Below are 518,133 nucleotides of genomic sequence, written 5' to 3'. Positions count from 1 at the left end.
TGAAATACTTTCGTATATCTGACAAAATTCTTCAGTGTCAAACACATACCCTTTCTTGTTTCGGCATTTCTTCTCAAGATGTCATTGTTTTGATCATCAACATGGGGGTCTTCAGTGGAGAGAAGAGTGAAGGAAATCATGTGAATGGTATAATTGTCATCATCAATCAGTACACAGTCAAAATTATTCACAAAAGGCAGCAGCCTATCACTAAGCACGGATGTACAATTCCCTTAAACAGTGACACAGAAAGAGAGCAAAGAGGAAAATGCCAAAGAAAAGGGGACATGACAGAGAAGAGCATTTTTTCCATTCCTTGGAGAAAAATTAAATTCTGGTTATGATGGAGCTTTCTCAGGCAAAAATTTCTTTTTCTCATAGCAAAAATTTCTTGTGGTGTCATGGACCAGAAGAGAATTTGTGGATTTTTTATCACTTGTATAACCACTACATGTCATGATCATATAACTCGCCCGGAAATATAACATATTTATTTTTATAAGCAGTTGCCAATAGATTGTATCAATCTATCAGCGGCAAAACTGCTGATTTGCAAACATACCAATAGTGCTTTTTAAGTAATTTGGAGGAGTGGAGAAGAGGGAATCTCCTTTCTACTTTCTTGAGAGATGATGGTGAAATAGAGGTGTTGGGGGTAACACTTTAAGTGTTACATGAGCTGTATTAATATTCTAATGGTACTTCTATACTTCAAAGAGTTTTGATCTTATTGACAGTCATTGCACTTCCAGGAGTGTATTTTCCATACATTTAATCTTTTAGGTGGATTGGAAGTTTGGCAAATAACAAGAGACAGATTAAATTGAAATCTTGACAGGTACATCAGTATTAAACAAAATACTTGGTAATTAATATAGGTGGCAGATGATAAACTGGAAACTGGTAATAAAGAATCAAGGTAGAAGTCTTACTAATGTTTAAGGTCATGCTTGTTCCCACTTGTAAGCAAAGTCACTGCAGTTATTGTGAACACTTTCAGTGATTAAGGCAGTATGTGTTTGCAGAACTGGGACTTTAACTTCTTTCCAGGGTCTCAGGGGTGTAAGGAAAACAATTTTCTCTACAGAAAATTTTAAAAGGAAGTATGTTTTGAGGTGAAATCTGAAAACAAATTAAACTAGATGCTGTTGTGTTTTTTTTTGTTGTCTTTGTTGTGTTTTGTTTTTTTTTTCCTTAATTGGTAGAATTGTTCAGTGTTAGAAACCATCATTAAGCTTAATAATTCCATTGATTGCCTTGAAATATAAAGCAAGATATATGAATAAGTAGAAATAAATAATCCAAACTTTGTATTATTTTCTATGAGCAGATACAAAAATCCCCAGGAGTGACTGGAAAAGTTGCTATTTGAAGGTTCAGCTTACTCAGTTAATAAGAGTTTCTGGTGATTTGGTGGATATTTGGAAGAAAATAGGTCTGGCATCAAGCCTGAAGGCATTTTTTCTATCTTTGACAGCTAGAAATATGGTACATTTATTTACAAAGGAGGAAGGGAAAGGGAGACTGTTTAAAAAAAAAAAAAAAAAAGAGAGAGAGAGAGAAAGATAAACTAACAATACATTTTCAGTATCTCTCAGCTTGAAATATAGTGAAGAACATAATGTCCCTGTAGCTGTAGCAGGCTTCCTCATAAATACTGGTGACATGCTGAATCCTTTAAGAAAAGGAATGGAAGTCATTAGACTTCTCATTAATGGCATAGCTCTTGGGTAAAAGTCCTAACGACAGCCAAAGCATGAAAAGACACCCTAGCAACTGCTGATCTTCCGAAAGATTTCTTCCTCTCTTGCTATTTCCATTGGATCTTTTCTTTATAAACAGAAAGATACAGGACCTAAGTTCATATTCTAAGCAAAGGTCTCAAGAAGACTGTACCTTCTTTGCTGATACCTGTCAGTTCTCATTCAGTAACATGGTGGTTTTTGTCTTAATTACATTTGCAGACCTACAGAAATTATAAAACATGAAAAACAGAATGCTTTAGATATTGTTTCTATGGTCTTTAAGTCAGTTTTTCTGATGTCTGTGACAGATGGTGAAAACTGAGATAACACCACAACTGTGTGAGGCAGAAGTAAATGTAGATCTAAAATGACTTAAAGTGCTTGCAAAGATTAATTACAGTAGAGGGATATGCATGCCATAGCTGGCACAGTCTCTCTGTATCATACGTAAGTATATTTGATTATATAAGTTCAAAAATAGCTTTTGTGCAGTGACTCAGATGCCTTTTTATTTTTGATATGCATTAACTTTCATAAATTCCTTTGATGTAAACCAAACCACTTTCTCTGCATCATCTGTATGACTTATTTGGATATTTTGTTGTAAAATGTAAGAAAGAGAATATGCTGCTCCAGATGCACTTTGACAAACTGGATCATTCTTTATGTGCTTGCTTACAAACAACATCCATGCCACAGCAGGATGAAAAACTAGTACATTTTAACAAGAAACAACGACACCATTCTCCCACCTTCTGCATCAAAAAAGCAGGTAGGTTGCCTAGGAGAAGACTGCAGGTACAAAATTTTCTATGGTAATGAAGGGTATGAATTTGTAATAAATCAGGTGTTCTAGGATTACTATTTAGTCATGTTCTCCTTCCTAAATGCAATGTAACTTATTCATTAGAAAGGAGGGACTGACAGATAAATTTGCATTTATAATATGTTAACAGCATGGACATTGGAACTAATTTTAGAACAGATCCTGAGAAGGCAAAAGAAATACTATTGTTTACCAATTAATAGCTTCCTATGTGGAAGAAAAACATCTATTTTGAAGATAACAGGTATGGAAACTAATAGCAGTCTGAAGCAGTAGGAGGACATGAAATCTCTGGGACTAGCCAGAATGTTAACTTTGAAAAGCAACTGCCTTACTCTTAGTTTGTGTTTTCTTTTGCCCCTGCATGGTCAGCTTTTTGTTTCTCTCACCTCTGGGAAATGGGCCAAGCAATGGCATTATCTAAATGAAAATGAAAGCACCTTGTGGAGATGAAATGATCCACTGCTGCTCCTTGGCCAAAGCTCCTTTACATTGTTAACAGTGTTTTCCAGTCTTCACTGGAGAATGGGTATCTAACATTTCTGGGTTTGGGGGTGGGGGAAAAGGAGGTTGTTCACCCTATCAGTTGTAGATCTACTGCATGAGACAGGAAGGGGCTAATCACCTGGATCTGGCCTAGTGGTACAAATTTTGAGATATGCAAATAACTGCTGTTGTCCCAGATTCTTCTCAGTTGTACCCATCCTTACGGTCAGGACTTCAAAGAACGTAAGGTTAGTGTCCATACAGAGGGAAAACAGTAGTTGAGTAAACTGCACTACTTTTTTCTCCTTTATTTTTTTTTCCTTTTTTTTTTTTTTTTTCCTGTCATTATAGTTGCTAAAATGTAAGATTTGTGGTCAATTATATTATTGGAGTGGGTTGAGGAAAAAAATAATATTAGGATTACAGAGGTTGTAGCAATACCACTTACCAGTTAGTTTTCAGTGCACACACATTTTCTACTGTTTTCTACTGTCCAATACCTATGACATGTTATTTTACTTCCTAAGAGATAAAGATTTGTTTGTAGGCTGATGTATAAGAAATCAGCATGATCTTTTTTCATCCATTTGTAGGGTTGCTTCCTATTTCTGAAGAGCACATGATTAAAATTGCTAATGAAATTATTGAATTAAACTGATCTACCATTTCTTGCAAAACTTCATATATTTTACTGCTAATACTTTTTATTTACATTTAAGTTTAAGGATGCACACTATCTTGCAGTCATGTGCACTCTTTTTATTTTCACTTCTTTCTTGCTTACTAATCTAGTGCATAAAGAATTAAATGTATCCTCCATCTGCAGGATAAAGATTAAAACCCTTTGTCTGGATATTCAGGCATGCAGTCATTTTAGTATAAAAAGAAGTGCCAAAAAGGATACAGGAAAGAAATTAACTATAATATACTCTATATTGCTACTAAAGCAACTCAAGGAAGAAGGATCTATTTAGTCTTCCTTTAACATGCTGTACAGTGTACATCCTAAGGATGGTTTGCTATAAGGCACAAAAAAGTCAGCTACCAGAAACAAAGAACAATTGATTCTGAAAGACATCTACAGAGATCAACTAGTCCAATACATCTGATCAAATCAGGGTCTGTTCTGGTATTCAACCTCCCTTACACCAAACAGTGAGTATTTCTTATTTTTAAACAGGAATTCCTTGTGCCCATTACCTCATCCTATCAATGGGCACCAACGAGAAGAGTCTGGATCCATCTTCTTTACACCCAACAGGTATTTATGAACTTTGATAGGATTCCCCAAGCCTTCTCTTCTCCAGGCTGAACAGTCCAAGATCTCTCAGTGTTTCCTCATAGAAGAGATGTTCTAGGAACTTCATTGTATTTGAGGTCTGTTGCAGCGCTCACTCCAGTATAGCATCATAGAATCATAGAATGGCTTGAGTTGAAAGATCACCTAGTTCCAACCCCCCTGCCATAGGGAGGGATGCCACCCAGTAGATCAGGTTGCCCAGGGCTCCATCCAACGTGGCCTTGAACACCTCCAGGGATGGGGCATCCACAACTTCTTTGGTCAAATATGGCCATGAGTTCTACTAGGGAACTCAGAACTAAGCCAAAAGTTGACTTGTCATGTGCACCACATAGGTAACTTCCTAGATTTTGTATTCATTTAAATCAACCAGATGAGCTTTCTGTTTGTCCTTGAGGGTATACATTTCTGTGGAGCAAGAGGGATCTTACTGCTGTACTGGACTCTGAATGCAACAAGTATCGAAGAAAAATGGAGGAAAAATTGAAGGAAATGAAGGAAAATGTTGCCTTTACAAAAGCTACAAAAATGACAGCTCTTCTGGTCTGGAAGAAGGCTGGGAGATGTAATAATGAAAGACTGATCTAAAAAATTATGGGTGCAAACATAATTTTGGTCTAAAAAATTATGGGAGCAAACTTGGAACATTGCCCTAAAACATTGTTCATCAGTAGTTAAACTGTAAGGAAAATAATTAGATAGAAAGGGGGGAGGGAGGGACTAGACAGAACAGAATTTTGATATCCCAGAATCACTTTACTGAACAGCAATGATGGAAGTGAGTCATTTGCTCACTATGACTCAAAGACATTTCATATAAAATCAAGGTCTGTAATCTCTCTGCCTAGTGTAAATTATATTTGAATGGCAATAGGAAGACAAATGCTATTTATAAAGATGAGTGAAATCAGTTAGTATTCTGATTGGACAGTAAAAAAAAAAAAAATAAAGTCAAAAATAGAGATTAATCTCTGCAAATTTACACAGCTTAGAAGAAATGCCTTTCAGTTTAATGCCATGGAATACCATGTACCAGTAGTATGAGATATAGAAAACATAGATCTGTTTACCTACTGTTTTGTGCCTGCAGGTGAAATGAACATCAGAAGGATATAGGTGCCAAATGCTATCAAGGTAGAAAAGTAGTTTTTACTCATTTTCAATACCATTTAAGAACTCAGCTAAGTACCTTGCACATGGATAAGCTTATTGATTCACATTGTAGGAATTTTTACACAGACAAAAGATCACATAGTGGAATTGTCTTACTGGGAAAACAGTGAGATGACAAAAAAAAATATTGCATAGATCTAGTTATTTCTTCTTATTGCTGTGCTGGTGCTAATGTACTTTTACTCAGATTATTTATAGGATTACAATTAAATTCTTGCACTTTGATTTTGTTGATCGACCTTTGATATGAGTTTACAGGAATTGTGCTTGGGTGCAATGTCTCATTTACTTATTACTGTCACTGCTATTTTTTTTTTTTTTTTTTGTTATTTTGGTTTTGGTTTGGTTTTTGGTTTTAGTTTGGTTTCCGAAGTTAAAAGGTAGGAGAGACAGACACAGATGTATTTCATAACAAGCTGAGAGAATTTAGTGAGCAGAGAGAGAACTATTGCTCTAAGTCCTTGACTTACACTTTCTACAATACTTTCTTCCTAGATGCTTCAGATTTCCCTGCAAATCCTATTATTTTGATGCCTGAGACCCTGAGACTTTCCATCTCAGCAAACTCTTTAAGAGAAGAAACTTTTCTCCAGTTCCTTGGGTTGTTTTTGTTTGTTTGGTTGTTGTTGTTCATTGTTTTTTTTTTTAATAAGAGAGCAGGAACTCATTGATAGGAGACAAAATCTGGAAAGCTCACCCCAAATTCTGCTTCATTTTTAGAGTGAATGGAAGGAAAACCTCTAGGAAGAATTTTTTTTTTTTTGCTTTTTTTTTTTTTTTTGTCCCACCTTGGAGTGTCAATTAGGAGAGTATGATTTTGTCCAAATCACTTTTTACATATGGGCTAATAAACAGACCTAAACAGACCTATCCAAGTTCATCAGTTTAGGATATGGCCCAGAGCAAGTGAATTGGCATTAATCCTCAAATGAAGTATAATAATTTTGAAATTTTCCAATTTTAAGCTCATTAATCAAATATCAAAATTTATTCTTACATATCTGCACACGATATGTAGATATCCATTATGTGAAATCCAACTTTACTCATCACTTCTTCCTTCTCCCTTTGGCATAAAAGGCCAGATCACACCAAAGGTCTTGTCTCTGGCTATTTATTTCTAAGGATCAGTTTAAAAAAAAAAAAAACAAAAAACAAAAAAAACAACTGTTACTTCCACCAAACACTCCTTGTCTCCTGTGTTATGTCTCAGTAACTTTTTTTGTCCTTCTATGTGACTAATTGTATTTACCTATATAAACGTTGAAGCAATACTTCTGTTCTGCTACATTATGCTAGGGTCAGAACCTTTTCACTGTATAAACAATAGTATTATTGCTTTCAGAAAAAAAAAAAAAAAAAAAAAAAAAAAAGTGATGTAAGAGTAAAGCCTTCAAAATCAACTTTTTTTTTAAAGCAGTTTTATGTTTATTTTTGTGTTTGTTTTTGTTTTTGTTTGTTTGTTTGTTTGTTTCATCCATACGATCTCACACTTTCAAAGATGGTGGGATTTTTCTTTCCTTTTTTTTTAATTTATTTTATTATTTTTTAATTTTGTGCAAAGAGTTGATAGACGTACTGTAAGAATGGTCTTAAAACATTTTGGGTCTTAACGCTTTCTATAAAAAGGTTTCTCTTGTCCCTGTACAGTTGTTCAGAAAATACTGCTTGTGGATTAACTCTATTGCTCTCCAGCTTAAGTGGGACTAACTCTGAAACAGTGTTAAATTTTGCCTGCAAAGATTTATGTAAATGCTATTTAATTTAGAATGATTCAAAATACATGTTTGTGCTCTGACAATAACTATTCCATTGCAATGAAATATTTTAAATAAAGGTCATTAGATGTTACATTTTAAACAGCTCTGAGTTTTTAAGCCATGTATATGCTATATCAAATTTTGATAAAATCCCATGACAGGAATTCTTTATTTTGATGCAGAGAAATATTTAGCGAAACTTGTTCAGTCAAATTAGATTTGGTCATTAAAGTACTTTTGCTTTTATTTAAAAGTCTATACTTTTCTGGATACTGAATATTGTACAGACCACTGATAGGACCCAACGGAACAGCATGAAGCTGTGACAGGGGAGGTTCAGGCTGGGTGGTAGGAGAAGGTTCTTCACCAAGAAGGTGGTTGGGCACTGGGACAGGCTCCCCATGGCAGTAGTCATGGCACCGAGCCTTCTGGAGTTCAATAAGCATTTAGACTATGCTCCATGTGTGTGAACACATGTGTGTGAACACATGGCTTGTTTGATGGTGTTTTTTTGGTGTTCTTGTGCAAAGCTAGGATTCAATAATCCTGTGGATCCTTTCCAACCTCGGATATGCTATGTTTCTGTAATACTGTAAATTCAATAATCTTTGACAAAAGAGAATGTATTTTGCTCCTGTTATGTCCAGAGTTACTTGCTGTGTTATACCAGGTAAACATACTGTTCTAAGTATATCGAATATCTCACCATTACGATCACCATATTCAGTAAAAAGGTCTGCTCTGCCAAGATGGCATCATTAAACTTCTTTTCAAATTCCTGGTAGACCTCACACAAATCTAGGAAGCCTCTAAAAATGCCTAACATATAGTCATAAAATATAACTGCAGTGTAGTGAGAATGAAACATCCTAAAAGCAGGGGTGCCATGTTTTATATTCTGTCCGACCCTGTATCTCTGACTAAACTTTTGCTGTTCCAAGTACTTTGTGTTTATGTGATCAGTTCATTACCCAATTCTGATCTTCAAGGATTAAATTACTGCCATTTGAGTACTTGTTTAGAGACTATGGTGTGAGTTAATAGAAAAGTGAATTAGACTGATGGGCAGGTGCTCCTTATTGAACTGCAACTAATCTGTTGATTCTTCTTAGTGGAGAGAAGTCAGCATGGAAGCCAATCCCATAGTATCAGCATGTTAATGAGTCATGTCTGTGCTAGGGCAAGTCACTGCACCACCCCTTTTACAGTGTCCTGCATTTATATGAAGGACAACACCCTGGTCCCCAGGGCTACAGAAACTGGTCAGACATGGGGTAGCGTCAGAAGAATTGGTTTCCTGCTCTGCACCAGTCTTTGTCAACTGCAAGGCTGCTCAAAGGGACTGGTAACAACTGTGAACAAAGCATGTCTTGATTTGCTTAATATTCTTTTTCCCCTTTATTCCTGCATTGAGCACAAACTCATTTTACTCTTTCACCAATAGCTCTGGATTTGCTGATTTTACACCATCATTTGGTAATTCATCCTTGCTAAGCCCGAAGCCCCTCTTTCAATGTACTTTGATGTTATTCACACAATCAAAATTTCTGATTTTTCTATTTCAATTTGCTAGTTTCTTCTGCTGTCGTTTTATTAGTTTTAGGCAATTTCAGGTTTTGCTAACTGCTTCTTTTCAATTTTGTTCAATGTCCAGCAGTCTGTCACACTTTTTCCTTGGTAGTTTGACCTCAGGCTGAGCTCAGGCTCACCATCTGCCTGCGTACCTGAAGTGAGTGATTTCAATTTGGTTACAGATAATGATTTCTGTACAATCTGATGACTGGTACTCAACCTAATAGAGCCTTGTCTTATTCACCAGTTTTCCCATGCTTGTATGTTGTACATCTATTGGTAATACTGTAATAGTGACTGCAGCCTGGGTAGATAAATAAAATTTTGATCTCAGAATTGAAGAATTGCTCATTCAGTTATCCTGTTACTGCAAGGTAATAAGCATTTCGTAGTTTTGGGCCCCTCGCTACAAGAAGGACATCGAGGTGCTTGAGCGGGTCCAAAGAAGGGCGACGAAGCTGGTGAGGGGCCTGGAGAGCAAGTCCTATGAGGAGCGGCTGAAGGAGCTGGGCTTGTTCAGCCTAGAGAAGAGGAGGCTCAGGGGTGACCTTATTGCTCTGTATAAGTACATTAAAGGAGGCTGTGGCGAGGTGGGGGTTGGCCTGTTCTCCCATGTGCCTGGTGACAGGACGAGGGGGAATGGGCTAAAGTTACGCCAGGGGAGTTTTAGGTTAGATGTTAGGAAGAATTTCTTTACTGAAAGGGTTGTGAGGCATTGGAACGGGCTGCCCAGGGAGGTGGTGGAGTCACCATCCCTGGAAGTCTTCAAAAGACGTTTAGATGTAGAGCTTAGGGATATGGTTTAGTGGGGACTGTTAGTTTTAGGTCAGAGGTTGGACTCGATGATCTTGAGGTCTCTTCCAACCTAGAAAATTCTGTGATTCTGTGATTCTGTGAAAAGGAACAGATGCCTTTCAGTGTACGGTTCACAGTTGTGTTCTTTTCTGCCTTCTCCCTCTTGGTACATACATGCTTTACTGCTAAATATTGCTGCATTGTAAATTAGAAGAATTAAGAAACTGAGCAAGTTAGTTACTGCTGTAATGATGGAGGGGTCTGTTGTATTTCGGTTTTATATACCTAGGATAGTGAAAGCTCATCTTTTTCTCAGTCCTTTGTGTGGCCTCTCGAAATGCTGGAATTACATCAGTGAACCAAATATACATGTAAGATCCACCCAGTTCAGTGTCTTTTGTGTCTAAAATTTTCAGATAACAGATGCTTCAGAAAAATGTGCTGACTGAGATGAATATGATGAATGTCTTCAGATATTTTCAAACCTTACACATGAAAACCTCTTTCCAGACTACAGATGACCATTTCTGCATGCTTCTCACTATTAGACCCCTTTTTGCTACTTCACATCTTTCTGTGATGGGCACGCTAATACTGACAGAAGTATCCCATGAACTGGCCAATGCATTATCACGTATAGAGAGAATATTCTCTTAATTTTTCTTGATATGCATCTATAAACAGCACCGCTTGAAAGTTTGGTATTTCAGTCAGTCTTTTCATGGTACATGTAGCCAAACATTAACTAAAATTACTGTCAAATCCTATCTTTGAACTTTGTGATAATCTTCATGTTTGTCTCTGAAGTCGTAGTTGATCAGCGTCCTAAAATTGTTCTTGCACCTATTCTTCACAGCAGTTCTATCCTGGATGTATGTCTTAACTGAAATGTCCACAGCAACAACTTTCTTTTTCCATTAGCAGGGAGAAGCCAGGAGGAAAAAAAAATAAAAAAATAAAAATAAATCTGGAAACAAAATGATGCATTATTGTTTAGATGTGTTTCAGAAGCTGTAACAGGACTGTCACAGCTTCAGATCATTTTTCATCTGCTGTAACTTGTCTTATTTCTAGTCATTGTTCTTCAATGCTTTCAGCACTGATAATCGCTACTTGACCTCCATAGGAATGAATGCATTTGAGAGAGTCTGGGTGAGGATATCTTCACAGTGCATTGGCACAATGTCTTGCTGCTGTCTGTCATGGAAGAAGTGAGTGTAGAGGCACAGTCTAACACTGTGTTTTGTTTTTCACTGTGGTAGTGCTTTTCACCCATGCCAATTCATCAGAAACAGGTTTAAAGAGGGGAAGGGAGAACTTCTCATAAAATGTTAATTTCCCCAGTGTTACAGTAAAAGATAAGGGCTTTTGTTTCTAAGGACTTTGTTTGTAATAAACACTGTCGTGTAACTTTCTGAGAGTTTAAAGTAAAAATTACACCTAACAAAGTCCTGTCTCTCATTAGCACAATGAAGAGGTGTTTGTACAAATATTTGATCTTTCCATTAGCATTGACAAAGAGTAAGAAGTAAACTAATTGTTCTCAACATGTATCTCCAAACAAGACAGGCAAAGAATTTGCTAAACTTATTAGCAGAGCACACTAAGAAAACAGGGAGCAAAAAGGCAAGCTGGACTCAAAAAAAAAAAGAAAAAAAAAAATCTAGAAGGAACAGTGTTTCTATTTAAATAAAATTCCCAGATCACTATAAAGCTGGCAGACTAACTTTTCTTTACATACAGAAGGTAATGCTCCTTGATTTGATGAGGTTTAAACTTTTCGTTATGACCAGAGTGAGAGCTAATTAATTTTAGAAGAGAGCTAATTAATTTAGTACTTAATTAAAATTAACCTGCTTAAAGACCTGCTGAGAAAATCACTGGAAATCATGATCCAGCTTAAAATGGGCATTGCTATGTTTGCACACTAGCTCAGTACAAACAGGTTTCAGATTGAAGTATGTGGAAATCTCCCCCCTGTTATGGTAGTGAGTTCATGCTCTAGTAGACTGGGTTACTTTACATCTTAATCTTGTAATTTTCCTAAATACCATTAATGTATCTGAGTATCCATGCCCTCCTAATTGTCATATATTTACCCTCATCTTCTGCATCACCAGAACTCTCAGTCTCATTAACATGTCATACACAGAGATCAATCTTCTCTAGCCTACCAGTCAGAGTGCTCACCTCAGGATGTGGGAGAATCCAGGGTCAGCCACTACAGTTCATGGCTGTTTTGTAATGGCATCGAACAGATCCAACCATGGATACGAAGAAAAAACACAAGTGTAACTTAAATACTGAACTGCTCTGAAATGTAATGCTTTTCTTTGTCCATTTTTACAGTTAAAACTAACAAGAAATGTTTTGATGGTGTTCTAATACAAGAGGGATTTTAAAATAAGAGAACAATGTTGAAAAATCCACTAATCTTTGAGGATTCTGGGAAGATGTCAGCTCCATCAACTGAAGCCTTCTGCATTTTCTTGCACAATGTTTCTCAGGAACACAAACCTGTCTCTTTTCTACAGAGAAAGAATGATGTGATCACTGCAAATCTTAAGGATCTGCAGAGATTTCTTTGTACCTCAAGGAATTTGGTTTAAAAATAGAAGGTCATCAGTAATCTCTAGAACTAAAGCCTAAAGCCACACAAATGCAACAAATAATTATTACTCAGGAAATCTTGTGCTTTCAATAGCAGCTAAGCATTGCACCATTTTTGTTTGTTTGTTTTGTTGTTGTTTTATTTTTTCTTTTTCCTTAGCAAACAGTAAAATCACAAATGTATGCAGTTCTAAAGAGATTGTGTAGGCAAATACATTCATTTGACCCAAAATAAATTAATTTATAAAAAAATAAAAAATAAAAGTGGAAAAGGGTATTTGAAATTGTTCACGTGTTTTAATATCTGAAAACCTGAAACATTTTTGACATTTTAAAGTGAAATAGTTGCTCTCATATTGAAATGGTCTATTCTCTTAAAATAAATAACTATAAAAAAAAAAGTAGTAATTAAGAAACAAAGTTAAGTAACCATGACAAAAATTGAAACACTTTTCTTCAAACAATCTCTCAACTTTAACTTGACCTGAATTATTCTTTCTTTCTTGTGTAGTTTTCATTTTCCCTGAAACCCCTTTTCCTTCTCCTTTTCTCTGACCCCACTCACAATTCAACCATATGAAAAAGTACTCTTGGCAATCAAGCTGCTTGCGCTAGTATGGATATAAAATGAAGAAATTAGATTAGTATCTCCATGAGCATTTTCAGAGTTCGGTCAGTTACGAGTTTTATTCATGGGGAAAATGAAATATTTGGAGGATGTAGGACTGTAGAAGAAAAATGTCTTTCTTTTTTTTTTTTTCTAGTTTTAAAATCCCTAAACAAAACATAAAAGTACCACTTTCAAGGGAGAAATTTCCCACTAAGCTTTTCCTAGGTCTGCTTAAAATAACTCCTTTTCCCTTTCCTTTCTTTTTTCTCATGTGATAGTGAGGTTGTGGGCCACATCAAGTCCTGAAGGGAAAATAGGTGTTAGCTCCTTAGGGTATCATCATCCTGGAGGACGAGGAATACAGTAACGGGTTCTGAAAACATTATTCTAGTTGAATGCTCCAGCATTACTTTAAAATTGTCATATTGAACCTGAAATATACTTCCACTTCTTACATTCCTTCCCTACCCCCCTTATCCTACAGCATTTTACTGCACTTGGAAGAACTCACTTCCTCCTGGTCCCTTCTGTGTGTTGGGTTGTGTATGAGCCTTAGCAAGGGGACTACAAAGACGGTCTTCCAAAATGTTTCAGTTCTGTATGCTGTATCATTGTCTTTCAAACCATTTTATTTAGAAATTCAATAAATAAAATGTTTATCACAAGGTGAAATTTAAGTTATATTTAAGAAAAACAATAAATGATACTAATACATAATATGTTTAATTTTTATTTGATGACCATGCACTGAGTGATTATTTAGATGTTGTATCATATGCTAAAATTACTTTATTTGGTTTCATATTTATTGCTTTTATTTAAGCATTTGAGTTATATATTAAAATTATTATATATATTATTTGTACATATATGATTATACATTGGTAGTCTTCATGCCTACTAAAGTGGATTGAATTCATGCCTTAAGCATTTGCATACTTATGTAGTCAATAAATTAAAATATGGTGAATAAATAAATAATGTGAGTTATCTGACAATTTTGATTGATAATTAATGCAAAGAACAACTTGAATTCAGTCTTTTGATTAAAAGACAAAACATTGCCACAAAGTGATTTATCATACTGTGATGCATAAAGAAAGAATTACAGGAAATATCAATCTATTGCCAACAGAATAACATAAACTGAAAGCAGCTTAACTCTATTGATTCTGTCTTCATTAATACTGATATTTTATTAAGGAAAAAAAAAAAAGACTTATTTTTGGACTTATGAATCTGAGGTATTGACATGTATATCTACCACAGCTTTAGGTTTAGTGTAGCTAATACGAATAATATTAATAGAGAAAATGTAGCAGTAGAACCTGCAGCTCTAATAGTTGCCTGACAGACAAAACAGGTACATGGGGTTTCTGGTAGGCTTGAGTTACTTGTACTACAGTATGATTGACCTATGTTCACTTAAAATCTTAGAATGTTTAAAATGCCACATGGTTGCACAGAAGATCATTGTGCTGGAATACATTTGCCAGACCAAATGAATCATTCTTTAGTAATATTCCTCACTGATGAGAAGTCATCCCATTTGGTGTTTCAAGAGGTACTTCAAGAAGATGTACACCAATTGGACTTCACGAAGGAAAGCAACAGTCATTTGTATAGGGACATTTTCTTTAGGAAAAGAGAAAGAACTGCAGCTGTCTAGTAAAAGAATGGATGTAACAACAGGCTCCAAATGTGAAAAAAACTGTAACAAAGAAAAGGAAATAATCTACTTATGCATGTCCAAAGTGGGTAGAGAGTTTATGGTTTAAAGGCCCATCTTAAATGTGGGGAAAACTTTTCACTTGTCAAATGATGCAGTGAAAGAGACTGTACAGTAAACCTGCAAGGTCTCCATCACGGAAGGTTTTTGAGAGCAGGGAATAAGGCATGTCCAATCCTTTATCGGGGATAGAAGGTAAACTAGATGGCCTGTCCACATCCCTTCATTTCTTTTTCTTTTATTTTCTTTTTTTGTTTGTTTGTTTTGTTTTATTAGCTTTTGTAGATCCTTTGTTTTGTATTTTCTAAACAAGACACACATTCAACATATAAGTTAGCATTTCCAGTTTATGGTTTTGTTCTAGGGAGGAAGGTGTTTGTTCAGGTTCTGACAGTGCCTCATATCTTTTGTATAAAATTTACTATGATTTTACATCTTTGTTTCTATTCATACGAAGTATAGGAGGCAGACACATTGGTGTGTTAAGGGTGGCACCTTCACTGATGAGACATTAGAATCATCTGTTGACTTATAAATTTAAAGTGAAGTCTATGAACAGTATCATCTCCATGGGAGCGGGACTGGATTTACAATTTCAACTTTTTTGAACTCCTGATTGAACAGAGTTTAGTGCTAAATTACTAATAAAAAATGTTTGTCTTCCATAAACTGTTACATGTATCTAGATCCATATTGAAAACTAAAACTGCAGTAGACATATCATCTCTCGATTCTCTGCTTTTTGCAAAAGAAGAAAAATGGTAAGAGTATATCTATCTGATTTTTAGCTATGCTTAGTATTAATAGAGACAAGAAGGTCAATTTATTGAGGAATTTAAATTAGTCCATTATAAACCAAAATAACCCCCAAATAAGAATAAACGGATTTTAAAAAAATAATAATAATAATTTCTTATTAGCCATTCCTTACAAGATGATATAAACTGATCAGATTTGAGACCAAGGCCTGGTTGTTCCTATATTATTGCGCTTTAGATTGCTCTCTTTTTATACTAAATACCTTACTGCTTCACTTATTTACTTCTTTGATTTATGTGACTTTTTGATTTTCATGTGACTTTCACAAATAATGGCCAAAGACATTTTTCAGGCTATAAACAAGAAAATCCTAACTCAGTGTTCAGAAGGTGCAGCATTTAGTAATAGTTTTCTTATGTAATTAAGTAAAGCTAATTTTATCTTATTAAAATAAGGTTCTGCACTGTATTACAGCTGTCAATAAATGTTCTTTCTTATTATTTGGTGTTTATGTATCATCAGAGACAATGTCCTACAGATTGCAGTCAAGATTCCTGATTATTTTTGTTGCCTATCTGCCAGAAAAGAAAAGGAAAAAAGGGGGGAGGGAGGGGAGGAAGAACTATTGTATCTCAGAGGTAGTCATAAAAAATCTAACCCAGCAATTTCAGTTGATACAATTTTGCTTTTCTATTATAGCATAAACTGTTCTGGCTATACAAAAGCAGCTTTCAGGTGCTCTTGTACAATGACAGGTAATTACCACTTTGGATCAGAGGGCCACGCTGATATCCAAGGATTCTGAGGGTGCTTGAATTTGCAGCTACCAGTACTGTCTGACTCATGGGAAATAGGTACAGGAAGATAAGTACATACTCAGAATATTGACAGATAGGTGCTTCTACAATCCTGTCTGTGCTCCCTATGTTTTCTTCAGCCACTTTGATTGCCACTTGGCTCTCTTTCTCCCAAATCCCTGGCTAATCTCTTCTATATAGGTTCTTTTGCCACCCTTATCACTGTGGCATCCAAACAGCTGCCAGTAGCGCATTAAGTAACACACTAAGATGTCACATGTGTCTCATGTTCTCTTTCATCCGCTTTCCAGAGGGAAAAAAAAAAAACTATGTGGATGACAAAGCATTGTATTATGTGTTTTTCTCCCTTCTCCCTATCCCCCTGATAACACATATTCTAGAATATTTGAGAAATCCAAGAAAAAAGAAAAAAAAAAAAAGAGCAAAAACCTTCTGTGGAAAAATAAACCAATGATCATATATATATATAATATATATAATACATATATAATATATAATATAATATATATATATTATCATTTTATGTATATATATATATATATATAGGTAAAAGGAAGGAATGATCACGCAGTCTATGAATTGTTGCACCTAGTTTCCTAAGGATGGATGGCCTCTGTCCACCCTAAAAGTAGCAAAGATGTGTACAATTAGGGATGAAATACTGACCACCACTATGAAACAGAATTTCTTTCCAGACAAGGATGACTGGAGTCTTCCTTCCTGTCCATGAACCAAAGTAAATCCTTTAACATGTTTATGGTAACAAAACTGATGTAAGGCATTTGCATTGTTACATTCGAAAGCCCAAGGTTCTTGCTGTATGCTGGCCAAATACAGGTATTCAGTAATGGAAACTGAAGCTCACAAATCTGAAATTTTAAATGATGTTTTAGATATTTTGCTTCAAGGTAATTTTTAAGCCACCTAAATACACTTTAGTCATGTATTTCAGCTTTTTTTTTTTTTTTTTTACAACTGCAATACTAACAACAACAGAAAATAGAATCAAGAGAAAGTTGCATAGCCATTGAATGCGAGGAATGAAGACTGTATGAGATCAGCTACTAGTCCGTGAAAATATTACATGTTGCATATATGCCAATGTATTTCTGTGTAAATAAATCTCTGTATACTTTGGAGCTGTAGTATGAAACAAAGCAGTATTCCTACTTTAGATTTAAGTTTCAAATCACATCTTGTATCTAGTAACTGTCTGCCATGTTTTGGGATTTCCTACCCATGCAAAAGAGCCCTCTCACAACTTTCTGCATTCCTCTGCAACTACTTTCAGGAATTATGAGATTAACTGCTGGAAGAGACTGTTCAATCATTGAAATTATGTCTTTAATTGCTATATCATATTTATTCCTGTTCCAGGTATGGGATAAATTCCACTCTTTTCTCTCTGGTACAGACAGCTTCATTATCAGTGTCATAAGAGATATTTCATTTGATGAGGGGACAGGATTTAGGAAAATTGTGTGTAACTACAGGGCTAGTGAAGGATAGAATCCTACAGGAATAGAACCTAGAGGGCTTTGGACCTATCAGTCACTACAGATAACAGATAGCTAAAACAAGAGACCTGTAGCAGTCTCTGGGTTGAAGTAGTAGCTAACTTGTGATTAATAACTTGGAGAAGTTCCACAGTGATCACTATCTGACAGTCCACAACTTGAAATAAAAATCAATAAAAACAGATACCTTTGTTATTTCTGTGGATTAGCACCTGTCATAATTAAGTTTATAGTTTAACACCTCAGCAAATACTGAAAATGCTTTCATTATATTCATTTCTTTCATTCATGGTGAGTCAAGCTTAAACTTTAGGTAGGACAATGTTCTCTCATAGCTTTAAGGAATGCAATTTTAAACTTTTAGGCACAAGAAAATTTGCCCTATGAAGAACAACAGTAAAATGTGTTTCTTAATGACTATCATAACTTGTTTAAAAGGAGGAGCTACCATTTGTACAATTATTCGTAAGTTATAAAGCTACACCATCACACAGTCATGATCTATTTTAATTAATTTATTTTTAATAGCCTATGACATTCCTGAAATACAGGTAAAGTTTCAAAATTATTTGACAGCTTTAACAGACTTCTGAGAAGAGTAATTGCACAATTTCCTTTCTCCACACATCATTGCCTCTAAGCAACTGGAGAAGATCACCTCTTTTGAACTATGATTCCCTTAGGGACCTATTTTGTTCATAAGGATTTCAAGAAGAAACCATCTTTTGACTGAAAAATACTTATTAGTTGTTAACATACACCAATTCACTTTCAACTATTTTTGCATTCATCTTTAGGATTAACATTAATGGCTAGAAGTAGGAAATAGCAAACTGTTAAATGCACTGAGTGGCAATACAAAGCTTCTGTCTCTAGAATAAGCTTTACTGAATATGAAGTATTTCTCTACCATTTAATAGCTCACACAAATAGTCTTTAAAAGAAGAGCCTCTCAAGGTACAGAAGGCAACACAGAATTGAGTTTATCTTAAGGGTTGAATAAAGCTGCCACATGTAATTCATAACTCCTAACAAAGATGATTGAACTAGAGTTCATAAGCATTAAACTTGTTTTCCATTTCTTTCAGCTACTTAAGTTAATACAGTCAATTGTGTTGAAGATCCCAATTTATTGTAGCAGTAAGTTTAACACATCCTGAAGAAAACAGTATTATGAAGGATTTGGGTCATGCAAACATAGAGAGGTAAGATATGTCACAGGCTTCACTTCTCCAAAAGTTCAAACACATTATTTTAATGTCTATGACTAAAGCAATGACGGGGAAAAAATAAAAATAAGTAAAAATAAAAAGGATTAAATACACCTGAAGAAAAAATTAAGTCCTTCTTGTTCAGAAACTGGCTGCAACAGCAACAAGGTTACTCGGCAGAATTCCTAACCTCAATAACATAGTAAGTATGCAGAAACAAAACTAATTTAAAGGAAGAATGTGGGTGAAAGAAGTAATGATAATGGTTGGCAAAGTAAGAGAAATGGTAATTCTTTATAAAGTAGTATTTCATCATGCCCAGAAATAAGGCATTTACAATATCTTTTTGTAGAACAACTGTTAAAAACACTTAAAATAAGAAACAGTCTCAGTGAAAGTACCCTTATGTTTGATAACCCGCAAACTGATAGTTTGTGCTTTTGTCTATGTTTTATATCCTATTGCGTTAATTCTTGATCTGTTTCAAAATCTAATGATATGAGATATTTTACAATATTTCATATGCACACTAGCGTAACTGTGTCAATCAACTTTTCTAATTTTTTTCATTGCACCATGGTTTGCACCATGGAATTAGAGGACCACATTAAGCTTTTGTTTAAGAATGGAGTTCTTGATGGTGTTAGGCACAATCATTCTCCTGTGGTCACTCATGAAAAAACAAAAACAATATATCAGAATGGACATAATTAGTAGTTATGCTCTTACATGTGGGATACATTATGAAGCTTGTTTAAAACAGCAGTGCTATTTCTGGATTTTACTAAGGTAGCTAACACATTCACGTCATAATTTTTAACACTTACAGGACATAAATACAGTTTCACAATTCAGTCTAACTAGTTAAAATTCGATATAGAACATTGGCTTAGGGAGAACGTTATTTTAGAAAAAGCTAAATGAATCAAACTATTTTTTACACAAAATTTTAAGAGAAAAAATGTCCCTGAAGTAGCCAGGTGTTGTGAGAATCTCATCTTCAGCTTCCCTTTTCACTATGTTAATTACAGTGACTCTGAATGAAATCGGCTGAAATGAACTAATTAAGCATGTTAGCACCTTTGCTTCCATATGACAAAATGAAGGTCCTCCTGTCCTTGTCTTTGCTAGTCATTCCTTAATATACTTTGCAACCATGAGATGTTTTTTCATACTATTTTTATTTCTTCAAGTCTTTGCAGATGATATTGTCAATTATTTTCATACATTTAACAAACTATATATCAATTGTTATAATTTATTTTTCAATTAAAATTATTTTTTTTTCATTTTTGGACATACTTTGTTAATCATCAGGTCAATATTTTGAATGTTCCAAGACTTCTCTTCTGTGTTCCCCCACTCAACTCTACATGTTTGGTGAGTTTTTAGGTTACAAATGAGATTTGATCAGTTGGGCTTGTATTTCTAATTTACCAGTCTACACTTTCCCTTTGTATTCAGTTAAAAATGTTACTGAAACTCATCCATATTTCAAGCAAGCAAGCAAGCATAAGCTTTATCCAGGTTTTCCTGTAAATCACACATCAACCTGTTCCAAGTACATATGGGAAATAAGAGAAGGGCACTTAAAGTACACTGGTAACTTGGTTTGTTGGGTCGAAGTGTAAAACACTTTCATAAAAGTGATTTTGACCTAGAACATTTCACTGAATAGGACTTCACTGGATATTACATACCAGTCTCTTACAATAATAATTTAAGCTAAAAAAAATAATAATAATAATGAGAAAATATTTATTTTCAGACTTTTAATTTCTCTGTTTCTGTTTTCAGCCCAATCTCCAGTTGATTATGAACCTACTTCACTTCTACATCCAATCCTTCATTTGTTGCCTCCTGAACTCTACCCATCAACCTATATTGTATGCATCAATCTACCAATCTCTAATCTAGCCAATCTCTAGTCAATCTACCAATGTAGCAATCTCTGCTAAACCTACTCCATTTTCTGCCTATTGACACAGTCCTAAACTTCAAGATGATTGTGTTGTAAATTCAGATACCTCTGTGCTATATCTACTCCTGATAACCTCAGCTTTTGCATCTTTCCTTCTAGTCCCTGGGATTCCTTTCCCTGAACACAGAAGAATGCACAGAATTTCTATTCTGTCATGTCCTTTGACCTGCCTTTTTGTTGCTCAGTTCTTTCCTGTTTTGTTTTATTTTGTTTGTTTGTTTCTTTGTTTTTTTCAGCCTTCAAATGTTAAAGGTTAAATGTAAACGTAATACGTTTACATTAAAACGTAATATGTAAACGTAAAGGTAAATGTTAAATGTTAAATGTAAACGTGATACTTCACTAATACTGTTCTGAAAATCTCGTTCTAATAAAGTGCCCAGGAAGACACATCATAAAACTTTACATAAAACTTACTCACCAGCTGTCATTACCTAGGGAAGCCCCATTGCTTGATGATTTTTTTGTGGTTGTTGGGTTACAACATGTTTTGCATGGCTTCCAGCTTAAAAAGTTTTCCAGAATTAACATCTAGCCAGGGTTTTCCTGCAAGAAAATTAATGGAAGCAATACAGCTTCAAGTGGCAGTATTTCTGTCTTTGCCCTAGCTTCAAGCTTTTATTTCTGTTTAGAAAATGCACTCAGTGAGTCACTAGATATGTTAATGATTACAGGATTTACCCTACAGGGTAAATGGTAGGAGCAAGGTACCCTTGCTCTTTTATGATACTATGACTTGGATTCTATGGAGAGAACATTTTTGCTGTGTGCCGTGTATTTTGAATTGTATCTGTTTTACATAACATTTTATTGTATTTTAAAAAGTATTATGAAGCTGGCTATAATATCACATCCATGTCTTATTATTTTAATTTTTATATTTCACCAGTAATTTAGAATCTGCTAGCCCCTTTCCCTCCTTCCCCTTCATACAGTGAATTTTCAACATATCACTCCACACTCCACCCTTCCTAAAATATACCTCTTAAAGTACATGTGTTCACAAGTTTTTATTTTTCATATTTGCTTCCTCCCCCCGCTTTTCATTTTTAATACATTATTTTAATTCAAAGATACCTGTAACTCAAGGATTTCAATTTTCATGTAATTTAAGATTAATGTTCTAAACAAATACTATATGACTTAACTTTGCACAGTGAGTGTCTCCATTAATCTGCTTAGTCATTCGGGGCATCTAATCTTAGTCAGAACTCCACAATACCACAATTAAGAAAGAAAGAAAGATTTAGCTTGCAAATGACAAGTATTACTAGGAATAGGAATAGATCACTGCAGAGATTAAGAGATGTCCATTCCAAGTCTCATAGATATTTTACAGGTGAACACATTCTTTTATTGACCCTAACATTTATCAGAAGTGTCTCAGATAATATGAAGAAAATTGAAGATGAATTTAAACACATTTGTTTTACTGGAACATGTTGCCTGCACATTGCTAGGTATATCTTTAATCTCTAACATCTTTAATCTCTAACAACAGGCCAAAATAGTAATCTGCTTTCCTTAGACATTTTGCTTCAGAAAATTCAATAACATCTTTAATTTCACTCTTGAGCAAATGCTTCTATTATGGCTAATTTTCCTATTAGAAAAGTGTTCATACCAGAAAAGAAGGACTAGGCCCTGAAACAATGTTTTTTTGTTTACAAAGTTCAGAAGATGTGCAATAAGATAACAGCCATAGCAATTTGGATCAAGCACTTGAGTGGAATTTGAGTCAGCTGCATGGCTGAATATTTAAGTAATATCCGACAATATGAGCATACAAAAGAGAAGAACATATCCTGAAGGAATCTGAAGGAATCTATAATGATCTCTGATCAAGTATAAAAAACTAAGATTATTGTCGAGTAAGGGAACCTGTATAGTTCCTGTCCACTTTAATGGGACTATACGCACTGATAGCACAAGGTTTTTTAGCCCCACAAAAGAAATCCCAAATGCAATCCTAGAGTACACTATTTAAAAAATAGTGGACCAGCTTGGGAGAAATCCTAGCAGCCTGTGTTTAGATCATGTAATTTAGTCTAATTCCTAACCCTTAGTATTAGAGATCTTCAATCTACTCAGATTTAATATGTATAAAATTGAAAGGAACAAGGGTAACTTCACTGAGTTTTAAGGGCTGTTGCCAGTGGGATTCTGTGTGATGCCCAAAGGAAGTACATGTGAACTCATCACTACAGTGACTCTCCCTGTTCCTGAAATAATACTGATTTAAGTCAGCTGCAGGTTCATAGAATCACAGAATGTCTTGGGATGGAAGGGACCTTAAAGATCACCTGATTTCAAACCCTCTGGCATGCTCAGGGGCATGACCCACTACACCAGGTTGCCCAAATCCCCATCCAGCCTGGCCTTGAACACTCGCAGGGATGGGGCATCCACAGTTTCTCTGGGCAACCTGTTCCAGTGCCTCAACCCCCCATGAGTGAAGAATTTCCTCCTAACATCTAATCTAAATCTCCCCTCTTTTAATTTAAAAACACTCCCCCTTGTCTTATCATTGTCTTCCTGGGTAAAAAGTTGCTCTCCATCATTTTTATAAACCGCTTGAAGTATTGAAAAGCTGCAATGAGGTCTTGCTGGAGTGTTAAGACAATTTAGGAAATGGATTGGGCAGCGTGCTTTCCATAGAAGGTGAATTTTAGCTGAAAGGTGGCTTTTTATCACATTTAAGAGGAAGTTTTGTTGTTGTTGTTGTTGTTTGTTTTTGTTTTTGTTTGTTTGTTTTTTAATCTGGACAACATACTCATTAGGCTTATTTTACATTAGTTCCCTCTAGTTTTCATTATTTTCTTTGTTGCCAGGTTTAGAATGTTTTCTGTGGAAAGACGTGAAAACAATACAGGCTTGCAAGCCAACTGTTAATGTATCTGCAAATTAAGGATAAAAATTAAGCACTTAAGTCAAGTTACAGGTTTAAGGTAGACAGCCTTGCCCACATTACTTCATCTCCTGTCATTGCTGTCTTGACCAGAGCCAGGAGCAGGTAGCACCAGCTGGCATCAGAGAAGGCAGGAATCAGTGAAAGGCAATCTGAAATTCTGAGAAAGGAATATCGGAAGTACACAATTATTTATGCAGGGAAAGCTCAAATCTGGGCAAATCTCATTGCTAATAAACAGTGTTGTGTGTGAATGAGATTCTTATGGTGCATTCAGAGAAGTAGAAACAGTCAGAACTGCACAGCATTTTAAAAGGGAAGCTAAAGAGTAATTAAGAACATACTAAAACACAAATAGCTTTGATTAATTTCTAAAAAGTGAGTAATCTATGTTTGCAATAATATAATGGTTTAAAATAAAAAGAGATGATGTATTACTGTTACTTTTGAACATTGGCATGGTATTTACAGTTGCCTTTTAAAATAGAAACTCTGTAAGATTTAACAGGTGTTAATAGTTAAAATACATAATTAAAGTGATGCATGGAACAATATCATTGAGTAGGCAAAGAAGCTTTAAACCAAATTATGAGTTCCACTATATATACTGAACCAATTTAAGGTTAATTTTACTAGTTCAGAGTCAAATCAAGTGACTGTGAAACTGTAAAGGTTAATGAATACTTCTCAATAAACAGTTTGCTTGCAACTAAGAACTTATAAAACAAACTGGAAAAATTAGTTGTCCAAACTACTTAATATTTTACTTCTCTAAATAAATTTTTAAACTACACCATTTAACATTTCAGTTAGTAGCAGAAACAAGGGTGTGAAAGAAAACACAAAATTACTGAGTATATTACTCAGTATAAGTACAGATCACTAATACAAAGCAATATGGATAACTTGATTCATAGATGCAGTATACCACCGTGTGCTCCATTGGGGTCTAAATGGAAAATGCCTATTTTTATATTCACCTTATCCAAGGTGAAGACAACCATATATGACAGGAGACTCTATCCCAGGGAGCAATGACTCTAAATAAGATATCACGGTGATGGTCAGCTAATTGTAATTCCAAAGAGAAACTCTGGCTAAAGTCATCCTTCAGGATGTAACTATTATACTCTTGTAGTGATCATTATTGAAGTACGTTTTGCAATCTGGGAGTCCATATTTCAAGAAGGATGTTGAGAAACTAAACTGGGTTTGGAAAAGAGCCCTGGACATCCTTGAAAAATTGGAAGCTGTATATTACAGGTAGAGATTCAAGGACCTCAATCAAATAAGCTTATCAAAAAGAAGATAAAGTAGTAATCAATCTGTAAATGTCACAAATCAAATAAAGGAAAATTCTGTATAGAAAACAAAGTGTAATAATACCGATATCTGGAAGGGAACCTAGACATGATACTGAAACTTCTGACATAACGCTAACATAAGAACTAATGTACCGATTTAAATGAGAGAGGTGTTATTTACTGGGACAGGTAACCAAGGCCTGTGACAGACACTGTACATACAAAATTTCTAAAATCAAGATGAGAAGCTTTTATGAAAGATGTGTTTTATTTCAAATTCAAACAATAATTAATCAACACAAATTATAAAATTCTTTTTAATCGTGATTATGGAGAAAATGGATTAAATTCACTCACCTGGCCTTAAAATCAGTGAAAACCATCATCTTCATTGCTAGTGAGATGAATCAGCCAAATGAAATCATGAAATAGAGGGAGAGGTAGCGAAAAGTTGAAATGTTAATTGGAAAAAATGTTTCTTTAAAATAAAATTAAACTGTCTTTCCAATAAATATAGCACAGTCTTTGAATTCCATTCCTCCAGAGGATCAATTTATCTTTTTTCTCAACTGATCTGGGGGAGATGATAAAAGTTTTAGCAAGTGTTTCACATCTTTCTTTTTGGACAAAAAATTAGACAATGTTTAGATACATATTCTTCTTAGTTTTAGTGAAAATTGATAACTGAAAGTTAAATGAAATTGTCAATTCCATCTATATGTTTGAGATAAAATTTCTTTGCCCTATTTATGAATGTGAATTAAGAGAAGAAAATCAGTTGGACTAGTCATTCTTTTACTGTTGTTTCATGACAGCCTTGTTTTAGACTACATGTTTTATTTGCAGTCATGCTGCCTTTTTAACCTAGTGCATTTTAGAATTGAAGCATTCTTAATACAAAACAAACTTCTTAGTACAAAGTGTTAGGCCAAAAACTATTTTATACAAACAACTATAGATGTTTTAGACCTGAACTCTTATTTTTTTCTTCTTTAATTGCATTATTTCTTCTCTATTTATAAAATTATTTCTCCACTTACAAGATGGTATGTGAATTAAAGCAAATGGGTTGACCTTTAAAATGGAAATTCTATAGTGAATAGTTTTATGCCTCTGCATTCTTGTGTTGTACGATTTTGTTTCAGCCAAATACAAACTATTAAAAGTTCTTGTTGGGAAAAAAAAAATCTTGACTGAATAATTCTGGCAAAGCTTAAATCGACTCGTCAGTTCTGTGTCCATACAATTAAAATTATCTTTTGAACCTATAGGGGTATAGAACAATGGTTTAAAGTCTTGATTTTTTCTGCCTGATAGAAAGAACATAAGGGCCCACAGAAGCACATCCATATTAAAAAAAAAAAAAAAAAAAAAAAAAAAAAAAAAAAAAAAAACTCTTCCACTTAACTTAAAAATTTGTAACTTCAAAATTACAATTACAATTACAAAAAATACTATTGAGCTTAGAAATGTCCTGGGGCTTTGTCTTCCATATTTGCAATGAGCTTCTTCTCACCAAAGAGCTGTCAAAGAAAATATTCAAAGAACCAAGATTAGGTTTTTAAAACAACATGTGTAACTTAGTGCGGAAATCTCTTATCCACAGAGATTATCTGGGAGGACTTCATGCAGTAATTTTTCAGCCTTTTACCTTTTCTAGAAAGTTATAACAAGGTATTTTCTAATTTCATGCCTATCAGAAGAGTACAGGAATGCTCTGACAGACCTAATTGGCTTATAATTTAAAGGTCACCTCCTGGAAAATCCCATGGAGCTGAAGTAAAATTAATATTTCAGTTCTAGTAAATAGAAGAATACTGAAGAATTTCAAATAATGTTTATGAATAAATACTAATGAATAAATAACAATTTTTTTAAAAAAATTGTAGGTTAAAGACAGTGAAAAAATTGTTCAAAACAGACGAATTATATGTTTTTGCTATCAGTCTATAGCAGAAAAAGTCTTAATTTCCACTGAAGGAGAAAGAAACTGACAACCTGAACTTGTTGTAGAGGACTACAGGCTAAGTCATCCATAATAAATCTTGTATTAACTAGTTAGTATAACATGGAAACAAAGAAATACATTATCACTGACCTAAAAAAATGAAACAGAAAAAGATAGTTCTCAGAAAATAATATAAAGTTTATTCCTGGGAGATAATAGTTGAATAAGGACTGATTACTTCATTTTCCTTTTCTTCGCATAATGTTGTTGGTCATTTGCTATATTCACTATATAGTAAAATGCACTATATAGTATATCGTCAAACACTTCATTCTCCCATTACTCTTCCAATTTATAGCCAAAGGTTTTAATTCTGTATCGGAATATCACGATCTAGAAACTAAGTAGAACACAATATAAATTAATTTGTGAAATAATCAATGTAAGGTTATCTCTAAAGCTTAAGTGTTTATCTTGGATTTGTCCCAAGTATTTCGTTTCACCTAGCTCCTATATGAAGACCTAAAAAGCAGACTTAATATACAAATGTTCACAGCAGAAGGTGAAGGTAATTCATTCTGCCACTGCCACCTAAGGACTTCAGAGCTGACGTATTATGGCTGTCTCTCACCTGTGAGCTTACTGGCATGTTTCCTCTTCAATAAACATTCACATTTTTACTACTTCTAGTATATTCTTTTTTTATGGAGTCAGAAGAGGACACAGGTTTTTTAATCATCCGGGGAGATTTTTTTATTTTTTATTTTTTTAGACCTCTATTCTCAGAGGAAACAGTGGTAATGCTCAGTTCCCCAAAAATAAGGCTAACTCAGCATGAAACTACCCCTTCTATATTTAAATCATGAAATAATGCTTTATCAGGCAATGTGTGCTTGTAGCCCAGAAAGCCAACCATATATTTGCCTGCATCAAAAGAAGCATGGCCAGTAGGTTGAGGGAGGTCTTTCTTCCCCTCTACGCTGTTCTTGTAAGACCCCACCTATAACACAGATGGCCTGGGCCTGGAATACAGTTCAGCTCTGTGGCCACCAGCACAAGAAGGATATGGAAGTATTAGAACGAATCCAGACGAGGGACACAAATATGATCAAAGGGCTGGAGAACCTCTCCTCTAAAGACAGGCTGAGAGAGTTGGGTTGTTCGGCCTGGAGAAGAGAGGGCTCTGCGAGAACTTATAGCAGCCTTCAAGTACCTGGAGGAGGCTAACAGGAAAGTTGGGGAGGGACCCTTTGTCAGGGAGTGTAGTGATAGGATGAGGACTAATGGCTTCAGACTAAAAGAGGGTAGACATTAGGAAGAAATTCTTTACTGTGAGGTTGGTGAGGCACTTGAACAGGTTGCCCAGAGAAGCTGTGGATGCCCCATCCCTGGAAGTGTTCAAGGCCTGGTTGAATGGAGTTGTGAGCAACCTGATGTAGTGGGAGGTGTTCCTGCCCATGGCAGGGTGGGTGTGGTGGAATGAGGTGATCTTTAAGGTCCATTTCAACCCCAACCATTCTATGATTCTATGATACTGATTTAAATTTAGACAAACTGAATAAAAAAATAGCACTACAATTGTACTTGCAAAGACTTCTAAGAAAAAAAAAAATGCTGATTTTTTAGTTTGCATTACTATTACATAGGTTTGGATGATAAAGGATATTGAAATCAGAATATGGTGGAAGGCGTCTCCTTTGAATATCTTACCACTCAGAAAAAAAATAAATAAAATAATAAATATTCATCAATTTTCAACCCAGGTGAGGTACAGGTGATGCTGTACAAATAGGAAAGGAGACATTTTAAGTAATTTGTTGTAGCTGGATATTCAACATTTTTGTCAACTGTACATCTATTTCAAACATTAACACTGTATCAAAATGTATTTTAAATAATTGCAGTGTTCCAGGAAACTTCAACTTTGTATTTCTTGCCATGAAGTACGTTGGCTCCCATTTTTTTCAGAATAGTTCTTCATTGTTTTTGAACTAGGTGAAGACTAATGCAGTTCACCAGGCAGCCATCCAGATCCCAGATAGACTGATGAATTCTTCAGACTCACAGTGAGAGGATGTTATTAAAGACTGATTTCTTCTAAGAATACTGTACCCTGAACACCATCTTTGTCCATAACTCACATCCCTTCTAGGCTCACATTTTGTGCTACATTGATAATGTCCAAACTGAAATTACTTAAGTCCAAATTCAGGATGTTGGGAAGACCAGCACTTACAAAATTGTCTCTTGGTGGCAAAATATTATTACTTCAACTTCTCTTGTGGACAAAACAGTGGTACCTAGAATGCAATAAGGTTGTGTATATCAGAGAAATATAGTGCAAGAATTGTGCACCCTGAAAATTGTGCATAGCATTAAAAAGGTCAATCTTTTTGTTTGTGTTTTGTTTTTGATTTTGTTTTTTTCAAATAACTTTCTTAATTATGAGCATAATGAGAGAATGTGGATACGCATCAGTATTTAAGTAATACTACTGTGCCAGAAAGTCTACCGCTTTATTTCTAGTCATAAAGCATATCTGTTCCCTGTACTTTCCACAGCACTTACCTGCTGTTGGTAGACAAGAGTTTTGTTCTGAGGGGGATTCTAATTCTATTTTTTTTTCAATATTTTGGTTTTGATTTATATAATATCACTTGAAAATTCAGAATGTTTTATCAGAGTATTTTAACACATATAGGTGTTACATATCCAATTGAGCATCTGAGTAACATACATATATTTTTAGAGATAAGGCCCTTTTTAATACCCATCTGCTATGGCATACCTGTATGCCTTTTATGTTAGACACTATTTCTAAGAAGATTTTCTATTATTCCCACATTTATTAGATAGCAATCTCTCTTTTAGCTACATTCTTTCAAATCTACTTTTATTGTTTAAATCCTTATATAGTCTATGAAACTCTAAACATAAATTCAACATTGCCCCGGTACCAACTTGAGACATATTAATAATATATTTTGTTCCAGTAAGTTTACAAGTTAATAAATGTTTAGTATGACAGTTCATTTTTTTATATATTTGGTTATATTTATTTTTATATTATATACATAATAGATATAGTTAGTTATATAATATATATATATTTATATACTTAGTTTAATTTTTTGTGTCATGTACTTTTTTTTTTAATATAACAATCAGCAACCCTCCTCAGTTATGAATACTCTGGAAGACATCTTCACATCATTAGTACTAATTCATACTTTTTCAATGTGAAAAAGCAATTCTAAAATGTGTACATGTATTGATGTATTAATAGAAAAAGCTGAGGTGTACTGGATGTTTATATTACTATGGATCAATACTGTAGCTTTCCTGTGCTTTTTCATTGCCAGCTGTCTTTATTTCTATCTTTAACATACTTTTTGTAAATAGCATGCTGTTAATTTTTTATCTTGTTTCATTGCACAGTACATTTTTCCCATCTAGTCACTGCTGAATCCTAATGGTAAGACAGAATGGTAACTTCGCATTTGATTGTAGTGGAAATGCAGTACACAAAGGAAATAATTGTATTTTTCAGCTTTCCCCTGCACAGTAACAAGGTTCTAATCTAGTCTTCTGTGTTGATGTGGTATTTTTTTCAAATTTAGCAGGAATGCTAATGACATTTTACAATGGCCTCTTTGTATTTAAGCGATAAAGTTAGAAGAATTTTCCCTATAAGATAACATTAACTGAAACATTTCTGCAAAGTCATATCACTAACTTTCTGTGCTACATTTCAGGAAAAAAATAAAAAATAAATTAAAAAATAAATAAATAAAAAATAAAAATAAAGAGGAAATTACATGCCTTTTTGTAGCTGTTTACAGAATAAGCCTCTGAATGATTTAAACTGTTGGATTTAACCTATTTGTTTTCTGTACACAGTGAATATGCATTATGTACCTATATTCAATAAACTACATAAATGAGCTCTTCTAAATTATCTCTGACTGCCCTTGCTTCTAGTTGCATGGTTCTACTACATTTGCTTTCAAACACCGTATTAGGATATATACGACTGGTTGAATGGCAAAACTGTTATGGAGGAATATTTCTTGATGTTAGCAGTATGAATTTCTCAAAATGCCAGATAATCTTCTGGCTACACCATGGATTACATGAACATAAAGACATATTTAAAGTATGTTCTTTCCTTGTGTTTATTGAATTTCACTTAAATGAATTACTGAATAATTCTTGCCTGTTTATTTTCACACATTGCAAAGACAACTATCATGATTTAGCAGCCTTTTATGAGGAGAAAAAAGAATTGCAGAAATATCACACGGGACAGTTTGGTAAATAGTTTCATAATAGAACTGCTTTCATTCTCCATGACCATGTTTGTTTGTTTGTTAAAATAAATAAATTGTTCAAGGTTATTGGTGTTAGGAAGTTTGCCTTGCACAGGAGCAGAAAAAAAATAAATAAATCTGGGATTCATGGCATTTTTTCTCTCTCTCCTGTTCTTAATTTCACTTGCACCTTACGTATTTCTTTCTGAATACTACTGTATTCTTGATGTACATAAATTCAAACATTATCTACATTCTTATGCATAATTATTCTCCATCTTTGCTGTTCCAGCACATGTAGTGAATGAACCAGTATTTGAAAGAGACTGAGATTTGGGTAAGAGCTAGCTGGTAGAACTAAAAATGAAGAAGATTAGAACAGAGTCTGAAGTTGAAGAAGGTCACTGGAAGAATTGGTGTGAGTTATAATGTTACATTTTCTGAGGACATGATTTTTGTCTTCATAAAATAGCTAAATAGGTCAGGAGTTTTAAATTTAATATCAAACTGCTGAGTTTCAGAGAAAGGTATAGACTTTGGTCAGGAACTTCAAGTGTCTGTATAGTATTCTAGGGCTTTACAGTGCATTTGTACTGTTGGATTTAATACTTTAGTACAGAGTGTTTAACACTTAGGGTTTATAATCATAGAGTCACAGAATGGTTTGGGTTGGAAGAACCTTAAAGATCATCTAATTCCACACCCCCTGCAGGAATATTCCACACCCCCTACCACACCAGGTTGCCCAAAGCCCAATCCAACCTGACCTTGAACACCTCCAGAGATTGGGCATCACCAGCTTCTCTGAGTAACCTGTTCCAGTGCCTCACCACCCTAACAGTAAAGAATTTCATCCTAACATCTACCCTTTAACTCTTTTAGTTTAAAACCATTAACCCTCGTCCTTTTCTTTTCCCTGGGCATTCATATGAGCATTGAGGAGCAGGCCTTGGAATTTTGACATGGCAGCGGATTCTTTACAGCCAAGAAAAAACAATTCAATCCCACTGGGATTGTCAGCTCTGCCAGCTCCTTCTGACAGTTCTGGAACAAGCTGTCTCCTTTTGGGTCAAACTGGCACCTTGCTACCGTGGAGGTACAGCTCCAGTCATGTGCTGAGTTCCTCTCGAATTAGATGTTCTGCATGCCATCAGGATCCTGTGCTGGCTGTAGAAACAAGATTGAAGGCTCAAAGGTATGTATTAAGCCATTTATGGATAAGTTCCTTAGGTGCAGAGAAGAATTAAACTTAAGTTAACTGAGCACCTAGAAACTCTAGGTATGAGCTAGAAGCCTGAAGTGTTATCTAAACATGGTGAAAAGACTGTCCTATTGTGTTTTGTAATGTATATGCTTACATCTGAAATTACTTATGAAATATATAATTTATTAACTTTCTACTTTCATTTTACTTGTTTGTTCACCATAAAAAGTTGTCATTAATGTCCATAGAAATTGTTTTAATGGTGTTAAAAGTTTAAAGTTTAGCATTTAAATGGGTATTTTTTCCTTTTTTGACACAACTCCTTGATGCAAGGGTATGCATCCTTTCCTAGGAGACAATACAACTAACAATGCATCAATGAAACCAGGTAGGGAAAGGCAAGTAGATGAAATGTGTTTTGAATAACAAGGAGCTTCTCAGAGAACAATATGTAAAGCTGCAAAGAGAGTATGCTCCAGGACAGAGAGCAAAAAACTAATTCTGTAAATGTTTATGCATGTGTTCCACCTTAACCTTAAGAATAGCCTTGTTGGCTGTCACTGAACTGTGAACATAAATCTGCAACACCGAGCACAGAGGACTTGGCAATTCAAGCTCTTATAGAATTGAGCAGATAGTTAATGGGACCTTTCAGATAATGCTGACCCATGAGTGAGATTTATACATACCTCAGTGTAGAAAGGAAACATTCCTTTATCACATGGGGACAAAAAAAAAACAAAAACAAACAAAAAAAAAAACTTGTTTTGTTTTACTAAGATTGTGAAGAAAGCAACTCAGCTTACTACAGTGAGGTTACCTTTAAAACCTCACACTTTTCTCCCTGTCCTACCACCTCCTGCCTAATAATCTGATTCTTGTGCATATAGTGCATATAAATGTTTAGTAGTTTTGACCTTCACATAACAAGCATTAGATTTTTTCACAGAGTGCTTCACCAATGAAGGATAAAACACCAACACAACATTATGGCAACAAGAACACAGGTTTTAGAAGAATGCCAAACCTCACAAAAATCCTCTGGACTGAAATATACTTTGGTACAAATAGCAGTCTAAAGCTTTTTTTTTTTTTTTTTTTTTTTTTTGCCAGAGGGAAAAAGTGGATTGACTCAGTCATGGGCAGTTAGACCACAATAAAGAGTATTATGTGGAAAGTACCATATTTGAAGACGTGGAAAGTTCCCTCCCAAACTCCCACACAGGGATAAATTTGACCATATATAGCACCTTCCATTTGCTTTACACTTGATTAATGTGATGCCTGTAAGAACATATGCAAGCATTAGTTCTGATTAACTTTTATTGCACTGCAAGCACATCCTTAACTTTTAAAATTAAGTGGCCTTGTTCTTGTGTTTAGATTTGTTTTATAAAGTGTATCTGTCTGTGACTCACTGGAACCTTCTCAGACATATAGATGCGGTAAAATTTTTAGAGAAATCTGCTGGTTGAACTTTTACATAGTGCGTTACCCAGATCAAACTACTGATCAATACAGAGAAAATCCTGAGATGTGAAAGTTTTTGACACCTTTCCATACAATGCATTTCTTAAATGCATTTTCTAAGTGAATTCTGGATGTTTTCACTTATATTTAGAAGTTGTAATGGGTACCTTGAACCTGGTTAATAAATTCTCAGTGAAAGCATTAAAAACATATTTGATATCAGAACCCTTTTCTATTAGCTAAATGAATAAGTTGGCTTTAAGCCAGCAATCTTTCCACCTGGGTATACAGCTAGTTGCAGAGCTAGGCTTTTGTTATCTTGACTAGCTTTAACCTCATTAATTCCTTGCACTCTCCTATCTGTGTACAACTTCTTCCTCTGGTTTTATTCTCCATTTATTAGATCTCTGAAAGATACTCCTTTGTTCTGTATTTGTAAAGTACTTTGTGCAGGAATATCCTAAGCATGGTTCCTAGGCATTAAAACAATATGAATAGTAAACCCTCTTTTCTTGAAAGCCAGCAACCGTATTGAGGTGTATCCTTTATGTGCATGGAGCTGTTTTGGTTGCATGGCATATAGAGGGATAAAATTTCCTATATATAGTCTAGATTATATTCACAGAAATGTTAGAAAATAAGCAAGCACAGCTTCATAAGCAGTGGAGAATATATTTCTCTGGATTCATGCCACCATTAAGGGGAATTGCTATCTTCTCTTACATTGAGTAATTCCAGGTTAAGATGTCCAGGAGGATGAGAAAGTATGTCTTTCTACTGCCTGCTGACAGCAGGATATAATTCATCATCCAGTAAAGCTCTTTCCATCCTAGGTCTTGGCCTAAATCCAGATTGTCCTAGGTCCAGAATACACTGGCTTTAGCTAGATCAGCTTGTAATTGGCCTTTGGCTAACTCCTCTATGAGTCCAGTTTGATACCGGGTTTGTAAGAATTCAAAGCTGGTTTATTTGATGCTGGTTTGATGCTAATTTGTTTTCATGGCAAAGGAGAAACATTTATCTTTTGAGTACATTTCAGGTTAGGTTGACTTAAAGAAAAAGTAAATTAATTAAATTTTGTATTAAACAAACAAAAACCTGATTAATAGGAAAACAGCTGATCAGCCCTTTCGAATTTAAACTGTATGAGCTTCATCTCTGAATTAATTCTGTCTACCTAATATAGGCATCATTTGCTTCTGTCTGAAGGTATGAATCTGGCTGCTGGTCTTGGGTTCAAAGTTCTCTGGGGATTTAAAACAGCTCATATACAACGAACATTCTCATCTTGTAGGTAAAGGTGGCCTATTGTTCGTTCCCATAGTCTGCTACTTTTCATTAAAGAATATTGGATAATAAACAGACTATAGAGAGAAAAGGTACTAAATTTTCAGGAAGGAGAGATACCATGGTCATTTGTCACAGATTTATATTGATAATAGCATTTAACAATCTCTAGGATTTACTTCTTACTTTAAAACTGTGAACTTATCAATTTAAATATGCAGTTAAGTCAATACAAAACAAACAAAAACACGCTATCTTTGAATAGTACTTTTTAGCTACTTTGGCAGAATGAGTATAATTTCAAGTGCTCTCTCCAAAACAGTATTTAATGATGAAGAAATAGGACTTCCGCAGTTTCGCTCAGGAGTCTGCTCCAGAGACTAATAGAAACCAGATACAGATGAAGTAACAGGTCAGGTTGGTAACTTCAAGGACACTGTAAGGCATTTCATCTCACCTCTTCACAGAGAGTTTTATGGCATTTATAGTAGAAAATAAAATATGATTCAATAAAAAGCCACTTCTTTCCATAAGCATTCTTTCTTCAAAACAATTGTTTTTATTCTTTTTAAAGACAAAATTATGTACTACTGCTTTTTATTCTTCTTAACCCTGCTGAAGCACCGTACTAGTGCAAGATATGACTGTTTTATCCATGACTTAAAGAGCAATGTTATTAAACACTAAGTCAATGGCATACTCCTGAATCTTTCAGTGATACAGAATGAACAGCACCTGTTTCTTAACCCCAGCTTGAGTTTTCAAGGATGACAGTTTAAAATACTCTCTAAATTTCTTTTCAATTATTCCTCCATTTATTTATTTAACACAGGACCCTATGGTGCTATTCTTAGTAATATCTTTTAAACATTTTACTTACACTTAAAATATTCTGTCCCTTTTGTTGCTCTGTCATCATCCTGGTGGCCATTGCATCCTCTTGATCACAGCTGCACATTTAATTATCAAATATCAAAATTATCTTTCCTGAAAATCCAACTCCCATATATGATGTCACTTGTTTCCAAATGAGTTGAAAGATGCCCTTTTTCTTGCCTTCAGCTTCCCTTCATGGCAGTTAATTATGACAGCTTTATAGCCTTCCTGTGTCACCAAAGAAGCTGTATAGCAGATGTTCTTCCCCACCATATAACTGATCACCATATATCTGACTATGCTGTACTTTTCATAGATAAGAGAATCTGATCACTTGTCATTGGCCAAATTCTTTTTCCTTACACCATTGGTGTCAGACATTATACAATATGCTAAATTTTCCTGACAAAGGTTTCAACCTTTAGAGATACTGTATTGTGTATGCATGGTGATTTATTCACAGTAGTTTGGTGTCCTTTACTGAATGCCATTTTAATGTTAAAATAAAATTTAATGTGTATTAAAAGAGGTACTAAGTGGGTTTTTTATTTTTATTTACAAGCTTTTAGGAGTGAAATGTTACCAGGTCAGATCAAAGCCTTCGATGCTGGGGCTCTGTTGTGCAGGATTTATATAAGAATGCTGTCAGATATGTTTTACTGCAGCCTTCAGAAAACTTTATAAAATATGCTGAGCTGCACAGCACTTTACAAGGTCCTGTAGATCTCTAAGACTGTGCTATCTCAACTGAAGACTAATTGCAGATTAGTGTACTGATTATTAGAAAATAAAAAAATCTTGATAGTTGGTAGCTAGGATGTTGGAAGAAGCTCATAAATATTTCCTCTTACAGGAGTTATAAAGCTTCCATCCTCCCTCACATATTAAAATTTGCTGGTGGTGGTTGGTTGGTTGTTTTTTAATTCTGAAGGCTGTTTCAGTTATTTGGAAATGAACTTGCAATAGCAGAAGTAGATTGACCAAAAACTAACATTGGAGGGCTTCTAGAAATGGGAACAGATGCTATCAGAATACTGCTCATATGGAAAAAGGGCAGTTCCATTCAACAAGTGCTGGCTCTCTTCTTGAACAAACTGTCCTCCCTGCTATTGGAGGGTAAAAAAAGCCCCAAATACCCGGCAGAAGCTGCTGTAGAGAACACAGAGGAGAATAACGTTAATGCACACATTTTTCCATAACCATTCATAGAGAACTTTTGAAAGAGTTTTGCATGACTTTTCATAACTCCTGTGGAAACAGGAACATCCTCTGTATATGCATGTTTTAACAAGAAAGTACTCCTCTGGAATAATGTAGCTATAACTCTGTTGATGTAATACAGAAGTCTGGGTATTTCACTTGTTCAGTTGCTAACACTAAACTAAAACTTTTAGCATTTTCTTCCATACTAAGGCCCTGCTTTATGAGCAGCTGTAAAATTGTACCACTACCTGAAAAAAAAAAAAAAAAAAAAAAAAAATGTCTACCCTGAGACAAAAAAGTGTTGAAAAGTGTCCTCAATATAGTTTTAAAAACATCTTAGGTAGCTTCTTCCTGTATAGATTTTGGGTTGTCTTTAGTTTAACCACAGGCCCTCCATGAAAGAAAGCTCTTAATTATAATTACACTGATTCTCTTATGTCAATTTGTGGCACTTTACAGATTACTGATGGAAAATAGGAAATAATACTTCTTACAATCTGATAAAATGTTTTATAATCCTATTCTGCTGCTACCTTCATTGTAAAATTCCTGTTTAGTTCCATGGGAGAAGAAGCACTTCTGAAATATCCACCTATGCTATCTTCATTGACGTTATCAGCTCTTTAATGTTCCTTAAAATAATTCCTTTCCCATGTTTGACTGACACCTGTATTGATGGAAGTCTTAATTATCGGTCTTTCTGGAGTCTTACTGTTAAAAGTTTCTGTAGAAAGCTCTCCCCAGAAACACCCTAATGTGAGAAATAAGCATATCTTTCAGACACAAAGTGGAAAGCAATTGAGCATTTTATAAAAATTTGGGTTTAATCTTGAATATGGAGCTTGTTGACAGTTGTGTAGTGCTTGCTACTTGTATATCAAGTACAAATCACATAAAAGATTAGTGAAGAACAATGAACAGACCAAATTGTTGACTCCTTTTCCTATAATAATAATAATAATAAAAAAAAAAATCAGAAGAATGAACAATCTGATCTCTAAAACTTAAGACATTCTTTCTGCTTTAATTCAGTTTCTGCATAATTCCTCCTTTCTTGCTCTGTGATAGGTTTAATAAAAAGTCGAAAACTCTATCTCCTTACCCACATTTCTATATAAATGGCAAAATTATTGCTCAACAGTAAATCTGGACAAATCTATCTATCATTGGTTTATTTCCAGTCATTTAAGGATGGGAAGGGAGTTGAGTTCCCACATCACAAAGTCCTGCTGAATGTTCTTTGGACTGCTCTCAAGAACACTGTTGCTTCAGTAAGCCTGTGGTATGAAAGACTTTCTTTTAAGAATCTTTTAGTGATTTACACAGGCTTAGCAAGATCCAAATGATAACCATACTACTGAAATCAAAAACAAAAATATAAGAAGCCAGTTGTTTACCACTTCTCTTGGTAAACAACTTTTCATCTGCTAAATAAAAGTTTTATTTTTCTCATCATGCTTCATGATGTGTATGATTAAATTATTAATTATTCAAGTAGATTTGAATTGATAGAATTACTAGAAAAATGAAGCACAAGTCTCAGTCTGGTTCTCAGCTAACTGTTTCAGGCTGCTTGATGTGCAGCTGGTCTGAGTAGAGAAAGAGCATCTCCCACTGTTACCTGTAGCAGGGAAAGAGTAAGCCTAGCTCACGTGGTAGAGAAAAGCAGTTTCTGTACAAACTAGTCATGGTAATTTTCAGCTAGCTGATTGCTTTGTGATATTTGTGCTATCTTTTCAGGAATTAATGTAGTAATAAAATATATCATTTTATCTAAAAATACTTCACTTAAATCCTAAGTGAGAGACAATTTTCTACATGATTACTAGTCTTCTCATTCATGTGAGGTTCTTATTAATCTTTCCCTGTTTCTTCACTATTCTGTCAAAAGGAATAAAAATATTCCTATGGTTGTATTGCATTCCACTTACATTTATATGCTTTATATCACTATATATATGCTTTTTTATATCACTTTAAAAATGTGCTATCATAAGTTATTATAGTACTCTTTAATCAGGAAATCGAATGCACCTCTTTGATGCAGATGTTTACAAACAAATTTGCACTTTGCCATTCTCTGAGCTTTGCTGTACCTCAATAACTGGAAAAATACTCATTTTACAGAGGGAATTTCATGGACTTATTCATTTGAATAGTTCATTCTTCTTTTGAATTTTTCCTCTTCTCTTCATGTTTATTCAAAATAAGATTTCTGTTGATATCACTAAAGTACATCCTATTGGCTGAGAACCAATATGGTGGTTGTTTCTAATATTGAATAAAGATTTGAGGGGTGGGAAGGAATATGTTGTTCTCAAATCTATTTTACATCTTCTAAAACAAAGACCTCATGCACCAGACATCTGCTTTAATTCCTGATAGAGTTTGAAAGTCCTACATTTTGTGGAATTACATGTTTCTTTGATAGCCTGAAGGTCATAAGAATAATCTCTTTAAAAAAAGCATTTGTTTTAATTAATCATAAAACAACATATATCAATCCCAAACCAATGCTAAACTTGAAGATTTTTTTTTCCCTATATGAAGCAGTTACGCTAAGCTGACAGTGTATTTGGATTAGCTGCTACTCTTTTCCAAATTTTCTGGATGAGTAACCGGTGGCTCACCAGGCCTTCTTATCATCCATCCTTTACTGTGAGCATGTGGTAATCAATGTGGTCCTACAAGGTGAACTGTTACCTGTTTACATTTTCCTTGGAGAGCACATGTCACTTAGGATTCATTCACTTGGAACAGCTGCTTTGCTCCATGCTCTATTAATTGTTTCCCATTATCTATTAGGCTAGGGTTAGGAATTTGTTACAATGTTTTTTATAGCAAATAATTAGGTAACATTAAATGAGACAACCCACGCAATTCATCTACCTAGAATATCACCACTTTCAGTACAACACAATAAAATAGGGCAAAAAACCTTACTGTGGCAGATATTGTCTGTTCAGTAGAATGTATCTATAATATCAAGAAACTGAAAATATTTTAAATATTTTTTTCTAGACAGATGTTTTCTCCAGGTTACTTAGAGAAAGAGGAGAAAAGCAGAGTTTCAGGATAACAGGTTCTGCCAATAACCAGATTAGAGGCAGAAGCTGATAAAGCTATTCTTTTGCCCATGTTGGAGATACCCTTATGGCCACCTTCAGAACATCTTCTTGCCTTGAAACACCAGCTGATATGGGAAGGGAATGAGAAAACATGCACGTGAGCTTTGTAAAACTGATCTAAGTGTGGCAAAGCTAAAAATGAACAGAAATATTGTTAACATCTATTGTGTAGGTAGAAGATATACATATATATTGAGTTTGATAGTGAAACTTTCTTTACTGTGTACTCTGAGCAGGCCTCATCCTTCCCAGCTCTTCTTGTGCCATGGCTATCTGTATACCTCCTCAGCAGGAAAACTTTGTGTATTTCTACAGAAATTGCTCTTGACATGCAAGAGTTGTTTTGACAGTAGGTGGAAGAAATGAGACATGGCAACAGAGATAATATCACTGCTATATCTCCATGATCCAGTTGCTCTGCTAATGCCCAGTCTGCAAGAATTAAAATTGAACAAAAATGTGGTACTGTGGAAATGTTAATATTGACAGTGAATGGTAAGTATGAAGGCATGACAGGTCAGAGTAGGATGAGGGATGGAGGGAATTTTTTCTATAATGCAATGAAGAGTGAACCAAAGGATTTAGATATTGATGTGAAAGGTGATGAGGTTATCTGCGAAGTTACAGGCAAATACTTAGAAAGCAGCACCATTCAAGATTTTCAGAGTCTCTGTGATGACTTTAGATGCTTCTTCCTTGGAAGTTAATAGAAGACACATATCTTAGAATCTTAACCATTGCTTAGTCATCATTTTGTGTCATATTTCTGTGACAACAAACTGTAGATGGCAAATTGTATGATCAGTTATTTGAACTCACAAAGAAAAGAGAAATCTTATGGATGCTGACCATCCACAACTTCACACCTGTAAGCCTCAGTCATAAAAAGATAATTCAACAACAAACGAGGAATACCAAAAAGCCAGAGGCTTTGAGGCTTAGTAAAAACTAGTTAATCGAGTGGTTCTGACCTTCTCTCCAGTAGAGGGCAGCGATGCACAAAAACTAATCTATTTTCAAACTCCCAAATTTTGTAACATGGTAAATATCATCATTTTGAAGAAGATCATGTGAGCATACATCTAGTTTAATTATCTAGTAATAACAGTCCATAAGATGACCACTTTCAAAATCCGTCAAAGCAAACAGAATTTCCTTCAGGAATAAAGAGATCCTGAAAGCATGAGTGTAATACATAATAAGGACATTTGCATTTTGGGTTACTGAAAGATAAACTACAGATGGTTGAAGATATTAATACTGAACTAACTCAGCTACCCAGGCCCTTTATGATTCCTATTTCTCTGATCTGAAAACTGTTTCCAAACATTTTTCTTCTAGGCTTTGCTTTATTCATTTGTTTCTTGTTCACCTACATTTGTTTATTGTCTGTACTGAAACCCTCTGCTTCACAGGCTGTTCTCAGTTTTCTTTGTGTGTGCCATCTTTCACACAGCCCTGTGAAGAATCTTTACTCTCATCCTAGAAATCTCCCCCTCCAAGCTGCATATCTTTGAAGACACCCATGAGTACTATAATGACTAGCATAGAGAAGTGCTATTCCTAATGTTAAAAGGACAAGCAGCCCACAAAGACCATCTACATCATTATGAAATACAACTCCAATTTTTTACTCCTCCAAGATTCAGATTCCTCTAGATCAGTTCAGAAGATAATTTATAACAAGACTTCCCTTTTCCACCCTGTTGACCTGGACTAAAGTCAGGTAAACAAGGATCATCCAGAAAATTGACTAAATGGTCTAGATTCAGTATAAGGAGTGCAAGCAAAAAGGAAGAAAATTTCCATACCAGCCTGTATTTTGAATTCTGATAGCCTCATGCATAAATGCCTACTGTTTCCTTCTAATTTCAAATTTCAAAAGAAATTTTGTCTACGTCATTTGCTAAAAGTTTGCATGAAGCCCCAAAATGTTATATGTTTTCATCTACTATCTAGTTCTACTAACGTAATCAACATATTAAGTATAAATATTTATGTAGAACTATCACATATAACATGACTAAATCTTCCTTATGACTTCATAACCCTATGGCGGACAAGCTAAATCTTCACATAAATACAGAGAAAAAATGCATAAATTCTACTATGAGGTATACACGTCTTCGTATTTTAAACAACAGATTATGCTGGATTTGAAGATAGTTTGAAAACACTTATCATGATGACAAGTAAGAAAATTTATTCTAATACATGAATTAATCTAGTGTACAGGGTACTGTAGTATGTACAAACGTCAATCAAAAAAAATGAAATTTTCGCTATTTAACTTATTTGCCTGAGTTAGCTCAGATTCAGCATCTGTGTTTCAGTTAAAGAATCAAAAGATCATGTGTATCTTTTATTTTTTATTTTTTTATTTTTTATTTTTAAAAATAAAAGAAGAAGAAAAAAAAGATAAAAGCTTTGGTCTACAATTTATTAGCTATGTAATACTGACTTGATTTATACAACTTTAGTAACAACAAATTTCGTCTTTTTTATTTTATTGCAGGACTTGTGAGAAGTCTCAAAATATTTTATTGTGAACAGATAAGTCTTAGTAAGATGTCCAATCTTTCTAATTGTTTTCTTTTTACACCACCTATTATATCTATATCAAAAATATATATATATAATTATTAATAGATTGACCTTTTTTTTTTTTCCACTCTGTCTGTTGGTTGCTTGCTAATTAACATAATTATCAGTCATCAGAATTTCCTAGACTAGATAGGATTTACATTTGTAATTAAAATGTCAACATCTCTTACTCCTTTCTGTGCCTCCAAGAAATTAGATCTACATCACTCACTGCAAAGAAACAGAAGTGAGTATAACATTATAAATGATATCCCCAACAAAACTTTTCTTCCCTGTCATTTAGGTCTTAAAATAACCCTATTTCTACTAACTTTTAGCACACACATATTACAACTTTTGTACAAAGAATGAAATAGCAAGGATATTTCTCACAGACTTTTCCTGGTCTGGGGCTTTATGAAATCATACTTTGAAAATTGCTAGCATAACCAACTATTGACCTTACATGAATGACTATAAGAATTTGCTCTTTCATGAACTGTACGTCGAAATATATATGTATGTATATTTCTGTAACAACATATGTGACAACATATATGCATGTATATTTCTGTGAATTTTGCACTTCTCGCTTTCCAGTGTCGTAAACTGAAAAATATAATCAAAGGCAACTCACGCAGAGCTTCTCACCAATGCTCATGCCTTCCTGCCACCCCTTGCGCCCTCCTGCCCCACACCCGTGCTACTGATCACTCCCACAGAGAAACTACAAGAGATTTCACTGCCACCACGACCCGCACGCTCCGGGGGTCCCACTGTCATTCCTCCATCAGCGGCTTCTGGGGCAGCCCCGCGTCCCTTGACTCCCGAGCCCCGCTCTCGGAGGGTCGAGACGCTCCGTGCGGCGCCCTCTCCTCCCGGGCGGCAGGGCGGCCCCGGGCGGCACGGCGCGGCACGGCTCGGCGAGCACGGCGCTGGCCTTTCCCCGGAGAGACGCTGTAGCCCCCTTCACAGCGGAGGCCGAGCGGCTGCGGAGCGGCGCGGGCGCGTCGCCGTGGCCTGGGGGCGCTCGCCGGCCAGCGTTATTTATTTATTTATTTTAGAAACGTGGATTTTTTTATTTTTTTTTTTTTCTTCAGCTGATCACCCTTGGCTCGGTCTGCCCGGGGTGCAGCGGAGTCCCCGGGGACAAAGGCCCCGGAGGAGTCTTTTCTGAAGGCGAGTCCTTGGCACTGGGAGGGGAAGGCGGGCGAGAGGGACCGGGGCTGCGGAGTCGCGGGGCAGCTTGCGGTGCCCGGCCGCCGGTAGTAGCGAGCGGCTCCTCCGGTGGTTGGGCTGGGGAGCGCTGGGCTCCTCCTCCTCTTCCCCCCCGAGCCGTGCACAGCCGGGTGTGTGGCTGACTAGTCTCCCCCGTCTCTCTTTTTTTTTTTTTTTTTCTCCATGGGTACACACACCGAGACACGCACATGACAGCACTTCGGTGCAAGAGCCGGTGCATCGCCAGGAGGGCTGTGCTTCCACTCCGGGCACGCACGCATACGCACACACACACGCTGCTGCTGCTGCTGCTGCTGCTGCTGGAAGTCTTCCTACACGGGGATTAGCAGCCGCCTGTCTCTCTCTCTGTCCCTTTCTTCTCCTTTCCTTTGCTTTCTCCTCCTCTCCCTCAAATGCTTGACTGACGGACGGCGGGCATAAAAAGGTAAATGCTTGTGTGTGCTGTTTGCTGACAATACCGACGGGTGATCGTGTTTTGGCAGCGTGCGGCGCGGTACGCCCTCCGCTCGCCAGGCAGGCAGCCTGCCCTCCTGCCGCGCCGGCGGCTGCCGCTGCCGCCGCTCCCCGCGGCTCCCCGGGACTCTCTTCTTGGGGGATCGGGCCGGCTGCGAGAGGTGTCGCTTCCCCAGCCCCCCCCGGTCTGTGAGGCAGAGGTTGCCGCTATTGTGCTCCTGCCACCTCAGACTGGGAGCGTGTGGGAGTGCTTAGCGAAGGTTTCGCGGGATGAAGGGTGCTATTAATTGCCTTGTGCGCGGAAGAGGTCTTTTCGCTTCGGCAGGGAAGCCGTGCATTATTAATCAGGGCTGGAGAGTGGCAACGGGAGGACCAGCCTCACATCGACACCCCCACCCCCCCCCACCCCCCCCCGGTTTGCTGCATCATTCAACTGAATAATTTCTAGCTGGCCTTGCGTTGCGGGGTTTTCATCCCGCCCCCCCCTTCTCCGCGGGTATTTTGGCAGCCACCAGGGATAGTGCCGAGGAGGGCTATCTTCCTTTCCCTGCCCAGGGGGGCGCCCCCTTCCCTGGGGAGCGAGCGAGGCGGGGGCAGTGGCAGGGGCAGCCCCCGCTCCCCGGGGTGCGTGCTCTGTACCCCACCGCCCCACGGGCACCGGGCGGGCTCCACAACTAGTTGTCGCCTGTTGTTCCGGCCGAGTTTGTCCCGTGTCTCTCCTCGGCATGAAAAGAGAAGCACGGTGAATTTTTGCCTCCCCCCCTCCCCTTTATTTTATTTTATTTTTTCTCCCTCCTAGCAAAGCCGAGAGGCGGTGCTGCGCGGTGCATCCCCAACGAGAGAACCGCGGGGTTCACCCGGAGCCGGGCAGCAGCCGCCCGGCCGGGCCGTAGTGGGTGACAAGCCGTACTTCCATTTCCCGGGGATTCCCCAGGCCAGGAGGGATGGGAAGGGAAGAGAAGAGAAGGGAAGAAAAGGCAAGGGATGCAGGCGGCGTGGAGTGCTCGGGAAGCGGAGCTCGGCCATCTCCGGGAGGATGGCAGGGAGGGGGAAGGTCGGGCTCACCGCGGCCCTCCCCAGCCGCTGCCCATCCCTCAGCGAGGGCTCCCGAAGCGCCGGGCAGCCCGGTGTGTGCTTCGAGCGCAGCCCCCCTTCCTGGCCCGGGGAAGCCGGGATAACGGAGAGGTGCCGAGGAGAGAAGCCGGGGAGGCCGGAGCGGCGCAGGTGTAGGCGTTTAGCGGCCAAGAGAGGCGGTGACTGCATCGGCAGCCTCCCGAGGGGGGTTAAAGCGCTCCCGCGGGAGCTGCGGGTCCCCCGCCGCACCGGTGCGCATCGCCCCCAGCGCGCCGAGAGGAGCGGGTGGAGGGACAGGGACAGGGACAGGGACACTCACTGGGATACACACACACCGCCCCGATCCCCTCCGCTCCATCGCGGAAATTGGGCGTTTAGCAAGGTCTGTTATGTAATTATGGCTTTTTGTTGTCATTAAACCCGGCTCAGGATGCCAGCAAGGCAACTGCTGTGGTTTGCTCTTTTGTAAAGCAGGCTGATGCTTTTATTTGATCTCGGAGAAAATGTATGGAGCAGTTTAGCGTTTAAAGGGGTGTACTTCGGTTTTACACGATTGGTTTCAGGTAGTCCCGTTTCATTCATGTTGTTTTCTACACCTGTCAGAGATGTGTAAATGTAATGTTAAAGACAGAAAGAAGGGGAAAAAATAGTAATAGAAGCAAAAACGGTGAGAAACGTCGCTGACAACATGTGAAGCTAGTTTAAAAATGTGTAAGCTCTTAGCATACTTATAAATAAAAGGTAGGTGTGCTTGTAGGCATGGTGTGTGCTCAGCTGGTTATGCTGGAGTGTATTCCAATGTTAATACACCTTTAAAAAGGCAACACTAACTTAAAGTGGTGTGTGGGTCCAGTGTGTGCACTTCAGGTATATCCCCTCACTTAAAAGAGGTGCATTTGATCAGTGTCCATCAATTCAAAGGATCTCAACGGGTCCAAAAGTCCAAACAGTATTCTGAGATAAATTCACTTTTAATAATTATAGGAAGAGTCATTTATTTTAATGGCAACAACACAGTTCTGGATTTTCTTCTGTATAGCTTACTGGTCTGTCTGATATTGTGCATTTCAGAGCTATTGTAAGCTAATGAAAGCATATGAAATGTGTTGTTAATTAGGGAAATAATCAAGTATTTTCAAAATACATGATAAAATAATGTTCTTTCATATATATCTGCCTGAATTTAAGTTGTCTTTCTCACCAGAGTGGCCCATGTTGACTATATATCCTTAATTTGGTGCTCATTCTGGTCTATTTCTTATGAGATTAGCACTCACAAGTATATCAACGTAATCTGTGTTAGATATTGCAATGCTGTCCTTCCTGTAAAGGTGGTGCATCTCAGTGTAGCCTTAGCCAGTGATGTTGCCATCTGGAAATACAGAAAGAACTGTATGAATAATTAATGACCTAGTATAATAAATAGAGTTGATTCCATACCAAGAAGCAGTAGTAAGGAGACTCCACACATATTTATTTATTTTTTCCTCTTGCTGCATTTTTTAATCCTGTCTCATACCATCCAGTAATTCAGGCTTTCACCCAAATTGTAGTAGACAGATACAACACTCTCAGATGGGCATTGCCATTTTAAGAAGAAGCTCAAGGCTCTGGAACATGAAGTAGTTTATTCAACCCTTAATCTCTGTAACCAAACTTAATTTTTACAGCCTCTGCTGTATTATCTCTCAAGATTTAAGAAGGCTATTTTTGTCAGGGGCACATAATTAATACTTGTTCTCCTCTTATTCCAAATTTTGCATTCGTGCATGAAGCTCATCCAAAGAAACCTGAAAAGGGGATCTCCATGGTAACAAGAGAGAGATTTTTCTCCCTCACCATAGGTCAAGACTAGACACCTACCCATTCCTTAACTTATAGCAGCATTCATTGGCACCTTCCTTTTTGTGGTTACATTGTCTGCTGGTGTGTGCTTTTACTGTTGCCTCATGCTTCCAGAGTGCAGCTCTTGAGAATGAAGTGGAAGAGCACAGTCCCTGCCTCTCCCTAGTCTCTCTCTCTCTCTCTCTCTCTCTCTCTCACACACACACACACACACACGCACCCCTGCCCCCTTCACATGCTCCGTATTTGCCTCATATTTCAGAGTTGCTGTACCTATACAATTTGACTATGGGATTTAAAGAAATAAATTGTTTTCACTATCATGGTTTTGACTTGAAGACCTGTTTTGGCTGTGTGTGTAAGATCTGACAGAACCTTACTTCCAAGTACATTTCAGAAGGAAGGGTCGTCATTTCCTTTCTCTCTGTCCCTCTCTTTTATTTGTCTATGTTCTTTTTTGGAGAGAGTTTCTCCTTGGTGTTGCAGAGGTTTTGTATCAATAAAAGCTGTCTGTATCTTTCCCACCAGGGATTAACTTTATTTTGTGAGTCAGTATATAATACCAGGATTACCGTGTAGAGACATTCATGATAAAAAGATCTATTTTGTCCTTACTCTGTCATCACAGATCAATGATACAGATCACTGCTTTCTGGGGTAATTTTTCTTTTTGTGGGTGGGGTGGTTTTGTTATTTGGTTTAGTTTTTATTTTTATTATTTTTTTCCCTGTGTTCTTTCCTTGAAGGACAGTCTGCATAGGCTGTGTCTCAGTCCAAGCTAAGAAGTGAACGCTTTGTTTTCCTGGTGATTCTGTAGTCAGATGTTTAAAACTTTCACTGAGGAATATAACATATTTCTATTCTCCTGTATCTTTCTGTATTTTTATTTTTTTTTTGGCTAAGGTCTCATAAGAGGATAACAAATGACTTTTTTAATGGCTCCCTTAGGCTGCTGGTACACCAGCAGTTCTTTTGCCATTCCCTGTGACATAGCTTGGGATAATTTGAAAACATCTGCTAGAGCAACCATCTTAATATAAGATAGCAGACATCATTTGTCACTGAGCAGTATGTCATTTGTGACTGTAATTGGAAGACAGAGGCTAATGCTGACTTTAGTCTTCTTAACTTGTCTTGCTGGCAGATTGTCTATAGAAACACTTCATAGTGCTTTGAAATCATATACTGTATTTCTACCTTTTTGTATCCCTCTTTCTGAAAGAATTGCCTATGTCATTTGCAAATCTGCTCGGGAGCCATGATAATGAAAGTTAGTACTTTTGTAACCTAGCTTGACATGTAAACCTGTCCTTACGCGTATTTTCAGTGTCTTCAAGTAGATGAAAACCTCTTTTTAAGAGCTGCCTGTATAGCTTTTCCTTTAACTCTTGCATATGAGAAACTTCCAGTCCCTTTCCACATGATGTCCAGTACCTGTCCTGGCAACATTTTAATGACTAACCCTCATCAGATTCACTTTCCTCCCTTTGAAAATTTTACCATCACCTGTAACTAACTGAAGAGATCATTCATCATCTGATTTCTCATACCAAAGAAACTAAGAACTTAAGAAATGGAATTCTAACTGTGTAAAGGAAATGTACAGTTCTAGATTGCTAGAATCCAAGTTTTGATCTTGAGTTGCTGTGTTTTGGGTAGCAAAAGTGTATGGCCAACTCATAAAACTCATAGCCAAAGATGTCAACTGTTAAGGGCAATGTCTTGGATCTAGAAGATAGTGTTTGGTTTTGTTCTTGGTGGTGTTTTTTTGACCTTTATGGTCTAATTTTGAATGTAGGTTGCAATAGCTTGTTTGATTTGTAACAGCTTAAAGGTTTCAGCTTCTTAATGTGTTGAGGTAGTGTCTTTGTTGGATCCAGTCAAAGATTCCTTGAATTTTCCATTCTTCTGCAGCAGGCATAGATGATGTGAGGATCCCACAAAAAATCATGTAAGAATTGTGCTTGAATGTTCATTTCATGCTCCAGGCATAAATAGAAACTGAAGATAGCTGTTTTCAATGCACATCGTGATAGGATAGTAATAGCTGATTTATTTTATTATTTTATTTTCTTTTTAATAAGAGGAAGTGGGAGTTTTCCAGCAAGTGAGTGTGATGCAAACCCTGCTCGTAGAAGCATATTGTGTTCCACTCCTATGGACTACTAGCCTCACCTTCATCGTTGTAATTTCAGTTTTAGTGATGTACATCCCATATTGAAAGTCAGCATTAGGAATTACTCTTGCTACTGTTCTGCTGTTTGTTTGTTTGTTTTTGTTTGTTTGTTTGTTTTTTCTCCTGTCATCAGCAAGAAAGTAAAGATAAGTGGAGATGAAATCCAGGTCTCTGCATGTTCGTAGTGGTCTCACCAGTATTTTTCTATGTATGACAATGCGACAGTTCCTTTCTCCCGTAGAAGTATTGAAAATCAGTATGCTCCAGGGATGTGCAGTGTCTCAGAGATGCCCACAGTACACAAGAATCTTCATCTTCTTTCTGTCCCACAGCTGAAAGAATTTCAGAGTACTTGCAGTGTACCATTCACATAGTGTGAACTTGACTTAATGGTTTGTAGGAGAATGTAGTACCTCATTTTCAGGGTGCTAGAACTGCATTGGTGCAAATGTTTCATAAGGATATCAAAGGAGATTCCTTTTTACCTTCAGTTTTGCATCTTCTGCCTATCTGTTCATCAGCCATAATATTCAGGCATGGTTTAGTCCAATCAAGTTGTCAATGGCTCTACATCAGTTTTACCTGCATGATTTTTTTTTTCTTTTTGACTGCTCTTTGAACTTCAGTAATCTTATTATACAGTCCCATTCTGCAAGAAAATACCATAGCAGATCATTCACCTAGGTGTTCCTTCTAACAGACGTTTTCTTTGCAAAAATGTACTTATTCCTGAATTCATGTACAGTTTTATAAATATTATTGATGAACATCCAAATGTAGCTTTTCAGTAGCATTAGGATGGCAAAGTAGAATAAATGGGAAAAATTCAACCCAGCAAGGAATGAAAGAGGTAGAATTAGGAGGATTCATCTCAATTTATTGTTACTTTGTAGAAATATTGCAAGCATCATGATGTTAAAACAATTACTTCTAAAAATGAAAGCTAATTCTGTCCATGGAAGAACTTTGCAGCCATAACATGTAATACTTAGGGAGACTATTCTAATGATTTTCTGATGGAAATGATCCTACATACCTAGACATACTGGCTAATAGAATTCATAATAAATATGTTCATTGTATAGGTCACTTACTATCAACAGTGAAATAGTGCTAACAGTTGATCAGTGGTACTTTGAAAACCATGCTCTATATATATCACTTTGTGAAATGAAAGTCTTGAGAAGAAAAGTTACAATGGTTGGAAATAACTGTCTCTTCAGTGAAAAAATGTTTTTGTTTTTAAAAAACTAATTATTTTATAATAGGTGTTCAAGGATTAGATATCTACTTAACAAAGTAGACTCAAGAGGAATTACAAACTAAAGATGAAGTTCTCTTTCTCTTTTTTTTTTTTTTTTTTTAAAGGTACTGATACTGATCTTGGGGAAGGCTTCTGCTACTAAATGGTGTTCAAACCATCTTGCTCTTTTATTTCAGAAAGCAGTATCTGTTTTTAATTCCTGGGAGACTACAAGCTTACTTATAGGAAAACTATGGTTACCTCTTCCACTTCATTTTTTTTATTAGTTCATAAAAACACTTCAGAGATGATATTCTTTATAGATCTGTAACAATGCCCATGTAATGCCATTTACAGAATTGAAGCAGCATGGTAGATGAAGAGCAGTTTATTTCGCATTGGGTAGAAGTGCAAGTTAATTTGTACATACAAAAAAATCACCTTTTTTTTTTTTTTTTCCAAACATATAAATCTGTGGTGTTTCTTACTGTGCAATGATGATATGTGGTCTGACTTGTAGAATATATGTTTTTTTGCATTTCTATGCTTAAGGCATGATATAAACTTGCCAACTGGGAGTCTTCATGCTGTATTTTGCAGAGTTGTACAGCTGAATTATATATGAACAAAGGTATTTATGCATGAAAAAGATCATTTGTTTGCTGTGTAATACACTAATAATTACTCAGTCAAGGGGCAAAACCAACAGTGGGAAGCCTGTGAGACCACTTGTACATCACAAATAATATGATGAGCTCAGTGAAAAGGACTGTTCCATACATATGGTTAAGTTATTGCATTCTGTTTTTGAGTATAGAACATTTGCAGCAGAAAGGATATCTTTAGAAACTAGGACCAGGGCAGATGGGGCCAGGGAGAGCAGGGGGAAGGAATAATTTGCACATTTTTCAAAACATATCTTAATACTTACCTTGTCTCAATCTACCAGTGATAAATAAATGCCAGTCCCACTTACTACAGATTTGTGTGAATAAAACTTGCACAGTTAGTAACAAGATCAGAAGTACATGAAAAGAAAACACAACACAAAGTTCTGCAGTATTCTAGTACTTTGGTCATTCGCAAAACAGATATTACGTAAAGTACTTCTAAAATCAGTGCTACATGCTGCAAAATAATTAATCTCTCATGTTAAATTACCTTCCAGACGACATTTCTGACAAACCAAGTCAAAATATGAGAGCATACTTGAGTTTTTGACCTGATCCTGTGGTCTTTACACTGACTGGCATTTCAAACATCAATGGCAGGAACAGGTTGCTTGCCTTGTAAAAAGCTGTATGTGTTTTTAATGTTGAGCAGCAATTGGTCAAGGCTGTATTAGAGAGTTTATTTTATAAGGATAAATGCTTAAATGTGGTGCCAACACTTCTGTATGTTATGCTTGTGGAGCCCTTCTAAAATATTTGCTTAGGGATTAAATGAAAATCATAGTATTTCTATGGGACCTGAAAGAAATTAATTACATTGTGTTTCTTTATTCCAAATTTCTGGTGCCTCCATGACAACATGCAATAGAGCATGGTGAGAGAAAGACAGGTTCACCTTGGTACTTCAGTTTATTTTGGAATTAGAAAGACAACTTTTGTCCACAATGAGAAGAAAACTGGGGACTTCTGTGCCATTATAATCAGGTTTCTGGCAGAGAAGAAACAGCTAAACTTGCTTTTTGCTGTTCAACTAATCCATAGTTCCCTACATGAAATGCTTCAGGACCAAAAATTATTACACTGTTTTCCCAAGGATTTATAGAATAACAGGATATCCCACAAGGATCATTGAGTCCATCTTCTGAATCCACACAGGGGTACATAAAAATCAGACCATATGTCTGACAGTGTCTTCCAAATACCTTTTGAATTCTGGCAGAGTGTTGTGACTCTACATGAAGAATGTTTTCCTAACATCCATGTGAACCTTCCCTTTCCTTAGCTGGGAGGAACTTGCAAGGATCAGTGAGCCCAAGCCCAGCTCCACACAGGACTACCCAAAACTCATGTCTGAGAACATTATCCAAACACTTAATGAATTCTGGCAGGCTCAGTGCTGTGATCTCTGCCCTGGGAAGCCTCTCCCAGTGCCCAACTGCTCTCTCAGTGAAGAACCTTTCCCTAACCCCCAGACTGACCCTCCCCTGTCCCAGCTCCATGCCATTCCCTTGGGTCCTGTTGCTGTCCCCAGAGAGCAGAGCTCAGCGCCTGCCCCTCTGCTCCCCTCAGGTAGGCTGTAGGTTGCCATAAAGCAGTTGCCTCAGTCTCTTCTGCTCTGGGCTGAACAAACCAAGGGACTTCAGTTGCTTCATGTACATCTTGTCCTCCAGACCCTTCACCATCTTCTTAGCCCTACTTTGGACACACTAATAGTTTTATGCTCTTCTTACATTGTGGCAACCAAAACTGCACTCAGCATGTGAGGTGAGGCCGCTCCAGAGCAGAATGGGACAATCCCTTCATTTGACAAGCTAGCAACACTGTGCCTGATGCACCCCAGTGTAGTGTTGGTCCTTTTGGCTGTCAGGGCACGCTGTTGGCTCATATTCAAGTTGTTGACAACCAGAACCCCCAGCTCCCTTTCTTTAGGGCTGCTATCCAGCCTCTTGTCCCCCTGTGTGTTCATACAGCCAGGGTTGTGCCATCTCTGATGCAGAATCTGGCACTTTCTCTTTTTAGATTTCTTTCTTATACCCTCTCTAAGAGCAGAAGCACATCAAACTAATATGTAGGAAAGCCCACAACTGCAAATCTGATTTGTTAAATGGTCCAATACTGTTATTCTATGATGCTGTTGTGTTAATTTTGGTGTTAAATACAGTACAAATCCTGCAAATGTTATACATGCAGCTTCCCATGATCTGTGTGAGATAGGTCCCTGATGCCAGAAGCAGAGGTTTAAATGAAGGTTATTACAGGAAAGCCTGGTATTTCATTTCATTTTATGCAAGGTTAAAGATAGCAACTAATAAACTGGTCATGGATTTTCACTTGGTTCAAATGTGGCATCTTTTAAAATTTGTTTTTATAAAAAATTGGCATAATACATTAGTTAACTACATGACAAGCAATTAAATATTTGATCCACCAGACCTAGTTTAGTTTCTAGTTTCTCTTGCCTTACAGGACCACAGTATACAGAGTCCCTGCAGCTGACCTAGACATTAATTTGAACAATTGCTGAAAGAAATATTGTTCTGGTTTTGAGTGGTTTGTTTTGGTTTTAATTTCTTACATTCAAAATTGAAGGCAAAATTGAATGTTGATTCCAATGTTGTGGGTACATGTTAATCTTGTGCTATTATAGAATCTAAATTATTTCAGCTATATTTGTTGGTATATATCTTGCCTTAAGATATATACCAACAACAGTAAACTGTTGCAATACTCATCTTCCATATCTAGTTCATGGTGGCATGATAAATGTGGACTACCTCTACAGGCTTACATATGCTTTGAATTTATATTTGATCTTTTGTGAGGGGTTTTATTCCTCAACCACAGGGAGGATAAAAGTGAGTTCCTTTTTAAACTCCCTTATTTTTGACATTGGTGTCTTCCCTGCTCTTCTGGAACTCAGTGTATTGTGGAAAAGGCTGAAGAGAAGCTGAGACTAGCTATTCAGACACAAGTCAGTTTAAGGTGTTTTGTTTTGTTTTCTTTCTGGTGGATCAGTGAGGAACTTGAGGAGGAATTCAGAATTCCTCTGGAAGTTCTTAAAGGTAGAGAGAGCACACCTCATTCTCACCTCAAGGCTGAATCTGAACCGTTTATGTCCATTGGATTATCCCAAGAAAAAGAATTTATAGACCTGCTAACTCAAATAAGCAGTAGAATTCCACAACACCCCTGTCAGATATACAGTGCACACTCAACTTAGTTCCGTGCATGTAGTAGACCTGCCTAGTGTGCTTCTTGGTGAGTATGTTATTGCACAGTTTTTCTGTGTAGTCAGTGACTGTTCAGAATTTCTGGATACCAGAGGCACAGTTAACTGAACTCATATTTTCAATTTTACTAAACAGCACTTTGGCAATGGTAAAGGAAATAGTATTTTTAAACAGTTTACTCTGTGTAGATATGTGCCCTGTGCAGATTGTAAATAACCAATACATTATTTAGTATATCATGATGTATGGCTGAATAAATAAATAAAATTTGACAATGATAGGACTGTACCACAAAATATAATATGATAAAGCCTTTTCCACCTCTAGCAGAGTTCAGTTATTTATTACTGCAATTTGGTTTCATGGATATGATTCACTCTATTTTAGTGGATACAAGCAAATTGGTTTACATTTGTGTACTAAGTTGTAACTCAAAGTTGAATGCATACTTCACATGATACTGAAATACTTAAAACTTTACAGAATAAAACGTGTTTACTTAATTTTCATAAATCCATACAAAGAAACTCTTCAGAGCATATACTTTTTAAACAGTCTTCAGCCAAAGTTTAATTTGGCAAGAGAAGAGTTCATTGAATTTCAGTGACAAACCATCCATTGTTATTGTCTGGAGCCAAATTGGGCCCTCCCTTTGTTAGATGCTGAAACTTGCATCTAACCTAAATATTCAATTGCTTTCATGTTTGTTCATCTTTAGTATAAATTGTTCTAAGGTGAGCTTCCTGCTGTGTGTTTTCTGGAAGACAAATTTAGCCATAGTATTTACAAACAAATTGTTTAAATGATCAGTATGTGCACTGACCATCTTATCTGTTTAAAATAGTTAAATAAAGACCAGAAAAAATCATTTTGCTTCCCTCCTTAAATTTGTAGTTTAGTCATGGATTGTTGCTCACAACTTTATGGAATCAAGTAGTCCTTTCCTAATAGATTCCGTTATTATCTTTACAATGTACTATCTAAAGTAAATTAATTCAGTGAAATCTCAGTAGGGATAAGTTTCAGTATGTGATGGAAAATTAAGTGTAACAATTATAATATTAGCTGTTATTTTGATAAGCATTTTTAAGTTTATGTGGAGATATTTTAAGAAGTAGGATTAACTTTGTTGTATTTATTGCTGGGCCAAATACTTTTTGAAAGTAGGATGAAATTAGTCATGCTTTATCTAATAACTACTTTAAATAAAATTCATTAGTTGTGCCTAATGAATAAATAGGGAATTAAAACAAATATAATACTCTATAAAGGAATACTCAAAACTATATATTTTATCAAAGTAGACCAGATTTTGTTCCCTTTTGTTTGCCAACTCAATAGCATTAACAGGAAGCAGAAATATATTTTCAGTAGAATTTATCTCAGTAGATGCAAAATGCATCTATTGGAATTGTGACTGGTGTGCTTACAGGGAGATAAGTGGGATGAAAAGAGGCATGGATTTGATTTAATGCTAGATTCAAGGAGGTATAAGAGTAAATACATACAGCAAAGTGAAAAACTGTTTGTTATCTAATTACCTTCTTTGTTGTTGTTTTTTTTTTTTTCCTTCTGGCATTTAGAAATTGTAAATTTTTGCCTCACATGGTACTATTTTATTTTAACCAACTTTTTTTTTTTATCACTTGGATAGTGAGGTATATGACAACTGGGAGGAAAAAAAAAGCTGAATTCAGTACTTCTGAGAGCTTTGATAGTCAATTAAGTAAATATTTAAATTTTAGTGCCTTAATGTGTCATGCATATGGCATAAAGGCATAAAGCCTTAGACTGGGATAAAGAAATAATAGAATGTTTGGAAGAAGTGTCTTGTGTAATGACTATCATAATCAGCAAATCATTTGTATACTGGCCATAGTAAGTAGATTTAGATGAGATAGATTTATTTTCTCCTCAGCAACTAATAAAGTATTGGCAACCCTCTTGTTGTAAAGGAAAAAAAGTCACTATTTATCTTGTATCACACTCTTGTCAAGGTATTGAATTTGAAGGGAGTCTGTTTAATAAAAAAAAAAAAAAGAATATATTGTTCTGAACAATAGAAGATCACATTAAATTGAAGTAATACAAATCATTTCTGCGATTTCTTTGCTAGCTTATTAATGAATGAACACTTAGTTCAAATTAATTTTATTACATTAATAATGAAACTGTATAAAAAAGGACAAAAATAAAAATATTTACATTGACATATATTAAGAGTAAATATTTAAAACTTTAAATGATATCTATTCCAAATGAATTTCACATTTCAGAGTTGATAAATAAGCTTTTCCGATAATTTCAGACCACATCTAATAATAATAATGAAAATGAAATAGTTTGAAACAACAAAGATAGTGCTAAACAAACCATAACACTCTTTATATTCTGTAATTATCTGATAGGTTAAGTCCATTGAGATTAAATATGTCATAGTACTAAATTATAATTAATTGCCCATTATATTTTGTCAACAATTTAAATTTAATTTATTTATATTAACTTTTCAAAGTTTCCTGTAAGGTCGAACAGTACTACAAGATTTCAAATCATAAGGGATTCTGATAAGATACTACCCTATGATTTAAATGGGTCCAAATTTCAACATTTTCAGTAAGGTGTTTTTTTTTTTGTTGCTGTTGTTATATATATATATATACATATATATATATATCATATATATATGTGTATATATGTATGTATATGATATATACATACATATATGTGTGTATATGTGTATATATATATATATAAAAGGCATCAGTGTAATATAGTCTGGTGGAACCTTTAAAGTGTATATATGAAGTTTTGTATTTTGAATTGCTAAAAAATGTCTTGTGGTTTAGCAATCCATAGGACCCTGATTCAATACTCATGGAAATCATTCACTCACACTGTGAATGTAATGTGTATTACATTCTGTGTCTTAAGTAGGGTTTGGACAGTGTCAATACATAAGTACAAAGATCACACCTCCTTTTCTTTGTAGACCTGTTGGGTTATTGGCAGTTCAAAATATTACCACCTAATTGCTACTAATACTTTTCTTCTTCACACAGTTTCTTTGAAAGACAGACCTTTTACTGACACCTGGTCTCCTTTGTATTTTGCTAGTACTTGTGGTTTTCTTGTCATGGTGTCAAGTATGTGTGCAAAAATGATGCTTTTAAATGGGAGGAAAAGTTTAAATTTTAAAAGTTTTAAACACAGGTTTAAAAGTGTGTGCATGTATATGTATAACTGAAATCCCAGTTCAGATTTGACTTTGTATATTATAGCCAGATATTGCAGGTTTCTTTCGAAGGAAAAGTTAATCCCCACCCAGGAAACCTGTATGTGGCCTATATATTACCTTTGGCTCATGTTAGACATAATTTTAGGACTTAACAGAGAAGTAATACATGAGACCAGCTAAGCTGACAGGAATTTTGCCCACAGAGTGAACACTGGCTGTTATAGGCTAAATGATGAAAGACTGAGACACTATTTCTCCTACTAAGGATTTATAGTAGTTAAGACTGTCAAGGTTGTTTCTGTGTCAATTACAGTTCCAGAGGTGAGAAGTCAAACTGCCTTTCAAGACAAGTTTTTCTAATTAGAGTAATGAATATTTTATTAATATTCCATTAGTTGTACATGATAATTGTTCGCTGATGGGCTGTCAGTTTTGGCCACATGCAGAATAAGATCACAGACAAAATTTTATGTTTTTATGCCTTTGTCAACTTTGATTCCCATCACTGGTTAGCCTTACGCATATGTGCTGTAATATTTTAGAAATAAATTTTTTCTGTAAATCTGTTAAACGTTGCTATGCGTCTCCTTTGTAGGTCAACGCACTTGCTTTGTTTAACATTTCATCAGAGTTGTATGCTTTGACATTCACTAGATTGCAATTGCAGGGCATAACTTTACCATTCAGGGAAATATAGTTCATGGGGAAAATCACAATCTACTAATGGTCAATAAATAAAAATCGGGAAATACAGTAACTTCATAGAATTACAGTGAGAAAACTTCTATCTTTTGACTTCTAGAGGTTAAAAATATTTCCTGAAAATAAGAGGTGTTGTAGAGATATGTGCAATTAGTGCTCAGAATCCTAGAGTTGATATATCTCTCTGAGGGTGATTATTGCATTCAGCTTAGTTTTGCAACCTGAGAGTTTACAGTGCTTGCCTGTAAACTCATGTGCTTGCCTCATGGTCTTCACCTTTCAGAGCTGTTCTGGAACTTGCTGTTGTCTGTGGAAAAGAGGCATATTAAAGGGAGGATAAAAAGTTGTAAGGATTGCATACTACAAGTTGCACAGAAGAATACTGGAAGAGCGGACAGACTCCTCGCTTTTCCTTGTATTGTTTCCTCCTCATACTAGCTCAAAAGACCATTTTATTATTACAGCCTTTACATACGGTTGAAACCATGTGTCATGGAACAAAAATGAAGTTTTCTTACACAGCTGAAGAAAAGAAACCTAATTGATGTTGTCATATGTGCTTACGTGGGCCATATGTTAATTACCCATTGTTGGAAAGGAAAATAGATGCATGCCAACTATGTGTGTGCATGCTACAGTGTGTACAAAATCAATTTCTGTATTTGAATGTTTAATCCATTCTGCACTAAAATTAATGTTTTGTTTTGTTTTGTTTGTTTGTTTTTCCCACCTCTTTTCATCCTGGAATGCTTTATCTGTATTAAATACTGTGCTTTTCAGTAAAACAAATTATTCCTTTTCTGTTTATTAGTATCATATAGATAAGCAAAGAAGTTAAGAACTATAATGCAAAGCTAACAACCTGTTGTAATAGCAAATGGATAAGTAGCTGTACCGGCCTGTGTTATTCTTTCTGTGGTCCAAGTTCAAATCTGAGAGAAGAGCTTTGCAATTAGCCTTTGTAAATACTAGATGACAAGAGAGGAGGGCTTTAAGACTTGAGTTTTCTGGGCTCCACTCCAAGTTCTGGAATGAAATATACTTCAGTGACTGCATATCTTCCTGCCCCTGTCTCATCTGTCTCCCCTAGCCTGACTACTTTTTCTCCTCATCTTGACTCATGTTCCTTCTGTGTGCACTACGCTTCTTTCTCCACGCCTCCCTTTTTTTCTTTTTTTTTTTTTCTTTTTGTATTGTGCTGAACACTACTTCTGCTTTCTCTTCCACTCTTCCATAAAGCTATAAACAGTGTCTTTATATCTTATATTTAATATTCATGCAGTTATGTCTTATTGAACAGCAATAAGCAATAAGAGAAGGGCTGTTGTCCACCTGCAAACTGAGGTATGTACAGTGGTTGATGCCAAGGCGGGGAGGATGACCTTGGGAACTAACATACAGAGATTTCTAACATTACTGTTGTTGGGTGACATGGAAACAGCAATTTCCAAAGGCTACCTTCTTATATTTTTCCAAGGTTTTAAGCCAAAACAACCCTGCTGTTTTATGTTTAAGAATTGGAGTGGTAGTTTTTTCAGTGAAATATTTTTATGGATTTAACAAGCAAATCACTTTTTTTAACTCTTTTTTCCAGAAGTGTCTTAGTGGCTGTTCTGAAAACTTTCAAAAACTGTCTGAATAGCTCAGATATTTTTCACAGTTTGTTTGTAACTCAGATTATTTCAATTTACTGATTTGAACAATTGTGGATGAAAGATTAAACCAGATCTCAGATCAGGGCTGTCTGTGATGGTACCTGGGAATGAAGAGTTATGAGCAACTGCCATTTAAGGTGGGTTTGCTGTTGTCAGGAGAGTTTGGTTTACCAGGAGCAACTTGGTAGGGTCTCATGTGATGGCATGAATCAGTGCCACTCCTGTGGAGCTGTTCTCCACCACAGTCTAACTCAGATGTAGATGGTGCTCACTATGCACAGGAAATGGAAATCAGCAAATACTACTGAGAAAGTACTTTGACAGATACGGCAGAAGGAGGAACATGGCAAGGAAGGGCAAAACTCCTCAGGTTATTGTTAACAGGAGTTACCAGGATTTTTATACAAGAACTTTGTATGGCAGTGAGCCAAGAGACTTAGATCCTAACAGAAAAGCAATTAAGATCGTTCTGGGAAAAGATCACATAATTGCTCCAAAAAGGACTCTTAATCAGAAAGACAAAGATGACCTGAGAAATCAACTGTGCTGAAATGCATATTCAAACAGGTATTCCCAGCATCTGAGGAAATTTTACTTTAAACATATATACAACATTTACTCTGTGAGATACTGGAAGAAAACTGCAGTAGTTACTTCCTGTACTGTTAAGAGTAAACAGACCTTATGATGGAAGCGTTTGTAATTCAAGAGAGGATTCAGTGGATGGATTTCCGCTTGAAGAGAGACACAATAAATGTTACTAAATACTACCATTTCCTAGCGGAATTGGATTGGGGAGGCTGTAATAGTGCCTAAAATGGTAAAGAAGCAAATTACCTGCTTCCAGGTTCTGCAGTTTATGCCAGACTTGACTGCAGTGAATGCATTAATCATTGGATGATATTCCAGCTTCCAGTTTTTAACTTTTGATGCAGAAGGATTATCTTTTTGTTTTAATTCCTACTAGAAATGTAGTTCTTTTTAAGTAATGTTGTCTTAGGTCTGTAGCTAGTAGTAGCTTCGTGCCCTGATAGATTTCCTCAATTTTTCCAGCTTAAAGCTTAATTTGTAATATTTAGTTAATTTTTATCATTTTTTTCTCTATATATGTATTTGTAATCTTCTTGAAATGGCTTTAAATAAAGAATTTAAAGTTTGCCTTTTCCTTTAACCATTGGAATTTGGACAGAAACATTCATTCACTTGATTTGATCAGATCTTTGCTCCTTAATGGAATGAAATCAAATGTAATATAACCTTAGCTTCTATATATAGAGTGAGTAATGATATACAGAAATTGTTTTCACCAAAATTGAATGTATATTCTCATTGTTTTATATTTTTCCATTAAAATTATCTGTACAAAAGCCATGTATGTTGCTCATGTTTTAGAGGCCTCTTGATAGAGATTGCAGTTCATTCTGTTGCTAATAATAAACTGTTTTCTTCCCATCTGCACTATAAAAATGTTATTAATTCTCAGTATCACCATATTCCTCAAGTCATATTCACAATTAAAAAACTATTATAATGGTGACACCATACAGTTTTGTATTTTAATGTCTGAGATGAGCTAATATTTCCCACATTCTAAGGCAAATATGGTTGTATATTGTGTGTGGGAAATTATTTGTGCATACCTGTATTTTAAATGCTCACATCTTTATGCCATATAAGTACTGCATCTTAGAGGATACTGAACAGCTAGCTATTCAGCTGACAGTCCAGGAGGTATTGCTGTCCCACAGAGAGAGGACTGAATTACGTCTTTTGGTTTAGGCTTTATCTGGATTTCTATTTTTTGTTGTGTGGGAGAGGATATGTGTTTTTTTTTTCTTCTGTAACAGACAGCCCAGACAGTCCTGATAGATGTTTCAAAGTCCTGAAGTAGATGTTTCAAAGAACCAGTTCCTGTCTGGTTAATTACATCATTGTAATGTGTTACTTATTTAAGTGTCTTACTACAGAATCTTTTTTCTACAGAGCTTAGAGGTTACCTCTTAATTTGTCTATTTCTATTATCTGTGGGTGTGGCAGTATCTCATCATTGCAACAGAGGGAAATCAGTTAGCTTTGTTTTCCTTGATGTTAAAAATGTTGCATTAATAAGCTGATATTTTAACAGTATTTGGTTATGAACTGATTTATAGAGGATTAAACTACACTCTTGCTGAGAATAAATGGATTTTATGCTTCAGCAATTAATGCAAAATTAATTTAATCTGACAGATGCTAGCATGGGCTTCAAAAAGATCCAAATCAAGTACCTCTGTGATCATTCTGGTAGTTCCTTTGTGGCACTGAAATTATTGTTATTTCATAATCGCATATTGTTAAGGGCCATAAATAAGTTAACATTGATCATTTTATATCAAAATAAAGTCTGAATATTTAATACTCCTGTGTCTCTCATATAGTTATGAGGGTCTTCTGCAAAAAAATATGTTGTGAAAATTCTTGCATATTAAATAACTACATGGAAATTATGACCTATTTTCTGAACCTATTCAGAGTAAATGATAAGATGTGAAAACACATTTGGAACTACTGTAGGAAAATGGTTTGTTACAGTTTTTCATTACAGTAGCTGCATAATGACAGTCTTGAGAGAAAATTGGTATACAAATATTCCAGAGATTTGTTGAAATTCAATGTATCCCAACTTCTCTGCTATTTGAAGTGTTTATATCCTGTATTTTCTTCTGTAGACCTTTTTCCAGCAATGCTTCAAGAAGAATAATGACTTGGGTTTTACAACTACTGAGTACAGAATCACAAAGAATAATTATTTTTCAGTACAGAGGTCAGTAAAGATGAACAGTCCCACAGACACCCTGGAGTATTAAGCAGAAAAATATTTTTTTCTATGAATGTACGTTATCACACATATGATAATACTGTTTCTTTTATAAGCATTTGACTGTTGGAGATAACTTTTGTATTATGTTGTTTACATTTAATAACTTTTTAGACTTGATAATGTAGATTTTTCTAGTCAGCTGTGACCTAGATTAAAGCACACCAGAACAATATTGCTTTTATTGCAAGCCATGGTGGCCAGAGGATACTGCACGAAGAACACTGTATTTGGTAGCTGGAAGTTCACTAGTTCTCTCCTTTCTCTCACTCTGTGAAGGTTTTGATTTCTTATGCTCCTAAGGCACAGTACCAAGGGGTTTTCATCTTAGACTTAGCAAAAGAAGCTCAGTTTATTTGGTGAATTAGTGGATGAAATATCAGAATGACAAATAGTCAAAGTTATGCTGCTCATTTGGGAGAGGAGATCTGGGTTCTGGCTACATACTGATATACAAATTGCTAATTATTTTAAAATAAGCACAATATGTGACTTGATATGTACATTTAATGGGCAACTCCATGCCTTTTATCTAACACTGATTTTAGTGACCCTCTAAATTCATTCCTTGTTAGGCCATCAGGAGTTTTTAATGAAGAAAATAAAATATGCAAATTTTATAGCTTCAATTTATGTTGCAAATTTGTGTATGTGTACATACGTGAAAGTAACAAAATCCACATACAGAAAGATGCATTCTCTTTCAACATGTATAGACCTATGTTTGGATATTTTAGGATTATGTTAGATCAGAATGAGGTTTTTGTGCCACTCCATCTATTTCTGTGGAGGTGCTCAGGAAAAAGAGGGATAGTAAGTCTGTCTCCATTTTCTTAGATACCTTGCAATTCTGTGATTTTTATCTAATTTTAGTTGATATCCATCTCATTGTAGTGTCAGTTCTTAAGACTGATTGGTATTGGTGCCACCTTGAAGAAAACTATGCCTCTTGCCCCTAAGTATTGCTACCCTCAAAGTTATAACTAAGTAGAAAACTTAACCCAACAAAGGCTGTAATAGGTATATGTACATATACCTGTCATATATCTGTATACTTGGACAAAAGACAGAAGAGTGCTTATTAAACATACAACTATGTAAAAAGATTTAGTTAAAGTTTTGGGTTGTTTTTTGATTGTCTGTCAAACCACACTCCATAAATCTCCTTGGCTTATTTAGGCTAGTGTACTCTATTTTTCTAAAAGCCTTGCTGACAACCGCAATAAAATACATGGCACAGACATCTTCAGATATGTCAGTGACCCTTTTCAGAGTGATTGTGGGCTCCCTGTGGAGGCTAGTGAGACAGTAATCTGAAGATCATCTTCCTCTCCGTTGTTGCTCAGGTGTCCTACAGGTATAAGCAAAATACCTGTAGGACAGGTATAGATAAATAAATAAGGAGATAAAAGGAAAGTTTTGCAGTTCTTGATTAGTGTAAAACCATCAGTGACCTTCTTGCAGACAAGGACTTTGAGATGTTGAAACAGCTTTACCTCCCCATATTACTTCACTAGGAGCCAGACTTTCTGTCAAAATTAGACAAATTCAATTAGATTTTCCAAATATTAATTAAATTCATCTAAGTTTTCTGTATTACATGTTATTACATCTGTTTTGCTTAATGAATAGTAGTTGGTGTTTCTTAAAGGACACATTTTCTTGATAAATTCTGTGTATGTTTATAGACTGCAATGGTCTTCTAAAGGAAATTTTTACATGAATCAGATTATTACAAGGTTGGCAAAGTTAGGCTTCCTCTTTCACATAACTAGCAGAATTTGGTCTAGTATGCTTTTTTTTCTTTTTTTTCCTAAAGAAATTGCTCCCCAAAGGTTTTTATGAACTGCTGAACAAGAAATTTCCGCTCCCTTTTGGGTAATAATCACTTTTAACTTCATGCATTGAAAGAGACATACAACAGAATGTATTGACCTGAGAGGTTTATGCTGACTGAAGAATAATCTACTTCAACACTTAAAGCAAAAAATAAACTGTGTTGCTCAGCAAAACATCAACGCAAGACAGTGAATGTAAGGCTTCCAGATCCCAGATCTAATCCTTTGGTAACTCTAAATTTCTCAGATTCTGAAATTAGGAACAGCTGTCTTGATCTGTTGCTTCCATGTTGGAGCTATCAGAAAGACTCTTACAGCCAGATAGTAAATTTTACCTAGTACTTTTTTTTTTTCCTAGTTTGCTAATGAAACCCTGAAATCTTATCAAACCATCCAGGAACTCAACCTTGAATTTGTGTGTGATTAGATTGGATATAGTGTGGGTTCGGGGAAACCTATTATTGTCTTCTGAGATACTAAACAAGATGAAGTCATGTGCAGATTTGATCTCATTAGCTAACATTGCTTCTGATCTCAGTATTGCTGACCTCTAAGGAGGTCTAAAAGAATAGAATTGAATGGTAATATGAATTCCCAATCCATGCATATGTTTGATGATGACTTTCTTGTTTATATTACTGTAAATGGACAAGAAAATGTTAAAATATTTTATTACATATCAACAACTAGTGCATACAGCTGGAAAAAGTACCTAATTAACAGCAGTATACTATTTTTCTTTGCTGTTGTTTTTAGGTCAGTAGGTATTTATTTTGAGAGGAAAAATAGGTAAAGTAGTATTCTAATCATTCTAGTCTGTTTTTTTTGTTGTTGTTGTTTGTTTGTATTTGTGTTGTTTGTTTTTTTAAGTGTTTTTTTTTTTTTTTTTCCACATTATAATGCTTTAGACTCCAGATATATTTATTAATTTGTGACTGACTGTATTAACTTCACTGAGGGAAGCTTGTTTCACTTCTAATCATGTGTACCTACAAGTCATAGAACTCGTTAATAGTTAAAAAACAACTAACTAGTTTAATAGCTATGATGTTTATTGTATGGGTGGAGAAAGGGAGGAAAAATAAGAAAAACACAATTTCCATTGCTACAGTAAAATTTTTGGTTTGAAATCTCTGCATATCAATGTGTGTTAAAATAAAAATAGGAAAATCCAAATGAAATGTGTCTAAACCAGATCCTACTCTAACAGGCCGTCTTAACTTTTATTTTCTGATTTCCTTTTCCTACTTGGGTTTATTGCTCACCCTCTTTATTTCTTTTCTGAATAACTTCAAAATATTAACTAATCTAATGTTCATGTTTTAAGTTAACAGTTCTCTTAGAGGAGTAAATTCTAAGTTTTTGTGTTTGTTTGTTTTGTGTTGTCTTTTTGTTTTGTTTTGTTTTTTTTTCATATATATGTGCATGTTTTTGTATAAGTGATCTTATAGTCCCTTATAGTTGCATATTCTGTGACTATTTCCATAGAAAGTGCTTTGACAAATAGCAATAGATATTCCAAAATTATGCATTTTTAAAGAGGGACAGTTCAGCCTTGGAAAAAATGCTTTATCAATCGTTTTTATGCATGAAGGAAGAAATAATGATATGCTAATCTATAAGGTATCTGGCCTCCTCTTTGTTTGTATGGTTAATTCTAATTAAGAGGTGTTCCTGTGGGTCAGTAATAACTAACATTTTAATCATGAGGCCTTAAAAATTTAATAGTTTGTGGATATAGCATTTCACCAAATAGAGTCTTAGATTAGAGTCTCACTTTAGAGTCTTAGATTTGTATTTATTTTGAAGGCAATGAAGATATATTAATGAAGAAACAATTGTGACGTGGATAAATGAAGTTGGGAGGTCAAAGCCTATAAAACATGGTACAGGATGCTGGATTGCATTTCTAATTTTTATTACTGACATGCTGAACTCCATGATATCTTTTTAGTTGTCTGAGCCATAACTCTTTCTAATAATACAAGTTCTGCATGGTATTACATATACAGTCTCTTGTATAGCTAATTTTTCCTTTTGCCCATAGCAACGATGTGCAATATCTTCATTATACATACTGACACCTTAAAGAGAAGATGATTAATTAATCATGCCATAGACTTGCAAGAAGGGGTAGCATAGGTAAAAAAAATTCTGTTAAATCAAAATTTTTTGGAGAAGGAAGATAAAAGGAATTGCACTGGCTGGTGAAGGGAGATCTACCTGGATACTCCAGAGACAGTATTCAGTGTGGATAGAGGTTTCTGCAGTGTTGTAAAAAGATAAAACTCACAGAAATTCGGAGGTGGAGATTCGGAAAAAATACTGTTATCAATGTGACAGCCTTAAGTGCTTTTCTATATAGTTGGCAAGTTGTGATTACTAGATAAATTAATTTTATTACTTAAAAAAAAAAAAAAAAGCTGTAAAAGCCATCTTGAACTGTTAACAAGCTTGATTCAGTTTGACTTAAATATAAGTATAAATGAATGCATATCAGTAATATGCTTCATGTCTTCAGTTTCAAATAATAAATAGATGAACTGGGAAGAGCACATAGGGAAGTTGCTAGACAGAGGAATTCAGGATTCCTTATGTGGACAAGGAACACCATTACTTTTACCATGGGAGAGTTATCTGAAACTAGTGTCCCAAGAACAAGAAAAAAAAAAAAAAATCAAGAGGGTTTTCCTGATATAACTGCATGAAATGATCATTCTCTAGTATACCAATCTGTTTGTTCTATTCATTCTAGGTTAATTGACAAAGAAAACTGTTAAGGCATCAAATGAAAAAGCAAGGGTGAATTAGATATTATAGAAGACCTTTCAACAAACAGCTCCTTAGCCAAAGGAAGAGAAAAGAACAAGGAATCAAATACTTAGGAATGTCTAAATAGAACTTTAAGTGAAGAGATTTAGGTGTAGAGTTTACGTATAGACCCAGAGGTATATTAGCACTTTGATTCTGTTTTCAGTAAGGATGCAACAGCTGACTATGAGAACAAAGAGTACTGTGGAGTACTGGATTAAGCTCTGGGGCCCTCAGCATAAGAAGGACACAGAAGTATTACAAGTCCAGAGGAAGGCAACAAAGATGATCAAGGGGTTGGAGAACCTCTCCTACAAAGACAAGCTGAGGGAGTTGGGGTTGTTCAGCCTGGAGAAGAGAAAGCTCCAGGAGACCTTATAGCAGACTTCGAGTACCTAAAGGGGGCCTACAGAAAAGCTGGAGAAGGACTCCTTCTCAGGGAGTCTAGTGATAGGATGAGGAGTAATGGCTTTAAACTAAAAAAGGGTAGATTTAGATTAGACATTAGGAAGAAATTATTTACTGTGAGGGTGGTGAGGCACTGGAACAGGTTGCCCAGAGAAGCTCTGGATGCCCCATCCCTGGAAGTGTTCAAGGCCAGGCTGGATGGGGCTTTGGGCAACATGGTCTAGTGGGAGGTGTCACTGCCCATGGCAGGAGGGTGGAACTAGATGATCTTTGAGGTCCCTTCCAACCCAAGCCATTCTGTGATTCTGTGAAAAATGAGGTATAACAGCAACAGCTGTGGAGGGAAGTGTGGCCCAAGAAAGCTGGTTAGTGTTCAAGGATCACATTCTGTTGCGTAAAAGGGGTGTAGCTGATTAACCGTCACGGGCCCGTTTGAATTCAGAGTACTGAACCAGTCGGACATTCACCAAAACTGGGGGTCCGTTCGGACATTCACCAAAAACGTAATAACCGCCTGGGGGTCCACTCAGACATTCACCAAAAACGTATTAACCACCTGGGGGTCCGTTCAGACATTCACCAACAATGCATTAACCGTCTGGGGGTCTGGTTAGATTCAGAACACTGAACTATCACGGATAACCACCCTCACCCTAGTCGCATTAATGAGAGCTATCACAATGCAATCAAGTATGGTTTATTACAGCAACAGATAATCAGGTTCTTTTGGATTGCCGGCGATAGTGACTGTCTGCAAAAGCAAGCTAATATGCATGAAATACACAGGTGTTATAGGTGTTATAGATGTGACAGGTGTTATAGGTGTTACAGATGTTATAGATGTTACAGGTGTTATAGATGGTATAGATGTTACAGGTGTTACAGGTGTTATAGGTGTTATGGGTGCACAGCCTAGAAATAAACACGTTGAAAGGATCAAAGACTCTATATAGAGATTTATAAGCAAATATTCAGATCTCACCCAAAGGCGTCCCAATGGGGGGGGAAGAGAGGCTCAGCCCGTCGACTGATCCCAGGAGTCAGGAGGTCCTAAGGATGCTGTATGTCCTCAGGATGGTATCTCCCCTGACGATGGTATCTTCCCCAACATCCCCTCTCTCTTGGGCCAATTTATATTATTTTCTATCTTTTAGGTGGAGCTTGAGTGGCTCTAGTCAAGCATATCTTAGTTATGATTGGTGTAAAGTTTTCCCGTCTCTGTTTAAAGTAATAGGCTCCGAGAAATTCAGGGCGCATGCTCAGTGAGGGGTGGTCGCACCTTGGAGGCGGGTAGCTTTTGGGATGGAGGTGTGTTTTGGTATTATAATGATATTATAATGAGCAAAAAGTACACTAGGGTACAGCATTTGTCAAAACATGACAGGTCTTTGGCTTAGGGTGGCAAAAAGTGCAGCTTTGTGCACAAGAACAATCGAGGCCCCACCTGATTACAGAGCCTAGCCGTGGTGTCTCCACTCCACTCCACGCTCCGTGGTGTTCCTTAGAGCTAGCACACCAAGTTTCCCCAGCGCGATAGCATCTAAGGTTGGGAGCCTAGGGAACGCTCAGATAATGCAGTTATGCCCTACCCTGAAAGCCTCTTCAATGCTGTACCTTTTCCTTAAAAGTGTGAATGTTAGTTTTATTTTCCTAGTTACTTCAGGCATTTACACCACACCTTCTCCAAGCTCAACAGCAATTATCCCAACAAACTGTCAGGCAAAAATGTCAGGACATCTGCGTGGGTGAACAAGAAGCTCCTGGTCAAAAGAGCAAGTTGAGCCTCGCAGATTTGGTGACCTTCTACAATAGGGTGTCAGCCTTGGCGGATAAGGGAAAAACAACTGATGTAATCTATCTGGACTTGTGCAGTACATTTGATACTGTCCCACACAACATTCTTGTAACTAAAATGGAGAGATGTGGATTTGGTAGATGAACTACTCAGTGGATAAGGAATTGACTGGATGGTTGCACTCAAAGAGTTGCAGTCAGTGGCTTGATGTCCAAATGGAGACCAGTGATAAATGGTGTCTCTCAGGGGGTCATACTGCAACCAGTATTATTTAACATCTTTGTTGGAGACATGGACAGTGGGACTGAGTACACCCTCAGCAAGTATGAGGATAACACCAAACTGAGTGGTGCAGCTGACATATTGAAGGGAAGGGATGCCATCCAGAGGGACCTGGACAGGCTTGATAACTGGGACCATGCAAACCTCATAAAGTTCAACAAGGCCAAGTGCAAGGTCCTGAAATTGAGTCAGAGCAACCCCAAACATCAAGACTGGATTGAGAGCAGCCCTGTGGAGAAGGGCTTGAGCGTGTTGGTGGATGAAAAGCTAGTCATGATCAGGCAATATACACTTGCAGCACAGAAAGAAAATCATATCATAGGCTGCATGAAAAGATGTGTAGCCAACAGGTGATTCTCCCCCTCTACTCCACTCTAATGCTCATGAGATCCCACCTGGAGAACTGTGTTCAGGTCTGGGGCTCCCAGCATAAGCACATGGACCTGTTGGAGAAAGTCCACTGGAGGGCCATGTAGATGATCAGAGGGCTGGAGCACCTCTTCTGTGAAGACAAGCTGAAGGAGTTGGGATTCCTTATAGCGGCCTTCTAGTACCTAAGAGGGACCTACAAGAAAGCTAGAGAGGGACTCTGTCAGGGAGTGTAAAAATAGGACAAGGGGTAAGAGTTTTAAGTTAAAAGAGGGTAGGTCTAGATTAGATATAAGGAGGAAATTCTTCACTCAGAGAGTGGCAAGGCACTGGAGCAGGTTTTCCAGTAAAGTTGTGGATGCTCCATTTATGCAAGCATTCAAGGCCAGGATGCATTGGGCTTTGAGAAACCTAGCATAATCCCTCCCCATGGCAGGGAGGTTGGAATTAGATGATCCCTTCCAATTAAAATCAGTCTATGATTCTATGACAAAAATGTTACTGATTACAAGATACATATCAAAGTCTATCAGTTAGAATGAAGTCTTATGGAGTGCCTGTTGGTAGTTTTCATTTACTTAATAATAAGAGCAACTGCAAGACCTTTATTTTGACTTGGCAGTATGTAAATACTTAAGTAAAATATTGCTGGGGAGAATAAAATGAAATGTGCAAAAAGTTAAATAGAATTTTATGTGGATTTGACAGAGGCAAATGATATCAAAGAAACAGGCTTTTTTTTTTAAAAAAAAAAAAAAGCATTTTAAGCATTATTCATTGCAGGAAAATGTGGCAGATATAACTGATTAAATCTTCAGCAAGGTGCTCATTATGGTGCTAAATGAGAAATTATTTATTGAAACATGAAGAGTGGTGAGGAACTGGAGGTAGAGTGAAGATCAGCAAGGTTTTGGGCAATGGAGAAACTACTGACAATGCTGAAAGGAGCAAGGTTGGGTAGAAGAAAATTTCTGAGGTGTGGGTTCCTCAGAGATCTCAGTCTTCAGAGCTGGTGATGTAGTATATTATAAAATATTAACTAGTATATTATAAAATATTAACATGCTTGAATGGTTGTAATGGGGGCAGAAATGAAGAACGATAGTGCTGTAGAGAATGCATAATGAACCTAGTGAAGGGGGAAGAAAAACAGAACAATCACTGAAAAAGATAAATATGATCTTTTATAGATTATTTTTCTAGAACATAGATTTTTTTAGCACATATGTGAACCAACCTTCCAAATATTCTCATAGTTGTTCTCTGTAGATACCATAATTTATAGATAGAAGCATGCAGGTTTTATATAAATTTTGCCTTGAATGTCAAGATTAAACGTGGTAAATTGTTGCTTACTTTGACTTAAGTGGGAATTTTCTTTTAGTTTTCAGTGGAATATGGTTTTGGGACTGATGTGACAATCATATTTTAAAGCATACTTAGGAGAATAATTTAAACCAGTTTGGGCTGGTATCCATAAGCATAATGTTTCAAATCCACATGTAAAGTTTGTTACAGAAGCAGCTTTTTTGAAAACTTGAATTCTATTAAACCTCACTGTGAATTCACCAATTAAATAATATTTTATGCAACATTTTATCCCTGAGTATCTATAACCATATTATACTGTGAGCTGCAGGATCTCCAGTGAAATATCAACAGTTTAACTAGGTTGTGCCAGTAGCTATTATGAACTTTATCCGGGTTTCCAAGTTCTAAACTATGATATTCATTAGATGTATAATTTATTAGTTTATATAAATATACTTGACTTTTTAGAGGCATATTAACTTTAATTATATATTCAAAAGAGGATTTTTTTCTCTTTAGTATTTGTGTAAATTAATTTGCTATTGAATTTACTTAATCCAAACTATTTATTGTTGAATGCTTTCCATTTCTAAGGGCCAAATGTTGCAGTCTTTAGGGAAAATACTCATTTATTTTACTGGGAGTTGTCTTTGGATAAATGCCATGGGATATGCCCCTAAAAGCCACTGCATCTATACATACATCAAGTTTTAACAAATATTTGTGTGTTTCATTAAACAAGAGATGCACTCTACAGTCTGAATTTAAAACCCTTTCCAGAATACAGTGCTTGTCTATCAAAATATTTTTATGAACATTCCTGCCTAGATTTTAATTGCTTTAATGTAATTCATTTAACTTTATAGTGCAGTGTATGAATAACTTGCACTTAGTCCTGGTATTCTGGATCTAATATTTGGCCATGGTGAAAGCCTATGATAGTGCAGAATACAGGATAAGTTTATATTGGTGCTTTCTTCAGTATACCTTCATGCTTTCTGAAACAGGATAATATATGGGAGAAAATCATCTTGAACAATGCCAATTTTCCTGACAGAAGATTTTTTGTTGAGAATTATTTTTTAAAGCTGTTTCAAATTTGTTAATAATGTCTACAACACTAAAAATACCCAGAATCAACACTTGCTTTTTCTCTATGAAATCTTCAGCACTTGCATCATCTAGAACAAATCATTCGTATACCACATGTCTACCTGTAATCTCTATGACAGATTTCCAAGTATGGGATGAAGACCATTTCACAGTTCTTCTGCAGGATTTTTATTAATTTTTTTTAATAGCTCTTCAGAAGAAAAAGCTTAAAACTTCTCCAGGTTGTTTTCCGTCTCCTGCTTAGGAACTGCAATGTGGCATTGTATCATTGTCTCTTTAGTTGCATAGACATTTTGAGCCACGCACAGATACATCTTGGTAAATAATTCTCTTTATCGTGGGGAAATAATAGCAAGTTTAATCACAAGCCTAGAACTGGCCAGTGCAAACTGAAGCCCATTCAAATCAGCTTACTGTAGAAATGCATTCCTGATGTTTGTAAGCTGTTTTCCTATTTATCCCTACCACTCATATTCTGGGCTTCACCAAAAGAAGTGTAGCTAGCATGCTAAAGGACATGATTCTCTCTGTCTACTCTGCCTCGTGAGACTGTACCAGGAATACTCAATTCTGCTCTGGGTTGCCCAGCATAAGAAGAATATGGACCTGTTAGAGCAAGTCCACAGAAGGGCCATGAGGATGGTCATAGGGCTTACCTCTTCTGTGAATACAGGCTGAGAGAGTTGGTTTCCTTTAGCAGAGAGAAGAGAAGGCTCTAGGGAGATCTTAGAGGCGTCTTCCAGTCCTTAAAGTGGACAGGAAAGCTGAGTCAGGGAGCATAGTGATAGGACAAGGAGGAATGGTTTTGAACTAAAAAAGTAAATTTAGATTAGGTATTAAGGAGAAATCCTTTACTGTTGGGGCGGTTAGGCACTGGAACAAGTTGCCCAGAGAAGCTGTGGATGCCCTGTCCCTGGAAATGTTCAAGGCCAGGTTGGATGGGGCTTTGAGCAACTAGGGGGAGGTGTCCCTGACTGTGGCAGATGAGCTGGGCTTGATGATATTTAAATGTCCCATCCAACACAAGTCTACGATTCTATGACAATATTTATGCTATTGTATTCCTGATCATAACTTAGTAGTGACTAAAGTTTTCATTTATTTCTTTGATGCCAAACAAGTAATTTCCTTTTGGTATGGAGCCTGAAAATTGAGAAGCCAGTAAAAGTCCCAAGGGGTTGAAACACTGAATCTTTTCACACAATACTTAGATATCCTCTCTTAAACCTGAGCTAATATGGCTTCTTCCTTTGAAGAGCTCTTTTAACACATTTAATGTCATGGATTTGGGACACATTGCCAGTAATGACCGATTAGCAGTCTCTTATTTAAATAAGTCTTTTATGTAAAAAGTGCATATCCAAAGTTCTTTTTGAGTGTTCTTTTTGTGAGTTCTTTTAAGCTTTCAGTATTTTCTAGGCTGTGAAGTTTAGCAGTTAGACAGGTCCAATAAAATTATATGAGTAGGAATTTTTTAAAGTTATCCTGAATATATAAATTACGTCAGGTTATATGACTGCATTAATCCTCCTGTGGAATCACAATGTTTTCTGTTTATCTTGGCAATCTATGTTCTTAACTTTGACTTTAGAGTAAAATGCAGTATTTTATATTTTAACGTCTCTTGTTTGTTCTCTTTTTTGAGGGGTGAAGGGGGAAGCAGAAGAATCTGGCCAGAATGGCGTATGCTCAGGAGTCTTGAACTGTGATCTATAGACACAGCCATTTATTGAACCACATTCAGCCAAGTTGTACATCTCACTTGTATAGTATGTGCTTGAGGGTAAAAACATGTTGGAGAACTCCTTTTCCTTGAGGTTTTTATGCCTTGCTGAAAGCTTCTCCTGTCCCTGGGGACTTCACAGTAGACTTTGCTTACGTGGTTAAAATAATTCTTTTTTTCTCTCCTCATTTTCATGTCTGTTTTGGTTATCATTCTAATTTTAAGCATTATCACTGAGGTACTTTAATGTGTGACTTTCTTATAATTACCAGTAAGTGTGGTAGTCAGTACTGTAGCTATTGTCCATTGTTGAAGTGGACACTGATACTCTGCTACTGCTGCCTTCAGTGGCTGTGAGCTTCTTTTCTGCCTTAATATTCATTTTACTTATTTTTGACACCTCAGTGAACAGCAGAAGTCAATCAGAATAAAGCTTTTGGATAATATGAAGTGTAAGAAGCCAGCTCATTTGAATTTGTGTAATTATTTTTTTGCATTTTATGGCACACAACCAAAGGTTATATGATGCAAAACTGTTCCTCTTCCTGGTGTCCTGTCTACTGGACCTTTTTAGGGAGTATCTGAGTGCTTATAGCTTACTTGCTTCCAGACTGAAACTACAGTCTCAGTTGCACTTATGCATGCACTTATGAAAAATAACATACAGTGTGTACCTTGAAGGCACACACTAGAACATGAAGTGAAATTCAATAAGGGCTTCAACAATTTTATATGCAAAATTCATTGAAACCAGTAGGAAGAGGGTGTGCCCTATGGAATTGAGTCATTTGTAGTCTTAGACATTAACTATGTAAGCTGTGAATTTTCTCTGTTGTCCATTAAAATAAATTGAAGTTATTCTAGATCTCTAATGTGACATTGAAAAATTGTTTTCCATATCTATTTAAAAATAAAATAAAATCTTTTTTGTTGTTAAGTGAAGCCACTACATTCAGTATTACTTTGGTGTTTCTATTTGCTAGTGATTGTCAAATGGAAGGTATATGGATGGTGAAGTGCTGCCAGTAAACACAGCTTTACATTTGTGTTCAGGATTTTATTAAATTTTGTCAGAATTCTAAGAGACAGTTGCAGAGCAGCTAAGGATCTCATTGATTTTCTTTTTGTCACATTGATGAAATCTGAAATGTCAAAATTATTACAATTTAAAGCATGAAATGCATTTCAAAATACTATAAATTCTGTTTTCCTGCTTTATAAGTATGCATTATATTTTCATGGAGTTGTAAATAAACTTAATCTTACAGGAGACAATGGCTTCTAAATCAGATTGATATCTGAATTTTATTCTCCTAGTCAGTTTACTTTTTGGCTATGCTGCCAGTGATAACTCAGTACGTCCTGGAGCATTTAGCAGTTTCAGTGCAAAGTTAATTAGCTTCCCGATTTTAATTCCTTTGTAAAAATTCTGCTACTGTGTTGATTGTGTAGATTTTCTAAGCTTTTTTTCTTTATTGTTTATCCTATATTTTGTTTTAAAAAGAAAAATACTGGGTTTGATCTTTCAGACGATGCTCATATAGTCGTAGAATATCCTGAGTTGTGAGGAACCCACAAGGATGGACTCTACAAGGATCACTGAGTGCAACTCCTGGCTCCACATAGGACTGCCCAAAAATCAGGTGACATGTCTGAGAGCATCGTCCAAATGCTTCTTGAACTTGGCAGGCTCAGTGCTGTGACTACTGCCCTGGGAAGCTTGTCTCAGTGCCCAACCACCCTCTGGGTGCAGAACCTTTCCGTAACCCCAGACTGACCCTCCCCTGTCCCAGCTCCATGCCATTCCCTGGGGTCCTGTTGCTGTCCCCAGAGAGCAGAGCTCAGCGCCTGCCCCTCCGCTCCCCCCAAGAGGAAGCTGCAGGCTGCCATGAGGCCTCCCCTCAGCCTGCTCTCCTCTGGGCTGAACAAACCAAGTGACTTCAGCCACTCTTCATATGTTGTCACCTCCAGACCGTTCACCATCTTTGCAGCCCTCCTTTGGACACTGTCTAATAAGTTTTTGTCCTTTTTATACCATGATGCCCAAAACTGCACACAGCACTTGAGGTGAGGCCACACCAGCGCAGAGCAGGACAATCCCTTCCTTCAACCGGCTAGCAGTGCTGTGCTTGATGCATCCCAGGATATGGTTTGGCCCTTTTGACTGTCAGGGCACACTTCACTCATATGCATCACACTGTCAGCCAAAACCCTGAGATTGCTTTCCATAGGGCTGTTCTCCAGCCCCTCATTCCTCAGGCTGTATAGCCAGGGTTGCCTCTTTCCAGGTGCACTTGCTCTTGTTGAACTTTATAGCAAGCTGTTCTGTTAGCAGCATGAAGTATCATATGTTTTTGAGAGGCCTGTCCTATAGACTCTGGGCTTTTATTTCCTACTATTTGTGAGAATTGAGAGTTTTTAGTACCTGTTGTGAGGTTTTTAGCCCAACAGCACATCCTGAATGAATATAGAGCTGTTCACCCAGTAGATCTGAAGCCTTCATCACCAAGAAAGTCTGTTCTAATCTACAGGTTTTCTGAGTCAGATGCTTTCTATGTCTATTTGTTTTAAATCATTGAGAAATCAACATGAGAAGATTTTGAAAAATTTGTTTTAAAGTACTGTTGTTACTCTGAGGAAGTTTCAAAGTAGGTTTTTTTGGACCTACTCAAGAATCTCCTTCTCCTTCAACTTAGGAGAAGTTGTTTTAATAATTTCTCACTAACTACTACCATAGAAATGAAATGAATTCTAGGATTACAGGAAAGAAAAAAAAAAAAAAGTCATACAATAAAAAGGTTTACTTTTCACTCCTCTTTTTGGCCTCAGAGGGTCATGGGGTCATTTAAAAATATACACATATATTTAAAAAGCTTGCTTTTTTCCGTTTCTTTTGCATTCTATTACCATTTTATATTTATTTACCCATTATTAAATTTAGAGGAAAAGTTCTATGTCAGGTTTTGATTTCAAGCATAATTTTATTTGCTGTCCTATTGATATTTTTCTAATCCAGTGAGAATGGGCCAAGGCAAATGTGGGAATCTTAAATTTAAGCTGAAAAGTTTAGATTTTATAACTGAAAGCTTATAGATGAGCATATTTCCTCTGGGTGTAGACATAAAGGGGAAATGTAACACCAAACTGATAAATTGGTTGCATGCTGTTTGAAATTATATATATATGTATATATATAAAATGAAGTTTTTGGTCTAGAAATTATGTATTTCTAGGGTGTGAAAGACTTTGCAGCAAAGCATGGTGAAGCTTTGGATTAATAAGAGCTGAGACTAAGCTTTCTGTACCATCTCTCTCCCTTTCTTCAGGGCTTTTATTCCTTTTATTTTGTCAGATGTGACTTTTTGGATTACATTTTCTGTTTGGCCAACTTTACCTCTATCTGTGTTCAAAATAACAGAAAAGAAGTGATAAATAGTAAACAATTCTCAAGCTGTCTCATAAGTCCTGACATGTACCAAAGTGTCTTGCCAAATACATCTTCCAACCCACCACTTTTTAATGGGTGTGCTAACACTATATACATAGTCATATGTTTCCATATTCTACTGCTTTCAAATGAGTATATGAGTAGTATATCTGTCTTTATCACGAAGTTATAGAGACTATGTTAATATGCTGTGAAAATGTAAAATAATTAGAATGAATAACTGAACAAAAAGTTAATTCAGAAACCCTTAGGCATATATTCTTCCTTCAATGAGAGGCGGTTTATCCTTAATGAGAGGCTTATATGTAGCTGTCTGTGCAATGAGATGAAAATACACTCAAAACTTCTTAAACATGAGAGCTACGAATAATCTATTCAGAGGTTTTGTAGTCAAAAGAGCTGGAATTTTAAAAGTAACTAGTTAGTCCTTATTTGCATAAGAAAATTAACTGAAATGTAAGTCTCAGAGGAAACTTCAAAGGGCTTTGTCACCTCTATTACATGCTATCTGATCAAATTGTATGTGAAGGCAAATAGCCTGATCTTTTTATTTTTTGCTATTTAAATCTTGCAAAGCACATTTTTAAAATTGATTTTTAAGGAATTCTGTTAGTAAAGAAAATTGTTTCAAGTGTCTTTTTTTGTGAGTGAAATTAATCATGATTATAAAACATTGCAACCAGATCTCTACCAAATCTTAACCATTATTCTTTTAAATGCAAATTGCTTGTTGTGTCTTATTTTATTCAGACTCTTCCTCCAAGTTAGTCTATTTATTGTCAAATAACATAATCTGTATTTCAGAAAGTTTCATGCATAAGTCTAACATACATGCATTACAGTGAAATGCATTTTGAAGTTATTTTACTGGTTGTGAAAATGTCACATTTGTAATAGAGCATGACCTTTTTGACAGGTCATGTTCTAGAAAGGATTTTGTGGTTCCCCTTGTTCAGAATGGGCTAGATGGGCTTATTAACGAAAAAAAAAAAGTCTTAGTGTACCTCTCAAACCAACAAGGCACGTGTCAGCTGTGGCTGGGTGGTTATACAGTATATGTTGAGGGGTGTCAGTTCTTTTCTTGCTTACAAGGATGATTCATAATAATCGAGCTGGTATTTCTGTGATACCTTCTGATGCCTCGTTCTAAATTTGCCCAAAATACAAACATGTTGCTGAGTTCTCACATATTCACAGTTCCAAGCACAGATGTAATAGGGTAATGTTCTTATTAACTTTATTAACTTTATTGAGCTTTGGAATAGACTGTTAATGCTCCTTTTCCTTCCTATATATATGTTTGTCTGTGTCCATATACATATATATACATAATTATATATATATAAACAAGAAAGAGGCATGTGTGTGTGACATACATACCACTTTGTTGGTGTGGTTCATTCTCCGGCTCAGACTTAATCAAATTCTTATCTCCCATATGGGACAAATCCAAAGGAACTTCACACCAAATAACCCTGGATTTGCATAGCTGTATCTTACACTCATAGTCTGCTGGTTTTGATTCTCAGAAAGATACTGCATTTTTGATCTGTCTATATTCAAAGTGCATTTTAAGAGCAGAAGAAAAAATGCTCTGTCAAAATAACAGTGGAAGTAGTAGGGGAGAAAAGATTTACAGTATAAGATGTGCCAAAAATAACTACTAGCAATACAGGAGAAAATGTATTCTGAAATGTCATGTAGGAACATAGGTATGTTAACAGCTGATTATTGCTTGTGTCCACATGCAGTATTTAAAGTAATTGCACTGTGTGCACTGAGGTGTTTTTTTTTTCCACATATTGGTGTGATCAGTTTTTTTACAGTTGTTTGACTTTGCAGTTTAGGCTAGACTGTATAGTCTTCATCCTTTATGTGTTCATCTATATAAAATTATTGCATGAATTCACAGGTATCAAGTAAGGTCTACTCCTTAGTGTTGCAGGAAATGTACAATATTAAAGACACAGAATTTAAGCTTTTCTAATTTATTTATTTTTTTTTCCAGCATACTGATCAGTAATACCTAAATGTATGTAAATACAGTTATACGGTACTGGGTCTGGCTGGGATGTTAACTTTCCCAGCAGCAGCCCATACAGTGCCGTACGCTGTACTTGTAGCTGGAACAGCAGTGTTATCACACCAGTGTTGTGTCTGCTGCTGAGCAGCAGTGGCACAGTATTAGGCCTTTCTCTAACCCTCCTAGGGGGTGGGCAAAAGATGAGGAGAGAAACATCACTAGGGCAGCTGGCCTAAAACAATCAAAGGGATATTCCATACCATGTGATGTCACACTCAGCAATAAAAGGTGGAAACAGGAAGAAGAGGGGAGGGGTGGGCTCTCGTTTGGAAGACGTCGGTCCTCCTCTCGAACACCGGCTGCGTGCGTTGAGGCCTTGCTTCAAGGACGTGGTCAATCATCGCTCATTTGTGGGAAGTAGAGAGTAATTTCTTTCCTCTGCACTTCCATATAGCCTTCATTTATTTTGTTTGTTTGTTTTCCTCCCTTCTTTTTATTTTCCTTTTTTCCCCTCCCTTTCCCCTTTCCCTTTTTATTCCCCTTAGTTAAATTGTTAGTTCATGGTAGTCTTTATTTTATTATTATAATTATTTTCCCTTTAATTAAATTATCCTTATCTCAACCCGTGAGTTGTTCTTTGTTTTACTTCTCCCCCTCCTCATCTAAAGGAGGGGGAGTGAGAGAGCGGTTGTGGGGTTTAGCTGCCCAGTACGGTAAAACCACCACATATACCCATACCTGACAAGAGAATTTCTTTTTTTTTCTATCTCAAGATCATAGGTAAATAAAAGTATTTCTCATCAGTTCACACAGAACTGATGTTGATTTCACTAGAAGAACTAGGAAGTATGCTGAGCACTTCAGGAAACCTTTCAGGTTTATGCAAGGGAAAATACAGCTGACTTAACTAATCTTCAGTTATTCTAAAAGGTGGTTGCTGAGAATAATAGTTTTAACAGTCATACTCCCTTTTGAATTAGGTTTATAATTTGTAAAGTTATTTTTTTTTTCTGCTTACTTATTTAGGCAGCATACACTTATATCAGGTATGTGCTTAAATACATACATGCAGTTTAAAATATCACATCTTCAGTGGGAATTTACTTATTTAAGGTAGGTTTTTATTTGTTTGTGGGTTTTTTGTTGTTTAGCTGGTTGGTTGGTTTTGGTTGGTTAAGGGTTTTTGGTATTGATTTCATTTAATTTTTAAGAGAGTTACATGCTAATATAAAAATAGCAGCAAATGATTGAGAAGTGAAGTGAAAGAGGTCAGTTCTGATTGTAAAGCAGGCTCAAAGATTTCAGGTGCCTGTTGAAAGGTAGAGACAGCAGTCCATAAAGAGCAAAAATCTCCATGATGAGGTTGCCTCTTAGTTGTTGGGTGTACTTCGGGCAGTTTGACTGATGATGTATGCATGTTGTCATTAGTTCTTGAGCTACAAAGCAGTAAGGTACATGGCTTTAGAGAGAACTTTAAAGAGCTTCAGCGCCATGTCTAAACTCTCTGCATCAACACGGTAGAAAAGATAAGACAATGCTCATTTTAAATGCTGCAGTATAGTGGAGTCCAGATGGAAGCCAGAACATGTGGGGCATCCCACTGACTTCAGTCTGGCTTTAAGGGAAAGTACTTGCGAGTTCACATAACAGTCCTGAGTTATGAGTATATCTGAAACTTATATGAGTATGTCTGAAACGCTTCCTGTGCTTTAATGATTCTTCTGTGTCAGTCATAGACTTCCTTGCAGCTTGAGAAAATCCCATCTCCACCTCTCACTGTTATGTTTTATACCCAAACACAATGAGAGAAAATGTTCTTTTCATAAATCCTTTTGTGAGTGCTCTCAAATTTAAAGAAAGAAAAAAAAAGTCACTGGACCCGAATGATTCAGGTTAATCCTGAATGATTGAAGTAGACTGTAAAGCACTCTTAAAATAATTTGGAGTTCAGTTGGAAGATAGACATGCATAAAACTAGACACCTGTAACAAGTTCAGGAGTGACTGAGTGGCTATTTCTAACTTGTTTTTAAATAATTACACAGCCTAATTAGAAATCTCTTCTCCTTTCCTTAGAATTTGAATTTATTGAAATTTATGAAAAAATATGAAATTTATGAAACTGAAATTTATTAAGAAGCTAAGCTTCCAACTTTGCTTTCACTGTAAGTGTGACTCTGTGTAGGTTTTCTTGGCTAGGACACAATGAACTTAATCTTAGTTTACTGTCCTCAAATCTGAAGGTAGATGCTTTTTATATCAGCTGTATCTGCCAAAATATGTTATTCCTTTCTTTTGATGCACTCTGTTCTGTCAAGCAGGAACAAACAGAACCACGTTCAGAGGAGAGGAGGACAGCATTTCAAGAAAAGTTGAATTTTTAAATCAATATTGGTACAATGATGTGGGATAGGTCATGGAACTAAAATATAGCAGCTAGTGAACTAGTTAGAACTAGTCCAAAACATGTATATTCAAGCTCTAATTATTTTCCTTTGAATTCATAACATTGTAAATAAGCTCATGGAAAGTAATCAGATTCCTTTGCAAAGGACTTGGGTAAATGAGACTCACATTAATTTTCACAGAATATTGGGCAGCAGCTCAGCAAGATTTGTGTGTGTACACCAATATATCAGCAACACAATGTGTGTGCGTAGACATGCTGTGAAAAAACTACCCTTTTTGACTGTCTTCATTGAAGTTCCCAAAGTTGTGCTGCTTTCATGCAGCATCACACCAAAATGGCATTAGCAGGGCACAATTATTTGCAGCCATGGATTTGGCCCAAAACACAGAATATAGTCAAAACCAGGGGCAGAATTTTTGTTTTGTTTTGTTTTATTTTGACTGAAGATACAGGCCTGCTATATTGTGCATAGTTGTAGTACGTTGGGGATGCTCACTGTATATAGGCACGTATTTCCCTTTCTACTCTCTTAAGTGAACTATATGTATTTAAGATCTAGAAGATGAATAACAGGATGAAGGACTTAAAAAAATGTAGAACAAATGCCTGTATCAAAGTGATACAAAGATAACAAGCAACAGATGACTTTAACCAGCAAATCTGACTCCCTGGAGGCACTTGGATTGCATTAATTTTGTCCAGATTCAGAAACAGGTCACACCTGCTTCCACCATTCTGCTCTCAGGTAGGTCAGTGGTCTTAAAGTTATGCATACTAATTGATCACTGGTTAGGGGACAAGAGGGGTTTTTATCACAGCAAGGACACTCTTTCAGTGTGTTAAAAAGCATTTTACAGTTTCTCCATTGCACCAACATAAATGTTTATTTTTCTACTGTCTTGCAATTTGAATTGATAGTCTAAGCAGCCTTTGTCTCACCAGGCCTCAGGTGTATGGATGGTCAATGTCTAATGTCTGGAAATAATGGGGTGCCCTGTGGTCAACAGACTGCATTTGGACATCAGAAAATAGTGGGATGCAGCTGGGAGCTTGGAGCATCTGGGGAAAGATCCCTGGATTCAAGTGGACCAGCTCTCTCTAAACATCAAAGTGTGTCCATAGCAGGGAATTTCTTTGGTGCCAGGTTGGTAATTGAACCACAGCACCCCATTGCCTTGAGAGACTTACCCCACCAAGATGGTGCTGCATGCCAGGGAGCTCCAAGGTCACTGGGTTTTGTGCTTAATGTGGTGCATCAGAGAGGAGCCTGCCGTGGGCTATTGGCCTACAATAAAAGGAACATGTTTGAGTTAACATGACGCCTAATGTTCTGTAGATATTTTGCAGCAATTTTGTTTGCTTGTTTTTTTTCTGGTGCATCTCTAACGCTTTTCTTCTGGAAGTGTGGTTACGGGATCTGTTATACTTGCTCAGTGTTTGAGATTAGTTTTCAGTCAGTGGTTTTGAAGTTGGTCTCTTATAATTTAAGTCAGCAAAAGGAATGTATGTACATTCAACTAACAGCTTTCTCAGCTTCAATTGAGACTGCAAACAGGATTTGCTAATGTTTGTTTAAATATTTTGAAGGACAGGAGTAGAAATAGGAAGTAAAATATTCAGTGTATGCTTTGTCTTAAGTGAAATAATACAGTATGTGAGTAATTTCATGATATATTGTGCATCTAAATTGGATCTTTAGTATTTGAATGCTTGGAAGAATTTCCTATTTAACTTATCTCTAGAAAAAAGCTCTTAGTAGGAATATGAAAAGAAAGGCCACCATTAACACAAAATGACCATGGAATATGTAAGTACTTACTCCTATAGGATGTCTCATCACTTTAATCTAGTGAGATTAATTGATGTTGCAACATAAAAGTGCCCTTTTTATTTTCTATATAAACGTTGCTTGTCTCCAAATGAAAGCTTCAAAATCTTAAAGATGAAAGGTTTTGTAATTTGGATTTACAAAATATAGTCCAATGGAGAGAAAATTGCTTTACCTGGTGGATGCAGAGTAATATCACCAGACTAAGTTGAATAACTTCTTTGGATATTAAGTGAATATCCATGCAATTCACTGTTGTTATGTTCATCTACATAGCCCAGCTGGGGTGCCTGTGCATAAAGAGTAAAGCATGTTTTTGCTTGTTGAAAAAGGTCTGTTTAGGAATTATTCATCTATATTAAAAATATGTGTAATGTGTACACGTACTCATAATGTATGTCTCTTTGTGTTCTTTTTAGAAGATGAAGTTTCTTCAGAGTTTGTACACATACTTGATTTTTTTCTTTACAAGTTTAGAATTATTGTTTAATTATATTATTGCTAATGTTCAGGAGTGATCAGAGATGTTATGTGAGTGCTTCAAATAGCACTCTGAAGATCTCCTCACAGAGCAAATCTATGGTTTTGCCATGTCATAAATTTCAAAGAAAATGCAGGATTCTCAATAGGATTTTTGACAGTGTTAACTTTTATGGAAATAAGGGAATTGTCTTAGGAATATACTGTCATTGGTGTCCATTTGTTCCATTGATATCATCCTGATAAAATACCTATAGACCTAACCTCAATAAAACTAGGTGTCAGTGTGAGAATATATTTTTGAGATACTATAGCAAAACTTTTAGAAGTAGATTTATGTTTTTGGAGAATATAATACATGTTTATAATAATAAATGATAGAATTAGGAACCTGCAAAAAGGTTTGTACTTTGTTGAGCAGGCAGCAAATTTAAACCTTATCAGAATAAAAAAAAAAATCAGTTATGTCATTGAAGTAGATTTTTGGTGAAGATGCTATTCCTGGAAGGCTACATCCTACCTAAATCAAGATGTAGGCTTCTTGACTGCTTGGATTGTCTCAGTGGAGGAGATAAATAATGAAAAATAAGATAAAGGGAGATACTGGAGCAAAAGGTTAGAAGAGATGGGATAGCTAATACAAAAGGGAAATGACGGTACAAAGGGATGGCAGGGTCTCTGATCAAGACACATAGTATTGTGTAGACTATCATACTATCACAGCAAATTTTTCTGTAAAGCTCTGTTTTCCCCACAACTAGTACTGAAGAGAAATTCACTGCAGTTATGGTAAAATTAGTAGGACTAGTTAAAAAAAAAAAAATCCTCCAAGCAATATTTTGGAGGAAAAAAAAAGTGAGGAGAAGGAATTTCTTTTTTTAGACTTTCCAACCATTATCAAACACAGATGGTTGTTTCCAATAGGTTTTGCCTCTAAAATATTGCATGCTTTCATACTGGCTGATTTTTTTTAAATACTTTCTAAGTTCAGCACAGACTGCAGTGATCCTAGATGAAGGTATGAAGAGATGGCTAACCTCTGTAATGTCTATTTCTAGGAAAAGAAGCTGGCAACATGGCAGCCAGACATAAATTTATTGATCTTTTTCTGATAGTTTGACAAGAAACAGTAGAGTAATTCCAGCTTGGATAATATTCCCTAGGTGGTAGAACTGAAATCCTATTTTTTTTTTCTTTAATGGTATTGAAGTCTTATGAAAAACCATATTGCATGAATTCCGCAGAAGTAGTCATCATACAACTTCATCTACCTTAGGACTATAAAAATACCGTGTCTGAATCTATGTGAATGTGTATATTACATTGATACTCCTGTCATCTGTGACCTAATTTGGAAAACTTCTCTAGGTCCGCACTGTAAATAGTTAGGTACATATGGTTCTCCTCCCTCATGTCTTAGTCATATGTGCACATGTGCTTTTGGTGATAATACCAAGTGATGAATACTTTTTGTTTTTCTGCTTGACTGATGGTTGTTTCTATTTTCTTTAGCATGCACAGATTAACCTGTTCTGTGACATTAAAGAGAAAAATATTTGGGCAAAGTCCAGCAGGGCAATTGGACTTTTAAATTAAAGGAATTAAGACTGCAGTGAACAGATTGGGGTTGATGACATTCAAGAAGCTATGGAAGAGATTTGTGTGAGAGGTTTGCTTGCTGTAGGGAAGATAGAAGTGGTTGAGGCACTAATGGGTGGGACAAGTGATACTTGACTCAAGGTTTCTGATAGAGAAGCCCTGACCTGTAGAAGCTACATGCATGAGAGTAGAACATGTACTGAATGAGACAAGAAACTTGAGGAAAGATGTGGACTAATGCATGACTGGGATGACTGAACTGATTTTCAGGGTTGTATTTTACATCTAACTCTGCCAAAAGTGATGGTATGTCGTAACAGTTAAGTGAGATTTTTGGTAGTTGGTTGCTTACCTTGAGAAAGGCTTGAAATTTACAGAAGCACAAAGTACTTTCAGCTGCTTTGGAACATAAGGGTGGAAACTGCAGTAATTAATTTAGGCACTTCCAAAGATTTGAATGAGTGACTTTGCCGTCTTCACATTTTAACATAGAGATACTTATTTGTATAGCACTTGTTAAAAATAACCAATACCTTAACGGTCTTTTGCAGCTAGTGGATTCAACACAAGTAAACTGAAATATCTTGTATGTACCATTCCTATATACCTTGCACAACCTAAATTACCAATTAATGATGCAAAGCAAGATGAGGCTCAGTGTTTATAGGATTCCAGACTGAGGTACAGGACTGGTAAAAGAAAGGTCTTTTCAGATCTAGTTTATACAGAAGAATTAAAGTGAATTAATATCAACCCACAAAGACAACTTTTAAACTTAAATGAACGCATTTATTTCCAGTTGAAAAATACACAAAATGCTGCGTTATTGAAGATTTGTTTAGCTTACATTTGCAGTCTGAGATATGAGAAACAGGTTGCAGCCTAAAATGGGGTACATGTATTTTTGGGAGGAATTTATCAGATAATGATGAACAGAAGGGGCAGACTGACTGATTAGAAGACAAGAAAGTACATACTGCCTCTTCTCCCACAGAAAACAAGCATGGCATGGCTAACAGTTCCAGACAGACATTCCTCAGGAAAGGACTGTGAATGATTTTTTTTTTTTTTTTTTTTTAAGCAATAGCAGAAGTGGTAAAAACAAATTATAATCTTATAAAATAAAGAACATTTCCAGGCCATGGCTGTCCACAGACAATTTTATTTAGTTAGCTTTTTAATTTAATTTCTCTTAAGTCTTAACTTTTGTTAATAAAAAAAATATCTGTTGCATAGTAATGGTATCACAGAATCACAGAATCACAGAATTTCTAGGTTGGAAGAGACCTCAAGATCATCGAGTCCAACCTCTGACCTAACACTAACAGTCCCCACTAAACCATATCCCTAAGCTCTACATCTAAACGTCTTTTGAAGACTTCCAGGGATGGTGACTCCACCACCTCCCTGGGCAGCCCGTTCCAATGCCTCACAACCCTTTCAGTAAAGAAATTCTTCCTAACATCTAACCTAAAACTCCCCTGGCGTAACTTTAGCCCATTCCCCCTCGTCCTGTCACCAGGCACATGGGAGAACAGGCCAACCCCCACCTCGCTACAGCCTCCTTTAATGTACTTATACAGAGCAATAAGGTCACCCCTGAGCCTCCTCTTCTCTAGGCTGAACAAGCCCAGCTCCTTCAGCCGCTCCTCGTAGGACTTGCCCTCCAGGCCCCTCACCAGCTTCGTTGCCCTTCTTTGGACCCGCTCAAGCACCTCGATGTCCTTCTTGTAGCGAGGGGCCCAAAACTGAACACAGTACTCAAGGTGCGGCCTCACCAGAGCCGAGTACAGGGGGACGATCACCTCCCTAGCCCTGCTGGTCACAGTGTTTCTGATACAAGCCAGGATGCCGTTGGCCTTCTTGGCCACCAAAGCACACTGCTGGCTCATATTCAGCCGACTGTCCACCATCACTCCCAGGTCCTTCTCTGCCTGGCAGCTCTCCAACCATTCCTCTCCCAGCCTGTAGTTCTGCTTGGGGTTATTGCGCCCCAGGTGCAGGACCCGGCACTTGGCCTTGTTGAACTTCATACAGTTGACCTCAGCCCATCGGTGCAGCCTATCCAGATCCTCCTGCAGAGCCTTCCTACCCTCGAGCAGATCGACACACGCACCTAGCTTGGTGTCATCTGCAAACTTTCTGAGGGTGCACTCAATGCCGTCATCCAGATCATTGATGAAGATGTTAAAGAGGACCGGCCCCAGCACCGAGCCCTGGGGGACGCCACTAGTGACTGGCCTCCAACTGGACTTGGCTCCATTCACCACAACTCTTTGGGCCCGGCTATCCAGCCAGTTTCTAACCCAACGAAGCGTGCGCCAGTCCAAGCCAAGAGCAGCCAGTTTCTTGAGGAGAATGCTGTGGGAGACGGTGTCAAAAGCCTTGCTGAAGTCAAGGTAGACCACATCCACAGCCTTTCCCTCATCCACCCAGCGCGTCACTTTGTCGTAGAAGGAGATCAGGTTCGTCAAGCAGGACCTGCCTTCCATAAACCCATGCTGGCTGAGCCTGATCGCCTGCTTGCCCTTCAAGTGCCGCAGGATGACTCCCAAGAGGATCTGCTCCATGAGGTATCTGAGGTTTTTGCATGTTGTAATGTTCTCTGATTCTTCTATAGCTTTTCCCCCATTTATCTTAAATGGTATGTTTTTAATTTAAATCAGGTTTTCATAGAAAGCAAGAGAACAAATAAGTCAACCCAGGCACACCAGAGGGATTGGAGGATAAAGTCTGACTCCCAAATTTTGTGAAAAATAGTGATAAAACATAATGGCCTGAGGTGAAAAATCAAAACATACATTGAAATGATGGTCATAAACCTGGCTGTATATGTGGCTCTCCAGTAGCTCTGCTGAGAACCTCTTTTCCCTCTAGGTTTACCCCAAAGTAATAAATATTTTTTATTATTGAAGAGAAATTTGACTTTGTTTATAAGCATAACAAGCAGCTGAAAGCATAAATACTAAGTATTCACGGTTTATATGTGGATGTAACTTCTGTCTTGATGGTTGTACAAAGAAAAGAAAAAAAAATCTCTGAATCAGGGTTTGTACCAGGGCTAGTGAGGGATGGTGGAAACAAATTCAGAACCAGATTGCAAAATAGGTCTGTTAATTACATGAAACTGTTGCTGTGCCTAAAGCTGTGCTACCCACCTTCCTGTGTGGGGGATAGGAGGGTGGATTCTCAGAGTCTTCAGGCTCTCTGGTTGTGTCTGACATTCCCAAGCAAACTAGAGGCACCTGCTCTGTGTAGCTATGGCAAAATATGCCCTGGAACATTTTATGGTGCCAGAAGTATGGATGGGCAGCAGGAGACGTGTATGAGACATTTTCTACTTTTTTCTTTCTTCCTTTGTTAAGCATTCATACCAATTGCAACCCAAAATAGTGAGTAACTCCCTGTTGTTACTTGTTTGGTGTGTGTGTGAGAGAGAGATTTGTTCTGGAGGAACAAATTCTAGAGGAACTTCAACTATTTTAAGCAGTCAAAAATCATGTGTAAGGATCTAATCAGATGACATTTCAGTAGTTATTACAGGGGATGCTTCTGCATTCTGTTCCCATTATTTCTTGCAAGGTGGGACACAGAACTAATGGCATCCTTTCCTCGTGTTTTTATGCAGGCATAAGTCCTTTTCCCATATCTAAAATCTCCAATTTCAAAGACCTATGGTTAAAGAAAGAGACAAATACTATTACAGAAATAGTGATACTTACTTGTATTTCTATTCTTTTGTCATTCTGTAAGGTTTCTTTTTCATGTTTCTTTGAAATGAACACACCTGAGGACAAGGGAGGCTGCTTGTTGGCTCTCATGTGACCCTCCTTGTGCCGAACAATGGATCAGCAGCTTCTGAGTGTAATTTTTTTATTTGGGAAAGCTGATATGTGGAGCTGCCTCCACCCTCCCCCCTTAAAAATAATTCAGGAAATCATTCTGAGTTTTGATGCACTTCAGAAGTGTCTCTCTGATTTACATCTGAACCTATAACAGTAACCTGAGAAGTAAACAACAGGGCTAATCAAGCTGTGTGTACAGTCTGCATTCAGGTGTACAAAAACAAATAAGATAGTTTAGAGCAGGTAGCAATTTAGGTCTCTGATTTCTGTATTCTTTGTTTAAAAATTAGTCACAAATTGGCAGGAACTGAGTAGGAGCTCCTGAGGTTGGCAGGAGCTGTGCAATACTTTGTTTTTACTTTGAGAAATAGGATGTGTACCACAGGGCATCAGGTGGGAATGCAGGCAGAACTGGATGCCTAAAGCTGGCAATGCTCCTAGTTGTGACTGCAATTTTAAAGGTAAGGACAGGTGTTCATATTTCTTATTTCCTGAACTGAAGGAAATTCCCACTGGAGATGAAATTTCTTACCAATACCTTTGAAGCGCGCCTTCTCTTGTTCTCTGTGGAACTGCCTGGGGAATAATAAAAGCTGACAGTCAATGGCAGTAGCCTGCATCCTGTAGCTCAGTAGTTAAAATTTCTGCTGTCTGAGCTGACGTGTGCATGCCAGTGGCTTGGGATTCTGAGTACCTGTTGAACTATAACTAGTAGGTTTTGCTTCAATCAATTAGTTTAATTCTACATTTAGTTCACATTTTAGATTTCTTTAAGGCTTACTATTACAATTGCTAGTGTTACGTTCGCTTCTGAAATGTAACGTCTTTGGGTTGATGAACAGACATTGGACAGATTACAAAATGAATAGTTAAACACAGGAAAATGCTAAATAAAATTCCAATTTCAGAAGTCATCATAACTGTGGAAAATCTTAAAAAATGTACCGACAGTAACTAGACCATTAATGTTTGTAGAGGTTTAGAGATTTTAGCTTTTGAGGGAAAAGCAGTAACAGGAGTTCTGTGTTTTGGTTTTGAGATACTTGCTGAAACTTCAGCTAAGTTGTTAATAGCTGTCTGTATTTTCATTTAGTCACTATGTTACTAAAACCATGAGATGAGCTCCAGATTTGAAATACTGTTCTGTTCGAGTTCTTAGTCACCAGAAAACTACCAAGTTCTTGAAGGTCATGTGAAATGAGGCTCTAGTTTTGTCTCTTCATCTGCAAATAACTATCACTAGAGAGCAATATGTACTCTTGCTGTATGTATTGCAGACACTTTTTGTTGAAGGATCAAGTATATATGATTGTGTCCAAATCTTTTGAACTCAAAACAAACAATTGGAGGTACTACATAATATGTTAGGATTTTAGCTGTTCACTGTCATAAAAATAAGACAAGCTGGTGAATAATATGCAAGAAAAGCAACACACCATTGGTGTATATATTAAAGGCTGAATGGAGGCTGTGGTGCGCTCCATCAAAGCCTTTTAATCAAACTAGTGTCCTCAATACTAGATATACAGAGGGGGCCTAAGAAGATGGTATCTATCCAGTGACACTTTCAGTATAGCATCTAAGTGCATTATCATAGTCCTTGCTTCCAACCTTGACTTCTTTGTTGCAAATGAACTGCTTTGAATTGGTATGTTGGCCCAATGGAAAATTTTGGAGCTGTGGAATATCCGCTTTGAGATGGATAGCTGAAGACTGAGATGCTCTGCTCTTGGAAGGCTCTTGGGTATCTATCACCAAATCTCAGAATGGTTGAGGTTGTAAGGGACATCTGGAGGTCCTCTGATCCAACACCTCTGTTCAAGCAGGGTCAGCTAGAGCACATTGCCCTGGACCATGTCCAGATGAGTTTTGGACACCTCCAAGGAAGAAGACTGCACAGTGGAGTCCACTCTCTGGAAACTATAAATCTGGGGCAAGAAGCAAGACTTAGTGAACTGGTCTGTGCCAGTACTAACCAAAAGGTACAGGTCTTTTGACATGTTTTCTCATATTATATATATATATATATAGCTTTATATATATATAGCTTTATATATATATAGCTTTATATATAGCTTTATATATAATGTATAATCATCTTTTCGTCTGTGCTCCGGTTTCCTCACCAAGGGAACTTCTTGGGTTGCTCTAAGTCGGAGTCTGTATGCAAACAAATATGTACACAGTGTGGACACTGAGAGGTCAAGGGCTTTGCAATGAAGCATTAAGTGAAATGATTTAACAATGTAGACAGGACTTGTCAAGTATACTGGAGTCAGTAATTTGAAAAATGCTTTTATAGGTAGGGTAATTTGCAGCAGCCCTGGAAACCCCAGAAGGACAGTGCTTCCCATGGCAGAATGTTCTGTGTCTTCCAGAATTTGGACTGCTTTTATGCCCAAAGTGCTGGAGAGGCTTGGTTTCCAAATTTCCACCACAGTGGCTATAGCATCCAAAAGTAATGTCCTCCAGACAGAATACAGTAGAATGCAGCTTTAATTTTTTATTAAAAAATAATTAATTAAATAAAAAGCCAGGTTTCATGACTTATTTCATACTAAAAAGCCTCATAAAAATCAGCTGTTGCCAATATGAAGCAGTTCCATCAGAAAAGTCTTAGCCAGTTGCAATAAAAATAAAAATAAAAAGATTATGAGTCAATGTAATATTATTCAGGGCCAGAATAATAAAAATTAAGCTCCTCCAAAAATTAGTTTAAAGATGGAACATTCCAAGATAGGAATGATGGCAATGCTTCTTTCCACAAGAACAAAAATGAGTATTTGATCTAAACTTACTTTTTTTTCTATTAGCTTATAAAATAACCACACTGATTCAAGTAATAGTTTGGAAGTTACAGATAAGATTTTAAAGCCATATGTATAATGATTTATATAAATTATAGCAAATTACAAGAACCTCCTTCAAATCTGTCAAACTTAATTTTCTGCTCTGTAGAGCACAGTGATTGAGACAGTGAAGCTGAATGACATTTTAAACTGTGGATACTGCCAGCCGACAAAAGCCTATGGCATTAGCTGAACCCACAGCAAACAACTGGTCAAGAGGACAGGCTATATATTTCCTCTCCATAGTGCTTCCTTTGGAGCTTTCAGCATGGTTCTGCAGTGCCTACAATGGCAAAACAGTGGCACTCTTGATAAGCAGTTTGACAGAGCTGTAACTAGCTATTTCAAATATTGATTTGGATGCTCATGTGTGGTTTAGGTGCCATATTTTCTTTGCACCTCGATAATATCAGAAGCATATTTAAGATCAGTGTAATATTTAGTGCTATTTCAGCTGTATCCAAAAGGGAGTATATACCATATGCTTTTAAACTAGATGGTAAGTAAATATTAGAAGTCTTATAGGATATTCTGTTGGGAAGAAAATTGTTAAGTGAGCTGACTATAATCTTTGATGGATCTTTGTTTCCAAAACAAATCTACATAAAATTGTATCTTCCTAAATGGAAAAAAAAAATTAAAAAATAGGAATAATAAAAGAAGCAGTCACTGTATTCTGTATTCTCAAAATTCTCCTTACTGTCAAGATTCAGCTTGAGATGCGTTCTCTGAGCTTTCTTTTATGCTTGTATTATAAATGTTCCTCTGATATTTCCTTGTTTCCTGTTGCCTGTTCTGGCTACGTTCTTTGATGCTTTTGTCTGTGCATGTACAGTATTACCAGCAATTTCAAAATTACTTTAAGCCACCAGGAGAATCCCTCTCTTTGCATCACATCTCAGCACCACAGCAGCATCTGGCATGAGTTACAGTGGTAATTTCTTCTGTTTCTAAGGGATCTTAACTTTGTAGTGAATTAAGGATTCCCATTATGCCTCCAAAGCCACAGATTTTGTACTGAGTCCCTTTGATATGAAACTACCCTTACTGCTTGCTTTTAGTGTGTGCCAGCTCCTTTTGAAATTGAGGACAAACGTACCATTGACATGAATGGTATACAATTAGATATCCAAGTGGTGTGTCAGGGGTAATTTTAACACTTATCTACCAATCCCCCTCTTCCCCAAAGAAAAAAAACTTTCATGTTTATACATAAGATATAAGACGGTGGGTCCTTGTGGGTCCTTGGGAGCCTGTCATTTGTACACAGATACATTGTGAGTGAAGCGTTCTCTAAATTTGTTTGATATTTTTAGGCTTTGAGTATTGACGTAACAGATATGCCATCTTTATGCAGAGCTTCAAAAGGGAGATAGACTTTGTAAGAGGTTATCTTGTGTATTTGGAATTTGTCTTCTGGTTAAGGTGGCATCAGTGTCATATTTTTTTTCATGTTACTCTTACAATATAGTAACAGGATCACTGCATAATCTTGCATAAAATCTTTTTTTATCTTTTCAAGTGCAACCTGCATTTAATCTGAAGAGAAATTTAACACTTGATTCTTTATTTCATTTTTTTTTCTTTTTTTTCCCTCACTTGTGCATCTCTAAAATAATCTTCAGATGACAGTAGAAAGGAAGAATGGAAACAGGTGTGGCTTTTTTGTGATTCTTTTATTATTGTTTTGTTTATTTGTATTATTTGTTAAAACCTCCAGTGCTTAGGGATGGAAATTTTAAGGTGCACTCTTTTCACTTATCACAAAGTACCTGCTGTGTTTAACTATAAGTTATGGTAAGGCACATACTTTACCTATTTGGATCCACAGATGTATGTGCAGCTTTTAAACACTCTGGAATGAACACTCTGGTATGTGTATGACAAAGTTCCACATGTGCAAGACATTTCTATGAAAAGTAGCCATACATGCCACGTTTCACAGTCACTGCATTTGTTAGCATAGTAGAACAGACAAGTAATATATTTTATTTTGTTTTACTGCAATCAGAAAGCAATAATACATTTCTCATTGCACAACTAGCAGTGTAAGGATGAAGTTGTATGCATCTGATTCAATCATTGGTGACAGAGCCACAAAAGAAATATGTGAATAAAATAACATTATAAATATGCTAGCATTAAATCTACCTTCATAACGTTTAGAGTTGTTTATTGATGCAATCAACTGTGTAAAAATAACCCTTAATTTTTTTTTCCAAGTTGAACTTTATTCAAAAATTATATTTTCTTTTGTATTCTGTGTTCACCTCACCAAGAAGGAAAAAAAAGGTTTATAATTGATTTATGGTTGAGAGGAAAATGCTCTTTTGTATTTTTATTATTTTATTTTTATTTTTTGTAAATATCACAATATCCATCCATAATGACTTATCTGTGAATTATCTTTTAAATTAAGGTGGCCTCTTTGGCTAAGTGAAGAAAAAGGTTCCACAAATTTGATGAGCAGACATATTTGTTGATATCCACAGCAGTGGGTGGAGGTTTGGTCTGAAATAAATCCTAATATAGTGTATGTGGGAGTTTGGATCTTGTAATCTCTTTTTAGTTCCACCACAGTCTCAACTGTGTAGCTTTGAACTTGTTGCATAATCTCTTTATACCTTTTTCTTCACTTTCACTTGTGTGCTGTTGCCTAAATTAGATTGTAGTCCAGAATTTTTGATATATGATTCTTCAAAGAGCGGATAATACATCTTACAGGAGGAGTTATTTGACTGGATGATTGTGCAGAGACACAGACTATTGAACTGATCCATTCTGATGTTCATACTAAGTGCATGTCAAGCCATGATCATCTGTGGATTGTTTTCATATTGCCATCTGTCTTTATTTAAGCTAAATGAGTACCTGTGTGCATTTACATAAATATGTATATATATATATATTATATTAATACTATAGATATAAATTTTTAGGTGTGTATGTATACAAATATATATACATAAACACACATATAGTAATTTGTTTATTTTTTCCAGATAAAAAATTTAAAGAATAGTTTTGGACACAACTGACTTTTAAGACTTTTAAGTCTACTTCCTAAATAAGTCCTCAGATACCTCTTGCCACAGTTGAGCAATTAAAATTTTTGGAGTCTAAGATGGGAGATTATCTGATGAAGATCTGTAACCCAGTTTAGTCAAGCAATCTGTTATGTATGACTTTACTCCAGAAATACTGGAGGGGAAAATCTGCACAGCTGTTCCCCATGCTGCAATACCTGCTCTCTGAGTCAGCTGAAAAAAAGTAATTATCGTGTTCTCAGGATAGCACTATTAAAAGCAAAATATAGCACATGCACACACACATAATCTAATGGTAAATGGCTTTATAAGAGAATTAAACATGTTCATGTGTCTCTAACTTCTTCAGGGTGGGCACAACACTATCTAAAGCAAGCAGTTTTTAATTTGAGGGATGAAGTCTCATTTGCATTAATATACACTCATATTTCTCTCTGGCAGTAAAGAAATTCAGTAAACAGGTATTCTGACTTTGGCCATGGACAAAGTAAGGAAGGCTCCCATGTGAACGAGAACAGATCCCTGGATGTTTGATCTGGTGAAATGTTTGTCTTGCAGGTGCGGCCATCTACATCCTTTAGGTGGTGAATCAGAGCTTGCTGTTCTCAAGTTTAATAGGTGGTCTGTGGAAGTGTAGAATTAAGTCTCTGTATTGCCTTGATGATTAGGCAGGTTTTGTCTAATCAAAAAACTTGTATTTTTCCTGGTTTTCAGCTCTGCGACATATTTTCTTTTCTCATAGTTTGTTTTGTGTGTTTGTTTGTTTGTTTGTTTTGTTGTTTGTTTTGTTTTTGTGACTTGCTATCACATAGCCTTCATTATTTGTAAACTACCTCACTACAAACATATATATATGCACAGTGCTTTGAATATAACCTGAGTTATGGAAAGAAAATAGTCTGATATGTTACAAAGTTTTCATGTCTCTAACTAAAATGACACTAACCTCATTTCAACTAAAAGGAATAATTTCCAGTCTGAGAGTTTATGTCAATGTAAATGGTAGTGGGTGAGTTGTGAATAGCATGTAAAAATCTGTAATGGTTATACTGTTGGGGTCAGTGCAGCCTCAGTCAAAACATTATCATATTAGATTGTCCTATGTCGTCAAATTGCAATGTAATTCCTTTTCCCCATTTTATTACTGCTGTGGCAGAGATGCATCTGAATAGAAGTTTTTTTTTTGTTTTTGTTTTTTTAATAATTTACTAGTCTAGTTTCATTTATTAAGTGTTTCCACAACTCAGTGCTTTAAACACCTTGCATATGTTTTAATGGCGAGGTCTAGATGTACAGTTCCAGGGCCTTCTCTCCTGCCAGCTCTTATGGCTGTGCTTTGGATTTGGAAGAACACTGGTAGAACTTCTGAACAAATATAACTGAATACAGTGTGGATATAACAAAAGCCTGGAAATCTCTCTTTCATTGTGTAGACAAGCCACATATTAGTAAATTATCTTGTAAAAATATGTTCCTTTCTGATTAATAATCCTGGTATGCTGGCATCAGTTCTTCATGTATAGGCATCTCTTTATTATTCCCTCCAATCAGTGTACGCTCAGAAAATAAGAGAATGAATTTAAATGTTTCTTTGTCTCAACTGTGAATGGAACCTAGTTTTCTTTTTGAAAATCTGTAATTAAAAAGAAAGAATCCAACAGCAGCTAAGAGAAGTTCCATGTTATGTTGATAAAGAGCTCTTCATTAAATTCTGGATCAAAAAGGACAAAAATAATTCAAAATCATACACAATTGTTTTATTCCTAGCTATAACAGTTTGTCATGAGTTCTTTTGTAAAAATCTTATTTTTAGGACTTTAATCATTTGAGTGAATAATTTGCCTCTGGCTGAAAGTAGGCACACATGCTCTCACCCTTAATGCAATTGTTTGCTTTTCTAAAGGTTCCTTTAATGGTATATTAAGTAAATGGAAAATACTTCACTTTTTGGCATTTGGAAGTATTTTAAGTATATTTCATAAAAATGTTTAAATGCTATGAACACTCTCTTCCACTCTTCTGAAATTGACAGCAGATATTCTAATGAAAAAAAAAGCAAAGGGAGCAGTCTTGATAATGAATTATAGATCTATGCAATCTATTGTTTTGTGGGGTTTTGTTGTTTATTTCTGTTTTGGTTTTATTATTATTATTATTTATTTTAGCTGCATTGATGCTGATAGCACTTCATGAAGACAGAAGGACTTCTGGAGTTTTCTATCTAGATGGCAATGCCATCTAGACATAAGCTTCAAGATGGTACTCTCATGACTTTGTGGTATAAGAATGTAAATTACTTCCATTGTGGAAAAAGGACATTGGGGGGCAGAGTCCCTCAGTTATGTGATGCCAAGCCAAACATGACACAGATTTGATGCTTCAATGGAGTACTTAGTACTGCACAAGGACAATTCAAAATGTGATTTTCATCAAAATTTATGGAAATTTGAGTTTCATTAGAATTTTTGAATATACTAATTTCAGAAATTATGAAGCTGTAGGGTTTTAAGATTGCTCATCTGGAGTATTTTTGAAGAATCGAGTTCTTCTGTAGTAGCAGTATATGTTTAGCTTATGAAGACCAAATAATGAATAATGAATTGCCCTTCTGTACACAAGGGTCAGATATGTGACATCATTCAAGTGATACAGGCCACTAGCAAAGGTTTCCTGTTAACCTATTGCCCTACATTTAATATCTGAGTATGAGAATTTAGATCAATTATTCATCAATAATGAAAATTTAATATCATCCAAAGTCAAGTATCCAAGTAAAAGAGGAAAAATAATAAAAAATAAATATTCTGTAAATAAATATTTATCTTTTCAGCTTTTAAAGAATATAGACATCATTGGCCTTTTTGCATTTATATAGAAAAGATTCTCCATTTATTACTACTTACATAGAGAAAATACATAGCTGAAATATAATTTCCATTAGAACAATGTTTATGTTCATTAAGAGCTTTGTTTTTTTTTTGAATCCATTGCAATTAATGGAGGATTTGTGAGTTATTTAATATAAGCAAAGAAAAATTATCAAACTCTATTATAGTTGATGTTTTTTGCTTGTTTGTTGTTTCTTCTGTGTTTGCTTTGGAATGATGATTGCAGCTGAATTGTCAGTAGGAGGTTCTGTCAAGATGACATTTGATTTGCCTGGACTTTGAGCAGTACCTTCTTGCTGGCACCTGCTTCATTATGAGTGAAGTTATAACTGTCACAGCCACTGCAGATTTAGTTCTTGTTTTATTATTAATGCATTCTTAAATGAGTTTTTTTCTACCAGATTGGTGGATGTGAGGCAATAATAAATAAGTGAATGTGCTTCTTTGAAGAAAAAGACTGTAATGATGCTGTATTTTGACTGTGGCTTTGTAGGAAACTGCCAGTGATGGGTTGGTAGTTTATGTCTGGTATGACAAATCAGGTTTTGCTTTTGAAGATTTGAAAGGTAACTTTTGACTACAGTATTGATTTCAATGCTCCTGTGTAGCCTCTTTACAGAGGCTTGGAGAATGAGGTTTCTTTGAAAGAGAACGGGACTTGGAAATTTATGTACTCCTCTGTATTCAGGTAGGTAGAATCAGCAAGGACTGGAGTAGTAGCTTTACATTAATTTAATTACTCTTAGCGTTATCCAGGAAGATTTATTGCAAAATAAAATAATTTTCCTTAATCTCTCTGTCCATTAACATGTATTGCTAAACATATAATTGTACGTTGATTTTGAAGAATTGTATACTCGATTTCTTTTATTGATCCCAGTAGTTTGCTTTGTTCTACATGTGTCTGTAAGCTCAGAAAGAATGTGCAGATCTTATTGATTAAAAATAAGTTTTCATTTTTGTTTTTAAAAAGTGTCAGTTTTAGAATATGGAACAATGGTTCTGTTTGTTCTTCCCTTTCTTCCTTACACCCCTCTTTTGTCCCTTTATCTCCCACTCTTCCCTTCCCCCCCTTCCTCCTCCCCCCGCTTTTTTTTTATCATGGGAGTAAGGGACAGAATAGAATTAACAAGACTGAACAAATACTTGTAATTAGAAGCTTCAGATACTATACCAGTTCAGAGCTGAAGTGTCTGGGATTGCTCCTGCAAATTAACATTGTTGCAGTGGAAAAAGCATTTCTGATGAATTGTTCATGTATTTTAAGCTAGTGTTCAGTAACCAGTCACTAGAACTAGATGATCATCAAAACACTCTGTTCAGTTTTTGCTTTCCACCTTATTTCTTTTAGTGGGAATACATTCACTTAAAAATAATCTTTCAAAGCTTATTGGCTATGTAACAGTAGACTGGAATCAAAGATAAACTTACTTTACTTACTAAGGTATAGCAACAATGAAAACAAATACATTTAGAGAATATATATATATATATACATATATATATACACACATATATATATATATATTCTCCATTAGACATTACCCATTAGACATGGGTAACAGTTATACTAAAACAATCCAACCATTTAGAGAATATATATAGAGAGAATATATATATATATATGTGTGCATATATATATGTATATATATATATATATATATTCTCTAAATGGTTGGATTGTTTTAGTATAACTGTTTAGTATAACTTATATATATATATATACATATATATATACACACACATATATATATATATATTCTCTCTATATATATATTCTCTAAATGGTTGGATTGTTTTAGTATAACTGTTACCCATGTCTAATGCAGTAGAAGAAAAAGACACTGGAATGTATTTAGTTCAATTGCCAATTCCCTTTTTTCTTTATGTCCTTAACAAATGTGTCTTTTTTTGGTGAAGGCTAGCCTACTGAAAGAACAAAATGACAATAAAAATGAAATTAATTTGATTATTTATGCCACATATTTGTCACAGGAATTACAATAAATTGCTGATATATTTTTGAGGGTTAGTCAAAATTAGGTCTTTTATTTTTCTGTTGCCTTGGCTATTTTGGGTATCAGTAACCCCAGTGAAGCCAGATAAAGAGGCAGCATTTAACTTAAATATCCTTGTCTCTGCTTTGTGGTAACAATAAGCCAAAGCTACAAAGTCAGTGCTTTGAAAATATCAGAAAATATGCTCTTGTTTTCTAAATGAATTATTTTGACATTTCTAATAAGTTGTTTGTTTAAAAAAAAAAAATGTTTTTGAATCCACATTTTCACCTAATAAAAAGATGTGGAAAAATTTGGGGCATCACTGTTCCTGTTTATCTACTTTTCTGGCAAAGCTGGGTTCATTACTTTTCCTACTGAATTATCATATGCATCAGGAGAGAGAGAAAGAGAAAGAAAAGAGACAGACTTTTAGAACAGTTTCCCATCTTTATTTTATAGGGGGAATGGTGTTTCTTCAGTTGTTTATAACTTAGTTATGTGACATATATGCACTTGAATATGGGTCTGTTTCTTATCCTTAAGGCAAAAGATGTATCTGCAAATAGTTAAGAACAGAAGCTTATGTCTCCTTTTGCTTTTGAGCATTCTCTTAATCAATGCTCATTTGATTCTCTCCTTCACTTATTTCAAGAAAATTCTACATGCTCTGTTCTGGGAAACCTGCTGGCAGCAATGGTGAGAGAGCTTCCCACTCATACGAGTAAGTTTCTTGAAGGAAGGACTTTATTTTTTCCGGACTTTATTCTGTGGGCAAGAAACTACTTCCAAGCAAATTACAGTCTATAAAAAATAAATGCAAATCATGTGATAGAAAAAGTAGAATGGTCTATTTATTTATTTGTTTGATTGTATGTATATAAGGAAATATATGGTCCTTAAATTACAGCTTTTGGAAGTAGAGCAAATCTTTCTCTACTCAAGATTCCAAATAGGTGTAGGAAAGGCAAGGCTAAAATATACATGCTCCTCTGTCCTTATTTTAGAACTACCTACTGTGAAGTTTTATAAGCCTAGTAGCTTCATAGACTCATTTTTACATTATATATGGTATTTTTAGTGTATCAGAAGTTCACAAAAAATTAATATGTATTTCATGTTATTAATTAATATTTGATTTTTGAGGAATCCTTTCTGAATATTTAAATAGTTTGACATGGAAGGAGTAAATCTGCCTGCAGATTCTTCAAACTGAATGCAAACAGAGAAGTTGAAGGCCTTGAGTTTGTTGTTTGGTTGGTTGGTTGGTTTTTTTTGTTCATTTGTGCACTGTTTTATTTTTTTTCTACATTGAAAACTCTGGAACTTATGTAGGGATAATTTCACCAAGTATTCAGATATTATTCATAAATAGTTCAGCATTTAATAATAATAAAAAAAAAGTCTATACAGATCTCTTCCAGTAAAAATTTACCAAAAATTGGTTTTAGCTTTAACTAGGTTGTTTGTGATCTTGTAGATAATTTAAAGTCCAGAATATATTTTTTCTGTTGTTTGCATGGATATAGATCATATTTGTTTTCCCTAAGTAGTTCAAGCAGGTTATGTAGCCTAGATGTCACAGTAAGTATAAATAAGAATCAGAGCCGAGTTCAAAAATAGGAGCAGCAGCAATAGTCGGCATGTACATTTGGTGTTTTGTGTTAGAAAATGAATGGCAGAACTTCTTTATTGATGAAAGCTTGTGTGAGATTAACCCAAAATACAACTAAAGTCTAAACATGACGTGTGCATTAATGACAGAAATTATATTAATGTATTTGAAAACAACAGGTTTTTTTTAAAGGGTCTTGCATCTATCAGCCTCTTCTCCTGATTCCTTAAAAATAGCTTTAAAGTCCTGGACTGTTCTCTGATGTTTCATTCTCTTAAAAATAATAATAATAATGTTAAATAATGTTATTGAGGTACAGATGGCATAGAAATCCCTGCTAACAGCTTTCAAGAATACATCAAGGACAAATACTTCTAAGCCTTTATCAAAATAAGGAAAAGCAACATTCTCTACCCTATTCTGCTGGGTAATAATTAGAAGATTTAGAGTTGCCAGCCAGGTGGTTTTAGCTGGGACATCTGGAAGTATAGCTTCTTGTTTAATCTTACTCTGTGCTAATCAAGTGTTTCTGAACCTCTTTGTAAACTGATACTTTTCTAGAGATTAAACCTGTGCTGCCTTGTTTCTCCCCCCCCCCCCCCCCCCCCTTTTTTTTTATTGTTGTTGTACTCATTGTCCCCTAAAACAAGCAAACAAATAAAAATGATCTGTGCAGGAGAGAAAACTTTCTTAAAATCTGTTTTGTTCTTTATGAAGAACAAAACTTTGTGTTTCAAGCTAGCAACGTAAACCTCACGACCTTTTCCTCCAAATAGAAGGAGGAGGACTTGCTGTCAAAAGAGCAGTAAGAACATCTGACTTCCTTTGCTGTTTAAACCAGAAATTCCCAATACTGTTGCTTGCCAAAGCAAACAATACTCTTCATGCAGAATCCTCCCTTTGGAGAAGAATCAGAGAAAACAAATATTTTGAGGCAGATATTAGTCATGACACTTAACATGCTACTAGGAAGTGCCAAGAAAGTATGATGTGATGGCAGATTGAATGCATTCATTCAGCTGTATGGTTAAAGTCAGTTTGTGCGAGCTGAATATGGTCATCTACTAAAACTGTCAGACGTTATAATGGGGAGTAGGATTGTGTTACAAAACTCCAAGCTACAAACTTCACAAGTGAGTTCCAGTCTAATTGTGTACCAGAGTATCACATGCATTCAGTCTTGAATATGCATATTTGAAAAAAAAAAAAAAAAAAAATCACAGTTTAGTGCTGCTTTATTTTGTCTCTGAAATATTGATGAAATTGCTGATAAAACATTCCTTTCTCACAGGTGTCTACCATATTTCTGACTGTTCATCAAGATCCACTTCCAGGCCATGCTTTATTTATCCTGGTGTATCTGAAGCTGTCTCTCCATTGCATGTGTCTAGCATCAAATGTACAGGATGAGAGACACTTCCTGCTTAAGTTCTGCACAATTTTTCCATTCCTAGAGTAATCATTCTGGGAATTTGAGGTGCAATGCTCATGAACAAATCTACATTATGTTCCATGTATAACATGCACACCGAATGCTTGATTACTTTGCAGTAATCAGAGTGGTGCAATAGTAGACTACCTTAAAGCTGAGCTGAGAGTGAATAGAGCATGTGGGATGTAAGAGTTTGAACAATAGAGTCCATCTAGGGCCAGGTTTTCTCTAGCTGCTAAAACAGGTATTAAGAACATTGAGGCTCTCTGGGGTAACCCGGTGGATTGCTGTTTATCAGTTGCACAGGGACGCCTTGCTGGAACAGTGCTTTTGACCTTACTGTTTGCACCACTCACCTGCAGGCATTCCCTGGCAGCCAGACAGGCTCATTGCTGACTTCTCCGACTAGCTGGCTCCTCAGTCAGTTGCCAGTTGTTCTTGTTAACTCTATATGCTGCTTTTTTCTGTCAGCCTGCTTCCTGTATCCCATTTATCTCCCATCTGTTTGCTTCTGCTCTTGCTGTGCTCTCCTCCCCAGCCACAATTCTTTGCAGCCACTCAAGGGTTCCAATTCTCTTTGAAAGGATACAGTAGTATCAAGCAATCCACCTGGACTCTTCCTTTTCTCTTTTCCTTTTATTTACTTATTTTTAAATGAGGAAATGGTCAACATCATCTCCTTATTTTTCTAGTTCAAACTATTGCACCTCAAGATTGTAAACTGCAGTAGTCCTGTAAAGTGACTCCTCCAACCTAAAACAGTGGAGAGGTTAGCTGCTTATGTTTTCCCCAGTTCTACCATTTATCTATGATTAACAGGAATCCTGCCAAGAACTGCAAGAGTTACCTAATCCATAGAATCAAGTTTGATAAACTGTAACCTTTGGTCAATTCTTGGCAGCTTCTTTTACTGTTTGAACAAGATCAGCACAGGGCCTTCCTCATGGAACTTCCCAGGGAGAAATTGCTAATCACTTGCAAAATTTTAGGTACCTGGGCTAAAATGTGGTTTTAGGAGAGTAGAAAGGTACTTCATATCTCATATGCAGAAGAATGATCGTGCATACCAGTGGGATGTATTTGTTGGCTTTTTTGTTACTGAAGATTATGACTATTGTCATATATTTATTTTATGATAAGTTGTTTTGTGAAATCTGTGACAGTCAAACCTTTGTTGAATTTGTCCTGAATTTGTACAAATATTTCTGTATTACTGCAGTATTGTACACATTCCTAAAAGAGCTCCAGCTTTTAGATAGCTTCTCTGTTTTCTTGAGTGCCTTTTGAATTCTAATCATGGCCTCCAAAATGCGTGTAATCCCTCACAGCTTAGTGTGATCTCTGAATTTAATAAAACAGACTCCCCATTCCATCATCTAACTCACTGATAAGAATATTAAATAATACTGTACTGAACATCAGTTCTTGTGAACTTCATCCAAGTAATCCTTGTATTTGTCAGTGATTAGATGTTGTTGTCAAGCGCTGTAAGCCCATTTTACTGTGGTTTGGCTGAGACCATGTTTCCCTAGCTTGTCTATGAGGATATCGTATTGTAACTGGCTTGTTTGTGGACACCATATTTTAACCTGTAAAAGTCCTTTCTTTTCTAAGAATTTTGTTTCACTTTTTTGGAATAAAGCCTGCAGTATCGTTCTTTTGGAACTTGAAGGGCACAGTATTCATTTCCTTTTACTCCCAACCTGATATTTTGGTGGATGTATACTCATCCTGACTTGCAGCTGTAGGAACAAGGGTCTCATATGGCACAATGGAGTGCTTCCACCTGTTTCTGTCTTTGATTTGTTTTTAAAATGTAAATTGTTGCTATGTTTAGAAGAGCTGTTCAATGCGTCTTAGCAATTAAGGTTGACACCACTATATACAAGTGCCAGAACAGTTCTGTTTAATATACTGTAAATGATCTCAGAGTCAGATATAATGGACGGTTATGCTGTACTTGTCAGTGGCATCCTTCTCATTTTGAGTTGAAGTGAAAATGAGAGGTAGGGAGGGAATGGTTAGGGAGTACATTTTTTCTTTGCTGTTGAGAGGCAGTTTTATTTTCTACGACTTTGCTGTTTGTTGTATTTTTGTTTGCTTGTTTTTAATTCCCATTTTCAACTGAAATTATTTGTAAATTCTTCCATTAGCTTTGTGTCAAGTGGTGCTTGAGGTCCAAGCATGCTGTGCCTATGCAGCCCTGTGTAGTGGGATTTGTAAATATTCCTACTATTGGGGGAATGTTGGAAAAAAAAAATTGCTTAGAAGACAGAGTGCTAACACTGTGCAGCTCTTACTATAAAGTGCTATAGTGCTCTCGTTCATGGTCAGTCAGCTTCAATGGCTAAAGGCAGATAGATACCAGTACTGGGTGGGACCTGTACTGCTCTTGCTCAGTTAGGCTGTTACCTGGAAATGGTAACTTAAAGGAATATTTCTGCTGTCCATCAAGCACAGAGACTGCTGTGCTCTGTAACTGTATGTGGGAAACTAGAAGATCAGCTTTCCTCTCCTAGACACCACAGCATCTTGATGGGGCATCTGGCAGGGACAGTGTGGTGCTTGGTGAAGGAGCTGATATGTGTATTGAAATGGCAACATGATTAAATTTTATGCAAATTTAATGCAAATGTGAAGTGCTGCTCTTAGGAAACATGAGATTTCACAAAGGCATCACAGGCAATGGCTAGCTATGCAACCAATATAGCAGCATCTATCTGTGTGCATCTCAGACTGAATGGAAACCTGGCGATGTGATGCAGTTACAAAAAAGGCCAGCATTACTCTTCTTTGAAATGTGGGGAGGTATTTGTCTGCTCAACTAAACAAAAGTCACTTAGATCTCGGATATACTGTTGTGTCTAGCCGTGGACACTGCATTTTAAGTAATTGGTGAAGAAAGTCTTTTGGATCACAACAACATTTTTTAGAGATCTGGACATTTATCTGTGGTGAAAGGAAAAATAATTTAAATTTATTTAAAGATTCATTTTTTAAAAGTAAGTACATTCAGCATCTGTCATTACATAAGATGTTATTAGAAAGAAGGCAGGTTATCTTTGCAGTCTTCCTCACTGAAGGCTTTAAACTTGAGATTAGAAAAACCTTTTTCAGAAATGGTCTATATATGTGTCCTTCATCAGGGTATGAGTCCTCCAGATGTCTTAATATCCTTTCCACTCTTCTGTTTGCCACCCTTCTGCAGGAAAAAAAAATGTTCTTTTTCTGAGCTCCCTGTTTTTAAGGCATTCCTTATAAGAAAATATTTTCACCCTGTGTTAAAAGTCTCCCTGTTATCTGATAGTATTTCACTGAAACAGCTTTACCTGGTATTTATGCCCTTTTGCAATATGAGCTGCATATTTAGGGGAAAGACATGAGAAAGAGCTAAATGCAAACTTTGCTTTAGCAGAGTGAGCAGAATATTAGGTCAGCTAAAAATATGCTGCACTTCAGAGAGTTTCTGTATATGTTGGGGATTTCTGTGGATGTTAGGACTCTGAAGAACATGGTACTAGGATTGTCTTTAACTACCTGTGAATGAGAGGCAAAGCTTTGTTTTACTTCATTTGTCTTAACTATATTTGACAGTTGGAACTAAGGTGAATGCTAAGGCTAAATGGGTTCAATTCATCAAAACATCTGCTCTCTTCCTGCATTTAGCTGGTAGTCATTCACCATTTCCTTACCAAGTTACTTCAAAATAGGAGAAATGTTTTTTTGGAGTCTGAGAAAAGACAGAAAAGAAAGGCAGCTGAAATGTCAAATAATATTTCTGTGGGAATTTAGTGCCTGTCACATACAACTCTGTTAAAAACACTGCATATTTCAGTATGCAAATAGTTGTATTAGAACTACTCTATACTGTGTTGTGGTATACTGTCCTGGCTAAAGGAGGCTGTTTTTTGATCCAGTACTTCTTCCCAAAGCAAAAGAAGCTAGGCAACAATAAACTGAGTCAAAGAGGTAAGAAGAAAAATAATCACATTCCATGCTGCATCCAAACATCTCTGATTGCTTTGTGTCTGTCTTATTCAGGGCAATATGTTTCTTTCTGCTACAAGGCATGGAAGAAATCAAACAAATATACCAGCTATCTCCAGATGATTAAGTTTGGGGAGGGAACAGAAGGTGTTCAGTGCTCTGTTTTTATTCCCAGAAATAGCAGAATATCCTCCGTACATCGTAATAGTATTGGATTCTCCATTTGTTTTGTTTTGTTTCCCTGAGGATAGGGCAGAGGCAGGGATGGAGGACCAAGGTAGCCAGCTGGATGTGAAAAAATCAGTACTTCACCATTATTTTTTGACAAGGAACATATATATATATTTTCATCCTTTGTCTCTGATAAACTACCAAGTTTCCCAAATATATGGATATACAGATGACCAGAAAAGATGTATCCAGTTCATAAGGTAACTCGTTTTCTGACATACACTAATTGGTATTAACTTTTCTGGAAGCATTCTGCTAAAATCCTTGAAAAGTTCACAGTACAGTTTCATGGTTCTGGTGTAAACTGATGCCAAGATTCACACAACTTTCTATATTTCTCAGTCTAGAGGATCACCATATATAACTTGGTTTTTTTTTAATACATACATGTCAGTATGCCAATCAGCTTACTTTTTTTCAAAATACTTCCAGCATAGGATCTTCAGTAGAGCTGAAATAGTAAGTCTGTAAGTATAATTTGTGAATGCAAATTTATGACAGCTTGGTTATTAAGTAATCTAGCTGAAAAGGAGTAAGAAACAGTTTAGTTGTGGAGAGGTCTTGCTCTCTGTAGCTTGTCTTGGTGGTCTATTAGTATTATAAAAGAACCCCATTTTTGCTCATTCTGCTTCAGAACACTTGAAGTGATCTGAAAACTTTGGAGCTCTCAAGGAATGTTTCCCTTCCATGCAGTATTACCTGCATGAATGGATTAAGTAGTTTCACTAAATCTTGAATTAAGTTGGTGGAGAAATACAAGGAATTGGGCAGGGTTACAAGTAGGGACATGAGTGCACAATTTAAGGAAGTGATAGAGAGTTTAAAAAAAAGTATATGTATATAAAGGCAAAAATCTGGTAGGAACAGGACTGCAGAGTGCCTGTTTAATGTTCTTCTCTACACTTGAACTCATTCAAGTCTTGTCAAGGAAACAATCTTTCCTTCTTGACAAGTAGCTGCAAGTTTCAAGCACTTGCAAGTTAGAAATGCTGGGAACATAGTTGAACCTACGGACTGATTTCGCAGCTTTGTGCATGTACATTGTTACATCTGGTTAATCATATAAAGTGGCTCTCCTCCCTGCTTTGCACAAAACCTTTGCTACCTCAGTATGCTAGATGGATTTGCTTCGGGATTTGTACATAGAGAGGGCAACTCATAGTGCATAAAATACATGACTACAGGAGGGCTATGGTCATGGCATAGCTAATTGTGTTTCAGCTTTGTTTTTGCCTCAGTATTCCTCAGTTATGGTGGGCAAGTCAGGTAGCTTAAGGTTCTCAAGAATAACTTCTTTCTCCATGTTGCTCACCTTCTAAGGACTTAACAACAGGACCTTTGAATTGACTTACTTAATTTTGGAGCACTTAAAGCTGTCACGGGGAACAATTTAAAAGTAAATGTGGTTTCAAGGTGAAAAGTGCAATATAATGTGAAGTAATCTGATATATCAGGTATAGGCTTCTCCAACTTAGTTGCCCAAAAGGAGCTGACGCTTTTGATCATTCTTGTCTTAATCTTTGGGCTTCTGTTCTCAATGTGTCAGAAACATGAAAGAAAATGTGCTCGGTCATTTGTAAAAAATTGAAGTAGACGGAAACTTTCATTCTGGTGTATATTAGTTCTTAACTTTAAAGTATGTTTATTTGAAATATGTTTAGATCTGTTGTATTATAATTAAGTTGGTCTTTGTTGGTGACAACAGAATAAAGTATTTTTTAATGATTGCTTGAGAAAAAGGAATCTTGCTTGTAGAAGCTGGTGGTGTGTGTGTTTGTTTTGTTTTGTTTTCCTGCAGGAAGGTCAGAAACAAGAAAGGAAAAGAATATAATGGTATTACATAGGAGAGAGATGCCTGGGAAATGCTGTACAGCACTGTGAAGGGCAGAGGTCTAAGTATTGTTGTTAGACTCCACAGCTAGGGATGCAATGCATCATTTTACAAAGGACTGTGGAAAGGCAAACACACATAACAGGAACATGGCTGATGTAACTCTTCATATGGACTGTTATCTGGTTTTGTCCATTAGTGTTGTGCTTCTCACTCCACTGGCTCACAGAATGCTCACCAGGGAAAGAAACTGCAAAACTAACAAAACATGGCAGTTCAGTGAAAAGAAGCTTTGTTTTGTTTAACTGCCTTGAACAGCTATTTTATACCAACAGCAATTGGTGAAATAGAGCAAAGAAAGTGTGAACCAGCATTGTGTTCTCCCTTCAGTTTAAACAGAAGGAAATAGGAACTCATTTCTTCACCTAATTCTCTGAAATCTCAGTATTACAGCACCTGCGTGCTGTGTTCATTTGTCTTCACAGAGAGCTAGGATGAACTGCTTGGCTGGATTCCTGGTGTAGGGTGTTTTTTTTTGCTGACCAGTAGCAAAAGTCTGCAAAGAAATAACAGGCTAGTGCATTTACAATCATATATTTGATTTAGCTACATCTTGCTTATTTAAAATATTTATTAATTACATTTCAAATACTTCTTCTGACTTGCTAACTTGTTTTTAATTAAATCCTTGTTAAGTTGATTGGCTTAATTGAAATAAATGCAACACCCTGATGAGAACTGGGTTATTTTGAATCTAGTTAACCTTCAAGTGAAGGTGTTTTTCTTTTCTCTCTCTTCTGCAGTGTAATTACAATTGAGATTAGCTTATTATGCACATAAAGAATGACCTTTCATCTTGTCCAAGGTAAAGACAAACAAAGGCATTTAGTGCATGAGCAGAAAGGACATAGATTTTAATATAAAATACAACCTTATTGTTTGTTTTGTCTTTTGGGGTGCTCTGTTGTTCAGGTGGATAAGATATTTTTGTTTGTAAAGCTTGAAAAAACATGAATCAGGAGACAGGTTCTTTTGGTAGGTGCTATACAGAACCTCAAAAAGAATAAGTGAATTCTGCTACTAAATCAGGCTTCATTTCTAACTGTATTTCTGTGTTTGTTAGGCTGCCTCTCTGGATGTCCTTGTGCTATGTCTTGAATAAAAATGAAGTCTCAAAATTGTAGTTTCTCTCTTTTTCTCCTTCTATCAGGCTTGTCAACTTTTTTTTTTTTTTAAGGAAAAAAAAAAAGATGAAAAGCTCTAGTGATTTCTGTATATAGGCCTCAAGTGCAGAACCATTCCCATCAAGGCATCTCTTTGTTTTTCAAGGCCCCATTCATTGTGAATACTTCTGTTAATTGTATTGTTATATATCCTCATACTTCATTTAAATGCTGACATGGGATACAGTACTGCTGTGTTTTAATGAGTGTGGTAATGACTTGAGGCATAGCATGTATGTAGAGAGAACAGCAATGAAAAATAAAATTATATTTTAATTGACAGTATCTGCATAACAAAAAGCATGTAGGTAGCATAACAGTCTAGCAGATAGAGACAGCATTAAAATGTAAAGACTCACACCTTTATGTCAGGACACCCTTCCTTAGTAAGTTGTAAGTTGCATTCCTGGACATATTGCACAATAGCTCTGTGCATTGTTTTCATCATCTCTAAAACAGAAAGTAAGCATTCTTATTAACTGTTACAAAATATCTCAGTGTAAACTTCCATGTAAATATCTTGGTACTACTTGTGTTTTTATGGCAGTGTGATGTTAAATTCTGAAAGCAGAGGCCTAAGGAGTAGCCTGACTTTTTGTTAATACTACTATCAAGAGCTGTTTGACATCAACATCGGAGAAGAGGACAGGTTAATGCTCTTCAGTTTGTGACTCATTATCACTTTCTTTTGTTCCATGAAAAATACTGAGTTAGTATTTTATGGGCTGTAGAAAAGTACAAGTGTAAAATCTATGATACCTGAAAAACCTCCCACAAAATGCAGATTAATATCCTAGAATACTGAGATGGTTTTACCCAGCTGGGTAGCTGAATTCCACCACAACCACTCTCTCACTGCCCCTCCTCAAAGGGAAAGGTAGAGAAAATATGAAAAGGGCTCAAAGGTTGAGATAAAGACAGGGAGATGGCTCATCAATTACTGTCATGGGCAAAACAGGTTCAGTGTAGAAAGATTAATATAATTTATTGCCTATTGCTAACACACTAGAACAGTGAGAACTAAAAGCAAACTAAAAACACTTCCTCCCCCAAACAGCACAAGGGAACAGTGAATGGGGGCTGTGGTCAGTCCATGATGCTTTGTATCTGCTGCTCCTTCACAGTCACTCTCTGCCCCTGCTCCACATGGGGTCCATCTCTTCAAGAGCTGCTCCCACATGGCTCCATACCACAGGGTCCATCCCCCAGGAGCAAACTGCTCCAGCACAAGTCTCCCACGGGCAGCAGCTCCCCCCAGACCTGCATGGGATCCCCTCCAATGGGATCCCCTGCAATGTGTGTATCTGCTCTACTGTGGTACCCAAAGGGGAATTTCTGCTCCAGCACCTGGAACACCTCCTGCCCTCCTTCTGCACTGACTTTAGGTTCTACAGGGCTGGTTCTTGCTCCTGTCTCTCCCAGCTGTTGTTGCACAGAAGTTTCCTTTCTTCAGTCTGCTCTCCCAGAGGTCCAACCAGCATCGCTCACTGGCTCAACTCTGGCCAGCAGCAGGTCCCTTTTGGAGCCAGCTGGAGCTGGCTCTGACCTGACGTGACCTGACATGCTCACAGAGGCCACCCCTGCAACCTCCCACTACCAAAATTTTGCCACAAAAAAAAATACAAATACATGCATTTTCTCATGTGGCTAATTGGATAGTTTAAAAATTACATTCAAATCAAGGCCTCTGTTAGAAGGAATATAAATATTTTAAACAATATTGATATATGAAGCCTTTTCTGTGGTAAATTGAAGGTTGTATGAACTATTGTGTTTGTTGGATCTTCTTGTTCAGAAGAATACTGTTTGTGCTTATTTAAGGTTCAGAATATATTCACTTGTAATGGTAATGAATGATAATTTAGGCTATATGCTGGGGAAGTGAAAAATTTTCGTTCACTTGATGCAGGTGCAGATTATAGATGAGGGAAGGCTGATGGAACTGGATTCCATATAAAACTTCTTTGCACAGGCTTTTCCTCAAATTCAAAAGCTATGTTGTGGGAGGTAATATTTTCCTTTTGTATTTTAACAGCATACCGATGGTCCCACACACACTAGAATTCATTGCTATTGTCATCTGTCTGTTAATCAGGTTTTCAGTGTGAACTGATATTAAGTTGTTAAAATATCATTCAAAGTAAGATGAAAAATATTTTAGGTGCTGATTAGCTTATAGAATGACTAAGTCCATAAGTGTTAGTTTGTCTACAAGAAGCATTTAATAATATAGAAGTCACAACTGATGATTTCACAAAGCAAGAAATTATTCCTTTTCTTTTTCCTCTGTTGTCTGTGGCAAATATTTTTAGTAATCTGAACCCTAAACCTCACCAGTGAGTGACTGTTGTTTTTCTGTTTTATTTAACCTCATTGCTCTGCTGCGATTTTCCAAATAAATTGAAAAAAAAAAAAAAGCATTTAAAATGAAAAAGAAAAATCTCCCTATTGTATAAAAGGCATTGTAACATTGTAAACCTAACAATGACTACTTATTTTATTTTAATTGCTGATTATTTGTGTCTGTTAAGATACCAGGGCAGAATTCAGAATAGTAAATAGAAATAAATATAAATCCTTCCTAACAGTGGACAGGGCAGTGACATCTGAAGGACCAGTTGAGGACAAAGTGCTGCCCCACCTTGAGACAAACAGATGTCATAGAAAAACTTCAAAGTCTGACTCTGAACTTGCTTGCCACTGACATTGCTTTGGGTTCATTAACTTTACATTGACTCCAGGCTGTATATGTTAAAGGTGTTTCATGTAAATATGGTGGAGCTGAGGCACTAAGAACTGTGTGGATAAATCTGACTGTTGACTGAGACATGAACATGCCTGAGGTAAGTGATCATAAAGATCCCTTTTAGATACAGTTGCCCATAGATATAGATGCAATCAGGTCTAGGGGGATCTATGCTTTTTTGGGTTTTGCAGTTTTCTAGGACATAACACTGGAGTAAAGTCTCCCCTTGAAGGCTTCTGAGCACTATTGCATAGTGCTCAGCCACCAATAGTGACTGGAAAAGATTGTCACTTCACCACTCTTGGAAGGTTTGCATAGTGACATGGCAGAAGAACCATTGCAGCCAGCTCTCGGTAGAACCTGCCTTAGCGCTTTCAGGAGGGAGCTGTGCCACCCCTTACAAAGCCTTTAACAGTGCTTTTGGGGGAGAGCCACACCAAGTAGTGCTACAACAGAAGCTTTGCTTCCAGGTTAGGGATGAGATGTTTCACAGTTGGTCTGAAAAAGCTTGTACTGCTTCAGACTGTGTAATAATTTATTTTGAAGATAAATATAGGATCTGAGTTTCTGTGACTGTCAATCTAATGCTGCAAATGAATATTAAATACACTTTCAAAAGTCAGTGACAGAATTGAATAAAATACTTTTTATAATACTTCTCAATATTTTGTTAAGTGATGGTAAATGATTTTGTTAAAAAAAAAAAAAAAAAAAAAAAAACTCTAAAAGCTAAAGAAAAGGCTAAAGTTGATAGGAAATTTTGCATATTTTATGCCACTGAGTTCTCAGCTGAATATGTATGACTACTGTTGTACCAATAAAGATATATTATTATTTTAATTCCTCAGATGTAGCCAATCAATTAGAATATTGTACCTGTCAATTTGCCAATTTGCCATTGGTCTCTCTTGAAGACTCTTATTTAAGTTTTCTTGCTCCCTAATAACTTGGTTCTACTTGGTTGAAGCTTTGAAAAGATGAAATTTATTTTCTCTGGCAAAGAATAAGATCAAAGTTATGCTAGCCTGAGGTGTTGATATATTCTTAATTGGAGAAGATTTTCTTCTCCCTCTTAGAAGTCTCATGGAGAAATTAAAGTACAGCTTTTTTTTCCTATCTTCTGTTTTTCTTTCTCACACAGATGATCAATTATAATCCTTATTTGTTTGCAAGGCTTTAGACCTTGTGGTTATGGAAAGTAGTCTTATCTTTTTCTTCTCTAAGATCTATCAGGAGCCTCTAGGGAGGAAGTGGGACCTCCTTTCTTATAGTCAGAACATTAGAAGTACTGCTGCTGTGGTTTTCCTTCAGAAAAGGAAGTTTCCTCTATGTATATGTATTCAAATGAGAAATGTTGTTGGAGAATGCTATAATGTTCTTTCTTTTCAGTTCCATTTATACTCACAAGTTAACCCAGTCATAATTTATATAGATTGCACATCTAATAGCCTAAAGATTAACCTGTGAAAGTGTTTCTTGTTCAGTCAGACTACTCCAAGTTTGACTCTTACGTTACCATATCTGCCAATATTTTTTTTATATCCAAGGTATGATATCTGCCACAGGCAGAATGTGTTTTGCTCTAAACTAGTGTCAAATTGAAAATGTTATGATTTTGATACACTTTGACTGCTTTGATTAAAAGACTCAATGCATGATGGGGTTTCCCCATGGTTGTTTCTTTGATGCGTGCGCTTAAACACAGAGTTGTAATTTACCAAAGACTGCTATGGTCAGACAGTGACCTTTAAAACAAAGGATAAGCACTGTCCTGGAGCTCATGCGTGGTGTTGTAGAGCTGAATTAAAATTTCTATGATGTCTGAAGTTTGCACTTCTAAAAGGAGATCTGGAGTCTTCATTACTCTGTTTGCTGAGAATATATAATCTTAATGACTAAAATGTCCTCTCCTATACTCTGTAATACGGTTGTCCTCCATCTTAGTTCCATCTTGACATATCTATGTCAAAAGATTTTCTGATTTATCAAGTGTAAATGATAAGTATTGTGATCTTGTCAAATATAGGCTGCTAGAAATACTACCACATCCCAAATTTCAGTCCCTTGCAATAGGATAGGGAAGAGATTTGGCTGTGTTCCAAGACAATATACCGTGTGTGTGTGTGTGTTTCTGATTATATGTATGCTTAGGTTGCATGTATGCTTGAAAAAAAATATATATATATGTTAACTGTAGAGCTCACTTGGTGACCTCTGTTGTGAACTTCATTACCTACCTGTCTGTCAGTAGAAATAAGGTAACTGTTAAAAACTTGATGTGTTTAGCTGATGTAGAAGTACGTAGCTCCTTTTTCTCTAAAAATACCCAAAATATCACTTTATCTCTCTTTTCTTGGAGGGAGAATTCACCCTTTGAACTGCATTATTCTACATTGAACCTGCTTAGTTCATTCAGTTTTATGCTCCTTGGGGCAGAATGCCCTTCATCACATTGTTCAGTACATTGTCTACAGCTATAACACTGCATACAGAAATGAGAGCAGCTGGAACAGATAGATGTGTCCAATATTAAAAAGATTAATGTATTTACGAAAAAGGTGCTGAGGAGCCTGGAATACTGCACTTGAGTGGGACTCTCAAGTGATGTCACGGACTTAAAACAGAGAAAAACACAACAAATAACTTTGACATTTTATCTCAAACCCACTGAGCATTCTTTTAGGTCAACATTTAAGGATATTTCCCTTTAGTTCCAAAAGGTATTCATTAACCTTGCCATTAAATTCATGTATTAGGGTCTTTCAGGATCAAGGCTTGTACATAAAGCCTTGTACATAAAGAACACACAAAAGTGTGTTCTTGGATCAGTTTGAATAGATGGGGGAAAGAAAGAAACTTTCACACTATCTTTCTTCCCAGTGTCTGATTTACTTTGTTTTCCTTGCAACTGTAAGGTCCTTTGTTCATTGGCTTAAAGGAGACATATATAAAAGTCCCATTACAATTAAAATAAATTACCTGTATCTTCCTTCCATGAATAAGAAACAGACACTCTTAGATGCTGCATCCATTACCAGTTTTGGTGATCCACAACCTGCTTGCAAATATGAAAATGAAGCACAAAGAAAGAAGTTCAGGGGAAAGTTATAATGGTCATCCACTCCTCAAAGAATACTGTAAAACAGGAGTGTCCTGTGTGAGTGTGTTTGTGTGTCTTTGGGAGAGAAAGGGGACTGAAACATCAGTATTTGATCACATAAACCTGGCTAGGGTATTAGTTCTCTAAGGATCAATTCCATACTGGCAGAAAAGAGGATTAGTTTGGCTTTGAACTGGTGTGGAAGTAGAACTGTTGGAGAAATGGTCAGCAAATGCATAGATTCAAATAATTATTCCTCAGAATAATACGTGATAGTCTCAAAAGGCTCTATTATCACTAATTCGCATCACAATTGAAAAAATGAATGCTGAAAGATCTTATTGCTTATACTGATTTTATTTTTTTTTTTAATGCATTGACTTGAACACTTATAACTGTGTGAAATTCTGGACTCAATGAATTGATGACAAATTTCAAACTGATGAAATTCAACCCTTTTTTCATCCTCTGTTTTGAAGTTACTCAGTTATACACACAGGTCACTTTTTCAAATGAGAAACTCATTACTTACAGTAAAATAAATAAATAAAACTGGCACCATCTTTATTGACTTTGATAACTGCCTATATGAGCATGATACTTTGGTGAGAAAAATGTTAATCATATAGACAGAAGGTTTTTTGTTCAAGAGTCTCTGAAGAGCTTTTGTAGGTTTTGAAAGCAAGGTAATAGTTGATTAACTTATAATCACAGTCCTTAAATCTACAATATCTAGTATTTGATCTCACAGTTTCACTTCTTTTGTAATTCTAAATTATTGAACAAAGTGAGACCAAATAAATTGTAATTTTTCTTGGCCATGTTGCAATGTCTAATTAAATTTCAGGAGGAAGAGAACTAACACTCTAAATGCGCAGTTACCATTGATCCAGGCACAGGTTCACTGAGGTTAGGAATTGGGGGGTGTTTAATTTTTTTGTTGGGGGGGGGGGGGGGGGATTTTTTGTTTTTTTTGTCTTATGGACAATTCAGATAGTTTGGGTTCCCTAGGTTTTTCATTAGGAAGTAAGTTGTGCAGATCTCAGTTCATTCTTTTACTTCTTTCCTATAGCTCTTACAGATTGGTGCATTGTGTTGAGCATGCTCTCTGGAAGGGGTGTTCACACGTGTTCTGTACAGGAAAAATGCCATCTTGTTCTGTCAGAATTCAAAATTGAGTCACTTTAGTGTCAAAATTACTATATAGGAAAGTTAAATATGATATCTAAAAGACAGCCAAAAATAAAGCCAAAGTTTTTTTGTTCCCCCTGCCCTCAAGTGAGAGGTGTCAGGGAAAAATTAACACCGGACTACTTTAGGTTTCAAAATGAGTCCTAAATACTAGCTCTTTTTTACTAAAACCACTTCATATCAGTTTATCTCAGTAAATGTAATAGAAGTTTAGTATAGCACGTTACTGAATACAGTATGACCGTTACATTTGCCTCACCTTTTTTCAGACTCTTCAGTGAGGATGACACCATTTACCCAAAGGTAAATATTCTTATTATTCTTATTCTTATAGAATAAGGATGAGGTAGCTCCAGCCTTCCAGCAACTCATTGCTCATACTCATTTAAACACAGCTAAAGAAGTTGAAATAAGCTTACTGAATGTTTTCTAAGTTTTAGTTGCTGTTTTTTAAACAGTTCACAAGAGTGTTCTCTGGTTTTATTTTAAAGTCAATAATTTATTAGAATTTGTGTGGGGGAAGGGTTGCTTGTTTGTTTACTTTTACAATGAGATTTTGTAGTTAAACTTTATTTAATTTGTTATGCAGTGGAACAATATGGTATTTTATAAAAATATTCCCTGACTTATGGGCCAGGTTTTATACAATATAATTCTAGCAGTGATTAATACAAATAAAACAAAAGTAATAAAACAAATAAAAAAGTAATGATGAAAGGACAAAATGATGAACATTTTCTTTGAACTTTCTTTCAGCAGAATTTTAAAAGGTAATGCTCTTTGCAGAAAGTTGTCTTTATCCGTTTTCTTTTTCTGTGATGATTAATGAGGCTTACGAAAGTTTTCCAATTTCTCTTCCCCATCACAATAGATTATTCACTCTTATCTGAGTGTACAAACAAAATCTGGAAAAAATGGTAGAAGCTAGGCTACATTTTACTGTTGATGTTGTTCCAGCACAGCTGTTTTATTTGCTTTTAAAACTTTCAGGATTTTTTTCTGCTGCTTAACAATGGAGATCAGTTTTCTTCTTTAAAATCTAGAGGTACTTTTAAAATAGATTTTATTTTTAAAATCTAGAGATATATGGGGCTACATAGGGGAATACCTAGATGCAGTTTCCAGTTATGTAAACTAGTGAAGTATAGTCTTGTATTAAGCTTCTTGACTGTGTTTGCAAGGCAATGTTATATGCAGGTATGATCCAACACTGTAAGACTGATTTCCTATAAAAAAAAAAAAAAAGGCTACTTTCTGAGTACACAGCATATGTTTTAGAATATACACGTTGCTCTCTGAATTACTGGTTACACTGGAATTCTGCAGTAGTTGTAGCTTCTTGCCCTGTTTTACATATTCTCTGATTAATTTGGGATTTTTTATTTATTTATTTATTTATTTATTGTAGCACAGTGTGTTTTGGGTTAATTACCATTGTGCATTGAATTGCACAGAATATAGATTAAAATTCTGAATACATTAAGTCAGAACTACTTAATAACATTTATCTTCCTTTCCTCTCTTTACTAAAAGGCAATGGAAATAGGATTCCTTAGGAATACAGGTTTGATGAAACTGGTGCTTTCTGAATTATACAACTCAAAATAAACACAAAAGCACCCAACTAGCTGTAAAATATGTATGGTGTTTAATTTAGAACTATTTTTTTTTTTTTTTACATATTTTCATGGAGGGAGATGAAATGTAGAAATTTTCAGTATTTCTTTCAAGTGTGTATTAGAAATTTATTGTAACCCACTAAATTTATGAGATTTTGTGTTTGTAGAGAAATACTGGGAGTATTGCCCAGAATAGAATGAGCCTCACATTCTCTCCCTTAATGCTAGTACAGTCATTGCGCAGCTGGAACAGTGTCAGAAGGTCACAATCAAGGAGCAACAGATTTGGGGACTGATTTATCTAGGACATTTGCCATCATTCTTCTTTCTGTTTACAACTATGCATTGGGGAAGCTATAATAATAGAAATAGTGCTCTTTGCAATACTAATTCAATTAGGTTATGTTTTTTCAATCAGTCAATTACATAATCAAAATCAAGTTGAGAAGAGTTTAAAAGTACACAAGAAAACAGCTGTATGGAGGAGGCATTTATTTATAGTACAGATTTTAAAAAGCCTAAAATTGAATGTTTTTTTTTTTTTCACGTGAAAGTGAGATAATTTGATTATTAAATGATACCCAAATAAACGCCTTTTCATGTTACAAAAAGTCAACTTCTACCTTATTTTTTTCCAGTAATGAAAGTAGATTATGACAGGTATGGAAATGTGGTGTTAATTTCTGATACAGGTGGTAACACTTTTTTAACCACCACACTATTTTACCCATCTGTTATCTGATAACTCTTAAAAGATGACAAAGAAATGGTTCAAGATTTTATGCTCAGTAAGTAGCAATGATACAGCAGTAAATGTCCAAGACAGTGCTTCTTTCTGCCATGATACTGCTGTGAAGTAAATTTGTCAGATTGTGTTTTTGTTTCTCAGAACCAAAAAAACTCTAATGCCTCAGATTGTGTGTTTTTTCCCAGCAGTCCTTTACTGTCCCACAAGAGTCATGATATTAAACTAGCCCCAAACCATCCTTTTAATGAACTTTTGAAATTCAAAATTTTTCTCATTTTAAACTCTCTTGAGTTCCTCAATTTATATGCACAATCTGAAGAAAAAAATAAAAAGTTTCATTCATTTATTTTGAACTTTCTGGCTGGTAATTCGATAAGACATCACCAGATTTTTGAGTTATAGAAGGAGATAATGGTGCTCTTTTATGAATTTCATGTGAAGCTCTTAGCCATATGAAAAAAATAGTTTATGGTCTTCTGAAGATTAGAGGTTTACAGATTGTTTCTTGTCTGCAGATATAGAAAACAGTACAGTCTAGTCTTTTTTATATTGTAAAAAATGAAATAATAATCTTATAATACAGAGGAAACATATTCCAGGATATATTTTCATGGGAAATCCTGAGAATCTCAGCTTTGCTTGTGATCTGGTGTTTGACCATGGCTCAACTATTTTATTTTTCTGTGTCACTGCCTCTTAACGCATTCATTTTTTTCTTTGCTGACTTTCAAAAAGCAGCATTGTTTTATATGTGTTAACACAGGGTATATGAAAATGATCTTTTAGTTTGCTCTCAGGTATCTACAAACACTGTAATAAAGATGACTTCCAAGAAAACAATATGTGAAGCAATTAAATCACTCTCTGCTGAGCAAAGTACTTGGGAAGGTCCTGCAAGGGTATATGACACTGTGTGACACCCTTCTCTTCCAGTCAGAGGAAAGCTTAGAAATCTCTCTGAATTATGTCAGATGACCATAATTCACTGATACCAATTGTAATTCACATCTATTTGTATCTTTCAAGAAAACTTCACTTTAAGCAAGTCGACAACATGCAAATCCTGCATGTTCTGTATCATCCCAAATCCCTGTTGCCTTCTCAGTTCCCTCTTCTGTTTCATTCCTTATTTCACATGTTTAATTGATAATTTTTCAGTCCTGTGGTCCACAGGCATCAGAGGTATGTCAAATAGACATACCTATCAGAGGCATGTCTACTAAGGGACTTTGGAAGTTGACAAAGAAACTTATTCATATATATTATAAACCTCTGTCTGCATGTGAAATTTAAAAATGTGTTCTAACATTCTCTTCAAAATCTTGAAAAGGTGTTCCCTGTAAAAAGCTATATTTTGATGTTGTAAAATTCTATAGAATAGCATCTCACCTACCTTTTGGCTGACTGGGGAGAGTCATCCTTCTTCCTTCACTCAGCAGCAATCAGCCCATGATGCTCACTGCAGGAAAGAGAACAATGACATTTTACCTGCTATTATCTGCTGTGAGCAACTTGAGGGAGCAGGAGTGAAAACATATTGCTGCACCCCACTATCTGCTGGGATGACTGAGAGCATTGGATGAATTCTGTGCAACTTTAAAAAGGGAAACACAACCTGCTTATCCCAGTTAGCCAAAGTGGGCAGGTGAGGAAGAACTGATACAGACATAGAGCAATTCTTTAATCTCTGCCTGTTGAAAGGAAGCTGTGGGTTGCTTCTTACATGGAACATGTTATGAAATGTTCCTATTTATTTATCCAGTATCTTGTCTGATTCTAGTGGCTATTTATAGTTTCAAGTGTATTCAGTCATTTGAGTGTGAGATGAAAAATGTGAATATGTCAATTTCTGTGATATTTTGTCTTACTTGTAAATATGCAACATCAAAAGAGGTGTGCAACTAGTTGATACTGGTTTTAGAACAGAGTAGATGCAGTTCATGCTAAGCTGATATTGCAGCACTTGTGGACTTGTTACCAACTCCAAAATAGATCCTTCACATTTGCATAGCAAAATGGGGACCATCTGAGGATGACAGAAAGAAAAACATAATGTGTGAGAGAAAGAAAGATAGAAAGAGAGTATTCTTCCAAGTGCATATTTAATTTTAAAAAATCCATATTTCATTAAAAGATAGTTTGGTTAGCAGTACAGAGTTGATACATTTCTTTACTAAATGTCAAATTTACCTAAATATTATCAGAACCTACACTCTTTATTTAATGTTTGTGCAGATTATTTTAATTGTACCACCATCCGTCCACTACTGTCCTTAAATTTAAGTGACAGATTTGGTTTTAGGAGACAGATATTCAGTGGTATGTCTATTGAAACACTTCAGTACTATAAGATATAATAAACTTTACCACAATAAATATTTATATGAGAGCTTAAGAGCTTTGTGTGTGTGTGTGCTTGTGTGTGTGGTTAAAGACCTCTGCAATCTTTTTGTTTTGCTTTAAAAGTGAGAGTGATATGTTTTAGTTAAGAGAACTCAAAGCAATCAAAGCTAGGAGACTGAAGGGTAAAGCTTGTAGGTCTGTCAGTTTATTCAACTATTGCCTCTTTTTTACCCATATCCAGACAGAAACTTGAGTCACTATGAATGCTGGGCTTACATCTTAGTTTGTTGAGGGGGTTGTTGGTTGGTTGGTTGGTTTCTCAAATATGGTTCAGTATACTGGTATGATTTAAGTATATTGTGGGGCTTAATAAGATAGTAACATCCATTTTCTCAGTGTGGGAGTGTGAATTAATGGTTAAAGACAGAGACAATGAGCCACAATTCCCTAGTTCTATTCTGGGCTCTGTGCTGACTCACTGCATAATCTTACTCAAGTCATTTAAATTCAGGTGAAATGGGCCCCACTGAAGCTGATGAGATAATACCTGTTTCAGTTTTTCTTCCTTGGTGGATTCTTCTATACAGTTCTGCCCTTCAGTCATCAATCTAAATTTATTAATATGTTGTTGCACAGGATCATTGTAAAGTGTGTTTAATTAACTTGCTTTATATTTTTATACTCTTTATTGAAAGGTACTTTTTTTTTCCTAATAGAAGCAGACAGGAAAATAATTTCCTATTCTGTAGAAATGTTTTTCTAAGTTCTTCTTCTTGTACATCCAAATGAAATGACCTTTCAAAAACCATAGACACCAATAGTTAATTGCACATTAGTAGGATTGATACCTGGAGATATCATTGACACATGCTCAGATCTCTGCTGAGAACTAAGTGATCCTTTATGATATATGAGTCTCAAGTCAGGACACTGACCATTTTGCCTTCCACTATAAGGAGTACCTCTGTCATTGTTGTATGAAAACTCAAGAGATTTTTTTTTTTTTTTTTTTCAGCATATGGAGTGAAAAATCAAAAACCGTTTCTGCCAGATTGATTTGTTTTTTAGCAAGCTATAGTGGAACTTAACATTGGTCAAAGCATGCTCTTCCTTCCATTTCCTTACAGGAATTGTATCCTGGATTTCCATGTTTTGCCTTTTTGCTTGCTATGTTTTGTTTGGATTTGTTTATTTATTTTTCCAGCAATTATTAGTCTTTCCTAAGTTACCTTTCAAAATTCAGAATTGGAAGCATTCAGAATTCATCTGATATCTCCAAAATTACTCTGGTCTTTTTGACAGACATGTTGGATGGCCTGCAAGTTACCTGAATCTATATAGAGCTTCCACTGTCATAATCCACAGCTGAGTGAAGAAGATAAGAAATTATGGCTCAGACTGACTTCACATGACTATACATCCAAGCAGTGTGAATGGCAGCACCAACTGATGGTGATTCATTCCCTCGGCACTGAAATTGCAAGCATTCAGTGGAAAAGGATTACTTTTGAACAAAGAAATGCTTTATCCAACAGATAGTATGGACATTATAGAGTTATTAATCAGGGCAATCATCCTGAAAGTAGATTTAACTGTAGGATTTCATGTAGAGGGAAACTAGAATTACAGCAGGAAGCCATTGAGGATTGAAAGTTGAAGATAGAACTGCATATTTTAAGGGCCTCTCAAATTACACCTGGGGAAAGGTTCACTCTGCAGATGCTAATGAAATGGTTCCTGTTTGTGTGGTTCAGTGTTTTCTTTTGGATGATATCTCTCCAGTAAGGTAATTGTAGTTGGCTGTGAAATAGGAAGGCAACTAGTTTAATTTGCTCTGTTTTCCACTTCAGTACCACCTCAGGCTATTTCTTGGCTTCCCTTACAATATTTAGCAAAGTCAGCCTCATCACTAGTGAGAAAAAAGACCTCAAAGGAAAACCCAGATGTGTGAGGTAACTATACTGGTGACTTTTGGCTGCTAACAGTCCTTCAGAATGACTACTGAAGCATAGTTGAGCTGGGAATTAAGGATTTTATAGCGCTGAAATAGCTATTGTCTTTTTGAAACATAAAAACAAGTTGCTATTATCTTATGGCTACTGCAAAATAATTCAGATGATTTGGAACTCCCTGGTTCAGCTTTTTTTTTTTTTTTTAATGTCTGAAGCTGAGCAGATAAAATTCATACCTTTTGTCCCAGAAATTGTTGTGATTTAATTAAAGACAAAGTAATTTTACATAGATTCAAATGATAGTTTATGTTGAAAAGGATTTCTGGACCTCAAGGCCAACAGAGCTAGATCAGATAGCTCAAGGCATTTTCCCATTGAGTTTTGAATATCTCCAAATGTGGAGGTTCTGTGATCTATCTGGGTAGCTCATTCCAAGATTTAGGATCATGATGAAAGGGATTCATCATAATGAAAGGTAGGGATTGTTAGTTCCTCCGTAATGTTTCATATAGAAGGGAGTTGCTTTGGCTTTTCCCAAATAAGTTATAATTTGATGCTGCCTCCTGGCTGCAAATGAAGTAATGTGTAAGTGGTAAGGATTTGGTGACCTACAGAACAGTACCTCCACTGAAGATTTTGGGAGTCCAGGTAGTCGTCATTTACCTCCATAGAGGTTTTAAAGATCCAGAATATTAACTGAGCCAGATAAAGGTGGAGTTTAGTGGAACCTTGTTATCAGTGGGTCCGTAAGTTTACTAAAGTCTTCACTTAGAATGGAAGGGTGATGGTATGTTTACTGAAAAACAGGTCTTTATTCTGATAAGAATTGGAATAGAATGGGGACAAACAGAAATAACAGAAATTCTGAAACAAATTCTTGGAAGCACAGATGTCTTGGAAACGCAACTTACAATTTTAGAGATGAGTGCTTAGAAAAGACACCCTGAAACTCAGTATTTAACACAGCCTATAACACTGCAGATTGTGACACATTTCTGGTAGTTCTTGAAAGACATGAGGTTTCACCATTTCCTAATATCTTAGATGTCTCTCTATACCAATAAAAAGTGTTGTAAAATGTAGTCATCTTAATTTGGTAGTGCTTTTTGCACCTGTTCTGTACAAGTGTGTGCTCAAAGGAAATAATAAGTAATCAGGGATTTTATATTTTCTTAAATGACATCACAAAATATCATTCATTAGTCTTTAAGGACTTTCTCAGAATTTTTGTAGAGTTAGATTTTACATTAGTTTCCTCTTTTTTCTCTGCTTCTTCAGATGTTGAAACTTAGTTATTCAAATTATACCTTTGCATAAAAGGATATGATTTCCACCAAGTATCTGAAAAACATGCACGTTCAAGGGAAAAAATACTCCAAATGTATTGTGGTATTAATTTTTATGCAGAGGCACAAATATATCTCTAGTATTACCTATCAGACTTGAAAGCTCCCACTTTGTTTGCCACTATATTATCATGTGCCTGTAAATTCTTGGTCTACCAGGATCAGCAAGTCAGGAGCTGATACGTGATTTACAGCCAAGGCATTGGTTGCTCAGAGGGAGGCTACTGTTTTGTCTTAATTGAATGCAGTGTGATCGGAATGTGTTACCATGACTTATGGCTGCTTAACTTATGATTTTTTTCTTTTAATATGGATATCTGTTCTTTCTCTGCTGTTGTGGAGGAGACTGACCTTTATAGTATTACATTTGGTGAAACAAAAACTCAGGAAATTAGAAATAACTACAGATCCAGAATATGCAATTTCAAGTGGTCTTTTCTTCCCAGTGCACATCTATGTTAAACTGAGGTTGAATCTGTAAAAACATCTTAACTGCAAACTTCATAATACATCTTCCACAAGAAGAGATTTAAAAGACAAGTTTTACTGATTTCAACACCAGATTTTCACTTATCTGACTTCCTGATCAAAATTTTATTACAAAACTCTTTTATCTCTAAATTGCCTCATTCAGAATAGCTGTCTATTTAAAATGTATTCCAGCTTTGTCACTCACAGTACTGAGGCTAAGGACAACTTTTCCATTTTGTGTTACCCTCCTTCTCTTACTATGGAATAATGCTTGCTGTATCTTCTGCTGTTTGGGAGATATCCATGTATAAGATTTCAGCAATTTCACTTCTGCTCCATTTATGAGGACTCACCAACTAGATGCAGTCTGAAAGAACTACTGGGGAATTCCTTCTGGAATCAACTGCTGTACAACTGCACTGTTAAAACTGAATTTCTTCTTCATCTCCTTATTTTTAGTGAGTCTCCTTCCTGGGAGTGTTCAGTTTATTCCCACTCCATAAATAATGATTGATTGAATTAACTTACTGTATAATGGAGAGATGGGAATACCTGCCCAACCTTCCCACTGGGGCCTTTTATGCCTCTAAACCTGCAGAAAGGAAACTATCTTTAATCATCAGAAAACATATTAATGCCCAGTTGTGTAAGGGAAAAGCTGCCAAAGTTTACATCAGTGTTTGCAGCAGCTTTAAATAGTGAGTTAGCTGACAACTCATTACTGCATGCTAATTGTAGCCCAGTGTACAGGATGATCTTAAAAATAATTTGTGTGGAGGGAAATCACATCAATTGTTGTTTTACCAAAGAGGAATATCCAGTTGTTTTAACTAAAAATTTTTATGTGCCAGGGTTTTCCGCCTCAGTTCCTTGAAAATTATTTTGTCCATCTATACTTGCATGTATGTGTGTGTGTATTGCTCTTACCAGTCTACTTTTCATGGTGTTTCTTGCTAATGTTAAGAGAAACAAAATAAAGTGAAATTTCATTTGATTTTTTGAAGTTTTATTCAAAGCAGTTGCAAATTCATTTTGTTGTTATTTTTTGAGAACTTTGATGTCTGGAGGAAGGTAGGCAGAGAGCTAAAACATTTATGGATGCTCCAGGTAATTCAGTAAGGAAGTTATTTAGCGCACATTTCAAAAAAGTGCATTTGTAAATAATGATGTTTTTCTGTATTTCCTGTAAAAATGTCAGATACTTTATAACTGGTGACACTGAAACAGGATATCTGATCAAAATGCATCTGCCTCAGTATTATTCAATTGCCCTTTGCTTTTACTGGGCAAATAAAATGTATGCTCCGGTGTTTTCAGTGAAGATGTTTTGTTTTTGAAGTTAGGGACACTTCTATCGTGTTCATATGAAACCATGTTATCACTTATCTTTTTTTTTTTTTTTCCCTTATGCATATAATGCATATAATATGCTTAATGCATATTATGCATTTTTTTAAATTTACCAGTTTATTCACAAAAAATAGTGTTCTGATTGTAATACTGCAGATGCTTCTGAGTGAAATCCACTGACATAGGAAGACATAGTGTTGGTTTGATGAGAAATGTATGATCATGTTGTTCTACTTTCTCTCTAAGACATTCAGTTTACGTTAAATGTGTTCATGAGCATATTCATTACTTTCAATATAAAATATTTTCAAGTAAGCAGAAAAGGCTGAGAATGTTTAGTGTGTTCAGTGGAGACTAAGAGTCAGAGACTAAGGACAGGGACAGTGGCCCTCCATTCCTTTTTTTTTTTTGTGTTTGTGTGTGTGAATAAAGGGGAATGGAAACAGAAAGGTATTGCTTTTTATTTATTTATTTATTTATTATTAAACTGATATTTATAACAAACCTACTTTTAGGTTCCCCTCTTTTCTGAGGTAGCCGTGAGAATTAGGAAAATCTTCCTATCTGTGCTTTCTATCATATTCCCATATGGACATGAATTGTTCTGTTTTCCTAATCTCTTAAAATTACGTTTTCATTAAATTTACATTCAAAATTACCTTAATTCACACTTATTTCCTGTCTTTTCCTTTCCTTCATTACTCCAATGAGTTTTAACAATTCTGAAAAAATATGACAAGAATCTTAAATGTCTATAGTGTACATTTGTTCTAAGTCATGCTGAATATGCCAACAGCACAGCAAAAAAAATAATAAAAAAATAAAATAAAGTCAATCAATCATTGAAATGAGAGAAGGAAATGCATTCACTGTTTATCCACTGTTGCTGTGGAGTGTGTTTTATTAGATAGAGGATATGAATTTTATTTGTTGTGTCACTCTTTAAACAAGCGGTTATTGCAGAAACAAAAATTCATCTTTATATGCAACTTTAGTTAATTAAATGCTTTGCAGTACCTGCTGGCTTTAGGATGTTGAGTGGTTGGTGAGTCATAGTTATCTATTTTCCTGTTATTTTCTAAACCCAATTCTGTCTTATTTTGCTGTGTGTATTTTACTCAATGTAAAATTCCTCCTCTCTGTAAAGTCCCCTTCTCTGATTTCATGATTCTTTCCATATTCAGCAACCTTGCTCTCCCTTTGCTTTCAGAAGCTTTTTAGAGTGACAGGTTATGCAAGTATTAATTGCAAGTCCAAAGAGTAATATCTGCACACTTTGCTTTTAAATCCCAAAAATTGTTCATAAAACTTCAAGGTTTTCTTCATGGATGTTCATGTCCTAATTTTTTATATTCATTCTTTAGTAGCACTTTGCTTTAATATAAGAGCCTTTACCTCAAGTTGCTTATTGGAAAAAGACTTGTATTGGACTTGTTTGACTGCTTCTTTTTTGAAGAAATCTGGGAAATTCTTAAAACAACTAAAAATTACTTCCCTTATATTCTGCTTCTTTCATGACCTTCTCTTCCATACCTGGCTGGGTGGGTGGATCCACATGCTCTGGCAGTTGTCTGCTTTTGCGTGGTCCTGGAAATCTGTGACCATTTCTGTGGCCCAGTAAGCAGAACTTGTTGTTTGGCAGCATGCTCATGCAAATGTTGTAGTAGAAACAGTTATGCAGAGATGGCAGATTCCTATTTCATTGAGAATTGCTGTTGATGATTTGTTTTTGCCTACTTTGTTACGTATTCTGGAATGAATTAGTTTCTTATAGAGAAATAATTACAGAGTACATATAGATATATATTTATTGAAGAGGGGAGTCTTAGTTTTAGTAGTTTAAAATGAAATTTCGTCAATCAGACCTTTTTTTTCTTTGGCTAAATTTATATTTATTTGTGCACATATATATATTTTTCCAAATGACAGCTAAAGTTCCTGAAACATCGCAAGGGTCGTATTGCTCACAATTTCAAAGAGCCATCATTTATCTTTGTGGATACAAGTAAATGGACAATGGTGTCCCGACCATCTGCTCAAGCTGCTTGAAAACAGTCTTCTGTGCAAGTGGCATGAAAGGTAATTTAACCTCAGAAGGTGCCCACAGAGCTTCAATTCTGTTTACCATTGCCTCTTTGCCAGTCTAAAAATAAATCATGCTAAAAAAAAAAAAAAAAAAAAAAAAACACTCTTATTTCCCAATATTAAGAGCAGATAATCAGGGGAACTAATTTCAGCTAATTTCAACTAACAAGGGGCTGTTTTTCCCTTCTAGTATTTTTCTAAGTAGCAGAGAGCTTTTCTGGGATAAATGGTAGCTGTCTTATAATTGTCTTTGTTGCTGTAGGAGGCTGTTGTCTTTCAGAGTACAAAATAGGATATAATCATAGAGTGGTACTCAGTGCTGGGTGATACACATTTTCAACCTATCAAATGCAATTCTTCCATGACCCCTTTGTTATTTTGCTTTGCCAATCCATGCATTTTTATGAGTAAGGCACCTGTGTTAGTGAACAAGAAGGTTTTTTTTCACAAAGGGGCATTCTGTCCTGAAAATGATTGTTTTCTCTGGCTGTTCTTTTTCAAAGTCCTGTTTTGTAGTAGTTTCACTGTCTGGTCATGGTGAAACTTTTAAAAGTCTTTTAAGGGCTGAGTCCAGCTTCTAAAATTTCATTGCCAATAAAGAATTCAGAATAGCAGTTGTAAAAAGTGTCTGTGTGTACTCACACACATGTATATACATCTATCTATTTATATAATTAGAAAGGACACACGCTTACCTTTTTCTTTTTTTTCTTTTTTTTTTTTTAATTTTACATATATTTTTATTAAATAGCTAAAAAAGTAGGAAAAGGGGTTCCTTTCTAAATTTAAATACATATTGCAGGATATAAAAAGACCTGACAATAATCTCACTCTTATGGTTTTACAGTTCCTATAGGCTACAATGGTTAATATCAGGACTAGCAAATGATAACTTCATGTGTTTCCCCACAGCTTTACCCTCTGTGTTATCTTCTGCCATCTACTGTGCTTATTTCTTAAGTTTTCAACACTACAAATAATGCAATTTCTGTCTCCTTCATGCTCTCATACTCTTTGCACTCCATTCCTCCTGATTCATTTTAGGACGAAGACAAATTTTGAGAATGTTCTTTTACAAAAATACAAGGTCAGACCAGACATTGTTGAGTATGGGAAGCTGTGGTAGTGCAGGCATAAAGCATGCCACAGAGGGAGGAGAAATAGAAAATGTATTTTCCTGGCTATTTTTTCAGGTAACTTGTCCTAAAGGCACATGGAAATATTGGAAATATCAGCAACAGATTAAAAAAAAAATAGTAAATATAATCTGTATTCAACAAATGAACTTAGATTAAAGTAATAATAGTGTGCGTGAGGAAAGAAGTCTGTCGGAGTAAGTTTTGTTGTTGAATTAACTCTGTTGGTTTAGCTAACCTAATTAATGTTCTTTATTGCCATAAATGCATTCTGAACATAAAAAGGAACAAGTTTTTACATCTAGCTGTGAGAGTGTGTCCAGTCTTTATAGTGGTGTAGATTTTGGTCCAGTTTAATAACATAAGCCTGATTCATATTTTTCTTGGACATTTTCACTTAGATTTTTTTAAAGCAGAAGAGGTGGAACATGACAGATTTGAAAATGTTTTATATAGCTTTCAACAAGAAGCAATTTATAGTAACTTGAAGTTATATAACTTCTAACTACACTTTTTCATGGCATGATTTAGATAGTTCTGGTGCTTTCACAATAATTCAAAGGAATATGCAATCAGTCAATCCATCTTATCTATTTTAAGCATTTCCAAGGAACCATCACTAGTTTCTAGGGTCTAAGTCTGAATAAAAGTGACAGTTTGCCACAAACATGCATTTTGCAAAAATATCAGAGAGGAAAATGTCTTCATTTGTTTATGAAATGAAGATTTGGTCAAATAAAGGGATCCCACAGCATTGATAATTGTAAAGAATATGCAATCAGTATTGATTTGTGCAGGTACTTTGGGACAAAAAGCAGGTGTCATAACAAGGTGTGTTTGGTCTCCAGTAATAACATTTTCTGTAGATCCATTATACCCCAGAATTTATCTGAAAGATAATTTGTCCTATATTACTAAGTTAATAATATGATTTATTTTTTTTTCCATAGAGAAACTTGTAGGATAATCTATGAAGGGATCTTTGAATTCAGATGGATACCTTCAGAATACTTTTAGCCAGAAGTAGTTTGCATGAAATCATAAAGTAGTGTATTCAAATAATTTTGTGATTTTGGTCAAATTAATCATTTGGCTTTTAAAGTCAAGTCATAATTCATGAACATCTCATTTCATGAGCTGTAATTACCTGCTGTCATCTACAATGATCTTAAGCTGTGGCTGGTTTTCAGTTTGCACTTTAATGCAAGCAGATATAGATGTCTAAATGTGTGCTGGGTGTCTAAAGTTTAATATGCAATCAATTGAAAATATCTTTCTATCATAATTAAACCAAAAGAATGATTCAAATGACAGGCTCCTCTAGGTTAAAATCAATGACACCTGTGTATGCAGCTAGTGCCATATGAAATGCTGCAGGGTATGTGAGCCATCCACTTGGAACTGATGAATGTAACAGAGGGTTGTTTATAGGACTGTTGGACATGCAGCTTCCTAAAGTGATAGCTGGTGTCCCAAATATGTTGCAGGGCATTTCAGAGGGCAACTGAAGTGGGCTTTAGGTGTCTAAGTAATGGCAAACATAAGCATTTTTCTTGCTTGTAGACAGCAAACCTTGGATGTGTTAATCTGAAGATGAGCTCCATCACATGTAACCGTGTTTTTATCATATTTTCTGCAAACAGCTGCACCAACATGAGAGTCACTTAACGAACTAAAAAGCATAAGGAAAGTCACCCCAGTTTTGTCTTGTTTGGTTACTATAGTCCCTTGTAGGAATATGACATTACTATGGTGTTATCAAAGATAAGCTTTCAAGGGCAGGCCCATGAAGATTTGCCTTGAAGCAGCTGATGCATCATCCAGAGCAAACATGCTAGCAGAAGAAGTCAGGTGAAGAAAAAGTGTCCCTTGGATTCAGACTTATGTGGAGACCTTGTCCTTAGTGATCCAATGACATTCAGCAGGTGTTCACCTGGGCATGTCATCTCCAACTGGGGGAAAATCCACTAGGGAGACAACCTGACCGGGGTGGAATGGCAACTAGTGGGTCTTTGCATTTTGGGTACCCTGAGCAGAGTCTTGGTATCTGGGCCAGTAAGTAGGACCTCAGCTGCTCCAGAACCGTAAAAGCTCAAACAGGGCCTTGGCCACTTGGAAGTGGCATGGCCTGTATGCTGAGCTTTGACAATTCAGGGGTAAACATGGGGACTTGATAGCGGGTGGTGGTACAGGCAGACAGCAGGTCTTCAGCAGTGAAGGAAGCCCTTTTCAGAGTAGTGAGGCATGTACAGATGATTTGTTACACTGCTCTGGTCATGTTTGCTCTTGGTGCTTGGCTTTTACCCCGTAGGATCAGATTATTTTTTCTTCTTTCTGGAACAGCTTGCAATCTAATATGGGGAAAATCTGATTAGGAAGTGTCAACTCTGATAGTGATAGGGCCAGAACTGCATATCTGCCTTGCACATAGCTTATTACCTTTTGTTTGACTTCAACAAAAAGTAGGTAGGGGCCCATGCATTGGTGTTAGAAACTCATGAGGATTGCTTGTGATACCAGATTGAGAGAACTTGTCAATGCACCCAAGTGCAGGGCTGCTGTCCAAAAGACAAGAGGGAGCAGTGGACCGACAGGAGCCTTGCAAAATTCAGTAAAGGACAGAAACCAAGTCCTGCACTTGCGAAGGAGGAGTGGAGGAGTCCCTGGCAGCAACACAGACTGGAGGCTGGCTGCCATAGGAGTAGCTCTGCTGAAAAGGCCCTGGGGGTTTTGGAGGACAGTGAGGTAAACATGAGCCAGCAGTGTGCTCTGGCAGTACAGTAGGTTATATAGCAATCCTGGGCTGCATTGTGAGGTACACAGCAAGTGTATCAAGAGAATGGTATATCCACCTTCATGAAACACTTATTAGACTCTTTAGAAGATTATGCACAGTCTTGCACTCCCCAGTACAGGAATGACATAAATAAACTGTAGCATGTTCAGCAGAGGGGTACCAGATTAGCCATGGCTGTAGCACCTGCCTGACTGAGGTTGAAGGTTATGGGCTGGTGCAGCCTGGAGAAGGGGTAGCTTTGGGGACACAAAGCAGCTCCTGGTACTTTCAAGAAGGTTACAGAGCCAGACAACAGTGCACAGTGGGAGTACAAGAGATAATAGACGCAAGCTGAAACAAGAGATTTAAACTGGATATAAGGAGAAAGGCACCCAGAGGACAGCCTGGTGCTGCATTGGATTGCCCAAAGATGCTGAACCAGCTCCCATATCTGAAGTGTTCAAGACCCAACTGAGCACCTATTCAAGAAAATGAGCAACCAAGTCTGATCTTAGAGCTGACCCTGCTTGGAGCAGGAGCCTGGACTAGAGACCACCCATTTCCCTTCGTGCCAGATTTTTCCTATTATGTTAAAATATATTATTTAAAGACATGAAATGAGTAGCTTCTCTGTCAAGCCCAATTAGGCAAAGACAGAACTGTTTCCCCTTAAGGTATGAGGACAGACACTTTGCTTTTCTGGAAGGAAAAAAATGTGGCCATAGAGTTAATTATATTAACCCTGTTATAGTACAAAATAAAATAAAGATTGGAAATTAAAGTGCTTTCTGAAATTTTGTTACAGTCAGCATTAAAAAATTGTGAAACTTTACTGCAGGTGTAAAAAAAAAATGTTGAAGGATTTTGTTTTTTTGTGTGTTTTTATTGTCTTTTATGCCTTCCTCTTTTTGCTGTGAAAAGTAGGGAATAGTTTTTAAATAATTAAATCCTACTTGAATGAAGAAAGGCAAGCACACAAAGAAGACAAAGAAAAGGTAACAGTCTGACTTACAACTGGAAATTTCATCAAAATTAGAAAAAATTGAAAAAATAAATTTCAAGTCATTCTAGGATATTTTTGCTCTTCTCTCTCCATCTCAGTGAAGCAAAGACTTATTTATATATTTAATGAAACATTTACGTATTTTTTTAACCTTCTAATTAAAGCCATACTTTATTTTTTAATCACATAACCCAGCTATAGAAAAAGTATAAAATCAACAGTAAACTTAAAGAATCATAAAATAATCTAGGTTGGAAAAGACCTTCAAGATCATCAAGCTCAACCATCAGCTTGACCTACCAATAAACCATATCCCTTCACACCACTTGATGTATTGTGTATGAATTCTTAAGAATACGATTTGAGCAGGCTCTGGAATGCAGGAAATGTGGTCTTTGCTATTTAATGAAATTCAGTCACATACTTGTGTAGAAAAATGTCACAGAATGTCTCAATTTTGGTCACTTCTACCTATACAAGAGGACTCTGTTATCTCTCCTAGAAAAACCTGAAATGCTCAGCAAGATTAGGTAGGATGCTGGAGTTTGTGTTGCTTCAAGAAGAAATATGGGCAATTTTGAGTGTGTTCATAATACTGCAGTGAAATTGTCCCTTACTGAATTCCCCTACAACTTAGGAAAAAGGCTATTGCAGAGGAGCATGACCAGGACATGTAATACTGGGTAAAGTATGAAAGAAGATTTCACTATTTGTATCAAAATCTTAAAGGATATCTGCAACTTTCAATTGTAATATCAGAAAAACACAGGTCAGTTGGCATGTATAAAAATCACTTTCATAATTTTCAGACTACTGTCAGTCTTGTAAGACTGGCTATTTCTTCAGACTATATTAAGTCTTTTACCTATAGTAACAGTTAAACAAGACTGAGAAGCATGCCTTCATAGTTTCTAAAACCTTATAACAGTAGTGCTATTTTATAATACAGTTTTCGGTAGTCATAGTAAATAAGGCTAACACTGTAAAATTAGTGATCACTAAGCTGTATTTCATTGTGCTTTTTTTAATTGTGCTTACTCTAAAGTATGATTTCTGTTTAGTTCTGTTCTATTATATCTAAGCTACCAACTGTGAAGGTTATCCTGCTTGAATCTTGAACTGATCAAATATATAAACTTGCACATCATTATATTGGTTCTGAAGAACAAAAGCTGAAGAAAATTCAGACATTTATAAACAGTTTAATATATAAATAAACTATTTATCAGCATTTTCATATTATCTAGTGAATTGGGGTAATACAATTTTTTTTTTCTAATTTTTCAAAATGTTTACTTTTACACAACTATTAGTTTTAGCTGAAGGTTCTGTTTATGTGAATAAATATTTTTATATTTGTTGAAATGTTCTACAGTAGAAAAATTTTCAACATTTCTCAGGTATTTAGAAACAAATTACCTTTTAATAAATTTATACATACAAAGAAGTAAGTGGTAGGTTTTGGGGCTTTTTTTTTTTTTTTGGTTTGGTTTCTTTTTTGTTTTATTTTGTTTTTCCAAGGATAGATCAACACAGTTTAACAACTAGGATGCCTAGAGAAGGTATTCTCCTTATTGGAACGATATTGTAAGTGTGTATTTTTGAATTCTGATTCAAAAATTTGATATTTTTATAAAAATAAAACATTATGTTGCTAATATTTGCATTCTGATTTATCAGACAGAGTCTCAGAATACTCTTTTACATCTCTCTGAATTATGGTCAATGGTTTCCTATGTAGAGGGCATAATTCTTTCACATGATTAGCTTTTGAAATAAAAAGAACATGGAGGTTTGTGAGGATAGTGAAGTTTCACTGCAGGTAAACATCACAAACAGAAAGTGATGTACCACTGTCATGCATATTTAGAAACAAGAAACATTACTTTTACAGTGCTTACCTGCAAACTTGCAATTTGAAATGGCCATGAGGTCTTCCACTTCACAACTATTCATCTGATAGGTGTTAATTCTTTGGAAAAAAAAAAAAATAATAATAATATGCCTTTTGCATGTTTTTATTTCAGAACTTCAAAACAAGTCATTAAATATTTCTGATGGTTCTAAACAGTTAGAAGAAAAGTAGGTCAGCAAGACTGGTAAATCTTGTTGTCTTTAGGAGTGGTGACAGTAACGTTCTGAGATGTGCTCTTCCTGTATACGAAAAGATGACATTTGGAATTAATACTACCTATGAATCAGTGATCAGTGCATAGCACAATGGAAAAAAAAAAAAAAAAAAAAAAAAAAAGTAATTTAATTGTTGGAGTGTTTAAATTACAGTCAATATTATTTTTAATATTGAAAGAACATTTTTAGACTACAGCAAATACTTCTTCACTAAAAGAATCATGGAAGAATTCCCATAAATATGGGAAGAAGTATACGAGGGAGAAGCATAAAGGATTTTAGGGAAACTATGCCCTGGGTTGATGTCAGATAAGACTAACAAAACTGAAAGTTACAATATATTAATGATGTTTAGAAAGCTTGAATTAGATTATTTAGTGATTTTATCATGCTAGTGGAATATTATCTGTTTCATAAACTACACCCATTGCAGTTGGAATAGCTCTTTTCTAGGCAGTTCCAACACAATGGTTAAGCACTAAATACTCATAGAGATTAGTCCTTCCTTATATTCTAAAATGGTGGACAACAAACTGAACATGAGCTGGCAATGTATGCTTGCAGCCCAGAAACCCAATCATGTTCTGAGCTTCATAGAAATGTAGCTAGCAGGTTGAAGGAGGTGATTCTGTGTCTACTCTGTCTTTGTAAGACCATACCTCAATTACTGCATTCAGCTCTGGGACCCTCAACGTAAGAAGGACATGGACCAGTTAGAGCAAGTCCACAAGAGGGCCATGAGGAGGATCAGAGGGCTGGAGCACCTCTCCTATGAAAACAGGAAAACAGGTTGAGAGAGTTGGGGTCCTTTAGCCTGACGAAGAGAAGGCTCCAGGGAGACATTATAGAGGTTTTCAAGTCCTTAAGGTGGTTCTACAGAGGCTGGAGGTGGACTCTGAAAGAGTGTAGTGATAGGACAAGGGTTTTAAGTTAACGGTTATAAGTTAATTAATTAATTAAGTTAATTAAGTTAATGGTTATAAGTTTAACCATTTCAAGTTTAAAACTTAAAATGGTTAAACTTATATTTAGTTTTAAAGTAGAAGAGGGCAGATTTAGTTTAGGCATCAGGAAGAAATCCTTTACTGTGAGGGTGGTGAGGTACTGGAACAGATCTCTCAGAGAAGTTATGGATGCCCCATAGAATCATAGAATGGTTTGTGTTGGAAGGGACCTTTAAATATCATCTAGTTCCAACCTTCTTGCCATGGGTAGGAACACCTCCCATAGTCATCCACAACTTCTCACATCCCTGCATATGTTCAAGGCCAGATTGGATGGGACTTTAGTAACCTGGTCTGGTGGGAGGTGTCCCTGCAATGGCAGGGGGGTTGGAACTAGATAGTCTTTAAGGTCCCTTCCAGCCCAAACCATTCTACGATTCCATGGAAAATACATTTTTATAGATGCATAGACTGTTGGGTATTTGACTCATGTATGAGTCTAGTATTTACAAATTAATTACAATAAAGATAAGTCAAACTGTTGTAGCTATAGACACATCACAGCAGAATAAGTAAGGCTCTCATCTGAGTCAGACTTAAAAAGTGCATACATACAGGTCATAATGTATAGTTTTTAAATTAAATTAATTAAAATCTAATGGTGTGGGACTGTATCTGTTAAAGACACTTAATAAACTTTCCAAGGCTTGTTTAACACAGTTCCTGGTTTTGTATTCAGTGTATTTAGCATAATTCATAATTAAAGTCGCCCTGGTTTCCTCAATCACATATATTAATGAAACATAATGTAATGTATCCAGGTATGTGAGCATTGAAATAGAAAAGGAATATATTGAACTAATTATATAATTATATAATCTCCTATTGAAAGGAGATTAACAGCTCTGTGTTATGTTCAGTAACATCTGAGTAGACTTTTTTTTTCTCTTTTTATTCATTTATTGCAAACAACCTCTCTTCTGAATCTGACCTCCTGTGGAAGCTTTACCTCATTTAACAACTGAATGTCATCAGAACTGCTTTAATTGTATAAGCTCTGTTTACAAGCAGCAAAATGAATTTGAACCTCAAGTGCATTGTGGGACTAGAATGCCAACTTGTCTGAAACACACTTGAAGATTTCTGGGAGCAGAGCAAAAACCTTACTGAAAACACTGGGGTACAGAAAATTTCAAGGCTGGGATGCAGACTAGAATTTGGTACTGTTTGCAGCAATCATCACTCTTGTAGGCAGGTAGGCTGAAAGGAAATCAGATTTGCCTCTCTTCAGAAAGCATCAACCTTCACAATTCCCCTCTCAAAATATGTCACATGAAAAAGAATTACAATCTAGTTGATCTTTTTTTGATCAAAAAATAACAAGTTATTGAAACCTTCTAAGCAGTTCTATTCTCAGTTTGATAAGTACGTAATTTTTCTTGATAACCCTTTGTTTTGTCTTTATGCCTCATATGCAGTTGTTTTACATATTTTATGAGGCATTACATATGTTTCAGAAATGTAAATGACTACATCTGAGTTAAAATAATTTGCAGTCCATTTACAGTTGTTGTGTATTATTAAACATCCTGTTAAGGTAATATAACAATAAAATTCTTAAAACTGAATTCTTTAAAAATATTTGGACAGTTTAAAACAAAAAAGCTGAGTAATCTGATAATACTAACCCGGATCTTTTACAGAAGCTGAGGTCAAGAGTTTGGATATGTCTGTCTTTTTAAAAACCTTACATCTTAAATTTTTAACATCTGAAACGAGCACTACAGACAATACTTGATAAATTGTCCCCGCTATTAAAAACATCTTCCCATTATTTGGAAGCTGAATGTACCTGATCTTGGCTGCTGATTGCTTCTATTACTAATTTCCTATTGTTCTGTGGCACCACAGCCTGTGAAAAAGTTATCCCTTAGCTTCTTTTCTGAGTGAGCTTTGGGTGTCAAGCACAGATGTTAATGAGTTGCTCATTCTTATGACTCTTTGCTGCTTCTGGTTTTCAGCATCTCTATCCAGTGTTGCTGCTGGAAGATGGAGGGTGGGGGGTGGGGGGAATGTGTGTAGGTGAGAATGAGGGCAGTTTCCTGGAATGCAATAGTGTTATTAAAATTATAGAGAAAAAAAAAAATGCTATTTGTGCCACAGAAGAACATGAATTTTATTCCTTATAACTTGGATCCTCTACGTAATTTGTGATGATAGAAAATAATTTTCATTTATTCTGATAACTAGACATTTTACTCTCTGGAGGAAATACGAACATCAAAAATTTCTATTATTATCTATTCACATCAGCAGATAGTCTTTTGGGTATTAACTACTATAAAATGGATATCCTGAACTTTGCAAAGTTCAGGCTGAATGCTTTGTTATTGGTGTCTGTAAGGTAGCTGAAAATCATATTTTATGAATCTCATTTTCTAGTAGTTCATAAAAGCATTAGTTAAATACAAAATGTATAATGCATAGTGGACATGTATAATTTCAAAGGGATTATTATGAAAAGTATAAATTTCTTAATTTAAATAATTTAAACTAAACCATTTTCTACTCCACTGAATACTGTAGTGGTATTGCTTAGGATCTGATTCCAACAAAAGTACTTTTACTGTCCTATTAGCACAGGTTTAACAAATTTTAAACATGATGTTGTTAATCATAGTCTTCACTTTTAAGATAATATTATGAAACCTATGTACTTTTCATTATTTCAGGATTTATTTGGATTTTGGGTAATAATAACACCGTAAAAAAATAAATATATATATATATTGAATAGACAAAAATAATATATAAACTCAGAAAATATTTAATTATTGATTGACTTTTCTTCAATTGTCTTTATATTTTAGGATTGTCAGAAACAAGTGTTTTATTTTCTAGTGAAGGTATATGATGTGTGGTAGTAACTTGCATCTTTTCATCCAGCAATGTCATTTGCAGTGTGGTGACCTATGTTAGAAATTTTGGTAGTCTTAATTGTAGTTGTGTACTTTCAAGTGTGACTACAATTAAGAATAGAGGCAGTTTTAATCTGGGTAGATAAGGAAGCTAAAAACCTGGACTCACAGATTAAAATGTGAACATTAAATGTGCTTCTTTTCAGTGTTACTCTCTATTAAAACTGAGTCCCAATAGATTTGAAATTCTCTCTGATCATTGGAGGAATGTCAGCTTGTCCTCAGGTTTGCAACTATATCTTCTTCTATTGATATGAAAAGAAACAACAGCAAAAAAAGGAAAAATAGTCCACGTCTGTAATTAATTGCAATATGATTATGCTGCTAGACAGTAAGAATTCACAGAATTCACAGAATCTCTAGGTTGGAAGAGACCTCAAGATCATCGAGTCCAACCTCTAACCTAACACTAACAGTACCCACTAAACCATATCCCTAAGTTCTACATCTAAACGTCTTTTGAAGACTTCCAGGGATGGTGACTCCACCACCTCCCTGGGCAGCCCGTTCCAGTGCCTAACAACCCTTTCAGTAAAGAAATTCTTCCTAACATCTAACCTAAAACTCCCCTGGCGTAACTTTAGCCCATTCCCCCTCGTCCTGTCACCAGGCACATGGGAGAACAGGCCAACCCCCACCTCGCTACAGCCTCCTTTAATGTACTTATACAGAGCAATAAGGTCACCCCTGAGCCTCCTCTTCTCTAGGCTGAACAAGCCCAGCTCCTTCAGCCGCTCCTCATAGGACTTGCTCTCCAGGCCCCTCACCAGCTTCATCGCCCTTCTTTGGACCCGATGAAGAAAATGCTTTATCTGTGAAAGTAATTGTTTAGTAAATATTTACTATTGCTTTTACATTCTTTTGTTTGTTTGCTAAAAAGGGTAGGATATTTTTTGCTAACATATTCCTATGGACAAATCTTTCAAAAAAATTTTTTTTCCTATTTTGTGGCATAATTGTCATCTGGACTAACCACGAGTGAAGTTGCTGGATTTAGTGTAACAGAAAGTTGCAGTTTTGACATTGACTCCCTTTTCAGTTGTTTTACTCCCCTAATTAGTGCTGAATGTTTCAGCATTCCCAAGAATATTGGGACTATATAATGAGTATTTCCACTGTGGCCCACTCCACTGCCTGTAGTGTTGTCCTAAAGCAAATAATGCAGTGATAAACACTGAGCATACATAAAGACGTGCAGAAAACGGATGTAAAATTAAAATCTACACTACCCATACTACTTCTGTATTACTGGGACTCATCTTCAGAATGATTCCTGCATGCTGTTAGAACTAGAATTCCATCTCAAGAATCTGAAGTTAAGTTATGAAATTATCATTAATTATGACAGGGGAGGGGGGACCGGGGGACACACACACGGATCATTCTGAATAATGTGCATGATTGTAACTCTTCTTCTATATATCAGAGTATATGAAGAGAGCCTTATTGCTCTTTCAGATTGCACGTTGCACCCACTCTAGAAAACTGAATTGCATTTGAGCATCTGTTGCAGTTAATCTCAGATGATTTCTACACATTTTCCTAAATGCTTTTTAAAATATTTTAATGTAATATTCACTAGAAATTAGCAATGCTAAACAAATTAACCTCACAGAAGAAAAAGCATCCAAAGCAAAATGTAGAAAGAGAGAGAACATAAGAAACGACCAGATTGATCACGACAGCATAAATTGGTCCTACAGAATTATTATGGGAAGTTCCTATTTATCATGTCCAACAAAATTACAGTCTTTTCCTTTGTATGTGCAGATGCATATCGTACATGCAGCCTATTCTTAACAGTAAACAGTGATAAGCTTGAGTGGCTACTGATTTCCTTTTGTATTTTCAGGAATAACAGGGTGTAAAATAGCTATATGGAATGGGAAATTTGGTCTATTTGTCAATAAAGACCATTGCTTCATTTAAGTAATTTTCTGCACTCCCCGGAAAAGAAAAAAAAAAAAAAATCTTGTATTACTGAGTCTGTAGAAGATCTTTTTGAAGTATTTTTTTCATTGTATAGTTCTGACAAACTTCCAGTAAAGCTGTCAGCTTCTAAATAAACCTTGTCTAAATTTAAGGTGGTAAAATCTACCTGTCTAAACTATAGGAGAATTTGGAGAAATAATAGGACAAACACTCCAACACTCTTTCTCCCTTAAATTTCTTCATGTATCAAAGCTACTCAACATCTCCCTTAATGTTTATGCAAAACTGTATGCTTCTCTGCTATTGAAATATTCATATTGGTTAATGGACACCTTTCAGATGTGCAGAAGCTGAGGCTCTATGGAAATTAGAACATTATATACAAAGAATCTTCCAGTCAGCCTTTATTTAGCTGTTAAAGTTTTGAGTGGACAGCAGGATAACAAAGGTGAGCGAGTTTCTCAGTCTTAGGACTCTGAGATGCTGAACATCTGCCAAATCCTGCAAGATACATTAGAAGACCACATGGACTTCTCTACAATCCATCTGTGGGTACGTGGTGCCCAGGAACCATTCCCCAGCCCCAGGAACATGGGAGCATAGGGGATAATTCATTGTTCTTGTTTTGTGTGTCTTTGTTTGCTTGTAATAACTGCATAATTGAATTTAAGTTTTTTTGTCTTGGTTTGTTTTTTTGTTTGTTTGTTTGTTTTTGTTTTTGTTTTGCTCCTACAATGGCATAAAGCAGCTTCTGTTATCCCAAGAAAGCATAGTGTATAGGTTGTTGTATAAGATGATAAATTGTAAAATGCACTCTTCATTAATGAACTATAAAAACCTAGGCCACTCTAACTTCCTGAGTGAATGCCTCCTGAGTATTAACAGTTCCTATTTATTAGCTAATGGATAAATTAAGTTTTACAGAAACACGTATGAATAGCATAGAACCCCACAGTATGCCCCATGATACATGCCATCTTGTCTTGCAACATGTCATTTGCATACTTTATACTATTGCTTTTTTTTTCAATGGGAAGATGAAAAAAAAATATAGGATGCCTTTTGTTAGCATAACTAATATATGTAAAAGAAATTTGGTAAGGTATTTGCAAATAAGAGGAAATTGCTTTGAGAGTCATTTCTTTTATTTTATGAAGTCTCTGGACTTAAAAGTATAAATTTGACTTTATAGTGGGTGATTTCTAAGCACTGAGTATGAATTCAACACAAGCTTCATCAATAGCTGATGTTCTTGCTAGGTGTCATCTGTACGTGAAGGTGGTATCACAAGAAAAATCTGATATTTTATCATTCTAAGTCCAGTCCATTGATTTTTTTCTCTATTGATTAAAAATAGCTCTGAGGCAAAATTCTACTGTAAGGGAATCAACTTGGCTATGGCACAAGAATTTTGATTGAATGTGAGGATAAAGCTGCACAGCAGCTTGGAAGAATGTGTTTGTTCACCTCTATTACCTTAGTGAGTGATACCAACCATAGCTGAGAGGTCAAATAAAATAAAAGCTTTCTAGACTTATTCTTGCAGGTGCCTCTTCCATTTTCTGCCAGGACTCTTACTCATCTCTGTTTCCAAATGGCAACAGAAGCTGGTACCACTACTTATTCCACTGTGCAACTCCTGTGAGGAACAAAGAGCTTGTTTTTCTGCTTCAGCTGAATGCATCCACTAACACTAATGCTTATAACTTTAAGAAAGCTCTCTTTTATGATTGACTATACAGCATTATATAATCTACATTAAATAGGCTTTCATCTTCTCACTGCTGCTGTGTTCAGTGTTGCATTATTCTCTCTCCAGAAAAGAACTCCTCTTTTACTTATCTTTGCCAAACTTTCCAGCTTGATGGATACAATTTTGATTACAGTTTATACCTCATTTAACCTGTCTGTTCTGAATATTTTATAGCAAGGAATGGTTTATTTTTATGATATTTTCTTCCTTAATCAACATGTCACTCTTTGCTAGACAGTATAGTCTTTTGGTTTTATGTTTTCAGTTTTCAACATCCATCTGTAAGATTTGAAGTTCTGTAAGGAGGAAATGCAACTTCCTTACTTCCTTCCTATCACAAATTTGTGATACTGTACAACAATGGATCCTTCATTTTAAGTATAATATTTTTGAAGTAATTTTCTGTCTATAAACTTAACTGAAGCCCATAAATGGAGTGGGGAGGAAGGGTGACTGCGTGTCAGGGAAGGGAAAGGAGAAGGAAATGAAGTAATAGCCATGAATAAGGTGTGGAGGAGTGTGGCTTAGCAGAGTGCAGATTTTTCTAGAAAGACATCCTCAATGCCAACATTCTTTGATAATATGGAGGTAAGAATATGATTCCAGGAAGGATCAGTGAATGAAATGTATCTTTAGAACAAGGCAATGTTCTTCAAGCAGTGGCTAGCGTCTGAGCCAAGGAGGCAATTTTGTAATTCATATCAAAGACAATCTGTGTTATGTCTGTGTTTTATGAGAAACACTGGTTTGTAATAATATTTATCATAATTTTGGCAACTGCTTGTTAGTAATTCCATCAGTTTACTTGTTTTGGGAAGCCCAGCTCAGTGAAGTAATAAATAAAATAGACAGTGCTGTGACATAGGCTAGGAGGGTAATAAGAAGGTGTCTCTTTGAATTTCTTTCACAGTGACAGTGCCTCATTTCCAATTTTGTGCAAATAATGAGAAAAAAATAGTAATGTCAGTCATTTTTCATAATGGAATTTTGCTTTTTAGCATATAAGTGCTTACCATAAGTACGCACCAAAAGAACTTGTATTCTTGCCAGAACGGGGTCCTCATTTTGTTACTCAGTAAGACTTAGCTCTTTGTTTTTCTCTTTCATGAGTATTTATTTCACTTATTTAGGGTTTTGAAAATATAGGGGAATTACTTTCCCATAATGAATTGATTGCAATGAAGACAGAGTTAGTGGTTCTTAATTGTTAAACAAAGCACTTCAGTTTTGATGAAAAGCATGAACTTTAATTAATCTACAAGTATTTAGAGCAATAACAACAGCAGTAGAAATTGTTAAATAGAAAAACATAAAAATCAAATATTTTTTGATTTTTACACTGGAACAGGCTCCCCAGGGAAGTGGTCACTGCACCGAGCCTGTTGGAATTTAAGAAGAGATTGGACTGTGCGCTTAGTCACATGGTCTGAACTTTTGGGTAGACCTGTGCGGTGTCAAGAGTTGGACTTGATGATCCTTAAGGGTCCCTTCCAACTCAGGATATTCTATGATTCTATAAATATTTTTTTTTTTTCAGTTCTCTAGTGCAGTAGAATATTTGACATTTCTAACATTCTAATGATTTGAGGGAGTAATTTAACCTTTTAAAAATATCACAGGATGCATTCTTATTTGCAACAGATTTTTAAATGGTTCTCAGACTGGACATTAGGAAAAATTCACTGGAACAGGCTCAATAATATGCTTTCACTTTTGGTTATCCATGAGCAAGACATGCAGTTGGACTAGATGATCTTTGAAGGTCCTTTACAACTGTTCTGTTCTATTCTATTCTATTCTATTCTATTCTATTCTATTCTATTCTATTCTATTCTATTCTATTCTATTCTATTCTATTCTATTCTATTCTATTCTAATTCTATTTAAAGGTAGTACCACTGTTTTAAGCTAACCATGTGCTACATCCCCTTTAACTGCACAAGCCTTCTTAACACTGTCAGAGATGAGAATATGGGAAATAAATGTTGGAATAAAAACATCAGAACTGACAAGAACAATTTTAGTGGGACCAGGGTAATGTGTGCTTGAAATATATGTGAATTGTGTTAATAATATACTTATCTACATCTCATCAAATACAACTCTTATTTAAATAATTATTTTTTAAAGTAAAAGCCTCATGTCTTGTGTAAATGTGCTATTAAATTTCAAGAACGTGTTGGAAAGCTTCCCTATTTTGCCTCTATCTAGCCAAATCTGCCTTGATAAATCCAAATAAGCTGGTATGTTTCAGCATGCCCTGCCAGAAAACCAAACAAACCCAAGACAGAAGAAAGTAAGGTGATTTCATTCTGTTGATAGAACATGACAGCACATCAAGGCACAGTCTTAATATAGCTCAATGAAGATTCTTGGTAACCCATGGTATCCCTTTTGTTAGCAGGTTTTCACAGGGTGTGAGACTGGACTAGGTAGTTAATGTGACCTCCTCTCTCTATATGTTGTTAAATTTCATATAGATACCCTTCTCTTCACCCAAGCTACTTCATTCAAAATCATTTCCTTCCCTCACAGACAAAAAATGGTGTTCATAGGTACAGCAAGATCAAAGTATTTTCATTGTACAAAGCCACTATGATGGTAGGGAATTCACCATTGCCAGCCAAGATTGTCCTAACAGGCAGCTGAGGACCTGTGCTGCAGCAGATGGCTGAGGAAATGCTAAAAAAGTAGGAATAAAACTAAGCACAGAATGATTCTCTGATGTTTTATAATCACTGAGGATCTGGGCAGAGATTAGATAATGACAATGCTGCAGAAGCTTGCATGATGGGGGTCACACTATTGTGAGTTAGACTGTGCTGGTAGAACATCTAGTTCCTAGGCGGTGGTTCTCCATTTTGGTAATTATATTTTTGTTTCTTGTTACAAGATCTTGAGGGAGAAACCTGGATGAGTACACCTGTGTGGTTTTGTGTTGAGACATTTTATAATGTTTTATAATATTCTGAAAGGAATTCAGGAATGAAGCAGATTGATTTTTGTGGGTTGTTTATTATTATTATTATTTGTTTTATTTAGTGTTAAGAAAATGAAATAAATTAGGTGTGCAGGTAAAAGAAACAAAAGTTAGTGAAGATAATGTAGACAATAAGACAGTTCTTATTTTAGTCAATATTTTAACAATTTTGCTTCGTTACAGTCTTTGAATGTAAGGTAAGCATAGAAAAATACATGACCGTACAATGACAATTCCAGATAGTATATTGTGACTTCATTTGTGGAAGTATCTGTGTTGTACATCTTTTTATTATGTTTAAAAATATTCATGCACCTGTTCTGATGCAAAGAATTAAAGACTCAGAAATATTTAAATTAACTGTTCTTAATGTCTCCTACTTACCAGGCTGGTAAAGTAGAAAGGACAGAGTTTTATCTCAGTGCCAGATGTTGAGGAGTTCAGCAAGAACCTCTTATACATAATGTTAGGTTAAATTTTGTATCTAAGCGATGTTAAGTAGTTGCAAATTAGCTGAATATTAGTGCTGAAATGGTCACTCAATTAAACTTTGGTTGTAGAGATGCCCTGACTGAGTACTCTGACTATAAATGCAGTCCATGTTTAAAAGGTGTGGTTGGAAGCCACTAGTAAATATTAAAAGTATTCTAAACAAGGATTAACACGTGTCTTATAGATGGTTCTCATTCTTAAATTTCTTTTGAAATAAGCAAAGTTGTTTTATAAAGATTCATATTTTAAAAGTCAGTGAAATAACAAATGTAACAATATCCCTTTCTTTTTTTTTCCTTCATCAGGAAAATAAAATAAATAACGTATCTATTCTCCTTCAAAATCTTTTATTAGTTTCACCTACGAGCAAAATTTGTGCCCAATAGCATAGAGACATTTTATCAAAGCACTGGGGAAACCCTTCATTTTCAGATTTTAAGAAAGTTAGTAATATTTTTGGTGACTATAAAAATGAAATATTTTGCAATGGGTTATGTAACTTGCTGCTAGTACAGAAATGACTTGGCATACGTGTTTAATGGTTTCACCTGTAGTGATGCTTGAGGGCAACCTCCAAGCCTTAATGCTAAACTCTAATTAGTGTAGACAAGATCACAGCACTGGATTTCAAGGGACTTTTGAAATTTGTCACTGCAGACAAATTACCACTGCAGTTACATGACGGGTCTTGACAGTGTGTTCAAATCATTTATGATAAAACATAAAAAATAAAAAAATAAAAAAATAAAAAAAAAAACTCCATCGACTCCAGTATTTTCTAATAATTTGGCTACCAAGACATTTTGCACCCAATAGGGTAGCTAGACTATGGGTAAGTACAGAAGTAGCACTGTAGCTGGAGGGTTTATGGTAATTCCATAAGCAGGAAAGTGTCTCTGCAAAGGAGAGATAAACAGCTAGTAATCCTCATAATTCCCTACTGATAGCCTATCCATCTCTGCTATAAATTAGAAAGCCCAGAGATTAGGAAGGCTAGGCAGGGTGTAGCTCACAGCATTAATCACAGTATTAGGACAGCAGTGTGCTCAGATTCTGTGTCCAAAGGGCTGGTATTTCTCTCTAGGTTAAATGACATAATGTAGTTTGGAATACATATTGATCAAACTGCTAATGTAATGCAGAGATGGTTTTCTTGAAGACACTGTGTCGTGGTTCCGCTCGAGTGGGCAGCCGAGCTCCACCACAGCCGCTCTCTCACTCCCCCTCCTCAAAGAGGAATGGGGAGAAAATATGTGAAAGGGGCTCAAGGATTGAGATAAGGACGAGAAAATCACGCAATAATTAGTGTAACGGGCAAACCAGACTCAGCATAAGAAGACAGATAGTAAGATTTATTGCTCATTACTAACAAGCTAGAGAAGTGAGAAACAAAGGAAAGAAACCAAAAGCACCTTCCCCCCCATCCACCCTCTTCCACCTCCTCCCCCCGAGCGGCGCAGGGGAACGGGGGAATGGGGGTTATGGTCAGTCTACAGCACTTCTTCTCTGCCGCTCCTTCTCGGTCACTCTTGTCCCCTGTGCTGTGGGGTCCCACCCACGGGATGCAGTCCTTGACGAACTGATCCGGCGTGGGCTTCCCACAGGCAGCAGCTCTTCCAGAACTGCTCCAGATATGGGTCCGTACCACGGGGTCCATCCCTCGGGAGAAAACTGCTCCAACCTGGCTCCCCTACGGGCAGCAGCTCCTGCCAGATCACCTGCTCCTGCGTGGTCTCCTCTCCACGGGCTACAGGTCCGGCCCGGAATCTGCTCCGGCAGGGGTCTTCCACAGGCGGCAGCCTCCGTCGGTGCAGGGCCACCTGCTCCACCGTGGTCTCCTCCACGGGCTGCAGCGTGAAACCCTGCTCCACCGTGGTACTCCATGGGCTGCAGGGGGACATCCTGCTTCACCATGGTCCTCACCACAGGCCGCAGGGGACTTCTGCTCCGGCGCCTGGAGCACCTCTCCCCCTCCTTCTACACTGACCTTGGCACCTGCAAGGCTGTTTCTCACTCCCTTGACTCTCCCAGCTGCTGTGTGGCGCAGCGTTTTTTTCCCTGTCTTAAATATGCTCTCACAGAGGCGCAAAACAACATCGCTTATTGGCTCAGATCTGGAAAACAACGGGGCCCTTCCCAAACATGGGGCGGCTTCTAGATCTTTCTCACAGAAACCACCCCTATGGCCCCCTGCTACCAAACCTTGCCACGTAAACCCACTACACACTGTTATATACTTCTCAAATATAAGCTATCAACTGTGGACTTGGGAATAACGCATTCATCTTCACTGTGAAAGATGTAGCCGTGATTTTGTAAGCTCTTCAGTATTCTAAATTAAGTTTTGTTTGTTTGTTTGTTTGTTTGTTTGTTTTGTTTTAATATGTTGTTAGCGTTATTTATATGGAATTAGGGTCAGTTTGTCCTTAAACCTCCTGGTTTAAGGAAATTGCACAAATTGCACTGAGAAGAAATTGCACAAATAGTTCTAACTATTGGTATCTGCATGGGGCTGTTAATACTGCATAAGTAATGTAGCCATTTTTTGTGTACAAATTCATATTTAACCATAAAATGTGAATGAACTTGAACATTTTGAAGTTAGTTATTTGTTCGTAGAAGCACATGGCTGAACAAAATAATCCTTGATAATAATATTTCACTGTGCAGGTAGTCAGATGCAGAAAGAATTGTGGTTTTGCCTCCATAGTATGACATATATTCTAAATCCTATGTAACTTTTGATCTAGAATATGTAATTCTAAAAGTGGATAGCACTCCTGTCTTTTTATCAGACAATTTGTGTGTTCAGATCTCTGCTCTCTCATTTCAACGTCCTTTTGAATAAATGCACAACTGTAATGTGGGAATGTAGTTACTGTGTGCATTATTGTCACTTCAGTCTTCGACAGGGGTCTAGTTCAATAAACTGTTGCTTGAGGAAAAGTAAGTCTTTTCTAAAATTGTCTTTTTTATTATTTTTGAAAGAAACTTTTTATCCTTGCATGTACAGCAGCAGAGTACAAGGTTTTTGAGATAGTGGATGTGTTTTCATCATCTTGTTTGTTTTTGTTTGTTTGATTTGGGATGGCAGTAGGGTTTCTGGTGTTGCAGTCATGAGAAAGAAAAAACAAGGAACTTCTAGAGGAAGGAACTCACTAATTACAGTATGAAAGATGTCTTCTTAGCAAAGTGAGGAAAACATTTTAATGCACTTTTATAGGCAAAAAGAAAATTACATCTGAAAGAGAATTATAGGGAAAAAGAAAAAAATATTTGTGTTTGGTAGTATTTGAAAATATATGAATTGTCATCCAACTCATAAAAACTGACAGGAGACAGAAAAGCACACTGACAAAATAAACACCTTTTTATAATCTGCACAGAGTAAATTGGACTCAGCAGAAACTATAGCAAATTTGGACATTCAAGCAACAATTGTAAAAATTTTTAAATATTGTAAAATGCAAAGAAATGTCTGCAGGATGACAGCATTAGACAGAAGACAGTCTCAGAGAATACTTATACTAGAAAGATGAAGGAGACGTTCATGGAAAAGCAGCTGGAGCAAATACACCCTATAACATAAATGTAAAGTTCGCAACTGGAAGCTATGGAAGATGTAGCAAAACACTAAGCCTTGAAGTGCAGAAACAGTCTACCAAGTGGCAAGACATGTATGCAGGAGATCAGTAGAAAGACATTTTGCGTGAAAAGGCATCCAAAAGGGAATGGTGGCTCTGGATGAGAGCAAATAAATACATTTTCAACAGAAAAAAAAAAAAAAAAAAAAAAAATCTTTGTATACAATCAATTTAGGATTTGCATAAAATGCAAAACGTGAGCATAATATTAGTCAGTTCTACCCTTCCACCAGTCAGATGTTTAAGAACAGCAGTAGAAGTTTTAAGGCTTTTATATTATTATGATTATTTTTAATAATGTATTTATGGACTTATCTGTCACATATCAGTCAAAACTATTTGTGTCTGGACTGCAACCAGCAGAGTTTCTGATAGGAAGGTGAATAAGATGTGTAGCATAAGTAGCAATAGCTTGAACAAATAAGCTTGAACAATTTGGGCTATAAAAAAGAATGTGACAGAAATTAAAACAAAGTTTGGTGTAGCTACTTTGAGCTTTTGGAAAAATTGGCAGAAACTGTTATGTAACAAATGAAATTCTGTAAATACTTTTAGAAAGTGATATCCTTCAATCTTTAACATTTTCAAACTCTCAGAACAAATTGTTTGTCCGACTGTAAAGTAAAGGAAGTAAAATTCTGACCTTCTGTAATTCCTCAGATAAACTCAATAAGTGTGAGAATACACCTTGGAAATATGTTCAGATCCCTCGCTTCCTTCCAGAATACTTTTTTTTTTTTTTTTTTTTTTTTTTGGGTGGGGGGGGTAATGCATAACTGATAAGTTATGGCCATTTCAATGCATGTAAGTGAATGTTGTATTTATTCCTATGTATCTGAGGCATAAGAATTATATTCCACTAGTACTTCTATGTCTATAATAATATTGGAGTGCATGTGTAAATGAATTTATAAGTCCATTTTATTCCAAATTATTCAGCATTGTGTAGTCAAAGTACTAAGTCCACTAATTCCATGGTGTTCTGAGTTCTGAGCACTTTGACAAATTACACTAAAAGTCTTGTCCAGGGCATCCTGTATATGAGAAAAGCTGGTTGATATTCTTTGCTCTAATTTGGTGTCATGTAGCAATTCTGTAGTTAAAGAGAAAGAATGCAGGTTTTCAGGGAAATATTCAGATGTTTTAACTATTAAACAGTCATTTTCTTTCTGCAAGCTGCTGCACTATTCACTGTGCATTTTTCCAAGCTCAGCATAAAATAAGGAAAGGGCACTGTAACCATAAGGTCTTTACCTGTGCAGCTGTGTTTTGTTGGCTCGCTAGTTGCAAACTGCCCTGAAAAGACTAAGGGTCCTTAGAAAAGAATGTGTCACCACATAATTGTAAAGAATATTGTAATGATCAACAGAGGGCACAGTGAGCTTACAGAAAGAAACAGTGGGATGGTATCCCATACCTTTTCAGAACTTGACTTACTAACCTCACTGAAGTTATTTTGGGGAGTTTTAATTATTTATTAGACTTAATAAGCATTATATTTGCTTTTGATTTTTTTCCAATCCCTAAATTTGGGCACTTAATTGCAATATAACAGTGATGGATATATACCTTGCTTTTTTGCTCCCGACAATCCTAGAATCATAGAATCACATAATGGTTTGGGTTGGAAGGGGACTTAAAGATTGCCTGATTCCAACCCCACTGCCATAGGCAGGGACACCTCCCACTAGACCAGGTTGCTCTAAGCCCCATCCAACCTGGCCTTGAACACCCCCAGGGATGGGGCATCCACAGTTTCTCTGAGCAGCCTGCTCCAGTGCCTCATCACCCTTTGAAGAATTTCTTCCTTATGTCTAAACTAAATCTATACTTTTTTATTTTAAAACCATTACTCCTTTTCCTATCACTCTATTATTGACAAAGTAATGTAATAAAATAAACAATACATTATTAGCCCTAAGAGCCCTAAGAAAGTGGGAGAAGAATAAGAGGCTAACTGATGAAACTTTGTGTAATAGAGTTATAAACAGTGATGGAGGAGATGATTGCACCATCATGAAGGGAAGGAGCTGGTGAGACATACCTTCTACCGTGCAACAACGTACCTGAGCAAACAAGTCCTGCCAGGACAACCATGCTGCTTCCAGAGACTTCGACCTGTGTGGTGTCATGTGGACTTCTGACTCAGCTTGCAGATAACTGCCTTATTGTTGATACAGGCACACCTTCAGTTCTGATTATAAATATTATGTTCATTTTCTGACAGCAGTGGTTAAGTTGAAAGGAATCGCCTTTGTTGAGCTTCAGATATGCTGAGGATATCCAAATCGGGATATCAGTCTTAAAAACCTACAAATGAAAGATCTTATGTTAGCTCAAATGCAGTTACAAAGTTTTCATAAACTTCAAGTATGATAAAGTCTGTATGATCTTTTATTTAACTGACCCTCTGGAAGCACAGCTGGAGAACACAGAGATGACACTTACACTTACATCAAACTGGAATACTGTGTCAGGTACTTAGCCAGGTAGTTGGACTGAATTCTTCAGCTTAATATGGCTGTAGACTTCACTGTAATGTAACCACCATCACAGGAGAGGAGGAAGTGTCACCAGGGAAGTGGCTGGTAATCTTATTTCAAGAATAAATAAATTGAGCATACAAAATGTTTTAGAACATGTCAGAATCTTCAAACATTAATTTATGCAAAGTTATGTGTCAAACTCTAGTTGCTAAAATTATGCATGCATACAGTAAGGCTGTAATAGTACATGGCAGGGCCCACAAAATGCCTGTGGAAGGGTATGTATTCCTAAAGGTTATTGTTTTAAACGTGGTGCTTTAAGTCTTTAAAATAGTGAGAATTCTGTTGTAATCAGTCCCCTTACTGAGTGCTCATTAACAGCTATGTACATATAATGGCTTTTTTTTTTTTTTTCCAAGAGAACTCTTAAGTCTAACAATATAGATCACATCCTGTTATTTGTTTACATGAGGTGATTATGTTGGTTTGAAATATAACTGTTTCCATGAACAGTGTAGATATTTTTTCAGGTTAGCAGCTGCCAGTCTAAAACTTGTCTCCTTTGAGCCAATGGCCTTGTAGTTACATTCTATCAGAAAGTAGTTGCAAACAGATTGTGCAGAGACCCTGCTGTAAATGGATAATTTTTATTCATGATATTTAGACTGCTATATCTTGAAAGATGCCTTTTCTAAGTTTCTGAGTCAAGTGCTTTATTAGGAGAATCCCTTTCAGAAAGATGAAGGGTTTGTTCATTGCTCTACTTCATGGAGAACGGAAGCTTTTTTTTTTTTTCTCCCAGTGTTGTAAGGACATTTGTCTTCTCTACCATCTTCTTAAGCAGTTCTTAATCCCACAATATGTTTGAGCCTTGCTCTGCTGAAAATCTTAGGACTCCACCCAATTTATCCCTTTATAATCAACACATGGAAAAGTAGGAAAAATGATGTATATACTAATTTCCTTATTCTCCAGAGTGAGAAAGCAATGATTTTCATTGTAATACTTAGTCTCGTCTCCTTTCAATTCCTGTTAGCTGTTTGCCATATTGAATTTTGCAAAGTAAAATGGATTTTTTTTTAACATACTGGAAATCTTTTATAGTTGAGAGTAGTTTGATGAAGAAAAATTAAGAAGGGGAAATGAGCATTTGAATAACACTTTTTTCATATTTCTCTTTAATTTGGGGAATGTCTGATATTACCTACGTTAAGAAACCTTGAAATTGATTTAATCTGGGCCTTCATGTGTGGCAATATGAGACTGGGGAGGGGGGGAAGTGTTTTCCTTTGCCTCCTGCAAAAGTGTCACATTTTCAATCCTTCAGACTAAAATTTAGAGGTGAGACACACTACTACATCGTATAGTATTTTGTAGGTGCTAAGTTCCTTGCAAATTTAACATTTAAAAGTAGTAAGCTTTAAGGAATTTGGAAAAAAAAGCAAAATGCAGTAAAAAGTGGTCTGAAATTAAGATGTATCAAACAGAAAGGCTGCTTTAGAATACAGATATTCTAATTTGACTGTGTATATTCTGAATAGCTGTTGTAGTTCACCTCAAAAAGGCTAATTTTTCAGACTCTAAGACTAGGCAAATGTCAGCCCCTGCTGAGTTCTCAGGGCAGCACTCTGCATGGGTAGGTAGTTACCAGTGCAGTCAGAAAACTGTATCTGAATCCAGAAGCAGAATTTTCCCTCACTTGTAAGGCTTACTTTAGTTGGTGTCATAGGAGATTGCATTGCACCTCAGGCAAGAAAATGTGACTGTTTAATGCTGGAGACAGATCTCGTGCTTAAGCACAGAATCTGAAGTGTAACTGTTGTTTGTTTTTATTTTAGCAGGGAAAAAGAGCAATAATCCCAACTGGCAATCCAAAAATAACCAGATTGGAGGGTGGAAGGAAAAGAAGGAAAGAGGGAAGAGAAAAATGGAGAGGTAAATTGCTATTCTGTAGCCACAGTTCCCTTGCAAGGAGGAGCAGAGAGGCTTTATTCTATGTATGTGTAAATACAGTGTTTCAGTGATGCACAGTGTCTCTGGAAATGAGGAGCAGAGACTCCACTGCTACACCACAGCATTTGAGAGTTAATGAGATATGAGAAGGAGGAGGACACCATCTCTTGTTCTCTTCTGGAGGTGTTAATATCTTGTGGTCAATCATCTCATAAATTTCCTATATAACTTATCAATACTGGACTATCACTCTTTCTAGTCCATTATTTCACTATAAGGTTATCTCTCCCCATTTCTTTAGTACCTTCTGGTCTCATGTATATAGTTTGATTTGAGCATTGGGAAGGACTGATTCTCTGCAATGAAAGACTGTAGTGCAGCAGCTAATTCTTACATGTCATTCCTCTTTTCTTGACCATCAGATGTGTTGTGGATGCTGTGGGATAATGGCATGTTTAGGTCCTGATGTGCTGATACTGTACATTTTCTTCCCATTTGTGAAAATGATACACCTCAGCTGCAATGGATGGAATGTGAGCAATCCTGAGATGAATTTTCCCATTTTTTTCTGCTTCAAAAGAATTGAGTTGTGATATGATATTATTCAGACACTAGAAATGAGAAGGCAGAAAAATAGACTCCAAGACCCCAGTGGCTGTCTGAATCCATTCTTGATGGCTATTCCTTTTTCCCTCATGAAGATAAATTTAAATGTTTTCTTCCTGAACATTTTAAAAATTCAATCTTTTCTTCATGGAAAGTACTGATGCTAGGAGTTACATTGGCTGCCTTTTTAAATGTTCAGGCTGTAAGTACAACACAGTGGGATATTTCAGTAGTAATGCATATTTCTTTATACTAATTTACTATACTGTATACCTTTTTTATATTATATATTTGAGGTTTGGAACCTTTATTCTAAATTTTATATTATTGATTGCAGTTTTATCCAGCCATTCCCCTTCCCCCCCCCCCCCCCCCCATACACCACATGTTGTAAAAGAATAGATGGCAATATGTAATGCTGCTATTTCTTCAAAGCTGAGTGGCATGGAAGAGACTGAAATAACCCAGATTCCACTCTAAAACTGTAAATGCTACCCCTTGTTTTATTGCAGAAGTAAATGCAGTCCTGCATCTGAGGAGAGATAACACTGTGCACAGACTGGGAAGCCAACTGGCTAGCAAGCAGCTTTGTAGGTGTTGAAGGTACTCATGGGCAATCACTTGTGCATGTCAACAGCATGCACTCGCAACAAAGACAGGCAGTCCTGTCCCAGTCAATGTTAGCAAGTGTATCCAGCAAGTCCTTCCCCTTTATGTGGCACTTTTGAGACCACACTGGGAGGACCATGACCATTTTGGGGCTCCCCAGAAAAGGAAAAGCACTGACATGCTGGACCAAGTCCAGCAGAGGGCTACCAGGAGAACTGCAGTACGTATGAGAATGTGTAAAGTGAGGCTGGGAAAAATGGGTTTGTTCAGCATAAAAAAAGATGGCTGATAGGAGGTCTTATTGCTGTCTTCAACTATCAAGGGCATTCTTATCAAATTCTTCTCAGAGGTATGTACTGAAAGGACCAGAAGCCCCAGAACAAAGTGAAACACAGGAAATTAAGACTAAGTAGGGGAAAAAATTACGAAGGGCAAAATGACTGGAGCAGATATCTAGAGAGGCTATAAGAGCCTCCTTGGAGGTAGGCAGAACTCAGTTGGACTTGCTTTGAGAGGGACACTTGGTCACAGGTTCTTGCCAATTTATATGGTTTTGTGTGTCCTAGTGAAAGGACAATAAGGAGATAAATTTGATTTCCAACAGGACTATGTAGTATAGGAGTCCTCTCCTTAGTTAGAGTTGTATGGGTGTGTAATTTGTTTTGTTTTGTTTTGTTTTATTTTATTTTATTTTATTTTATTTTATTTTATTTTATTATTTTATTTTATTTTATTTTATTTTATTTTATTTTATTTTATTTTATTTTATTTTATTTTTATGGATGAAATAAATCTGACTTACTTTTGTCTTAACTTGCTTGAGAACAATTCTATAGTTTCTCATTTTAAAATAAGTTTTGTTTATTTGTATGTTTATCAGAGTTGCAATCATAACAGTAAATCTTCTGTCTTGTAATAACTCTAGCAAATGATAAGGACCTTAACGATACAGTGTACCATTTCTTTGTAAGCTTTGATCAGTGAAGAAGATAACAAAATCAATTTCTGGTTTGGATTTAGCTTGAATACTGTCTGTACATAGTAGAGATGATTTACACTTATCTGTATCTCAGTTTCTGCTTCAGGCTTTCAGCAAGTTTGAGCAGATATGAAATGGATATCAGAAGCTACAGCAATATTTAGAAGTCTCTTTTGAAAACTGTGATCCTAGAGTCTTGCTTTTTATGTGCTAATTTTAAATTCTGAAGGACAAGATGAAAAGTAACCAGTTTTCCAAACAGCTGAGACTCAAGGTAATCCGATCTCTGATGGCATTGCTTTGAAAGAAAAGTGCAAAAAAGTGCATTTTGTGTAGCTTTATTTTTAAAATCATTCTCTTGCTTTGAACCCATTTGCAAGATGTTTCTCAACCCTCTGGAGGCTGCTTTCATTGACTTTCTTGACAGCAGAAGATGCTCAGACATTTACCTGCTCTGAGCCCATGCAGGCTGGGCAGTTGTCCAGTTAATGAAAAGATTTGCTTGTACCAATGTGACTTGTCCAACTCAAAGGGTTTGTTTATTGCCACATGTCAGCCAGCTGTACATGTTGGCCTTGCAATGTTTTGGCAAGGTGCTCAGCATCTCACCTACACTCAATTTAGGACAGGTAATTCTGCCTGCAGTAGCCTTCTGGTAGCCCTTTTATCCTGGGAGCCCTCAGAGGAAGTTGTGAGCTGAATGATGTGAGCTATCCTGATGGTGGTGGATCTTCCACTGATCTATTCACATAGAGGTCATGCAGTCCTGCTATGCCTGGTCAGGTCAGACTTTCTCCATATGTCCACAAGTAAGATGCCAAGAAATACTCTCTCTGCTGAAACAGCTTCTCCAGCATGCAGCTTGTTCCCTTTCCAAGTGGTCTCTGGCAGGCAGGGCACCAGGAATGAACTGCAGGATTAGCCTAGCAGCAGCTGCCTTATAGGGGTGAGTGCCCGTGGACTACACCCAAGGCTTCTTGAAACAATGGTTGCAGGTGTGAGTGTGAGGATGAAGAGGATGAATGTGTGCAGAAGATGACAGAATCACAGAATATCTCAAGTTGGAAGGGATCCATAAGGATCATCAAGTCCAACTCCTGGCACCGCACAGGTCTACCCAAAAGTTTAGACCATGTGACTTAAGTGCATGGTCCAATTGCTTTTTAAATTCAGACAGTCTTGGAGAAGTGACTACTTCACTGGGAAGCCTGTTCCAGTGTGCGACCACTCTCTCGGTGAAGAACCTCTTCCTGATGTCAAGCCTAAACTTCCCCTGCCTCAGCTTGACACTGTTCTTGCGGGTCCTATCACTGGTGATTACACAGAATCACAGAATTTCTAGGTTGGAAGAGACCTCAAGATCATCGAGTCCAACCTCTAACCTAACACTAACAGTCCCCACTAAACCATATCCCTAAGCTCTACATCTAAACGTCTTTTGAAGACTTCCAGGGATGATGACTCCACCACCTCCCTGGGCAGCCTGTTCCAATGCCTCACAACCCTTTCAGTAAAGGGAAATCAAGTTGGTCCCTTCCAACTTGATTACGGAGAATAGGTAAGCACCTGCCTCTCCACTTGCACTCGCGAGGAAGTTGCAGACTGTGATGAGGTCCCCCCTCAGCCTCCTCTTCTCCAGACTGAACAGGCCCAGTGACCTCAGCCGCTCCTCATACGTCTTCCCCTCTAGGCCCTTTACCATCTTCATCGCCCTCCTCTGGACACTCTCCAACAGTTTAGTGTCTTTTTTGTACTGTGGTGCCCAGAAATGCACACAGTACTCAGTCATGACCATCAAGATATGGTCATTTTGATAGTGAGGATAGCCTTTTGGTGTATCTGGCATGAACTATGTGAGGCACTCTGGCCAGCACAGCAGTATGGCACTGCACGCTACATCATTTCACAATTTTCTATTTTTTTTCCATTGAGTTGGGTAGCAATGGAAAGTGCATTTGGTCCTTCTGCTCCCACTAAAGACTGTCAGTTATTCTGGAAAAGGAGAGAGCTCATTCCTCATGTTACTGTCATTTATATTATCCTGGGACAGGAAGAAAAGAGCAAGCACTGAAAAATTGAACTGAAAGAAGGGAATGTCTTGTGAAAATAAATTATTTTTGTGTGATTTTCTAGCCAGTACATCATTCTCTCTTGGATAAGTTAAAATTACAATTTTGAAGTAGCAATTTAAAATTAAGCTAATATTAAGCTTATACTTAATCAGTCTTTAAAAATATGTTAACTAGTATTACACTTAAAGAAATGCTAATGAATTGCTACTTCCCAACATGTATATATCTCCTAAGAACTACACAGACTGCTGTAAAACAATTGTGTCATCAGTTTGGCCAGCTGACAAGGCATATGGCAAACTCTTTTATGATGCCTGTTATCTGTAATGATAGCTGTTTGTGTAGTGGTGCTCTTCACTAAGCAAGGGTAGAGCAGTAATGCAGCAGTTGCTGCTAAGTGGAGCAAACTGAAAAAAGGACCAAAAAAAATAAAAAACACCATTGATGATCAATGTTTTAGAAATTCAAGGAAAAAGAAAAGCAATGCAGTCACACAGGGGAGTTTCTATAGCAGCAGTAATCTGAAACACTCAGGCACATTGCCAAGAGCTCCAGTAGGTTGTTAATCAAAACTTCCAAGTTTCCTGCCAGTCCAAGGTTCTGTCAGCATCAGAAAGGAAAACTGTCATATAATGATGGGATACTTAACTTGCATAAAGAAAATTTTAAATTTTGCTGAGGACTATTCTTACCCTGAATTTTTTCACCCTGTAAAAATAGACTTCCCATTGGACTTTTAGCTGAAGTAATCCATTAATACATTTAACATACAGGACACATTCTGATACACTTAGAGAGTACATTCCTTTTTATTGGCTGCAATTCAGTGTTCCAGTAGTGAGATAAAAATCTTAAAATTCAGCCTTGTAATGGGGTAAGACAACATTGGGAAAATTAAACAGGTGTATATGTAAAACAGACGCTTTAATTGCAAAGTAAAATTTAAGTAAACTTGGTATAAGCACTCCAGTTATCTGTATAGTTAACAATAATATATAGCTTTGCTTCAGGCATTGAATTAACTGAAAAAATAATGTCAGCCACTTCCTGTTTATAAGGATAGTTGGCTTCTTAATATTATCACGCAGTAGGCATTTTTTTTCAACTGATGCTGACAAATCCCATTATCTAGGAAATGTTTCTATTGCATAAGCTTAACAACGGTGAAGGCAGAAGCGATTTCAGTCTTTTCCATCTTAATTTTCTGGGTGATGGATTTTTCAGTTCTCTCCAAGGAGGAGAAAACAGCAGGACATAAAAGGAGTGTGCGCTCTTTGGCATGATTTTCTCTTCCTGCCGCTTGCCTGGCAGAGCCTCTGTGGCCTTGGTGAGGGCATCAGAATGAGGCAGGAGGGAGGCCAGGAGACAGCAGGGGCAACCACTGCCATTCATTCAGAGAGCCTCTCCCCAGCACCTCACATTTCCCTCTGCCAATGATGGGGTCAGCATTAATTCACATTGCCTGGCGCATTCTAGGAGGAAATTCACTGTTAAGGGAATGGCTTAACAGTATGTAGGGATTCTGGTGAGCCTGGAGGTGTGTTTTGTAGGAACTGTGCTACCATAGAAACTGAAAGATGATGTGTAACCATTGGCTTTCCATGTAAATAGCCATAATTGCCTCTGGCCTGTGTAAATCTTGGGGGAGGGAGGGATTTATGGGGGTCAGGAGCAAAGTTGCCTCTCCCATGACCCTGTTCCCAGAAATGCTGTATTTCAACAGGATTATTTCAAGGGAACTGCTAAGATTATTGATGAAACAGTATCCTGTTTGGTATGTGTTTTTTGTTGTTGTCTTGGTTGGTTGGTTGGTTTTATTGGGTTTAATTTGTTGTTCGTTTGTTTTTAAATAACCCATGACAGCTGATTTGATCAAAAGCTTTTAGCAGTATAGTTTCCAGCCTGTGAAAATGAAGAGGAATTTGCTGTTTTGAAAGCAAAATGCAGTGTATTGCTTTATAGGTTTCTAATCCCATGTTATAGTTATTTGTCACCTATATTTCTGCTTACCAGAATTCCATAGATGGGTGGAAGACTCATGAATACTGTTAAGACCCCTGTGTGACATGATAAATCAGCCTGTTATGGGGAAGAAGGCATGCTTAATGGCCCTACACAAAATTTGTGTGAAGTAATAGGCCTAGGTAGCATAGAAACTTGAAATAGTTTCAGTCCAATATGAACACTTTATAACTTGGCAGTAGCTTGGCTACATTTGTATTGTACCTGTGTAGGAATTTTATGGCTTGTCTTGGTTCAAGTGCTAGTCTAAGGTGTTAAAAGAATTTACATAACAACTTCATAACATAACAACTTTACTAACAACTTCAGACTTTCCTGAAAATTGAGTTTTACATGAGGGTTACTGGATTAATTTCACTGTTTTTCTATTTTGACATCTCTCCTGAATGACCCAGCTACACTTCTGTACAATATGGGGGTGCTGTCAATGTAGGTAGATGTAAGCTAACATTAATTAATCATGTCAGGTGACTGCTATGGACATTATGAGTTTCAGTGCAGGCTGGAGACCCCAAGTAAATAAATTATGAGTAGAAAATATGGATCTTGAAAAAACTGTTTAGTGCTGTTTATTCAGTGCTGTTAGTTTGCAAATGAAATTCATTTCCCTGTTTGATTTAGATTATTCAGCTGTTTGACAACTGGGCATCTAGTTTGAGCTACTGCTTGGGAGCCTTTTCTAGCCATTGGAAAAGCAAGGATGCATCTCGTCTTAACGTGGCTGGATGAAATTTTGTGGTGAATATCACTCTTGGATTATTACTAGCCTGAGTATGCTGCAGTCCATCATTGGCTCCCCACAAGTGGTGTCTGTTTGTGACCTTAACATTCATCATGTCTGGGACTGTTGCTTCAGTAAAAAGGATCTACAGGTCACTTTTTTGTAAAAAAAAAAAAAAAAAAAAAAAAAAAAAAAAAAAAATCCAATTATAAAATTATCAAGCTGTTCTGAAATCTTGTCCTTATGACACGATTCTTTCCATTGCAGCAATGGATTTTTAATAACAAAGGTGCTTCATCCTGAACCCTTCCTAATAAAATGCAGTAACCCCCATGAACTTTAAATGTAACTTTTTTTTTTTTTTAAATCTGGCAGACACTGGTGGTTTGGTTTTCAGTTTTAAAGAGCTGCTCCTTTTATGAGATGTGTAGTGAGTTACAAATGTAAATTTCATCCCAGAAAAGTACATGAATTTTCTACAGCAATTGGTCTCCTGGTGTACTGTCCCCAAAATGGGGATAAATTAGGATGTACAGGCTGAAGAAGGAGCATACCATTGAAATCAAACATGTTTTGTTTTTAATGTCACATTTATTGCTTGATTCCATGAATGATCAGGATCCTAATGATTCTTCAATATTAGAAAGGAGGAACATGAGAGGAGATGGATGATCACAGGTGTTTGCAGTTTTTTCATGAAGATGATAGAAAAATACCTGACAATAGGGGGGAAAAAAAATGTTCTAAGACCCACATTTGCAGTCATCACTGATTCATATCATTGTGTTACACATTTCAGCTGGGCTCCTATTGCCATAATTTCTACTAACAAGAAAATGAGTCTCTTCTCTGAATTGCATTTAATATACCATTTCTGTTTTTCACATCCAGCCCACATGGTGCTATGCCTGAATAAAAGCAGATTGGCTTCCTTTTTTATTCAGACACTCTGGCTAACCCTTATATACATAAAAGAACTACATCAAAGTTACCACCCACTGAACATACACATTTTTTTCATGAATCAGGTCCAACTCCTGCTTAAAGAAAACTTGTTAAGTGATTGGCTAGTTTCTTCACATTACATGCAGTGACAGATTCCTTTCCACTTTTCAGATCCAACAACAGCTATTATTGGGAGCTAAAGAAGCCATTTTCATACTGATTCAAATGAAAACTTAATCTTGCCCCATAATAAGATTAGTGAATATTTACTGGACACTGAAGGTACTAAAGGACCACTAGAGATCTTGAGTGGAACATAAATAGATTACCTTTTATTGGGTCTCAATGAGAGTAAGCTCAGAAATATGCCAGCTGTTGAATTATTAACATTCAGTATAAATCAATAGCAAAATAGGCTTTGATGGTGATCTTCAAAAGGGTTTTAATCATTACTCCCCTCACAGACAGAAAGTAAGGCTGAACACTGGGGGTTTAGCTTGTGTTTCTCTTAACTGTATGGGAAGGTCACCACTATGAAGTTGCACTGATTTTAATAGCAATGAGCTATAATAGCAACACTCATTTTAGCATATTAGCATTTGAGGCTTCATTTTTACCACATGGTACACCTGGGTAATTCCAGAAGCACAGACGACAGACTAATGAACAATATTCACTTAAGTCCCATTGAAATTAATTAAATTGTATGATAGGTCTGTGTACTGAATTTGAGCTCATGTGCTGCCCATGCACTGCAAAAAGTGAAGTCACCCAAATATGCAGTTCTCCTTTAAGGTGGAGTTCTCTGCCTCCTTCCAGGATAATGAGAGCAATTTCTCAGGGATACCTGTGGATTCTGACTCCTTCAGACTTTCATGGTTTGAATTTGCATACTTGTTTTTGAATTTTAGTTGATATTACAGAAAGCTACTCTAAGCAAGCCCCTTGAGAGTGTATTCCCTAGCTTGTATACAAAAGATATTCTAAGTGTAATGATTCTGAGAGGAGGTGTGGGATAACAGCGTGGGCAGGAGGAGAATATTTTAATGCAAGACCTAGTGACAGTGTGAGAAAAGTATAATGTTAAAGTCAGCATAATGTCATTATAATAAGTATAATGTCAGTGCAGAGTAAGGGTTGCCAAAATCTCTGGGTCTTGAAGCCATGCTGTAAAGCATTCAAGAGCCCCAGCTTCCTCCTGAATTCTCTATAGCTATCCAAATTAGAATCTTCTCTATTCCTGCTGTAAGTTCCCACCCCCTCATTCTATATTTCTTCGTCTTCAACCAAATCCATATTTTCCCACCTTACACCAGCTACAGCTCTGTGTTGCCTGCCCTGCTCTGCTTCTCATTCTTGGCACACAAGCTGTGCTCATACCAGGTTGCCAACCTCCAGAACTGCACTCCACTACAGTCTCTGCAACTTCTTGCACTGATCCTCAGTCTCAAGCTCTGAGAGAAAGGCACTCAGGGAAAACTGCTCCCTGCCTTTTTCAGGTTGCCTGATGTTCGTGCAGTTGGTTGGTTGTCTGCCATGTGAATCCTTTTTCATATACTGAGTCTTTAAGGTGAGAGTGGGCTGGGAGTGGGGTAGCTGGCTTCAGTGAACCACTTTGGCTAGTGGCCGGTGTCCGGATTCCCTTTCCACGTCATCCAGTGACTTGGTGGTGGGCTCACAGATGAAGTGATTAAGCCTTCTGATTTGCCTCAGGTGTCATGTAATAACATTTATCACATGCTGGGCTTTCTGATACCTCTTATTTTTTTTATGATGATTTAACCCAAACTGAAATATCATATATAATTTTTCATATGTTCAATTATACTGCCTTTGCAGTTCTGACCAATACTTACATTATAATTTATACTCATATTTTTTAATCTATCTGTTTCAAGAGGATTAATATAAAATACTCTCATGGGGTAGTTTGAGAATCTGATCTTCAAAAACCTTATTTTGAAGTTTGTGCACTTTATGCCTTATATGCAATTTGCTGAACAGGATGTTTTTTCCTGCAGTTATTTGTAGGTGTATTTATACTGGTCATAGGAAAAGATTTTTCTTTTTTCCTTTTTTATTTTTTTTCTTTTTTTTTTCCTTTTTTTTTTTTCTCCCTCTTGGTAAATGAACCTCTAACAGCTACAGTAAAAATATTAGAGTGGATTCTTTTCTTTCTTCCCTTACCTCCCCATATACATGGTTTGTTATGGCTTTTGCAGTGCCTCCTTCAAGTCAATAAATAAGTGGACCTCTTCCACTGCTTATGCCAGCGACATATTGCTTGATGTGGGGTTAATGGTGCACAATTATTGCTGTTTTATTGTGCATTGCCAGGACACCATGAGCCTGTGCAGACTCTATCCTCTCAACTTCAGAATATAAGATCTATTACTTGCCCTCAAACATGTGTCTGCCTCTTGAAAGAACAAAGTACTTCTGTCAGGATGACGTGATTAAATAAATTGAACCATCCAGATCATCCTACCATAATCTCACAATAATAAATCTTCCAAAAAAAACATCTTCCTCTGTAGAAGTCTTGCTAACATACAAGATGTTTGCTAAGGAAAATGTTTTAGTACTATGAATCATTTTGTTAGAGTTTTATAATTTTTCTACAAGGGGAACTGAATTATTCATCAATATGGAATAGCATGAAATGTAATCCAGGTTGTTGTTGGTTTTTTATCATCATCTTAAATTTGACTGCTTAAAAAGGACTTTTTTCAGTATTTTTGTTCATTAAGTCATACTTGGAAGTGAGTTATCTTTTCCATGTTGTGCTCTTTGCTTTTTCCTTTGAGTCATTTTTACTGCAGATAACACATTTTAGTTCAGCTCATTTACAGGACAATATTATGCTGATAGTGATATTCACTTTTTAATTCAGCGCTGGGTTCCTAAAGTGACAAAGCTCAACAGTATGTCATTTGGGCAGACATATTTCTGGTGTGTTCTTGCCCAGAGAAGTTGTGGATGCCCACAACTGTTCAAGACCAAATTGGATGAGGCCCTGGGCAACCTGATCTAATAGGTTGCATCTCTGCCCATGGCAAGGGGTTTGGAACTAGGTGACCTTTAGGTCCCTTGCAACCCAAGCCATTCTAGGATTCTTGAAACCTCCCAAACTGATGGGATGAATTCACAAATAGACTTGCTTATTCAGTTGTATTTCCTAAACAGTACTTTAGAGCATAGTACTGTACTGATTCACTACACACAGTTTTTCATATTGTATCAGGCAAGTTCATTTTTGTGAAAGATTTGATAAATAGTATCCAGTGGAATCCTTATTAGCCTGATCAGTGAGTCCAAAAAGATTCCAGCTGCAAGGGATTGATTTAGCAAGCATATTTTGCTCTGACAATGTCCAAGCAGATCTTGAACTACATAATAAAAAAGTCATGGAATAGCATAAGTTGTTGTTTTTCAATTAGCTTTTTTTAATAGAATAGAATAGTTCAGTTGGAAGGGACCTTCAAAGATCATCCCTTCAACTGTCTGATCTCTTTAGGGCTAACCAAAAGTTAAAGCCTATTACTGAGGGCATTATCCAAATGCCTCTTGAACACTGACAGGCATGAGGCATCAATCACCTCACTAGGAAGCCTGTTCCAGCGTTGACCACCTTCACAGTAAACAAATTTTTCCTAACATCCAGTCTGTACCTCCTCAGGCACAGCTTTGTGCTGTTCCCATGCATACTGACATTAGTTAGTGGGGAACAGAGGCCAGCACCTCTCTCTGTGTATCCCCTCCCTGGGAAGTTGCAGAGAGCCACGAGGTCACCTCTCAGCCTCCTTCTCCCCAGACTGGGCAACCCAAGTGTCCTCAGCTTCTCCTCATAGGACATGTCTTCCAGCACTTTTTCCAGCTTTGTTGTCCTCCTCTGGATGTGGAACTGTATTTCAGAACCTATAAACACGGTAGTTAAATTGGCCATCATCCTTTATGGAAAAGAACAATTTTCATATCCTCAAATATTTAGCAGTTGGCAACTCTGAATCATTTTATTCCATTTTGTATCCTAAAACTGTAAAACATGAGGAAAATCGAGCTGTTTTATAAGAAAAATGCAAGACCAAATGTTAGAGGAAGTGATTCGTTGTGTAATATACCTCTTCAGTGTATGCCCAATTATGTAAAATTTTGTAAGGATTGCTCTGTTCTTTTCAGCACACCTGAAAAATGACTTTTAGGTATTACATCTTCTGAGGTGCTTGATGGTATTCAGGATACTATGTTTAGTGAATATATTTTTGTTCTGTTCAAATTAGTAATTATTCACCAGATTTCTTTGTTCCTTTTTTTTTTTTTTTTTTTTTTTTTTTTTCCCCTGATCAATTACTTTCCCTGAAACTTTTAGGAGTGTAAAAAATATGTCTCCTTCATGGGCAATCACCAACATTGCATTGGCATTCCTAAATTTCCATCAGTTTTTGTAAATGGAGTTCTGCCGTGCTTGCTACGTCTGTTAAAGCAAGGTTGATTGATATGCTTTTCTTTGGAATTCTCCACATACTTGTGGAAAGGCTTACCTCCTAGCATAGTCTATTTATCCATTTTTTAGCTAGTGCTGACCAGCTGTATCTTGATTAGTGTAATACCCAAATTTAAATCTGAAGTTTGAAAATAAAAGTGGAGATTTTATTTAACATGAGCTAGGTGTCCAGCTAGTTGTTTAAGTAGTCTATACATAGTTGTAAGAAAAGAACATTCACAAAGGGCGACTGTTCCCATTCTAAAGTACTTTCATAATTCAGAGTATGTAGAGATGTTTATTTCTCTCCATTTTCTGTTAACGGACCCTTGCTTAGACAGAATGGCAATTTCAAAGATTAGCGATAGCACTTTAAGCTGTATTTCCATGTTTCTTTAAGGTGTGCAAGATTGAATTGTAGAGGATGTACTGAGCAAAACTGTCTGATTGACCAAGAGTGGCATACTTTGTTGCTTCTGGAGAGGAAATAACCTAGCAGCATTTAGAACTATTGATTAATGTACGTAGTTTCAAAAGTAACCTGATAAATGCACTGCCCAGTAAGTCTACTTTTGTAAATTGTATCCACCTGCAGACTTTTTTTCACCCTATTGATGTAATGCCATTATCTGTAGTATGAGTTTTAACTTGAATTGATAAAACTTCTGGACACTGGTTGCAGCATTCACTATTTTCTGTGTAATGCCTGGTACATTTTTTAGTACTACTAAACATTAATAGAAGCTGTCGGAGGTAGGATAATAGGACTATCGGCACTGGCAGGTTGTTGAAGATGCTTTTTTCATTCTGTGCTCTGGCAACAAGTGTTTTCTATCCCCTTGATTATGACAGGTTGTCTCTCTGTGTTAACAAATGCCCAACTCTGCACGTAGCTGGCATGCATTAACTTTAAGCAGGTGATTTGCCACACTGAAGTTGTTAGATATCTGGATGATTAAAACTAATATCACATGTAGAACCATTTGACAGACTGGTATCTAAATTAAAATTCTCCAGTTGTGAATACACAAGAATGTGGTTAGGAAACCCATGTGGAAATTCTTGTTAAGCTTCTGCATGTGCTATTTATTTCTGATAGCTGTAGGCTGTATATCACTTTAGATGTACAGGAGAGCTGTACAAAAGCTTGTCTGGCTTATCAAGGGAGGAACTGGCTATCTGATATCCTTTATGGTAGGTGCTGTCTTACTGTTGCTGTTCAGGTGCCTCTTCGATATTCATCAAATATTGTCTGTCTATAGCAAACTAACATGGTTTTGGTGCCATTGACAATTAGAGGTCAAGCAGTTTGAGAATGTTGATTGTCTCTTACCATAGCTGAAACTATGGTTAAAATGTTCACTTCTTGCAACTTTGCCTCAGTAATGTCATTTTCTATGAAATTTAATTATTTAGTTCATTAAAATACTTTGAAAATATTCTCAGGGTGCCTCATGTATGTCAAAGTTCACTTCTTTCCAACCAGTAGCTAAACATGCATTTTTATTTTTATTTATTTTTTTTTTCTGGAGACTATTTAAAAGGTCTCACTTTGACTTCTCTATTTTTCCTGGTTTTATGAATCATATTGCCACAATTACCATCATATGTTTCTATATTTCCTTGACTATTTGACGTACATAGTGCATGCTAGCTGTGTAAGTAAATGTATGTATAGTATTCTTACTTTTTGTAAGCAGAATTTAATGTGATTTTTTTTATTTTTCTTTATATTTTCTTTTTAAGATTTTTTTTTTCTTTTTAAGTTGCAGTACATTACACCACATTTGATATACTTTGATCTGAATACATTAACTTCTTTGACATAATTCATAATTGGTAATTGTAATACATATGTATTTTTCAAGCTTAGACAATTTTATTGATTTATAGATGTAAAAGATGACTTTAGGCAGCCTTGTCTGAATAAATAGCTCTTGGAAATGCTTTATTAACTTAGTCCACTAAGAAAATGTACACATAAATGTAAATGTATATACAACCACTAAAATGATGCACATACACTGAGAGATAATCATATATATGTGTGTGCATTTACATATATACATAAATATAGAATGTGCAAATAGCATTTGAAATTTGAAGAAAAATAGCTCGATGTCAGAAAAAAAAAAAAAAAAAAGCATACTTAACGTGGCTTCAGGGACATTGGGAGATTTTAAATGATAGGAATATATGTAATGTGCCTTTTTCTCAGTTTTTGTTTGTTTGTTTTTCAAAACGAGTTGAAAGCAAACCCCAGCAATTCCATGATATCAGAACGTACTGATATCCACGTGTCTTCCACTCCTCAGGTATCTGCCACTAGTTTACAAACTGGCTTTAACAGTGAGTTGTCCTATGTGTACCTGCCACTAGAGGGGGGATGAGACACATGTTTTGTCACAAAGTTTTGCAGATATTTGGTTGCAGAAGAAAAATGTTGGGATTCTTCATTTTAAACTGTGTAGAGTATGTATGACCTTATGGCTTCTGATGTTGTGTCAACTGGGTCCAATCCTGATTTTATATTCATAAAACCACAGAACAAGTTTGGTAGGAGCAGATCTCTCGAGGTCATCTGGTCCACAAAGCAAGGTCAGCCTCACAGAGACAACTTCCAAGCTTAAGCAGGTTGCTCAGGTATTTCTCTAAGTAGGTTTTGAAAATCTCCAAGGATGGAGGTTCTGTGGCCTTTCTGGACAACCTGTGACCAGCCATGTCCACAGTGAATATTTTACTCCTGAAAAATTGGAATATCTTTTGTCAAAACTTGTTTGCAACTTTTCATTGAGTACCACTGAAGAGTGGCTGGCTTTGTCTTCTCTACAACTTCCCATTACTGTTTGAATACTGAAATATTCATCCATAGCCTTCCCTTCTCAAGACTGAAGAAATCAGTTCCTTCAGTCTGTTTGTATGTTACATTCTCCAACCCCCCAGCTGCCCTGGTAACTGTCAGCTGGACTTGATCTGGCATATTAGCATCTTTCTGGAAAGCCCAAAACCTTTGCTCACACTGTTATGTGAAATGGACAACTGAAGAGATTGTTCTTAACCATACTTTGCATGAGATTGTTTACCATTTCTACAGCATAGCTGTTGATTGTTCTCAACAAGGTGAACTGGGTTCTGTTTGTAGAAGTAGGATTTTTTTTCTTAAAAGTCATGAAAAGTCATGATAAGTCATGAAAAATGGAGTTGATTTGTATGTAATAGATCAAAATATTGGTCAAGAGATAAGCCAAGAGCTGCACTATAATGTTATCACAGTATCTTTTTTTGTTTGTTTGTTTTGTTTTGTTTTCCCTGCACAGAAATACATCCAATTTTCCGGCCACAAAGTGGAGTGGTATTTTTCCCTACCTTCCATGTTGTGTAGCTAAGGGGAAAACGTATTTCCATGGAGAAGGAGATCCACTTAGGGAATAAGGTTGAGCTGATGCAAGAGTTCTCTGAATATAATGCATGAAGGCATATTAAAATGTTATTTGAATATAGTCCCTAAATATATATTTTAGGAAAAAAATAATATACTACAAAGTATAATTCAGTCACATTCCATTAGAGGTTTCGAGTAATTCAGCTACAGATTAAGGATCTCTTGACATGGCCAGATGAATCTTTATAGATAATAACTTACTTTCCATTTTACAGTGTGCAGCATCAAGTCCTGAGCCAGGCTTTTTCAGTACAAACATTAGGTGAATTTAGACCTATAGTCTTCAAGAAGAAAATAAAAGAAGAGGAGGACAGGCAAGTGAAACCCTCTATTTAAGTGGTTTAAAAATCCTTTTTTAAAGTGAAAATAAAATATGTGATTCCAGCAGTAATACAGAACAAAATTAAAATATATCAGACTCCTGTCTCACAACACTGGCTAGGAATATATATGAAGTGTACCATGTGAACCTGTATACCTACCAGGATGGTCATTTAATGTAAATGGCTAGGTTCTTAGTATAGATGAGAAGCGGGGAAAATAATAGTGAAAATAATTCAAAAAATTGAGAGTTACAAGTCAGTCTGCTTGACAGGCTAAGCCAGAAATTCCCTTATAATAAGTCATGGTAGGACTCAGAGTTGAGTCATTTGGCCTTCCTTCTTACTTGGAAAACAGGATTGTTCGTGTATTTCTTAATAGTTCAAGAGCAGTTGTTGACACTTAGATATCAAAATTGAGACGCTGTGTGTGTATAACAGCTGTGTTAATGCCATCTGCAAACCAGAGCTCTGGACACTATTACGAATTAAAACAAAGATAAATAGAATTAAGAAGCAACTTTATTCAAGAACATAAAACTTCACAAAATGCAGAATAAGGAAAAAAGAAAATCCTGCAGGTAGCTCTAAGTGTACTTTTCAGCAAAAACAGCTACAGGCGCCACCTTAAATGATGACACTAAGTATGTTGCAAAATTAATGGAAAATAGCTATGCAGTTAGCACCCACCATTTGTGATTACTATTCCGCTACAGACATTCGTGTGTTACTGTTGTTACTGTGAAGTTGCAGTTAACTCACATCACCAATATAAAGAGTCTGAGCTGTTCACCTGAGTCTACATTTATATCTCAGTATGTGCTACACCAATTTCTATTGTGGAATCCACAAACTGAGCAAAACTACAAGTCTGATCGATAAAGACTATATTATTTTATGTAAATAGGCTTATGTTGCAAAGCTAATTTCTTTGCCCTGATAAACTCCAGGAATATAAATAGGTTTAGATTAATCATAAAAATAATAATGTGCACGTTAGCAAGGTCTCTTCTTATAAGATTCTCAAGGTTATAGTGTAGGAGAGCGTTCTCAAATTCCTGTTCAAAAAGAAAGAAAAGAGTTTAAGAACATCTTGTGAAGTAATATTTTTTATTTTAAGGCCGTGCATGCTTTTTCATCCTGTAGAGTTATGGCTCAATAATTCTGTGTTTTGGGGATTTGTTATTTTTATTTTTCAGTGGTGGCGGTATGGTTTTTTGTGTGTTTGTTGGTTTTTTTTGCATGTATGTTTGTGTGTGTGTGTGTTGTTTGTGTTTTTTTGTTGTTGTTGTTTGTTTTGTTTTCAAAAAGTGATTGTCATCCCATTTTCTAGAGGGCAAAAATGGAGCAGAAAGATGAGAAGTAATTTATACAGTCATGTAAAATCAGAAATAAGCTATTAACCCAGATTGCGTTAGTTCCATTCTTCTGGCTTAACAATTACATACATTTCCTCTTTTAAAAGGTATTAAATCTACATAAGTTTTGTTTCTTTTTTTTTATTATTAATCTTTTTAAATGTATTTGTGATAAAATCCTAAACATTAATTTGCTTTCTTTTTGTCTCTTTGGTAGATGTTATTATCATGTTTTTATGGGTTTCTTTGCATATACTACCAAGGTCAATAACATTTCAGAGATACGCAAGGAATAATATTGGGCGTTAGTACCTGCACTTGGATAAAGCTTCATTTGAAACAAGCAGAGATTGAGAGAGAAAGCACTGAGAGCATTCACGTTTACAACATCATACTTAAAAAGTTTATTCTGGAGATAAACTCAGAGAGGTCTTGAAGTAACATAGTATTCTAAGTGGTATTCATGTATTCTAAAGATCCTTCATTTTACATTATCTCTGTTGTTTACATAAACCAACTGAATTAAAAATACTGCACCCTTTGGCTTGTATTCAGTAACAGTCTATTGCCAAAGGAAAAGCTGAGCAAAAGCTATTCATACTGAGGAACAAACACTGAAACTTTAAGGTGGCTGTGGTGGCTTAAAAGTAAGAAGCTTTAGAAATGCTATTGCATTTCTTAGATACGTGAAGGTAACCCAGCTGTGTCCCTACACTCTGCTGTGAGACCTAAGAGTGACCCTGCCTGCCATGTCATGCTTTGCATGGGAGGAAAACCTCCCAGGTATTCAGGCTAGATGGAGGCACCACTTCTGGTAATAATAACAAATGTAACCAGGAACACAAAAAAGGTCAAATCTGGGGCTTAGTCCTCCTAGAAATTTACTTTCTAATTTCCTCTCTGAGTCATCTCCTGCAAAAACATAGGGGTACAACTGATTTCCTTTGTTAGCATAAATTCCCTTTTCCTATGCCACTAAACTGTCATATGTAATTCAGGTGTTTTTTTTTTCAAAAACACACAGTGTATTCAATCCTGAAGGTTTCCTGAAATAGCTTTGTAAAATTAATTAAAATCTAGAATGACTTTTAGAAAGGCAGAAGGTAATGGCTGTTAAAAGCTGCCTGACAGGGTGGTTTCCTGGCTGTTGTCAAATGGGAATAGAAATTAAATTTAGCAGAGTTCATGAGCTCTCAATCAGCAGCAAAGTAGATAGGACCTGTCATGCCCATTTGCAACAGAAGCTAGGATCTGATGATATAAATTTATCTTCATACTGGTCTCCTTGAACCAGTCTAGTCCCTGTCAGATTCCATTGACATTGCGCACCTAATAACATGATCACATTTAAAGACTTTCAGATATGAAGACTTTCCATTCAGACTTCTGTGTTGCAGTATATATCTTCACTGTTTCAAATTGAACTGAGTTTCATTACATAATTAAGGTTTAACTCATTGTAACCAAAATCTGATGGTGAAGGAGGTTTATTGGATCATTTAAAATCAGATGTTCTAAAGCATGAAGTTTTCCTAGTTACTGGCTCTTCAAGGAAAAATCACAGATATATCTTTTTAAAATGGCTTTAAAATGTTCTTTCCATGCATGTCTTGAGCATTAAATACATTATAATATGTTTGCATATCTGATGTTCCTAGATGAGAAACACTTTTTTTTATTATTATTATTATATTTTAACTAATGTTCAGAAGAAATTCCATAAGGGAGAGATTTATTTACTGACTGAGTATACCAACTTGAAATAATGCAGTGAAGAGCTTGTAAATGTATTTATAACAATCTGGAGATGGGAGAAAAAATGAAAAAAAATAAAATAAAAACAATATCTGGGAGAAAAATTGCTTATATCAAATGAAATTAGATCCTTTAGGCTACATCTCCAAGATGATTGTAAATATAAGTTAGTCATTATTTTTAAAGAGGGATTAAAGCTTGTGAGTTACTTCCATTTTGCATAGCAAGATTTTGAGGTAAAGGCTTCAATACCCAATGATTTATCAAGAGATACTAGACCAGATTCTCAACATTTCAACACTCACATTTATTTTGGAAGTTTGGGTTGGTCATTTAGCTACTGTTATACCCTTATGCAAAATTTCAGCATTTGGAATTAAATGGACTTTGTTTTAGTATCTTGAGTTCTTTGTCTAGAAGCACTTTCAAGTACTTAAATTCTATGCTAATATTAAGCAACAGATTATTGTTTGTTCTGTGGCAATGTGAAATTTTAAAACGGCTTTGCAAGCAGTTAACCCAATAGACTAAAAGAAAATTATACAGTTTTCTTATGCATTTTGAAATATGTTCTAAGGCGAACTGTTAGTAACTGTTGTCGAAACAATTAATTTGATGAAAAGGACAACAAACAAACAAACAAGTATTTTTTTAATATCTTTAGCTGAGATCAGTTCCTACTTATTAACTGTGCTAAAAATAATAATAATAATTCATAATAATAAATGAGAGAAAGAGAGAGAGAGAGAGAGAGAGAATCCTGAAAGCCAAAGTAACTGATTCAGTAAAACTGCAATGTCTCACTAGGGGCCTGAGCTTCTATGGCAGTTCTGTGCTGCCATTTGATCATTCAACTGTAGTGATTCAATCATTCTTCACAGCTTATTTAGTATATTTCTTCATTCACGTCACAGGAGATTATGTGAAAGCCCTGAACAGTGCTTGCCTGCGTAGGCAGACTGAACTAATCCACATTCCTGCATGCAAAGAATAAGATTCTGGCTTGTGATCAACCTTGTTAGCAACCACAGGGAAATTCTCAATGTAATTTGAAAGATAGAAATTTGGGGGTGACAAGAGGGGGGTTGTAAGAAGCATCACATATCTTCATGCTAAAAGAGAGGAAAATATTAGTCCAGTAAGAAATCTCCTACTTCAAGAAACTTTATATTAAAAATAATTATTTATTTCATAGTTTATTTTTACAGGACAAGATGGCACAGCAGGGACACAGTTTTTTTCAGTGAAGTAGCTGAGTCATCTAGCTGTAGAGATAAATTTGGTTAGGAGAAGAAAGACATTGAGAAGGAAACAAGGTAACAACAAACAATTATGTATAAATGAAAGTGCAGTTTTGAGTACGATAGCACAGGTTTGGAGTACGGTTATACAGCTGCCAAATGGCTTTACAGAAAATGTTTCATGTTACTGCTATTTATAGTACAGGAAAAAATAAAAATAAAAAGGTACTCTTGTATTTCTTTCTCGCACTTTCTATGAATTCTCTAGAGCTGTTGTAAATATGCATTGTGCAATTCATATACTGCAGTCACCCATCCTGTAAGTTTTCAGGTCAGCTAAATTACTCTGTCATATGTTGTTACTATGATACTTAATGGTCCATTGAGGATGGACTTGTGATTTGCACAAATACAACAGTAAACATTTCCAAGCCCAGTAGAAAGCCCAATTAAAAAAGAAAGCTACTGTAAGAGAGAGAATGATTACAAATCATGGTGTCATTTTGTACATTTTTGCCTGTCCTGTCTTCTCTCATTTCAAGCCTCAGTATCTTGATTAATGCATTTTTGACCTAAATATCTCCTTTTTTTTTTCCTCTGCTTCTAACCAAAACATAGTTACAGACGTTACAGAGATTCTTCCATATCATCACTCGCAAATATTCTGTAAAGCAATTATTATAAACTGTTCCTTGTTTCCTCTTTCATGACTGTAAGAAACAAGAGAAGAGAGAGAGAAATGGAAATAACTGTCCAAAACATGAAGACTGACATAAAGTTCTCCATGGTAACTTTGTGACCTAATTGTTGCTGATGTACATTCTCTCACTTAATAATTTTGTGTTTAAGATACCCATTGCAGCATGATGGATTTATACTGTATTCAGACCAAGAACTATGATTATGGTTCTTGGCACATTTACAGATAATTTTTTAAATGATAGTTGCAGTAATATTTTATGTCTAGAAGTTGTTTATACTTCGCATTGAAGCAGTTACACTGCTATCATGGATTTCATTGTCAAGAGTAAGAAAAACAAAACAAACAATAAGCTGTTCTACATTAAAACAATGTCATTGATCTCAGGGAAAAGGTTATTGTTCTTAACAAAGAGCTAGTAATACTTTGGGAAGTATTTCATTAAACAAACAGAAAAAAATATATATATATTTATATTTTTTTTTGCCTTTCCCGACAGGCAAATGTTATGTCACAGCAAGTGAGCAAGTGCAATGCTCTTCTTGAATCTTTATCTTGAAGTAACTTCACTGTGATATTCATTACTTTTGAATACTAGTGAAGATTTGGTCATTTGTTCAGATGTTTTACCTAGACTTTGGCCTCTAACAGACTAAAGATTGATGAGAGAAACAATATCTAGCCGAAACATACGGAATGACATCTTGTAGAGTGAGGGTAAAACAACTATAAAACAATTTATTTTTTTTTCTGTGACCATTTAGATATTTCACTTGTGATTGAAGTCTTTATTATAAAGAGCCATTTCAATAATTTATTTATGAAATTGATTAGCAGAACATTTCAATGTACACATTTTACCATAACAGCTTTGAATGGTAAATGGATTTTGCAAGAATACATGTATCAAATGTGGAAACTTGGACAGATGTAATGTACACCAAACCTTTGAAGCTGGAAACACTATAAAAGAGTAGGTTTAGAAATAGACTTTTTATCTGAAACTGCTCATAGTCTTTCAAATGTGAATAAAATTCTTAGTGATGAAGCCACAAGACTAATATTAGATTACTTGTTCTTTCAGATAGTGAAGATGATTTGATATTATTTATGGAGCAGCTGGTTCCAGAATTATTTTATAAAATGTTAACAAAACCCTCTATTCATACTGGAAAATGTGCATTCTATCACAATAAGGGTGCCATCCAAAATTCTAAATGAATGGATAGAAAACAATTATTTTGTAGTTGCTGACCTATAGATTAAGATAGAATCTTGCTGAGGAAAACAAATGATAAAGATTCTCTACAGAAAATTCACACTGAATTTTCTTTTTGAGCCACGATTCAGTCAGCTAACAAAAGGCTCTTACAGCAGTGAAAATGACTTAGAATGAATAAACTGAAGCTGAGTTTCTTCTTTCTACAGAAAACAGCTAACTACTCTAAATGAAAGGTTGCGGTGTTTTTGGTTTTGTTTTTTTGTCGATTTTTTGTTTGTTTTTTTGTTTTTCTTTTTGTTTTGTTTTGTTGTTGCTGTTGTTTTCATTTCCTCTTTGAGAGTCCTGTGCCAAGTGAAAGCTGTGAGAAAAAAAACATCAAGTACCTGTGTCTAATGGGACTTAAAAGTATGTCTGTAAAGCATGACATAGCATTATGGTTAGTGCCTGGAATATCTGGTGGTTATGATGACACATTTACGTGGCCCAAAGGTGTTGGTGAGCAGTGTTCCCATCAGTAGCACTGAATGTCAGGGAGTATCCTAGATCATAGGATGGAATCTTTCAAATGAAGACTTCTTTAGTCTTCATTTCAGAGCCTGAATACTAGGAAATTGTTCAAACACTAAGGTTGTGCTCTTGATCTGAACCACTTGCCTTCTTTTCTCTGCTGACTGCAGAGAGAGCCTGTGGAGACTGACTTCTCAACTTACACATCAAAATTTGGTGAGTCAAGTTAAGGAAGTATGAAAATATAATTGCAACCTTGGAGTTCCAGCGAAGAGTTTAAAACTAAGATAGATAAACAGAACAGAAGGGTTTTTGTTGTTTTGTTGGTTGGTTTTTTGGTTGGTTATTCCAGTCCCAGATTTGTACATGGCCATTATTTAAATTCAGTCCTTAATGAGATGATGTAGGTTGGTAGAACCCTACAGTGTTCTACTGGTGTTGGAAAAATAATATATTGAATCTGTGATATTTTTTTGCTCAAGGCTAAAGGCATTCTTGGGAAGATATTTGATCATGCATAAGGGACATAATTGTTATTTTGTTAGTTTCTGAGTGCCTGTGATAAGCTCATCCCCAGGCTGTAAAGAAATTGCAATCCCTGTTTCAGAAAATTCAAGAATAATCATCATTGTTAATACCATGAGATAAAATCTATTTTATAAACTGGATGCATCTAACAAATTATTAAAGATCTCTTTGGATTTCCCAAAAGACATAAAGAAGGATATAAATATTTGCAGATCAGATCTGCATTTCAGATATCCTGCAGATGGAATGGTTTAGCCAGCTAGATACCTTCGCACCCTTCAAAACTCTGTCCAGTTTTTGAAAATGTTCTGCCTAAGCAGTCCAGCAAGTGTTGGAATAATGATAGTAATTTCTAAAAAGGTATATGGGTGCATATAATTGACAGTGTGCATCAAATCCAGGCTTGCCATTGGTTTGTATCAAATCTTTAATTTTCTTTTCATGAAAATTACTCAGCCCAGTGCACCTATATCAATATCCTGTCTCCAACAATGACCCAAAATGGAAGCCTACGAAAGCATGTAAAAAAGTAGAAAGTTCACAATGACGCTTTCCATAATATTCCCTCAGCTTCTAACCATTTGATTTAGACTGGTTCCCTGGACAAAGACTACATTCGACAGAAGTGGAAGTCTATGAAATCCCGAGTTTTCATCTATGCATGTTTTCATTTTTCTGTTTGAACCATGTAGACTGTAACATGCACAGGATGGCAAGGATGACCACATTTTAATAAGGTTTTACATGAAGAGCCACCTCCTTCTCTTTCTTCACAACCTGTGCTTGGACAGCTTCATTTGACGGCCCTCTCAGTCTGTATCAGAACATGAAGAACCGAACCATTTTCACAATCTGTATGCCATCGTTCCAAAGGCATCTGTCATAGCCCCCTTCAAGAGTCAGTTTTCTAGATTGACAAATGCCAGCCCAGCCTATTTAATAATTTCTTCTTTAGAAACCTCTCCAGAATACTGATCACCTTCACTGCTCTTTTCTAGTTCTGACCATACCATTCCAATATGGCAGTGCAAAGCTACATGCAGTGTACTAGATTAAGGTGGGACGTTTATTTTTAGTGACCTCATGATGTTTTCTCTTGATCTTCAATTTTTCCCTGATAATCCTTAATATTGTTGGTCACTTACTGGACATTTTCCTGGAAAGGTCTATAATAGCAACAAGTTCTTAATTTATAATTAGCTCAGAGGCCATCTTTTCATCAGTAAATGTAGGTGTTGTTTTCTTTTCTTTTTACCCACTTGTGTTACTTTTTATGAATACACACTGCATTTCATCTATCATTTTACTACTGCTCAATCTGGTAAGATCTTTCTGCAGCTTGCCCTCATATTTATTGCCCAGAGAAACTCAGCATCATCAGCAAAGTTTAGGTAAGTTCACTACAAACCTCTTTTTCCAGATTTATGGAGAAGTTTAAGAGAATCATACTTGGAAAGGTCTTTGATTTCACAGATGAATTCTTTCCAATCTGGAAACTTTCCTTGTGTTGTTTTTTGTTGTTGCTTGGTTGTTAATTGTTTTAACAAATATTATATCTGTTCAAGGTTCTTTCATTTTATCCTACGCCTCTTTCATGAGGAACATTTTCAGAATAATTTTAGAAGTCTGAGTAGAAATTCAGTAGAGTGAATGGATGGATCTTCCTTATCCATGTGGTCAAAGACCCCTTCAAAGAACACACGCTGCATGATAAAGCATGATTTATTGATGCAAAGGCTGTGTTTCTTATTCCACAATACCTTGTTTTATCTTTGCATCCACTACTTCTATTCTTACAGGTCAGTAAAATTCTGTTGGAACCTGTAAAAGTTGATGTTGCATGCAACATCATGTTCCAGGTACAGCACCAAGGCCACTGCCAAAGTGTCCTTTGCTTTATATTTCTTTCTCCTTACATCTCCCAAAATATTTCAAAGTGAATGCAATCATTTTTCATGTTTGTAATGCTTCCAAAGTAGTCATCTGCCTTCCTGAAAACATGCAAAATTTCACCTTTCATAAATGTGAAAATAATAGTCTAAAAGTCTATATTCTGTAAGCTATGTGGGTTTCCGATATCAAACATCACACTGATTTCATGGTTAAAACTTGTCAACGATGGCTTCTACTCTAAATTAATGTAAAATTTGAGCTATTTACAGAACAGATCTGTTTCTCTGTGCTTTTGTGTGCAAAACAAGGGATTTTATTTTCGCCATAATGTCTAAGACAATGCTGCTGGGAGTAGGGGGACTACAATATATGCACCTTCATGTGTGGGGGCTGAGTTTTAATGTCCCATGTTTAAGCAAGCTCAACTATCCTGTGTTTTTGGTGTGAGCAAAGCTGATGGTGTTTGTCAAGACAGAAGGGGCCTAACATTAAAGTGTGTATCCAGTTTGATGACTGATGGTTGTGGTGGGAGAGGGAATCGGTAGCAATTACCTGTTTGGATTTTATCGCATAAGAATAAACATTGAGCATTATTGTACATGGAGCAAAGGCATACTTGCAACAGCGATAACAGTTGTAATAAAAACTCAGTCTTCATAAAAAAAAAATCAAAACAAACAAAAAAAGAAAGTCAAGACCAAAAAAAATAGTTTCCTTGTCATTGCAGCAAAAATTACTGCTGGTGAAAGGGAGAGTATAATTTCAGTTCCCTTAGAGGCAGGTGAAGAACTGGGGCACGGTGATCCTTTGATGTTGCTGTTGTGTCAAACAAATTATATGAGTACGTTTTTTCCAGGTAATTTCTGTGGTAAGTAAAATGAATTATAGGTACCACATAATGGACCAAAGGAAAATGTATCTGTGCCATTTCTGAAAATTTAGGTTTTCTTATGTAATGATTATGCATTTATCATATGTTGTATTGTTTTCTGTCAGGCAAACATGCACCAGATACAATCATAGCCATTCAGCTCCCTGTTGTTTCACTGAAGGGCTGATCTTTTGTTGCAACATTTTTATTTTCATTGGTAATATTTGTTACTTTATTCTTGAAATTATCTATCTCTAACTAAAAGGAAAACTTGGTGAGCTAATTAGTTGATAGTAAGTTTAGTTGCTGTCCATTTAAGTAAATGATACCTTATTGTTTCATAGACTCAAGACATGTTTGAGATAAGTGCCCATGTTTAAGAAATTATGAAAGGTCTCCCAAGGGTGATTTAGGCTATGTAAACACTGAAAAGTGTACTCCTCATTACTGCAACATTCATGTCTGCCCTTTTCTCCTCCCTTTATCAAATCTCATCATGCTTTTGGAGATGGAAATTTGCTGAGCAGAGTAATAGGTTTCCAGCAAAGTTTTTTCCTTTTCCCTCTGTACTACCTTATATTTGTTGCAATAAGCAACAGTCCTTTAAATTACTGCACTTATAAAGCTTTAAAATAGGGCAGATTAGAATTTACAGTCTTGATGATACACAATTTTTTTCCATTCTGTCTCCAGACAAGATGGCTTGTGGAAGGATATGCTTCCTGGGTTTAGAGGAGTCTTTGTTCCATCCAGAACCCCAGAGTTTGTTTGCACTTGCAAGGACAAATCCCTTAGAACCAAAGTAAGTGCCAAAAGTAAGAAACTTTGCATCAAAACTGATTAAATGTGCCATCTGTGATAATCTATTTCAGAGGCCTGTCCAGCTTCATATCCCCAGTATCCATTATGGAACAGGAAATTTAGGAACCTCTGCTTTCTTTTCTAAAACTATAAATGTTACAGTTTTATCAGAGTATTTATAACCTCAGACTCGTGTTACCAATATAAGACATAAGACCTCCTTCCATTTATGTTTTAGGGAATATTTCCCTAAATTACCTACACTGAGTGTAAATGACTATTCAGTTCTGTTGGTTCATTTAAAATGGAGTTTAAAATGTCTGCATTTTCAGTGATGTTTTTATCATGTTTGGATTTGTTTTATTTTTTCACGTACAGGCAATTCGGCAATGACATATAAAAATATGAATTTATGACAGTTTGGGGTGGAGGAGTTTGAAAGTGCTTTGTTTTTTATACTCAGCTGTGGACCATAATCTGCAATAACAACAGTACATTTTAAATGCTGCTTAAGCGATTATTTTAATGTAGAGGACAGTTTATTAGAAAACAATATCCATCTCTTGAGTGGATAACAATTCAGGAGTAAATAAGAATTTCAAAATAGGCAAAAAAAGATAACTTGAGTAATTTCATTCTAAAGAATACAATTGTCATGAAATATATATATATATATATATATATATATAAAATAAAAACTGTTTATGAAATTATATGTTTAAACATGCGCCCTTTCCTGGCTTGTTTCAGATATATATTTCAACATGAGAAGCACATGCAAACATTAATCTGTATTGTTCATGAAACATAGAACAGCTTGGGTTGGAAGAGACCTTAAAGACAATGTGGTTCCAAACCCCCTGCCATGGACAGGGACACCTTCCACTAGGCCAGGTTGCCAAAAGCCCCATCCAGCCCAGCCTTGAAAACCTCCAGGGATGGGGCATCCACAGCTTCTCTGGGCAACCTGTTCCAGTGCCTCACCACCCTCTGGGTGATTTTCCTCCTAACATCTACTCTAAATCTCCCTTATTTTAGGTTGCTCTCCAGCATTTTTATACGATCCCTTAGGTATTGAAAAGCTGCAATGTGGTCTCCCCAGGGTCTTCTCTAGGCTGAACATCCCAAGCTCTCTCAGTCTGTCTTCTGTCTTCATAGGGTAGATCAGCTGATAGATGATCAGCCCTCTGATCACCTTCATGACCCTGCTCTGGACCTGTTCTAACAGATCCACCTCCTTCTTATGCTGGGAGCCCCAGACCTGGATGCAGCACTCCAGGTGGGGCCTCACAAGAGCAGAGCAAAGGGGGACAGTCACTTCCCTCCACCTGCTGGCCACTCTTCTGTTGATGCAGCCTAGGACACAGTTGGCCTTCTGGATTGCAAATGCACACTGCCAGCTCATGTCATAGAATCATAGAATCATAGAATATCCTGAGTTGGAAGGGACCCTTAAGGATCATCAAGTCCAACTCTTGACACTGCACAGGTCTACCCAAAAGTTCAGACCATGTGACTAAGTGCACAGTCCAATCTCTTCTTAAATTCAGACAGGCTCGGTGCAGTGACCACTTCCCTGGGGAGCCTGTTCCAGTGTGCAACCACTCTCTCTGTGAAGAACCCCTTCCTGATGTCCAGCCTAAACTTCCCCTGCCTCAGCTTAACTCCGTTCCCGCGGGTCCTGTCGCTGGTGTTAATGGAGAAAAGGTCTCCTGCCTCTCGACACCCCCTTACGAGGAAGTTGTAGACTGCGATGAGGTCTCCCCTCAGCCTCCTCTTCTCCAGGCTGAACAGGCCCAGTGCCCTCAGCCGTTCCTCGTACGTCTTCCCCTCCAGGCCTTTCACCATCTTCGTAGCCCTCCTCTGGACACTCTCCAACAGTTTCATGTCCTTTTTATACTGTGGTGCCCAGAACTGCACACAGTACTCGAGGTGAGGCTGCACCAGCGCAGAGTAGAGCGGGACAATCACCTCCCTTGACCTACTAGCAATGCCGTGCTTGATGCACCCCAGGACACGGTTGGCCCTCCTGGCTGCCAGGGCACACTGCTGGCTCATATTCAACTTGCTGTCTACCACGACCCCCAGATCCCTCTCTTCTAGGCTGCTCTCCAGTGTCTCATCGCCCAGTCTGTACGTGCAGCCAGGGTTTCCCCGTCCCAGGTGCAGGACCCGGCACTTGCTCTTATTGAACTTCATGTGGTTGGCGATCGCCCAGCTCTCCAACCTATCCAGATCCCTCTGCAAGGCCTTTCCACCCTCAACAGAGTCCACAACTCCTCCAAGTTTGGTGTCATCAGCAAACTTGCTCAAAATGCCTTCTATTCCTACATCCAGATCGCTTATAAAGATATTGAAAAGTACTGGCCCTAAAATGGAGCCTTGAGGGACCCCACTGGTGACCGCCCGCCAGCCTGACGCAGCCCCATTTACCATAACCCTTTGGGCCCTGCCCGTTAGCCAATTGCTCACCCATCGTATGATGTTTTTATTTAGCTGTATGGTGGACATTTTGTCCAGTAGGATCCTATGGGAAACTGTGTCAAAAGCCTTGCTGAAGTCCAAAAAAATCACATCAGCTGGTTTCCCTTGGTCCACCATACGGGTGATCTTATCATAAAAGGAAATCAGGTTAGTTAGGCAGGACCTACCCTTCACAAACCCATGCTGGCTGGGACCAATGACTGCATTGTCCCCCAGGTGCGCCTCAATACGTTCGAGAACCATCTTCTCCATGATTTTAACAGGCACTGACGTGAGACTGACAGGCCTGTAATTGCTAGGGTCTTCTTTCTGACCCTTCTTGAAAATCGGCACAACATTTGCCAGCTTCCAGTCTACCGGGACCTCTCCAGACTCCCAGGATCGTTGAAAAATAATTGAGAGAGGTTCCGCGATGACGTCCGCCAGCTCCTTCAGCACCCGGGGATGAATCCCATCTGGACCCATGGACTTGTAGGGATCCAGGTGGAGTAGCAAATCCCGCACACGTTCAGGGTCGGTTGGGAGTTTGTCATCCCCACCGTCCCGGTCCTCCAGCTCGGGGCACCCTGGGTCCCGAAGCCCATCATCGGCATTGAAGACAGAGGCAAAGAAGGCGTTAAGCGTCTCTGCTTTGCCTATGTCATCGTCTGTGAGAAGACCTTCCCTGTCAAGGAGCGGCCCTATGTATTCTTTAGTTCTCCTTTTTCCATTCACATATCTAAAAAAACCCTTTTTATTTTCTCTCACAGACACAGCCAGCTTCAACTCTAGGTGTGCTTTAGCCACACGAATTTTCTTCCTACAGACACGAACAGCATCCCTGTATTCTTTCCATGTCACCTGGCCCTCCTTCCAGTATCGAAACACTCTCTGTTTCCGCCTAATCTCCATAAGAATGTTCCTGGTCAGCCACGCCGGCCTCCTGCCACACCTGCCTGACTTGCGATATTTAGGAATTGCTTGATCTTGTGCTTCTAGGAGGCATCGCTTAAAGAGTGACCAGCACTGGTGGACATCAAGGCCTTCAAGAGCAGCTTCCCAGGGGACCTTGCTGACTAGTTCCCCGAGCAGCCTGAAGTCCGCCTTCCCCATACCTAGGGATGAGGTTTTGGTGGCACTTTTCCTTCTGTCACCGTAAATTTTGAACTCAACCACTTCATGGTCACTATGACCGAGGCGGCCACCAATCACCACATCTCCCACCAGACCCTCTCTGTTTTCTAGCAACAGGTCTAGGAGGGCACCTTTCCTAGTTGGCTCCGTTAGCACCTCCACCAAGAAGTTATCATCTAGGTGCTTCATGAACCTCCTGGACTTGCTCGTGTCAGCCGTGTGGCACTCCCAGTTAACGTCTGGCAAGTTGAAGTCCCCCATAAGGACAAGGGGAGTTAATCTCGAGGCCTCTCTTAGTTCTGTAAAGAATAAGTTATCGGCGCTATCGTCCTGGCCAGGCGGTCTGTAATAGACTCCCACAACGACATCCCCTTTATTCGTTCGTCCCTTGATCCTTACCCAGAGGCTCTCAACTTTGCCATCGCCGACCTGGAGTTCCACACAGTCCAGCCCCTGCTTCACATACATCGCCACCCCACCACCTCGCCTACCCTGCCTGTCCCTCCTGAAGAGCCTGTAACCGTCTATCGCAACACCCCAGTCACAAGACTCATCCCACCAGGTTTCGCTTATGCCGATGATGTCGTAGTTGCGGGACTGGGCCAGGACTTCTAGCTCATCCATTTTATTCCTCATACTGCGTGCGTTCGTGTAGAAGCACTTCAGGTGCGTCTCCTTACACTCAGCACCTTGTGGATCTAACCGAAGGACCTCACTGGCACACAGCCCCTCTGATTCTAGCGTACCATCCCTTAGGTCTTCACCGGCGTGCCTGGTTTTAGCCCCTTCCCCCTTCGACTCTAGTTTAAAGCCCTATCTATCAGCCCTGCCAACTCCTGACCAAAGATCCTTACCCCTCTCCGAGAGAGGCCCATCCCATCCGGTGCCATCAGGCCCGGTGTAGCATAGACCTTCCCGTGGTCAAAGAACCCAAAGTTGTGCCGGTCACACCAGTCTCGAAGCCACGAGTTTACGCGAGCAGCGCACCTTTCTGCTTCGATCCCCCCTGTCGGAAGGACAGAGGCAAACACAACCTGCGTGCCCGAACCTCTAAGTTGTCGCCCCAAATCCCTAAAGTCTCTTTTGATCGCCTTCGGACTTCTCTTTGCTACTTCATCGCTACCAGCCTGAAAGACCAGTAGCGGGTAGTAGTCAGTGGGCCGTACCAGGCGCTTGACTTTCTTGGCAACGTCCCTGACCCTGGCCCCAGGGAGGCAGCAGACTTCCCTACGGGTAGGGTCAGGCCGACAAATAGGACCCTCTGTTCCCCTAAGGACAGAGTCTCCCACAACAATCACCCTTCTTTCGTTCTTGGTGGAGGCAGTCCTGATGCGTGGAGTCGACCTCCTCGTCCTAGGAATCCTCCTGGGAACACTTTCTACCTCTTCCTCAGTTGCTGTTGATCTCTCATTCTCCAGGGCCTCAAACCTGTTTCGTAAGGGCACCTGGGAGGGTGGGGTCGGAAGAGGAGGGCATCGCCTGCGATGTCGAGCAGGGACCTGTCTCCACTCCTCCTCAACTCCCAGATCCCCTCCCTCTGCCCGACGGCGACAGGGCAGGGGGTCCACCCCCGTTTGGGGTGTCTCACCCCAGTACCTCTCCTTGAGGCCCTGCAGGGAGTTATTCCACCAGTCTATCTCCCGCTCACACTCCCTGATGGCCCTCAACCTCTCTACCTCCTCCTTGAGCTCCGCCACCATGCGGATCAGGTCATCCACTTGCTCACACCTCACACACGCAGCGTCTTTGCCTCCTGCCGATGGCAGGAACAGGCTCTGACACTCCCTGCATCCCGTGACCTGAACCGCTGCATTCTTTAGCGGGTACGCGGTCTGGGTATGTACCGACCTCCTGCAGAGCGCTCCGTGCCTGGTGGAGACCATTATCACCTAGCTAACGACTGTCGTTAACAGGTGTTCGTGTGGGCGCGGGTAGCACTCCGCCCTTCCTGCTCGCCCTGCCTGCGCGAACTGCCGCGCTAACTGCCGCGCCACTCCCTTCAATGTCAAACATTCTCCCTTCAATGTCAAACATTCTCCCTTCAATGTCAAACATTTTGTCCACCATAATCCCCTAGTCTTCCTCTGTAGTGAGTTCTTCTCCCAGTCTATACTCACGTCTGGGATTGCCCTGACACAGGTGCAGCAACTTGCACTTGGCCTTGTTGAACCTCATAATGTTTACATGGTCCCACTTTTGTAGGTTGTCCAGGTCTCTTTGGATGGCATCCTTTCCTTCTATATGAGTGGTGTATCAAATGCAACACTTAGCTTGGTGTCATCTGCAAACTTGCCGAGGGTGCGCTCAATCCCATTGTTTATGTCATTGACAAAGATATGGATGTATTAGAACAAGTCCAGAGAAGGCCCACAAAAATGATCAAGGGGCTGGAACAGCTCTCCTATGAAGACAGGCTGAGAGAACTGGGATTGTTCAGCTTGGAGAAGAGAAGGCTAAGGAGACCTTACAGCACCCTTCCTGTACCTAAAGGGGGTCTACAGGAAAGATAGGGAGGTACTCTTTTTCAGGGGATGTAGCAATAGGGCAATGGTTATAAACTAAAAGAGAGTAGGTTAAGATTAGACATTAAGAAGAAATTCCTATGAGGGTGGTGAGGCAGTGGAATAGGTCACCCAGAGAAGCAGTGGATGCTCCTTCCCTGGAGGTGATCAAGGCCAAGCTGGATGGGGTTTTGGGCAGCCTGGTCTAGTGGGTGACATCCCTGCACATGGCAGGGGTGCTGAAAGTAGGTGATCTTAAATATCCTGTCCAACCCAAGCCATTCTCCTGTAATACATTGCTTTCCCAGAGGGAGTTGGGAAAAATAAATAAATAAATAAATAAATAGATAAATAGATAAATAAAGCATAATTAGATTTTATCAACATGGAACTTAGAGGATATTATATCTTGCTGTATCATGTGTTACCATAACCAAACTGCTTGTTGCATCCAAAGAAGCTCAAAAATATATAGGTTGCATTGCAGTCTGTAGCATTGATTGCAATCTAGACAAAAACAATAAGAAGTTTTCACAAGTTTTAAAAGTTTCATGCTTAAACACTGCACTAGCTTACCCTGAAGAGAGATTATTTTCTGTTGATGAATGAAACTGTAAGCAAGGCCCTTATCTCCTGAGCTAAAATGTTTGTCTTTCTTTGATTACTTGAATGAATTCCTAGTATCATGTTCCATACTTATTTCCACACTTTCTACCAAAGTTCTGTTTTAAGCCACTTATCTTTCTGTTGCTGTTTCATCACCCACCATCACTACTCTTAGAGTCTCTAAAAAGAGGTCAGTGACATTGCACAAATCTTACTGTCTCAGGGACTGAAAGTTATTTATATTTATCTGCAACATTAATTGACATTTAAACAAAAGTGTCTGTAATCTGGTAAAACAATGTGAGGGGATACTCTATGAAATGGATTTGGATTTCTTTGGCCTGTGTAAGAGAGACAAGGAATAGTTATATTGGAGAGCAAATGGCATGCGTGGGCAGTTACTCAAAACAGCTCTCTACCTTGCTTTGGGCAATTACTGTTACACTTGGATATGCACTTTATGACTCTTTTCAGCTGTATCTTCCCCTAGAAACTGAAAAACCTGCTCATCCAGCTTTTGTCAGAGAACAATATGGGAGAGTGCTCTGTCAATAGTCATTTTTGTTTTAAAAGGCAAAACAGATTCACTCTTCAATTTGAAAGAGAGAGAAGGAGATAGTACTGGGAATTGTGGCAGTAGTGATTGTGAAGTAGCGATTGTACTGTTCCTGAAAGAGAATGATGGTCAACATAAAGCACTTTAAACATCTGATATTGTGCTACAAATCAAGAGAAAGTAAAATCATTCAAGATTTTCCATGTCAATGTTTTAACATTCTTCTGGGATAGCTATCACTAGAAATGAGGTGGTAGTTACTTGTTAATATTTGTTGAGCGTAGATCATCTGAACTACAACAATTTTTGCAAACCTGTACAGCCAGGCAAGGTACTATAGCAATAGTAAGAAAGATTAAAGTTCCCTCCCCTTTTCGTTGGGAAAGAAGAAACTTCTTTTGTTGCTAGAGAGGTAGGTAACATATAATGAGATATGTAATCTGGTAATTTATTTATTTTTTTAGCTACAAAGAAAGTGTGGAGGAGAGGTGACAAGATTTGTTTTAGGCATTCAGACAGAACTCTCTAACAGCAATCTCAGCTGTAATCAGGTGGAACATAAACAATTCTCTTTTTGGTAACTGAACATCTTATCCTACTGGACTTTCATGTGCCTTCCAGACTTTTGAAAGTCTGGCCTCTTGGCATTTTGATGAGATGATAGTCTGGGTAAAAGCATACTCCGCTTAAACCATGATCTATTCTGAGAGTGATATTAACATTATAAAGTTCCATAGTATCTTCTCAGTGGTGAAAACACTTTCTTCTAAACCATCCTCTGTTCATGTTGGGCATTCATTACACTCCATGGAGCTTAAAAAGTTGAAGGAAGATATTCTTTCTCAGAACTACCTAAGAAATGCTGAAAAAATATTTTGAAAAATAGACTCTGATTTTGCATAACAAAATAATTTTTCTTTACCTTTTTAAGTGAAATTTATTTTGATCAGAAACACATATAAAATATTCCTACCACTATGACTCAGCCCTGACTGAATTCTATCTCTTATCCATTCTTTAGTCTTGCAGTAGTGAGCTCTATTGAGGGAGATCACTTGCATCTGGTATTAAAGCACTTCCTGCTTCAAAAACATTCTCCCCTGACTTAGCTAGATTTCTTCCCTCATATTCACATACTGTGAATTGGGGGTTTGTTTCATTCATGCATTTCTACCAAAACAGAGTACTAATGTTCCTGTGGTGCTGTCATTTAATGCAGAGGTTGCTGCAGCATGTGCTAAGTCCAACCAAAAGTTCTATTGTTTTAAGTATTAGGGAAAAAAAATGGAGAATTATTAAAGAAATTCAATTGTTAAAAGAATCTTTAAAGAAATGCAATTCAATCCCCCATCCTCAAACCCAGCCCTAACATCATTTCTGCCTCACACAGCAAATATAAATATGTATCTTATCAATATCACGCCAACCAGTTCTGTTCTGCATAGCTCTCTAGATAGTTAAAGAAAGATAGAATGAATTGGTAACTCTTTAGTTAGAAAGACTGGAACTTATCACCTCCTCATGTGGGGCTATTAGTACTCAAATAAAATGATTCAAAAATGATTCATTGTTAAATTATACTGTGAATTATATTTGCAAATTGTGAAAATACAAGCTTCTAAGAAAAGACATATCAAAATTATTTGAGGCTTAGAGCAAAATTATTATTTACTGTCCTTGGCTGCTGAAATTTGTTCCCTCTGCTGAAGATGGGAAACAAATTTCACTTGAGTCCAGAGATCTTTCTAACCTGAGACTAAAAAAAAAAAAAAAAGATGAAAACAGCACAGTCTTATTTCAGTAGGCTACCATAGTGCAATCTACAGTAGTAGAGTACTATCTACGTGGTTTTGTACACAAAAAGCTGCAATGTGTTTTTTCCAAATATGCAGATTTCAAGTTCAGGTATTGTGAATCTGTATACAAAAATGTGACTAACCTAAAATAATAAAAGGATGGATAAAATAGAGTGAAAAAGAATACTTTGTAGCATCAAAACAGCTGTGATTTTGATAAATACAGGTTGTACAGGTGCTCTGTTGGATAAGGAGGACTTGAGGGCCCTGCACTAAACTTCGGAGAATCAGCTTTTAAATGTATTTAAATGTATAAAAAACAACAAATGCTATTTTGCAGAATATGGTTTGGTTTGCTTTTTTTTAAGGATTTGCATTGATATATTACTTGTGATATTTTCTCCTATATTTTATAACATAATTTATTTCATAAGAAGACTATTTTAACCTTCTTGATACACTTCTATACGCTTGTATAATAAGCAAGACAGTGATCCAAGTCTCGATAAGAGCACAACAGAAGTTTTCATACTTTCCTTTTTGTAATCAGAGAGAGACCTGTGACTGCAGAGTATATCTCTGTCAACTTTTTTGCAAAGAGAGCACATTTGCTTGCTGCGCTGAGCAACTTGTGAAAATATAAGCAACATCATCTGCAACGGCAACAAGCAAGAAATACCATCCTCCTTGTCATTTTGTATCATTCCTTCAGCTGTTGATTACTGTCTTAATAGCTTCCACTTCAGTATTGCAAATGAAATTTGCCAATTATAGCACTTCAGTTCATCTCTCTGTATTCAATGACACATTTATGAATTGGTTTGAAAACAGATATGACACCAGTTCAATATTTTACATTCTAGATCCTTTATCTACAAGGATATCTGTGTTCTAACTTGGTCTTGAGATATCAACAGGTATTTAGTAGGTTTCAGACCATCCCAAGTTGAAATTTTTCAGCTTTTTTTTTTTTTTTTTTTTTTTTTTTTTTTTTTTTTTTTTTTTTGTGCTATCTTCTGCAAGGATTGTGAGATACAACAAACAAAAAGTCTGTAAGCTTCTGGAAGTAATTTTCAGATGCGTTTCTGTAAAGGCTAGAATGAGCTACCACTTGAAAGCATATTTTCCTAATGCTCAAAATATGATAATGTAGGGTCTGCTAAGCCTCATGTGCTCTGTTTTCTCCAGTGGGGCTTAGATGCACCATAAGCATAAACTCAGTAAAGAATAGCTCTTGGAGTCATAACTTCAGTGTTTGTGAAAGAATATGTTTTCTTGCCTCATCATTTGGTCAGAAATCCATTATCTGAGCATAATGTAAGTCATGATGTATCTATCCCAAGTTTGGAGGTAGTCTCTGAGGGGGGAGGAAGGAAATGTTATAACCATTAATGAATTGTTTGTCCACAGTTTGCAGCCTGAGACTAGATTAGGCACCTATTTCAGTACTGTGCCTTGACAGAGGACAAAATTTATTTGTGGGTTTGCATGTTCGTTATTTTATTGTCATCCTCATATTTGGAATATGTAGCCTTTGTCAAAAAATAGTACAAGTACCAAAAATTGCAAGCAATGGTCAGCAGAGTTCATGTTCTCAGTGCTAAAGTCACAATATCTGTTTGTTTAGAAACAAATGGAGCACAAGAGGATAGGATCAGTATAATGCAGCAATTGGCACTGAGGACCTGAAACTTCCATTGAGGGGCTTCAACTAATTAACTTGTTTTTCCTAGATTTCTTGACCATTATGCTAAAATTCTGAATTACATTTCACCTCAGGGAATCCTTATGAAGAAATTCTCCAGGAAAAAAGGGTGGTCATAATGCCTCCCAGAATAATAAAACTCTCATTCCTGGATACTCTTCCCTTATTAATGTAAGCAACATAAAATTCAGAGTACCTAAAAAGTTCATGTATGGTTTTCTTAGTGCTTTATCTTAAAGAGAATTTTATAAATAATAAATAATGAAAACTAGTGAAAAGAAGACTCAGTGGAACATGATCAGTAAAATAAAATATTAAAAATTGTTAATAATGTGTCAGGGCAAATTAATTTAAAATTACAAATGAATTCTGTTGCACTTTTCATACATTATTAGACAAGTTTAACAATGGTATTTCAAAATCCTTGGAACTTTTCTATTTTTTAAGGTATACATCCATGAGATTTTTCAATATTCTCTATATTTAAAGCAACATTAACTATATATATATGATTACTAAATTGTCTTTGTACATATGTTACTAAATCATCTTTGCAGGCTGTTGTACATATACCAGCAGATCGAAGAAAATAAAATAACCAAAAAATAAGGAACAGAAATCAACCTCTTCATCAAGTTTTATTAAATCTTTATTTATTATTCTATGGAATGCTTTTGATATTGCAGAAATAATAGTATTTAAGAGTTTGAATGTTCTCACTTATGATGAACAAATCATGAATTAACTTACTTATGAATTAACAAATATGTTAATTTGATTTTTCATCTTTTTTTTCAATAAATTTATTATACCTATAACTAGCTGTACATTCAAACTCTCATTATTATTCATTTTATAACTTTACCAATGAAAGTTATGTAAGAGGTATTTCAAAAGGGTTTTATTTTCACTAGCAGAATGCTTTAGACCTTTTCTTTCTTTCTTCTGATGTTTGACTTTGGGCGTAAATAATGTGAGGTTTCTTTTTCTTCTCATCCTTTCAGAGAACTCAAATTATCTTTGTTCTTAGAGCAGCAGATATATCTTTTCTGAGATATGTATGTTTCATACCACTAGTCCCTTTCTCCTCCTTTTTTAGCATCAATAAGTACTCTGTTACATTTGCTTCATCCATTTATTCATGATTTTTCACTTGGTGAAAGCAATAAATAACGTCTCCCTTTTATCATTCAGCTCCTAAGTCATTCTGACAGCAGAAAACGCTGTTCCAGTTAGAGCAGGTTCATTAGGTCATCGGAAAGAAGGAGCACCTTTACACCTCCATCCTTGCTGCACTAAATGCTGTGGCATCAAACGATCCAGTTCATGAGCTGGTCTAAGCATCCAGCAGAGCTTATAATAACACAGAGAAGTATTCTGTCACAGTAGATGTTGAAATTATTACCTCTCATTTGCAATTCGATAAAACTGTCATTTCTCCTCACTGTTCTGCTTCTTTTCCACCATATGTTCTCCTTAATATAAGCAGTTGGGCAGCACTTTTGGTATCATTCATCCACCTCATCTCTTGCTTCTGTCACTCACAGTGATGCCTGCTTTCTGCAGCAACAGCCTACTGTTTGCTACCTGTGACTGCTTTTCAGTTCTTGTTTGTTTTTTGTCTTTTTGTCTTTTTGTTTTGTTTTTTTTTTTGTTGTTGTTGTTGTTGTTGTTGTTTGTTTGTTTTTGTTTTTTTCTCCAAAGAAAATCCACCAGCAATACGGACTTGTTTCTTCAGCATTATGCTTTTCATATTTAAAATTTTGTTACTTGTGCTCACTTTGCAGTTGTAGTTGAATGTTACATAAGTAATATGATTAATTAGCACTTGTTACTGCTTTACATTTCCTAAGTACTGCACAAACTAGCTAATCAAGCAGTTAGCAAACTAATTGATCAACCAAAAACAACAGTTGCAGGAGTTGTATTCTGCATTTGTCCTTCTTAAATCCTCTTGTACACTGGTGTGTTATGAGGTCTCTAATCAAGAACATGTCTAAAAATGTTCTCCTGATTAGGTGATTTCTTTAACTTTCTTAAAGAAAATGTAGAAAAATGGTACTTGTGCAGGGAGATACAATAAACCTGATTACAGTGTCAGACCTTTAAAAAGCTTTTTACTTCATCCTATGTTCATATTCAAATCAACGGCAAAATTGGCAACCAGTGTGAGCAGAGATAAGCCAGCAGTGAACTCCTATGCAAAAGATACCACATTCATGAGTCCATAAGATCATCTTTATGTGTCTTGGCTATTAATACAAAATAAAAAGAAAATATTTTTTATGGTCAGCTTAGCAGTATTGTCAAGATAGTTGCTGTCTCAAGTGTACCAGGTCAGTAACTACCAAGGTAATTATTTAAACTTAATTTCTTTCTTTCACAGTGAACAAAACTAGCTCCTTACTAAAAAGGTTTTCTGTAACTTTGTTATAAAAAAAATAATAATTTATAGCTAATAAAGATAAACCTGGAATACTATAATTTTTCATTTTTACATACACTTATCAGGAACTTGCATATGACCACTTTTCATGAATTATCCCAGTGGCACAAGATTATTTTGCAGGCTTATGAATCAATACTGTTGACAACATAGTTTGAACTTGTCTGTGTCTTTTGTTCTTAACTTGGTGAGGTGAAAAAATACATGGCTTACTCTGATATAAAAGGAAAAAAAATCTCCTTTACTAAAAGGAATGGGTAATTGTGCAGGAAATAACATGTGATCCCTACTGTGCCTTGAATTAAAACAGTTCCGTTGGGTGGGAATTCATGCAGCAGTAAAGTTTCTTTATTTTACCAGCCACTGTAGCATGATGGAAAGGTAGAGAATTTTCTATTGATGGCTTTTCTACACACACACGCACCATCATCTAGTATAATATCCAGAGTTCTGTTTGACAAGTTTGAAGGACTGAGATTAAGCACAGCCAATGGAGCAAAAAAACTGAGCAAAAAAGCTGCACATAGTATGTGAAAAACATAACCTAACCAAATGTCTTAACCATGTCATTTTGTAGGGATAGCCTTAATCATACACCAAAACTGATGTTTAGCTTTGGCCTCAAAGGAGACATGGAATAATATGGAACTGATGAAATTAAAAAAAAAAAAAAAAAAAAAAAAAAAAAAAAAAAAAAAAAGGACATTTTTAACCAGGAAAGGTGAATAAAAATAAATATACTTTGAATATTTTGGTAGACAGGCTTTCTGTTATATTGACTGTCTTACATTATTATAAATGCAAGCTTTTATGAAACATTATGACTAGATTATCAAAGTATCCCAATTTGCAGATTTCTAATTGGTCTATGAAAGTAGATATATTTAATATACAGTGTATTTTCAAACAAATGTGAAACGGAGAATTTCTCCCTGAAACAGCTGGATGCAATTTTTTAACGTATCAAAACTTGTTTGAATGCATCATGTGTACTCCTTAAGCTGAAAACAGATTTTTGGCATTTCAAAGTAAAAAGAATTTCAGTGATTACAATTTTCCACTATAAAGGAGAAAAGGTGTAGTCCATCACAGGAAATAATACAGAGCAGTCTTGTGTAGTCTATGGTTATATCTTCAGAAGTGTTCAAGCACAGTCATATTGGTGCAATAAATGCCTATTGATATTAAAAATAGATACTAACTTTTTGTATGAAGCTTCGATAATCAAACAGGTTTATATGTTGCACTATATATATATTGCATATATATTATATATAAACAGTATATGGATAGATTATATTAAATACCTCTTAATATGGCATACATCTTTACTTGCAGTGTAACAATTAACATTAAATTCAGTATCCTGTTCTAAATACTTTTTAGTCGTTGTGTTATTTTGCTGTAACTTTACATTTCCATGTGTAGAAGTTGGATTATGTATTTGCTTCAAAATCTGTGTTGCCTTACTTACTGTCATTTCATTAAATGGTTTCTGAAGCCTGTAGTTCCATACACAATTGAATTTCTGGAATAAAAAAAAAAAAAAAGTGAAAATTACACCAACATCACAGATGATGTAAGTTACATATTGATAATATGTCAAAAACTAGATTTAATGGAAAGTTTAAAATAATTCTCCCAAATGTCAACTGTCAAATAGATGGGTTTGAATTGATCTGAGTTTGTCAGAGAAAGCAGTGAGTAGGACTTCAGACAGAACTTCATAAGCTGGACACGTTTAAAATTCATATTCTGGAAGTTGTATTATGAAGCTGCCTAGTTTTCATTTTGTACTATGAAAAAAAAAAATACACCATGGTGTTTATTTCCTGTTTTATGTGTTGTTGTTGTTGTTGTTTGGTTGGTTGGTTTTCTCCTGCCTGTCTTATATTATATTGAAGAAGAGAGGGCAGAAAACTTAGAGTGGTTTTAAAACACAATAATTCTTTCAGTGCCTCAAGCAGATTTCCATTTCCTTATATGCATGTTCCCAGAAGTAAGAATGACCTGATGTAGTCGTGAGGAATATGGAGACCGGTATAATTTGGTAAAAAGCATTATACATTAGTGAAAATGTCATTTGAGGTACACCAGTTTTTTTAAAATTGGCAGGATTATGTTAGTAGCACTTCTATTATGTGCAGATGTTTTAGGCAGAAATTGCATAAAGTGTGAAGCAGTATATTGAATTAAAAAAAAAATGTACTTGCTCTTTGTAACATTTCATTTGACTCTACAGGTGCAAGGAGGAGACTGCCATCACATACATGTATGTAGTGTGAATATGTATATGTAGTGTTTATATGTATATAAACAAATACATAAAATGTTAAGGGGTGACGGACAGGTTGGTCTCCATACATTGTTTCTTAAATTATTTCATATTAAATGACTATGTCCTAAAATTTCTGTCTGTTGCTTCCTTCCTTAGGAGCAAGAAACAGGCTGACTGAGCTTGACTGCTAATGTGTTGTACAAATTTCATGAGGATATTTTATGTATTTTTTCTTCTGCTGCTTATGCCGTTAGCACAGTTGCAAATGGGATCCTATTGAAAGTGTGCCACATGCCTAGCTGTTAGGTGTGGACATCTCTTGTACTTTATTGGCATTTTTGCATGGCAGTTGGGGTTAGTTGCTCATCCTCTGTGTGCACTGTGTGGTGAGAGTTTCACCTCACAGGAAGTCCTGGTGTCTACCAACTGGGAAGAAGGCTGTGCAAGGACTTCTCCATACAAGTAATACAGCAACTATTAGGAGTGACCATAACCATTCATGTTGTGTATGGCCTTTCTTTCCTAGGTCTCTCACCTGTTGCTCTCAGGTTTTTATCTTTCTCTCATCCCTTTTGGACAGTTGTTAGTTTTCTGCTTTGTATCTATTCCTGTTTAAAATACATAGATACATAGATATTAGTACGAGGGTGTTCTGATACAGAAGAATGTATTTTACTTTTTTTTTTTTTAATTTGCCTCTGTTTTATACATCCTCCTACTTTTGAGCCAAATAACTCACGCACACATCATGGAAAATCTCAGAGTAGGACATTCTTGGGTGAACAGCTGTGGAAGCCACTACTCATTGCAAAAGAGTTTTGAAAATATTAAGGCTGTGTATAACTAATTCTTTCACTTACACTGAAGAGCAAATTAAAACCATTTACCTCCAACTAGAAGAGATTACAGAACTTCCCACTGATGCTGATGCAGGAACATTTCATAGAGAATATTTTATTCCTCCTGTGAATGGATGTTGAGGGAAAGCCTGTGCTTGGGATTTTTCCTTTGTCATGTACAGACTTATAAATCAGTTTCAAAAACAATTAATATTTATGAGGTTGGGATGAGAATAATACAACTGCTGTGAGACAGTGAAATGTCTGCCATTCATATGCTGCTGTATAGTGGTACAAATACATCTCTAAGTTTGAATGAATTAAATTGTATTTAATCCTTTCTCTGTGAGCTTGTAAACAGATAGCAGTGCATATCAGCACTAGCGTACATTACTGGCAAGTGACATGTGCTGTCAGCATAATTTTAGACAAGTTTTATTTCTTGCATAGCATTTATCTGAAGTTATCAGTGATTCAGAATTTTTAAATGTTTATCATTGGTGTGCTAGCTACTGAAATCAGGAGGATTTCTCAGGATATGAATCATTTCTACTTTGGATGCAGAAACAAGTGGATGCCAGTAGTGATTGTCTATTGACTTCCTAAAGGAGCATAATTAAAATTCACTCTTTGAAGAGCCCTTTAATCGGCATTGATTTTAATCCTTTATTGTTAAATAGCTGTAGGTTGTCTTCTTTTCAGTTTAGAGTGAAGTATAATCAGAAGAGTGTGTGTGTGTAATTGGTAGCAAATATAACCAGGTTAAATGCAGCAGGATGATAGAAGATAAGAGCAACTTACTGGTAACTCAGTGCTCCAGTTGTCTTGAGGAAGATAAGTAGTTTGCTCTGACTACAGACAAAATCTCGATGCATTATTATTACTGCACATCAGTAGCTGAGCTGTAGACATTGAAGTATTGCATTAATATTTGCTGTGCTTGAATTAGCTGAACTGGCAGTGTACTTAAGTAGGGAGTTGGGTTTTCATATTATTTACTTAATTATATTTGTAATTTACTGTGGCTCAGTACTCAGCATGATTTTTAATTGTCTAAGGGAGACTGTTAATTTTACAAATGAGGTGGAATAAGTGCATGTAATATTGCAGTCTTGGCTTTATAAGAAGAAGGCTGTGTTCTGTGTTCATTTTTAAGCTTTATGGTATTCCCATTACTACCACACTGGTATGGTTCTAATTAAAAATTTAGAAGTTCATTTGCCAGTAGCTATTATGCAGTCTCTGTTTCTTTAATTATTGCTATTTTGCTATAATTTGGGTGGCAAATATATGATGTTTCTGCCCAGCATTTAAAAATAAAAAATAAAATAAAATCAACAACAACAACAACAAAATGTTGATGTTACTTGTTAGTGCCTTAATATGTAGTAAATTATGCTGTGAAACAGACCTCCACCAAACATCTGAGATTATCTGCCATTTGGTACCCTCACTGAAAAGGTGCACTATATGTAAAGCTCCTTTAAGTACATATTTGTAATGGAACAGATTTAGGCTGTTACAATGAGTTGGTATCCTGATCTTTCTTGTAGAAAAATTGCTAGTAACATTGTCATTCTGTCAGTGTGGATTACTTAATAAAAATAACAGAATTGAAAAAAAAAAAAAAAAGGCAACAAAATAATCAGGTAAAAAATAAAAAATTGGTTTATCTCCTTTACAGTATATCCTTGTTAATTAAAAATAGTTCATGACAGCAGAAACCTAGGAATATAAAGATCCATTATGTAGGAAAGAAACTAAGTAGCTTACTATGTAATAAAAAGTTGAAGGCCCAAGCTTCATTTTTGCACTGGTATTTAGGTTAACGATAATGGTAGCATTGTAAATTGATATTCTGCACAGAAGTAGTACAGAAATGATTAGAGGCTGTTTCCTAGAATTATAGAATCACAGAAACGTTTGCATAAGATTCACAGCGGGTCATCGAGCTGAAACCCCCTCTCAAGCAGGGCTAGTGTCAAAATTAGATCAAGTTGCTGAGTGTCTTGTTTAAATGAGCTTTCAGGATCTCTCAGGATGGAGATACCACAGCCTTCCTGGACTCCATGTTAATCTTTGTTGCTGTTCTTCTCTGTCCTTTTCCAGGTATCTTTCTGACCAAGCCTAGCTAAAACAAGATAGTGGCAGTTAAATTATTATTTGTCACCTAAAACCTGGTTTTAGTCAACCTGCTTTTTGCAAATGTTCTGGTCTACAATAGCTAGGTAAATGAGTCACTGTTGTGTGCTGAAATTGAACCAGAAACTCAGGGTTTTAAGATGAGTCTAATTCCTGCTATGGTGGTGACTGTATGCTTTAAAGCAATTTCAGGTCAATCCTGAGTTGAGTGAAAAGTCAATTCATTATGTCCCCTTATTAAAAATAAATAAATAAATAAATAAATAAAAAGTCAGCACTGATCAGATAGCCTACATTTTGAACTTCTGCACTTCTGTTAAACATCAGTATGCATATATGAAGGGCATGTCCTGCCTTCAGACTAACCTGGTCTCCTTCTATGACAAGATCCACTTAGCAGATGAGGTAATGGCCATGGATATTTTCTACCTGAATTTTACTAAAAGTTTTAGTAGTTTCCAACAAAATTCTGCTGAAGAACCTGGCTGCACATGGATTGGACATACCCCTCATTAACCCATGTTGGCTGGGACCAATGACCGCATTGTCCCCCAGGTGCACTTCAATAACTTCAAGAATCATCTTCTTCATAATTTTACCAGGCACTGACGTGAGACTGACAGGCCTGTAATTGCTAGGGTCTTCTTTTTTACCCTTCTTGAAAATTGGTATGACATTTGCCAGCTTCCAGTCTACTGGGACCTCTCCAGATTCCCAAAATTGTTGAAAAACAATTGAGAGAGGGCCCGTGATGACATCAGCCAGCTCTTTAAGCACTCTGGGATGAATCCCATCCAGACCCATGGATTTGTATGGATCCAGACAGAGCAGCAAATTCCACACACGTTTAGGGTCGGTTGGGAGTTTGTCATTCCCACCATCATGGTCCTCCAGCTCAGGGCACCCTGGGTCATGAACCCCATCATCAGTGTTGAAGACAGAGGCGAAGAAGGCATTAAATGTCTCTGCTTTGCCTATGTCATTTCATGTGAGGAGTCCTTTCCCATCAAGTAGCAAACCTATTTTTTCTTTGGTCCTCCTTTTTCTGTTCACATATCTAAAAAAAGTCTTTTTTATTGTCTCCCATAGACGTGGCCAGCTTCAACTTTAGTTGGGCTTTGGCCACACAAATTTTCTCCCTACAAAAACGAACAGCATACCTGTATTCCTTCCTCATCACCTGACCCTTCTTCCAGCAGTCGTACACTTCCTTTTTTTGCCTAAGCTCCAGTAGAAGATCACTGGTCAGCCAGGCTGGCCTTCTTCCCTGCCTGCCTGACTTCTGATATTTTGGAATTGCCTGATCTTGTGCTTTTAGGAGGCAGTGCTTAAAGACTGACCAGCACTGATGGACGCCAATGCCTTCAAAAGCAGTTTCCCAGGGGACCTTGCTGAATAGTTCCCTGAGCAGCCTGAACAGTCTTACCTTACTTGTTTGTCCCTTGTGCAGGAGTCACTCTGTACCTTCCATCATCTTGCTCTTCTGTGCAACTTTTCTGATTTATTTCTGATTTAAAAAGAAAGCAATTGGGAACAGGGATAGGGAAGACTAGCATGTATGAGCTTACACAAATAAGAAGGATCAATAGCAAGTGAGATGAAGAATTCAGCAGTTTTGAACTATTAAAGCAATATTGATTAAACTTGGGCTGTAGACTTGGATAGTGCCACATGTTTTACAGAAATAAAGTAATCCATGTCCATGTCTGAAAACTGTATCATATATTTAGAATACATGTGTATTTGCAGAAACTTCTTACATTTTGCCCCTTCTTTTACAGGTTAGGCAGCAGCTCACAGTATGACAGTATGGATAACGCCTGTGTAATGCAGGTGATTCCTTTACATTTCTTGGCTTCATTTTTTCTATCAACACTAAATATATCTGGCAAGTTAAAATTTCACTTAACCCAAGAGAATGTTGTCAGACAAGAGAAATCCATTTGATCCAGTTTCATCAAGGTTCTCAAGCAAACACCTTCAAACACAGGAGTTTCAATGGGTTCAGAGGAGTCCTTACAACAGAAGGCACTGCATAAACACTTGACTGATTTGATTCTTTAGAGGTCTATCTTAGAAAGCTCCCTTAGGAGACCTTTTATGGAAAAATCAATCCAGTTTATTTGTTACAATTAAATATACTCTGTCAATTTTATACTCTCAAGGAAAATCTAAAATAGTTATGATGTAGTCAATAACATAGTCAAATTAAAGCCCTCTCCCAAAAGATAATTCTGTCAACTGGAAATCAATGCATTTCTGAAGTGATTTAAAAGTAACTTCTGGTTAACTACCTCTCTTTTTATACCACTACCACTCTTTCTGCTTTTACCATCAAGTTTTCCTGCTTTAAACATATTTTTCTTCCCCTTCTAACATGCAAACCTACACAGCATAGAAAGAAAAATGTCTTAAAGGCATACTTGCCAGAGATAACTAGAAAGTTTTCTTAGCGATATGATTTAGTGGAGGACTTGTTAGTGTTAGGTCAGAGGTTGAACTCAATGATCTTGAGGTCTCTTCCAACCTAGACAATTCTGTGATTCTGTGATTCTGTGAAAGTTAGCTTTAGAATTATAAAGAAATGTTCAGAAAATGGTTATATATCTCAAGGTATTGGCTTCCCCCAAAGCCAGTTATGTAGAATGTGTTATCATTGGTGGAACGTGTTTCTATTTAGACATAAATTGCAGACATACTGAACCAACATCAGGAATTAGTTCATCTTGGAAATGGGTGTTATGGTAAATAAAAGACAGCAGCAAAAAAGCAGCAAAAGCCAGGTTGCAGCCTTCATCATCATTTGCTGCTTTTGAGGTTAATGTATCCCTAGGAATAAACCTGTCTTTTGTATAGAGGTTGCTTATCCTGTCCTCTTAGTGATTATTTGGAAAAACTTCAATTAAAGCTTGATGTTTTTCTATAGTGTGCATCCCTGGGCAACCTGATCTAGTGGGTGGCATCCCTGTCCATGGGAGGGGGGTTGGAACAAGGTGATCTTTAAAGTCACTTCCAACCCAAACCACTCTATGATTCTATGATTTCCAAATGAGTTAACTTAAGAAAGCTTTCTGGACTGTGGGAAGTGGTATATCGCAGTTTCTGATCAGGTTGATCTTTTCTGGCTTTATAATATTTGAGTTTATAATATTTGCAGGTTATTTTTACTCTGAAAATTTTTACTTGTTTTTCTAGCAAGCAGTGTGCAGTGGTGAGCTTTGGTCTGTGTAAAGGTGTTTACAGATGTTTTGAATGAGCATCAGGAGTGTAAAATAACTAGTAGCTTTTGATATGTTGAATAAGTTGTATTCATCACATTTCAGCATAGTCATGTCAATGCCACACTTAGTAATGCATTTTTTCTCCTTTTCTCTCTTTTATTTTACTTTCTAGTAAAAGATTGGTGCTTTTCACTGCATTTACAAGAAAAGTTGTTTGTGCTTATTCTGCCTTGTACTTATGAATTGTTCACATGAAAGAAAGAAAGAAAGAAAGAAAGAAAGAAAGAAAGAAAGAAAGAAAGAAAGAAAGAAAGAAAGAAAGAAAGAAAGAAAGAAAGAAAGAAAGAAAGAAAGAAAAAGAAAGAAAGAAAAAAGAGAAAGAGAGAAAGAGAGAGAGAGAGAAAGAGAGAGAGAGAGAAAAGAAAAGAAGAAATGAACAAACAGAAAATAATAAGATAGGTAGACCCTAAAGGAATGAGAAAACTTGGAATAGTGATATGACTCATAAAACTCAAACACAGAACACAGAGGAAAGCCATTTATTTCTGTTAGTCTCAATGAGTAGTACTGGAGAACTAAGAAGGGAAAGATACTTATATCAATTTCCTTACCAAAGAAAGAAAATGGCTTGGAAATAAATATTCTCTATTTATAAAATTTTAAAAAGTAATATATTTTTAAGTGCAGTGACTTACTGTTACAATTTTGTCAGCCACCCATAGGATGCTTGCAAGGCAGTACCATGTATAGAGCTGCAGCCTGCTGATTGTTTGGTCACCATTCTCTGTTGCTTTTCCAGACAGAGGCAATAGGATTCCTTGGTGCTTTTGTAGTATGAGAAAAGTCTGTAGAAGGAAGAGGTCATGGGAGAAGCATGCTTACAGAAAGTCACATTTTCTGGGGCAAACACATGTAACTAGCCTTGTCTTTTTCTGTAGAAGAGTCAACAAAGTGTTCAAAGTGCAAGGAAAGCAAAATGTGAGGTGGCACCACAAATGCAGCATTATACATTATAAATATTCTTTTTTTTGTGTGCTTTTTGTGTTGCAAGGAGGGCTGGTACCATGTAAAAATTTTGCCACAGAGCACTGATATAAAAGCCTTTCAGCACTGCTGTGATTTTTAATGAATATGTAGCTGCTTGCCATGTTAACAATTTTATCTTGTTTCAGGCTAGTAGTTTTAACTGCTGCACTTTGATTATATTTCAGAACAGTCAAGCATCAAATATTGAAACTGACATCTGAATTAAAGAGTGTGCAAAAAATCTCTTCCCTCTTTAACTATTGAAACAAACTAAAATGGAAAACTGACTAAAAGAGGTGAGTCCTTTCTTCTTACTCTCTGATCGTTCTCCTTGATCTGTCTCTGCATCTCTTTTATTCATTTTTCTCCAGATTTTCTTGTAACAGACAGGAAGCCAAATGACTGCAAATTATGAACTGCTTTAATGGACATGAAGGCAGACTGATAGTTTGCTATTTTCGCTTAGAAAAGTATATGTGATAGCCCATCTTTGTACTTATTCCTGCATGTTGCACACATTGTTAATATCAAATGCCTGAATGTTGTGGTACCTTTGTGAACTATTTTCATGAGTCTGACATGAACAGAAAAATGGAACATATAGACTTGAAGGCTGAGTAGAGCCCAATAGGGCTAGATGTATGAGCTGTTGAGTGAGTTTAGAGAGTATGAGAGAGGGGATTGATTTGGCCTGGAGGAGTATAAAGAAAGAGCATTTGAGCATTTACAGGGAACTGAAGCATCTTGGAAGAAACACAACCTAGGGATTTTTTTATTTTTTTTTTTAACACTAAAACCTGCAGCAGAACTGGATCTTATTGACCTGGTAGACGTAATGAAGCTAAGCAACTCTAGCTTCTTGGGCACCTACTGAATAGTAGCAAAGTAGTGAAATATAGTAAGCAATAGCTGTTTCACAAAACTAACTAAATGAAGATAAAGTGAAATCTACCATTCTATATCCTGTTTCTCTATTACCATACAACAAGCTTTAACATAGATACACTAGAAACAAAGAGAGTATTTTAATTTCTATTTCTTTTTAAACTGATAGTCATACTACTTATAATTTAGTATGACTATAAAAGTAACTCTTATAACTCTGCTATTTTCATCTATTTATAATTTAGTATTAAGGAATTTAATGTACTAATATTATTACGCATATTTAATTATATAATCAGTTATGGGTAAAACAGGATTAGTTAGGTATAATACTGTACCTGAACTTGTAAATTTCCCTAAACAGACAGTAAATTTAAGTAATTGAATGTAATGTTTTACATCTCTGGAATATCTTTTGTGTCACTCAGGAGTCATCTTTAGTCATTGTTTTCTATTTGCTTAACACATTTCAATGAACACTTCACTTTAAAGTAACTTTTTTTGTTTTACAATTAATGCATTGTATAATTACCCAGTAGTAACAATTACATTGTATTTTAGTAAATTTGCTATAAAAGAAGAAAATACTGATGTTACTGCAGCATTTCCAATGCCATAGCACTGTAACCTTGATGATTTATTATACATAATATATATGTGTATATATGATTCTATGTTATATACATCATATAAGTACTTCTGTGATGCAAGTATGTATTTCTAATGTCTATATATGTTAGAAAACATGACACATATTCTCTGCAGAACAGGATCTGGAACTAGCAGGCATTTTCTGACTATCTAAACTAATTAGGTCAGTTGACCTAACTTTGCCTCAATTTGGCCTTTGGTAAAACCATAGAACTTAATTCAACTGATGCTATAATGTCAGCAATTATGTGATTTTTCTCAAAGAAAAGTTGTATTTTTAGCTTAGGAATTTGTTTATTTGTTTTTCTGGAATAATTAATTTCTTTATTACTTACATGTATTTATATAAATTACTGTACATTATTTAAAAAAAAAAAAAAATCCCCTCAATTCCGTGTGGTTTGAACAAAACAATCTCCTACATTCCCAGTGTTCAGTGTTTCTTACAACTCTGCTTGACTTTGGCTGTTACGTGTTCCATAATTTGGATATCTTTCTTTTCTAAGGGCCAGGGAAGTTAAAAATGATGCAGTAAAAACATTATTAAGGCTATACAGTCATCTTTGTGAATATTAGGAAATGTGAGGTTACAGGTTGTCGGTTCACGCACACCATGACAGTTGCTTTCTAACAGCATTTTTTTCCCATAGTTTTACTTGAAGTTCACCTGAGTATTGGTGGTTTCTGTTTTTACTCATTAAGAACTCATGATTTACTCCTATTGATTTACTCCTTATATAGGCATTTTATAGAGCCCATTTATTCAGTTGATTGACCAAATTTTGGACTGAGTACTTAAGATCTAACAGTATAAGTATAATCTTTGGTGTTTGAGAATAAAGAATGAGGAATGAAAGAAGCCAGGGACAAAAATACCTGGATCGTGTTGGACTGGTGTAGGGGAATATTCATAGCATTCCTTCAGCTTAGTAGAAAGTTTTGTGCAACCTTTGTATACACACACACATATATGCATCCATGCACACTCTTACTATAGAGCAACCCTCTGATTACTTGCAAGAAGCAAAAGCACCACCACTTGGAGGGTAGAACAGAGATTTTCTCAGTGAGTATTTGCAGAAGATGTGACATTAAAAATTGTTTCAATATAGAAGAATATATGGGACAATACAGTTGGAAGAGAATACAGACAAGTGTTTTTTATTGCAAATGTATTGCGATGTTGGAGAATTAATTGCTTGTTATTAAAAATGGAAAGCTGAGGGAAATACTGGAGGATATAGTAATATGAGTGTGACCAAAACACTATTAGAACTTTAAAATATATAACATTTATATAAAATAATTAAAATTGAATGGACAAATCTGAATGGACAAAATGAGAGAAACTAAGTAGTCTCATGAAGGAATACATGCTGTTCAAGGAAAGCACCCATTTTTTGAGTTCCCCATCAGTTTTTTTACCTTTCTATGAGAGGAGCCTTATTGCTTGGGGCAAAAAGGATGTAAGGTAAAGACATAACAAATCTCTTAAAAAGGGAATACAAAATAAAGCATTAAGTCATTGAAGAAACTATTTTGACTACTGACACATTCATTAGAAAGAACAATATATCATTGATGTACTTTATTGTGAATTTGTTAAAAGGAGGTGCAGAAGGGAATTAAATATGTCATTAAATGGCAATATGTTTATCAGCAGGGAGAAGGTGATTAAGCTTTGAAAAACCTAGATGAGAATCTCTATGAAATGTGTTAGGGATGCAAAAGAAACTTTAATGAGACTAAATAAAAGGAATATAATTGATCCTCTTCAGAGCAAATTTATGAAAGACGTAAATCTTAAGATCTTCCTGTCTCACTGAAAGGTAAGGTATTGGATGCATGATATTAATCATGCAGTAGTTTTAGGCTCTTCAAAATATTATTCCATAGCAAAAAAGGACACATGATATTGAGAAAAAATTACCAGTTAAAAGATATTATGGTCATTGATGCAGTACAAGAGGAACTATAAGATATTTTACTAATAATACTATCATGAAAATAACAGGTAGTTGTCAGGAAGGGAAAAGTTAGAAGTGCTGTCTCAGGTAAAGTACACTGAAAAGGCAGAAAAGCTTAGATGAGGCAAAGGTAATGGAGAAAAGAAATATCAGTTTTCAGGAGCTAGTTATGACTGCTCATGGCTTGTATGTTTGTTTTAAGAAATGTATAGACAAGACTTTTCATTACAATTTGAATGGTAATTCCCTATGAATTAGAGAATAGAAACTTAAATAATGAGATAGAGAGGTGAATTGTATTGTCTGTTAGATAAAACTTGAAGTTTCAAATGCAAATGCATGGTATATATTCCACTCTCTTCTCTACTTATGCAAAATTGAAACATCAATATAAAAGATAGAGATAACCTTCCAAGGAAGAATATGTGCACAATGAGAGACATCTGATGAAATGATTAAGATTCTGGATTTTTTGCTTTATGAAACAAAGTAGTTACACAGTCAGCCTTAGCCTTCATAAAAAAGTACTGTTATCAAATTAGTTGTAAAGTGCCAAATGCATTTTTGCACCCAGAGGCAAGTTAGAAGTCCAGGGAATGTCCATAATCTTTGGGATGATCTTTGGGTGGATACTGAGACTGCTCCTGGACACTCCTTAGATTTGAAGGCTTTACAGAAAATCATGATCCTTTATTAAGCATGAGGGAAAATTGGGAGAGAAAATATTTTAAAATGTCAGATAAAGAAGTGCTGAGATATAGGGTAAAATGTTGTGTCAAAAGTTTCATTTCTATTGATAAGTAAAGAAACAATAATTAATGACTATGTGCTATAGACATTTTGAATAATATAATCTTTAATATAAATTATGTCAAGATGCAAAACCAGAATCTTTTTTTTCAAATGTGATAAAAGTACTGGGTTGGTAAATGTGGTGGAACAGGCTAAGGAAAGGACAAAAAAAGTAACTTCAAGGCAACATTGCTTTCTTCTCAGACCACCCCAATACCTTGAGGAATATGAGATCATAGAAGAGGTTAAAAATAACTAGATAGGAAAGGAAGTGAGGTAAAATCTTTAACCATCTCCTCCTTTGTTATTTTTCACACATTTTCTTATTTTATGTTAATCCTATGGAATGTTAAACAGCCCTTTAACTTTAAAATGCCTTTCCTTGTGACTATCTATTCTTGGAGTAAAATACACTGCCTCAACAGACCTGTTTGTGAGTGCACGATTGTTGGCTGGCAGCCCTGAGACCAAGGGACATTAGAGTTAGGTGACAATATTGTTGAAAGAAAAGGTCATAGCTCAGGAAATGCAAGAGATTTTCAACTTACTTATGTTCTTCTATACTCTCTTAGGCATCTACTTCCACAATTGTTTATGGCAATAGCTTGATGGGTGCTTGAATGCAGCATGACTTTTTTTGTAAGTGCACACCATTGGAATTGGATGCCTGTAAGAAGCTTGCATGGTGAATCAAAAGTAATAACACCATTAACTCTGAGAAAGGGAGCATTCATTGTATTCTTATCGTTCTCTTCCAGTACAAGTTTCAAATTGAGCACAGTAGGAAATCCTATTTACTCCCATGGTATAAAATCATATCTCTGAAATGATTCGCCTGCGTTAGAAACAAGCTGCTCTACAGAACTGCCACTGTTTTTAGACTACTGACTGGGGGAGAGATGTCTTTCTTAGGTTTCCATAAGCAGGCATGCTACTTCCTAATGGTTTGATGGAATCAGCCTCCACATGTATCCTCACACTGAAAAGACCACAGGCAGCACTGACTAATCTGTCCTTATGTGATCTGAATTTGTATTTTTGTATGATCCTAACAGCTAAAGCAATAACATCAGCAAAAATCTGATTCAGATAATCTTTTAGATTCAGTGTTGCAGGCATGGAACTTGCATCATGCAAAATGAAAACAGAGGTTTGTCCTTACTGAATAGTGAGAATCTGACCAAAGCATATAAGTAATCTCTTCCAACTCATTGGGTAGTACAAAACGACGTTGTTCTGAAAGACTTATTTTATAAAAAACTCTCTCTTTGTCATGTGGTTATTATTTTAAACTGTTTCTGCATTCAGTTTTCTTTCTATCATATAGATTCTATTCATCTTTTGTTACCCTTTTCTGCCAGCTCTTTTACTTTCTTTTTAGGTACAGCAGGCACACTTTTAAAACTGACTAACAATATCACAGAATCACAGAATCACAGAATTTCTAGGTTGGAAGAGACCTCAAGATCATCAAGTCCAACCTCTGACCTAACGCTAACAGTCCCCACTAATATGGGAAAGGGCAAGATAGCAGTGGGTCATGGTAAGGACAGCACAAAAAATTGTCGTGTTTAGGACTTAAATGCTCAAGAGACACCACAATCATGGCTGGCTGAGGTGACTAGGTTCTCAAGATCAAATGGAAAAATATATATATATATATATATCCTTAACAAAGTATCTTTCATCAAGAAAAAAAAAAGTGTAATCATGTATTTCTCAATTGACTGCTTTTAAAGCATGAATTTACTAAGCATATATTTCTGAATTTTCTTGACTCTAAAAACATGAATTTACTGAGCACTTTTTCACAAATATTCATCATACTGGATTTATTTTAAAAGAGATAAGAAATATTTCAGTTTTATAAAATCAAAACAATTACATTTGCACTTAGCTGTTAAGAACTGGCTAGGAACTTAAAACTAAAATTCAGATCTTGCTAATCCTGGAATAAAAGGACAATTTCAAGGTGTGGAAGATAATAAGAAATCACCAAAATCATAGAATCATATAATGATTTGGATAGGAAGATCATGTAATTTTAACCCCCCTGCCATGGGCATGGACAACTTCCACTGGACCAGGTTGCTCAAAGCCCCATGCAACCTGGCCTTGAACACCTTCAGAGATGGGGCATCCACAGCTTCTCTGGGCAACCTGTTCCAGTGCCTCACCATCCTCTGAGTAAAGAATGTCTTCCTAACATCCAATACAAATACCTTTTAGTTTAAAGACATTACAAGTAAAGTCCGGAAATAGTTCAAAGGTTGGTGAAGTGTTAAGGAGAAGGGTGAGTTACTTAAATATTCTGGGTGAATTTGTATGTTAAAATATCCTGTGTGTCCTATATTAATACAGACAAATATAGTGGATAAGAATTAGGCAGTAAAAGAACAAGGAATTAAACACAGGGGTATGATACTATAAATCAAAATTCTGAAAATATTTTTGAGGGTGTGATGTTTTACTATCTGTAATATAATTCTGCAGGTGACAGGGTAATGCATTGCTTGGACTTTCAAATATGAGAACAAGTGGCCCAAGTGTGGCTACTCCAGGACCAACTTCATTAAGGTACTAATGTTTGAAAAAGTTGTTGAAAACTGGAGAGACTTTGGTAGAAGCCATTAGTTTGTTGTAGGGCTTGGTTGCCAAGACAAGACTAAAAGGATACAGCCTATTAGGTTCAGTGGAGGGGGAGTCAGAAAATTATTTCACTGTGGAAGACAGCAAACCACTGAACTTGTAGAAATTGCAAACAATGACAAAAAAGAGCTTCAGTATGTGAAAGTTATACCTGGAAATGGAAGCAAAGTGTGTATCTTTAGACAGAAGTAAATAAACTTTGGAAGAATTTACCAGTTGTCCAGTGCTGTGGATCCTTGTAACTTAAGAGGTTTCATCTGGAATTCAGTCTAGGATTGCTGAAGCAGTTTGGGGAAATAGATTAAACATCCTTGAGATTTACTTATTAAATTTACAAGATATATATTGGGTTCCTCTGAAAATTTTAGAAACACAGCAAAGCTAAAAGCAGTGCTCCCTTTTTCAGTCACAAATTACGGGACTTGATCAAAGGTGTTGTGAAGTGGTGTGAAATGTTCTGTGACACTTTGCAAAGAGAGTTAGACTGCATTGTCATAATGGCATCTTCTGCTTACAGACTTAGCGTATTTTGTAGGTAAGAATAGCTAAAAAACACTTTGACCTAATAGGAACCTACTGAGATTGCTGTTAATGTAGTTTCAAAGTGTTTTCTTGCACTCCATCTGTGCTATTTCACTTCCATTCTTCATTTGCTGGTAGGGAAAATATTGAAAGATGAGGTCTGTGTACACTGAGAGCATCTAGCAGCTTAGTAACTGCTTTGTTTCTCTTAGACCTTCAGTAATTGCTTTTTACCAAAGCATAAATTGTCTTTTGAGGATCTCCCCTGGGATCCAACTGTGTTAACCACAGAAGGTCCTGAAATATGACAAGATAGGCATATTAACTAAACTTGGTTTTCTGTTATGTTGTCTATAGAAATAATTCATTTCAGACTACTGTGTACCACCAGAAAAACTGATCTTATGTCGGTGAGTCTGCTTGACTTAATTTTACCTTGGTGACAGTTACATTGAATTAGCAGTTACATAGACATGTTGAACATCCAGTCATGCACCAGTACAAGCAGTAATTTCACTGTCACTGGACATTGCAACTGATACTGTAGAAATTATCTTTGTTTTTTACACCTCACTGGGTTCTGTAGGCCTAAGAACCACCAATCCTAGAAATTTCAGTGACAAACCTGTAAGCAGTAGAAGTACCATTTGAAAGGCAATTTCCTACTATTATCCTATCAGATACAGAGATATGTATCTGAAATAGGATGGTCATGGAGGACAAAGTAGAGATCACCTATGGATGAGGAAAATCACTGTATCTCTTGAATCAGAGTTGGATTCTGTCCTGAACTTGGTTTATTCACAAAGCTGAGTTTTGCGAGGCTCTAGAAATACAAATTCTGCCTGATACTCTAAGTGTAGCAACAGCCTACAATTTTTTGTTTTGTTTTGTTTTCATTATAGTTGTTGCAAGAATGCACAAATTAACAACCTGGAAGCAATTTACGTAGAAAATGGAAAGTCTGCTTGTTAATACTTAATGAATTTACAACTTCTGTGTCCTCCTATTGATAAACAGTTTTTAAAGCTTACTTTTTATTGTATAAGGAAACAGGCTTATATCAGCCAATGTTAAAAGCTCAAGGTATAAATAGTTATATTTGTATATAAAAGTGAATGTAGTTGAATATAAAGTATCAAGAAAATCTAATGGTTGAAGTATCATATATATTTTGGAAATCTGTTTATCCAAGACATCAGTGTGACAAACAACATATGGTATTAGGTTACTGGGGCTGTACAAGTATATATGTCATGTGTCATTTTTATGTATCATTATCAGAATAAAAATTATGTTGATAAGATTGCTGCATTTCTTCGTTATTCTGTAGATCTTCCACATGGAAGTCCAGTCCATGTCAAGTCCAACAAGGAGATGCAGCAATATGTATTTCATAAAAGTTATTGATGATAACTGCTGTGTGTTTTCTTTGCATGGCTATTGAGGTGTCCTAATGTTGGGAAAAGAATCAAATTTAAGGTAATTCCAGAAGATATTATGCTTTCAATATAAAGACCTTTGTGCCTGACATTCAGGTTGAAGATGCCCAGTGTTCAAGTAGTCAGTTGTTTTACATTCTTGACCAAGAGGATGAAAGCCCAGATGTTAGCAACATAGGATTTGACATTTCTGTAAGTGAGCAAGGCCAAAAGATAATATATATCCTTGTTAACTTCAATAACCTTATAATGCAACTATTCAAATGATATACTTTACTTTGTTCCCTTTCCTCATATAAGTGTCTTGCTTTTCTGTAAGGCTGTTGTCATTTTCACTTCAGAGAACTGCCTGAAGATACCCTCTGGTCTGTAGCAACTGAAGACTGTGCACTGCTTCCCAATGGCTTTGATAAAATTAGGGTTTAGACACAGTAAAAATAGAAATGTGCCGCTTTATGATAAAATAAGTTCACTCTTTGGTTTAGCTAAACGAGCCTGATTTGAGCCTGAGTTTGCACAGTATTAGTCATGTAATTATTAAATTAATTATTATTATTAGTCATGTAATTATTAAATGGCATTACACTATGAACATGCTTATTTATGCGTATATGTATATCTAGTTTCATAAAGCATTTTGTAAAAATAAAAAATAAATGTAATTCTCTCTGTCTCTCTATCCAATTTGAAAATGTAACTCAAAAAGTGCTTTCAAGCAGATGAGAAAACCTAGCTGTCCCAGGAGGTACAAATTAGACTGATTAGGTCAAAACATATTTTCTTTAATATGTGATGTGGAATTTTCCCATAAGGTAAATAATACTAGGCAGGACTGAAGCAAGTCAGTATGACATCAAGAAGGAAATAGCACCAGTGGGTTGAAATGTGATTTTAGGTAAAGTAGACTTTCTTATATTTAAGATCAAGAGCAATTCAATATGAGAGATTCATCTAAGTGATTTTGTAGGGGATGCAACAATTTTAATTCAATAGAAATAAGAGGGATATGACAGTAAAACCAGCACTTCCAACAAGATGCTAGTGAACCTTTGTAGGATTTTTTTTTTTTTTTTTTTTTTTTTTTTCAGGGGGAGCAGGGGGTGGGGGGAAGTTGTAACAAGGATGAACTTTGTCCTGAAGCAAAATTTCTGATGTAGTTTTGACTCTGTGATACTTGGTGACACCAGTCAGATTTCTTAAAGTATCATGAAAAGAGTTAGTGTCTTAGAGCAACAATAAGCAAAGAAGCAGAGGCTGTAGGAAAAGCCTGACAGAACCGGACATAGCATGGAATAATTTTCGAAAATACCAGCTGTGATGGAGCATCTGGTATAAGGTTAGACAAATTAATATCTTGAGACTGTTTGGGTAATTAATTAATCTCTTGCTGGAATATCAATAGCCTGAGTTTCTAAGAAAACAGAAAATAATTGTTGTATCCTGATATCCTTGTAGTACAAGAATTTATTTGTCTTGCACTGCCTGACTGCCTAACCCTTCAGCATGGTGGGTTTTATATTTTCTATTACTAATCTCTGTTGTACATATTATGGTAAGATAGAATGCTTGTAGCACATCCTCTCTGAGTAATTGGTTAGCTGCCAGGGGAAAAGGAAAAATCAATAATACCAATAATTTTTTAGGTCTTAATATCTAAAGCAATTGTTTTTTGCAAGTAGCTCTCGTTGTATGTGTAAATCTGTATGGCTATTTTGTTTTGATTGTATTTATTTTCTCAGTGCTTTCCTCATACTCAAACAAATTAATCATAATGAACTAAAGAAAAATCTTTTTCTTCCTCTTTCAAAAATGTGAGGTTAATTACTTTCTGAAAACACATACCTGCCATGAATCAAATTATCTGGTTTCAGCTTAGATTAGATACTTGATTTGCAATTAAAAAACAAATGGTAAAACACATTAAGAATGACAAATGTAGTTTATTGGATCGTTACCTTCCAGTATTACAGATGTTCTGTCTTGCATGCAGTTCAATTTTATTTACTAATTGTATGTAAAATATCGTTATATTGTGATTCTTCATAACAGTGTTGATACTTCATCTGAGATACTTCTTGGTTAGAATGATTGAAAAGGATTGGTGTAAAAATGAGTATTAGTTATTGATAGTTTGTACAGCTTTAAAATACATTGGACTGAGCTCCTTTCTTGCATATTTGAGAAACAAAAACCTGTTTATTTTCTGTGAGGAAATCTTGAATACATTGCTTTTTATAGAGATGTGATAAAGTGGTGTTTTTCTTTCAACTTGAAAAAAAGAAATGCCTGTCATAGAGGGTTACACCTCTGTGTAAAAGGAGGGAAAATCTGACTTTAAAATATTACTTTTGGTTATCTTTCAACATGCATAACATTAGCTTAAGATCTTATTCATAGCTACAGCATTACTAAAACAAAGGAAGATGTGTGAGGCAAAAATGCTATTTTGTCTTTTCCAGGAAAATAAAATGCAGATTTGTGGCATTTTTCAAACTTGAATTATTTATATGTCAAACATCACCCTGACAAATCCTGATTAAACATATGTGAATTTTCTTTATCTCTTCAACAGTTTGTCCTTCAGTTTTTAGTAATTCTCTTGACCCACCAAAATCTATGGAAGCTGAGACCTTTATATCCCAGTCTGAATATTGTTCAGATCCCAAAATCTCTCTGGCTATATTGAGTATAAATATATTTCTTTTTTAATCTTAACTCTTGATATCTATGAAAAGGCATTCTTTCAGTGCAGAACTTATTTAATTTGTTAATTATCCTTTTCTGTTCTATTCATCATGACAGTATCTGATATCCTGACACACGTTAATACGTTCCTCTATGCTCATTCCTCTAGCATGAGTTCTAGAGGAAGCACTGGCAAAAAACTGAGATGATGTGGTTGATTTTTAAAAAGATGAATCCAGCTAGAAGACTTCTAAACTAGTTACTTAATAAATGCCTTTTTGTACAGCAGACAAAAAGAGAAGAACATTTAGATAAGCCCAGAAGTTATTTCTAGTTGTCTGTGGCTTTCTAATGAGTTATGGTACATCATTTTGTCATCCTCACATGCATGAATGAATAAAGAAATAAAACAGCACAAGAAACCACCAGAACTTAGTCTAGCTTCGTTACAGAAATGTGTCTTTCACCCTATTTAGTTGTTTCCAAAATACCAGTTTAAAAAAATAAATAAATAAATAAAAATCAGTCTTGCAACATCTCTACTATCTACCCCTGGATGTTCCTTAGAATGGAAATTTTATTAATTTTTTTTTTTTTTAAATGCTATGGACTAAGAAGTTTGTCCTGCAGTATTTGATGTGTATTTGTGAACAAGGTTCATGACATTAAATGCCAGCATCTAGAAGGTATTTTTCAAATGCCTTCTTTTTCCTCTGATTGTTTTAAGCAACAATGTTTTTCTTCACTGAGTTATCTCCCCAGTGTATTATTTTTGCTTTTTACAAAAGGAAACTGTTTGGCGGGTCTTTTATTTATGTTCCTTCCCCTTGGCCTGGAAGTCTCTAAAATATCAACTTGTTTGGCCTTCTTTGTCTTTTCCATCATTCTGTCTTTTCAGAAGTAAGGGCATACAGACAGTGCTACTAGTCACTAAAATATTTTCTATTCAACAAAAAGCTTTCCTGAGCTTGTGTCTATCCACAAACACTTTTTTTTTTCTACTTTCTTCATCCTACTAGGGATGATTCTTACCATGGGAAATATATATATATATATATTTATTATTTGTTTTACAATTTTTTTCCCATAGTCTAAACTAACAGCAAGAAAGTCACCTGGCCTGTACTGTGGGGTTGGTTTTGCAGAAGATAAGAATATTTACATAGAATCACAGAATTGTTTGGGTTGGAAAGGATCATAAAGACAATTTAATTCCAATCCCTCTGACATGGGCACCTTCCACTAGACCAGGTTGCTCAAAGCCTCATCCAGTCTGGCCTTGAACACCTCAGAGTGTTCAGAGATGAGGCATCTACAGCTTCTCTGGGCAACTTGTTCCAGTGCTTCACCACCCCCAGTAAAGAATTTCTTCCTAATATCTAATCTAAATCTACCCTTTTTTAGTTTAAAACCAATTCTTTTTCCTATTAGAAGAGCAGAGGGAAAATCACCTCCCTCGACCTGCTGGTCGTGCTTCTTTTGGTGCAGCTCAGGATATGGTTGGCTTTCTGGTCTGCAAGTGCATGCTGCCAGCTCATGTTGAGCTTCTCATCAACCAACACCCCCGGAACCTTCTCCTCAGGGCTGCTCTCAGTCTCTTACCAGGCTCTTGCCAGTCTGTATTTGTGCTTGGTATTGCCCTGGCTCATATGCAGGACTTTGCAATTAGCCTTGTTGAACTTCATGGGATTTGCACAAGTCCACTTCTCAAGCCTGGCAAGGTCCCTCTGGATGGCATGCCTTCCCTCCAGCATGTTCACTGCATCACTCAACCTGGTGTCTTTGCCACACTTTCTGAGGATGGACCCAATCCCACTGTCCATGTCACCAACAAAGATAATAAACAGTGCCAGTCCAATACTAACTCCTGAGGAACACCACTCATAACTGATCTCCACCTGGACATTGTGCCACTGAGTGCAACTCTTTGAGCACAACCATCCAGCCAATTCCTTACCACCAAGTGGTTCATCCATCAAATCCATGTCTTTCCATTTAGAGACAAGGATATCACTCAGAACGGAGTCAAAAGCTTTGTACAAGTCCAAATAGATAATGTCAGTTGTTCTTCTGTCCACCAATGCTGTAACCTCAATTGCAATTGCTTTTGCCTATTACATAGTAGAGTGGAGGATTGCCTTTTTATGAAAGAAAACAGAATTTTAAAAGGAAGCCTGTGTTTCCTGTTAAGCAACAGAAAGTCCAGTTATAATAGAGGAATATCTAGACTGCAGGAGGAAAAAAAATTCCATGTGTTTTTTAAAATAGCCTTCTTCATAGAATACAACTTACTGTAGAAGGTCTGTTGGTTTCCAAAAGTGCAGTGGACCATTTTAAAACATCAAATAATTATAGGCCCAAGAACCTACAAGGCAGAGTATGTTCTTCTGCTTGTTTGTAATCATCTCTCATTTAACTGTTGAAATAAGTCATAATTTCACCTTTTACATTACTCATATGTAATGTAGGACTAAAAAACTGTTCTATGCAGTTTTCATAACATTTGTATAATAACTGTAAAGTTGCACACCACATTAACTTCTAGTATGAAATATTGCTATCAAGTGTATGATATATGGTTTGTTCTGTTAATTGTATAATTTAGCAGAGTGTATTTGGGGCAGATCTCCAGGGCAGTGGGAACGAGGTTGTGGTGGTCCATTCTATGAAGTTTGCTCTGCTTGTGCTTAGCAGATTTCCTTTTATTTTTTACTTTGGACTTTCTTGGTAGGAGAGCTGAGGTATGTGAATGTCTGTGCAGTTGAATTTAAAAGGTGTTATACCACGGTCACAGACAAATTCACCTCTAATTTGAAAAATCTGCATTCTGTAGAGTTATAATTTCATTATTAATGTTTTTATGGTGGCATTTTTCTTTCTTTTTTCTTTTTTTTTTTTTTTTATATTTCCTTTAGAGAGCAATAGCTATGTGATAACATACTAAAGCTGTCATGTAAAAATTTTTACCCTTAGTAAATGCAGAACAACTTACAATTTGGACCTAAAAATAGGACACCTCAGCAGTTTGTGTGCACGCTGAATATCTACTACAATTCTCGACAACAATCCCAAAATAATTATTTCTGCATGAATAAAAGCATCTTCCCTTTTCATTTGTAACTTGGTATTTATTTTCTTTGTGTCTTTTTTTTTTTTAGGATAAGTCAAGTACAATATTTTTTTTGTTTGTTTGTAAACTCTGAAGTGGCAGAAAGGCAAGGAAAAAAAAATATTGATTTAAAGATATTATATATATACATATATATATATATATTATACCTGTAATGTGTATAGCTATATTATGTACAGTGTCCTATTTAGGTCGCAGTACCTAATCCTTTGTAATCCATCCTCTCCTTCCTATTTTCCATAATGACACATTTTAGATACCAAATGTCACACTTCTGCAAGATGCAACTAGGCAACAAAACTGCTACTATATTTAGCACTTTCACAAGTCCTAAGCTAAACGCATACTTCTATATCATATTTATTAAAATAAATAAATAAGAAATTCAAGTGAAAATAATTATTGGGTAACTCAGAGAATAAATTGAATGAGGTGTAGGAGTCATATGCAACCTTTTTATATTGACTTTCTGTTAGATTAAGGATTAAATGTGTGACCTTTATAGCTTGGCTGATCCATTTCCAGTGAAGATAAGAACATACTTTTAACTGTTTCATGTAATGAATGATTCTCTTTGATGATCTATTGGACAGCTTGGTAACATTTCCTTGCAGGATGAAGTCTTCTGACAGCTGTTAAGGTAAATTCTAAGTAAAATACCATCCTTGTCAGTGTTCTTCAAAAGCCAGATACTTTAAAGATTATTTGTAATAACTGTATCTTAATTTTAGGGAGATTCTTTATGAACTTTCTTGATTCATTGCATATTTCTGAGAAAATGCTTCAACCAAAGTATCAGTTGTAATTCCTTGAGTTCTACCACTCTTCTACCACTGTTCATTGACTTTCACTTCATGTCTTAAAGAGGTTTCACTACAGTAGTTCTACCTAAATGGACTGTTAAAATTCAGAGTCACTGAATCATGCAGGGCAAGCACGTTTGAGTACGTGTCATGAAAGTTAATAAGCAAGAAAGTTTATTCAGGCAAATAATGCCTTGTTTCATAAGGAAATTATCAAAGAGTTTTTTCAAAGCACAACTACTTTGTTTCCACTTCACAGATCTTAGGTTGTGATTAATCAATTAAGGAAGTATTAGATAATAACTTCTTAGATGGGGATTTATTAATTAATAACTTTACTCTGCAACTACAAATTGCTATACATAGGAAAACATAATCTGGAGCACACAGTCAGTGAAAACAGAGTTGGTTGAGTAATACCACAGTGCTATAGGCAGATCTATGAAAGCTCTGGAGAAGTAGGAGAGGTGAAAAATAGAAAATTTCTTACCTCGTTAACAATTTTTTTTACAACCTTTAGTTCTCCTTATGATTTCAACTTCCATTTTCATGAAAAGTGTCCTGTATAACATTAATGTTTTTGATAGGTGGGTCATACTGGGGAGGGACTCTGTCAGGAAGTTTAGTGATAGGACAAAGGGTAACAGTTTTAAACTTAAAAAGGGTAGGCTTAGATTAGATATTAGGAAGAAATTCTTTACTGTGAGGGTGGTGAAGCACTGGCACAGGTTGCCCAGAGAAGCTGTGGATTCCCCATCCCTGGAGGTGTTCAAGACCAGGTTGGATGGCCTTGAGCAACCTGTTTTAGTGGGAGGTGTACTTGCCCATGTCAGGAGGGTTGGAACTAGATGAGCTTTAAGGTCCCTTTCAACCCAAACCATTCTGTGACTACAATTTTGTGATTCTATGATACTAATATATTGACAGAGCTAACCAGTAAATATAAAGATGAAAAAAGTAAGGTTAATTTAAACGTTCATGTCAAATATAATTAGGTGGTAGTTATTCAGTACAGTTGTTGTTTCCTGATAATTCATCTGTGCAAACTGAAAACTCATTAAAAGAGCCCATTTCCTAAAGAAAAGAGGTTATAGCATCCTAATTTGAAAAATCCTCATGTAAAAGTAAAATGGCAGGATCACAGCAAATATAATAAGGCCTAAACAGTGATTGACATGAACTGTTGTCCAGAGAATGTATTAAGATAGTATGTCTTCACAGTTTCATTGCCACTGAATGAAACAAATTTGCTCTTAAGTCACAATCCCTCCTTCCTAGGCATTATAAAAGCCATGTGCTCACATTCTGCTAAGGCATGAATGTCATTCCATGTCAGTGTACTTCTCTTCTATACTTGCATGGCTTAAAATCGGAGTAAGAAAAGGCCATGATAATTTTAATATGTCTGATAATACTTAGGAGGAAATTATGTGTGTATCAAAAAGAGGGAACACAGACACAAAATATGCAAGAAATCCTCAGAACTTTAAAAATCTTAAAATTGTTGCATAGTTTCTTTCTCAGAAAGGATCCCTGTGGTAGTATGGTACATTGGTAGTAAAGTAAAGCATAAATATTCAATTTGTTCCTGACAGAGAAGTAGAAAGGTAAGGAAGATAATGAAAGAAATGATTTATAGAATTTACCATAATTGTATATTTTTTCATATATGACAGTAACAAAACATTGCTGTATTTGTATATGTTAATTGCATTAACATATTAATGCAATTATATACAATTAATATCCAGGTTAATCTACATTAACAATACAGGGAGAGCAAAGTCTCAGAGCTGAACTCTTCTTCTATCTTTAACATAAAATTTTCTTTCCCTGTAGAATGCAGAGGTGTCCCCCCATACTCCAAATCCTCTTTGTCTATGTGAGACCAAAAAAATATCAGTTACTAATGCAAAAAAATTGTAAAGGCCAACAAATCTTATTTTTCAGCTGTCAGGATCATTTTCTCACTTCAGCACAGGGCAAATCTGTCTCATTTCTCATTCTAACTGTAATGTTTTCTGGACTTTTTTTTTTACTCTTGCCATAGCTCAAGTCAAGCATGGCCTAAGTTGTCTGTGCCTTTTACTCATGCTTTGATATTCATTTACATTGATGTAAGGGGTTTCTTGTGTTATTTATGCTGTTTACAAGAGGAGCTGCTGTTAGACAACATATCTACAGTATTTGGAGTACTGTTTTCCATCCAAGCATCTTAGCTTCCCTCACATCTCTCCTCAAAAGTTACCTCTATCATAAAACGAACATAAAACTTTATCACATAAAATGTGGATGGTTGATAGTTATTACTGATAGTCAGCTAGGCACTATATGCACACTAAACCTGTATTAACGGATCATCTTCATTTTTTTCTCTCCATACATAGTCTTATGTTTTCATTAAATCTTTAATTTTAATGGCAGAAATTTGCTCTCTGTTCTTCTGTACCCTATCATACTTGGATGTTGAAGTGGCTGAAGCTACTTGTTAATAACGCTGGTTTTTGTTCAGGCTGTGTTTCTTTATTCCTGCACATCTTGATTAGCTGCTCCAGGCTGAGTTTTGACAGCATGGGGAAGTGGGAAAGGACATGAGCAGTGCTCTAAGAATCATATGCATTTAGTATCAGCCTTTTTCTTTTTTTTTTTTTTTTCCAAATGTTTTTCCTTTATTTTCTGTCCCTTTTGGTATAATTCACTGTCACCATTTCCTCAGTTTAAACTTTCACTAATTTCAGGTGCCCTCTCTCTCTTCTTCAGATAGCAGAGCTCCTTTGATTACGTATGTGATTTAAGCCTCAGTTGGGCTTTGTTGAGGGATTTGAAATGGTGTACGTCCAGTGAATATGTGGAAAGGCCTAGGGAAAGCCAATGAAAGCTGTTCAGTACCTATTCATTCAAATCTGAGTTAGATGAATCAAGCAGTTCCATGTGCTCTTATCATTTATGAATAAAGGCCATCTGGTCTTTAGAAGTTTATGCTTGTCTCCCTTCATAGTGCTTTTTTTCTTGAGTAAAGCAGGATATAAATGTTGCATTGCACTGAAAATCACAAGAATGGGACAGTCTACTTACCATTGCCCTCCTGTCCATGCAGTTGTAATATTGACACAAATTTAAAGTGCAATGGGAAACACTTTGAAAACACCAGTGAAAGCCTTTTACATATCATGAATCATTTTGTGCTTTTGAGATGCTTAACCTGTACAGTTATCAAAAGTGGTAGAGAAAAAGAGAAAATTCAAGAAAATAAATTTGGTTAAAGTGTTTTGGTTTCAAAACACAAAGCTGAAAACAACTTTGAGTTCATTTCATTTGTTTTGGAATGAAATAAACGAAATGTAGACAAAAATTACAAATCTTGTGAAAATTATGATTTTCAACAAAAATCCACTTTTATTTGAAAAATACTCATGACTCATTTTTAGTGTTACTGCTTGTGCTTTTTATGTTCATATTCCCTTTCTGCCACAGAATAATGAAAAATAAAGGCCACTGCATGGTAAGAGGAATACTAGTAAATACTAGTTGAAAGGAGCAGGGACATTCTACTGACATCCATGTCAGCCTTATCTGAAAGTGAGTGACATGTTGGCAGATATACCCAGGTCCACAGCAAGGTGGCTGACATCGGTCTGTCTCCATCCACCCCTGTAGGTATGCATTTTGTCCAATTATGTCTGACCCACACGAGAACTGGTATTGTGTGGGGAGGAAGCTCAACTGTTTGGGAGAGAGTACCTTAGACTGGGGAGATGTCTGTTCTAATAGCTGTTATGCTTTTGGTCTCAATGAGCTCTAGGCAAGGCAGCTTGCCTTTCTGCACTCCAGTTTCCTCAACAACTAAAACAAAAGTGAAACACTTGAAGTTTGGCTGCATAAAATGCCCCATAAGAGCTCTCTCATAACTGCTCTTGTAGAGCACTGGACCGATGAAAATGAGGATTGTGCTCCCCACATGCAACCCATCAGTGGACAAGGCAGAGAGAAGCCTACTCAGACCCAAAGTCACTTTCATTCTGTCAAATATGCCTGCTGCTGAAGGAACAGAAGTAGTTAGTTGTGTCTACAACATGGCAGCAATACTTTTCCTGAAAGTATAACTTCAAGACAAGATGACAAGAGAACATGCATTTTGATAGCATCGTTTCTACTCCTTGTGAAGGAGTTTTTGTATTTTTCTCACTTATGACAGTTCTTGCTGTTGAACCCTGGATACAGCCTGGATCCTCAACCCTGTATTCTTAAATGTTTTTCATTCAATAGTTCTGTATATGCAGGTCTTTTCCAGAAAACTTGTGAGAATATGATTCTATGAGTGTTATATTCTCCTGCTCTGGCTGGAAGTTCATGAGTATATTATTTCCAGGGGTATTTTAGTGTGCCCAAACTGTATTCATACAAAAGATATATTTTGCTTATGAGATGCCAGAAAATATATATATATATATATATATATATATATATTAAAGATTGAAATATTTGCTAGGAATTCTTTTCTAAAGTAGATATTTTAGAGATCTTTAGCCTATATTAGGCATGGAATCTGAAACATTGTCCTCACCATACAGTAGTTTTCACTATTAACATACACAGAGTCCAAACTAATAACCTATTTTTCCATAGCAGGTAGGATAAAGAAGCTTCTGGATGTACAGTTTTATCAGTGTCATCACTGCAAGATGAAAAATATTGATGAATGAATGAGCAAAGGTTTGATTTGCTAATTATGATGAGAGAAGACTGCAAGAATTGTCTTTCGTTTTGCCAGTGGGCCTTTCTATTAACAGCTGAACAACAAATCTGAAAAGTGACAGAATTAAATCTTAGTAAAATAAATAGAGATTTATTGTGCAATATTAGCTGTTTTTCTCTCCCTCGTGATTTTCTGCCTGACAGAAGTCAACCAACCAGTGTCCTGTTTTCCATGAGTTTTTAAACCTACAGTCCTAGGATGCTAGAAGTCAATAGAGAAGTACAGGAGTCTGGAAAAACAGACTGAGAAAAATAAGCTTCTTTTCAGCAGGCTTATATGTACTATATGGAGGGCTGTACTTTCCCAGAAAGATTTGTGGCATTGAAAAACATTGAAGACTATGGCTCAAAAAATGAGGAGAAGAAAAAAAAAAAAAAAAAAAAAAAAGTTCATTTGATTATTTTTATTTCTTTGTGTCATTTTATTATTTTATTATTAGATTTTATTTTTCTTTTTCCTAATGGAAGACCAGATCTAAATCATTTTTCATATTCTGGAAACTTCTGCTGCCTCCTGGCAAAATTACTCAGGCCTCATTTGGACTCTAGCCGAGCTGCTTCTGCCTGGAGGTGAAATGGATTACATGAGTCAACTATCTCTTTAATGATCTTCTGTTTATTAACAAAGAGGATACAGAAAGCATATTTTTTTCTGAATACAGGAAGAACAAACAGCAGGCAATTTCCTTGCCTGCAATGCCATCTCAGCCTTTTCAGCCTGCCTTTTGTACCATGGATTTATTTTTTAACCTCTGTACAAAGACACATATTCACAACTTCTCTTCTAGTTCTCTGTGGCCTGACTCTTGGCTTTGGGCAGGTGGTGAATTCTGAAACTACAGTTTCATCATACAAGGTGTTCAGTAATGGTGTGGTTAAAGGAATTCTGTCTCTTCCATCATGAAGACAGTTTCACTGAACTAAAAGTTGACCTCACTGTGACACAGCACTAGACTGAATGCCTGAGATGGGTAGGGTGGGTAGGGTTGGCTTTAACACTGAAGAGTTCTATAATGTGAAAATGTAGCTTGATGTTGCTGTGTTGTTGTGCTGTGACAACACTATCTTACAAAGATATAATGACAACACTATCTTACAAAGTTAAAGTCTGTTTAGCCCTGTCTTCAGCCATCAGCAACCACAGCTACCATGGGAAAACAGAGGACAAAGCACACAGTGATAGAGACTTCTCCAAAATTTTATCCCAGTGTCTAACAGGTTAATTAGTTAATTAGTGCCCAGTTACCCTCTGCCATTGGTAGTAAATATTGGATAGCTACTTGACTGCAACAAATACTGTATCAGTATTGCACTGCTGCATTTTTTTTTCCTTAGTCCCCACAGAAAATGTAAATTGGTATGATGATGCAGTCTAATTTAACCAAAATTTCATTCTTCTTTCACTGCGTTTTAAAAGGCTCCCTTAAGTTACAGTGAAGTGTCAAATATGTATTGGAATTTTAGTTTCTGGAGGTGAAGCACAGTTAATGGTTTGAACTGTGATGCAATAGTAAAAAAAACATTCTAATGTATCAGCTAATGATGCAACCGGTCTTTCCTTAAGCAAGATATTTATGCAGCTTTAGGTTAATGACAGGTGTTTAAGAAGGTGATCACAGTTGTGGGTAAGTTCCATGTCCCACACTTTGCCCTCATATTCCCTACTATTTTGCAAGTAAAATAGTAAATTTGACCACTAAATAATTACTTTTGATTTGAAAAAAAAAGAAATAGCTGACACATGAAAAGGCTTTAAAAGTATTTAAATAGCTTTTTTTTTTTTCCCTTTGGAGGAAGCTCCAAGTCTTCCATTTACTCATTTAATCTGTCATTCCACTGCACCCAAGGACAGAGTGTCATTTTTGTGTGCTTCAGTAATTTTGTACAGCACACAAAGAGCAAACAAATATCAAGTGACTGAAGGTAAAGTGGATTTCATACAGGAAGCTGTTTCCTTCCCTCCATGCATTTTTAATAGAGATTTTCTTGACTGCAAGGTGCTAAGTAGACTTCTGCCTTGGATTTTATAAATGTGTTTATAATAGCAATGGATATGTTTATAATATTCTATGTTTATAATAGTAATGTGTTTATAATAGCAATGGATAAAACAAAGTCACATAGTGACTTTCAATCAAGGTCACAAACTGTTCTAATTTTTTTTTCAACAACTAACTAACTAAAAAGTGTTCTAATTTTTTTTCAACAACTCACAAACAGTGGCTTGAGACATATCTGGAGGCAGTGAATGAAATAGCTAGCAAATCAAAAGGATCTCTTCATTTCCCTTTTACAAAATACTATCTTAGATAATAGCATCTGTAGTCAGTTCTCAGTGTTGTTTTAAAGCTTTATACTGTCCAGCACAATGATGTAGTATAGCAAAAACATCTTAGAATTCACTTGTATGAATTTTAAATGTAACCAAATAGGATAGCACCGTATCTTGGATATTTTAGAGGCTTAAAATAGAACTCCAAATCTGAGCTGAACAGAGCTTTATTAACTGACGTCATTTTTCTGATAAACAAGATGTGTTATTTGACTAGAAGCTACAAAGCATTTTGAATGAAATAACAGAATTTAACATGTTCAATATTTTAGAAGGATGCCATGCTGTCAAAAATAGGTCTTTGGAGATTTATGATACTAAAATTACAGAGCTTGTTTATTGAACTGGCATTTCATGATCACTGGAGCTATTAAAACTGAGAATTAAATAAAGAAGTTAATTTAAGAAAAGGAAATTGCTATAATTAAAAGGTACAAATCATGTATAGCTTACTACAAAGAAGATATAAACCAGTTTTATAAGAAAGTCAAGTATCATTTAGAAAAAGTAGTCCCTACTGAGCAGACCTAGATTATCTTTTTCTGGCATAAAAAATAGCAACTATTTATTGATCCTGTGTCATATTCTGATGAAAAAACTGTCTCTCTGTTCAGTGCATCTAAATGTGAAATCAGGAGATAAATTGTACACTAACTTTTAAAATTCTTATTCAACATATATGACTGAATTCTTATAAATAATTGCTATATTTAGGTAACGTTAGGAAGGATCCATGAGAAAAACAGGAATTCTGAAGCTGTATTTTTAGCAGCTATTAATATTCACTGTGAGTTCATTCAAGAGTGGTTTGGGCTTACTATGAAGAACTAGAACAGCTTTACAATTAAGGACAATTTAGTTTCTGTGATTTCAAATCTGGTCTACTGGTATCTCATGTTTTTAAAAATGCATAATTATGACCAAATTTCTTTATAACTAATGTTATAAATGCATAATTATGCAAAAATGCATAATTATGACCAAATTTCTTTATAACTAATGTTATAAAGAAATTATTATATTAGTCCAAATTTTATTCGTCCAAAATTATTAGTCCAAAAAATATGTAAAGATTCAGAGCAAACACAATTCAGACAAACTGAACTAATAATATAACTAAGATATCAGCATCTTGCTGCCCAGAGACTTCCCTCTAGTTACTTTTGAAGGGGGAGACAGATGAAAAATATGATCTTTAATTAGTAATATTCTTAAGCCATCTTTGCAGCTCTCAGCACTATTGTACCATTGTAAGTTTCTGGGTACCTAGTGAAATACCATGCTTTGGAATGCACCACGATGATGCTCCTCTAGAAAGGTTTCCCTATCTGTTTTTCTAGGTATAGATATTTTATACTCTTGTGAGCTCCCAGACTTTTTGGCTGCAGTCTTCCCACATTCATATTCTCAAATAAGCTTTTCTACTCTCAAGATTGATGGATTTTTCCTCCATTCTACTATATTTTTAACTGTCCTGGTTAAAGATGTCAGCCTAGAAGAAGCTTTCACTGCACCTTATGTTTTGTAATTACAGTACTTTTGCCTAGAAGAAAGTCATCAGAGTAGGGTTTTATAAATACTAAAATGGCCTGGAAATATTGTCAGTAAAGCAATAATACTGCTGTATATCAAGTCTGAATTTTTGAGACCTGACTGGCCATTTGTCACAATGAGTAAGGAAAACATCCTGATGTTTTCAAGTTACTTTTCAAGTAGGCCTCTGACAGCATGGTAATATTTTGTGATGGAATGGAGAACAGGATAAAAAGTGTTGCAAAAAAGAGATTGTACAAAAACCTTGTGCATGTATACCAACCCTTGTGGGAGAACAGTGTCATTAATCTAATTTGGTTTAAAAGATACACCTAGCTTGAGGATGACCAACCCCTGATTCTGTTGTAAGAAAACAAAAACTGTAGCTAAGCTTTGCTCATAAAATGAATTCCTCACCACTACATCCTTTGGGGAGTAGAGGGCTAACCCTGATCCTGACTTGATTTCACTAGATACTTCATTCAGTATATTGTTGAGAGATCTTCCAGCAAGTGGTAGCTCAGCTTTTTCTTGTGACCATATTTTTAAGAAATTCAGATTATTTTTTGAAGTCTCAGCACTACTTTATATTGCACAAACCTACAGAGAAGAAAAAATAATTTGAGTGACTAGGTTTTCACAGTTTATACTAAGATCATTGCACACCTTTTAATTTTATGACTTGATACTAACATATTTGAAAAGTACTGCCTGATTTCTTCACCAAATTACAGGATTTGAAAAAATAAATAAATAAAATAAAATAAAATAAAATAAAATAAAATAAAATAAAATAAAATAAAATATAAAAATATTCTAATGTTCATCACCAATAAAAATCAAAGTATAAAACAGGCATAATGAGAACAATCATAGAGTTTGTTACTTGATTCTGAAATCCATAACACTAAAGATGTTTTTTATATTTTGCACTCACTGTATATATTTACAAAAACAGCATTTAACATCAAACTTTAATCCCAATATGACAGAAAACATTGCAATTCTATTATGTTAGTAACATGCAGTGATAAATACAGTACCCATAACATAGTTTAGCCCTGATGCAATCAACATAAATAGCTAAATGCATAAACAATGCTTCTGAATTTTGGTGTTGGCAGTGGAGTTGGCCAACAAAGAAGAGAAAAGAGACATTTTCATAGCCTTAGTAAATTAATGTTGATTTAAGCAGAATATGCAATGGGTCATCTTGAAATATGGTTGATTGGTTAGAAAAATGTAATTGGAAGATGGAAAAGAAGGATGCCATTGTGCAGAGATGAAGCACAAGTGTCTGTGTCAAAAGGCTCACCCACACATAAAATGTCTCTAGTTTTTTTCCCTTGAGAAATGTTGAAACTGCAGATTTATGGAATTACGTATTAATTTGGATTAAGTAGAACTATTTGCTGGATTGCTATTACAATGAGTTGACATAGGGTTGCCTGTTGCATTGTTAAAAATGTATTTTGTAGCAGTTTGTACATTGATCTCTAGGGCCTGTGTTTCTTTCCTGTGAATCATTGCAGCTTTGCACATTCCCTGCTTTTCAGTGAGAGTTTGATGTGTGAACTCACAGCAGATTTAGTGGGAAAAGGGAAACATAACTAGTAGATAAGCTTGGCGCTCTTTGTCAGCTCCTTGTGACACCCCAGGCAGGCTGAGTAGCCTATCACAAGGTGCAAGAATGCTTTCACCTCCAAAGGGAAAGCCAGTGTCAGCTTAAAGGCTTGTGACAGCAAGGAGAGAGCAGAGAGAGTTGGGAGCAGCCTCTTCTTTGCAAACCAGCATGGGAATTTAATAGTCTTTTCATGACTGGCAAAGAAAACCTGATGTTGTATTTGCTCCTCAGTGACAGAGCAGCTTGGGCAGGATATGTGGAGGAGTTTATTTTAAGTAATGAAATAAAAACTTCAGAGAAATTATAAACATTAGCCAACAGCTTAGCCAACTGCCTCATTCTTGAGACTGCTTTCATGTATTTCCAGTTGAAACACAGCCTGTCTGTATGAAGCAAAACAATATAGCACATTGCTTTTTAGATGTAATATTGTTAGCATTGTTGCCTACTTTGGCCTGGCCAGTGAGAACTTCTCCTACCAGTCTGTGCAAGTGTAGGATGGGCATGGAGATGAGGCTGAGTCGTTTCGTTCTCTGCAACCTGTTGTTAGAAGTTTGTTCCCTTACACATTAAGTTCCATTAGAAATAGACATTCTTATTGTTAAGGGGTCTCCTCCTCATTATACAGCTGATGTGTTTGTTGGAAATGTGCTTCATGATCTGTAGGGGTCTTACCAGAGTAGCCTTCCCCTCCATATGAGATTAACAAAATGCCCAGAGAGATTTTCTGTTCACATATCTCAGACAACTGCCACTAGGGTTTGTTAGGGGTAAGAGTAAATATATGCCTCCTTCAAAGAAGATGTAAAAATGCCAAATATCATCATGCTTTTCAGCCAGCATCTTGTGCGGGAAAGAGATTTTTTGTCATGCGTGGGACCAAAAAATCTAATGATGTTTTCAAGATAGGCCAAACTAGGATTCAGTTCTTGCAGTAAAGGACAGTTCTATTACTTTTCATCCTTCATGTGATGAAGGATGCCTAGTAGTTTTAAGAAAAGAAAAAAAATCCTCCTCCTCTTCATTATTATTTGGATGAAATCACATGCACTGCCTTTGGTACCAATTTATTTAAGAGGCTGCAGTTAATGAACTTAGAGGAGACACTTCTAGATAAGTCTAAGAAATTTCAAAAACTGAAGTCATATTGAGTTCATGTTCTAATATCTTTAGTCTGATTTTGAAATTCATGCTCTGTCACGTGGTATTAGACAATTAAATGGCTTCTTAATGTAAAAGTGAGAATACACTGAAAATTTTAACAGAACAGTAAGGGTAGAAAGATGATTTCAAATGTTTTTACTGTTGTACTGCCATTTCCAATACTGCAAAAATTCCCATTAAGACTTAGTGCATCCCTTTTGAAATTCAGTTATGGAATATGGCTGTGACTGCAAAATATATTGCACTGATCAAGATCAGTTATGATCAGATTTTAAAATCTTAATGAAATGGGGCCAATTTGCTGTTCCAAATTGCTTCCAGTCAATATTTGGTGGTTTTAATTTGGGAATGCCACAGGGATTCATCCTACTCTTGTATTATTTCTGACCTATCATAATGTTTGCTGGTGGGTGGCTGTCATTTGTTGACATAACACATTTGTTTTTTATGGATCTGCTGATGTTATGCAACTGCTTCTCAGTTACATTGTCAAAGGAGAAGTGATAAAAGACTTGTGAGAAATATTTATTACAATCCTTTCTTTAACATCAAAATGTTTGTGTTGCTTTTCTTCTTCATTCTCTAATGATTTTCTAGGATCATATCACATTTAGTGTCTTTGAATACAGGTGCATTTTTGCCTATAACACTTTGTTCAAACACTAGAGTACTTGAGATCTGAAGTTAACATGTATTAACAGCCCATTTTTACAGTTAGTGCAGTATGTGCTTACATTTATAATGGGAGTGGCTGTAAAATCTCTAATGTTATGATCACAGAATCATAAAATATCCCAAGTCAGAAAGGACCCACAAGGGATCACCGAGTTCCATTCCATATGCCTGAGAGCACTGCCCAAATGCTTCTTGAACTCTGGCAGCTTGGTGCCCTGACCACTGTCCCAGTGCCCAACCACCCTCCAGGTGCAGAACTTTTTCCTAACTCCCAGCCTGATCCTCCCCTGTCCCAGGTCTATGCCATTCCCTCAAGTCCTGTCACTGTCAGCGCCTGCCCCTCTGCTCCCTTCCTGAGGGAGCTGCAGGCTGCCATGAGGCCTCCCCTCAGCCTGCTCTGCTCTGGGCTGAACAAACAAAGGGACCTCAGCTGCTCCTCATACATCCTGCCCTCCAGACCCTTCACTGTTTTTGTAGCCCTCCTTTGGACACTCTCTAATAGTTGTATGTCCTTCTTACATTGTGGCACACAGAACTGCACACAGCATTTGAGCTGAGGCCTCATCAGTGCAGATCAGCAGGACAATCCCTTTCCTCGATTGGCTAGCAATGCCATGCCTGATGCACCCAAGGGTATAGCTGACCCTTTTGGCTGACAGTGTACACTGCTGGCTCATATTCAGCTTGCTGTCAACCAGAGCCCCCAGATCCCTTTCCATGGGGCTGTTCTGCAGCCCTTCATCCCTCAGGCTGTACATATATCCAGGGTTGCCCCATCCCACATGCAGAATCCAGCACTTGATCTTATTGAACTTCATGTAGTTGGCAATTGCCCAGCCCTCTAATTTGTCAAGATCTCTCTGCAAAGTCTTTCTACCCTTGATGGAGTCATGTTTCCCAATTTAGTAACATACATAAATTCAGCATGCACTTGACTTCCATGTCCAGATCATTTATAAAAATATTGAAGAGAACTTGCCCTAAAATTAAGCCTTGTGAAACCTGGGGCTCCATGGGTAAGAAATTGTAAGAACAATTTAGTTTGCAATGTTGACTCATACATACACAATGAAAAATTTGTGAAAGAATGTTTATTGATGGAAATCACTTCATGAATGGTATTTGGCTGTGGGGTGTTAAAGCAAGATCAGCTTTTAATAATCCAGTAGACAAGTGTGGTAAAAATACCTAGTCACTCAGATACTTGAAAACTGTTCTTGGAGTGGTACACTGAACGTGCAGTGCAGTGAATAAAGCTCAGAAAGACCTTTCCCATGCTGCTGAATTGCTGAGTCTAGAACTATAAACATGGAGATAACATTCATTTCTGTGCATGTTCATGAACCTTACACATATCAGAAACATGAAATGCAAATTAGGCAGAGTTGCAGTCAATACTTGAAACAGTTTGATTATGGATGCCTGTGTTCTGACTAGAATATATATGTATGTACAGCAGTTGTTGGGTATTCGCTTATTTGTACGTGGATCAGATGCTTGAACCTACATGTATATAGCTGGTGATATATTTATTATCTATATGTATAACTGCATTGTGTATATACAGTGTGTGTCTTTCCAAATATGACTTAGACATTGATATATGACAGCATATAGTTCGCTGTCTGTCAGTAATGACTTCATATCTCTGTCCCAGAATCATCAATATACTGTTTTCATTTTTTTGTGCTTCAGTAATTTCAGGTGCAATACACTGTTGCTGTGCTTGCTATCTCTAAAGTACATTAACGTACACTGAGAAGGCAAAGTGACTAGCAGAGGAATGAATAATTACATTAATGACTAGTTGTTATTCTTGTTTATTCTGAGGAGTATTCTAATTAACTGCTTGGGAAATGGCTTACTTCCTACATAGCTGTCATATATATTAAGTCCTGAGCTGGAAGGCAGTTGATTTAAAACTGAGTGTTTCACTTCACCTAGAAATACCATTGACTTCTATATTTACCTGCCATGTAACCCTAAGCCAACCTTATTTTCACTTCCACCAAGCTAAGGCAGGTCTTTGAACAGCCTTAAAAGTGCTGTGGAAGAAGAGGCATGTTGGACTTCACTTATCCTGTGAATTAGGAATATTTCTATCCACCATTTCTTTGGTTTCTTCCAGGTCTTGTCCTCAGCTTTAGTTCACAGACCAACACCAATGTTCTGCAGAAATCTATTGCAAAATAGGTCCTTTTAGGATAATAGTAAATAATGTTAACTTCCCTGTCTGAAATAAGAATACTGTTAATAAGGGCATGTGTAGGCAGAACTCTTACTTTGAAAAATAGAGAGGTACATTAAAATGGCACAGTAGAAGGAGAAGCTGGCCACTGAACTAGAAATGTACTGAAATCAGAGATGTTGAGCAAGTATACTCTTGTCAAATGAGAAAGACTATGGTTGAGTCTCTTCACACTTAAGAGCTAAAAGATATGTCAGTGCAAATGCATCAACTATGTTTAGCTGTGACTGATGAGTTGATAGTGAAAGACGTGGTAATAAAATCAACAATATGATAAAAAGTTACATTTTATTTTCTTGCAGGTCTTTGCTGGTTTTGATTGCCCTCCACTGGGCCATTCCATTTTTCAATGTCATGACTTTCAAAAATGCTGCCTTTTCTTCCTGTTAATTTTGGGGTCTGTGAAGAGTACAGTTTTAACTTTTGCATAAAAAAAAAAAAAAAAAGTTTCATCTCTGCTTTCATCTGACATGAAACATTAACTTTTACAGGTCCTCGTAGTTTCTCAGATCTTTTTTAGTCCATGTGAACTAGAAACCTCCTTTTTGGTGATCTGAAAATAAGCAAAGTTTGGTAAATGAAGACACACAGGTTTCACCCCATATTTCTTCTGCTTAAATTATTTATTTTTATATGAATTGGTTTTATTTGTTCATTTTTTTAAAGGATTTTTTGTGGAACTTTTAACAAGAAATGGGTGGCATGGAAGGCTGACTGTTTCTGTTTTTACACCCTATGCTTCAAGAAAGACAAGGATCTATAGGGTAAAGTTCTGGAGATAAATTGAAATAATACAAGTCTAGAAAACTGGTTACAAAAACTGAAAGGAAAGGCTTCATTAGCAGTCGTTGCTCAAAAAAAAAGCAAAGATAGAAAATTAAGAGGAGGTACTATAACTTTTACTTAACCCAAAGGTCACTATAAAGAGGGAGGGAATTTATTTTTCTGTTCTGCAAGATGACTGTGGTGGTTTTACCATGCTGGGCAGCTAAACACCACAACTGCTCTCTCACCCCTCCTCCTTAGGTGAGGAGGGGGAGAAGTAAAGCAAAGAACAACTCACAGGTTGAGATAAGGATAATTTAATTAAAGGGAAATAATAATAATAATTAAAGAAAGATTATTATGAACTAAACAATTTAACTAAAGGGAAATAAAAAGGGAAAGGGGAAAAGGAAGGGGGAAAGGAAAAAAAAAAAAGGAAAAAAACAAACAAATAAAAAAAAAAATGAAGGCTACGTGGAAGTGCAGAGGAAAGAAATTACTCTCTACTTCCCAAAAATGAGCGATGATTGACCACCACATCCTTGAAGCAGGGCCTCAATTCACATAGCTGGTGTTCAGGAGAAGGACCGATGAGCGCCCACCCCTCCCCTCATCTTCCTGTTTCCACCTTTTATTGCTGAGTGTGACATCACATGGTATGGAATATCCCTTTGGTTGGTTTAGGTCAGCTGCCCTGGTGATGTTTCTCTCCTCACTTTTTGCCCACCCCCTAGGAGGGTTAGAGAGAGTCCCGATGCTGTGCCACTGCTGCTCAGCAGTAGACACAACACTGGTGTGATAACACTGCTGTTCCACCTACAAGTGCAGAGCACAGAACTGTATGGGCTGCTGCAGGGAACGTTAACATTCCCGCCAGACCCAGTACAATGACAAAAGTTATCAGGCTCCCTTTTCAGAAGGGATGATTTAAAAGTATGTAGATATATTCAGTCCCTGTTGGTATGATTATTGATAAAATGACCATCTGCAGTACATCCCAGCTCTTTTTTCTTATGACTTCCCTATGTTTATGAGGAAGTAAAGGGCAAAGCTGACACCAAATGACAGTTTCTAAGAAGCAGGTGTGAGAAAAGCAGGTAGTTCTCTGGAGAAGAAGTTTGCTTAAAAGATTTATTTTTGCTAAAGAAGAAGGCTTTGTGAGGCCCCATAAATTTCAGTTTTAAGAATTAATACCATAAAATTGTCTTAAAAAATAATAAATGTGAAGAATATGGTTTGTGGAATTATTTGGGATTCCTTATTCTCTGTTTAGATGTTTTGTTAGTAAGTTTTAATATGCCAATAGTGAGTCTTTAGTTAGCTGGTAAGGAGATTCACATTTGACATATGCAGTTGAGCTGTCAGTTTTCAGCAAAAGAGCAGGGCAGGTCATGTTTCTTGTGTTCATTTGTATTTACCATCTCATTTATACCTGGGAAAGTCTGATAGAAAATATTAAAACACAAATATAGGCACAGCATGATTTTCAAAAAGAGATTGTGTTGACTTTCTTCCCACAAAATTAGGAAGATTAGAAATCTCTATGATAATTATAGAAGATGCTCTACTAAATTTGGCATTCTCCAGCCATGGGTTTTCTCCCCAGGAAAAAGAGGCAAGACCTACAGTGTCCTAATAGAAATAATGTTGCTTTCAGTAAGAGCAATCGTGCTAATTTAAATTAAATTTCTGTGCACGCTCAGAAGATATAAAATATTTCAGACAATGCTATTGTCTGTGTTTGCAGCAGTAGAGCTAAATGTTATGTGTCTTCAAACACCGTGAATTAAGAAATTATAACATTTAGTGTAACTTGCTTTTAATAATGCAGTTTTTATACGTACTTTTATTTGAACCTGTAATATACAAAGCCAAATCTTTAAAAATACAAAAGTATGCTGCCCAGTCATCAAAAATGGATAACTTCCAGTCTCATAGGTCTGTACAGACCCTTTTAGATGCTTCCATCATGACATGATTATGGAGTTTAAACTCATGTTTTGGGCATCCTTTCATTGACCAAAGGCCAGGCCTTGACAGTCTGTATAGCTTCCTCCAGTGAATTTGAATGGCATATTGCTGTTTCACAGGAGTTAACTTTCTGGTTTCCTATAAGAAAGCAAAGAAGAACAAGGACAGGTATCTGCATAATTTTGTACCCCTTCAGAAAACCGCAGAATCTAAGAACAACTGCAGAGTTATTTTCCTGTGCACAATTTTGTATCCTATAGATTCATCTCAAGCCTGCTTCGGATGCTTGAGAGGAAGCCTAAACAGGATACACAGCAGTAAATGATCATAGTAGGAAGTTTCCAATTCCCTGAACTCTCTTGGTAGTTTTACTCCATAATTTATGTTGCAACACTATATTTATGAATGCATAACACAGCAAAGTAGGTGCTATCAAAAAAAAAAAAAAAAATCCCAACCACTTCATCTGCTTACTGGTTATTTGCAGCAATTTCAGTGTTGTACATTCTGAATGTATAGAGCTACATCATATTTTAAATACCAGAAATTATAAGAAAAAAATAAAGGCAGAGCTCTTTTCAGTATATTTGAGCAGGAAAAAGCATCAATTTATTTACTACCAACAAAATGGGGAAGCACAATATACCTTCCAATTTCATTTTGCCCACTTAGAGTAGAAATATCTGTTAGCACTGATAACTCCGAGGTGTAACATATGATTCTTCCAGGCAGCTAAGTTTTAGATACAACACAAGACAGTCACAGTGGACCTATCATAGTTTATATGCGTAATAAAGTCAGTAGTGTCGACTCCAGATGTTCAAAAACATCCATCAAGCTCCAGAAATCATTGATTTATGTTTCTTTTTATTCATCTGCTGGTTTCTGAGATTTTAGGACTCCCTAGGATCTTGTTTTCACACAGCTGAGGAATAGAAACTTACTTTATTTTTAATGCAGAGTGAGTTTCTCACATTCTTTGTCACATACCATAAAATATAACTGTACTGCTAATGCTAACTGGAGTTTTCCTGGGTGTGCAGAGATGATGCTGCTTAAAGAAGCTAAATATGTCTAGTAAAAGAAATGTGATACTGTAGTACAGTACATTTAAAGTTTATCCAAAGATGCCTTGGAGCTAATGGCCTGATTCATGAAAGGGGATGACAAGTGCATTGTCAATAAATTTCAGATGATATTTTTAAGATAAACTAAATTAATTACTTCCCTTTTATTGAGATTTTTTGCAAAGCTCTTCAGTAAAAATATCCTCCATAAAATTGATAGACTACATGTACTTCTAAACTATAAATAAATAAATAAATAAATTTGATAATTTTTACAACTCCATCCTCTCAATTACAAACAGGTCACAGTAGAAATCTAGACAAACCAATAAATATATCCACCATATGACAACCAGGAAACACTGAAACATGGAATTTGGGGGAGGGAGGAGAGGTGTTAATTCACTACTAAAAGAGAAGAAATAGCTGAGAATTTAGAAATTGCTTAGAGACAAATTTCTTCACTCCAGAACACAGCCGTGTACACAGTAGATACAATATTTTTATAGATACAGGCATTCATATATAGTACTTTTCTGCAGGCAGAAATAGGGAATTTGATATGTCATCAAAAAATGACGTGAATCTGTCAGATCACAGCAAGAAAACAGTTATTGATGAAAGAGAAACTTGAAAAAATGGACTTGACTTAAAATCAGGATAAGGGTCTGAAAAACAGAACTTTCATCTCATAATTATGTGGAGTAGTCTTTTTTTTTTTTTTTTTTTGCCATTCCTCCAGTCTCTTTGAAGACTTTAGTCCAGTGTTATTATACATGTACCTTTACTTCTCTGGCATTATAAACAAAAATAATTGCACTGTTGGGGAATTTTACAAACACTGGATTGAGTTTTCTTCTTATGTTTACACTGTATCAAAGTGATTCCTGTCAGTCCTTCAAGCTGCTGCTGACTTAAGTGCCTGCAAGTAAGAGAATAAGGCATTATTTCTGATGATGCTCTTAAGGCACACAAAGTTGATGGAAGAAGGCAGCCTGGAGGATTCCACTCAAGAGCTGACATGGTTGATCACTTTGATGTGCATTAACTTTCTTTAAGCTACCCTCAGAAAATGACAACTCAAAGTTCAATTTAATACTCAGTGCTTTCAGTTCCTTTTAACTAAACAACCCTGTTGAGTCTCACAGGACATGTTCTTAGACACACTTATTGTTGATTATAGAATCAGCATAATTCTGACATAAAATTCATTAGTAATAAATTTAGTTCCATATAAAAAATTAAAACCATTTCAGTATCATAAAACTTAAAGTCACATCACATAAAGAAATATTATGCTAATAAAAAGTACATAGTTTAGATGTCTGAAGAAATTGTCCTGAGAATTGTCATGTTCCCATGTTGAGTGGAAGGAAAATTAAAAAAAAAAAAATTATCTGTCATTATTCTGATACTATGAAAAATCTACATCAGTATTTTCAGACCTAGGTTTACACTCGAGTGTAGCAGTGAAGGTAGCTTTGCTGTACTCCATGTTTTTTGCATTTCAAGTCTTCATTTTGCAATTAAAATTGAATGCTGAAACCTCACTTTATTTCTGGATAGTCAAGTTAGATTTCCTTTATATCCAATTATTATCATCAATGGCTGAGTTTTGCAACACAAATAATGTCTCATTTATTCATGGAATCACAGAATCACCTAGGTTGGAAGAGACCTCCAAGATCATCTAGGCCAACCTCTGACCTAACACTAACAAGTCCTCCATTAAACCATATCACTAAGCTCTAAATCTAAACATCTTTTAAAGACCTCCAGGGATGGTGACTCAAACCTGGTAATTAAACTTTTTCTGGTGGGGGAAAAGCTTGTATTTATGGGGAAGATTTTATATTTTCTTTAAGTGTTTACGATTAAGAAGATTAGAAAAATATCTTCACTGAAATTATAATCTGATTTACTTTTAAAGCTGCAGAAATGTATTTTGAATCTCCCTTATGAAAAGTATTTCACAGTGAAGTTAAAGTACTTTTCTTTGGGGGAAGGAAAATGGGAAAAAAGGAAAAAAAGAAAAAAAAAAAAGATGTAACATGTGCCACTGACCATGGCTTGGATCTTCAGATTTCCATCAGTTAATATCTTCAGTTGTTCACATTTATTTCATATACAGCCTTAAGATAAACACTAATCACTAATGCCAGATCGTGTTCTTTTATCTGAAACAGAACTGTGGAAGAGACACAGACAGTCTCTGTTGTTATCTTGCCGTGTAAAGAGATACATTTGATAAGAAGCCCAGAAACCATAAATTTATGTTCCAGCTCTCTTGCTAATTGCTTTTAATATTTCTATTTCCTTCACATTACACATGGTTCATATTTTTACCTTTGACAGTATCTTTCGGTGGTTCGTTTTCACAAATAAAATATTGGAGAGCTTCTTCAAGGTCACTTTAAGTAGAACTGGAAACAGAATTCAGATTTCTATTACATTGGCATTGAGTCTCATCTGCTTTGCCAGTCTTTCAACAGGATTATGGAAAACAGTTTTTATATTACAAAACATTTGCATTTAGAAGTGAATTTAGATGGTGTGATAATGTTCATTTTTATGTTTTCATCTAAGAAAAACTATTATCTGAATACAGTTTTGTATCATCTAAATGTGTACACTCAGAGACATAGGATATTTTGCCTATTTCTGATAAGCAGGACATCTGCTGATGTACGCTACAAAAATGTTAGAATATGAGTTAATAAGCTTGTCTTTCAGACAATGGGTCTCACTCTTAAAGGTGTAACCTAAGTATTTTAAGGACATGGGTTGTCTCGAGATACTCTAGCCATCCATAAAGCTTACACATCCAGTTTGAATCTTACACAGAGTAGCAGGCTTAAAGTGCCATATTCATCTAAGAGAGATTTGACATCTCTTTGTGATTAGTTTTTGGTGAATATGAGTTCCAGTTCACTGTTCAAGGAACTTTCTTAGCCCTTCAGTGCAGCAGCATCCCTTAGCATTTGCTAGGTGCACAGCCCACCACAGTGGGATCCTGCATTTGTAGTAAGAGATCATAACATAGGAGACACATTACACTGTGTGCACATTTGCAAGGAGGGTCAGAGTGTTTGCTATTACATTTACATCTGAAATGAGATGTAGAATTAGAAGACAGAAAAGAAATCTGGTTTGGCCTTCTTTAAAGCCTTTGTAATTTTTTCCTCAGATTTTTGTGTCTACTTACACTTTAATAACTATTAAAGCTATTCTTTTTCAGAAAAAAAAAAAATACACCCAAATGTAATCAAGTTCAAAGTTGATGCCATTGATAACACATTCATTTGTTACACCATTATTTCCCAGACTCAGCTTAATCTGGTATTTTATTTACATTTTGTTTTACAGTAGGCCATAATCCGTCTTTCAAATTACCTCTAGCAGTTAACTGATGTGGCTAGCTCAAGAGGCCAACTGCTTTCTATTTCTCAAGCAGTCACTATAGACAAGCATTGCTTTTGCATTCAAGGTGACTAAAGTTAGGTAGGTTTAATTCAAGTCATAGAGCTCAACAGTCCTTACTAGAACTGATCCCAAGGAGGCAACTTTCATATATTCAGACAAAACAAATATAAGAAGGAGAGGCAGAACATTAATGTCCTGCAGCCCAGGCCATTGCTCATTACAAAACAATTTTCCTCTTACAATGGCCCTTCACCTTTGCAGACAAGAAGCTGCAAACTAAGAAAGAAATAAAATTGGCAGTGTACGAGGAGGCAAACTAGCAAGATGATTAGGGGACTGCAACATGGTGAGGCCAAAAGCTGACTTCGCTCAGTGCTGCTCAGAAGAGAGTGGGAGTGTCTTGCTGTTGTCAACTGTTCCAGTTGACAAACAAATTCCAATTTGATGTTAGGGCAAATAATTCACAGTTAGGGTGGTCAAGCACTGGAGGAGATCACTGAGAGAGGCTGGGCCTTCCTTATTTTTGGGGATACTTTGAAGTTGGCTTTAGGTTTGAAGTTGTCCCTCTTTTGACCAGTGGGTTGGACCAGATGACTTTCAGAGGTCCCCATAAGCCTCAGTTATTTGGTGATTCTGTCCCCTGAGGCTGCCTGACTTGTTATAGTGCAGCACTATAGCAGCCAAAAGGAGCTGCTGTTGTACCCTGCTTTGCCCACCCTGGCACACTGCCTTATGCTGGGTTCTCAGTATTTTTTGGTAAGTATGGATGGGAAGAGCACAAGCCACTTGAGCCACAGCACCCTTCTGCTGATCATGTGCTACTGTTAGTGTTCCTTTTGCAACAGAGAACTGTGGCGAATCAATGCCTTTAAATTTATCATTGGGACGTTGATCTTTTTGTTTGAAAGTACTTTTACAATTTCTTTTAAAACACCTGATAGCTCAGTCTGGAACCCAGAAGGTGTTTAGACACTTTTAAAATACATATACATGTATTAATAAAAAAATAAGTAAAACCCTATAGGCATTGATGTTAATTTGTATGAGGCTATTACAGATATGTTATGTACTGAATTAAGTAGATATTAACCAGAGGCATTCAAAATTTTTGTGAGAAATGCATCACTGTGATCAAATGTGACATGGCTATTTACTTATATTAGTACAAATATGGGCTTAAAATTGGGGAAAAGTAAATATGTTTCCAGTTTCAGGAATGGACATCTGTGTTAATTAATTGCACTGAGGAGCAGGATTCTACATTCTGGGCTGCTGTGGATTGAGTATAATAAACAGCTGCAGAATTTGGAAAAATGCAAATTTTAAGATGTAAGGATAGAAAAAGTTTCTTACATAAACAGTTGTGTGAAGTTCTGCTTTCTTTTTCTACTATGCTATCAAATTGTACAAAAGATGTGTAGTTCTCTATGATACGTTATTGTCCACACGGTAGTCCAGCCTTCAGTGTGTTTTCTTTGTGTTGGATGGAGAAAATAGAGATAAGGATGGGACAGCCAACATGAAAGACTCAATTTTTCCTTCTTTCAATATTTAGAATAGAGAATAAAAAGGTTGCACTTCAAAGGCTACGTGATTTTTTTTTTAATGTTATTCATCCACACCAAAGAATTACGTCAATAGTATGTGTTCCAAGATGCTATATTGCATTTAGTGTGAATAGGCCGCAGAAAATACATAAAAACATTAAAGCAAACAACCCTTCTTTCTCCCTGAGCACATCTGTCAGCAGAAGAATGATTTAAGGCCTCTGCCCAGAAATGCAAGGCCCGTGTGCTTGACACATCAGAGGGTACCTCTGCTTCCTAAAGCAGCATAGCCTTTGATTTCTGCTCCAAATACCTTGCAGTGTCAAGCCGGCAGATTTGGATTTGAACACCATTGCAAATTTTCAGTTTGATCCAAACAGAGTGATGAAGCTGACAATGACAGATATACATACACACACGCAGATGTATACAAAAGTGCATGATTGCACTTTTTAGTGTTTTACTACTATGACAAAAGGGAATTTCATTCTTGCTAGTTCTTCACTTGTATTCAGTGATATTTTTAACATTGTAAAGTCTTTATGTAGGTTCCTCATGATCAGACAATAAGGAGCAGAGAATGGTAGACAGCAGAGAATGGCAGACAGCAAAGAATGGTAGACACTGTAGCAGAAAATAAACTTTTCCAGGTGCCCTGAAAACTACTGCAGAAGGGTTGAGAATTAGTGTAATTATTGTGTCCCACTTGGAATAGAGCACAATATGTTTAAGGGAATTTAGAAGAGATGCATGTGCAGAAGTAGTAAGTACCTAGGGATATTGTCAGTTTATGCCTCATTTACTTGATGTTCTTCTTTCATAGATTTATTTAATTGGTTTCATAGATAAGAGAAAACATGAAAAATGTAATGTGTGGCCCAGCACACCATTCTTTCTATGAAAGCATATAATTATAATGAGAAGCCTGCTTTTTTATATATTCATTTTCAACAGACTTCATTTTCCAGATTTTACTTTATATTAATTATAATTTCCTTGTGAAATAATAAGAAGTGGAGGTGATTGTACAGGTCTGCAAAGGAAAATCAGGAAAGTTTAAATTGAATCATTAATTTTGCATTATGTTTACAGCACTTTATATGAAAGGAGAATTTTCTATTGGTGACCTGATTCTGGCAGCATACCAGGACACATTGCTTTTTACAAGTGGAGCACAAAATCAAACAAAACCAAGACTAAAAGATACTGATCCCTTATCTTTCATGCTTTAAAATACCGGATCCTGTTTTCTGTCTCATACATGAACCAACACGGGTTGTACTCAGCTACCTAAACCTGAGCATCTATCACCATTTCAGATGCTGCAAGTTACCATGCTTGGCTGGAAGCCATTGCTCCAATAGGGCACAGCTCAGCTCTCACTCCGAATTTGTATCTGCCAACCCCATGCAAATGTCTCAGAAGCTGCAGGTGCTTGGGGTATCCAAAACAGTACAAGCTGCCTGTGTTTAGATACGTGAAACCTGATCATTTCTACACCACTTGGAGGGCCTTATAGTTAATGCACCAAACTGGGTTTTCACTGCAGGCTTTCTGTTTGACAGCAGGCAAATTTCTTCGTTTATTTTTGTGGTCTTGCTCCATCTCCTTACTAGGACATGGTATTTCATTGTTTCTTCTGTTCATCTGTCTTGGCTAGATCATCTAGAAGATTCCTATGGCAAGATCTCAAGCTAGCACTTACCACAGCTTGGCCAGGATTTCAAGCAGGAGCCTCTTGCGCCAAAGCAGTACAAATACTAGTAAATGAGTGAAAAACTAATCATTTGAGAAAGGAGTCCTTTGCTCTGATTTTTGTAGATGAAACTCTTGGGATTTAAACTGTCATAAAACATAAATGACAATATACTGTATGTAGGAGTTGTACATGTTAATTAATATTAATGCTGTTAGAAACAGTACATCAATTACTTTTGTATGGTAAGTGGTTTTGTACTGCTGAGTACAAAACAAGTAGTTGTTTACTTGATTAATACAGTATGAATTTCTAGTAAAGGCAAGTTTTAATTAAATAAAGGGAATTTTCAGTGACCTTAGTAATTCTGGGCATTTTGACCTATTCTTCTGTCACTGAAAGCACTTTTATATATTTGTATGACACTGTGTCAGCTCAACAGTGATACTGCCATTTTGGAAGAGGATAAAAAGGGACATATATTTTTATCATCCTTGCAAAGCTGTCAAGACAGTTTGCCAGTCTATGTGCAAAATCCTTTTGCCTGCATTCTATTATGATTACTGAAGAAAATGTTGTTTTCTGTCAATGTCTCAGCCTACTTCTTAGTAACATTAGCCTTAAAAATTTTCACTTGACTTATAGGTGTTTTGAGGAAATACAAACAGAAGTAAAACATGCTAGGCTCCTCAGATGAAATTGTTATATTTATTCTCTTAATTATTGTCAGTGTTCTAACTAGGAAGATCTTGGATCTGAGCTGTGACCTTGAGGTTAAAAAAAAATGTTAATTATCAGTCTTTGAAAAATGCTAATTGACCCAGCGAACCATTAAATTGTTTAGATTACGTTTGATAGTATTTCATTAATATAAAATATAAGCTCACATTTTGTTAATGTATGAAATGGCATTTAAATTGAGAAGTCACTCCTAAATAACATCTCAAATTTTAAAGTTTTTTTCTCACTAATGTAGACATTCACAAAGTTTATTTATTAAGATAGTTTATTACCATCAGAATAAATAAATATATAAGTATTTCCTTAATTGCAAATTGTGTATCTCCAAATAAGCTTTTGCTTATTTACTAGTGGTCAGTGTTGAATTCCTGTCAAGAACTGACTGATTGGTTAAATCAGTTAGCATTGGAACTTCTCCCCACGGCAAGGAACAACAACCATATTATTGTCCTCTGAAGATTTCTTTGTAAGACCTGGTGTTGGTGATGTCTCAGGCAGTATCTGAGTGAAAGGAAAGGAGATCTGACTGAGACAAGAGCATCCTTACGGGACCATGCAGTCTGGGACAGCCTAGAGGTCCTGCAGTTAAGCTTATGCTCAGCACAGCCTGAAGAATATTTAAGGCTTTAGGACAAATCTTGATTGGAATTCAGCCCACAGGAAGAAGGATTAAAACCAACACTATTGTCGTCTTTAAATAGAGTATGCATTCAATTCCTGTAGCACGTGGGGCAGTACGGAACCCTTCTGTCCTCTTAAGCCTATACACAGCAGGAAGAAACTGCTGGAAGTGTTTGTCATTACAATTAATAACATGCTATAGCTTCCCAAAGGAGTCTGTGTTCCTCTCAGGCTTTCTTGTAACAAACCCTGGATGTTCAGCTTTCGCTTGTTTGCTCCTGTCTCATTCTGTAAGGTCACTGGGGTGGGTGCAGCAGCACACCACCTGCCTGGCCTCCCTCATAGGAGCAATAGCCCACAGAGACAGGGGGAAACTCTATGGTGTTTCATTTTTCCATGGCAACTTAGCAGTTTAATTATGGAGATGGAATTTCTACCCTATTCTTCAAGCATGGGAGAAAAAAAAAAATCCCTAGAAAAAAAAAATGTCAAAATGTCAGTTGTAGGTCGTTTAACTAGTAAGGGTATCATTTACTAAGTAAGAAGTATTCAGAAATAGGTAAGCAGTGTATTTCCCACAGAATACTGTTATATTAATTCAAAATTGCTGGAGGAAGAGGTTCATTATTTGGACTGTGACAGATTGCTAAAATGCTTTTCTGTTGGCAGCTGTGAGAAGGAAGCTTTCCCCATAAATGTGCCGGTGTCAGCCACATAGTTTTTGTTCGCCCTTCATGCTGCAGCAGGGAGTCATCACGCAACCAACTCCTGCTAAAGTAGCCCAGCTCGTGCAAGATGAATTCATTCTTTCTGAACACCTTCCTCCACCTTCCTCCTGGTATACTTTCTCCACCCCCCAAAAAAAGAGATCCCTGAACAGGAGGTAGGCTTCCTAGCTGCTTCATGGAAAAGACAAATCCAGCTGCTGTTTTCTCAGTGGTCACTGTGGTCCAGAGGATATAGGACATGGGGCCTTGAGCTTCATGGATCCTAGCTGAGTGCCAGGCTCCTTATGTCTGGAACTGCATGCAGGTAGAGACCAGGGAAGGAAGGTATGAATGAAGACCCTTCAGCTGAGCAGGACCTGCTGCAGCAAACCTCAGGCAGGCATGCAATGTCTGAACACTGTGAACAGGGCTGCCATGCCATGACCAATAGAGAAGCAAACATCTGCATCCTCCAGCTTTCCACAGAGCTGACAGACAAACTTAACAAGGCCTTTGATAATTAATGGGTGAAAGCATCAAATCCTTAGACATAGCCATTACCATCTTTTATAGTGTCAAGTAAGTCAGCGATATGATGGCAATGTGACAAGCTGTGAAAACACTTTTAGCTCGCAGTGCAGTAGGATGGCATGTGGGAACACTGGAATGCAGGTTAATGCATGAATGGTAGACCCTACTGTTAGGCAGAGTATTTCATCCTGGGTGGTATTATATAAGTACCCTTGGACAATGATCAGTTCCTGGGCTGTCCAGATTATCATAAACTGTCAATATCCCAATAATACACTACCCACAGATGCAGTTTTTGTTTTTCTGGGACAGATGTATTTGCATTTTTAATTCACAGGAATCTCATTACTCTTATTCTGAAGACTGAAAAATGCTAAACCAAGATAAACAAGGAAGGCCTTTTGCAGTAAATGTTATTTTTACATTTCAAAATGAATGTAATTGAATGGATGAAATTCTGTTCCAGAAGCCCAGCTATGCAGCTGAAGGAAAATGGAATGATCCTACATTTGATCATCTTTTTCTTTTTCTTTTTTTTTTCAGCTAAAACTTGTCAGAAGAGTAATTTTGTTATGACAGTAGGTTTTTTTTTAATTAAATGTCTGCAGTCTTCTCTATCTATTGCTTAGGCAAGAACAGCATATTAGAAAGTTGCAAATGAAATGAGATAAGGCATCATTCAGCAGCAGAAGACAAGTTTGGAAGTAGCATATGAATGGGGTAATGATATTGTACTAGCATTGTGAGTGTGAGTGGGGAAGTTGGGGTATTTGGGAGGCTACTACATCCTCCTATGAGTGGAGCTGCAAGCACCAAGTTAACATAAAAAGACCTGAAGAAAGTGAGGAGGCATTTTGCAGACCTTTTGATTAGTAGAAGCATACACTCTTCAGATGTCATTACCATGTTATGAACCATGAACTGGACAGTCTGGGCCTTTCCACCACACTGAGGGCTTTTCCCATGCTCCTAAATAAACGTTGTGGGTTTTCAAAGACTGTTCCATTTTTAAGGCAGTAGAATAACTAACTAGCTTGATATCTAATAATCAGCATGAAACTTCTTAGGAAGTTGATAAAGCTATTACTTCTGATAGTCACTGACAATAGAAATATACTGACTCTTTTCCAGTGGCCATTGGTCTTTCTGTTAGTCCTCTTCTGCAGAGATGCATAATGTGACTCCACATTCTTACTATATGTAGCAAGAATATCAAATAGAATTGACGACAGCAGCACTTAGAGTTGTACAGTAGCTTATAAATTACAGTATGTCATTCTTACGTTTTGAACTTCATTCTATCTTCAAAATGTTAAATTTTGAAATATTTTGTTGTTTTTTTTGAAGATAGCATTTCATTAATGTAAAATAGCACACAGTGTCATTGACATCTAAAGAAAACATTTTTCTAAAGAAACCAATACAAGGGTTTCAACATTCATGTTCCTTGATGTCCTTCATCATTTTCATAAAAAGATGCATTTCAAAATCCAGGTCTGTCAGTTCTCCTAGGTATCTAGTTAATTCAAGCTGGACCATTTCCTTCTTGCTCTTCAGTATTTTCTTTAAATATGTACAGTCAGTGTTATCTGTAGAAGCCAATTTGATTAGACAAAAAAAAATAGTTTTAAATTAGTTTTCTTTTAACCTCTTTAGTCCTTGGCTGAGGACAAAGTGCTGCTACGTATTATTTTCATTGGTTGCGTTACTGACAAAGAATCACTGGAGTGCAAAGTCCAATAGCTGACCAGCCTCCTTCACCCAGCTCACCCAGTTTTTAGAGTGCAGACTTGCACAAACTTAGGTATAAATATGCTGAGTATTCTGTGTGGATACTGCTTTTCCCTGATAATTGCTCAGGCAATTATCATATTCATATAAATTGGTCTTCACAATGGTGTTTGAGAACTGCACAGCTGGAAATGACAACTGACTCAGCCTTACGTAGGTAGACCTTTTCATCTCTCCTGTTGGCCATATGTGCTTATGTAGTGGCACAGATAAAGAGTGATGCACAAAGGCATTTAGCTGAAAAAGTGCCTGTATGCTTGAGAGCTTCTCCAATTTCCTTCCACTCTGTCAGCTCGTCTAATAAAAGATAGAACCTCTGTTTACACAAGCATACTTAACATACTTCTAAAAATCTACCATAACACTTTAAAGTTTCTCTTTTGATTCCAGGCTGTTGGGTGCTTGTTTGTTTGTTGTGTTTTTGTATGGTTTGGTTTGTGTTGGTTTTTTTCCAAACCAGATCCAAAATACATTGAAGGCAACTCTCAGGACAGAGAGTTACTTTAAATTTTGTGCATTATAACCTGGGATTTCAATTAAGATCCAAGCTACAGGAGAAGGAAATCAGGTAGTTGCCTAAGAGCTATTATTGGCCTCTGCATTTATTTTTCTTACAACAGTAACATAACATATAGTCAGTCTAGGCTGATCATAGGTACAGGAGGCTTTGATGTTGAGGTGCAACAAATACCATACATTTGTATACATCCTTCAAAACTTGCACTACAGTCACGGATGTGCACAGCAGTTGTGAGCCAAGGTTCACAGTAAGTTTTAATTAAGCATTTTGCTTTTTTGTAGCTCAGAATAGGCCTGACTATGGTAAAATCATCATCATCATCATCATCATCATCATCATCTATTGATATTTGATAAACTAGTTTTGTTTGACCAATGTACATTATCACTGCATCTTTACAAACATAATTATGAGGTTGGTGTTGCCTAGGCTTCAGGGATTTTCTTCCTTGAAGTAAAGCAAATAAGATGGTTATATGTTTTCTGAACAACGTATTACATATTTTCTAAATAACTTCTATATATGTCTAACAAGAGGACCAATACCTTTAAAGAGCAAGAGGTAATTAACATCACTGTCTTTTTGCCCCACATAGTTTAGTCTTGTATGTGATATACTTAAGTTATAAATTAATAATGAATTCAGAACTGAAATTTATCCATAAAATTATTCAGAATAAAATTTGAGTGTAAATTAGCGGTACTTATTACAAATTTGGAAACCTTTAAAGTATCACAAAAGTTTTACTTCTTTTAAATAGATTTTTAAAATTTATCTCAGCATCACTTTATGCTTAAATCACTTAAAGGCTAACGATCACAAGACAGGATTGCTATTTGTAAAACCAAGAAACTAAGGGAGAAAGTAATACTTGCCTAGAACATTAAAAAAAAAAAAAAAAAAAAAAAGACAAATATAAACCTGTTAGACTGAGTGTGACAAATGACTGTTACATTGACTTTTATTCTACTTTAATAAAGAGTAGGAAAACACAACCAGGTCCCATCAGTGCCAAATTATTTGACTGTGAAAACAGTAGTCAAAGGGAGATGTCTAACATGAGGAGCATGCCTCTGCCTTAGACACATCAGTCTTTCTCTAAATTCTTGAAATCTTACTAGTAATTTGATTTTACTTTCTGGGAATATGTTCCAGTTATACTATGTACAGCTTCTGCCAGCAGCTAATTCACATTTCTGATATTCTGTTCTGTCCAGAAGTTTTCAATATCTGTTGATTTTAATTGTTTAACTTAAAAAAGATTAATTTTAATTGTACTGTGCTGTTATTTAAAGCACCGATCCCAGTAGAATAAAATGAAATAACCCTTTGATGGATAGGACTAAATTAATCATGACTTTCAACTTACTTTGAAAGACAAAATGTAAGGAAGTTAATTTTATGCTCTAGCATATGCATAAGGGTTTTTTTGAATACTTTTTCATGTTGTCTACCTACATGCCCTACTTCTTGATCTATTTCTGTTTTTCTGCTATTCAAGGGAAATTCTGAGCTTATGATATCATCTAATAAGATAACATCATAACATACCATTTGTAATAGAATGGTGAATGTAGGTAGATATTGTGAGCTATGCACATTATGCTTATTTATTTTCTCTCAAATTCTTTGTTTTATTTATTTTTTAGGAATTATCAAATATTTCAATTTATTTCTGTCCAGGTGACATGACTTTTTAATGAAGTAAGTAAAGTAAGCAGTTGAGTAACAGTGAGTATTCTGAACTGAACTCTACAATTATTGTTTTTGTGTTGTTGTTGTTGCTGCTGCTGTTTGTAAGCCTCGGCTATATATCATAGTTTATTACCTTTGCTCTTTTTGTTTATTTATTGGGTTTACATGGCAAAGTGTTGGCAGCAGAGAGTGGCCTCTGTGAAAAGAGCCCAGGGGCTACCCTGTGCCATGCACAGCCAGTTCCAGAAAGCTCTAAAATGGAACCAATACAGGACAGTGATGAGCCCATCAATCATGCTGGGGTGCCTCTGTGATAACGTATTTCAGAAAGGATAAAAAAACATGAAGCAGCTGTGGGAGTGAGAAAGTGGGAGACAAGCAGCCCTGCAGACCCCAAGGTCAGTGCAGAAGGAGGGCTGGAGGTGCTCCAGGCACGGAGCAGCAGTTCCTCTGTGGCCTGTGGAGAGGCCCCTGGTGGAGCAGGCTGTCCCCCTGCAGCCCAGGGGTCCCCCATGGAGCAGATCTCCACGCTGCAGCCCATGGAGGAGCCCCCGGTGGAGCAGGTGGATGTGGCCTGTGGCTGCGGCCCATGGAGAGCCTCTGCAGGAGCAGACCCTGAGCCAGAGCTGCAGCCCATGGAGAGGAGCCCATGCAGGAGTAGGGGGCCTGGGGAGAGCTGCCGCCTGTGGGGAACCTATGCTAAAGCAGTCCTCTCTTGAAGGACTGCATACACTGCAAAGGACCCCTGGTGAGGCAGTTCTTAAGGAACTGCAGTATATGGTAAGGACATATGCTGAAGCAGCCTGTTTCTGATGGACAGAAAGGACCCAACACTGGAGCAGGTGAACAGCATGAGAAGAAAGGAGCAGCAAGGAAAAAGCATTACGAACTGATCACAACCCCCATGCACCACCCCCCTGCACTTCTTCAGGTCAAGAAGAACAGACAGGAATGAAGGAATGGAGTTGATCCTGGGAAGAAAGCCAGGAAAGGTGGTTTCAGTTTTGTCTTTGTTTCTCACTATTCTACTCGTTTTTTAATAGACAATAAATTAAATCAGCTTTTGAGTCTGCTTTGCCTGTGATAGTAATTGGTGAGTGATCTCCCTGTCTCCCTGATCTCCCTGAGTATAACATATATTTGTCACCAAATGAGTTCCTGTAATTGCTTCCTCATACTCTGTGGCTACATTTTCTGCACAGTCTTATTGTTTCAACTGTAATAAAGCAGGGCACGTGGATGTCTGCAACACAGAAAGGGTAAGGTCTAAAAGTAAAACAAAGCCTCCTTTATTTCCTCTCACTTCAGCTGTACCAATGATTTTGTCTACTGGCTTGCAACAAAATGTTCAGTGGTAATTTTTACTACAAACAACAGAAGTTTCACAATATTGTGATTACAGGCTCTTGCTTTGAAAGTTTATATGCAGTAATACTAGCAGGACGTAATTACAACTTCAGTGTTTAAAATGGTGGAAGTGAATCTCTGGAGATATTCTGTGCTATGATAAGCATATGTCAAATTAGGCTCAGTTGACAACACTCCCACATTTGGGATCAATTTTCTGCAATATAAAATGCTTTTGTTTAAATACAAATAGCCAGGACAGTTTCTCCACTAAATGACTTGACTGTGATCTGCAGCTCCAATAACTCACAGCGCCTTGTAGGGAAGGGAATTTAAACCAACAGAGCATTCAGTCCAATATTTCTGTTTTAGAATGGGACTTCTCTACTGTAATTGCATAGAAAGTATTGAAGAGAATAATGCTCTGTCCTGAGAATGAAAACATGTTGGAAAATTGTAACAATCAATGTTTAGGAGGTATCCTAAGGAGGAAACCTAGAGATAGGCTTGGTTTCAATTTCATTAAAATTTAGTTTAGTGTTGAGGAAAGAAAATAAATTGTATGTTGATGAAGTATGAAGGTTTTATTTATCTACTCGCCTCTAGGAGAAAAAAAAAAAATAGAGCCAAAAGTGTTTCTCACTGTAGATAAAATATCAGAAGATGTTCTGCTTGAAAAAAAAAAAATCAACTTGAAGAAAGTCAGACAAAAATATTCACTTTTATGGAGATCAGAACACTTGAAGAGTGGTTTTGTGCAATGAGAGTTCCACTAGAGGACACAAGATGCACTCTGATGTTGCTGCTCAGTTTGTCAGGAAAAAAAGTTCAACCTGGTCTTACATGCCAAAAGCCCAAAAGCCAGTATAAACACCTCTTTTTTAAAAAATCCATTCAGTGAGAGCATATTTTGAGTTTTCACATAATCACAGAATTGTCTAGGTTGGAAGATACCTCAAGATCATCAAGTCCAACCTCTGACCTAACACTAACAAGTCCTCCACTAAACCATATAGCTAAGTTCAACATCTAAACATCTTTTAAAGACCTCCAGGGATGGTGACTCCACCACTTCCCTGGGCAGCCCATTCCAATGCCTAACAACCCTTTCAGTAAAGAAGTTCTTCCTAATATCCAACCTAAAACTCCCCTGGCGCAACTTTAGCCTGTTCCCCCTCGTCCTGTCACCAGGCACATGGGAGAATAGAGCAACCCCCACCTTGCTACAGCCTCCTTTAATGTACCTATAGAGAGCAACAAGGTCACCTCTGAACCTCCTTTTCTCCAGGCTGAAAAAAACCAGCTCTCTCAGCCATTCCTTGTCAGACTTGTTCTCCAGACCCCTCGCCAGCTTCTTCGCCCTTCTCTGGACTCACTCGAGCACCTCGATGTCCTTCTTGTAGCGAGGAGCCCAAATCTGAACACAGTACTCAAGGTGCGGCCTCGAGTTTTATATCTGACCCTCAGAAAGTTCAGTCTAGACAGCTGCTGATAAATTCAGCACTCAAAAACCTTAATCGAAGCAACGTATACAAGGATAGTTTGAGACAATACCATTTATATTTTGATTAAATTATAAATAAGGAAGAAATAAGTAGTCATGGAGCTTTTGCAGCCTCCTAACTTTATAGGAGTTACTGAAAGGACTCATTTTCATTTCAGAGGACTTTAGTTAAGGATCAGGTATTGAAACACCTATCAGTAAATTCAATCAGTAAATCATCAAAATTGATTATTAGCCAATATTTTTCATAAATATGACTTTCAAAAAAAGGAAATAAATTGAAAATATTTATGTTATTTACTCATTAGGAATAGTAGTATTGCTAACATGCACTCTTTATTTCCAAGAATGTATTGTTCGTTTTTTAGACTTTTGGCGTGATTATGTTGATAAATCCCAAATTGCCTTTACATTATTTCTTTCAACTTCTGAATAGAAGTTACATCACTTTATATGTGTATTAGTAAAAGGAAAAGAAATGTTAGTAATGAAACGGGAATGGTTTTAGCACGTTTTTAGTGGTGTTTGTGACCAGTGTGTAGCTATGCACATGCATATACATGCACATTTTCTCAATACCTTCAGTAGTTTTAGCTTATCTATTTTGTGGTAATTAAAATCCTTTCAGCTTTATTAGGAGTTTAACATCTGATATTACTAAATTTATTACTCTTGAAGTAATAACACTTCTTAATATACCTATAAATATTTGGTATATGAAGTAGCCAAAATAATTTCCTCTTGGATAATTCCTACCATGCTCCTGTGATAGTGAAATTCGTGAATCAAATGTGGTGTGAATCTCAGGATCATTCTGCAGTCTATACGGTACATTAACAAATGCCACCAAATCACCACCAAGTATCCTCTAGTATGAGACTATAACAAAATAAACCATGTAAATGTGGGCTTGTAAACAGCTTTCAGGGATGGTAACATCACTGAGAAGTACATGCAAGCCACAAAAGAATCAAAATACAGAATGTAGTAGCTTTCTTTCATGAATGTTTACCCCACTGTAAGCCCCTTGAAACAGTCTATTTATTTTCTTAGCCAACATCATCAGAAAAGCACTAAGTAAGCCACTGCATCTTTCCTGTGCTGCATATGCTAAGGTATGTGGTGTACCGCATGACATACATGGGTCAGCCTAGTGCTTTCTGAAGCTGAGCAGCTGACTATTTTTTTACTTCGTAGATTGTTCTTCTGACCATAGAGTAATAAGTCACAGAAAGGCACTTGGAAACTTGCTATGCTCACATGGGTTATTTTACATCCCCACTGGGAAAATTTCAGCTAACCTTTAGCCAGCAGCTCAACAGAGCCTAAGGTAAAACCATCACTGAAGTCAGTGGACAGTCTCTTTGTGGGGGTGTGGAAGAGCATGAGAGAACACACTCGGGTCCAAATTACTTCAAAAAACACAGAGTAACCTCTAAAGGACTGAGAAATAACGTTTTCATGTTGATCGGCTCCCTAGAGTACGTTTACTGATGTAGTCTTTGAAGGTTACAGTATTTTCTTATGGAGACTTTATTATTAGAAACACTGAAATGTATTGGAAAGCCACCCAGTTGTTAAAAAGCTCTATACAGGAATTGAGAGGTATTGAAACTAATTTTGACTTCTGAGCAGAGAAATTTGCCTGAGCACAATTACCAAATGACACTCAACTGATCAGCCTGTCAACCTGAGAAGCAAGAGCAAAGTGTATTAAAGCAGAATATAGTGTCATTTTCAGATGAGATACAGTCAGCAACTTAGGCCTGTGTAACCTTTCCATTTGTAAAGTACACAGCAGAAATTCCTTCTGTACATTAGTGTAGTTTAATTATATTTTTAAGTGATTTTAAAATGTTCTTTTGCCCAGCACTGATGATGGGCCCAGTTGTTTAATTTCCCCAAGGCTTTCTTTCAACCATGCAGCTTGAGATACGATGACTGTTTACTGTGATTAAAAAACATCAAAGCATCAATTGTCTATTTCAAATTCCTTTACCAAGCTAATTTGAATCATTAACTACCCCATTGAAGTCACATATCAAATTGTTTCTTTAGCCTGCTTTTCTATTTTTTCTGCTTCTTAAAGTAATATTCCATTCCCTTCATTAATTTTTAGGATTCTTTCAGTTCAGCCAATACATGCTGTGAAATTTAACTGTTAATTTTGCTTCTTAAAAAGTAAAAGAAAGAGAGAGGAAAAAAAAAAAAAAAAGAGAGAGAGATACTGAAATGCCTGGAGAGGAACCAGAAATCTCAACAATATTGTAGAATAATGAAAGCAATATATAATTTATAATTTGCCTGAGAGACTCTTGACTCTTACATGGGTGGATAAGTGTCATCATGTGTTTGTAGAAGATCAATAAATTGGAGCACAAGCTACACAGAGAATGAGCTCAGGGACACACCTGGCAGTGCAGCGCAAGGTAAAACCCAGTCAGTGTACTTTCTCTGGAGTGAGCAGGCAGGTAACACCAGAATATCTTACTCTTTGTCCTTCAGGGTATTTCCTGTCAATGAAGGTCAATGGTCAATGAAGGGAAAAGAATTTTGATTAGGTACTGCAATCAAAAATATATGTAATATTCTACTCAGTTTCATTTTTTTCTTCAACTCTTTGCTTGGGAGCAGAATGTGGAAAATGAGGGTGAAACCAACTGTAGTAACTTGCTGGATTGATGCTTCTATCTTTGCTACGCACTGTAATGCTAAACTTGATCTTGATTTTGCCTCCACAAGAAAGAGATTTTTGCCCTAACTTGCATTGTTTTGAAGCCAGTGTCATTGACTTAATGCAGAATCTGTATATGGACACTTTCTTTTACTCACTATCATATTTTGTAGTTTAGTACCAACACATTTTCTTTCTAATGAAACCAAGGTAACTTTGTCTTATAAGACAAATAACAGTCAGCTAGTTCATGCCATGACTGCAGTTACATCAAATAAATCGGATTTAAAATGATAGTATTGAAAACACGCAAGAAGGGGACTGGCATTTGAAATATTGTATAACTGGGTTTGAGGAATCACATATGAAATCCTAGGCATCCATAAATAACAACCTGAACTCTACAATAGAGAATTATTTTGTATAGGTAGCTGCTTTTTCAGCTTCTATGGTCAGATCCAAAAAGAGTGTGGAAAAAAATATTTTTACTTCAACTCACCTTTTAAATTTAAAACCAATCTATTGTGTAGACACAGGAAAGAATCTCTGATCTACAAAGTATGGCACATAAATGTTTTATTTTATTAGTGCTTAGATACTGTAAGGTCATTAAAAATACATAAGTAGTATATACCTGTGGGGAACTGACTCAAAAGAGAGAGGTAAGGAGAAGCAAAGTGCTTCCACACCTAGGAGAAAAAGGAGAGAACACAAATTCAATGAAACTTGAATAAGAAAGAAAGAAAGATACATTATGGTCAAAAGGAAATTAACAGAGTACAGCACAAAACTGAAAACAAGTGTCAGGACTCTTTGCTAACTGTGCTTCGATTGTTTGTCACAATACTGCATGTGTTGCTTCAAACTGCTTGCCATACACGATGAAAGTATGCAATATACAGACAGTGAGATAACATATTTCTATATACACGTATTTCCCATGCCATACTGCATTTAGTAGCATTCATAAATGAAGTATCAAAAAGCACAGTTATGACAGAAAACATGGTTCTGCTAATCCAAAATGGAATAATGTGAATTCAGTCTCTTGTTCTTATATATATCCACCTTTCAGACAATCCAACCTGTAATATTTGTAATTTAATTAGTGATTTCTTTATCTCTCCTTTCTCTAAAAGGTACCAATAATGGATTTATACGTATATATATAAACATACATTAAATATAATTTTAAATAGTGTTAGAACTAGTAACCTGTTAAAATCTAGGTCTAGTAGTATGTAATCCCCCTTCACTAACTGAATTTGTCTCCTTAGAAGAACATTCAGTAACAAAATAGGCCTTGCCATCTGTCTTGAACTCAAGGGTCTTCACAGTTTTAAGCATAGCAGATAAATGCAAGGGATATGGAACAAAGAACAAGTGAAGTAAAGCCAGAGCTTCAGTATTCTCAAAATTTATGGAAAGAATCTGGATGTCCCATATAAACTGCAGGAATCAAACCAAGAAAATAATTGCAGTCTTGAGTTAAAAAAAATGGAAGTAGTCAATAACTAATGCCTGTGGAAATAGTATCTTCAAACACCGTCTCCCAGAATACAGTGTGTGGCAGCCATCTGGACTCCGAGACCTCCATGCACAGTCCCTCCTACTTCCCCCATGTTCGACTAAATGTAGTTCAGAACTTTCTGTGCATTGCTTGAAGGATTCCCAGCCCTCATATAACAATGTCATAACTAATGCCACTTAAATCTTTTCGCTAACATCGTACTCAGGGTAAGACCAAGTAAACGTGTATGGTTCTGTATGGTATTATACACACCTTGTAGCAGGCTTGCAAATAGTTTAGGACCAGACCCAGAAGGGGGCATGGGGGGAGGCGAGGGGAGGGTATTATTTTCCTTCCTTCCTTCCATCCTTCCTTTCTTCCTTCCTTCCTTCCTTCCTTCGTTCCTTCCTTCCTTCCTTCCTTCCTTCCTTCCTTCCTTCCTTCCTTCCTTCCTCAAAAAATATATTCATGCTACAAAGACTGCATTGAAAGGGGAATGAAACCAATGGGAAATATTTAATCTTGTACAACCTAAACAATGATATGATGTTCCTTTTTATTTACTTATTTATCAACTTAAGACAATTATTTAAGTGTAGAAGCCATATGACATCAATCAGTTAAACACTATGAAGGTTCTAAGATTTGATTTGTTGATTTAATTGGATTTGGATTTCATAGCAAATAAGACTTCCTTTCTTAGATAGACGAAGTTTCTGAACTGTGTTTCAGACACATTTCTTTATTTTTACTTTTAAAAAAGGGAAAAAAAAAAAAAAGCTGTTGTCTGTTTTGTTTTGACTTGCTTTGTTTTGTTTCTGTACTTTATTTGTGTATATATAATATAGAACTGTATACCTTTAAAGGCAGTTCCATCCTTCAAGTGCTTTTAAACTCTCCAGGCCAGTTTTGCCCACTGTGATGCTTTGTCATTCAGCCCTTGATTGCAGGCCCTACTTAATATCCAGCCTGGGAGGTTTCAACTGGTATTATTCATGGTTACGAGCTCTTCTCTGTTCTGTCTTTAGAGAGCATTCTTGTGCTTCAGTGGCACAGAGATCCTCCATCAGCAATTTCATTTTTCTGCTCTTATTTTCTGACTACTCATTTTGTGATTTTTAAGTACCTACAATTAGAGCAATCCTTGATAGAGAGACAAGTTATCTACAGATATATTTCATAATAGAGAATGAATATAAAACTGGAGCATATTGGTAAAATTTAACACTGTATAGATTACTTAGAGTTTTCTTACAGAGCATGATACATACCAGGAAAGAAAGTTAGAGTGACTTGATATCATTGAGAACAGCAGAACTTAATCCTTTTGAGAAGACTCTATTTTTAAAGAAAAATAGACGTAGGTTGTTAGACAGGAATATCAGCAACTGTACTTCTGAAAGTAGACCCATCCTTCCCTTCTGCATGTGGTTTACAGATACTGATCTTTCCTGTATTACAACTATCTACTGTATTGGTTATGACCAAAACTGATTTTATCCATAATAACATTAAGCATTTGCTGTCCAAATACTAGGCATGGAGAATTTCATTTTGTCATTTGTAAAGAACTGTCTATATGTAAATCATATTACAGAAGAAAATTCATATTCTGTATTAGCAAAAAGGATGAAAAACTAAACCGAAAAAGGTTTGCAATGTCCATCTTTTGAAGATGTTTCATCATTTATGCATTTCTGTGCAATCATATTAAAGGTACAACAGGAAACTTCATCCCATTCTGAAGGACATCATATGTCGTGTTATAGATAACTCTTAATTAGAATTACTTATCTAAAAATTAATGTATTTCCAAATACAAGTGTTGACTGTAATGTCTCTTTTTTTTTTTTTTTTTTTTTTTTTTTTTTTTGTTACTGTTCTAACTAATTGCTGGTGATATTTATGCTGGTGAAATCCATCACTTGGTGTTACTTTCCCACACACAGGAATTATTCATCCATCCATCAAAAGGTTTGTGTGGGTGATAATGATGCACACAATAACATTAAGCTGCAGTAGCTCACCTTCAGCAGTGCTCTTTCCATAGACTCTGACAGGCTCCTGGTTTACAAGTATTCATCACAGGTACCAAATATTGTTTTCTGAAACTGTGGAGAACATTTTCTGGGCAGGAGGTCTTTACAAGAGAACTCCACTTGGGTAGATGAAATTACTACACAAATCACAAGCCATGCTGTTTCTCTGCTTTCTCCTGCCACTCTTACTGACTGCTCTGATATTTGGTGTTCAGTGCTGCTTACCTGCAGAATTATCAAAACCATCTCAAACACAGCCAAAGGGGCAAAAAGGCATATGTAATATGTACTTCCGAGGCATATGTAATATGTACATCAGGGCACGGAGTCCTTCCATTTGCAGCATTAATGAAACCAGTACTCTTTTTTGGGGGGAACTTTATCATCAAAATGACATCAAAAAATTAGATTAAAGTGTTGGGTTTCTTTTCTTGCTCAGCAAGAGATTTCCTGGGTGACTATGGGCAAATCTCCCAGACTGTCAAAGTTTGGTTTTAGCTCTTGCTGTTTTGAAGTTGACCTCATTTTTGTGAGGATGGATGTTGCCCATGGAAGTATCAGTATAGGCAGAATAATGTATTGCAGAACTGAAAGGATGTAAATAGCAAAGGGTAAGATGCGTTGCTTGGAATATGAAAAGGGATGATAATTAGGTAACTGCTAGCTGAATATCAAGGAATTACTTCTGGTTTCTTTTTTTTTTTTTTTTCCCCGCTTTTTTTAAGACTGTGTGTGCATCTATTAAACTCTATTAAATTCACATTAGGCAACTACAACACTTATAGAGACTAAATTCTAAGAAAAAAAAATCTAGGATATCCAGATAATAATGCTAGAACTATGGCATTTTCTTTTTTCTTGAATGTCTAAACATCTTTGTCACTCAGACAAAAGCTTACACCAAGTAATGCTTTCTATTTTTTGCTTAAAACTGCATTTCTCCATGGAAGAGAGATTACTACCATAGAGTATTCTCTTTTGGAAACACTACTTAAAATAACAGTTCTAAAATACAGGAAAAATGTCTTAGAAGTCCTTTGGAAAAAGTGAAATGAGCACAAAGGATTTAAATATTACATGCTACCTAATTGTCTATTTCGGCTGGTAGGGAAATTGTCAAGGCGTATTATGACTAAACGTAATTCATCTAGGTTAACTTTAAAGTTTATATTCCAGGGAAGAACGAAACCTGGGATGCAGCCATAGTGATCAAAGCTGACAGCATGATCATGTTTAAAATTGAAAGCTGAAGCAGCTAGAACAAGCACTGCAGGTGAACAAAAACACTGCAAGTGAACAAAAATGCTGCAGATTTTTCAAACGATGATGTTTGAACTAGAGCAGTTAGGTGGTATGGCACTTAAAGCATGAAGTAGAATATTTTTTCTTGCTTAGCACTTTCATAGAGATGCCTAAAATTACCTTTGGATGAATTCATTAATAAGATAAAATGGCAGTTAATTTAAAAAAAAAAAAAAAAAACTGATTTTTCCTCTTGAATTTTTCCTCTTGAATTGCTGCTTTAAGGACGGTGAGCAAAATCCATGGATTTGGATATTGTAGGACTAAATACATAGTTATACAGACTTAATACAAAGAAATTCATTTAAATTTGATTTAAATTGTGCTGTTTTTGTAGGTGAGTCAACAAAGTACCAAAGAATCTGCCATTAGTAGGCTTCATGAACAAATTGTAAAATCAAGAAATGCAGCAAGTAGCAATGGAGTGTATGGACTTTGAGATTCAGCAGGGTAAGAATGGTGTAGTTATAGGGTTGTTTTCCACTTCAGAAAGACTTGACTGAATAAGAGGTGCTGTAAAGACAGCTTAGTGAGGCTATCTGGGCCTATCCCAGCCCATGTCTCAGCACTTTACAGATTCAAAGTATTTCCCCAGCACTTGACCCTTTGACCCTCACACAGCCCCATGGTTGTTAATGCCTCTTGATACAAAACAGAATTTCTAGGTTGGAAGAGACCTCAAGATCATCGAGTAAAACACTGAAACAGAGGGGAAAAAAAGTAGATCCATTTCTAATAGTATCTACCTCTAGATACCCAAGATACCAATCTCTGTCACAGATTAGGGATTCAAATCCAGATGTGTAAATAAATGCTTTGGAAAATACCTGATCATGTACATTCCCCAAAGATAAGATACATGAGAAATGTGAATCCCTCTCAAGTCACTGTAGACTGCTAGAGTTTGCCTGCTTTGTGCTTATCTCTTCCCCTTTGCCTTTTTCTTAATATGTTTTTTCATCTCAGTAAAGTGTTAATCTTCAGCACTGACCTAGAGAGGATTTTAGAGAAGAATTTCCATTTTTTAAATAACAAGGGATTTCTTGTAAAGATGCCCCCTCTCACTTACAGCAATTTCTTCAAGAGTTCATTGCCATCTTATTGAAGTGTATTCTGATGAAAACTGACAATCTGGTCCTCTTAATCAGTTAATGTCACATCAAATATCTGTAATTAAGGGAGAAGAAACCCTTACAAATGACTCATGTTTGGAGATTTTTTTTCCTTGTGTGACTTAAAACCTAATTTGTTATAGTATATGCTGTGCTCTACAGTAGATTGTTCTTTTCCTCACTTTAAGGCTGAGTAATACAATAATAACGTACATTTACAGTATATTAAACCTCTTTCTCATTCTGTTTTTGATATCTTTTTTCCAGATTGAAAATCTGTTCATAAATCCAAGTATGTGTCTCTGTATATTTAGTGTGGATTTTTCACTTTTATTCTTCAAAGACTACCAAAAAATCCATGCAACTTTAAACAACTCTCATGAATTTTAATGAAGTAACTGCCAATATTTTGAATGCCTGAGACAACATGCTATTATTTGCTTTCATATTAAATTAATATTGCAAAGTATTATATTAAGTGTCTAAAACATTTTTTAACTCACAAAAAGGCCACTAGCTACAAAATGCACTACTTAACAACAACAACAAAAAAAAAGTGTAAGGAATCTCAGTATGTCTCTCTTATTCTCTTAACAGATCTCAGCCTTTCTTAGAATACTGAATTCTGCATTGATACCTATTTGTAAGTTTATTTTTGAGTATCCAGAGGTCTTGAGAATTCAGGCCCCTATGGAATGCATAAGGTTAATTTGCTACTGACATTAGTTAACAGGCAATATTTTCTGTTAGATATAGAAATCAGTAACAACTTTCTTTCAGAGATTTTATGTGATTTTTTTCATATGTATCAATGATCTTCACAAACCACTTTGGGCCTTTTTTTTTTATTTTTCCTCATCGTAGTAAAGTTCATGAGAAAATTGGTTTTTATTCTGTAATAGGTAAACTTTGCCTCATATGTTTTTGAAAGAAAACATTAAGTTTTAGGATTAAAAGAAAACAACATTGTGAAAGAGAAGGTGCAAAAACAATAGTATTTTTATTTCAGAGATATATTCCAAGCTGAAGTTTCTAAGGAGGGCTTTTAAATTCTCAGATGTGTGAAGATCCTTTCTGCTGGATATGATTATAGGATGCTAGCATCCAGTTAAGTGTTTGGAGGTAAGAAGAAAATAACCTTGTCTTGTCTTGCTGGAATTTAGGAAAAAAAAAAAAAAAAAGAAAGAAAAAAAATATATAATTCAGGCTGAATGAGAGCTTTCTCTTATTCCTCTCTTCAAAGAGAAAGAAAGGTTACTTGGTTCAAAAAATAATTTCAATGCAAAATCTATGCAAAGAAAATTTTAGTAAAACTTTATCTGAGAGAATGCATTTCAAAGTCTCATCTGATATCTTCAGCCCACATTTTTACATTAATAACAAGTCACAAGTGCCGATTTTCATAAAAAAAATGTAATGCATGTAGAGCAGTAACTCCAAAACTGATCAGACTATCTGTGATCTTTGGTATTACTTCAGTCTCAGATTTGACAAGTATCCTGCCAGTCCCACAGAGAATACTTAATATTCTCAAGAGAGTCAAGTGGACAGTTTGACAAGGTAGAGCCAAGTGTGTCTTCAAAGCTGTGTTATTTCCTCTGTTCTGATATGACATTACTCATTTATCAAATGGAATAGCAAGCTCTTTGTTTACAGTTCATAGACTTGGAAATATCACTTCTAAATTCCATAAATAGCAACAGCAACAACTTCTATCTAGCATAGAAGAAAGTGGGAGTACAATTAAGAGTATATGATAGCATTAAAAGAGCAACAATCTAGTGTCAAAATTCAGTAGACAGGTAGTATTGTAGTAGGAAAAGGCGGGAATGCTTTTTTTTTTTTTTTTTTTTTTTTTTTCCTGAGAAAAATAGGAAATACATGGTAAGGAGAAATCTGAGTCAGAACTGAAGCTTTCTCGGATAGGAGACATCCAAGTAAATATGTAAGAATTAGGTGTGTTGCCTAGTGTTGCTCAGTCATTGAGTCTTGCTTTGTGATCAGGGAATGGCAAGAGCTCCATATCACTAGAACATCATTCAATTGTCTTGGATAGCTCTCTTAGAAAGGGATATATCACTCCCTGGAGGAGCCGCATACTCTCAGAGGGCTCTTAGAGAAGCCACAGAGAGAGATTAACACTGACAGACATCTCTTCTCTTTGATTTTTTCCAAGATTGCAAAGCAGGAGGAGATTAACAGAAATACCTGCATTACATTTAAATGTGAATATGGTACTATGTTGATGGGGGAAAAAAAATCTTTATCATTTGCATGATTTCAAGGCTTCAAGCTTTCAATATCAATTTTGAGGTCCATGGTTATGACTTCTGGGCAGGAACAGTATTTGAGATGTTTGTTTAAGCAGCTGTCCTGAGTGAACTACTGAGCTTCTCATTAAAGTATCTCCTGCTGCAGTTTACAACACAGAATCAATTTGGTTTGCCTGAAAGTACCAGGCTGTTAACTGTGATAGTTTCAGGATGTGCTTTGTATGTGGTTTGCCCATTCATGCAACATAGATGTTAATCTGTTGGGGAGAAGTAGAACAAACAGCTCGGGATAGTAATTTCTCTGTCATCTGAGTTTTAGTCATCTGCGTTTGTAAAACAATACATAAAGGTTTTTAAATGACATATATACATGTATATACATATATATATCCTTTTGAGACACCCAGTCCAGTATGCGTATTAAAACCACACTGAAAAGATACAAAGCTGAAGACTGAAAAATTGTGAACTTTATCTTGCAATTGTACAGCTATATTGAGAGTCTTTGAGCATTGGTCTTTGGGCATAAAATGCATGGTCATATGGTTGTCCTGCTAGGAAGGCTTTCAGCTGCACATGGACTTCTGACCTACACCTAAGGCTACCAGTAAAATGCACATCAGTCATATTCCAGACAAGTCTAATACTGATATGAAAATGTACTGTGCTAGAGAATACGCATGGAGACTGAGAAAAGGAATGAATGAGTAAAGGAAGTTACTTTTGATTTTTCTGCCCCTTCATCTGGGAACACAAATTAGTTTCATTTCACTGCTGCAGGGTCTTTATTTTAAAACATCTTGGCTGATTTTCATTTGCTTTCAGCTGTATGTCTTCCTTACACGTAACTAGTGCACACAAGTTGAAGGTGACTTTGATTCAGGTTGAAAGTGTTCTGAACAAAGAGAAAAAATCTAATTGTCACTAAACCCTGTGGAGAGAATAATCTCAGACCAATTTTTGCATTTTTAGAATATTTAAGATGAAAGAGACTTGTCATTACTTTGTAGAAATAATGAAGCTATCCATTGAAAGTCTATTTTCTATTTCCTGTATCTTGTTAATTCTTTTGTGTAAGAAACAGTTGACTTAAAATAATTGACTGTTTAAGTTAACAACTTCTGATTATGCTTTCCAGGATTTGGTTGATGTTGATGTTGGTTTTGTTACTTTTAAAAATTTATTGCAGTTATCTAGGTAGTCTTCCAGTATTCATGTATCTCTGTGGACATTGGTGTTCTGGTGTATATCTATGTATATACTATATATGGTGTATGCACACAGCAGTCACATGCAACTCAAGTTAAAAAAGCATTCAGTTGTGCCTAGATTTCTGGCCTATTGTCGAAATAGGTTTCATAAACACAAATTTTCATAATCTACTCTCTAAATCAATGCAGACTTTTGACTTTGAAACCTAAAACATACAGCCTTTGTCCCTTTCCTGAAAAGTTTCTGGTTTTACTTGTGCATTTTTCTGTTGCTGTTCTTCTCCTCACAGTTGGATTTAATCCCTTCACAAACAGACCTCAAAGAGTTAATATGTATATAACAGTAATGGGATCCTGCTCCAGCTATACCTGTGGCTTTTCCACTCCTAAAAAAAAATTTGCCTATTTAGCACACGGTTCTGTCAATAGAGCAAGAAAGGGATTGCTGTCTGGGTGAGAGCTTGATTCAGAAAAGGATATGGTTTGTGAGGATTCATGGTTCCTTCCTGAAGGCTCTTGGTAAGGAAAAGAAATATCTGTGCTCAAAAATGAAGTGTTCATGTTCCATTTGTAATATGAATAATTTCAGTAAAAATGTGACTTTTCTTTGAATCATGCATATTGGCAAGAATGAGAGATATACTAGGTGAATTTTCACAATTAACAGATGGCATCTGCATCTTTTAATAACAAATTTTGCCCCCTAGCTCCTTGGTAAAACAATTGAGGTTCTGTGCAAAGGTTGTAAATTTGTGACGATTCATTGTTTTGAGATAAAATCTACTGCAGTATAATCACTCTTTTTGCAAATACAGAGAAAAACAGAATGAAAGGAACATGTTACAAAGCACCTTCCTTTAAAATAATTAGTGACTGAGTGGCAGCACAGATTAGAGCAGGAAGTTGTTTGTCCACTTGTCATTTCCTTTCATAGACTGCAAGCTTTGAGGAGTCATTTACATCATATGAAAGAACAGAATGGCAGTTACAAGCCCCAAATTCAAATGTTCATAGACCTGCATTTGAAACAGAAATCATCAGGATCAGTGGACACGTATTTTCTTGGATAAGTCAGGCTCTAAATGACTGACATGCAGCCTTTATGTGTGGGGGCTGGATTTTTTGTTTTAGTTTTGCCTGTTTTACTGGATAGATTTCACAGGATTGTGGGACTGCATGAGTGGATGGATCACTGCAAAATTGATAAACCATCAGGAAGGTAGGTGTACTCAATTGCATGTCATTTTAAGCCCCCAATTCTAATACACTGATGAGAAGAAAAAAGGAAGAAAAAAAAAAAAAAAGTAAAACTAACATAAGGTCACTTAAAATGAGAGGTTGGGGTCTGATACTACTATCTACTTACTAGTAGTAAGAAAGGATTATCAGGGATCATTCAAAAGTAAGAAAAAGTATTTGTAGCTGATGGGATTTTTATGTCTTGATTACCAGTATGAATACAAGATTTTAAAGGATTTGAGGACATTATTAAGTTAAGGCTTTTTCTACTGCAAGCAATTACATCTCACATAATTATAACTTAAATGTATCCTACATCATTTCAGAAATGATTTTGGTAATGTAAGCAAAGGATTGGAATACTGGGCTACTGAAACTCTGTTCTTAAGAGTACTCATGGCTCTAATGAGTGTTCATGAAAGAAAATAGAAAAATGGGAAATGCTGTAAAGCATTTTCATTTTTAAAGCCCCATATCTTATCAGTGAATTATTAATTTTGTAGTTATCTTTCTGTGGAGGTCAGTGTTGTAATTATACTATATATGTAATATATGTAAATATGTAATTGTTTAAATATATCTCTCAGTTTTAAAGAATAGAGAACAGGAAGGAATGGGTGCATTATTATTCCTAGTGAAAATCAGGTCAGAATGCTTCCAACAAAGTACAATAGCCTGCTCTTTAATGTGTGTCAGTTTTCTGTGGGGAAAAAAAAAAAAAAAAAAAAAAAAAAAAAAAAAAAAAAAACTTTGCTTTTTGATTTTAATCTTTGCTTTTTGTTTTTTGTTTTCCTTCAAGTTTAATCTGTATTGAAAAACATACTTTGTGTAGGATTTCAAATTTCAGTTTCTTGGATCCTATGGCTCTTAACTTTTCTCCTATATCAAGTGACTTTCCTTGGTTTCTTAGATGAAGATAGATGATGAAAATCTTTTTAAAAATCTGTCCCAAAGTAACTTTGCAAAAGCACACCCAAAGCCTAGTGACCTTAGGAGGTGGACCCACATCACATTACATAGAATCAGATAGATTGGATGCCTTGTTCTCAGTGTTGCCCATCCACACAGCGTAGTAGATTGGAGATTTTTAGAAGTTTTGTTTGAAATGTTTGAATTTAGTTTGGGAATTGTGGATCTATGTTGTTGTTTTACAGTGTTTAAGACTAAAAGAACTTATATTTAGGAAGGCAGGCCATAAGGCTCATAGGGAAGTCCTGATTCATACTGTACTTTTCTACTGCCAAATATTATGCTAATTTTAAAAATACAAGATTTGAGTGATAGAAGAGAATGGTCATGAGAAAAAGGTGGAGGGTGTTTTTTATTTGTTTTGTTTTATTTTGTTTTGTTTTATTTCGTTTTGTTTTCATTTATTCCAGGAAGGCATGCCTACTTCAACGTTCATCTGGATTTGATTAGCTTTCAAAATCACTGTAGAACAGAAAAGTTTTCCGGTAAATGAACAGCCATCATTGCTAATGCTTATTAATGCCTCTTCCGATGTTAGTACTGTTCAGCAGTTCTGTGAGACAAAACAAAGCTAGCATTTAATTTAGTGGAATACATTGGCGGTCTAAAAGCTGTATGATTTCATATATTCAGCCAAGACACTGTGGTATTTGCCTTGTTTTCTGTATTCATATCCACAGTCTACTGCAAATGATCATTATGACTCTCAGGCCACAGATACAAAGTTGCATGTAAGGAAATGACTTCTGTTGTTTGCTGCTATGGAAATATCAAGTTTCTGCCATTTCATCATTTTAGTAACATTCCTGCACTTCGTTCTTGTGCCTGTTGCAGTATGTTCATTTAACTGTATGATTTAAAATGGAGAGCATTTGGCTAATTAGCAGGCAGCTGTTCACTTAAGTAAATGACTCATAGGGTGATATTTATGGTGCATAACTATTTTTCAAGCCTGGAAAAAATCAAAAAAAAAAAAAAAAAAAGAAAAAAAGACATGAAAGCAGATGTTTATGCTTCTGTATCTATGAAAACACTATGAATATTGACTGTTGCTTTCATTCCTTTATATTTTTCTGAGAACTTAATGATTAACTGGTAACCACAGCTTTTAAAATGAATGAGATAGCATTGTACAGAAAATATCCATTTGAGTGTATATTATTTCCATTATTTGTCTGAAATGAATATGTAAAATGAATGCTCAAACACTGCATGAAGAGGCCTCAAAGTTTATGATATAAATAGGCTCAATTAAGGTAGAATACAGGAGTCTACAATTTGTGTAAAGCCTATTAGATTTTTTTTATTATTAATATTTTTTTGCTTCATATTACAAAGCACTTATATAAAATAGTTCAGCTACAAATTTAAAAATCTTGATCCCCCTAAACATACAGCTGCCATTTTAAAATAGAATTAGTACAGTAAAATCCATAGAATCATAGACTATCCTGAGCTGGAAGGGACCCACAAGGACCATCAAGTCCAACTCCTGGCTCCACGCAGGACCACCCCAAAATCAGACCACATCTTACAGTGTTGTCCAAATGCTCCTTGAAATCCGGCAGCTCAGTGCTGTGACCACTGCCCTGGGGAGCCTGTCCCACAGCCTGACCACCTTCTGGGAGCAGAACCTTTCCCTAACCCCCAGCCTGACCCTCCCCTGTCCCAGCTCCGTGCCATTCTCTCGGGTCCTGTCGCTGTCCCCAGAGAGCAGAGCTCAGCGCCTGCCCCTCTGCTCCCCTCGTGAGGGAGCTGCAGGCCGCCATGAGGCCTCCCCTCAGCCTGCTCTGCTCGGGGCTGAACATACCAAGGGACCTCAGCTGCTTCTTGTACGTCTAGGGAAATTTTAAACTGAGGAAATGGTGGCAGTGAATAATACCAAAAGGGATAGAATGTGACAGTATATTTACTATAAGCCTTTGAGACTGACCCTTCAGCCAAATGATAACCCATCATATTATGTATTCATCTAGCTGTATGCTGGACATTTTGCCCAGAAGGATACTGTGAGAGACAGTATCGAAAGCTTTGCTAAAATCCGAAAAATCACATCGACTGACTTCACCTGATCAACTAAATGAGTATTGCCTTTGGTCTTTTTTGGGTGATAATAGACTTGAGTATTTGGAATTGAATGGTTTGAGTGTTCCCCGTGAAGACAATCTTGTGTCTGTGCTTCTCCACCTGAGCTGGTTATTTCAGAACTGAATACATCATCTTGGTGTTTTGGGAATGGGTTGGGTTATTCATCATTTTTGCCTGGCATTCATCAGCTATTTCTATTCCTGCTGCATATTCTTCTGCAGTTCCTCTTGTCTCTCCTCTGCCTGCATTAGTACACAATCTTCTAGGCACTAGGATCACTGAACTGTAGGTCAGATATGGTATAAAATCTTTTCTAAACAAAGAGAAAATGTACATGACAAGATTCTTGTGCTCTCCCTCTCACTTTTAAAACTACATAGCCAGCAGATAATTTATGGTTTCTGAGACAGTACTGAATATGACTTTCCATGGTAGTACTGTGCTAGATTACACCAGTGATTTCTTTCTTTTATTCTCTTTTTTTTTTTTTATTCCTGCGCACTCCTTTCAAATGTTTCTAAGATTATTTTGTAAAAGCTAATAGTTAGAATACACAGTATCTAAGCACTTCAATCTCAGCAACAAAGGTTTTGGTAATTTTGAGAGGACTTGGTCTTCTTTCTTATATAAATGAAGGGAATCTGCCTCTTAAAATTGGTATATGTACATTCTTCTACAAAATCTGCTTTTAGTTGTTTTGTTGCTTTTCACTAGGACAAAGCACAAGTAAGAACTTTTCCTTTATGAAATCCAAATGCAATTTTAAAATCTTAGAAAATCTTTAAAAATCTTTAAATCTCCTCTTTAGGAAACAGAATAAAGTTATTATAGGATAGGTGCTCTCTTAAATAATGACTATGACTTTAAAGAGGAAGCTGAGGTGGATCAGTGTTGTGTGGCTATGAATTACAGGACAGTAAGATTCATCTGAAATTTATTTTATTTTATTTTATTCATAAAAAATATTTCAGCTAAATATGCTGCTGATTTAATAGTCACCGGGAGTCATCAAGGAATTGTAAACAGTCTCTCCAACCCTATATAAACTGGAACTGCTTTAACATTCTATTAATATATAAGTATACTGAGTATTCCAGAAAAAATATATATTTTAGTACATTTTTGAAACATGAGGTATATCAAGATGGTATGAAAAAACATGTCAAACCTAGATTTATGTAACAGTTTTGGACATTTGTTAATTTTTTATCACCCATTTTACTACCTATTTTATAAACTCACTGCCATAGTTCATTACGTTACGTTTAATTACCTTGGCATATAAAATGCCTATCCTAATTTCCTAAGTAAAAAGGGGAAAAAACAGCAAAAGTTTGGAGAAGCACATGTAACTGTCAAGATAAAACCTTCAGCTAAACTACTAGTCTTCAGAAACAGAACAACTTCCCCAGCTTGAGCATATTTTAAGATTTCACTTTTCATCACTTCTCAACTCTCAGAAGGTTTGGAACAATTCCCTCTGTGGGACTTTACAGCTGTTGTAATGATTATTCTGTAATATATTTGAAATATAAAGATGTATTTCATATAGAGCAAGATTTCAGCAGCCTTTATAAAGATAATAAAAAAGATGATCAGTTTAAAATCATGGAAGCCTCTTGTAAAGTGCAACATTGAAGTTGTTTAGTATGCAGTTGCTCTTATTCCTCTTAATATCAATTGACTTTTTTTTTTTTTTTAAGGGAAGGCATTTTCTTGCTTATCTAAACAAAATAAAAAGCCCCCGAACAATATATAAGGTACATGGTGAATTTAAGTTCACATGTCCTTTGAAATAAATTGGCACTATTTGCCACAGTGGATTTGAATCCAAGCAGATCGTGTGTAAAGTGTGGTAAGCAAGAGTAGAAAACCACAAAAGTAGTGGGTTGGAAGAGGAAAAAAAAAAAAAGGTTGTGATTTAAATTGTTTGTGTATTGAGGAGATGTAACCGAAAGCATCCGTTCAATAAGAAATCTAGAATTTTTTGAAAGAAAATTATTTAAGCATCCAAGCACAACAGTGATGTGTAGCTTTGCTAACAAAAGACATAGATTCTGTCTTCATAGATGTGTTTTATACATGCAGAGATGATGAGAATGAGAAAAGGGTTTAGAGAGAGGATTCCTATCTCTAAAATAAAAGAAATAAAGTGTTCTGGTATTCAGAATTGACATATATTTGAGGTAAATACATACAGCCTAAAAACTGAAAGGGATCCAAAGTAAAATGAGGATGATGACCAGACTAAATGGATAGAGATTATGTGAGACACCTACTAGATATCTTTCTTCTTTGTGAAACATTAATGGTTTCGATAAAAAATAAACAAAAGCAAAATCTTAAATATTTGTTTCCATTTTTGAAATCTGCAATTTTATTATTCTCACCCTTTATGGAAAAATTCTGTGAATTTGCCTATTTCTAGTGAAACTGCTTAATTGAAAAGCAGTACAGCAAAAGCTAAGTGGTTTCATGTCAGACCAAACATATACTTGTTTTCAAGAAACCTAGTCTTCTACCACAGGATTAGAGAAGAAACTCTTCTAGGCACAGTGACACTGAGGGTTTTTTTATGTATTTATAGGCCAAAAATAATTAAATATTAATTATTTGAGTCATTACTGATAGACTGCGTTTGTCAAACGTATCATTACTGGTATGAAGCAACATGTACCAGGCAAGCAGAAAGCAAATATTTTTACATATCTGCTGTCCCAGGTAATAAAGGATCAGTAATATATTAACCACAGTGTGTTAACTCAGTGCACAGATATTTTTAAGCATGATTCCCAGTAAAATAAATTGAAAGATTTTCATAATGGATATGCAACCCATCTTTATAAGATAGTAGTCTCAAAACAGAGAGAAGGCTGCTGGCAGGCGTGCACCACTTTTGCCTAAATTTCAGGTAGAGCTGTAACACTTCCGATTTGTGGATTTGTGGAGATGTGACAAGTTTCTGCTCACAGGTGGCAGAATTTCTCATAGGAAAAGAGAATTTCCTTAAAACCAATTTAAACAGTGCTAATTGCCAACAGCTATTGCTGCTGTTATATAGACCATTAGTGCTGCAGTTAGTGAGAGAACTGTTATATGGGTATAAGGGTTTAGCAACAGAGCTAAACTTTACTCTTGTGGTTATTTGCAATGAAAAGCAGCTGCAATTTCAGTTTTCTGAAGAGGAGACGCTCTGGAGAGCCACCAGCTAAACACTGAAGAGAAACTGCTGTACTGCCAGAAGTCAGTAGGGATGGGATTGCCATGCAGTGTTTCCTTTCACTATCTTTGCCACATGTGGCTACTTGGAATGTTTACGGTAACCTGAAATGGTTCTTCCCCTAGGAAAGCTTCAAGACAAGTTAAGTGGCAATATTGCCCGTTCGGAAAAAATGGAGGAAACACACAATGGGAAGAGTTTCATTTACTTTTCCCTGACTAACCTACAAAGTAATTCTAAGGAGCAAATGGTGCAATGCAATTTCAAACTGTTGGCCAAAGTTCCAGCAAAACTGCATGATTTACTTTAAATGCATGGTGGTTGTTTTGCTTGGTAAATATCCATAAACATATTTTTGCTGAGTTTTTAAAGTGGCGCAGGGATACATATGTCTGATCCCCATGACCCAAATGGTAATTGAGTGAATTATGTTTCATTTTTGACTCTGCTCCACATTCTTCAAATGGAAAATTAAACTCTGTTGTTTTCCATAACATCTTTCTTTTACACTTGTGATAGGAAAAGCAGATGAGTTCTGTGCAGTTTAACTGTAGGTGTTGCTGCAGAGCCTGCTCATTCATTGTGTGCTTCTACATGTCATGAATAAACCTGGTTTTGTCCTTTCAAAATAAATAGCGACAATTTTTGCAATCTCTTCGTGATTAAACCTCAGTTTTATCTATTCTTTAAATGCTTTGTATTTTCCCCCACTTTGGATATCTGCAGTAACTGAACTGTCAGCCCGAGAAGATAAATTATTATACAGACTGTCAGCAATAGGTCAAGCCTCTCCCAGACATGCATATGGGGCTGTAGAGGAGAATTGTTTCAATGATCATTAGAGCTTATGAAGCGAGTAATTCCTTTTTGTTCAAGAGCAAACAGTGGGAAGGGAGGACTAAAAGAGCCAGTAGGCAGTAGGGAGGTGGGAAACAAGTTGTTCAGGGTTCCCCAGCCTGATGGAGATGGTATGCAGAATAACATACATATTATGTCAAGGTCTGCCAAGGGATGGGAAGATTTTGGAAGCAGGCTTACCTTTCTGCTGAATAGCCTGAATTTGCACTGAGCCAGGGTCTAGCAGTCTAAAAGGTCACCACAGTTTTCAGCTAGGTGGGAACTTTAGGACATGGGCACACTAGGATTCTGTTTGTCACATTCTGTGAATATATGTTATCATATGCTTAAGCATTACTGGTGCTTTTTTGCAACATATATTATTTTTTTTTTTTTTATGTGTTAGGAAAATATTAGCCTGTATATTTTTGTGCGTCACTCAGAGACTATATAGAGGAAAGTATTTCTTTTGATGGCTGTATTGCCAGCTCACTCTAAAAAGAATTAATATGATGCATTTAGGAAATTATTCTACAGCCCAAGAAGCTGTTTTTCAATGGACAGTCAGGTCCTCCAGAATTTATTGACAACGATCTGTATTAATGTTTCCAAATCCATAGTTCTAACTTTAAACTGAGACCTCCAAAGTTCACATTTATGCTAAGTCTGTATTTTGGAAATTAAATTCGTTTAGGCAAAAATATATATTCATACATATACATGTATACATGTATGAATATACATTTTTAAACATATATATATATACATATACATGTATATACATATACATAAACATTTATTCCAGTGCAAAGTAGGTAGGTAGTCCATAATTACATTTGTCATTCAGAAGTATTCTAAGATGTAGAAAGACATTCAAAAGTTGCACCAGTTGCTGTACGTTCACCAAAAACCCATACCTGGAAGGTTTGGTATGCACAGATAGAATGTTAGTTATTAGATATCTATCACACAGTGACTGTGAGTTTACAGGGTTAAAGTCTGATTAAACTATGTTTTGTTTTGCATGTGTACAACTTACATATATGTGTATTTTGTCCATTTGGCAGTAGTTGGAAGCATGTCTGGATGTACCAAGTCCCGTGCATGAGTAACTGAACACGTTTCTACATGACCTTGTTCTTGTGTAGCATGTTATCTGACAGGAATGAGAACAGATCCCATTTGAATTTCCTTTTGGGCCAAATAAACCTTCTGGTAATTTTCTAATTGACTTTAGAAATGCTGCCTTTTAGCCTCCAGAATAGGAGTGTTCTAGCAGCTAATAAAACATACTTCAAAATCGTTCAGAAAACTCATTACTGAATTCAACTGTTCCTGGGTCAGTCCTTTTAAATGGAAATTTTGTCTGAAATACTATTTTTTCATCTAGTGAACTATATTAGGACAAACTTTAAAAATAATTTGAGACACATCTATCTCTATATGGTATACAGAAAATTCATGATTTGTTGAAATTTTATATATTCATAGGAAAAAAAAATGTGCACTCACACAACCATTATACTCCATTTTAACTTTAATAAGTGAGTTTTATTACTGTACTGATCATTTGCAAAATACTAGAGACACACTTTGCAAGCAAGCAAATATTCTCATACTTTTCTCAGAAATTCTGAAATAATACACAAACTACCAATCAAAATTTGTGTCATCCATCAGAAATTTAATCATATCATATTAGCAGCCATTACCTCTGAGAGGTGCATTGCCCAATCAGAGTCTCACCAAAAGTACTGGATAAAGCAACAAATTCACTTCAGAAGTAATCAGCAGAGAGCTATCCTTATTTATCACCAAAATCAAAGCAGTAGTGTACCTTGTTTATTTTGATTTGTGTTGGCAGAAAGCAAGTGCCATGCTTTCAGGTAACATGCTTTCACAGTGGGAAAAATTCCAAGAACACATCCTTAAATTTTGATTTAAATATGAGTTGTTTCAACTTCTTTGGCCATGGCTTCCTTGCTGAGTTAGTCAGATACTGCCCTTGCTGGCTCTGCTTTTGTCACCATAAGTCAACATTTATATATATATCAGAAAGGTTAACTGTTTCTTCCAAAGTGAAAAGCTGGGATATCCAGTGGTCTAGAACATGGTGGCTGGTAAATCCTTTTTTTTTATATCTATTTGGTCTTCCATGATGAAATTAGCATTACCTGAAGACTTCTGTTTTCCTCATGGGAAAAGCTGTTGTTTTTTGTTTGGTCGTTTGTTTTTTTTTCATGTGAAAGAAGCAAAACTTTAATTTGATTTTAGTCAGAACCCTCATAGGAGTGAACACTCAAAATAGCCCAAGTGCTGCTGAGAGCAAAACACAGCATACACAACTGGAGCAAAACACAATTTGTATGAATCTGTAATGCAAACAGAGTTTAAGAGGTGTTGTGAGGTGACTCCCCATGCCCTTCACTCAGAAGAGCAGGTTGAGTGCAATTCCTATTCAAGCACATTATAATTACTTTAAACACAGAAAGTTATTGCCAGCTTGAGAAAGCAGATACATTCTCCCCAGCCAAACCTAGTTCTATGTTTATAGAATTAAAAACAACACCTCTGATGTGACAACTCAGATTAAAATATTATATATATTGTATATATATTATATATATGTATATATATATTATTATATATATTATATATGTATATATGTATGTATATGTATATGTATATTATATATACATGTATATATACACTATATATTATGTATATTATATATATACATTATATACTATGTATATTACATATATACATTATATATTATGTATATTATATTATATATATATGTAGTGTATATATACATATCTTTCCTAGACCCTGAGATAGATCTGGTAGATTGGGCAGCACGTGAATAGTCAGTCCCATATCAGTGCCAACTCCAACTAAATCTTGACAGAATAAAACTTTAATGTAGTAAACAGAAAGTCTGTTCTTTCTCATGCCCTACATTAAGAAGAAAATTTTAACCCATTTTTGGTTGAAGGAAACCATCAGCTCACTAGAACATGGGTACATCAGACAATCCAGCTGAATCCAGCTCTGTTACCTCAGTCTGGCCAAGACATAATTTGTCTTTCTCAGTTCTGTACTCCTCGTCTCTCCAGCAAGGCATGTTTCTACCAGCTAGCTGCACAACTGTCCAGGCCAATGCATGGATAACCATTTGGCCTTTTAAAATGGACTGGCCGAGTTTGTTGCTGGTTTGTTTTTTTGTGTGTGTTTTTTTGTTTGTTTGGTTTGGTTTGGTTTGGTTTGGTTTGGTTTGGTTGTTGTTGTTGGTGGTGGTGTTGTTTTGTTGTTGTTTGTTTGTTTGTTTTTCTTGTGGTGTTTCTTTCTGTGTAAAGATGTGTTCATTTCCACATATGTAAATTAGTAAATTAACTGGTGTCAGATTCAAAATATGAATATTTTTTCTTCAAGAGACTTGTATCTCTAAACCTTTCTGTATGTTTCTTTAGGCCAGAGTGATTAAGATCAAAATGCTGTCAGCTTTGATACCATTTTTTCATTTTTTTTAAACATTTTAGAAAATTTTGAAAGAGTATTAATAATACTTCCAGTGACATAGGAAATTCAGATTAGGTGATCATATTTTGTCCACATAAATTCTTCCAATGGGCTTTTTTATTATTATTATTTTGTTCAAATATCATGCTTATTTTTAGAATATTTGTCTATTCCTATGTTCAAAAAACAGAAGAAATACAAGTATTTTGAATACTCTCGTTTTTCTCTTAATTTTTTTATGAATTATTTCCTCCCTATCTGCTTACCTTGCACTGAAACAGACCTACAGAACTCCCTGTGCTCAAATGAGGCACCTTATGAAGGAATAATTGGTTGACACTTTTGTTCTAATTTCTTATTTGTCACCTGTTAATTTTATCATAATTATTACTGAACAGGCTTCATTTTCATAGTTTATTCCAAAGGGCTGTTTTAAAGGCATTTCATAGGTAATTACGTTCATAGGTAACATTACTATTATTGAGCTTTACTGTTGTGCATTTATCTACCACGTAAGTCACAGAGGGCAAAAACATGGTTTTAAGACATGGCTGGCAGTAAGATTAGCTTATTAGTCGTACATGTGTACATGAATTTAATGGCCCAGAATGCCATAAGAAATAGTACAAAAGTGTAATTAGACCCTGTCTCTATTCATTCTTGTACAACCTGTGTTATGCACAAAAGCACAGAAAAGACTCTAGCTTCCATTTTTGTTATTCATAATGGGTTGGGCACAACCTGACTTGGAAAAGGGCTTTATGCCTATTCCTTGCATCTGGACTAAAAATTAGTTCACCAAAAATATGCCATTCCTAATGACATTTAATTTTGCGATGTGTCTAAATGTTTGACTCAAGTTAATCATATATCTTGGGTAAAACAACTAGGCTTTATATCACATTCCGTCTTTCCACAAAACTCCAGATGATACACTCAGAAGTTCATGCCAAGAAACAAAATAGATTGTTTCCAAATAAAATGTGTCTTTGATATAAATTTACCATTTTTAGTGCAGAGAGAGAGATGAAGTGCTTTATCACAAGCATCTTGCCTTTTCATGAATGCTTAAAAAATTCTAAATACGGAAAGGACACTTTTTTTTTTTTTTTTTTTTTTTTTAATGCACTGAACAGTATTAAAAGCATTACTCAAACTCATGTCTGGTATTTTTCTAAGTGGTCACTTGTTATGCAAAGAAATAAGAATTTATATTATGAGATGTTTATCTTCTTGCACATATTTTTGCTTAAATTATTTATGAAGTCTATTCTGTCAGCATAAGAAAATTGCATTTTTGGAATCAACACAGCATTGTTATGTTATTCCTGAAGGTGTCTTGCATTTCTTAGGTGTTAATGGATGTCTCTCCAACTACACTAAAAAGTTTTTCAAACCCAGTTTTAATCATGCAACATATAATCAAGCCTTTGATAAAGTGTCTGGCCCCACTGAAGTCACCAGCAAAATGTCCTTTGACTTCAAAGGTCAAAACAGTATACTTCCTTGCTATTTTCTTTCAAGCAAACGGCTTGGTTGGTAATGTCTCTAAAGAGAATAAGACAATTCTGTGGCTGATAGGAAACTAGAAAATGACAGGATTTCCCTCTGCATGAAGTATTTCAGCATTGAAACTTGCACTGAAGAAGAAATATAGCTGTGCCAATATGTGAAGGCATACCAAAAATTCTGTGGTTATAGGACTATTTTGGTGTAGTTGCTCTGGTAATTTAAAGATCTGTTCTCTCTATTACCTGCATTTTTCCAGGTTCCAAACAATGTGATTAGTATTAGGTAATCTTCCCGCAGATCCTAACAGTACAAAGGTGAGAGTTAAACCAGCCTTTGAAAGAAGCAAGAACCTTCTAAACTGCCTATAATTTTTGCCACTATACTCCACATCATCTTAACTGTGCAATTATTATTTCTGTTATTGCAGTGAAAAACAGTATGATCTCTGAGTAGGCAATTTTGCAACCTATGGCTTAGGTGTCTGAAAAAGAGGAGTATTGTGATTACACTTCTACTGTACTTTTAAGAATAGTTTTTCTGCTTCAGAAATGGTCCAGTAGAACAATGAAACAAAGCAAGATAGGGATTTCATACCAAAATAGCAACTTTTAATCTTTCTGTGATTTTTTTTCCTGATTGCACATTAAAATGTATCTGATTCACTTGTACATAGATATAACTGTGATTTAAATTTTTGATGCAGATAAGAACTTGGCGTACAATTTTAGGAATATGTTTTGGAATGCAGAATCCTATTGCAGTGCTATTTCAGCATGAAGTTATTTGAGGGTTTGGACAAAGTACTTTTTCACCAAAAGGCTTATATTTTTAGTAGAACCTCTTAGTAATTTGATGCTTTTATTGAAATTGTCTAGGGTGGGAAGGGTAATAACACACTAGCTGGGTGTTTTCACTTCTTAGTTCTGTATTCAGGTGCAAGATTGTATTTTCCAGCTTGTAAGGAGTAAAAGTGTGGGTCCCTGGTGTACAAAAGATCATAAAGTCTAAGTCTAATATGTCATTACCGATTTCCTGTGTACTGTGAATTATATCTTTAACTTTATTGCTAATTACAAAATGTAACTCTGTGGCATGAGTTGCTGGAAATCTTGGATCTGGAAGTCTTGAAATCATAGAATCATTAAGGTTTTAAAAGACCTCGAAGGTCATCTGGTTCAACCATCACCCTCCTACCAATGTCATCCACTGAACCCTAAGCACCAGGTCCAACCTTTCCTTAAGCACCCCCAGTGATGGTGACACTTCCCTGAATCATAGAATCATAGAATGAATCTATAATCATAGAATTATCTAGAATCATAGAATGAATCATAGAATGGCTCAGATTGGAAGGAACTTTAAAGATCGTCTAACTTCAATCCCCCTGCCTTAGGAAGAGATGCCACCCACTAGATCAGGTTGGCCAAGGCCCCATTAATCATTTAATTGAATGCATTTAACTATGTAGGTGAACTTACAAGTGTTTTCCATTTTCAGATAAATTCATATCCTGAGTTGACATTACTTGTTTCCAATGACACACGCATCCAATTGCATGTGAAAACAGCAGCAAATATCTAGAGCTCATAAAGAGAAATTAAAGTGAATTATGAAAGTTAGTATGTGACAGCAGCTATAGGAAATCCATAAAAATCCAGTACTTCTTTAAGGATAAGGCAGTATCTCAGTATTCTGTAATCCATTATTTGCTGTCATTCAGAAGACTGGATATTCAAAGTTGCTTCATTTTGTGTTACAAGAACAATGCTAGACAACAGGTAAAATGCAAAATAAGTCTCAGGTACTTAAAATGTAACTGAAATAGGTGCCTGTTTTTCTATGATCATTGATTATAATTAATTAGTTACCTTTGAATACTTGGAAATACATTTTAGGTTTCATTTTCAAAATGACAGTTATCTGAATACTGTTAGATGTGAAAATAATCTGTGAAGAGAATTAGAAGACCAGTTAGAAGCCTATACAAATACGCCAAACGATGTCCCTCCTAGTAAAGACAAGAAAGGTCATATGATAGGATTATGAACAGGTTTTTTATATATTGTAAGTGAAATCTCAGTTTAGAACAGAACCTCTCAAAACCAGAGAAAATTCTGTGAAATATGATGGATACTACCTCTGGAAACAGACCACAGGCTGCTCATTTGCAGAAGAGGATTTGGAAAAGATCTGGCCGTGACTCTGTCTGGAAATTTCTCTTTCAGTTCTCTCATTTTGCAGTTCTCTCTCTGATCAGTGTTATCATTCCTGCTGAGGAGAGAGCATTCTCTGCTCTGAGAGAGAGCTCGTTTACTGTGAGAGAAAAACATTTATTACAAAATGTTCCTTATCCACTTACAGGGTTCTTCAGCAATGTGCTGACTTGGGCTTTTCACAGCAGTGTTATGATGGAAACCAAAACAACTTTCTAGTTCACCCCCCAGGACAAGCTAACTGGAATCCTTTGTTATTCCCTGTTTGACTAATGCATATAGTTCTTAGCTTTCCACTTCTGAATGTAAAGATATCTTTTTTTAAATGAAGCGCTAGAGGGAACTGAATACAAACAAACAGAACAACAACAACAAAAACAACAAATTACCCTTATTCATGAAATCCATATGTTTCAGGGTCTCATTTATGGCCTTTCTAGGCTGAATACGGTACAAATTTTTCTCTTGTGCTCTGAAAGGAAATCTTTTCCTGGACTCAGGAGAATAGTTACTACATTTTGTGACTTTAAAAGTGAACTAGAACATAAAATAACTTCTTCCATAATGGAGCAAAATCTAACGTTAATATATTTAGTTGCTATGTCTTTCACAATTTCAAGTGTGCAGTGACTTTCTACTTAATGTAAAACTAGAGAAAATGATTAGTTTGTTGTTGTTGTTGTTATTTAATACTGAAGGCTTCATTTCTTTTCCTGTATTCTCTTTGATGAGGTGTAACACTTTAAAATGTGTCAAAAGTTACTCTAACTTGGCAATGGGCACTGGCCCAGAAATGCAATGATCATTTACAAATTTAAACAGAATAGCACTTTCTTTTCATGTGAAATCCTAGCTCCATTCAACTTCTTAGCACAGACTTTCTTCATTTTGCTGTGCTTTTAAAACACTTACTTCTTCTCCATTGGGAAGAGCATCATCTTTTATTTATCCATAGCTTCAAGCAGCCTCTTTGCATGCTTCTTTCAAATATGAAGCAGCCTGCACTATTTCAGTAGAAGACTAAGTTTTGTGGAACATAAGAGTTCATTAAAAAGTTTTCAAATGGCATCTATGTATTTGTACAGACTTATTCCTAATGCTTGATTTTCATCTTGCTTTGCATAAACAAAACCTCTGTGCACCATTTTAGGAAAGTACACATGTAAATGCTTTTTGAGTTTTAATGAAATTACCCTTTCCTTTCTCTGTAGTACTTTGAAGGTGTGCGTACTATCTTATGGCTAGAAAAATAAGGAGTTCCTTCTCTCATAGACATTTAAAAATTGACAACACAGACTACAACTATATTCTTTTTGTATAGTGTGGCAGAATTGCATTTAACATTTCAGTTTGTAAGCAGGTGTTGATGCTCAGGAAAAATTAGATTGACTGCATTGACATGGTAGGACAAGAACTTATTATCTACTCAGTTAGAAAGTAGGTATGAGCTGCTAAAGAAGGAGCCACTAGAGAAGAATATAGGCTATGGCCACAGCTGTGTTAAGTCTGCTGGGAAAATAATAATAATAATAATAATTAAAAAAAAAAAATGGAAAAAGACAAACAGAATGTTGAGTAACTCAGTTTTACTCATGATATTACGTTGTTCAAGTGGGGATATTTCAATATAGAAAACCCTATCTTTCACAAAATGCATATCTACCACAACAATAAGTAAAAGAAACTGTATGTTGCCCAGCTTTTTACAACTTTCAAAGATTCTGAGCACAGTCACATAAAAGATGTTTCTTATTTTCAGTTCTTAGAGATAAGGCTGCTTCATTTGGCTCCCTAAATTTGCTGCAGTCTGGGATCCAAAATGGTCAATATTCAGACTCAATCCAATGGATTGTAGTTTATCAATCCTTGTCTCCACGAGGTTAATAATTCCAGTCTCCAAAGCATTTGCATGACTGCATTGAAGTATCTGATAATGTCACTTTAGATTATAATAGTTTTAGAATGTTTTGTGTGTTTTCCTACTTGACACACTGTCTTAATTCTGCAGTTTATAACAAGATACAAGCATACATACAAGTAAAGATATTTTGGTTAGAAAATGCCATATATATTTCAAATTTTTGCCGTTTCACAGTAAATAGATCAAATTTGTACATTTGATATATGATTTGTGAGACTTTGTCCACACTTGTTAGGAATATATAGTATGTCTCAGACATGGCTTGGTCACTGGTGAGTAAATTTAAGTAAATTTTTCATATATAGAAAGAAATCTACCATTACCATGTGTGTTTCTAATCTTTGTATCACTATGTCCTATTCGTTATTTCATTCATGTACAGAATCACAGAGAAGTCAAGGTTGGAAGAAGCCTCTGGAGAACATCTGGTCCTGTTAGGATGAACCCAGAGCAGGGCTTGGACTGGGTTATCCAAGGCCCAATCAAGTTGTCCTGAACTTTAGTGAAGAGATTTCTCTGGAAAATGTCTTCCAGTGTTAGATCGTTCTCTCCATGAAAAATTTATTTTCTTATGTCCAGATGGAATTTGCCCTGAAGCAACAAATGCCCTTTGCCCCTTGTCTTATGACCAGACACTCTTGTGAGGACAGTGCGTCCATCTCCTCTATAAACACTTTTTAGCTACTGCAAGACTGCAGTTAGATCACCCTGAGCCTTCTCTTCTCTTGGCTGAACAAACCAAATCCAAGCAATCTTTTTTTCTATGACAGCTGCTCCAATCGTTTGATTATCTCAGTGGCCCTCCATTGGACTCTCTCCAGTTTTACATTTCTCTCTTAAACTAAGGCGACAAGAACTTGGTAGTCCAGAACTGAGTACAGTTGACCTAACAAGGTGCAGAGTAGGCCAGAACTGAGTACAACTGACCTAACAAGGTGCAGGGTAAAATAGGAGAATCCCACACAACTCTACCTGCTGGCTGCACTCCTGATGATACACCCTAGGAAATGTGTGCCTTTGTTGCTACCAGGGCATGCTGGTTGCTCACATTTAGCTTGCTGCACTCTAGAGCTGGACTACCAGAGCATTTTCGACAGAGATCCTCACCCTCCAGTCAGACTCCAGCCCATACTGCTGTGTGGAGTTATTCAGGATGCAGGACTGCAGATTTGTCATTGTTCAGCCTCATAAAAATCTTGCCCCAGTCTTCCAGACAGTCAATGTGGATGGTGGTTCTTCTTTCTTACTTATCCATCTCTCCTGTGTCTTGGTTTCAACTAGGATAATTTTCCTCCCAGTATCTGGTATGGTGCTGCATTTTGGATTTAGGATAAGAATAATGCTGATAACACAACGATGTTTTAGTTGTTGCAGAACAGTGCTTACACAGAGCCAAGGGCTTTTCGGATCCTCACACCGCCCTGCCAGGAGGATGCTGGGAGTGCACAAGAAGCTGTGAGGGGACACAGCCAGGACCAACCTAGCCAAAGGAATATTCCATAACATGTGTCATCATGCTGAACAATTAATAAGGGGTGGTGGAGGTGTGAGGGTACCACTGCTCAGGGACAGGCTGGGTATCGGTCAGCAGGTGGTGAACAACTGCATTGCGCTTCACTTGTTTTGTACAAGTGAACTTTTTTCCCCCCTAATTTCACTTCCTCTCCTAGTGGGATGGGGGATAACTGGGAGGGGGTGGGAAGAAGTAAAAGCTTGTGGGTTGAGATAAAGACAGTTTAATAGGACAGAAAAGGAAAAGAAAAAAGAATAATGGTAATAGAAAGAGTAGTAACATGTACAAAACAAGTGATGCACAGAGGAAGTGAAAGATTAGTTATGTGTTGCTTATCTGCCTGTCAGGTTAAACCACAACATCATGTCACTTTGCTCACCCACAAACTTGGTGAGAGTGCATTCACTCTTGTCCTCAGATCATTTCTAAGGACACTGAAGTGTTGGACCTGGTACTTACACCTGAGGAACTCCAGTGATGACTGGCTGACAGTTGAACTGTAAACTGTAATCACCCTATAAGTCCAGAAGATTACCCCCTTTCTCCATCCATCCTTCAGTATATCTGTCCAGTTCACTTCTTACCTGCTTGTTCACAACATATGTATGCGGCATCATGCTGGAGACACTAAGTAGACATGGATATGGATATGCACACACACATATAGATAAAGAAGGAGAATATAAGCCTCTGTATAAATTTTATGGTTTATCAATACTGTGTTATCAGTAGGAGTCTTTGGCTCATGAATAATCCTTCTCAATAAAAGCTATCAGTCTAGATAGAAAATTTAAAGATATTTAAATTCCAGGTTATTATTACTATGAAACTCTCTTAAAGACTCTTTATAAAAGGATTAAGATTATTACAATAAGTTTAAACAGATTAATAATCTTTCTGAAATGGGACTATTTGTGTGTTTGGGATTTTTTTGATGCTCTAAGTCAGAGCCATTCTGTGAAATGCATTTCTGTCTTTGTGATAGATTCCATTAGATTCATCCTACTGGACAAAAGGATCCACTGTTTAAAAATGCGGAGTGATGCTAAACCAGGTTCTTCTTTTTGCAATTCCATTCTAACTGATCTTTCATTTTATAAGATGGCACAAAGCCCAGTACATTATTTTCTATGAAGCACAAGCAGTCTGCTTCTTAAAGATATATCATAAATTAAGTCAGTCATTTTCTGATTAAGGACCTAAGATTTTGCCCGATAAAATGCATTGTATATTTGTTTGCCAAGGTAGCAAATGAAGTGTAAGATGGGGAACCAATGTGCTGTGTTATTGGCAATGCTCAGCAATAAAAATCTCTCAGCAAAGATGTTGACAAATTAGAAAATACATATCTCTCTTACCTCAGAGGAGGTAAGAGCCATTCTTGTCTGCAGATTTTCTTCAATTTTCAGAGCACTGACAGGAAGAAAAGCTGTAACCAGAGTTTTGAGGCTGGAGAGAACTGACTTTGTGGGTCCTTGTATGTAACAGAGGTGGAGGTCTGGCACCTCTGACTCCTAATTTAATATGCTGAGTCTTGTTCAGCCTTAATAACGCATGGAAATGTAGTAACTCAAAAGGATTTGTAAGCAGTATATATTAAGGGGAAATTGCCTTAAACTAGAATGCTACTTCCATTCTTTGCTTGGCTGAGAGATTTAGAGTGCATGATATTAATGCAGATGCTCTAGACACTGGAAATTCACACGCTGTCAATACTATAAATGAATGTTTCAAAACACACTTTGAAATTAAAGCTTTCCTAGACAACAAAAACAAGTAGTTGGTCAAAGTACACCCCTCTTTTTCAATAAATGACTTGGAAGAAGATAAAAACCCAACACTAAATAAATACTTTGCTGAATTTTCATTCAGATTTCTGGAGAGTTGTGTGGTGAGGAACTTCATGAAGTTCAACAAAGGCAAGTGCAGGATCCTTCACTTAGGGAGGAATGCACCAGCACAGGCTGGGGGCTGACATGCTGAATGCAGCTCTGCAAGGAGGGACTTGGTAGACAGCAGGTTAACCATGAGTCAGTAAAGTACTCTCATGGCTGAGAAGGCCAAAGGTGTCCTGAGGAGCATTAGGAAGTGTGTTGCCAGCATGTTTAATGGAGGTGTTCCTCTTCCTCTACTCAGCCCTGGTGAGGCCACACTTGGAGAGCTGAGTCCAGTTCTGGGCTCCCCAGTATAAGAGGGACATGGAGCTACTGGACCAAGTCCAGAGGAGGGCTACAAAGGTGATTAGGGGACTGGAGCACCTGTCCTGAAAAAAACTGTGTCTGTTTAGCCTTGAAAAGTATGAAAGGGGATCTTCTCAATGAATATAAATATCTGAGGAGAGGGTGTCAAGAGAATGGGGCGAGACTTTTTTCAGTGTTTCCCAGCAACAGGACAAGAAGTGCAAATGGAAACCTAGGAAGTTCCATCTGAATATGAGGGGGCACTTCTTTACTGTGAGGGTGACAGAGCACTGGCACAGGTTGCTCAGAGAGCTTGCAGAGTCTCCTCTAGAAATACTCAAAACCCACCTGGATGCCATTCTGTGCAATATCCTCCAGGCTTGGCAGGGGGGCTGGACCAGATGATCTCCAGAGGTCCTTTCCACCCTCAACCAGTCTGTGATTCTGTGGAAGTTATTTTCAAAATTTGTTCTTAATTTGTTGAGATTTAGCATTTATGAAAGTAAGACAAAATACCTTTTACTACGGATCTGCTAAACATTCCTTATGTATAGGTTAATCCAAAGAAATGCCAATTTCTATAAGCTGTTTTCCTTCTCCCAGAAACAAACAGATAAGACTCTGAATATACGTAGTAGATCTGACTAGAGCATATATTGAAAATTATATCCAGTAAAACTGTGCTTACTAAGGCTACTTTCTCATATGTTTGCACAGTGGATCTGCAGCCAGAATAGCATAAAGAAGCTTTCATGCTGATAGGGATAGAGGTTTGTACAATATATGTTCATTTATTTTAAATTAAATGTTACTTATTACCCACTCTAGTTTACTCCTGTTAAGCAGTGATTTGCAATCCAATTGTCCTGAGTTGTGAGAAAAATTCTGGTGTTTTGTATGATTTCAGTGGATAAATTCCATTATGTTTCCTGTGTGGTTTCCACCTTTTTATTATTATTATTCCAACAGATTTGTTTTATTATTGTGACCAAGCCTTAGAAAAATAGTTGTCTCAGAATCTATTAACTAAGAACTTAACACATCTGCAACTTGTTATGATATTCCCATTTTGCTAATGTTGTTAGAAACAAATTTTGTACTCTGTGCAATTCTTTCCGGGAAAGATCTTGTAATAAGGAATTTTATTTATTTATTTATATATATATACATGATAGAGATATTATATATGTGTGTGTGTGTGTGTGTGTGTTTGTATGTGTGTGATAGAGGAGTAAATTGGTAATTTTCTAATTCACTCACTCTTCCAGATCAACTGCTCCCACAAACTGTATACATTTGTTTGTGTTATACTGTTGGGTTTTGGTGTTGTTTTGTTTTGCTGGAGAACTTCATAGTATGATACCAGATATCTGCACTCTTCATAATGTGATTTGAACCCTCTCAGTACAGGACGTGGGTATCTGCTTTTCTTGAGGTGTAGTGGTGCTGTTAGCATCTGACTCTCCTCTCTAAACACAGGTAAGATTCTCATGAGAGATGTTCCCTGTCTCAGGAGAAATGACTGAGTCGGTCCCCAGTGTTACTTACATTTTTAATTCTTTAAAAAATAATCCTTTAAAGGAAAGGATTATTTTGGTATCTAAGCCATAAAGTTCACAGTTCTTGTTTTATCCTCACAGTTAAGCAGAATATTCAGATAAATGTGTTGGACGGACTTAGGCCAGACTGAAATCAAACGGCAATACAACATATGCTTCTGACCTGCCACATAGAAATACATGTATCATCAATTAAGAAATCTTGTCTTCTTAAACTCCTGAATAGAACCAGACTCTGAATTAATAAATCATTACGGTTTTTATGGTTTTGAGGACTTTCCAGAGAGTGATAGTGAATAGCTACAATTATTTTTTTCTTAAATAATTCTCTAAGTAACTTCACTTTTGCTATTATTTGTACATAGCTTACGGTATATTTTTGGCCAAATGAGAATGTCAACATTTGTTGTAGATTTAAATTTAAACTGAGATAGGGACTTATAACAAAGGTATTTTTTCTTTAAAAATTATTATTATGCACTTATGCATTAAAATATGCTTTTGAAACTATAAAAGGAATGAAAATTTAAGAATTTTCTCCTTATCCATTTTAAACCACTCTGAATAAATACTATGTAGATTCAAACATTATTTTCCAAATAATTTACAATAAAATAATGAAGATGTCTGAAAAGAATATACATAATAAACAGCTTAGAATGACATAAAAGAAAGCTTTATTTCTAACATTCAGGATTAGAATTGTTGCTCTAACTAAATCCCAGACTGCATTAGAGAGAGCTCTTGGAAAACAGCACCACTGACAGAGAAAGAGGAAATTTTTCAGTCTTTCATTCAGAGCTCAGATCACTTCAAAACCCTTTGCAACAAAATCTTGTATTGGTTTTTTCTAGCAGCTGCCATCTGTGTTTTGGATTTTATTAAGTGAATTTGTTTCCCTGAACAAAACAAAACATCATTCGGGCTACAAAACTAAGTAGACAGGTGGTCTTCATAAAAGATATTTTTCCCATTGTGTTCTATACCACCATTTAGTCTAATTATCCCTATCATCTCACCCCTCATATTGTGATTTTTTCCCCCAGAGGAAAGCAAATAACAGCACTTCTTTTTGAGAACAAAGAATTAACTTGGAAATCATGCAAAAAAAAAAAAAAAAAAAAAAAAAACACTGCCCATTGGTAGCGTTGCAGAAATGCTTTGGCAACAAAATAAAGGACATAAAAGGGCATTTAAAATCTAGTCAGTTTGAAGGAAAAAAAATGTTAAATTATTTTCAGGTTCTGTGCCTGTCCTTGAGTTTCTCTGCCAGTTCACATTAGCTTTTTTATGAGCATTTGTGTTAGAAGTCTGAATACAAGAGTAACATTCAGTTGTGGGGGAAAAGCAGTACTGCTCGGTGTAGGGCTGTGGGAACAGTGCTATATATGAGGAAATAAACAAAAGTTGAATTCCTAACTTCCAGGAAAAGAGAAAGATTACTGGGTTGTAATATCATAATATAGCTTTTGTTAATTCTTTTATTTCAACTTCTTTCCTCCCCACCCATCCCCACACCAAAACTCTCATAATAGTACATTTAGCACTATCAATGCCTGGCCAAATTAGAAGTGATCTACGCCAACAGTGTAATTCTATTAAATATATCCATTACCATGCATCCCCAAAGAAAAATTTAGAGCCCATTACAGCCCACTCCCTTGCATGAAATGGTTAGAACACCAAGAGCAACCACTGAGATGAATTGTTATCAAGAGTTTCATTTGGCTTTTAAAGAAAAGAGAAAATAAAGCTTGGGCCAATTTCTTAGGTGCTTGAATTCTTTCAGTTGCCATTCTATAAATATAAGATAAGGTTTCAGGTGCTTCTGTCCCTCAAACACCAAATAAAATAAACCAATTTTAATGCATATTTCCATATGTTCACATTCTAAAAATATGCTTTCTAGAGGTACTCATGCTTGTGTTGCTTTTGTGACTGTTAACAAAGAAAATATTATCAACTGAATGTGTGCAAAAAGTGAAAACTTGAAGTATCTAAGCATGATTAGAGTGAACTAACATTACTATGTGTGTAAATGTGTTGCATGCATCCAAGCCCAGTTGGTCATTTTCAGCCCTTGTAATTAGAGCAACTCAGTACATGAGTGGAGTGGCTAAGAAAATGAGAACGACATTTCTAACAGAGTGAAGGGTGTTATTATGTAGGAAATGCTGAGAAACAAGCCAAGATTAAAAAGAGAACAATTGCAATGGGAGTTAAATCCCCTTTTTAATGAATTGATCAGGTTTACAACCTTTTTAGTAATATAAATGAAGGAATAGAGCAGTGCACAGCCCTTCTGGTCACAGTAGAGTTGTCTTCATTGTAATATAGGACAGGCAGTTGGTGGTGCTTTTGTTAAAACACCATGGTCTTATTGCAGGGAAGGGGGGTGGGGGGATAACTGAAATCCTTCTGGTATTAGAGAATATCAGGTTCTTGTGATACATAATCATAAAACCTACTGGTACTGTATAAATCCTCCTTCCTCCCATGATATTGAAGAGTTTGAATACAACGAAGTTCTGTTGCCATCTTAGCCTGAATCACTTCACAGTTTAGACACAGCAGCCAGCAGAACTAAATTTGAATTGAAACTTAATTGAATCAGCAAAATGGATCAGAGAATCTGTCCACATGTGTTGTCATGTCGGGCACTGGGGTGGGGGATTCACAACACATAGCATGAAAAAATTTATTAGGTAGTGTCAAAACAAGGTTTGGCCTAATTATTTCATTCATCCTTTACCTCTCAAAAATATCAAATATGGGAGTATTCAGATATTTGTGGGGATAAGAGCTATGGGAAACATGTAGGATGAAATTAGTGGATTGCATGAAGAGAGGGCAAGTCAGAGAGAAGCCAGGGCAAGATTTTGCATGTGCATTTTCTATCAGTGTTCTAAGTTGTCCAACAAGAGAGTGGACTATATTGCCCTCTAGAAACATCTTTTGAGACCAAGGCTGAGAGCATATTGACTAAGACGAGTCTCAAGCACTAGCGTGCTCCCCTGTGCCTCCCTATTCCCCATAGAAATCAAGCTAGGATTTTGTTAGTAGCAAACGAAGTGGAAGATGTTGATTATGGTGAGAGCCATGCACTGACCATGGACAAGAAATCTTTTATCATATTAGGTTTATGTGGCAAAGTTTTGGTACTGGAGGGGCAAGTGTAGGGGGCTGGCTACAGGGGTGGCCTCTGAGAAGAGCCCAGAACCCTGTGACAGACACAGCCCATTCCAGCCAGCTGCAAAATGTGCACAATGTAGGACACAGGTGCACAAGCCAAGCTGGTGGTGCCTCTGTGATAATGTACTTAAGAGAAGATAAAAAACGTGCAGCATCTGTGAGAAAGAGGAGTGAGAAAATAGAAGAGAAGCAGTCCTGCAGACACCAAAGTCAGTGCAGAAGGAGAGGTGCTCCAGGAACCAGAGCAGAAGTTTCCCTGCAGCCTGTGTTGTACTATGGCAAAGCAGATATCCGCACTGCAGCCCATGGAGGACCACAAGCCACAGCAGGTGGGTATGGCCTGAGGGAAGTTGAAGCCTCCTCCACACAGGAGCAGGCTTCTGGCAGGAACAGAAGTACCTGGAAAGAAGCCCACACTGGAGTAGATCTGGCAGAAACTGCAGCCCATGGGGGACCCATACTGGAGCACTCTGTTCCTGAAGGACAGAGACCATGATGGGCAGTTCTTGAAGAACTGCAGCCTGTGTCCACACTGTCCACACTGGAGCACTTTATGAAGGACTGCATCCTGTGGCAAGGAACCCATGCTGGAGCAAGGGCAAAATGTGAGGGGGAAAAAGCAGCAGAGCCCAACTTCTGTGAACTGACTGCAATCCTATTGCACATCCACCCATGCTGCTCAGGGAGGGAGAAGGAAGAAGAGTAGGGAGCTAAGGAGTGAAGTTGAGCCTGAGAAGAAGAGGGATGTTTCTAGTTTTACCTGTTTCTCACCATCCTAATTTAAATCAATTTTCCCCAAGTAAAGCATCTTTCACCTATGACAATAATTGATGAGTGATCTCTTTGTCTTTATCTTGTCCCATGAGCTTTTTTATCTTGTTTTTTCACCCTGCCCTGTTGAAGAGGAGCAATTCGAGAGCAGCTTGGTGGTTGCCTGATAGCCAGCCAAGTATAAACCCCCATATTAACTCCTTGCCCTTTCCACCATGTGGTAGGTAGCATACTTACTAAGTGCCTTTCCATCATTTATATTACAGGCATTTCATTTTATCCTTACATTGCTAGCTCTTAGATGACACCTTGAAATATTTACCAAATTATGAGGGCTGACTGGCTTCCAAATACTTCCCAAAAGTTGTTGCACAGCAGTATACTAATCACTCTGACTACGTCAAGGTGGGGATCATTCATCTTTTTCTGAAGTTCTTTATAATTTATCTTTCTAAGAAACAGGTAACCAAATAATTCTTTCTCTCAGTAATGCAATATAGCCTTCCTGAGATGCATTTTCATGTGTATACACAGACAATTTTTGAAATGTAATAGACACTATATACAAATTGCAGATGTGAGAAAGTTCTACAATGTATATAACAAATCCATATATTCAAGGTACATTTTTTCAGAGCTAGAATTGCATGTGTGTTCAAAACATTTGCATTGCTTCTGCTAATGTAAGTAAGCCCAGGGGTTGAGAATCTATGGAAATGTAGTAGTTAAAACCTAAGTCTCATATGATTCTTTTATGTCTTCAGTCTGGGCAAATACAATGATAGCTAAAAAGTGTCTGGCAAATTTATATCCCTGTTTTAAAACACAAAGAAGCTAATATACATAATTTTCAAGCATCACCATATTTTTTTAAATTGACAAAATAACATGTTTTCTCTGGCTTTGTTTGCAGAAATAGTTTGATTCTTTTAGCTAAATTATTCAAAGGTCAAAGGAGAATCTCCCAATACTGGAAAATGTTAGTTCATTTGCAGAAAAAGTGCATTAGTGTTATACGCAACTGGAAAAGAAGTGTTATTGAGTGTTTGGCAGTCTTTGTAATAAGCGGTGCCACTAGTCTTATTTATAAAAAAAACACAGTTGTGATGCATAGAGTTTTCACACCACCTGTTTGACATGACGTCAGTCAAGTCAAGTATATTTTGTGCTGCTTTTTTTTTTTCTTTTTTTCCAATATGAGTTTTTTCCAAGTGAGTTCTCTAGCAGTGTGTAAGCCAGTTTGGGCTGCTGTCAGTTCTCCCCACATTCAATTCCTTCAAGTTCAGTGGTTCTCTTAATTCATTGCTTGCCTGGTCAGAAACAGCTAGGACTAGGGCCATAAATGGATGGATGAGAACCAAAAAAAAAAATGAGACTTCTGCTTACAGGTGCCTTTCACAAAGTTGGAGCTTAATTTTTTTGTAACTGTCATTTTTTAAATATATTTCAGAGAAGTTAAATACACATCTTCTAACAGCAGCAATGCATTCTACAGAAAGGGTTTCTTCCTCACTTCCATCTTGGTTTCACCTTTGTGAAAAATGCAGTGTTTAAGTCACCATATTGCAATTTATTTTAGTTTGTAAGGACACGTCTGAATGTAGACAAGGAGTGAAGGAAAAGTGGCAGCTCTGGCAAGATTGTGAATGCTGTGGGAACCTGCTACGTGCTGAAGTTGTCAGTGTGGAACAAGAATTTGGCTGTGGAATCTGATGATCATCTTTGCAATACAAAATTAAAGGGTTAATAATGTATATTAACACAATAAAGAACTTGAAACGGTCCAATAGTGCTTGGGAAAAAATGTTTCAATTTATCTGGAAATGGATGTGTGTTGTCTAAATAAATAAACCAATCTGGTTTATGCCATGTTCAATTTTGTGTAGTTTCCCTCTTATTACCTTCCTAGAGCAGACCTGGCAAAAATGATATTCTAGGAATCATGAACTTGAATATATGGCTCTACTTCTGTAAGTATGGGAGTGTTTTATGAATGCCACCACCATGCAAATGAGGCACATTGCTTTGAACTCTTCCCACAAGCAGCCTGCAAATAACTAACAGAAAAATTCAGCAACCTGCTGTTATTATCTGACACAGTTCAGTTCTCTTTCATTTTTATTTATTCCTCAGTTGCAGTTGATAATGTATAAAGATATTTTCCTGTGGCACTTACAGTGCTAGTGGTAATCCACAGGTGCTTCTGTGGTAGCAGTGAACCCTGCTCTAATCTATTTTGCTGCTTTTTAAATTCTGATTTATGCTCCAAGTTCGGTGTTTATAAACAGAAATCATCCTCTTCTCGTGAACAGAGCTTTTTGGTGACTATACTTGTAGAAGAAAGTAGAAAGGGAAAATTGATGTATCCAAAGACCAGAGGGTGGTGCAGGCTTGCAAGTGTTGTTCTCTTGTCTTCACGTTCAGTTGGCCAAAATGAACAAAACTCGGAGTTGCAGCATGAGATGGTAAAACAGAGGTTTTAGGCCAGCTAGCCCCTTCAACTTAAATCTGTAGGACTCAGTGAAATGCAGGAAAAAAAAAAAAAAAAAAAAAAAAAAAAAAGTTTGTATAGTTATAGTCATTATAAGTACACTTATGGAAGTCTGGCATTTTTCTGTAGGGTGAAAGTGTAAGTCAGTGTGGGTGTTGCAGTAATTTACATGCTAACATAGTTTTCTATAGATTGTTGAGTATTATATGATGAATAGATTTATTTTTAGCCCACTCATGTAACAGTTATACAAATATATTAGTGATATGTGTTTTGCAGTAAAAACATTTTGTTGTTTTACTAGATAGGAAACAGTCTTTCTTTTTTCCTTTTTCTTTTGAATAGATAAAGAATTTATCGAATGAATTTGTTCCCAAACTACACTAAATGTAATCTCCAGAAGTGGTAAAAGGCTGAAAGCAATTATTTTTTCCCTTCTTATTTTATATCTGACTTATTATACTGCAAATTCATTCTTATTGCATATTCCAACTATTGAAATACAAAAGTAAATTACAGGCAATGACACATTTCACTGAACAAGTAGTCATAAACCAACAAAGTCTTTTAAGAGATTGGGGAGTTAGTATTTTTTTCCTTACCATGCAAGGAATAGGAGTTTTAAAGCAGCATTTAAACATCCCAGCTTCTGATTTCCATTTAGCTTCCTACCAGCAAGGATGTTTCCCTTTGTCAGGATTTCAATTGCAGGAGGCCGTATGGAATTCCTCGTGGTTGTATCACACCACTGTTCTTTGAAAGTCACTGCATCAAGGTTAGCAGGAGGACAGATGGTCAGGGAGGAATGCAGTGAACAGCATGTGAGAAACTGTGAATCATCATTTTCGGTCTGCATCCAATCTTTGAATACCTAGGAGTCCCTTTTCTATCTCTTAAGCCATTGAAAGGATCTGGTATTTTATAGATAATTTCTGAATCAGGACATAAATTAGTTAAGCAATACTTACTAGAAAAAAAAAAAAAAAAAAGAAAAAAAAAGAAAAAAGCAAACAATAACATTCTTCAAAGAATGAAGTATGAATAGCAACAAGAGAATGATGAGTGCACATTTCATTTCATTCTTTTTTTGGGAAAGTTGTTGTGGTCTTGAATGAAGGGTGGAGTTGTGAGTTTCACGTTATTCTAGTCACTGAGGACTGCCCAGGGGAAAAAAAAAAATAAGATTTCCATTTCAAAATGCAAAATTCCCTGAAGGATTATCCAATTCTTAGAAGACCCATGCTTCCAAATATGTTGGGTAAATGAATATTCATGAAGATGATGAGTAAGAGCATGTGTGAATGTGTTTGAATTGTCATGAATATGGCAAGCAGATTTTTTGGAGATAATATAATGCATAAATCACAAATAACTCTGACTAATAGGAATACACTGTATGTGTGCATTCTTAAACGATCATTTTAAAAGTAGAATATTCAAGAATATTTTTGTATGTCTTAGAAGTTGCAATATCTGTAAAACTACCAGTATTTTACAGTTTATCATTAATGGTAGTAAACCCTTGTGAGATTCATGATGGTATCAGTGACATGGTCTTATAAGCTTACAGATTCATTCAGTACACCTGAAGATTGTTGTAAATGAACCTTAAAGAAGTTGATAGTATAATTCACGTCAATGTCTGCTTTCAGTAGTGAAGCAGCATAAAAGTAACTTTTTTATAAATGGTAAAATTACTCTCAAGAATATGATGCTCAGTGTAACCAAGATCTATTAGGAAAGTACCCATGACCAAAGTCAGAGTTTTTATTCTTCCTCAGCCTCTACAAACAAGTTTTGCTATGACCTATTTAAACATACCTATTTTTGTGTACCCAGTCTGGAGTGCTCTTCATTCTAATATGTGCAAGCAGCAACTTTCATGTGTACAAACAGACAAAAGGGATGTGAAGATCTGCCAGAACACTTAGATTCCTATGATTAATACATTAAATCATGAATGTTTTTCTGATTTATAGATAATATAGAAAATGTTTCTAGATTCTATTTTTAAAACATTTTACTTGGAATAATTTTTATCATAAAAATTATTAATAGTTGTCAACATTGAATGATAACTTTAGCAAAGAACATGATTAGCCTGGCTGAACGCTGTATGTGGTACTTTTTGCTTAAGTCCAAGCCTATATAATACTATACAGCTTCTTTTTCAACTCCTGCCTAAAGTTGTATGTTTAAGGTTTATAAGACTCATGAGTAGTTAAAAGTACCCCTTTATTAAAAATAGATATAGCTCATTGATTATTTTCAGTTTTACAGAACATTTAAGTATCAAGAAAAAAAATATTTGATACCTGACGTGAAGACTAACAGGCTTTAAAAAAAAAGAAAAAGAAAAAAAAATCTCTATATTAATTGAGAAGATATCTAATTAAAGCATGCTGTGTAATAATGTTTTTGGCCTGTAAGACAGACCACAATAGTAGTTTGCCAGAAATAAACATTGCATATGTTTGCACTTACATTGCAACTAGCACAATTCTTTCCTCTGATATTCCTCTGGCTCACTGTTAATATTTAAAGAGTTCTTGATCAAATCATTCTTGTATGCTGCCAGTGCATAAGAAAATTCAATTAGTATGCCAAAAAATGGGAGGCAGACACTAAAAGAATATTTTAAGTGCTGTACTCAACTGTGAATTTGGCATGAACATGTTGTCCTCTATTTCATAAATATTTCTTATTATGAATTTATATTTGCAAATAGATTAATTTGCATAGGATTATTCAAGGTTGTAAAATTAAGCATGTATGTCTACAGAATGAGGTATGTATGTGTTAACCAGTATTTGACTTAGTATTTACTTTCTGTTCCATTTTATATTCTGATTCTTGTTTAAAATGGAACAAATGTACAGGTATGTTATTGCTACTATTATATCTATAGCATATAAGTTGGAAAACTTCCTAGATCGAAGCATTGTTACGTTCTGGGATATAAATAACCAGGTCAACTTCAAAAGAAGAAACATTTTATATAACCATATTTTTAGTTCATTCAGCATTGGTGGAAGTTAGCAACTTAGTCAACTGCAGCACAGGACAGTATATTCTGTTTTTTGCAGTTTTGTCAATATATGGCAAACTTAAACACTAATTGCTGGAATAACCTTCCAGAAGGAAAATGCATTTAAAAACATACTAAATTGTATAGTCATTTTGCAAATACCTGTTGGCAGTGCAGAATATACCAGAATCTATAATTTTTCTAGAGAGACAAAAGTTAGATCATTCATTTTACTTTGGGACTGATGTTTCTCTAAAGAAAATGAAACTTGAAATATGAAACTTCATCAGAGATGAAGTTTTCTCTTCCAAAAGATACAGAGCAGCTTTTCACAAAGTGTTTTGGTCAGCATCTTTCTTTCAATAGTTTTGGAAGCTCATGGAGAGCAGACTTTGAACGAATTACTGCTGTACAGACTGCTTGAGTTGAAACAGAATGAAAATCCTCAGTAGTGTCATCTGTTGCATGGGGGTTGTAGAACTGTCAGTTGTGTTCACAGAAGGGAAGAGTATTCTGCTTCACACGTCAGTTGATGGTCTTAGATGTGTAATCACAGATCACATTAGTAGTGCTTCCAGGGAGGTACAAAAGAACCTCATGGGTACACAAGGTAGCGGTAGACTTTTTAGTGGAAGTTGTCCTTCTTGTCTATGTCCAGGAGGCTACTTGCAATGGAAATATTTTTTCCACTGAAACAAATCTAGACTAAATACGCATGAGCCATGTGCTTAGCTAATCTAGTCTAATGGCAGAAAGCCTAAACTACCCATATGCTTGCCGTGGTCTGGAATTGCAGAGGCATGCTGACAATTTGGCAATTGTGACTGTTCCTGTGGGCGTCACTGAAACATTCCTGTTTCGCTTCATCTCTCTGGTATCATATGATGTTCTGGGAAGTTGTGTACATTCTGTTTCTTCATGCTTCACAGAGAATGCCATTGCATATCCTGAACTCCAAGAAGTCAAGAAATGTGTACCATGAGATGTAACTGACTGAGGTGAAACAGAAAGGTTTTCTCAGGCTGGCATTTTAAAGTCTATTTGCTTATTATTGTTTCCTCTGCCTCTAATGTAGCCAAGCTCTCTTAGCCGTAAATTTCATATTTCTCACTTCTCTTCATGTTTCTTATCATACTTCATTATGTGTTCTCTTTCAACCAGAACATTACTCTTTAGAATGATAATGATAATGATAATAATAAGAATGATATATGTTCCTGAGCATGTATTTCTAAGGGCAAATCATCTTAAAGCAAAAGGAAGTTAGTGGTGTGCTGAAGTTTTCCATTGTAGCAAATGGAAGAAAACTGTCCCTTGCATCATAAAGGAAAAAAATATGTTCTGTGGTGTTCATTTAGGACTGAAACTAGCTTGAAAAGAAATCATATCATTAAGTATTTAACAAAAATACTGAAAACTAGGAATTCAGTTGCCAATAATTCTAACTTGACAGAGGGTATCCCATTGGCCTTTAGAAATGGTTTGAAACAGAGGCCTTATTTTAACACTGTCACTGGATGTTCATGCATTGTCGTTGCATTCTGGGTAAATCTCATCCATGACACCCTGGTTTTACCTATTATTCATACCAACGATATTGGCAGCTTAGGGAAACAAATAGAACTTTGATTTTCAGTGCATTTTTAATAAGTTGTTTTGTATTCTTAATCACATCTTATTGTCTAATCATAGTTAGTATTTGGGAAAAACAAGAACAATTGCTTGGGGCAATTGTTCAGGTGGCCATGGGAGAATGGTGTCCACTATGTCTGGTAACAACAGAACTGACCATGCAAGAAGGTGTAGGCAGGAGCCTATGAATAATGGTTCTAAGATTTGCACAGGTTGCTTATTGAAAGAGTACAGCTTCACCTAACGAATCAGAGAAAGACACCACAGCAAATCTGCCCCCACACCATGAGGATGTAGTGTATCCTCCATGTAGTGGACTAGGGTTGTGCTATGAAACGTAGCCATAACCCAGGACACAGCCACTTGTTACAATAATTAAGGTGGGGTTTTTGTTGTTGTTTGGTTCTTTTGTGGTTGTTTGTGTGTTTTGTTTTGTTTTGTTTTTCTGGTTATTAGAAGTATTTCTATTGAGATCATTTTGAATTTACAGCCTCCATAAATAAAATAAAATAAAATAAAATAAAATAAAATAAAATAAAATAAAATAAAATAAAATAAAAAATAAAAAAAATCAACAATTTTTACCAATGAATTAAAATCAGAAAAAAAAAAAAAAAAAAAAAAAAAAAAAAAAAAAAAACATTCAAATCTTTTCTGACTTCCTAATACAGCACATTCTAGTTTCTTAGGCTTCCCTCTATGTGAAAAGAACCATCAAGAAAAAGGAGACAAACATAACGCTTTCACAGTTGTCATAATTAAACTCAAATAATCTATTTATCATTCTGTTTAATTACTTTCACAAGAATGCTCTATATTTCCAAGTTAGACATAAAACAGCAGATCAAGTTCTGATTTATCTTAAATAGGTTGCCTCATCGTTTGGACCAATAGGTATTGGACACCTTTTATGTCAACGTCATTATGTGTAAAAAAGGTTGTCTTACAGTCTTTATTTTGATTAACTTTCCTAATCCATACTTTAAAATAGCGTTAAAATACTTGAAAATTTTACTTTTTATTTTACAAAGTTTTTTTGTTCTTCTTGGAAGTTGTATTAGAAGGAGATGACTCTTTACTTGGATATCAATAGATTTTACACCTTTCAAAAGTCTAGAATATAAAAATATTAAAGATACTGATAGCAATATGTTTGTTATCATAACATAAAGCAAGCAGCTGTGTGAATAATGCATGGGTGTCAACTGGAAAATTTGTCTTTCTATTGCTTTGTGTTTCTTGACTGGCTGCCTACTTAATTGAGTCATAGTGGTGTTTTTGTTTCTCCATATGTATCTTTAATCTTGTCACATAGAACTGTTTTTGCAGTAGCAGTCCAGCTGTTTTCCTCAGCTGGACTAATCCAACACTGGAATAAAAAGTTATGAAAAGTGAACTTGTAAATGTTCAGTCATATTGTGAGTTCCTAATTTTTTATGAGAACCTGTAAGAGTGTAATTATCTTTACAACCACTATGGTTGCATTTGTCAGGTCTGAATTCAAAAGTTTATGAGAAGGTGGCAAAAAAAAAAAAAAAACCCTGCATATACAGTCCAAATAGTCACACAACCCTTCTAAACTATAAAGTAAAAATGTTCTTTTGAATGTGATGTAAGAGTTAACAGAGGACAAGTCAACCTGAGCACATAGATGAAAATTTCCAAACCTGTTAAAAGAAGGGAGGAGTACCACAGGAGATGCTCAGTCATCTAAGAGGATAAAAACTGAAGAACCAAAGAGAACAAATTAGTTGGCCACATCTGAGCCTACCAGCAGCTCCTGCATCAGCCAGACATTGAAGACTGATTGTGCAAAACCTGACAAGGGTTTTGTGCAAAACCTGACAAGGAACCCATCTGTCCATGGGTTCCTTGGCTTTCCCAGGTTCCTGGACACTGCACTTGAGAAGCCAGTGCTTTCTGAAGAAATAAGGAAGGAGGATTCACAATATCTTCTGTGCATTTTACCCTTATTTTTGATGTTTAGATGCCACTGTTTCCCATACTCTAAATCCTGGAAAGGTCCTGTTGCGGGATGATTTCCCTGGTTATACCACTGGAGCCCAGGTCCAAAAATAGCAGATTCTTTCAAATGTAAGAAGATTCGAGCTCTTGTTAGGCTTCTTCCCATCAGGAAATATGTGGGATTTGCCTCTCTTTACCCAAAACTTTCAGGAAGTAAACAAGTCTATTTTAATCCCTGACAGTTTAAATTTGAAATAGGCCCATGCAGGAGGCTAGGTAGTGAGTAGAAGAATTGAATTGAATACACAGATTGGGGAGACTATATAAACCTTATTGCCACAGGAAACATAAGGAATAATACTTAACAAATCATTTTTATTGTCATCCCTCATCTCTCCGATAGACTTCAAAGATGCACCGTAACTGTCTGAGATCACACTCAGTGCCTGTATTTAGACCATAAAAATTTCCCTTTAGATCCATCTTATGGAACTGAACCAACGTTAAAAGCTTTAGCAGGCTTGTCATCTTTTTCTTATTCCTATCCATTTAGGGTAGATCAGAGATCTCTTCATGCTGCTTCCAGTGTTTTATTCTGAGCTTTCCCTACAGATGTCCTTGACCTGCTAGTCTCTTTCTGTCCTGAAAAGAGAGCAATGACTTTTTTAAAGTATGTAAGGCTCTTCTGAACACAGCTTTATGGTCTGTCTACAAAGTGCTTATCATAATTAATAAATATATAAATAGAACAGGATCATCATTTGTTAACATTCTACGTATTCACTCATAAAAAGAATAGCAGCAGTCACTGATTTTACTTGTATGCTCTTATTTGGTGCGTTTCCAGTTCGTGTGTGGAACATAAGCATCTTGTCTTCCTGTTTCATACTGCTGTACAAAAGCCTGTTATAAAGGATGAAGAAAGAAAATGATGAGCCTTTTCATCTGATCTTAAGCACATATGTTCTTAAACCTGAAAGAAAAGGGAAGGAAAAGACTCAATAAAAGAAATATATATCCCAACACTGTTGAAGCCCACCTTATTCAATGAAGCTATCCTGAGCTGCAAACACAGAAGTTCAAAGCACAAATGGCCAAACCCTCTGCATCTGTACGGTGTTGCAGATCTCTGGACTCTGCCTGCTTACAGCAGAAGATTCAACCCATGACTTCCTGTGTTCTGTTTCAGCTTCAATAATTCAGATAATAGTTAGGGATTTTATAATCATTTGCAGAACTAAACTCTACCCTAAATACTCATGGCTGCCAGTTCTTTGAAGAGATACAGAATATCAATGCGTACATATTACAGTCGGAATAAATTAATACAAATGACTAGTTTCTTAATATCTCTTAAGCAGATGACAGCTATAAGCTAAAAAAAAATAGTAATGTGTTTACATTTTGACTTTTTATGTTCATTTAATTTCAAAATGGTTATTGAAAGCACTGTCCTTTTATTTACCAGAAAGAGGTTCTACAGAAATTATACACTTCCAACAGCAACCACATGTTATCCAGAATTCCTTCATTGGATCTTGTCTAAAGTGCCTTAAATAGTACACTCTGAAAAAACACTGTATATTATACTTGCAGTAATGCAAGTTTTGTAACAGGGATGTGTCCCATTTCTTTGCTAGTGCTCACATGCATTGCTGTTTCAGCCTGACTGTCAGAGTCAATAAGGATCACAAAGTCTGGTGTTGCTGTGAACTTCCCAAGAAAGAGGAAAAACTTCAAAGTTTACAACACTGGGAGAGAGGGAAATTGTTTTGTTTTTGTTGTTTCATTGTTTTGTTTGTGTGCTGTTGTTTCATTGTTGTTTTGCTTGTTTGTTTGTTGTTTTTCTCCATGTAGTACAGATTTAACATTGGTAAACAGTAGTGACTGAAAATATAAAAATAAAATCAGTTTAGGTGGTCAATGGATATGATTCTGAGTTACAATTGTGAAAACACAGGCTAACTTTTTAATACACTTTTGATGTAGATAATTATTGTTAAAATGAGAAACTGGTTTTCTGTGTGAGAATTCAAGAATTTGAAAAATAGTAAACCAAAACAAACAAACAAACAAAAATAGTGAACTGAAGACAGCTGTAAATAAATTTCTTGCATGTTATCTGCTGTACTCTGTTTACAGTCCAAGTTAGGTTCTTCATCAGGAAAAGAAGGGAAAGACCCAAGCCCTGCTCTGACAAGGTTCCTGTATATTTTCAGTCAACAAATTTATTGATAAAAAAAAAAAAAAAATGTGTATATCTTATCAGAATTGTCTTTTATAAAGTATTCAATGGCTGGACGGAAAACAGATTCAGGGGTTACCAAATGCCTGAAAACCTGCTTTCTACTGTGATTTAAGAAGCCCAATCAATTGAGGCTACGAAAGAGAAGACAATGAAATAGTTTCGCAGTATAGCAGCATGAGGGAAAGTTTCTCAAGATGGCTTCTAAAAAGGTCTTTTCAGAAACTCAAGAGCTATTAGCTGGAAGTGGAAACCAGTCATTTAGATGCAGCTATGTAGCACTGATAATTACCAGAACAATTTACTTGGATATGTTGTAGATTCCATTACTTTATATCTTTAAAACCAGAATCACAATCTTTATAGGAGGTGTTCTCTGTGTCAACAAGTTGTGGTGCCATTGTAGCAGTTATGTATGGTTTTTATAACCCATATTTTTTATGGGTACAAACTGTATAGTGGCCATGTCTCATTCTAAGCATAAATCATAACACTGCCATTTAATATATGATGAACCTCATGTTTTGAAAGGAAATAACAGATTTCTGTTGACTAGCTACAATGTAAATGGTTCAATGTAAAGTGAAAATGCTGTGTGTTATTGTTGGGGTTTAAGGGATTACAGCTTTTTAGTACACAATTTAAAGTAGACTGTAAAGTACTCTGCCTTCACCCTGAAATATAATGAAATTAGGAGGAAGAAGTCACAAATAATTATTATGATCTCCTGCATATACCAACAGCTCGATATATATGTATATGTATAGAGATTTGCTTATGAGGCTTCTCTTTTAAAGAACCATTTCCCTGAAGTATTTTCAATGCTATGGAAATGTTTAACACACACTTACGTATTACTCTGAAGGCAGTTTTTCAGAATTTAGAGCTTAATTTAGTTTAAAATACATTACTTAACTCATTTTTTAAAGAATTCATGACAAAATGCTTTGCAGTTTAACCTAGAAATAAAGCTTTTCATCTTAAAGTGTACATTATTCCAGTACAGTATACTTTATCATTTGGCATTAGTTATAAAATAAATTTCATATCTTCTTACTGTATATTTCATTTATGATAGTTCCATGTGATGAAATGATGAGTCACTAACACCATTCTCTTTTAAAGTATATTATCAATGTTTTAAAATTGTACCTACTAAACGTTATGGAAATGCATTTTTATTATTGCTTTAAACTAACACATATTAAAAGTGGAGATTAAGTATATTCCACTTGCTTTCATTCTCATGATATGTTCTCAGTCAAGAGTAATTATTTAATTTTACTACTAAGATCTATAAAGTTATAACAGTTGGGACACTGTTAAAAGAAAAAAAAAAAGTTCACACTTCCTTTTTCTTTTAAAGTTGTGCTTTCTCTTCTACTATTTCCCTCCCTTACTTTGATTTCCCGGTTATAATGAACACTCTTTAATAAATACAGAGAAGTTAGAAGTGGAATATTCTTGACTGTATTTTAGCCTATTTAGACTTCTTAACTATAAATGTATATATAAAATTTTAGTTCAATTATTTTTGTTTATTTTTGATGTCAGCAATGTGAGAGGTTCTGCAAAGGCTATCATAAAAACAGAATTTGGTGCTTTGGTATTACCTTTGAGGCCCCAATGTATAAATGCCTAATGTGCCTATGAGCCTAAGGCATCCTAAAAGTAAGAAATTCTATTACTATTTTCTATATCTCAGCACAGTGATTTGTGATGAACCTCTGGACAGAGTGCAATGAACACCTCATCATCAGATCTCAGTTTCTTTCAAACATGCATGTGAAGCACTTGCACAAGGAAGTTAGGTGGCACCTAACTTGAGGGTACCATTTTATTCTTCCCCATATCGAAGGTTCTGCATGAATCACCAAATGACCCCACCAAACTGATAAAAGTTCACTCAAAAACTATTCAGATATAGACAAATTGGTCAGTCAAGTACAAATCAATTTAGTTCCATGAAATTAGAAAACTTACCTGTATAATTCAAGTTCTCAGCATGTTTATTCATATTTCTTATTCAGCTATCCAACATCACTGACTATTATTCAAAATGAGTAATTTCATCAAGTCACTTGTTCAGTTATTTTTGCCTCTCCTGATTTAAAAGTTATTTTTAAAGCAATTTCTGGAATGTTTAAGGTATTGTATTGGGTCTGGCTGGAATGTTAACTTTCCCGGCAGCAGCCCATACAGTGCCGTACTCTGTACTTGTAGCTGGAACAGCAGTGTTATCACACCAGTGTTGTGTCTGCTGCTGAGCAGCAGTGGCACAGTATTAGGCCTTTCTCTAACCCTCCTAGGGGGTGGGCAAAAGGTGAGGAGAGAAACATCACTAGGGCAGCTGGCCTAAACCAATCAAAGGGATATTCCATACCATGTGGTGTCACACTCAGCAATAAAAGGTGGAAACAGGAAGAAGAGGGGAGGGGTGGGCTCTCGTTTGGAAGACGTCGGTCCTCCTCTCGAACACCGGCTGCGTGCGTTGAGGCCTTGCTTCAAGGACGTGGTCAATCATCGCTCATTTGTGGGAAGTAGAGAGTAATTTCTTTCCTCTGCACTTCCATATAGCCTTCATTTATTTTGTTTGTTTGTTTTCCTCCCTTCTTTTTATTTTCCTTTTTTCCCCTCCCTTTCCCCTTTCCCTTTTTATTTCCCCTTAGTTAAATTGTTAGTTCGGTAGTCTTTATTTTATTATTATAATTATTTTCCCTTTAATTAAATTATCCTTATCTCAACCCGTGAGTTGTTCTTTGCTTTACTTCTCCCCCTCCTCATCTAAAGGAGGGGGAGTGAGAGAGCGGTTGTGGGGTTTAGCTGCCCAGTACGGTAAAACCACCACAGGTATGCTCACTGTTCTGAAAATATATATATTTCTATGAAATATTTTTAGGATGTTTGCAGGGATTCAATAAAAGTGTTCTGTATTCAGAAATTAATCTGTGTTTTGACTTCACCTGCATATTAATAATTTTTTTTTCTGATATTTAATTGGATAAGCATAGCTCCTACAATAATTCTTGTCGTATGCCATTTGTGTGCATACCTCAACACATTGGTTCAAACATTGCAGAAATATTTTTTAACGTTTAAATTTACTTTTTTTTTTCAGATATGTCCGCACCATTGAAACTATTTACCCAAAAAAAAAAAAAAGCATTAAAAAAAAATCCACTTAAGAGGCATGGGCACAGTGGAAAGTAATGGCAGAAAAAAATAGAGATATTCTCTTTTAGAATATATATATATATTTACATGTGTACATATATATGTTTTCAAACAGAATATTGTACAAAGAAAAAGTAGCTGTTACAGGATTTTTGTAAAACTTCTTAATTAAAATTGCTGTTTTAAATTTATGGATTAAATATGGTTCTGTAGTTTAGGTTGTACTGAATGAAGCTTCAAAGAAGTTGAGATGTTTTGTCCTCTGCTAGAGGCCAAGATACTCACCAAGAGGGAATACAGCTGCTGTACTTTGCCAAAAGAGCACTGTCTCCACAGACTTTCCATTCTGCACTTTTCATGTGACAAGAACTCTATGAGTTCTTACTTGATAAATTTAAGTTACCTTTTAGAAGTACCGGTATTTTTTTTTCAGATTCTTTATAAATTAAATTTTCTTTCCCAGTTTGCCACAGCTCCCAAACGTTTCTCACAGAATTTCATGAAAAATCATCCACTTTCAAACTCATTGACATTTCGAGTTATTTGTAACTAGTGTTACAGGAAAAAGAAAATATATATATATATTTGTAGAAAATCTCATCCTCTGAAAATTAGTTTCTCTGTTTCTTATTTACTTTTTATGTCAGTAGAGGTGAAGTGAGACAAGTTGATTTGAACAAGTGGCTTATGACATACAACAAATATAACTCCATTTTGTAGCTCTACTATGAAAATAGAAATTATTTACATTTCATCTAATATATAAGAGCAAATACACAACAACAAATATGAACCAGTTACTATAACCATGATAGATAAAGATATTTATCTTTAAGATAGCTAAAGTTCTTTAACTGCATATATTCTATATATTCTTTATATGCTACAGCATATGTAAGAGTGCTGGGTCAGTTTTTAGTTGGCTTCTTTTTCTTTCTTTTTTTTTTTTTTTTAACTTTAAAATCCAGAAGTTCAATGTTACAGTCCTGTTAGGCTCTGCCTTTGACTAAGAGGTTTCCATGCCAAACCAAGGTGGTTTTTATTTTGTTTTCATTGTTGTTGTCATTATTTTGTTTTATTATTTGTTTGGTTTGATTTGTTGTTGTTTGTTTAGTATTTTGATGTCCAGACTGAGTTGGAGGAAAAGGTTAAAATAAGACAAAATCTGTTTTGTTCTAAGCATGACTGTTTTCTTCCAACCCAATGAACTTTCTACCTCATTTGATGAGCTGATTTATCTCATATCTTCAGAAAGGGCTTTTGTTTATTCTATCAGTTTTCTCCCACACAGAAGTTTATTGGCCTTGGATATGAGTAGAATGTTCTTAGTTTCCCTCATCTCTTTTCCTACTGCATCACTGCAGAAACTTGGGTTGGGAATACAGCTTGTGAGTATCAAAATATAATACTGAGGATACTTGACCTGGGAGGATCTGGAATACGTCCATGACAGGGCAAGGTAATCATATTGCTGACATTTCTTGATACAGTCAATAATCCATAATACCAATATGACTAAGTACATTTTCCATGGTTCTGGGTCCTGCACTTTGGCTACAACAACCCCATACGGCACTACAGGCTTGGGGCAGAGTGGCTGCAAAGCTGTGTAGAGGAAAAGCATTTAAGGTTGCTCAATGTTCACCTGAACATGAGCCAACAGTGTGCCCAGGTGGTCAAGAATGCCAACAGCATCCTGGCTTGTGTCAGGAATAGTGTAGCCAGCAGGAGGTGATCTTCCCGCTGGTTTCTGCTTTGGTGAGGCCGCACCTCAAGTACTGTGTTCAGCTTTTGGCCCATCACCATGATAAGGACATCGAGGCCCTGGAACATGTCCAGAGAAGTGCTGTGAAGCTGATGAAGGGCCTGGAACACAAGCCCTGTGAGGAGCGGCTGAGGGAACTGGGGTTGTTTAGTCTGGAGAAGGGGAGGCTCTCTACAACATATTGCTCTCTACAATTACATGAAAGGAAGGTATGAGGAGCTGGGGGTCAGCCTTTTCTCACAGAAAACTAGTGATAGGACCAGAGGGAATGGCCTCAAGTTGCACCAGTGGAGGTTCAAGGAAATGTTGGACCTGGCACTTAGAGACATGGTTTAGTGGGTGACATTTATAGTAGGGTGATAGTTGGACCAGATGATCTTAAAGGTCTCTTTCAACCTTAATGATTCTGTGATTCTATGATTCTTGTTGGTAGTTCTCACTGGTAGTTAAAATAACAGGCATTTTCACAGACTTTGCATTTTTTTTTCTTTCTGGTGGGCTAGAAAGGGTAACATATGGGCTGTCCAGCTGTAAAGCTCAACAGGCTCTGTAGTGTCATTCTGTTAAAACTATCATCAAAAATCTTACCAATGGTCTTCAGAGAGATTCTGTAAGGCTTTACAAATATATACAACTCTTCATTACCTAAAAGGTGATTATAGGAAAGCTAGGAGGGATTCTGTCAGTAATAGGACAGGGAGTGATGGCTTAACTTAAAAAAACTTAACTTAAAAAAAAAAAAATAGACTTAGATTAGGTATAAGGAATTCTTTACTATGAGGGTGCTGAGGCACTGGAACAGATTGGCCAGAGAAGCTGTGGATGCCCCATCCCTGGAAGTGATTAAGGCCAGGTTAGATGGGGCTGTGAGCAACCTGGTCCAGTCGGAGGTGTCCCTGCCGATGGCAGACAGGCTGGAATTAAATCTTCTTTCAGGTCCCTTCCAATCCAAAGCATTCCATGATTCTATGAAGGTTTCCATAAAGTTTCTCTGTGATGACACTTGTAAATTTATTTCTCCATGTTTATTAGTTTCTGGGACTGAAAACAGATTTTCAGGGGTGACACCACTCAAACTGAGCTACCAATTGAAAGCAAAGATGGGAGGCCATCTGCAAGCATAGAGACCCTAGTGATCTTATGTTTTTGTAGAATTCACGTTTGCTTGGACTTAAAAGAGCACAATGTACTTGAAAAAATATTTTTAAAGGAAATCAATCTCTATTTCTGTTAGTTGAGGTCAAGGTCTGTGAGTAAGTCTGGAGCTGTAGAGTGTCTTATAAAATGATGTTTCATTAAATTAAAATTACTTGTGTGCTCTTTTTTGGGGAAAGAAATATTTAACATAATGTTTAGCTTTTTTTTCTAAATAATAAGGAATGCAAAGCTGTAAGCTGTAACAGTGAGTTATTTGGCTTGTCAGTGAATATCATGTCTTCAATATACAACCAGAAAAGATATTAAGATCATGAAAACTTCTGGCATGGAAAGATCAGGCAGTAATTTAACTACAATTCCTACTGCAAACATGTCATGCTAAAGACTTGCAGAGCAGGTAATAATGTGGTAGAAAATGTATTAGTGAGCCATGCAGCTGAGTGCTGTGTAATAGTGCAAGTTCTGACTTTGACTGGCAGCTTCCATTAGATCACTGGCAAACAGTTACTGGATTCTACAATGGCTCCTTTGCTTGGTCACATTATTGTACTTGCCATGAGGTTCGAGTGCTTTTTTAGTGCAAGGGTGTTCATTTTCACTGCATGGCCACATTGCAGAGCATGGAATTACTTGACTTTCACAGGGAAAGTACTGCACATTGCATACACTGAATGTGGGTTTTATCTGCTGAACATTTCATTCCAACTAGAAAAAATTAAGCCTTCAGCATACATAAGTGACTGGCATGCAAGGATATATATATATGTAATATCTATATGTGTATCACTTAATTAATTCTGTATGTTTTATTGTTTGTTTGTTTGTTTTTTTGCCACTGTGATAGCCCCTCTATTTTTAGGGGCCATCAGTACTGTAGAAACACATGGCATGTCCCTGGTACTTTCCTCCTTTTGCAATCCTGAGATATCCTGAGAAACATTCTACATCACATTATCTGCAATTGCTAGAAAGTAATGACTGTAGTCCTTTCATTTTAAGAAATCTTCTATGAGGAAAGCAAGTGAATGGTCTCTAGAGTTGCAGACTTTAGGCGTGACAATAGGAAACCCAAAAGAGAGTAACCCAGATATGTGTATGACAACTTAGTTCCAAATTTTGAAGTATCTTCCTTTTCATCCTTTTTCCGTGTTTCCCCAGCCCAAAGAGCATTCTGGAAACTCAGCGTAGATACTGCTTAAAATAATAATAATAATAATAATAATAATAATAATAATAATAATAATAATAATAATAATAATAGTAATAATAATAATAATAATAGTAATAATAATAATAATAATAATAATAAATTACAATAACAAGCTTAAGGTCAGAACTTTCATCATCCTGCAGAATGAGAATAAAATGCAATATCTAAACTTACATATGAGGTATATTCTTCAATGCTGCGTATATGCCATTTATCAAATGATCTGGCTTAATATATATATACAATACTCTTACATGCACATTACACAGACATAATCTCCTGACTGTCTTCTTTCTGAGAAAAGAAAATATTGATTGGCAGTTCTGAATTCATGGTGGAATTCACCACAGATTCTCCAATCAATGTGCTTTACCTTAGTGTGTCAGAGCAACTCTGTGTCCTCTGCCACAGAAAATGCATGAGCAGTCTAATTACATACTAGTTATTACTCACTGGAGCAGATCAGAATTTCTAAGAAGCTAACTGTTAATTGTGTGTGCAAATGAGGAGAGTGGAAGAGCAGATGATCACAGTTGAATATTTCAATTTGAAGAGCCAAGATTTTTGCATGCAATCCTGCCTATTGCCAGTCACACTTCTAGCAGGATTGAAAAAAATCAGTCTGTGTCAAAATGTTGCTGACATATTGCTGCCGAAATTCTTGCAGACCTTGTAATGTATTTAGATATGACTCAGAGATTAATTATATGCTACGTTTCTTTAATGACTACAGTTTTTGTGACACTCCCAGTGAAGAATCAACTTACTATTAGCCACAGAGATGAAGAAAAGAAACACAAGCCTAGACCTTCGAGGAACATAATACCCAGTTACTGACCGCCACAGCTTCTCACCAAAAGCACATGGATGAAAACAGTCATCAAATGTAAATGTGAAACTTATCACCACAAGTATACACAAACTAAAGAGTGTTAGAGTGTTAGATGCAGACAGGATTTATTATTATTACTGTTATTTATTAAATCTTTTAAGAAGGAGGCTTTCTCTATTTTTTTTTCTGTATGGATACAGTTCTCATGGAACTTCTCTGAGGTCACCTAGAGTTCAGTTACATTTTTTCCCCCCTTACTCCCACTTACTGTTAGAATGTTTATGTTAGTGCTCAAAACTTTTCTCTTGATGATTCCCCTTCTCCTGTTCAAAATTAAATTATATTGTAAGTATTGGTTTCCTGGTGTGACTGCTGACAGGGAAGCAAAATGCACACATTCTCCTGAGAGTTTTACCCAAGGCACAGTATCTTTCATATTACATGCCAAAATCAATTAGGAAAATAATGTGAAACCTCATTTTCTTCTGAACACCTTTAATAAAATATGTGGATAGATGCTTTTTAGAGTATGTATCCTTTTATTGATGTCTAAATTTTCATTACTGTGATGAAACATAACAGAAAGGCCATACAGAATGGCTGCAAAATATCAAGACCTTTGGGATAAAGTGATCCACTGTAAAGTGAGGAGCATGTGAAAGTTTGATTCTGAGCATAAACATACATTCCTGGTGTTTGTAAAAGTTTGGGAAGGAGGGAAAGAATTTTCCCAGGGAACATCCCATAGCATGTGAGTAAATAAATAAGCAAATGCTGAGAATCTATGCTGTTCGATATGGAAATGAGAATCTTTCTTTGTTTGCCATAGTACATAAGACGGTAGCATGACTACAAATCGTACTGCTAAAATGCATAAATGCATATTTTATATTTTCTCACTTCAAACAGTAACCCAGCATTTCTTTAAAACAAACAAACAAACAAACAAACAAAAACACTGTGATCTAAGGTATGAGTCTCAATATGGTCCAAATGCATGTTTCAATTTGTGCATGTGATTACATGCCTTCCTCAGTCAGAGCCATATATATAGGGCATTACATATTTATATTGCCTTCTTGCTGTGCATCAGCCCTTTGCTTTCTGAACCTGGCTTAAAGTTGAGGATTCAGAAGTGTCATCTAACTCACTTAAAGGTATCTTAGAACTGTATTCACTGGACAAAAAATATCCAACATCTCTCACTCCTTAGTTTCTGAACAAGCACAATATTAAGCTTAAGCTGCTATGGTCCTGATGGTATTTAACTAGGGCTTCTCTGTTGGCATGTTGCACATAATATAGTTACATTGACCACCTTCTGTATATTGTTATATCTCATTTGTTTTTCTAATTAAGCTACACACACTGACATACATATCATTGCTATTCTGACAATTTTCTTAGTAGTTATTGACCTTATACTTTGCATTATGTCATATTTTTCATATTGCAGTTTGCATTGCTCTGAATCTTGAACTGCCACAACATATTCAGATTTTTGAAATAAAATTCAGTGTTGACTCTTCATATCGATCCTATCAAAGAAATTTCTAATTATGAAGATTTATAAGTCACTAATGACCACACACCATTTTTGATTATAGTAGTCATTTTGAGTTATTAATTATTCATTTTGTACTACCTGCTACATTATCCTGTTTTATCTGCTTACTTTCTATATACCTATATATGCATGTTTTTAGTGAAATCATTTGCTACCTCACTGCTTTTCACAGCTTTCTGTGACAATGTAAGAAACATAATTCTTCAGTCTTGTGCAATAAAATTGGAGGGGCTATGTAACATATCAGCAAATCCTTTATTAGAGAAAGGATTGCACATATTTTTAAAGGAAAGAATATGTTTCTTGAAGACATGTTTTATGAATAAATTTGGAACACACAAGTAAGCAATACAGATTAGTTAAATAAAATTTGTGAAAGTTTATGTACTTTATGCGTTCAGGTTTTGTTATTTTGTATGCATTTCCACTTTAATTTTCAGATTATAATTAATTATGCATTGTTCTGGCCACTAAGTGATTCCAACAAATTGTTGTGCTTTAGGGACACCATATCAGCAGCAAGGGTGAATACATTTGTATCCTTCTTACCTGGGGCATCCTCAAGAAAACAAAAGCAAACAGAATGTGAATGCTGAAAGTAATAAGCATTCTTCAACCTCGCAATCCTGTATCTATTTAACATCTCATTTACTCCATGCTATCAAGTGTTTTTAGTCTGCTGTCCATGGAATTGCTATTTCTATTGTTTATTAATATGCAATATGTTCGTCAATTATCTTCCCTTCTTTCATGAGTAATTAAATGTTCCTAGTTTGGCCAAAAAAATAATAATACAATAAAAGTCTAAATTTGCTTCCTTTCAGCTATTCGTGACATGATAAGATAGCCCTGTCTCCAGCTGTTAATTGAACTAAACATTTGTTGATAGGTTCAGCCAACACAATTATAGAAAATGATGCATGCTTTTTGAAAAATACTGATGGAACTAGATGAGACAGTAAAGTTTATTTATTCTAGAAATGTTTGAACATATTAACACATTATAGTGGGGCTGAGGTGTGAGGATGATTTAGGTACTGTTATTTTTTTCCATGAAGAAGAATTACCCACTACATATTTAAGAGAAGCACCAGTTATTCCTTCACTGCAGAGCACATCATACTTGTTCTTTCCTTACTGGAAGGTGCACCTTGGGACATTTTTGTTTGTTTCTAATTCATTCCACTTTCAATACTGTAACTGAAGTAAAGCAAGTCTACAATCTAGTTAATTCTCGTGGTCTTTTAACATAAATGGCACAGGGTAAATTCAGGGTCTATACCTCAATAAAGATTTTCCATGTGGTTGTAGCAGAAAAACTCTTACACATACACCAGTATAAGAGTTGGGAATAAATGGTTTTTACTCTGAATTACAATTTTTCCCAGGTTTTGAAACCTTTACCATCACCCCTTCTTGTAACACAGGTTGGTGGTTGCCATTTCTTTTGTGTTTCGTTTGTCCGTCACTCTATGCTACTTCTTTTTTTTACTCCTTTTTTCAATCTGCTGTTCCTGCAAAGCTTTATCCACCTTCAATTTTTTTTTTTTTTTTTTTTGTTGTTGTTGTAACTCTGTGATATGCTTTCACAAGCATATCTTCTCTGTTTTTCCCTGTGTTTGTTCCTCTCATTCCTTTTCGGTAGATCATCCTATCTATTTTCTGCTTTTTTCTCCAGCACTTCCTCATGGAAGATTCATTGACAGCTCAGATTCAAAATGGGTGTAGAACTAAATGTTATCTTTTCTCTTAAACATTTCCACCATCCTACATGTCATGCAAGCTCATATAGCAGTGTTTAGCCAAGTTTGTTATATCTACCTCCACGATTTATGGAAAGCCCATTCTTTTTCTCTATAAGAGATACATGTTACTTTTCATAAACTTTTTCACTTCTTAAGACTTCTTGCCCATTCTCCTTAGCATCCATATTGCCAGTCCATCCAAAATACCTCTTGTAACATTGCTGGCCTCATCAGTCAAACCATACCCACAGGTTTTAAACTCATTTTGCCTTCAAGATGTTCCAAGCTGTTCTGTCCCAGCCTATAAATCAGGTTGTTTCTTGTGTTTCCTCAGCCCAGCCATTCTGCTTCATCAATATATTAAGACTACATGTTCTTAATTATTCAATTACATTCTCTGTACCTGTCATGACTTCACTATTCTGTAAATTATTGATCCTTTGGTAGGCCTCGTCTATGGCTTTCCACAGCATAAAAAAGTGAAAAATTCATAGCCGTACAGATAACAAGAAAAAAAAAAAAAAAAAAAAAAAAAAAAAAAAAAAGGAAAATATATCACTGGTTCTGGGGATGACACACGTTACTGTACCTCTGTGTCTTTCTCATGTCTTTGGGGCAAGTTTCTACTATTTTTGTCTTATATGGCATACTCATCTATTGTTAGCCTTAAGATAATCAAGATTAATCATCTGGAGGGCTCTTTCATGATTGTTAGTGGAATGAAATAAAAATTAATTGGCTGAAGCCTCGCTCTCACAAGCATTCAAGTATGATAGATATCTATTCATAGGTAACAGAGATTGGAGAATTTTGATTTGGTCTTTATATCCTTTGGTGGTATTGTTCTTGAGTGGATATTCTTGATCAAGTCATATTTTCAATGTTTCAAGTAATGGATTTACTACTACATCCCCTTGGATGTTGTCTGTTACACATTCTAATATATTGTATTTTTAAAGGAGTTTTGTTAGGGATATAAAAACTCTATAGAACTGGTAGATTATATACTATAGTACTGTCACTTCAGTATAATTGACAAGGCTAGCTCTCTGGATACACAGTTTTTGTTCTTTATAAGTGCCTCAGACCATGGCACCTTAGTCCTCTTCAAGTAAGCCAGTGAACTCATGCATTTGGAGTATTTCAAGTGCCTTTTGTGGTATTTTGAAAACTGGTTCTCAAATTCAGGGTCTCCTGAGAATGAACATTTTCTGTATTTTAGGAATCCAGTGAGGGGGAGTGAAATGAAGGACATCCACTCTAACTTTGAAACATATTGAAAAAGCTTACCACAGATTCAGGAGAAAATATGAAATATGTTCTGATGAAATGCAAAGTAGGCTTCTCCAGACTGACATCAGCTTAAGCTATTTTAGAAAACTTAATTGTTGCCAATTTACCAGTAGGTAAAATGTCTACAACCTGTTAAAACATGAACTGTATCTGAGAGAACACTGAAAGAAAGTAGGGGAAAGCTTTTTGCAATATCTATTAATAGTCTAGGAAAGATCTCAGGGTTGACATTTCTGGTAGTAACACTCGATTAGCCATTCTGGAAGGGAATAATGTAGCTGAGTGACTCTCATTCCAGTTGTGTGCAGTACAACAGGGCATACTCTAAAGTCTCCCATCTGCCCACCAGGAGCTGAGGTGGTACCATAAGAAAGTTTTAGCACTCCTGAAACCCTGTAATATATGCATTAATAGCTCAGAGATTGCAGCAACAGTTGTGTCTGGCCTTTTGCTGGTGGCAGAGCTGAAATGAGGCTATCTGGCTTCAAACCATGTGATTATTATATCACATGTGATGAAGATTTTCTTTTTCAACTAGCAGTAAACAACAGTCTATAACACTGTGAGTAACTTCAGGGCCAAATAACTGCAAGTGGATATTAAGTGTTGAAATCCCTTACACTGTTAAAGCAATGTACGAGTGTTATCTATATCAATTCCCTTGATGGCATAGGGAGAAGGGATACTTAAACACTGCTTAGTGCTCTGTAAAATTATGGAAAATTAAGTCAAGCCATGCATTATGAGAGGAAGATTTTTTTTTCTTTACATTTAGGGGTAAGTAAACATTAGATACAACCCCAAATGAACCCAATATTAAACAGCTGGTCTGGTTTCATTTTGATAGTGAAATGTATTGTTGTTTTATTATTAATTTGAATAAATTAAAATAAATAAAATTAATTAAAATAAATTAAAACTTACGGAAATCATGTTTGGCACTGTCTCAAGACACAGTCCGGCAGGCAACACAGATAAAGTAAAACTGCACTTGAATCATGAACAGATATGCACTAAAGCCAGAGAAAAGTTTTCCTGTAATTGCACCATGTCTTTCATTTGGCCCAAAGTAATCCCAAAATACTCCATTAGGGATGTAATCTCTTAATGCACTTATTTGGTCATGAAAGCATACAGATGATCAATTAAGGCCTCCTAGAAGGCCCTTGCCCATGCATGTTTTCAGGACTGAGGTTTTAGAGTACAGGCAGTGATACTTATCTTGCTGTGGATTAGCAAGCAATGGCGAGTTCAATATCAGAAAATGTTCTTGCATCTGTGTTCTAGCTGGTGAAAACAAAATCATTTTGTTTGCATGTTATTTAGGCATCCCGTATCACTACTGGCATGGGAAAGATTATGTGAGAAAAAGAATACGAGAAGGTCTATTCCAATTATTTTTATAATAAGAAGAATGAATGCTAAAAGTGCACGTGTTGTTTTCTCTCATAGCTTGAATATCTCATGGCTTCTGCTGTATTTCATTTTTTGTAGGCCTTTGTCTGAGACCTGCCTGTTGCATAGCCATACGTATTAGATGACTTTGGGACTTGCTTTGCATCAACGATGAAGGGATTATCTAGCAGCCGTAGTCATCATCATGGGGTTACCTGTGACCCTCCGTGTGACAGTCTGCCACATCACCCGGACAGGAAGCCATATTTGTTAAACCCAGTGGACCCTCATCCTGCAGACCACCCTTACTACACTCAAAGGAACTCTTTTCAGGCAGAGTGTATGGTGCCGTACAATGATCAGATTGCCAGCAGCACGTTTCCTCGGAGACATTACAACTCGCACCATGAACTTAAGGACGAGTGTGCTCTGGTTCCCCATGGAACTGCCAACAAGACTAATCGCATTCCTGCCAACCTCTTGGACCAGTTTGAGCGGCAGCTGCCCCTGAATCGGGATGGCTACCATACTCTGCAGTACAAGCGGACTGCCATGGAGCACCGCAGCGACAGCCCAGGGAGGATCCGGCACCTGGTTCATTCTGTCCAAAAGCTCTTTACCAAGTCCCATTCACTGGAGGGACCATCCAAGGGGAGTGTCAATGGGAGTAAAGCAAGCCCAGAGGAGTCACAGACAATGAGGTATGGGAAGCGCAGCAAGAGTAAAGAAAGGCGATCAGAAGGTAAGCCCAGATCCAATGCATCAGGATGGTGGAGTTCAGATGACAACTTGGACAATGATGTTTGCATTTATCATGGTCCCAGTGGGGTCATGACCATGGGAAGATGTCCTGATCGTTCTTCTTCCCAATACTTTATGGAAGCCTATAACACTATTAGTGAACATACTGTGAAGTCATCCAGAAGCAATAATGATGTCAAGTGCTCTACCTGTGCAAACCTGCCTGTGAATTTGGACTCCCAGTTAATGAAGAAAAGCTCTTGGTCCTCTACATTAACCGTGAGCAGAGCCCGTGAAGTTTACCAGAAAGCATCAGTTAACATGGACCAGACAGTGGTGAAGTCAGAGACGTGTCAACAGGAACGGTCATGTCAGTACCTCCAGGTACAGTGTGGAGAACTGATTTCTGTTAACTGTGCTCTGCCATGTCACAGGTGTTTGTGAGGGATGGAGGTTTGCTCTGATATTTCATCTTTCCTGAGAGATTTCTAATCACTAAACAAGGGGCCATGCAGCTGAAATTAAAAATAAATCTGTTTTTTTGTTTGTTTGTTTGTTTGTTTCTGATTTCATTTTCTTCTTTTTTTTTTCTCTTTTCTTTTTTCTTTTTTTCTTTTTATTTTTTCTTCTCTTTTCTTTCTTTGTCAGCATTCAATATTTCAAAGAAACAGTTCATGTTGGAACAGGCTTAATTTTTTCATGTGGGAAAAATAAGACCTCTTTGTGTACTTTTTGAATTTATAAGGCAGTCACAGTAGGGGTATAGAGAATGTGATGTTGTAGTGCTTGTAGTTAGCATTACAATGTCAATTAAATGAATGTTACCAGGATACAAATTCTTTGATTTCTGTAATTTCAGGATTTGCCTTTATTTGCTGCTTATTTTATTATGAAAGCTTCTGAGACCTTTTGAGTAACTTTGAGGTACCTTAATACTTTATCCTGTTGGAAAACAATCTACTTTCCTTTTTGTCAGAGCATATAAATTCTCATAAAATACTTATTGTAAAGTGTCCAGATTTGTTTATCTGGCTATTCCTCTTTCTCATGGCTTTGAGTCAAAAATATAAAAGCAAAAGGTTGAAATTATTGCTTGTTCTGATTATACATTTTAGGAGTACATCACCTACTCCCTCACAAGCTGTTTGCAGTTAATACAGCGTCACTATTTTTCACCAGTATTGTATCTTTAAATGTCAAGAATCAGATGTCTGCTCTTGGAGCTATCATACTGCCGGTGAATGTTTGTGGCAGGAACATGGATCAGAAAATATTAAAACAGTTTCATTCTTAGGGGAGCTGTGGATAGCTTTTTTGCACTTTAAAACGGAGCACTTATGGCACATCTAAGTGTATGTGTAAGATGGAACAACGTTGCACAGAGAAGAGAGAAGACCATGAGGAAAAAAGAGGTTTGCTGAGACAATTTGGTTTCATTTTAATGTAGTGGGACTCTTGTCTATTTGTATAGAAACTGTAAGGAGTTTTCTCATATGGGTGCTTTAATGATACAGTCAGCTTTCACATTCTGTTGTTTAAACCAGTACGCAGAAAAAGCGTAGGACCGAGGCATACACATTTAAAAATTGATCTTAAAAGGTATTATTGAATGGCATGCAAAATAATTCTGAATGCCAGCATCTGGGATTCTAAGCTTTAAATGTAAAGAAGTGGATCGATGTATTTTCTATTAATTGCTGGAAGAGTGGAGTGTGAAGACAGGGGATAATAAGGGTGCTAAGAGTATGTTTACAGCTGTTCTTATGGACCGGGGAGGGACAGGGGTTTCAGAATAGCCTAAGGTTACAGCCTTTTCAGATTTGTTATATTAAGTCTCTTTTGTCTGAATTCTGTGAGGGACAATAAATTATTACTTTAGAGTCAATTGTTGTGATTACTTTGGACCTTGAGATTTCTTTGTTGATGTTTTTGTTTACTCCTTTGATCTTCCTCACAGGCTTTGATAAAATAGCTGACAACTCAGTTTGTGACCAGATGGCTAGAAAAGAGCAAAAAACTGTGCCAGCATCGGCTTTAAACGAACACCTCCATAGGGACTTTTAGACAATGTTTAACTGATGGGAATAGACTCTTGAAGTGGAATTAGAGGACATTATCTGTGTCTGTATGAAAATATGTCCAACAACTGTCAAGGGCAGGAATTAAAATAACTAAATTCTCACTGTGTTTCTCATATTGTTTATGTTCAAATTCATAGTTTGGTTTTAGTTTTCCATTTCATTTCATTTCATTTATTTCATTTCATTTTTCTAATTGTATGCTTGTTTGTAAAAGTCAGAGAAATGTAAATGGATTGAAATTGTTTAAAAAAAAAAAAAAATTTGAATCGGGTCTTGATTAACATTGGAAATAATACTCAAACAGAACAGGGTAGATTTAAGGGAGCAGGTCAGTATTATTATTCTCTCTTGGCAGTATAAAAAGATAAAAAATAGGTATCAATCATAAAAAGTAAGTCTGTATGGCTGAATGCATCCCATTGCCTTTCTCTTCATTGCATCACCCATCTTTTTATTCTACAAGCCCTCTAGGGCTTGGACATTGTTTCCTTTTGTGTTTCCCCAGTGTCCAGCACAATGGGGTCTGGAACATAATTGAGGCCTTTTGGCTGTCCCGTTATATGAATATATGTTAACAACAGCAGAGTATCACTCTGTCAGTGGGCTGCAGCAGTATTCAGATTATCTGTTGTTTTCCTGGTGACCTTCTAATCATTGTACCAAAGGGCTGGTGTCCTACATTGTTAAAACAATTAGAAATGCACTAAATAAGATAAAAGCTATTTAGCTGCAAATTCATGACAGTACTGGACAACTCTGATAATGACATCAATTAATAGAATGCTTTTTTGTTGCTTTATTTAACTCATTAAATGTTAAATAGATGCTCTTGTCAACTCACTTGTAATTTAAGTCATTGTTTATAGCCCAGGACATAAACTCTCTGATCCTTAAAAGAAGCAACTATTTTGCTCACGAAAACTGTTCTTGTGGTAGTATCTGGACACAACAAAGGAGTGATGTTCCAACTCAGGGTACAAAAACATTTTCTTTGTCCTGGTAGCTCTGAGTATATCAGAGATCACAGATAAAATAGAGTTCATATTTGCTTGTAACAGCTTTTACCACTGAAGTATCTGGATGAATTCTCAGTGTAAAGACATGGAAATAACAAACAATTATCTCACTTAGTGTGATATTTTCCACATAACCATTCTGTGAAAGGAGCTGGCAGTAGTTCATGTTACAGATGGGCTTATTTCTCATAACTTGGAATTTGGACTGAGTGCAGTGTCCTCTCGCATCACACAGACTTTCTTTACCCCGGCAGGCTCCGCTTCCAGTCCAGGTGCTGAGATGCGGTGTCCAGCCTCTGAGTTCAAGGGCAGAGAGGAATCAGGGAGGCTTGGCTCCACTCTGTTTCTGAGATAACTTTCTGTTATCTCAGAAAGGGTTATTGGTTCCCAGGATGGTTTAAAGACAATCAGGTAAACCTTTTCCTCTTAGCGGCATTTTGGGAATGGAGTTCTTTTTCCCTCTTCTCTCCATTTCTCCTTTCAAAAATGAGGAACTGGACAGTAGAAAGATAAAGTCCTTTATCGAGCTCCTTCTTACTTCAAGAAAAATATTTTCATTTGATCCAGATTTGCAATCACACTAACATGAAGGAAGGTGAGAAGGACCTGTGGTTTTCTCAAAATTCTTCAAAATGATTTCCCTGCCTTATAGAGAATAATCTATAAGGCAGTGGACAGCTTCCACTTCTCTGATAGCTTCACCTTTGAAATAATTAAAATTAAGCAAAAGTATAGAACATGAAATATAAGCAGACTTTTGTTCTGCAAGCAATAGGGCCTAAATACACTGGTAGATATTTCTGACACTTTTGTTTCACTATGAATTCATGATTGTTGAAGTTAATAGAATATCAAATACACTGCATAGTTGGTCTCTAATTATAATTTTGCTGTTCATTATTCCCTGTAATTACTATTCCCGTAGTCCTTAGTCCATTTGTAAAGAGATGGAGAAGAATACAAAAGATGACATTTTTCGTATTATTCCTCTTTTCTTCTAATGTGGGTCAGTCATATGTTTTCTTTTGACCCAATTTGATGAGACTGAAGTCAGTTGTGTCAGATATTCAGGGCTGAGGAAGGAAGTTTACTCCTGAAAGCTGAAGTAGGTGGGGACGACTGTGCAGTCATCTGAGCTCTGCATTTGAATCAATAATCCTTTGGTGGGAGAATATGGGAAATACTATAAAAACTGTAAGCCAAGTTTTGGGGTGTGATAAGCATTTTCTGGTTTTTCAGAGACTGGATCTAGTGGCGAGCGACTCCGGTTGGTACGGCGCTCATTTTCCTATGGGAAGGTTGTCTGTAATGTGCAGTATGTCCTATCAGTTCCTTAAGAAACTGATATAGTTAAAGTGACTTGCTTTCCAGTCTTGGAACAAAGCACTTCCATAGTTTCTTAGGATATACTGCTCATTCCCAGCATCTTTCTGTTGTCTGTGTCCATGGGTGGCCAGATACAGGGTAAGGCCTCATCCCAAATCAGGATGCTTATAAGGGTCAGGATCTGTCATGTGATTTGTTAATGCAGCATGTTAATTGCAGTGTGTTTGTCTTTATGACACAGAACTTTGTTAGGTCTGTTATATTGGGCTTAACTGGGCAAGTTGATCTGCATTTTCTGCTGTTCTCTACTTTTTCTTTACTCATGTTGTTTGTGTTTCTGTCATAACTACCATATTCAAATTAATCTTTCAGTATATCCTTCCGATGTATATGGATGTTGCATTTTAATGTCCACTAATATTAATGAATATTTTCATACATCAGATGAAGCATGTATAATTACCCCTGTGATTTGCCAGTCAGATCTACAAAGTATATCAGGTATCAGTTTCAAAGTATTTCACTCAACTCATATGACACGTATTTCTCAGTAAAGCTAGTGAAACCATTTAAACAAGCAATTTTGAAATAAGATGTCAAACATTATAACATTTTCTAGGTGTATTCCAGGTAACAAAATAATCATGAAAATATTTAGAAAATGTTAAATGTTCATACTTTATTAATAATCTAGTAACTAGCTATATTAAAACTGAAAAAAAAGTATAATTCACATGAAGCTAATTTATTTCAGTTTTAAAAGTGCTTAGGGATGGTTAACATGAATAATTAATAAAGTTATGAAATTTGGGGGCAATTGGAATTATAAATAAAGCAAAACCTGCTTTTTAAATATATATATATAAAAATAAAAATAATTCTAATAAGCCTACATGTTGGTTATTTAGCCAACCTACAAACATTCTACCTACAATATGCCTTTACTATACTGGGAGAAAAAATTAGGAGATTATTTCAGTATAGCCATCCTCTTCATCCTCTCAGTCCTTTAATTTACCTTTCTAAAAAATTGTCAGCTGAAAGAATGATGAGAATGATATTGCTACATATTTCACCTTAACAACTGCTGTGTTCTCATTCAGTTAATTAAAGCCTGAACAGACCTTTGGCATCTGAGTAATGCAGAAATGAAGGCCACCTAAGTTCTAAGAGAGTTGTTCTATGGCAATGTCAGTACTTCACATTTAGCTGCAGTTAGTTTAGTTGGTATTTTTCTATCCTTTGGTTTTAACACCATTCTGTAACTTCTTAATATTGAAAATACTGGCACTGATGTTATTTTTTCTAGATTAACTTGAAGAATTACTTTTGGTTCATTCTGTTAACATCCCTATGTTCTCACAGTGCATTCATTAATGAACATAATTCTGTCTGCTGAATCTCTTTTTTGTGTTGCTAGCATACAGTATAGAGGATTTAGCAACATGCTTGTGCAATGCTATGTTACATATAGTGTTATTGTCAGAAACATTTGTGAAAGTTATGGATGCATTTAAGCCAGCATTTATTATCTACTACAGTTCCTTTTGGTACAAACGTGGATAAAACTTGATTCAGACCTGGAGTTGAGCCTTTCTGCAACCTTAAATATCTGGAGTGTTCTAATCTGTTTATTTTCATTAAATTCACTGGGAATAAATAAATAAATACATAAACAAATAAATAAATAAAACTCTACCGAAATCTTCAACACAAAGCCAGTCCAGCAAATAAGATCATTTCAATCTGTATCAGAGTTCAAAATCCCTAACATTTCTTATGGAAACTTGCACAGTAAGTGGGAAAAAAAAAAAGCACTGAGTGGTGACATGCCTTCCTTATTCAGTGCTAAATAATAAAGGATATTTTTCCTACATCCAGCTGTTGATTTTGTTTGTTTGTTTGTTTCAAGAATGCAATCTGTAGCACAGATCTTGAGTGGGAAATACCACCATGTTAGAAGAGTGGTTTGAGCTGGGGGCAGCTGGCAATGGTCTCTGTTCAGCTCTGCAAAGTCTCCAGCACTATGCTTGTTGCACAGCTAACCTTCTGTCTAATAATGAATTAAACAACATGAACATGAATCTGTTTGATGTTTCTGTACATGCTTTCTCCTCTCATCTGCTTACACTGAGTTTGTGCAATGGACTGTCTTGTTTGGGTAGAAAGTGAAGAGATTATATGACTTCTGATAAATAAATATTTCTCTTACCAAAGGCTAGGCAATGTGCCATGAAAATGGATAAGACACTGTGCCAGCTTTGATAGGCCAAGGCTTCCAGAGACCTTAAGTTGTTTTTTCATGCAAATAAATTTCTGACTAATTTTGCTTTACTGACATAAACCCAGCCTGCTGATCAGTTTGTTAGAAACTCTTCTAGATTTCCTATACTCTAGCAATTCATTTTCCAGCAGAAGAGAGTCAAGACCATGACCTTGATTAGCCACTGAGATAGAGCAGAGGTGACAGTTTGGGGTCACTGAGACATCCTATTAAATTCTGAAACCAGTAAAATTTCTTTAGAGCTGAATAAAGGCTTCTTACACAGATATAATTCATTGCTGTAATCCAAAAGAAAGCATTGTGGACGTCTCAGTGAAGTCTGGCCATTGTATACTAAAATATGACAGAAGCTAACAGCCAGCCAGAGATGGTAGGTTAACTGCATTACTTACAGTCGTTGCCTGTGTGAGTGAGACATTTTCAAAGCATTAGAGATTATCTAGTTATAGTCAGCCAACAGAAACAGCATCAGGGCTGTTTCCCTCAAAATACACTCTCCACCACATCTGTTTCTCTTCCAAGGATTTCAGATTCAGCTACATGTTCTCTATCCATGAGCCATTTTCTTGCCAGCTTGATAGTGGGCTTGTGGTTTTATGCAGTGAAAGAAAGGTAAAATGACATCTTCTTTAACAGCATTGGTTTTTGATGCTAGCTAGTCACTGTATGCAGGAGCTGAAGTGACTAGGGAGAGTGCTAATTCACCCCAAGGAAGTCATCTACTGGTGAAAGAACATTTCTCCACTCATTGAAATTATCCTTTCAAGGACTGGTATTCACGTTAGCAGTCATACTGTAGGTTCTCATTGTCCTTCCTGGGTGAGGAGTGATATCTCATTTTAGCCATCTGAAATTGAAAGCTTTAAGGATTTAGAGAAAGATGAGAATGAATGTTTGCCCTCTACCACAGAAACAATAACATCCATGAGTACCAACGAAGGAGTTTTAATCTGTGGTCCTGGCCTACACTCAGGCTGCACGATTTTAAATAACAGAGGTGATAGCTGTTTGTCGCCCTTTCTGCAGAATACGTTTGGGAGTGGCAAAGTTGCAAGGCCCTTGGCTGTAATCATTGTATCCAAGTGGCCCTCTTCACTCTTTGTTGGACTTTTATGTGTAAAACAGCAGGAGAAAATTGATTTTGGAGTCAGGTCGGGATTATCTGTGGAGGAAACACAAATTCCTCTTCACAAGACAGACTGTGAATCAGATTCACAAGTGGTCAAGGCATCTTTTAACAAATGAAAATGATAAACTGTAGCAGTACTTGAAAAAGTTTGTCTGTTGACTTACTCTGAGTATTCACACTGCCTTTTCAAACTACCATTAAGTTAAGGAAAATTGCAGTTCTTCACAGTGCTCATTCAGGTTTGATGCAGGTTGCAGCCTCAGGATTGAGGAGGTAATGTTCTATCTCAGGCAGGTTCTTTGTCCTGGCTATAAATACTCTTCATGTAAAACAACATGAAGATAAGTCAGCTAAATTAATTGAATTTATAATAGAACCTGACTGCTGAAATCATACAAGCTAAAGCAAGAATTACTGCAGATATTGAACTTGTTAAGTTTGTCCTAAATGGTACGAATGTTCTTGTCTGCCTTTTTGAAAACTCTTGAAGCTTGCTAAATATATATTGTTCGAGGCTTGCAAGGCTTCCTTGTTTTTTTGTGTACTTCAATGATTCTTAATACATGCAGGTTGATAGACTGAAATGTTGCTTATCTTTATTGGTCTGATTAATTCAATATTCATGAGTGCTAGGAATAGGCTTAGTAAGTAGAAGATAGCAATTGAAACTTCCTTAACAACACACAGAAGAAGCATAATAACGGCTAAGAAAACCAAATTGCATGGGTTTGAAAATCTGCACTGAGCAGTCATTAAGCATTGTTCTTCAGTTGTGTGATTTCATTTCATTAAGTATTTGCATACTAATAGAAAGCTAAAGTTACAAGTCTACTGCTGTGAGCAATGGTTAGCCACTCCCTTCCAGTCCTTGTGTTTACTTCTATAGTCATCCACATTGCTTTGGCAAAGCACAGGGAGAAGCTTTTATGCTTTCAGCTGCAATAAACCAAATCAAACTAGAGATCAATAATGAACTTAATTTGCTATAGAGACAGTCTGTTTGCTATTTCATCCAATAAGGTAAGTTAAGAACAATTCTGGGTAAAAGGAAGGAAACTAGAGATATTCGATACTCTATTTTTTATTTGTTAAAGCTTGAATAAATAAACAAAAAATGTTTTCTTTACCTTTGTCCTTACATGCTAGGTTTATTTCACATACCACTAAGCATGAGCTGCTAAAATGAATGTTTGGAAACTGTGGGGCCAGTATACCTGTTTGCTTAGTTTCTTTATTCAGGGTCCTAGATTATCTGATAGAAAAATCCTATTCCTTTATATATATTAAAAAATAAATTTAAAATAATAATAATAATAATAATAATAATAATAATAATAATAATAATAATAATAATAATAATAATAATAACAAGTCAATCCAGCCTGGCTAACAACAGTGTAAACACTTCCAGAAGTCCATAAATTTATTTAAAGATCAGGATAGGTAAACAATACACTAAATGAAGCTGAATCCAGGTAAGATGTTGGCTGGTGGCAGTGTTATCTGTATAGTCTGTTCTGTTTAGAAAAACATATCTACCATTTAATCAAAAGAAAGAAAACATAGTAAAACTTAGTTTTCATACTTGTAACAAACATTTTATTTCCAGGTATATAGTGAAGAACTGAAGTCATAAATTCAGTAAGTTGCCTGGCTTAAAGGCCATTGCTGAATATTTTTATGTATTTCAAGTAATAATGATTCTCTGTTTCACTGGGCTTTTATGTATGATTAAAGGACACTCTTGATTTTTAGGTGTGTAAAGAAAATTGTATATGATCTTAAAGATTAGAATGAAATGTTTCCAGGATCTCTATTAGTTCAGTACTATGAATGATAATAGTCCCATTGTAATAAAAACAATGATGTTCATTGTTAGATCTGAGTTTAGCTCTTCCACCTCTTTCATGAGAGTAGAAACAATCATAAGAGTCATGTATCTGCTTGATATTCTGATAGTGAAAAAATGAAATTGCCAAGGTAATTGGATAACATGATTTTCTTAAAAGCATGAAACAGCTTTGTCTCAGGTATGTCAATGCCATTAATCCTCCAAGGCAGTAATTGCTGTGCATATGCATTTGCATGAAGCACAGTATGTGACCTTGCAAGATATAATATTGGACATTCAAGTGAAGTCCAATAGTCCAAAGAAAGAAAATCTAGGCAGACTTCCTGACTGAAAAAAAAAAAAAAAAATCAAATAAAAAAGAGATGGAGGTTCATATAGATATTTCTCCCAGCATTTTCCAGAACAGAAGGAAATATGCTACAGTATGTTCAGTATCACATGTATAAGAAAAGAATAGGAAAAGAAGGAAAAGAATTCAGGAAATAATGTGACCAATTTTATTTTCCTAATTTGTATTTCAGCTAGAATTTTATATTTTTCTTCTTTCCCATGATACAAACACTTCTGTTTGACAGTAAATTGGATTGTGATCTATAAGCAGCTACAGCCATTTGTATTAGCCACCAAAGAAAGCAACTCTGAAAATCAGGTCACTTCTTTTAGCAAGTATTGCTTGAGGTATTTGTCTTTAGACACAGAAGTATAAAAATGTTAGCATTTTATGATTCTATTTTCTTTTATTTATTATAAAATAGTTATAATAATAGGAAATGTTGAGCTTTAAATGTTGTTTGTCCTACTCAAGTAATAAACAGACAGTGCTCTGAGATCCTTTCATAAAAAGCATTATAATTGTTAATAGCCAAAGCAAAAATCTACTACTTTTAAAGCATTTCTTTACCTCACTAGTGCTCTCAAGCAGTTAAACTGCTTTTTCCTACTCCATCTTCTGAAATCAGGGTTTTCAGCTCCTATGAAACTGAAATAAAATAGAGGGGAATTGGACCCCTGTTGTTCTTTTAAATACTGAAACCTGAATGAAAAAAAAAAATAAAATAAATAAATATCTACATATCTGCAATAAAACTGCTCAAACTGCTTAAACAAAATAGTAGATGTCCCCACCTTTGTAGTTAAATATCTATTACATAATTCTACTGAAGTTTTGCCTAGGCAGCTAAGATAGTTTGTACAAACACTTTGCTTTTCTCAAGGTTTAAACTTAAATTCTATACAGCTGGGTTGATTCTTTAGACTGTTCTCTTTTTTAGGCTGTTCTCTAACTCTGGGTGTTTTTCCTAACTACAGGCATCCTTTTCTCTTTGGCCCATACAGGGTTTATCCTTAAAACTGTGATTTGGTAATGGGACTTGAGTTGTTATTTGTATAATTTTCTTTATTTTTGCACATGCAAGTAGCTTTCAGTACACAAAACATCCACTGGGTTTGTGGCTTGAGATTGCTTTGTCCCTGCTCTCTATGTGAACAACTCAGCTTTTTTTTCTGCAACTAGTGTTTAAAAGGCCAAGGAGCTACTAAAACGATAGTGTGCTGTTATTCATAAACTGCCTACTTCCCTGAGTCAGGAGAGCTCAAACTGGAGACTTCCTCCTTATCATCTCATGTAATTTGTGCAGCTAGAGCTTTCACAGCTCATCACAGTACATTTCTATCTGTCCACAGTGTTTGCATGTGTAAATAGGATGTTTTGTGGCAAATCCATTGCAACCAGCTTTCGAAATTTGGTCTGTTGTATCTAAATCAATTTTGAGAAGCTTTGGGATGAAAGGTATTATATGTATTTTTATATGGGATTATTGACAACAGAATTCAGGAAACTGAGTTATAGTGCCCAGAACAGCTATATCTCATCTGTAGAGCAGCTAAAAACTACAGCACTAAATTTAACTGTATGTCTGTAATTTAATAAATCTACAAGTGTTCAGCTTGCCTATATTACGGGTGCTGTGTGAGTATAATAACTTTAACTCCTCTGACTTTCGCTCAGTTGGAGACACAAACCCTAATGTTATACCAACATATTTTATTTAGTGCATTAAAGACTAATTCACTAATTTATTTTAATGAGAAAAATCACAGATCTTTGACTAAATCATAATGAATAAAATATTAAACAGATTAAAGTACATGTCCTATGAGAAGTCACAGATTCTCTACATACTCTTAGCTATTAAATATCTGCCTGAAGAGTGATTGGAAAGCATTTCATCAAAATGTCAGCAAAGCTTGGTTTTACAAATCCTCTGTTAACTTCTTTCTTGTACAAGTCATTTGAAAAGTCAAGGTTGACAAGCAGGAGCTGCAGGTTCCTAGATGTAGATGAGGGATGTTATAAGCACGGATTGTATTTTCTCTGGTTGCTGATGCTGTAGCCCTAAGAGCAATGCAAGCATCAAACCTGGAAAAAATATTATTGTCTGTCTGTCATAAGTGCGCTGGAGGAGGAGTGTAAAATGTTCCTGTATGTCAAAAATCAAAATCAAATCCACTAGAAAATATTATTTTCATTTGCACATTGAGAAGATGTACACGCCCAAAAAAGACATCATCAGCTGTCCAGGCCTGTGATCTAGGCATAAACTTAAAAGTTGAAACATTGCATATGTTTTTTATTTGAAATTGAGGTTTATCAGAACTGTATATTCAACACTTTTCCTCCAGTGGATTCTGTAAATGCTTTGTACTCTTAGCTTGTAATACTCAAGTACTTAGAGCCTTCCCCTTTACTAGAAGAAGGATATTGCAAGTGCTTTTAAGTATAGTTATTCAACTACTTCCTACCAATACCGATTACTGCATGCCATCATTCAATTATTAAAAAAAAAAAAAAAAAAAGACTTTGAAATATATTCATTCCCCTTAAGGTCCTTCTTGAAGTAAGTTATGATTTTCTAAATAAGATGGCATGTAAATGGTATGGCTGAAGTTTATGAAGCAATGGATGCACAAGGTACTCACCACAAGTTAAATGTTGTTGAGGAGCAAACTTTTCATAGAAAAGAGACATTTTTTGATTGTCCTGTTAGAAGTTAGTATTTGTAAGCTGTTGGAAAATTTTTAGTAACCCAGATTTGAGACTCTATGTTTAATCAAAAAAGTAGTGAACGAGTAGAAATCCGTAACTACATTTATTTAAATCTAACATTAATATGCTTAACTGAAATGTGCTTTTGCAGTTGCACCCTCATAATAAAATAGTAAAGGATCTGCAGAATAACTTTAGGACAGTTATTTCAAGAACCTTGCTCCACTGCATGTTGTTTCTGCTGTTACAGAAGTGCAGGTGTTGGTTTACTATGGCCAGAAGCCCCAAGAGCAAGCAAGGGAGAGGATGAGTGGGCATGACAACAGTGCTCTTGGAGTGTCTCTTGCTGTGTCCTAAAATCTTGTGAACACACATTCTTGGTGTTCCAGATTTCCATTGCAAAGAGTGAACAGAACTTGCTTCAGATCAAGAGAAATAATGAATGTTAATAATAAGAAGAAAAATAAAGGAATAGAGAGTTGTATGACTCAGATATGCAGACTAACATAATTCAAAAGGAAGGTCCCTGCAAGCTGATGAGAATCCATTTGCACTAATTATGCTATAGAAGCTACATTATTGTAATTTTGAAGTTGCAAACATACTTTTGTGACGCTTACTACATAGCTATACCAACTTGAAGTGTGTCTTTAATCAAAATCATTCTGGTGGGTGCAGATTCACATGTAGCCATGCATACTCTATCTGAAATGACTGTGATTTCAAGATTCATATTTTATCTTGCCTTGCCATGTGTATTCAATACATTGAGCTGAACCAAGATTACTCTGTAATCTGTCTGGAAATCATTTGAATGAAAACGATATTCACCAAAGAAAAACAGATTTATCCAGCCCAGAATTAGGCCTATATGAGGCTCCTGTGTTAGATAGATTTCTGGAAACTTCGAGATAACGATTGGAAAATAGCATACCTCCAGAGGCATTTGTGACTATACAGGGAGAGAAGGGGGCCTCCACTGCAAACTACTATGCACAGTCAAATGGTATGGAGGATGGGCCCCTGCCCGTGTGAATTTTTGTTATGTCTCTGTGGCAGCTTAGCACGGTCAAATCTTGCTGTGCAATTACAACAGGGAAAAGGGTACTAATAAGGGAATTGTGTTTATAACTGCAGGTTCCTCAAGATGAATGGTCTGGATATACTCCACGAGGGAAAGATGATGAGATTCCCTGCCGACGAATGCGTAGTGGCAGTTACATCAAAGCCATGGGGGATGATGACAGTGGAGATTCAGACACAAGTCCGAAGCCATCTCCAAAGATTGCTGCACGGAGAGAGAGCTATCTTAAGGCCACACAGCCATCCCTTACAGAGCTCACCACCCTCAAGTAAGTCAGCCATCGAGATCATATAGAACTCTCCATGGAGAGATACATTTTCTTCTCCTATTTCTTTCTGTCCTTCACTCATAGGCACCAGTTAAGGAAAGTATTTTAACAACTGTGTTTGGTCACTTCTGGTATGAGCTTTTTTGAATAATGGTAGATTTGACCATGTATTTCAATGTTACTTCGAAAAGGGGCTCCACTACCAGTGCTTTGAATTTGCAAAGTATTTCAGCCTGTTAGTATTAAGTGAAAGTGTTCAGGTGTGTACAGTAGGTCTGTTCTTTGAATACTTTGCTGAACTGTAACTTAGGCCTGCAGAAGCTTTACATAATTGCATGTGTGTATACATATATATATGTATATATACTCATCATGAATAGCACATGTGAAATTAGCCCTAAGCTAATCGTTGCAACTCATCAGAGAGCATCTGACATTTAATTAAAAAGAACAATGACTTTTGAAAACAGACAAATCTGTGGTTTCCACTCCTTAGTTCACTTAGAATCACACTATTTTGTGGAGAAATGTAACTAAAAGTGAAAATACTTAAATTGTTTATGAAAGCTTTAGTCTAGAGGGATGACAAATTTATGTTTTTTATGTCATTTTTTATTTCACTGGATCCTTTTAAAAGAGACCAAATTCTCGTGAAAATTGTACAAATTAATAGTTTGGGTATTAGTGTTTTCTTCTAAATGATTCTAAAACGGAGAGCTTTCCTAAAGCAATAAAATAAATTATATCCATAAAAGAAAATAGAGTGGATTTAAATCAACAATTGTTTCTGTCTGTCTTCTGCAAAAATGTATAGTGAATCATAGTTCACCGAACCAAAAATAACTTAATTTTGGTACAACATGCCTAAGGCTGTAGCTTTAAAATGGAAATAAAAAGAGATGTATCTCTTCTAGTATCTGTGATTAAAGACAAAAGACTCCTGCATTTTGCTCATTAATTTCCTCCCCTTCCTTGTACTACTCTACCCCATTTCTTCCCAAAGATTTTATCTGAGAAATAGGTTGTAGAGGAAGGTGTTTGATCTTTGTTAAGAATGTTATGATCTTGACATCAGTGATGAATAGACCAAAAGACCGGAACATACTTATTCCAGCTCCCAATAGCAGCCTGCCTGACTGTCTCAGGGGAAACCAGGAATTTTGTCTGCTCTGTCCATTAATGTAAAGGGAGAAAGTTGTCTCATTGTCTTTGGGGATCTTCACGAACTTGCTGCATGTTGCTCAAAGTTCATGACTACTCTCATCATCCAGCAGACTTTATCATACCCTTTCCTCAGCCAAAACTCCTCTGCAGTTAGGTATAGCAACCTCAGTATAGCAACCTAGGAAGGTGAATATAAACATTAGGTGTCAGCACAAACTCCACATAGCCATGCTTTGTGCACAGACACACCATGAGGAATGACACTTATCCATTCCGAGCCTTAAGAAATATACATTCAGTGGTTCCATATTATATAAGTGAAGCACAGCGAATCACAATGATTTGCTCTTGGTCATTTGTGTTCTCTCTAGATAGGAGATTTGCAAAATAATATGGAATTATTAAAAAGTCTTTCATGTCACTGTTCACCCCAAAGGACGTTAGTTAGATCAGAGGGGCTAGGCAGCAGAAGCATTTGGGTTTAGCTTTGAAATCATTGTAATTCAGCAAAGTTCTGTTATGAATCCTTCATTTCACATATGTCCTTTAATCCATTCCTATTCAAGAAAGCTTTTATGAATGTGCTTTATTTTAAGCTGCACATGATAAAAGTCATTTAAGTCTAGGAGCTATGCAGAAGTGCATTGTAAATGTCTGGGTGGAAAAAATAAGAGGAAAATGGCAAATGGTATTAAACAAAAAACAAAAACAAAAACAAAAAAAGAGGACAAGAAATAAAGTATATTTAATTTCCTGATGACTTTTCAATATCAATTGGCATGAAGTAGAACTATTTCTTTTAGTCTAGATCGATACATGATTTCTTGCTGGGAAACCTTTTCACTTTCAGAGACTAATTGTATAATATATAATTATGCATGGCTTTTATTCCTTTCTGATGAACTTTATTTATTTATTTATTTGTTTATTTATTTATTTATTATTTGAGAAGTAGCCAAGAGCTCGCTCTGGGAAATTAAGTTTGTTAAGCTAGGTCTTTTTTGCAGACTTCTTCACACCTTGCTAGTTGTATAATTTGACCTTGACCTACAGAGGCTTGCTTATTCATCCCAAGGCTGTGCTGATTACTCTGAGAGTTGTGATAGAATTTTACTAGCTTGTCAGCCAGAGACTAAATTAGAGCCCCTAACTCACTGAATATAGGCCATCAAGCAATTGTGTAATGTGTGATAACAAGTTATTTCCTTGACTTACTGTTGACTTGAGCTCATTTAGCACCTGATTAAAAGCTTAATGGAAATGAGCCAAAAGCCACTCTATTCAGCAGACAGCCTTTTATTGACACTAGTGGACTTTTTACCTGACCTGCAGAACATTATTAACAGCTTAAAGCTGAGTGGTATTCGCTTTTTTCATTAAGTTTCTTCTGTCAGCATAGAAAAACGTGCCTTGTGAAATCAGTCTTCCTACAGTGATAATTGTCAAGGATCTTTTGCATTTCTTTCTGCTTTCTTTCTCTCTCTTTTTTTTTTTTTTTTTTTTTGTATGCAGTCTCCTGTACAACAGGTAGTTGGCTTCACTTTCATCTTTGGCAGGAAAACAACTTAAAAACATGTCCCCTTTTGCTTTCGCTGTTTTTTGCAGGGAGTTTTCATTGTGTGGGACTTCTCTCTGAGTCTAATATTGGTCTCACAACCCACGCTATTCCTCCCACCTACCTACCTACCATTGCTCATGCGTCTACTCTTCTAAGAAAGGGTTTTCATTATTACCAATGTTTCTTTTAATATAACGAATAACTTTTGAACAGCACAACTGTGCCATTTCCCCTTTACATAATACAAATTTATTTTCCTGGGATTTTTTTCTGAGATTTTTTTTTCTTCCTATACTTTACAATCTCCCTCCTACCATATTCCTCCCATGCCATGGTTTCTATGTGGTTACAGCATAAATCAAGTGCTATGGTACCATTCTGAATAAAGCACAGCTTGCTGTGATCTTGAAATGCACACCTCCGCTGCTGCACTCTCATTATCCTACCAGGAAGTGAGCAGCTTTCTCTCAGTGTGCTGGCAGTATACTCCTGGTGTTTAATTTTTCACAGCCCAGATAAACTGATCCAGATGGAAAAAATAAAAAAAAAAAAAAAAAAAAAAAGAGTGAGATTCCGTTGCCCATTCCTGAAAGGTAGCATAAGTTTATCTTGTACCTGTAAGCAGATAGAAAATGGACTGGTTAGCTAACTTGTCAAGAAGGTGCAGTCAATAGATAACTGACATTTCTATTACAGCTGAGCTTCATTCAAGACTTATTCCTTTACTATCTGTATGTACCTCTGTATGTACATTGGTTATGTTCAGCCTGGTTTTCACTGGGAAAAAAAATAATGCAATTACATCATCTTTCCACATGCCATCTGTCACTTCAACCTCCCAGTACCTTTGAAATCCATTGGCCAACTTTTGTCAAGTTTGCTAGAGACTGAAGTCTGAAAGATAGGAAGTTCCAGTAAATTTTATGAAGATTTGTAGCTGGATAAGGGTGAGAAAATCTGCAGTAGTCTTTTAGGATCTCTTGAAAGAATATGGGTCTAGTATCCAGGAAGTCACTGCAAAGTAAAGCTTGATGGCAGCCTGAAAAATGAGGAGTATGGAAAAGATCAGAAAATCCTGCTGAGGACAAAAGGTCTAAGAGATGTATCCTGTTACCATAGATTTTCTAATCCATTTTTCACCTTTTTTATTCTCCATTCCTTGCACATTCACTGTTTACAATAAGTGTTTTCCAATTCAACACTGTTGCTACTGTGAGAACTTCAATTGTTTGGGTCTCCTGCACATCTTTTATTATTATTATTTTTTCTCAAATATTGTATTTCTTAATGGTAATCCATTTGTGCACATTTTACATAGGTTTTGGTTTATACACAGTTGCAGGCTTGTTGCTTTGGACTCATGTTTTTTCATATAAACTTCTTTCTGAAAGAAGTCGTACTTACTGACCACCAATGCATTGAACCACTTTAGTGATTTTGATACTTTGGAGATGCATGCATAGAGTTCATGCAAAAAGGAGAGAGAAGAGTAGAAATTACATTTTTCTTAACAAATATTTGTATTCAAATTTTTTTAACAGAGATACCATATTTTCCCAGACAGTTGTGACTTGGAGAAACACCATTCTAAACACTGTAAACACTGTTTTATGAGCACAAAGATACACCACTGATGATGTAGACAGTGTGTGAGCAAAGAGCAAAAAGCATTAGGCTTTTTTATTTTTTTCCCCCATGGTACAGAATTTGTCTGTGTAATTTCCATCATAGCTGCATCTCTTCCCGTGGATTACTGATTCATAGATGACTGATACTTAAAATAAGCCAGGCAATTCCTGACTTTAAAGCCAATCAGAGACTTTCCAAAAATAGTATTTCAAAATATGTGCATATTTATATGTGCACACATATTTATATGTGTACATATATTTTTATGTACTTACGTAAAATGTGTCAGGTTTTTCTTATATATTTTAAGGAGTCTGATTAAGGAAATAATATCAAACCAAGATAAAGTTTTTTGAAAATCTCAGTGTCATTTTTCTTTATGTTCTATATAATAACAGTGAATGGTCAAGCTCATTTAGGAGGGAGAATCTGGTAGAAAACTTAATAACAGTGAAATATACAAGAAGAAATAGAGGTTGAGGTAGAAAAGATACCTGATTTATACATCCTGAATTCAAACTTCTCATCACCTGTCTGAATTGATATATGGTCAGTTCCTGGGGAACAAGCTTTCAAGCTAGGGTCAACCTACATTAAAACTACATCTTGAAAGATAGAATAGAATAGGATAGGATAGGATAATTTGAAGAAAATATTGATAGGTTAATTTTATTGATAGGATAATTTGCAGAAAAACTCCAGTCATCCCATTGTTACACTAGTAAAAGATGCCTCAGATAGAAAATCCTGCGATACCTGTAGAAGTTAAATATATCAAAAAAATATATAACCTGCAAAACTCTCAAGTATTTTTGCTTGTGTGGTAATTTGTGGAGGTCAGAAGGGAGGTGATACGCACATACGGAGTACGTCATCTGCACTGAGTGAAGTAATGATAAAATTGCATAATGTCTGTATTCGAACATGATGCTAGGACCAATGTGAATGAGAAGATGATAAAAGGTCTTAAAAGCTTTTTACTCTAAAGACCCAGCAAGTGATATGATTCATGGCAAGAATGCTACTAAATACACTGAAAGATGGAGATCATTCTGGCTTTGATTTTCCTAGTGATGCAACACGTGTTTGTGTACATAGGTATCTTCATGGCTTCACAAATGCAAATATACAGCTCTCAGAAAACTGTGGAATAATAAAAACTCTGAAGATAGTTCTCCCACTTTCTCAGCTTCCTTAAAATGCTGTCCTTGGGAAATGCCTGTACTGAGGGAAAAAAATGCAAGAGCTAAGGCTAATTGTAGCCTGAATCACTGGCTAGGTTATTCTGGACATCAAACAAACTGAAGGTGAATCCAATGTCCATACACTGCACTTCAGTGTCCAGTGTCACATACATCCTTAGGAATGAAAAACATCTTTGTCTTCAGAATGAAGTCATGTTTACTTAAAGGTTATTATATATTACTATAACATGCTCAAAAATACCCTGCCCACCCCCTCACATAAACAAAACAAAACAAAAACAAAACAAAACAAAAAAAATGAGTCATATAAACAGAAGCTTACTTTCTTTTTTCTTAATGGAAGTGCTGTCCTCATTCTGCTAAAATTAATGAAAATGTCCCATTAACTTCACTGACACAGATCACAGATGGAGGGGAGAGGAAAAACATGAGGTGATGCAATATCCTCATCTTACTTACAATGAATATTTTTAGACACATGCTTGTTAATTTTCTTTCTTGTTGAGTGACTTCCAATTAGGGAACAATGAGTTTCCTAATTAATACAAGAGCGATAATCTGATTAATCTTTTATTAGTATTTTACAGTATGTTTCCAGTGCAGTGTTTCATTGTTTCATGTTGCAATCATTTTCATCAAAACTCTAGCTTGTGAAAGATGTGTTTCCCTTTTTCCTTCAGGTGTTTTTGTTTGTTTGTTTTGTTTGCTTAAAGCAGGAGTTTTTTAGATTTCCCATGAAAGAGACTGGAGCATCTCCATGAATTTTGGATGCTCAGCTGAAAGAACAGTATTCTGGAAATACTGTTGGTCTAGGTAGCAACATTCCCAGGCCACAGTCACTGATGCATGAAATATTACTTAGCTTTTTATATGTATTATTGCCATCTCTTCTCTTGTCTCTACAAAAGCTAGAGAGAACCTGTTGGACAGCTTTTTCACTTTTCAGGCTGATGTGTCAGGTATGATTAAGGGCAGTGAATAATTTATAAATCGGAATAAAATTTGAAGGCAAAAGAGTAATAAAAAAGTACATTTCTTTTAAAGTAGTAGGGGGGCATACCTCTGAATACAGTGATTTTCTTATGGCAGTTGACATCAATTTTGTATATATTTAAAAAGCAGAGGATAATGACAGAAACTTTATTGTAGGAGCTTAGAGCAATATTGGACCTTTTCAACAGGAAGCTAGCATCTGTAACTTACCACTGATTAATATATGAAGTCAATTAATCCTTAATATCACTGACACATATGTGAAAAACTTATCCCCCGGGGCAGCATCCCTTCTGGGTTTTGTGGTCCCTCACACACAGGTATGATGAGTTCCTGTACAGAAATGAATTCTCTGTGAAGGAAGACAAGGCATTCCTGCAGTTCACTGCATGCTATGTAGGTGGGATTGGTACTCCTCCTCTCCACTTCTGTGAGGATCCTCACTAGCTTATCTTGTCGGTGAAGCTGAAATACTCTGTCTTCAGTAAGCTGTTGCGGTCTCACTGCTACATTACTTACCCATCATAAAAGCGGCCCTGGTATCAGTCCAGACCTAGCTCCATCTGCTCTTACACCCTGTTAATTCCGTATAGCCATAGTTGTATAAATATTGATTTTTTTATTGTTCCTCTAAGATGACAAGTCAGAATATTGTTGTAATTTATGACCTAAACTACTGTTGTTGTTTCACCTATACTCTTTACCTTTACTTGCTGAAATTTCAGGAAATGAGTGTGGTGGTTTCACATTGACGGGCAGCTAAACTCCACCAGACTGCTCTCTCACTCTCCCTCCTCAAAGGAAGAGAGGGAGAAAATACAATGGAAAGGGCGCAAGGGTTGAGATAAGAACAGGGGGATGGCTCATCAATTGCCATCACGGGCAAAACAGACTCAGCATAGGAAAATTAATATTATTTATTGCCTATTGCCAACAGACTAGAGCAGTGAGAACTAAAAGCAAACTAAAAACACCTTCCTCACCTTCTCCCCCAAACAGAATATGGGAACAGGGAATGAAGGCTGTGGTCAGGTCCTGATGCTTCATCTCTGCAGGGTTACTCTCTGCCCCTGCTCCCTGTGGGGTCCCTCTCAGGGGATGCCATCCTTCCTGAACTGAGCCTTCGGGGCTTCCCACAGGCAGCAGCTCTTCCAGAACTCCTCCCTCATGCCTCCGTACCACAGGGTCCATCCCCCAGGAGCAAACTGCTCCAGCACAGGTCCCCCAGAGGTGGCAGCTCCCCCCAGAGTCCCTGCTCCTGCGTGGGCTCCTCTCCACAGGCTGCAGCTCCGGCCCGGGACCTGCTCCTGTGGGGACTCTCCATGGGCCACAGCCTCTTCCAGGCCACATCCACCTGCTCCACCGGGGGCTCCTCCACCCATGGGGGGGCTGCAGTGTGGAGATCTGCTCCATGGGGGACCCATGGGCTGCAGGGGGACAGCCTGCTCCACCAGGGGCCTCTCCACAGGCCGCAGGGGAACTGCTGCTGTGTGCCTGGGGCACCTCCAGCCCTCCTGCTGCAGTGACCTGGGGGTCTGCAGGTTCTCACCCTTGTCTCCCAGCTGCTGTTGCACAGCAGATTTTTTTTTCCCTTTTCTAAAATCTGCTCTCCCAGAGGCCCAACCAGCATCACTCATTGGCTTGCCTCTGGCCAGCAACAGGTCTGACACGGGACAGCTTCTGGACTCTTCTCACAAAGACCACCCCTGCAGCCCTCCTTCCCACATTACCAAAGCTCTGCCACATAAACCCATTACAAACAGTTACAATTAACTTATGTAAGAATAAGCATTGGAAAAAAACTTTAAATTCGCTAGTCATCTTTTAGGGTTTAGGGGTTGTTAAAACTGTAGGCCAACAGAACTGGAATCTGGTAGCATAGTCATGGATTTTCAGAGATGTGTTTTGCAATGGCCATCACTTAGACTTTTACAGGATCTGCTGAATAACAATTCTGATAATGATGTTTGTAAGCAAGAATCACATCTTCTAAACATGTGTATTTAATTGATCCCTCAAGTAAGTTATTTGCTGTCAGGAGGCTGATGTAGTCATTTTTTTTTACTGTCATCATGACTCTCCAGGCTGGAGGGAATACTAAAGGCTGTCGCATCATTTGCATGAACATCAGGTGGACATTTTTTAATAAATTAATTCATCTTTCCTATGCTAGCCTTGAACTTCCTTTCAGGGAATATCTGAACAAGCTTCCATAAAATATGAAGAGCATGTTTGTACACACGTATGAAAGATTTGTGTACAAGTATTTACTATGAGAACATTTGTTCACATTAGGGAATGTAACCCATGTCTGACTTATCTAAAAAATGAATACAGAACACTTCGGTTCCAATGCTAATATATAATAAAATATAATATATATAATATATATATAATATATAATAAAATTCTATTTCAAGCAAACACTATGTGATTAATCCATTTGATAAACAGAAAAATATCCAATAAATTTTAATAATGAATATATTAAAGTAAATATCAGTAAACATTTAGATAACAATTTTTATGCTATTCACTTATTTGTAGAGAAAGGGCATGTACAACCTCTGCTGGGATCATCATGTAACAATCCCATCTGCCTGAAGAGCAGTTGAAATAAGAGAAGAAAAGTGGTCTCAAACTCTTGTTCAAATCCAAATTCCCATTCAAATTTTGCAAATATAATGGAAAAAAAAAAAAAAAAAAAAAAAAAAAAATGATAACTGTTATATGAACTACATCTCCCACTCCAGAACGTAATAGTTGAGGTACTCTTCCTGTAGTGGTACCTCTGGCATTTCCATTCAGCCTTACTCATAAGAATTATGTGTCAGCCTTGAAAGAGTCCTTCATCTTTTCTTCTTTCCTTTTCCCAAAATGTATTATCAGATTCTTTCTTGAAGAGCTGTTTAATTTGTTCCAAATATAGTCTTGCAAAATAACAGATATCAACAGCCACCATAATAGGAAATTATATGGGCAATTGTTGAAGTTAGTTTAAAATATGGGAGAACATGTTTAATATATAAAAACAGACGGTTTCACATTTTTTCATGTAAAGAGTTAAAGCAGACCTGGTTTTCATTTTTTGTAAAAGGATTCCTGGGTTTTTAAAGTATTTTTCCAAAGTTTTGTTAAAATGTTGACAAAATGTTCACCTATTTCTTCTGAGGAAATACGTTGTTATGAAGAAAAGAAAATCAGAAATTCAGTCATATTTTGTTATTCAACATGGACTTACTTTTAGTGGCATGTCTCTATCTCAATAGAAGGAATATTATGTGAAGCTGTTTTTTGTTTTGTTTTCTTTTCCAATTTTGTAACTTTTATGAAGATTATGCCATTATTTAGTGATGCTTCTTCTCTGCCTTCTCTGTTTGTGCAGAGCAGGTATCCCCTTATCTGGGGAATATGTTTTTCTAGTTACTGATTTTATTTATACAGTACTACAAAAACTTTGACCCCTATTCCATCTCTACCCCTATACCATCAAAAGCCATAGGTCTTTTGATTTCAATCTGGACTTTGGGGGGGAAAGGAGGGTTGGCAAGGATAGGGAGGGAGTGTAGGTAGGCGGAGAGTCAGGGAGTGGAGTCATTAAAATGTCATGTATGACAACAGCATAATTTAGAGGAGTATATTGGAACATTTATTCTGCTTCTCTCCCTTCCAAAATGATAAGAGTTAAATATCTTTGTTCTGCATATTCTCATACACACACTTACATTGTTCTTCCTAAATGGGACATCTGATTTTCTTTGAGTTGGCCATGTGGGGAAGTGTTGGCAAGGTCTGGGTTTCAGGTTGAATATCCCCACCTTCTTCATTGCTCTGATGTCTGTTTGACTGAGACCCTGTTTTTATTCACCAAAAAGCTTGTCTGGTTATTGCCGGTCACTGGAAAGTGCTTCCTCATAGACATCACAACTGTGAAGATGAGCCATATAGATTAAGCAAAATGTAACCTTGTGACAGTTCTGGAATACTGCTTTGGAAGTTGTTGATTTGTTAAATAAAAACTGCTGCCTCATTTTGATGATCTCCTAACTTGCAGAAATGAAAATCTTCATCTTGTGTCTACTTATCTGGCTCAATTTCACACAAGGTTTGGCTTTATGATAAAATCCTTAGGTTAAATCCTGTAAAAAACTTCATTTTAAATCAAGTTATTTTGATGATTTCAGGTCCATCCCATTGTTTGCTTTATAAATCACAGTTTATCGTTCTATGTGTAAAGTGGGCACTTCTAGGGCTTATTTTAAGAAACACAATTATAATCACTGAACCACAATGTGATTTTCAGCCATCTCTTTCAAGATATAGTTTTTTACACACCATGCATACATGTATATATGTGCAAAACTGGTCTTGTTTATGTTTAGCCCTACTTCTGCCCACCTATTTAAAAAGCTGTCTCAGGAAGTAAGTTAATAATGTCCAGTGGGAACAGGAGAAGAAACGCTACTTTAGACTGCAAGGACATGCACAAGCTAGATGTTAGGACAATTTTCCTAACGGTAATGATAGTTAAGCACTGGAGTGGATTGCCAAGAGAAATCACTTCACTAGACATTTTCAAAAACAGGGTAGAAAATGTCTATCAGGAATAATTTAGGTATTGCTGATCCTGCTCTAGGGTAAGAAGAGGGACCAAATGACCTCATGAAATCCCCTCCAGACTGATCTTTCATGATTCTCTGTTTTTCTTAGGCTATTCAATATACACAGTATCACTGTTCTTACTTCCTTTCTTTAACTTATTTTTTAAATATAAAAATAAAACCCTCATCATGACCAAATTATTCCTGCAGGCCTGCTGTTGAATAGTAAATATAGATATCCCACCCACAGCAGTGCCTCACAATGCTTTAATGTATTTTAAATGTTATTTCATTGCTAGCATTTTGAAATTATGTTCTGAATGCTGCCAGCAATACCATGCTTGAATCTCGATATGTGATCTTGTACTATCCGGTTTAGTTTGCTAAGGGGAGCTCGGATGATGTATTAAACCTGCCATGCAGAAAATTCTCAGGCATAAAAAGAGATGTGCACTTGCACAAAATTCAGCGTGGAATCCTTAATGTCCAACATAACAAGACAAGCAAGCAAACAACAATAATAAAGTCAATTATTCATGATAATTTTCTATTCTGATCAGCTAGAAGTGTGCTGTTCTTCCACTGTGAAATGCTGTAGCCCTTTTAGATTAAAAATAGAACAAGTTAAAATAGTGTATTTTGCTTTAGTTTTAATGTGCAATTACAAGACAAACAGTAGTGTATTTCTTCTCCAGACATGCTTTGGTATCTTCTGCCAACTTGCATCATGTTAGGGTGAGAAAGAGGGACATGGAAGTGAGTAATTGTTCTGCCCTTACAGATAGAAGAAACTATTAGTATCTAAGTCATGCTGATGCCCAGTCATTTGTTTCTTGCATTTTCTTGTGTTTTACTTGTTATACTGATAAGATGGAGTAACTTTTTTGTTGTTGTTGAAAGCACCTCTGCAGCAGCTTCCAAGTTCCTATGAGAGATTTCTGTGTTTGCATCTGTATCTGACTTCTGTGTGGCAATTTCCAGTTCTCCTCTGCTACCTGATCAGCCCGTGCCCTAGCTGCCCAGCAGCTTGGCCTGCAGCAATGCCAGGTCCTGCAGACAGCATTAACTTGTTCTGTCACCCATGAATGCCAGCAGCAACGTTCAGAGCACCCACATCTTTCCCTTTATTTCAGTGGCAGCCAAGCTTGGGTTGTGTCTGCATAGCTCTGCACTGTGACAGTGATGTATCATGCTGAAGGCAAGCTCAGGAGCTTTCAGGGCTAGTACATAAATCTCTCCTGTTTTAAATCTGACAATTGCGATTGCAAATCTTTGCTAAGCCTTTATTACTTTTACACTTGAAAGGAAACCTTGAAAACCTTCCTTTAGAAGGCATTACTCATTGGGCCAGTTCCAAAAATATTTTCTTATTACTTATGACTTTATCACACTAAAAAAAAAATAGTAGAGTAAATAAAGAGAAGTTTATTAAAACTCTCTTGTAATAGTAAATATTTATTAACGTCCACATAACAAAATTTGAAAAATGTAAAATGTAATGCAAAATTGTACAAGGTTCTCACTTCATTTATTACTTACACTCTTTGCCTTTCAAAACTGAAAAATGCTACTTTATCTTAACCCCATTTAGAGAAATAATGTGCTTCTAAACTTGGTGTAAATCTCAAAATCACAGATACATAATGAAGAAAGTTTAAAACCACTGTGGGTAAAATGGTGTCAAACTGGGCCGAGACTTTATCTCATAATAATTATTTTTGTAATGGTCATAGAAATTATATTTATAAAAGCTGGAATTTCATGGGGGAAGCTTTCAGTTTGGGGTTTTGAAAATGTCTTTTTTCTTTATTCGAGCGGAATGTAGCCAACATGTCATTCCACCATTCTCATGAAGTTGCAGACAAAGATGTTAGATATTTCAGAACCGTTGGCACTGTCTAGTTAGAAGGGCCCAATCTAAATGTTTAGCCATGGATTTGACTGATGTAGAATCCATTGGACTCATCTCAGTTGTGTGGCTGTAAGAGCTGTGAGACAACAGTGCTTTGGCAAAGATTTGTTGTTCAGACTTGTTTGAAATTCTGGTGAGTCAGGCTGTGCCACTGCAGTTTGTTCAGTCATCTACTGTTGGGTAGAATGTAAGCTCTGGCATAGCACTAACTCTCTGCCTATTACTTTGCCCTCTCTGAGAGATCATTTGATTTAAGGCACAAATTGATTGCTGTTGACCTGTGATTAACAAAGGAATTTGAATTGAGAAGGAGTGGATGATGCCATATTCAAACAAGATGATAGACTGATAGGGGTTAGACTTTTTTTTTTTATTTAATTTTAATTTTAATTTTAATTAATTTTAGTACTACGTCACTGTTTCTGTTGCCCCTTTCCTTTCTCTTTTCACTTCTCCCACTTTTTCCCCTTTTGAGTAATTCCTTCATATTCTTAAATCATAATCCTAAGTACAGAGCTAAGCATCCTTCCTTATAAGCCAAGACGTTCATGAAGAATACCACATCTAGACTCCCTGTCCCTTCAACTATCAACTATTTCTATATCCCTCTCCACCATCACCACCACCTATTTTATTTCAAGCTTTAATGAATTTCAAGCCTTTGCAAATAATGAGGGTGTACCATTCTCTTCTGCTTTCATTTATTACAGTCCTGGTCCTAACACAACCTCCTGCTATGACTTTCAACCCTGGCAATTTGATTATTAAACTTTTTCACTTGCCCTGTTAATAATACCATCACTGTGAGTTTTGCACAGGCCTTTTATCCCCATGTTCCCAGCCCTGACTAGAGCTGCTATTTTGCTAACACTTCTGCATCCTTCACTCTGCATGCTTTTATCACCCAAAGGCATGAGTTTGCACTGAAAAATGGCTCTGCCTGCTTTCATTTCGGGGCTCCACGGCCACCAACTGTACAGGCAGTGGTTAGTTGCACTCTATCAGCCATGCTTTGAGCTATCCTGGGAGTGATTTCTTGGGCAGCTGGGTTTGCTGCCCTTGCTACTGACCAACAGTCAGGCAGCCCTTGTACATGGATCCTGGTGCAAACACACATGAACTCCAGGCAGATTCTTTCCCATTATCTCTAATTGTCCCATCTCCAGAGAAGTTAATCAGATTCATTAGACCTCCATGAGGACTGTGGTATCTGCCTGTGTGCTTTGCCTCCAGCAGAGGATTGGCAAGCCCTCATTTTCTATTGAAATTACATGTTACGCCTATTTCTTGTCCCAGTTCTCACAATCAATATGTCCACATAATAAGAGTTATTTAAAGCAACTAGTTCCCTTAAGGGCAACAGCCCAAAGAACGGCAAAATAATCAATTTCAAATTCATACAAACCGTGAATCACCTGAAAAGCTGTCTCTAAAAACAGGGCTATAGTCTGATATTGATGTAGATTGTTCATCTCTTGCATCTGTTTTCAGATTATCTGTTTTACTCCATGTACCACCTTAGATGATGTAAGCAACAGAGAATAATGATAAATAATATATGAAGGTAGAATCTTTATTTTTAAGGAATATCTTGAAATAATAGGTGAAATAAAAATGACATTTAAGTGATATGCAAACTGCTGGTTTAGAACTTGATGCCTATTTACAGGTCTGTTTTAAAATATTTTTGATTATCAATATAAGAAACATGACTTTATCCCTTCTTATAAATAGCATGTTTATATTTCTGGAGAGGAAAAGTAAAATTAGTCTTTTTTTTTTGTATCCATGAACAGATAGCAGCTTGTTTCTGAGCAGAGTATTACAGTTTCTATTGTACCATCTTAAATTTCACCATTACTCCCTCAGTATTTCTACCATGGGCAGTACTGAGGCCAGAATGGGAAGGTTATATCTGATCCAGGGTAGACCAGAGATGAATGCCAGTCCTTTGCCTGGCTCCCTGGGCTGCCTACTGCCCCAACACAGGTGGAAGGCAAGGCTTGGGAGAGCATCCCACGCTATGGCAGGGTGTGCACTGCACTCCAAATCTACACTGAGCTGATATTTATTTCTTTGTTTTAATTCTAAGTCATGAGACTTATTAGGGACAGGGCACAGAAAAATGATTGCGGGGCTATTTTTCTTGGGAATGCTGGGCAACTGGGATCTGGGTCCTCAGTACTGTATTCTGCAGTGTGCTGTTTATAAGTCTCAAGTGTGGTGTGTTTAAAAGCTGAGCTGTGGAGGGTGTGTTGGCTGGTTTTTGTGTGTGTGCGTGTTTGTTTTTTTCCTGACAAAGTACATGTGAAGTTTTAAATGTCAGCCTCCTACCCAACACAATTGGATGATAACCTCTGCCATGAATTAATCAAGCTGCTTGTTAAAAACATTATCTTGCCAGTGTTCCTCCAAGTTCTTTTCAATTCAGGCAAATTTAACGGCTTTCTCTGCCGTGAAATGATACACTAAGGTTAATTATAGCTCAGGAGCACTCTAAGGTATGATTTGGCTGCTCAGGTCCAAGAAGAGCACAAGGGGTGCACCTGGAACAAGCATTTGGCTTGCTTTGTTCAGGCAGGGGTGGGCAAGAACAGCCGAGCAATTAAAATGAAGGACAAGATGCAGAACTCTTGGGTCTGATGCCCTTCTTTCAGCCAGAGGAGAGCAGGGGGGTGGCAGAGTCCGGCCCCTGCTCCTCCATGCCTTGCCACGGCAGCAGAGGAAGCGGTGCTGGGTGCCCAGCTGCTCCCTGCACATCCTCTTCCAGCTCCACGTGGGCAGGAATAAAAACATTCACCTCCTTCACATCAGGATGTCACTAGAAATGCGTCATTAGTCAGCACAGCAATTACAGAGCCTTCCAAAGAGGCTGCAGAAGCGCTCATGAAGTCACCGTCAGTCATTACCCCATCGCTCTCAGCTCCAGATCACAGCAGCATCTCCCTGCACTCACTGAGGTGCGTGGGGAGAGCCCGTATGGTACGAGCAGGGAGGCAAGGCGTGGGAAAGAAGTTGTATCTTCCATGAATTTCCCCACTGGTGCTGCTAAGATGAGAGCTGAGTGAGCAAGCTCTTCTGCCAGCAGAGCTATGGGATGAAAGGGTTGGTTCTTGTCGATTCTTCTGAACTGTGCTCCTCACAACACGTCCTGCTGCCAGGCTGCTGTCTTCTGTCTTTCCACCTGCTGTATGTGTTTTTACTCTCCCCATGATGTGTGAAAGTCCAAAGGGGAGAATTTGTTGCTCCTAGGAGTAGCAGTACCTCATGTTGCATTTTGCTGCATCTGTTGAAATCCACAGCTACAACCTTCCTGTTACTTGATGCATCTCCCCCTCTCTTCCCGCTGTGCAGCCCACACCCATCACTAACATATGTCCCAGAGGTGGTTCAGATGCCTTCACAGGGGGTAAATGATAGATAGACGTGCTTCTCTCCAGCTAATCCTGCCTCTCCTCGACCCTCTATGCCCTGCCCATGCACACTGACATACTGCTTCCTACTCACATCTCTATAAATTTTCTTTGTATTCGTTACCCTTCACACCATAGCAGAAGGAAATCTTAAAATGCTTTTATTTTTTTTCCCATAGGGAAGGCCGTCAGAGCTAGGAAAAGATGTTTTAATATATCTCAGAGACTAAGCTGCCATGGAATAGGCTGTGCAGAGAAGCAAGCACACCACACAGGCTGACAATCGCAGTCTGGCTGTGTGGAGGGGGTTCCCACTGTATGTTTTGTGCAAGCCTATTCCTGGAAAATCTGTGAATTTGCTGATGAAAAGCCGTTTGGAAGGCTGCAAGGAACACTCATCTCTGTTATGGTCTTCTTATTTCTCCTCTTTGGAGAGGAGAGACAGCAGCACTGACAGCCCTGTACCGATGGCAACCCAACCCACCAAGAGCACGGTGCTGCCAGGCCAAGAAAAACCTGCCAGAGCTTGCAGAGGAGCAGGTTCCTTCTTGGCCCAAGACCTCAGTGAGAGACCTTAGTCAGACCTTAGAACTCACCATAGAGAAGACTACCCCTGAGCTTGCCACAATCTTTTCATGAGGAGTATCCATTTTCTCCTGATGAGTAGTTGATCCATTTCCTCCTACTACTTTCTTTGCTATTTAGGCAGGTAGGACTGGGTCCATTAATGTAGGCAGAATTTGTCTAAGTTGAGAAATAAATGCAACTCAGACTTTCCCCTTAATAGACCTTCAGGAAAACTTAAGATTTGATCCACCTAATCTGTAACAATTGCTTATCTAAATAATTCTTTGCCTCTCTCCAGACTATTCATTTTATTTAGCATCTTCCTGTTACTGAATAGCTCTCATCAGTGAATAGTGAATAGCTGTACACGCAAAAACCTGCCTTCACACATCTAAATTGCTTCCTTGCTGCTATAAACAAGTATTTATCATAGTTATCTGTAGTGAAACAAACAAAATTGGTATAATACCAATTGCAAGTGTATTGCTGAGTTGGGCTTTTGTTTTCTGCTTTCAAAGAGCTTCACTCTTAAAGAATGTGGAAGTAACTTTTTAGCAGGTTGCCAGTTGTTCTAGAGAAGGACAATTCCTTTTTCAACTGCAGTGCTGACCTGTCCTTTCCAGCCACTAAGGAAAAGTACTTTCCTTCATGTAAAGCACATTAAAAAGTTTTAAATCCTACAGCTTTTGTAATGGTATAATGAATGCTGTGAAAGCAAATTGCTCTTTGAATCATAATTAACTGAAAATCATGTCCACAATTCATCTGGGCTGTAAAATCAGAATATATTCCAAGATGTAATAGATGCATAGCATTTTATATATCCTTTCTGTTTCTTGAGCCCTTGAACTTTGTATACTTTCTTCACCAACTGTGAAAACTAGAGGGTTTTTTCCTTTCACTGAAGAGATTTTTCAAACCTCATGAGACAAGCTTTAAGGGAAAAAAACGTTATACATTGCAAAAGCGTAATAAATTGCAATCATTGGCACTAGATTATTCCTCCCTCTAGTGGCTGGCTGGCTCCAGTGAGAATAACTGGAGCTCTTTATTAACATCTCATTGAATGATTCCATTAGTTTAACTACTAGGAACTTACGTTTTTCAGGCTCACATCCTCCAGCTCACTGCCTGCTTGGTAATCCTTCATTCCCTTGTGTATGCAGCCATGACCATGTGATGTGACCAGCCTTGCAGCTTTTCAAGGCCACCTCAAGCTTTGCCAGTCCCTTCTGTTAATCATATTACATGATTTCCATTAGCAGTCATGTAAAGAAGGTGACCCCACTTCTGTTGCATCTCTGTAGTTCCACACAGTACATTGCACCAAATCCAAGCAATTTAATGCGGCAGATCTCTGACATGTTAAACTGAAAAACTGATGTATTAGAAGCAGCTTAATTTGTCCAGTCATGGTTCAATACTGGGGACAGTTTGGGTATGAGTCTTTTGTCCATCTACCAGGATGCGTCCACGTATGTCTGTATACCAGTTATACCAGTGGACAGCTTGGACATATACACATCATTAAGATCAAACACATCCCCTCATGAATTGTTCAGGGAAACTGGAAGGTGTGGCAAGGCTGGAAAGCCCTACTTACTTAGTCAGAGGGACAAAATTTGGCAGGTTGACAAATTGGTCTTTACCTGGCACATCACAGGTGATGCCAAAGTCTTGGAACACTGAGCAGACCCTCAAAGGTGGCCTTGTGAGTGCCACCTGCACACAAAAACAAGCTGGTGCTCGAACACTCAGACACATCTCTGCCCTGTCTTTCCTGACAACAAGAAATTGATTAATATATTAACAAAACACTGTTGCTTTCCTAATCCAGGTGACAAAAATCTGAGCTGTAAAAATAGTTTTGCTGCGTATAAAACAAACATTTAAGGAAGAGGTCATCTGAGAAAGACAACACTTACTCATCCGGCTCAATTAAGTTAAGTAACTTCAGGGCAAAATTGCAGCCCCCCTCTTAAGAGCTGTGAGGCTCAAGAAAGTAATGTAGGTTCCATCATGCTTTGCTTAAAATGGGCATTTTAAACATTAAACCTTTCTGTAGCTTGCTGCAGTTTTAGTAGGCTGGAGATATTTTCAGAGTGCTATGTTCCCTCAGCAAAAGCATTGACTTCAGATGAGAGTGTAAATCACCATACATAGTCAATAATGGTTTTAATCTAAAAATGCATTTCTTCTAAAGCACCTTTTGACCATCACACCAAACATTCTTTCCTCTTTATTGACCAGCATCTTTGCTTTGCACAGAATATGTGTTTCTGGAGCTGAACTTTATTATTTATTTAATTCTCTCACTTTTGCCTCCAGTAATGTAATAAAAATATGATGCTGCTATTCTTTTCCAACCAGGAACCTCAGTCACATTTGCTAACTTTAATTCAGCATCAGAAAATCATGTGAGAGGTGCTGTAGGGAACTATTAACATACCTGTTTGCTGAGCCCAAGAGTTTATATGACTTCTCTTCCAGGTCACAGCAATTTTCTGTCAAAACTGAAATCCAAACCCCTGAATCACAGGCCATTGCCCATGGTTTTAAATGCCAAGTAGAAGTTGCTTATCTTGGAAATTTTAGAGTTTAGGGATTTTTGTTTGTTTGTTTTGTTGTTGTTGTTTTTCTGTTACAGTGATTTTAAAAAAATAGATATCCAGGTATTTTCATCTGAGTAGTAGAGGGCCATCTTCAGCTTCACCATATAACCTATCATAGAATCATTAAGGTTGGAAGAGACCTTCAAGATCATCTGGTCCAACCCACCCTGCTATCAATGTCACCCACTAAACCAGGTCCCTAAGCGACAGATCCCCCCTTTCCTTTTTTCCTATCTCATTCACAAGTGATTGTCTGGCTTCTGATTTATACAGGATTAGCGCACTCTATTAATCAGCCCTCCGTGAAGAACTAGTTTTATTCCTTTCCCTATGCAAACAAAGATGTTTGGGCACTTTTTTTTTTTTCATTTTCAACTGACTTCAGTGGATTTTATTTAATTTTTCATTGGAAAAGAGTAGTATTCCAATTCAGTAAAGCACACATTTTAATTCTAAGATAATTAAATTCAAATAAGTATTTGGAAGTACTTAAGAACTCCTGCTATTACAGGTCAAGATGCCAGCTGACTTTTTCAGGTTTTAAAGGTTTTCTTCCTTGCTAATGAGGTACACAATTCCTCTGAAGATCCTCAGCCCTGAAAAGGATCCATGTTTCAGAAATATTTTTTACTTTCTCACTGTCTCCATCTGAATCATTGCCCTTGATGCTAACAGCATGATAAATGGTTCTCCGTTCCTTTAGTTCCAGACCCAAATAAATGTTTCAGGGTATTTATTTTTCATGTGTTTAAAAGATAACTGTTTTAAATAAATTGCAGAAAAAAAATCCCTTTCTGTTCCCAGCTGGATTTGTCATTATTATGCAAGCTTCTCAAGATATTTTTTTCCTTTGTTCTCTCGTAGTCCAAAATATCATAAATTCTGTTTCATCAGGATGCATTGTGTAAAAGTCTGGCCAAAGGATAGCCTATAACACATAAGTCATCTGGTTTTTATTTTGTTTTTAATATATTTTTTAAAAAAAGATGAAGGAAGGAAGGAAGGAAGGAAGGAAGGAAGGAAGGAAGGAAGGAAGGAAGGAAGGAAGGAAGGAAGGAAGGAAGGAAGGAAGGAGGGAAGGAGGGAAGGAGGGAAGGAGGGAAGGAGGGAAGGAGGGAAGGAGGGAAGGAAGGAAGGAAGGAAGGAAGGAAGGAAGGAAGGAAGGAAGGAAGGAAGGAGGGAAGGAGGGAAGGAAGGAAGGAAGGAAGGAAGGAAGGAAGGAAGGAAGGAAGGAAGGAAGGAAGGAAGGAAGGAAGGAAGGAAGGAAGGAAGGAAGGAAGGAAGGAAGGAGGGAAGGAAGGAGGGAAGGAAGGAGGGAAGGAAGGAGGGAAGGAAGGAGGGAAGGAAGGAAGGAAGGAAGGAAGGAAGGAAGGAAGGAAGGAAGGAAGGAAGGAAGGAAGGAAGGAAGGAAGGAAGGAAGGAAGGAAGGAAGGAAGGAAGGAAGGAAGGAAGGAAGGAAAAGAAAATTGAAATGTGTCTTAAACAACATTTTAATTTTTTTGAGCATTCTAGTAATCAGAAAAGTTTTCACAATATAAATCAACTGCAGGCTTCCAGCTGAAGGTATTCAGTTTTTTGATCCTGTCTGTAAAAACACTGACAAACCAAACTGCATAGGCAATGATATATTTCACACATACCTGAAATAATGTGTTACCACTTCACGTTGTTTCTCAGTGCAGCAGTCTGGTCTGTTTGTAACCTCTACAAAACAAAACAAAACTGTAATGACTTTGGAATGAAAAGAGAGAATTATAAAATATACATGGACAGCTGGATTTTTTTGAACTATCGGGGTTTCTTTCAAGGGATTTCTTTTGAAGTGAAAGCAGCTGAAGGGAAAATGGTAGCAGCTCCTTTTTTTTTTTTTTTTTTTTTTTTTTTCTGAGGAATACCTCTGGTAAAGTTACATGCAAGCAAAGTCTCCCTTCTCCTGCGGTATTGTTTTGGCTGTGCATGATCAGAGTTAAAAGGGAAAATCTCCTAGAGTAGGAAAGACTGCAGCACAGAAAATCAGCAGAGAATTTGTTAGAAACCCTACTTCACACCATCATTTTTTAATTTACTTATACTCTAGACATTACTTTACATAAAAGTATAGAATAAAAGTTATTATTTCCAGCTTCTCTGGTATGACAGGAGAGGTGGCAGTGTTTTTTTGTTATTCAGTGATAACTCCCATTCGAACAGTTTCCCCTGAAATACCATTTTAATAGCAAAAGACAGCTGCAGGTCACACCTGAGCTCTGAGCTATGTTCATCCAGACACAGCTTGAGAAACTGTTGGTAAAGTTATCCAGGCGGTCACTGCTTTGTCTTCTCATCCCCCTCTCAAACCCTCCTGTCAGGAGCGGCTGGCATTCAAGCCAAATGTCAAGTTGACTTGACATTTCAAGTCAACACCTCCCAGGTGTCTGCACAGAAACAAAACATAGTAAGTCAAAAGTACATGCTTAGAAAATAATAAAAAGCAGTCTTCTTTTTAGACACTCTAAAATGCTTAGTGTTCTTCAAATAAAAAACAGCTAAAGTAGAGGATACTGAAATAACCACTTAGTGAGAGTGCACATATGATCTTCCAAAATAGCACCATCAAGGGAAAGGAGGCGACAAAATCCCCCACAAGCACATATTACAGTCCAATTTAGTAGTTTGCAAGTGTCATCAAGACATAACTTGTAGCCACAGCAGGAGAGCATGTAGCATGCTTTTCCCTGTATTGCATCTTGCTTTCTCAAGCATCCTTTTGAAGATAGTGCTGTTCTCAAAGATACATGAAAGTGAGCTCAGCCCCTTAGCTTAGTTAGATTTGTTATTTTTCTCTTTTTCCTTTGAGAGTTATTTGCCTACCCTCCTCATTGCTTTGAGATTGCTTTTCAGAGTTTTTCCAATAGTTCTGGTTTGTATTGCACATCTGTATGGCTGGTGCTGAACCTGCTTTTTTTTTTTTTTTTTTTTGGTAGATGTCTGAAACTTTTAAAATGGCAGAAGACTGAATAGGAATTGAGAAAAGCTGTCTATGTAAAATGCACTTCTGGAAAAACACAGGTGGCTGCTTATTCATATACAGGTTTTGGAGTAATGGCGTTGACTTGCAAAACTAAGAAGTGTTCCTGATCTCACTGGGAGATGTTTTTACAGATCTAGCCCAGATGTGTGGAAATCTCTTTCTGAGCTCGGTGCCTGTCAGATGCATGGTGGGGCCTGCAGGCTTAGGGCCATGCAGCATGTAGGTGACCATCACTTGGTTTCAGATCCACGTGGAGCTGAGGACACTGAAGACTGAAAATGTTTGTGCAGCCTGTCAAGAAAAATTGCTCTTAAGTAAACACTACATTGACACTTATCAGTGACTACCATTTTAGTATTTACCTGGAAAACATAATTTGTAGGTAAATACTGACCAATGCCACAGCTTGGTGTAGTACAGCAGGATGCTCAGTTACGGGAAGCCTGCCCAGAAGATGCTTTTGAGCTGAGCAGGCGTGCGATCCTCCCACTCCTGGGAGCAAGCTGGTGCTTCTGCATAAACCATGGTGATAAGCAAAGAGGGCTGGTTACACAGCTAGCTCAACAGAAGCCCGGGTGACATTCCTGAAAAGCAACAGCTCTCCTATTGTGGTTTGGCAGAGAGCTATAATTCTTGGGGTTTCCCACCAGCAGAATTAATCAAATTTTTAATGTATGCATGGGGGTGACCTGAAAATTTAATTAGGCAGGTAAGGTCTGGGCTTTTGGAGACAGTGATTTTTCTAGAATAGCACAAGGGTTGAAACAGGCAATATCCTGGTCACAGATACCCTGAGGTTAAACAAACAAACAAACAAACAAACAAACATACAGAACAAACACCCTGGCTGTCAGTATTCTGACTAGGAGCAACCTAAACCAAACTAAGATACTCATTTTTTTCTCCTTGCCATGAATGCATCTGGAAGTGCAGATCTACAGGTGTGACAAAGGATGTTTTGAGTATGTTACCGAACACCTGAGAGGGGGAGAGAAATGACAGTGTCATTTGAGTCACTTGTGATAATAGCAGCAATTAGAAATGTAGTGGTGAAGTGGTTCGTGTCCGATGCCTAAGCTGTGCCTGAGCAGGCCTCGAGGCACCACCTTCCCTACTTCTTGTAGGGCTTGCTGCAGGTGTTTGGCTAGCAGAGCAAAGCTCTAGACTTGATGAAATGAGTTTCATCTGAGCAGACTGCGGATAACTTTTGAGTTTCCCCAGAGGGAAGGGGTGACACAAGTTACCAGCAGCATGAAGTTATATGGGGTCACATGGGTGAGCTGAGAGGAGATAACAGAGAGCTTGCTGCAGGAGGGAGGGTTTGACATTTCTGTTAGCAAATTGAGAGAGAAGAGTTCATTAAATCAGTGCTGGAGATGTTTAATGGAGAGAGAGGCTGGGTTAATGCAGGGGATTTGGAAGAGTGGGCCCTGCTGCAGATGAAGGATCCCTCAGGAGTCCGCAGCAAACAAGACAGCTGCTGAGAGCAGCAAAGGATCTGTCCTCACCCTAACAGGGGCCAAAGGGGTCCAGGCAGGGCTAACTACTCAGACCCTCATGCTCTTAACCCAATATCTAATACATGCCAAGAGCTTTTCCGGCTTAGATAAACACATCTCTGCTGTTTGTTCCTGGGATTATGCCTGCCAGCCCAAAGGATGCTCACACTGAAAGAGGGAAGAGCCTTGTGTCATTTTTGGTGAAGGTTCAGGGATCTTTTCCTCAGTCAAGGATCTCAAAAACCTGCTTGTATGTATACTTAGTAAGATTGATAATGGGGGATGATTAGATTGGTAACAGGGGATAATAAGGCCTCCAGCTTTCCTCTGAGAGGAAAGCTACTCTTCTCAAGGTAAGCACCCTCAAAAATGTTTTATCTTACCAGAGTAGGTGTGACAAGAGAGGGTGGATTTCTTTTCCAGTGTATATAAAAATTGTGTGCTGTTATACAGTAACAGCTTACCCTAGCGTCACTGGGTTGAGCTGGTTCACCTGGGATGAGCAGTTTCTATGCTTCAGCATCTCTTTTCACTCTCCAGGGTGGAAGAGAAGAGCGCTCACAACTGTTCCCCCCACACACACCCCCACATGGGAATCAGCACCAGCATGTAAACCAGATTTCTGATTAAAGAGAATTGTATAATGTCTGCCTGCATCATCTTCCATCTGCTCTTGCCAACTCAATTGCATATGGCACGATGTGTCACTTCCGTGCTATGCTCTATTCTTTATGCGCTCTGTCTAGAAAGCATGGAGATGATTCAGCACGTCAGTGACAGGTGAAAGGATCCTTCAGTTCACCTAGGAGGATCTTTGAGATGAAGGGGGAGCCTTGCTTTAATGTGTGTGCTAATTTTTACGCAGTAGTCAGCTCTGTTTGATAACATTTTAGTAGTTAAAAAGGAGTAAATGTGGTCATGCAATATCAACTACCTCACCTTCAAAAAAAAAGGGAAAAAATCCCAACCCTGAGCTTCAGTGTCCTTTGACAGGTCCTTTTTCCCTCTCATGAAATCACAAATAACTGTTTTCATGTCTGAAAGCTGATAGTAGACCAACATGGGGAGTTTTAAAGGGGACTGTGCTTTTTTGTAGCAGTTGCTGGGAAAAAAAAAAAAAAAAAAAGTCCATCCAGTTCCTGCTGTCCTTAGTGAAACAAACAGGAACTCTCTGGCAGGATACCATGTACTTACTCAAAAAGCTGCAACAGCTGGAGAAAGACACATTAGAGAGCTGCATGACACTAACCTGTGTAGACTTCTGGATTAATTGTTTTTTTAAGTGCTTTCCTCTTCAGCCCTACCAGCGTCTGTAAAATCAAGCAGAGACAAATACACAGCACCACAGTTTCTGCCTCTTCTCACCCTGTGCCACACCAGGTGAAAGATTATTATTGCAGGCATGGTTTTGTGGTATGTGCTGGTTGGTCCGTGCAGCGAGGATGGTTTGAATTCTGATTAATGACATCTCTTATAATGCCAGTTTTGTGCTGATAACATTGAATTGCTCTTCAGCAGACGAGCTTTACTGATTGTCTCCAAGTTTTAGATTTTTCTTTCTCATGCTTGGCTCTTTAGTAACACACCAAGGACTTAAGGAGAGAGTTATTTATTTGTTTAGCTTCAAGGTAGGAAATTCCCATGAGGAGGTTCACTTGATTCTAAACAAAAGCAGAACTGGAGATCTTCAAAACCTGGAAAAATCCCTGGTGAGGGGAGAAATGCTCAAAACTGTTATGTACAGCCCTTATCTTTGTCAGTAGCATGACAGCTTTGTGTTCACCACACTGAAAAAGCAGCAGAACATAGGTGCCAACATGATCAAATTACCCCAGGCTGGTGACCCATGTCATGGCTAGAATCAGACAGATGCACTTGAATGACTTTGTTCTGTACATGATCTTCCCTGATGTCCTTCAGTGTTTGCTCAATGTCAGACTGCAGTTATTCTTCCTTCCAGCAAAACCAAAATGCAAATAAAATTAAGCACAGAGATATATGTTGAATATACACATTAGCCAAGTGGAGATGGAGCATTCAGCCTGTGGTAAACAAGCCCCTGGGAGCTAAGATGTCCATTACAGGATAGAAAAATGAGAGCAAGGATATTTAGCAATAGTGGTGGGTTGCAGGATTAGGGGTTTTTTCTTGTTGTTGGGTTTGGTTTGTTTCTGGGGACTTCTTGTTTGTTCAAAAGCTGATTTTTAGCATGCTCCTTTGCTGACTTCCAGAGGTATTCAGGACATGTCTCTGGACTTTCCCTTTATTCTGCTTTGTCATTTTGTGTTGGCATAGCACAGTATCCAACTGGCACAACCCTGTGCTTTGTGCTGTGAATCCAAATGCTAAACTTGCAGAAGACAACCCAGTCTTAGGAAGATTTTTCATTACAACACTTCTTTCTGTTGTGTCTGGCCTAAGCAAGGGGGTAAGCAGCCATTGTTGGTCTAGTCTCTCCCTTTATTTCATTTAGACACAAAATGTAGTAAATGAAAGTGTTTTTCATAAAAAGCACATATATGCCAGCATGCATTGTGCTTTCCTAAATGAAAAGGAAATATTTAAAACTAAGCTTGTCTCTTCTTGTGAACAGGTACATCCTTCTTGTCTTCCTTCTCTTTGACATTTCAAAGCTATTTTGAAGGCAAAGAAACTCTTACAGAAACACATTCAAAGCTATTTCATTTTTAACATTCTAACACTATATTTTATACCCTCTAATATATGTGTGAATGAACTAAATTATGGACAGAATATATGAGTCAGAAACAACAAAGCAGCATGTAAAGAGAATTTATGGCATTCCTTCCACCTTCGTTCATCCTGGTGATCATCTGAGTTGGGCACCAGGCTAGGACGTGTTTCCTGCCTCTGTCCCACACCTCCCTTTACAAACCAGAACAAATCAGTTAGCTCTAGCACCTCCTCTCCTTACCTGTGTTGAGCAGTTCCTCACTCTACAAATGGTCAGTTAAATACAATAGGGACCAAAACTTGTCTCCATCTGAATTAAAACTGTGTAAATACAAACACATCTGTAACAGTGGGTTGAAAGTACTTCTCAACATGGATGTCTTAGGGGTGATTACATGTGTGCATTTTAAGCCTTTCATTTCTATTTTTGAATGAAAATGAGAGACTCAGCCTCAGTATATCTGACACGTATGCAAAGGCAGCTTAAAATTTTCCTTTGCACACCTACTTGATCCTCTGTTTTAGATGTTTCATTTAAACTTATTTTCCGCTTAAAAGAGCACCTTCCCTCTTGTAAGAACCCCTCACAGGCTTTCAATAGGGTTTTGCCCTCACAGGTGGGGTACCTCAAGCTTTCTTGAATACCATGTCAGTCAGAGACACTTGCCTTCCTTTACCCAGGGAAGCCTGGGTAAAGGTTTCTCCACCAGGACCCTGAAAACTTCATTTTTCCACTCACCTCAACATGACTTCTGGTCAGCCCCCGCAGGCCCCACAGCTGTGTGTAAGAACCTGGGAAAGGGCTTGGGCTCTGAGTTCAGGACTGCCCTTGAGCACTTGTCCCATGTCACACAGGCAGGCAATGCAGCACAGAAATGATGTGGCACACTTGAGGAGCTCATTGAAGATGTTTAATTATTCACATCCTCCTTCTGCCAATTAATATATCCAATGCAGTGAATAGAACTAATTGACCATTTTATATTGGCACTAAGAGCTGTCCAAAGTCTTAGTCCCTTGTCTATTGTACTAAGTTGTGGAAATTACAATGGCACAAACAAAAGTTTAGGTAATACACACACAACATGACACAGAGTTGAACTCTAAGGAAGAAAAAGTTATTTTCATTTGCTGTTTATAAGTAATAGTAACTTTGAAAAAATAAATTAGACATTCAGATCTTCCCCTGTTGTACATAGCCAGGTTTGTGCTTAACTTGAATAATTTCAAAATTTCCAGTGGCATTTCAGCTGTTCATTGAAGTGTACTGTAGGAGATAGAGACAATTTATTACACAGCTATAAAGGTATTAGTAATCATCATAAATGCAAACCTTCAGATGTTTCTTTGTCGGTGTTTTAAATTTTTATTTTTTCCCCATCACTACGTCCAGTGAAGCAGTGATTGTAGCAATCAGTACGCACAAAGCCACCTCCTCCAACAGCTGCCAATATCCTAGCCTGGTTTAAACAACAGATGGGAGATATGTGCAGGCTAGGATAAGTGGCCACCTGTAAAACATTGTTCTAGATATGTGCCAAACTGGCCAGTCATATATTCAGGAACAAGAGCAGTGAGAGAAAGAAGGCAGCTGTGCTGACCACCCACATCTGAAACAACAGAAAAACATTTACTCTCATGGATGGATGCCTTTGTTTTCTGCAGAGCTGGGAAAGTGTTCTTACACTACGCTAATGCATGCAGAAAATGAATTTCTGTACCTTTTGTGGTTGCCTTCCATGACACTGGGAGCATCTGTACCCTGGCTGCAACAGCAAAATCTTGCTGCCCAGGGTGCCTGCACCTCAACAGAGTGGTTCCAGTCTTTAAAGGGCACCTGCCTCAGCACTTGCAAATTTCTGTCTAGCACTATCTGTGCACTGAATTTTGCAATGTGTTGCAGTCTGTTCTTGCGAGGTCAGCTAATCAGTGAACAGCAACAGCCCCAGGTGACACGTTTGACTAACTGGCAGCTAATCAAGCGTATTTGAATTTTGCATGTCACATATTGGCAGCAAACTGTTCAAAACATACTCCTAAAATACATTTTGAATTAGTTTAAGAAATGCATTTCAGGCAATGCAGATCAGTTTACAGATCTGCAGGGTGGTGAAGTAGCTTGCATGCATCTGAAAAATTATGTCTGCTGAATTATTCATTCTATTTTTATTTTCTTTTTTCTTTATTTTTTATCAAATAATGGACAGGAATTTTTTAGTGCTAGTTATCAAAATGCTGCAGCTAGCTGTTATTAATGGTCACTTTTTCATTGTCTCTTCCTTTTTATGAGTCATTTGAAACATTAGTAATTATGATGTCTAAAAAGCTTCCTACTTTCAACATGTGAAATCAAATGGCTTAAGGAGTCAAAGTATATGAATATGAGTTGCTGTGTGCTGATTTTCACTGCACACCCAGTGAAAATGGCAAGCAAAGGATTTATCATAATCTTGTGACAGGAATACCTAGTAATTAGTAGAAGTTTACGTATTTTTATTAGGTACATAATTAGCAGCTAGAGATGTGTATTGCAGAGATGGCCTAGATTTTATTCCTGTATTGTACCATTCAGCAGTAGACCCAATTTCTGAACTACTTAGGTGTACAATTACACAATGGAATTGTCCTCCTAAAATACATTGACAATTACCAGAATTTTGCATGCCACTGGGAAATCGCTCATACTAATTGCTATCATTAGCTAGTTGAATGCAAAATATCTGCAAATGCTTGAGGAATTAGACATGAAATGTATCCTCTTCTTTCAGGTCAACTGGGTATGTATTTCTAAAGGTTCAATGACCAAGATTAAACCTGTAATTAGGTTACAGATTTTTCTTCCATATACAAGCAAATGTCCACAAGAGATTTACATTTCAAAATGGAAAAAGTTGTTAATAATTAATTTGTTGGCTTTGTAATACTTAGAGAATATTAAAGACATTTCAATGAAAATATCAAGGAATCACCCTTTCAGTACATTATCTGATCATTAATCATTTTAAAAGAAGTATCCTGAAAACTAAGTGTCTTGTGAAGAAGTCATGACATGGATCACTTTTTTTGGTGACTCACATCTTTATAGGATGCCTTAGATTATGGAAAACATCTCACAGGCGGAAAAATTGTATATAGATGTTGTTACCCTTGCTGGTTGACTCTAAGCACATACATGTATGTCAGGAGTACAGTTTGTGCCCATCACTTACAGGGTTTCTTTGTTTCTGACTACCTGTCCATCCCATCTGTCACTGGTATTGGAAAGGTGTGGAATGCTATCACTTCAGAAACACAGTTGTGTTTTTTACACTTCTGATTTGACATCAAGTCATGTAAAGCTACTTACCCAGCCAACATTTTCTCAACTTGTCAGCACAATCAATGAGCTGACATTATCCTTATTTCATAAATACACAAGGATTGTTTCAAGTCTTGCTGTCCCCATGAAAAACACCTATTTATCCCTGCTTCTGGTGAGACCATTTGTACTCAATGACATATATATATATATAATTATTTTTCCCCCCCCCAAATCTTTCAGGATATCCAGTGAACACTCGCCAAAGCTTCAGATCCGGAGCCACAGTTACCTGAGGGCAGTGAGCGAAGTCTCGATCAACAGGAGCTTGGACAGCTTGGACCCCGCGGGGCTGCTGACATCCCCCAAGTTCCGTTCCCGCAACGAGAGCTACATGAGAGCCATGAGCACCATCAGCCAGGTGGGAGGGCATGCATGGGCAGCATGGACAGGAAGCACCAAGCCGTGGAAAAGCTTGATTTCACTTTAAATAAAATCAGGCTGCCGTATGCTACATGCTTTCAAAACATCTTTTAAAAAAATGTTTTCATACATTGCTGTTTGTGAGTATAATATTTGATAATGCCATAGCCTGCCTTTTACAAAAGGATGAGTGGACAACATGCAGTTTGTTTGAACGAATAGTTTAACCTTTCATTTTTCTTTTCCAAAAGCAGGTACTCATCAACAGTGTCTTTAAACAGGGCTCTCTTAAGGATCTTGTGTGTAGTGCCTGAAATCAAACTTTTTGAATACCTCCAAAAAATCATTTGCAAGCTGATTGTGCCACTAAGGGAAAATTAAGCCCGCAGTATTTCACAATATTTTAAGTATTTTATTAGATTAAATCTGTCCTAATGTATACATTCTTAACCCTGATAACCTCTAAACTTTTCACCTGTATAGTGCAAATATCACAGAATATACATAAAGAGCAAAGGTCTGTCCATAATATTAACCTGAAGTTCTGTGGGACTTCTTAGTGCTCATCCTAAACCAGAAGAAAAATAAATCCCACTGTCACATATTCAGTTTATGAATGTCAGCATCATTAAATAGCCTGTCAGCCTGTCCTTGCATACAACATGCTTGTACAGTTGAATTGGTTAGGGACAGATTGGAAAGAATTGCAGAAGTGCTAGCACTCCACAGGGCAGTGCACCTGAGGGTCATCTGCTAAATCTTTTAGCTTCTTGGTATGATTCTGGCTTGTTTGCTTAAATGGATCATTTAGATAAATCCCTTGTTTAAAAGTACTATGTTACACCAGTCCAGAAGTGTAGCAGACAGGTTTTGTGGTGCTGAATACTGGCCCCTTACCACTGACATGTCAAATCATTGAAATGTCAAAAAACTCGTGACGTTATTGATGCTAAGACTTCAGCTGTAACCGTAACAAATACATGGGCCATTCAGAATGAAACTGTAGTTTGAGTTTCTGTGGTATTCTGTGTTTGGACATTGTAGCTTCAGGTTATTCTGCTGTGTGTTTTATAGGTGAGGCACTTCGCATAGGGTATGAGCTGATGCTCTCAAAGTAGGATTAAGATGTATCTAAGATAAGCAGCACTGAAATTCAAGTCCCAGAGGAAACCATAAGCATTAGGTTAGGTTAGCTTAGTTATTTAGCTTGACATCTAACACTTAGAGCTGTCTGCCAAAGAGTTAGTATTGCTTGGCAATATAAATAAGAAAATAACAATCTAAAAAAAGTCTTACTTCACAGATGTTTATGCAGGGATATGGCTCTTCTCTGCCACTGTAGAATTGTTAATATAATGTACTATCCATCACTTTTCCATGCTCTTTTAGCAGATTCCCTATGAAAAAAAATGTTTTAGAGATTTCCTATTTCCATTTTATGTATGAAAGTCATAATGTCTGCCTTACTAAAATTCATCCTGGAATTGAATATTTAATATTATTTTGCATCAGCCTAATATAATCTGGTGTCTTCTGGTATCTAATACTTTTCCTGGTATCATGGCTTTTTACATGCATAGAAAGTAGCAAAACCCTCAAGTGATAGTTTCTGTTTGCATGTTTCCTGCAGTGATAATTATGATGCTTTAATGCCAAACTAAGGGCTCCACTCTGAATTTAGAAACATGAACATCCATTCCTATGTAAGCAGAGATAGGTGGTTTCCAGGTTTGCAACATCTGCAGCACAGCCACATGCTTTTAAATGTTCCTTAACCTGCGAGAGTGGAAGTCTTTGTCACCACCTAGTGTCTGCTCCACAAAGGGTCTAAGGTTTCCCTTGCACCTTTCAGCTCTCAGCCAGAGGGGTCGTCCAGGAGATGTAGTTATACAAATATTTTCCCCCTGCAGCAAAACTGTTTGCCTTACCAGCCTCCCCCTTTTCAACTCTTTGCTGGCACATCTGCAGTTGGGCTTCCCAGCCCCTCAAATTTATCACTGCGGTTGCCTGTGGGTTGCATTGATTGTGTCCCAGGGTTAAGCTGACCTTTATTTTCTTACCGCCAAAGAAAGCGTGATTCCAGTTTTTCAGTGTAATTAATGGTCATAATGGCTGGAGCTTCAGCCCCCCAGGGTGAGGTAAACCAGTTGCTACTGTGGGGACTCACAGCTTTCCACTGGTCTTGGCTGGAACCAAGAGCCTAAATACCAATCAATTTCTGCCTAAAGCCTCTTTTTGTGTATATTTTTTTTCCTTAACAATTATTGCTTTGGAAAATGGAATGTGTTTTGTGCAATTCATCTGTTCTTCATGTGCAAAGCGGCCTTTTAATAGAACTGGCCATCGTGCCCCTGTTGCTTGAGTGTGTTTGTGCAGGATGGGGTGGTGCAGGGGGCATGCTGAACCTGCCCGATCTTTGTCCACAGGTGAGCGAGATGGAGGTGAACGGCCAGTTCGAGTCCGTCTGCGAGTCAGTGTTCAGTGAGCTCGAGTCTCAGGCAGTGGAGGCGCTGGATCTGCCAATGCCCGGCTGCTTCCGCATGAGGAGCCACAGCTACGTGAGAGCCATCGAGAAGGGCTGCTCCCAGGACGACGAGTGCATCTCGCTGCGGTCCTCATCTCCCCCGCGTACAACCACTACGGTGAGGACCATCCAGAGCAGTACTGGTGAGTAGCAAAATGGACGTCCAGAGGGGTGGCAGAAAGGGAAGGTACCTTTCTGTGTGGCTCCATCAGGTCATCCACGAGATCCCTGCCAGACATAAAGCCCATGAGAGAGTCTGTGTTTCAGCAGGGAGCTGGACAGAATAATCAGCTTAAAACTAGGCACAGACCCAGGCTGATGCAATTGTGTTGCCTCCTGTGTCCAAGCTAATTTATTCTGGGCTAAGAGCTCACAGAAGAGAAGTCCAAGGTCATATCTCCTCCTGCTCTCATCCCTAAAAGAGCAATCACAATTTAGCAAAGCTGAATAGAAGGCTCTGTGTTAGCAGCTTTGCTAACTCTTACCAGCAGTGGAGGGTACCTCTGCCAAGTTTTGCTTTGTCAGGTGATTTTCTTTGTGCTTTCTGAAAGTTGGAAGTTATTGGGTGTGTTGATTAATGGCTCCAGGAGACTGGTACAGCTTTTTTGGCTGTGTTTTTGTAATGGGAGTGAAGGAAAGAAGAAAAGGTCTGCAGGTCAAAACATGCGTGTTCACACCCTGTTGTTACTCCTTCTACAGTTCAAACTACTCAAGCCCTGCCAGAGGGAAAAGTTTCGGTCTAAATACGAACCTTATCTCTTCTAGAACCTCTTCTTTTAAGGTTGCTTTTCTTTTGGAAATAACCATGATGAATTCCAGATGCTACTGCCAAAGTTGGTGCTTAGGGGGAAGGAAAAGCAAGTCAAAAACCAAAAGGACAGCAAGAGGCAGGAACCATCATATGCGTGTGTATTTCACAGTGGGAGGATGAGGAAGGGCATTTTTCTCCTGATTTCTCTCCATCCATTCCTCTGTTTTACACAAGCTTCATTTACTATTCATGTACTGTTCATATTCATGACTAATATTTACTATTACAAGTATTTCACTGTACCTAATACCTCTTTTCCAGGTTTTCTAATTTCTGTTTTCTGTATTCTAAACTTTTGCTTTTTTATGTATTATCTCCCAGGTACAGTTGTTTGTACATTGTAAGTTCCTTATCTCTAACTCCAGTCTTTTTATAAAGCTGCTTGTCAATTGGTTTATGCCATCAAAGGATATTTTCAATCCTTTTAACCAAAAGTGTTCAGCTTAATTCATGATTTTTCTAAAAGTAACCAGTTTAAGCTCTGTTGGAAATACATTGGCAGTACATCACAAACATCAAAGCATTTTTAAGAAATGCTGCAGAGGAGTTCTCATCAAAATCACTAACCATTAAGAAATAGTTTTCATCTCACAAAATTCTCTGCTGTGAAAGTAGTATGTGTGTGCACGAAGGGTTCGTACCGCACCACAAAGACAGGATTTAAGTAAGGTGTGTGTTCCTTCATTGCTGGGCTTTAGCTGGTGTCTAAACATAACTGTGAGGCAAAAGCTGAAGGATGGACATTTTCAGGGATTTTTCAGTGTGCCTTTGCCTGCGTTGGATCACCGTGGATGTATCAGAGTGATTTTTCATTTCTTTGAAAGTGATTGTGTTAGCACTTTTTCTAAATAAAGTAACTAACCATTTATCCAGAAGGTAATAACTTCTTTGCATGAGGGGTTGTTTCTGTCACTTAGAAAAACGGTGCCTCTCTTTGGGGATGTATAGGGGATATAAATGGGGTGTGTAAACAGAGAAGGGGGCTATATGTATCAGCTAAAAGCATTTGGAAAACCCATAAGAGGAAAGTCTTTATTGTAAACTGTCTTTGGTCTACGCTCCTCTTTCGTAGTGCAATCACAAGCAGAGTCCTGGTCTCTTCTCTGGGCAGCTGGCTATATTAAAAAAAAAAAAAAAAAATCATAGGAATAAGGTTATGTTATGGAAAAATGTAGTCCAGTGGGTCTGTGTCATGTTACTGCTTATGTAGTCAGCCCCTTAAAATAGAGAGAGGAGTGATTTGCAGCCCTCTCCTTGTACATCCACAGAAGCATTTGAAGCCTGCTGTAGGTATCTATTTTCTGCTGTGGGAATTTTACTGAGTTATCTTTCTCATTTTTTAATTCTTGGACTCCCAAGGGCCCATCCCTTGCAGTGGTAGCATTTCAGACAACTTGTCTCTTTTATTACCTGACTTACATACTTCTATCCATTTAATGGGGATTAGAGCTGAATTAATTCCATCCAAAAGTATCTGTATTGACTACCTTGTTGTTGCCTGTGGCTGGCTCATAGAAAGAAAACAATAACAGGAAAGACATCATTGATGGTTTCTCTTAATATCAGCCTCTATAAAATGGCACAGCAGTGAGGCAGATATGAAGAAAGAAGAAAGATATCTCAGACTTATCTCCACTGAGGCGATGTTTCAAATGCTTTTGTGGGAGACAGAAGGGCAGTTATGATCTAAACTATGGATTTAACATCCCCAAATGAGAGAGCAGTCCTTCCACTCCAGAAACACCTTTGCCTGTTCAACCAAGGAAGGTTCCTTTCATCAACATTAGATCTTTCTTCGGGGACTAATCTACAAAGCTCTGATCATACATTGACAGTGGGAATTTCGTTGCTGGCAGCCCAGGAAAACACCAACTTGATGGTAATAGAAAAGACAAAAAGGTGCTATCTGTCCACTGGATTAAAAATTTTGCCTCCAGAGCAACGGCCCACAGCCTTTCAGGGCATCTGAATAAAAATATTAAGTAAGCAGCATGGACAAAACCATACCTCTGCCTGCTAGCATGTACTACAATGGTTGCTGCCTCAGGTTTTAATTTCCTTTTGCCCCATAGCATGGAGGTTTCGTTCTGAAAGCGGTAGTACATATCTACCAGCATAGCTGTTTGGATGTGCTCAATCTAACCATAAAGCCAGCACTAATATTCTGGCTGTGGGACAGAGCTCAGTGATGGCTGGGTGCCCAACTGGTGGTCTCTGCAGCCTGCTCTGGTCTTCCTGCAGCTGAGGCAACGCAGTGGGGTGATTGCATCTGGCTGAAACCTAGCCCGGGTGTGAAAATGAGGCTGTAGGCACAAAGCTCTTGTCATCACCAGAATGAAATGCTAGACTACAAGTGGGAAAAAATATCCTACCCTCACCAAAGTGAATGTTTCTGCATGTATGTGGGAGTCATGCACTTTGTTCACAAGATGGTCTTGTAAGTGAAATGGTAATTTATCCTTGTATTCAAGCGAAGGGTTTTGAAATGAAGAAAAGAAAATACGAATTTACCACTTTATACAGACATAGAAACATTTGGGAAATGAGTGCCACATCACAACTTCATCATGCCTGGAAAGCTGGGAGGTTGAAGCAGTCCAACAGCCCCGATATTTGCTCACTCCACATTAGTCAGACCCACGGAGGGAGCTGACCCCACACCACCAAGCTTGCCCCCAGTTCTGGGCTCTGCAGGCTGGGAGCTCCAGCAGCCCTCAAGTGCCGGTATGCATTGTACATCTTACAGCATAGCCTGCACTAAAAGCTGCCACCCATGTCATCTGGTCTCTTCAGAGTTGTTTAATGAGGTGTGAGTTAGTACATTATTTGATCCCAGGTTATTTGCAGATGAAGCCATTGTAACTGAAACTCCTCAGCCAGCAGATTCAGTCACTAAATAGGCAGCCTTTTAAGAATTTAAAAAGCCTTTAAATCATTTCAATGTGCACAATGAGCATGGCAATTAAGAAACAATGAAAATTTAAAGTAGTCTAAAGAACATCTTTCTCCCACATTGCTTGTATTTGACTTGTACGATGCAGAAGAATTTTGTAGGTCATGTTTCTACAGCGTGCCTGTGCAGCCATGCTCACTCCTTTGCGGCACAGATAAACCTTATGATGTTGTGAGAGCTTAAGCATTAGCACACGTGGGTACAAATACATAACGAAGACTGGATATGTTTAAGTGGAAAATGTGTACCTGAGCTCAAGCTGTAACATCGAGAAAACTCTGCACTAGATTGCAATAGGTGTTTTCTCAATATCTAACTTCCGTACAGCCAGATAAACAGAAGTATCAAAATTATCTGCAGCAATGCCATCTGGTGATGTTCAGTAATATTGCACTTCTGATTAAAAGCAAAGCAAACAAAAATCCCAAGGAAATCGTGCTGTGTAGCCAGCAGGTTAGAAAAGGACTGAGAGTTATCACAGTGTATGCTAATTATGGTGCTTCAGCTGAGCAAGCTGTTCTCTTTCCGTTCTTCGGAACATCTGACCAAGAGGGGTCAGGTACTTTGTGGAAAATCTCTAAGGGACTGACTGCCTAGCCAATGGGAAAAAAATGCAAACAACCTTAAAAATAGACTTATGCCAGGCAGAATTCAAAAATAAAACCAAAGCCTGTGGAGAAGGAGGCTGGAACTGACTGTATACCAGCTGTGTCCAAGCTCTCCAGGACTCCTCAGAGCTGTCCTTCCAAAGACTGTTCTGTTGAAAAAGAAATAAGGAATGAGGGTTTCAGATTTGATTTCCAAATGAAGCCAGGATTGGTTTTTGGACTTCTACCAAAATGAAGGTATCTCCACAGAAGGCCTGAAGAAATATAATAATAGTTAAGGCCTTCCTGCAGATGTTGAACTTAAAATAGATTTGGAAAGTGTAGAAAGCTGTTTGACAAAGAATTTACACGGTTCATTTCCTCTGTTTCCCTGAGTAATTCTGAAATGCAGTCTGCCTTTGGATCCACTATCAAATTGCTTAAACCAGTGCTTAAAAATGTTTTTCTTTACTAATGAGGAGCTGACCCTGGAAGAGAACACTGTTTCTAATTTCAGAGGCATCTGACTGTAGATAGAGCAAGTTTCATCTTGTCTATTCCCAAAGTTAGCTTTGTGAATTTTAAGCTCCACATCACATACTCGCACAAACACACACATGCATATACACACACAAAAAAAACATGTTTATGAAGCTAGGAGAGGTTTTTAATGAGAAAAACTGAGAACACAGTTCTTGCTGGCAGATTTCTAACTGACCTGGACCATGATGCAGGCACTCATGGAAACTGCTCTGATGAAGAGTTAGAAAGGAGCAAGGCTAAGACAAGAGAGTCAGCCCTGGAAAGACTGGCTATACCCAAACACTTGGCAGGTTGCGGCAGGTTGGTTTATATGTGGTGTATTTATGCCAAGGGCAGGAGTCAAAATAAGTTTGATAAATTCTTTTTTACCTTTTGGACATACAGAATTTTGTGACCTGGAAGGGGATTGCTGGAGTATATATTACACAGGTTCCTATTTAGGGAATGCTTGGTAGCTACAGTTGGTTCACCATGTAAGCAATGTCAGACAGTGGAATGTGTTACACCAATTTTTCATCTTTCTCCCTGGCTCTGCCTCTTTTCTCTGTTTAATTATGAATATCGAATTTAATCTTTAAAACCCTGAGCTGTTTGGTCCTGTCTGAGATACTGCCAGGATTTGGAGAGACAGCCTTAAGCATTCAAAACTGTGATCTTAAAATGTTCTGAAGGACTGTGTTGATCTTTGTAGACATTTCCAGAAGGACAGAAAAACTCTGATGTTTTTTTCAGATAACACTTGTGTGTTTGACTTCTCTGGTTGTCCAAAGGGCTTGGATATCTCCAAGGATGAAAATTACGCAGTACTTCTGGACTGCCTCTTCCAGCACTTAACTGCAGTATGATTTTTATTTTTTTTCATATAAACAACTGAAATTTCCCTTGTGCAACTTGTGCCCACTATCTCATGTCCTTTTTCATGCACATCTGACAAAAGCATGGCTCAGCCTTCTCTATAACCATCCGTCCAGTAGCTCCCCCCACAGCCTCCAGGCCCTACAGATCTACCTATCAACCCGTATGGGAACATCACACTCGACCCCCTACCTGTCTCAGTGCCCACTTTGTGCTGAGACTCTTGTGCTGGGGAGTGTCATACTGCTCACAGACCCCAGATGTGTTCTCACCAGCACTCAACCTCCCTCAGACTGCCAGCTCTGGTTTGCAGACTGCTTTGGCAGACTGCACAGCACGCTGCCAGATACCCACGGCACAAGGGCACACTGCTGAATGTCCTTCAGCCTGCTGTGCTGTGAGTCCCCACCAGCCTTTCCTGATGCTGAGAATAGGATGGCCCTGTGACTTGTAGGTTTGACTGTCTCCAGTGAAACAGGAAAATGTGTAATATTTGCAGAAGAAGGAGATCTGTAGGAGAAATCTATGTTATTCTATGAAAAAAACTTTTAAGGAGGTTGTCTCGTGGCGGCACAAACAAAGAGGATGCAGTGATTAGTAGCATCAGATGAAATGTTTTAGTATTTATTAGTGTTTAAGAGATTATTGTACGGCAATTAAAAGTACTACGGATGCCCTTTGCATATGTCTGTATGGAATGTAACTAAATGTATTCTGCAGCTAATTCATTTCCATTTATTATATTGCACACGCTAAAGTGATAATCATTTTGCATGACCAGACTTGCACAGCTCTCCCTGATGCAGTACAGATTGTGTAAAGGTTTGAGCTATGCTTTTGCCTCAAAAAAGCATAGCTCATTTGCCTGTGTGTTATCAAGTGCACCATTATGTGGAGATGGTTGTAGGAAGGTCCAGAGCCCCAGGTAGATGGCAACTTCCCAGTGTACAGCTCCAGTGAGACAGTCCTGGTCCCACCCCACTTCTACTGGTGTACATGTACTGCAACTACCCTGTTGGAGCCTACAGGCATGCTTATCCAAATATATTAGAACGCCTGAAAGTTCAGTGCTTAGCTGAGACAAAATACTGCTTGATTTACCACTGCAAATACAGAGAAGGGTATTACAAGCAGTGCAATAATTTGAAGGTTGCTGTGTTGACTGAGTACCACATGCCTGAAGTCTCATTAGGTGAGAATTAACTGTTTTTTATGCCTATAAACAAACATGAAACCTTTCCACAGTCCAAGAAGCAGTGGTTAAATCAACTGTCTTTACTGCTCATTTCCGCAAGACTTGTCTACCCTGAATCACAAAGCCTGAGCTTGCTGACAGGTCTCCCTCAGGCAGAGGCAGCAGTGTTGCTAGGGTCTGAGAGCAGTTTGCCTGGTGTCCCACTGGAGAGATGCGGTGCAGGACCAGGCTGATGCGACTTCATGGCAGGCAGGTCCAGCAGTAGATCTCACTTGGCAGCCTCATGTATCTGCATTTTGGGGGACAATGTTTTCTGACTTGCAAGCAGGAGTGGGAAAACCCCCTTTGAAATATGGCTGGAATTGCATCGCAAGGAAGCAGGTTTCCCATAGCAGCGCCAGCTTGTAATTGCACACTAATAGGTAAAATGTGGAGCAGAATATAAAATAAACCCGGGGTCTGTTTCCACTTACAGATTGTGGGAGGATATTGTAATCTTTATCCAAAATGCTGTGCTCAGGGGCTAGTCATCGCTCTGAACTAGAGACACAACAGAACTTTGTGCATTAAGTATGCATTGTCCCTTAGCTGAGATGCCAATAACAAATGAAGAGCAAATAATTCAATTTTCACTTAACAGAGAAGCACAACAAAGACCTGAATCTTTTCTTTGTTCTGGCTTACTTTAAATGCAGTGTTTTTGTGATGGCAGTGGCAGAAATGAGCTGAATCAGTAAGATGAATACATGGCCCAATTTATATAATGCAATCACATTTTCAGTAATAATTCCTACTGTTTTTCTAAAATAGACTAATGTGGTCACTTCTAACTACAGTTGTCTTTTGGGAAGCAAGACCTAGGCCTCTTTCCTGAAGGGGCTATGCTAAATTAATCTATCCAGGGGATAAAAATAACTCGGGTTGTTCTTTTTAGCATGTGCTACTGCCCAGCCCTCAGCAATGCCTTGCCAGTCTCCTGCAATAAGTTTCACATTGTTCCTTTAGGACAAACTTGAACATTTTTCACAGAATCATAACACAGAATGTCTCAGGATGGAAGGGACCTTAAAGATCACCTAACTCCAACCCCCTGCCCATGGGCAGGGACACCTCCCACCAGATCAGGTTGCCCAGGACCCCATCCAACCTCATCTTAAACACTTCCAGGAATGGGGCATCCACAACTTCTCTTGGTGACCTGTTCCAGTGCCTCACTACCCTTACAGTGAAGAATTTCCTCCTAATGTCTGGTCTAAATCTATCATTATCTACCCAAGTAAAGAGTCCTCTATCCTTTTTATGAGATCCCTTTAAGTACTGAAAGGCCGCAATGAGGTCTCCCTGGAGATAAGTTGTCTTCAGATATTAATTACAAAGCTCTCTTGGGCCATAGTGTATTCCAAGAAGTAATGAGAAAAGATAAGATATTTGATGATGATGAGCTTTTTAAAGTGACTGAGTGATTTTGGAATTAAAAAAAAAAAAGTAACAATTTTTAATAAGTGCGTTTAATGAGTACAGCTCTGCAGGGCCCCTCTTCTACTAGAGCAATTTTTTGATGCTGTTGTATCCCATCATGTAATTCCCATTTCAGAGCTCAGATATGATGCATTAGGTACTGGATCCAGTAAATAATTACACATTTTTGTGGTGCCTAAATATACGTTTATGCAGCAGTCTAACAGTAATTGGCTTTCTGAAGCTATGGTGGACTATGGGGTGCATATATTATTAACTGCTTTTTGAAACAGACACTGCCTTTTTTCTTTAGTAATACCACAGATAAACCCAAAGGAAATGCGGCAGCAAAGAAATGTGTGCATTAAAAAAAATTACAGGAGCTGTGAAGTGTACATAGAGATACAATGTACTCTTTTTATTTCTTGCTGTTACTCTGATCTCACTGCAGTGCTTCTTACAATGCTCAATTACAAAGCACAAAACGACTCAGATACTCAGTTCTGGAAAATACCTAATGTTATCTTGCAAAGGACAGTCTAGCTGCCATTACAGACTAATAGTCCCTTTTATCAAAGGCACACTGTAGGCAAATGCGGGTAATCTGTTCTAATGCCACAACCTTTGTCTGGCCTCTGGTGGGGGGAATCAGTGTGTTGGTTGTCGGAAATTGTTTTCACTTGCTGAATTTGGCTTTGGTCAGATGGGAGAGCACTAAATTGCATTCCACTTAAAATGCAGTAAGCCATCTGAGTAGAACAATTCCTAGTTGCTCTGATCAAGGATTTGAGATAAGCTATCAGAGGAGAAGAAAAATAAATAAATAAATAAATAATATTAAAGAACTCTCTACTGTGACAGACCTCTTGCTTGTTCTGTTGAGAAAGATGCCTACTTTTCATCTCAGTACAGTCAAGACAGCGATGACTTGATAACCATTCTTTTTGCTCTAATGACTTTTCAAATAAATTCTATGTTTAACTAAAGTAAAACATAGATCTGTATTCCTGTGGGAAGGTTTACATGGAAGTCAGAATGTTGTAATAGCATAACAAAATAAATGCTAGCAGGCTCTTTGTTTAAACAAGGCAGGCTATTGAAATTCCTTGCTCCCACTTTCCCTAAACTCTTAGCATAGAGTGTTATCTATAATTCTGAACTTTGCTAAGAGTCGAATACAATGAGGTGCATCTGTGACGGGAAGAAGGCACAGTCTTAGCAGACTAAAAACATATAAGCTATGGATAAACCCAAACCCATCCAGGAACTACTAGCCCTAATCTTCCTGCCCCAGGAAGTCCAGAGAAAATCTGCAGCTTTCCATTTTGCGTGTAACTTACACCTAAGTGACAGCATTAGCTGGTGCTCAGTGCCGTGGCCTGTCTTATCTCTGTCTTATCACTGTCTTATCTCACGCAGTTCCCTGAACTCGCATGTGACATTTTGCCATTTGCCCTTTAAAATAAAAAGGGAAAGCAGGGGAAGAAGGTATTCAGACAAATGGAAGTAGGGTGAGGGGACCTATTTTATCTGTTGGAAGCTCTGATGTGTTTTGGAAGGTTGCATGCTCTCACCTAGCTGAAGTCAGTTGTTGTCTTGCACCAACTTCCAAGGAAGCTGCCTCTGTCTTCATTCACACCTCTTTTGTCTCTCCCTTTATGGGATGTTGCTATGGGGAAGCTAGATCATGTTAAAAGTTATGTTAATGAACAGCTCAGACTTATTCTCTTTTCAGAAAAAGGGAGACAAATTAGGGCAAGAAGTTGTCAGTTAAGATTTCCATTACCAACTTTTACCCTTCCCAAATCTTTCTCTCAGATTTTAACCATGGCTGAAGAGCTGTGTTGCATTAGCAGAACATGTAGAGCATCATTCAGTATAAGAGGGCAGTTGTGTTTAACCTCACAGCAGTTATCTCTGGGCCATTGACATCTGTTTAGGTATAGTGTTCTTGCACATACCAGACTTGGTATTATAAAACAGAACATGCTACCATCATCTGATTTGCCTCCCTAGCCATCCTCCTTTCTGAACATCATATACGTGCTGCTGTCCTGAAAGCCTTTTCCTGTTTCTGTCAATGCTTGCTGAGAATGGAAGCACGTATCTCCCTTATGGCGACTATTTGCAACAGAGAAGGCTCACATTAAGTGCAAAGGCTGGTCTCATTTCCTGTGAGGTCTGGTGGGATGGTCGAGTAAAAGATGTAGGGTGAAGGGGTACTAATCCTGAAAGCATGTGTTTTTGTGCTTTTTTTTTTTTTTTAATTTATTAAAAAGAAATTAACTCTGAGTTAGCAAAGAGGTCTAGAATTGTTTTGTAAAATAGAAACATGTCCAGCACTTCAAAAATCACTCATTTCATCAACATGTAGAATCAATAACACCATTTCCTGTATGAATAGATGATGGTAAGAAATAGATGGTCAGGGCTTTCAGCCTGAGTGTTTACAAAATGCTTTGACTTCTCTTTATTCCCTCATCATATATGACTTGGTATGTGAACTAGATGCAGATGATGTACTATCTAGCACACTATGTTGATGTCATTTGATCCACCAGCGTAGCCAGCAGTTGACACATTTTTAGGGCATATTTTCTGGTTGTGATGAGTCTCCAGTTTCCCCGCAGGCAGGGGATAGAGAGGGATATGAGATGGTCATCAAAGTAATGGCTTCCAGAATCCCTTTATTGCCTTTAAAAGGCCGGTGTAACTAGTGAATAGAAAATAATGAGCATGACAGATTAGAGTAGGCACTGGACAGAAAGCTTAAAGAGCTTTGGGAATTCATGGGACTGCAGAAGCAGTGTTGGAATTTCATCAAGTGAAGGGTAACTCTTTCTCCCATCTGTTTTGTAGATAGATTTTTTAATATTTTAAGTACAATATTGCAGATCAGAGCAGTCTGTTACTCTTCAAAAGTGAGACAGATTTTTTTCCACTACAAACTTTGCTAATTGAGGATCTAATTGTAAAAGGTGCTGAGTGTCCTCAGCTGCCAACATCATAGAATTAGCTCATAATTTCCATATGCTTGGTGTCACAGAAACATCTGGCTCCTCTATTTTCCTGCAGGTGCCTTTACAACCAGAAGAGTCTGGGTCAGGGGTATCAATCTGTTGGAATTCAGTTTATGATATTTTAAAAAATTATAAATGTAAATGTTTCTAGTCTCTTTCTGACAAAAGTTTAAATCTTGAACCAGATCCTAGGGAATAGTATAAAAATGGCTTGCAAAACATAGTTTCTGGACAATCATTTCAAATGCTGGTTTTTTGTTTTCCATTATCCTGCTAGAAAAGACAACATCTTGGGGAATGGCAGTGAGGTAAATATTTACCCTTTCTCTGTGCTATAATAACAGACAAAGTTGTGGCACAAGAAAATGTCAAGATTGTTTCTGTTGCATTCATAAATGGAAGAGGTAGGAGGAGTGGCTCTCTCTCTCTTTCCACCCCCACAATTAGCAGAGAGATTGTGCTTAGTAGGATGAGATGGAGCAGTCCCGGGTACCTTGCATCTGATGTCTATAAAATCATATCGTGAACTGACTACTGACACAATATTTCATATGCATGTGCTAAACAACTATACAAAAAGGCCACCCATTGCAAAACTAACAGGTGTCTATTAAAGAGATTATTTCTGTTTGTACTGCAAGTAAGTGCACTTCCTGCTAGCCAGCTGTCTTCTCCTTCTCAGAATGTTCTTGGTACATGTATGCCCTTCACATCACCTTCAAGGAACTGGCAAAAACTGCATTTGCTAGCTACTGCTGATGGGGAAATGAAGCTTTACTGAATCTTCAGCCAGCTGCCTCTCCAGCATGTGTTGAGAGGAGTCAGGGACTCTTTCAATGAGGTATTCCGGCCAGCACGTATGCAGAAGCACAAAAAAAAAGGTCTTTTTTATCCTAAGCCTTAACCTGTGTAACTACAAAATGTTGCCGGTTACTATCACTAGTCTCCAGAAATAAACAGCATAGTTTTCAAACAACTTCAATGTAGTAATTCCAGGCATGAAATTTATCATAGGCATAGGATTAGGCATATCCACCTGGTCTAAGCTTACAGTTTCAAAACTGTACTTCTTTTTCTCACCTGCAAAGTGATATTCTATGAGCCTTGAGGCATTGTCAGCTTCTGACACTGAATTGCACTGGCTACATTGGCATCATCTGGCATCGTCTTTTACATCTAATTTTTCCTCTTGAAAAATCTATTATTGTTATTGGAGCATGACATTATTCTTCTTAGGAGAGAGAAAGAAGCCCAGGGAAATTACTAATTCAAGCTGTCAGCAATATCTAGCTCATTCATATTGTTATGAAAAACATTTTACTTTCAAAATAAAACTGGTGCATGCTTGCTTTTTGACAGTGTAACAGAGAGAAGTGGGCATGTTTTTACTGGGGCAGTTGTAGAGATTTTGCAAAATCCAAATTAGCATACATCTTTCTCAAAGTGCAGAAAGTCACAAAGTGATGGGTTTTCATCAACTTGGGAGAAAGTGTTGCATTTCTCAAATTAACTTAAGTGAAAAGAGGCTTACATTGCAAAAGCAGTAATGTCAATTAAATCATTTTGTAGAATGAGGGTTGCAAATGTTTCATGTGTCGCTGATGTGCCAGGCATCTGCCAGTCAGCTTTCCATTATGCACTATAGCTGTTTTGCTGATTCTTATCAGTTTGTCTGCTTAAAATGTGTTTCTGTAAAGAACTTCGGATTTCATGCATTTTGTCTTTACTCTCACTACAGCTTTCTCACTCTGTCACCACTGAATCCATACTTTAATACTTGGCTGATGTTGGAGGCAACTGGCATGTCTTTTCCTAGACTTGTACTTACACTGTGGTTTCTCTGGCTCAGTCCGTGATGACTCCCTGCAGTAATCAAGCCTGAGCTGTTTGCCATGCTTGGCAGAAGTGGTTAGTTAATGAAGATTTGTTTGGGGACAAGCAGAAGCTAATGGGATAGCTCATTTACTTAATAAACACTGCTGTATGGAAAACTATATCTGATGACCTCATGTCACTCTTGTCCATCACCACACTTCTCCTAGGTCTTTTATTCTAATTTTTACAACTAACAGTTCTCCAGCCATTCTAGAACACTCTTCTGGAGAAAACCTTGTGATGTATCTGTACATACTTTTATCACATAGTTTTCTATCTTTTGTTTTTTTTCCTGCCTACGAAAAATTCTGATGTCTTGTAGTTTATCAGACAGCAACACCTCAAGCAAACTGTCAGACAACAGACTTTTCCTAGAACTGGCCATGTGATTGACATTTTCACAAAAAGCTGAGGGAATACCAAACAGCAATGCATAACTATATATTCTGTGGCAAACTTAGAATACATGAGATCTGCCACTAATCTGCCTCTGTCTTAAAGACGTAAACTGCAATATAAAAAATATATGACATAAAAGTGTTGCATCTCAACCTGTGGCATATACAGAAGAAATATTTTTTTTTTCCAAGGAAGAACTCCCAGGCAGTGTCCCAGATGTCCTTTTCCCCATCAGATATGGCATACAGATAGCTAGAGCTGTTATTTTCAGAAGGCGTTTAATTTAATTTCCATGATTTGAATACAGACACTTTCTCTGGATTCATATCTGTTATACTCATATTTTATATGATTATATACTTAATGCTAAATGCATTCTTGTATCATAATATTACTGGTCTGCATCTCTCTGATGTTCACACACATTTTAATCAATCATGGCTGTAATAGTCTTTATTTCCTCTAAATTTTTCCTATACATTCATTTTCCGGTTTCACCCTTTCGATTAGCATGAAGGGGAGAGCTGTGCATTCACAGTCAAACTTGCAGTTGGACAAACTGGACAGCCCCAGCAGGTAGGTGTCAATGCCAGCTGAAGAATGTTTCATGACAGGCTGCAGGGAGTAAAGGGGAGATTACAGAGCTACAGCTCTGCCAATTTGAGAGATGTTTCTGGGCCTAGAAAATCAGATTTTCTTTTTCCTTCTTTTCCATGTTTTAATTGTGATTGTTTTGTCATTTATAATAATGGTGAGGCCATCTCAGCAGACTGGTTATCTGTGGATTGTGGTAGTATCACAGGTAAGATCACCCATCCAGGCATGAACTGTAAGATCATCCTTATTTGCAGCATCTGTAATAAAAGAAATGGGGAGAATTAGCAGAGCATATATGGCCATTTTTTATTAGCAGAGCACATATGGCCATTTTTTTAAGGAAAAAGCATTGTTAATCTAGAGGCATGCTAAACACAGTGGTTTTTTTACTGTACTTTTTTGAACCGTATGTAGTTATCTTTCTGACAAGCTGTCCCTTTTCATAGGTTCTTGCTTTGTTTCTTTTTCCTTTAATTATGTTTCACATTGCTAGTCTGAGTAAACTACAGAACTGTTTCTGATTTTTTGAAACTAGAAGCACTGAGAAGTTTTACACTGAAAAACTTGTGTAGCTGTGCTTATGGTTGACTCTGGTACCTAATCCATGAGCCAGCCATTGTGTAAACCTTTCACAATGTCTTTGTTGCTATTTCACTGTACTTGGTAGCATTAAGGTCAGTCTCCCATTCTCATTAGGCTATGTAGTCTATTCCCTCTTTGAGTTAATGAGTCATTTGTGTCTTCTCAGAATTATTATTTACCATAATGGTACTACCTCCACTTGAAGTAGGACTGAAAAAGCTGCACTTCAAGTGACAAGTTCCTTGCAGAAACCAAAGTTCAATCCAAGTCCTGTTTTATTAGTAAAAAGACAAGAATGCAGTTCACTGTAATGTAACTTCTCTGGCCCATTGGCAACAGGGCAGAGTTCAGGTCATGAGAGCAATGAACCATTAAAAAGAATCTGGCTCACAAGAATAGTACTTGAGATTCAGAGACTTTTTGCATTTCGGCTTGCAAAGGCCAAATGCATGTGTGAAATTTAGTTATTGTACTTACTGAAAATAAAAACTCTTAAACAGAAGTTGCTGGGCTATTGAAGAACTGCTAGCAAGGTGATCTCAATACTGTCCACTGCCTGACCCATAAGGGGGGGAAATTAATGGGTTTATAGAACTTGATTATCCACGTCACCATTTTTCTTAACAGGAAAAATGTTTCTTCATTCTACATAGAAAGATTGAACTAGCAGATTATGCAAGAGATTATGCAATTCCTTCTTGCCACTTAAGGAATTTAACAGTGGAATAATAGCTAATTTCTCATCCTGCATATAATTACGGCAAATTCTGCTGAGAGGATCAATTTTTTCCAGTCTCCATTTTCTTTTTATCTAATCATACTCAGCAGAAAGCTCTGCCAGTAATCTGACTGGCTTAATTCCACTTCATGATTGTTCTTTTACAAAAATCTTTTTTTTTTTTTAACAAGTTGTTAAAAATACAGTACAATTACAGTATATTGTGTTCTTCCAACTGGTAGATCAAGAACTCTAAAATTAATGGGTGAAAGTAAGGCCTGTATTTCACTCAGATGCATGGACTGTGTGGCACAGGGTCAAGTTTTTTAATAAGTGCGCATGGATGTGCTGATTTATCTCATTTTATTGCCTACAGAGATCCCTCATTTCATTAATGGGTCACAATTGGCCATAATCTAATCTGACACAAGGTACAAAACTGTTAAATAGCTTTAAACACAAATACAATTACCCTTAAAAAAAAAAAAAAAAAGTTGATAATAACAGTGGTAGTATGAATTAAGCCTAGTTCAGGCAATCTGAAGAGTTACAAGATAAACCCTTTTTTTTTTTTTCTTTTTATGTATTCTGATGGAAATATTAAGAATTCTTACTCTTACTGAACACTGAAAGCCGTAGTGCTTCAGTAGCTGAAGTGAATTTCGCCCTGAAATAAAGATAACCTAGATCATCCTCTCTGGATATCAGAAGAAAAGACATTCCTTTATGTCTTCTGAAGCTGAGCAGCTGAGGCTATCTGTGAAATCACAACAAAATTGTGCAGGTGTGCTTAGCACTAGTTCCTTCACAGCCTGAGTGCTTCACGGGCTGTGATGTGTAACTGTGTGATGCTGTAGCTTGCAGCAGCCAAGGCACAGCTCCGAATTTCACAGCTGCCTCGAGTGCCAAAGACAGACAGTCCCAAGGAGTGAAGTTCGTCTGGGCACCTTTTGTCTTTCATGTTCTGGAACTCATGCAACTGCCATGATACCCTCATTTGCTAACATGAAAACTGTTCTCACAGCTTTTAGAAAACCATAAAGACATGCTTAGAAAGCAGCAAGTAGCAAGCAGCATTGAAAGCATAACAGAGGTCATTATCTGCTGTACCTCCTGCTTCCAAGGAGACGGATATCTGATCCTGGAAACAAGGAATGTGAAATGATATTTCTGATTTAGAAAGCTAATAAAATCCTTCAACAGGTGCTTAACTTCAAATGTGCCTCTTCTTTTGCAGAGGTTTGCAACTTTATTATTAAGCAATGCTTATTTTCTTGAATGTTTCTGTTGTGCCCAGGTTTTGTTAATTTTTAGTTGGTCAGCTTTATTCAATCTTGAAAGATTTTTTTTCATGCATTCTCCTCTTTATATTACTTGTTTCAATAAATTCCACTGTTTTTACCCCTAATTTAGGGTACAAATTAGTTCCAGGCAGAAAAAGCCAGTCTGATTTGACATTCCTCTGAAGTATACATGCTTGTGGTTATGACGGAGAATCATTTCAAACTAAAAATGAATAAATTAGAACCCTCTAGAGGGTAAATGCAAATTTGGGTCATAGCTTTCCTAAAGACCAATGACCACAATGCATTCTTCATCCTCCAACATGATTGTTCTTCATTAGCATCAGCAGTAAGCCCTACAAAGCATTGCTGGAACTCTCTGCCTTTCACAATGACACAAGTGGAGATCAGTTTTGCAAGACCTGAGAACAACTAGATTTCCTTATGCATATATTCTCATGTAGAAACAAAGGGTGTCACATAAAGAAAATAGCTAACGATTTTTCCCAGAGATTTTCATTTAAGGTATGAATCCCTGGTTCCCTCAAAGTAAGCATTGTTTCACAATAAAGAGTCTGAAGCAGAATGTAAACATTTATTGTCTTCCACAGGCATTTTAGAAAGGATAACAACATGTTCAACAAAATGGTTTTCTTGCAAAAGCTGAAGATATCTCACATGCTGAGGAAAAAACAAAAAATAAGCACCACACCATAACTATGTATTTTTCTAAAAGAATAATAAAATAAAATAAAATAAAATAAAATAAAATAAAATAAAATAAAATAAAATAAAATAAAATAAAATAAAATAAAATAAAATAAAATAAATAAAATCATAAAGTAAAGTAAAGTAAAGTAAAGTAAAGTAAAATAAAATAAAATAAAATAAAATAAAATAAAATAAAATAAAATAAAATAAAATAAAATAAAATAAAATAAAATAATAAAAAAGTGTTGACATTTTTGCCTGAAGCTCTGGAAGACAGATGTTCAAACCAAGGCCCAAGTTGCTGTCTAGGCAAACTGCCCTTGGGGAGCTGACGGAGGAGTAACAAAGCAGATGAGGTGACCTGTAAATTGTTGATGACTCTGAGATAGACGAGAAGACAGAATGGCACTGTTGGATTAACATTAGGAGGGTAGTGACTTGTCAAGGCAAGAAGACTGAGGTGGAAAGCCACAGGAGAAAATGTGTTAAACTGGGATCTCTAAAAGGACTCACCACGATCAGAGAGGAATTCAGCTGGGACTAGCTGGGACAGAACCTCAAGTCTATTGATGGTTTTTGAGGAAATAGATAAGCCTCAACCTATTCCTTATAATGAGTATCCCCAAAGGACCCAGAAAATCTTTTAACTCAAAAAACTTTAAACTCAAAACAATACGTTTTACCAGTCAGTTTTACCTGTAGTCATTTTTAAAATACAGAAAGCTCAAAGTGACTCGACAAGACAGTACAGAAATAAAAAAGTCTGATGAATGCATCTCCACCTGCCCAGGGTGTCCTTGCTTCCAGGCTTGCTTTGCCCAGCTCAGTGACTTTCTGAATTGCACAGAACTGCACTGAGCTGAATTGCTCAATCTGCTCTGCTTCTAGGCAGCTTTTCTTTCAGCCATCCTTGGTCCAGGCAGTGTCTGTTCCCTGCTCTCCTCAGCAGGCTGCATGCACAGCAGGCTTCTACTGGAGCCTTCCTTCATCCCATTCCCCTCTGCAGTCACACTCTGCTGGAAGGAGCACAGTGCACAAACCAGGAACAAGCATATAAAGTGCCTGCTGTCCCTGCCAAGGGGAAGTGAGAGAGTGTGGATAAATCAGTCAGAGAGAGAGGAGAAGGGCGAGACAGACGGTGCCAAAGCTTTTGGTAGGCACAGCAGGAGTGCATGGGACAGGAGTGAGGAAGTGCTAAGAAGCCTGAGACCAGAAGCAGGGGATAACAGGGGGACTGTTGGAGGGAAGGCTGTGATTTAGAAGGCCAGGAAGTGTCCTGACTTGGGAGAGATGCCTGAGGAACAGCTGCTAGAACTGGGTGAACCTGGGTTGCATGGAAGGGCTGGGGAAAGAGATGGAAATGAGAACAAATTGGAACAGGCAGTGGAGAAAGGCTTTGTGAGGAGCAGTGGAAGTGTGTGTTCCCACAAGGCACACTCTTTCAGAGCTTGACTCCTGTTCCTGAGGTTTCTCGACCTCCATCAGTAAATACACACAGGCATCTCGTGTGTGTCCACCTGGAGCACGATGGCCATCTCCATCTGTTATTACCCTTGGTGCTTCAACCAGCAGTGAGGTGGATTTCAGTCTCATAATGATGCTCTTGATTTTCAATATAACATGGCACGATAGAAGTTTCTCTTGTGCTGTTTTCTCTTGTTGCTTTTTTTTTGTAAAATAACTAAATTATGCAACTGAAATTATTTTAGAAGACCGTTATTAAAGCCACAACATGAAGCATTCATAAAGTAGAAAAAGCTAGGCTTAAACTTACATGTGCAGTCTTATTTGGCTTCAATGTAGACCTTTTCAATTTCACAGACCTTGATTATGGTTCTTGTATCAAGCTTCACAGAAGGTGCCTGCCTGCCTTCCAGACAGGAGACGGACTGGACTGTGCTCAGGAGATAATCAGGGGTTGTCAAGGGATAAGAAATAAAGGAAGCTGCTGTCCACTGAAGACAGAGTTCATTTGTTGCGGAAGTCAGAAGGTGTGTAACATGGGAGACTAGGGACTTGCAGTGATAAAAAAGATGGTCTTATAGCTGAATCCATGGAAAGCCATCATAGAGAGCTGCATTCTGCCCTGCTTCTCACACAGTGCTGCTGTGAGATGTTAACCGTCATTTACCTCATGTCTGCCTGCTCTGAGTTCTTGTTTTATAGTTTTCTGGCCCGAGATGCAGACTTGATTTGTGGAGGTATTGAGGTAGAATGGGAGTCACAAGGAGCTCTTGCTTGTAGGTGGTGATGCAATCTGGAAAATTAGTTAGCATCTCAGATGGGGCACTCAAAATTGTAGGTAATCTGAGATTTAACTCTTCTACTTCTCATTTCCCCATCTCTGAAATGAGAGCAATTAACCTCTTTTTCCTCAGGAGAGTGCCTTTAAAATACAGTAATTCTTTAAGAAGAAAAGATTAGCCACCAAGAAAAACAGTAATTCTGTCTTTTGAGTGTCATGTGAGCTGTGTTTAGTTGATCTGTGATGGGACTGCATGTTGAGCAAGCAGAAAAAAACAACAAATGACAGAGTTGCTGATCAGATTAGCATTGCTTATTCTGTGTACCAAAGCAGTAGCCATTTTGAGAGGAAATAGCCAAAGGGGTTAATTTTGGGCTTATGGAGGCTGTAATTTTTTTAGTGTTGAGTACAGGTCATTTATTGTTTTTCAAGCATCCTCTAGGAGGCCAGTATATTATGTGCAGATGTGTGGCTGTGTAGATGATATGGAAAAATATACAATATACATTTTATACCTCATCTGTTCATTGATTTTTCTCCCACACAAATAGTTTAAAGTGTAGGTTATCCCCCTGTGTGTGCATTTTCCCTGGGGTCTTCTGTACATGGCTTTTATAAAAAGTCCTGTTCATAGTGGGAATTGCTGTATTCACCTTAAGTCATTTCAACAGTCATATGGAGTTATTTCATTGGCAGAAGATGCAAAAAGTGCTAAAGAGTGCTGAGGGTCATGCAGTACCTGCCAAGTCTGAGAGACCTTCCCCCAGTTTTTATACACTTGCAGAATTCAGTGTTGGTATAAGTAAAGCACTTTTATATGCAATATTTTAAAGGTCTACAGATCTCATGAATCATAATAATAAGTCTACCCCCAAAAAAAGCTATTATTAAAAGCAAATTGGCAGAGACTGAACAGTGTCAGAACAAAGTGATCCTACAGGCTGCTATAATTTTGCCTTTGGGTTGTAAGATGTATTGCACACAAATGCACTGGAATATATTGTTAGCAAGGCTAAACATGGAAGATCTAAGAAAAGCTAAATGTATTGATAACAAATGTTTAAAAGGAAGATTTTTATTGTGGTGTTTTAAATGTTCAGTATTTCAAAGAGTTTCCAGCTTTAGCCTTAATAAACCCCTAAAATGTTTCCTCCATAACTTCGCCTTCAGCCCTAGAAATAAGTCCTCTTCTTGAAACCCAAAACAGCAGTGACAGCTCTTCTGCATGTTAAGACGTCACTACTTAAAATCTGATATCTCATATCCCTGCAGGCTCAGAAACCGGAGCTTTTTATCACTGCAGAGGGCTGATCTCCAGCTGCCTAATTGTTCTGAGCAGCTGCTTCTTTCAAATCCTGTAAGGACTTGATGTATCAAAGTTGAAATTATCAATTTCTGGCATGAAAAGCTTTCATGAGTTTTATACATATATTTGTTTTTATGGTCTCAAAGCTTGAGCCTTATAGAGTTGGGCACATAACTGTACAAGAAATCAGTCTTTGAAAACTGAAACACTAGCATGTTTTTTAGAAGTTCTCATAATATGTCTTCATTTAGGAAAGATGCAGCTACAGAAGACTTGAGCTGTTGAAAACTTATTGACACTCTGACACTCGTGTACTTTTTGGAGTAGAATGTAACACAATACAGTGTTGGCTTCAAAATATGTTGTGGGTTTTTTTTGCACAGCTGCCCTTTGCATTCAATTACACGACTTCAATAATAATGAAAAATGCCCTATCCAAAGTAGGGTTTCATAACAGTAAACAGTATAATTTGATCTCAGAAACATTAGGATGGTCAATTAAACAGAAAGTCAAGCAACCAGCCACCTGTTAAAGCCCTTCACTGTCCCTCCATAATCTAAAAAGCTCTCCCTGCTCTCAGGCATGCCCAGTCTTTTAGAGAAGTGAGAAGGTCACCTCAGGGGGCTGCCAGGAGCAGAGGGAGGCAGGAAGCCCTGGAGCCATCCCAAAAAAGCATCCCTACCCTGTCCCACAGCAGACCCACCTAGAGCCAACCCAGCTACCGACAACCAAGTTGGTGCTCCTGCATTTACTGTCTGCTGAAGTTGTTGAGTTTTGATAGATCTGACAACACTAATCATGTGTTTGGTGTTAAAAGCTTGGGATTTGACATAATGATAGACCTACATGTCTTAACTAAAGGTTTTAAAGCTACTTTGAAATGACAAAGAATGACATTTTCAGAGATTTTATGACAGCCAAATGATATCATATGTTCTTCCTTGTTTTTCTGTGGAAATTAAGTATCTAGACCAAAGTCTGTCATTAAACTATTTTTCTTCAAATAGCTGTCATATTAGCCACAAATGCAATCAGTAAAGGGCTCATTTTCCACAGAATAGTGGCATATACTTATGGTATCATAGTGTTACCATTTTGATGCTATATGGGGTCTATGCAAAGACAATCCAGATTTTAATCAGTCCAGACAGAAAAGGTGTATGACCATGCAGGTAAGTGTATCAGCATGCAAAATCCAATGGTTTTACAGTCTCTTAAAATTATCTCATTTTGGCCACATTCTCCCCTATACTGAACAGTAAACAGGTGGTTCCTTAGTTAAATCATAAAAAGCACTGATAAAACTCCATAGCAAATCACAATGTGCAGAGGTAGACCTTTGCACACGCTTTGCTATAGGTTTTCCATGTTGCATTCCTGATTCACTTAAATTGTCTCTCAAGGTTTTTTTAGAAACTAGAATAAGACCATTTCAAGTTTTTTTGTTTGTTTGTTGGTGGGTTTTTTTGTTTGTTTGTTTTGTTTTGAAGGATAAATAAATCAGTTCCAAGCTCTGCAAGCCAAGCAAGTGAATTTATATCAGAATGACTTCTGACGTGGTGCTTCATGCAGAATTAGAAATGTATAATGTGAAATGGTTTGGAATTTCCATGTTTCAATGATAAATATAAATGCAGGACTTGGCTTTTGACTATGCTGGGAGGAAATCTGCTAATGTCCACTAAGTAACATTGTTTTGAATGATAAGCAGGTGTTTGTTGGCGTGAAATTGTGCTGAGATGAGGAGTAATAAAGGTTCAAATTTTACAAAACACTTCCCTCCCTTTTTTATCGGTAGAGTGAGTCCTGAAAACCCTCTGTAGAGAAAAGGTAACTAGGTCGTTTCCATGATGTAAAAAGGGGTATCAGACCAATACATGATGTATAGCAACAGACTTTGAAGGCAGTATAGCTGCTAAACCACTTAAGAAGCAATTGATTTTACAAATTGCTGCAATTTGTAAAGTTTGTCATTTGTTTTGTTCTACTGACTTCTTGGAAAGATAATAACAAGCAGATTATGCTTGTCATGTATTACCTTAAATTCTGATGGATTAGTTTGCTGCCATTAATTTTAATATTCTAAGTAGATTTTTTCCTTTTCTAGTTAGTTATGCCACTGTAACATTTATGTTCTCCATGACTTCTCAAAGCAGGAGGGGTAATTAATTTTTTAATATACTTAAGTTATTAAACAGGACTTTGTAATTTCTTTTTTCATGTACCACTATGTGTTTTGAAATCCAATTAACTACAACATTTTGCTAATTCTCTACATCCATTCTTTTTCTGTACAACTACTCTTCTATAAAGTGAAAATCTTAGAGTCTACCCATACATACTCCAAAAGTTAGCTGTACCTGTAATCTCTTTAACTTTCAAGAATATTTCCAAAAACATTTTCAGAATGGGCCTCTTAAGTGGAAATTGTGTACAGAAAATGTCATACAGTGATCTCTGAAATCTTTCTTTTCTTGCCAGTGAAGAAAAAAAGATTAATTTCTTTCTTCGTCAGACCATTATTATTTCCTGCTGAATTTACTGTTCAATATTTCTGGTTTCAAATATCCTGTTTCTTTACTTTTACAATAAATCCTTGTGATTTCATTCACACTTTTAAAACTGATTGTGATAATACTCAATATTAACATTTTTCATCCTCGAAATAATCCATGAATGAGAAAAATAAGGATTATGAGCCCTGTATCACTGATGAGAAAGCTGAGATATAAAGAGAATTAGAGCTTGAATTTTAATCTGGACATTCTGATTCAAGTCTTGTAAGTGCTGATAGCCTTAAGCTTCTCATTTAAATATTAAAGTTTTCTTCCCCTCATATTAATAACATATATGAAGTGGGCTTACATGGCCTTCTATTTTAATTCTTGTTCATTTAATCTCATTTCAATTAAGAATTAAGATGAAACAAAAATAGTATTAATTATAAGCATTAACTTTCACCTCAATAATTTGTTTTTCAATCAACAGACATTAAAATGGTGATTTAGGAATGATTATGTTGATTTTAAAAGTTCAAAAACTGTGTCAATATATTTCATAATTAAAAATTTGCATTTTTCTAATCAATATACTGCTAATGGATTTTTGCAGAGTTATTGCTTAATTAAGTTTTGTCAAGCAAAAGTTGATTCTTGACAAGTAGATGAAAACTAAAGAACAAGCAAGCTCCCCATGACAGCTGGATATCTAATCCTTCTCAGAGAGGGGAATGGACAAACTGAGGTTATTTCATTTTGATATGCATGAAGCATCTGCATGAAAAATTTTGTTCAGCATCTTCCCAGGAGTCTTGCTTGTAACACTGGTGATTTACCTCACTTTTTTTCTGCTCAACAAATTAAAACTGGCTCATTTTAACAGGTGTTTGCCTTTGGAGTTTAGAATGTAAAACTTCACGCAACCAGTCACATTACCCAAATGTTTCATATCTATCTGGACTTTCAGGTCTTTATGTGAGACAGGAAGATTAGCCCTTATAGTTGATATTAACTGTATTTCCTAAAAATGACTGAAATCATTGACTTTCTTATTTTTTGCAACACAAATGTTTGCACTCATGAGAAAATTCAGCTGACTTAATTTTGGCAAATCAAGGAAATAAATGGCAAAAACAGATGTAAGGAAATTGATATTTGGATAGCTTGCTTGGAGTACAGTGAGAGTAGAGTTTCTCTCTGCTAGAACCATTAATTTTGCTGATTTACTGTAAACATTTGAAAAGACATGAGAGAGCCTAATTTCCTGTCTTTCTTTTAGAAATAGTACTGCCTGATTCCCACGTGCAGCACACTTCAGCTTGGAGTGTTTATCAGTACTATTTATCATTCCTGTTGTGCCTGGGTGGCAGTCTTTGAGCTAAGGCACATGTGCTACCCCAGTTCACTACAAAAAGGGACCTGCAGGTCCACAGGGGATCCCTAAACCTCAAACAACATTCAGAGTTGTTTCAGCTAGGAGACCACCAAGACCCCTTCCTTAAAACTCTCAAAACCGGGGAGTTCACATTCAGGTTTGTGACTCAAGAGGTACAAATTATAATCTGAATGAAGTAAATAGAAGGCAATTTTGATTTTGTATGAGGATGAGAGCTTCACAGAACTTCAGCAGAAAACTTTAAGCCTTTTGTAGTCACAAGATTAATCGTTAATTCAGGATAGCATTTAGCTCAGACATGTTTATCCAGCATCCCTAGTGAGTCAGCAGCTGACCCAGAGCCCACAGCTGATCTCTTGCTCTGCCTGATGACCAAGGCAAGGGGCAGACAATGTGGCTCTGCAGGACAGATCAACACAGAGGTGTTGCGTATCGGTTGTCCCCGACCCTGGGGACAGTGGGGAACACCTCCCAACAAACATAGAATAGAATCACAGAATATCCTAAATTGGAAGGGACCCACAAAGATCATTGAGCCCAACTCCTGGCTCCACACAGAACTGACCAAAAAACAGACCACATGTCTGAAGAGTATTGTCCAAACACTCCTTTAACTCTGTCTGACAGGCTCAGTGCTGTGACCACTGCCCTGGGCAGCCTGTCCCAGTGCCCGACCACCCTCTGGGTGCAGAACCTTTCCCTAACCCCCAGCCTGACCCTCCCCTGTCCCAGCTCCATGCCGTTCCCTCAGGTCCTGTCGCTGTCCCCAGAAAGCAGAGCTCAGCGCCTGCCCCTCCGCTCCCCTCGTGAGGGAGCTGCAGGCCACCATGAGGCCTCCCCTCAGCCTGCTCTGCTCGGGGCTGAACAAACAAATGGACCTCATGCACTCCATGCACATCTTGTCCTCTTTGTAGCCCTAAGCAAGGGCAAAAGGAATAAAATGTCCATAGACTTCTGCATTGCATCCAGAATCTTCCCTGCTGGCAGTACAGCCTCTGTAAAAAGCAAATCTGGAGAAATTTCTGAGGTTGGACTTCCAGGGAGCAAGCAGCACAGGCTGACTTTGCTTGGACAGGCAAGATGAGATGGTGTGATCAGCAGGTTGTGCTGTTGTATCACTGGAAGCTATACCTCAGAACTCCATCCAGCTTGCTGTAAATTGCTTATGGCAAAGGGCACATTTATAACCAAAGAAAAAGATCTTTTGAACACTTAGGCAAATATTCATCATGTTTTGCAATTAATGTAGCTTATGTCATATAAGATCTTATATTTGACCTGATGATATCCACATCATAGTCATCACCCACTTTCAAGATTAGATCATTTAAACAAACATGCTGCTCTGATGAAGTCATTGTGTTCTACTACCTCTGACTTAAGGTTGCAATATCTAAAAACGTTTCATCATACAACAATGAAACTTTGAGTAGCTGGTAGCATGCTTGTAAATGTCCAAGTTCCAGTGCTAAGGGTCTGGATTATTACTGCTCAGGTGAGAATTTTTCTTTTACTATCCTGTTTTAGTAGTCTAGAAGAAGATATTTTAAAATCATTCTAGACAACTAAATCCTTTTTTTTTTTTTTTTCCCCTATTCCTCTGTTCTACAACCCAAATAGAAAATGTTGTTTCACTTGTTTCCTGTTAACTGTCCCAGAAATCTTATACATCTGTCTTGGCCAAACAAAAAGCAGGCATGCTACCATTCTGCCAGATGACTAGAAACTGTCTGTTCATCTTGTTGACCCAGTTCCAACCAAATAGTGAATTTGGAACATAAAAACATTCCACCTGCCTAGGTCCAAGACAGATGAAAGACGTTTGGGTAGTATTTAGTCGGCAGTGCCCAGAAAAAAAAAAAAAAAAAAAAAAAAAAAAAAAAAAAAAAAGAGAGAGAGAGAGAAAAAAAATAAAAAAATAAAAAAAAAAAAGTAAAGGATATGAATAATTTCCAAAATAAAAGCTTTAAAGAACATATGTGATTTTGAGGATTACCATGTGCAAGAGGATTACTATCTGAGAGACAAAGAGAATAACAGATTACAGCGCATTAAAGGGGAGTTGTTTTACATCAAAGGTGTAGTATGGTTACACATTTGATATAATACAAGGCCAGGGAGCCTTCTGTCACAGGGTTATTTGTAGCAAGGATCAGGGTGCCAGACAGTCAGGATTTAGTGTGAGCTTTCAAGAGAGAGACTCTTAACTTTTCTGATTTCAGCTCTGTATACCAGTGTTTAAAATACGCAAAGATATGTTTGCAGTCAGAAGTGAATTAACAACAATAATCAGCTTACAGATTCCTGTTCAGTGATATGCTGAAGAAAAAAAAAAAAAATCCCTCCAGAAATTTAGGTCAAATGTAAAAAGCCTACGTTAGGTTGGGGAGAACATCCAGCTGAATAATTACATGATTCTGTGGAAAGAATTTTTATTAAGCAGCCCAGCAAAATAGCCTCCTCTCCTTGGCAAAAGCCATATTTCAAATATTTATTTTTCTTCATCTTCTCTTGTAGATTTGTTTTCTTCAACTGATTACAGCAAAAAATTTGGGGAAAAAATACTGGATGTTTACTTTTAAATTATTGTGTGGTATATTTTTAACATTAAGAAATTATATTTTCTAGTAAATTTTATATTAAAAAACGATGATCAACATTACTATGGCAATGGATAGGTAGGGTCTAGCCCTAAGGACAGGAGCTTAATTCTCTTGCATCTTATTTTGCTTCCTCTGCCTGCAGATATAGCTTGTAACTCACTTGTTACAGCTTTGAGCCTTGAAGCTGTGACAGCATTCCTGTAAATAAGTTTGCAGCTGAATGGAAGTTCCACATTTTCTGTCCCAAGAGCAGAGCACAGCAATTCATTAACTCTGAACTACCATCCAGCCACTTGACATAGCCCTGTATGTATCCCGACGCTCTTGGGACTGTGTCGGTAAGTTCCAGTAGTCATCAAATAAAGCATCCAGACACATTGCAGTAAGCCTACTGTTAGTGTAATTAAATAAATGCAGGGAGCATGCTAATAAGTCTTTGGCAGAGCAAGCCGTTCAGCAGCAGCGAAGGTTGGCAATCCACTTCTCAGTGTCCAGGTGATGTTCACCTGCAATGTAAGTGGCCCTTGGGGCGATGTTTGCCCAACATGCATGCACTGTCCTTCCTGTCCACAGTGTGCAATACCGAGGAAACAGTATTTACGGTACACACATAATCTAGCAGGGTTTCCTGGTGCTGTGCCTGAGGAAGTAACAATAGCAGGCAAACACCAGAGGGAGTTATTGTTCTACTACAGATCTGTGAAAGGGACGCCTCGGGATACGGTGCTTTTAAATAGCGTGACTGTTTTCTAACCGAGTGAAAAGGCTCAGATGATACGGCTTTAGAAAAATGCAGATGGTGAAGCTATTCATTCTAGTGACGTTTGAAAGAGTTTGCATTCTTCACCTTTCTTCAGTGTTGACTCCAATGTACTGGTGCTTTGTACCAAGGAGTTGCTACACAGTGTCCACCTAAGGTCTAATAACTTTTCAAGGTACATTTGTAATACAAAGGGCTAACAGGTCAGTGTTCAGAGCCAGATGAGCAGGAAATAAGAAATAGGAATAAGGAAATAAGAAATAACCATTTTCAAATATTTATTAAATAAGTCTTTTCTCTTGGTTCATCCACACTTGCCCTATCCCATATCCTGTACCAGTCTCTATGGTGGTCAGCTCAATGGACTCTCAGAGTCCTGGTCCCAAGGAGTGCTGCATGCTGGAACAGGACCAGGATGCAACCATCTCCACAGGTGTCCCAGTTTTCTGTGGAAGCAGTAGGTGGGAAAGAAACCAGTGGGATACTCATTGGAATTTTAAGGTTTTAGGGACTTTATATATGAGGACCCTATATACTTCTATCAAGCCTCTTATATATTTCTACCAAGAAAAAAAAAAAAAAAAAAAAAAAGAAAAAGAAAAAGTTGCAGGACTGTTCTCTGCAACACTAGATCACAGGTCTCAATCCTGCAGCTAGATCTCAAACAGCTGAGGCACACCACTGTTCTGCTTCGGCAGCTTTGTCCCGTGACTGCAAAGGATCCTTACTTCAGTGCACCACGTGGTCTTGACCCAAAAGGCACAGTGCCAATACATAACTGCTCTGTGAGCCTCCAAGTGTTGTCAGCTTGCCCTGAGCTTCACCTGTAGCACACTATGGCTGTGCCTCTGCCCTTTCAGCAGCTAGACCTGTATTTTGACTCTGTGCCTGCTGAAAGCCAGAAACCCACAAAGCCTCAGATGGCGCACACCAGGAAAAGTCAGTCCCCTGTACTCTTCATATAGAGGCTCTTATAACCCCTCAGTTTTCAGTAACTGGTTGAAAGAAAATACACAGGCAGCCCCAAGGTGAATCTGTGCCAGTATTTTTTAGAAAAACATTTAAGCGAGCAAACTGACTCAACTCCATTATACTTTGCATAATGCTGGGGCAGATGGGAAGCTTCTGCAGTTTGCAGCTGAAATTCCAGGACAATGGACTAAAACTGAGACTCACTCGCTGCTTTTTCCCCACATGAAATTAGTGTTTCTGCACTGACTGCTCTTAGTTTCTCTTATTTACAAGATGCTTAACTTTCCACAGCCGGTGCACTGTTTCACCTGTAGATTATGAAGGAAAGAGCATCTCATTACACAATCCAGCTGTCTTTTCAGCAGCAAAGACTTCAAAGTTCAGTTCTGAAAAGGGTATGCTGTAAAAATCATCTTTGATAAGACATTTACTTATTTACTTCATTTAGAAAAAGCAGAGTAAATCCAGGCAGAGCCCGATGTTAAATTATATACCCCTGACTTTTACTGTGCTGCCACCCTTAAGGATTCTGCAACAAAGCGCTTTTTTTTTTTTTTTTTTTTTTTTAACATTCTTATTGCAGGTGTGTAGGTGTGTAAGCTGCAACAAAGACCAGCCTATTCCTTTTTCAGGTGCGTCAGCTTTCCAGAGCTTACCATCATAAAAAGAGGATCTTGGCATTGTTATAATGGTGAACAGAGAAGATGCTTAATACATTCAGGTTGTTGACACAGTAGAGATCTTTTTAAAAGATCTGGTTGTTATTAGAGGTTGGTATTTAATTTTTGATTCATTAAAGCAGAAGCATACACAAATTATCAGGCAGTAAATCTTTTTCTTCCAATAAGTAAAAAGAACCCTGAGAGAAGTAGAAACAAATTCTCATCTTAATTATACCAACATAAATGTACAGAAGGAGAAATGTATGTAGGTAATTGATGATGTGCATAGGTGCCTGGTAAACTTCACAGAAAGTCCTACACAGACCAAATGTTTAAGTAGGTTTGCTTATGTAAGGGTATTTAAATATCAGTATTGCTGTGAATTCAGGCCTGATTCCCTAGCTAGAAGGTAATACATTGCTCCTAATTTTGAAGGTATAAATCAGTGTACAGATTTCAAAGTACCCACAATATGAAGAGAAGTAAGGGTTACATATGAAGGCCAATTTCACCTTAGGAAAGCAGATTTGCCTCAACTGTTTTCATAGCCAGTGAAAAGACAGGCACCTAATGTTAGGCTGTAGTGACAGCACACTGTCTTCAGAAGCAGTACTGTCATACAGTGTCTGTGTCCCTATTTCACAGCTTACTGCTCCCTCCAGCTCTGCTGATACAGCTGCTTTCTGGAGCTGTGCTGTGAATCTGGTTTTTAAAAAAATAGCCGAGGGAAAGGTAGAAAAGCCTGAATTTGAAAGATGAGATGTGAGTCATGTACCTGATCTGGTTGGCAGAACCCTCCAACAGCTGTGCTTTGGTACAAGTGGGGATGTAGCAATGCAGAAGTAGCAATGCACAAGTACCTGCATTAGTACTACCATGGAAAACAGCTACCATCAAACCTTGACCTTAGTAAGTGCTCTGAAAGGAGCTGAAAGGAGCTACTGTGAACCTTCCCTTCATTGTGGACTTTTTCACCGCAGACATTTCAACATTTCCACGTGACATTTCCATGTGAGGCTAAAACATTTCTGTGTGACTTGCCCACAGTTCCCAAATAGTGCAGGTGTTTCTTCTGCAACAGACTTGTGGCACTGTGATGAAGAGAAATGATACTTTTTTGTAAAGTAGTTTTTATGATGAATCTTACTGGCTGGCCTGGAGAACATTGGCTTGCTAAGGAATACAGAGTATCTGCACAAGAGCTCATGGGTTTAACCAATGTCCTTCATTGAGTACTGACACCCCAAAGAAGCTGACAATAACATTATTGTCATGACTCAAAACACAGAAACATGGTGAATATCCCTTAAGACCAAAGCTCAATCACAAACACAGGAGCTCGGTCACTGATCTGTTGTGCTGTATCTATTGGTGCATGACAGAAAGAACAGAAACTCACATGGGTACATGAAAAAAAAAAAAAAAAAAAAAAAAAAAAAAAAAAAAGCTAGATATAGCACAGAAAACCTCAGGGCATGACACTGGGGTGTGAGGGTGGGAGATATGGAGTGACTATTTTTGGTTAAGTTATGTGCTGACAGCAGCTTAGATTTGCAAGATAGAAATCTTTCTCCTACTCTTCCAGGCTTGAAGGAAGTCAGACTCCCTTTATTCTTTGTTAAAAAAAGGGTGTAGAGATTGATGCTTACTCCATCACTACAGTCCTTTCCCAGCAATAACAACCATCTAATCCAAAACTGACTAGCATCTCAAGTCAAAAAAGGAATAGCAGTACAGTGTTTTTGGATGAGGCAGACATGAAGGAAGGTGACATGCTTTTGAATGTAACATTTACTAATCAGATAAACATACCTGTGGAAATGACAAGGCATCTAAATTATTTGAACAATAGTATTTGTGTAAAACCAGGGCGCACTGCAAACAGTGTATTCAAAAGAAATCATTGTGATGTTACCTTAAAGCTCAGGTTTTGCCAGGCAACATGTACGGCCAGCAGACAAGGCATTTGTAATGGGAAGAATCATTTCTCACTCGGATTTTTCAGGATCGGTGTCTGTGAAAATAAATCCCACACCTGAGGGATAAGAACAAGGATAAAAAGGTCGGATTGCCCTTGGGAAAATATGGCTTGCAATGCTCTTATAGTTCTTCTTCTTTAATAACACATTTTTAGAAACCTGTGTTTTTGAATGCCTACTTTGAACAGTGCCTACCCTTTGTATCTCTTTCATAAGGCCTTATCCCCTACAGTAAAATGAACTTCAGTCACAGCAGCATGTGCCTGCAAATGTCAGACTGCAAAAGAGAAGCACTGGACAACAGTCCCAATGGCAACATGGAGACTGATTTCCAGGGGTGAAACTCTTGAATGACATTTGTCTCTATGACCAGCTTATTCATTTCCTTCATTTCTGTCTTATGTCTTTACATCAAGGTATTGGGACTCTTCATTTGATGTTTGTCATCTTTAGAAACTGTAGCCTTACCAAAAGTATATACCTCATCAATACGAAATACGGTGTCTCTTACACCACATTTACCCTAACTCAGCCATTTACAAGGTAGTGTGACATCTTATTTGAAAGAGTTTACGTATCAGTTAGAAGCTCAGCACTCCTTTATGTCCCCTGACCGGTTTATTCCTCTAATGTTAATAAAGGATGTTTGGGTGGAAAGTTTACCTGACTGGAGCCTGACTTAGAGCCTGGTGTAATTTTATCACTGCTGGCCTGTCAGCCTTAGTCACTGAAGCATTTAATCAATACCTACCAATGCTGAGCTGTTAGGATGCTGTCATCCCTGTTACTAGACTCCTTAGTTTCTTTTTTTCTTTTCTTTTTTTTTTTTTTCCAGCTGAATTTGCATCAGAAAAGTTACATAGGCATCAACCCAGGATTTGTGCAAGGCTGCTAACTGAAAGCATGTCCAGGTTAGCTGAGAGCAGCCCCAGAGGTGGTTCTGCTTTGTCTCTGCCGTATCCTGTCTGATCTGTCACTCATTGGAACACTGGGTCATTTTGGGGACTCAAAATATGTCTAGCCTTGTTTGCCAAATTGGAGAAGCCAAGGTCTAAGCAGTCCTTCTTGAATACAGTCTTACTTCCACTCTCTGGAATTTATTTCTCATCTGCTCTGGTGTGGGCTAGAGGAAAGAAAAAATGCAAGTAGAATGCACTTCTGAAAATAAGTGTGAGGGATATTTTCATGGTAAGGTGGTGGGACAGTGCATTAATGACCTCTGTTTCGTTCAGTCTGTTTTCCTTCATCCCTCCAATGACACACAAAACACCCACACTCAAGAACACTGCGTGATTCTTATTAAAGTCTGTCCTCAGCCAAGCCTCTACTTGACAGTTCTCATGTTTTGCAGGGATTATTTCGGGGGACAGCCAGGGCAAAAACAACAGTCTGAAGCTATTTGTATAGACACAGATGTATATTCCTGGGCTAGCATTTCCCTGCCTGACCTCAGGAAGACGTGATGAAACCCAGCACTAGCAGCTGAGCCAGTGAGGCTCTTTGAACCGATAACCGTGGCATGTTCTGTGATGTGGTTTGCCTGGAAACCTATTTGTTTCTTTTGAAAAGCTAAAATACCAGAATGACATCAGTTGTAGTGTGCGCTGAAAAGCCTAGGCTGAGATGGCAGACTGTTTTATTCTTAAATGATTGCAGATGTTTGGGTGACGGCTGCAAAACATGAGGCTTTTCGATTGTGTACATGTGGGGAATGAAACCAGGGACGTATATAAACATGAACATATTTGTTATATACTACAGCCAGTCAGCTGATCACATTTCAGATTGACAGTTATTGAAGAAGTGCAAAAATCAGTGGAAACTATGATAGCTACAATACATCTGGTTTAGTGAGGTTTGTTTTTTTGTTTTGTTCTGTTTTTTGTTTTTTTTTTTTTTGTATTTCAGAGTATATAGGTTTACCTCCCTTTGTCTGATGCCGGTTGCATATGAGACATACAGAACTGTTAGTAGTCTGAGGAGGAGGCTTAGGAGATATGCTGCTGCTGTTTTTTATTACCACCAGATTGCAAAAACATATATCCTGAGCTAGTTTTCTAGCAGGCTAACTCTCAGCTCTATATCCCAGGAGCCCACTATGCTAAGTTAGATCTGGCTGGTACCAATTTAGCAACTTCTCTAAGTGAGTGATGCCCTTTAAGTGACTGAGTAATTTGCCAGAGTCGTGGGCATGGGAAAAGGATAGGAAGAGTTACTAGCTGAAGAATGTATAGGCATTAAGTCTCCCTCCTGAACTCCAAATCTGGGCTGTTTGGATTTAATTCCAGAAGGAAGGTCCTTATACCTCCTGCTGGTGCCATATCAACAGGGGGAGTGAGGGGGACTGTTGGAGGCTGTGGCCACCTTCTTCCCACCCATAGGAGAGTCCAAGACATTGTGTGCCTTCAGCTTCAAAAGGCCAGTGGCAAGCAAAATCTGTCATGGTAAAATTGGTTTTGTGTCATCTCATTGGGCCAAATTCTAGCTTATTAATACCTTGTCACATGATAATTCTGACGTGTCCTCACACTGACTTGTCACAGCTTAACCCTCTATGCAGCTGTTGAGAGTGAGTGAAAAGGGGGTTGCTGCTGTATCCTTCCAGTTGTTCTTCAGTGCTATCGCTAGCTATGTTAGTGGTAATTTCCTTTAAACCCAGCTGACATTTCTGCAGCTTGTGTGTTTATTACTGATGATAAAGCAAAAATGATGCTTCAATTATTTACACAGCAGAAAATCTCATCTTTTAGTTTTCTTAAAAATTCAAGTGTCAACTACTTAATCAAAGCTATCCTTTTTAACAAACTTTTTTGCTTTTTTTTTTTTTCAAAATGCACAGCTAGAAGATGGAAAACATGTATTTTGTGATCCATGTTGTTCTTTTCCATTTGACAAACATTTTATTTTACACAGTTTCCACATCTGCAAGTGTCCCTGCATACACCTGTGTCTTTGCATCAGTCAATGTCATCAGCAATAAGGCAAACAATTACAGGTCGGAAAAATGCAGTGAGGGAGTCATACAGATGGTATATTGATTTGTGTGCCAAGAAAACTGACATTGAATTGCACATGGCTAGGGAAGGACGTTCACTGTTTTTATGAAACACATGCAAAATTATTTAGATATCTTGATGGTACTATATGGGTTCAAGAAGCAGCTGTGCAAATGAGCAAAAGAAAAATCCACTAAGGGCTATCAATTCCAAAGGATACTGCATAAGACTACAGAAATCGCTAAGCTGGAGGTCACTGGAGCTGGGAGAGTGGCTGGGAGAGAGAGAACAGTGTTGCCTTGTTCTAGTAGCAAACAGTCTTCTATTGCCCCTGTCAGAGATGGTGGTAGCGAGGTGAAGCTTGGGCTGCTCTTAGCGTTGCAGTGAGCAAAACAGCTTCTTAAAATTAATGGTAATTCTTATTGTCAGCACGAGTTTACTCCAGCTATGAGTTCCCTCAATGCATGTTGACCTATTTTCAAGTAATTGCACTCAAGTGAGACACTGTCTCAAGTGAAAAAAAAACATCAGGTTTCAGGTGCATTGGTTGAATAAGAACTCTGCAGAAGTGTGTGCTGGAAGGCAAAAATAACCGATAATTTCCAAACTTGTAGTTCTTACTCTGTGGTTTGTTCCTTTCTCAATTCACCCAATTTCATTAATGAGTTTGTGTTTAAAATGTTTTCTCAAATGTAGCAATATCTGATAGGTTCAGTAAAGTTTAGCAGTGGGGGGGAAAGCACAAAATCCTTGCAGGATCTGTTCATATGAAAAGCAGCAGGCAGCATCATGAGTTGAAATGGGTGCCCCAAGTGGCACCAGGGATTAAGGCCTTCATCCAGAGCGAGCTGAAGTCACTGTGATAATGGCTGGAGAGAGAACCTGACCCAAATATGAAGGCTCCAGCTGAGTTCAGAACAGCTGAACACAGTTAAAACAGCACACCTGGTGAGATAGCTTTTGCATCTCACGGTGTTAAGCTGCGACCTGGGAAACAGAACTAATACAGAGCCAAAAAGTATATCTTGCTGGGGATCCTGCTTAAGAGAATCTGCCACTACCATGCAAATAATATTGATACAGAGCAGCAAGTACCTGATGGAAAGGTGGAAACATGACTGAGAGAACAAAAGTGCTTGGTTGCATTAACTTCATAGAACCATCCAGGCTCAAGCCTGTACTTTTGCCTGTCTTGCAAAGTGGCCTTCTCAGTATTGACAGTGAGCACCAAAAGGAAGGGGAAGGGACAGTGTAAAAGCTGTTGTGTTTCAGAGGTGATAGAGTGGATCGTGTAACGTTATATAATGTAAAAATATTTGATTCAGAATCATTAGAAATTGAATGTATCATGTTTCTGTGTTTAACGCAGTGAGATTTTCAAATCCTGGCTGAGGCTGGGGAAAAGATGTAGGTCTGGGTTACATCCAAGCAGAATTTACCTGCAGTGATGGAGGTAGTCACGTTGTGCTGGTAAGGACAAAAGCCCTGCTGGTTCTCAGGGAAACTCTGTATAGTCTGGTCATTCTGGTCAGAGAGCTAAGAAACACAGCTGCCTTCATGTTCCCCTTTCTCAGGCAACACCACAAATGAAACAGGCTGGCCTCCACTGTACTGAAAATAGCTGACTATTGTTTTGAAACAGCTCATTCCTTAATAAGTTCTGTCTTGTTGGCATCATTTAAGATATAGGTCTGGAAGCCATACTCCTATTTGCATCTGCTGGTCACAACAGCATAAGAAAATCTGGGAGAGGGTTTGCTTGGCCAAGGTGCTATGTTGAGATAGCAATGCAGCTGTGGAGCCAATGGGTTTAATTCACCAGTACACACGAGGGGTTTTTATGAGGCTTTGCAAGATGTAATCCAGAGGACCTCACGGTTTCTTTTCTTTTCTTTTTTCTTTTTTTTTTTCCCTTTCCCTGAACGAGAAGATTATTCCAGACTGAGGCCCTCGTAGCATATGTTTTCTGCAGAGCCAGTGATAATAGCAACATTTCAGCGAGGTCCCTGTATGAGTTACGTCACTTGTTTTTTTGACTCGGCGATGGGAGAGGAGCGAGCGAGGAAGCCTGCTGTCGCTGCAGGAGAAAGGATACAGGTCCTGGCGGCCAGCCCAGGCCTGCTCAGTAGATCAAAGGCTCTTCTCTTGGCTCCCAGAGCAACCGGAAAAGCAGCTGCCCAGTACCCTTTCAGCATCCCTCCTTCCTTTCCCCCCAAGCCAGCAAATAACAACTTCTTCTTGCTCCCCACCTCAGCGAGGGGCTCGTTTTGCTCCCTCGGCCCCCTGCCAGGCAAGGTCCTTTTTGGGAAGGTGTTTGGGTTTGCTACCTGCAGGCCCTGGGGTAGGTTGGCGTGGATGCATTGGGATGCCGCACTCCTCTCGTGCTTCTCCTGGAGAGGTTGCGGGCTCGAACCTGGGAGAGGAGGCAGAGCCGAAAGGAACAAGCCGTGGTTAGAAACCACACGCCGTTTTCCAGGCCGTTCTGATGGAAGATTTCAATTTGGAAAAGCACTTTCCGTGCCAGAGCAGCATAGCAGCCACGCTTTGAACGCCTTCCCACTCACCTCCCAGGAAAATAAATAGCATGGCTCTTTTTGCGGCGGCCCGGCGGTGGTTTTTCTTCTTGAAAGCCGTGACTGCCTTCCTCCAGAGCTGCTGCCTGTCAGCGCTGCTCGGTGCCGTCCTGTTAACCAGTTCCTGCCGGGAGGGCTGTCTGCTCTGACAGGAGGGTCAAAGGAGTGTGCCAGGGAGTGGCAGCCCCTGCAAGAAGGACATTAGGTCCGCTCTGACAGCGGAGTTTCTCCCTACATCATGGGATTAGATGGGTGATGGCAGCCTTTCAAAACAGCCAAGCCGTGCTTCGAAGGTGCATGTAGACCTTGGGCACCAAATTACTGCTAAAAGGCAAGCACCCCACCTTTGGCTGCCCCGCAGGCCGTGGCCACATCCCCAGCAGGTTTTCTCCTCTCTGGTGTAGTGAACTGCTCAGCCCGGTGGTGGTAGTTGGACAAGCCACTCTGCCTGCGTCTGCTAAGGGTCTCAAAATATTTCTGTAATTGCTTTTGTTAGCACTGCGAGACTCTCCAGGCTGGGATGGCAGCTGCAGCTGGGGACACCAGGGCTCCATTGCTCAATAAGCGGCCCCAGAGCATTGGTTTACTGACTAATGATCTGCCATAATTAAAATTGCTATGGGAGCAATGTTTTAAAAGATCTTTGTTCCCAATGTGAGCTTCTATGGGCTATTAAAGCTGCAAGCCTTTTGGGAGCTCTTTGGGGAGCAGGAGCTCTTTACACTGTGTGTGCACGGTGCTAATAAGGCCTTCGTATGGGTTTGCCTGCTACAAATTGTGAGTAATTAATAAAATTCTGTAGAGAGGCATCAGAAATGTTTGAAGTATGCAAGGGCAGACTGGCCCATCTACTTGCTAGGTCTGTGTCCATAGGCAAGGTGTTCTGTGCCTCAATTTCCTATTCCTATAGTAAAATGAAGGGAATAGGAGATTTAATGCTTACTAATGTCTGCGGATGGGTGCTAGAAACCACTGGAAATGATAGGTATAGAAGCAGAGAAGGAGGAGAGAGAAGCTGCTTTCCATAGCTTCGCTTATTATACCTGGTGTTATAATGGAACATAATTTTCTAACTCATCTTTCATGTAAATATCCCATATTAGACAGCAGTGGCACAGTAGGGGAAGTTAGAATAAGCAGAAAGAGTGAACTGCAGGATCATTATCACCAGAAATACACATCATTGTTTATTATCTGATGAGGTACAGTTATGACTAATATTTTTTTTCCATTCTGTTCTCCTCCAAGTGTCTCCTACCATCATTAATTTATTTTGTGTGTTGTGAAACTCCTCAGGGGTTGCTGAGGCACCAGCATCAGGGAGAGGCGAGGGACCCCCGTGTGTGCGCAGCCATTTCTCTGTCTGCCTTATCATTGCTCTCTGCCTCCGCTGGCATCGCCCCGTTTGCTTTTTCCTTCCTCACTGCGAGTCTGGTTTCATCTGTGCTATGCCTGGAACAAACTGTTTTAATGAAATGAATGTAAATTGGAGGGCAAAACACTCTCTTGTGTTTTGTTTAGCAGAAAACACATGTTGCATTACCAAACATCGACTCTGTATAACAAGGTCCCTGCAGGAAAACTCAGGTGACAAGGAAACAACTGGATACCCAAACCAAACATGCACATGCACCAAATGGGATTCAGTCCCAGAGCATGAAGGATCTTTATCCCAAGAGATAGATGCAGGAGTAAAATCTGATCTTGAGCAGATTTTAGAATTCTGGAAAGTTAATCATTACAGGGACTTTTTAAAGGATCTCGGGGAGTGGGTGAAGAAAGTAATTTGTCTTGAGAAGCCAGCTCAGCGCTTTCTTCATCTTTTTACTGTCCCGGTAAATCATTTATTGCAGAACCTTTTAGAAAACTCCCACACAGAGTATGCTAGGCAGAGTCTCCCAAAAGTAATATTAGTCGGTGTTTATGCCTTCCGGACTTAAAAAGGAGGCTGTAGTAACAGGGTGGTATGGGCCCCTCCCAGATAGTGTGGAGGTTTGGAAACTTCTCTTTTCTGAAAAAAAAAAAAAAAAAAAAAAAAAAACAACTAGTAAATTGTTCAAGACTCTGGGGCTGTTAATTTCTCATTTAACCTTGCTTTCATGTGTTTTATTTCTGAGATACTTCATACAAAATTCCAAGTATCACAGTGCAAGATCATAAAGTGCCACATTTTTTCTATTTTGAATGAGTAAAATGAAAGAGAAGATTTTGTTGTGTTTTTTTGTTTGGTTTGGTTTGGTTTGTTTTTTTTTTGTTGTTGTTTGGGTTTGTTTGTTTGTTTGTTTGTTTTCTCCTGTAAATTGATCTAGTGGACTTTGCTGGCTTAGAGCAGAGGTGTGGTCTGAAAGCTTCCGGTTTTAAAATATTAAGGAGAAAAATAGAGAAAAGGAGTATCTGTGTAAGTTCTATTTTCCTATCCCACAAGTTCCCAGAAAATCTGAAAGCATCATACATGACTTCTGGAAAGACTCATTTTTAGGTGTTTTCATTAGTTACAAGGTTTTCCCTGCTCTAAAATATCCCCAGCTCAACACTGCCATTTGTGTGCAGCATCAAGCCTGGAATTTGATGAGCATCTAAAAATAGTGAGATGTAAAAATGGAATTTCTTTCTACTTACATTCTGATTTTGAAACTATTTGGATGCAACTGATTTGTTACAGGAATATTAACCAAATTCAAGGACCAGAGCTTTGAGAAAGGTATTTTGATAGAATTTGATAAAGTATCAAGATTTGGCAATACTGTACTACAAATGGAATTAATAGCAAACCTTTCTATTATTTCTTTCTATGTGGCCGTGACCATTTTCTCATCATGTATGTTAGCTTGTGATGAAAGAGAATAGTGTAAGAGGCACAAGGAGTAACTTTGTGTTATCTTTCAACAAGAAAGAAAAACAGGTGAAAAAGTTTTGTATAAGTGAAAAGGATATGCACAGAGAGAAACTACATACATGCAAGATGAATATACTTTTTTTTCCATATAACATGAACTGCTAGACTTTAATAAATCTCCGATGTCCAATATATATAATCAGCCATGCTTTGCCATAAGGTCCAACAGCAGCAAATGGTGACATTAAAGGAGATTGTCACTGTAGTTTACACAGAACTAAATAAATACTTCAAAATGTATTTGCCAATGTTTGTTAAAGAGTAAAACTCAGGTGACAGGTGCAGTTCCCTGCTGTTTTGCACTAAAAGCAGGAATACGGCCTTATTCTGCCATGAATGAAAATATGCATGTCCTGGCTGCCAAACTTACTGCCTGAATAGTGAAGGAGTTCCTACAGTGTGCAAGCGAAGACAATCAAGAAGCCTGGGGACTTACAACAATTCAAGAGAGGGTGTTTCCTAAATGTTGGTGTCAGGCATTCCTATCAAACGCAGTGTTAATGACAGAGTCCTACACATTTCAAGCCCCCCATTGTCATGATCTCACAGTAAAATTACAAATCAGCTTTTTCTGAATATATTTTTTCTCATTTCTTTTAAAAAAAAAGATTTTTTTTTTTAAATTCCTTTTTTTTTAAAAAGGAATAACTGATTTTGGACTGGCTTCCTAGCTTCTCCCATTGCCTGACAAGCAAAGAGAGGGCAATCAGCCACGTTCCCCTGGATAACTCCTGGATAACTTTTTAACCCCTTAACCTATTGCAACCAACTGTAAGGGGGGAAAAGCTCTCAAAGGTGTTTACATTCTGTTGAGACTTGTAAAAATCAGTGGCAAGATAGGTAAGCATATCTCACATGTGCATCTTCCACAGGGAAGAGAGGTGGGATTGGGGGCTTGGAGTAAGGAAATGAAGTAGGAAGAAGCAGCAGGGCACTGGGCAAAAGGAAGCTGTTGTCAATGCCAAAAGAAAAGTGCTGAAGTGAGAAAGAAGTAATCCAAGGGAAAACAAGCTTCAGTGGCTCTGTTTCTCACAGAAAAAATGTTCTCACTGTTGCCAGCCTTCAAGCTGGAAGGTTATAATTGTGGCTTCAAAATAAGAAGTTTTTGCTTTTTTCATTCTGACAAGCTCCCCCTGCCTACCCACAACATCTGTGGAACAATGACAGTGTTTTAGGCTCTCCCAAACTTAAATTATCAGGGCTAATTATCTGGAAGAGATCATTGGAATCAAGTGCCAATGGCCTATATTAAATGCTGTCTTATGTGTAACTTTACAAATGTAAAATACGATATTCAATATTCCCCCCATATCCATCCATCTTTCGGTTCATCAGGAAAATGTTACTCTCTAGTACCAGCCAGCATTTACCTGGTGCGTGGATGTGCTCCGTGCACACTCACTCGTCTGTTCCTGCTGCAGCTCTGAGGGGACTTCTCCCCCTTTTACCTTCTTGCCTCATGAAGATGGTGTCAGCTATTCACCAGCGTTAAAAAACACATGGTGTCTAGGGGAGGATCAGGACTAGGTCTCCTTCCCACAGACACCTTGGCTGGGTGTTTCTCCCAGGAGGTAAAACAAAGCTGAAAGGCAGCTGAGCTGCAGTGATGTCTCCAAAAAAAAAGGAGCAAAAACAGGAGTTTCCCCAGATGTTAATGCAGGCAGTACACCCAAGCATCTCTTTTTCAAGGCAGACAAATAATTTTGCTGTGCAGAATAGGCTGCAGCTTCCACTGTCTTTTGAAACCAGCCAAGCCCCATGGTCACCACAAGGACTTCTGCAGTCCCAGGGGAGGCAGCGAGGGAGAAATAAGGTGGTGGATCTTGATGTAGGACCGCATCCCTCCCAAAAGGGCTTGCACGGAGCAGCTGTTTTGAACAAGCTGCTGTGCAGGAATCTCTGCTGAAAACGGAAGGCAAAAACAGAAGTGAACTGGTATCTGGAAATAGCAAGGGTTCCTTTACTGGCTGCAGCAGTCAGCTGAGGAGGAAGGTCAGGAGAGGACGGCACAGCGCTGTTTGCAGATGACATGGGGATAAGGGAGAGAAGGCAGAAGGCACTGAAATTTGTTCATCAAGGAGTCAAGGAAAGTCCTAGAAGCACAAAGAAGAGGAGAAGCTAATGTGCCCTTAAAGGACATTTAACGTGGTATTGCTGACATGTCATCACAGCACCAGCACAGAGCTATTACATGGGTCACTGCAGGGACAGGGTTATGGTGCCCTTCTCTAATCTTGCTGGATTTATTTCATATTTAACTTTGCCGTTGAATTCCACCTTGTATAATGTTTAGTTTCGGGATAAGTACTACAACGCTCCATTTCTTTAATTCTGACCTGGCAATAGGGTCTTTTAATCTCACCTCCTGTACACTGTACATTTTTTTGTCTGAAAAGTAACATAAAGTCTCTTTGAATGGTATCCTTTGCTCTTTCTTAATACTTTTCATGGCAAGTTCAAAGAGCACTTTTCTGTTCTCAAATACTCAGGGTTTTTTTGCAGACATTTTGAAGTTAGCAACCTTTCTGCCCTTTACAGAAGTTTCCATTAACAGAGAGCAGAGTCAGGTGTGATGCAAATGCTCAGTCACACACCATAAACACTGAATATTCCAAGCTATTGTTGAAGTGAGCAGTTTATAAAGAGGTGCTAAAACCTTACCTAGATCTATAAGAGATGTTGTAGAGTGATGCTGCATAACCAAAAACATCAAATTTTGCATTCTTTGTACATAAAAGAAAAAGAAAGAAAGAAAAAAAAAAAAGTCTAAATCCACTATTGGTTATAAACACTTTATCCTAAGTTTCTTCTTAATATAGTATCACTGGCACAGTCACAGCCTTCCACAGTCCAAAATATAGCAGAGCCATCCTCATTCCTCCTCACCACAAAAATGTGTTTTCAACAGTAAGCAAAAAGAAAATAAAAAGGAGCAGTATCTAAGACATGTTACTGTAGTCTGAAAGATCATGGGGGGAAAATAAATAAATAAATAATAAACTAACTTTTAAATGATTGGTTCTTATTGATGGGTTTTGGTGGGGTCCGAGGGGGTGCTGAGACAGGGTGAGAGCCTAAACTGTAGGTGCTGCAAACACCTGCCTGGAAGCTGGTGGGCCCTGGCCTGCCCAATGTCCTGGGAAACCAGACTGCCTAAGGATGCTGCTGGAAGAAGGAGTGTGCTGGAAGCATATGTGGACTGATAGCCTCACTTGTTGAGGACACCTTGCCAGCAGCCATCACCAGTTCCCATCCATCACGTCCCCTTTGGTTGCAGTAGGAACAACACCTAAAAAATACCTGCACCAAGTTCTGCCTCTTCTTGTATCAGTCCCATGTGCTTGATGTCCCAACACTGTGTTAGTAGCTGCTAGAAAGATTGTGTTATCAGTACAACATAAACCCTGGCTGAGATATACAAACTATGCTCTTCAAGCATAGAAGTGATCCTGAGCTCTTCATCTGTATGACAGCGGTGGCTTTAATAACCCCTTGAATTGACTCAGTGTTTATATATTTCTTCCAGAACACTCACTTCTTGATTTTGAAATGAGCAGTAAGCTGCTTACTGCTTTCTGCTTATTGACATATATCAAATATCACGGATAAAATGCAGACAAAATGCCTGTGGTGGTTGGGGCAGAATTCATTACTCTTGCAGTAGTCCTTAGCATCTTCTGGAACAGAAGGTAGATTGCTTTTTTTTTTTTTTTTCTTTCTATTTTTAATATATCAAATCCATGAGAGCAGGGGGTTATTTGCAATCCTATCTGAGTAAATAGCTCAAAAGACAAAAGGTAATTGCTGAATGCTTACCACTGTGGTAGGAAAAAAAAAATAATAAAAAAAATCAGTTGTTAATGGTAAGCGTTTGTCTCCACCATTTTTGTACTGTTATGCCTTGTGGGATGGGGAATGTGCTTCGTTAGGGATTTCTCTTAAAAAAAAAAAATGTAAACCATGTGCACAGTCAGTTCAAGGTTTTTACCTCAGAAATAATTATGTCCATAGCTACACACTGCCTGTTAGCTAAATGTCATTCGAGGTCTTCCTTGAAATCTTAGAAGCATAAGTAATACCAGATTAGCTAAGTTCCTGAAAAGTATTTTGAGGGTTATTCTTTAAAGCAATTAAGGTTGTGTGACATGGCTCATGGCAGAGAGAGGAGAGACTGAAATCCTAAAGGAATAAAGCAGCCTCCTCTTTCCATTTACTGCAGGAAAGTCTGTGTATTGTTAAGTGTGGGGCTTTTGTATGTGAACAGGAGCCACATGTACACCCAGAAAGAGTGCAAAAATAAAACGTGATTGGGGGAATTACTTCAAATGGTGCCCATACTTCTGGGATCTCTAAGGTTGAGGGTAGGAAGTGGATAAGCTGAGGTTCAAATTCACAGTGAGACATATACACAGTTCATAAAATTCACAAATTTAGAGTGTTATAAAGAAACTAAAACACAGGAGTATGGGTGTACAAGTAAATGTATTTGGTACAAGGTTCCTTAAATGTAGCTGCCAGTAAAACAGGATGTCTACTACAAACAAAGAATCGTATCCTTAGCCAGTTCTCAATTTCATGGACAGGGGCTATATCCCCAGGAATCACTCCAACAAAGGGTTCCCCCAGAAACTGGGAGATGATCCAATTAAAGAAGCCTGGAAAAAGGATAACTGCTTAATGATAGAAGTAACAGAGAGCATTAGGAAAAGAGAAACGAAGACTATGAGAGCACAGTGTATGAGCGAGAGAGCTTCATTTTCTCATTTGAGTAAGGTGAGGAGAATTATACCTGTCCTTATGGTGAGTGGAGTCCGGGTCCCTGGTATCAGGCTTGGACCTACTTGCTTTCCTTCATTTCTTCTTTTCTGGTACTTCTCTCTGTTGTTTTGTGCAGACTCCATATTTAAATAAAACAAAACAAAATAAAAATTTACATTGATTCTTAAGGAGTCTTTTTAGATGTACATCTCTTATTAAAAAGCGGCTCTGAACTTGAAGGCTCTGTTTGGGGCAGTACCAGCAGAGAATGAAAGACTGCTCTTAATCCTTGCTGAGACAGGGGAGTGGTGGGTGGGAATATAGGGGAGGTTCCAGAGAGCCATTGCCTTGGAAATCCCACCCATGGCAGCTTCATCGAGAGCTACCAGTTCTTGTTAGCTTCCTATAGCAGATCCACAGGGACTTTATTATCATGCTTGGAAGAACTGCGTAATGATGCATCTCCATCCCATGCTCATCACAGGTAGCATCGCAGAGATGGCCTGGGAGAGTGTGTGATTGATTCAGAAGCATCTGAGACTGACTCACCTTTAGGCATGGCTTGGCAAGCCTTTCTGCTTATCCTTTCTGCTTAATCTTTGCAGCTTCCAGTCTGACCTTCTGCTTTAGCCAGCGTGGCTGTGAGTCGGTGGATTGGTGCAAGCTGGGGGCTCTGAGTGCAGCATGATCCCATGCTAGATCAGCCTATGGACAGGGCAACGCTTTGTGAGGCTTTGCTGTTGGTAAATTAAATGTTGATTGTGTTGATTATGTTAATGTGCATGATTACTACTCTCCTAGAGCTCTAGTGTTCTTTGAGCAGGGACTTTTGCTGAGTGAAAATCTGTATTCTATATATTTTATATTTGTCCTCTGTTAAGATACATGTGTATTTTGGCATGGGCTGCATGCAGGCCCACCAGGCCCCCCATTGGCAGCAGCACACCTTCATGTGGCAGGTACACTCCTGAACAAGCCGAACAGGCCGAACACTTTTATTACAATACAATAGCCACGTACCCAAAGCTAGATCTGGATCTTTTTCTTCTCTGCTACCTGCGTGGCTCTGTTGTCCCTAGCAGCCTTCTCCAGGCATGGGTGAGACCAGAAACAAGACCCCTGCTCTGTCAGTGAAATGGACGTCAGGAGCAAGGCTGGTGTGCTAAACCAGACACGTGATTACCAGAAGAAATTACTTGGCAGAAGTTGAAGCACCAGACATGCAGAAATGTTTGCTTTGAAATTCCAGAGACTTGACTGTCCCTTTGGTTTTTCGGAATGCTTTGATTTAGTCGTGTGGGGTGGAAGCAGTCTGTAACCTTGCAAGGGCACTGGGAATACTACCCCTTGTGCAGCCATGGGATATGTGAAGCGAATTAACTGTCAGCAAGCTTCGGGGAGACAGCAGATGTATACGTGGTTAAGAGAAGTTTGTCTGTCTTACGAAATTTATTTCCACCACAGGATCAAAAGCAATTATGTGTATGAAATATATAATCCTTGGATGGGTAATGTATAACAGGGCATAGCAATGTAAGTGAGGGAACAGCGAATCCATTGCATTCAAATATCTGAATAGTTTCACTTTTAATTACTTGAAAGCAGAAGACAAGTAGGCTCCTACGATTTCCGTGAGTACAAATTGTTCATGCCCATAAGGAAATCAAGATTTGGTGCAGCTAAAATAACCCATTTTTATTATTAATTTTCAGAAGTAAACATTTACAGCCAACTTTTCTTGCTTTTGGGTGTAGCTTGCAGGACAACCCTTTCATCAGGCAAAGTAACTGTTGACACAAATCTAGTTGCTGTTCTTAAGTGCCTGTCTGATTTGCTCATGTGGCAGTAGTTACAGGTGCCTTGCTTACATTTTCTGCCTCTTCTTGTGTTACTAACTCAAATGTGAGCTTAGTTTATACCTCCCAACTCAGAGTCTCAGAAAAAAGCAGTGGAGCTGGATGCTGTTCCCACGTTGCTGGGGGGCTCCCACCCTCTTGCACACCAAGGAACATGTGTAGATTGTTAATGTACATGCTATAAATTGTTAATGGGACTTGCAAGAGAGGAGAGAGAAAAAAACACCTAGCTGAAACTTCCTCATAATAACTTCAGTAATTCAGTCCTCTTGTATGGCTTTTATATATTGTTACATTATACATTAATATATATTAAGTGTTTCCATTTATTTTTCACTCTTGACATTTTGTTTCTATGATGATAAAAAATAAAAATAGGATGAGGGGAAAACACTGAAGCTTTAAAACTTAGTGTTATAAAAGGAAGGGAAACTGAACAATGCCATAAAAATGGGATCTTCTTCCAGCTTTGGAGAAATGCTAGATATTTTTAAATTAGAAATTTTAAAATATGTTTGTTTGATTTTTTCCACTGAGAAATCACCTGATTCTTTCTGATTTGCTGGTGGGCTGCAAAACCTTGTGAGCCATATCAAGACAGCCCAACGTCTCTGATGATCGAGCTAAAGGGCACAAGAAGCCTGCTGAGCAGGGGACCAGCACAAGCCAGGCTACAGGGGAAAGTACCTTTTATCTGAGATCACTCATTTGATGTGTTTTGGGAGATCTTAGTGAAGTACGTTTTGCTGGATGGAAAAAAGAATAGGTAGACTATAATTGTTTTTGATTTGTTGGCTCTAGGCTTGTTGGTGAGGCATCTGCCCATATTTTGAATCTCCCTTGGTTCTTACTTAGTGTTGCACTTTAAGCACATGTTGAACCATGGGTGAATATAAAACATGCACTTTTAAGAGGTTTTGAAGCACGGTAAGATGGGAGACAGGAGTTCCCATACGGTGTTTGCTTTTTCATTAAGTAATGAAAAGGGATTTTTTTCACTGAAACTGAACAGCTTATTTCTGGTGAGTTGGGTCATCATGGCTGTCTCTGGGAATAATGTGAGTCCTCTGAAGATGCAGACTGCAGGCAACACAGTTGAACTTACCCACAGCTGAAAGGGAAATTGCATTTCATACATAATTCACAATGCACTGCAGTGATTCCGTAAGGTCAATATCTGCTGTTAACTTGGAGGAAATCAGAGCAGGAAGAAAGGAGTGTTTGTTCTTGCTGATCTTTGAGAGAGCTGTCTACAAACTGCTGATTTCAATTCTACAGTGCTACACAAACACCAAAGTGAGCCGTTCTGCCCATCTACAAGCACTGCATCAGACGCAGATAAACTTTGCAGCTGGAATAGGATCTCTTTGTCTTCAGGTTTTCATCTGAAGGCTCAACAAAAGTACAGACAAGGCACAAAATACAAACAGGAATGAGTGTGCAGCAATGAACTAGAGCTTTTTAGCATTGGGATTCCTCCTGTCTAATTGGCCACCCAAAATTAGTCATCTGGGCCTGCACAGGGAGGGAGGGAGACACTTCCAAGGGGCAGTTCAGTGCCTCCAAATAGAGCCGGTTTAAGATGGGTGGGATATGTTATTTGCTCAGAGTGCTTATTTTGTCTAGGTTTTTATAACCATTTACACACATTCTTCCAAATTTGCTCTCTTTTTGTTTTTTGGAAATATTTTCTAAGTGGATTGTGAGGACTTTTTGTGTTGGTCTCAGATTTCCTTTAGCAGCGAGGACCTCAAATTAGCTGGGTTGATAACCCCAGCCAGCATGCGGGAGTCACATAGCTGGGATGTTGAGAAAAATAGTACCACAACAGGTCCTGAATACCGTGCTGGAAAACTTTAGGCATTTGGTGCATACGCAATGCAGAGAGTAGGCACTTACAGAGGGGCTTTATCCATCTGGATAAAGAGTGCAAAACTTACTCCATTGCTACATGAAGCTAAAGCGCACATGTACATGATGCCAATGATAGCGTGATGCACTGAATTCCCAGACAGAAATATGGTGTCCCGAGAGTCTGTAAGGAAGGAGGAACTTAACTACAATCATGCCAGGTTGCTGAATGCTGTGAGAATGGGGAGTGCATCTGAAAGGCTGGGATGTGAAGCAGAGCTGGGGAGGGGGCGGAAAGTTTGGAGAAAAGCCATGGAAGAAAATATAATGAATGTTTGTACTACAGAGAGAGACGTGGGCATCTGGAGGTAAAGGGCCTCTTTTTCACACAGGCAGCATGTTTTTGCTTGTCTAGATATTTGTTTGAATGGAAAACCATTCAGGAAAAATCTGTACAAAGTCAGGAGAAAGATGTGTGTGAGTGAGAGCAGGGAGAAGCATTTCTGTGAGAAGTGCTCACGTGGCCACATGTGGTCTAACAAAAGCTGAAAAGGCAGCAATTCTCTCTCTGGATGCAATTTGCAAACCATCATTAATTAGATAATGCTGTCCCCCCTTTTTTTTTTTCAACTAGTTTAAGCTGTAATAGAGTGTAATCCGTTGAATAATAAATATTCTTATGTTTCTCTGAATGTTCTTTTACTACATAATGATGCATGTCAAGAAGAAATCTGCGGTTCTCCTTGAACATCTCCAAAGTTGTTTAGATTTGCCTTTTTAACAAGCTTTTAATGTAATAACTACAGAGTAGTATCATAAGGCAATGTTTCCCAAACTGCATGAGCTGCCAGGCCCTGTAGGTGGTTTGCAGATGGTCTGGAGACCATATTAAAATAATAAAGTCATAAACTAGAGAGTTAAAACATGGGTGATAAGAGCACCGAGTAGGCCACAAATGAGTGTTAGGAATTTCATCTACAAACACAAGGCCTCTTGCAGACAGGAGGACCTACGAGTTTTCACTTATTTCTCTGGTGTTCTGCATGGGTCAGCCTTTGCACCCACCAGAAAAAAAAAAAAAAATAAGATGGAAACACCTGGAAAGGCAACATGTGGGGGTGTCTGCTTTATGCCACTTTGTAGGGAAGGATTTGAATGTATTTGAGCAAAACCAGCTTTCCATCAGCACTGCATGAGTGGTGTCCGTGAGGGTGCATCCAGCCTGCATTGCCACTTGCAGCAGTTTCCACTTAAAAAAGCCAAATATTTTCAATGTTATCTGTATCCTTAAAAGTACAGCAAAGTGTATTCACCCAGGTCCAGTGTCTGCCCTGCCTCCAGTTTTGGCTGCACAAGAGAGCTGTGAAACCCATTAAGGGGGAGCGAAGGATGCTCTGCATTACTGGGACAAGTGTCACTGGAACGATGGTGATGTGACTCTGAGCATTTCTGAACATTCACAGTTAAATTTTCACACTGTGCATAGCCTGCAAATGATAAATATCTTCAAATGCTGGTTCTTATTTCAAATGCAAAGCTGTTATGTTTTCCTGAATTCCAAAGGGAAATATTTACGCTGTGCAAATTACCTTTTTAACCTCTAAATGACTAATATAATATTTATAATCTTTATATTCTATTCAATAGCACATCAAAAATGACATGGATGGGTGTGCTTCTCCTCTCCAAGGTTGTGCACTAAAACGAACACAAAATGGCTACTTTTCATTACACTTCTTAGTGACTAATGCATTCAGGCTACAGCAGAAAACAGGTCTGTATCTGCATTCTGCTAACAACAGCTCTCTTCTGAGCAGCCAGACAAAACCCCAAACCTGCATACCTTCAAATTCTGGGACAGAAAAACTGTGGGTTTGGTTTTATTTTCTAAGAGAAGCTAACCTGCATAGAATTGCTGTTCTTTTTAGCCTATATTAGACACAGATGATTAGTCTGAAAGGTAAAGAAAATTCTCTTCAAGTAAATGAATCTATTCATACTTAGATGAGCTATTCTTCTGCATTGGCAACCTGTGGAAATGGTAATCTAATCATGCCACAGGACTAGTATCCAATATGCTGAAAGCTTGTAATTCACAGCTCAAGGGGGATGTGGAAGATAGTTGAGAATGCAGTAATTATAGGGTTGGTGCTAGAATGAGCAGTGAAATAATGTGTATTATTTTGTTCATAAGCAGGATTTTTTTTTTAGCCTATAGCAAGCAGGTTTGTGAGAGCAACTGAGCTGCAGGTTTTTTGTCTTTGACACAAAGCCGTAGGACATCTGGTGCTATTAACTATAATTCCCTCTGCATCCCAGTAACACCTTTACAAAAACATATGCACATGCATGTACATTTACCTTAAAGCTGATGAAAACTCTCTCCATTTCAGTCATGGAAAAAAAAAAGATTTCTGAATATCTCCTCCTAAGTCAGGCTGTAAAGTAAAGTGCTAGGAAGTAAAGCTCACTGCAAGGGATCTCGGTTGTATTCAGACCAGTTAATACTGAGGACACCAACCTCTTCCCTTCAACCTGTGGTGTCAAAATAAGCTAGTTTAAGCTAGGATGAGCTGGACAGCTTTACCCTCAGCTAACGGGGCCAGTAGGACTGGCCAAGTCATTGAAGCTCTTCCAATAGCATCTAATTTTTGATTTTTTATCCCTTATTTTACTGCAAGTTTTATGTTGTTTTTTGTTTTGTTTTGTTTTGTTTTTTTGGTTGGTTGGTTGGTTGGTTTTTATTTTGTTTAGTTTTTCATCTAATCTAGGGGTGTTTTGTGGTCTGTGTCAGATTGGATAGTGCTGCAAGATACTTTGGGACTTAACACATATTGCATGGAAGCTATGGGTAGGCCAAATAATCCCTTCCAGTGTCATGCGCCTTAGAAGCTGTGAGTGCTACCCAAACGGAGCACGTTGTAAGAAACCAGAGATGTAAAGTGTAGCTCAGGAGAAAGGCATGCCTTGAAATCTGTTGCATAATATAAGAAAAGAACAAAAGCAAAATTCAAAGACAGAGTTCAAAATGAATGTAGCTTTGTGTGTATATGCAAGGGTGTCTCTGTTCACATGGCAGTGTGTGTTCAGACAAGCACATGCACACAATTATTTATTGTACCTGTGGATGCCTCTTTCTTACACCTTGCCTACCTGTCACCCACCCTATTGCGTACTGTACAATGTAGAGTAAGATTTTCCGAATGCATTTCCAAGAATAATAATAATACCCGTATTGTTTTTATTAGAAAGTTGCTTGTGCACAGTAACAATTCTTCTTGCCTCTGTCTCATCTGGCAAAGTGCAAAATAACGTTGTGCAGACAGGAACATGTGTTAATGATGCAAACTGATGTTAAAATTGTCACGTAGTATGAATTTCACACATGGCAGGCTGTGGAAGCTCACTGCAAGCTCAGTTCTCGACCAAGATCAGCAAATGGCATGCAGCAGTCTGAAGAATGTGAAAAGAAGCTTCTTAAACCCCCTTTTTTTTTTTTCTTTTGACAACATCTAATTTATGGAGGAAGGGAGACGCTGGCTCACTTCTCCTTAGTCAGGCTAATGCAAAGATCTATAAGATCTTCCTTTTAACGTGTACCTCTGGAAGTGAGCAAAATAAAGGTCTTGAGCATTTCAGAGCACCTTAGGACAATTTTAATACTGAAAGCTCTTTGACTGTAATGTTAACTTAAATTACAGTGAATAGTTTCTTCCATCCTGGAGGACTCCAACGTGTTTAACAGACCTGAGTCCATTTGTTATGTGCAAGTTATGAAATGTAGATCATTAGGGGTATGCTTTTCCAACCTCACAATTTAAATTTTTATAATAAGAAAACTGTTCCTATATTTTTTCTTGAATTATGTAAAAATACTTAAAAAAAAAATGGGGGGGGGCGGGGGAGAAAAAAAAAAAGATTCTCTAGACCAGTGACTTTTTACTTGACACCATGGGGTTAAAAAGAAATTGCTCAGAAGAGGAAAATAGGGAGGAAAAATATAAAAACAATTTTGTCCTGTTGAGATGACGCTTTTCTCTTGATAAACAGGTCAAATCAGCAGGTTTCCAGTCTCAAAGAAAACTGCTGCAGTGGCCTACTTGGCTGTTAATACATAGCACATTCAAGGCATCTATAGAAAAGTCAACTGAATAGGATAACAAGGAAAATATGACTCATCCACAGTCCTAAGTGCTAAATTCAGGAAAATTATGAGGAAGACCCTTTTTCCTTTATGAGTAGATTTCACTCCTGGTGTACATCAGTTGGGCAGCAATTTTATACACAAAAGAATGACATTGTGGGTGTAATAAGCCACCTTTGAAATTATTAAAATCTAATTGTTGACACTTTTTCAATCATTCTGCAGGCAGGGAAGGCTGTGCCCTCAGACATTTTAGATAGAGGCCAGTTCACGTGCACATTTTGTTGCTGTTTTCTTCACCCAAGGTATTCAGCCAAATCACCTTGAATATTGCCTGTGTTAGTCTAGTTGCCCCTAGTTAGACCAAAAAGACCTGCCTAGCACCTTGATAGACTCCAGAGCAGACAGAAGCCATGCAAGAGGACTGTGGGTTTCTCATGCAGCAGCCTTCTATCTTCAACAAGGTCTTCTCTAACTTTAAATTCTCCAGAGGGACTACAGTTACTCCAGAATAACTATTCGTCTGGATACCCTTAACCCCAAATAAAGTGAGGATGCAGTGATTCAATTTAAAGCACTTCCAAAATGAATAATAATAATAATAATTTTTTTAAAAAAATATCTATTCTAGAAAATGTCCAAGTAGCCTTAAATGTTTCTCCCAGCTGGGTACAGTTTAGCTGTGGATGATACCACTGTGACCTACAGCTAGGCACAGTCTGGATATCCTCTTAGATCCCACATGATAAAAAGTAAATATTACTATTGCTGGTAACAAGAGCTGGCTGATTTACTCACTGGAGTTGATTTTAATCTTGAATTTATAATTTTTCCGAGTTACCAAGTTGTTTGTGAAGAGTCCTCATTTTTGCACATGTATTTGTTTATCATTTGTTTTCAAACAATTAATGAAAAGCAGACACTGGCTTGTGGATTATTTGTCATCTGTCCATTTCAATTATTTGCTTTTTTTTTTTTTTCTGGGTGATTGGTATTTGACACTGATCCTGCTCAGACTCTTTAATTTGATGTGAAAAACAAATAATGAGTAAATACGTTCTCTACAATGTTAACCATGCAGATAAAAGTGCTGGTATTAAGACAATCAATCTTCAAACACCCGTGCAAACAGAAATCGAGGTCATATAAAGGTTTGCAAGCAAAGCAGTATGGACATAGCCAAACAGAACAGCCTGAGTTGTACCATGTTGTTGCCTGTTGCTCTGCTGAGCATCCTTTTTTTTTTCCTTTTTTTTTTTTTTTTTGAACATTCACAGCTATTTGTGTCAGTTTATCTCTTTTTTTAATAAACTCGTTTGGACATGAAGATTCAGACCTGATTCTTTCCCTTTCTTTCACATCCCATATGCCTGTGGGAGCACCTTCAGGTACAGGTTTAAGTGACCTTCTGATTCACGGTGAGCCAGCAAAGTCTTCGAGGCTGAGATTTTGATTACAAAAGAAACACCGTCTGTAGGAGGAATAGGTGTGTGCAATAAATGGGTTTTATTAGAAGGATAATTAAAGAAGAAGAGCTTTCAGGCTTGGGCAGAAAAAAAAAATAAAATAAAATGGAGCTTTGGTTAAAAATTTGATCCAGCCCCTTCACTGCATCTTATGCACTTTGAGGCGTGGAGGATTTGCAATGTGCGTGTGAGATTGTATGGATTTGCAGGATTCACTTAGCTGGCGTTTGCTGAGACTTTGTATTGGCCCTGTGATCCTTAGAGAGCACTTCAGTAGTTGAGAGATTCAAAAGGTCTGAATGCTTTGAAGTGCCAAAACTCATGTGGGTGTGTTTGCTTTCTCTCTTTGCGTACTAAATAGATGGCCTGGGTTTACCTTTTAACTAAGACAGCACAAAATGCATCTTTAATTTTTTACAATTATGAAAATTAAGAAATGCTAGAATTATTGTGTAGTCTAGGAGCTAGGGAGAAGGGAAGTTTATCCCAAGCTGAGACCACGAGCACTAATTTCAAAATCTCTAGCTAAAGGAAATTGCAATAGAAAGATAAATCCTACTTGTGCTTCGGAGATAAAAGTTTACTCACATTGGTCCTTTACTGAGGCAATGCTGCTTTGTCATTGTGGAAATTATGTAAAATAAGCTTCTGACTTTTGCCACTGGAATGAATTCAGCCAGCAGGGTTTCAGGATCATCTTCTCAAGTTCTAAAATTTCCACTGTTACTAAACTGACTTATTTTTAAATAAGTCAGAGTGAGTAAGATAGAAAAAAAAAAAAAAAAAAGGGTTGGTCATCAATGCAGCCGGTGTCCCCAAGGAAGTTGTGTCTGGCATCTCCTGCAAACTGTGATTCAGAACTTCTTAAAGGCTTCCTTTACATGAATTTCTTTAATAAATGCAGAAATATGTGGAAAGATGAGAATGTCTCTCACATCTCAAATAGCTTGAGCCTGGTCTGTCCACACCCATGTGTGTCATGGCCACCATCTTTATTTGTTGAAATATCTGAGAATTGGTGCTGTCCTGTTGCTAGTTCAGGACTCCGAACGAGACATTATTTTTGTTCAGATTTACTGAAATGCATCTTCATACTCTACAGTAACCTGTGCACTTTGGTGAACTGTACATGAGATGTCAACAGTTTGTGTGCTGGACACTCAGGCTGATCAATAAGAATTTTTCATGCCAATCTAGTATTTTGAGCTGGTTTGTTGCAATATCAGCCAGGACTCTTGTCATAAAATGACCAAATCGATAAAAGAATGAGGTCACCCACAGTGACCTCGAGCCTGTCACTGAGCAAGGTCAGAATTTCTTAATCTGAATGCAGGCTGGGAAGATGGAAACCAGATTTTAGTTTGGATATTAATTCCTCTCAACACAGAATACATATTTCACATGTTCTTAATATGCCTTGTTCACCAAATTATTCAGTTTTTCCTAGGTTTTGAAAAATGTTAATGTCCTCAGGCTTGAGTCAGTTTTGCTGTTTTACCTGAAATAAGGCCAAAGATAGGTATAATTTCTTGTGTAAACCCCTTGTCTACATTTCCTCATTTGACAGTGGATGGATTTACCCCACAGTGCTAGATCTGCCCTGCACAGATGTCTTCCAAAAGGTCATCTGATAACCTTACCCAGACCACAAGGGAGGCAGAATTTTTCAGCTGGGTCATAACTCTCTGTCTCAGGTGACAAGTTACTCTTTTGCACAGACTGTGGTTTTAGTCAAAACTTTCTCTCTTTCATTCCTTCTTCCTGCTGCAAGCGTTTCTTGCTTTTGGTTTTGGGCAACTCACTTGTTTTTGACATTCCTACTCAGAGTGGGACACCCCATGTAAGGGAAGTTTGCTGAAGAATGTAGTACTGATTATGTAAAAACAAGTTGGTACTCCCCTGGCTGAACAGATAGTCTTGCTCAATATCTAGGTGATACTTTCCTTCCTGAATGCTGGTTTTCTATTTTTATTATTAATTCTTTATAAGAAAAATAGAGTGCATTGTTAAACCTGTGTGGGTCTTTGGAGCTACAGCAAACTGCATTGAAATAGATAATAAAGGGATATAAAACAATTCCTGTGGTGTTTCCTGGCAATTTATAGCAACTGAAAATGTTGTTCATGTTGCTTTTATTATCACATTCTTCTTGTAGTTTGTACTGGCTTTTATTTTCTTTGCCAATTGTGCCAGTTTCTTTGCAACTTATATCTCACTAAAACACAGTAGGCCTTCATTATTGCTGTCATCCAAAAAAAATGCAAATTTTAAATCTTCACCTAACTATTTAATATAATCTTGCATATCAAGCAGCATAAAATAAAAGTCTCAAAGCAAATTGAGAGGTAGACTTTTGAGACACTGAGAGGGCACTAAAAGCCTTCATGCAGGCAAAGTCTGACCAAAAAAGCTTAAGTATACACTTTTTTTCTTAAGATGGGTTCTTAAAGAGATTTAAGTCCTTTGCTGGATCAGGTGACAAAGTGCTTTGCACTGTGAGGAAGCAAAACCTATGCTCATCAGCATGGTGAGGTAGTTTGTTAACAGTGTAGGTGGCTATGATACCAAAAATAGTAAATTCCATCACATACAGGTTGTTTTACACATATTTGAATAGCCTTTGTCAGAGCAATGACTTTCTGGATTGCTTAAAAGCTTCTGAACAGCCTTAGGGTTGAATAACGTGCAAAACTGGTGTACCTACATTTCTGTACTAGCTGTATATACCAGTCCCATAATGACTGAGGGAATATAACTGTCCTGTATGTATATACCTGCTTTATAGTGCAGAGCTTTGAAAAGTTCCTTGTTTTACTGTATCTTTTAAAATAATACCAAGTATAAAAGTAAGCAAACCATGCAAGAACAAGACAATTCAAGCAGAGCAACCCTGACGACAGATTTTGACTGAGAAAGTTAAAGAGGGCTTTTAAATTCACAAATTTTCATTAGGTTAAATTAACACCTGTGCAGCTTTCAGTGTATTCAAGTGGATGTAACTGATAACAATGTGAAGTGTGTTTGCACACCATGGCATAAAAGGAAATCAATTTAAAATCAGCTAACTGATACAGTTAATTGTGATAAACTCATCGAATGAATCACTCTTACATCCTCTGCATTTATTTATTTTTAAATTAAAAAAAGACCTTTTCAATCATATCCACATATAAACATGTCCACATCAGGGGTGGATTTGCAGCAATTTAAACTAATTGATTTCTAAGCCAATTTAGATGCATCACTAATCAAATTCTGTGAGAGCAGCTTGATGCCAATGTGTGCAATGATACAGAATTCTGCTTACCCTACCTTAAGTTTATTAAGTATTTGGAAAACCACTGGGAGTAAAAACCAGTAGAAGCTTGTTTTCTTGCTAACATCAGCAGCAAACAAAGAAGGTGCATTTCCAGCCTGAAGAAGAGGGAACAATTTTTACAGTCATTTTTCATTGGACAGGAATCACACTTTGAAGTGTCAATACTCCAGCCAAATACTGCCTTTTCAAAGTTAGTTGCGGTGAAGACTGTGATAACAAAATCCTTGCAGTAATGTTGAAAACAGGGATGTCCAACTATGTTAATGCCTATCTAGCTTCAATGCTGCATGATCAGATTACTTTAGATAATTGGCTTGCCTGATTCTCCTCAAGGTTCACAGGCTAGTTTCTGGGATTCACAGATTTGGAAGAGATAAGGAGAATCCTAATTATTCTCTAATCTGATCTCCTACTTGACAAAAACTGAGCAACTTCACCCCGCAACTTCTTCACCAAATTTGTGACTGACAAGCTCCTGCTAAAATTAGTGACTGCTGAACTTGATTTGCTGATGGTCGGCTCCATTGCCATGGGTTGAAGACTGGCAGCAGAGGATCAGGAAGAACAAAATGCAGTGCTTCCCAGTGAACAGCAAAGGGAGACTCAATGCATAATCCTTGCTTCATGGGAGCTTTAGGAACATGTAGGCTTGGTCCTGACCATGCACCTGCCCTGATGTATCTCCAGGTTTGACAGGATTCAAGTTTTCTGTATATTGGCTGCTCAGATATTAAATATTCCATGTGTAAGCAAAGGGAAACTATTTAGAGAAGAATACATCAATACGTTCATAACCAGTCATTCCAAATATTACATGACAATTTTGAGAAATACCACCAACTGTAATATACTGAAGCAGAATGGCAAAGGTGGGCTCCACTTTGGTAGGCTCACTGGGTAACTACTAGCTGAATGAGCTACTGGTATAGTCTGGAAATGAGGTTCGTTTACAGCTTGGGTCAGCTTTACAAGAACCCAGATCCAATTCAGAAGTGTAAGTAAGTGGCAAGTTTTTAAATGATTAGCCTCAAGAACTTGCAGCATTCATCTGCAGCCCAAGTCTTTACATTCAACTGCTCCTCAATTTTTATCTATTTTTTTTTTTAAGTAAGTTTTTCAGACTATGTTTGGATTTGAAGCTTTTGATTTTAATCTTCCTAGCTCAGGTGGACAAATGCGTGTTGAAAAAGTTCAACCTCCCCCCCCCAAGTTTCTGAAAATACAGGCTTTGGTTCTTGCTTTGGTTCTTGCATTGTGCTTTTACTTAAATAGCTGCTTATCTGTATGTGTCTGCATTTGGTTAGTGCAACTCCATATTAAATAATAATAATAATAATTAAAAAAACATTTTGCTTTATTAACAGTATTGCCAGAGGGAAAGGGATGCAAATTCTGGAATTTCAGTGTGCTGCAGTAACACATAACAAAATGTTATATCAAAGTACCAGTGAAGTTGCTTCCTGGAGAATATATGGGAAAGGGATCCAATTTCATCAAGCTATTATTATATTTATTTACTGTTACACATCCTTGGTCTTAGTGGGATGAACTACCATATTTCACATAGTTTCCTCTGTTTTCCATAGATGCTTTTTATAAAATGGATGTATTGATATTCTGAAAGCTTATGAATTTCTCACTGTGGTAATTTGATGGCATGCAAGTTCTGAAACACATAATATTTTAAGTGTTTTTAAGTTTTTTATCTAAAGGTCTAATGCTTCTTGTTTTCCATGACTACTCTGAAAAAAAAAGGGGGGGGGGGAAGTGTGAAGGATTTGGTGAACTATTTAAGTGCAGAAAACATTTTAACAGTGCAGTAGACTTAGTTTAAGCATTTAAGCTATAAATGAGACAATGGTTCCCTGCTTTTTTTCTCAGGAAAAACAAAACAAAACAAACAAACAAACAAAAAAAAAAAAACATCGTGCAGATTAAAAGAGATGGCAAATTGTATGTTAACTCAGAAAGAACGCACTGCTCACTGTTATCCTTTTTATTTTTTTTTAAAAAAGTCCTCTCCAACATGTTTCACTGAATGTAGAGGCTGATGTTGTGTATCAGATAGCTTCTACCATTACTGTTTTAAAGAAGACTGACTCTCTGAAGCTCTCGGAGAGTGTCTGTCTGGGTCAGAATCATAGTATCACCTGTGTTGTTCCTGGTGTTGTTTTTCCATATGCTTTGTTGATAACCAGAGTTTAAGGACAAGGCCAAAATAGTTTCACTACTGATTTTCCTCTCAGCCTGAGTTTCAATTTGAGATGCTGTTCCTGTGTTGTTGATGGGTAACTAACAGCATCACATCACATGAGCCAACAGCCAAGAAGAGCCCTTCAGTAAAGCACCATCTCCTCGGGCACCGTGCAGTTTTGTCTGCTGGAGACAGATGCTGGAAGCAAATGCTGCTGCCGTCCCCTGTGGTCACTTGATGGTGTAAAAAGGCAAGGGGGATCTTACATGTTAACCAAAGTGAGGTGGAGGATTTGCAGTTCAGAAAATCTAAAGCTGAGTCCTAATTGCTTGACCCCAGTGAAGATCATGTTTTTTAAGAGTAAAATATTATAGGCCATCCTAGCAACTATCCACTTGGGCAATGACTATCAGCTTATGTGAGATGTTTTTCCAGAGCTTCAGCTGTTTACAGACTTCTCTGTTTGAGGCTGAATGAGCTGAATTACTGAAGTTGTGCACCGTTAGCATAATGGTAAATTTTAATGTATAGAGAAGTTCAGCTATGGCTACATAGTAGAAAAAGTGAAGTGGGTCTCATAGGAAGCCCACATGCAATGAATTTTGTCTGTGCATACATAATTTGTGGCAATATCACAGAGATAAACGACATTTAGCAGACACCTTTGGCTGCGTCACCTGTTCTCTGTGCACTAATTCAGCTTTCCTGGGATAGCAATTAAACTTCTGACTGGCATCAGCAGCTTCCAGCAGCAGTCATTAAGAGAAAAAAAAAAAAAAAGTCTGTAAAAAGTCTGTTAGAGGAGTATTCACTTGTCATCCAGTGACTGTGCACATGCAGATTTTGTAAGTCCATCTCACTCGAGATACTGGATGAGCCACGGTCAGTCATGGGTTTCAGGAGTGCCCTTACTGCACCAAGCTGGATAGCCGGAGGCACCCTACCTGGGAGCAAAAATGTCCAGACTTATGAAATGGCCACCAGCACAAGCTTTTAGACCTCAGGGTGGTTGGGGTGTTATCTCCTAACACTGTGGTGCTACTGTGTGCACTGAAGACAGTTTACATACTTTGTATAGTTTTCTGCAGGATTTTAGTTACCAGTTATGCCTGTTTCCAAAGCCAGCGTATCTTAGGCTTTTGTCGGCTGAGATATATGGCTTGGCAGTAGTGGGGATAGGGAAAAAGCATGGCATTGGCAGAAGTCCTGATGGCATGGTACAAAGATTTCAGTAGTTCTCATTTGGGATAATGACATCCGTAATTCACTTCAGTATTATTCCCTTGGGCAGTCTTGAACTTCTTATGAAAATCTTTATTTCGGTTTAGTTTTAGTGGTAAATCTCTGTTTCCTTAGAAGCCATCTGCTACCTGAGAATAGCTTTTTTATTAAGAAAACAGATGCCCCATTTTCATACCAACTTTTTGCATGTGCAAATAACGATACAGAGTCTAAAACACCATTTCCAAGCATTCACACCCCTATCCCCCTCAACCTTAACAAAGCAGAGAAATAGGTGCATGGTAAGGAGAATAACAGCTCCATTTGAGCGCACCTAGCCAAATCAAGCCCCACTACTCTGCATGGGGAGCCCAGGAACTGCAGCTCAATGTCTCAGCTCTGCAAGGATGTGCCCGCATCCCTGCTTTGTGGTGCAGCTGTGTGAGATGCAAGTGTAGTGCTGTAACATACCGTTTTAACAGGCATTAAATCAGAAGGATTAAGTCCATCTGTACACGGACCTTTTACCTTGTACCTTATTACTTAATTGTGTACACACTGTGTTTTTTGCTGCTCTCTTCAAACTGTGGAAATAGTCATTTTTCTCATGAAAAGTGCCATTATTTTAATTGACTTTAAATTTGCACCCTCATTTATTCTTGTATTTGTTAGCCATGTTTACATGAGCCTGCCAAATCAGAGATGGAAAGATGTTGCTCACATATCTCATCACCTGAACCGCTCAAAGCACTGTGTGAATTTGATCTCTTTGCAAATGTTAGTCTGCCTTGGGGTTCTCCTGAGCACCCATCCACCGAGCTAAAACTCTGCGTTTGCGTGCTGGTGTTTGTTCCTGAGGGCTCATCTCCCTAGCGAGCATGTTTAAACAACTGAAGTGCTCTTACAATGAAACATTCAAATTCAGGCCTTTATTATTATGCAATCTGGGATTATTTTTTTTTATCATTAGACTTCCTTCTGAACTGGGTGGTTGACACTCCCTGTTCCAAATTCCTCTCTCATGAGCTAGTTGTTTGGAAATACTGGCTAGGAGGACAAACACCGTAACTTTTTTTTTTCCTAATCTGGAGAAAGTGCTTTTTCACTAGGTATTTGGGATTAAACTGTAACCCAAAATCAGGCCACAGAAATGGGATAAAGATCAAAACAGAAAGGAGAGCATTACTGAGTGGGTTGATACAGCTGGGAAAGATGGGACTGACTCAAGGTGCTTCGGGAGTCAGAGTTTTCTTGCAAATGATTTAACTTGGATCAAATCTTGCCCTAGGAGAGGAATGTATACCTGCTCTGGCAGCAAGTGTGCTCTGTAAAATAATACAGAAAGCTACTCTATGTTGTGACAGACTGAGGATTCATATTCACGTTTGCTATTAAGAAAAAATTATTTCTGATTAACTCCATGCCTAAGCAATTATAATGACAAATGAGACTCCTTTGACTCGACTCTCCAGTCAGATCAGTCTGAGCACAGAACCTCGCTCCTTGATCCATGTCCAAGAATGTATTTATCAGGGAATTATAGAGCCCTTTAAATTCACTTCCTGGTGTGAATTAAACTAACTTTCAAGTGCAAAACCCCTTGAATGTTCCCTGTGTGTGAAGTGAGGATTTCCCTATCTTCTCTGCGCATCCCGTGATCCTGTAATCTTCTCCATCAGCATCCTCCCACGCAGCAGTCCCCCTCCGGAGCTGGATGGAAGCACTTCCCCCTTGCCTGCAGGAACAGAGCACAAGGCGAGGTCCTCCTCCTGCACCCTCCAAACACTCGGATCTTGGCTGCACAAGGAGAGCACTGGGGTTTTGTCCTTTACCTTGGAGAGTACTCCCATTCTTCTTCAGGCATCCTAGCATTGAAAGCACCGTAGCCAGTTTAAAACCTGTCAGGTCCTTCAGGTTGCCATGTCACATGTTGCTGGGCTCTTGAAAGAGCTCCGGAGAAACCTGATGCACCAAATCCTTTTTGTTGCAGTGCTCCGGCCACTGGGAGGGCGCAGCAGCTCCGACACTGAGCGAGCAGCTGCCTCTGACTGCAGCCCAAGCATTGTTTTGTTGTCGTTCCTGCCAAGGAGTGGCAGGAGCTTGCATCGTTTCCAGTAATGAAGTGCCTGGGGTTCTTTTATGAGTTGCACACTCTGCTTCTCCGGAGCCGTACAGTACGTGCTGCGTGACTCCAGGAAACCGAGGATTTGTTTTGACTTGCTGAAACAACGTTCGCTGTTTCTCTTTACAATTTCACCGTATGAGTTGTCAATCCTCTCCCCCTCTTACGAATAACTTCAGACTTAATTAGCTGAGTGCAAACATCTTTCACTGCCGTGTGGATTAGGCTCCTCGTCGAGTGCGTTTACCAACAGAATGAAAGACAACTTAATCGGGGGGTTCTGTATTTGTACTGCAGTGTCCAGAGTGCCGGGTAGCTGTCGATAAACAGTTGCTACTGACTCTCTCACTCGTTGGGGGTGACCAGCGATGTGGGGACTAGCCTTGTTAAGGCTTGATTTTTATTCTTACAGCCCTCTCTCCGACTTAAGAGCACTTTGGGGGTCTCATTATCATTCCCCTATCTGCTAAGTAGGATAAATGATGCCTACCTGCCTTGCAGGGATGTCCTGAAGGTGCTGCTGTCTCCTCAGTAGTTCCACAATGACCTTACCAACTGTATTTTAAATGGGGCAATTAATACTTTGCTGAATTGCAACGTAGCATGGCTGTAGCAAACCTCTGTTTGGAACAGGATCATCATGGTATTACCTGGGTATACGATTGTGTAGTTATAAGCTTTGAATTCTTCCGTGGTGAATTTCAGTTTGCGTCTCCACTACTCAGAGAACATTTCTCCAGACCATGAGCCACTTGGGGCATTTCTGGGATCCTATTGCCCAGATGCAGCCTCCGCAATTCTCCATAATTCTGCAAGAACAGATGATTTACCTGAATGTGCACAGTCACCACAAGGGCTTTTTGGCAGCATCCAAACACATGAAGAACTGCATAAAATTCACAACCTTCTTTGTAAAATTGTCATCCTTCCTGTTAGTTCCACGGATGCCTTTTGTCATAAGCACATTAAAAAAGCACCTTTAACCTCTATAAACTATTCACTTCCCAGGAGTCAAAATTTGACAAGTTCATTTTTAGCCGTGTATTCTCTCCAAGATGCTGTGGTTTCTGTTTGATTCTTCAGAACTGAATCATAGCTTCAAAACCCTCGCTACCTTAGCAAAATACTCTTTTTCCATTAGCATTTAACATGTTTAACATGGGTTCAGACATGTTATCAGAAACTTACACCGGAATCCTTAGAAAAAAAATCTTGTGTGATTTCATGCCCTGGAAACACCTTTTACACTGTAAGTATTCGTGCAGGTATCGGGAGATATGAGGCATATGGATCTGAGCTAGTCAAATTAATACCATAATGGCTTCTGGCTCAACAAGCACGTACAGTGCAAACAGAGAGCAGAACAGCTGTAGCAGACTTACCTTTTATGTGGGTGGCATAGACGTCTGCCAGTTAAAATGAATCATTTCTTGCCATATGATTACTGTTAATAAGAATTTATGTTAACGTGTTTGTGTCTGAACTTTGCACAGGTTAATGCCTGCATTTATTTGCTTAAAAAATAGAACATATCATCATTGGTTTTTGTTCTTAATGGACTTTCTTTCCTCATTTGAAAGCATTCCAGGACTTCAGCACTGCAGAGCTGCCAACTATCCCTTAAATTAAGATGTTTTTATCTCCATGAAGTACTTTCTGCATGTAATTCTGTAAACACCAGCCAATAGTTTCTAATGTGGGAACCTCAAACTATGCTTCTAAATCCATATAGAAGCATTTACAATGACCTTCAAAATATGAAGAGGAGTCCTTAGAAACTTTTTTTGAAGTCTCTCTTGTTGCAAACATTTATACTTACGCTTTTCTTTAAGTAGTGCCACTGACAGGCTTTAGCCATTGGCTTCATTACATTAACTTCTTTTGTGTAAAATTAAGCATTTTTAGTAGAAACAAAATGTTACATTTATTATGAGACATATCAACAGCAAAATGTTGTTTTAAACATGCCCTCCACAGCTTACAAAACATTTCAAAGTACCTGAGAAGTCTGTGCAACAAGTGAGCAATTTATGGCATGAAATACACAAGTTCAAGCATGACGAGTGTTAACAGTCTTTTACTTAGGATAGCTTTGGGATGTGTCTCTGAACAAAGAAATGCAGTTTTAAAATTATTTAATAAATAAATGTATAAGTAGATACAGTGGGACAGGGTAGAGAGAGAAAAAAAAAAAAAAAAGAAATTGCAATAAAACTGCATGAAGTACACATTAGCTGGTTATGTGATTGGAGACTGATCCTTGTGTGTCCTGTCTGGAAGCTATGCCCAGAACATACATTTTGGTGGAATGACTTGTTGACTCTACTGGTTGACTTAGAAGAGTTAGAAGCAAACAGTCTGGAGAACACAGTCCTAAAAGGCTAAGGAGGAACTTGGCAAATAGATCTTTTCTTTCCCTCTACTGTGAGAGGACATGAGTAGAGGACACTGATAAGTGGGGTATTTCCATAGTGCTGTCACTGGAGCTTTTGGGGGCTCTTTGGCTAACTGCATTCTCCTTATTTCTGTTCTCCTCATGCTTACTGGTGTCTTGAGATCATATTTGCATACATTTTCCCTGCAATGTCAACAAATCAAGAACCTTCATATGTTTTTTCCAGTGTCATCCTGCATTACAACCTATAAGAAGACACCGCCTCCAGTCCCACCAAGAACAACCACCAAACCATTTATTTCCATCACGGCCCAGAGCAGCACGGAGTCTGCCCAGGATGCATACATGGATGGGCATGGACAGAGGGGAGATATCATCAGTCAGTCTGGACTTAGCAACTCCACAGAGAGCTTGGACAGTATGAAGGCACTAACAGCTGCCATTGAAGCTGCTAACGCGCAGATCCATGGCCCAGCAAGTCAACACGTAGGAAACAATACTGCCACCGTCACCACCACCACAACCATTGCCACTGTTGCAGTAGAAGACAGAAAGAAGGACCACTTCAAGAAAAACAGATGCTTATCTATTGGAATACAGGTATGGTACACGACTTGGATTATATGTGCACCACTGTTTGGGGTTTCTACACTTGTTTTACTGCTTATTATACAATGTTTTGTGTGTTTTTCTTGTTTTCCTGACAGGTGCCTATGTAGAATTTCCAGCAGCTTAATCATGCCACATGGTACTAATGATGTTTTACTAATTTATCATAAAAACATCAGACGCAAGGATTTGTTTAAGTCTCCTTGCCGCTTGTTATTCAGCTCTGTTAAATTACACACATGAGCACTAATCTATGAATCATAACACAGCAGGGGTCAGAAAGGCATGAATTAAATCATTGAAAGGGAATGTGTAAAACAATGATTTACATTACACTATCACCCCAAAAATATTTTTGTCCAGCCTCACTGAATTAATTGTCACTGCTTATTCATGCATTTCATAATGACTGGTGGCCGCTTGAATGAGGCAGCATTGTTCCTATCTCAGACTCAAGAGCAGAGGATAAGTTCCTTCTGATTTGCCCTTGTTAAAGAAAATTACACTTTTTTTTTTTTTTACCTCTAGTGGAATGAAATGAGAAAACTAACCCTGCCAAAGTTGACTTGTATTTACAAAAAGGAGAAAAGCAAACAAACTAGACCAATTTAATCTGCTATCTTAATTAATCTTTCCCATACCCACCCTCACTTCCCCCTCAAAAATAAATAAATAAATAAAAAAGAATGTGCATAGAAGGCCAACTATCTGCTTGTAGGATTAGCTCTTGCAACAAAGTACTTGAACTTACAATCAAGTGAGAATCAGCATAGGTTTTGATGGGAGATGAGTCCCAAACAAACAGAATAGCAATCCATAGCTTATCGGCCTTCCCAAGAAAACATTATTTTTTTCCTGCAGATGGAGATTGTGTTTACAACCTCCTCTGTGCCTGGACAGGCTTATCTGATTTGCAAAGCCTAAGAATTTACCATGAAATCTCTGCATCTGCCTGATGAGATGGGAGGCGCTGAGCAGAACTATGTCATCCCAGGGGCAGCTCCTAGAGAAGTGGTGTCTTTACTCCTTTTAACTTCTTCTTGGGAGGGCAATGGTTAACTATTGCCTTGGGATCAGTTTACTGTACCCTTTCTGTGCTTCACAGCCATTTGTTTTGGATATATTCTGAAAGAAGGACTTCTGAAAGTTCAGTGTTAAACATAGGGGCAAGATCCAGGTGGGATAAGGATAAAGGAAAACTCTATTACTTATTCCCATGCCCAGCCGAGGCAAAGGTTCTCTGTTACTGTTGTGATCCCTTCTTTCACTGAACAAAGCAACAAAGACCCTTTGCAGATGAAGTAACAGGTAGAAAGAAATAATTTCCACATTCGCAGAAGCCCAAATGAACAGCTGTAACGTGAACCGGGGTTCCGAAGATACCATTTCCCAGCTGTCTCTTCCGAAGGTAGTGTTGCTGCAAGTAAAGAATGCAGCTTTTGAGAGTCACAGGAGACCCAGTTTCCTGGCATTTGAGGAAAACATAGTCCCAAACACTGTTCAAGCATTTGAAAATCTCCTGCTAAAATTCTGAAACTTAGAGCTGACATGCGTAATCACAACCCCTCCATGAAAGGTGCGTGGGGATGGTCAGCCTCCCTCTCCTGACTACAGTGAGAGCTTCACTCAGCCTTAGACTGAACTCAGAGCAGGTGAACATCTTCATTATAGTTTGGCTCATCTCTGTGGAGCAGTGCAAGCCACGTTAGACTGAGGTTTGCCTCCTCCTGTAATAAATAAACCGAACGTGCACTTGTGGTGAACCTCCTGGTGTGTCCTCTGCACCTCTCAGTTGCTCTTAGGTCACCACAAGCCTTTGCTGTAAATCTGTTGAACAAACAAGCAAAGTAAAACAAAGAGAAACCTACCATCAAAAAGGTTAACTCTCTCTGTCAGTTACGTTATTTAAGGTGGAATTAGGTCCCAAAAAGCTTCAACATCAAGTAAGTACTTTACGTCACTGAACAGTTCTGAAACTCCTTGATCACATTTCCTGCACAGGGCTGTTGAATTTGCTCTCAACAGCAAGCCAGTAGAGGAGATGCTAGCTACATCTGGAGATCTTGTACATCTGGGGTCAGAGTAGGTTCACAGGTCACTGTGCTCCAAACTTGCTGTGTTTTTTTGTGTGTGTGTGTTTTTTTTTGTTTTGTTTGTTTGTTTGTTTTGGTATGACTAGCAATCTCATATACAGCACCTGGAATTAGGAACTACACTGGCTGGACCCAGAAGTTTGTGATTTTTCTTAAAGGTACATCCGTGGTTAAACTTCAATGCCATACTATTGGTTCTCACAGAGGCAATATAAAGTTCCTGCTTGTGATCCTAGGGACCTCCTGTCTGCACAGTAGAGCAGCAGAGAAAATGCCTCTGATATCTACTTTCTTCATATCCTACCTGTACAGTGCTCTGATTCAGGGCACTGACATTTAAACAAAGTAAACTCATCATTTTGACATGACTTACCTACATGTGCAGGTACAAACTAACAGGTGAAATCAAACAAATGGTGCAGCGCAGCAAGCAGTGTTCCAGCTGCTCAGAGGTTCTGGCAAATCTGAGCATCCAGTCTCCACAAAATACTGGATAAACCCCACCTGCATTTCTCAGGCCTAACGTTGTCTTAACAGAAATGCTTTACAGATTAACAAGAATGAGTAATATTCACTAATATGAACAGAAGCTGCATACCAGAGATAAGATATCCAAGTGGATGAAGGTAGTTATGGTACAAGCCATATGCACAGACACTTAGTAGTTATCGTGCATAGAAATTGTAAGCAGCCAGGTGATATCTCTGCCAAAATGCATTCTAATGAGCTGCGGTGCTTTGTTGTTTTTCGTTCTGCTTTTTAAGGTTGATGGTGCTGAAGAATCTGCCAAATCAGTTGAAAACAAAGCAACTAGTAAGTTCCAGTCCATAGGAGTTCAAGTTGAAGAGGAGAAATGGTGAGTGAAAGTTAATAATGTTTTCCTAGAGTAAACAGTTGTGCCACAATTAATTTTTAAGAGTCCCAGTTCCTGCATGGCAACATAAACCTGCTTCCCCGCTGAATCATTAGGTCATCCAGCTGAGAAGCTGACTTATAAATGTCACGGCTCTTGTTTGTCAGAGGTGATTTTTCAGGAGCAGTGGGAGAACCGGAGTTTTGCTCACACCTGGCTATAGCATGGCACAGGAGCAGCCACTGGGCACTAGTGCTTTTCAGCAAGAGAAGGGGTACCTTGCAGCCTCTCCTGAGAAAACCTGGGTGCAGCAAACCTGAGCTGACAGCATTTGGGTCCTCAGTCCTCCCCTGGCCTGCTGGCTGTGGCGTTGGTTAGAGGAGATGCACATTTTCATGCCTTTTTGTTCCCCCTGTACATCTGCTAAAAATACTCAAAAATAACATGCTATCTACACTATTTTAAATTCAGTGAAATATCTCTGTAAAGTAGCAGAATATTTTCCTGTGGCTTCAAAAGGCTAAAGTAATTTCAGTAAAAAAGAAATGTGATTTGCAATGACCCTGTCAGGCTGTTACCAAGTTCCTCATTAACCTGCTAAAACATCTCTTTCTGGCAGACATTTCTTTATGCCTTAGACCTCAGCCCCATTTACCCACAGCTCTTCTACCACTAGATAAATGAGCACATTAGAATAGATGCTGAAGGACCATTTCCCTCCAGCCTGAGCACAAAGGCAATAACTACCCCAAAAGCCCAGCCCTCCCTCACCACCACCCACCACCACAAAAAAAAAAAAAAAAAAAAAAAAAAAAAAAAAAAAAAAAAGGCTGTTTGTAAATACCTTACTTCCAAAGTCCTCTCTCTATTGCTTTTTTTATTGCTGCAGAGAAAAAGGTAAGATTTGCCTGTGAAGGTCTGCCCTGAGGAAGCATTATTTCTGCATTGCCTCATGGCAGCTGTGTTTGGGGCATTTCTTGCAGATAAAGTTGAGGTTGCTGCTGTTGGGAGCAGATGAACAAGCAGCAATCTATCATGGACTTTCAGAAGTGAACAGGCAGATAAAGGACAGCCCTTAATCCTCAGAAAATGAGTGTACTTAAGAAACAAAGGGTTTATCAGCACAGTTTGGCACTCGTACTCCTTTTTTATTTTTATTTTTTAACACAGCAAAGCACAATGTATTGATTATCTGTTACAGGAATGGAATTGTAAATACAGTGCCTTTCTCCCTGCCCCTGAACCGGAACTGCAGAACCTCCGAAAAGCTCTACCAAACTGAATCCATGACAAATGAGTGTTTAAAAAATTATTCCAAGATTCAGAAATATTAAATAGACATAATCTAAAAAAAGAAGAATGACACAGCAAATGATATAAATACAGTAAATTGATCATGTTTTTGTGCCAGTCAAAGCTATTAAGTGCACTGTTCTAAAGCAGGAAATCTCTTTGCTTAATGCACCAAAAGCCTATCATACAAAATTTGTTTCACTCCTCTTTTTAGCTTCCTGTTCTTTCCTCCCCCTTTCCCTCACCTAATGTGACAGTCCTTCTTGCCCTAAGGAGTCTTACCTCCTCATGTCCTTTTAATTTTTCCTGCTTCTGTGCTTGGACCAAGCGAGCAAAAGATTTTGCCTCCATTTCTTGATCCAAGTGGCTCAAAACCAGAGCATCTTTGGAGCACAGTATATCTCTTCCATCTTCCACCTCAGCTCAGACCTTTCATTAGCCCTTCACTCTCTGCAACCTGGGCTTCCTGCCAAGACAAATGACTGAATCCTCCTCCTCTTACACTGCTCAAGGGATAAATGTGCCTACCGCTACCTGACCATATTATAACTTGATCCATCACTGCTGTTCGTCTTATCCTCCGTTCTTTATTCTGTCTGTTCTCAATTCTCCTTTTCATACCCATCCTCTAAATGCAGCTCTAACATTTCTAGTATTTACAGAGTTCCACAGTCCAGTCCTTCTCCTGGGGGAAAAAATAAAATAAAAATACAAATACAAATACAAAGACAAATAAAAATAGCATACATTTATTTCAACAGTGACCTCTTTCTGCTGTTACTCTTATCTCATCTGATCTCCCTCATGATGCTTACAAAACCCCAAACGAAATGTTCCACCCCTTTCTTCACATGACCCATCCCTTCCAGAGGCAGTTTTGAAAGGTATTTCTAACAAAACTCAGGGCACTTCCACTCCAGTTTGTCCTTTCTCTCTACCTGGGGCTCCTTCTTGACCTCAAGGGACCACCTTCCATTCTTCACTTACAGAAGATAATTGAATTGTTGGAAGTCAACTGTTTCTATTGAACCAGAAAAAAAGAAGCCATATATTATGCCAGGCCAATTAGCACACTTATATCCTTTTTGAACAAGGGGCACATCCCTTCAGCTCTCAGTCCCATAATTCTTTAATTACTTGAAATCTCTTGCATTTTACTATGTGCCACCACATTTCCTCCCCTTACATCCTTACCCCAAAAATTATCTTGCTCATTGCTCCTAGTTGTACTATCAGCTGGTTATTTTACTTGGTTTGCCATCACAAGAATTTATGAATGCTGAAATAATGGTAGCTTATGGACTAAGGACAGCCGTAGGAGACTAAGGCCATGGGTGCACGCTCCTCCTCCACCTTCTCTGGCTTCTATGGGTCTGTAAAGTGTGGTACACCACACCATATCAAATGAAATGTTTTGAAGTGGTGATAAGGTAATATTAAACAAAACAAAGCAAAACAAAACAAAAAATCTTCTGTATCTTTGAGAAAAAAAAAAAATCACTTAGGCTTTTGTTACCATATAAGGCCATATTTTTCTCTTTTTTTATGTAGGTTTTTGTTTTTGTTGACATATTGTCCTGAAAAAAAAATACACAAGTTTTAGGGTCTTCCCTCCACAATGGGCCCATCATAAGCTCTAATTCAAACTTCTTAACTCTAGTTTTTAGGACATGACATTCAAATCTGTATTTTAGCTAAACTAAACTGGGACTGATCTTTCCTTGATTTTTGATCTGCAGCATTTTATGGCTGCATGCATTCTCCACAGTGGGAGCCATTCAACTGAGAAATTCTATAGGATTTTGGTAACATGAAACAATAATAAAGGATTATAGTTTCGCCATTAAGACTCTCAGCAATGAAAAAAGCCTATGTTAGTGGGAGAGGGGGAGGTGTAGGGCAAAGAACATGACACTGTAGCTTGGAGATGTATGGCCAAAGATCCTGCCATCAGGATGTTTTGTTTTGTTCTGCTGAGGGTGGCTGCCACCTTAGCAGACAAACCCACAACAAGAAAGAATACAGCCAATAGGTAGAGTGAGGCAGGTTTAATCTAATGTATGAGCCACTGACACTTGCCATGGGTCAGTTGGTTTGGTACCAACATCTTTTCTGGGTTTTGTGTTTTGGTTTTTGTTTGTTTGTTTAGGAAAGAAGTAAGTTCTCCAAGTTGAAATGTAAACATGTTTTTCAAAAGAAAGCAAAAGAACATTTAGGAGCAGAGAGTCAAATGCTAACAAGTGACCCTGTTGTTGCTGTTCAAAACAGATCTAGTGTTGCTCTCCATACTGGTTTATCCAGTCTGAGGTTTCATGGCTTTCTGCACCTTAGGCCAGGTATCTGCTGTAGTTCTCTGAAGCTGTAATTATTACACCTTGTGCCTGCAGGGCACAACTGAATACAAAAGGACCTAGCCTGAAAGCAGAGAAAGAAGGAAGTCTCTGTTTTTAACAATTACCGGCGATTTCTGAACTCTTATTTTTTTAGGTAGACCCGTGAATGCTTTGTATGTGTAGAGACAGTGAAAACTTAAGTATTAGCTTCAACAGCTCTCTTGTGGTAAGGAGCTTTAAGTGAGAGCAAAACAAAAAGAACACATGTGGGACATAAACGGTATGTCGCAAGAGCAAAACATCCTGGAAGTGAGCGAGGAAACTATGTCAGAGGCTAAGATTACCATCTCTTAGGTGGCTTATGTAGATGTGCTGGAGGTAGGCAGATAGTGGATGCCTTCCTGTATTTCCATGTCATTCAGCATACATTTCCTTGGGAGTATTTTTTTAATTTTGAACTGATGCTATATTCTATTGCCAAGTTGTTTTTCTTTTGAAGACAGATAGGTTACACAATCCACTGCCAAGAATCTGTCAAGCAAGCCTGTAGCATACTATAATATAGATAAAACAAAGGCAAAAGAAAGTAGGTCATTCTGTTTTATTTGTTGAGCAGAATCTGGTTTTGGTGGTACTAGCTCATAATGAACCCAGTAAGAGTATGCTCCTGAAAGCTTTGAAATGTAGTGCCTCCAGCAGTACATCCTCTTGGCAAGTAGACCTCAATGTTTTCACATTTGGGATTTGGTGTAGGCTGAAAAGCCAGGGTGTTCTCTGAAACTATAAGTGGTCATCTAAAACAGAAACAAATCACAATCTATGGCACTGCAGAAAGCAAGAGCAGGAGTGTGGAAGTAGGGTCATGGAGAAGGATCCAGCCTCACTCTGTGGAGGCTGGATTATGGGAATTGCTTTTCTCCTGCTTTTCTCACTCTGGAAAGTGGGGAAGAGGACACTGTACTAATGCTTTGGCTCTTAGCAAACCCAGACTAAATGACTGAAAAGAGATCCTGTGTGAGCAAGGTGCCAGTATGGGCACACATTAGTGTGTATGTGAGTGTGCAAGCATGCACTTCAGTGATGGGGATAAGGGATTTGTCAGGTTGGTAGCCAAATTCAAACAGTGTTTAAAAAAAAAAAAATATGACACAGACTGGACCAAAACCTTTTCACTGTAAAGTCAGCCTAAAGCTCAAGTCTTTCTAACCATTAATACCAGTCTAACAGCTTTCTCTGCCAAGGACCGGTAGCAGATACTCATGAAAAAATTTAAAGGAAAGTGTGCAAAGGAAAAGTGTGAAGGGTGTGTATAAGCAGTGCTTAATTACAATTACACATTGTGTGAAAAAGTACTTTATTTTTGTTAGATTTAAATCTTCAGGCCTCTAAGCCTTACAAACAGCTACCTTCCTCCCTGCAGTTCCTGCCCTCAAAAATGGTGAAATGCCACCTAGTCAGGATTTCATTGCACTCTCATAGCCTTCCTCAGCCATCTCTTTTGTAAACTAAGAAGTGTCTTTCCTCCTGTGGGAGCCATACCTTATCGCCAATTATCCTTGTCCTCCCTTTTGAACTTTTTTTGCTGTATCAGTCCATAGCAAAATGCTTCGCTCTGTTTGTCAAAGGATAAATACTGCCAAGCTGCAGAGTTCTGCTCACACAATGTTTTTCGGTTTGCTGGTGCATATCATGCAAAACTGTAGCAACATAGCCATGGCTTCTGTGTCACTTAACAACCACATGTTTCTAAAGAACTGCAAGCAGCAGCTGCTGCATATTTTATTTTATTTTATTTTATTTTATTTTATTTTATTTTATTTTATTTTATTTTATTTTATTTTATTTTATTTTATTTTATTTTATTTTATTTTATTTTATTTTTGTATTCTAGACCATTATAAAAAAATACAATCTATTTGTTAAGGTTTTCCAGCAACCAATTTGGTTGAGAAGATACTTTGAGCTTTCTTCTGCAGAGGAACTGGTCCTTTTTTTTTTTTTTTTAACTGAAGAACCCTTCCTGACTCCTGTTTTGCTTTGCCCTACGTCAGCCACCATTAATATCTTCTACCAGCAGGACTTGATACAGTGCTTCCTGAAATCTGCTGCACTGTTCCTTATGTATCTGGATGGATCAGGTATACAGCACCTGAAATTCTCCTTCAGCATCCTTCCATCTGCTCCCTCCCCAGCTGCAGACTAAAGACACTTGCCCAAGTGCTGTCAGTCATACTTGTCTAATCAGCTGTTACTCTTCAGTGGAAGATGGAATATAAATGAAGGGAAGTTTAAATGGTTCTCAGCATCCAGCTCTGCTGTCACCAAGATTTTCACTGCTGCTCAAACTCAAGCTAAAAATAGCACTGGTGAGGGCAAAACAGCCAAAATATCACAGAGAAATGGGTCCTAACACTAGTTTCAAGAGTAAATGTGAGATTGTGAATAAATTCAGACTGCATTATCAGCTGCCTGAGTGTGGTGGCATCCTGGATTAGTAAAAAGGGTTGGGAATCTGTCCCCATTCAATTCAAAACTATGTTAAATCTAAATATCATTGATTTAAGTATCATCTATGTTCATTACTTTTATGGTTTTACCTTCTTTATCTCCTTCCATCATGGGGCAAGACAGATACCTGCCTCACTTGAATTTTTCCTGTGTTCCTCAGCATATCAGTTTCTAGAGCTACACTGACTATCTATAATTATTTGCCAGCGTCTTTTCCACTCAATCCCTTCACAATTTACTGCCTGTCATACTTGCTCTCACTTGCCACCCCCTACACATCATTACGTGTCTTTTACTCCTCATACATCCCTCTGCTCCTTCTCTATCTGCCTCGCCACCTCAGATTCCTTGGACTGAAGAATTTGGGGTGCTGCTTTCTTAAAGAAAAAAAAAAAGCACTCAAACACAAACCTCCAAACCTTCTCTTTCCCATGCTTATGCCTTCACCCTTCCTGGCTTTCCTGCAATCTCACAGGGTTTTGCTGTCTGCCCTCAAAGGGTCCAACATATGGAAGTAATGCAAGATGAAAGGAAGCTATCTACAGGGTAGCAGCCGTCATGATGAGGGTAACATGGACAGTAACTGAGAAAGTTAACTTTTGTGGAAAAGAGCCTGTTTTGAGACCAGGGGTTGAATATGGAAAATAAAAGTTCTTAACACTGGGAATGGGTGCTAGAACTGAGAGCTGGCACTGGTATTTGCAGAAGCAGGAAATTAGCAAGTACGTAATTATGATGAGCAGTTATGAAGAAGCAATACAAAATACTTAGCTGGGCTAAAACTTACCTTCTTTATAAATGTAATGTATAATATTAGATAGCGGGCTCATTGATTTTATTTCCTTGTCAATCTCATGTGAATGATTTTTGAAATATGACTTGTGAGTTCAGGTGTACAACTTCAAAGAGGGTGAGTTTTAGAAGTTGAAAGAGCAGCCACTGCTTCAAATCGGGCCCTTTTACCTTCCATGAATTGGTGACCTAAAATCCTGAGCCACCAACACTATTAGCTATCTCCTGGGCTAGCCTCTGGCTTTGTTAAATGACACAATTAGGGGTGCTTGCCTCAGTAAGCAGTGAGCTTGCATGCAAAAGAGAGAGATGTTTGTTGGCTTGCAATGAGAAAAGAAGTCTATGCTGATCATTTCAAGAAAAAACAGAATGTAGCACTGAGAGCCATGACTGCTATTCTTAGGAGGAGAGGCAGAATCTTAATAGGTCCTTTCTTACCTAACTTATCTCATGCCACCTAGCCAAAGCTTGCTAAACATGTTGTGTTTGTGCCCTCCAAAGCTTTCGCAGGTTTACACGATCTAATAGTGTAACAACAGCCGTGCAAGCAGACCTGGATTTCCATGAGAACTTTGAAATAATCGACCCTCAAGAGGACAATATGTGTTCTGGACAAATGTCAAGACAATTTTCCCGAGATGCAAGCACCTCTACCGTTAGCATACAAGGGTCAGGAAACCATTACCATGCATGTGCAGTGGATGATGACTTTGACACAGATTTTGATCCATCCATTTTACCTCCTCCTGACCCCTGGATTGACTCTATCACTGAAGATCCTCTGGAGGCTGTTCAAAGGTCAGTGTGCCCACGAGATGGCCACTGGTTTCTGAAGCTACTTCAGGCAGAGAGAGATCGTATGGAGGGCTGGTGCCAACAGATGGAGAGAGAAGAACGGGAAAACAACTTACCTGAGGACAGTAAGTAACTGATTGCAATAATATTGCAACTAGAAAAAAAGTATTTAATATAGGCCAATCTGACTCCTGTGAATTCTGTATCATGCCCTGTCTTACTTAGCTAATGAAGCTATGGTCGTGATTCTCTAAAGGACTGTATGCATGTATACAATAATGTGTATTAAAGTTGACAGGGACTGCAAATGCTCAGCACTTCTGAAACTCAAGAGATAGTAGCTTTTAGGATTGCATACTTTAATGGATAATTAGGAGATCCTGGATAGGGATCTTGCAGTATTGATGTTTTGTAACTCTTCCATTTGAAATCACTTCTCACAACCTTAGAGTATAATTTAACAGATTCTGGTTCCTTTTCATTAAATTCATATTTTCACTGCCTTTTTAGAAGGTAATTTGCATCACAGCCTTCATATACATCTCCTAGCTGAAACAAATGACAAGTTTTGCTTCTAAGTTGTTGTCTCCCCTCATGCCTCTTGCAGTTTTCACTCCTGTTTGACCCTCCTGGTAAAAAAAGCTCTCCATATTCTGTGATAAATGCACACACTCATGCAACCTACATCTTAGTTGTCACCGCTACAAGACATATTACCCCACCCATAAAGTAGTGGGAATGACACTTTCCTGTCTAGTAAACCTTCACTAGTAAGTAGATCGAGTAGCTTATGCCTTATATATTCACACTAATTAGGGAAGAAGAGGTGAACAAGCGGCTCCCTGTCCAGCATTTTTTCCTCCAGTAATAACAGATCTTTTTTTTCCATTTATTTCCATTACAAGGACCAGTATTATTGCTAGCCATCAATTTTTGGACATGGTAAATCTGTGGGCTGAGTAGCATGCTCCTTGTGAATGAAGCTTTCTCAAATTCTCAGAGGGAGCTTCTAGAAATCACTAATGAGCACCTGAATATTAAGATTTCATTATTTTATAATTCTGGGAGACCTAAGTGTATTTTCTTGGATATAGCAAATACCACTTTTACAACCCCAAAATAAAGTCCTACCAAACTCCTAAAACGCCTACAACTGGAGCTCCTACAACTTCAGCTCCAGGATTCCTTCTACCAAAATTCAAATTCATCTGTAATTCTTTTGAGTTGTGAAGGTTTTGATTTGTGAAAGGAAAGGAATCAACACTGACAAAAAAATGTAGGTTTTAAATAATTAGTAATGGATAATCCATTTCTGCTGAAACTTTCCATTTGACCTAGTGTAGGAAATAACCATAGAGAAGTTTGATTTAAATAGTTAGACATTACTGTAAGCAACTGGAAATTGACTTCTAATGGAAAGTATGAGATAACCTTAGCATTTACATTAACATGTACATTCAGTTTTTCTATTTCTACAAAATTCCTATTATATAATAGGTTAGCTATTTCCTCTGGGGGAAAATACAGAAGGATTAACCTTCAAAGTACAACCAGATTCCCCAAGTTTTAGAGTATTTTAATCTCATTTTTAATTTACATTATAAATACATTCAAAAATCTCATTGAACATGTACCAGAATGCAAAGGTTTTCTTCTGTTACTATGTGAGAAATAAAGCCATAAACTAAGAGAATTTAGATTGACACTGATGCGTGAGCACATAACAAAATAGGAAATGACAAAACATTTGGAAGTCCAAGCCACAAAACCCACTGGCTTTCTCTTTGCCACAATGAATAGTGGAAAGGCCTACATATTTTACTTGTCCACTGAAGGAGCTATTCACTTTAGGCAAAGGACGTGGATTTTACAGGGCTGATACATGCAGAAAGTGTGTCTGTGTGCAGAAGTTTCTCCCTTTGATACATGATCGTTTGAAAGCTCTTTTAACCGTCAGTGAGAGAAGTCTGTTATGAGGGAGATAAAGGCATAGCCGGGCTGGCTCTTACCAATGCCCCTCATAGCACACACGATACATGTCCTGTGGGATGTTCCCCCTCTGGAGTTTTCTGCCCAGCACTTCTCCTGTAAGCAGGAGGAGGAAAAGGGTCGCCTACGTTGCTCAGCCCCTGCTGAGGCACTGATCCTGGCATGATGCTGCTGGCCACTCCGGCACGGGGCAGCTGCCTCCCGCAGGGCTCGGCACGTCCCGCTCTACCTGGTGCCAAGGAGAACCATATGGTGGGGCCACGCAGCCCGCTCGGCAGCACCAGAAACAAAAGCTTGATTGTTACAAACCCAGCCCCAAATTACGCCTTTTTTATACATCTACAAACTTTGAAGAGGGGGAGAGAAGAGGTGCGTGCGGTTTGGTGTAGCTGATGAAACACAACCGGGGCAGGGAGCGCATCCTTTGTTTCGACCCGCCATCCGCAGCGCGTGTTTGGCCAGATAACCAAATAATGTCAGCGTGCGACGAGCGAGGCTTTCTGGATGCCGTGGCAGCTGACGGAGGGCTCTCTCCCCCGGCGCTCCCCGTAAAGCGATCCGCGCTGCCTGCAGACAATGCGGCCCTTGTGCGAAACAGCTGTCCGGGGGAGCCGGCTCGCTGCTGCTTGACAGTAGCTGGTGTGTTACGGGGAGACGTGGGGTATTATCTAGCTGGGAACGAATCTGCCAGATGGGCCCGAACGCTTCGAGCCAGGAATGGAGTCTGGTGCTGTGTATAAAAACAAGCTGCGGGGCGGTGGCTGCCCGCTGAAATGCCAATATAGGGAGAAATACGGCTCCCCCCGCACCCTGAATTATTTATTGTCTGGTATATTCTGGTCTTATCTGAAATCATTTCCTGATAAAACTGTAGCGTGTGTAACAGGCAGGTGAAGAGCACTCACACTTCAGGCTAGGGAACCTGATAAGGCTTCTGTGTATTTTATTGGTATAGGGGTGTTGGCTGCAAACTCCAGTGCTCTCATTAACAAAATAAATTAATTAGTTAATTACAGATGTGAGGCTAAACACACTATAAGAATTGATTGAAGCTTTGGATCAGGCCTCAAGTGAAATCAAGCATTTGCCTTTTGTTTTGTTTTGTTTTGTTCTCCTTCTCCTCCGCTCTCTCCGCCCACCTCTGCCCAGCGAAATGCCGTTCAGTTCAGTCAGAGCCTGGCTGCTGGCGTTGACGACTTTTTGCTTCAGCCTCCCCAGCAATTAATGCATACGGATGCAGCATGAGCAGCAACAGGTCTGGCTCGCCTCGCAGCGCTGCTAGCAGGCAGCAGCTGACCTCTTTATTTCACAGCGGCGTAACCCCACAGCTTGGCCTGGCTTTTGCTGGATTCCTTCTGTTGTTTGGGATTTGTGTGGGGCATTCGGGTCTCCGACTGAGCCGGCAGGCGAGCTGTGAGCACTGGCAGGCACGCTTCCCTTCCGTGCAGTGCTGTAATGTAACTCCCGTGCTGAGATAACCATCGAAAGCAAACAGCGGGCCTGATTCACCACAAGTCTGCCATGGTGTGGGTTTAGTGGCAAGGGGAGGCAGGCTGGTGAAGAAACACCTGAAATGGAAAACCAAGGCTCTGACAAGACATGTCGCTCACTGCCTTGTGTGTAGGTTGTACTCCTCTGGACTAGCCTGCAAGCAGAGCTTGGCTCCAAATCTGTGAAAACCTTCAGACTGGAGTCTGTAAATTCGGCCAATTCTAGCAAATGATACGGTTTGGGTGCTTCCTGCTGCTTTGTTTTGTTTTGACTGCATCCCCAGGGTGGTAGCAGGACATCCTGGGTCACAGCAGCCTCATGCAGGGACAGCCACAAGCCCAACCTACAGCCCCCAGCTGCCCACCTTTGCTCACACACCCTATCCACCCTCCTCCTCCTGCTCCCATGTTCGCTTCTCCCTGGAAGGGACTTCTCCACACACCGGCGTTTCTCCAAGGAAAGCCAGCTCCGGGCCGGCAGCCCTGCCGGCGTCCAAAGGCTGGCAGAGAAAAAAGAAATCCACAAGCAGTGAAACGACGTAGCTAGGGAAAAAACGTGAAGTGTGCTAATAGAAGCCAAGTAAGTCGGAGAGCACATGGAAACTGCTTTACTCCCAGTGAATAGCATTTACTCATGCAGACAGCCCTATTAATTTCAATGAGATCACTCCCATAAGTAAATATGACTCAAAGCAAGGACTGCCTGCTCCAAAGTTTGCTCCATTTGGCTGTTTTCTCCTTAATAGCTGGGCTTAAAACCTGAGCAGTAGCCTTAACTCTGAATTTCCTGGCTTTTGTCATGCTTGGCGTTATTTAAATGTAGCTCTGTCGGGATGAATAGGCTAAAACGCTGGTCCATCCTGGCTGGGAAATGGATTGTGACAGCTCTATGGCAGGGTTGCTTCATATGCACAGTGTGCAGCTAACATCTGCAAGGCAAATGTCAGCCCGGGTGCCTGCCACCCCTGCCACTGCTCCTGACACTTGGTCCTCGCCCTGCGGCCAGCCAGGTGTTGTCCCACCAGGGGCACCTGCCAGCCACAGCCCTGCCTGCCTCCTTCCTCGCTCCTTAGGCCCCCAGGGCATGGTGGCAAAGTTGAAATGCAAAGAGATTGGTTGGTGCTTTAAGACCCAGAAAGGTGGTCATTCCTCCAAAACTCCCCTGGCTCCTACGTGATGACTTTTCACATCACTTCGGTTTACTTTGTTTTAGCTGTTTTCCGCATTTTTGTTTTCCTTCTGATATACACAGTCTCCTTCCAAGGTGGGGCAGGTGACGGTATCACCAGTTCTTTGCTTGCGTTTTAAATCCTTTTCATTTCTTTTCCCATGAAAACTTAGGGCGGGTACTTATAACAATACCATCCCACAGTAGGTCCCATGCAATTTTTAGAACTAAGAGAAGCAACCACGTACTGCTTGAACAGCACAGACTAAGTTTATACTTCATTATGTTTTAAAAGGGCAACAGACTAGGGGCTAAGGGACATGAGGAAATTCCCCGGCATATGTCTATCCCAGAATCACTTTCTGTGGCCTCTGGTCTGCAGCAATAATAGCGAGGAGGCACTCCAGATGAACTGAATTGGATCAAAACAGCTGTAAAAAAAAAAAAAGCAGTTCTTCCAAAATAGACATGACTGTCTATTTCTTAAAAGTCATTACAGGAGATAAGTGGATTTACAAGGAAGAGAGGTCAAAGCAAAGCAAAAAAATAATAAATAAATAAATAAAAATCAGACTGTGAAAACAAAAACACTGCGGTACACGCTTCTCCCCCTGGGGACGGGGTGACAGCAATGCATATGATGGATGTTAATAACATTGCTTCATGCATTACTGGAAGGCATTCAGATCCGACAGTGCTGAGTGTGCTGGATAACCCTGTTTGGAAAAGAAAGCAGGCATGAATAACATTATATAGGTGTTTAAATCTGTTATGATTTCATCTTGATGGGTTGGTATTCTTTGCTGTTACTTGGTTTTATGTATTTTGTTGGTGTCCTATTAGCTGAAAACATCGATTTGAATGTTTATATGTATTTGTGCTGTTCCCCTTGCTCTCTCTGGTTCTTTTCTGGTGCATTTTGGATGGAATTTTGCAATTCCATTTACTTTTTCATCGTATGGCTTAAAACCTCTCAGGATTTTCTGCTAAGAAAGTGTCAGGCTGTTTCGACTTTTTATTTTACTACACCTTGGCCTTTCTCTTTGGCACTGGAGGTTTTGACTGAGTAAGAAAACTGGGCACTCTGCCTCCAAACACTAAAAGCAACACGCGTCTGGAAACAGAGCTGTGGCTATTGATAAGGCTTTGTGCCTTCTGGAGAGATTCCTTTCAGTCTTTCGCATGCTTTGTCCCCCTCCCCCCCCCCCCTCTCCTTTTTTTTTTCTCCTAACTTCCGTGACGGAGTTGGTTGTTGACTGGTTGCACATTAACAGACTGCTTGCTCTGGAGGGGCGAGGAATCAGTGACACTTGACTAGATACAGCCGCAGCTACAGCAGAAGTGGCAACAATAGGGAACAGCATCAGCATGCATCCCACAGTCAGCTGGGATGATGGTTTTTCGGCAAATAGCCAGTCGCTAGGCAGCCAAGGACAAGGACTTCCTTCTCCCTCCGCTGAGATCTCTGAATATTAAGCTCTTCTCCCCCCAGAGGAAGGGGCACGCTCCCATCCACTACCAGCAAGGTGTGTTTAAATCTGCTGGTGCTCAGATGTGACCGCCGCTCAGTTAGCGCAGCTTTCCAGGAGGATCCTGTCTCATCTGTTTTCCCCTCCCGAGAAGCTGAGAGACTGTTTTTCTCCCCTTCCCAAGTCTTGGGAAGCGTCAGAGTGGCCGAGCTCCAGATGAGGCAGCTGTTCCCAAATATACTCAGTGGGAAGAGTTTTCATAACAATGGGAACCACATGAAAGCTCGCGGAGAAGCTCCTCCTACTATTGAAGAGCCCTTTCAGTTGAGTGGTTTGCATATTGGGTTGCATAAATGACTAGACACACCAAGGGGTCCATTTTCAGTACTGTGCGCATAGAATTAGACACGCAAGCCTTGCTAACAATAATGAGAGTTGTGTGCAAAACTCCCTGCGCAATATGCTGAAAATATTCTGCTTGGTGGATCTTCCAGCTCACGGCGATTTCCTGGCAGCGCTGAGCTGAGTTCTGGGAACAAAATGAAAGTCTGGGCTCTGTGTGTGTTCACAGAGCTCTTTCCTATAGCTCCCCCCAAAAATGTGAAAAGACTCTCTCCTGCCCCCACACACACACTTTTTTTTTTTCTTTCCTTTGTATGTCTAGTGTATAAATGAACTCCACATCCCACTTTTCCTTAAGGAGTGAGCTTTAAGGCTGCTGACGGAAAAGCCATTTGCCCTTAAGGAGCAGAGCACAGATTTCCCACTACTGTGCGTCTGGTTTCGCTTCGCGGTGGGTGTTTGTGCCAGCTTGCTTAGCGTGTGATTCGTGAGCGAATCCCTGGGAGATGGCTTTCTCTTACCAAGCCTTGCACGGCCGCATTCTGGTCACACAATGCGAACACGTGTTGCAGCTGGTCACAGGACTGCAAGACCCCAAAAAAGAAGGGCTTTTTTTCTTTTTTTTTTTCTTTTTCTATTTTTTTCCTTCTTTTCTTTTCTTTTCTTTTCTTTTCTTTTCTTTTCTTTTCTTTTCTTTTCTTTTCTTTTCTTTTCTTTTCTTTTCTTTTCTTTTCTTTTCTTTTCTTTTCTTTTCTTTTCTTTTCTTTTCTCTTTTCTTTTTTTCTTTTCTTTTTTCTTTTCTCTTTCTTTCTTTCTTCTTTTCTCTTTCTTTCTTTTTTCCTTTCCTTTCCTTTCCTTTCCTTTCCTTTCCTTTCCTTTCCTTTCCTTTCCTTTCCTTTCCTTTCCTTTCCTTTCCTTTCCTTTCCTTTCCTTTCCTTTCCTTTCCTTTCCTTTCCTTTCTATCAAAATACTCATCAGTATTTTCCAGTGGAGCTCTGACACCTTTGTGATAGGTTTTACACAAAAAGTGACTGTGCCTAAGGGACAGGATGATGCAAAGAGTGGGAGTTTAGGACTAGTAACTCTTCGAGCTCTGCCAGCAACTCACTCACCCTGACCAGCCCACTTCAGGTCTCTGTATTTCCTGTCCCTCCATCACCACTGTGGAATTGTCATGGAAAAGCTGCTGTACTTATCTGGTGTCTGGGACAGCGGGTACTGCAAGGATCTGTGAGCAGAAGTGGTGAAAATGGTGACACAATGGTTGCCATTCATGGTTTTCACTGAAGTGGTTTGTTGTTTCTTTGTTTGTTTTATTTTATTTTTAATTAAATTAAGTGAAAATTTAAATATCTTTTTAACCAAAGAATTGGGAGATAGAAAGTTATTTCAGCTGGCAGGGAAAGGGAGGAGACCACCACTAACCCACCCTCTGTACAGAGCTGCTCCAGACAGTGCAAGAGACAGGCTAGGACCAGCGAGGAGGAGAGGCCAGGGTGTGAGTGCTCCCTGAAGAGTGTCTGGGTACCCGCATTCAACAGCAGAAGCCACTTCTAATACTGCTCATGGGAAAGAAAAAAAAACAAAAACAAAAAATACTCAAAGGGTCTGGATGAGATTTATCTGTGTGTATTACAATCCTCAATTCCTCAATCCCTTTCCAGGGCTCACATCAAGCAACACTCAGTTAAACCTGGAAACAAGGCATCACGTTGCTGCACGAGATGGCAGAGATGCTGGTAGAAACAGTGTTTTCCGAACTGTGTGCTTGATGACAGTTTTGGAAAGCTGAATGCCATGGTGCAGGAAGCCGTGTTTGTGATCACAGCCTGAGCCTGTGTCCCGGTGTTGTCTGGAGGTGCAATATCTTGTGTGCTTTCTACACAGGGTGCAAAAGCTTTTGATCAGTCACACCTGTACTGCCATGCAAGTGCTCTGTGCCAGCTGGAAGTTGTTTCATTGAAGAATGAAAGGCAGCTGTACCAACAGATTAATATTTTGCCAGTGCAGGCTGACCTGAGAGCCCTTGCAGCCTGCTTTGGCCTAGTGCAGTTCTGCCATCAGCATTGTCATCTTGCCCATAACCCATGTCTGAGAGACAACACTCTTTAGGAAACCTAGTGCTGGTTCCTGCACAGCTTTCTCTTCTCATTTTGTAGGCTTTTGGTTGGCTGCAGCAAGGAGAACACCGTGACTTACGCCTCTTTTTTCTCTCAGTTCTAGGGAAAATCCGAACTGCGGTGGGCAGTGCCCAGCTCCTTATGGCCCAGAAATTTTACCAGTTCAGAGAACTTTGCGAAGAAAACCTGGTATGTAACTTTGCTGATAAATACTGTTGTGTAACTCTTACTGCCAGAGGAACTGTCTCTGAAGACAATCACCTTTTCTGACTAGCAGGGTCTACAACTTCTGCCAGTAAAGGAATTGGTATGAACTGGGGAGTGACACCATCAAACTCAGTGAAGTCAGCATGAGTTTTGCTAATAGTTTAAGATCCTTTAAAACAAAGAAAGGCAAAAAGCTTTGGGTGAGATATCACTGAAGTTCTGCTGCTAGATCTGTCCCTTCACCCCTGAGTTCAGGTTGTTGTGGGCATGGAGATGCCTGGGTGCCATCTTGGGGTCTTTCAGGGTGGACCAGAAGTCTCACATAATCCCAATGCTGCCTCTATTCAGCGAGACAGAAATACCAGGAAATCAGGCCTTGAAGATTGGTGGCTGGTACTCCAACACCTCAACAGCAAAAGAGATAAAATTAATTTTCCCAAGTGCTAAAAGGGCAAAGAGCCAGCATGTTATAATAATTATTACTGTGTGCAACTGGTATATGCTACTGCTATTATTATTAGTATTTGCTATTTTCATGCCATTAGTAGTGGTGGTATCACAATGATATTCCTGATGATAAATAACTATTTCATACCATGTTTCTAAAACAGTAGTCCATAAAACAACAGCACTTCCAAAAGTTTTTCAACTCTTTAATTAACAACCCTGCACAATAGATACATTTAATTCCCAGTTTTGGTATAAATTCCTAGAAGCACAGAAATCACAAAGTGTTATGCTCTGTCATCACAAAACAGGGAAAGCAAACCCTGCGGTACTCAGCACAATGAGGTGGCTGTCTTCTCCATTTAATGAACTCTTGAAAATCCATATCCAAACCTAAATCTGCCTGCAGTGAGTGAATGTAACAGAAATAATTTCTTTTTGAGTAAGCCTTCTGATTCTTAATAGGAAAAAAAAAAAAAAAAGTGGTTGTGCATCTCTGTAAAGCCAACAATGAGCAACCTGCCCAAACACTGAAAAACTAAGAATGCAGATATAATCTCTATTCTCCTTATGCATCTGAAAATATATACTTTAGTTTTCTACAGTTGCTACTTCAGTGGTATAACCATGCTACCAAAATCACTTGTCAGTGTTGAGGTGAAAATCACAAATAGAAGTATCCGAAGCAAAACTTAGGATATTCTCAGTTTTGTTGTTCCTGAGGTGAAGAAGAAAACCTAAGCATAAAGTGACACTTGAACTAAGTAAAACAACGTTCAGGAGGCTAATAATAATTTATGTATTTATACACTTCACATATGCCTACTGCGCATGCAAAATTTCCAGAGCTAGGAGCCTCACTACATTGGGTTCACTGGGCAATGAGGATTCCTCTTGAGGCCCGTGAGCTTGAAGGTGAAGATGAACTGCGTCCACTTGCAAGCCCTGCATGGCACATCCAGCATGATGCAGCTGATGTGTATGGTGCAGAGAAAGAGGTACCATGGCTGTCCTGCCTCTCTCAAGGTCCAGGGCCCACCAGCTGCAGGCCGGCAGTGTGTCTGGCATATCACTCTTCCCAAAACTGAGCCTGAAAAAAAAATAGATTGCTGTGCTTCTACGTGTTTTCTTCAGAGCTTTTCATCCTGCAGAGATTATTCTTGTAAAAAAAAATAAAATTTAAAAAAAAAAAAAAAAGGCCTGAGGAGTATGACAAGTGATTTTACCTGAAATGGTGTCTTTTTGTAGCCTTTAGATTCAGATTGTGTGGGAGAAGTGTTTGTGCATCTGTCCATCACTATGTGTACATGCAGCAACAGTACACTTTCACAGGTCCCAGTGTTCCTGCAAGCATCAATATTGCGGGGAATCCTTCCTCGGATGACACCCTTGAACCCACTGGTGGTGTCCATGAGCCCATGGGGGCACAGTGGCTTGATGCTGCCACAGCCCCTTTGCAAATAAAAACCCAGTCAGTGCTCGCTGTGGTTTCTCTCTCATGTCTCCTTGATGGCTCTCTCTGCTGAAACTGCTTTCCTAGCAAGATTCGTAACCATTTGCACAAATGCTTTACATTAAGAGGTACTAAAGCCCAACTGTTGTTTTTTTCTTCTTCTGTTGTACAGAATCCTAATGCACATCCACGGCCGACCTCCCAGGATTTAGCAGGGTTTTGGGATATGCTGCAGTTGTCCATAGAAAATATTAGTATGAAATTTGATGAACTTCATCAGTTAAAGGCCAATAATTGGAAACAGATGGATCCTCATGACAAGAAGGTAGAACATTGTAGATTTTGTATGCTTCATTTAAAACCCTGCACAAATACTGGACAAATTAAATAGGCCTCTGTGTTACAGCGTTGACGTTAAAAATGTGAAATGAAGCTCATATCAAATTAATTTCATTGTAATGACAATGTTTACATAATAATCATCTGGGATATTATCTGTAATATGTTTCAGGCATATTTTTAAACCAAATCTGTCTTTGTGAATCGGATAATGGGAATGTGGTACTTTGTTAAGCTTTACATTTAATCATATTAGACGATCAATCGTTGGAAGGAACTGCCTTATATATTGATTCTTAAAATTAAATAAATCACATTTACGGTTCATATTATTGCATATAGCAAGAGTTCTAGGTTGTGTTACTGAAAAAAATAGGGAAGCACTGTAACCATCACTGACTTTGGTAACCAGATTACAAACAGAGCAATATCAAAAATATGCCTTCCAAAATGTCACATGAAAGAACTTCCACATCTTTTTTGTTGTTGTTGTTGTTGTTCTTTTTTAGTTTGTTTGTTTGGTTTGGTTTTTGTTTGTTTGTTTGTTTTTAATGGATGATTTCATAAACAGGTCCACTTGGCTGGTAGTGCTGTTTATCCAAGAGAGCATAAAAATCATCTGGAGCTTTGGGGGTTTTATTTAAACGTAGTCTTCTTCTGTCACCATGAAAAAACAAACACATCTCCAAGTGTGAGCCACATTTCACTTCCCATTCTCATTCAGCACCATTGCCTTATTTTTCTCCTCACGATCCACATCAAGACGAACAGCACTGGGGTGAGCCAAAATACACAAATGTTTCAGCAGGTACTTAAAGGGCAGGTCTGTTCCTAGAGGAACCAACAGTCTAATGCCCTGCTGCGCTCCTGTAGGTATGTAATTTGATGGCTGACTCTCTGTTAGACTTTCTGTGGCTGGTCTGGTACCAATGAGTAGAGCAAGCAGGTAGGGATGCCAGAAGGAGGGGGACAAGACCTAGAGGTACAATGGCTCAGCCAGATGTCTGGGCCCCCCGAACTCATGGTTAGCTCACTCCCAATGACCAAAGCGGTGTTTTGTTTTGGACAGATAACAATAACGATAATGAACCCCGTTAATCTTGCAGCAGGAAGTTTGCAAAGGCAGTGCTGGTAGCACTCTCCCTCCTCCGGTCAAGACTAAATACTCATTCATTCCTGACTTAGTCGTGCCATGCTCACGCCATTTGTGCACACCTAGTGTTTTGTAGGGGGATGCATGGGAATGTGTTTACCTAGCCCGAGGTACTGAAGGCAAGTCATTTTCTTATCTTCTTTTTTTTATTTTTTTCCCAGTATCTGTCGGAAAAGGAAGTTAAAAACGCCAAATGTGCATGCACAGAAACGCTGGTGTATGGTCTTTCGTTAGCTTATCTAGTCGAGCGGGTAGGCCAAGTGTTTTTAATTGTGGCAGTAAGAAACGAGAGCTTTCCTTAAAAAACTGCTTTTTGTTTGCTTCTGAAAAACATATCAAAGAGTTTCCAACAAAAAGAAGACTATAATGGGTTAAAGGAAGTTAAGTAGTGCTGAAGAAAGGGACCTACGGTAGGCAGGTAAAGATTACACATTTTAAAGAATGACACTGACTGTGTTCCTCGTTCAGTGAGCATTTGTCTATGATTCTAAATGAAACAGAACATCTCATTTCTTAAAAAGAAAAAGAAAAGAAAAAACTTTCTGTGGAAATGATATTTGCAATCACCTTTGGCCTTTGCCATTGGGTCCTTTTTAAGCAGCATAAATTAATCCTTGGATGGAGGGAAAAAGCAAAGTATGAATAAGTGTAACTAAGCACCTTTATCTTTCAAGCCGTGGACGCTGTTGTGATCAGCATGAGAGAAAACGCAAGGGCAGAATGGGACCTTTGTAGTGTGATAAAATCCCTTCGTTCAGAGGCCGTGTTCACAGTTGGAAGGGGATGTAACTTAAAAGACAATCTAATTAACTTGACAAAGTCTTTGTGGACGCCTGAAATTCAGACCTGAATACACTTTTCTTTTTCAGGAAAGATCGCGCTCTGATTTTTTTTTTTTTTTTTGTACCCACGCACCAGGCTGTACATAAAAGTCCTCCTTGTCAATCGCATATCTGGAGCTAGCTGCCACCGTGATGATTAATGCATGTTCCCTTCATGGTGCTTAATTTTTTCCTACCAGTTTTTCAAGCTAGAGCTGGCTGTAGTGTGGCATGCTTATTTAGCAGGAGGCCAGGGTTTATACAAGCTTGCGCAGGCAGACCCGAAGCAGGGGACTTGGGAGCAGGCTACTAAGTTTCTATGAAATATGTACGTGAATATCTGGTTTTGTTGTTATTTTTTTTTGATGGTTATCACCCTGATGCACCAACCGCACGCAGGCAGCTAGCTGACAGCCGCAGGTGGGATGCCGAGCCCACCGCATCCCAGCGCTGCCGCAGGACCACCTCGCGCTGCCTCGGTGCCGTTTTTGGGGGGCGAGGTGACGTGCACATCTCGGCCCCGTCCCGGCGGTGCCGGCTGCGGTCAGCCGGGCTTGTTAACAGAGCTGCAGGAGCCGGGGCCCCCCGGGGTCGCGCTGCCGAGAGCAGGATTTATTCCTCAGCCGCGTGAAGCGGTGCCGGTGGTACGAGGCCGCGCCTGAGACGCTCTCCTCTCTAGCTCAGTTTCTAGCCAGTTCACTGAAGACTAAAGGGCAGATAGGAGCTAACAGACCGTAGGTAAAATGTGTGTTCTAACTACTGACGCGTCCTAGTTTTTCCCGCCTTTCCCTGAGAAGCTGTATAATGCCATTAACCTTCTGCTTTGATCAGGAGAGAAGGGTCCCTCCTCCAGTGCCAAAGAAGCCATCGAAAGGTCAGGTGCCGCTCATCCGGGAACGCTCTCTGGAGAGCTCGCAGCGTCAGGAGGCCCGGAAGCGGCTGATGGCTGCCAAGCGCGCGGCGTCCGTCCGGCAGAACTCAGCCACCGAGAGCGCCGAAAGCATTGAGATATACATCCCCGAAGCCCAGACCAGGCTATGAAGGGATCCGACCAGGAGGACTCTCTCTGGCAAGACAAGTCTCCTGTACTATCTGCCCCTCTAGGCTCCTGCTCCAGGTCACCACCACCGAGTATTTGTACCTCCTCCTCTCTCTGCTCTCTCCCCCTTCCCCTCCCTCCCCTCTCTCTGTACGCAGTCCCGGTGACCCCGATGAATCCCACCGCCGTGGCGTAGTTGTCGGTCCTCCAAGAGGTGTCCTCTAACCACCCTCGCTTCCTGAAGGTTTGCCCATGTCATCACGATGCTTTGTCACACATGTACTGATGCTGCCACCTTGCCTCATGTAAACGAGTGCGATCCTCTTTCTGTTTGAAACCAATAAACGCGGCGCTCAGACTCCCATGCACACGCGCTCCTGTACAGTAGGCGCTCCATTTAACCCACTCACAACCTTTAGTTGATCTAAAGCTAGCCTGTTACCTAGTGTACAGCAATATCAAACCGCAGGGGATTTTGGAAATTTCAGTCACGCAGGGTGATCCTTTTGGACTCTGCCGTCTTCCTCATAAAAGATGAAAGGAGCTATGACTCGGATTCCCCTCTTTTTATTACTTTTTTTTTTTTTCTAAAGCAGATGGCGCACTTTATTCTAAACCTCTGAATCACACCTTCTCACCTGAATTTAAGGAGTCACAAAGGGGGGGGGAGAGGTCGGGGCGGGAGCGGGGAGGGGGAGGTAGAAACACAGAGCTGGGGGTGAAAAATGGAAGCATATCCTGCAGGTGAGATGGCAAGGGATAGAAAAGATCCTGTGGAAAGATGCCTGCACACTCACAGCTGCACAAACTGCCTCATTTTTATTTCATCAATCACTACTTAAACATTTCAATCAGCAGAAGATTGTAAATTCGATCTTCCAGGGAAATAATCTATTTTGAAAGGCAATAAAAGAGTGAAAAGGAAGGAGATAAGAAGCAAGGACAGTTGAAGATAATATAAAAGAAGGATTTTCTTGTCCAAGTATTAAGAGTTTTTAAAATTGTACTGTATTGTCAATTCCTCTTGTATTGTATTGTATGGATTATATTGGTTAAAAAAAAAAAAAAGGCAAAAAAAAAAAAAGCTTGGTTTTGTTGATGTCTTACTCTTGGTGGGACTATCCGATCTCACATGTACACACAGCCACACACCAACACCTGTAAGCGAATTGTTGTACACAGAGCCTGAGATGCTTCTCCAGGCGAGGCTTTGCTTTATCCACAGCTGGTTGTATGCTACCGTGCAGACTGCTTATCACCAAACGGTCCGTTATCTAGGAGTAAGTTTCTAAATCAGTCTCCTCCTAATAGTATAAAGTACCCATCTGAACAAGAACAATAAAGTATTTTTCACAAGTTACGGGATCAATATGAACTTAATTTCTTTCCACGACAAGCTTTCCTACCCCCGCTTCTGCCATTGTTTTGCAATCACGAAAAATATGCATCCCAAGTAGCTCATTAATACCGGGGGTAAATCACAGACAATAGGGCTGGGGAGGAGCGGGAGCAGTTGGCCCTGCTCTCTGGCCCCCCAGCCTCCCCCCAGCCGAGCTGGGGGCTTCTGCCCGCTCAGCCGCGGGAAGCTCTTGTGCCAACATGAGGAAAGCTGTGCCCCATGTGCCAACGACAACAAGGTGTGGGTGTGCGCACGCGTGCCTCCCTGGCACCTGCTGGGTACGGCAGAACTGGGGACAGCGGGTTTGGCCAACACAGCTATGCCCGGAGTCCCAGGGTGGTGCTCTCCGGACCACTCTGTGGTCCCCATCCATCACCTGAGGCACCTGGGAGGAAGGCGGCCTTCTGCTCCTGCTGGGGACAGGCTTAGGGACAGCCAGCCCCATGGTGGGGCATGGTGTGCACTGAGGGCAGCAAACCAGCGCTGGCTTCCTGTGCCCTTAGCTGTTAAAAGCTGGCCCAGCCTCTGCGACTTCCCACTGCAGGGCTGGCGAAATCCTGCAGCTCGCGTTTTCAGAGCATTGGAAATTGTCATCGAAAAGTGAAGCTCGTGCTAAAAGTATTCATCGAGGTCATGCCAGACAGCTTCTTTTCCTACGACATCATAGCCAGGTGCTAATTTAATTTTACTCAAGAAAATAGGAGAGGTAATAGGTTCTGGCACCAAGTATTTTCACGAGAGCATACTAAAACCACTAGAGAATTTGCTACCTCTCAAAGCCATTGATATCTGAGCTATGTCTTTATAAACAGGGCACAAATACTTACTGCTGTGGTTTACAAGATAAGGGCTAATAATTTAATATATAAAAGACTTTTAACTAGAGTAATCGGAAATCCAGTGTAACCCTAGAGTGCTTTGTGTTATAGGAGCTTTGAAAGGTTTGACCCTCTCAGCGTTCGAATACCCGTGTGTTTGCTAGTTTTGAAACACTTCATCTGACTTTTAGCAGCAACGAAACTTCACCGTGTTTGCAGTATATACTAGTGCCAACTGCCACTTTTGAGCATATAGTCATATTAAGTATTAATTATTTGGAACTCATTTGTACTGAGGTATACAAAGCTGTATCCAGGTGAGAGTCCACATTCACAGCTGTGTTTCAGATTATTTAGTTTTGTGGATGTTTTATGAAAGATGAGTTAAGATTTTGGTTGACAAGTGGCTACAGAAATTTATATCTAGCAAGTGCCCCCCTAAAAAAAGCAGAAAAGGGAAGACTATCTAGTCTTGTATATTATGAATTATTGTATTTGTATATCACAGAATATTTTTCTTATATATTTTAAATATTCTTAGCTGAATGCCTGTTAGATCATTTGGCTCTGGAGAGAGAATTGCAATGTTTGCTTAGTTTTTTAGCAAAATTTTAAAAATAAAGCCAAGACCGGTAAATATAAAATATAATACTTCTGCCCCTAGAATGCCACAAGTTAACCACTTGACTCATTTACCAGTACTAATACACAAATAGTATATTTGCTGTATCATCTGTTTTTGTAACTATTTGTTTTTAGTCTAACCTGCCCAGTGTATATTAAAAATGCCTATATTCTGTTTCACTTTCGTACTAAAGTATTTCTTTTTTTTTTTCTTTTTTTTTTTTTTCCTCGGGGAAATTTTAGAAAAGGTTGGTTTTGTCTCCTGCTTCAAAAGTTAAAAAGAAAAAAAAAAAAGTATTTATTATATTTTTTGCAGATGTTTCCATGAAATTCTCATAATCTTTTTGTAAAGAAAGATGAAGAAATGGATTAAAGATTTTTAATATTTGAAAAGGTAAATAGAAATAATTTATTTGTAATATATTTCAGTTTATTTATTGGTGTTCCCTTAACGCTTTGATGTGCACTATCATTTTAATTTGAACTGTATCTTTGTGAATTTATTGTTTTTTTGGGGGTTGTTTCTTTTTTTGATTTTTTTTTTTTTTTTAAGGAAAAAGGTCAAATACATATTTTAAGTAACTGGAATGTAAATCACTGGCCTACCTGCATTCCCAAATGTGATTTTAAAAATGTTTTTGATTTGAAACAAAAGACACAAATTTGAAAGCCTTTAGACAGAGGAGAGTGTTTTTATGGCTTAATGATTTGGGTTTTCATAGGATTATCTATCTAGTTTGTGTGTGGACAGGAAAATGTAAATAGATGAATGTTTCCCATAATGTAAAAAGAGCAAATTAATAAAATAATTAATGCACTGCTTGTAAGAGCTGTGGGTTTTCAATACAAATTCACTTGCCCGGAACCGCCGAAAGGCTTCACTTGAGGTGGCTGAGGATAAAGGCCCAGCCAGGGGCCTGTTTCGCTCTTAGTGCTCAGAGCCCAAGACTGATCCTGCCAGGTCCTGGATGCAGAGCCGCGCTGCTGGCCCTGGCAGTGCCCTCAGCACAGGGCTCCTCATGGGCCAAAAACCGCCGTCATCCCACCCCTGATCTTCAGGAAAACCTCTGAAGGCACTTCTGCACAGGGACTGGCCAAATCCCACCAGGGATGGCGGATGTTGGGCGGGCGGTGGCCAACAAGGCCTGGAGCAGTTCTGCACCACTCAGTGTTTTGCCACACCGTGCTCATCCCCAGGGACGGCCGAAATATCTCTGAGGTGCTGAGCAGAAGTGGCTGGGCTTCCCTTCACCCTGCCTTCTGGCTGGGTTTTTCCCAGTCGGTGTAACAACGACAGTCACCAAATCCTGTAGCAGTGTTTCCAGATGGTGTTACTGCTCTCGGCTGTACCAGCAAATGCTGGCATTTTAACATATTTCAGTCTATATGCCTCACAACCGTACGAATAGCATGCCAGCGATCCACCATGTACCATTTGTCCACTCTTGAGACCCAGGGAGATCAAAAAGATTTGTGATCTAGAGGCAGCAAAACTTCAGCTAAAAGTTTTACCATATTTTACTACTGAGATCTGACAGTGGGATCCCTTCATCTGCGGGAATTCACAGCTTCCCTGGTCACTCATAAACTGACAAACTAGGGGTGCCCCCACTAAAAATGTCTTATTGTTTAAAAACCTTCCTGCAGTGGCTGGTATCGTTCTGCAGTGAGGCCACATCAGAGAGCACGAGATAGCAGAGGTGTTACAAACCCTTGTCTCACCGGAAGAATGGCAAAGTCCAAGCTGTGGCTCATAGCCCTGCCTTTCATGCCTGCTTAAGGTAAACTTTATCCTTATTTATACTCAGTGTTCCCTTCCAGCTCAACGTTCCCTCCAAATGATGAGCCTTCCCCCACAAACACAGCTTGTTGACGCTTTTGTTTGCCAAGGTTTGTTCTCTCATGCTTCGGATATTTATTTTTGCAGCACGCAATAGGCAAATAACACATTTTAACCATCCCTTCGGAGCATGCTTGCCCATCAAATCTGCTGAGTCTGTGCTAACTTGGAGACAGACAATATTTTTTGATAGCAATTCATAATACTTGGAGTGGCAGTCGGCCCACGAGGTTCTCCTTCCCCACTGTGCATCAGAAGGGTCGGGGTCTGCCCGAGCAGCCCATGATGCACAAGGGGGCTTGCACTGAGCAAGCCTGCCACCAACACCCACAGTCAAAGCCTGCCTGTCCCCTTTTCCTTTAGTCTGGTGCCACGCCAAAGACCCCCAAAAAATTGCCGTCCTGCTGCACCAAGCTCATTGACAACCTTCATTCCTCCCTTCCCTGTGCTGCCGATGCAGGAGGGAGGTTTTCGCAGCACCTCTGCTCCTGCTCAGCTGCCGTCGTAGCAGGCAAGGTAGCTGCTGTCGCCTGATTCACCAGGATGCGTTTGACTGCCAGCTGCAAAACATGACGTGAGCGGCCTTTTCAGCCAGCGGCCAGGCTTTCCCACGCTTGGGTCTGATCAGCAGGCAGCACCCTTTTGGGTCATACAAACGAATACAGCCGGTCTTCTATTTCTCTGTGAGTCACATGCCCAATCTGCAGCAAGACAAAGAGACAAGGAAAGGAGCAGGGCTTCCTGGTAATTGTGTTTTTCATGGTTCTCTTCACTGATCCGGTAACAACATAATCATAGAAATTAGAGCCAGAAAAGCTCTACTGGGGCATTGTGTGAACGTTGTCAGTTCAAGATCGCTATCTCCCAAGTTGTGGCAGGTAAGTCATCACCTCACCGGTGCTGCTCCACCCAGGGGAAGGAAAAAAACACATGAAAGGGAAAAAATATAAAGAGAGAGAGAGAAAACAGAGAAAGAAAACAAGCAAACAAAAAAACAGCCTGAGCACAGCCATCACCTCTGGTGGATGAGCCCTGGTGCAGAGGCCTCCATCATATCTGCTCTGCGTTGAGCAGTCCCCGTGGTGGGGTGCCTGGCTTTTTCTCTTTTCTAGCCAAGCAGAATGGAAGCAATTACGGATTTTGCCAGCTCTATTCAAAGAGGAGAAATGCTGGAGCGCTTCAGTGCCGACGGAGAATCCAGAGGTTGCCCAGCCCCAGAGCGTCCCCAGGAAGCTGCTGCTCTGCGACGTTTTAAAGCTGTCAAAGGTTTGCAGAAAGGGATGGGCCTTGAAAGGAGTTAAAGCAGTAGAGCAGTGAGAAGGATGTTTTCTGGGTGCCGGGTAGCTCGCGGAGGCACGATAAGTCACTTGTGCAAACAGCTGCGTGCTGAGGCACAGGGTTCAGGCTGGAGGCTAGAAATTGGGAGCGTAGATGTGAAATGGCAAAAGGCAACCCCTTCCTGTGCAACTATCCCATTTCCCCAGCGGGATGCCAAGCCTACCAGCTATCCCTGGCTTTTAGCTATAAAGAGAGAATTATCAAAGGCATGTCCTTAATACAGCGTGGCTTATTTTTCCTATTGTACTGGCTATCGGTGCTCAAAATTGCAATCTGGAATTGCTTCACAAGTGCGTGTTCAGCGCTGGATTGCTGTGGTCCTTGAACCAGAACTGTAATCATTCCTTCTTTTGTTGTGTATGCTCCAGAAAGTGTGTAGCGGTGAGATGTTAATGCATTGCATGAATTGGGCTGTGCTATTTGTCATCCTCTAGCATGTCCTTTTTTCTTTCTTTTCTTTTTTTTTTTTTTTTTTTTGGGTGGGGGAAGGTGGTGAAATAAGTGTTCATGGTAATAAGTCAGGGTGCTCCAGTTGTTTTGCTGGTCTTAGGAAGAAAACTTTCCTATCACATGGAAAAAATAAAATAAAATACTGAGACTTCTTCAATTTGTAGCTAGGTCTGGCAAATCACATCTACCCTAGCCCTAAGGGGAGATGGAGATACCCGATGTACCTACGTGTGTGTCATTCCTCGTCTCTCTACACAACTGACAGCGAAAGGTAAAAGATTGACGCTGTCCAGGCAGTTCACAGGCGATACAGCAAAACTGCCATGGCATTCAGCCTTGCTACTGGGGCAAAACAAGCACGGACAACACAGGCTGCAGCACTGAGAGCTGCAGCAGGGAGTCCCACCATTGGCCCTAGGGGAGGAGAAAGTGGAAAGAAGAAGGATGGGGCAGAAGAGGGTGGACACCATCATTAAAACTGCAATAATTCAATCTGTGAAAAAAGCATTTGCCGTTACAGTCTGTAGCAACAGCTGAAGGGGAAATTCCTTCCCGTCGTGGAGCAAAATTTCATTAAATAGTTTCTGAGTATCTGACATCCCTTCCCAGGGCATCAGTACCACCACGACTACTATGTACACCATGCAATTTGCAAGCCTCAAACATGTTGGGGCAACATCATGCTCCCAAGCAGCTCTCTAAACCCCAGCTGAAGACACAAGGAGATGCAAGTCCCTGGACAACACCAGGGCTTGCACAGGGCAGGACTCCATCACACACAGCTGAAAAGACACCAATTAGAGGAGGACATGGCACAGGTTTAACACAAATAATCTGAGTTAAAAGTTCCAGGTCAGTTCATGGCTGTCACTGCTCTTGTGTAAGCCCTCATGGTGGGAAAGAAGAGTCTGAGTCTTGTTCCCATCTCGCTAGCAGCTGTTTTAACCCAGAATAAACACCGGCCTTTGATTTTAAGTGAAGTTTCGCAGTTGTGATTGCAGTGTCAGGAAAAAAAAAAAAAGGAGACTTCACCCCAGAATAATTTCCAGTTGTGAAATTTGACTGAGGCATAAAGATGATCGTTTAACTACTTCAACAGAAAAATGTTTCTCTGCCAATCTCCAAGTGATCCCAAAAGAGCTGTGCCTAAAGCACCTGAATTTTAAGTCACAGTCCTACATGACAGGGTCCAATGGCTTTGCTCAGTGCCCTGACTCTCCACATAGTAAATACTGCTGTGATTTAAAGAGATGTAAAAACCGGTCCTTTATGCCAATGAAGCAGTATATCTGTATAAAGCGAATAACATCTATGATAACTAGGGAGCATATGGCTCGACCTCAATGACTACAAAGTATTGTTTTGCATGATTAACCTAATGCTTCAACTGACAGAGAGAGTTTCCTTTTGTTTACATCTTTCCTGGCAATAGCATCATGACGACTGCAGTCTGGCTGCAGGAATGCACAGGGAACTGGGAACCCAGCCACACATTAGCAAATTGCAGTGTACTCCCCTCACTTCTTGTCCTTTGTTTAATAGCCACGTGCTTGTCTCCAAAAGGGGAAAAAAAAAAAAAAAAAAAAAAAAAAAAAGAAAGCTATGTGTGTGCTGTACAGCATTTTGCCGTGATGATTCGTGGCAGCCAGCTTCTCCCAGGCAATGTCGAGATTCCAGGTAGGAAGCAACCCCCCGCTGCATTTGTCCTCTCAGAACAAAAATACATCTTAGCAGTGAACAGCTGAAAATAAATACAAGAAACCAAGCCAAAACAAAGAAAACCTGTTGAAGCACGCAGAGCTTGTCGTTAGAGCATAATCCAAGCAGATTTTGTTTGTCAACATTTGCGTAAGTCAATATAATGACAGTCTGAAATGATCTTTAACTGGAAATGTTTTCATGTCATGCAGCACGCATGAGCTTAGTGTTAATGGTCCGAGGGCTTTCTAAGTGTCAAGCGACACGGGTGCTGGCACAGCAGCTCTGCCTGCCTCTCTGCTGCTGCTGCAGCAGGCACGGCCAGCACCGCCGGGCTCCAGCAGCTGAGTCACAGCAGGGATGCTGCTGGCTGCGAGCTTCTTCCCACGGCACGCTCCTCGTCACACTGTGAGCAGACATCATGCTGGAGGAGACGTGTATTTTCTCCTTACCTTGCACTGATCCCAAGTCAGAAACCCCACCAGAGCAGGTGAAGGAATCTGCTTACACACCAGTAATTGCACCCACCTGGGAGAGAGGTTTAGCACTCAGATGATCCAGCTTTTATTCGAGCCTCTTTATACCTCAGCTCTCTCTCAGGTTTTTCAGAAGGCAAGATGAAATTCTGCTCCCACACCTCAGGGGCCAGTACATTATATTTGCTCTGGACTTTCAGCATTGTAACTGGGAGCAGAAGTTGGATCTGATTTTTAATTCCTCTCTCAAAAGGTCAAGGAAACATGAAACTGCAAAAGCCTAATTCTTCTCTGTGCCACATTTGTGTAAACCCAGAGGGCAACATGGCAATGGTATTTTTAATGCTTTTTTTTTTTTTTCTTTTCCTTTTCAATACAAAAAGTCCTTTGCACATCTGCTGACAGCTCACACAGTAACACACTTATTCCCACATTGCTCCTTCTAAGAAGTTGCTTCTGATGAATATTGACAGCACCTAAGAGGGCTCCAGCCACCACGGCGCAAGCATTGTGTGTGGAGCAGGGGCTGAGCAGGAGTTGTGGCACAGTCCTCAGCATCACTGGGGGGTTGGCTCTGGTGCCCCACAGTCACAGTCCACGGTATTGGTCACACACGTGCACGGTTGGGGTTAAATTATGAATATCATAAGAAGGTATTCAGTGGGGTTTAATATTCCTACTAGTGCGCCTCCAAAGACCCAGCTGGAGAGGCTGCATTGTGGTGGGCTGAACACCGTGTGAATGTTGATGTTTTGTGTCTCGTGGTGTTTGCTAAAAGAAAACTCACCTGCTGTGATCTTGTTATTTGCCTTTGGAAATGGCTTGTATGATTTAAAGCGTCGTAATTGAGCATGTTTGTTCTTTTATCACTACTCGGAGAGCGATTGTTTGACAAAGAGATGTGAAGGCAAAGTCTTCCACCTAAAGACTTCATCAACCTGATCAGGAAATAGTCGTCCGATAAAAACCCCAAATCCAACACTTTTTCTGCAGCTGTAGTACACTACAATAAAACATGGCCTCGCCGTTCTGCCAGCCCTTGCCAGGTAAGAGTGATTCAGCACGAGCAGGGCAGGACATCCCCTTGCTTCTCCCGAGCAGGAACATGTTGTCCCTTAAACCCAGACTGAGGAAGTCTGTAGCAGAGACGTACTGATAACACGTGGAGATACGTTAGCAGCTGTGGAGGAGCCCGCAGCGGAAACCAGGTGAGTTAATATTACACACCTATATGGCAGGGGCGGGCACTGCAGAATGGCTTTTGGCCCAGCACCAAGCTTCAGAAAACACTGCAGGCCAGCTCCCTGCTGGCGGTATCACGTTCGGGAAGGAGGTGACAGCTTCTACAGCTGAGAGTGTCGAGCTTGGCTGTCCCCTCCTCTGGGTGAGGACAAGGCCCTGGGAGCTGTGCTGCACCACCACGCACAGCCGGGCCGCGCCGGGCCACCGTCTATCAATCAAGCACACACAACTTCTTCGGACTTCAAAGGCAGAGTTGGAAAAGGCTCATTATTCCCAAGAGTGCTCCCAAGATTTATGTACTGTCACCCATCCGGGCAGCGAGGGATGTTTGCCCGTACCTGGTGTCAGATGAGTTCAGGGAGCAGCAATTACAATGCTTGCGCAGTCGAGAACGGCTGCTGGCTTGTTGTGCCTCCTCACTTCATTGCCAGCACAGCTCACCAGCGGCAAAAATAAATAAATGCAGAATATAAATACTAAAACCACCACCCAGATCCAGACCTTCCAAGGTGTGAGCCCAAAAGCATCCCCAGTATCCCCCTTCTCCCTTGGCCATTGCAGCCTTCAATTTCGTAAACTATTCATGCTTCCCACAACCTGCAGCTCATCTGGGGAGGCTCAGGGTGCTGGCTCCCTCTGGAAAAATCTCGTAACTTTTCACTACAGCCCCTGACACCACCCCACACATGCACACCCTGTGGGGCCATCGCCGGTGGGTCCAGCTGCGCTGCGCAAACACCGCCGTGCCCTTTCTCCCGGCACAGCAACAGCACAGCCCTTGCTCCCGGCTTGCCAGAGGGCTGCTGTGGACACGAAGCGGCAACTACAGACGCTTTCCCAAGGTCTGGTTAATGTTTCAGCACCTACCCATCACGGATTGTACTTTGAGCCATGGGCAGCATGTTGTTGGTGATCCTGGCATTTATACTCTTGTTTCCACCAGTTGGGTGCCTTCTCTTCTCTTTTTTTTTTTACAAGCAGGCCGACAGGAGAGATCTCGTGTCATAGTAAAGCGCTCGGTCTCCGCCTACTTCAGTGAAAAACACTCTGCCATCAGCATGACTTTGATTTCCGTGGACTTTGGGGCTCTTTGCACCTGAGAAGAGGCTGAGCCATGGATGGAGGCTCTGAGCTCAGCCGACAGTGCAAAGGTCTTGTTTTCCTTGTAGTGAAAAGGTTCAGGGCCGGGCTTCTGTTTTAAGTTCTCGATTATCACAGTAAATCACGAGGAGTTGTAAAGTACATAGAACAGAGATTGCACGCTGGTTAAGAATTATCGCTGAGGTGAAAAAAACAAACAAAGCCAGCACAACAAACTTGCACCCAGTTTCGGTAGTGCTGCCCCACATTCCTCTGCAAGCTGTTCTGCACCTGTGCAACACTCACAGCCTAGGAAAAATGATGGAGCCTGCCCTAAAAGCAGGTTGCATCCTCAGGCATAGCATGGCACAGCTGCCAGAGGAGTCTTGTTGGTGTAACCAAGTAATGGAGGGCTCATCCTGCTCTCTTGACAGCTTTCTGCAGGTCCTTCAACGTGCAAATTAAAGCAAGCCAGGTGAAGTACCAGAATCCAGTGTCTTGTCACTCATCTTGTGCACCAAACATAATAAAGGAGAGGGAAAGGATCTGGTTTAAGTGCTACGAAGTGCGGTTGTTGTGAACGCAGTGATGGATGCACTCCTATGCTATACCGAAACTGTCTCTCACGAGGGTTTGCAACATCTTTTGCAAATCTGGGAAAGAGGAAAATTCCCATTTTGCACGGAGTTTAAGTCCTGCCTGACAGCTCCCCAGCTGCGGGTTGTGCCCCGCTGTGCTGCTGCTGCCTCCTGCCCTGGTCAGGCTCTGGCGCAGCCTTGGCTCCCCTCAAGGTTCTCAAAGAAATTGTTTTGTCTCTTGCTGTCAGATTCACCCACCCATGTGCAAATATCCCTTAACTGGCCAAAGTCATGGGGATTTAGAGGCAAAACATGAACACTGCAGTCCCTGTGGCTATTTGGAGAAAAAACACAGCCAAAGAACCCAGCTTGCTGACTCTGCTGGTAAATGCCACCAGTGTTCATGAAAAGAGCTATGGAAACCTCCCAGCACCCAAGGATTGCACAACCGGGCTGTGAGCAGTTCGCAGACACAGTCACAGCAGGAACAGGAGCCCTGGGAACTTGCAGAACAGTGACATGGGAGAGCCAGGTTTGCCAAACCTTCCAGCCATGATCCACGAACCAAAAGCTGCAGCAAGAGCCATCTCCCCCCCAGCCCACCAGCCCTGCAAAGCATCCCCTTCTCTATGCATTTGCGTAAGTGCCTGTGCATTTCCTGCAGTCCCTGGGCAGCAGATAGAGCTGTGCTTTGACAATTTACGTGATCAAAGGCAGATTACGCTGCTATCACCGGAACAGTTAAGATTTTACACGTTTTTAGATATCTCTTTTTACAGATCAAACCCTGATGTATTCCAAGGAAGTGAGCTCAGACAAACCACAGAGCCGAGGAGTGGGAAGGACTGTGTTTTTCTTCTCCTTATCCCTAACTGAAACGTTTGCTTCTTTCCGAGGGCTTGCCTCGCAGTGGGGGATTTCCTTGGGAGGAAGCGCATCCCGCAGGGAGGGAGGCACAGCGAGCTCTGCCTCATCCTTGCACAAGCGATGCACCGGGGCTGCAGCTCTCCCCGTGCCTTGCAGGCAATGCCCAGCCAGGAGCATGTGAAGGAGGGCTGGGGCAAGGCGAGGGTGGAAAGCAAATCTGCAGGGGAACAGAGAGGCTGAAAGCAAGTTCCCTCCAGGTTCAGCAAGCACAACAAAGCGGCCAGCGGGGTCACGTTTCCTGCCTCAGCAGAGCTGCCAGCAAGTCATTTTTTGAGGCAGATGCAGAAAGTCTGACTAACGCGGGCATCAGCTGATCCGTGCTGCCCGCCTCGCTCGCTCGACCCCGTGGGAGGAAACCTGAGCTTTCTGAATCACCCCGCTTGGAAGGAAATTTCTCAGAGCGGAAATACCTGCTGCTTACGGGTGTAAATAGGAAAGAAAATGATGCACGCACAACCCCAGCCCACATGGATGCTGCTTGTTTCAATTAGAGGGAGCTCGAGAAACTGCTTGCTGACCAGGGGACCCACACCGCTCCTGCTGCCCCCAGGTTCCCAGCCAGGTTAAGGAGCAAGTGGGAACTGTCCCACTGAGAGACCTGTGTCCCTATTACCTCCTCCTGGGGTCCAAAAGATAGTAGGGAGTGCCACCCTCCCTTCAGAGGGTGGCCAGGACCTTCCCTCTTGCCCCCATGAGCAAAGTAGGTGAGATGTAAAACCAGATGTCTCGCAGATTCAGCACATATCTATTAATTTACTGACCAGGCAAGGAGATGAAGTTGGCTGAAGCTGCTTGTGCAGGAGCAAGGGGGTCCAGGTGGAGGGACTGGTAGCGTTACCACACAGTATGTGCTTTGCAGATGTAAACCTCTGAACTATGAGGAGATATTTACAGGAGGTTTTCCCATGTATCACCAGCTAAGGGAGAAAAACTTTTGAGGAAGCCTTTGTAGAAAGTTGGCAGCATATCACTGAAAATACCTTGGCTGAGCACAAGCCAGCTGAATTGAACATGAAGAATGAGTTACAGCAGCAACCGCCTAGGTAGCATTTAATACGATAACCTGAACTAACCTTTAGCTAAGGTTGGCAGAGGAAGGTCTGCTTCATACCTCACCTGCTGGGAAGTCCACCTGGGGAAGCTTCTCGGTTCTTAAAAACACACGATGGATTTTATTACTAATTGCTCTTCTTTTAGGCTTATGTCTGCCACGGCACAGAAAGCAGAAGCTAGAAAAAAAAAAAAAATCCAGACTACACAGGGAAGATGTGCATTCTCTCATGAACAGAAGTTGATTCGTTTGCATCAGAGCCAGATTTGTTGTGGTTAGTTTAGTGGACTAGCAAGGATGAGATGACTTTCCAGGCAGTACAAAACTAGTCAAAATAATCTCTAACCTACTTAAATGGGCTATGCATAGCATTATGTAAGCACTGTCAAGTCAAACGGATAGAGACGATAGAGGGAGAGTTCAAACAAGGAATGATACTAGACGTACAAAAGAAAACAAAATAAGACATTCAGCACGAGGTCAGGCAATCAGAACATCGAGGCTAGAAGAGGAAGTGAAATTACAGGCTCTGGCAAAACAGCTGAATGCTTACTCAGTCAAATTGCAAAACTGTTGTGATCCTTACCATCAGTTATGTGTCTGCTGTCCAGAACTTCTTCCAAGGCAAGTTACGCACAAAAGCAAGCTGGAGGCCATCATGTGCTTCCCACAATCAGTCGAGTGATTTTTTTTTATTATTTTTTTTTTAAAGTAAAAAGTAGTTCTAGTAAAATCTATAAGCTGGTGGCAATTTATGTTCGAGAATGTCTTTTCCAGCAGCAGCTTCTAGAAGAGAGATGAAGAGGCTGAAAGCCCCTAGCCAAACACTAAAATGTGTTCACCAATAAACAGAAATTAATTTTGCTCCTGCAAAAGACCTAGAACACTAGAGGCAAAGTTGCAGTAGGGAAAACTACTCATTTTTACGCTGCAACTAGATAGGACAAGGATAAGTCTCTCTGGCCCTACTTGTTCATTTGTAGTGGCGGAAGCAGGAGCACGCTTGAGGAATTAATTGGGAATTATTTCCTTACTATTGATAAAGATTAACACTCTCCAAAAGTAGCTGAGCTTTTCCAGTCCATGAAATGCTTTGGTTTCTCTTCAGATCATATAAATATGATTTTGTATGTCACTGATGGAGGAGCTCCAGGAACCTCTGCCTGGGCAGCATTTCCCCAGCTCTATGGCAGCGATGCAGAGTCTCAGAGAAGCCACGGAAACATGGGTACCTGCTGCAAAACCCACAGCAGCAGCCTGAACAGCTCTTGCCACCGTCAGCTCAGTTCTCTTCATCGTCAGCCGAACGATTTGACAAAAGGCTCACAACAAACACCACGTGCAGGGTTCATAAAGTTCCTTGCTGCAAGAGGCTCACACTGCCACACACCTACCGGCAGGGCTCACTGCCCAGGGCTGGCTGCAGTGAGAGGAAACAGCCACAGCCCCGGTCTGTGGTCTTGGAGAAGTTGTCCGAGCACTGATGGGGACAGGCAGCTGCCAGCTGCTCGCGGTCAGCCCAGTTTTGCACCCAGTTAAGTCACGGTTTCAAAGCGCTGCTACCTGCACGCACGTCTACAGGTTCCTTACACATTGGTGCAAGTAGCTGAAAGGGCAACACTAACAAGTCTGTCAGTGGAAATACACGAAATCTGACCAAAACCCTGCTCTCCTGTGGTGCAGTGAGGAGCTGGGAGACAGCTGTGGCCTACTCAGGCCTGCACCAGCCCTGGCAGCTGGTGCATGTTAGGTAGAGGGGCCACACGGCAGTTCTGCTGTTGGTGCCTACCCCAGCCTGCAAGCTGGCACGGCCAGCCTGGTGACACTTGCCAGGGGTAGTCCCGATGCCAAAGCCTTCAGAAAGCTTTGTAAAGGTGAGCTGGAAGCCAAGTGAAGCTGCAGTTTCAGAGGGAGAGGTGAGCAAAATTGCTGAATGCTACAGCTTTGTGCTGTCAGCAGCCACGGGTGCAAACCTTGGATGGAGAAGGCAGTCAGAGCGCTGGCTTGGTAGTGCAGTCATAATGACTTTTTTTGCTTTTCTGTGTTCACAGATCTCCAGGCACTCGTTGTCATGACAGAGACCAGAGCAGACAGTGAATGGCACACAGCACACGTGGATGCAATTACCACGTCTGGAACAGCGACAGCTTTAAGTGACGTTTTGCTAGAGAGAGTGGCTCGTCTACGCTCTTTCCCCTTAGTCCAGACACCGGAGCTGATGGAGAAGAGCCTGCTAACCTAGGGAAATGGGACAGGGACGTAACAGCTCAGGCAGTCACTGAACAGGAGACTTAAACAAGTCATGTCCTGAGAAGCAAACACGCGCTGTGTTTGTGCCAATAATCCCTACTTGGCAAAAGCCACGGGGAAAGTTGACAACTGCAATACACCAAGAGGAGGAAGAAGGAAAAAAAAAAAAAAAAAAAAAAAAACAAGAACGAACTTTAAAAGAGCTAGGAAATACTACAGGAACAGCTCTCAAGTGTGAACAAGAAAAATGTCTGGTGAAAACACACCTTGACGGATGCACAGTGCGGCCTCAGTGCTGTTGGCTGGGAGCTGAGGGCTGGCGGGGGGCTCCAGGAGGCTGGGTTTCACTTTCTTCCTCTTCCAAAGGGAAACCACGATCGTCGTCCCCCACCATCCCCCCCACACAGCTATTTCACCAAGCCAGCCACATCCCCAGCTTCTACGTACTTTCTTCTGCCACTCCTTTCCTGCTGAGCTTAGCACCCGTACCCCTGAGATCTTTCCTTCCCAAGTACACAGGGCCAGCTGCAGCTCTTTGAGGGTTTTATGGACACACACGTTGAGTTCATGACAGAAGCCAGGAGATGTGTGTGCAATGCTGCAGCCCCCGCCCCGCCATCCCACGAGGTGCCTCCCCCCCTGCACGCACACATGGGGAAATGCTGGCCCCAAGATCCCCTCCTGATAGTAATCATCTTCACTTCAAGCAGGGATTTATCACACACAGCTGCCAAGTGGTGTTTACAAGACGCAAAAGCCAGGAAAACAAGGTTGACTAAGCCTGCGTGCGAGCTGTCTCGGCTGGCGGAGATCTGTCATACCTCCTAGATCACTCAGGCTCTTCCCGGCCACATGCTCCCCAGCACAGCACGGCACTGCTGTCACAGGCAGCCTTGGATTTGTTAGCTGTTGGGACTCCTGCTCATTCTGGATTCCAGCTCCGCCTGATGTCCGAAATCTACTTTCGATAATTTTTATCTGGAGCTAACTTCAAGTTGCAGCTCTGAAAGAATAGATTCCGGCAAACTTCAATAGCCTGAACCAAAACTATCAGTGCTAGATTACAGGAAAGCAGAAACTGCCTTCTGATATTCTTTTAGTGGGTACTCAGTATGAGTCATTTTCTTCCTCCAAGTTAAATAACACCTGAGGGTAGAGAAAAGCCATTTCACTGTGTGCCAGGTGCCAAAGGGGTTTGGCTTATGACTACATACAGCTGAACTCCTAGATGTAGCCTTAACACAAGAAGTAACTTTAAAATAATAATAATAATAATAAAAATGGCCTAAAGCAAAACTGGTCACAAGTGAAATCCCCTGGAAAAGTGTCAGCAAAATGGAAATACAGCATTCATAGGAGGGGGAGGACTTCGGTTCTGTTACGCTAACGTCACTTTGTGTGGGAGAATGGCGAACGAGATAACAGCAGCGGTAACAGCAGTGACCACAGGCTTACTACTTTCAATGAAAAACTTGAATGGCAAGGTTTTCTTCCTCATCCTATTTCCATTTTTGCAGCTGTTCTGGTGGAGCTACAGAACTGGTCAGGTCAAAAAGCAAATTCCCTTCCCCCCCCCCCCCAAAAAAAAAAAAAACACTTATTTTTTTATTTATTTCAAATGCCATTGTAAAGAATAATTATCTCTCAGAATGCCCTTTGATGATCTGGTCCCCCATTTTTACCCCTCAGCACACTGGCAACCTGCTTTTGAACAACAACAACAAACAACCCAGAAAGAAGAAAAAAAAAAAAAAAGAACCCACAAGGCAAAAATATTTGCTTGAGGTTGTTTTTTCTTAGCCAGTGCCTGAGGCATGGGCATAGAGTGTTGCAATAAATTCTTCGTTGCATGTGGACAAGAAAACATCTGACAAACCTTTACCAAAGATGATGCTCCATTTTTGGGTGTCTAGCACCCTTTGAGAGCAAACATCTGTACTGCAAAAGGATTGCTTCAACTTCCCCCACTTCTCCCTCAACACTGACCCCATAGTTGCACAAAAGCCTACTCTGATTAATATATATATTAAAAAATGTGCCTAGGTATTCCAAAAAAAGTAGTCTAGAAGCACATTATGTCTAGTCAAAGGGAGGGGACTTGTCTCTTTCTGGATTCACACGCTTCACCTTTAAGACGAAGTATACAGCCATATCTGGCTCTGCTCAGAACTATTTTTTCTAGCTTTATTTCAATAGTGTTTGTTTTTTTTTTAAATTCAGAACCTGATTCTATATTCATAGTTTATGAGGACAACCCTGTGTTGTTACTAAAGCTGGTGCAAATGTGAATAAACCAGATTTGTTTTTTGAAAAATAAATAAACTGAAGCTTTAAGGAAGGAATAAATTGAGTAAAACTCCAAACAGTACTCTAGAGAACAAAGTTTTCTGCCATCAAACACAATAAAGGCCACAGCAAAAACAAACAGAAGGCATACATCACAATATACACAAACTGCAGTCTTCTACTCATAAAAATATCCCCACATTTGCCAGCTCTCCTGCTTTACAAAACCCTCCCCCAGTCACCCAGGCAGACAACTGGCTTGTTTTTAAGGATTAGCAGGAACCGATTTTTCTCCCTAGACATCTCACTTCACTGCTGTTAGAAGGATGAGGGTGGGTAACTGCTATTCAGGAAAGCTGAAATGCCAGCTGCAAGCCTTCACATTTTTCAGTAGCTACAGTCCTTTTCTGAAAAGTAACTTGGAATCCATTGGCCAGAATACACCTACATATAGCAGGGGTCCCTTCTAAATCTTTGTCACCTACTTGTTTGGTGTTTTAAGTATCTCAAGGACCTGGCTGGCAGAACACAGATTTCAGCCTAATATTCACCCTTTCCTATTTACTAAAGTCGAAATCTTGCCACTGATAGTCCAAGAAAAGGAAATGTAACACCTCCCCTCTTGCCCCCCTCAAAATTTGTCATCATTGAAGCCTAGAAGCTGTATCGCAAAGACCCCGAGCCTTTTCCTGGCCTCCTTATTTCATCCTCAGGAGTATGTCGCCATGAGCTGTCACATCACCCAGGTATTTCTAGGAGCTAAAAAGCTCAAACTCTTAGAGGAGCCTAAGACATCCCCCTGAAATTTAATGCTAGTTGACTACACAGCTCCCTTTGGCCCCATTAGAAAGGTCAACACAGCAGAACACTGTCAGGTACTTTGAGCCCACTTTTCAACATTCCTTTGAACATCTGGTTAACAGAAACTGCTAGTGTAATTCTCTAAACCAAACAAAGCCAGTATGAGGTCAAAAATATTTCTCACTTCCATTTATTTCAAGAGGAAAGCTGTGTTTTCTACGAAGCTTGTGTTCAACAAAATACTCCGTGTGCATCCGTTTTTAAAGAAAATATTTTATTACATTATGGGAAAAAAAGCATAATCATCCAAAGTTCGTATTGTTAAAAAAAATTGAAAATTTACTTTAGACAGCGTGTCGGTATATTCTGTTCCGCATGGGAATGGTAAGAAGACTCTATATCATTACTAGATATTGCACAGTCTGAAAGAAACAAAAACAAATCACATGATCTTGGGAACCATCTCACATTATGAAAAACCTACAAAGGAAATATTAAAAAAAAACACACACAATCCTTTCTTTCTACAGTAGCTTTAAGTTTGTAATTCTTGGAATGACCATATTCCACTGAAGACGATCTCAGTGACAGGAAGCTTCATTTCAGCAATCCCTTGTGCAAATAAGATTAATAAAAAAAATAATAATAATGCAGTTATGTCTCTTGATATTGTGTGGATGGCAATAACCACACAGCTGTTAGATCCCTGCCTGGAAAAAAAAAAAAAAAAAAAAGATGGGGAAAGAGAAGGAAGGGGATTTAGGCCATAAGTTTTGCCTGCAACTCCATCTCTGCCGCCCTTTTGAGTGCAACATCCACCAGTAGCTGGAATCCACTGAAATCCTGGTTAAGGTCTGGTGGGGTTGGAGGAGGAGTGTTAAAGAGCCCACTTTGCGCGTTCGCACCAGGTCCCAGTTTAGAGGCATCCTCATGGTAGGAGAGGGAGCTGTCTGTGAAGGCGTTGGCTGGGGGTTGCTGCAGGTCCGTGGTCTGGCCTACGTCAGCTGGCTGGCAGAAATGGAAAGGGGCATCTTTCAACGCAGTCACAGTGGTGTGGCAAATCACCGAGGGCCGAGCCAGGACCGAACCCGGGGACGCAGGCTTGGAGGAGGACACAGTCTTGCTGAGCGCGGCGGCGGCAGGGAGGAAGGCGCTCTCCTCCAGCAGGGGAATGAAGGTCTTTGTGCTCATGGAGGACTCCACCAGGCCGCCCTCAGGAAGCTTGGTCCCTCGCCGCGAGATGGTGAACTGGTTTGGGTCTTTGCCATCCTTCCTCAGCATGTCAGGTAGGAGCCTGCGGCGTGCATTGATAAACCAGTTGCAGACCTGGGAATACAAGGACATCTTAATTTCTACCTTCATTCACTTCCAACTATGTGCCACTACAGTCGTTGGGTTAGATTAATGACTCCCTCCCAGCAGTTTGAGCAGTTTCCTCAACCGCAGAACAAAGGAGGCCATGGGACAAGCTCTGACACGCCTGGCTAAGGCCTTTCCCTTGTCCCCGCTCTACCCCCAGCTCCCCAGCTCCTTCTGCGGAAAGCCCCAGGACATCTGAAGACGGCCAGCCTCAGCCCAGAGGTTTACCTTTTAACTCTGTGCACACACATTAATCTATTAGCCATTGTTCCCTGTGCTTAGGTTAATTAACAACAGGAAAACCTTTTCTCTCTGAAGAGGGCCACTCCTCCCACAAATAGTTACTGATTTTCCTTGTTCAACTGACTGTGTCGACAGACATAACATGAATTACCTCATTTAAGTTTGTCCTTGTTTAAATATCAAACCAGTTTCCTGGGCGATACAGGATAGTTTATAGTTTAACGTCTTTTTTGTGTTTACTACATGAAGGTTTTCTTTATGATGTTACACAAAGGAAATTTAACTTCACAGCCAATTACGGAATTTGTACTAACGAACTAATCTGGAAAAAATAAAGCCCAGAAGCCAACACAAGCACTCTATATTTAGCGTCACGCCAAACCAGGGCTTGCAGAAGTCTTCCTACAACTACCTTCTCACGAGGTGGAAAGTGGCAATTGCTCACAGCACTTCTACTAAAGGGGATCATGAAAGACAAGTATGTTGCATCCAGGGGACCTCACAGTTGCCAGCGGTATAGCCTCAAGGTGAGAATCCAAAACCAACCACATAAAAGCCTGATCGCACCCATGCTAATGCACTTGAGTAGCTCTATCCATACAGGTTGTTCCACTGATCTTACTGGAAGTCGTCATGCACATAATTATAAATATTCTTGTTCTACAGGAATGAGCCTCAAGTTGCAGTTTTAGAAGCAAGGAGTTATATACTCAGCTGTGCATCGATCACCATAAAACCTCTGTTGACAAACTAATCCCTTCTTCTCACAATAAATTACCTTATACAGACACTTTATGTCTTTTTGGCCCCAATTTTGCGAAAATTAGCATTCATGTTTGAATTCATGACTGTCTGTTCTCCCAAAGAACTAATTTTATTCCCAGTAAACAAAGATCACCGTAACACACAATTCATCTGGATTTCTCCTTACAACTGTCAGGAAAAGAGCGAGTACTTATTAAAAAAAAAAAAAAAAGGAAACATCACAGAGTATAAATACTTACATCACTGACTAGACAACAGGTAAATTAAGAAGAAAACAGTTCCTTTAAACAAAGCAAAAAGGACTGCTTTATTTGAATACCTGTAGTGTGGAAAGGTGTGTTTGCCGGGATAACAGCACTTTTTCTTGCTCTGAAGGATAAGCATTGTATCGGTGCTCATATAGCCAGTCCCGAAGAATCTGGACAGACTCCTTGGGCAGGTTGCCACGTCTCCTACGTTTGCCTGAGCCAGCAGATGAGGAAAGATCCAGTGGGACATCCATAGTGTCATCGTCCTCTGTTTCGCTGCCTGATATTGCAACTACACCTGCAATTACAAAAAGGAAAGCACCATCAGCCTCCTACCCCAGTCAAGTATTTAGTTCCAGCGTTTGATGTTTCAGACACTTCTTATTACGTTAACTAACCACCTTTACCATCAATCACGGCACAGCCTTTATAGGGGATTTATCCTGTAGCGTTAACTTGTCAAGCTGTAGCTTTTCTGTCAGTTGAACAAAAAGTAGTACCAATGCGACATTCCTAAGGGAATTCTCTGTAAACCCTCATTTTCTTGTTCCCTTAGCAACCTTTTATCTGCTGCATGTTATCAGATGGCTTCTATCTAACGCCAATATTGTCCAAATTTGCTTGCTATGGTATGCATCCAACACTCTTCTCTTGAAGGATAGCCAGTGGCTGGGCAAAGGGCCAACAGACAAAAACTGAAAAACCATACACCCAATTCAAGCGATGGGTTATTTAATTACTCCTTAAAATGCTGATGCTTCCCTCATGGGAGAGAGGGCTTGTAGATTTTTATAAATTAATAGCTCATTCCAGAACTATTAATAACAACTAATGGAGCAAGAAAAGAAAAAAAAGGAGAATTGTGTCTGCCTCCATCCTCATGTAACTTTCATTTAGTTTAAAAAAAATAAAAAATAAAAAATCATGTACCACTTTGGTTGCATCCTCTTTATTTTTCCCCCAACTTCAGGGTTTTAATCTCATATTTCACCCTGTGGAAGTGCATGTTCTGTGTGCTACGCTTATTACAGTCTCCGGGTTTACAAGTTAACTGCATGCCTTTTTCTTTCACAACACAAAGAAAGAATTTCAGAAATTGATCATCACTTTCTATATATGCACCACTCTTTACTGCTTCACTACTTGAAGATACGTTAAGAAAATAAAGTAAATACAAGTACTTAACAGCCAGTAGCTAAGAAGACTACAATTCTACTCCTTTGGTATAGGATACACAAGCCACTGATGAAGCAAGTTGTACCTTAAAATACACAGAAAACTTTAAACACTCACCAGGTAAAGCTCACCAGTAATTTTGAAATCTTACAAAACTACATATAAATCTATGTAAGATATCACACATTTCAATTAGTGCAATCCAATACTAATTTCAAGTGAAAATAGACTGGTTTTCAGAAGCCTTCTACAAAAAAAAAAATGTACTAGGAGCCCATAATAAGCTTTGTTTCAAACTTGCATTTCATGTTGAGAAGGGAGGGAGGGAGGGAGAGGAAGAAGGAACTTGCTCATTCATAACAGCAAAACTGAAAACACTAATAGTAAAACCGAGTTAAATGTCAGAAGTCAAAATTTTATGTGGGCAACTACCCATAATTCAAAGGTTCTGTTTAAGGAAAGAAAGTCAGTCCTGAAATATAAACCATGTGCCTGTGAAAGTGTAAAACTACATGAAGCTATTAAAAAAGAAAAAAAAAAGGAAAGGAAAAGAAAAGGAGAGGGCTGTATGTGAAAGTTTTGCTCCACACTTCCCGATGTGTGCGGAGGAAGGACCTCACCCCCCCTTTCAAACTGTAGCCAATGCTGACATGGTGAATTATTCTTTCTTCCTCCTATTTATGAGTAGCTTCAGTATCATTACATTTAGTTTAAGTTGTCCAGATTTCAATGCATGTTTTTGACATGCAAGGGTTCCCAGTAGGATGATCAATCTGCGAAGTGTCTGGCATGGTTACTTCAGTAACTCAGTATTGTTTTTGTTCTCTCAATTGCTGATTTACGCCCACTGACAAACACCAAACTGACAAAACGTATTTTTCCTGGGATGATTTGCCACAAATTATCCAGTCGTGGGGCAGGAACAATAGGGAAATATTTAAATGCCCAACACAAGATAAACCCCCTAAATTAGGTAAACAGGTTCTTAATTCACATAGAAAGTATGTCAAGTTTGCTTTAAAGGATTATGAGCAAACTCTTTTCTGTTTGTAATAGCTTCATGCAAAGTGCTGTCATGCTTGCAATCTAACCTGAGAACACGCCTTGCACAACGGGGTCCTGGAGCACTTCTTGGAACAAAGATCACTCGCAGACAACGTGATGGCTCTGCAAAGCAGCTTCTAAATCGAGTGCCAGAACTAGCTAAAACTAGCCCAGATTATTCAGTGTTTTCAAATGCGCCGTTCTTGTTTGTCAGAAACGAGAAGCGTTGCAGCACTCCAGTGGGTTGGGTTTTTTGTTTGTGTTTGAATTTAACAGGCAGCGAGACAGGACTTTGGAAGACAGGGACATGCAAACAGTGAAGACTGGAAGTAAGAAGGGAGAGGAGCCAAAGAAACTACTCCTACGAGAAAATAAGGTGTCTCACAGCTTGTGAGCCATATTTACGTAGCGTAACGAGAAGTCCTCCAGACATGCATCACCACCCCACTTGGCATGACCTCTCTGGGACCTAACGCACAGCTGAAGCACTCCACTGGAGCTTCGCTGAATTAGAGAAAACCGCCTCGGCAGCGAAACTCAGTACAAAACTGTTGCTCTCTTCCACCTGAAAAAGTGGCGAAGTAACTGCCCTCGAAGCCAGCAGCATGAAAAGCTCTCTGTGTTTTGCAAACACCATCTCCTGCCTCGGCACTTCTGAAGTAAAAGTTGCCGTCTGACTAACCGTAGCTTACCTAGCAAGGAATGAGTCAACGGCGGAGCTGCCCTTTGACCGGCTTGCTCGGTGTGTCAGGTTAATTGACAGGGTGAGCTGGTGACACAGAGCAGGTTCGGGTTCAGCAGGAAACCCAGCGTTACAACTTCTCCTCATTTAAATAGAGCAGCAGCAGCCCTGTGAGCTGCTCGCAGATACTCCCGCGGCGCAGCGACAGGAAGTCCTGGCTACAAACCTCGCACGGCCCCAGCTGATATTTTTTTTTACTAGAGCAGGAGCCACGTTGCTGCTGTCAAGGCTCTGTTTTCATTAAAGCATTCCTGCTGATTACAACCCAGCTTTGTTTTGCCTCCGTGTTAGTAATCAGGCTATTCGTTGCTGGTTTCCTGTTTTAACAGGGCCCAACTGAAAAGGTTTCTGGCCGGGCTCCACCACTGGACCATTGGCTTACTGTTATTTACACCCAGAATAAAGGCCCGCGGACATGCCGAGTAGCCCCAGCTGACCTACTAATTTATGTCATCTTCAAAGCAGGCTAGCGTCAGGTTACGCTCCGTCCTCTCCTAAACATGTTTAATCTAAACAGAAGAGCTGCTTTTATATGACTAAACCAAAGCAGCACGAGTTTGCTCGCAGAGGTCCCAGCCCGAGGTCTCTGCTGCCACAGACAAGCGGCCCGTGCCACTAATGACCTGAGGACTGCACGATCAGCAGCCCTCCTTAATAAATTGCTTTATCCTCCTGGCTTCCCAGCTGCAGCCATGTACATGACTGAACACCCCGTTGCCCGGTATCACAGCCCAGAGACTTTACAGGTCCTCCTGTAACCAGCTCAGGGCAGACTGCACCCAGGGTCCTGCACACAACCCCGAGCCCCACACCCAGCCGTGAACAGTTTTGGAAAAAAGTACGGCAATGACTGAAGTTGGTTTCAAAATAAACTACTGCTCCTTCAGAAGGCACACTGAAATACTAAAGGGGGAGGGCAAAGCATTTGGAGAGGCTGAGGCAGATGAAACAGGAGTTAGCAAACTCAAAATCCAGGCTACCAGGAAGAAACCCACCACCATCCCATTGTGTCGAGGAAGAGGCTCACTGAGGAAGTGGCACAGGCCAACTGCTATTCAAAACAGGACAAAGTATACCACAAGAAGCAATCTCTGCCCTCCAGAGAGGGAACCGACAAAGATCACCTTCGGGAAAAGCTCCCACCCCTCCCCGTCGGTGCTTTGTGAACTTAAGCTGGATTTTTATGAGCACGGATAAGCAGAACTAGCTCCCATCTAAGGCCCCGATCCTGTCGCAACCGAGTTCAGTAGGATTCCTCACATGTATAAACTTGAACGTACGCCTGTGCCTTCGCAAGACTGTATTCCAAATCAGCTAATTAACAAGCTGAGTGTGTTCCGTGTGATCGCTATCGGGTTATTATTTGTAAATGAAACCATCCACAGAACAGTCCTCGGGGTTTTAACCCACAGGCTGATAAAGGAAAAAAAAAAAAAAAAAATAAAAACAAAAAAACACGAACTAAAGTTTAACGTGAAGTTAAAACCCAACAAAAGTAAATTAGTTTAGAATTATTCATAAGCAACCAAGAATTACAGAATGCATAAGGGAATTTCCACGGAGGGGAAAAAAAAACAAAAAACAAAAAAAAACTTTGAGCATGTTTCAGAAGTGAGGAATCAGCTTATTTGTTTTCCTCTGCATTTCACAGCTTGAGCTCTGTTGCTTCTAAAGCAGCTAGACTTGGCTACGCCATACGTTTTTTTCCCCTTTAAAACAGGATTTTTCTAGGACTGCGAGCAAGGAATCTGAAACAAAGTCATTCTTTGAAACTTCTTGAGCCAGCCCTGAATGCCAGGAGGTGCCAAACAACTACAAGCCTAACCTTGAACAAAACAAAGGCACCCGAGCCCCAACGCCTGGCTGAAAGTTTCCATCCCCGTCCCCTCGCCTTCTCCTTTCTGCCAGGCAAGCCCCTGGCCCCCTGCCCCGCTCGGGAGCCCCCCAGGCCCGTCACCTTGCGTGGTTTCCATTGTTCCAGCCCCAAGCCTGCAGCCCTGGGAGCGGAGCTCTGCCTCCCTCTCTCTCGCACACAAAGCCCTACACACACACACACACACACACACACGCATACCTAGAAACGACGTCAGCACTTTTCACACACATTTATTTCGGGGGTGGCAAGAACAACAGCCGAAAGTGCAGGGAGTTTTGGTATTTCAGCAACCAGCAGCTGCCCTCGGGGAGAGAAGTCTGAACAATGGAAGCAACAGCAGACAGGAAACCAGCTCACCACTGCTGTGCAAATAGGGAGCATAGGAATGTCCTAAAAATAACCGGGCTGAATTAATTCAGTGAAACCATGCAAGAAAAAAAAAAAAAAAGAAGTATAAATTAAAAATCGCTGCTTGCAGCAAGGTTAAGGGTCCCGGGAGGAGACCCCCGAAGGCGGAGGTGCCTCCAGGTGCAGACAGCGGAGCTGGGCACCCCAAGGGAGTGGGGGCGCTTTTGTGGCCCCATTCCCTTTGTGTGCAAGCCCCAACCCGCTCACCGAGGCTGGAAACCCTCTGGGGGGGGACACCTCGTTTCCAGCACCCCTCAGGGCTCGCCCTGCACGTACAAGCTGCCCGCTCCGGGGGCATCAACAAGGAGGTGCGGGGGAAAAGAGCCTGAGCGTGGGGCAGCGAGCTGCTCCCCTCTCCGCCACGGGGCACTGGGTGTCCTGGGAGCGCTTTGGGAGCACACCACAAGCTGGTGAATCACGGCCGCGGGGCAGCCGCTCGCTGCCAGCCTCGCCCCGGCCCCAAAACGCGGGGCACACGCGGCCGGCCCCAAAAAAAAGCGCGGTCCGAGGGGGAAGGGGCAGCACGCTGCAAAGTTTTCGTAAACAGCACAAAGAAAACCCAGAGAGCCTCGTTTTTTACAAAGGGAAGGGGGGGGGGGTATGTGCGTCTTCCTCCTCCTTTTAACCCTAACCGCGTGCAAACTTTTGCACTTCTTCCCTCTCTGTTACGGGATGCAAGGGGAGAGCAAGGCAGGCAGCTCCCGCAGCCCCTCGTCCCGTGGCGGCAGACAAAGAGCGGCGGAGGCTGCCCCGCTCCCAGCCGAGCCCCCGGGGCTCAGCCCTGCCCGCCGGGAAGCGGCTGGGGACGGGGAACCAAAACTTGGCCGCGGCACCCAGCGGGGCAGGCTTGTGACAGCCGCCGGCAGCACCCGCCTGGGGCTGCGAGCCCGGCACCGAGCCCAGCGGGGTGAGGGCAGCCCCCGGGGGCTGAGGGGGTCCGGGGGGGGCTGAGGGGCTCCGTCCCGCTCGGCTGCCCCCCGAGCACGGCCAGGGGAAGGGGCGCGGGTCCCCCCCCTCTCTCTCTCCTCTCTCTCTCTCCCCGCAGGCAGGTACCTTTTTTACTTTTCATCTTGACGGCGAGGACCGAGCCGCCGCTGCCGCCCGCTGAGCCAAGTTTCTGCCGGCCGGCCGCTTGCTCCCTTTTTAAACTCGGCGAGGAGGAGGAGGAAGAGGAGGAAGGACGAAGCAGCAGCAGCAGCAGCAGGCGAGGAGCGCGGTGGGTGCCAGGCGCCCGGGCCGGGTCCTTGGTGCTGTCAGCGGGAGCCGCGGGGCTCTGCCTCCCCCCTGGGGCTCGCTGGAGGCGGCTGTGGCCGGGGTGGGCTTCCCTCCCCCCCGTCCCTTTGTTCCTTTCTGGCGGGGATTGGCCCCGGCTCGGTAAAGTGAGAAAAGGCACGGGAGGAAAAGGTACACGCCAGTGCACCCTCCCCCACCTTCCAGCAGTGAGTAAGAGTAACCCGGAGCTACGCGAGCACTCGCGGCGCTGCCTCCTCCTCCTCCTCCTCCTCCTCCCGGCCGCCTCTCTCCTCCCCTGCCGGCTGCTGCGGCTCCGCCAGGCGGGAGGGGAGGGCCGAGGGGGGGTCCTGCGAGCCTCCCTTTCTTCCAGGCAGCCGTTTGATCATTAAACTGGAAGGAGAAAAGAGGAGGGGGGAGCGAGGAGGAGAGGGAGGAGGGGGGGGAGATTTTGACAGCTGCCCTTGACTAGCCTCCTCCTGTTGCTGCCGGATGAACCACCCACTCCTGCGTGTGAATAGCGAGGAGAAGAAAGGAGAGTGTGTACGGCAGGAGCCCCCCCCCCCCCTCCCTGCCAAGGCGCGTCCCCTTTCTGGGGTTATTTTTACAAAAGGTTATGTGTTTTTTTTTATTATTTTTTTTTATTCTCCCTCCCGTCCCGCTGGATCTCGCCGTGCCACACGCTTTGAAAGAAAAGTCTCCCAGCTTGACTCATCCCCGCCAGCACGTGGTGCAGCAACAGTTTATTTTCCTCACACACCAGAGCGATGCGGGAGCCCTCGGCCCCGCAGCACCGGCCCCGCTCCCGCTGCTTCGCCCGCACCCCCGAAGGCGAAACTCCGGGTGGGGGGGGGCCGCATACAGCGGGCGGGGGTTTAGCGTGGAAAGTAAGACGAGCCGCCTTACCTTTAAAAAAAAAATAAAAATAAAAAATGAAAAGGAAAAGGCGTGCGGATGTGGTGTGTTTTTGTGCGTGTGTTTGTTTTAGTGCCGCGCGGCCACGTGCTCGCTTGTTTGTGAACGAGGCGGCGCCGGGGCAGGCATGTCGGGCTGCGAGCGAGCGCTTTAAGCGGCTGATGAAATAATAAATTCCTACGGCGAAAACAGGGCTCGCTTCTCCCCCCCCCTCTTTTCCCTCCCTCCCTCTCTCTTTTTTTTCGGGCTCAGCCGATCCGCACAAACGCGCATTCACGGCAGAAGAGGAAGCGACGGCGCTTTTTCGACAGCCAGCCCTTCCCCGGCACCTCGTAACTATTTTTATGTAGCGTAATTACGGCGACCTAGCCGGAGATAAAACAGCTGGTACAGCCCGAGCCGCGGACACGTGCGGCTCTTGAGCAATGGCAGGCACCGGGGGGGCTGCGGTACCTCAGGGCAGCGCCCGGCCGTTACCGGCCGTTAGCCGCCGTTACCCGCCCGCCAACCGCCCTGTGTGTGTGCATGGGGGGGGTGCGCGCCCTGCCAGCCCCGTTCCCGCCGCCTCCATTTTGTGCCCCCTCAGTGCTGTGGGGCTGGGAAGGGGTCGGGGACCCGTGAGGGCAGCCCCCCGCCGGCCCTCCCCTCCCTCAGGGGGCAGCCGGAGCGCGGAAGGAAAAGGCTGGGGTATTTTTAACGCGCCCAGAGCCGAGTTGTGTCTCTGGAGGGAGCGGTGACTCATAGGTGGCGTGTGAGAGCGATTTAAAAAAAAAAAAAAATACTTTTTTTTTTTTTTTTTTTTCTGTGATGGTTGTTTTTTAAAGCCCTGCTTCCCAGCTGTGAGAGCTGACTCTTCGGGCTGCTGCTTTGAGCGCCCAAAGCGTGGTCGTGCCGAACAAAAAAAAAAAAAAAGTAATGACGGGAAGTTAACAAAAGGCACGTCAGGGAGCTGAGGAGATTTCCCCCTCCACGTACGAGCCGCCTCACGCTTGTTTATTGTCCTTGGGACTGCTGGCAAGTTGGTCAACCAAACTCATGCACCATCACCCCCCCCCTTTTTTTTTTCCTTCGGTGAGGTCATTTTTACGAGGGGAAAAAATAAAGCTTTTCGCTCACACCGAGCTTAAGCTCACTTTTAAGCGTGTGAGTAACAGGCTTCCTAGCGCCGCTGGAATGCCGGTCCCGAGGAATTCACTCAAAGGGGAAAATTGATTTTGACTTAGCACATGGCTGTTTTCAAAGCTGTAAAAAGCAAGGGGGTAGGACCGGGGACCCCAGATGAGCGAGTGTTTGTGCCTAGTTCCCTGGGTACAACATGAGTAGAAAAGTTGTTTGTTTTTTTTTTTTCTTTTCTTTTTGGCAAGTTATTCTGTGGGTGCAAGTATTGCAGAGAGAAAGACAAAGTGGATTTGTGCAGTTTTCATTTGTTGTCGGGTTGGGGCAGTGCTTGGGGTTTCTCGACAAATTCTGACTTCTTTTAGCACTTGAAGATACGTATTGGAGGTTCTAGTGTGGACAAAACTTGCTATGAAGTAGAGCAGTTGGAAGAAAACTGCTGTAGCTTTCTGGAACAGTAAAGCTTTAACACGCTTGAAAGAAAATGGTATCTAAAAAGATAACAGGTGATTTCATTGCTGCTTCTGAGCTGGAATTTAAGGGTAGAGAATGGCTTGATTTTTGAGTGAGTTCAGTAAACTGGAGGCTCGTAAGTTGATGGTGAGTGTTGGTGTTGGCTGCTGCTTGTGGGCAGAAGCAGTTGGTATGTAAGAAAATACATCACTTTCCACAGTTCTCTGTTTCTCTTCACAGGTTGGCAAGGCTGTGGATTTAGTATTACTTAATCTGCTGGAGCTGTATCAGCACTAATCATATCTCACGTGCAGTTCATGCTGCTCACGGAGCAACTTTGGCTTCTATGCAGCTCCTCGGGTAAGTGCGTGCTCTACACATACATCAAGATACGTCTGTACCAACAGGTTTGAACAACCTGGCTTAGCCACAGCAAGTTCAACTCTGTCTGGATTTGTCTGTATTGACATGCTGTAAGTATGTGCAGAACTGGATTCAAAGAGGGAGAAAAAAACTGGAGGGTCTAGATTTTGAGTTGTTCAATGGTTGTCTGTACCACAGGTTTGTGAGTGTTCTGTGGTCCTGCGTGTTTGTTTTTGTCCCGTTGCACTGCCACATGTGATACCTTGTGTGACTAAGCGTATGTGTCTTATTTACAAGTGCTTTGCTTTGTGATGCTGGGACTGCGTGTGCCTAACAACCACTGAAGTCTCCAAGACTATGCTTTGGACATAGAAACTCCTACAGGGAGTGCTCTGGAAAATCAATGCTTAGGTGTCACAGGCTTGTGGATATGTTATCTTTGTTTGTTCCAGTTTCCCATTCATTAACTTGAGAGTATTTTATCTTCTCTCTTTATAGGACATGGTGACAATAAACATGACGCTGATCTCTGTGGAACACCGAGATACCACTGAAGTGTTTGTGAGGAAACATACTACTTACAGTTTGTGCAGAATTAAGTAGTGCACAGTAAGTTAAGCAAGTTACACCTTTCACAACAAGAATAAAGTGATGCAACAAATAACTGTTCTTTCAGGGGATAAATCTGTCCTATGCATGGAAAAAGAGGGATTCTTGTGGGTCACACCCATTCTTCACCTTTACTTACCCATGACATTGACTAGTCTCAGATGGTCTAGAGGAAAAGGAGAGGCCACAGAAGGCAGACAGACATGAGGTAATATTTTCCCACAAATGTCCCATCCTATTCTTTAATGGTTACAAGCCCTGAAGCAATAGCTTAATAAAACTTACTTTGTTAATGAGATAGGTTTCTATACTGGTATAAATGTTTGATATCTGTATGGTATTTAAACACTGTAACAGCAGGCAATGGCAGAGTACCATGTTGAATTGTGAACTACATAAAGCATTTCTTTTTTTTTTTTGATTCTTGTCTATTTATTTCATTGAATATCCTCTTGTGCTTTGAGACAAGGAAAACAAAGTTCCTGTTTTTTACCTGCTCTTTACCATGTTATTCTATGTGAAAAGCATCACGTCTGCTTTCGAAGATAAATAAATCAGTTTTTACAATCTCTTTTCCTATGAGAATTGCTCCCAGCTTTTGATTGTTGTCTTGGTTCTTTCCCAAGTCTATTTGGTCCTGCAGTATTCCATTTTTCAGTAGAGGTGACTTAGGCTGCACGCAGTATTCTAAGCGAGGTTATGCTTCTGATTACAATATATATGTGTATTTGATATTACTCCCTGACCTATTTCTTCTGGAATCCAGCATGTTAGGCGTTATTTTTGGCTGCTGCTACATACTGAGCAGAGGGCTCTAACAATTTCGGAGAGCATATAGCTTGTTTGAAGTTACTCTTATCTGCGGTTTTATATTCATCTTGGTGTTGAGCTTCTGTTATTGCATTTTTCATTCATGCAACAGGAGTGGCACTGTAGTTGTGACAAGTTTCCCTCTTCCCAAATACATTTTTGATAGCTGCAGACTTCAGTACCTCACTCTTCTTTACCTGTCCTGTTTTTTTTGTCTCTCACTGGGCTGAGTTAATATATTAAAACAGAGTACAGGACCTGGACGCACCCTACTGTTAACCTTTTGTCATAATAAAAATTAGCCTTGCACTGTGTTTCTCTTTCTCTAACCAGATTTTCATTTGTGACAATTGTTTGCCTTTTCCCCTAGCTTGTTCTTTGTCTGGTAGCTCCTTGCATGGAACCTTTTCAAAAACTTTGGAAATCTAAATTATGCCAGCCAGCTGTGCTCCCATAACTAGAGCTCACTTTTTGCCATTCTGAAAGGGGGGAAAAAGGGTAAATCAAAGTTGTGAAGACAATCCTAACATTTCAGAACTTCTCTGTAATAGACTCTGCAACTTGGATGTGCTTTACACTCTTTTATGTGTGCGCTTTTGTGCTTGTCAAAGATCAAACAGGAGGCAAAGCTCAGGAATCCCACATGTGGAATCACACTGATTCCTGTCTGGTATGGCGTCAGGTCTCCAACCTTTGGGTTCTCTGCATGGATTTTAGTACAGACTTGAGGTAACACGCAGTAGTTACCATTCTTGATGAAGATCAGCTGCTCCAGTGATGCCTGCTTGCCACTGAGATTTTCAGACACCAGTGAAGAGGAATGCTGCTCCTGTTGGAGGTTTTAGTGCTGTCTTTCTCTGGGGCCTCCTACAACTCCTCATGTGCCAGCCCTTGCTCCCTTATTTCCACGTAGGCCTCCCCCACATCTGTGCCTCAGTATGTAAGCATATGGAAGTAGAGTATTATCATGATTACTACAGAGGCAACTTAAGTACATGCAGTAATGTTATAAGACAATGCAGAAACTTCATAAATGGCATAATCACTTCTGCTTTGAGACTGAAAGCTGCACAGATACTCGGGGGAGTGGTTTACGAAGCTTGCTTTAACATGAAAGCGTACAATTTGAAGTCAGGCCACTGTGTAAAATTAAAATTAAAAGTGAATTATAGATTTAATCTTGCTTGGAGTAACAGTGTTCACTTTCAGGTTTTAACTTAAAATGAAAGTGTGACTAGGAACAGACCGCAGGCATGTAATTCCACAGTTTATGTAGAAATTAGCATTTTTGTCCACCACAGATGCATCTTGTGCCTGCTTTACCTTCTTGTCTATGGTGGGGGGTAGGAGGCAGGGCTCTGGCTCTTATCTTTAGTATGACACAAGTGAGCATATCATAATCAGCGTGACAAATGACATGGTTGTTAACAGTCTCAGTCTAGTTCAAGAACTTGGGGCATGGGAGAAAACAGATCCTTCTTTCCTGAAATTTGAAACTGGGTGCAATTTTGCAATTTATGTAATCAGTTTTTGCTTATCTGGAAGAAGTATAGCAAGTAACGTGGGTATGGCTGACCAAAAAAATGTGGTTTGGGGATTTTTTTTTTTCTGCGTGTGGGATAACAAACCTGCTTTTACCACAAACTGTTGCATATCAAGAACAAAGCAGTAGGCTTACTGCGATGCACCCCAAGCAAGGGTGACATCTCCTAGCTGAACTTGTCTATCTAAATACTAGAATGACTATCTCCTCTTAAGCTTTTTTGTCTACAGTGTTACTGTTTGTATGAAAATCATCTAATAAAGCAATGAAAACAAAGCCGAAAACAGACCTGCACTTGATACCTGATATTTCTCATGGGCAAAATGTTAATTTAAAATGAAAAAAATTCCAAGTACTTCTCTCTGCACACTTTCTGTTTAGTGTAGTCTAGTCTAAACAAAACAATTTAATGGGTCAGCCAGGTATTTGGTTAGTATCTACAGTTGTTTGTTTGTTTGTTTGTTTAAAAAAAAAAAAGTTTTTAAAAGAATTACTATATTTCAGGAACATTATTTTAAAAGTTATCTCTGTCCTTATCAGACAAGGTTAAATGGTGCTTGCAGAAGCACAAAAAAATGTGATCATAATGAAGGCATTATTACAGTAAATATTACTTGGTATAACAGATTACATGATTCGTTTTCTTCTTAATAAGTATCTAACTTGGAGTACTTGTTGTGGTCTGGGAACTAACAAAGTGACGCCAATAGAAGGTGAAGGTGAGTGTTGGGGAAAAAAAGGCTCAGAAGACAGACCTCTTGAAAGCTTAATACTTGGAAAAAAATAAGTTCTTGCTGAAGATGCAGAGTTGCCATTCTTATGTAGAAAATAAATACCGTCTGAGATCTCAGATTTTCCATGTCTTTTTACCAGAATATAAATGTGGATATTATTTGTTGGATATAATAGTATAGAAAAACCTATTCATATGTTACCTTGTGCTGCACAAAGACTGAAGGGATGCAGACTAATTTTAAAATAGTAAGATTTTATGACAGGCCACAATTAAACACTGTATATTGAATTTGGAAAAGCTTTCACTGCTGTTTGTGCTGTACCTGCTCTGAATATGTGCTGGAGGCCCTGGGAAATTCCAAGTTACTAGCTGTGTACCTCAGTTGGTATTGTATTCTCTTTTTTTTTTTTCTGCTGTGATTATTTTATTAATCTTAACTGCTGTACCATTTAATGGTCATATTATTGTTACCCATAATTTTCACATGTTGAAAGAATATTCTGCTTCTGGTTAAATATTATAGACGTTAGGAAAAATTCTGAGTGTGACCAGTCAAATTTGCAGCACGATGGCACAACTTCATCAGTTGAGAATCTAAACAAGCTATTAATATGATTTTATTTTCTGAGCATTTATGTACAAAGGACTCAACTGAGAAAATTCAGTGCCTGCTTGAGAGGCCCAGCCTTAAAGAACAAATTTGTACTAATAGGGGCTGGTGCTTCTATCTTGCAGGTGATATTAGTGAGCTGCTATTTTCACCTGGGTGGAGCCCTGCAAAGGAGGCTTAATGACTCAAGAAAGGGGTTACATGTTCACTGCTGAAAAAGGCGTGTGAGGTTTTTAAAGTGATAGGTAATGGGTGTTGGCTACCTTTCTGTAAAATCCTAGACATAGCCTGAGGCCCTAGACTTCTGAAGGCAACTGCTCGTTGTGATGACTTGGGACTGTGCCTGTCTGCAGTTACAATCTAGTGCGCCAAGAAGGATCCCTAAACCTGCATGTGGCCCTTTGGAGGAAAGAAGGGAAGAGCTGCAGGAAATAAGGAAATTAATTTGACCAAGACTTTGTTGCTCGCTTTTTTTTTTTTTTTCTCCTTTGAGAGGATCACAACACTTGGGTGGAGGAGGCTCTTAGTTGCTCAGACTCAGTACTTTAGTACTGGGGAAAATAAGCCTGGTGTATGTACTTGATTTTAAAATGCAAATCCTGAAGGGTTGCAGATAAAGGAGGAATGAACAGGACAGAAAAATACGTATATATGTTGTCTACACTCAGTAAGGATGATGTTCCTGAGTCTGAATGGGGCTTTCAGGGTCTCTGTGTAGCGTGCTCTTTCTACAAATGTTTGCAGTGCAGCACTTCTTAGGACAGGCTTTGGATGTGTGAGGTCCCGGGCAACCTGTCAGCAAGTAATCTTTCACAGTGTCAGAAACGCAGCTGAGGTCATATGGATCTCAAAACACAATGACCCCATGAACATCTCTTTGGGGACAGTATAGGACCTGTGGCAACACTTTCAATAGTGTGAGAAACCTTAAGTGAGTAGCTCTTAAGAGTAACTGCTCAAGCCACGTAAATATTTTTGTGATGGTCTTCATGATTTGGATCTTCTTTGGGGACATGGTGATCTCAAACACAAGAAATCACGCTGGGGTACATTTTCAGTACTTCATGGGTGCTCTGTGGCCTGTATAATTAACGATGGTGCTTTGCACCTAGCTAATTGTTCTTTGTCATGCAGCTGGCAGAACCATGCTGGTTTTCCAGAGTGTCCTGGGAACTCGGGGAAGTTGTGGCGATGGGTTAGGAGACAATGAACATAGTAATAGCTGCACATCCCCATAGCAGGAAATACTGAGGTGCTCATAACTACCCCACCTCTCCACCCGTTACGAGGTCAGACAGAACCTCACAAGTCTAGGTAAGGTCATTAGTCTCCTGAGGAGCTGGACTCGAATCACCTGGATGCTAATGGTCTTGTGTGGGATGCTCAAATGGCTGAGAATCTGACTTTAGCTGTTCAGAGATAAACAAGCCTCAGGTGTGGAGCTGTTTTGATTAACTGGCTCATCCTGAAAAGTGCAGCAGAAGGCTACAGCTCATTTGAGTGACTTTTTATGCTGTTTACATCTTTTCTGGGTGCTAATTGACTGTCTTATCTGTGTGCAGTTAAGGCAGGTAATTGACATCTAGCTGTTTCAATCAACTGTGCCTGAACACACTAAATCTAAGCAAGCTGCATGTCTGGCTAGTGTTTCTGTTTAAAAATCATGTTGGCTGAAATATTTTAATTGGCCAAGTAAGTTCTCCTTTGAAGACAGAGCCTTTTAGCCTTAAAAGTTAAATCAAAACTTTGAAAGATACAAAAATCCCACATTTATTTTTGACTTGTTAGCTGGAAGCTAATTAGTATTGAACAAATGCTCGTTAGTGGTGTGTTCCTGTTCATTTCTGTGGGAAGAGATGGTTGGAGATTTCACTGCTAGATCGTGTACACCTGCAGTTAATTCTGGTGAGCACAAAGCACCAGAGTCTGGGAAATGGTTAACCTGACTCTACCAATTCACCGTTAACATGCCTGCCTCATGCTGCAATGCTCATGCCATGCATGATTAGGTTGTGTGGTTTTAGCAGGAGTGCTCTGGAGCTAGGGCTGCTTCTGTTGAGTCATATTTCTTATTCTAGAATAACGAGCCTCCTAGTTACCACTGGTAACTGAGTAGACACTACAACATAGGTGATGTACAACACTGGCACGGGCTTGAAACCTAAGGCCTAAGTGGCTGTAAGTACTTGCCCTCACTGAGAGTTTGGCAAATCTGGAGAGGAGGAGTGGGGAATTTACGCAAGGTGTAGGTTTTTAGTCTGTGTTTGAGTTAACAGAGGTCTGAAAACGCTGAAATAAACATAACCCTCTTTTTTCTTCCTTTGGCATCCTCTTTAAACTGAGCTTTTGTCTGGTTCTTTAACCCATACATTGAATCACATATTTGAGAGAGGTGGAGATAAGGATTGCATAAAAGACATCACTCATTGCTTATTAATGAATCTGGCATTATTAACTGTCATCCTTCAAAACATTTGTCAAAATACTTAGAATAGCTTTACATTGTATGATGGTGTTAAAAATCTGACAATTATTATTCATTCTGAATAAGGGGGTTAAATGGTGTTGCATTACACAGTATTTTATTGAATGTAGAAGTTTAAAGATTGTTAGATGATTGTTACAGATTGTTCAATGCTATAGAGATAAAATACTGAGAGAAAACTGCTGGTTTCTTACAGTTCTGTGTTGTTTCTTGCCTTATTTCCTAACAGTACAGTAAATGTACCTATAGTCTCAGTACAAAAACATGCAACGTTGCTCATAAAACAAAATTTGATTTCTTGGATAGATCCTACCAATCTAAAAGGAAAAAGAGTAATTACACAAAATGTATTTATCTAATCTATCTTGTGGCCTCATGTTAGTACACAGAGTGCTTTAAACTGCTGTTCTGTTTTACATGTCTGGATATGACCTGTATGTATGTATTCTCCATGCAGAATATTTTAAGAGCTCAGCATGTCATCAGGTAAAATGTGAATTTGAAATAGTTTTTGACTTGTCTTAGTCTGTAATCTACGTATTAATCAGCGTGTCCCAGTGATGCTAGGGAATTAGATCGTGATTTAGGGTTATTGTTTATATGAATTATTTGATTACATTGGTTATATAGGATTACATGAAAGCAAATTGTAAGAGGTAGGCAGAAAGAAAAAGCTTCATTTGTGTTGCAAATACTGCAGTTAGCTGTATTGTAAATACATGCTCATGTGTGTGCTTAAGAACACGCATGCAAACCTAGTAACCTGTCCTGACCTTCGCTGTTGGTTTAAGTCTCAGAAGAAAGCACAAAGCAGTGAACTTCTAGCACTGCTTGCATACGTTGGTATATCTCTGTGCGTGTAAATACGCACATGGTGCTATTAGTTCTATCTCTGATTCTCAACAATGACATTTTGTCATTGTTCCTTGTTGTCTTACTACCACAGGAATAATCATACACGTGCAGATGGAAGGTGCTGCTTTGCACATTTGGTAACGATGCTGGTTTTTTGAATACTTAGTGAATGAAATGAGACTCCTCAGTAGAAGTTCTTTGTAGCTTGTCCAGAACTTGTCCTGTACAAATGGCACGTCTTGTTAAATTAACTGTGAGCACCAGCACCAATATGCTCTCATCATTGGGGCATTCCTGCTTCATTAATTAACCGAGGTGCAAAGTGCTTAGTTTTGATGAAACACCACCCTAATATAGCCATGCAACTTTTCACTCTCAAAGCTGACTTCAGACCTCTATATCCACGTAAATGTTATGAGCCACAACTGCTAAGACAGAATCACGCTGATCATTGTTTTCAGCAATGCCCTGAAATGACAAAATAGTTCAAGTGCTGTTTCAGAAATGCAGTGTCCCTGGCAGAAATGTTGGTGGCCTGGTGTCAGGAGTAGTTCAAAGTGGCAGAAAGGCTGCAGCTGTGCTGGTGGAGATGAACACGAGGCCACCTGGACCGTGGACTGCATAGACAAGCAAGCTTCTTTCAGTGGGGGGCTCAACATTACTCAAACATCCAGGCTTTCAGTGTCTGGGTGCTCTCAGAGTTTGGAAGTGAGACTTTGGCCTAGTTCAGGCTTAAGGGAAAACTTCCGTGCACTTCAGTGAGGCAGGGTGCTCTAAATGCTGGTTCTGCTAGCGTTCAAAGAGGTTGTGCCTTTCATTAATTTAATTTCTAAGTATGAATGGACCCGATCAGCAAATTAATAAAGTGTAACTTGCTTTGACAGAGCCAGAGGGAGACATAAAAGAGATATACTGGAGACAGGAGAATGAGATGTGCCGCAGAAGAAGCAGTGAGGCTACCCATGAATGCCTGGTGATGGCACATCGTGCTTCGCTGTCAGTCTGTTGACTCATGTACACTTCAAAAGAGCTCTCAGGGGAGGCAGTTATACGAGTCACTGCCTGATGCACTGTAAATCATGACTGTACTTTTTTGTTGTTGTCTGGATGGACCTTGAGCGTACCTAATGCCACTTTGTAACATCTGATGTTGCTGGAACTCAGGGATTTCAGTGAAAGTGGGGCAGGGGGATGAGGGGAAACGGGTCCTTGCAGACCGGATCAGTCCAAGCTACTCTGGGGTTGGCTGCTATCTGTTCTGTACTGTCATGTACTGTTGGTCAAAGCCAATAAAGCAGCAGGAACCATGAACTCCATGGAGGTTGTGCTGAACAGGGGTGAAAACAAAAATCTTAGCATGCTCTGTCTGGGAGAAGCTGTGCTCCTAAACTCAGAAAAGAGGTCAAAGGCTGAGAGGGTCAGGGCAGGGATCAGTACAGTCAGGTGCTCCCCCATGAGGGTGTTTATTTGGGTTCCTATGGAAAGGAGCTGTGTTGCCCTGGTCTGCAGTATGCATCCATAACTTGAAAAGTTGTGGGCCAGTTTCAGATGCCTTTTTCAGAATGGAAAAGGCTTATTCTTCTTCATGAGAATGGTTAGGTGGAGGCATGAATATCCCTGCAGGAAGGAAAGGCTTTGACAGAGGTTCGGGTATGTTCTTAATAACAAACCCATAAGGGGGGAATTTTGAAAGCCCTAAGCAGAAGAGAAACAGTGATCAGTTTGCATCTCAGTTGAAGTGGGATGATACAATCATGAGACACAAAGATGCAGATTAACACGGAAAGCATTTCATTCCCTGTGGATTTGTGTGGGCTTTTTAAAGATTCGCTGGGCTGTTTGTGTTTGTAAAGCCAGAGTTGTGCTGCTTATGGTTATGAGCACATGAGCATAACCACAGTGATTGCACAGATGATGAGAGACTTACTAATGCCGAAGCTGAGGTCTACTTGACTTCTCTTCACAAATAAATAAATATATAAAAAGTTTGTCTTAGTGAAGTTAGTTCTGTGCAAAGCTATTAAACAGGAACTCGTCTTACCAGAATTCAATTTCTAGGTTCTAGCACGAAGAAGTTAACAATGCTGTCAATTGTCTTTCTCTTCTTTTTGATTACAGTAGATCAACAGTGAAATTTAAACGATGGGTAACTGGTGACAAGGCTTTTATTTCACTTGCTGGTAGCAGTGCAATGATGACTTCAACTATGTTGTTGGAAGTATTTCTTTTTAACTTTGAGTAAGAAGTAATGGAAATCAGGTCTCTTAAACTAGTTGAAGCAATGGCTCTTCCTGTAAATTCAAAGCACAGAACCAGCTATGTAAAGACTTGCAGATCAAAGAGGATACGGTTATGAAACATGTTAAACCTCATTGTAATATCCAAGTCAGAAATAATTTATTAACCTCTGGTGCTGGCAACTCAGGAGCTCCTAGAGCTGTGTGGTTTTGCTGCTTGCTTTGGTGCTGAGAATGGAGGAAATCCCCCTCTTCTTGAGAGTGCCAAGAAGATAATTTTGATCTATTTTAAAATTAACAGGAGGTGGTTAGGACATTGAGCTTCTCACGTTGCTTCACAGAACCCAAGAGGGCTATTTTAGATGTCCTTAATTAATTCGGTGATGTCAGGATTTCCACATACTTTGGGAACAGAACAGGTCCCTGTTTGCTAACTCATGCTTGCGTGGCTATCAGAGCTTACAGGGTGGGTAGTGCTGTTCTGCCAATAGCAGTGAGCACAGCAGCTAGAGCCTGGCAGAGGTGATGTCCAGCCATGAAGACACAACAGAACCACTAGTGTGTAGACCTCAGACCTAATTTGCAAAACATTTAACATACATATTATATATGTGTATAACTGTTGTTAGACGAGAAGAATTGAGTCTTTGCCTAAAAGGAACATTTTTTAGAGGCCCAAATATATCTGGATGCTGCAAAGAGGTGGCACAGGTTTTACCTGCCCTAGGAAATGAGTATGGGGAAGGGTTTGCTGTGAATGCTTGGATAATGTGGGCGTGCTGTGATTCTAAATTCACTACCTGTTGTCAGTCAGTGATCTCTGCTGGTGTACCTTCAATGAAGTGGCTGAAGTGGGGTTCAATGGAATGGTTTTGCAGGTGGTAGTGAGCATAGAAGCTGCTGCTGGGACAAGATGGGAACTTCTTTATGACTTTGCTATCTAGTCCTCCTGTGAGTCAGATATGGATGTCCTAGCCAAAACAAAACACAAAGCAAACCTGTCCTTATCTGAGCTGTGGCTTCCCTGATTAGCATATCAGGAAAGCTGGACTAGCAATGAATTACATATCTGAATTCTAGCAAGGCAGGTGTTGTCTGTCAAATGTGTGCCAAAAGCCCCAGTGTCAACAGCGAGGGTGAATGATGTAATGCCACCCTGCAGCCAGAACCATCCTGAGATCATGAGCTCATTTCATATAAAATAGTGATTAGTTGGAAATACCTCTTTGTCATCAGTAATCTGCCAAAAGATTTACTCGTTAATTTTCTCTTGAACGCGGCAAGGAATACTGGGGCAGCTCTTGCTGGTGGAGCCTTTTGTTGGGCCAAAACCACTGAATCAGATGTTTTGACCGTGCTGCTGCCAGCATCTGACCCAAAAGCCATTTAAAACTGATTGTAGAGTGATCATCTAAAAACGCAGTGCAGATGCAAAGATGTGCCACTCACCGCATGTCTCTCTTCCGTACTGTGCTTCATTGCAGCAGGAGAAAGGAGTGGGAGGATAAGCTGACAGGGAGCTTTGGCAAGGATCCCCGTGTGCTACTTATATCTTTAGCTGTACTTTCCAAGCTCTTGTAGCTGTTAGAGTGAGTGATAATCTTGGGAGACCTCAGAATTCTCTAGTATTCCATGCGGAACTTGGGCAATGCTGTTAGGAAATATTAACACTATTCTGAAGTAGTGCAATTTCAAAGCGATGAATATAAGTGAGGCCATAAAGATAATTGCAGAGAATTCTATGGAATAGAGCTTATTTGGGAAAGAAATTGTTTGCTCCCCTCCCTGCCCCTTTTTAAACAGCTCAGTAGGTCTCCAGGTTAGTGGTAGGGTGGAAGGAGAACCCTCCCTACCCCCCCTTACTTTCATTTTTCCCCCTTGCTATTATTTATTTGGAGAACATCTGAATTATATGAAATTGCCAACACTGCTAGTTATGCTGTAACATGAACAAATTATGTAAAATAATATTACATTTTGCCTTTCTTTAAATATCAAGTTATTTATCAGTCTTAGAAGCTATTTCTAACCTAAGTACGTGTTTCTCTACTACTGAAATTTCAGTGTGAAGTAATTGCTGAAATCTTTTTCATTTTTCTTTTTATCTTTACTTGGCCTTCATTGACTTTGAAGTTTAGTTCAGGTCAAATTGTACATTCATCTTCTAAAGCGTCTGACGTGATAACCTCAGTTTGTCCTTTAGATCCTGAAAGCTTATGTTTCTGTTCAACTTTAATTCAGTTCTTGACGGTCTGCAACAAAATTATTAGGGGCATTGAATGATTTATTTGTGATGAAGAAATAAGAGGCGTGCATCAGGCATTGCACAGACTTTGCAAGAATGTATCTCAGGAAAAACAGCTCTCAAATTTTGCTGCAGCTCTCACTGGTCAGTTTGTTTTCTAATAAAATCTGATTTATAAACCACAAAAACAGGGCCCCTGAAAGCTGTCCGTCCACTGAGAACAATTCATTAATTAGCACTTTTTCAGTCGTGATTATGGGAGATACAAACTTACGTACTGTAATTTCCTTTTTGCCCCTGGGGAGTATAATCAGTGTAGTACATCTGTGTCTCCACGTACGGTCATATGCACTGGGGTAGAAGTGTCATAGATACTTTATAATTCTATCTTTACAATCTTTGTAAAGATTTACATTTTCTGTATCCCCATGGCTAGCAGATGTCTGTCATCATTCCGCTGGAGAATTTTGCACTCTCCAAAATGGAGCCTGCATTAGGCCATCCATTCTGAATTATGAGCTGTCTTCCCAGAAAAAGCATTGAGGCACCTCAGAGAACAGCCACTGTAGGACAGTTATTGGCTCGAACATGAAATTCTTGGATGAGGCCCTTGGAGTGGAGGACTTTGGATTATTTATTTATTTTTTTGATTTTCCTTTCTTTCACTTTGCTTTTACACAAGGGAACGAGCGTGGCAGATAGGCCCGCTGCTTCTCAGTAGGATGAGAGGAGGGGAGAGCCTGTGGGGCTGAATAGATACGTAGGAGGTCGAGCGTGGTTCTCTGTAAACAGGAGTGCTTGGTGAGATGGGAAGAAGGAAAAGCTTTGACTAGCTTGAAACGCTGACAAAACTTAGGCTGATGTGGAGGCAACGCCAAGTCCGTGGAGTGAGGCAGTCCCAGTCCTGGTGTTGCTTTACAGAAGTCTGTGACTCTGCAGCGCCTGGTTGAGAAATTCCTTTGCTAAGCCCGAGTACCATGTGTTTCAGGTTGGGCTCTTTTTTTTTTTGGTGTGCCTGGAGGTGTGTCAAACTAGAATTACAACACCGAGGAGGAGTTCTCAGAACATGTAAGTAGATTACTAAAAGGGAAAGGAGAGCCTTGGACATGTAAGGCAGCACTTCAAAGCTCTGTGATAGCTGGGTCATGAAGCACTGACTCGGGAGAATTTGCACAAGGCAATTGGGCCTGGCGGAGAGCAGTGCTGATCCAGAGCTAGATTCAATAACCAGGTCAGTTGTAAGATAACCAGGTCAGTTTAAAGATGGCTTTGGACTCAGCTGAGCCTTCTGGAAGGTCAGCTGTTATCCCAGACCCAGAGGCTGAGCTTTGGTTCTCAGTGAAAGGTTGGAGCAATCTACTGTGATCCTGCAGCTTTTCATGCCATAAATAATCTTGAGGTCCAAAAGAGTAAAAGTTGCAGAAGAAGGCTGCTATTGTCTTCCATGGCAGCTTTTGGGCACTCGTAGTCTGGTAGCATTCATGGAATGGGAAAAATGTGATCCTGTGGTTCTTTACAAGTCCTCGTTTGCTGTGGTATTGTGGGCAAGTTATGATCCCCATTTAAGAAGAGGAGATGGAGATGCTTTATGGGGGAGTTGGATTAGTATGTTACAGAGCCCATATTTAGCCATTAGTATATGTTCTTTCTTAGTGCCTTACCGGGAGGTGATGCGTATTCCGCGTGGCGCTGAGAATGCCTTGGATCTCTTCCTAACCTGATTGTGTTTTATCATGAGTTTACCTTTGATATCAGTGAGATTACTACTTACAATGTTTATTTTCTGAAGCAGAGGAAATTAGGTTCTTGTATTTTATGCTTTTTTTTGTAACCGTGGGAGTACTTGACATTGATTGTGGTCTTCCCTTGCTCTGTGTAGCTTCGCATTTCAGTGCTAGCACTGAAGTACTTCTGGAGCTTAGCTATAACACAGCTCTTTCAGTAGCTCCTACTAAGATAATTCATTGTCAAAGCTCAGTTAGAGGATAAAAAGAGAAAATCTTCACTGAAAATAATTGTTAGCGTTTCTGTAAAGTGTCCTGCATAAAAGACTGGAAGTTTGGAGATCTGAGCTAAGGCCTTTAAGTAAAGGCTTGAATTACTTTGCTCAAAGTTCTTGTGTGCCAACCATGCTGTGGTAACTGCTGCTGTGTATATGCTGCTAGGTTATAGGAAGCCCAAGGTAAAGTGTATTAGCATCAGCCTCCAGGGCAAAGGTTTAACAAAATCTTTCTGTTTCCTCTTAGAGTTATGCTAAAACCAGCCATATACTGTGTTCCTGCAGCACCCTCTGAGTTGTTGTAATTCAGTCACACATCGAGATCCTGAGGTGGAACTGCCCAGCCAAAGTAGTTAAAACCTGTATCTGCAGTGTTTCATCTTTGATGCCAGTATTGCTTGTTTTCAAAACAGTGGATTAAATGGGGAGGGTTTGGGTTAGATCTAGTTACCTCCTTAGAAAGAGTGATTATGCAATTTAAGAAGTATTTTGGAACTAATGGCCGGAGCTCTCAGTGCTGGTCATCCCCGCATTCGCTGAAGTACAAAGTCTAGCTTTGTAAATGGCATTTGTTTGAGAGAGCAGCCAGCCCTTGGCTTAATCCCTAACGCTGACTCTGTGGAAGCAAAACTTGGGCTGAATTTACTTTAACAAATGAATGCATGCCATGCTGTGCTGTCACCGTGTCCTGTTCCTTCATTCATACCAGCTGGGAAACTGGACAGAGTGTATACCAGCTCCAGCCTGGCCCATGTATATGCTGCTGTCCTGCATGGAAGGAGGAGCATAGGGATGCTGATTGATGTCAGATCTTGCCCTGAGAGGACAAAGTGGGCCATGGATGTGTCCTTAGCACCTTCAGTAACCCGAGCAGTCTAAAAGTTCATAACCCTAAAAAAAAAAAAAAAAAAGGAACTATGCTATGCAACGTTGCTGTAATGGTTTATCCCTTTACAACACATTAAAAATACAGCTGAACTGACTTGCTCTTAAACTTTTTTTTGCTTGTATCTCCATGTGTTTGTTCTCAGAAAGCTATTTACATTATGTGTATGTGTAATTCTCACCCACAGGTCAATTGATAAAAAACAGAGGTCTGCGTCAACCCTGTTGTTGTGCAGTATCTCATTTTCTCCGTGATCTGAGACCTAGAATTCATATCATGAATAGGATATATTAAGAATTCATATTGTGAATACGATGGCCAGAACTAGGATAAATTGATTTTGATATTTTCTAGAGGAAGAATACATTTTTTCATGAGTCTATAGCCAACACAGCAGGCAAGAGGAAAGGAAAGATAAGGTAATTCTTAGAAACTTGCATGTTTTCAGACCATTATACTGATTTCCTTGCTTGAACTTGCATAAATCTGTGAAATTCTAAGGAATTCCAGTTTCAATTCAGACCATTAGGCAACTACACCTATGAGTAGGCAGACAGCTTTGCTCTGTTGCTTTTGCATTTAAATCCTCTTTTGGGAGGATTGTTCTTCCAAGTTACTGGCTGAGCAAACAGGAGGAAGAACCAGAATAGCTGTGGTTTCCAGTATCATAAGGACTGCTCAAGTCCTCCTTAAGACTCAGGTTATGGTCTTTCTCCCTCTGTCTTCATTCTGTCCTGGAGCAATTTCTCTACTACACTGGAAACTTATTGTCTTTTTTTTCTTTTTTTCTTATTTAAGCTGTGATCTTTAAATCTGGCGAGTCATTCAAAGGTAATGCAAGTCATTAAGTAGAACAAGTATGTGCTGCTTAGTCATGAAGTGACACACATCCCGAGGGAATGTTCCAGCTCCTGGATTCCAGGCTGCTCTGTAAGAGAACTTTTCCAGGCTCTTGTAACTAAATATTTGTAGAGTCAGAGGGAGAGAATTGCTGCTTCTCTCACTCAGCTGTGTTATCACTGAGTGTGGCTCATATCTTTGCTTTAGTGGATGTGTAGTTAGTTATACAAAGCTATACACAGCTATTTAAACAGCTTCTCTGATAGTCTTACCCAAGAACGACCCATGGCTTTATGGCATAGACACAGAATTACAGATCCCTGGGTTAATGTCCAGCTTAAGGACATGAAACAAGATCTCCCACATTAACTATAAATACTTTAACCACTAAGCTAATATGAGAAGATAAGCGCTAAACATACAGGAAAAACATCTTGTTTGGGCTTTTGTGAGCACTACGTATACCTTAGTGATGGCCAGAGCTGACCTGCAGGCTCACGTTGTCCTGTGAGCACTAGAGGACAAGCCTGGTTGAAGAATGCTGCCCTGAGACTTCAGTGGCCTGCTTCAGTCAGTGACATGCCTGTCGGGTGGTGTAGGCACCTATCAGGTGATATGGGATGGGTTTGAGGACAGACACCCAGTCATGCAAGTGGAACTCCCTGCAGGGATAAAAAGGGCCTTCTGCAGAAATCAGTAGTGTTTATAGTCATCTAGTAGTGTTGATGGTGGAGCTTTTCTTCTGTTTATATGCTACTGGACTTAATAATATAGAAAGGGATTAATTTATATCTGTCCCAATATTGCCATTGAAAACTGAACAAAAAAACCACCACTCCTGTTTCTAGATGCTGCTTGACCAATTTGAAAATGTGACTAGAAAGACTGACTGCATTTCAACTAAAGACATAACACACAGCATGCTTTAGGGAACACCACCTACCCTTTTCCCTCCAAACAGAAGCCTTTAACAGTTTTTTGTTTGTTTGTTTTTTTCCCCTCTCAGGAGCCTTTTCATAGATGCTGGAAAATAGATAGGCTTTGCAGCATGGACAGAAGATCAGTAAAGCAATTGGCTTATTTCAGTCTTGGTAGGCAGTAGGAAACTGGGCACACTGTTTGGAGAAAACTGCCAGACTGCTCACTTCAAACAGCAGTACAACCTGATAGATCCCAGGGCAGCTCAGGGCTCTCCGTAGCAAAACCAACAGCTTAAATTCAGTCTCCTACTAAATACCTAGCCCATCTGAATTCAAAGCATTAATGCCTGTTAAAAACTGTCCCTGTAACTAAGGAACTGCTCAATTCTGCAATAGTTTCAGTGTCTGGGTATGTTAAAATGCAATGTGACATGAAGAAAGAGAACAATTTTTGGGATTATGCTTCCATCTGTGCTAGTTAGCCTAACTGTTAATTGAACACCAGCACATTCCAGGTCTTTGCTCAGTTACCTGGGGTAAATGCAAAGGGGATTTATTGACATTGTTTCAGATTTATGCTGAATTAAATCAGGATGTGAAATCAGGATGTGGAAAAGACCATAGCAAGTACAACATTTTCCTGCAGTTCTCTTTTCAGTGCTTATTTCTGTTTATGTTGACAAATATTGCTTACTTTCTCTACTTTCCCCTCCCTACTCCCCCACCCCCAAGTTGTTCTGAAAATAAGTGCGATTGATGTTTAGGCCTGATTTAATGATCAGAGTTGGAGGTGTTTTCTTTGCTTCAGCAACAGCAGAGGAGAAGGACAGGACATGTAAAATAAATGAGTTCAGTCACTCTTCTGGGGAGGCACTGCGTGCTGCTCCTTGATATGTTTATACATGTACGTAGTAATTTATCACAGTTTCTAACATGAAGACTCGCAGGCAGTCCCCATGTTCACACCTTCCTATTGACAGCACACTTGAGCAGTGGCACTGCCCAGCCAAGCTGCCCTGGTACATCAGTCTTCTCAGTAACCGTGCAAAGCCATCACAGCTTTCAGCAAAACCTTTGAAGGACCCTACAGCATCCTTGTTTTGTGTTGTGGGCAAGTAGTGGTCATGTCTGTATCACACCTTCTCCATTTCCCAGAGGAAAGAGAGAATCACAGGGACCTGACCTGCTAACTTCACAGGAACAAGACAGGTGTTACAGGCATGGTGCCGTATCTGCTCCTACATTCAGTGTTTGGTCTGGTGAGCGTGAAGGTCTCACCTTCCCTGGTTGGGATGCTTTGCATGCAGTAGTGATGTAGGATGTTCCACCCGAGCAACCAAGGCAACAAATCCAGCAGCACCCGCTTGAGACGTGTGTTCCCTACACCCAGCTCCGCCAGTGGAAGCCATCCTGTCGGCAGCGCAGTTTGTTACGAGCCCAGTTCCATGGCACTGGAGCAGATTCAAGAACTCAATTGACTTGAGTTTCCTGCTTTGTACTCAGGTCTTCCTCATTACTGGGGGCAGCAGCCTTCAGGGTGCCAGGTGAAGTTTGTGACCACAGTATTTCACCTGACTGCAGAAGGGACTGTGTTTTTGGCACAACAGGCCCCTGAAGCAGCACCAAGGGAGAGCTCAGTTTCCTCACGGAGTACCCTTTCTAATTTGGTATGTCCTGACACAATGGGTGCAGGGCATTCTCCAGACAGAAAAATAGCACTCAGAAAACATGGGTTCCAGTTTAATCAGATGTGCTGCCTGCGTGGGTACCAGATCTATGTGTCTGTTTTAGTTTCTAGTTCTATGTGAAGAACACCTGCCTTGTATATTCTCTCTGGTTTGGAGATGAAAATATGTGCTCATAGCTTTAAGATCATATTAATAGTTTTATCAGGAGATCCAGTTAGCCTAACTGTTCAATTGCACTAGTGCCGTAGTCATAACTTAAATTGAAAGCAGAGATTTTGACAACACCATGAAATAGGACTCCAGTGGGACTGGCCAAATACATACTAGATGAGACCTTGTACTGAAGAGTGAGAAGTTGGAGTAATATGCTGACATGTGCTTTGCATGATGCCCATAGAATATGACTAACATGGAAACTCCCCTCTGAGTGTACAAATAAAATGAGAGAACTCTGCTCATATCCTGACCAAATCAGTCAGTCCAGGAACGGGCCAGGTCCAGTGTTTGGGATCCCATTATGCCAGCCTTTTTTCTGATGTTGAGAGGTCTGCACCAAAATCGGTGCTGTTCTAAGGAAGGGTCCCTTCTGGCATGGCCTCCACTATATCCATGGATGAAAGGGCGGCAGGAACAGTGGCAACAATGGACTATTTCCAATCTGAGATACAAATAATTTCTAAACAAAAGGAAGATATTTCTCCTTTGGGCTTAGATGACAAGTGGGATGTCTCGAGTACATTAAGTTTAAAATGGAGGTCTGTAAATAACTTCAGCACACATTCCAACCAGAGCACTCAGTGTAGCAGTAGTGCTGAGCAATGATTACTTGCAAAAGGAACCTCTCCCTGCTCACATTCATCATTAAAGGACTTCTGTGACATTAAATATAATTCCGCTGTTAAAGTGGTGGTTGTAATGAGAAAAGATACTGGCTAAACAGTTCGAGTAGACTGGAAGAGGTGAGCCATGAGTGACTGATCAAGATTATTTGCACCTATCATTATGTTAATGTGCAAGTCAAAAGTAAAGAGAGAGGAGCACTGGGAGATGACTAAACTAGTAGTGACATGCCATTTTAATACGTGGCTAAGCAGAACAGTCCTATTTTAAGTTTGGAAGGGGATAGGTTAAATAGCAAACTATTTTGCTGCTACTGCTACGTTCAGGCAAACTTTCAAAGTGTAATCAAAACCATATCCATCACATAGCATGTCTTTTCACTGTTCTTGCCAGAAATATTTCTATGTAATTCCAATGTTTTTCTTTCTAATCAAAAAGAGCTCTATGACCTCCAAAGGGCATGGTGCCAGAAACTTCAGTTTTAATCTCAGTCCCTGTGTGGCTTTTTAGCTTCTTTGCCTTTCTCTGAAGGGCAGCAGTAGCTGCCCAAGTAACTTCTCGTCTCTTGGGATTAGCCCTCATTCTTGTCTGCATTGTGGAAGGGAGCAGGGAGCCAACAGACCCCGTTAGATCCAATATTTGATCAGCCATAGGGAAGGGAGGAAGAGCTGTTCTGCTGAAGTCCCACTGCGTCAGGTCCATTGCAAATGAATGCTCATAGGCAGTGCCTAATTCTGATCTGGGTGCCACCTTGGTATTACTGCATTCTGGACTTTATGTATTTTGTGAATGGGGGAGGATTTCTACCCCAGTGTCTCTACTGGGTATACTTGTCATCTGGGCCCCCAGCCACCTGCCCTCACAGTAGCATTTGTCCTCTCCTGAGCTCTGCTCGTTCACTCAGGAGCTGTAGGCAGCCATCTGCTGTAGGACCCTCCTGGAGGTAGAGGTTTTTCTGCCTCTGAAAGTCCATGCAGCACAGCAAAGCAGTCCAGACCAGCCCAAGGTCCTGGTCTTAGTCACCCAGTGATGTTGCCACACAGCGTTTGGCAACAAAATGCATATACAAGGAACTACTCTGTGTAGCAAACATTCACTCTGCACATTGTGTTTACCCTTAAAGGCTCTGTGTAACACATTCGTTGTCTGTACAGTTAACGTCTGAATTGAAATCCATAGGGTCACTTCCAAGGTAAGAAGGAATCTCTATGAGTAAGGATGACAATTGGCTCCGAAAGTTGGAGGCAAAGAGAGAGGTGGTTAGAAATAGGACGGTGCAGTCCCTGCCTGGTAAGTTTGTCATCTTTTCTCACACCAGTTGCTGCATTTTCCAGCTAGTTCCCAGCCCTCCTGTGCTGGCCACAGCCCACGTGCCTTTCTTCATCACTGTTCCCTCTCCAGGAACAGCCCCTGTGTAGCCACTGCTGTTAGGCAGCCCTCCCATCTATACCTCTTTTTCCTCATTTGGTGGCACCCCTCAGTTGACAACCTCTACACACACACCCCTGCAAACTTATGCTTTTAGTTTTCCCATTCTCCATCATCGGTCTTGAGGGCAGCAGATGAAGGAAGCACTCTGCTGATTGGAAAAGAGGAGACGTTATTTATACACCTATATTCTAGGTAGAAAAAGGGGTTGGGGGAGCGGAAGACTTAATACAATTTTAACTCAGTGATGGTGTTCTGCTATTTTTTTGTGCATGTCAGTTGTATATGCATCTGAATGGGTTGTGCTAGCTGTACTGACAGCAAGACTTCTGCTTTCCTGGAAGTTTCCGACTTTTGCTTTAAAATGGCTGTTGGAGTTCTGGGGCCACATTCTTAAAACTCACCACAGAGGAGCGGAGTAACTGCAAATTCTTGATTTCCATGTGAAATATTAAGTAAACTCTTCAGTGAAGCAAATCAGCTGAACTGGCATGTGTTTTGATCTGACTTTTTCTTTGTGGTTTCTTTTGTCTCACTCGGATTATGCTCCGTATAGTTGGTTCTGTTCTTGCTCTCACTGGGCATGATTCTTGCGATTTCTTTTTTTCCCAAGACTGGTCTCGGGCTTACACTGCTTGATGCTCCTTTGTTCTGTGTGGGTACTTTGTCCATCGTTTCACCACTCAGAAAATAAACAGCTAGTGCCCTTCTAAGCATACTGTTCCTATTTAGCCAGACTTCACTATTTTGTTCATCTCTTGCTAACCTCTCTGCCTGAGCCGTTATGAACATGAACAGTTATATTTGGCCCATTGGTATCTCCTTTCAAGACCAGGAACTTTTTCCAGGCCTCAAGATGTGGCAGTATAAAAAGTAATTTGGGATTCTCAAGTAGAAAAGACAAAAGAATAGCTTTTTCCTCATCTGTCAGATATACTGATGCCATGCTATCCTGCAGCGTTCGCAGCAGCACACTAATTTCTGTCATTGGCTGCTATCAGAAGACACTAAGAATCGTGGTTCCCTTTTAAATACCAGTAAGTCTCATCTCTCCAGTTTGTCTTTCCCAATCAGTCTTCTTCCTAAGCCACATGCAAATAATTTTGATCCTTGTATTAAGCTAATTTCTCTCCTTTCTTCACCACCCCTCCCCAGCAACTTACACTACTAGTTAGCCTCTTCCTGACGCACACCAGTTGGTTCCTCCTATGCCTTCTGACCATGTGAGAACCCCCCCATAACATTTAGTTGGGGCTGTTCGTCATTATTATTGTTGCCTATCACGCAGATTTCCTGAGCTAGCTCTTTTTGCAGGAGCCCCTCTGCACTCGCCTCTGATCAATCGTTCCTTTCATGTTGACACTCTAACTGCTTCCTGTTCAATCTCAAAAGCTCCTTTTTCAGCAAAGAACTCATGAAAGCACCTTTGTTTAATCTTTTTAGGTTTTTCACCAGATACATTTGAAACTAATTTTAACTTTTATTAATCTTTCTCAGGAGGTAACTAATTGAAGCAATACTAATGTTTTCCTTTCTCTTGGTAGTTTTTGCATGTTCTTGAACTTGGTACTGCCTTGTGTACTGATTAGTGCTTACATGCCAGTTCTGCAGGCATCTGCTTTGCTTTCCTGTTCAGATAACATACCTACTTCCCACAGTCTCTAATGATTCCCTTTCTGTACCATGGCTTCTTTTCCATGGTAGCCCAGAAACTTTGTACCATGCTGTAATGTTTGGTCTTCGTTCTTTCTCCTCTGCGATCCTGTCAGCTTGCACCAAAAGGTATTTCAGTTACGTATATTCTGACAGTTTGGACTGAATCAGGAACCGTGAACAGATTATCGTGTGCTATTTTGTGTATTCACAGAGCAGAGATAAACTGGGATGAGAAAGGCTTGGAATATGGCACAGACATCACCAAAATTGGCTTAGGACTCTGAGAAGAGACGGGTTTGGAGTGTAGCATGGGAACATGCTTAGTGCACAGCACCAAAGCTGGTATCAGGGCGTCTTGGGACACAGCAGATAGGCAGAGGGCCGTCTGGGTTAGCTGAGAGCAGACATATCTGGGCTGTGGAATAGGCTCCGAGTACTGACTCCAAGGAACTTGAGGAGAACTGAGAACAAGCCTGGCTGTTGCATAACACAGACATACATCAGAGAATAAAATGCTGGATCCATGCCTTGCCACCAATGGAATGACAAATCTGGAGCCAGAACTAGCTTACTTTCATGACTTGCCATACCCATGCTACTTCTGCCAGGATCTGGAGTGGGGACAGATGAGTTCTCCCACAGCAAGCTCTAAAAACACGGACGTTGCTCCACAACTTGCTCCAGTCTTACAAACCGTAAGCACCACATCTGAAAAGAACGAACAGCATGACTGCGTGACTTCACTCACGCAGCCACTCGTACATCCCCCTTCCCCTTCCACTCAGTGCTCCACCATTGCTCTCTCATTCTCCTCTGTGGTAGGCCTGTACAATGGGAGTGCACTGAAGGGTGCCCTGTGGTGCCTCAAATTTAATCGTCTAACTGAGAGGCGCTCTGCCAGGGGTGCTGAGGGCAGGGAAAACCCTCGCATGGAGCAGCAGCATGATTTAAAGGCATGCGGCCCTGCACATTGGTACGTTTGGGCTGTGGCATAACTTACTTTGACATTAACCTAGACAGAAGCAGGTGTCCATGATTTGGTGTGTCTCTACGTCCCCCACTGCCACCACCTTTTCAAGTTACTTAGGCTTGACAAATGCTAGTCCTCTAAGTTGAGCTTGGAACATCGCTTCAGGTGCTTTGGCACTGGAGATCATTCTGGGAATCTGAGGAGCTCTTCCATAGTTTTCCTTCCACGTGTAGGCCTAGGCTATACCTGCTGTACAGGGCTCCGGCTATCCTGTTGAATATTTAAGGACTGTTTGAAGAGGTCAAGAGAAGGAAAGCATAATACCTGTACATTTCAGTTGCTCTACCAGGAATGGCAGGCCCAGATTTGCCCTGTAACTTTTCCTCAGCTGGGGGGATTTTTGATCTGCAGTTGCTTCCTGAGTTCTGTGGTGAAGGAATCCTTCCCTTGCCTGCGCCATGCCTCAGCCTCATCAGCTCTCAACATGAACCTGTGATGGAAATTGCACTTATGCTCCACTGGAGGTATAGTGGAGGCTAGAGTAGACGAGGCAGGAAAGAGCAACTTTCAGTCAAGCTCCCTTTGCCTGTGTGTTCTCAAAACCTAGAGAAATTCGCTGGCTAGAATTGTAGACCTAAGTCGAAGTAGAGATTGTCAACAGCCTCTTTCCTGTCCCTATGTCCTTGCAGAACTAGTTCTTTATACCTGGAATAATTTGGTATCAACACACCAAATTTTGCATTCCTCTCCACCTAGGTTGTCCCATTTAACAGGGGCTAGTTTGCAAGGACCTCTGGATAACCAGAGTTTATCCTTATGAAGAGGAATTGTTAAGAGCAGTTAGGAGTTCCTTTCGATTTACGTTATTCTCTGTCCACAGAGTTGTAACATCTATTCATATGCTAGACCCTCACAAATGAGAACAACTTATTCCTTGAAGTAGGATGTATTTAAATTGCAGTGATCCTTAACAAATCAGACCCTCTTTTAGGATTTGCCAACATGGATTAATGTGGTATATGAAGTGTCATCATACAGCTTGGGTCTGAAATTCACTAGCGCTATATCCAATAAAAAATATCATTTTGTATGTAAAAATGAGACTGATGTCAGCCATCATGCTAGGAAGGGAAACCCTTTTACTTGAATTGACAAGAAGTAATACCAATAATGAGTATATATAAAGTAGAAAAGGAGATGAAAAAAAAAAAATCCAAGCCCACTTTTACAAGGATACTTGCTAGGAGAGAAGGCAGATCTAGGTTGTTCTAAGGAAGTCTTTGCTTTGAAGAAAATGCACAAAATGTCTTGGACATCACACTGAGGAAGCCCAGTGTCAAATTCTTTGCGAACTTCCAAGTTACAGATCCAGGCATATATATTGTTCCTTCGTGTCTTCTCTTCCACAGCCATGAATCTTAGCCTCCTGTCCAACTTCTATGAGTCCTGCATTTACCTAAACGGACATAGACTAGGATATGGCCAGTACAGTTTCTGCCCATCCCAGGTATTGTAAAGGGTAATAACACGTGGTACTCCGGCTAGCGGTTGATGCAAGGTTTAAGGATGTCGTGGCATTACGGTCAGTAAAGTGTAGTTGGACTCACTTCCTAGGCATCTAAAACCATGCTTGCTGACATTTCAGCACAGCTTTCACCTATGTGATTCACGCTTACAAAGCCACCTGCAGCTGTAATTATCTGGGTTAAGTGTGAGGCTTTCTGGAAACCTCTCTGAGGGCTCTTAGTGGCGAGCTAATTTGTGCTGCTCTAGGAATTGCTTCAGACGTTGTTTCCTCTTTCTCTGCGTAGAAGGTCGTAGCCTGCTGACACATTTATCCAAGTCACCTCCAGCTGCAGGCACACGTTGGTTCTGGCCATTCAAGCAAGACCCCACCATAAAATGGGCTACGTTTGCACATGCAGTAGCAAGATATAATAAAAGCTGCATGAGATGAGCTCGTTTAAGCCACAGTTTCTGACATCCAAATACAACATGAGGTTTCTAAGGGAGCATTAAAGCTGCAGATAATATCAGAGCACAGAGCGGTGTGCTGGGCAGCACTCCCAAGGTTAGCGGCTAGATTACTTGTTCTTGCATGCCTGGAAGGGTCAGCAGAAACTTCAGCACTTCCACAAGGAAACAAAACCCTTCATGGTACTTTATAAGGGGGTCTTCCCCATTCTTTTAATTCCATAGCACACAAATGTGGAAGCCTTACTGCTGCTAAATACATAGCTACCAAGACTGGATGCTGGCTCTCTCACCTGGCTGCCTAGAGGCTGTGGCCAGACTCATGAAGGCCACAGGGTGCCCAGATGATGTATAATAGCACCTCCTTAGGGGCTTGGAGATCTGGTGTGCCACTGGCTGGCAAAAGGAACAGCTTCCCTCTTAACATCAGTGATCAACAGGTGCCAACGCACGCGTTTGCTCTTTTATGATACATTCCCAGGTACCGCAGCCACGAACTGCATGGAGGAGCTGTGCAGACAGTGTCACAGAGTGATGATAAGCGACTTGACAGTGTAAGCCAAAACGCAAGATAAAGCACTGTATATGGTTAGCAAACGGGGTACAATCGTCTCCTTGTGTCATTAGGCTGTGGGATAAGAAAAGAGGCAGCCTTGGAGTATTTTGTTTGTCACTTGTTATCTAGGCTAGTGCTAACAGAAAGCTGTTAAATCAGCCCTTGCAGAGACATAAGAGGAAATGATGTTCTGAGGAATTAGAAGTGGAAGCTGTTCAAACATCACATTTCTCACCTCTACTGAGAAAGTGCTTATTATATTATGGAAATGCTGTAAGACATTGCATCTTCTAGAGCTCCCCCCCCTTCCCTGTTAGACACTGTACAAACACAGAGCGAGACCAGTCACCTCACTGAGGAGCTCGGTCTGAGAGCACTGTGAGCATTGGCATGGAAGTTGCTCTTCAGCTGACTTTTCACAGCATAATAAGAGGAACTATGCTCAGCCCAAGAGCAAAATATCTCCTAAAGTCACCTCCCGAGTCTGCATGTCTCTCCCAACAAAGATGTAATTTATTTCGGGGATCCAAACTGCTTTTGAGTATGGAATACTGGCTTTGCCCAAAGTTTTTATCTTAACCCTGCTCATATTTATTACTTGACTACAGTAATAGCGTATTGCATAAAATTATATAAACCAAGACTGTACTGCACAAAAGGCCCCAACGTATTTAATAAATATGTCTCATGGTGTCTGGATTATTACATACAAAATGCCAGGGGCAAAAAAGCAATAAAAGCAACAAGACAGTAGAAGTATTGTTCAGATAGCTGTGTAACAATCTTAAGCAATTTAATTCTCCATGTTGAAACTTAATTACTTACTTTTGGGAAAGACCAATTTAATGTCTTTAGCCAACTAAGTGGCCAAGATTCATTAAAAGGAACCCATATTACAAATACCCTCATGCCACATTGCTTTTATTTCCAGGGATAAAACTTTTCACCCCACCACCCCATCCAGCTACTGTTCTGAACAGATTTTACAGAGTCCTTTTCTCTGTAGCTTCTAGGGACAAAAGCTTGAAACAAGCCTTTGTGGATTGTGTAAGAACATGCCCAGATACATGTGTCTGACGTCAGCCACATACAGCAGATAAATGCAAAGAGATTCACCAAATAGAAATTTCAACTGCCACAGAGATAAAACGAAGCAAATTGTATAGGAAAGTTAATAATGTACTATTGATTAGAGGCTGAAACTCAATAAAAATTGTAAAAACATAAAAGTGTGAGAACGGTCAGAAAGTTAGACAGAATTATACATCAGCCTGTAAAGATAAATACTGGAATTTTGCATAATGTTGCTGAAATGGCCTCTTGAAGTGATCCTTACTAAATTCAGTACAATTTACCTGTTGAAAGAAAGCCCATGAATAGGTTTACAGAGGCATGGAGGGATTAGAAGGAGAAGAAATAACTAAAATAAACACACCCTGACCTG

At 38.2% G+C, this 518,133-nt stretch overlaps 2 protein-coding genes and 4 long non-coding RNA genes across 21 annotated transcripts; 3 read left to right on the top strand and 3 right to left on the bottom strand.

Moving 5' to 3' along the window:
- The first annotated feature begins 2,292 nt into the window (after positions 1–2,292).
- Positions 2,293–6,727, top strand: LOC137850959 (uncharacterized). The gene is made up of 3 exons (XR_011092926.1): positions 2,293–2,517; positions 4,238–4,318; positions 5,448–6,727. It is a non-coding gene; the product is annotated as an uncharacterized lncRNA (long non-coding RNA).
- A 37,482-nt stretch (positions 6,728–44,209) lies between these two features.
- On the top strand, positions 44,210–463,674 carry DLGAP1 (DLG associated protein 1). Of its 10 annotated transcripts, none has more exons than XM_068671531.1 (14): positions 44,224–44,776; positions 156,922–157,018; positions 184,004–184,112; positions 207,010–207,120; positions 321,064–322,089; positions 335,577–335,791; positions 366,190–366,367; positions 368,796–369,036; positions 434,920–435,293; positions 438,160–438,251; positions 445,676–446,094; positions 454,645–454,736; positions 456,827–456,979; positions 459,799–463,674. In XM_068671531.1, the coding sequence occupies exons 5-14, from the start codon at positions 321,136–321,138 to the stop codon at positions 460,006–460,008; spliced, it is 2,928 nt and encodes a 975-aa protein (XP_068527632.1). In that variant the 5' UTR covers positions 44,224–44,776; positions 156,922–157,018; positions 184,004–184,112; positions 207,010–207,120; positions 321,064–321,135; the 3' UTR covers positions 460,009–463,674. The 10 variants fall into 10 exon arrangements, with proteins under 10 accessions (XP_068527639.1, XP_068527636.1, XP_068527638.1 ...); XM_068671532.1 differs by lacking the exon at positions 184,004–184,112 and adding an exon at positions 119,185–119,218; XM_068671533.1 differs by lacking the exons at positions 44,224–44,776; positions 184,004–184,112 and adding exons at positions 46,032–46,261; positions 119,185–119,218.
- Positions 375,812–415,409, bottom strand: LOC137850956 (uncharacterized). Of its 2 annotated transcripts, none has more exons than XR_011092923.1 (3): positions 414,157–415,409; positions 400,839–400,958; positions 375,812–383,443 (listed from the first exon to the last, which is right to left on the bottom strand). It is a non-coding gene; the product is annotated as an uncharacterized lncRNA (long non-coding RNA). The 2 variants fall into 2 exon arrangements; XR_011092922.1 differs by lacking the exon at positions 414,157–415,409 and adding an exon at positions 410,738–411,883.
- On the bottom strand, positions 463,364–472,447 carry LOC137850957 (uncharacterized). The gene is made up of 2 exons (XR_011092924.1): positions 470,759–472,447; positions 463,364–470,327 (listed from the first exon to the last, which is right to left on the bottom strand). It is a non-coding gene; the product is annotated as an uncharacterized lncRNA (long non-coding RNA).
- A 6,674-nt stretch (positions 472,448–479,121) lies between these two features.
- Positions 479,122–488,224, bottom strand: TGIF1 (TGFB induced factor homeobox 1). Of its 4 annotated transcripts, none has more exons than XM_068671526.1 (3): positions 487,779–488,224; positions 481,551–481,777; positions 479,122–480,190 (listed from the first exon to the last, which is right to left on the bottom strand). In XM_068671526.1, the coding sequence occupies exons 1-3, from the start codon at positions 487,792–487,794 to the stop codon at positions 479,624–479,626; spliced, it is 810 nt and encodes a 269-aa protein (XP_068527627.1). In that variant the 5' UTR covers positions 487,795–488,224; the 3' UTR covers positions 479,122–479,623. The 4 variants fall into 4 exon arrangements, with proteins under 4 accessions (XP_068527627.1, XP_068527629.1, XP_068527628.1 ...); XM_068671528.1 differs by lacking the exon at positions 487,779–488,224 and adding an exon at positions 486,516–487,397; XM_068671527.1 differs by lacking the exon at positions 487,779–488,224 and adding an exon at positions 486,399–486,501.
- A 134-nt stretch (positions 488,225–488,358) lies between these two features.
- On the top strand, positions 488,359–491,990 carry LOC137850953 (uncharacterized). 3 transcript variants are annotated; one of them, XR_011092918.1, is made up of 4 exons: positions 488,359–488,498; positions 488,653–489,202; positions 490,680–490,799; positions 491,301–491,990. It is a non-coding gene; the product is annotated as an uncharacterized lncRNA (long non-coding RNA). The 3 variants fall into 3 exon arrangements; XR_011092920.1 differs by having other exon boundaries at positions 488,363–488,494; positions 488,648–489,202; XR_011092917.1 differs by having other exon boundaries at positions 488,441–489,202.
- Positions 491,991–518,133: the final 26,143 nt, after the last annotated feature.

Source organism: Anas acuta, chromosome 2 (assembly GCF_963932015.1).
Source record: "Anas acuta chromosome 2, bAnaAcu1.1, whole genome shotgun sequence".
NCBI lineage: Eukaryota > Metazoa > Chordata > Aves > Anseriformes > Anatidae > Anas > Anas acuta.
This window is presented reverse-complemented; position numbering and strand designations above follow the sequence as displayed.

Coding starts and splice junctions, on each gene's coding strand:
- TGIF1 (XM_068671526.1), bottom strand. Junction 480,191..481,550: donor CACACCTTTCCACACTACAG/GTATTCAAATAA, acceptor TTGTATTCCCAG/GTCTGCAACTGGTTTATCAA.
- DLGAP1 (XM_068671536.1), top strand. CDS start 321,136: ATGAAGGGATTATCTAGCAGCCGTAGTCATCATCATGGGGTTACCTGT. Junction 366,368..368,795: donor CCATGAGCACCATCAGCCAG/GTGGGAGGGCAT, acceptor CTTTGTCCACAG/GTGAGCGAGATGGAGGTGAA. Junction 456,980..459,798: donor TGGATCCTCATGACAAGAAG/GTAGAACATTGT, acceptor TGCTTTGATCAG/GAGAGAAGGGTCCCTCCTCC.